Here is a 548,320-nt window from a genome sequence, read left to right as displayed (position 1 = left end):
AGTTATGATAAAGTGAGGAGTTCACAGATAACGAAGAAGGGAAATTATGAATTATATAACATAATTGTTATAATGTTTTCCTCAGCCAACAATAATTATTTTAAAATGAAAGGTTTTGATCAGCCCATGTCGAGGTAATAGTGTTATGATAGTTTAGATCAGATTAGTAAAGTTAATCAGTACTCTCCCGGCAAAACGAACTTGACATTGGCGTAGTTTTAGAGTCTGTACTAACAGCCATCAAAGATTAGACGACTTACGACTTTCATTTCATAAGCTGGTAAGTAATGAGAATATAGTGAGGAATACATGTAAAGCTCTTGAGATTGTAAGGAGCGAAGAAAGCAACTATTTGCAAGGCGGAAAAATTTTCTGGAAAAATATATAATGGCAAATTTTCCATCTCACGTCACTATATTATGCTAATATACTTACATTAATAAATCTTTAAACCTGACATAAATAGAATATCGTCGCTTCACAACTTGTGAACTACACTTTTAATTTCTTTCAGTAACGCTCCCAACTTGTCGATACTTGCTCTCAACGTTTTCCAAATAAACTATATGAAGGGTACACGGGAAAAACGATCAAGGTCCATCAAAAACCGAAATTGAGTTAATAATGCTATCTTATAATGGAAAGAAAGTACTATCATGTGGTCTAGCTAGTAATAAGAAATCATCATTCTTGACATTCCACTACGTCAATTTCTATTAAATACACACATAACAAAGTATTAAGTGCTTAAACTTTAAAATTCGTTTTTCTCGAAACTTTCTAAAATGGACCTTGTTCGTTATTCCCGTGTACCCTTCATATGTGAATTTAAATTCTAAACTTAATTTATATTATTTATTAATATTAATGTTAATTTATATTGACATACAACAAGGAAATTATTTCAGTGTAAAAATTTCATAATGTTCTACTGCATGTAATTAATTGGGAGTATATTTTCTTCAACATTTGTGTACCAATGATCCCAATAAATAATAATGCTTGACGAACAATGAAAGAATAGGGTCTATTATTTAAAATAATTAGTACCTAATACGTAAAATGAAATACTGTGTTCGTTTTTTGTTGTTTCGAAATTACTGCAATATTCTTTTTCTTCAAATACTATATAAAATCATTTTAATAAATTATTCTTTACAAACCACTACTTTGTGAAGTATAACTGAGTAAGCCTAAAGATTTTTTGTATTGCAATTGTCAAATATAGACACTGATAATAACCGTGTTTTTTTTTTTCCTTCTGCTAAGTTTGTGTATAATGTCCAAGTGCCTATTTAATCCAACCCTAGAAGCGCAGAATAGATTATTGTACACCTCTCCAGCTAAGAACGGGTAAGAGCAACCCTTGAATGATGCAGTCCGCACAGACAGGCGATCAGCGCACATAACTGCACATTCAGAATCTGATTTCTGACATGCCTGACTTATACTAATGAAAGAGAAGATCTACCATTTTATAATTTTATATTAAATATCGCGATATTGCGTAATGTTTTTGTTTTGCATATTACAATTCTGTGATACTAAGGCAAACGTTATCATACCGGTATCAATTTTTGGCGAAAACGATATATTGTCATATGTTGTGCAGTCTAAAGGTATCTTTATTGTAACAAAAGATGATATGCATATCTGGGTATTTTTCTAACTCATTGTTTTGTAATTGATTATTATGATTTTATACAGGTCCTGAAAAGCTGCAATGAATTGCATATCACATTTTGTTCTGAAGCCACAGATTTATCGGAAATACTGTATGTTGTTGTCGAATGAAAATTAAAAGTTGATTTGCATCATTCTTTCTCTATTTGAGTTACACCTTGCCTTCGTAGGTATCCATGGTGGAACACAAACTCATAATCCCTGATATCCGATATATGCAGAACCCATATGTAGGGTAGAGTAGCATAAATCGCACCGCTTCCTAAATCGCACCACTGCTAGTTTAAAACAAATTACTATAGTAGTGTGGCATCTAGTGGTATTGTTACAATCTACCTTATGAACTTTTACCATGTCACTTGATTTCTGCCACTTCTTTGTGTCAGCAGCGTGGTGATAGTGTATCTAATATAATCGCTCAGGTGGATGTATATTTAGCTAACATTTTGTAAATAAATAACGGATTTGTATGCAAAGGAATCCATAATCTTAAGATGTTATTCGTTTAAAGAGGTATTAAAGAACATTTAACTTAGTAGGATTTTCGAACATGTGTGATTATAGGCTAGAATGAAGGAAATAATAACTTATGGGGTAGTTTCTCAATTCGCACCACTTTGTAGGTGCCTAATTCGCACCGGTGCGATATGAGCAACTGTAGCAATTCTAACCGTACAAAAGAAGGCCTCAAGCATTTTAACTGAATTAGGAATGCATCAGGTGGGTGCAATATCAAGTGATGAAAAGGGCGTTAATACAACAGGTGTGTGTTGTACAAGCGCACCAGGTATTTTGTGCCACCTGTGATAATTTAAACGTCAAACTGTGCATCTTTAATTATCAGCTGGTGATCCTCCAGGATCGTTATTTGTTTGCTCTGAGTCAGGTTACATCAACAGTGAACTATTTGTCGAATAGTTCAAACATTTTATTTGCCACTCAAACCTGCCATATAAAAAAAGTGCTGCTTCTGTATGTCCACCTATACGACCCATTCCAAAAATTTAGAAGCTAGATTATCTCGGGAAAATGGTGTGCTCCTCTTTCAGCTTCCTCGTCATGATACTCATAGGCCCAGACTTTAGATGTTTCTATCTTCAAATCATTTCAGACAGCTATATCATGAAGCAGTTCTTAGGTGGCTTCGAGATAATCGTGGAGAAAAGGTGACGCAGTTTACAGTCTGAAGTGCCTGGTGAAGCACATGGCAAATGTATAACAATAAAAACCCATTCAGAAAGTTTAAATGTTAAGTAATTTACGCTCAATTTTTTTCAATTTCATTTGTAGATGCGTTACTCTCTTTCATTAATTTCAATAAACTTGCAATTTGCATTTATTACATTATTCATTCAAATACTCTTCAATATGTTCAATGTTAAAAGCTTTCCTTCATCCTGTTCCCTGCAGATAAAGAGGTGCGATTTAAGAAACCGCAGGTGCTATTTAGGAAACTAGTTGCCTAAATGGCACCACTGACATGTGTTTCGAAAATGTCATTTTAATTAAAAAATAGGCTATTAAATCAAATTCAAGGATTCTTTTTTACATGAAAGGTAAATGTTGTGGGAATGTATCTCTGTAAAGGAATGCAGAAAATAAAAACTGTATTGTTCAATAAAAATTATAAATGCTATATAGGCAACCTTACCCTATGTTTAACAATTTAAGGTGTATACATTATTGAGTTACTGCAGTACAGTTTAGCAAATACTGTACACTATTTACAATATTTACAGCTAAGGGTTATTTTCACCAATGCCGGTAAATTAATTTATCTCAGTTTGCTAAAACTCGGTTAATAACATGGTCTCGGATAACACTCAACTCTGTGGTCATCACATCTTTCATCGTCTTAATTTTCTAAAACGTAAATTTTGTTTCAATTCACTTTGATCTTTCAAATTCTCATCTTGGAACCAACACCATCTGTTTGGTACTGCTCGAAAGAAGACCATCTTGGAAGAAAAACTGACTAGCGCCATACGAGTTCTTCATTATAGTAAAAGTAAAAACAACTGAATATGAGTATCTCGACGGTGTAGTTGATTATAAAAATAGTTTTGCCACTGTAAAGACAGAGCCTTCTTCAGTTACAAGCCGGAGCTATACCTCGGCAACACTGTAATTAACTGTCAAGCGGAGGCCTACTATCCTGAACGTGTGTTCGTGCTAATGCCGATTTTCAATGTAAATTAAAGTGTGTGTCGATGGAATTATGTTCGCGGTCGTACCAAACGTTAATTGTTGATGTACACCGTGTTCCGCTTATAAGTATAACAAAAGAAATAGCTATAACTTCTGAATTAATACAAGTATATAGTTGAAACCAACTGCTACAAAGAATGAAAACTGGGAATTTTTGTTACCTTATGTTCCATAAACCTCAACATGGCTTCCATTGGTGGCACGGGAAATATCCAACCGGTATTCAACCTCGACCCAAGTGTTATGAAGCATCTGTGGTGTAACATTGTTGACAGCAGCATAAATTCTTTCTTGTAAGTCTGCCAAATCACGTACTGGCGTCCTGTAGACCTGGTCCTTAACAAACCCCCACAGGAAAAAATCAGGTGGTGTTAGATCTGGTGATCTGGCAGGCCATGTGATGTACGGTGTTCCTCTTCCGATCCATCTTGCAGGGAATTGTTCGTCTAAGAATGTGCGAACCATGTTGGCAAAGTGTGGTGGAGCCCCATCTTGCTGGAAAATTGCTCCATCTGGGAGTTGTGGCACAGCATACAGTTGCAACATATCCAGGTACGTGTTTGCAGTGACTGTCTTTTCAGCAAAGAAATAGGGACCAATGATTCTGTCACGCATGATCCCACACCAAACATTCCATTTAGGGGAATCCCGTTGGTGTTCAATTACGACACTTGGATTTTCCGACCCCCAGATGCGATAATCTTCTCTGAAATGCCTCGCGAATGCGTTCGACATTTTCGTCAGACACTTTACGCTTGGAATGTTTACCTGCATTAGACAACAAACTTCCTGTTTCTCTGAGCTGCCTATCCCATTTCATTATTGAGACGTACGTCGGTACAGCTTCCCTCGGTCTAAGATTGTACTAACGGCGAAACAAGCGCTGTACACGAATTATGGATCTATGTTCTGCTAATGACAGCACACAAAAGGCTTTCTGCTGTGGCGTCCACATGCTGACTGACTAAAGATACGATACGAATTCTCTTATTTAATGATCTGCGCATGCGTGAGTCTTCTAAAAATAAGTAACAACAATGGATTAAAACTTCCCAATTTCCTCTTTACAATGGTACCAATCTTAACCCATTTGCATGCATTGTTATGAAATTATAACTATTTCTTTTATTATACTTATAAGCGGAACACGGTGTATTATAAATTAAGTGCGTGTTGGCGATAAAAACAAAAAATAAATGAAAATATGGCTACAGTCTTTAGCAATTTTTACGGTTATTTTTAATGACAAAGTGATTGATAATTCTTCTAAATATTAAATATTGTATAAACTACATTTTTAAAGTCTTACTTGTGGTTTGTGGTGTATCAGAATTCTAGCCAAATTGTTGGCTCTCGCCTGCTATATCAATAAAGTTACGCTGTTGATTTTCATTTTCATTGTAAACAGCTGTTTTGTGATCCCATAAATGTTGCAGTTTTGTTGAAGATTAGGAATGCCTGCTATAGGTCAGAACTACCTTTAATTTGTAGATGCATACACTCACTTTGTTGGTTTTAAAGGTTTGTTTATTGATATTATTTCTTTTGTAATAAATTAGTTATAACATGTTTCTTTTCACTTCGTATTTACTTACTTTTACTTTTGAGGGCCTCTCCACTTTTCAGTGGTTACCCTTTATTCCCATTTTCCATCTACGTCTGTCATTCCAATCCTGCTCATTTAGTCCCCTATCATTCATCATCCTCAATATTCCAGCCCTCCATGAATTTCTAGGTCTTCCTCGTTTCTTTCTACCAGCTGGAGACCACTGAAGTAGCACGTTTGGCCACCTCCCCTCATCCATCCTCCTTACATGATCATACCACTGAAGTTGTCTATTCTCAATTCTTGCAATCACCGATTCTTCCATGTTCATTATCCTTCTAACATCCTCGTTTCTTCTCTTTTCCAGCCTGGATATTCTATCACCTCTCCTTATGCCGTCCATTTCAACTGCCTGTATCTTACTTTTTTGGCCTTCCAATAGACTCCAACCTTCAGCCCCATATCTATATATATAATTTGAACTGGTAATGGAAATTACGGGAAAACGGCTGAACGGATTTTAATAAATGGCCCCTCATTTTGAAGCTTGGAACCCAAAGTTTTTCGGAAAAATAGTAGTTTTTAGTTAAATGTCAATTTTACTACATAATTTTCCTATTTTCCAAAATCCATCTGTCGTCAGTTTTGAGAACTAGCTAATTGCATTCAGGAGAAGCGAAGCGAGCATCAAGTCGGACGTGTTGCATTTCAGAATAAAACAAAACACACACTACAGTAAACAATATTACACGAAAGCCATGATCTGCAAGAATGCTGACATATTTAGAGCTCAAATTAAATTGGTTATTAAAAACTTAACTTACTAAAAATAATTTACAGGTTCGATTCTGTGGTGTGTAATTTTCTGGGTACAGCTGTGTATTGGATATTAAAAACTACAAAACTTGAGGTGGTTTCATGACATTATGACATGATTACTATTAGAAATGAAATATTATTGTAGTTAATGCCGTAATGTGACTATTTTTCATTAATTATACATATTAATGCTATATTGATTATATGAAAGTGAAACGTTTTGGGTTTATATTAGTAGATGTAGAGAATAACTTAAATTAGATTTTTATTTATATATTTTACTGAGTGGCGGCTATATAGTATATATTACTGAAAGCTATAAAACTTACGTAAGATAATAATACACTCAGGGACAAAAAAAGAACCGGACACTTTAATATTTGCTGGTATTTTGCAAAACATTATCTTCTCATACAATATTATGGTAGCCATCTGTTGTTATGGAGACGTGTATACATTGTTGATTGTTTTTTGTTTTATAAACAAGCCATTAAAACCAAATATTCCAGTTTTGCTTTCGGAGTCTCAGCTATAACAATTTTGTCTCAACCATTTTGTGCTTCATTATCGCTATCATTCGTTATTTCTTTATTTTTACATTTTCTGAGTTTAAGTGGGGTTGTAACATTTGTCTTAAAACAAGATGCGACCTGAAGATGTGGCTCGAGCTGTAGCCCTTTACGATGATGGACGCAGTGTACGTTACATTGCAAATGTTATGAATATGGCTAGAAGCACAACCCATGATGCCATAAAACGGTATAGAGAGACCCTAGAATATACCAGAAGACCAGGTTCGGGTCGTCCAAGAGCTACAAATCCAAATGAAGACAGGTATATGGTGTTGAGAGTTCTTAGGGAGCGCAACCTGCCAGCTACTAGTGTAGCCCAGCAATTTGTTAACATGCAAGGACGCCCAATTTCGGCCAAAACAGTTAGAAGGAGGTTGAAAGCAAGTGGACTGATATCAAGTAGACCTGCAACTGGTCCCAGACTTCTCAGGATGCATCGAGTTGAACGACTGCGTTTTGCAAATGATCACAGGGATTGGAGAAATGGACAGTGGAGCTGTGTTCTGTTCACCGATGAGTCCCGTTTCAATCTGTGCTCACCTGATGGACGTGAAAGAGTTTGGAGAAGGAGGGGAGAACGATTTTCACAGTGTTGCATTTCCGAAAATGTGCCATATGGAGGTGGTGGAGTGATGGTTTGGGCAGGAGTGTGTACGGATGCTCGTACAGAGTTGGTTTTTGTTGAAAATGGAAGACTAACAGCTGATAGGTATATAAATGAATGTTTGGCTGATCATGTTGTGCCATTTGGCCAATTTGTAGGCGATAATTTTGTTTTAATGCATGATAATTCACGGCCGAATATTGCCCATGCGATAGGAGATTATCTCCAAGAAGTGGGAATCCATGTTCTTCCATGGCCAGCAAGGAGAACAGACATGAACCCAATTGAACACGTGTGGGACATGCTGGGACGGCGTGTTAAGAATAGGCGCCCGAGACCAGAATCATTACAAGAGTTGAGGCGAGCACTTGGCGAAGAATGGGAACTTATTCCTCAAGAAGACATTGCTAACCAAATTGAGAACATGCCAAGACGTATGGATGCAGTTATTCAAGTCAGAGGGGGTAATACCCGTTATTAAAAAGAGTTTTTAATGTTTAAGGCACCATAAAATGAAAAAAACAGTTAGACCAAACGATGCCATAGTTATACGCCCTTTGTAATTTTTTGTAAATTTTCTCATCAGAGATTTTTTTTTTTTTCAAATGTTGTCGTATAAGGTGCTAAATGAAACATTATTTTGTTTACATGGGTTTTGTTTCAGTTTGAAATAATTGGTAACAAAATACAAGCAAATATAGAAGTGTCCGGGTTTTTTTTTGTCCCTGAGTGTATTATTAAAAATCAACTATTTGTATAGTTATTAATCAAGTGGGGTTGGGTCTTTTTCATATATTTAATGGCGGTGTGGTGTAGATATTTATATGCGTGGTTCTCTTCAGTATTGGCTCGAGAGAGAGTATTTTTCATTATTATGGAAGCAAATAACTTACAGAATGTCTGGTATTCTTCATTGAAAATAAATCTGAAAAATATTTATTTGAACGTCTAATGAACTTAGCTTGCAGCATTTGCTGCACAAGCCACTAGTGTCAATATACTTTCCACTATAACCTCAAGAATTCTCTTTTTTGTTTGCATTGTTATTGTCCTGCTCCATAGCACTCCATTCAACATCTTTATTGCTCCTCTACCCTGCATTATCCTATAATCTATATCCGCTTTACAATTTCCAGTCTCATGCAAAACTGACCCCAAATATTTAAACTCCTTCACTATTTTAATTATTCCTTGGGGCAACTTTATATTTCGTCCATCTCCACCTATCACCAGGTATTCGGTTTTACTCATATTAACTTTCAGTCCCCCTGCTTCAAATGCTTCAAGGAGTTTCCTTACCATAAATTTTGCATCTTCTCAACATTGCGCAATTATCACCTGATCGTCTGCAAATAGCAACGAGTGCACTGTCTCATTTCCAACTGGAATTCCCATTCCTCGACATGAATTATTCCACTGCTTCAGTATCTGCTGGATATATATTTTAAACAAGGTAGAGGATATGCTACAGCCTTGTCTCAAGCCTTTGGTTGTATAGAAGGCAGTTGATAACCTTTTTCCTATCTTAACAGCAGCTTGACAGTCTTTATATAGCCTCTGAATTAACGCTATTAGGGGTAAACTAACACCAATACCTTTTATTTCTTCCCACAACTGCTTTATAGGAACCGAGTCGTATGCTTTCTCTAAGTCAATGACTACTAAATGTGTTTCCTTTCCTTTAGCATAAATTTTTGCACTTATCTGTCTCAAATTAAATATATTATCCATACAACTCCTTCCTGTAGTAAAGCCTGCCTGATCTTCCGATATCTTCCCTTCTATTTCTTCCTCTAATCTATTCTTGATGATACTATTAAAAATCCTGCTAATGGAAGGCATGACACTTATTCCCCTGTAGTTGTTGGGGTCCTTCTTATCCCCTTTTTTATGGATAGCGGAAATATATGATATTTTCCAGTCTTCTGGAATTTCATCTCCTTCAAGAATTTGGTTGAACATCTTAGTAATAAGCCTTACTAACAGAGGAGGTCCATATTTCCATAACTCTGCTGTAACACCACCAGGTCCACTAGCCTTACCACTCTTGCTTTTCTTCAATGCCTCTCTAACTTCTTCCTCTGAGATCGGCTCCACTCCATTCCTAATAGTTATATCTTGATCACTTTCCTTTTCATTCCTTCTCTCAACTAGCAGATCTTGAAAATAGTTTTCCCACTGATTCATAGTTATGAGCTGTAGTACTGGTGAAGGGTTGTTGGACTTTCTCATTTTACGTAGCAGTCTCCAAGCTTGTGCCGATCTATTATATCCCAATTCATGATCTATTTCACCACATATTCTTTCCCAGGATTCATTCTTACTTGACTTAACCAGCCTCTTAACATTTCTTTTGCATTCCCTATATTGCTCCAAATCCTCATTAGATTTTGTGCTAAGCCATTTATTATATAGAGTTTTCTTATGGTTTATTGCTTCCAGTATTTCCTTTGTTCCTTTCTGTTCTCCCTCCACTTTGTCTCTCCCTTCCTAAAGATTCCTCTGCCACCTCCATTATAGACTTTTTAAGAAATTCATACAGTTCCTTAGCTTCCCAATCTTCATTTATTACCTTCAGTTTCAAGGATAATCTATTCTGATATAAAAACCTTATACTTTCGTCCTGCAATAGATTAACCATATATATCGGTTCTTCTATTACATTCCTTCCATTACCATTTTCCTTCTTTACTTGTTTAAATTTCGCCTTTAATGGGAATGCAACTTTTGCAATAACCGTATGATGGTCTGATCCACATTCTAATCCTCTCTTCACTTTCACATCCTGTATTTTAATTGCTCGCGTTTTTTTTTGCAATAATATAATCTATTATTGACTTCTGGTTTTTTGATGGATTTAACCAAGTAAACTTATGAATGTCTTTATGTTTAAATTTTCCATTCATTATAACGCATTCCTGTTCTTTACAGAAGTCAACCAATCTCTGTCCATTATCATTTTCTTTATCCTCCCCCCAAGGTCCCACAGTCTCATCACTGATTCTTCTTCCAACATGTCCATTAAAATCCCCCATAATTAACAATTCATGCCCATCAGGACATTTATCTACAGTTTCTCTTAAATCATCATAGAAATTTATTTTATCAATTACTGGAGCATCATTATTTGGGGCATATGTTCCTATAATATCTAATTTTATGCCATGTATGTCCATTGTTATTTGTATTATCCTATCATTAATTTCTCTCCAGTTTATTATATTCTTCTTCCATTTCTTTTTCAAGAGGACTGCAACCCCTGATTTTGTTCTTGTTGTTTTCGCTACCCCACTCCAGAAAAAGATATAATCATCAATTAGTTCTTGCCCAGTTCCTTTTTTCTTTGTTTCAGTAAGTATCATAATATCAATTTCCAGAGGTTTTATTTCCCTTACTATTTCGTTGATCTTTCCATTAATACCCTGAACATTCCATGTACCGAAATTCAGTGTCCGTTTACGTAGCCAGAGTCTATTCCGTTTAATCCGTCCGGCTGTATCATATTTCATGGGAAACGTAGCGTAAATTGTTTTCCACAGTGGGTTGCTAGCCCTCTGCCTAACCCCCAACCTGGAGGACCAGGTAATTTGTAATCGAGGATGTCTTCCCCTAGCCTTTGGGGAACCAACTTCCATCCTGCAAGGCAACAGCTCCCTATCCTGAGGTAATCTCTTCTGCCTTCTTCACCGTTGAGAGCTAAACTCTTCATCCACCTAAGAAGTCATTGGATATCCTCTTCTGGAGTGCTTCTTCGTCTGACCTCTCTCCTTTGACCTGTCCGGCATGGGAGGCCCTACCAGCAGCTACGCTACCGCCGGCATAGCTCTCAGGGTCATCGAGGTACTCAAACCCCACCACCATTCACTTCGTATTTACAGGAGTTAAAGTTCAGTGAGTTTACACTAATTGGCACATACTTAATAGATAATGATGTGTTTTGTTACGTATTATGTTGGAGGTATGCTTCTTAATTTTTTCATAGATCTTTATACTTGGCCTTGGCCTATTTAAAATTATATTTTTAAAAATGTGTAATAAATAATTCAGGATAACAGTATTGTTATGGTAACTGGCGAGGTTCAAACTAAAACTGGCTTCCTGGGCATCTGAAATATTTATAGAAAAGCAAGACAGATAATCATATGAAATTAGAATGTATATGATATCCTAGACCTTTCACGTCAGAGGTGAAACAACATAAAGCGGCAAACATTGTCAATTTACACTAGACACATAATGGTTAATTGATTGGAATAGGGTATTGCTAAAGTACGTCGTCATTTTATTTACTTTTGGTACAAGTAATATTTCTTTAAGTATTTATTTATTTTCCCTTGTACCATCAATAAAAAACGCATATGCTTTTAATTTTTTTAAGTTATAAGTGGCTGTATGCAAGTACTTACACGATATTCTGAAACTCAAATAAAATACCATTTCGGATTCCGTAATAAATTACGTACATCAGTACACTGAATCTTGATCGTATGCACTTAGTTTTATATCAATTAATGTCGAAAATGTACATATAACAACGAAATCAAAGCACTAAAACGTCAAACGTCATGCCTTTATTTCGCCTCCGCCCGCCTCCACTCAGAGTAGCCAAACCTACCCATGCTCCAGCTTGTAACTGAAGATAGCTCTGGTAAAGAACGATGCGCGTTGATGAAAGAAGAAGAAGAAGAAGAAGAACAAGAACAAGAAGAAAAGATCTAACATGACATACGAAGAGAAAGCTCTATAATTGGAACTCGTACAAAAGCACATAAATGTGATTGGAAACAATCTAAAGTTATGGAGTTACGCCCAAATTTAAAAATGATAAGTGGAAAGATATAGCAAACAACTTTAATAAAATCTCAAGGAATGTAACTGTCAGTTAATACTTCTGTATCATAGTGAAGCCATTTTTACCTAAAAAGGTAACAATATTGAAGAATGGAAAACATTTAACCACCGTGGTAAAGGTGTTTCGCATTTTTCAGAATGGTCAAAATCAAATTCCTGGATATCAACCAAGAAAGGCTTTTCCACCTCTCAATGGACTAACGCTATAAAAATGAATTGCAATGTCATCGCAGTACGTAGTGTCCCTGGTAGGAGCCAAGAATCCCGTTGCCACCATTGCAACGAGTACGAAACCCTTCCTCATGTTCTTGGTATCTGCAGAAAAGGGGAACTGTTGCGGAACAATCGTCATCACTGGGTTAGAAGCCGAATTGCTGAATGTCTTAAGAAGTCTGGAAAGTTTGACATTTATGAAGAAGTACATTGTATTTCATCCACTGGCTCCACCAAATGTGCTGACATCATAGCAATTGATAACAATCAAAAGATTGGCTTCATAATCGATCCCATTATAAGATTTGAGGGTGCCGAATTCCAACCACAAGAGGTAGATCTGGAAAAGAAAAGACATTATGAACCCTGCTTTCCTTATCTGGAAGAGAAATACCGCATACCCATTTGTCGCTGGGAAGTAATTGGCTTGCTATTTGGTGCAAGGGGCACTATATCAAGATTTTGTATCAATTTCTTTCATCGTTTCCATATCGATCTTTTGGAACTTCACAATATAGTCATTAATGTTTTAAGACATTCCTTGTTAATTGTAAATAACCATCTGTACAGCTCTATATATGAAAAATAAATTATTCATGTTGAGGATAGCTGCCCCCCAAAAATAAATTAAATTAATATAAAATAAAAATAAAATTTAAATTTAAATTAATTTAGGTGCTGTTACCACTCGGTACCCCTTTTTCAAGGGCAGCTATCCTTTTTGGATTCTTCTCTCTCTCTTACCTGTTTGTTGGGAACTCCAGCCCATATTATATCATACACTGACAAAGCTGAAACTTTAGATAGCTTGTAACGAGTAACACCTTCTTGTATCCATCTAGGGCATTTTATTCTGTATTATCGTTCAAATTCATAAAAACTGTCATTTTACTTTATTATTATTATTATTATTATTATTATTATTATCATCATCATCAGTTGTTGCAATCACATAAGACTCATTTTCTTTTATGCGAGTTATCATGGATAATTAGGGTTGCCAACTTTTTTTTAAGAAAATACGGGAGATTAAGGAATCGACAAAATTTGGCATAAAAATTGACAAATTATTCCGTTCAGTTACTAAAAAATAAGTTTATTTTACACTTAGGCAGCTAGTCTTAAATTAAGAGTATTTTGATATACATTTTGTCTCGCGTAATTGTTGAAGTCGACTGTAGTTTGCAGTTCTGATTTGATTAGATGTGTTGTGCTCCTGTTTCGAACATTTGTCCAATTATTGCTCATGAGGTAAAACATCCTCTTTGTATGAGCATTAATACCTAGTGTGCTTAGAACAAACTATCCAGTTTTTATTTGTTTATAATTTTAATACTGAATAATTTCAAGGGAAAAATTGTTCCGGGGCCGGGTATCGATCCCGGGACCTCTGGTTGAACGTACCAGCGCTCTGCCAACTGAGCTACCCGGGAACTCCACCCGACACCGTCTCAACTTTTCCCCACGGGATCGATACCCGGCCCCGGAACAATTTTTCCCTTGAAATTATTCAAATCTGCTTTACAGGGAGCTTCACCTGAAAGACTAGATTTGCATAATATATATGTCACTGTGTACGTTAACAGAAAACCACAGTTCTAAGTCACACAGTGTTTGTGTGCACTCGATGTGGGTCTCTGGCATTTCGTCAGCCCACGCGAGTTGTGTGGATATAAAGGGAAAAGTTGAGACGGTGTCGGGTGGAGTTCCCGGGTAGCTCAGTTGGCAGAGCGCTGGTACGTTCAACCAGAGGTCCCGGGATCGATACCCAGCCCCGGAACAATTTTTCCCTTGAAATTATTCAAATCTGCTTTACAGGGAGCTTCACCTGAAAGACTAGATTTGCAATTTTAATACTGTTTGATTTTAAACAGGTGATTTCTAAAACCTATTTCTGGCAAGCCTTACCTCTTATAAACACTGCACATTTCAACGCCTGTATTGAACAACAACATTCATAATATAAACAATCATCATTCACGGCAAAATCAAATGTTTAGAATAATAATTTTTATATTATGCAAAAACAAGGGAGAAAAATGCTCGAAGAGAAGAAAAATACGGGTGCCAGGAGACTGTTAAAAATTAGGGAAAATACGGGAGATCCCCGGAAATACGGGAGCGTTGGTAACCCTATGGGTAATTCTGTTTTACTGGCCAATTTTCCACAGTTAAAATATAAACTAAGATAATGTTACAAACCCAAGGTATTATGTTGATGGAACGCAAAATAAGCATTACTCTAGTTTTTCAGTACAAAAATCTGGATAAAAAATTATCGGTGTTGGTGAAAAGAAGATAATCTGTCTTGAAATGTTGGAGGAAAAAATGGCTTCTTGTAATATCACAGTCTAATATCATACAATCACGAAGCTTCAGGTGATTTTTTACATTTCTCGCGATACAGCGCTCCAAGCGGTTAGCAACTGAGAGTACTAGGAACAATAGCCTGTGTGATAGTAACGATCCTAATGGCTAGCAACTAAAATTCAACTGTCATTGGATGCATATTCCCTACGTATTGAGCTTCGTGACTGTATGTACTAGACTGTGGTAGTACTTCTCTTTTCAGTCCTTGCCAATTTTGATTCCATTTTTTAATAATATGTTTCGTTTTGTATAATAGATGTAGAAATTATGTTGTTTTACTTGCATAGTTTCAGCCAGAAACAAGAAATAAAGTTTAAAGTGAGAATTTCCTTGCAATAAGAGGAAAGTGATATAATAATAATAATAATAATAATAATAATAATAATAATAATAATAATAATAATAACAGTAATAATAACAATAATATATCTTCAAAATGCTCTAGAAATTTGAAAAATCATATGTTCGGAAATGAGTTTATTACTAACAGATGACAATATTATATTCATTGTTATTTGCTGATGATCAATTGGTAAATGAAGAAGAATATGAAGACATGGAGTATATGACAAGGAAACTTATAGAGGAATATGGGAAATGGGATCTGAATATAAATCTTAAGAAAACACATTGCAGGGGCAGCTCGTCCATAAGAGCTGCGGAGCTGCAGCACTCCCTGCTTTGACAGGAAACTATTCGAAGAACCCTGATGTGTTTCGTGGGTTGCTATAGTTCGTGAGTAATCTAAACGAGCCTCTCAAAAATCATTTGGAACATGCCACTGTTTAAGGTTATTCTAAGACAATTCAGAATGAACTGGTAGATTGTAAGTTGAGTGTCTGCCGATCTGAAATTCAGACTGAAGTCGATGGTTTAGTTTTTCTTAGGGATTAGCAAATGGTCCCACAGACATCTCCCAACTAAGTCAGGAAGTTTTGGTTTTTTGATATGTAGTGCATTTATTTTTGTCCTATACTTATTAGTAATGGTATCAAGAAGTGAAATTTGTATGTACCGAAATCTACTGCAGCGCTCCCAATCCACAAGTTCACGAGCCGCCACTGACACATTGCATGGCAATAGCTGCAGATTCAAAGGATTTAATTTTGGAAAACGGAAAAGAAAACATAAATCATTATGAAGAATACACATATTTAGGAGTCAAAATAACTAAAAATGGAAGACACGAAGGTGATATAAATGGAAAAATTAACAAAGTGAAATCATCAATTTCAAAATTAAATAACACTCTACGGAATAAAGATATCACAACAAAAACATACATATTACAGGGTTGTTTCCGATCTCTGATAACGAATTTGAATGGCATCATGTGTGTCAGGAGTTACACGACAGCTGAACTGTGGCGCCAGGTGACAGACCAGTAGTGAGTGATCTCATAGTCAGAGTACACGGCAATTCACAGCAGAAATTTCAAAGAAAATCGACCCTTTTGATAGGGGTACATTACGACCCTTTCCAATGCCAAGTACAGTTAAGTGAAAATAAAAGTAGCCTGCAAGAAACTAGATTTCGTTATTTCCAAGAAAGGCATTTTCTGTGTACTTAATAAGATTGGTAAAGCTCGAATGGAATTAATTTCTATCATCTCGTGAGGTGCGGCGACTTGTGACGGGACTAGATTTGCTTGCATTTTCCACTCTGCAATTAATCCCATCCGAGCTTTGCCAATCTTATTAGGTACACACAAGATTCCTTTCTTGAAAATAACGAAACCACGTTTTTTGCAAGCTCCTATGATTTTCATGTAACTGTACTTGGCATCGGAAAGGGTTTTTATGTACCCCTCCCAAAAAGGCTCGATTTTCTTGAGCATTGCTACTGTGATACATCGTGCACTCTGATTATGAAATCACGTCACCTCTCGCCGCAATTCAGTTGTCAGTATGATTCCTGACGCCCATGATGTCATTCAAATTCATTATCAGAGATCGGAAACAACCCTGTATATAATGCGATTATTAAAAGCACAATATCATATGTTACGGCTCAGAAACATGACATTTGAAGTCAAGGACAGTAGCAAAACTCATTTTACAGAGATGAATTTCTGCAGATCTGCAAGAGTATCAAGGAAGGACAAAATTAGGAATAATGTTATAAGAGAAAAAGTGAAAGTGCAAGGATCGGCTTTTAAACTATATGAAAACAACTTAAATCCTTTGTTCATATGAAGAGGATGACAGAAGATAAATTACTGAAGGAAATGTATGAATGTATTCCAACGGGTGAAAGGAAGAAGGAAAGACCAAAATTGACATGGACAAAAGGAATAATTAGAATGATGAGACAAAGCGAACTGGAAGATAGGGCATGGGAGAATAGAGAGGAATGGAGAAAGGCTACAAAATCCTGAAAATGGGTACAGGAAGGTGCCCTAGGACATTGTAAAACCTGATGATGATGATGATGATGATAATCATATTATTATTATTATTATTATTATTATTATTATTACTATTCCAGATATATTTTATAAGGTAATTCGGGGGAAGATGCCACAACTGAGGTATTTTTGGCTATACAACTCAAACCTGAAGTGATAAGGCAATACAAACAAATTTATCGTATTTGTCAATTATATTTGGTTCTGCATAATGATTGGTTCCTTTCCAAGTACGTGTATTATTAACAGTTTTTCATGTTAAAAGAACTCTTGTCAGGGTGGCATCTTCCCCCATGTATACGGAGAAGATGCCACTTGGTATGGGTGGGATAAGATGCAACAATACAGTAAATGGCATACATAAAGTAAACATTGGAATATTATATGTGTATTTTATTATAACTGTATAGAAACATCTATGAAATTAATCATAAACTTGTTTCATGATTATTTTGCAAAATTAATTAATTAGGACACAATTCTGAACTTAGCACGAACCTACACCACATTTCATAAAGTGGAAATTATCACCAATGCAATCTTCTTGCAACCATTTCTTGCATGCGATGCACTGCGTCCAGTCACACTTGGGACCTTTCTTAGCGCAAAAGTGACCATTACAAACAATACAAAAATCATCATAATCCTCATCAAAACTATTGCCACTGTCATCGTGACTAATTTCGTCACCAGAGGAAGATGAACTTACAAATGTTTTTTTCTTCCTTGGTTGAGAAGGTTTCTTTTTATGTCTGGCTTTTTCCCGCATAGTTTCTCTTCTCTGTGGTGTAGTTAAGACCTCCACTGTTTGTTTTTTAGCCCAGAGGCTTTAGGTTTCCTTACTTGAAAAATAGGCTGATTGTTTCCAGAGATGAAATCCTCTTATCCGTTCTGATGGAAGCAACTATTGATGTAGATCTACTGCTACTTGCTCCTGCTGAACATTTAGTAATGTTTGAAAATTCCATTTGTCATTTCAGAGTTCTGTATGGAATGCCACACATCTTCGCTGCAACCCATACCATTTTTGTCCATACTTTACACCTTCAGCAGCTCGAATTAAATTTTATTCTGACCAAGATGTCCAATCCGTTTTTATTTTGTAGTCTCGAGTCATTGTCTGTATAGAAATTAAATGTAAATTACATTTTTAACCTTTGATACCGTTTGTGAAGTATCAGAGAATATGTAAAATAATATAATGTAAACTATTATCAGATAATAACCTTCCCACAACATAATTTACGGGTTAAATAATGTGTTTCTTAACCATGTTGCGTCTTCCCCCAGTTACAAGGGGAAGACGCCACTCACACTTACTTGCCTACTACCACAAGGTTGCTGCCGTAGCTTCATGCCTCGTGTGCATAACAGAATGCACAACTCACGTATATAGCAGATATTCCATTTAAAATAAAACATCAGTCTATGAACCTTAAATATCAGCAACGGAATATTATAAAGTATGTACACACCAGACTATATCTGCAGTGCTTGGGAAAAGTGACATAAGTCAGTATTCACAAACCTTTTTTGATAATTTATTGACAACTTACACTGGTTTTTTTCTGTATGAATTATTGTAATGGGAGGAATACCTATGTATTTTTTTCCAAGCGAACAAATGTTCCGTAAGTTGTCAATAAATTATCAAAAAATGTTTGTGGAAAATAATTTGTGTCACTTTTCCCGAGCACTACAGATATGCTCACAAGATCCAAAATAATGGCGATGCAAGGCGATAAAGTAAGACAAATGCACACGCTGCGTGTCCACCCCGTCAACATTCTTCAAACTAAAGGATCCGCACTGTCAATTACTGACACATAAAAGAACTGCAAACAAAGTTGCGTCTTCCCCCAACTTGCATCTTCCCCCGAATTATCTTACAAGTGACAATGCGTTTTGTGTGTGTTTGAATATTTTCTTTTTAAATAGATACAGTTAATATTTTCAGTATCCGTTGTACAGCATAGCAGTACACATTTTCTTCACTAGCCCAAGGTATGGCATAGTTCACAGCTTTAGATATTTTGCACTGTAATAAGATGATTCCCCGTTATTGTAAAGGTTTAATGATAACCTTAGTTGAGTAGGGTAAAATTGCCTAATTCCGTGATACATTTTCTTTTCACCGAATGTCACGGGATTGGATGTCTTGCTATGAAGTTCACCGATGTCTCAAAACTAAACGAAAGATGCACTCTTTCGAAAGATATCTGGTGCTATGGTCGAACAGCAAAACTTTGACTGACACTGAATTTTAAAGAAGTATCACGGGATTAGGGTTATCACGGAAATAGGTAACTTTACCCTATATGAAGTTAATTTTGCTTGTCACTTTTGTTTTGCTTCAGCCCATAAAGAAAAGATTGAACCCCTTCGAAAGGTATCTGCTGAATATGAAGCGACTCAAGATGCAGGAAAGGCGAAGTGTGATTGTGACCGTATCTATTGACGGTCGCAACATGTCCATATGAGCTGTTTAAATACTTGGAGAGTCTGAGAGTGAAGAACTTTGGTGTTATATGAAATTTTTGTATAATATCGATATTTTGTCTGTTTCAGTGTTAATATTTCATTTAATAAAATTAAATTATGCAGTTTATTTCTGTTATATTGCAATGTCTTTCATCAGTCTTGAGAAATATTTCTGAGTTCCTTATCGTTATTCACGTGCCCCTTTTTAGTGAAACAGAGTGGTGGAGACGTGCCGGTAGGCTAATTAAGGGGAGTCTGTATACCGAATTTTTACAAAAAAAAAAGTGAAATTTTGGTTTTTGTCGTTTTTCGGCAGTTTAATATGTGTAAAATGGTAATATGATTTTGAGCCCATTTCTTCTAATTGTCACATTTTAGCCCTACGCCTATCTTCAGCAAAAATATTATAGTAATTCTTAATGCAAAAAATGTTATCAATGAAAAAAAAGTTTTGCCAATCGCTCAGTGGAATTTTAAATTTATTTAGCTGATTACATACATAAAAGTATGTTAGACATGGCCTATTTTCCTACATTAGTATCTTTTATCACTTTTGAGTAAAGTTCTCCCAAAATTGAGGAATTTAACATTGCATGATATGGAAACTTTGACATCATTTTTCTGCACTTTCTTATTTTTGTCACACATTGGTGCACTTTTCTCAGAAAGTATTGTACCCAGAAGGCTGAAATTAATATACACTATCAATGTTATGAGATTTTACATAGTAGGCTTAAAAAAATTAAGATTATTTCTATCTTCAGCAAATACAAAAAATTATTTTTAGTAATTCTTAATGCAAAAAATGTTATCAATGAAAAAAAAAATTGCCAACCACTCAGTGGAATTTTAAATTTATTTAGCCAGTTGTATACATAAAGGTATATTACATATTCCCTATTTTTTCTACATTTGTATCTTTTATAACTTCTGAGAAAAGTGTACCTATCAAAAATTGAGAAATTTAACATTGTAAGATATGTAAGAACAAACTCCTCTTAAAATTTTCAGGGACGTGATTTTTATTGCCCTTTAGGTTATTCATAAAAGAAAACTCGTATAATTTACCCAAGTCAAGTTTAAGGAGAAATGGGGAAAGAGCAACTCGAAATTTGTAGTCCAAATTTTAAAAATCTTAAGAATAAATTTATCATCAATTTTCTCGTAATTTCTTAAGTAAACTCCGAGCATTATATTCAGCTCCTCATTTAGAACTAAATTACCATTATTTCAATCTTATCACGTTATTCAACAAAGTTCCTGAATACAGAGTAAGTGTATAACTATCCCACTGCATCTACAGAACTGCCTACAGAAAGCTGGACATTAATTAAGTATAATAAATGTTGTATAGTTTTCAAGCTGTTTAATGTCCATTGAAGTGCATCATAATATGACCAGCATGCTTTAGAGTACCTTTTTGATGTTGGATAATGCGACGTTAATATACTTTGTGATTTATATCAGTACCACTCATTGAAAAAAATCACATCAGTGTCCATGTTTCTCAAAATTCATATTGAGCATTGGTTCAGATATTGAATTGAATTTATGGGAGGAGGGCACTATGGCCCAGCACTGCGACCTGTTAAGATCTATTGTGCTAACCCTCAAGCTAGGTGCATTCCCAAACCCACACCGGCTGATTACACTAAGGTTTGCTGCATACCCAGGTGTTGAACAGCCAACCCCCCTTGTCTCTAGGCCAGCCCCCTCTGTGCGTCACCAGCCAGCAATCGGGGAATCCTATGGAATGATGACAAAATGGAGAAATGGTGACTAATGGTGACAATAATGTAAACGTCTAATATGGGGGAAAACAGGAGAACCCTGAGTAAAACCCCAATTGCGACCTTGTCTGCCACAAGTGTCTATGGATTTTTTTCAAATGATTTTCCCCGGACCAAACTGGGACAGGTCAGAGGTCTAACCACTCACCTACCACAGGAGTATTTGTTCAGGTAAGTCAAATACTAATGTAACTTTAACGTACAGTATCTGCTTTTTAATTTTTTAATCATAATGTAATCAAATGTAATGTTATTGTATTACAAATGCTAGAAATTAATTCATAAGCACTGTAATACATCACGTCATCTATAATTCAATACTATATCACATTAATATAAACAGTTGAATATGGAACATAATCAAACCAAAATATGTTTATAAATTTTGATAAATGTATTGTAAGTCAATTATTTTAAAAGTTTTTATAAATGTGTATGTATTTATTCATTAATATTTTAATTGATTTAACTTACAGAATGTAAATTTTGTATACTGCAAAAAGATAAAAAATAAAAACTCTGGTGATACCACAAACATAGGCAAAAACGTTCAATTATTTGTAATATTGTAATAAAACAACAAGTTTTCATACTTACATATGATAAATCATTATGACTGAATAATTAAAAACAAATACAGAGTGGTTATAAAGTTTTGATACATTTTGAGAAAAGGCTGATTTTGTGTTTCTTTCATAGATGATACGAAAGATGCTAACCACAGGAGAGAGAATAGCTGTGGTGTGTGCACATTTGCAGGGATTATCATCAGTGGTGTCTCGTGGCCTAGAATTTGTCCAGGGTTATTTGAAATATAGTTTGTCTTGCGTATTCTAAAACTAAAAGTAATTTTATTATTGCTCATAAAATTACATTACCTTTACTTGTATAAAAAAAAAATCCTGGATAACCTTGTTGTTGAAGTCTTCAATTGTGGACATGTAGTCTTTTTCTATGCTAAGCACTGACACCGCATTTAATCTGTCCTGTCCCATGCTGGTCCTTAATTCTCTTAGTGCCAACCCCATTTGCGTGGTGTTATGTGAAAAATGCCAAGTACAGTAGAACCCCGATTATCCATCACCCTATTAACCGATCATCAGATTATCCAACCTTTTTTTCTAGCCCATTCTTTTTTTTTTCCTCCAGAAAAAATTATGAAATAATGTACGTTATGTTTCTATGTTGTTTTTCTAAAGAGGGTTATTATAAGCCTTTACCCCTACAAGTATCACAGTACGTAGCAGGAATGCTTTGCTGTTGGCAACAAAAATAGCCTACTTGTAAAATAGTCACTACCTGCTTTCAAAGAAATTACCCTAAGAACTTCCACAAACCCATGTACCATTCTTTCCATTTTCTTACTATTCGAGTGGCTGTACTGCATAACTTCTATGCAAAATGTCTTCCACAGTTGCCAAAAGAAAACGTATTGTGTTAATTACTGAAACAAAAATTACGGTACAAATAATTGAGAGGTTTGGGAAAGGAGAAAGTGTAGGCCTACACGATTTAATAAAAAAAAAAAAAACAAAAAACAAAGATAAAGTGCATAAATTATGTAATCTACATGAGACTTCTACTATTCCTATCTTTCCACAGACAATTAATGTCCGCGCAACTTATCTAGGCACTTGGGTTCCCTAGTGCTCTCTCGCTGCCCCTCTTCTTTCCTCTCCTACGATGCTACCACTACAAGCAACCTCGCTACACCCCACTTCCCTGCTCTTTTAGCTGCCCAGATAAGTTGCGCGAACAGTATCAACCATCAACCCTTAGCCCTTAAGAACCCGTCATTGACAACCAAACTTTTAGTGAACTCCTGATCCACTACATAGCACGTTAAACACAAGACCATGAAGGAAATTACGAAATTGTAGGCCAAGCATTATGCACTTAATTTATGGAAATCTTTTATGATATGGATTATCTGATTTTTTCGATTAACCATTCAATCCATCATTACCACGGATAATAGAGGTTCTACTGTAAATTACACAAGTGAGCCGCTCCACTCAACCATATAACGATTAGATCATACTCAAAAGGTTAAACACGTTTTCACTCTCTTCAATGTATTGGAACACCTTTTACATTCGGTTGTTACAACTGGAAAAGTGAGAACCACATTTAATAGTTTTACTGTTTCTGAAAACATGTCCTCTAAGTTATTGTCTCTAAAAAAAGAATACAGGGCACTGGTGGAATGCATATATCCTTAAGTTCTTCACTATTGTAAAGAACACGTAGTTCACTTCTCAGTTTCTGTTCTGCTAGGAAAAGATAATATTTACAACTATACAAATCTTCTGGGAATTGTAATTGAAGTCACTGAATTTAGCAGGATCCAGTAAGCTGAAGCACTCCAAAGGTTGAGTAGTACGCCAGATCACATATACAGGGTGTAAGGGGTATAAGTGCCATTATTTTAACTGATAATTATTCATGTCATGAGGAAGAAAAATTTTCTTACAATTTTTTTCTAATTGCAATATTTAATTAATAATTAAAGTTTAACAATATTAGACGTTTTGCAATGTTGCTGGATAGGGAGGAGTAGGTTTATAAGTACACAGTACAGCTCAAGGGAGTACAGACATACCGGTACAGATACTCTGTTCTAATGCAGGAGCGGACCATGATAATACTGTTGTTTACATAAAAACGAGCAGCAAATACAAACCTCCAATCTCATTAATAGAACATTATAGTAAATTTACATTTTATGTAACAATATTGCTCCATTTTTTATTGTATGGCTAAAAAATAAACAATAATGATTTCTGCACAAAATCACACGAACTTTTTTCTAATGCAAAATTTTAATCTCTCCCGCTTCCGTAAAGCAGTATCATTTTTAAATAAAATTCTGGTTGTATGATTTTCGAAACGGGGTATGAGACTCCTAGTTTCTAAAAATCGTTGAGAAACCATTACAAAAGTTCGCCGATTAGGTAACCTTCTTTGAGGAAAACATTGACAGTACATCCTTCTTGTCTCACTTGAATTACGACGACTTTCTCCATAAATTAATAACATATGATATTCCTAAACTATGAATGACATTGTACGTTGTTTATTGAATTCCCTGTACTGAACTGTCATCCGCTCTGCAGTAGACCTATGGACAGGGAACTTGAACCCAGCTGACTCGTACTTACGTCTGTGCAGAGTACTGCCTGCTGAACACATTGCCACGTCTCTCATGCCAGAATATTAATTTAAGCAAGTATTTTTATTTAATTTCACGAAAACGTAATAGGACACACAAATATTTATTTAAACTAATATTAACTCTTTGCTACATGTACCTACTGATGTACCGTGGAACCATCTAGAGTCGACCTGGGGGTCTAGATTCGACCACTGTGTACACTTTCTAATTTCACGTGTTTATTCCAATAGAACTGCCTACTAGCCGCCACTGCTTGCTTCCAGCTGACTGATAACACTTACCCTTTCAATCTCGCAAGGTAGTGCCAAATGTATTTTGCGTCCTTGATTATGTAAAATTCATTGGGACATATTAATAAAACTGAGAAACTCCTAGTGAGTAAGACCTGATGACCACGAGCACAGCGTCGCTAGTTTGTATTGATAAAAACATCTTCAAATGGCAGAGCAAAAGATCAGCGACATGAGCATTTGCTCTGTATTCGTTCAACTTTTGTTTTTTCTTTATTTACATCCTTCCGCACTTCCGACTCTATTTCATATCAGAGGGTTGCCAATAGTAGATAGGCTATCTTAACAAACACAACGTGTTCGGTCTGAGGAGTGGCTTAAAAATTTAGTTTACGTTCCATAATGAAGGAAAGCACAAAAACGTTTTGTACAAATTATTGAAGTCCATAAAAAAGTGCTTCAGAAATCACAACTCCCTGACAGCAAGGGCAAAAAACATGTAGGAAACGTCCATGCAATTTAGATCACTTGACTTAAATCGTTTATTACTTCATCCACTTCAATGAAATCTCTATAAATTTGATAAACAAAATTTAGTATAGTGCAGTGAATGCTTTGGTGAAACTAAACATTAATACCGGTATAGGTAAAGGTATCACCGTAACATGCCATGAAGGCACTTGGGGGGGCATGGAGGTAGAGCCCCATGCTTTCCATGACCTCGGCACTAGAATGAGGTGGTGTGGTCGGCACCACGCTCTGACAGCCTTTTACCCCCGGGAAAGACCCAGTACTCAATTTTATAGGAGGCTGAGTGAACCTCGGGGCCGTTCTCAAAGTTTGGCAACGAGAAAAAATCCTGTCACCACCTGGAATCGAACCCCGGACCTTCCAGTCCGTAGCCAGCTGCTCTACCAACTGAGCTACCCAGCCGCCTTAATACCGGTATAATTGTCATAAATTGTTTAAAAACAATGTTTATAATAAAATGTGATTCCATGTAATTTGGACCGGGAAATCGTGTAATTTGGACTGGTATATATAAACTGCCATAATGAAATTTAATTTACTTAAGTAATTCTAAACAATAAAATGGAACATTATGATACATTGTACGTACCTTTGCACACGTGGCATAATAATAATAATAATAATAATAATAGTCGGCTTCGGTAACGTAGTCGGTACAGTGCTGGGCTTCTGTGCTCGAGATTGCGGGTTCGATCCCGGCCCAGGTCGGTGGCATTTAAGTGTGCATAAATGTGACAGGCTTATGTCGGTAGATTTACTGACATGTAAAAGAACTCCTGCGGGATAAAATTCCGGCACACCGTCGATGCTGGTATAACCTCTGCAGTTGCGAGCGTCGTTAAATAAATCATATTAAAATATTTTAATAATAATAATAATATAATTCATCCCGAATTTCAGCACAGTCTTCATGGGTTCGCTTTTTACAACTATTGCACTGCAAGGTCCACAGCCAGACTTCCAGAACAAATTAAAAATGGGCGAAAGTTTTTTACATTCGTGTTTATTAGAGACTATTTCAATATAAGAAACTTACGGTATCTAAGTTTGTGAATATAAAGCAGAATTATGGTGTTATTGTGTATGTCTTTATATAATATTTATCTCTCTGTCAAATATTAAAAGCTTTTATTCAATATCGTCCTCAGAATCAGAGGTAAAACCATCCACTAGTGCAAAAATTAAAATATTGCTTCAATGGTCCAAATTACACACTCGTGGTTGGTTCAAATTACACACCGTGCAAATATTCCATTTATAAACAAATATTACAAAAATATTGTAAATAGACGAATGCAGCTATGGTATAAGTAATCTTTATATTTTTGCAATACTTGAACAAGCAAAACATCTAAATAGTAGCTACACAGCACTCAATCTCGACAGAGTGTAAGGTTTTAAGGATTGTGAGTAATAAACGTATTTTCTTCTCACTCCTCACCTTTGAATGTAACAGCACAATAACTTGCAAGCAGAAAGTTACTCTCAACAGTCTTGCTATTCCTACCTGAGACAGGAGTTGACCAAACTTGCAAATACCAAAATCCAAATCAATTCAAATTACATGGACTTCCCCTAGCTGTCGAATCCATCAGGGAAGTAATAAAGCAGGAATTTGGCATGGAAATGATAGAAAACCAGATTATGAAAAATATTAATAATATGAGAAGCCGATTGAAATCGAAAACAGACCTAAAAAGGACTGGAAACAAGAAAAACCTTTTTAAAGAATTTCTCCATATACGGGAATCATGCACGGAACCAGGCCACCTGACGTTAACACTGGTGAATCTCTTATTTCCATTGCACGTAGCCTGCACGTTAATACTGGGGACTCCTTTTCTATTTATATATATCCCCATGTATAGTTTTTTTTTTTTATTAACGCGTGGGTACAGTCCACTGCCCCTATAACATCGGGAATGTGTCGACCTCGGTAGCACAGTGGGTATAGTGCTGACCTTCTGCACTCGAGGTTGCGGGTTCGATCCCGGCCCAGGTCGATGGCATTTAAGTGTGCATAAATATGACAGGTTCATGTCAGTACCAGTAGATTTACTGGCACGTAAAAGAACTCCTGCGGGCTGATACAATCTCTGCAGTTGCGAGCGTCGTTAAATAAACCATAATTTAAAAATTTATCAGGGAATGTACACTCGTTTGACCATTGAATTTTAGCTGCCTCAAGAGCAGCATTGGTAATTGTATCCAATTGTCTACTTTTTCCTTAATTGCACAGATAATTGCCCAGAATTCTAAGGACACAGTCCCTTGTGAAATACCAATATCTTCTACTACACCAACATGAAAACCAGGGTCTCCTACGCACCTTGGAAATATTCTCTTTTTTTCTGCATTCCTTAGTGTTCCACCCCTTATTTCATTCGATTCGGGTAAGAAATGTTCCGTAAGACACTACACATCATTTTCCCGTTCAAATCTGTACAAATCTTAGTAACTATGCGCATCAGAGTCCCTCGTCTTTTATAAATCTTTCTTCTTCGATCAGGAATCACATTCATGAATGTTGCCATCACGTTTTTAAACATCTCTCGAGTACGTTGAGTCTGCTAATAAGCTACCTCAGGATATCGTAAGCATTTGCTCGTAACAATGAGCATGACCTCTGCTTTATTAATATCAAAACATGAGCACTTGCTCTGCGGCCGAGGTGATTGAGCACGACCTCGGCAAGTAACATGAGCAAGATCTTATTATTAATATCAAACAGCGACAATGCTCAGATTCTTGAGTAACTTCCTTTTATTAATATCTCCCATTGTTGCCAATAGCAAAAATAGTAACAAAAAAAACTCTGTCTAACTTTTAACAATTTAGCCTTGTTTAACTGTAATGCAATACAAAATAACTGTATTTCTGTTATCAGAATTTTAAGCTTAACAACATATTATAACAAAAAATATTTTTCGATATTATTGAGAGATGTCAGAGGTTGAAGTTGTATTCCAGTACAGAGTCGACCATGCAGACCTGTGGAAATAATCCATTCCAGCCACAAAGAGTCCTTAATAAACCACCATAATCTGGTTTGACAGAGTTTCCAGAATCTCAGTCCACACAGGCACTGGTGGGAGAAGCAGTCTTCAAAGTGCTCCAGGGCATGGGATATGAAAAATAATTAGCTGCAAAGAAAAGGAAAAGGAAAATTGAAATTGAACCAGGAAAAAATATTGTATCAGTAGGCCTACTGAAGGCGGAACATCTCAGTCAAATGAAGAAATCTCTCATCCTGTCTCAACTGAGGAGACCAGAAAAAGAGAAGCCAAGAAAACCACCAAGAAAAGAAACAGAGAGGATACCAGGAGTCCAGTGATAGTGATGAAGACGGACGAAATTCCACTAAAGATTCGTCAGATGAATGGGTTGAAGTGGAAGATAACAATGATAATGACAATTTCGATGACCCTAAATCAGGGGATCGGCTTTTAGTGAAGTTCCCAACTAAAAAAACAATTAAATGTTATGTCGGTTGCATTGAGGAACTGGTTACAGGAGAAGGACTTGAACTTCATTTTGTTAGAAATTGTGGTGAATTCCAGTTCAAATATCCTGAGGTGGAGGATGTGAGTCTTATTGACTATGTGCAGGTAGAAAGAAAACTAAGTGCTCCTGTTCCTATGGAGGAAAAGGAATTCGTAAGATTTGGTGTTGATTTTCAGGGTTATATTAATTAGGAGATGGAAACTGTATTTTTTGTATTTTTCAGGGTTATTTATTAATTAGTACATTATTAATGTGATAATGTTGTGTGTAGTTTGGCGTAATTTTATGTCTGCTAATTAATTAAATATTTCCTATTAAATTTATGAGCCTTAACCTATTTAATGTATGCACATTAAAATAACTGTATTAAAGTTCGCATTTTTCTATCCCAAATAAATAAAAAATAAAAAATAGAAAAGTAAATAATAATAAAAGCATCCAAAAGGAGGTCGATATCGACCAGAATGAGAGCAAACGTTCATTTACATGTATTTTTAATATGGTAGTCGACTTAACACCATGTACAGAGTTGAGCCGACCAGCATTTAAAATTTGTCTTTGGAAGTTCATAAAATGAAAATAACAGAAAACAATCTCTGAGTTATGCGCAATAACGTAACATTTTCAGGGAAATAGTAGATCGCATTGTCTGTGAAGTAGCGTTAAAAATACGAAATAAAGTGGTTGACTCTAGACGGTTTGATGGTAATTGTTTTTGTAATTTTACTAACGATAAAAGCAGTACAGTAGAACCCCTATTATCCGTGGTAATGAAGGGGATGGACTGAACGTTAATCGAAAAAATCGGATAATCCGTACCATAAAATATTTTCGTACATTGAGTGAATAGTGTTTACACTTTAGTAATTTTCTCCATAGTCTTGTATTGAACACGCTAGGCAGTGGATCAGAAGTTCACTAATTTAAGTCTGGTTACTAACAACGGGTTTTTATGGGGCAAGGAAACTCCTTGTAATGGCTGTCAGTGGAAAGATAGGAATAGTGGAGGTCTCGTGTCGTAGATTTACATACTTTATACATTTTATCTTGATTTTTATTAAATTGAACACACTTGAGATTCCAATCGCGTATTCTGAGTTGAGCCACAGTTTCTCGTTCTCCAAACCACTCAGTTATTTGTACTTTTTTAATACTTAGCACAACAAGCAAGGAAGTCATTTTACATGGAATTTATACAGTATGACAACTCGAACAGTAGACCATACTGTGTAAGGGTAAGTCTTGTAATAACCATCTCTAGAAAAAATAACGTGCTAATATAATGTGCAATACTTCATATATAGAAAAAAAGTGACATAAAGTCAGTTGGATAATCCGCCAATCGGTTAATAGGGTGACAGATAAACGGGTTCTACTGTATAACGAAAATAAAATAAGAAAAATATTTTTTTCTGGAAAAACTATCAAGTTTTGACCCTATGATGTATGGACATTTTTTGATCCTGTAGACCATCCCAGACGACTGTGAAAAGTATGGCACTTATATCCCTTACACCCCGTATAACAGATTGCTCATCCCTATGTTAAAATCGGTAGCACTTTGAAGAGAACAAACCACCAGAATTGCCACCCATCCGTCATAAACAAACACAAGATGGCAGTACAGTCACTAATGCAATTCAAATGAGAGTTTTATGTGACTCCTCATGTAACAACTAGATGGCAGCATAGTAAACTTGACAAAAGTTGTTACTGTCAAAGCCTATAAGGCCGAGCAATCTGGGTATATATGATCTAGGATAGTACCAAATCTTTCTACAGCTTGGTTGATAATAATATCACAACACTCGATAGCACAAGCTACTTTATTTATGTTCCTTTTCCTTTTCTTGCGACCATTTGATATCTCGGTGTCCCCAACTTGCATTCGAGTGAGCTGTTCCCTCATGTCAGCGATAGCACTGCAAGACTTTGGAACATGTTGTCTTACAGAAACCAATGTGGTGATTTTCTTTTGCAGTATGTTGTAAAACATCTATCAACGGCATTATTTGGTGAAACGTTTTCAAGAAAAAAAGGAATTCACTTCAAGATAATTAATCAATCCACTCGCTTCTCTTATCGACAATGATCCCATCCAGCATCATTTCGAATGTTTCAATGCATTCTAATAAATAATAATGCTTGTTTGTTTTCATAAACAGAGCTTACTGTTCTGCTCTGAAAATTCCATCTAGTCTGGCTAGGACATGGCAGTCGTCAACTACAAACTTCTTGTAGTAAATCAGTTCTCTTACTTGATACAGAGGAAAAAAAAAACAGAGAAAACTGAAAGATTTGCAAAGAAAATTCTTATTGGTATGATGCTAGAGCAAACTTGTTACATTAAGATGTTAAGTTGATGTGCATAGCAGTGTGAGAAGTGAATGAAGGTGTAATAGATTGGGAAGTGCTTTTTACGAAATTTAGGAAAACTTTTTAAAGATGAGCAGAGTGAATTTTTCAATTTCCGAGATTTTGTAATGCACTTCACAAACGTGTATTGTACAGTATTTTTTGCATGATAGTATATTTTGAAAATAATATTTTTAAAAATCTTAGTACACAGTATACAGGGTGTTTCAGGGCTGGTGTTACAAACTTTCAGGGATGATGGGGAAGGGCACATGTATCAATTTGAGATAAGGAACCCTGGTCCGGAAATGACTGAGTCGAAAGTTATAAGCAAAAATAGTTGTGTGGAAATGGAATTGTAATTTGGCACCACGTGCCCTCCTTCCCTTAACCTTTGGAACAGTCATAGAAAGATGGTATGGGCCGGATGTCTCCTATGTGGGTACTCGGCCCGATACAATCTGTGAGCTTGTTTACTGTTCCCATTGGCTCTTCCATATTCGAAAATCAGGTCTGCTTATTCCGCTCTCGTGTACTCCTCCATTTCACTAGGACTGATCGACTGGACACTGCAACTTGTACACATACATTGCTGTCTACAGACGTGCATATCAAGACCGATCATGTCCGTTACACATTACGCTACCTGCATTGCTTTAGTGTAGTTTCCTGCCCCATCCCTCAGACAGCGCACTGAATGGAATACTGTAAGTAGACAATGTAAACAACATCAGATGAATACAGTATGTGTAAGATGTACAGATAAATAAACATAAATAAGGTGTACAGAGGAATAAAATTATTTCATTTCCACACAAATATTTTTGCTTGTAACTTTCGACTCAGTCATTTCCAGACCAGGGTTCTTTATCTCAAATTGATACATGTGTCCTTCCCCATCATCCCTGAAAGTTTGTAACACTAGGCCAGAAACACCCTGTATATTACACTATGAACAGCTGACTGATGCTAGCAGTCTGGCCAACATAAATACGTTAAATGCTCAAAGTGATTTAGTTCACATTCTAGGAATACGAAGGAGTAAAAATGATTCAGGTACTTGTAATATTCCGTGTTCAATTGGATTAATTTTTATTTCTTTTTGTTAAATAAAGTTTGAATTGTTTAAATAAAGTTCAGTACATTTCAAATGCAGTGATTTGTTTTGTATAATAAATATTAATTAATACTGCTTTTTGCATATGAATTTTACATGCATTGTAGCATACATAGAAGGCAATGGTTTTCATTACAACTCTAGAGCAGTTATTTGTAATATTTCAACATACTTATCTAGGTTGGCAACTCTGAATTCAGTAAAATCAACTTTCAATCGTTGCGGCCATTTGCTATAACAAGAAAACACACTATTGTGTAAAAACATCTCTTACTAATTTCTGAACTCCTTTCTGTATACCCCGCATAACAGATGCACTATCATAAGTTTGGGCCATTAACTTATATTTCAGATTATATGGTTCTAATCCTCATAGAACACAGTGTGAAATCCCTTCAGCAGATCTATCATGTAATTGAACAAAGCTATGAAAACGCTCTACTACATTTGAGTTGTGCACAAAATGGAGAACAATGACTGTGTCTTGTTTGAAATATCTGTGGTCTCATCAGCCTGCACCGATACAAACATGGCATTATTAATATCCACGTGAAGATCCTCTCTATATACATCATACATGCAATCAAGTACCGTAATTTGTTCTGAATTGTGGCTGATGTATATTTAGACACTTTTGAGTCTTCTAGATGTTTATTCAAGCTGCTACCTATCTTTGCTATTTCACTTACTAAACTTAAGAAGACTCCTCTGTTCAGTGAATCTTGTGATTCCACAAGGCCTCAAAGAGCAATTTAATGGTGACCACAAAATATCAGACTGTCGATTATCCTGCTTAGATTTTGTCTGTTTTTCTGAATGCGTTCATTATGTGTAACTGCAATTTTGTATCTCTCATCTATCTGCGATCTTATACTCGTCTTGCTAAACAAATTAAATTTAAGTGAGTTTCCAATGTGAGAAGAGCTCAGTTTATGGGATTTAATTCTTTCCAAATGATGTTTCAGGTCACTCACGCCATTAACAGTCCAAGAAACATCACCACCAAACAAACAATAAAAACAAAATAGTGATTTTTTTTCACTAGTTTTTTTTTTTTTCACTGTTGTACCACTTAGGGTTGAAAGATCGTGACTGTGCTTCGTGCTTTTGTTTTATATTAACATACAGATGATCTGGTCCTAACTGTTTAGCATTAAGTTTCTCTTAGTCACCTAGAGTCCGGTGCGTCAGGGTTCAGACAGTTCACACAGACAAGCAAAATTAAACAAACACAGAGAAAACAAATAGTAGAAATTCAAAGGATCAGGTCTTTTGAAGGAGAAGTGCAACATGGTGTCCCACAGGGTTCCATCTTAGGACCTTTCTTATTCCTAATTATTGTAAATGATTTAAGTTACAACATTATGGCCAAATCAACATTATATGCAGATGACACTTCTTTCATAACATGTTCGACTAATGCAGCAGAACTGCGTCAGCTAACCTCAAATACAGTTGTGGAAGCAGCAGAATGGTTCAGAGCAAATAAGTTAATTTTAAACGAGGAGAAGACTCAAAAATTAATTTTGACATTGAAAAAAGAAGGGTCTGAAGAAAAGGCGGTAAAATTACTTGGTATCCATCTTGATACAAAACTAACCTGGGATTGCCACATTGAATAAATCTCTAGGAGAATGTCCAGAGTCCTGTACCTCTTAAGAGTAATTAGAGATAAAATACCCGGGCAGTACCTAAGAAGTGTTTATTTTGCTTTTTTTCATAGCATATTGAAGTATGGAATCCTGGTGTGGGGAAACGGCAATAAACTTATTGAAGTCCTACTCTTTCAGAAGAAAGCAATAAGAATTATCACAGAAGTACCAAGCAAAGCACATTATAAACCACTGTTCATACAGGAGTCCATCTTAACAGTTGTTAATGAATATATTCTGGAACTCCTTCTTTACATCAAGAAAAATCTTTATGGCTTCACCAGTAGGATGGATAAACATGAGTATAATACTCGGAATAAAGAAAAACTGGACATACTATTTTGCAGACTATCCAAAGTTAAAAATAGTCCTAACATGTTGGGCTGTAGAATGTTCAACATGTTACCACAGGAAGCACAGGAATTGTCACTTGGCATATTCAAAGTCAAAGTGAAAACGTGGCTTCTTAGAAACCCATTCTATTCTGTGCAAGAATATTTTGAATCAGAAAATCAAGCTGTAGATATTTTTAGGTTTCTTTCTCTGAATTGTATTATTATTATTTTGTAATATATGAGGAAATTCTCATAAATTGTTAAGTTAATTCTTGTTTTATTGTATATAAACGGAGCAAATCAAATAATACTTGTGATCAGTGTGTTACAATTTTCATCTAAATATTAGCCTATTTTTGATAATCTTGACTCTCAATTGTAAACTCTAAGGAGTATTTGTGATCATTTTGTTTTATGTTTAGTGTTGTAATAGAATAATTTTCATTTTTGCACGATAATTTCACATGTGTAATTTGACAATGTCATTAGCTTTTGCTATAATGACAGCTAATAAATGCTACGCTATGCTATGCTATGCTATACTATACTATACTATACCTAACCTTTGGAATGGATTTTGTAATAAAAAGTCGGCTTTATTCATATTGTATTGAATATCACATGCGTTTTGAACTGTGGAGTCCAAAATGACACTGTACTACACTATTACACTTATTGCAATATGCACACAGAACATCAATGTCACGTGACCGTGACAGAACTGAATGAGCCCAAAAGTCATTCCCCTCCTGGTGCCACCACTCGCAACATCTGTGTTGTATGATATAGCATCTTCATGCACTGAATGCTACGCCAAACCAGGAACTACGTCACACTCTCATAAGGTTTGTATTGGGATCTAGCATCTCTGGGCTGGAATTTATCTGTCGCTTCTACAATAGATGCCTGCTACACCTACCATGAAGAATACAGCATCTCCTCCACGTGAAGTCCAAACCTTAGACTATAAAGAGAACGAGACTTCCTCTATATTTGAGATTTGTTTGTATCTGAAATAATATATTACGCAAATTTTCATGCGGGACTGAGTCGCAAACGTCCCAAAGGATGAGATGCCCCTGATTATCATACCAGGAGATTCAGACTGACTTTACATGGAAATTTCACAAACCTGCTCCCATCAGGGTTAATATCAGACTACTGGTTCAAAAATCCAAGAGAACAGCTAGTGTGCAGGATGTTAAATGTTCCAGTAGGCCAATGTATCAGCCGAAACGGGGCAAAGATGGAGGCTGCAATTACACGAAGCCTGAAAGCATCAACCTGGAGACTAAGACAGGAGCTGGGTGTACCACAACAAACTTTGTGGAAGATTTTCCATTACACCTTGAAAAAGTGGGCATACCACATCCAGATCCTGAATAAGCTGGAAAGGGAGGTCTACAAAGGCCGCAAAGCAATGTGTGATGACCTATTGCAGGCAGAGCAAGAGGATAATTTGATGTGCTGTATGCTCTGTAGCGATGAAGCCATCTTCGACACATGTGGCATGGTCAACCGACAACCGCAGAGTGTGAGCAGGAACAGCCAACACAAAGTCTAAGCTGTACAGATCATTCTTCTTTGCAGAATGGACAGTGACAGGCACTTTGCATCTCGATATGCTGTGTCTGTTCCTTCAACAACAATTGAACCAGGATGGCATCTTGGAACAGTGGTTTTCCAACAGGACGGAGCCCCTCCTCATTTCACACAGATTGTTCATGCATATCTGGACGACACATTTCCACTTTAGTGGATTGGTAAGAGATCACAACGATTTGGGTTCCACATTTTTCGAATCTCACACCCCTCGACTTTTTTTGCATAAGCATACATAAAGTCTCAGGTGTATGGGATCAAGATCAACTCCACTGACCATTTGAAGGAATGTATCTGGCATGCGGTACTCAACATCACACACGCAATGCTAGAAAATGTGTTTCGTGAAACTGTGTGTCACTGGAAGTTGTGTGTGGAAATGTACGATAGTCATGTGGAACTTCACTAAGAGAGAACTGTTATGGATTATGTGTTACTATGTGCTAGGGGTTTCATTTGGTGTATTGGTTCGAATCTAATAAATGTTTTTCTAAGAGATGTATCAAAACTTTATAATCACTCTGTTCATAACCATAACGTACCCATCTTTAAATGATTTCACCACTTTAAGAGTATCAAAGAAGACAGTTTTCCTGGTATTGTACTAGAAATCCCTATAAATTTCAGCACCACTGATTCCTCCTTCTGCATTAATAAGTATATATAAAATCTGAACTACCAATGTATGAAACAAAGGGAAACTAAGGCACACTGTTCGACATAGGCAGAAGAGAGAGAACCGTTTCCTTGGGGGGAGGGGGGGGGCAAAGCAAAACCATAGAATCCTGATATAATGAGGTTACTGGGGATATCATGTACTTACTCCCCTGTTATAACTTGACCGTGGTACAGTATATCGGAATTTGATCATTTAATAAAAGTATTTTTGGGGTACATGTTTCTTATAGTGTTACATCCATATCCACGATGTTTCAAACCGAGTTGTATAGGGCTTCAACTGTAGGTCCACTACATATTATAATAGGGCATAACCATAGACAGAGTTATGGGACGGTATGTGGGAGCACTGCCCCCCCCCAATTTGTCTGAACTCTTTTTTTTCTATTAACATTATAAAATATTGAATTCAAAAGATTTTTCTTGCTTTTGTTTATGAATGGGATATTATTTGTAAATGATACCATCATACCATCTTCCTGGAAAATGGCTTTTTCACAAAAATCTTTGGACTTGGTTGTTTTATGAAAACTACTGAAAATTTCCACTCCTTTAACATGAGACTATGGTGTTTTTTTTTTTTTTCACTAACACCTAATTCAGTAGATGGCCGCTGCAGACTTCTAACACAGGAGTACAGGCTGTTACAAAAGAAACATTACATTGCTTCCATTCCTCAAACTAGGTATAGAAATTCTTATACATTCAGAAATTTAAAATAAATATTATAGTCTAGACACATGATCTGAAGACATTAATTCCTCAATTTAAGCACAGAAACTTAATCATAAACAAAAGCAAGAAAAGTCTTTTGCATTCGTATTTTCTAATGTTAATAGAAAAAAAAAAAAAGAGTTCAGACCACCCATAACTCCGCCTATGCTGTTCAACAATCATCGAATTAGGAAATGTATCATGTATAAATGGATGCAGAATATATCTTTAGAAAACTGACATAAGAACAGGCCTATGACATATGGGAATTAAAAATTAATTCTGAAAAGACATTTTATATGGGATGTGGTGAAAATACAAGAGATTTAGTTTTACAAGATGGAAAACATTTCATTAAAGAATGTAATGAATTTGATTATATAAGCATCAAAATTAGTAAACAGGCCAGGCACGATAACATTAAACATAGAACAAATTAAGTAAGATCATCAAAAGCAATGTTAACTGGAATATTATGGGACAAAAATATTCTTGAAGAAACCATGTTAACTGGAATATTATGGGACAAAAATATTCTTGAAGAAACCAAACTTCAAATATATAAATCAAGTGACATATGAGGCAGAAACATACATGAACCAAAATTTGAGATCAAAATTGTTAACACCGGAAATGGGCTACTTAAGGTGTTCAGCCAGACATTCTGAACTTGAAAGAATATGAAATGAAGTTATTAGACAACAAATGAATAAAGAAAATTCAATTCTTGATTTTGTACAATACAGACAAATACAATGATATGGTCATGTGAAATGTATGGAGAATGAACAGTTACCAAGAGTTTTGGAATGGACTTCATTGGGAAAGAGAGGAAGAGGTAGACCTCAAACACATGGTTGCATGAAGTTAAGAAAGCAATGTAAAAAAGAAAAAAAAAAAAAAAAAAAAGACTACAAGAACAGGAATGGGAGGATAGAGAAAGTAGGAGAAAGAGGAAGATGCTTTTATGCATTGTAAACCTGTATAATAAATAAATAAATAATAATGATTTTACTTCACTTCTGAACATAACTTAGACAAAATATACCACTAAGAATGTATTTAATTGTATTTAAGTAACTGTATACAGTCTATCAAGGCACACAATTAGCCAAACAGCTAGATAGTCAGCTTTTCAAGCTGGTAACCCAGGTTCGAATCCTCGAAGGTCCAACTGGAATTTGTGGTGGACAAGGATAATGTTCATGGTAGGTTTTCAGAGTAGGCCTACTCCCATTTCCCCTGCCAGCATTCCATCATTGCTCCATAAAACATCATCATAATCATGTGATGCTATGTAGTTCGCCTCTCATGGGGCACCAACTACAATACCTATGGTGACTACTTAGAAGAGGACACTTGGGTGAATGACCCAAATCAAGTGCCTGCCACTAGATAAAAAAATTACATATATACAGTGAAATGCCACTATTACAAATTTTTCAGAATAACGAAATAATTTTTTAGTCCCAGCAATTTTACTATTAATTTACATGTTAAAAATGTTCAGTTTAAAGAACACATAAGTAATGAATTATTCAGTTTAACGTAATAATAATCCCAATACAAAAAAAAACGTTATTTAAACGAAATTAGGCCTAATAAGCAGTTAAAAATTACTTAAAAATAAAATAGGTAAATGAGTTATCATCAGGCATTGGTCACCCTTGCTTTCAGTGAGTTTTCTGAATACACTTCTAAAGATGTTATTGTTGTGGTTTTAATTTACATTTAAAAGAAACGGTTTAATAAAATCGAACTTCCGAAGGCAGTTTGTTCCTAAACGTTGTTGAGGGAAGAAGTAAAGAAGCAGGTATGGCAGAAAAAGAGACGAGAAAGCAGTTTTTGCTAGACGAGAAGGGAAAAATCATTGAAGAAGTAGACAGAGGAGAGAAGAAAAACAATGTCGCAAGAAAATACAAAAGTCGCGAAAGTTCAACCTACTTCTTGCTCTGTAAAACTTAATTTTCGGTCCTAACAAGGCCATGATGCATGAAAAATATTGTAAAATATGCAAGAATAATTATTCAGTTGTTGAATACCGGTATCCATATTATCATTATAGCACCAATTCTTATTGAAGTTACAATATAGGCCTAATACGGATATACAGTATAACCGAACCCAAGTACAGTATCTGTTATTCCATACTTAAAGGAGCAGTCCGCGATAAAATTAAGTTGGCTTTAATCAAACACGTTTTTCAATCTAAGTAGAATGTAATTTGCCGCATGTCAATGCGAGGCATGGTTCTTGAGTTACTGACTCCGCACAAATACTTATGACATCATAGCCACTGAACTGGTGTGATTCCGTAGTAGGCCGAGAACATCCCGAGTGCAGCGCTTTGTATTAAATAATCTTCTCGCGCCGTAATACACGTGAACAGAATTTCGGACAGTTGTGATTGAGTGAAGTTATATTTTGCTTTTCATTTAATCATAAAACAGCACATACCAACGTTGTGGTTTTATGTAGGGCTATTTTCTTTTATATGAACGATTTTGAACTACAGTAGACTGAACAGAAAAAATTGTATCGTAATACAGTTTAAAATTCCGTGGTGTTGTGATTTTACGTGTTCAGAGGGAACAACAAAAACAGAACATGAAGAAGGGGTATCATTTCAAGTATTTCCAAACAGAGACAGCAAATATTTAAAACATGGGCGAAGAAAAACAACAGAAAAGATTTTACACCATCGAAAACTGCTGTTGTGTGTTCTAATCATTTCCATGAAATTAATTTTGAAGAATCTTGTCTATTAAAAAGACGTTTAATGAAAGACAATAGAACTTCTATGAAAATGAAGAAAACTGCTATCCCTTATTTTTGAAAGGAGAATCTCCCCAAGATAGTTCTAATACTAAGCGCTCCTCTGCTTATAAATGAAAAAAGATCGTCGAAGAAGTAATAGCAAGTTGCAGTGATGCACCTGTAGCTGAAAATATTGACGTATGTGTAGTTCTCGATGAGGCTGAAAATTCACAGAAACCTAATATAAACAAAGCTGTGCAGTGTGAGATAGGGTGCGAGACGCTAAGAAATGTGTGGTGAATCAGATGTGAGTGAGCCATAAACTGACTTAGACAGATCTTTTCAAATAGAAGAATAAACTTCAAATTCTAATTCATCAGGTATAAGATACAAATTGTTGGAAAATTTTTCAGAAACTTTACAACTATATTTCATTGGCAAGACAACACTTTATAAAATAATTTCAAAATTCGTAGAACCAACAGTAGGTGTAGTTATTTTCACATTCATGAACAACTTATCAATTCCCTAAAAGATAAAAACGTGTGAATCGCGGTGATGACCAATTTGACTCACCTGGTTACAGTGCAAAATATGTGACTTACAGTGTAATGGACCTCGACTCAGATAATCTTATAGACTTCATAGTTCTGCAAAAGGCCCTAATTGTAGGCAATCTTGTAAAAGCAGCATGCGAAAAAGTTCTAGATCACCTAAAAGAAAAAATGAACATTACCCTCTCTCTGTCGGACCGCAATAGAGGAATTAGGAAATTCATGAGGACCAAATATGAATGGTGGACCATCAATTTGACATTTGGCACATTGCAAAAAGCTTATCTAAAAACCTTAAAGCCGCCGCAAAAAACATATGAGAAAATACAAATGTGGAAAGACAGCATCATAAATCACTCATGGTGGTTATGTGCTACATGTGAAGGTGATTCTAACGACTTAGAAAACAGATTCATTTCTGTATTAAATCATGTTTGTAATATACACGAACAGAGACATATAAAAAATGTCCACACATTCATCCATACAATAGTGAGAGGGAATGGATCGAACCTGGACCCAACGATTACATGCTCTGAAAAATGTTGTATGCAACCCTGCCCTTTAAAAGACTTAAAGCAGACTAATCAGTTTTGTCACACCAGCAAACTTGAATCATATCATAAAGAGAGATTGGTTTACATTCCTAAGAGAAAACACTTTCCATATGATGGAACAGTAACAAGAACTATGATTGCAATAGTGGGCTATAATTACAACGTGAAAAGAGATGTAACTGGCTCCAGACTCCAGTACCCTAAAGCCACTAAACGATGGGTGGAAAAGAAAACATACAGCAGGAAGGAAAACGCGTGGAGAGAAGATATACAGAGAAATGTGTTGGAAGTAGGTCGTGGTTATCCACTACTGCAATTCGATGATGCACATGTTTTAGAGTTCTCTCAAACATAACCCCGGTGCCTAAACCGTGTGACTCAACAACTATGGTGCAATAGAATAATATAAACCATGTACTAATTTATTGCTGACGTGAGATAAACACGTATCTGTAGTCCCTTCACAACGAATATTTCACGTCTCACATACATTCACTCACTCAGTGAAGACGTTGACTTAGGTTATAATTCATCAAAATATTAAACCTTTTCAGTTTGAACCCTTATTAGACCCAAGTCGTTCTAATCACAGAATGGAACAGAATGCATTGTAGACGGGATTTAAAGTGGGATAGAGTTTGGGTAAGTTATTATTATTATTATTATTATTATTATTATTATTATTATTATTGTTACAGTATATGCATGTGATAGGTCCTAAGTGAGTTAATAATAACTGACTGTAACATGAATTTGTATTTACTCGGTCTATCTATATGTCAAACGGAACTACAGTGCAGTCTTATGAAGCGATCAGTGGTTATGACGTCAGAGCTTGCAATAAGACCTTTAATATTTAACAAACTAAAAGGCGTAGAGAGATGAGACAAACGCCGTTAATCTAAGGATTACTTAGGTAAACATCCTATAATATAATCAAAATTTCGAATTTTATCTCGGACTGCTCCTTTAATATGGGACACAATTTGTAGGCAGATTTAATCAATTTTCGGTTTAAAGAAATTTCACTATAACGAATATAATTACAGTACCCCTCGAGTTCGTTATACTGGCATTTCACTGTACACTATATTGTCCATCTATGTATTAAGAATAGTTATTTCATACAAAATCTCCGGTAATTTTCAAACAATCTACAATATATTCCTCTCAATTTTGCTATAGCTGAATCTATAAAGACTGACCTAGCTACATTTCCAGTTAGCCACTGCTCCTCATCAAAGGAATCAAAGTCGATACACAGGAGATTGTAACATTTGTATTGGACAGGTTTCTTTTAAGTATTACAGTTTTTCCTGAGATTTTCATTCTGCTGCAGCTCCATTATCGCCAAATTATTACATCACTGTTTCTAAATAGCCTCTGTGATTAAATAAAAAAAAAAAACATCACCAGTGAAGTTACATTTAGAACTATAACCTTTATTACAGCATTGTACAAAAGAAACACAAACTAATATATTTGTATTATATGGTTTCCAAAAGTGATCAGAAAACTACATAAATAAAATTTCTCACCCATGTCTAAAGAGATTCTATCAGTCAGATTTAAAAGCTTATTTACCATTTTATCTACAACCATATTTTGCTTAATAAAAGAAAAATATATCACCTTCACGATATATGATAATATTGAAAAACAAGCACTGTTACCTAACTATGCATTAGGCATGACACTGCTGCCACCATTTGCCCTGTAATGGCTTCCACAGTCAGGCAGTTGCAAGTACATCACAATGTTGCTTAACTGTACCCCTCGTTTACGAACATGAATCTACATTTGTACATGTTCATTATTTTAACAATGAAATCACATTTAGTACTGCATTTTCAAATCAGTGATAAATAAAGTCCTTCACTTGAGATTTTATTCATTCAATGAATATATAACACTACCATTTCATAAACCACAATTGAAATACTAACAAACTTGTTGTATCTTATGCTATTAACATCTGCATCCAAGGCTTTAAAGACTGGGTCTTTTGTTTTTTTTTTTTTTCTCTTTATGTTCTTGATATTTCAAGACTTGAATATTTGCAATAAACACACGCACGCACACATATATACAAGTAGCATATCACTCTTCATGTACAAGTGGAAAATTAAGCACTCTAATGTCAACCAGTAAATACTATACAAGACAACATAAAGATGAGAGTACCTAAGAGGAGAAAGCAATGACTACATACAGAAAAATTGAGCAGATTTACGTGTCAATGAAAATGAATTAGATAATAATTCAACTATTGCTTAAATAATCTCTCTAGGGCAATTAGAAAAGTCCAGTTGTAATTATTCACTATAAGACTGTTCTAAACCATAAAATAAATCATCTTCAGTTATCTGAGAGTTTGTAGATTCCAAAATTTTACCAAATGTAGCGGTAAACACTATGTAGTTATGATGAAAAAAAATGTATTTTCAGGCATAGTTTAATGGCATAATTTTCCTTCATACTTCGGCATATTCAGGATTTGATTCCCGACAACATAAATTAGATTTTCTGTGTGGACTTGAACGAAAATACCGTATCTAATAAAAAATCATGCCTGTCAATTCAGTAATGTTCCATCAAATCATGTGCTTTTTATACTCAGATTGATGTAGAGTCACATCAAAATACTAAGAAACAATTAGAATTCATGTGATTCTCCTTACAACCACGAAAAAAAGGGAGGGAGTAAACATTAATCTGTAAGATTATACATGTATTATAAGTTTCAAATTAAACATATGGATTTAATATTTCATGTTTCAAGCATTTTCGGTCTTTCTTTACATTTAAAAATATCAGTGCCTATACATGTTTATTGCTTGCGTTAAGCTCCAAAATTGGCCCAATTACAAAATGAGATCAAGAACATTCTACATTTGGGAACAATATTCTTAGAACTGATTGACGTAAAAGCTTTTTTTCATCTCATTCTTTGTGGGTTTTTTAAAAAGTAGGCTATTACATTGCAGTTACAGGTTTCCCAACATTTGAACTTCATTTTAAAGATGACCAAAGAAAATAATCCATTCTGAAGTCAGTCAGCACTTAGGATGTAAGAGAGATCAAAGCCTAATCACTGAGCCATAGGAACTATGTTGTGCTATCACCAGTGTGCATGCAGGTCTCACACATTTGAAGCTTCTGTGTCCCTTATCATTGTCTTACTTGTAATATATCTTTTTAATTCACTAGTATTTATAATTCAGTAAACATATTTTATATTCAGTAATATTTGCACACACTGTAATACTTCATTACCAAAAGGATTTATGATGGAGATAAAACCTCAAATGTGGAAGATACATTTACTTTTGATGGTCAAATTTGCACTTGTTTACACATATACAACAGCATTTTGATTAAACTAAATTATACGAATTAGTCATTTCAGCCTCAAACCTTCATGTAAACTTTTAAACTATAATACTCAACTCTTTTTTATCTTAAAGAAGAAAGAAAATTTGCAATATCAACTTGTGGCAAAGAGACAGGAGTACTAGAGATTTGTCTCCTGCCAAAAAGACACCCTGTAAGTTTTTTTAAATATGTTTTTATAATTTCTTTACAATTTCCATTGAAGTTGTGCTGATTCTACGTATAGATACCATCTTTAAGTTCCTATCTTGCGATTTTAACATAATTATCTATATAAGTAACTAACAATATTAAACGAATTTCACCAGCAATATGTACACAGGAAGTAACAACATGCAACTTTTTATTGTGCACACGATGCACAGTTTTGTAACATCTTATTATTATAAATAGACTCGTATAATTTATACCGTTACAAAAGAGACTTATTAAAATTAAAAGAAAGAAAAGTCAGAAAAATCTGGAAAAATAATTTCATCATGTATACAGTATTACAAGTGCTGCCACTGTGTAGACATAAGATTACTACTGGATTCTAAGGCTCTAGCAATCTCCTCGTGAATACCGTGACCTAACCACAGAAGCTGTAGTTTCTTGTATCTTTCTGGACAGAGTCTCAGTGGATTTCCTCTCCTCAAGCCTTGGTCTGTTTCACCATACTGATCCAGGTAAGGAGGAGACATGAAGCAACCCCTATTGGGGCTTGCTAGCAGGAGAACCTCGCATTCTCTCACCCTAAGAAATATACCTACTCCAGCGCCACACTCATGGGCATGGTAAGTGCATGCTCCCACTAACGACTTGTTCAGTTCAGTCTGGCAGCAGTAGCTCTGTGAGCACAGCATCTCACCACACACCAAGCACATTGTTGGGTTGCGGGAGTCTTCACGCTCACTGTTGGGACAGGTGAAGAGTGATACCGTGTTGATCAATTCACTATAATCCAAAGGCAGAGCCACCAGCTGGTTCACCGGCAAAGGGAGAGGAATGGGTGCCAAGCTTGAAGCCCCAGACGTGTATTGGCGCACCTGTGACACAAACCACATGTGCAATACGAGCTTGTATCTTATTTAACGAATTTTTTAATCGTGCAGTGGTTATGATTATACAGTTGAGGGACTAACTATAATGTAAAAAACCAAGAACTTTTAAAACCTTATAAATGTAAAAAACAGAAACTTTTAAAACTATCTTGGAAAATCACAGTGCCTGCTGAATGGAAATAAGCAATAATCATTCCTATTTTTAAAAAAGACAAATCTGCACCTGAAATTAAAAGTTACAGACAGACCCATTTCACTTACTAATATCATTGCAAAAATCGTGGAATAAATGGTATCAAATAAATTAAATTGGTACTTGGAATTCATAAAATTTAATTATCCCATGTCAAGTTGGATTTAGAGAATTCCATTCAACCAATAAACAAATTCTTCTTTTCAGTCGACAAATCAAAGATTTTTTTTAAAGAAAAAAATATATATACATCTTGATTACACAACTTTTAACACTGTATCACTTCGGAATATGTATGGTAAGACTTTCCTGTGTTAAATTTCAACGTACCTTGTTTACATGTTTCGACCTATTTATGGGTCATCTTCAGAATACCCTCACAGGAAACAGAACAAGTAGCGCCAAGACCAACAACGACCAGTTCTGAAGATGACCCATAAATAGGTCGAAACATGTAAACAAGGTACGTTGAAATTTAACACAGGAAAGTCTTACCATACATATTCCGAAAAAAAATATATATATATACAGTAGCAGTTTTTATACATTTTCAAAGTGCATCGATTCTACCTAAAAACTGTTAAAGCTTATATCTTTTCCTGGATCTCTCATTTCGTAATTTAACGTTTTACTGCAACCAGATATGATAGAAGTATCTCAAATATAGACAGATTCACTGAGGATTACCACACGGTGCAGTTCTTAATGTCTACATCAATGATCTGCCACAAACAATTAAAAGATCTGGAGTAAACTGTACTTTTTGTACAGATGATTTAGTAATGTGAACTTCCAAACTAAGAAAAGCTCTGAACTTATATCAACAATGGAAAATGCCTTAAAAATTATGTAAATGATCTATAGAACACTTAATGACAGTTAACATCAACATTTTTCATTAAGAAAAGAAGCCACTGCAAACGGAGATCTGTTCTGCTACAAATTCAGTAAAATACTTAGGGATGATTTTTTACACTAATTTTACTTGGAATAAACGTACAGAATATATAACACAAAACGCTGAAAGGTGTTTATTACTTATAAAACGTTTGCCAGACATGAAATGGGGACGTTCAAGTAAAACTCTTACTACTACTAATAATTCATTCATTCACAGTGTTCTGCCGAAGGACAGGTCTTTCACTGCAAACCCAGTTTTCTCCAATCTTTCCTATTTTCTGCCTTCCTCTTTGTCTCCTCATATGATCCATGTATCTTAATGTCGTCTATCATCTGATATCTTCTTCTGCTCTGAACTCTTCTCCTGTTCACCATTCCCTCCAGTGCCTCCTTCAGAAGGCAGTTTCTTCTCAGCCAATGACCCAGACAATTCCTTTTCCTCTTTCTGATCAGTTTCAGCATCATTCTTTCTTCATCCACTCTTTCCAACACAGCTTCATTTCTTATTCTGTCTGTCCATTTCACACACTCCATCCTTCTCCATATCCACATTACTACTTATAATGTCTATCAGTAACTACATACTGTGGCGAAGTAAATCTAATAGGATAAAACGATTTGAAAATCAAAGTCTCCAATTAACCCTCGACACTTACCTGGGGTCTTTTCTGACCCCACAACATCTTTTATTGTTCATATCTACATCCATATACTCCAACACGTTTCAGTAACCTAGATATGCTATCTTGGTTATTTTAGTTTCCTTTACAATTAAAATCATTATTTCATAATTATATATTGATTTTTTTTGTGTTTATTGCTTGGGTTCGTGGATGGACCCAGTTATAGAACACGTCTTTATTTTCTAGTTAGAATTATTTTGTAGTAAGCAATGTGAACATGTACACAAGAACCTTGTTTATCCAGATGAGGTGGAACCGGAGGTAATCCAGATTATCGAAAATCTGGACAATCCGAAAACAAACTAATAAATGAATATAAGCTACTATCTATACAAACCTTTATTTTAACACCAACAAGAATAAAAAAAACACTTTTCTGGCATATAAATTCAATAAAGTACGTATTGTACTCACTTCTATTTACTGAAATAGTGTGTAAGTTTCTTTTGTTTCAAATTTGTGTGACATTTGAGAGCAGCACGATCGCGTAGATTTTTAACCAACATCAGTTCAGCTGGAGTTGTTTCAGTCTGATGTTCTAGATAAACCATTAGTTTTTCCAGCTTGTGCTGTTGTCTCCGCATGAGGCATTACTTCTTCCCCTAAAACGTCACTTTCGTTTTCCAATTCACCATCACTGTCCTCTGTATCACAGGCTGCAATAATTTCGCCATCAGGCATCATGTTGTAACCAGAATCACTGTCAGTCTGCAACCAGGCATTTACATCCCTATCGTCTACATCCGAACAACCAGGAATGTTTGCAAATATTCAAGGAATTCGGACGTGTCGACAATTTTAGAAATTTCAGCAGTAGAATCCAAAACAGCAGGCCAAACTGTTTTCCATGACTTCTTAATTGATAGTTCAGTAATGTGATCCCAATAAGATGCAACCATAAAAATCACATCTTTGATATTTACCGATTTCAATACAGAAATCACACCAATTTCTCCTTCTTCAATTAATTCTGATACAGACTACAGTGTGATATTTGTGAATCCAAATTTCAAGGCAAATTCTTATGTTGCTTGTGTGTATGAATCTTTGTGGTATGTGGGTTTTATTAAAAAAGTTAATTATGAAGAAGGTGATACCACAATAAAATTCATGCATCCACAAGGGCTCTCTCTACATTTTATTGGCCTGACAATGACAGTTGTGAAGTTCCATTTTCAAACATTTTGTTCCAAATTGATGTCAGCACAGCCACAGGAAGGACCTACCCTTTAAATCAAGATTCTTACAAGAGAATTCAAGCCATAATACATTTGTCTGAAATCAGGCTAATTTTGTAACGTGCTGGAATTCATGAACTCTTTAGTTGCAAGATTTGAAAAAGGCTACATAAAATACCCTATATCAGCTTGAAGAAAATTTGTTTTCTTACAGCAACATTTAGCTTCCATATCTAGACTTCCACATCAGTCATTCTCCCAAAAAATTATGCAGCACTAACAAGGTCTAGGCTTCGGCATATTCTACCATCTCTTTAGTGGTTTTCCAAGAGATATAGCAATAATTTTAATATAATTAATTTTCCTACTGGAATATCTGGTATCCTAATAGTACAACTTGTCATGTAATGTTAAAAATGTCTGTGTACATTCACTGAGGCGTATAGGTGGCAAACTGTAGAGCTCGCATGCTCGTTATAGTAAACAAAAAATCCTACCTCCTCTGAGACTGAATTTTTAAGATCTGTAAATAAATACTTATACTCAAAAGTCTCCCTCTTTTTCCATTAAATAGCATCCAGATAGCAAAAGGTAATGACTTCACAAAATAATCTTTATCTTTTGGATTTTGAAAAGATAGGATCTAATATAAAAATACACCTCATACCTTGTCATGTTGTGCCCACTTCAAAGACAAATCAGTCATAACTGACGAGGATATCAATTCACTACACGAGTTTGGCAGGCCCAAGTAGGCACACAGATTTTCAAATGTGTCCCCTCCAACTTCCATCAGAACATTTGGAGCAGGAACACCAGTAAGAAAATGGTAAAACAATGCACAGCAACGCAGAAACGGAATACAAGCATGCTTTATCTGAAACCAAGAGAGTACATAACTTCATACAAAGTATGCATTTGACTGCAGCTGTGAATCATGCTCAATGAAATCTGGCGACAGTCAGACCTTAACAGGTATGGGAAGAAAATTAAGTTAGTTTCACAGAAAATGCATAAGTTGACTTACAAGTCTGTCAAACACATTGTCTTGGAATTCCCTTCAGCTTGTTATCAATAATTACGAGTATTAAGTTGCTGTGTATATGACTGGAGTGTGAGAATCATAAAAATAACAACCACAAATGAAAAGAAATTATGATTCCACTGCCAAGCTAACAGAGGGCTTCAATCTGTATTATACACAAGCTCATACTCATCAGAAAAGCATATCTTAAGACTAACTACTTCAGGTGTATGCAGACTGAAAAAGAGCCAAAAATGACTTCAAGATATATGTACGCTAACAGTTTGACTAATAAAAACTGTTATAAAGACATTTAACTGCCTTACACTTACACAGTGAATAGCTCGTTTATAAATTGTTTGTCAATTCCTGACTAATAATCACTACATACATCGTGTATAACAATACAACTGCTACACAGCTACGTCATAGTTTCGTCATTATTTTATTACGAAAGGTAACAGAATAACTGGAATTCTTTATCACACCCAATAGTGTGCGCTAGTATGTTGCACTAAGTATTGATAGTACAACTGTACCTGATTGATTACCACACTATATTTTGATCAAAGAGTACAGCTACAGCTACAGCTTTGTTTTGTTCTTCTGTGGTTATAAGGTAACCATCATCATAAAATGACAATCAATATGAACACCTGTTAAAAGGCGGTCATTTTTTTCTCTATATACAACATAGCGGGTTTCGTGTGCATGCCTACTGTATAGTTACACACTGTTTATACATCCATCACTGATGCATAGTTTATTAGTAAAGTTTTCTGTCCCAACTCTCCATAAGTCTTGTATAAAAAATTATACATGTTCATTAGTAAGACCGTAAATTGATAAAATACAAGGACTGTGTCAAACAGACCCTTACTTACCTGTGCCCACACTCCTCTGGCATCCAACTGTACCATACTATCATCTGTAGAAATTCCTGCAACCTTCCGAACAGTGTTCAGAAGCTCTAGGATGTTATTCTCTGTGACTGGTTCAACGCCATCTTCTTCCACGTCCATTGGCACGTCACCTCTATTAAAATCGGTTGTCAAAAGAATTTTCACTATGTGTGATAGCAATACAAGACGCAATACATACAATTCTTGAACACCTCCACTAGGAATTGGCGTCGGTTGATCACTCAAAAATAAACTTGGTAGGGAGAGAGTCAGTGGAACAAGAACTCCAAAACAATCCCAATCGAGAATGCATGGGACATCTGATGAATTCTCTAAAAGCATGGAAAGTAAACGCAGAGCATGGCTGCTTATAACTTCAGGTCGCTTCCATGTTGTACCCAATACTCCAACAATACGAATTAATCCTTCCAAACAATCCTGCTGACGACAAGACAGGTCGCCAAATAATGGCTTGTCCATATCTCTCAACAAGCATTCCAGGGAATGAATTGTGTAAGCACAAGATTTCCATGTCATCAGTGGTACTCTGGAGTCTCCTAGATGAGGGTGGACACCCAGTCCTTTTGTATAGGTGGCTTGTGAGTATAACAATATCATTTCTGACAGATTGTCAGAGAGCTGAGGCTCCTCAGCGAGATTTCTACTAGTTGGGAAGAGAGCTGCAAAATCTGGACCAGAATCTCCCAGCTCAATAGAAACTTGGTCAATAGGACATGTGTACAGCAAGAGCTGGAAGGGCTGTGAGTCGCCATCACCATCGCCAACCTGAAAGTCTGTTACGTTCTGCTCTGAACTAGAACTGTTCTCTTGTGCTGCTTGCATCGCTTGGATTCGTGGTGAAGATCGCCTCACCTCCAAATTCCTAATGCCATTTGACAGTTTCTTCCTATATTTCAGAGTTATCTGGAGTCCTTGCAGCCACGTTTTAAAATTAATACTCTTCCTGTCAAGTTGACTAGACTGCGACTGTTGCAATATGCCAAGTGGAGGAACAAGAGGCAATACTGTATTGCTAAGACACTCACACAATGGGCACAGAAATTCGTGTTTTTCAACATCGAAACTTGCAGGTTGCCGGAGACGATATGGTCTCCTGTTCTCCTTGGCTAAGACGTTATCAAAATATTTCTGCCAGCAATGACTGTGCATGACGTGACCACAAGTGCCGGTATGAGGTGCAGGTCCCAGCGCAGCTGGAAGGAACAGAGGATCAGGAATATCATCTCCACTCTCTTCCATATCTAGATTTTCAGTTTTACGACGTTGGCAGAGAACTGTCGATTGCTGAACAAATCCAGCTAACACTAAGGCTGGCCCATCAACAGACACATTCTGATCTTCCTGACAGAGAATACAAGTATAACTTCGCTCAAGAGTAACCTTGGTCGTCTGATTTATACCTAATGCAACTGGAGATGTCTGTACACACTCTGACAGATCCATCGATGATCCTCTAAGGTCTCCACTCTTCCCGGTATCAGTGATAGTTGTTTCAAACAACTTGGCATTCTCTTTCATGAAGTTCTTCTGCATGGCTGTCATCTGGGCCATGATCTTTGCTCTTTTCTGAGCTGCCATCTTTGCTCGCCACTCTTTTTCTTTTGCTGTATCATCACTTTGAGTCGATGTTTCAGGTAGAGTTGATGAGGAAATTGTATTCGCTAGGCTGTTCTGCCTTCTTGGAGCAGCCACTTGTCTATATTTAGTCAATGTCCAAGCCAATAAATCTTTGTGCGCTTCGACCCTTGGACTTGTACACAACTCTTCTATGAGTTGCTCAATTCTCCATTTCTCGGCTCGTTCAGTGAACAGTAAAAACTGACAATACTGTTTCTCCTCCTCTTGTAATGCATAGCCTATGAGGTGTAGAACTTTGTGCAGTTGAGTCTCAGAGAAACTTCTTGCTCTCAAATTCAGGCTACGTTCCAAGACCACCTGCATTATATGGAGCATCACATCACACTGCAGCAAATTTGCCATCATCATAAAAGCATCTGTCAGTGGTGGCAGAAGTGGTGGCGGGCAACATTCTATTTCACCTGCAGTTTTCCGTCTCTTGCGCTGAGTTTCCTCTGACTTCGACAATTCTTCCCTTGTGTAGTGATAAAAGAACACGTTGTATTCTGAATAAAGGTCACGCTTCAGTTCATAAACTCCTTTCCCTGATCCTTGACCTGGCTTCTTGAACTCAGCAACCTGATCTATAACTCTCTCCATACCTGTTTCGTGGTTCACATCTTCAGGTAACGTTTTGTTAAGTTCAGAATGGGGAAGAGGCTTAATACAAAGCTGCTGGATAAGTTCCTTCTTAATGCGATCATCAGGTGTTATCTTACCAACACCAGGAGTGTATCTCTCGCCAACCAATACAACTAACAAACCCAAGAACTCTTCGACTAAACTGATTGTTTGCCTCATGCTGTCCTCTTCGGGATTCTTCAGAGTATTAAGTTCGAACTGTTGATTGGCCCAATTCATCAGATTGAATTTGTTCAGAAGATGAATGAGGAACTCATTGCTCTCAATCAGAGATGCTCCAACTTGAAGAAGAACAATATCGCGATCCAACATCTCAGAGCGACACTTTACATTATGATAGAAATATAACTGGTTTAGAAGTGAATAGCCATTGCGTCGCCACATTCCAGCATGTACTTGTGAAATCATTACCTGGAATCATATAAGACAAAGTTATGATATGCATTGCTTTAAAGCTGATATAAATTACGCAGATATTAAACACTACAACTGATGTGCATTTTTCTGTACTCTACAATACAAAATTTATTTCAGTCAATTATGAAAGAAGAAAAAGTAACTTCACATATCATACAATAGAATAAATCGTCCTATTACTAGTAAATCCGATTAAGTCCACGTTTTGTGTAAAATAAGTTAAGTACAGTCCCCGACTTGTCTTTCAGTGCTCTGTATCCTAGTAAAATCGAATAAGTCCGAAATGCTATATTTTTCGAGCAGTTGCTGTATGTCGTTTTATCTAAGTCCATTTTAATAATTTTATTATCAGGTAGAAACAGCTAAGATAACATATGTTTTCACAAGTTTAAATTAGCTCAGAAAATGACACATGATATCGTTTAAGTCCACAAAACCATACAATTCTCTCTGCCTTTTCCCACATTCTCTTTGCCTTTCTCTTTTGTTTTCCCGCACGATTGATTTTTCGCATCTGGTTTGGTGTATTAATATATATATATATATATATATATATATATATATATATATATATATATATATATTTTAATTATAGTTTATTTAATGATGCTCGCAACTACAGAGGATATATCAGCAATGCCAGTGTGCTGGAATTTTGTCCTGCAGGAGGTCTTTTACATGCCAGTAAATCGACTGACATGAGCCTGTCGCACTTAAACACACTTAAATGCCATTGACCTGGGCCGGGATCGAACCTGCAACCTCGAGCATAGAAGGCCAGCGCTATACCTACTACGCTACTGAGGGTGGTATTAATATTATGGTGTGTTATTTTTGTCAAAAAATTTTGCTTTCTACATTGAATATTAAAACTTCGTTCATTACCAGTGCTTATAAGAGAAGGGCTATTACTGGCAATTTTGAGAGGATTGACCATCGTGGCAGAAAGGAGCCACCAAACAAAACTGATGACGAGACTTTAAAAAAGGTGTGCCAACATATTGAAAGTGAACAATTGAGTCGCACTATTGACGAAAAACTTCTAAAAGGAAATATCTTGAATCCAAGTTAAGCATATACAAAATGTATAGTTTATATAAAGACAAATGCAATAGTGAAATTTCCAAGCCAGTGTCACAAATCACGTATAGGCGAATTTTTTGCAGAGAATATAAATTACTCTTTCTACATACCTAAGAAAGATCAATGTGGCCTATGTGTGCAATTTTCTAAGGGCAATGAAGAAGAAAGGAAGAATGTTATTTAGCCAAGCAGAATGACAAACAAAGAGCGATACTCGATGAGAGCTTTATTTCTGTAACTTTTCATCTACAAAGCGCCTTGCAGATCCTGTCCAGTGACATTTCTCCTAAGTATTATTGCAGAATTTCACCATCTATGAATCTTCGCCTCCAAACAATGCATACTGTTACGTTTGGAGCGAATTAAATGGAAAACGTGAAAGCAAAGAGATTGAAACATATTTGTTCAAATACTTGACACAACTTCCTGATCATCAAGAAATGGATTCAGAACACCTCAAAATCTGTGCTTCAGTGGCTGACCATGATAATATCTTTGAAAAATATTGGAGTGCAAGAGGTCAAATGACTTTACTGTCAAATGCCTGGCATTAGAAAACAACAACAAATTCCTGATCATGTCACCAAAGTATCCATCTTCTCTGATACGTGTGGAGGGCAAAATAGGAACCTCCAAGTAGCTGCATTGCTTTTAAATGTAGTCCAGGCTACTCAATTAGAAATAATTGAACACAAATTTCTAGAAAGTCGCCACAGCTACATGGAGGTTGATAATATGTATAGTGCCATTGAACAAAACAAGAAGTTTGTGCACAAGTATAAATAAATGACTGGATTTCAGTATTTCGAATGGCCAGAAATAAAAACCTGTACAATATCATTGACATGAAATATGAAGATTTCCTTGATTTACGTACACATTCTGCAAACATCAGAAATAAATTAACTGATACCAATGGAGAGAAAATTAACTGACTTAAGGTCAAATGTTTTAGATACATGAAACAAAAGCCTGCAGTAATAGGTACAGATATGACCACTCAAGTGAGTATAAAGACTTTAAACATTTGGATAGGGATGCCATGAAGAACATTAAGAAGGCTTATTCTGTGGGACTAGCAATAAGCGAGATGTAAAACAGAGGACCTGCTGAAGTTATGTCACACGAGTGACATTCCTACTGAATTCCATGTTGGTATCACTCATTGCCAACATCTCGAAGAATAAGAGAATGCCAAAGTTCTGATAACCCTGATGAATAGAAAGATTTTCAATTAATGTATCCATGAGACTAACGTGAGAGGCACTAAAATTAAAATAGTTAAGACATTTTGTAGACAATGTAATAGATATGCCTTCCTTAGCAGCCACTCATAATTTTCTTTTATTTAACAATAGAATACATTGAATAAAACAACGGTAAATAATTTGATATGAATTATAAAAAAATAATGTTATTTTGTAACTTACCTCCCTCCTCATTCTCATGAGCCAATATTTTTTTGTACTTTTGTAATAAAGTTACCATTTTTTTGTTCTTTCAGAATAAAACAATGACAGAATTTATATTGAAAGGAATTACAATTTTTCACATGATAAAATATACGGCCCTGTCAAATGCTAAATCCTTTCAATTCCATAAATCATGAAAACAATATCTGGTAAAAACAGTTAAGTCCCATAGCCCTCCCAAAAACTGAAAAAAAAAAAAAAAATTATATATACAGTAAAATCCCTCATATCCGGCACTCACATAATCGGCAATCCAAAACAACGGCACTTTTGGTTAGGCCAAAAAAAAAAAAAATTGTCACTTATGCGAAAGAGAAGGGTCTGACGAAGATGAGTGGTTTTCGTAGATCGCACATGCCACATATTGTGTTTACACTGTTCATGCATGAAAACACAGACAAAAAAACCTGTTATGTCCCTGGAGTAGAGGATAGCATCGGTAACCTGTCACTAGGACCTTGCAAACAATGCGCAGAGATGATATCTTTCAATTTAACACTTGAACTCGCCTGTTTCAAAGGGATGTTGGATGAGTCTAAATACGAAAGTATGAAATTTTCTGTTCCTACAGCGCGTAATAGTAATATGCATTACAAGAACGGTATGTTGATGTTTTCATGTTCGAGGAAAAGATTGGAAAAACGAAACGTAATTGAGCTTTTTTAATTTCTGACAACATGAAAACAAACATACAGCTCATGTATCGTACATTATTTTGTGCGAAGATCGTTTATTACATACCTGAAAGAGGAATTTCTAGTTAGTTGCAATGAAATCTCCATCTTGGTTTCTGTTCAACGACGGCAATTTTGGAAAACAAAAATATCTCTCTTCAACATTGTTGCTATAAAATGTTTTCTGTGTTTACTATACTCCAGCAGGCCGTGATATACGTCTGTCTTTTTTTTTCCCCAGTCTATAAATGCGAACTTAAAACAAACGGTAAGGTTATGTAATGATTTATTTTTCATTTTAATATTTTAACAATATTATTTATATAACATATTGCAGTAATAACATCGGCATCTGGAATCTTGTTGATTTTTTCACAGCTTCCTTAATGTTACTTGCATCACGAATGCAATAACTTTAGTGGAGTAGAAGAGTTTACTTAATTTTTGCAAATATTTAAAAACAATAATTAACAGTGCAATTTAGGTGAAATTGCAGTGGTAAGTTTCCAATTTATAATTATTACTATGTTAAATGTCTCTAAAAATATGTTAAAAGCCTAAAGCAGTAAAATGAATATGTCTCTTAAGCGGTAAGAAGAGGGAAATTGTTATGTGTGTTACGTTGGGAATACTGAATGTGGTATTTCACACTTACTGCGTATTGGTTTTGTTCGGAAAACAAGCAAATATGCATGATCTCACACAAAAATTTCATTCAAGTGATGGATAGTATCATGGCTATTACTGCTAAAGGCTGCTGTTGCACAATGGATTCCGCAAAATGCCACGAAATGTTCTTATGCTCAAATCATCGAGCACTACTTCAGTTGTGATGTTGGCTACACTGCTTTTCACATCACATGATTCACAAGATCGCCATTTAAAATTGTCATAAGGTTATGGAAACTTTTAGTATTTTTTATGCTATTATGTATTACAATAATTATGAACTGATGACTATACATTACCATATTCAGTACTAAAAATAAATATTGTACGTATTTCAAAACTTTATTTTTAATTATCTATATTAAAATTACTAAATTTAAACATGGAAAAAAATGTTTCTGCAGTACAGTGTATTTTTACACAACCTATAAACATATTTTCCAATTATCCAGCACTGGCTTTGTCCCACAGTTGCCGGATACGAGGAATTCTACTGCATTTAGATAATTGTTGTAGGCAACAAACCAATTACTTTATTTAAAGAAACTTATTATGATACAAAAAACCCGACTTTTCGTGCATTAATAAAGTTTCAACTGATGCTGTTACAAAACTCGCATTACTGGCTTTACTAGTAATAGGACGAAATTATATTTCTTTAATTTGTATATTCACCATTTAAGTGTTTGGAATCCAATATCTGACTAAATGAAATGGTAGTATTAAAAAATTAATTACTGTTCTTACACAATGTTTAAAGTATGGCTAGTTTCTAAAAGCAGACAAATTTGTGTAGACAACTAGCTTATGTAGTGCACACCATGAGAACAGACTATGTCTCTTCACTATCAGCTAAATTAAATTTACAAAAGTAACATAAGCTTCCACAAAATGAAAACTTCTAAAAATCATACAATTCGTTGATAGAAATTAAAATACTCTTTCCAAAATGTTAACTCAGCACTAAAAATTATGGACTTATTTCTGGAAAAATATAACTTTTTATTCAATATTTACTACATTCATATAATGATGTAATCATCAATTTATTATAAAAGTTACTTAGTTACATTAAATAATTACAGAAATGGAACAATTGTTCAGACAAATGGAAGTTTTACAAAATATGAAAGACCTGATGACAAATGCTAAATTATTGGAAAGAATACTTAAGCAAAAGAGCTTATACATACTTGGGTTCTAAGAACTGGTTCAATTAGCTGCTCTGGTGATGGTCTAGGAGTCACTTGAAGTTCATGGCTGTCAAAACTGAGACCAAACTTTTCCAGATGAAGATGGAGACCAGCAAGAAAACGTGACAGAGGCAAATGAATGGACACAGGCTGGGTTGCTACATCGTACTGGATGCAGGTCGCACTATGATCAGCCAATTCCCGCACCTCACCAGCTTGTGCAGGATCGAAGCTTGGGTTATCGTACAACTTCTTCAGAGTAGCTCGATAAGCCTTTATCAGAACAATCCTGTCGGTGCCACACCATTCCAGAGCTAAAGTGATGACGTGAGCCAACTTTATGTGCAGGTTGAATGCAGACTCCCACTCTGGCTCATACTCCATATGCTGTCCCACTTGTCTAGTCACCAGATCCATTCCTTGCATAAAAGTCAAGAGATTCAACAATAAAGATATCCCTTGCAGGAAACCTTTCCGTAATCCATCTGTCCATGTCGTAGGTTTTGCACTTAACAGATATCTCAAATCATACAGTATATATTGTGCACGTTTAAAGGTACCAATTGGGACATTCCTTTCAAACTCTAGCTTACCAGCTTTATTGCACTTTCGCGTGCATTCTGATATAAACGTGTGCAAGAGTACAAATAAAACTTCTTCATTTGCTATTAAGTGATGTGCCAACGTAGGGACTGTAAATACCTGCACAGACATCGAAGCTATGGAGAATGAGTGGTCATGATCATCACGTATAAAGTCCTTCACAACAGAACCGTAATTCTTGGTGAAAACTTTCGCAAAAGCTTTCTTGCTATCATACTCCATGAGCATGCCTGAAATTATAAGTCTATGCCAATGTGTACGAGCTGATTTCCAGAGATGAGAGTCACGCAAAAGAATGCCTTCCACAATTGAAGCATCAGGTGATTTGGTTTGGAGAGCCACTTCACTGAATAGAACACGGAAACCTTCTGCATAGCCAAGGATTTTTTGTAACCAATCAAGAAGTTTCATGGCAAAAAACTGATGAGCTACCACATGAGCATGTACGACCAACACCTGAAAAGAAAAAGGAACATTACATATAACTGCTACATATCAGATTAAAAACATGATTAAAAATAGAAATGTACAACTTTTCATATGTTTCATTATACAAAAACCTACTATTTCATATAAAGTTTCATCAAGTCCAAAGTTTGCTATCACCTTCTCCCACATTTCTTCCATTAGAAAATTCAACTATCCTTCAATTATATCAGAACTTCATTAATTACTGCAAATTAAACATATTGGCTGCATTCTGGAAAGTTTGCTTCTTTTCAACGTACATTAAAAAAAAAAAAAAGAATTTTATATGGTATAATGATTAACACTTTTTACCTTAAAAACAATGTACCATATTTACTCGTCCATATTAAGAGACCTTTTTTTCCTCTTTTAATGCAAAAAAGTCTTATATGTGTATAAGTAAAAAAAGCAGTAAGAAAATAAAATTTTTTAAGTTTGGTTAACGGTAGGCCTAAATATAAAAATTAATTTAAAATGCCAATACATTTTCTCCATGAAATCAATCACATTCCATTTAAATGAAAGAAAATGATCATTCACTTGTTACTCAATTTTACATTCACACCGGACTCTGAATTCTTTCTCTAGGTGACTGAATTTAAAAGTATGGTATGCAAAAACAGATATCAGTGGAAGAAGAATGGAAATTTGTCTCTCTGTTTTGCTGTGACAACAGAAGAACTAACAGGACAGAGAGTACAATACATTGCCATTGGTTTGGTTTTACAAGGGCTGGATCAGAGACAGGTCCATACACTTAGGCAAGTTTCGCCCTTTTTGTGCTCTTATAAGCAATGATTGTCCAAGTCCAACAGATGGCCCGGATGACATTTGTGAATCCGACGCTGAAAGGTGGGCCATCCTGCCTCAGCCTCTTACAGAACCAAGTCCTGTTTCACGGATAAGTAGCCTGATAACCCCCAAGCACTTCCTGCCGTCAGGCCATCCTACCTCATCCCCTGATAGAGCCAGGTCCTGTTCGCATACAAATAGTCTGATAAGCACCAGCGGCCCAGAGCCCCAAGCCCTTTCTACATCAACATCAGAAACCTTTCTACCCCCAAAACTTCACCCCGGCCTATTTTTACTATTGCAGATGATAGATGAAATGAAGGGGAAGTGGAGTGTGTTGGTGGAATGATAAACCCCTCTGCTATGTCTGCTTTGTCCACCACAAATTCCATCACGACCTGGCCGGGAATCGAATCTGGGCCATCTGGATGGAAGATCAGCATGCTAGCATTTGAGCCACAGACGCGAATATGATAGGTAGTATAGATGATGTTCCTTTCGTCAGCATGAAGACAAATGGAGAAGTAACAGGACAATGCAACAGACGATGGTTTCAGAAGTGGGTTTCACCTAGCAATCTTTCTATGAGCATTTATGAACGATAATGTACACTACTGTATAAAAGTCTCAGGCAGGAATTCAGAATCTACAGCCTGGTATCGTACATATGTCAGAAGAGAATAATATGAGGGTATGTTTTTTTTTGTTCTTAAAGTAGAGGGAGGAGGAGATTCTTATATACAAGCAGATCTAAAGCAAGTAGATATGGTAATTTAAGGAGATCTGCGTAAAAACGAATTTTGTGAATGTTTGTGGAAGGGAAAGGTGAACTTGCAATGAAATACCTAATCTAAAAAGTGTATGAGTTGAGATATTTAAGTAAGTATTTAACAAAACAGTTTGGAACATAAGTTTTCCTGTTTTATTTGCAATATTTCTCACACATTAGAAAACCAGAAAAAACTCATCTCACTTTGATTAAGTCGTCATTTTGAGCTTACTTACTTACAAATGGCTTTTAGAGAACCCGGTGGTTCATTACTGCCCTCACATAACCCTGCAATTGGTCCCTATCCTGAGCAAGCTTAATCCAGTTCCTACCATCTTATCTCACCTCCCTCAAATCCACTTTAATATTATCCTCCCATCCACATCTCGGCCTCCTCAAAGGTCTTTTTCCCCTCCAGCATTTCTGCATTCGCCCATACATGCTACCCGCCCTGCCCATCTCAAACATCTGGATTTAATGTTCCTAATTATGTTAGGTGAAGAATACAATGCATGCATTTCTGCATTGTGTAACTTACTCCATTCTCCTGTAACTTCAGCCCTCGTCCCAAATATTTTCCTAAGCACCTTGTTCAAGAACACCCTTAACTTCTGTTACTCTCTCAAAGTGAGAATCGAAGTTTTACAACCATACAGAACAACCGGTAATATAACTGTCTTATAAATTCTAACTTTCAGCTTTTTTAAATAAAAGCAGGCATTTCCCATATTTATTCTGCATTTAATTTCCTCCCGATATTATATTTGTTACTGTTGCTCCAAGATATTTGAATTTTTTCACCTCTTCAAAGCATAAATCTCCAATTTTTATATTTCCATTTCGTACTACGTTCTGGTCACGAGACATAATCATACACTTTGTCTTTTAGGGATTGACTTCTAAACCTATCTCCTTACTTGCTTCAAGTAAAATTAGCACGTTTTCCATAATAGTTTGTGGATTTTCTCATAACATAGTCACGTCACCTGCATAAACAAGCAGTTGCTGTAACCCATTCAATCCAAACTCTCTCTGTTTTCCTGAACTTTCCTAATGGCATATTCTAAAAATTAAAAAGTAAGGGTGATAGTGCATCTCCTTGCTTTAGCCCACAGTCAATTGGAAAAGCATCAGACAGAGACTGTAATAAGTTTCACCAAGACACATTTTAATTAATCGAACTAGCTTCTTGGAAATAACAATTCAATAAGAATATTATATAAAACTTCTCTCTTAACTGAGTCCTATGTTTTTTTTTATCTATAAATAACTCGTGTACTGTGTCCTTACACTCTCATTTTTTCTCCAATATCTGTACAATACAAAAAGATCAATTGTTGATCTATTACGCCTAAAACCACACTGATGAGCCCCAATAATTTCATCTACATGTGGAGTTAATCTCCTCAAAAGAATGCTGGACAAAATTTTGTAAGACGTCAACAAAAGTGATATTCCTTGGAAGTTACTACAGTTAGTCTTTTCACCCTTCTTGAAGATAGGTACAATATGGACTCCTTCCATTGTTCTGGTGCAATTGCCTTTGCCCAAATAGCAAGTACAAGCTTACAACATTCACTAGATAATGCATTTCCACCCTCTTATATTAATTCTGCTGGAATTTAATCGATACCTGGAGACTTGTACGTTTTCAGCTTTTCTATCACAATTTCTACTTCAGAAAGTGTGGATTCGAGTATAAATGGTTCAGCAGTAGGCCATGTATCTGAATATTGTCTCAATCATTTCTATTTTGCCTATGTACATTTAGTAGTTGTCGAATAAACTACTAATATTTCATATTCATGTGACTCTCTTTCAAATACAAAATTCACTAAATAGTTTGAGAGAAATAATTGTTCACAGATAGCCATGTGCATTTTCGTCAACATATGGAAATCAATCTTTTGGAAATCAAATATTTTCTTTGTAATTCTCAAATGAGACAGTTAAAGAAAAATTACTTTGAATTAGATAGTGAAGAATCTGAAAGTCTTCTTTCGAGGTACAATTTGATTGTAAATGAAAACACATTTGACCACAGTACTGAAACAAAAATATTTTGTAAATCAATTTTTGTTGTGGTATTAATATAAAACAAATATATTGGCAAAATATAAAATGTTAATTTATTATAATGGCTCTAATGCTGTGACTGTAATAAAATATTTACAGCAGTGCAGTCAATCATATTTTTCTTGACCATGCCACACCTTTACCAAAATTCAATGAACATTATTCATATTAATCATGGCACTGATTTGATTCTCAGTGTGGGTTTTGTTGTACTTGTCCTGTAACGTCTTCATGGTGGCCCTTCATTATGCTGACCACATAATCAAGGAGGCCTGGATTGTGAGAGTCTAATGTTGGTTCCAAGACCCTCCCATATACCACATTGCATTCTAAGTTGTCCTGAATCTGTTAGGCATCATAACTAGGACTCGTGTTAATGGAATGAGCACTGGTTCGAGTCCTCATGAAGAAAGAAATTTTCTCATGAAATTTCGGTCAGTGTAACCCAGAAATTGCAGTGTCATCTTGGAGATGTTTCGTCACATTTTGCAGAACCATACTAATCCTATTTTTGACTGGATTTTTTTAAAACTCTGCTTCACTTGACCGAAACATCATTCAATTATGATGCTTTAGTTTGTGATGCTTATGTCTTAAACTGTTTGTTCTGCAGTAGTGGGATTATAGTAAGGAGATATGAGCCCTGGTACACTTGCATATCCTACATCCCCAGGAAATAATGCACAGCAATTTTTCCAGCCATAATTCCTACTGATCTAGGCCAATTTATATCAACATTAGCAAACATGTCGATTGCAGTGCACAAAGCTTCAACTTCAAAGGTGGCTATTCTTTTTCTATCTACGTATTTGTCACCATGTATATTTTTATTCTTTCTATTATTATTAATATTATTAATCCCGAAAAGACAAAGTATATGATTATGTCTCGTGACCAGAATATTGTACGAAATGGAAATATAAAAATTGGAGATTTATCCTTCGAAGAGGTGGAAAAATTCAAATATCTTGGAGCAACAGCAACAAATATAAATGACACTCAGGAGGAAATTAAACGCAGAATAAATATGGGAAATGCCTGTTATTATTCGGTTGAAGAGCTTTAGTCATCTAGTCTGCTGTCAAAAAATCTGAAAGTTATAATTTATAAAACAGTTATATTACCGGTTGTTCTGTATGGTTGTGAAACTTGGACTCTCACTTTGAGAGAGGAACAGAGATTAAGGGTGGTTAAGAATAAGGTTCTTAGGAAAATATTTGGGGCTAAGAGGGAGGAAGTTACAGGAGAATGGAACAAGTTACACAACACAGAACTGCACGCATTGTATTCTTCACGTGACATAATTAGGAACATTAAATCCAGACTTTGAGATGGGCAGGACATGTAGCACGTATGGGCAAATCCAGAAATGCATATAGAGTGTTAGTTGGGAGACCGGAGGGAAATAGACCTTTGGGGAGGCCAAGACGTAGATGAGAGGATAACATTAAAATGGATTTGAGGGAGATGGGATATGATGGTAGAGACTGGATTAATCTTGCACAAGATAGGGACCGATGGCAGGCTTATGTGAGGGTGGCAATGAACCTTCGGGTTTCTCAAAAGCCATTTGTAAGTAAGTACTACTACTACTATTATTATTATTATTATTATTCTTCATCTTCACTTCATGGTATGGGTAATTGCCTGTTCCGGCTTCAAAGGTCGCTCCATCTTTTCATCGGTCGTCCCTGATCTCTTCGTCCTTTTGGTTTTTATTATTATTATTATTACTGACACATGCATTAAGTCCACTACCCCAAAGGCATAAGGGAATGTGTAATGTTCCTGCCATTCAGTTTTAACTGCATGGAATACAGCAATATAGTCTTAGAATTGGATCCAATCCGACGCTTTTCTTTAATCGCAGTCACAACTTCCCAAAATTCTTTGACACTGCACTCTGAAATACTTCTACCGAATATCTTTTGCAACACTAGTTTTTGTTTTGGTAAGGAAGTTCCAAGTAAGTCACTCTACATGTTCTTTTTTAAATCCATACAGTCCATTTTACAAATCTTTCTTCTCCATTGAGAAAACAAACACAATCTTCATATGATTCTCTTGTACTGAGTCACCTCCTGAGGTTCTTTAAGAAACTACTCATGTGAGCAGTTCCTCTGTTTTATTGTGCTAATGATTATGCTAATGATATGATATAGTATATTTATTTCTACAGCTCTTATATAGTAATGGGTCACCACCACATCTCTGTATTCGTGCTCCCCATCACCTTCTATATTGCTATAACACTACCCTCAATTTGGTCTCTAACCTCTCACGTTATAAAATTTTCCATTCTATCTAATGAACACCTCACCACTTTTATTGTTTACTTATATTGAAGTACTTCCTATCGTCTAAAATTTCCATAACTTTAAACTAACTTTTACTAACACCACTTAATCATTCACTTTCATCTCTAATTATCACTTCTACCTCTCCTCATTTCTATCATCACTCTTATCCCCTATTTCTCCATTAGTCACTGAATCACATGTTTATTTGTTCACTTTCACCCCGATAAAATTTCCATTAGGCACTATTTTGTAAGTCAACTCAACCTTCATTTGTAAACTTACATTGAAATACTTCCTCTCTTCCTATCATTTCAATTTCTCTGATTGTACGCTAACTTAGTCGACACTTCCAACATTAGTAACATTTCACTACCAATTCCTATTAACAAACACTTCCAATTTCCTCTAGTCACCTCCTTTATCATCTATTGTTTCTTTGGATACCAATTCACTTATTCATTCATATATTTTCCCTCCAATTATTTTGATAGTTACTCTTACTCCTTGAACACTCACTTAATTGTTTCTGTGTCTTTTGCTACTCTTTTATCACTTCTCCCCTTAAGCACAATCTTCATAGACTGTAGTTCTGCGGTTCCTTATTTCCTCCTTTCTTCCCCTCGCAAGTAGATGGGCTACCCAAATCTTCTTTACTTCCCTCCTAGTCGACTCCGGACATCTTGCTTGTTTCTCCTTAACCACCTTCTTGATCTGTTTTCTATGACCTACTCTTCCCGCCGTCAGCTGACCAGTCATCTTATCCTTTCCGCTATTGTCAGCAGTCTCCAGTAATTGTTGCTTGCATGGTGACGATGGACTTATTTGCGACCACGCTTCTCTCCTTTCAATGACGTCATACGTGTCTGCTTCCATTCTTCCTGAACTTGCTGTATCAGACATTCCTTGTGTGATTAATGCCCTCGCTTCGGATTGTCCTAAACTAACTGAATCCCTTCTTGAAACTCCTACTACACTTTCTTGGCTACTAATCTCACTTCTTCCACCCATTTGCTTATTTATAATCTTCCTCATTTTCATTTTCAAGTCCTTCCTGTTTCCTTCCATATCCTCTGACTCAAATTCCTTTTGATTTAAATTTTCTAAACAAAATTCTAGATTGAAAGTCTCATTATTAATGTTCAATTTATCTCCATACAGCCTGGCGAAATGTCCATTCTTCCTAGCCGCCCACATAAACAGTAGCAACAATGTTCTTCTACATCTCATCTCATAATCATAGTTCAACTCGAGTCGAATATTTGAGTTTTTTAAGTGCTTTCTTCTACACAGAATGTTCTCCTTTGTTAACATGTTTTTGAATCTGATCACAATAGGTCGATTCAACCCTCTTCCGGCCCTGTAGGCTTCTTCAATTTGTCTGTCGCTCTCGTTCATGTTGAAAACCTCCCAGCACATTGTGAATACAGTGTCGTACATTGTCTCATTCTTCTCCTGTCCCATTTCGTCTATGCCGAAAAATATCAAGTTCTTCTTCCTCTGCTTATCCCCCAGAATTTTAATTTCCTCTTCATTTGTTTGTTTTTTAGCTGCATTTCTTCCATCTTTCTGCTGAAATCCTCGACTTTTTCTTTCAACTCCTTCATTGTAACCTCCATTCTTTCTGTTCGGAATTTGCTACACTCCGGTCTATGACTTCACTATATTGCCTTCTAACTAACAGAGCTTCTTGCACATATCTGTCCTGAGCGCTGACTGCTGTAGAATTGCTTCTGCTTTATTAATACCAACACGCAAGCTGCGTCTCAGCATGGGAGCGGCTGAAATGATAAGACATTGTAGTTTATGTTATTGTGTGTGGAAGATTGAAAAAGAAGACTGCATTGTGTTAAGTACAAGTGTTCGCATAGCAGTGAATGAAAGAACTGCGATCCCCCATGGAACGCAAGTACATGATCAATGTTTTTCAAGATAGCTATAACTTACGTCATCATGCATGCAGTTCTCCTCCTCCCCCACTGAATCTGCTGAGAAACTGACTCACTCCACATCACCCCTACTCAAATGTTCACGCATAATGCCAGCCAAGCTAACTAAACACAACAGAACTAAAGTACTTAATGTTCATATCAATGCGTTATTTTTAAATCATGACAATGTATATCTACCATTACTGCATAAACATATTCAGTCGATATATTTACATTTATCTACTTTTACGTAAAATATATATGAACTAGACATTTTCAACTGGAAGACCATTCGACGAAGAAGACATTCTGTAATGCTATGAATCACATGCGTCCACAGAGGAATACAAAAATACAAATGGCTGTTTTGTTTATTTTATTCAATATATATAAGGATTATAAAGGATTAGCAATCACAAGTTCTAAGTCTCCCAGTTATGGGTGAGTGAATTCCCATGCATAGAATTAATTTTACGGAAATATGAATGACAGTAATACAGGAAAATGCTTAGGTTCTCTTTATAAACCACTAATAGCTTTTGAAATTCATATCTCTCTTGAATACCATTTTCGTAAATAGAATAATAGTATAGAAAATGATTGTAACAAACGGATAACTATTTTTTTTTTAAATTTGCGTGTAATTCATTACATTACACGCATATATCTACTTAAATCGTACATTTTATAAATGAAGTTAAATATCTTATACTTTTTGGGAGGATTATAAAAAATATATTTCATATGCAAACCAAAAATGAGAATTTATCTGCTTATACAGAAGCATGATACATGATTTAAAAATATATATAAACAGTAACAGCATTCCCAACATGATAAAGAAACTAAATTATTGTGAACTATACAAAGCATATAATTTTATTTATTTGAACTGAAATAATCATTTCAGGATAATTCTGTTAAAATGATGAAGGTTCGTAAATTTTCGAAGACAAAGAGATATTAGAAAATTAGACAATGGTTGAGCACAATTTATTTGACACAAGGTTATATGAAGTAAGCAGTAATTTCGTTATTGCATAAAATGTGTAATGAGAATATTGCACCATTTACATAGTACCAATTTTAAAACTTTCATTTGGTTCAGAGCATTAATCATTAATTACAAATACTGTATACAGAAAATTGAAGATATTTGGGACAAAAAAATTAAGAGTTCAAAAATAAGTTGATATTCAGCAGCTATGTATGACACATCAATCAAATGTGTGGTTTGTTTACCTTTAATGGACGGTTCCCATGTCGTGCTGTGAAGCGCTCTATGTCTGTTTTCAGTTCATTGCAATGTTGAAAAGTTGAACACTTCACAACTGCTCTTCCCTCCCTATCAATATTTGTTACAAACTCGATGGCATCCCTCTGCGAGCATTTGATCACACGAGCCAATGTGCTGATGACCTGTGCAAAACATCAGGAATTAAGAAGAAGCTGTACATTTCAAATCCAAACAATTCTGGAGTCAGAGAAAATATAAATATTCTCTTCTGGAATCAAATAAAATGTGGATTATCTATATGAGAGACAGCTAAGGTATTATAAAAGCGTAAAAGCTAGTTCATGTGTTAAAGATTCTGACTTGCAACCAGCTGTGATTTTCTGATATACTCTATATAATTGAATCGTTGAGTTGGAAAAGGGGTCATGTCCTGAAAAGTAAATTGTTCAGGAGGGACAAAAAACTGTTTTATTACACAAAGGGTTTAAGCTTGGTGACATGGAGTTGCTACGAAGTAATGGGTTCCAGGGTGAAACAATATACACCATTACAAGTTAATGTGGTCAGTAATCCAGTTTAAACGTACTGGAGATGACCCCTTTTCGAACCTGATGACATTGATGAGGCCACTAGCCATCTGTTTGCAGGGGAGTGATCATGTTATGCAAGATTATATGTTTCGGATGTTAGATATCAATGAAAGAGTGTTTTCTGCATACAAGTTTATTTATGATGTATCCAAAATACAGTCACAAATGCAGACAATGGTAGGTATAATTCAGTCAGCTTTATCTTCTCCATCCTTTGCTGGCCACTGGCAGATAGTGTCATAAAATGGCTTGTGCTCTTCAGGTATGTAATGCAGAACTTTCTTTAGATCATCTAGCTTCTTACTGTTTATTGGAACAGGTTCACTATATGCTTTTTGATCTGGATGATCTGCGTTACAGCCTCCTTTGAGCAGTGAAAACTGGACTATAGAGTGGTCATCAATGGATGCCCTGGCTTCAATGATTCCGGGAGAATTGCAATGGAAAGTGAAGTGGCTGTACATAGACATCTGAAACTTCACTTTTGTTTTGCTACCATAAGAGCACACTGAGGTAGCATTCCTTTTGTAGTGGTTTGGCCACCACGACTTGAAGTTCAGAATATCTTTTGTTTCCAGGTTTATGACTCTGAAGCTGTTCTTCTGAGACGATGAACGTATCAAAGTTTCATATTCCTGGAGTATATATCCTGTCCTCTCGTTTTGTTTTTCTTTCTTGCGACACCAAAGTCACGATCACATGCATTGAATGAGTGACCACACACGGGAAAGCAATAATGTATCTCTGGAATAAGGTGCGTCATTGTTAGCAAGAATCTAAGAACGGTATGATTCTTGTTTTGGCCAGGGCAGTTATCAGCAAACAAATACAACTGCTTCACATCAGAAGTTAGGTTTTCCATGATGCAGTGCAGCAAACAAGTATATACTTCATTTGGTCCTTTTTTAGCAAGACCCTCATGGTAGGAATAAAAGTATGCTTCGCCTGATTTCAAATTATGAATACAAAATTCATACACCCACAGCTGCCGATAGTAGAAAATCTCTTGGACAGGAATGTGTGGTAGCGGAAGATTTGACATATAACCAAAGACAAAGCCTGCCACATCGTCTCTTTCTTTGCACAATTGCTGAACTTCCTGCATTTTGTGGTAGAATTTCTTTGCTCTACGATTATGAATACTCAGTTCACCAGCAGCAACCCTTTTCACTGCATCACATAATGCAGGATTCCGCAATTTTGTCTTCCTTTCTTCACAGTAACCACAAACATCAACTTGCGGTTGCCCAAACCCGATGTTGAAACTTTCATGCATGTACCTCACAAAGAAGTCATATTTCACCCCACTCTGAGGATTTTTCGTGATAAACATGTTGTGCAGAATTTTCATGTTCAAATTTCTTGAAAAATAGTACTTCTTTGTGTCACTGTAATGCACTTCCTGCACAGGAATCGACTTTATGAAATCATGGATTGAGAGGCAAATGTCTCCTGGTATGACATTATGTCGGGAACCGGCACTTCTACTTCATTGATCTTTCGGCGATTTATCTTGAACCAGCAGCTTTTGCAAATGCTCCACTCTTTTCTTTGAAACACCGTGTAAGTTTATGTATGCTGTTTTACATACTTTCACTGTTTCACCGCTCACCTTCACATAATATTCATACGAATATGTCTTAGGTTTTGGGGTAGATTCAGTTGTTCTATTCCGGCTTCTGTGCCTTTCAACAGCATGATATTGAATGAGGCACTGTAAATACGAGTCTTGATCATTCTTGTTGTCACATTCATGGATTCTGCTAATTATCTGCGTTTTTTGTTCACTAGAAAATGCATCAAAGCATCTCATTTGACACCTGCAAGTAAAACACGACACGTACACAAACATAATCTCTTGTGGATAAGTGGTATGTATGATAACTAATAAAGTAAACAATCCGCTAGTTTTACGCGTCAATAGCATAAACAAGTACGAACAATCAGACCCAGTCTTGCAAGGTGGGATATGTTTCCCCCTAGATGTTGTGAAAGGTTGTCCTTTAACTTGTGCAATTTTCTTCTTGTACGGTGAATAGTTTGTCACATCGTGACATCGACGTTTTCGCCGTAACGCATTTCCACTACTGCTGGATGTATCATTGTCACTACTCATTGTTATCGACTAATAAACTCTGCACTAGAGAAGTTTCACTCACTGAACTTAACACAACAGACGCCAAAAACAGTTTAAAACAAAATGGAAGCTCTGACTATAGGCCTACACGATTCCATGACATGTGCGGCACCTAGTATCTTACCATGGAAATACTTCGAAAACGAATCATCTCTGGACATGACCCCTTCTCCAACTCAATACAAATCTAACGCATGCTTCTGTGGACGGGACATGAACCCTTGTTATACCAAATGATGCGTACAGATATAGCAGTCAGGTATCGCCAATAAACCCCATTTTGAAAAATGATGGACTTGACCCCTTTTCCAACTCACCGATTCAATTATGCTGAATATGCAAACACTGTTTGGTTAACTGATTCTGTTCTATCAAAAGTGGACTTTCCTGTCATATTACACTAATTTTTATAACTGATACTAAAAAGTATGGTGAAAAAACTGTTTTCAACTAAGACAATAAGGTTCATGTTCATAAGTAACAGAGAAGGACAGGATTGGTGTGAGTGGAGGAGACTTTAATGGACTAGAGTCCACAACTCATACCCATTCTTCTGCTAAGCTTCTCAACATTATTTATTTAAATTGACATATTTTTTTTTCTATTTAGGCATAATAATACAAAGTAAATACAAATATATTGCAGCTAAAACTTGCTTCTCAACAGTTAGTTTCAAATCTATTTACTCATTATCCTGTTATCATGAAGGGAGAGGACGAACCCTAGAGCTACATTCATATTCAGAGTCATTCAACATGACTACCTTACCAAATACTGAATCAAAATTATAAACTTCGCTTCCAGCTGTAGTTTAAGCAAAGAAAGCTCCAGAAGTGGGTGGCAATTTCCTACCAAATAGTACAGCTAATCATAACATCAATGTAATTCAATAATGTTTGGTTACAAGATAGATGGCTTCACTGCCAATACTTGAACTGGAAACTAACAATGATACCAGAAATTTAATTGTAACTGTAAAAAGAGAAAGAGAATAAAATATATTTAAATTACTTCCACATAATTAAGAAAGATAACAGAGGTATCCTTTTGGTTTAAAACTTAAATTTCGACACCAAGAGAATCACAACTAGAAATGAACAATACTTCTAATTTATTTCTCTCGTCCTCTCAAGCTCTAAATATGGCAACTAACATTTGAAATGCTCAATGGGAAAAATACCTACTTCAACTCAAAAATACAAGAAAGAAGGATACAAGAATATATTTACTCCCTTTCATCAGTCTATTTTCACTTTGTCTCACACAGACTTTAAAACTGGTCAAAGAACAATTGAAGACCTCCCCGGAATAAGGATGTAACCAACAAAACTATACTTCATGTTTCAGGAAAAAGGAAAATAATTTCAGGAGTATTTTTCATTAGGAATATATTTACTATCATAGTCATTTGACTAAACAAGAATACAAGTTTATTCAGCCATTAATCGCAATAATTTCTTATAAATAGTGCTGTTGATCGATCAAAATATTTAATCTATTAGGTAACTATTTGAATTTAATCGATAGAGTTGAAAAAATGTTTTAATATACTGTAATACACAATTATTGTTAAATTTAACTTGTGTTCAGTGATAAGCATAAGTATTATCTGATTGTATATCTGTATACAATTGTATCGTTATATTACAAAACAACTACTTTAATTACTTACCAACATATTTATTATGAGGCTTATAATTTACTCTGTCAATTTCTCCGGGAATTTTTGGGACAAACATAAATAACAGAAAGTATGAAGACTCACCTAGTTAATACTGTTTCATTCATGATTTTAAACATGTGAGTGAATTCACATGCCCCGAATTAAGTGCCGCTCTATGTTAAGTAACAATGTTTCCTGCATCACTAAACATGAAAAAACTTTTTTTCTGTCAAGCACTTCTCCACGATCGTTTAATTTAAATCCAAACTTTTCACCGAATTAACCTTTCAAATTCTCATACGACATAATGGAGTTTACACTTTTCACAAACCACAGAAAATTGATTTTTTCTCTTTATCAAACTAAACACACAACCTTCATACAGAAACTGCAACTCCTGCAAAAGTACAGCGGTCAAAACAGAAGACTGACCCCTATTATAATCGAATTACCAGATTTTAGAAAGAGAAGAAGGTAGTTATGCTCTCACTTGCACACAGTGTAGACATGGCTATTTTATAAGCGATGAGGGGGACGAATTCCAGAAAAGGATGTATTTCATATGCTAGGAAGATGAGCTGACAACAAGGTGGAAGTTTTCTTGGAAAACCATAAAACTTAATAAGGGTTTCGCATTGTGTTTCAGCTTTCAGTAGAGGTAAACTAGGTCGCTGTCCTCATATCTCCATTTCTTTCTGAAGTGTTTGTGCAAAGATTTTCTCTACTCTACCTGGTTTACAGTTAGAAAATAACTACTATTGTGCTTTTAAGTAAGCAATTTCCGAGAGAGAAATATTTTCGGAATTTTTAGTATGAGTTTATATTAGCAAAATAATAATTAATATCAACTACAACCAATTAATTTTAATCCACTCGATTATTCAATTAAATATTTTTGATCGATTAATCTTACAACAGAAATTGATCGATTAACAACACTGCATATAAATAGATGCTTTAAAATTACTTTTTCAAAATACATCACATGTTTCAAGAATATGATGTTACATTCTTCTTCAGGGGAGGTTTTCAATTATATTTCTCACCTGTTCAAAAGTATGAGTCTCATCATTGAATAATACAGTGCAGTAAGTGTCAGGTGTATCAAGGAAGCCAAGTGGATCATCTTCAGATTCCTTCACACGCAAGTCCGATGGCAAACCAGGAGAGTATTCCAATGTAAGCAATTGGTATGCATACTTCAGCACAGCTGTAAAAGTGGCACGAGCCCTGTCTTCCAAGTCATCTGGCAGATGGCTTGCAGCTGAGTCTGGTCTGTTTTCTGATCCCAATGCATGTATATCACAGAAAGGTTCCGTCCTCCAAGCTTCTGTGTCTCCACAGTCGCAACAGCCACCACCACTGGATGTTCCTGTACACGACACTGTGATTATTTCTATAATTTTAGCATCATAAGACCCAAATTACATGCAGATTTACATCTTGCTTTACAGAGTCACACCTAAGGAGCAGACACTCCTGCCACGTCTCAACACCACAACCTGAAAAGCAGATTGCCAGCTCTTGCAGAAAATTTTCTTCCTGTATCACAACACTACAGTCTAACAAGTGATCTTATGTGTAACTATTGAATTATTTATTCACGAAAAAATTTTCTTAACACCAACAATATACTAGTCGAATCAAAAATATTGTATAATAAAGAGATCTGGGGTAGCAGGTTGTCTAGCAGAAACATCGATAAATTAAAAGCCAAACTGTGCAACTGTTTGGGCTTACCGGAAAATGCTTCAAACCTGGAAATGATACTAAAGATGGGGATTGATACTAGTTTGGGAATTATTCTAGAGCGAAAAACCAAATATTTAGGTAATATTTTGTTAACTCTTTGCAACATAAATGTAATTTTTTATGTTTTCATATCATAGATCATAAAGCTTTGATCAATTTGTTTTAAAAATTTTAACTCCGCACACAATTTAAAATCACATATGGCACCTCTATGTATCCTCAAGAGGTGGTTGCATGGTGGAACATCTGTGCTATAATTGCAGAGAAAGAAAGAAAACTGTGGTTCTTCTGAACAACCAGTATGCTTCAGAGGGTTAAAGAGTGATTCAGTGATCATGAAGAAATGTATCTTATGTATGTATGGAAGCAGCTAATTGGAAGTCGAAGTCAAATTGGTTGAAGGAGGAGAAGTAGGTTATTTTACAATGCTGTATCAATATCTTAGGTTATTTAGCGTCTGGATGAGATTAAGGTGATAATGTCAGTGAAATGAGTCCGGGGTCCAGCACGGGAAGTTACCCAGCATTTGCTCAAATTGGGTTGAGGAAAAACCCCAGAAAAAACCTCAACCAGATAACTTGCCCCCGACCAGGATTCGAACCCGGGCCACCTGGTTTTGTAGCCAGACGCACTAACCGTTACTCCACAGGTGTGGACGAATTGGTTGAAAGAGTTTGAATTAGAAATAAACAGATTAGTACTAAATTTGCTGTGGAGAGAACTAGGGACAAGGACTATTGGAAGAATGGTAAAAGAGAGAACAAATGAAATTTCAAGACAGGATATATTTCATAACATTAAGGACCTTGGATCACTAAAATACTATACAGACATTAAAACAATTTGAGAACAAGAAGAATATTAGAATAAATTAAAGAGAAAAGAGAACAGGAATGGCAAGGTTGAGAGTAGGTATCTGGAGGCTCAAGAATAAGAGAGGAAATGTAGAGAAAGATATATGTCCATTATGTGGACAAGCAGAAGATGCACTACATGTAGCTTTAAATTGTGCAGCAACTAATGATTTAAGAAATTCGTTGCTGGATAAAAAATTGAGCATAAACATTATATTTGCACATAAAAAAGTTGATGGTCACCTAAACCAATCTGAATAATGGGATTATAGATATTGAGTATTCGGACAGATGACCTAATAGTTCAGTTTACGAATCCTGGGTTGCAATATAGAAAGGAAACCTTGTTTAAGTTGTAAAATTAAGTTGTTTAAGTTGTAAAATTAAAATGACAGTCGACAGTCTGTCATTAAAGCCTTCTACTTAGAAAAACTTCTCTGTACTTCAATCGACACAGTCATTTTAATCTAATTCTGTATTACCAAGGGAAATATTGTCTCTCAACAAAATCTTTGTATTGTAGTATACATGCCACTTCTCGTTTCAGTTTACTGCAATACCATGTAAGTTTCATCACATTCTATAGACACGTGACATATGGAGCTTTGGGACATTTTACGGAGCTCATTCTGACTAACATTGCATATTAGCCATGCTATTTCATCCTTGAGAGCATTGATAGTATGCAGAGGTTTGAATTTGAAAGGAGTTTCGGGAGAGAGGCACTACGATCCAACACTGCAACCTTAAATATCTATTGCGCTAACCTTTGGCCCAGGCACATTTCTAACCCACCAGCTGACTACATTAAGGTTCACTACATATCCAGGTTTTGAGCAGGAAATCCCACTCATTAGATCAGTCCCTTCCTTCTATCGCAGTGACATTAAGAAAATGCTATGGAATTATGATGGAGATTGGATGGAATGATGATGCCTCAGGCCAGAATGTGACTCGAACCCAGACCACCTGCATGAAAGGTCGAGGGTCCGACAAATCAGCCACTACAGGAAACCTGTTTGAAGGTATGTTAAGTGATAAAAATCACACATCGAAACAAATCTGGAGACCAAGCAGGCCATAGCCACTACTTATTACTCTTTGCCAAAAATTTCTCATAGGACTTTCATTTAACATACCGAAGTATATGCTGTTGAATACATTCAAATAGCTGAATAACCAAGACTGACACTGTGGAGTACCAGCAGAATTTTGTTGTCGTAATAAAACTGATAAAGAAAGTCCAAGCATTCTGTTCTGGTTTGTGCTTGAAGCAAACCTAACAGCATTGTTACCAACCTGTAACATTGCTTTGTGGCAAGTAGAGCATTGGGTTTTCCTGACCTCAAATATAGAATGTAATGGAAAACATTACGAGTAACAGTGCTGAACTTCAGGTAAGATTCTCTCCATTTCCTTAAATAATTCACTAGCAGCATGAAATATCACTTACCAGACTGTAGTGCTGTGAGATGGCATGAGTGCTGATTTCCTAGGTTTCACTTGCTCTGCATTTTACTATCAGTCAAAAACCTTTTTTCTGCCATAATGACGAACGAAATGGTACAACTTTACTAAGTACTTTGCTATCTATAGCCTATATGTGCTTATTAGAATCAATAACACAATGATGACAGATTAGGAAGTAGTTATGTGCTTTACGAAAGAACTATTCTGCACATTGTTTAGCAATAGGGGAGAAAGGAAGGTAGGTTTTAACATTTTCAAGAAAACAAAATTATATATATATATATATATATATATATATATATACACACACATTCTTCTAAGAAATTATGGAACTTCAGTGAACATGGAAGAAGAAATGAAATTACTTCAGAAATAGGTAAGTGTATAAAAAAATATCTTTATCCTTTCAAAGAGCCAAAATATGATGACTATAACCGAAAAATGTTCAAATATCTTCTAGCACATAGAAATGGCCAAATATGCATATGTCCCAAGAGAATACCTTAATTTCATTACTTATTTTCGTAACATTCAGTCATACACATTTACAGAGTATAACATTAGCCTAATAAAGGTAAAAGGTAAAAGGTAAAGGTATCCCCGTAACATGTCATGAAGGCACTTGGGGGGCATGGAGGTAGAGCCCCATGCTTTCCATGACCTCGGCACTAGAATGAGGTATGAGGTGGTGTGGTCGGCACCACGCTCTGACTGCCTTTTACCCCCGGGAAAAACCCGGTACTCAATTTTATAGGAGGCTGAGTGAACCTCGCGGCCGTTCTGGAAGTTTGGCAACTAGAAAAATTCCTGTCACCACCTGGGATCGAATCCCGGACCTTTCAGTCTGTAGCCAGCTGCTCTACCAACTGAGCTACCCGGCCGCCCATTAGCCTAATAAACAAAACAAAAAAAAGTAAAACCTAGCCCTAATGATGACACTGTATGCACAATGCATGTTTGCTTCATGTTCACTGCTATTTTTCCCTGCTGTGGAAAACTTTTTGCCATTTCTATACAATACTAATCAGTTTTTTGGTCATTTTCTGTAACTTACAGCTAAAGTGACAGAACAGAAATTCTGCACTACAGTTATCAAGTATAGGGCCAGATGTAAAAGAATTATTTAAATACTTCCAGTCCACTAAATATATTCTTTAGTTTAAAAACTACAACATCTTACTTTCTGTAAATTTGTTTTCTTCTCCCCTCTTTCTCAAAGTGGGTTCCTTTTTTAAAGGCACAGAGTGATGGATGACCTCATCTGTGCTTCTCTTAATGAAATGTGTCATCTAAAAGTACAAGGATCTTAAACCAAATTAATTTGACAACAAAGTACCTACGTTGATAAATATTAGCAAATAGAAAAAAAAATTGTTTACCCATTTTATACTTGTGATGCCGATGAGCAGACTGCTTGAAACAATCCACACAGAGAACACAGGTGGAATCCATGCCACATTCTCGGCAGCTGTATGTTGGCTCTCCCATCTTGAATACACGCCCACATACAGAAGGTGGACTGTCCATCTGGCTTAGTTTAATCAAAACTTCCTGTGGATCACCATTGCAGATGAAGCGCTCTAAAGTGTCAAATAAAACGTCCTGTGCCTTGGTTTCATCAAAACTCCAGTCCAAACAACTGCCATTTGGTTCAGGACTATAAATCTTGGGAACCCAGATTCGCCAGTGCTCTTTGAAGTGGGTGCATGAAAGCACTCCCTTCTTGAGCTTCTCATTCCATACCTCGACACATGGCTTTGATGAATCAGGGAATACAGGCAGAACAGGCTGTTCCATTTCCAGGTCACATATGGACCTCAGATCACTCTCCATACTCTCCCCCATTATAGTATCTTGGACATCTGGAACAAAAATATAAACATGGCATAAATATAGTAAGTTCGTACTGAAATTTTAATTTTGTTAGGTATGAAGAGATTAATTTGGATTCTTCACACTGCATACTAATTCTCCAAAAATATATTCAACAATAATGCACCTTAACATATTCATGGCCCAAAGTCGACTTCTGTCAATTTTGGTTTGAACGTGTAAAATTGGCAGCATCGACCACAGCTGATTTAACGTCACTGCAAAACGTATGTCATGTTTAAAACAACTGGTTCGGTTAAAAGGCTAGTCCTTTAAATGCCCTGCAGTGAATGTGTTAATATACAAACAAAACTCGAGATTAAAAAAAAAAAAAAATGTGTCACGAAAATAGCAAAAATGTCAACTATGCATTTTACATGTTTCACAACAACTATTCAGTTCTTTCATCATCTTGCTAATATTATTACCGTTTCTGTTTATTTTCTCGTATTACTGTGTTCAAAAGATATATAAAATTGATATTATTTTGTACCCAAAAAGCATTCTTTCTTTATAATCCCAAAAGTAAGACTGGCTTAATTTATAAACTGTACACTTTAAATTTATGTAATTATTGTAGCATTTGTTCCCCATTCCACTGTTCTGTTGCTCCTAATTCTTACTTTATCCCATTCTCTAGCACTTTCTACGACAGTTGTTTAGGAGGATCAATTTCTCTTCTTTTCTTCTTCTTTTTTTTTTTTTTCAGAAATGTAAATTTATTTAAGTACCAGGTCGCAAAATGGATTCAAACCTTTTACAAGATGTTTATGTAATATAGTACATGATTCAATATAAAAAATATAATTTACATTCAAACACTTTCACCAAGATTGAAGTGTTTTACAAGAAATCATTCATTCATTTTGACATTTAAACACGAGAAATTACTAAGATATTGAGCAGTGGATTTGGATGTGTTCTTACAGATTTTATCAATTTGTTTCTGGAATTTTGAATATAATCACTAAATAACATTATATTTAGTGCTCATACAGTTGACAGTTACTGATATCATAGTCTGCTCTCATGATTGTCCTGCATATTGATATTTGTATTTCATCCAGTCTTTTAATACGACGTATATGAGTATTTGACCAAATTTCACAGGCATATAACATAATATATGAACAGATCAGACAAGTGTATAATAAAACTTTGACTTTAAGAGAGATGCGACTTTTGAAGAGAGGAAATAGCAGCATGAAACGTTGAAAAGCTGTCTCTGTTTAAATTTATATGTTGTCTGTAAGTCGGTCTTCTATCAAGATATTTTACAGTCGACTTAAAAGGTATGTTTTGATGTTGAACTGTGAGTTCTTCTGGTAAGTGTGGAAATATTTTAGTGAAAACACTGCCTGTGACTTAGGCCTAGTTCCATTAATCTTTACTGTGTAAGTAAATCAAGAGCTGCTTGCATTTGTTGACAGGAAAAAATAATATTATGATGTCTTGTGTAGAGAACTGTGTCGTCTGCATAAGGCATATGTAAGCATTCAGGTTTCTTTGGAAGATCTTGTACATAAATGGAGTACAAAGTAGGTCCCAGAACAGATCCTTGAGGAATCCCAGCTTCAATGACTCGAGAACTTGAAAGTGATGATCCACACCAAACTCTGAAGGTTCTGTTGAATAAATATTTAGCAATGAATTGAATATATCAATTTCTATTGATCGCCTTTTGTGTTTATTTTGTTGTTTATAGATGGCTCTGTTTCTTTGTTCCAAAGTACGTGTTTATATTTCTGAAACTTTCTTCCTATATTCTGTGTACTATAGTTTATATGTTTTCAGAAGACATATGAGGTGAAGACAGGCAGACCTTGTATAGTACAATTGGCCCTAGTAACAGGACAGGAGTGTAATGTGGATATGCATTAATTGTATATTCGACACATAATGAATTCTATTTGTCTTTCTCTCTCTCCTGCTGTTTGGCAACAGTGCAGTAATGTTGGATGAGTATTGACGGAACTCATATGTCATCTAAAAACTTGTGGTATAAATGCACAATGAGTTTTGTTATTTGATTGGCGGGAGTGGACCATATGACATACGTTCTACTGATAGATTGTTTTGATGCAAAAACATCGAGAAGCTTCTACGAAGTACGTTTGAAAAGTTCGTGGCCTGACACAAAGATGACATTGAAAATATGTCAACAATGCCACCTTTGTTAGGTGCCATTTTACATTAATTCAAGCACGAAAAATCACAATTTTCTATTGTCTATATTTTGTGTAGATTAATTCTGAAGTTAGTGCGCTGAACAGATTGGCAAAAATGGAAAATATCGAGCTTCGTGCTGTCATTAAATATTTCGTAAAATAGAAACTAAAGCAGACATGGCTGCTACACTGGGTGAATCCGCTACAGCATTTTCGAATGCGAAAAAATGGGCAGCACTATTTACACATGGTCGAGAGAGAGCGAGAGAGAGAGAGAGTGAAACACGACCCCACAGTGGATATCCAGTAATACCAGCAAGAGAAGAAATCGTAGAAAAAATTCATGCTGACTGAGCATGTGCAGTATGTTATAATTGCAACTTGGAACATTAAGGTGGTCCAAATTTTGTTTCTGGGTCTGTACAATGAATTTCAAGTTAAATAAAGATGAGTATTTTCTCTCGACCAAAAGGACATGAGGCGAGGGATATGACAACGTTATTGGGTTAAATGAGACAATAGTCAAGTGACACGAGGCAAGGATTTTAACTAGATTACTGTAGGTTAAATACTGTATATTATATATTTTTAAAAAATGTAATGAAAGTTTGTTTAAATAAAGAGTAGTATTTTTCCTGGTCAAAAAGTATAATGGAGATTAGCGTAAATAAAGATGCCTATTTCCCCTGTACCAAAAGGGCAGAAGGCAAGGACTGTGACAAGATTATATTGGGTTAGAAGAGGGGATAGTTAAGTGACAGGAGGCGAGGTTTCTATTGTCACAGTAGGTTTACAATATTATGCATTTGAAATTTTTATTGAAGGTTCGTGTTAATATGGTAGAGTATTTTTCCTGGATCCAAAGTACAATGAAGGTTCGTGTAAATAAAGACGAGTATTTTCCCTGGACCAAAAGTACAATGAACGTTCGTGTATATAAATATGAATAAACAAATAATAAGAATAAAAACATTAGACATTTATATAAGGGCATGAAGGAATTTAAGAACGGATATCAGACAAGGGCAAATGTAATCAAGGATGAGAATGGTGACTTGCTTGCAGACTCTCATTCAATCCTGAACAGAGGGAAAAACTATTTTGGGCAACTACTAAATGTGCATAGTAGGTCAAATAGAAATGATCGGGACGAAATTCAAATACAGACTGCTGAGCCATTTATACCCAAACCCACACTTTCGTAAGCAGAAATTGCACTAGAAAATCTGAAAAAGTACAAGTCTCCAGGTATCGATCAAATTTCAGCAGAATTAATACAAGATGATGGAAGCGCACTATCTAGCAAAATTTATAAGCTTGTACTTGCTATATGAGAAAAGAAAACTGTATCAGAACAATGAAAGGAGTCCATAATTGTACCCATCTTTAAAAAGCAGAACTGTAGTAACTTTCGAGGAATATCATTTTTATTGATGTTGTACAAAATTTTGTCCAATATTCTTTTGAGAAGATTAACTCCATATGTAGATGAAATTATTGGGGATCACCAGTGTGGTTTTTAGGCATAACAGATCGACTATTGATCAGATTTTCTATATTCGACAGATATTGGAGAAAAAATAGGAGTAAAAGGATACAGCACATCACTTATTCATAGTTTTCAAAAAGGCATATGACTCTGTTAAGAGAGAAGTTTTATATGATATTCTTAGTTCGATTAATTAAAATGTCACTCAGTGAAATGTACAGCAGAGTCTGTATAGGCGTTTCTGTCAGATGCTTTTCCAATTCACTGCAGGCTGAAACAAGGAGATTTAACTTGCTCTAGAATATGACATTAGAAAAGTCCAGGATAACAGAGATGGTTTGGAATTGAACATGTTACATCAGCTGCTTGTCTATGCGGATGACATGAATATGTTAGGAGAAAATCCACAAACTATTAGGGAAAACAAACAAATAAGGAGTTTTACTTGAAGCAAGTAAAGAGATAGAGGTTTGGAAGTAAATTCCGTAAAGTATATGTTTATGTCTCGTGACCAGAACATAGTACGAAATGGAAATATAAAAATTGGAAATTTATCCTTTGAAGAGGTGGAAATTTATCCTTTGAAGAGGTGGAAAAATTAAAATATCTTAGAGCAACAGTAACAAATATAAATGATACTCGGGAGGAAATTAAAAGAAGAATAAATACGGGAAATGTCTGTTTTTATTCGGTTCAGAAGCTTTTGTCATCTAGACTGCTCTCAAAAAATCTGAAAATTAGAATTCATAAAACAGTTATATTACCAGTTGTTGTGTATGGTTGTGAAACTTGGACTCTCACTTTGAAAGAGGAACAGAGGTTAAGGGTATTTGAGAATAAGGTGCTTAGGAAAATATTTGGGACTAAGAGGGATGATGTTACCGAAGAATGGAGAAAGTTACACAACACATATGCATGCATTGTATTCTTAACCTAACATAATTAGCAACATAAAATCCAGACATTTGAGATGAGCAGAACATGTAGCACGTATGGGTGAATCCAGAATGCATATAGTGTGTTAGTTGTGATGCCTGAGGGAAAAAGACCTTTGGGGAGGTCAAAACATGGATAGGAGGATAATATTAAAATGGATTTGAGGGAGATGGGATAAGATTGCAGAATGCTGGGTCTGCAGTGAAAGACCTGCCATGTGCAAAATATGTATGTATGTATGTATGTATGTAATATGTTTAATATATTATGCATTTGAAATTCTTATTTAAGGTTCGTGTATATAAAAACGAGTGCTTTGTCTGAACCAAAAGTACAATGAAGGTTCGTGTAAATAGACAACTATTACCGCTGCACTAGGAGCAAAGATGGCGAGAACTGTGACAAGGTAAGATTGTGTTAAATGAGGGGATAGTTAATTGACAGAAGGCGAGGTTTTGGACTGGGTTACAGTAGAATTAAAATAAATTATAGTTGGTAGAGCAGCTGGCTACGGACTGGAAGGTCCGGGGTTCGATCCCAGGTGGTGACAGGATTTTTTCTCGTTGCCAAACTTTCAGAACGGCCCCGAGGTTCACTCAGCCTCCTATAAAATTGAGTACTGGGTCTTTCCCGGGGGTAAAAGGCGGTCAGAGCGTGGTGCCGACCACACCACCTCATTCTAGTGCCGAGGTCAAGGAAAGCATGGGGCTCTACCTCCATGCCCCCCAAGTGCCTTCATGGCATGTTACGGGGATACCTTTACCTTTTTTTTTTACCTTGAAAAATATAATTAAGGTTCATGTAAATAAAGAGCATTATCCCTTAACCAAAAATATAATGAAGGTTCGTGTAAATAAAGACTAATATTTACCCTGGACCAATAGGGCAGAAAGCAATGACTGTGACAACGTTATATTGGGTTAAATGAGGGAATAGTTACCTGACAGGAGGCAGTTTTTTTTATTTGGTTTACAGCAGGTTTAATATATTAAATACATTTGAAAAATATCATGAAGCTTCGTGTAAATATGTAAATAAAGATGATAAATTCACAGCATCGTATTTTATAAAACTGCCAGTGCACTTTTTTTTTTCTAAATAGACAAGTAAAAAATACAGGTGCACGGCTTAATCGAAATGAAGTTGACAACATTGCTCAATTTTCCTCCAGCACAACTTCTGAGGTGGTACTATACCTTCCCGCATGGGTATTTCAATTGTTAACATTATTAAATGGCATTTAGCTTAGCAGCACATGTGTCAGAATCAAGTTCAAGTGTGATAAGTGTACAGTTTGCAAATCAAGCTTTCAGGTATAACTTCCTGTGAAGTTGATTTGAATAATTTCGAGGGAAAAATTGTTCTGGGGCCGGGTATCGAACCTGGGACCTTGGGTTAAACGTACCAATGCTCTCCCAACTGAGCTACCCGGGAACTCTACCAGACACCGATCCAATTCTTCCCTCTATATCCACAGACCTCAAAGTGGGCTGACAACCGTCAAGCAACCAACTTTGAGTGCACACTAACTCTGTGTGACTTAAATTGTGGCTTTCTGTTAACGAACAGTGACGTGTATTATGCATTGGATCGGTGTCTGGTAGAGTTCCCGGGTAGCTCAGTTGGGAGAGCATTGGTACGTTTAACCAAAGGTCCCGGGTTCGATACCCGGCCCCAGAACAATTTTTCCCTCGGAATTATTCAAATCAACTTAACAGGGAGTTATACCTGAAAGCTTGATTTGCATAATACACGTCACTGTTCGTTAACAGAAAGCCACAATTTAAGTCACACAGAGTTAGTGTGCACTCAAAGTTGGTTGCTTGACGGTTGTCAGCCCACTTTGAGGTCTGTGGATATAGAGGGAAGAATTGGATCGGTGTCTGGTAGAGTTCCCGGGTAGCTCAGTTGGGAGAGCGTTGGTACGTTTAACCAAAGGTCCCGGGTTCGATACCCGGCCCCAGAACAATTTTTCCCTCAAAATTATTCAGTGTACAGTTTGTGCGTCTTATACTTCCACTAAAGGTATGAGGTTGTGATCCTTTACTTGCAGCGAAAAACATAAAATTATCAAAGATACGGAGGAACATGGAAATCATGATGAGTGCTATTAATGTTGTAGGAAATTGTGTAAACGGCCAATTAAGCAAGACAACTGACATGCGTACAGTGCATGCGCATAGGATGGGTTTGAAATGTGTCCTGTTCAAGGATAAAAATTATTTATTTATTAACTAAACTGTAAACATTCATGCCTCATGTATTCATTTCTTCATATTCTCTTTCAAGATAGGTATTGTAGACATTTCTTCTTTTACGTATTCCATATTTGTCCAACCCAGTGATTTTTTTTTTGCCTCAAATATTACAATATTTATAACATTAAAGTTTAAATGGCTTCTGAATGACTTGATACATCCAGATCCAAAACCGAAGTATCATTTTTCAGAGAGGCTTGCAGTAACATTCAAGTCAGCATAGAATGCTGAACTGCAACTTCTGTTTCTAGATTTTCTTATACAAGAGAATCAGCTAAAATTCCATCCTCTGACATCAGATGTAGAACGTGAATATTCCGAAAATTTTGAGACTTGGGGTTTTCCTATATTAAAAATTTCTCCCATGCCCTTCCGTGCACTCCTTTGCTAGTTTTCAACAATCACTTCATAGAAGCAACATTTAATAAAATTCTTATTTTCAACTCTCACATTAACAAAATTAAGTATTCAGAACACACTGTGAAGTAATCGGTCACCACAATTATTCATAATACAAAATTATAAATGTCACTAAAAAAAGACTACCTAATCTTAGTCGGTAACATCTGCCACAGCACTAAATCTATTTAGTTATTTTAGCTTGTATTTATTTAGCTGTAAGAGGAAAGGTTCTGGATTAGTATTATTATCATATGACCAATGTTTCTTATTTTTCAAGAGAACATGCAAGATATTTAATTACAGCTTCATGTTAGTTACTTAGTTACCTATCTGAAGATAGGTTGGAACTTCATAAGTGACACCAATAAGGCATCACTCATGAGGCAACTAAGCCAGGATACAGTGGGGTAGTGTGACCAGCTCCTTTCTTCCTCCACTATATACATTGCTGATTAGAAGGGACATATTACACTAATCAGACTTCCGATGTATACAAGCAAATTGTTTTTCCTCTGACACATATTGTTAAGTGAGATGTACTGCCTGATTATTGATGTACATATCAAAATTATAGCTTACAGAATATAAATTATAAACTGACAATTTATAGCAGTGGTCCTCAGCACTCGCAGAAATGTGCAATGGGTACGCGGTGCCGTCCCGTGTGCATGGTCATGCAACAGGGAGAGATAGAGAGCATACCCACTAGCAGCTACGAGAGCACTATAGTGCACTGCGTTTTCCACGGGTAAGAGAGGCTAGCCTCAGCGTGCTCTGTGCTGACGACCCCTGATCTATAGGTTTCTCATATATTACCTGTCTTCTGTTCAAGAAACGAGGTGACACAGAAAAAGTTCAAAATGAAGCGTTCCATTTACATTAAAAAGAGTTCTGACAGTGTGGTGTTAAACTGCTAATTATTGAAATAATAAACTGAACCACATTGCAATTGCAACATATGCAAAGTGATAGACATCAGATATATGTGTATAAAACTGAATGTTTTCTACTTTCTATCATGTTTATTTCCAAGTAAGGTGCTAAATTAAATAAAAGTAATGTATTATCTATTACTGTACCTTAAATAATTTCTGAACAGACTGTAGGAAGCAAATTTCTGATACAAATTATTTTTGACGGCATTCAATAGGATATTCTTTATGCGTATTTTACACATCAAGATCTCGACTCTGGAAATGTTCAATCATTTTCTTTTCTTAAAATGCATTTGTTTACTAAAACAACATGAACTAATATACTACACTGTCACACACACTCCATATAGGTTGCTTCTTCGTTCCCATGTCATGCTGCATTTTCTACAAAATCACCTTGTTTCTAATTAGTACACAATGAATATGAATGAATTATAAGCAATATCAAAAACAGTGTCGAACAAAATTAACTCTTATTTACATATTTGTAACAAAAGATTCACTAACCTCAATAACTGGCTGTGGCTGTAAACTGTATTCTCTTCTTCACACACATTAAATAGTGTCTGAAGAAAGCAGAATATTGTTATCAAAAGGTAACCAATCATTAGTCACTGATTTAAACAACGAACTTCCTTGCATTAACATGACAGCACACTATATCAGTCCAGTACATATGATTTTTGGATGACTTGCATTAAGAATATTCAACTGGAAACTTGCCACACCAACTTTATACTCTGTCGTTTCATTTAAAATAACAACTGTGACAGATTTTCTGTGATGGCCAGTTCCCTGCCTCCGAACTGGGCTTACTGCCAAGATTCTCCTTTTTTATATTCAAGGGGCACTGGCTAAGAAAGGTTGCTGTCCAGATGTAGAGAAATGAGTCAAGAACAAAATGCAACAATTCAGTTGCTCCGTATTCTTGACGCATGACAGTGTAAATGTTCATAAAAATGATCAGCTGTATTAAAAGTGACAAAAGTGCACATCCTTGTCTGACAACAGTAAAACTCGTAATTCGATAACTTATCTCCAATTTTAAGTAAAACTGAAGTTTCTTTGAGTAAGCCCTGAACATTTTGAATCACGTTTTAAACCAAATCATTTAAAAAGAAAACAATTTTTATATTTTTTTTATTCTTGCTATTTTTACTATTTTCCAATGTCATTGCTGGAACAACAATGACTGTTTAAATTTAAACATTTAACAGTTTATTGAGTGGCACTCTTGTTTATTGTTAGACCACAGTACCAGTATCCAGCCAGTGTAAGCTTTATTACTGCACATCCTTGTTTGTGTTGTTGGTCTTCATTTGAGCGATTTGGTTCTGAACCAATGCAGTAAAATGAGTGGAAGTAAATGAGATTTAGTCTAGCTCTGTTTTGATGATATACGAAATGAGAGTAGAAGAGGATATAGGTTCAAGTCCAAGAAATGTGAGTATGAGATAGAAGGCCAAGTACAGAATGAAGATTCATATAGAAAGATGCAAAGAAGCCAACAGTGACGATGAAGATATGATATTAATTTTGATCTGTCACTTAGCACTAATAGTTCCTTGTTAGGTTTTCTCACGATAAATTTTAAGTTAATAACACTCACTTATTTAGATTTCAATAATTATTTATTTCACTTTTACTTTATTTGTATCAAGCTGTTTTTAACTTCTTTCTTTTTAGCTGCCTGAAAAGGTACATTAGTAGGAATTTATTTTATTTTTATCAGGTCCGAATTAAATGTTATGTTTTCAGTCTTTTACTCAAATTCAAGCAACAGGCCTATTATTTTTTGTCAAATTTTAACAGTGTTTTGTTATCATCTTCAAATATTATTCTAGAAGATATAATGATATAGGATTTGGTAATTCTTTAAAACTGCGTTACCACACTAAAGTACAAATATATATTTACATACTTGACTTCTAGTTGAGTCATATGTACCTACCGTAAACAATAGAAAAATTGTGTGCCAACATCAATTTCGCACCGAAATATGGGTGGAAAGTTGCTGTGAAAGTGGGGCTATATATAGCCCTCTTGAGTAGAAAAAATAGATCACAAGGAAGAGCAGTACATACATCCCATTTTCGTGCGTTTCCTTACTGCTCACAGAGAAAAAGAGAGTTTTTCTAAGGTCGAATCAGTGACTGGGTAGGTTAAACTTTTGGTTTGCCTTCGAAGAAAGGGCATATTCTTAGACAATTATGAGTGAGTATATGTATGCATAGCAAAAGCTGATCTTTATGACATGTCGCAGCCTTGTGCTAATCACCATGAAGATTTCTTATGACTTAGCTGTATTCTTGCCTGAATAGCCTACCTGGAAGTTTCTCCGATATGATTCTTGCATCCAGAAAGGTGGACATCATTTTCAACATATGCTTTGATAAACGGTAATATCAACAAAGTTTTCTTATCTACCTCTTATCAGCACATTATTTGTATGAACTATAGAACAAAATCACTGCCATTCACCACTGATACATTTTCCTCCCATGTGAGAGCAGTTGGAACTCCCCACTAAACACAGGTTATAATACCAGTAAGTTATATATGCCACACACTGTATCTACATGAATTTCTTTGCAAAATTAAAGTAACCTATTCTAGAAACAGAACAAAAAATATATTATTTCTATCAAAAATGTTACTGTTTATAGAATTATTTGTATGACAATTTTAGGGCTTCAATATGATTACAAGAATTAATTTGCAACATTAACATGCAGTAATCATAATCTTTACAAGAATACAGCAATCAAAACTAGATCTCAATTAAACTTGAAAAACTTGAGGATTAAAAGATTGGGGGAGACTTATAGTTATATGCTTCTTTGATTTGGAATGGAATTTATACTCTTTTTTTTTTTAAAGTCACAAACTACTGACAAGAAAATCTTCAAAACCTGTCATGTTGTAGATTTTATTCAATTTTCGTACAAAGAAAGGTGCTGGAATGAAAGAGTGAATATCAAAAAATTGATTTATTATGTGAACGAGGTCCTCAAAAAGAGTATGTGAAAATCTGAAAATCACTTGAGTATCCCAATGGCTGTACTTGCACAGTTCGCTTTCTGAGACCTGAAGCTCTCCCTCCCTTCCTGTGTGGATACTACAGCGGCTACTTCTTAACGTATCAGACACCCTGCAAGCAAAAGCATGCATGCAAGTATTTATTTCAGCCAGTATAAGATTCCACATTGTCGCATACTGATGCAGACCTATGCATGATTATGTCTTCAATATCACTGAATCCATTAATGTTCTTCGACTTGCTATGAAATATTTTCGTGTGAGAAATGTTAAAGAAACAAGCTTTTTTTATTGACCATCTGTACAGTTAACAAATTGTTCTCTTTATGAATAAAAGTGTTTCAGAATAATATATCCCATCTTCAATGTTCCTACTGATATTAATTACATTGTGTCAAGTCCATGATTTTTAAAATCGTTATACCTTATTAAAATGTACTTAAATTAAGATATTACAGTATTAAAACACTTATGTCTACTCATTATACCTTATTACGTTCATATTAGATTTATGTTAATGAATTCAGCCTTTACGTTCAGTTGCTAAATAAATATCTTACAAACTAGGCCCTAATTATTATCATTTACGTTTGATTCATAAACGTATTATTTACTTATTCTAGTATATACCTACTGTATATATACTTGTATTCTTTTATGGAAAATACTAATATAGTGAAACCTGTTCAAATCGGAACCTGAATAATCTGGAATCGTGTCTCTTTCGAAATTCGTATGTATTATGTGTAATTTGTCCTGAATAAAACAGAAACTGTCCAATGCAGAAACGGAATCCATCTGATACTCTTCAAAACGGAAATAATATTTTGGACACACTATTTTAATGTAAACTATATTTTGAAACAGTATGTAATTTCAAGAAATGTACGAAATATGTAGGTCACTAAGATAAAAACAAGTTTTATTTGCAAAATTTTACAGGGTGCGAGGGTGTGTTGGCATGGCAGTCATAAATTTAATTACCCTGTTGATTAGGCAGATGAGTGAGACAGTGAGTCTCTTCAAAGATTCTCAATGCATCACACCAGTATAATGTCATAGCTGGGCAGAACGCAAGTCTAGTGATTTCGTGATAGGAAAAAAGGTTGCGTAAAAATGTGGCCCCATTGTTAAGTGATGAAGTAAAAATTTGTCGACTTAAAGGAAAATGAGAAACTAAATGATGGGAAATAAAGTTCAGTTGTGGGAAATTCAGGTGTAACACTTTGAAAAATAAAGACCATCTCACGAGTGAATGAAAAATAAAGTGAGTGGCTTGCGGTCAATAATGGCGATATAAAGAGGAAACAGAAAATAGCTAGTTATGTGGAAATAAATGAACTGTGAGAGTGAGTTTTTCATCCCCTTTCAAAGACCGTGCCAATTTCTGGACCTATTCTGCAAAACAAACCCTTGAACTGGCACAAGAAATTAGATAAGACAGAATTCAAGGCTTCTAATGGATGGCTTCTAGACCAATTAAATAATGTGCAGTAATATATAGTACATAATTATAGTATAGTGTTAGATATTAAATTTAGTGTGATTTAATAGTGTTTAATGAGTGAGTTGCGATAACATTTCTACAGAAAATGAGATTCTCCTTCAATAAGATTCACAACTGAAATAAGCAACAGAAAGCTGATTTAATGTCAGTAATGTTAAACGGAATATTTTGTACTTCTTGGAGTTTGCGGCATGCCATTTTGTTTTTCATTTATACAACTGATAAAATATTCCATTTTAACTTCACACCTGAATAATACGGAAACCTGTCCACAACGGAAAAAAAAATTGGGACCATGTCACTTCCGTCTTGAATAGGTTTTACTGTATATACACATTTATATTTACATCAGTTAAAATTATTACATATAATACAATTGTCACTCCCATATGGTGGGTAAAACTGTTTAAATTATCAATACACACATTGTGAATGAGAGGAAAAAGAACTTGGCATAAAGGAACAAGGGAGAGAACAAGGACTGGAAACGTACGAGACAGTACAGGAGTGGTGTTGGGAGATGTTTAATTTGGATGTGAATGATGGTTAAATAGAAGAGGCTTACAGAATTGAAAAGGGAATTAACAGACCAATATTGATAAGGTGTAAAAACATGCTAACGAAGGAAAGAATTTTGAACAAACGAATAAATCTAAGAAATTAAAAAATAAGACTAGAACTCAATTACGACTACGAAATAAGATGTAGAAGAAGACTATTGCTGTGATTTATGCGGGCAGCTAAAAATAACGGACATTTTGCTAGACTGTACCATGACAAATGAAAATAAATGACTTTTTTGATTCGGAATTTTGTCTGGAGAACTTGAACATAGACTTGGATAAGAAAAGAAATGTATTAAAAATAGAAATGAGGAAGATAATAGTGAAACAAACAGAAAGAGAAAGAAGGGGCGGAATAACAAAAATCAAAGACACTAGACAAGATGGAGTAACAAGGGACGCAAGTCAGGATTTGTTAATTGCAAACAAGGAGAAAGTAGAAAATAGAGACAAGGAAAGAATGTTTCAGTCAGCAGAATCGACAAATGCAGTGAATGACATCAATGAGCAGCTGTAAGGTTGGGGGCACATGTGCACATCGCCAGCTAAGCAGGTAATATGAGGAGGACAAAGCCAAAAGAGTATCATACGACATAACAGCAGAGTTTTGACACATCAGCTGAGTAAAAAAGTAGAAGTGACAGGAAAGAATGACCAGGAAAATAAGTTCAGTGAGATTGGTAAACAAAGGAAACATGGGGTCTCGATAAGGAAGGAAAGCGATGAGGATGGGAGCAAACCTTCAACTAGCGGTGTTTTGATAAGAAGTAATTAAGGACAGAAGAATTATAGTTTAAGAAAGTGCTGTTTACGGAAGGAAAGTATAAAGGGAAAAACAAAAAATAATGATGCAGGAGACAAGGGCACAAACGGTAACAGTGAGGAGGAATAATTAGTGGGTGAAGAATGGTGATTACGGTGAAAAAAATAGTGAAGTAGTGTAATAATGAGACAGAATATTAAGTGTAAAGTGAAAATAGGATAGGAAATATATGGAAAGCAACAGAATAAGAATATGCGTTATAGGATAAGGAACAAAAGTAGTGTAGAGAAAATATAGTGAAAAAGTCCAGAAGAGAAGCAGTATATAAAGGTAAAGTTTAATAGAGCATGAATAACAGACTTTATTGAAAGTGTTGAGGATGACTGGAAAGGGAATGGAGAAGATGCTGTTGTGGTGGGAATGAGTTAGGAAATATAATAGGCTTGTCTGAAGGTATAAATAGGATAGAGAAGAGTGGATGAACTGTTTTAGTAGGTGGTTGTTGTCAACTTCCGAAGAAAGGGCCGGAACCTCATGGACATAAAAAAAAAAACTTAGAAAAAGCACACGTCTGTGTCGAGATTAATAGTATATATTGTAATTAGAAGACTATGAGTAGCATGTATACAGAAATGTGGTGGCGAACCATCGCTAGATGTAGAAATAAAATATATATCATATCATATACACAGGTAACTTATTGTCAATGTATTTACTGTATTTGATCACATTGTGAATTCTTGTGTATTCTGAATGTGGTTCACTTAATGTGTGAATGCTATTCTGTTCTGAAAAATTGTTTCATTTGGTTACTAAAATTTAGAATACCGTAGGTTTTGCATCCAGGTATTTGTTGCCTGCCATTTGTTTCCTTCATTGCGATGTTAAAGAAAGAGCAACAGACATTATACTGTACTGTATTTTCAAAATTGTCTTCAAAACTGTAAAAGATTATACATACTTCTTTCTTCTTTTTATATTTTCTACTATTTCTTTGTATACTTTGTTTGCAATGACAGCCCCCTATTAGAGAAAGTAAAATAAAAAAAAATCAACAATAGTTAATCTGCAAATCAAGATTTCAGGTATAACTCCCCGTAAAGTTGATCTGAATAATTTCGAGGGAAAAATTGTTCCGGAGCCGGGTATCGAACCCGGGACCTTTGGTTTAACGTACCAACGCTCTACCACTGAGCTACTCGGGAACTCTAACCCACACCGATCCAATTTTTCCCTCTATATCCACAGACCTCAAAGTGGGCTGACAACCGTCAAGCAACCAACTTCGAGTGCACACTAACTCCGTGTGACTTAAATTGTGGTTTTCTGTTAACGAACAGTGACATGTATTATGCAAATCAACATTTCAGGTATAACTCCCTGTAAAGTTGATTTGAATAATTTCGAGGGAAAAATTGTTCCGGAGCCGGGTATCGAACCCGGGACCTTTGGTTTAACGTACCAACGCTCTACCACTGAGTTACTCGGGAACTCTAACCGACACCGATCCAATTTTTCCCTCTATATCCACAGACCTCAAAGTGGGCTGACAACTGTCAAGCAACCAACTTCGAGTGCACACTAACTCCGTGTGACTTAAATTGTGGTTTTCTGTTAACGAACAGTGACATGTATTATGCAAATCAAGATTTCAGGTATAACTCCCTGTAAAGTTGATTTGAATAATTTCGAGGGAAAAATTGTTCCGGAGCCGGGTATCGAACCCGGGACCTTTGGTTTAACGTACCAACGCTCTACCACTGAGCTACTCGGGAACTCTAACCCACACCGATCCAATTTTTCCCTCTATATCCACAGACCTCAAAGTGGGCTGACAACCGTCAAGCAACCAACTTCGAGTGCACACTAACTCCGTGTGACTTAAATTGTGGTTTTCTGTTAACGAACAGTGACATGTATTATGCAAATCAACATTTCAGGTATAACTCCCTGTAAAGTTGATTTGAATAATTTCGAGGGAAAAATTGTTCCGGAGCCGGGTTTCGAACCCGGGACCTTTAGTTTAACGTACCAACGCTCTACCACTAAGTTACTCGGGAACTCTAACCGACACCGATCCAATTTTTCCCTCTATAACCACAGACCTCAAAGTGGGCTGACAACCGTCAAGCAACCAACTTCGAGTGCACACTAACTCCGTGTAACTTAAATTGTGGTTTTCTGTTAACGAACAGTGACCTGTATTATGCAAATCAAGATTTCAGGTATAACTCCCTGTAAAGTTGATTTGAATAATTTCGGGGGAAAAATTGTTCTGGAGCCGGGTATCGAACCCGGGACTTTTGGTTTAACGTACCAACGCTCTACCACTGAGCTACTCGGGAACTCTAACCGACACCGATCCAAGTCACACGGAGTTAGTGTGCACTCGAAGTTGGTTGCTTGACGGTTGTCAGCCCACTTTGAGGTCTGTGGATATAGAGGGAAAAATTGGATCGGTGTCGGTTAGAGTTCCCGAGTAGCTCAGTGGTAGAGCATTGGTATGTTAAACCAAAGGTCCCGGGTTCGATACCCGGCTCCGGAACAATTTTTCCCTCGAAATTATTCAATAGTTAATCTGTCTATGCCTATCTATTTTTTTTTTTTTTTTTAATTTGCAGCGTTATTGTAAATGTATTGTAAGTTTCGGACCTCCATTGTCAGCTGTTCGAGCAGCAGCACATCTTCAAATTGAAGACTGTACATAGTAGAATATATGAATACATAAAGATAACTGTAGATACAATTTAAGTTACTATTACCGTACATAAATAAAGCATTGTTTCAATTATTTTGTTTCATACTCTTAATAATTATCGTGTGTATTTAAGGTAATTTGTAAATACACTCATCTAATGAATGTTCATTATGGGTCAAACCCAGTTTCTTGGCACCAACAAGCTGTCTAAATATGTGACACTGTTACTCATATATATTGAGAATGTGCATGTGGAAAATGAAGTAGGCTAGATTCAATGTTTAGTTCATGTTCAAAAAATCTCAATGGGTTCAACTTTTTTTAGGATACATCCTCTTTCATTCTATATAATGTTTACATGCACTGAGAACATACAGTAATGTTTTTTCCATTACTGGTAGTTGTTTATGCAAAAGAAGGTAAGTTTACCCTAATAGTTTAGTTGTCAAATATAGTTGTTTAGTCAACTATCCCAAGAAAGATCTGAATCTCATAAGTGATAACAAGGTACCACTTATGAGGCAACTAAGCCAAGAGATAATGGGTTAGAGTGGCTAGTTCCTTTTCCCTTCCATTGCATACATCACCAACTAGAGTCCACGCCAATTCAGAAGGCGGGTTGTCTGCTAGCGTTTGCGTCGAGAGAGACAGATAGAGAGAGCAAGGCAGCGTACAACATTGCCACATCGTACTTCACGCACGTGCAATACAAATAGCGCAGGAGAGAATTTAAATTATCAAAAGACAATAATGACCTTAGCCGTTGATTACTGTAAGCATGACACCAAAAAAACCCTCTTTCCTTCACTAACAATATTCTTTGCATGTTTCTCAATCCCACACCACATGCTTCTGCAGTCGTTTCTTGCACGTTGGCAACGTTGCTGCCAGCATCAAGATGGCCGGCAGCGTTCTGCTCGTTAACGTTTTTATAATAATTATACACCTTAAACACTATTTTCCGCGCCTGCTTGTGTAATACTTGTGTTTTTACAGTCTCTTCTTCCATTTATTTACCTTACATACACATAGTAAATGTTAGTTTTACTTATTCAATGTATTGAAACACTCGCACGTGAACAAACGAACTCAGGAAGTGCTTGTTATAGACTGATTCTGATTGGTTCTCCTGTTCAAGCTTGTGACGTCACATGCCATACAGGCTACGGCGCATCTAGTGGCCACCCGCCTTCCGAATTGCCGTCTAGTCTAGCTACATATTACATTAATCAGACTTCAAATGTATGCAAACAATTGTTCTTCTCTGACACATATTGTCAAGTGATATGTACTGCCTGATAATGGATGTATATATGAGCCAGAATATCAATCAGAAGCAGTCAAATATAGAAACTTGTAAATTTGTACTTGCATTCAAAGTTACAAAAATTTATATATATTTAACTAATTTAACCATTACGGTCCACAGAATTAATAAATATTTGTTTTTATCTAAGACATGGAGAACCTATAGAAGACTGAGGTTGTCAACATAAATACTGTACATAACATGTCAGTTTTGGCCGACTACATATAGTATACAACAGTGTTGTTTGTACACCTCGTATATTATTAAACTAACCTTTGAAATAACCTTAAAATTCAAGACATTTAACTAAATTCATTATGTTTGATAAATTAAACATGAACACAGTGACATGAATAAAATTAATTTACATACACCTGTTACTTATATAAAAATTTAAAACTACACAGTCCATGAAATTCATGTAACATTGCTGTTCATGCCCTTACTTCATGGAAAAGGGGTAGTTACGTTTAAATGCATAGTAAACAAGTATGCAGTGTGCACAGGCTTGTCTTTCGTGGAGGTCACTTACTGTTAGTCCATCATTCAGAAATGTGTACAATGGAGCATTTTAAGGAGCTCAGTTTCGATTCAAAGAAAGTTATTGTTCGCCTGGCAGAAAAATAGGTAAAGTAGTGCATAAAACACATTCTACAGTACAACACATTGTAGAAAAATTTCGAAATCATATAACTTGGAATAGCTTGTCAAGAAAAACCAAGCAAAACTTGCTAAATGCACGTGACAGGAGATTCATGGTTAATCAAGTTTTCAAAAATCCAAGAATAAGTGTCCACAAATTCAAGTCTTAATTGAAGAGACTTCAAACACAGAGATCAGTAACCAAACTATCCGGTGTGTGTTGTGGAAAAATGGTTACCATGGCAGAAGACCACAAAAGAGACTGTACATTAGTGAGACAAACTGAGCTCAAAGATTGGACTTCGCTAAAGAACATGTTGGTAAGGATGAGGAATTTTGGAACAGGGTGATTTGGTCAGATAAGATGAAGATAAATCTTCATGGTTCCAACGGCATTCATAGGATATGGAGGAAGTCCAACACATAATGACAGAAACAACACATTGCCTACAGTGAAACATGGTGGATGCATGATGTTGTGGGGATGTATGTCTGCAAATGGTGTGGGGAATATTGAGTTCATAGATGGGATTATGGATAAATATGTGTACAATAACATTTTAAAGTTAAATGTTAGGCAGAATGCACAAAAAATGGGAATGCCACCTGTGTATACGTTCCAACAAGACAATGGCAGTAAACATACTGCTCAAATTAATAAGGATTGGCTCATATGGAACATACCCCAGCAACTGCGAACACCTCCTCAATCACCAGACTTACACCCCATCGAACATTTGTGGAAAATTTTGAAAAGGAATGTGAGAAACATGTAGTGAGAGAAAAATGGGCTAAAATCAAACCTGAACAGGTAAAAACTTGATAAAATCAATGAGAAGGAGATGCCAAGCAGCAATAAAGTTATGCTACAAGATAATGTTTTTCACAATTGTAAATAATCAAAGTGTATGAACAAGACTGTTACATAGAGATTGGGACCAGCCTCATGGTCTAGTGGTCAGAGCTTCTGACTATAGGGGCATTCCATGTCAAATCGACACAAAAAAGTGGACTTTTCAACCCGACCACCTCAGATTTTCATTAAATTTGGTGGGATGGTAAAGAACCTTAAGTTAAGTAATTATGTAAAATTTTAGCCCTCAATAATGCACGATATCCATACAGCATTTCTGTCAATACGAGAAAAAATGTAAAAATGTCGCATACTATGTCAACAAAAATAATTCATAACTTCTCTTCTAATTGAGGTAGAATCTTAAACTTGGGCTTATTTTAAAGCTAAGGGACCATACTTTTCAATAAAAATAGGTTTGCATCGAAGTATCGAATTCTTTATTGAATGGTCGCGTGAATCACATTTTAACATTGAATATCTAAAAATGCGGGGCACAAATTATTTCGCGAAAAATATATGTTATAGAGGTAAGAGCATTCTCCCCTTGGTGTAAGTTTCATTTTGGAAACGTTTCAGGAATATCAGTAAAAAAATATATCAATGTATTGGTTTGTAGCACTTAAACCCGTCTTACACCAACACTGCATGCTGCCTCATCGATCTGTCAGGCCATCATGAGTGGCAGTTTATACAAAACGTGCAAAGTGGCAGTATATACAAAACGTGCAATCTGTTTCAAGTGCAGTGTAGTTAGTTTTTGTAGTATGTGGTAGTTTTGTGCGATGTAATGGAGTCGCGTTTTAAGTTATAGGCCTATGTTTGCTGGAATCCCTTCGAGAAATCGGGCATTGTAATTAGAGCAAAAATTTAAGAAGTGTTATATCGTGGATGCTTAATGTATTTCCTGATTTAAAACAGGAACAAAATGTGTGCGCTTTGTGTCGCAAAGGAATAAAAATATAATATGATGCTATTACGCAGAATCCTTAGAATGACTCTAGTAATGAAGAATACGTCGACTCTACAGCAAATGTAAGTTCATTAAATACAAGTCTTTTTGACCAAGATGTGTTCCTTATTAAACAAGAAAGACTACAACAAGAGAAATATAAGAGACAGAAATTTGAAAATATTGTAAAAGACAAAGTCTTCGATATTAAAGATGCCAAGGAAGCAGGACCTTTCTGATTCTGAAATTTTGTCTCAGTTGCAGGAAATTTTTCAAAATTCAGGTAAAAGTGAGAAAATCGCCATTTTAACACTACTACCTAAAAGCTGGAGCGTAAATAATATAAAAAAGAGTTTCTTTCAGTTTTCGAATACATAATTCGGAAAGCCAAAGTCCTAGCAAAGGGAAAAGGAATTTTGTGTTCACCAAATCCGAAACCTGGAAAACCCTTGCTCGCGGCTGTTGCCGGTAAAGTTAAATAATTCTGTTGTTCTGACGAGATAAGCAGAATGATGCCTGGTAAGAAATATTTGTTGTGATTAAAGAATCAGGGAGTAAATCACATGAGCAGAAATTAATTATATGCAGTGTTTAAAAATTCTAACCCTGACCAAATAAATTGTATTCTAGCTGGAGTTAGTGGACTATACTGTCTGTGTTTGTGTCCTTATTAGAATGTAAAACTCATGCCGGAAACAATTTATTGAAGTTTCAGGTCTACATGGATTTCAAGAAAATTTTTCTTTATACTTTCCAACTTAACATTTCTTGCCTACTATGGTGTGCAATCCTCCTCATATAAATTGCTTGTTCAGGAAATGTACAGGATGTCCTGAAACATTCAAAATAAGAGAGGGTTTAGAGAAATGTTTCGTGTAAAACTTCAGTGAATCAGTGACCTACAAGCAGTGGATGACGACTGACCAATCAACGCTTGAGACTATAATGAAACCCACAGACAATTTTTCGATTGTCTCTTGGAGAAACTTGGTGATTTACTGACTCACTCATTTATATCATCTGAACAAAGTAAGTTTCTACATGATATGAAATCATATCTACAGCCATGCCTGCTTGTTGTTCTATGCGACTTCGCTGAAAACTATTATTTCGTAATCCAAGATGAAATTCAGTCATATCATAGGACTAATGTGCAGACAACCATTCATACTTCCGTAATATATTATAACGAATCGTCATCCGATACAGTCTCTATTAAAAATCTGGTAATAATTTCACACTGCCCGAAATATGACACTACAGCTGTACATCTGTTTCAAAAATATCTAATGGAGTCATTAAAACAAACATCTGTAATTCACAACAAAAATTATGTATTTCTCCGATGGATTCTCTGCTCAGTATAAAAATAGGAAAAAATTTCCTGAACCTCACATTACATGAAGAAGATTTTGGATTTCCAACATAATTCCATTATTTTTGCATATCGCATGGCAAAAGAGCATGCGACGTTGTAGGTGGGACACTTAAAAGGTTTGCGGCTTGTGCTAGTTTGCAGAGACCATCCGATAAACAAATAACTACACCTAGGGAATTGTACGACTGGACAAGGGATCATCTCCCAAACATTAATACTGTTTATCAGTCCACAAAGTGCAGTCATAGAGAACGGTTGTGTAGTAAGCAGCATATGCAAGTAGGTTAGCGTGTGAAGAAGGTATGGGCGACGACCTAAATTCTTACAGGGCGCGAATCGGGTGCTTCAATGCAGGGCAGTGTTGCAGATGTTCAAAAGGTGAATATGCTATAGTGTCGGATAGAATCAACACATTTGTGGCCGCGGCTGTTTTATCAGTTCTACTGATTATTGGAAATGTGGAGTTAAACCCTGGTCCTGGAGATACAGAAGGAAGAGTCTTCAGTGATGAAGTGTTTCAAAGAGAATGGATAGACTATATGAAAGAAACAAGAGAAGACAGACTAAAGGCAAGTGTTCTACTAAACAAAGTAGCAAGTGATATAGATACATTAGTAAACAGGTACACTGAAGTGGAAAAGAAATTAAAGGAGGTTATCCAAGAGCAGGTGGTGTTAAAATCGATAGTTAAAAAATGGGAAGATGATAGTAGAATTAATAACATTGTAATTTATGGTGTTGAAGAGTGCAATCATGAAAAAGGAATTGATACTGGTTACGTGGTGTTAGAATTATTAACTAAGTATTTCAGTCTAAACTTGGACATAAGTGCGATAAATAACGCGTATAGAGTAGGTAAGGGAAATAAAAGACCAATTATTGTGAAATTGAACAGTTACTTTATCAAAGAACACATCATTGCCAATACGCATCAACTCAAAGGCACAAATATATTCATACAAAATGACTTTGCAAAAGAAATTAGAGAGAAACGAAAGAAGTTAATTCCAATATTAAAAGAAGCTCGAGGGAAAGGATTTAGGGCAACTTTAGTTAAAGATAAAATGAAGATAAACGGAAACATAGTTAACGTAGAGTCCTTAAATAATCAAAACATTGAGGATTTATTCAGTTGCGGTAACAAGAACAGAAATAAGGAAATAGAGACTTGTGGAAATAGAGCATCATCTACACCACACGTAAACAGAAGAAGTGCATCACGAAACAGGAAGTCTAGAAGCGCAGAGAGGACTGATAAGAATAGTAACTCATCAAGTGGGCAGAAGAAATCAGAAATAACAAATAGAAGAATTGATGAGCTTACGGGAGTGAATGATATTAGAGCATACCTAAGTAAATTAGAGAACACTGTTTTCACAGATCCCTTTAGAAGAAAGAAGAGTGAAGAAGGAAAACCTAGTACGGAAGAAGATGCTGTTTGGGGAGCTGGGGCACAGACTGAGAGAACGACCAGTGAGGGTAGGCTGAGGCGTGCAAGTGAAAACTCAACAAGGAGAAGCGATTGTGGATCAACCGGCAAAGTCAGCGCAAGTGAAGAGCAATTTATAAGAATGCCACATGCCGTTGGTAGTCCGGGGTGCGCGAGAGGAAGGGCTACAATATGGAGGAACTGTGCGTTACCGACCGATGGAGTAGGAGAAGGTGACGAACAGTTATTAAGAGGTAAATTGACAAATAGAAACTCTATCAGAAATAAAGTAGATTCAATCAAAACTATAGATACTGAACGAAACTACCTACTAAGAGATAGGCATCAGCAAAGACTAAATTTTCCTAAAATTAGAAACACTTATTATCAGGGAACGGATTTATATGGACTAAAAATATATGAAATATGTAAATATATATGTAGTTATTTTTACCAAAATATGGAATTAAATATGGATTTTTACCAAAATATGGAATTAAATATGGACTTAAAATTATAAAAAAATGACTATGTACGTTAAATATTGGTACATTTTAATCAAACTAAACAAAAAATATAATGGACGTACCTTATCTTCCAATGTAGTTTCAACAAAACACAATTTTTATTGTCTGTTACCATAACAATAGGTTACAAACATTTCTTTCAAGTGCTGAAAAGTGAATCTTCTTCTATTGTCTCTGAGGATAGATTTATACTGACTAAAAGAGCGTTCGACGTCACAAGAAGTAACTGGTACATAATTCAATTTCACAATGTCTGCTGGGGATAAGTCCAAGTTAATCTTCACTGTTGATTCACCACTCATCACAGCAACAACCTTTTGTAGTTCTTCATATCCAGGGTTTTTTGAAAGTACAGTGTACACCTTAGCTCTTACTGCATCTGCAACTTTACCTCTGCCACGATTCAGTTGTTCCACAGTACTATTTATAATTTCAAAACTTTCAGATAGTGAAAGGTGCCTATTTTGGAGACTTTTGAGCGTTTTTATGATGCATGAAAATGTATGCTGAATGTGAGCTAAGTCATTCTTCACACTTATGTCACAGGTAACTGTTTTCGCAGTATCAATTGAGACTGCATCTTCAGAGTCCAATGCAAGGAGAACATTGTTAATAGAGTCTATATGTTCGGCATAATATTCAACTGCTTCTAGCCATGTACCCCATCTAGTTAAAATTGGCTTTGGTGGCAATGGAATTTCAGGGTACATTTCTTTCAACACGTTAACTCTACTGGGAGCTTTGAGAAATACTTTTTTCACTGATGAAATCAACAAATCTACTTTAGGGAAATTGTCTCTGACCACTTCTGCCACACGATGAAATGCATGCGCCACACAAGTAAAATGAGTCAATTTAGGATATACAACAGATAATGCTTGTCCAGCTTTGACCATATAAGGGGCAGCATCGCTAATAAAGAATAACACATTATCGTACATAATACCCTTTGGCCACAGGATACCCATAGCTTCGTTGAACAGTTTAACTATAGTTTTGTTATTGCACTTTTCTAGAACATCACAATGTAAAAGAATTCGTTCAGAATATTGTTCACTTAACAAACCGATAACTACATTACCAACAAGTCTACCTTCTTTGTCGGGAGTCTCATCAATGGAAACCCAAATTGAACTATCTTTAATTTCATCTCTTATCTTCTGTATTGTCTCATCGTAGATGGATGGAGCATACGTCTTCCTAAGTGTTGACTCATCCGGGATTGTATGTTGAGTATATTTTTCAAGGAATTCCCTGAAGACCTTATTCTTTAGTTTGTAGAGAGGAATATCAGCAGAGATGAGAGAACGGCACAGGTCGATGTTAAACTCAGATCTTACATTCGATGTTGTTGGTTGTGTTAAAAACAATTGTCTCTGCTTGGAATTTAGTTGTTTGTTGGCCTGATGTTTACTAGTTGTAATGTGTTGTTGCACCAGGAACTTTTGTGTAGATGATACTGCACACTGACACAAATTACAAAATAATATTTTATTGTCAGTTGATAAACCATCTTCTTTAAATTCTGAAATGTAACTTGTTAGTTTTGATTTTAAATTGACTGAATGACGTACTTTTGGCATATTTACCGTCTTTATAGTATGATTTACAAAACTGAACCTATGTGTACTCTGACTGGCATTTAACTGTTGAGCTGCACAACTGAAGTCTGTTAAAAATTTTAAATTAAATTAATACAGTTTTGTAACTTACTTTCCCATTGTTGATAGGACTGCTAATTTTCAAATAACTCTGATGTTAAAGGGATTACTGAACATGTGTTTAAATCTCTATTGTTGAAATGTATTTTTAAAAGTTAATGGAATTTTGTTTTGTTTTATTGTTAAACCTAATATAATATGGACTGTTTTATATGAAATATGGAAAATATATGGAAATTAACGAAAATATGTACTAAACTCTAAAATATGGAAAAATATGGAAAATAAAAGTAGGATTTTTCAACCCTACACATTGTGAAACATAAAGATAATGCAAAATATAAATTATATTAGCTTTATAAGTAAATATTTATTTACATATAAATCCTTTCCCTGCTTATTATTAATTAAATTAGATAAGCAGACAGGTTTTGAAAATAAGATAGAATTACGTCAAGGTTTTAAAATAATAAAAATTGAAAATAGAGAATTAAGGCAGTTATTAATGTATTCAGATAGCTGTATTATTTAGTAAAGGTTCAGAAGATAATTTTGACTTTATAAATTGCTTTACTAATATGTCTTAATTTCAATAATAATGCATTTATAATAAATTTAGTAGGCATTATAATAGTAATGAATTGATAATGAGTACATGCGACACAATAATGAAACTAAATTGAGGTTGATTATGTAAGCAACTTGTCAAGTTTGCTTTTAAGCAGGTATGCGGTAGTCTTCATTGAAGTTACGCAAACGTTTCTGCTGACAAGGAAATATTGTAAGAAATAAAGACAACCTACATATAGAATGTATCGAGTCAGCGAATTCAGGTTCATAACTTACAGTATGTCGACATCTGATCACCTAGGCCTAATTGGAATAATAAGTTATTATTAAAATAAGACCTAAATAATTACAATTAAATTGTGAAAAGGAGCAGATAAAATAAGGTTTAATGTCTTAATGGTTATCACGATTGGTTTAAACATGCACTAAAACCAGACGTAAGTGCAAGTTTGAACCAATAAATTATTGAGATTTGCGATAAAATAATGAGTCTAGGAAATTGTATATTTAGTATGTAGAACTACATTTGTTTATAGATCTTTTGTTATATTATTAAGTTTTGTACTTGTGAACTATATCAATAAATCAAATCAAATCAAATCAAATACTGTTTATGTGACTGAAAAAGGCTATACTGAAGAGGAAAAAAAAGCTTGCTCTTCGATTTGCAAAATCCACCGCAGTGCCTGGAACACAAGTTTCATACAGTCCTGCTGTTTAGGATGGGTATTATACTTGCTAAGCAGTTTCAAAATGCAGCTGAAACAACGCATCATCCTGTCTGGAAAGATGATCAGGCTATTTCATCTCAGCAATGAAAGGTAACATTCCTTACAGAACTTCAGGTTTAACAAAATCCATGTGACAATAATTTATTTCAGGTAATAATTTAAAAAATTCGAATTATGTACTAAATGTTATATTACATAGCGACATTCAAGAATATGATCAAATATAATTAAATACAACGAATGTGTGGGACATAATTATCGCGACTTATACGGTTAGCTTACGCTTGCGGTGACATAATAATTTTTATCTTTGTAACCTATGATGATTCCAAGTTGAAACTTATTAGTTCATTATATCACTAATTGAGGCGTACTATATTTTTTTTCATTAAAATAGAACCCCCGCATTTTTAAATATGAATATATGAAAATTGTTTCACCATGTTTTTAGTGTAATTGAATACATGCAGAAAACAATATAATCAATAAAAACTATCACATATTAAGAATGTATCACCCAATTTTTGTAAATATATCTGGAGACGTTGTTGAGATATATAATTTTAATTGAAGCGACGTGCTTACAAAAATGTAATTTTTCTTCATGTTTGAAACGCCACTGACAGAAAACGAAAAGCAAAGGACATATGAAACTCGGCAGTTTTAGTTAGCACGGCAGGTAAAACAAACCCTCAAAATGTGAAAGAAATCTGAGTCGGTCGGGTTGAGCGCCTTGTTGATTTGATATGGAATGACCCTATAGTTCATGAGGTCCCGGGTTCGATTCCCAGTTAGAGCACAGGAATTTTTCCTTAAAGGGGATTATTCCTGTGTTCGTCCATGGTCTGGAATTTAGGTTAAGTTTAGATTTAAGACCTCTCCTGGCACCACATTATCATAATCATCCTATCACATCATCGGGGTAATGTAACTCCGCCTTCCAGTCGCCCTAACCTCAGAAGTGGGTTACAATTAAGCCACGGCCAGGAGAGAAGACCAGAAATGTCGAAAAGACATTGGATATAAAAAAAAAAACATAAGAGATTGGACATGTTTTTGTTTAATTATTCAGAAGTTTATATTTCATTTTTTAGCTTTAATATATTTCAAAGTCCATGTGTAATAGTTTTCTCATAATATGAGAAAAGAAATTAAATTATATATGCAAATCTAGCTTTCAGGTATAAGTCCCTGTGAAGCTGATTGAATAATTTCAAGGGAAAAATCATTTCAGGGCCGGGTATCGAACCCAGGACCTTTCACTAAACGCACCAATGCTCTCTCAACTGAGCTACTCAGAAACTCTACCCGACACTGACTCAATTTTTCCCTTTATCTCCAAATACCTCAAAATGGGCTGACAAACCATCACGCATCCAACAGTGAGTGCTCACAAACTCTGTGTGACTTAAATTGTGGTTTTCTGTTAATGAACAGTGACATGTACTGTGCAAATCTAGCTTTCAGGTATAACTCTCTGTGAAGCGAATTTCAATAATTTCAAGGGAAAAATCGTTCCGGGGCCAGGTATCGAACCCGGGACCTTTGGCTAAATGCACCAATGCTTTGATAAAAGTGCAATTCCTAAGTTATTGATTGTTGTCGGCTTGCCGGTGATGATAATACATCAATATTATTTTCTTTGCTTAGTTTTATACTTTATAAAGTATACTCATATTAAAACAATTATATTTTGTGAGGGGGATAGAAGTTATCCCTGGCAGGGATGTTAATATGAATTTATCAGAGGGGGGATAACTTTCCAACAGGGTGAAATCCCCCCAGCCCCCCTTTAATTCGCACCCTGGGTGAAGGAAACATCATGCAGTCAGGTTGCTTCCAACAGGACAGTGCACCAACGCTCAGGTGATTCACCGGTACCTGCATGAGACATTTCCGAACTGCTGAATTGGAAGAGCTGGGACTCTTCTATGGCCAGCACGATTCTTCCGACATCTGCCATGTGACTTTTGGTTATGGGGGATGGTGAAGGAACGTGTTTATGCTGAAAAACCGAGAGACCTGCAAAACCTTCGTCACCAACAATTCTGTCCGTGTCTGTCACAATGTATCACAGGTAATCAAGAGCATGATTCAACGGATGCATGTGTGCATTCAGAAAGGTGGTTCCCAGATTGAAAGTGTTCACTAATTGAAATGAGCCCAAATATGAAAACAAACAATGTATTTCAAATATCAAACATAATAACATAACAAAATAAACATAATAATAACCTCCATATAAGTGTGGTAACATCTTTTTGGATCACCCCATATATATATATATATATATGTATGTATGTATGTATGTATGTATGTATAATTTCCTCTCAATTCTGTGCAGAGAAGGGCACTGAATTGGTAGCATTATTTCCAAATGCCACTTATATATTGTAACCAATAGAAGTTACAGTGTTCCATAGGCTTTCGTAGTAGCAAAAAAAAAAAAAACAGCAAGAGAGGCAAATGGAGAAAGAAGATTTGAATGAGTACCGTACTAAAATTCTACAGTGTTCGAAACTAGGGCGACTGTTGTTCCATAATGTGAGGCTAAATTAAATCGAATCAGTTTGCAGCTATTCCAGTATAAATGAGCCTAAGTGGTAAAAATTAAATTGGTGATAACAAAATTTATTTTGACAAAAGAGAGCTTCTGAATAGTGTAAATTGTCAGATTCCAAAAAAAATATTTATTTATTTGTACTTTTATTCTCATTTCTTAAGGTCTCAAAAACAATGTAGTAATCTTGTTATTGAAGGCAAATTTGTATCCCCGTGTTGTCACCACTGATAAAACCAAATCAGTTTCCTTAAGGTGATATGCTTGCTAATTCTTATTGTTAGAACCTATTAGGCACATGATGGATAATGTGGTTTTATGTTTTGTTATTTCCTGCAATTATTGTGACAATGTATAAAGATAGCTAGCTATCTTCTTGTCCCATATGAAACTACAAAAGTTTGTTTTCCACGTTAATGAAAGAAGACAAGTACACAATATTCTATAGAAGTTAGATAAGTACCACTCTCATAACGTCACTAATTTTAATTAGGTTTTAATAGGGTATTTTTAAAGGAAATAAGGTTCCGTATGGGACAATTTCATACAGAATTTGAGGTTGCTGTATTGTTGATTATTTATTGGTGTTTTATGTAGAACATTTGAATTTGTTTCATAGGCTATATGAAGAGCTCATGAACAAGCAATGGGAAAAAGTAGTAGCGATTCCCAAAATTCAGCGAAGTCACTATTTTTTACTTTATGATTGTGAAAGCATTCTTGTTGCCACACCAGCCAGATCAGAAATGTGTAGACACAGCATCTTCAAAGAATCAACCACATTAACCACTCTAAGCCTATATTACGAGATTTACTCTTTCTCGTAACTTACAGAAAATGACTCAGAATCAGATGCTAGAGAAACAGATAAGTCTTCAGATGAATGTGAAAATATGTCTTTTCTAGAACAAAGCCACCACAATCTAAAACATCTCATGAATCTGAAGGTTTAAATCCTGGAAAATTCATTGGAGTTGAATTGACAAGTGATAAGGGATTAAAACAAAAATATCTTGCTATATGTAATGGCAAAGTTGAAAACGAAGATATTAAATTACTTTTTTTTTAAGCGAAGATATTAAAGTAGTTTTTTTTAAACAGACAGTCAAAATTGACAAACTTTTTAAGCTAGATGAGGAGTCCTCTTCATTTGAAAGCATTGTCAAAGTGTCTCAGATTAGAAGAATCCTAAATGATCCTGATATTGTTAGAAAAGGAACTGGCAGACTGTATTATAAATTTAATTGAAGAACCTTAAATTGAAATAAAATTGCAATTTAATGTACGGTATAATATATCATCATTAACTTACAACTTTTTTATGATTAAATTCAACAGATCAATCTGACCTTTTTTTTACAAATTTTCCTCTAATTACACATTGTTCTCCCATAAAATACATGTAAAACTGATAAAAATAAATATTTGTATAGGCCTACTAAGATTACATTATTACCTCCAAAAAACAAAAAAAAAAAAAAAACTTTCAAAGAAGACTCCTAATTCACAAGTGTCCTGTACAGAACTACATGTCTGTCCCATACAGAACCAAGTATTTTTGGTTATTTTGTAGCAGTTACATGGTTTTTTTAACTAGTAACTAGCCTACGTTTCTAAAATGTTTCAGTGCCTACAAGTTTATGGAAGCAATTTCAGTTACTCAAGACGTCAGATATCACAGACTTTTTCCATCGAAGTGCTTGCTGACTCTTGAGGTGTCCAAAAAAAGGTCCCATGCGGAACCCCCTTTTATTTAGGTATTTCTCAGAAAATGAAGTGCATGTGTCCAATGCCTAACCACTTCACTTTACGTGAATTGGATTCCACATATTGCAGATAGATGGCAGGACTGTGACCCATTTTCAAGTTGCACACCACTTCGGCAGGCCACGTTATGCATGATGTGTATCTGTGAAGAGTTACGTCGTGTACTAGGGTGAGTGTATGTGTAAGTGTAGTGTAGGGAATGGGTGAGGATGATGATGAAGATATGGAAGGGAGAAGGGAAACCGGTGCCAGCACGTAGCCTACTCCTGTCGAATAGCACCAAGAGGGCCTCCAGGTTTAACGTCCCCATCAGACGGACGAATCACTATCAACAGTGACATATGAGAAAATATATGAACTACTCTGTTTTCAGGGAGGAGGTTCTTCATATTTTAACAAAATTATTAATTTATCACTGAGCATATTCTACCAAACACGTAAATTTTATAGACAATTATATTTTCAAAGTTGCTGTCTAAAGTGTCCTGTACGGACCTTAGGATGGCTGTTTGACCAATAACAATAATAAAAAAACAGTACCTATTTCAGTTGTAATACACGAGTATAGCTTGAAGAACAAATTGAAAACTTTTCAGGAATACTAAGAATCCTGTACAACTTCTAGAAGAAAGTAACGGTTACTAGAGAAATACATCAGTATCAATACTGATTTACTTACTTACTGGCTTTTAAGGAACCCGGAGGTTCATTGCCGCCCTCACATAAGTCCGCCATTAATCCCTATCCTGAGCAAGATTAATCCAGTCTCTATCATCATATCCCACCTCCCTCAAATCCATTTTAATATTACCTTCCCATCTACGTCTCAGCCTCCCCAAAGGTCTTTTTCCCGCCGGCCTTCCAACTAACACTCTATATGCATTTCTGGATTCGCCCATACGTGTTACATGCCCTGCCCATCTCAAACGTCTGGATTTAATGTTCCTAATTATGTCAGATGAAGCATACACATCAGTATCAATAGATAGCAATAATATTCATTATAGTTACCACTGAAACCCTTCGAACACACCAGTCAGTACAACCAGTAGAACCTTCTACACTATTAAAAGATACTGTACAGCTAGGACAACAAATAATGTTTGATTAATTTCACGTCAATGTATCCTAGTATCCAAAATTTGAAAGTGCATAGATAATCAATATCACTGCGTTGCTAGTTTCTTTAGGCATGTAATCTTTGGAATTAGCAGAGATAAATAGCATAACACATTATATTATGTAGTAACCATGGAAGAATAAATAAGCTATGGCTACCTGATTTTGATCGATTTTCTTTATTCTGTACTGCATGTAAATATATACATTTTTACCAGTCTCTATAGTTGATTCTATACTCTGTACCATCCAGAAATGTTTAATATGCCTACATTTTGTACTAAGTTGTAAGAAAGCAATTAATTTTATAAACTGTTGATGGGCTGTTGTGTAGATCACGAAAAAAAGTGTAATTTTATTTGTTGCAGCAAAAATTTAAAAAAAAAAAAAAAAAAAAAAAAAAATTAAAAATTAAAGTGGCATTGTTCTTCTTCACAGACCTATGCTGCAACATCATACTCAAATATGGCATAACTGTATGGTTTACTTATGTATAAAAAGCCATTTAAAGTACTGTCGTGCAAGTCACAATTTCTGTCAAGTTCTATTAAAAATTTAACCAGTCTGAAAGTATATATTATTTTTTTTTATTATTTATTATTTTAATGTACCGAAGTACATGTGATATTCTGCGTCATCATACGATGAAAGAGTAATGGAACGGAAAAAAATTCTCTCCGGCGCCAGGATTTGAACCCGGGTTTTCAGCTCTACGTGCTGATGCTTTATCCACTAAGCCACACCGGATACCGGGGTGGTATCCAGTGTGGCTTAGTGGATAAAGCATCAGCATGTAGAGCTGAAAACCCAGGTTCAAATCCCGGCGCCAGAGAGAATTTTTCTCCGTTCCATTACTCTTTCATCGCAGTCTGAAAGTGGTCAACCTTTCGCAGAAAATTACAATTATGGAAGTACATGGGTTTTCAGACTTAAAAAAACTACATTTATAGATTATGCCTTCAAAGATATGTTTTATCAGTTTGAATTTCACATTCCAGGGGGAAAAAAATGGCTAAATTGGCTGCTGAAAGAAAGAAGGAAGGCACAGAGAGAGAAGTGAAAATTATTAATTTGAGTATCAAGATGAAATTCAGTCTGTCCACTGGAATTCATCACAATGCACTTTGTGCATGAAACTATTTCACCTCAGTCAGTGCCTTACATGATTGTGTCAGATTATGTAACTTACAGCATGATAAATACAGTATTGCAGTTCTTAAAGATTCCATATTAAATCACTTCCTGACAGAACACCCTAAGTTCCGATTGAATATGTTGGAATATCAGTCAGATGAAAGTGCTCAGCACTTTAAACAAAAATGTCCATTATGTCTAATTACCCTGAATGACACCACAACATATTGGAATTTTTCAGTAACCTCTCTTGGAAAGACTTCTATTAATGGCCCTGGTGGTACAGTAAAAGGCGGGTCCGTGAAGCCACAAAAGCAAAATCTATAGATTTCAAAATGTGCTAAATATATATGTTTATTGTACACTGATGCAGAAAAAGTTGCACAAGAGAATGATGACTTGGACAAAATTTGGAATCCTTCTGGAAAAAAAAAAAAAAAAATTAACATTCCACAAACGAGGAACATACACCATTTTGAATCAATAGCTAAATATAAGAATAAATGCCAGCCATATGTTGGAAGCACCAATATCAGGAATGGAAAGATTCAAAATTTAAGTAATCATGAAAGCAATGATGGTAAGCAAGTCATAAAGTGTGGAGACTGGATTGTTGTACAACATAAAGGTAAAAAGAGTGTAAAGAATTTTGTGGGACAGGTCATTGCAGAAGAAAGGTACGGCCTCCCAGTTAAGTTCTTGAAATATGATGTAATATTTTGTAAATTTAAGTTGAATGTCGACAATGATGGAAAAAGAGACTAAGTTATTGATGTTGAGGTTGAACTACATCAGTTGAAGTGCAAGCTGCAAGAACTAACTATTGATAACAGATTTTCTTTTACATTTAAGGAATCAGAATATTAAAAAAAAAAAAAAATTCATGTGTTTTGACGTGTTTATTGGTCTTAGAAAAATTTAGTATCTTCATAAGCACTCTTATATGATTTAAAAAAATGAACACCAGCCACCAGAAAATAAGCCACTTAATGCTTGGTATAAAATGGCTTCCATATTTAAATTGTTACGATTTCTTTCACATGATTATTCATTTCATTTAACCTACATTAAATTTGTGTTGGCACTGTAGTGTAAGTCACAATTTGAAGCCGTGTAAGTCACAAAATAAAATATTTGCTGTGCATGACTTAGTTAAATGTAAAAAAATAATATATGTACACAATCTATGTCTTGTACTTTAAAATATATCACATCATCATCCATGTAACTATAATAGTAGAGCAGATTTTCAGAATAGTTTATTTTGACACAGAACTACTTGTCTTTATTATGTTGTGTAAGTCACAATCAGTTTTTTTCTTATGTCCTTCACATGTTATATTAACCATTTCTAACCTTATGAGCAAAAAGTACACTCTTTGATGAATAGTTTAAGACCTTGAAATGAAATTTTAATTAAATATAATTTGTGTAGTTACATTTTCACTTCCTTGAAATGTGTCAAATGTCGTGTAAGTCACACATGGAATTAACCGTTTCTCATTTTAAAGAAACATCTGAAACTCCACTGGTATTCGTAAGCAAAGATTTGGTGCCTTTTAAAAATAGTGAAACAACAAAACCAAAAAGGACTGAAGAAAGAATTTCTGCTCTGATTGCTACATTACATTACATTACATACATAAGTGTTCTGCCCATGGGCAGCATTCTTCTATCTTTCCTATTTTCTGCCTTCCTCTTAGTCTCCGCATATGATCCACATATATCTTAATGTCGTCTATCATCTGATATCTTCTTCTGCCCCACACCCTTCTCCCATTCAACATTCCTTCCGGAGCATCCTTCAGTAGGCAGTTTCTTCTCAGCCAGTGATCCAATAATTCGCTTTTCTCTTTCTGATTAGTTTCAGCATCATTCTTTCTTCACCCACTCTTTCCAACACAACTTCATTTTTATTCGTTTCTCTTCACTTCGTCATACTGTCCATGTTTCTGCTCCATACAATGCCACACTCCACACAAAGCACTTCACTATTCTCTTTCTTAGTTCTTTTTCCAGAGGTCCGCAGAATATCCATGTATTATTACGATGATGATGATGATGATGGTGATGATGATGATGATAATGATGATGATGATGATGCTGACGACGATGACGATGACGACGACGAAAACAATACTTTAAACAAACAAAAGGAAGGAGTAAGAGAAGAAAAGAAATAAGTTCAAAGCAAAAAAAAAAAAAATTGAAAAAAAAAACAGCAAAGAAAATAAAGAGAGGAATTATACTATGAGCAGAAGGCTCAAAGGGGTGTAGGCCTAATTAATGAACAGTAATGATTTTGAATGGCGTAAGGATGATATTGATGAAATGATGACTGAACATCTTGTTGGAAGTATTTTAAGGAAGGAAATTTCTTTAAGTGAATCAGTCATCCGAACATGTTATATAACCAACATTTTTCTTGAATACGAGTTAAAGATGGAACTATGTTATGTCTTTCCACCTGCATGCAATAGAAAACTTTGTCTTTTCCTACATCAAAATTTGGCATCATTACAGATACTTGAAATTACTGTTTAGTAGAACAATGTTAAATTACTACAGTGTTTTTACTTTTATGTAAAATTTACTTGCGAATGATTCAATTGCTGCATTTGTTAGAAGAACGAAAAATGCAACTAAATTTACTTTCCTTTGTATTTATTGTTCAGAAACAGAGACTAGGGAAAAAAACAACGGATTAGTTTAATACAAGTAAAAATTAATTGGTAACAGATGAAAATCGCATTTATGTCGTATCAAATAACCAAATAAGTTAATTGGGAGATTCAAGAGATGACTGAAGGGGCAAAACAAACAAAACAGGTGTTCACAAAGTCATTGACTGTAATCAAGTGAACAACTATAACTAATTTTATGCTTGACCATGCCGAAATGTAGTAATTATACACCTGGTAGCAGACCTTTAATGCATGTCATTAAAGTACACCTACTCATTAAAGGTCAGGTCTTTCAGCCAATGACGACTCAGGTTACAACTGTTCAGCCAATGACAGGTCAGCTTTCTACCGTTATAAAACCGCAAGTATCGATTATTCTCGGATATGCAATCGAAAGAGAATTAGCGAAAAGTCACGGAGGCTGGAAATCCAATACTGTCGCAGAAGGTTATGTTCTGTTACTATAATAATTAGCGTTAATTGTAAATAATATTCAAATAAATTCAATTTGTCATCTCGTTTTTCAATGTCTAATTTTATTTCAATGTTATCTCTGTAGGTTCTTATGGCCTAGCAAGGTCACTGTGGACATCTGTTCCTCGGAAAAAATCAATACTTTCGCGTCTGCGCACATCTCACAACATACGGGACAATGCTCCAGGTCAGATACAATAAAATTAATAATATCAAGTTAGAAATATGGTCGAGCATAAAAAGTTGTATGAAACTCGCCTATAATGGTAATTAAGAAGCTCGTATGAAAATTATGAAACTCGCTTGCGCTCGTTTCATAAATATTCATACTCACTTCTTAATTACCTTCATTATAGGCTCGTTGCATAATGTACTATTATATTTTATATTCACATTACGCTAATGTCAAAGTTTTAAAATTATTATTATTAAATTATTAAGTACTTTTAAAACAATAACGATAATAACAGTAATAATATTAATACCTTTTATTACTTACACATATAATATTCCTAAATACAATCCCAGTTGAGTGAATTTAAAGATAGTAGAAAGATGTAGATGTCAACTTTCAGATCCTTTATATCCTTATATTGTAAGATGTCAACAAGGCCTAGGCCTATAGGCACATGTCACGGGGTTAAGATTATTTTTAATTAGAAATATTTGCATGTAACTAATAACATAAATGTAGAATAAAGTAAGGGTTTTAAACATCACAAAATCATTTTCGAATGTTTCGTGGTGATAATGTATAGTCAGATGATAATGTAGCCTATAGTCAGAGAACTGAAAGATCGTTAAAATATTTCCTTAACACATTGATTACTGGTGTTTCTATCTAAACTAGATCTATATTACAAGCATTAACTTACTAACAATGGATCACAGTAATCCTCTTTCGTTTACATGCCAAATTTCATTCTTGGGAACACTTCCAAGGCCCCAATGCTGCAGTAATTTATGTGTTGTCTCTTGTGCAATCTTAAATTGGATCTATTGTTTTTAATACATATATGTCTCTCCATAACACAACTACTTTAAATAAGATGAAATTACTTTTTATAAATTTACTAATATTTGTCATGGTGAATTATGTCCTAACATAATTATATCTGACATCAAAAGAAGTGTAAAGTACACTGTAAATATTCTTTGCACTGAACAGTAATCTGTTGTACATTGTGACAGTCTGTTTTGACTTTTAAAGCTTAATTTCATTCACTTTTGTCTATGTTTCTGCTTTATTCATTCAGTAGGCCTACCTATGACCTTGAACACTGATACAACTCACTTTATCTCTAGCCGTTTTAATGTGTAGCCATTGTTGCAAAGCTTACCTGTAATCTTTCAGAGTTAACCTCACAGCTATGGAGAAGGAATCTGAATCTTCCCAACATTCAGGTAATCTGGGATATAAAGACTGTGGGATCATGGAGTGATAAAGTTGCAAGTAACACACACAATGATTATCAAAAACAATTTTCTGTATCTAATAGTGACAATGATACAAAATCAGAGATTTCCCCAAGTGATAGTGACACAAGTTTGAATAATACAAATATTATGGGAGAAATAGGTTCAACTGGTCAGGTAAACTTAAGCCATTAATAAAGATAAACGTGATAAAAATGTAACATTGTCCTTCACCTTCCTGATATGAAAGGTTCACTAATATGTCTTGGGAAAAGTTGGATTCTAAGCTGGTAAGAACTTTCTGATTAGGCTACTGAGGATATGTTACAAGATATTTTGACTTGATCCCATGCAAAAGTTAGACGAAAAAGAAAGTAACCAGTATTACAATCTGACATAGACCATACTGATATGCGTGATATTCATACAGGTCTACTCGAAATGCAAGCAAGTATGTATGTATGTAGCCTAGGTCTCTTCTTTTATTTTACGGCGTTCAGATTCAATCATGAAAGTGCCAGGACATTATAGGCTTATGTTCCAGTTGGAACAAAGAGACATGTTTTGGTGTGTGATGAGAATAAGTTTCATTAACTGGTTTGTATGTTCAGAGATCACATTCCTAAGACCAGAAAAGATCGTCGAAAATCTCAACCAACACGTATGCACATATGCTGTGTGCAAATGCAGGTGAGTGAGTGTGTGCAATTGCAGCTCATGTCGGCATACGGATTCTAAACTTCAACAAATTAAGTGGAAAATATTTGTACCACTCTTCCAAATGAAGAAACTAGATTCTCTCTAAGCTAACAGAAGCTGTTCTGAGAATTGAGCCATTTGTGACATACAGTAATAGCAGATAACTGGTTTATATTTATACAGCTAGTATTAGCCTAACTGTTCGGATACATTTGAGAAAAATGAAGAACGAGAAAGGATTTCCAAAATGGTTCCTACTCCACAAAACAAGAGAGGTTGGGTCTTGACTCTGTACATACATCTCCTAAAGACACGAATTTTCAATTGTCTTGTATCCGATACCAACAAATAAATTAATGAAGCAACAATATTGGTGTCTTCTGAGTCTAGCAAATACGTTTTTAGAAACATGAAGTGAAGAGAAGCTCCAACCCACAAATGAATCGTTTAGTATGATTCTGTTTATGGAGATTCTTTATTAGAGTGAAAGAAAAACTGGTTATTACAGAGGAAAAGTAAAAACATATTCATTTTTCGATTCTCAGAAGAAATGAAAAATTGTATAGCTACGTTAGGCCTGCCTTTGCAAGAAATGTGCAGGCCTACCTGGAGTTCAAAAGAATCTGTACCTACCTAACACTTGTACAGAACAACATTTGTGAAAAAGATCAGACATTTAGATATGTATAAAATGTGGACAATATGTTACTGAAGGATGATGATTTTCGTCTCATAAATATTCATAATGGGACCTGTTCACTTTGAATTTTTATGTGAATGTGATTTCTTTAACTTGTCTTGTATTCTTTGTCTTTTAATAACGATAGCTTTAATTACCAGAGTTTGAAAGTTATACGTTAAAATAAAAACAAGAACTTCCTTCTCTTCATCAAAGCATATCAAATACATAAAATTTACTTAAGAAGATAATTAGGATAAATTTCAGATATAGCAAACACCAATATCTGAGGCATCACCTCACTTCACAAAATAGGCATAGGCACAAGTATAGGCTATCCTAATGAAAGTATGTCAGTACACCCAATTAAGTTGCAACGTGTAGGCCTAACTGCAGACAAGTTTCTTTCTATTTTTTTTTTTTTTTTTTTTTTAATCATGTTTATTGGATCACAATGTTTCGAAATTTGGGCAATTTATTATATTCCATTCTACATTGTCAAAGAACGACATGCTTTGGTTCCTTAGTGTGAAGTCGTACAATTTCGGTACAACACGAAAATTCATATACCTGGTGATGGTCTTAAAATAACAAAGAAATTAAATTTAATACACTAATAAGGCTACTTACTTGCAGTGAACTGATAAGCTGTTCACGAATTCCGCAGACTCTCTTTACGAAACACGTACTGTACCTACACTAATATTATATTTCACACTTCCTTTAAAATAGTGTAAAATTACAGATAACTGCTTTCATTTCGAGTAATACTTTTGTTAGCTATGAATTGAATAAACAACGCAACACTTCACGTCCATTCGGACCTGTATTCAGGACCTAATTCCGAACACAATAAACAGCTGCAAGGCTAGCCTTCGCTGAACGGTGACGACACAAACCAAGTGACGTCTGTGACCTCTCCGATAGATGGACTGCAATGCGAAAACAAAGCGGAAGTGATTAAAAAAACTATCCTTGATTGCCTTGACGAACTTTCTCTTTTACGGCCGTATCTCTGAATATGTCTTTCTGTTAATTGTTATAGTAAATAACATACTGATCTAACCAAGTGATTTTTAACAACAAAACAAACAATTATAGTTTCGACTTATTAATGCAGACTCGGAAAGCCTTGATAGAAAAATTCAACAATGGCGTAATGTAACAACGTACGGTAGACTGCAATAGAAAGAACGTGTACATAACCGGGTGAGATTGTTCACTACCGGTAATTTTATTATCGTATATAAAATTGTAACTCATAAATACTCCTTCCTTGAAATACAAACAGCATTTTTGAACGAAGAACTCATAATATACAAAAAAGAAAACTCAATGTTCCATTTAATAGTCCGTAACTTCAAATCTGCGCATCGCCTTCGCTTATAAATAAGGAGGCGTCTAAATTTTTTTGCGAGCGCCTAAGATGGGGTGACCAGATTTCCAAAATTAAAAAAAAAAAAAACCAGACACTTATTAAAATTGACTTGAATCAACATTTTATGTAAACATTCATTATTACTTGTGTATATATAATCTAAGCAATAAGGTTCAGTTTTATTTAAAGTAATAAATACTGTACACTATTTACAATAACTAGGCTATAATAAATTATGCAAGTGCATAATAAAGTAGCATGAATACTTCGCTTAAGTCGTTTTTGGCAATTTTTTTATATTGCAACGAGTCTGGATCGGTTAAACTATAAAACGTCTTTGGTCTGGATTAATTAAGTTAACTTATCTGTTTAAAAATACTTCAGGTTAATTGGACCTTACATCATATCCATGTCACTATATTCTGAACTTATTTCATAACAAAATTTTTTGCCTCATATTACCTTTTAACTATTTTAGCATTTTCCATGAAAATCAACTGTACAATCTGCAACATATTATTTCTTTGGTGAGTGAATTTGCTCTAGAAGTGTTGGCCTTTCCTTCAGGAAACTATAGAAGTCCATGCAAAACACATGTTTGAAATTACATTAGTGTTGGCCTTTCCTTCAGGAAACGTATAGAAGTCCATGCAAGACATTTTTAAAATAACATTTTGTGATTAACTGAAAACTGATTTCTTTCGTCAGACCAAACTGAATTCATCAATGAAAACACTCTTTCTGATGATGCATTGGTGCCAGGTATTCCCAACAGAAAACTACACTCTGAATTATGTTTGTAAAACTAATGTAGGGTATTTGTCTTTTATAATTTGTAATGTTCCAGTCCACCTCTGTAATTTTAACATCACACCACAGTCTAGTATATACAGTCAGAAACTTGAGTTGTGAGGGTACTAGAAAAAATAGACTTTGCAGGTACTATTTCTCATTGTCTGTAATGAGGTGATAGTAGCGATCCTAGTGGTTAGCAACTATCTATGGATGCATATTTACTACGTATAGAGCTTCGTGACTGTATATATAGACTGTGATCACACTCCTTCCAATGTTCAATTTTTGCTCTGTTTTTCACATGATTCACTTGACAATCATTGAATTGAATTCATTACGGTGGCATCTGATGGAAACAGTATAGAATTAATCAATGCGTTTAACGTGATTATTAAATAAAATAAAAATGAATATTTTAACAATAATTTAGGGAAACAGGACGCCATTTGAAAAAAACGGGACATTTGGCATCGTGAGCATATTTTTCTCGAGACAAGAGGCTGAAAAAAGGGACAATCCCGTTAAAAACGGGACGTCTGGTCACCCTACCCTAAGATGGCAGTAATAATACAGGAGCCTTAATTTAAAACAAAATCGCCCAAAAAATTACGTTATGTAATTAATATTTCAACATCTTAAAACGTAGTTTTATTTTGTGATTTTATTACACACTGGCGCAATAGAGGTAACTCCCACCCCCAGTCTCGCAGAAAAAAAAACGAAAAGCTGTTGAAGCTCTATAAAAGTGCATCTACACGGTTCAATTTTCTATGCGTTTATCCATACAATCTGGGGAGAATGAACGTTCAATTAAGATGAATGCAGATTTTATGTCTACACGGTGCACCGTGTTGAACGTCATCTTCACTATATATATAAAAATTATTAATAAATATTAAAAATAAATCCCATACTAGGCCTACTTGATTCGCAAAATTGGTTGAACACTCCATAGGCATTCGCGTTTGCGATAATCTTCAATAAATCTAATCGTACTTGCCGCCATTTTTAGCTAAAAATGTCCACCATCACCAAACAAAAGAATTTTCAGTTTATTCTTCTTTTTATCCTCTCAGGTTTATTCCAACCACTGCCTGCTGGATCGCATCCTATAGCCACAGTCTAAGACATACAGTCACGCAACTCATACGTATAAAATATGCCAACATTTGACAGCTGGCGCGACAGTAGCCCTCTAGCGGCAGGCAAGTTAAAAGTGTGCACACGACATATGATAACATATCAGAAAACGGGTTTTGCGTAATTTGTTTTATATTTTTATGCTATACAGTAAGTGTATATGATTCTTATTAATTTTAATTTAGAATCCTAGAAGAATTTCACACGCAGTTAATGTACAAGTTTCAGAAGCTGAGAATAAACGTAATTCTTTCTGCTCCTTACAACTGAATCATGGAACTGTTCACGTATCATGGTTTGAAATAATATAATTGTTCGTACGTGGATGGTTAATTAAATTCATTCCTGAATATATTTATGAATCATTAGAACTCTATATTTCCTGTGAGAAGAGTCAAAATTAGTAGCTTCAAAATTGTAGTATACATTGCGTGGTGAACTCCTCTCCCTATTTCCTGAGAAATTAACTATTTTCCATACCGCAAATTGGGGTAAACTCGGCCGCTGAGGTAAACTTGAAAATAAAAAAGGGGAAGATTTAAACCTTAATATGACAGACATTGATTTATGAAGTTTATTATTTTTCATTTCTTAAGAACCGGTATTTCCTTTATTATTTTGAGTGACAAATAGTGCTGATATTATGGTTTAAATGTTTATGGCAAGTTTACCGCATTTTACATTACATTTCCAGTTTTCACACATAATGCCTAATTTTAACTTATCCTATCTATATAATACGTAATTTACATGCCCTTACTGTTAATATGACGTAGGTGAAAACAAATAAATGAACACACAATTTTGTTGAAAAAATTGTGACTTCAATTAACTCAGAAAATGTAGGCCTAATTTTATTTTCAGAGCAGAAGTGGTGTAAGTCAAAATGGGTAATGAGGGTTAAAGTAAACATTCTTTAAAATACAGCGCAAAGTAGCAGTTAATATTGAATTTATTTAAACTATTAGTAGTCAGTGAATAGCACGAAGGATATATTAATTGCTACTTTGCGCTGTATTTTACAGAATATTTACTTTAAATCTCATTACCTAATTTTGACTTACACCACTTCTGCTCTGAACAGCTCAAATAATCACTGGGAATGTAAAATCAACACCAATAGCAGTCATGCAAATTATTACAGAAAAGATTGCTTTTTATATTAAATTTAAAAAGGCTCTTGAGAACTTAATACGTCTGCCACATGAATCTACACCAACACATCAGAAATCTATCGACACAGTCTGGATTTATTCAAGAAGTGAATATTTTGCAAAAGGATTACAATACTCCATGAATTCTTGAAAAATTAACACCATGATCCCTACTTGAATGCAATATAACGTTCAACTTTTGAAAAATATATAGAAAAAAAAACACGAATACAAAAAGTATGGAATTACTTGCATTAAAAACTGTAGATACATTATCCAAAATCGGAATGGTTACACATTTACACATATGATTTCTACAAAAAAAAAATAATATACTGTAACAGGTATTTACTTTGTTTTTATTTAAACTCTCCTTCCTGACATACAAATAGGTAACTGATAAGTAATAATAATGTTTTATAGAACACAATACGTAGGCTACCTACAACGTGGATTATTGGTTATTCCTGAGTTATGATTTTCTCATGGTCTTTAGGGAATCTGAAGAACGACAAATTCGGAGATTTAAACTTGTTGTTACTGCAATTTTCGTCATTCCACACATTGCCTTTATTCCGATGTATGATTAAAACGTTATTATAACATCTCGCATCCCTTTAAAGCACGTGCTGGCTGAACGAGACTATGGCCAGTGCCTTGCCTGCCGCTTGGGCGCTAGTGTCGCGAATGTTGGCAGAAAAAGTGTTGAAGTTTCGTGACTGTATGTCTTAGACTGTGCTATAGCTGCGTAAACAACCATAGGGTGTTATCCAGCAGGCAGTGATTCCAAGGCCCTACACCAACGAGTTATAAGAAAGATACTTTCTAGCTCGTTGCCCTACACCAGTGGCTGCGCAGACCAAAGACATTATAATAGTATACTAGACTCACACAGAGCGCTGGTGTGCTGTCCAAAATTGAAACCAGTCTGCGCATGTTTACGCCGCCATGCTCCTGGTAGAAATAGAGCGGTAAACACGATTGTCATACTTGTCCTTTGTTTTGTCTCGGGTGTTTTTAGTGAATACTGTGAAAGTAATGGCAATATAATTTTGAAAGATGATATATTATCGCCGCGGACTCATGCTTAACATGTTGGCATCATACAATAACGTGCGGTGTGGTTTAAAAAAATAATTTTGCCGACCGATTGTTGCTCTGTAGGTTTCACTCTAAGCGTCACGTTGTCACGTCTACTTTCTCGATAAGAATAAGCACTAGTTTGTTATATTGTTAAATGGCTATTATTATTATTATTATTATTATTATTATTATTATTATTATTATTATTATTATTATTATTATTATTATTATTTCATATACGAGTACGTTGGCTTTCTTAACTCTTAATAATAACTCTTTAATAATAATTTTTAATCACATACCTTAATGTTCGTCCTCAGCACAAGGCATTGCAACCTCGGGTTTAGTCTACGTGGATTAGACAAGTAAGCGTCATATAATAATGATTGAAGCAGCTTATTGGTTACATTATTGAAATTGAGGCGAGTGATTGGAGCGGCGACACAAGAAATTGAAAACAATAATACAATTAAATTTCAAAGACCTGCCGAACGCATGAGACCGCTCAAAGACCTGCCGAATGTTAACCATGAGAGCGCGGCGATAATACCATCCCTGTTTAATTTTCCAAGCTATTTGCAAAAGGTACGATATAATATTATTTCTGTTGTTACAACATCAATATCATTAAAAATCAATCAGTAGTTTACGACAATAAAGAATACCTAATTGTTAGTACAGGTATATCAGACTGTAGAGAAATCCCACTGAGTGAATTATTTAGACTTACACATCAGATGTTAAAACATTAGTGGAAAGATAACTTTTTGTTTTTATTATGTAAATGAATTTATCTGCAAGATAATAAACTTTCATTCAAGATCCATATATGGATAAATAAATATACAGATAATAAATAAATAGCTATAATAGCTAAGCCTCGCTTTGTGAATTTATGATTCAGAGTTCACCTATAAATAACTCTTTTACATTTTGCCGGATATATTTTATTAACAAAAGCAAGGAATGGCATCTTATTGATATTGCATATGTGCATAAAAATTATGTACCATCACTCCGCAAGCAATGATAATATATCTATTTTATTTATTTAAAATAAAAATACAATATGTCAAAAATCCACACATAAAAAGTATGTGGTTTTTTTATCTTGCATAAAGTGATTGTTTACTTTTTAGGTCTTCACGTTACCTATTGTTTGCAATGTATTAGGAACCGATACTTTTTATAATTGACAGCATTCCCTTTATTAATTGAAGAATGAATTCAATGTAATTTGGCTGCCTTCGCATATTATATTTTACCGGTAATATAATTTATTTTTGATTCTCTAAAACTTAACAACAAGTCTATACTGATTATCGCATATTTATTTCAATTAGGAATTTGATTATAACAAGAACTTGTGTAATCAAGGTGCATATATTTATGTCTTGTGATCTAAGAGTTAATATGTTAATATAATTTTAGATTCTCTGAAACCTAACAATTTGCTGATTATCGTAAAATTATACAATCTATAATGTGTATTGTGTAGGCCTATCTATGGATGTATCAGTATGTTTTCTATAAATTGCTGCATACGTATTTTCTTTTCTTTAATGTTCTAACACATATCAATGAAACTTTGAATATGTTTATTTCGTCCTAATTTTACGTTAAACGTCGAAAATGGCCATAATATGTCAATTTTACATCATCATAGCGTTAAATTGCGTGATTTACGCACTGCTATTATTTGTCTGCTCTCCAACAATATGGCGGCAAGCGCAGCGTTCAATTTGCCCCGGTTTCCTCGTTTCGCGCAGCCGAGACTGTAGGGGCTTGGCGCAGACCAACGAGATAGAAAGAGAAGACTATAGAGTGGCCATGTTGTCCTGTACAGCGCTCTTTGCGGTGCCACCGCGAAACACGGCAGATCTGAGCTAAGCGGCCACCTTTGTAAAAATTCGTCTGCTTACAATGTTGTTTAACGGAGGTAAGGAGTACAAAAAAACGAAGAAAAAACATGCCTATTGTGTGTGCTGCATATAACTGCAATGTCAAAAGGAAAAAGACAACTGATATATCATATTTCATGTAAATTTTATGAAGTTAAGTCCATAGTTTTGTTAATTAGCAGCATTTTTTTCATGCATAAATGTGTAACAACGCCCGGCATAAACAAAATAAATGGTTCACTGGTAATGTACTTAAACTAAATACGGATAAAACCAATACAATTCCGTTTCAGACCCAGTGAAAAACAAATACAATACAATATTAAAACTGTATTTCGTCACCGGCATCCTTTATTTCTGCTCCTTCTGTCCTTACTGCTTATACAAGAAGACGATGAGCTGTAGCTTATAAGAAGTAGGCCTATTTCGAAGACAAACGATTAATCAAATAAATGGTTCACTAGTAACAAAGTTAAACTAAATACGGATAAAACCGCTACAATTCCGTTTCAAACCTAATAATAGCAATCAAATATTAAAATTGTATTTCGACACTCGCATCCAAAATAACGCAAAACTCTGGGGTAGGTCGTATTGTTGTTAGTATTTTGACTGGAAGGACATGAAAGAACATAATTGAGCACCCACGTGCAATAATGGGGTCAGTATGAATATATTTCGTAACTACTTACCCCATTATTGTACGTGGGTGCTCAATTATACACTAATAATTATCTGTGGTGCCACAGCCCTTTAAAGGCTCAGACAGACCAGCCGGCTGTTGGCCTCACGTTCACATTTCGATAATAATTATACTTTACTGTAACAAAAAAACTGAAAGGGTGTTTTGTCATGTTTCACCCACGTTACAAGCTTGGAGGTAAAGGTTGTTTACTACATATAGGGCCTACTTTCATTCTATATCTTATGGCATAGTAAATAGTTTTGCAACGTGTAGAGACTGGGAAAACAATTTAATAAAATCATCCGAATCATACTCGTTCATTTTATAGGCAATCTTGCAGGTCGCATTTAAAAGAACCTAGGAATATTAACATTTCCTTCAGTATATTTGCTAGGACTTCTTGTCATACTACATGACAATTTTGCTTAGGTTATTCTTTTAAGCATTCCTTCTAGGAATAGCTCAAGTGTTTTAAATTTAGCGTACATAAGTTTAGATTAAGTTCCTAGCACGTATTTGACGAAATACTAGGTTTTTCCACTTCAGTTTAACTGATTTATGCAAACGAAATTAAGACAGCTGACGATTCTAATGTCAGTTATCACTACGCCCACTTTGTTTTGGGCGCATAAGTTCATTACCGACGGTCGTTCAATTTTCTTCAAACATGGCGGCGCAATGACCACTCTATATCTTTCTCTTTCTAACTCGTTGGCGCAGACCATACGGGACAGGTCCATGGTAGAAGAATACTGGTGTAGCGGTGCGCAGGTATCATCCCCTCTCACTTGCACAGATGACGTCACGCTGGGACCAAGATCCAGCCTTGCCTTCAGTAAAGCATTACATTGATGCGGTTCTGATCATAATTATGTTACTCGAAGGCATCGTTGATGAAAATAAATATTTGTAACGGGACATTATAATTATGAACAATGATAATATGCTGACGATACGGCAATAATGTGCACTGAAAGTGAAAAATGAATTAATGGACAACCGCAAAAAAAAGCAGTGAATTACGAACAAGTATTGAACTCTCTTTTAATTTTGATAATTATTATATTACAGCTGTGAATAGTACCACGTTTCTTGGAATTTGTGTCGACAACACTTTAAAATGGTAGGCCTATGTTCATATTTATTTTACCTTTTATGGGGAAATGTTATTAATATTACCAGACTCTTTGGTGCTTAGAAAAAGTTATTAGAACGATTTTATTATTAAAAGTACTGAATCTTATCAATCTTTTTTTTTTTAAGGAATACAAAATATTAGAGCGTTGTATACTTATATCTATAGCCTATTCTGTTTAAGCGTAATGAAACTGAATATATAATAAAATATTAGATTGTCATGATTCTAATACACGTAATGCAGAACTATAATAACAGAACGTCACAGATTAAAGAAATATAAAACGTCTTCTGATTATTGTTTAATAAGTTAATTTCTAGGTTGTCGGCCATGGCAATGACGGTGATCTGAACTGATTTCGTATCGGTATACTGAATTAAGTTCAATTAATAATCGATAGTGACTTCAGTTTTGTGTTAATATAGAGCAGTGGTTCCCAACCTTTTTTGACTGACGACACAATTTACTGAACGCCTACGATATCGCGACACACATTTGTTTTTATCAATAACAATATAATAATAACAACCAGTGCTTTTCTTCTGCAGAAAAAGGTGATGGAACTCCGTGTAGAATATTTTATAGCGGACAGGGAAATGATTACTGTTCACTGCACAGGAATTTTGTCGTTTTTAACTTCCTTTACGCCCAGTTAAGACTGTCAAGGTCTAAGCGAAATTCAAAGAAAAATTATATTGAAAACATAGTTATTCACATATATTTCGGTTCAATGATGAAAAATGTAACAAAAATATGCCCGAACGCCGTTCCAGCGCGTTCCGCCAGAGAAAAGCACTGAAAAAAAACTTCTATGTAGTATCGGATATCCAGTGTTGTAGATAGGTCGATGTTAATACGCAATAAAAATAATAAAGAAACAAGTAGCATTAGAAAAAAAACAAAGATATGTGTCAAACATTTTAACCTATCTATGCTGGATGTCCGATAAAAATTTTTATAATCGTTTTTGAAAACTCACCTATTTAAATTAATGTGAAGTCTGCGCTTGGTAGGTTGCAAAGTGTTTCTCTATACGTGGCCTTATAGTTGACAGGACAACACGTAAATAATCATGACGTAAGTTTGCTCCTTTGTTTATATTTCACTATTCTCATAGTAGAAAATGTTGATTCACACAATTATGACGTTGAAAACAGCAGTTCTGTGTGTATTTTTAGTTTATTCAGCACCTTCGACAAAACATTTCCGCATATAAGGCACTTGGGATTTTGTTTATATTCATCTTCACGGTACGTAAAACCATATTGCAAGTATTAATTACTCTATTTACGAAACGCAGTACGTTTTTATAAACCCTGGAGGGAAATTTCGCTCACATTATTTGAATTAGCACTGCTGTCATCTAACCGAGAACTTGATTCAGATTGTCTTTTTCGCATTAAAAATCTAATAAAATAAAAATAATAAATGATAAAATCTAAATAAAACGCTTTTGATAAAATAGTCGCACTATCACTCGCTCACACATACCGTATATACTAAAAGTGACCAATATATTCTGACGATTATAAACTCTTGTTTTTATTAGTGGGAAGAGTAAACGAATTACTAACACGTTCACTTCCATTCGAATTATCGCCAGGCAGAAAAATTAAACTGAGCAATGTTGCAGGTGTTCACGTTTCATTGGTAAAGTCTGTCTCAAATAAAATGTACCATATCAGAGACTTCGTTATAAATTAAAAAAATGCGTTGTAAAGAGACTTTTTGGATGGCATAAAATTTATTTTTCAATTCCAAAATTTCGCGACACACTCCATGGCTTTTAAGGAACACGGAGGTTCATTGCCGCCTTCACATAAGCCCTCCATTGGTCCCTATCCTGGGCAAGAACCCCTGATATAGAGAGTTCAATTACTTTTCAGTGTTTGCGTGTGTTTAATTTTCGAAAAATGGTTCATTATGGCGTACGCTTGGATGTAGTGCGGACATCAGCAGTGCACACGCAAATAATTATTTTTACTTGTTAGAAACATTACATTATTGTTATAAATTTTTGCATGACAATAAAGTTTTACTTATATGATTATTCGTATTATTGGCAGTAATATTTTGTATATTGACAGTGATTTTGGTTTCAGAATGTGAATGGACACAAATGTTAAAATTTCGGACCGTATTGGTTGAATAGAGTGTCTCTAAATAAATGAAATGAAACTAATTTTCAAAAGATAGTTAGCCAGTCAGACATATTACAATATAAATTAATAATAATAATAATAATAATAATAATAATAATAATAATAAATTTGTATTAAGAAAAGCCGCCCTAAATAAGGGTTCAATAGATCGGCCTACTAATCAATTCACAAAGAACAATCATTATAAATAATTATGTGAAATTTGAAAGAAAAAAGAAACATTAAGATAAATGATAAGAAAACATAGGAAATCATCCTTAATGGTTGCATTCGAAAAGTCATTTTCTCTGGTTATTGCATAACCAACATAAATTTTGAAAAACTTATGGACCCAGAAATAATAAATAAAAATAGAAAAATAATAAGTGTCAATAAAAATAGTGATATTAATGTAAATAATAATAATGATGATGATAATAATAATAATAATAATAATAATACAACTTTTAAGGAACTCGGAGGTACATTGCCGCCCTCATGTAAGCCCGCCATTGGTCCCTATCCTGAGCAATATTAATCCAGTGTGTACTATCAAATCCATTTTGATATTATCCTCCCATTTAAGTCTCGGCCTCTCCAAAGGTCTTTTTCCCTCCGGCCTCCCAACTAACACACTATATGCATTTCTATAATAATAATAATAATAATAATAATAATAATAATAATAATAATAATACTAATGGCAATGGTAGTAGTAATAATAATAATTGTAATGGTAATAATAATAACTTAATAATAGGCCTAATTATTATTATTATTATTTCCACATCATTAATATTTGATATATTTGTAAATGCGTACATTCAAATGTTTCTACTGTCATGAGAAAGACTTTAACAAGTATTTTTACTTTTATGAAGTTATTGTAATGTTAGAACAAACATTCTTGTTTTAAAAATCGTAATTTAACTTCATATAAATTGAACTTTTCCGCCCTTCGACAGTGATCCACGAGCTCGCTTGTCGCTACGTCTTTGTACTTCGGAAATCAGTAGTATCTTATGTTGGTTCATTTCGTTTTCTTCGAGTGGCTGTTGTAGCCATACATAACACAGCCCGGCATTCTATTGCATATTTCTTTCACATAGATTAAAAAATTCGCGCAATCTTTGTCACCATAACCATCGCCGGCTGCTATATACTCCGCCCTTCCAATTGAAGGAAACATGCGAACTACTGTTAGTACTCACCTTCTCCACGGAGGCGCTGACAGAGTGATACACTGTTGCCGCGGGAACACAAATCTGCCAGAAGATACGCAAGATTTTCCTGCTTATTGGTTTTGAATTAAGGTATTTCACCCTCTCAAAACGTTCCGTTCTTTCAATAGCAACATTCTTCAGTAATATTGAAATTGCAGTTTTCAAGATAATGTGTTCCAAATTTTCAATATGAATTGAATCGTTAGATTGGTGGGATTTTAGTACAACTGATTTCTTCATAACAGGAAGTATTGTCTGTATTAATGTTTCACACACTTTACTGTTTACAAATTTTACGGCTTCGCAAACAAACTCCTCAATAATATTAATCACTATACTAACAACTCAGATGGATAATATAATGTGTCTTGCTTGAAAATTATGTCCAGCAGAGCAGAACTGAATGTAGTGTGTTGCAGCAGATCAGGACAAGATTCACAAACTACTTCCTTCACAACACGTTTCACTATGAATCCACCAATATAAGCCAATGAAGCAAATTTTATTGATGCTGAAAAGGAAGAAAGTAAATAATTCAGACTAAAATTTAATTATCTACTATAATACTAATAACATTAAAAAGTTTTATTAATATCAATAAAATAGCAATAGCTAGCTTGAAAAATTAAATCCGTAGCCGGGCCCACTGGATTAGCTCTCAGACAAGCTAACCACTACAAATAATAATAATAATAATAATAATAATAATAATAATAATAATAATAATAATAATATAGGTATGGTAACCAATAATTTAAAGAACAAATTTAAGCGTGCATTTATAATAGTATGGCATTTTTACAATATATATTATGTATTTGTTCTTACATGGCGCATTGTTCAATTTTTCCAGTAGGCCTATATTTCTTACAGCGCCAGCGTCTGGAAAACTTACAAGAGCTTAGATTGAGGTTGCGCTTGTAGCTGTTATAACGCTATGTTGAGCTATAATTCTTTTACAAGAGAGGGATGTAATCTTGAGTATCCTATTCAAGGCCAATATTACAGCCCTTGAATCCAACATATCATTATTACCGGAAGTTCTTCTTAGCTTACTGAAAAAACATTTCAATTGAATCACTGTTGAAGCATCTTGTTAATACAAAGTCAAACCCTGCTGACAACAGATATTTGATGTATTTCGCAGTTGATACCGTAGTTAATAGAATATTTTTTTTTCGTATGTCTCATTGTTTAAGAAGCCTGAGCCGCGTTCTTCATTTTCTTTCTTCATTTTCCTAAGATAGGCTGGAAAATCATTTTTAGTCAGATTAATCTTTCATCAGTGACATAAAAAATGAACTTTGTCCTTATCGAGCTAATTGTTAAAGCTACATATATCACGGATATTAAACCACTCCTGAATGCTTTTCATTAAGTGAATTGGTCCTCCGCACTCTTTAAAAGTATATGCCTTTTCTAGTCCACAGTTTTCTTTAAGATATTAAAGGACTGTAATTACAGATGAAGAAAATATATCGTTTGCACGTTTTACATTCATTTTCTCCAGGTTGTTAGGGCATGCATGCTTACAAGTGAGGAATGGAACATGTTTAATTACCTGAGTTGACTACAACTTGACTACAACTCATACAGATCTTTTACATGCTGCCCATTTATTTCTTTATCACCATCATGCATTGTTTTTTCTAGGAAGGTATTCCTCACACTTTTTTAAAATGTGGTATTGATCAAAAGTAACAAACAGGGATCTGTTCTGATCGTTAGGATGAATGACTTCTGATATTAGAGACTTGCCATTACAAAGTCGTTTCATCATATTTACATTGGTTTTGTGATTGTCTGAAACCAAACGTAATATGTCAATTATACAGACTTCCACTTCCTTTATAACAGAAAGAGTAAGTTTATGCAAATCCTCTTTGTAAAAAAGTAGGCAGCTGGTATTTTCAATTTTGAAGAAATGCCACAAATGAAAAAAAAAATTATTAGCTAAAATATCATAATTTACTTTTTCTTCCATGGGTATAATGGAATATCTTTCTACATTGCTTGATTCTGGAGTAAAACTGTTCTTTTGCCCGAAAAGTGTGTCCAATTCTTTGTCATACTGTAGTTGCTGTTCTATTGCCATCTCGTCGACTATATTTAACAAACTCGCTCAGCTTGATTCAGTTGTTGACATTCAGTGATTAACCTTTCTTTCACGAGATCTGTAACTCCAGTTTCACAACACGTGTTGCCTAAATATCGGGATAGAGTGCTTTTCGACAGCAATTTCAAAATATTGTCCTAACATGCCGATATCCTTTGGGAGATATAAATTCCCACATCGTGCATTGTTCGATGGTGTATTCTCTTCAGCTGGGTGACGTTTTCTCAAATTCAAGCATTTGTTCCAAAAGGAAACTATATCTCGCATCGGAATGGTTATATTCATTACTTGTAATTATTTGTGAAGGCGAATAGTAATAGTAGTTATCGAAATTTTTCAATTTATGGTTTGTGTGTTGCAATTGCCTTTCTAACTGACGAATCTTATTATTCGCGCGCCACAATTTAAGTTTTAATTTATTTTTCTCCTTCTGTGCTTGGAGGAATTTGTTATCCATACGACTGTACGTCTGAATACCGATACAACAAAGATTTTTATGAGAATCGGTGTCTGCATCATTTCTAAAAACTCCAGGGTCATCCGAAGCGCCTTAACTATGTTTCCTTTTATTGTTAGGGGGCAAGATGGGGTGTTTTGTTATCTGCCTTCTCTCTTGTTTGTTTTCTGAAATTTTGTAAGACGGATAAGACGCAAAAACTGAAGGAATCACGTTCTTTCCTTTTTAATCCAGGATGATAATCTGTCTTACGGAAATGAAGATCACATACTACAAACTACTGATGAACGTGAATCTGCTCTTGATACTGCTTTAAGCCATTTTTCTTTAAGTTCATCTTGGCTAGGGAACACGTGGAATGAGACCTCTCTAACTAACTTTCCTACTGTCACTTTTACAGAAAGGGACGCAATAATAAACAATTGTAGAATTTTCATAAAACCTATAAGTAATGAGAGGGAAATATTCAGGTATTTTTGCAATAAAATAACCTATATGCAATTCCCTTAAAGTATACTGACGTTATGAGATATGTTCAATTCGAAAGTATATTGTTATGTGTTAGGAGAATATAAGAGCGGGAAAAGAACAGTTAGTTAACTTAAGGTATGCGGCATCACCGATTGCTACTTTCACTGATAAATAATATTATTATAGGATGTAACTTCTTCTTTTCAGAGTTTAACAATGTGTTAATTTCACGCATTCGATAATTTGCACATTCCAATAAAGTAGCTCGCTGAAATTACTTAACTTTACCCCCTGGTCCACAGTATCACTCTCTCAGCGCTGTAGTGGCAAAATCATGCACTACGCTAGGTTCGTTATTTAACACAGGCTGCTTGCTAAATGGGAAGGCGGAGTATATAGCAGCCGGCGATGCCATAACTAAGTTTAAAGCGATTGCTGTGCTTGATTCCCAGCTCTGACCTCCCAGTGTGACGTCACATGCGCAGACCCGATGCATTTGTGTCAACGATCCGCCACACCAGTATTCTTCCACCATGGGACAGGTCAAATAAAACGATGCACACGACGACATTACTGTGGCAGCTCAAGCTAGCAGGCTATCAAGTTTCTAGCTACAAATATAAGTATCCGGACCCTTAATAATACATCAAAATATGATAAACTGTGAAATTATTGTTTATCCTTACTATAATAAAATATAAGTACACAATACGATATAAAACCAATATAACTGGATTACATTCCGCCAATAAAGTTTCTTACGAAGGCCTGCCTACTACACTTGAAGAAATAAAGTACCTACAGTATATGCTCTATAATTATTTTTTTTTTTTTCAAAACTAACATGATATTCATACAAGTGTTATTGTGACGAACAAAGTGACAATAAAAACGGATAGGAATGAAGAAAATGTATACCTAATATTTATCCTAAGAAAGTAAAGAGACTTTATTATGTTGAATGCTATTAATCAATCCACTAAATCTTACTTGAAAATGCATTAAATTGGAATCTCAATAATAATAATAATAATAATAATAATAATAATAATAATAATAATAATAATAATAATAATAATCTAGGGCTATTATATTAAATTATTATTATTATTATTATTATTATTATTATTATTATTATTATTATTATTATTATTATTATTATTATGGGATATTGTAGCTAGCTTTATTAAATCAAGCGTCAGATCTGAAAATTTACTGTTTACAATGTCATGCAAATTTTCGTTAATCAGGCTGTTTTTTCTTCAGTTTTTTAGTCAAGCTTCTTAAATTTGATATTGTTGCATTTCTGTCACATCCTCTGATTGAGGTTCTGGCTGATATGTAGGCCTACATCTATTATCAGGTAGTACATCTCACTTTACGATATGTGTCAGAGGAAGAACAATTGTTTGTATGCATCTGAAGTCTGACTAGTGTAATATGTAGCTAGTCGGCGATGTATGCAATGGAGGGGAAAATGAACTGGCCACCCTACCCGATTATCTCCTGACCTAGCTGCCTTATAAGAGGAGCTGTCTTGATATCACTTCTGATGTTCAGACCTGTCTTCGGACAGTTGACTAATCAACAATCTGTCACACTTTCTTTTACAAGCCAGATTTTCATTTTTCAAACTCCTAATCTGTTCATTCTTTTTCTATAACTCACCTTTTCCATTAATATCATTTTTTTAGACTGAGCATATAATTGTGTTCCGCACTAATAGTATCAGGGACATGTGAACAATTCGCAATAGCAGTTACATTGTCTGCGTTCTTAGACTCCAGTACTTTTCAGAACCCTCATGGGATGTTTTCCTACCTAAAAATAATATTATACCACGAAAAAAAGAAATTCTACTAAATAGCCTATACTTTCAAGTGATGAAGTTCAAGCCAATGGAAATTAGGTCTATGTGAACATAACTTCTTTCAACAATGAACCTATCAGCATAAGATGTTCTGAAAAATTAAAGAAGAATGAAACTGCGTGACTATCCTTTTTTCGTGTGATTTCCGGAAGCAATCTTCTGTGAAATGTTCAGAATACAATTTATGTTGTGATAATTTGTTCGAATAAAATTAACTCTTCTAATGGCAGATAACCAATCGCAACAGTAGTTCTGCTTTTTTTTTTTAGGGGGAAAGCTAGAAATAACACATTTTATAATAATGTTTCTATCTGATAAAAAAATAGCAGCAATACGTTTGCCGAAATAGTTTTAGTGTAAGCTAACAGAATAATTCAATTTACATAAAAGTGCTATTTATTGCCTGCATTAATTGCACCTTAAACTATTAGATGCATTTAAATATCGTTATTTACGCAAGAAAAGTGATGCTATAGCCTTTCCTGAAGCGATTTGTGCAGTTATCAGCCTTACAAAAATGCATCATTATGATAAATTCATCAAATGCACACTGGATATACTCACAGTCACTGTCACAACTACCTGTTAAATGCCACATTTGCCACAATGATGTCGATGCGCGAAGGGTTTCAATTTTCTACAGCACAGCAGCGCTCACTGTGCGTCTAGGTAGGTAACTATAACGTCATTGAGTGATTCCAACGAGCTAGAGTTTCATAAAGTGGTTTTGCAGCAGATATGTTTGAAGAAATAAAGTGTCTGTGCGACAAAACGTTTTTCTAAGACTGTACATGAGTGGCGGTGGGCCCATGAGGGCTGCTGTGCTGCAGCTCTACCTGATAGTAAGCCATTCCTGAAAGATATGCTTATGTATTGAATATACTGTATTATTATTTATATTGTCTTCGTCTTCAGTAAAACGCCTGTAGATACTTTTGTCAAGTTATACGCAAGCCCCTACAGTCTCGGCTGCGCGAAACGAGGAAACCGGGGCAAATTGAACGCTGCGCTTGCCGCCATATTGTTGGAGAGCAGACGCATAATAGCAGAACGTAAAACACGCAATTTAACGCTGTGATGATCTAAAATTGACAGATTATGACATTTTCGACGTTTAACGTAAAATTAGGACGAAATAAACATATTCAAAGTTTCATTGATATACGTTAGAACATTAAAGAAAAGAAAATACGTACGCAGCAATTTGTAGAAAACATACTCATACATCCATAAATAGGCCTACACAATACACATTATAGAATGTATAATTTTACAATAATCAGCAAATTGTTAGGTTTCAGAGAATCTAAAATTATATTAACATACATTACTCTTAGATCACAAGACATAAATATATGCACCTTGATTACACAAGTTCTTATTATAATCAAATTCTTAGGTGAAATAAATATGTGATAATCAGTATAGACCTGTTGTTAAGTTTTAGAGAATCAAAAATAAATTATATTACCGGTACTTCTAGACCACAGGACATAAGTAATCTTGCAAAATATAATGTGCGAAGGTAGCCAAATTACTGTACATTGAATTCATTCTTCAATTAATAAAGGGAATGCTATCAATTATAAAAAGTATCGGTACCTAATACATTGCAAACAATAGGTTACGTGAAGACCTAAAAACTAAAGAATCAGTTTATGCAAGATAAAAAAAACCACATACTTTTTATGTGTGGATTTTTTACATATTGCATTGTTATTTTAAGTAAATAAAATAGATATATTATCATTGCTTGCGGAGTGTTGGGACATAATTTTTACGCACATATGTAATATCAATAAGATGCCATTCCTTGCTTTTGTTAATAAAATATATCCGGCAAAATGTAAAAGAGTTATTGATAGATGAACTCTGAATCATAAGTTCACAAAGAAGGCTTAGATATTATAGTTATTTATTTATTTATTTATTTATTTATTATCTGTATAATTATTTATCCATATATGGATCTTGAATGAAAGTTTATTATCTTGCAGATAAATTAATTTACATAATAAAAACAAAAAGTTATCTTTCCACTAATGTTTTAACATCTGATGTGTAAATCTAAATAATTCACTCAGTAGGATTTCTCTACAGTCTGATATACCTGTACTAACAATTAAGTATTCTTTATTGTCGTGAACTATTAATTGATTTTTAATAATATTGATATTGTAACAACAGAGATAATATTATATCGTACCTTTTGCAAATGGCTTGGAAAATTAAACAGGGATGGTATTATCGCCGCGCTCTCATGGTTAACATTCGGCAGGTCTTTGAGCGGCCTCATGCATAAAATTCGGCAGGTCTTTGAAATGTATTACTGTTTTCAATTTCTTGTGTCGCCGCTCCAATCACTCGCCTCAATTTCAATAATGCAACCAATAAGCTACTTCCATTATTAAATAACACTTACTTGTCTAATCCACGTGGACTAAAACCGAGGTTGCAATGTCTTGTGCTGAGGACGAACATTAAGGTATGTGATTAAAAATTATTATTAAATAGTTATTATAAAGAGTTAAGAAAGCCAACGTACTCGTATATGAAATAATAATAATAATAATAATAATAATAATAATAATAATAATAATAATAATAATAATAATAGCGATTTCACAATATAACAAACTAGTGCTTATTCTTATCGAGGAAGTAGACGTGACAACGTGACGCTTAGAGTGAAACGTACAGAGCAACAATCGGTCGGCAAAATTATGTTTTAAAAGCACGCCGCACGTTATTGTATGATGCCGACATGTTAAGCATGAGTCCGCGGCGATAATATATCATCATATATCATCTTTCAAAATTCTATTGCCATTACTTTTACACTGTTCACTAAAACCACCCGAGACAAAACAAAGGACAAGTAAGACAATCGTGTTTACCGCCCTATTTCTACCAGTAGCATGGCGGCGTAAACATGCGCAGACTGGTTTCAATTTTGGATAGCACACCAGCGCTCTGTGTGAGTCTAGTATACTATATAACGTCTTTGGTTATACCCTAGATCATATATGTAACAGATAACTCCTCGCTACGTTAAAATCGGCAGCACTTTGAAGAGAACAACCGCCAGGATCGCCATCCGTCCGCCGTAAACGAACACGAGATGGCAGCACAGTTTGCTAATGCAATTCAAATTGGAATTATTACATGACTGCTTATGTAACAACTAGATGGCAGCGTAGTAAACCTGACAAAAGTTGTTAACCTCAAAGCCTATAAGCCCGACATATCTGTTACATATATGATCTAGGTTTATACGTAGCGGCTCTGGCTGTGCCCACATAACGCGCTTGTAAGCTGACTCTGTTTGAAAGCAGGGGTGTGGGGGTATTGGTGTTGTGAAACCAACAGCTGAGGACTGCAGTCAATCCAGACCATGCGGCAATATTTTTCAGTCAATAGGCCTACTGTGTTTTTTAGATTGTGCAGTGTGCTTATTAGTTTTAAGACGTATATGAATAAGAACAGTGTTAAAATATCTACAAAATATCAGTTTTTGATCGCTGTCGTTTGCAGAAAAGAAAAGACTTTATACTTGTTTTTTTTTTTTTTAAAGATGGGACATGACAGTTAAGCGGCCGAACTTGGAACTACAGTGTCATGTTGCCAATATGGACTACCACGCTGCCAGCTGATGGAAGCAGCAATTGTCGTGAAGATGGCTGACGTTAAAACATTCATTGACAATTCACGCGGAGGTAAGAAAACAATACAAAAATCGACAGAGAATCAAAGACGAAACGTACCAATGCCAACATTGTGTGCACAATAAATGTCGCCAAGCGAGCTACGTTGACAGAGGTCGAATGTGTCTTGAAAAATTCGCTGGGCTAGCGATCAGAACGAGAAATGTGTTTACCTCGCGCGAGGTGAGCGAGAAACTCGTTGTAGTGTGTGATGTTCCATTTAAAACAATGCTTTCGATCTGACGCATTTCTCGGCGCACATTTCACATTACACATCTCTCGGTATAGTGTGTAACCGGCCTTAGAAAGAGGAATGAGCAGGCAGTTACACAGCCATAAGATGCGATCCAAAAGGCAGTGGTTGCGACACAGCACAGCAGCTCAACTAGGTTGGCGACAGTGTCGTTACTTGTTAAACGTGAGGTGAAGTGGTGTGATATAGTTCTCTGTTATTAAAGAATAATTTTTATTGATAATGAAGAGTAATAGTAGTGATTATAATTAAATTACGAATAGCTTGAGATTTTTTCCATGGCTTCATCAAACTTATTTTCTGCTTTAAGGTTAAATTCTTGGATTGTGAGACAGTGCGAAACAATAGGTGCGTGTTATTTAACCCTTATTGGCTAAACTAGCGCTGAGATAGTTTTCTTCGTACTCCACTTATGCACCTTGCACATACGAATCCGTGACAGGTTAGGTCTGGTTAGTTTAGGTTTTTGTTATGCCTTACATATATGATCAACTGCATCTCTAGAAAAAAATCTCTTATAAATTCAACGAATTTCACTTCCGAAATTACCAGGACTACCTCAACGCTGGTTTTACCTCAGTTTCAATTATGTTTTATTTAACGACGCTCGCATCTGCCGAGGTTATATCAGCGTCGCCGATGTGTCGGAAGTTTGTCCCGCAGGAGTTCTTTTAAATGGCAGTAAACCTACTGACATGAGTCTGTCACATTTAAGCACACTTAACTGCCATCGACCTGGGCCGGGATCGAGCCCGCAACCTCGAGCGCACAAGGCCAGCTGACATGAGTCTGTCACATTTAAGCACACTTAACTGCCATCGACCTGGGCCGGGATCGAGCCTGCAACCTCGAGCGCACAAGGCCAACATTCTACCGACTGCGCTATCCAGGCCGACGCCTAGTTATCAAAGTAGGATGAGGTTAGGCAATAATAATCATGCCAGCCAGAATTGAAAATAAAACGAGCAATCAATTTTATTACAAGGAACTTAATTTTTCTATGTCTCTAATAAAATAATGCATAAAAATAATAATAAATTGAGTACAATAAAAACATTCACTGAAAGGAGTAGGCCTAATAATGATTTCTCTAAAAATTTCAGCAACCTAAGTGACAACTTTAAATACCGTACCTAGTGTTCTTTCGATTAGCCTGAAGCATTTCATTGTGAAATTTAATTATATAGTGCAATCTAACACTGACAAATATCGGTTAACGAGCGTTGAGCGGATTCCGCCGATTTTGGAATAGACACCGACGCACTGAGGTTAGGTTAGGCTTTTATTATCCCGTCAAGATGAAGGTGAAAGCGATTGAGTGTGATTTTTTGTTTTCTATGTTGGCAGTTCAAGTACGTCGGTATATATTCCAAAATCGGCGGAATCCGCTCAACGCTCGTTTCACCATTAATATACTTTATTATTAAACCTAAAACCACATTTCTCTCTTAAGGGCAATCTAATTCAGTTAAGCAATACATTGAGAGTCTCTGGTGTTAAATAGACTTATTTTGAACCTATACACTTCAACTTTTCTTTATCTGAAACAACCTTACTTACGTCTCCTCCTTTTCCCATATTATTATTCCAATTATTTTATTTTAGTTATTAACATTTATCACAACTGGTAACGAACATTTCACAGTTTACATAACTTGTCTTTGCAAGCAACAATGCGAAATAGTACCGGCACAGTCTATTGTTCCTAGTAGCTATCTGCTTGGAATCCTGTTATCTCAAGAAATGCAAAATATCACCTCAAGCTTCGTGATTGTATGTACTAGACTGTGGTTTTACCTTATTATTATTATGGTGAAAGTACGATATTCCCCACACTACACAATTCTTGGGCCTCAAATCTCTTAATCCTCTAAACTAACCCACTAACCTCGTCCCATACCTACTGTCTTCGCGCTACGAGTTGGCGCGGGGAGTAGATAGGCGGGACGGGGGAACTTTACGCTACACTCTGACCTGAAAACTTCGTCCACTTACTTGGCTACACGGGAATGGAGTCAGACATAAAAGATTCCGAATCTTCGGTGCTGTCGCTATGACTATCATTATCACATTTTTCAAAATTGCTGGAGTATGATCTGTCCATGATAATCATCTGTTTATGTTCCAGCCGTGTATATTAATTCGAATCTCTCAACAAAGCCATTAGCCCCATCGCCCCCATCCTGATGAACAACAATGAGTGTTCTGGACACATTTACGGTAGTCAAAACTCCCGTAACATTTTTATCGTGCCAGAACTTGGGAAACGTTAAATTGGTAGGCCTATCTATCCGCATTTCGTCCAGATACAAAATCGGTTTTTCCACTTTCCTAAGCTTTCTTATTTTCTGTAGATATCTTCACGTATTCCAATTTACAGTGTTTTCCTCAATTTTTTTTGCTGCACACTTCTTCCACCTGAAATCCTTTTTCTTCAGTATTCGTCTTAATGATGTCTTTCATTTCAAATCAATTCTCTCTTGTAGCAGGGGTAAAAGCTTGTTACTACTTTTTTTTAGTTGGTTATTTAACGACACTGTAATAACTATGTACTAGCTTCTTCAGTGTCGATTGAATTGATGATGGCGAGATGCTATTTGGCAAAATGAAACCAAGGATTCGCCATAGATTACCTGACATTCGCCTTCTGCTTGGGAAAACCTCGGAAAAAACCCAACCAGGTAGTCAGCGCAAACGGGAATCGAACTCACTCCCGAGCACAACTGCAGATCAGCAGGCAAACGCGCTACCTCCTGAGGTACGCCGGTGGCCCTCTTTCTTTTTCAAATAAAAATTCTCAATTATATCTTTTTTGTCAATTTCCCGTCGAAGTCATCTACATTTGCGTTTCGGTAGTCTGGACGTTTACATTTTTTTTCTCCCTCAGGTGTCGACAACGCACTTTCTTCTGTGCAGTCTTTTATTTCATTCCTTATACGCTGTATTGTTCTTGTGGATAGACTAGAGTACTTTTCTACCTTTGCTGTAGGTTTCGTAAGAGGAATGCAAAGGTACTGTTGTTCTTTTTCTTCATCACAGAATTATTTTGCACTTCTAATAATATTCCTTTCTTCGTTATAGATTGTCAATCCTTGTTTCCTCTTTGTCGACATATTTACAATAAACAAAAAACTGCTATAAACCTAAATAACAGTATACAATAACATAAATTCTATCAACCGTATTATTATCAACACTATTAACACGAAAAACAAAGGATAACTAAAGCAATACAAGATTTGTGGTATACTGAAAACAATTGTCTTGTTGAAACTAATAAAACACTACAGTAAAAACCCCACTATTATTTTCACAAAGTCGCAAAGATTCATAGACACGTGCAGTAGATGTTTGTGAAACAGGAATATTGCAGTGAACAGCGCGGTGCGCATGCGCGACTGTTTCCCCTCCGCCCCGTCTAAGTACTTCAGCCGCCTTCTCCTGGCGTGACAACAGTACCTCTGCTTAGAAATAGTACATGACGTTATTTATCCGATCATTGATACAGCAAGGAAATTAACGACAATTCTGCAAGAAAGCTACACCAAAAAAGGCACAATTTTCTTTTGCTTCACTGACTTCTGTGAGCTGTAGGCCTATCTAGTGATAAACACGTTTTAGTTTGCCAGATAATTTTAAATATGCAATAGAAAGGTATGATGACATTGTCATATAATTTGTCGGGCTCATATCACTTAATAATCCCATCAACTAACACACTACCTTGTCATATACTCACCTTAATGTCACTTAGCTATCCCCTCATTTAACCCATCTAACTCATAAAGAAACTTAAATCAGACATTGGCCCCTCTCTCTTCCATGACATAATACCTTTCCATCATATCTTTAAAATTACTTCAGCCAGAAATTTCAGTATAGGTTACCTCACTGTCGACAATTATCTTAAAATACTAAAAAGAGCAGATTTGTCTGGGTTTATCGAATGCGCATCATCATGCTTCTGAAAAGGCACTTTTCAGTGCCAATAATTTATTTTGTGTACACAAGGTTGGAATTTTGGGGGAAGAGGAGAAGAAAGGTGATCATGTTCTGTGTTAGCGCCACCATTACCAGCTGATCTACCAGAATTCCGGATTCGCAACATTAATGGCTTTGGTAAAATTGACAAACATGCCACATCGATTATGGTACTAAATTTATTACAGAGTTGATGTGTGCAGTCACTAAAGGGGCACATAATCGAGCACCTGTAACATATAAAAAACCTTGTTGAGTTATGGGTATATGCAACTGAACAGTTTTGTGATGATATGTTAACATATACATACCTATAGTGATTTTGGTAATTTCTGAGAAGACGCTGGTCTTCTACAAGATAATATGTGACAAGTTTAGTGGGTTAGTTGAGAAGATCATTGAAATCACGTCACTTAGATACCCCCCCTCAACTTAGACGCTGGTCTTCTACAAGATAATATGTGACAAGTTTAGTGGGTTAGTTGAGAAGATCATTGAAATCACGTCACTTAGATACCCCCCCCCCCCTCAACTTAGACGCTGATCTTCTACAAGATAGTATGTGACAGGTTTAGTGGGTTAGTTGAGAAGATCATTGAAATCACGTCATTTAGATACCCCCTCAACTAACCCACTAACCTTGTCACATACCTTGTACAAGACCGGCATCTCCTCTGAAATTACTGTGATTCTTTGAAACCGCTTCAACCCGAACGCAAGACTGATGCTGCCTGACTGACCAATGAATAAGCATGCAGAAGTGGAAGTTGATCTTAGTACATCAAATAACGGCTCATACCCTAAGCACCTAAGTAAACTTAGATTAGATTATAATGAACTTCTATCTACATATTGTGTAGTGTATTCAGAATTTAAAAATTACAAGACATTCCATTAAAAAATGCATATCCCGAAAAGAGTATACTGGTAACTGGAGATTTAATATTTAGACCTCTAAAGGAGTATAATACTCTTAAAAAGATTGTATTTGGTCACCTTATGTAAGAGGTTCCCAACCTTTTTTGACTGACGACACACTTTACTGATCGCTCACAATATCGTGACACACTTATTTGATTTTATTAATAATAATAATAATAATAATAATAATAATAACAATAACCAGTACATTTTTTTCTGGAGGAAAAAGTGGTGTAACTGTAGAATATTTTATAGTGGGCTGGGAGATTAATTACTGTTAAATGCATGGGAATTTTGTCGTTTTTAACCTCCTTTTCGTCCAACTAAGACTTTCAAGATCTAAGCAGAATTCAATGAAAAATTATATTAAAAACATAGTTATTAACACATATTTCGGTTCCGTGATGAAAAATGCAACAAAAAGGTGCCGTAACGCTATTGCATCGCATTCCACCAGAAAAAAAAGCACTGATAACAACTTCTATGTAATTTCAGACATCCAGTGTTATAGCTAGGTTGATGTTAACACGCAATCGAAAATTGTAAAAGAACAAGCGGCAACTTGTGTGGTATTAGAAAAAAAAAACAAAGGTATATGTAAAAAATCTAAATCTATCTATATGGATGTCTGATAAAAAAAATTATTATCGTTTTGAAAACTCACCTATTTAAATTAATGTGAAGTCTGCACTTGTTGAGTTGCACAGACTTTGTCTATACGTGGCCTTATGGTTGAAAAACTGAACTGAGCATTGTTACAGGTATTCACGTTTCATTGGTAAAGTCTGTCCCAAAATAAAATGTACCATATCAAAGACTTCATTGCAAATAAAAAATGCGTTGTAAAGAGACTTTTAGGATCGCCAAATTTAATTTTGAATTCCAAAATTTCGCGACACATTTCATCGAGAAGCGCGACACACCAGTTGGGAACCCCTGCCCTATGTTATAGTACAGTATAAATCATGATACCAATACTTATATAGACTTAGATAGAAAATAGTTCCTCTTGTCTGCAGGTTAGCATATATAGTTATGCTTTCCAGTGCTATATTGAACAGGATGCATGGTAAGGCATCATCCTTCCAAAGTTCATTTGGGATGTTGAGTGAACTTATTTTTTATTCTTATATGAGGCCCCTAGGATAACAAAGACATATGTGCCAATATGTTACTTTTTTTGTATCAATGGTTCATATGTCTCGGAAGTACCTAGATGAAATTTCCATTGAAATGCAATCAGAGTTGGACCTTATGTACTGCTTGAATCTTTAAACTGGAATCGTAAATAGCAATGACTTATGCGTCTCTATCACGTTCAGCTGCCTGAACTTCAAAACATGCAGGCATTTAAATACACTGGTCTGTTCTCTGTAAAAACAAATCTATCAGTGTGTGAGACTGCTTACTATTCCATGTTATTGATTATTATTGTTATTATTTTCATGCAACAGCCATGTCAGCTAAACAATTACAGTACGGACCATAATATGATAATATTATAATAATATTATTTTCTCCTGATGTTTGGGGCGTATTTACTTATATAGCAATACCCATCAACTACATTCCCCCAAGTTATCATCACTACTATAATGCCATTTTTGCTGGACAAATGGACTCACAAGCAGCTGTTGTAGCAGAAGTGGAGGATGACAATTGTTGATTATTAAACTGTCTACAATCCGACCATCACTAAATGTGCTTTTACACTCTGTTTGTTATGTAAACATACACGTTCTTATACAACTATAAAACTGTTATAATAATTTAGTATTCTGTATGATTTTTTTAAAGTTTAAGTTAAGTTATAAAATTTAAGGAAATATAAATTATGTCAACTTACATGCTAAGTTAGCAATAACAAGAATTTAATAGTTTGCATTTCATGAAATGGTAAGGAAAAGGATAAATTTCAAATTTGACGCTTACATCACGTCGATACATAGTGAGAAAATCTTTAGAAACTTTAACCGAATTTACCTCGAAAGTAACATTTGGCGCATGTGTCTTTACTATTCATATGTCCCCTTACATTGCATATGGTCACTTCTATCATTCTGACCAACTTTTCAGGAACATTCATCTCTCTCAGTGCAGAATATAACTGGGACCCAATTATGCTGTCATATGCAGTTTTATAATCAATAAATAAATTGAGAGTTTCAATTCCGAGATTGAACTCGAAATGTTCTATGTAAAATCACAACTATAGTCTATATCATTTAAAAGACAGGTACAGTGTAGAAATACACTATGTGCTATTGTTGCTTCAAACAATAGGAGAAAACAGAGAAATAACCCATTCTACAAGCTTCAGCAATATGTTTCTTGACTTTGTTATGTATGGGTGACTTAATGCCTGTTTCTCACTGCAAAAAGTGAGAACTTTCTGGCCTGCCTTTGAAGAACCTGATGCTCTCGAGATTCAGTTTTCATAGTGCAATTTAAAATATGTGATGTTGGAATTAGTTTTTATACAATAAAATTCACCTATGAACACAATTTAGAACACAGTAATCACATGTTAACTATCAATGTCCACGACACTGATATACTAGTGGCTAAAACTCATTGGTTCAAATATCACCATAGAGGGAGAGACTCCAGAAAAATTTCGTACATCATTTCTCACACGCAATGAATTTTGTTACTGAATAGCCTTTGCAACTGAAAGCATCATTAACTAACCACCATCAGTCTTCTCACAGTTGAATTTGAAAGTGTCTTAATGGTTATGTGAATGTGTTGTTATTTATTTTAGTAACTTTATGATTGCATCTTCCAGGTTTGAAAAACCCCACTCAAATTCAAGCAAACTGTATTCCACATATACTTGATGGAGAAGATTGCATTGGATGTGCCAAAACAGGAAGTGGTAAAACTCTGGCATTTGGCTTACCAATTTTGCAGAAATTATGTGAAGATCCATATGGCATATTTGCACTGATTTTGACACCAACTAGAGAGTTGGCATTCCAGGTACAGTACAGCTAGCCTACATTATATAACCCTGCATGCCGAGAAGCAAATACAGTAAAACTTCAATTATACATTTTTATTGATGTCTGAAAAAAGGAAGTATAATTGAAATTATATTTAGTAATATCAGAAATAGCATTAATTTAATAACATCTGATTATTTTACAAAAAAAAAGTCAGTTATTTCGGACTGCTTGCTTTTGTTTAATCGTAGGAATAAATCTAGGCAGATTGTGATAACTGTCCATACTTTGTTCAATTGCATCAAAATATATTCAGTCTGGATGGGTGTGAGGGTAATTTTATTTAGTGCAGTGACAGTTTCGATGCCAGATCCTCATTGTTTAAAAGGTTCCATTTCTTCCTCCTGTGCAACAAACTATGTGAGATGAGATTTTGCTCACATAGTTCTCTCCCCTCACTGAATGGATACTCCCACATAACCAGTTTATTGAAGCTACCAAGTGCTATAGTCTTACTAGCATTCCTAAGGTTAGTGACCTAACTTGTGTTGTAAGATTGGACTATCAAAGAAAGGCATTTGTTTACATAACATAACCTCCAAAGTAATGACATATGGACAGGTAAAGAAAAGCTGCTATATACGATAATTCATATCATATGTTACAATATTTCAGGTGTAATTGTTTCGGAAAGTATTCCAAATAATGGATTTGTTTATTTACAATTCTTTATTCCAGTTAACATAACCTTTCATCACCTAGCATTTCACAAATACCATTTGAATCACCCGGTGTTTGTATGTCCATACATACACGCATGCACATTGGATGATTTGAAAGGTATTTGTGATATGCTAGATAATGAAAAGTTATGTTACTTGGAATAAAGAACAAATATGATAATAAATAAAAGTCAGTATTACAGTTGTATGATCACATTTATAAAAATCATTAAAAAGTTAAAATACAAACACGTTTCGGGGTTGTATGCTACCCCATCTTCAGTGTAGGAACTACAATAATATAATAATTAAAATTGTTACATATTAAGTTGTGAAAGTGAGCAATGTGTTTTTTAAAATCCATGAAACATTTTATAGATTAGGATATAAATTAACAAGAGATAGTTTGAATTTAGAATGGACAAATATACAGTTTAAGAAGGACTTACTGAAGATTGTAGGACGTAACCTGTTGATCAGTTTTTGCATTGTTTTGTGTGACGTGATGTGAACTCGTTGTAGCGTGATGTTTGCGAGGGTTTATATCTGTTCTGGTACTATGTGATTAAGTAGGTATTTTTATGAATTGATCAAATGATTTTTTTTTCTTCTACCAAGTAGAAGGAGAGTGGTTTGCAAATGTTCATTTCCTGGAGTACAGTACCAGTAAGTTCCCTCTTTTGTGCTGAAATATGCAGAGTTGTTTGACAAAGAATTATTAAGTATCATTAAAATTGTTCTTTATTTTCATACAGAACGAAAGCAATGTTCCCAGAGAATGGTCAAGGTATTAACTGGTAGGCAAAGTGCTTTCAGTCAGTCTAGACGTATATACATAAGAGAAAGTCAGAAGGTTTAAGTATATACCAAATATTTCCAAGAAAACCTAGATGTCATTTACTTTTAAAATAAATAAAATAAAAAAAAATACACTATGTTTCCTGTTTATACAACAGATTAAGACTTTTGTAAGAAAACGTAAAATTCGCATGAAAAATATTGTCATAGATGACTATACGCAAAAAAAAAAAAAAATATATATATATATATATATATATATATATATATATGTATATATATATATAAATATATAAAATAACAACTAAAAATCATTATTCACGTTTATTGCTAATACCAAAAAAACATGGCTCTGCTTAGGATTTATATTATATACTTATTACAGGAATAACATGATAGGAAGACGATGGTGGTGGTGATTTATTATTTTTTGTTAAAAATTCTCGAAACATTGTCAGTCATTAATACAACTTTTTAAAATGACAAGTTAAAGGTAGTGTCTTTATGTTTTTTCTTTTGTCCAACATTGTACTAATTACAATTCACGTATTGAAAAACTAAAAGAATCAGATGTATGAATACAGTTCTTATTATGGTAAGTTATTGAACTTGTAACTTATACCATTAGCCTGTTACACAGGTGATCTGGGTTCGAGTCATGGTGAAGCCTGGGATTTTTCATTGAAAAGTCTATAGAGACACTTGTTGCAAACAAGATTGCATTTGGGGTTTTCTGAGGACTCTTCAGTGTCCTTATGTTAGGCATTATCATCATTCCATCTGAGGTTCATTCCATAGCATTCCCTGATTGTCAGCTGGTAGCATGTGGAGTGTTACTTGCTTCAAAACCCAGACACATCTAACCTTAGTCTGGTCAATGGGGTTGGGGTTGGGAATCTGCCTAGCCAGAGAATTATCACAAAAGATCTACAAGGTACCAGCGCTGGATAGTAGTGACTCCCCTCCAATAGTATCGGTATCATTAACTACAGTTAAACACTTTCACACCTATATTAAATAAACTTTAACACTAAAGAAGTAATGAATAGTAACTATCAAATAATCTGTAGCACTTCAAGAAGAAGCTTTTACCGTTGGACTAAGCTTTGATTTCACTATCCATGTAGTCATCACGTCATATATGGGCAAAATCACAGCATAACCATGGGAACAAATAAAAAAAAAAACTGGTTGGCTCAACCTGTTTCATGTTACCATGCATTTCATTTAAATTATCACGCAAAACTTTTCTTTCTCTATGTAACAGTTCTCTCTGCTTGCAGATAGCAGATCAGTTGGCAGTAATCGGAAAGCCCATGCACCTGAAGCAGTGTGTCATAACTGGAGGTATGGATATGATGCTCCAGGGACAAGATCTGGCCAAGAAACCACATATAGTAATAGCTACTCCTGGGAGGTAACCATGAACCCTTGAACCATATTTAAGACTTTAGATTTAACTTTTATTGTGAGAGAATGCAATCTAAATCCTTAAATATAATTGTTTTAAAAGTAAATAAGTCTTAGAAGAACTGGTGGCACACACAAATTTAAAGAATGAAAATTAAATAGGTGATATTTTCAACATTGAATGTGAAATTGCCTTAAAGTAATATGTTTAACAAACGTTTAATATTTTAATTGAAGTTACATCTATATATTTTTTTTTGTACCTACGTATGTGCTTCTGCATCTATATTTGTTTCTCTATATGCATGTACATATGTTTTTAAAATCCCATTGCGTAATAATTTTTCCACTTTAGGTCATTTTAAAGAATTTATGTTAGTGACTATTTTAATATTTCTTCGGCCTTATTGTTAGAATAGACTCTCGAACAAGTGTCAAAATATTTACCATATCATTCAGTGGACAGTGCTAACTATTCTAAACCAAAATTCCATAGAAGTATACCTTTTCAATCTCAATTTCGGAAAATGTTCAATTATATTCGGAAAACGTGTACGGTATACAATTTTGAAGAAAATAATTTCAGTTTTGGAAATAGTAACATAAAGTTCGGAAGAAGTAAAGTTGATTTCAGGAAAAGGAAATTGAATTTCGGAAAATATCAATCTAATTTCGGAAAGCTTTATTTAATATTGTTTAAATTATTTTTACTTTTAATAATATTGTATTAAATTAGATGTAATTGCGCTAAATTAATAAAAATTATGATGATCACATAATTCTTGATGCTATGTAAACAATATATTGTCAATAAACGTTCATTGAAAGGCTGCGTAGCTGCAATTTTTTTGTTCTCTTACGAAAATATGGAGAATCAGTTTTATTTTAACATGCAAGTATATAATAAAATTATATATATATATATAATATCTATCTATGGCTCTTCGGCCCTTCTTCAGGCCATGGCTTCCCCAATTCTTCCTCTCCATTCTTCTCTATCCCTTGCTGCCACCTTCCAGTTCCGCAATTGCAGCAAACTGCTAGTATCTTCTTGAACCATATCTTCCCATCTATTCCGTGGTCTTCCAACAGGTCTTTTTCCTTCATATTGCCCCTCTAAAGTTCTCTTTGGTATTTGAAAGGCATGTTGGTCCGACAAGTTAACAAATTTAAAGAAATAAATATCAAAGGTCCTTCAATAACTGTCTATTCTCCTTGGTATCCTTCCCTTCTCCATTCTGACTATATATCCTGCCCATTGCAGTCTCCTGATCCGTATGAAAGTTGACAAGGCTATATTATTGTATAAGGTGTATAATTCATGATTATATCGGATTCTCCATTTTCCTTCCCTTACCACTGGTCCAAATATCCTCCTTAACACCTTTCTTTCGAAGTTGTCAACTGTATTCTGTGATTATTCCGATGCATTGTTTGGGGTTTCTTAATAAGATAGTTTTACAATGCTGGGTTATCAGCCCTACGATCAACCCCCAACTTGGATGGCCAGGTAATTTGTAATCAAGATTTTCTTCCTCTAGTCTCTGGAAAACCAATTCCTAACCTGCAAGGCAGCAGTTTTACCAGGACGAATAGAAGCACTCCTATGTTCTCTCATTGTCGGTGGCGGACCTGAGAACTAGTGGCGCTTCAATCGCTAAAGTCCATCGTTTGTTGAGGTCAGACACCTCGAAAATACAACTTCGCACGCGTTTAATGGTGAAAGTTGTTAGGGGTTGTTAGTATGCTTTGTTGTTTGGGTTTGTGTAGAAGTCTTCAATTTGTTGTGCTTTGAATTAACCAGTGACAAAAGAATATTGTGTGGTGGTTTACAAAATAATTGCAAAAATGCCGTACTGTTTTGCTCTGGGTTGTAGATCATGATACGGTAGAAATAGTGACAAAAGACATTATTGCGTAACAAGGCAGTTAAGAAGTCTATAGAAACTTGTATAAAATAAAAAAATTGTTCTTTGTGAAGAAATGCATGGTCAAGGCTGGGAAAGTGCTGTGCCCGAGTTGGTAAATACCATTCGTGCCGTGTTGATTGACAGATTTTTAGTGTATCATGTGGCAGGTTATGTCGTAAATCATTCCTCTAAGTTTATTGTGTGTACCCTCTGTGTCCATTCCCTTCGACAGAAACGTAATGTGTCTAAACATTGTGTGGCTCTCACCCAAATCAAGGACTACGGATCCGGTAGGAACGTCAATTTTTTAACCCATCCCTCCCAAGCTGTGTACAACGCACTTCATCAAACAGAAATGAAAATTAAAGAAAAGATTAGCTCAGCGAGTGCAATGTGGGGTGATATCTTCTATGACTGACTTGGCACTATTGATGCCCTTACGATCCAGTCTTCGGGAGCAGGTTGTTGCAGAGAACACATCATGGATATTATTCCTAAATTGGTTTACCACTATTTAAAGTGCCGATTCTTCTTCAGGACAAAGGAAATCCGAAGAGAATTACAAGCTCGTAAATCCGCCAAGTCATCTCGCAAACTCTCGAAAGTAGCAGGCAACTAATCATTCATATGGTGAGTAATTTAATTAATTTATAAGCACGTAAAATATCTTTCAACTCTGGTTTTATTTAACATTTTGTAGAGTTTTCTGTCCCTGAATTCGCAACTTGTTAAATACTGAACTTATCGCTTTCATAGCGTTTCAGATCCCATTATATTTTCTGTTACAAACGTTCATAATAGTATTAACTGAGAGAAGGCTATTAATTATGAATAAGGGACTATGCAGGTATTCCTAAAGTTACGAATAGACTGGTTAAATGGTAGAAATTTGCTTTTAAAAAGGACTATGTTTAGCATAACAAGAACTGTGAACTTCCTCCAAGTCAGGAGCCTAGCGATAGAAGCGCTGCTTTGCGGAGGACCCGTGTAAACTCGCTGAGTGCGTACACTATTCCTTCTATTCGTCCTGGTTTTACTAATTAGAGTTTCCTCCTCCGCTTCTTCTGCCATTGGGACTTACTGCTCTTCTGCCTTCAAAACCATTGGTATCCTCTTCTGGGTTGCTTCTTAGTCTGGATCTTCACCTTTGGCCAATCCGGCAAGGGAAACCCTACCAGTAGCTATGTACCGGCGACATAGCCCAAAGGATCATCAGATCACACAAGCACTCCCACCAACTGCAAGGTCATGCAACCCCTAGGGAGTGATATATATACTGAGTAGTTGAAAAAAAATGAGAAAAACCTTCAAATCGTAAATTGACTTCAATCTTTTCTGAGTTCGGTATCATTTTCAGTATTGAAATTACTTTTTCCAAAACTAAGATTAGCTTTTTCGAAATTAAGTTTATTTTTTCTGAATATGAATGAACCATTTCCGAAATTGAAGTTGAAAATGTATAGATTTGATGAATAAATACGGCACTTGTGTTAAGAAGGAGACTGCACTGGAAATCGTGAAAATTTTCCAAAAAATGTTTATTGGCTATTTCACTTTTTTGGAATGTATATTTTCATACCCCAAATGGATTTAGTTTAATTCTGATTACAAATATATTGTTTTTAAATAAAGATTGTAAGGGGGCGTGGCATTTTAAGAGCTGTCAAAATTATTTTTTCATCAAAGAATTCCTTTTTACAAATTTCTGATTACAAATCTAGTAACTTTTTGTTCTAAAGTTGACTCCCTGAAGTTACTAGATGAATGTAGTAGAGGAGAATTTTGATAGATATGTTACATAAATATTCATTTTACTTTCAAATGCATTTTTCCGTAAGTTTATTTTTCTTGATTCAACACAAACTTTTTATGCCAAATTATTATCAGTTTATAATTTTTCTTTATTAATACACTAATGTTTGTGGAAATTGCAACACCAAGAAGGATACATTTGATTGAAATGAAATTGATACCACAAATTAGGTACATGACAATACACAAATTACAGAATTACAGAACTATACCTGATCTGTGACCGTGAGATTTCAGTATGATGTGAAGACTCCATGCTCTGCAATCATATTCTTTAAGCGTCGTGGCATGGAATCAAAGAGGGCCTGAATATGTTCCTGAGGAATCTCCCTCCACGCAGTTTGTATGCAAGTCCACAAAGCGTCAAGAGTGGGTGCTGAAGGACCATATCCCAGACATGTTCGATGGGCAACATGTCTGGCGAACGTGCATGCCAGGGAAGCAGTGATACCTGTCGTTCTTCGAAGAAGGCTTGCACAATTCTCGCCACATGTGACCGGGGATTGTCCTGTTGAAATATGGCATTAGGCGTTTTTCCGCTATGTTGCTCAACAATGCAGGCTCTCAGATTACGTTCATCATGGTAGCATCTAACATGTATGCAGCCATCATTGTAGGACAAGTTGAAGCGGGACTTGTCCGAAAACACTACATTTTTCCACTCGGCATACCAGTGACGGCATTCATGTGCCCATTGCAGTCTGAGGCGTTGGTGGTTTCTGGACAATGGAAGCCGACGTAACGACATGTGATCCACTAGTCCAGCCCTCAAAATACAGCGACGAACCATTGACGCAGATAGGTCCACACCCATTGCAGTACTCCAATGTCGACTCAACACTGTGGATGAAGCTGTACAGTCCGTCATGGCCATGCGGACAAGATGGCGGTCATTCCGTGCTGTGGTCACATTACGTCGTCCAGTACCCACTCGTCTCTGCTTACGACCCTCTTCTAGCCACTGGTTCCACACACGCATCACTGTTGTAGCAGCATGCCCTGTACGAGCTGAAATGCCACGGTATGACAAACCTGCTTCCTGGGGACCAACCATTCTGCCCAACTCACTCACTTGCAGATATTGCGTCTTTCCACATTGACGAGGCATACCTGTACTAGCTTTCACGTTTTCACTTCGTTTGGAAGCTCTGCACTGACTGAGCAAGGCATAACACTGACCTTGCTGTGACACAAGAGACGTCACTCTTGGGCCTATATGTACGCCACCTCTGTGAAAACATAATGAATTATTGGTGGTACACTGTTCTACACATCTCCCGAGTTTGGAGTCATTCAGGTCATTCTTTCTGGGTGTTGCACTTTTCACAAACAGTAGTCTAATTTTGCTGAATAAACAAAATCTCAGAATTAAAATTCTTTGTTGGTTTGTGATTCCTTTCTTTGCCAGAAAGTCTGCATTTTCATTTTCTTCCAATCCACAGTGTGAAGGTACCCATTATAAAAAGAACTTTTTTGGTCTGTTTTTGTAGAAACTTAATTTTAGAACAGATTGCTCTTACACTGTTGTTTTTTGAAATTAAAATGAAACAATAGCTTGAATTGCAGATTTTGAATCACAAAATATGGCTACTTTGTTAGAAGTATTCAATCTGTCAATTAATTGTTGTATGCCGGTACTAATAGCTTCTAATTTACCATTGTATTGTGTAGTGTTTTCTCCTAGTCAGAATTGTAACCAGCAGACAGCACTAGGTATTGCTCTGATCTCCTTAGGGGTTGCAATTGAACTAGATCTTGAGCTGAATTTTTTTTTCACATTGGACACAGTTTACTAAACACCAGGTATAACATTTTTAACTATTAATCATCATTATAATAGAATTAACGAATGTTTGTACTTCTGACAGTTGTGTGTGGAGTCGCAGGGAGGAGTGCGCTGTTGCTGCAATGCAGTGAGAGACGGACGGGACAGCGGATTTCAAATTCAGAACTACATCCTATCTAATGTTACATTCAATTAGGCTCGAATTCTAATTTCTAATGCAGACATCTTGAATCCAAAATTGTTTTTAGAGCTTTCTGACTAAAAGACATTGTCGCAAAATTGAAAGTAGTAGAAGTTCACGGAACTACACGTAACAAATTCTGATCGACACATTACTAATACCACTACTGCCACTATCATACCACCACTTTTAATAATAATAATAATAATAATAATAATAATAATAAGAAGAAGAAGAAGAAGAAGAAGAATAACAACAACAATTGTAATATTAACCTTCTGAGGACTAGGTAAATTTTGTTACATAAACAAATTATGTGCTGTTATTATTTGAAATAATAATTATTTTTGTTCCTTTTTAAAGTCATTTATTCACAGAGGGCTAAATAATTATATACCGAAATAAATGAATTCGTAAACAAGTAATATGGATTTAAATGTGTATTTGCAGGAACAAAACCACACTTCAAATTTTGACTGTTTGCGAGCAAGACAGAGAGCCTCAACAATGAACGAATAAAGTTAAAATGTGCGACATATTTAATATTTAAATAACACTGTTGTAAAACAGGTACACGAACATTGATAATCTACAACACATTTCAATACCAAAAATATAAAAAGTAAAAAGTGGTGTGGAAGACTTCATGTACTTTCTAACAAAAAAAAATGAATTGTCTTACTTTTAACAATTGAAATATGAATACATCAAGAAACTCTGACACATTAAAAATATCATTTAAACTGTAAAAACTAAATAAACACTAATAGGTCTAACACATGACACACATACACACACTTATAACTCCCTACACCAATTACTATGAAACACTGAGATAAAAAGGCAGAATATTAAACGATAAAACTAACAACAATGAACAATGAAATGCCATCACAGAAAACCGACTCACAAACCACATGCATATATTTTGTTGAACTGGCAACGCTTCACATGCTTGTTGAAGGTTGGTGGCGGCAGGGTGAGAGGGGAACGGACTGTGATTGGGCGTTGCTATGGCAACGTGCCCACTCATAATGTTAACTGTCAGAAGTACAAACATTCGTTAATTATAGTATAGTACAACAATAATGAGATCATGAAACACTTTTAATCTTTTAAATGTCACTTGAAAGGATTGAAGTGAAACTTTATGAACCTAAAATAGCTGTAGATTTCTTTTCCTCTCGCTGTACTTAGTGTACAATTTTTTTAGTTACTGTAATCAACGATCATCCAGGACGATGCAGTGTTTTGCATGTTAAGTTACACGTATATGTACCAGATAAGCAACCCCTGAAACCTCCCGGCTATGGCCCTACTCCTAGTGTAAGGTAAAGGCAAAAAAATCACAATACCTACTCCAATATTATTTTGTTGCAGAGGTTCACCTGGGTAATGTGTAATAATAATAATAATAATTATTATTATTATTATTATTATTATAATAATATGTCTTCTGATTTCCAGGCTGGCTGATCACTTAGAAAGTTGTAATACATTTTCGCTAAAGAAAATCAAATTTCTAGTTTTGGATGAAGCAGACAGGTTGCTAGGAGGAGGATTCGTTGAACAGGTACTGTAAACATACAAGTGACATTGGTTCTTGTGAAGATACTAAGTGATAAATTATGGCTATAGGTTTACAAATGCAATTCATCCTACATCTAATATGAGAAAAAATAAAAAGATACATTCAGATTTGCAGACATCACTGTGCAAAAAAATGGGACAATACATTATTGAGATAAAGAAGTTCTGAAATATAAAATTAAACATTTAATAATATTACAATAGCTCAGTTGGAAAGAGTGCTCAGCACACAGAGCTGAGAGATCCTGGGTTTGACTCCCGGTGCTGGAACAAATTTTTCTCAAATTATGAGGTATATACATGTTGACTACTAACACAAAATAGTATTCATGATTATTCAATGAGGATGGCGAGACCTCATATATATGAATAAAGGGTACATATCGATGTTAACAGTATTCAAAAACGTTGTTAAAATATGGCCATAAAGTAATTTAAATATGCGCTCCTGCATATATGACTTACATGTCTAAAATGCAGGAAGTAGGCCATTGAAGATATAATGAGGAGAGTTCGACCGGCACCATGGATCATGTCCTGGCATAGCTCAGTTGAAAAGAGCGCTCAGCGCGCAGAGCTGAGAGGTCCCGGTTTCGATTCCCGATGCCAGAAAGAATTTTTCTTAAATTATGAGGTAAATATTGCAAAACATTAAATATTTAACAATATTACAAAACTTCTGAGCTTAGCAATGAGGATGCAGCTTTTATCTTGCTGGGTAAATCAATATTTCCTTTTTAAGAAAATCCTTTTTCACTTTAAATCCTCTGGTTATGAAGATAAATACTACTAATAATATTATAGAGCATGGAAGGGAACACAGATTCCGTTTCAGTTATGATTTGTAGAAGTATGATGAACAAAAAAGTAGAACAACATTTTGTTGGATACTTTGGATACCTTCGCACATTGGACTATTTGGCAATGAAATGACAGATCAACTTGCCAAAAAAAGGCACTAAAACTCATACAATAATCCACTCCAAATCAAACCTCTGCAGAAAGATTGAAGAAATCAAGAAAGCATTTCAAATGGAAAACGCACAAGAAAATATTACAGCTGCTGGAGGGAAGTCATGGGAAAAAATTTATGAACTATCAACAGAAGTAAAATATAAAGGCCGCAAGAAAGCTGTAGCAAAATTTAGGTTGATGTCAGGACACGACTGCCTGGCTTACCACCTACACTGGATAGGCATATACCAATCTAACAGATGTGTTTTGTGCAACAACCCTGACCAAATCATGGACAAACAATACCTTCTGTTCTGCCCAGCCCTAAATCCAACTACACAACTGACCTGAGGATCTTGTTAGCTTTAGAGAGAAAATGAGTTGATCGTCAATTCTCGCCATTGGAAAGTAGTAGTAGTAGTCGTGGTGGTGGTGGTGGTGGTGGTGGTGGTGGTGGTGGTGGTGGTGGTGGTGGATTTAAATAATACCATTAAGTGTTAAAATTTGTGATTGCAGTTTCCATCAAATTATTAAAAAACGTTCCAATTTTCTTTAAGAATAGTGTAGAGTAAGCTATTTAATTCATTCATAGTTTTCTGCCCAATGGCGGATCTTTCACTACAAACCCAGCATTCTTCAATCTCTCCTATTTTCTGCCTTCCTCTTAGTCTCCACATACAATCCTTCTTATCTTAATGTTGTCTATCATCTGATATCTTCTTCCAAACTTGTCTCCTGCTCACCATTCCTTTCAGTGCATCCTTCAGAAGGCAGTTTCTCTTAGCCTGTGACCAGCCATTTAGTAAGCTATGTTTTAGTAATTGTTTAGTCTTAAAAACTACAGGTTCCATTTAATTGTGTAAAAATGAATCAACTGTAAGGCCGGGTGCACACAGAATCAGACGCGGCGCGACGCTACGTTTTGCTTTATGACGCCTCGCGACAGCTTAAAACTGTCTGCTCGCGACAACTGATTTGCTGGCTGTGGGATTGAAAAACTGGCCTAGGCTAGAAAATGGCGTCAATAATAGAGGACTGTCTATATGAAAAATTCTATTGTATTTGCTTATTATTTCCTAAGGACGCAAGCTCCTAAAAATCTATACGATTGAAAGAGTCTTAAAATTAGAATGTACTGCACAAACGTCATTTTTCATGTTTATGACTACCTCACGACTCACAATAAAGAAAAATAATATATTAAATCAATAATGAGTGAGAGTATAGACCAGAGAATTAGGCTTACTACAAATTACATTGGTCAACAGTCATTTTGCGCCAGACATAAAACTAACAAATTCTTACTAATTTCGACCTCCTGAATTAAAAAATAACAAGCAAAATGTTCCATCACTTCGGGTTTTCGAGATGCACAATGTAATTAATTTTCTATGCATTTTATTTAAAAAATCACCGTATTTCGTGTGTAACTATTTTGTTTTACAAATGTGAAGACCCATTATGTGAAAACAATATTAGTATAAGTAGGGCACCATGTTAGAAGCACTTGTAGAAAGGGAAATTATTTTATTGCCCTTCTAAGAGTCTATTTCGAGGGAGTGAAACAGGTTCGCGGTATAAATTCACTTGAGTTTACCTGATTTTACTTGAGATGTGCATTTCTTTCACGGTGAGCTTTAATTACATTATTGTAGTTTATATTTTGCAATATATTACCATGTCAAAACCACTTCTAGAAGCGGAAATTGTTTCATTGCCCTTTTCGTTTCCATTTGGAGGGGAAGAAACAGGTTCGCCGTATGAAAACGCTTCAGTTTACCAGGATATTTCTGTGGTGTTAGTATTCTATGTAAGACGTGTATTTCTTTAAAATGTGCTTTAATAATAATATTCAAAGTACGAATGGTTTATATGTGGGGATTTGAAGGTTGTAGCATTGTTTTTTGGAATGCAATTAGGCTACATAACATTTTTCTGCTTTCTGTACGAATTGGACAGTCGCGCTCGAGATATTTTATTTTTATTTTATTTTATTGGGTTATTTTATGACGCTGTATCAATATCTAGGTTATTTAGCATCTGAATGAAATGAAGGTGATAATGCCGGTGAAATGAGTCCGGGGTCCAGCACCAAAAGTTATCCAGCATTTGCTCGTATTGGGTTGAGGGAAAACCCCGGAAAAAACCTCAACCAGGTAACGTGCCCCGACCGGGATTCGGACCCGGGCCACCTGGTTTCGCGGCCAGACGCGCTGACCGTTACTCCACAGGTGTGGACTCGCGCTGGAGATAAGCATTATAAAATAAAACGAAAATCACTAGAGCCAAGGAAGAAAAATATTATACATCAACCCCTTGTACCTCAAAGCGAAGTAATTTTACCCCTTTTACACAATAAGTTATGGTTAATGAAGAATTTTGTTAAAGGGATAAATTATAAAACTGAAGGATTTTAAAATATCCAGGAAAAATTTCCTGCTATTAATAATCCGTGACACTACACCCCGTGAAGAGCCCAGACCGACCAGCCGGCTGCTGGCCTCACGTCCACATGCCAAAACAGAGGTGGACGATCATCCAACTAGAATGGAGGTATCGTGTGGTTAGCACGATGATCCCCCCAGTCGTTATATCTGGCTTTCGCAACCTGATTTCGCTACTTATCGTAGCTCCCCAAGTGCATCACGATCTAGGTGGGCACCAGTCCCATACACTAGCCGAAATGTCATGAGAAAATCTCTTCCCCCATGAGGACTCGGACCAGCGCGCATTCCTTAACATTTCCTGCTATTAGTGATTCAAAAATAAAAGAGGGAGTTCTCAATGGACCACAAATTAGAGAAATAATGAAGGACAATCACTTCGAATCTTTGCTGGAAGGAAAAGAGACAGCCATCTGGATTGCATTGAAGGAGGTTGAATTAATTTTCTGGATAACTGTAGAAGTGAGAACTATGAAGAACTAGTGAAAAATTTACTGTTAGCGTATTAAACTAGGGGTTGTAAAATTTTCCTGAAAATTCACTTCCTTCACTCACATCTTGACTTTTTTTCCCGAGAATTGTGCGATTTCAGTGATGAACATGATGAGCGCTTCCATGAAGACATTTTAACTAAGGAAAAAAGATACCAAAGACAATGGAGTACCAATATGCTAGCAGACTATTGTTGGACTTTAGCTCGTGATGTACCTGATACCCAGTGTAAAAGAAAATGCAGAAAAAGAAAGCTGTAAACTTCTGATCAGTGAATATTTAGCTTTATTGTCATTATATAAAACAATATTTTGAATAGATATAAATTCCAAAATTTCTCAAAAACCGTAACCAACAACTGTTTTTATTGTCATATTCGTATTCAGGAGGCTCAAATTATATAGAAAACATATATCACATGCCTAGCACAAAAAAAAAAAAATTAACATTTGTTACACAGTGTTATTATTATAAATTATTATTCACCTGGTGCTTTCATCTTATTTGCAATTTTTCACATATTTTCAGAAACCACATTATTCTCGTGATATTGTTTCAAAGATTGTACAGAACATATCTTTCCTGTACTAAATCAACTAATTTATCCGCATCGAGCTCCATTATGAATAATGTGCACTACACAACAATAGTATTTTTTGTAGATAATGAAAGCATGCAATCATAGCCACTACTAATGCATGCGCAGTACACTGCAGCTATCAGACAGTCTCCTCGTGACGAAGTTCAAGCAGTCATTCGATGTTGTCTCTTCGTGTTGCCTTGTGTCTCCTAGCGACCGTCGCGCCGCGTCTGATTCTGTGTGCATCGCATCATAGGAAATCAATGGGAGACAAGTACCACGAGACAAAATGTCGCGTCGCGTCTGATTCTGTGTGCATCGCATCATAAGAAATCAATGGGAGACAAGTACCACGAGACAAAATGTCGCGCCGCGTCTGATTCTGTGTGCACCACATCATAAGAAATCAATGGGAGACAAGTACCACGAGACAAAATGTCGCGTCGCGTCTGATTCTGTGTGCACCCGGCCTAATAATACTGCAGTGGAAAGTCAAAAATGCTGCAGCTGAGGTACCTCAGGTAGAACTGCATCATCCTTCTGCAAGTCAATAAAGTGAAGGAACACCTATTATTATTTATGTTCTACAGTGTTGTTACATGTTGCATTTAATTTTCTCGAAAAACTTCAAATTCTTAATAGATTACCGATTGTATTGTATCAAAAACATTCTTTAATAACATTTGCTCGTAATGACCTTATAAATAACTCCTGTGAAACAATGTAATAAGTATATCCTGTATATGAAATAATAACTTACTGTACATACACAGGCTGGCACAATGGTTAGATTAAGTAGAAATGAGAACTGAAATGCTCATTAACACAGAGATTCGAAGTGTAATGCTGTATAATGTTTCATTATTCTTTCGGGGTATGGATGAATATTTTTATTTACTTTGTATTATTATATTACCATTGGATCTGAATGCTGTGGATTTTAAACCCAATTAAAAGCTGGAATTTTAAGGGTGACCAAAAAACCATAACTTACTTTGGAAGAGAAACAAACATAGTTCTATGTTGTAAATTTGTGGCTTACAAGGGACTCCATGTAACAATGCTTGCTGCAAAATCTATCATCCATATACTGTATGGGATTTAGTGAAGAACATGGGAGGAATGATACTAAGATAGTAGGAAAGAAGAATAAAGTGCGTAAGATATGCTGATGTTATCAGAAGAGGAGAAGATACTAAGAAAGAAGGTAAACTTGCGAATTCTAAATGAGTCAAGTGAACAGCTTCAAATACTTGGGGTGTACTATAAGCACATAAGTAGTAATAAGCTGGTGCCAGGAAGTCAAAAGGAGGATAGCAATGGCCAAGGAAGCTTTTAATAGAAAAATGAGCATCTTCTGCAGATCTGGAAAAACTAAGGAAGAGACAGTGAAGTGCTTTGTGTGGAGTGGCATTGTATAGAGCAGAAACATGGTCATTACGATGAAGTGAAGAGAAGCAACTAGAAGCATTTGAAATGTGGATATGGAGAAGAATGGAATGTGTGAAATGGACAGACAGAATAAGAACAAAGCTGTATTGGAAAGAGTGAGTGAAGAAAGAATGATGCTGAAACTGATCAGGAAGAGAAAAAGGAATTGGCTGGGTTACTGGCTGAGAAGAAACTGCCTATGGAAGGATGCACTGCAAGGAATTGTGAATGGGAGAAGAATTTGGAGCAGGAAAAGATATCAGATGATAGACGACATTAAGATATATGGATCATATGCAGAGACTAAGAGGAAGGCAGAAAATAGGAAAGAGAGAATGCTGGGTTTGCAGTAAAAGACCTGCTTTTTGGCAGAACACTATGAATGACAGAATACATACTGCATGATTCATGTCAAAATTAATTTTTGCTATATACTGTTACTATGCCCATTCTCTATCATTAGAGCTGACAAGTTCTGCATTAAAATATTGCTATTTCAGAACTGGAAATTTTTACATTGCTAATAGCTGAGACCAGAACATTTTCAAGAAAATGAACATATATGGAGCATTAGAAACTGACCAACAAACTTTCAAGATTAAAATTGTTTAAAATAGGAATGTTATTATAAGATTATAAGAATGTTATTATAATGTATTAATTTCAGCAGGTGATTCAGGAAACCATTTTGCGTTTTAATCAGCATTTATTTATTTTTCAACAGCTGAAGACCATTTTCGAAGCGCTACCTAAAACCAAGCAGAATTTGTTGTTTAGTGCAACAATCACGGACACATTAGAGAAAGTGAAGGAAATAACAGTCAACAAGGTAAAACTCTCTCTGTTGAATTCATTTGTTATTTATTATGCTTTGTATTATAAAAAGAAAACCATTGACAGAATGGGGGGGAGGCAACAATTGCTGTGGAAACATAAATAGTTATTATCATTACTGCCACCGTGGCTGAGTGCTAAAGTTCTGACTTAAAAGTTGGGGCCTGGGTTCATATCTTGCTGTACTCTAAATGTATAACTTGTGTTAGGCAAGCCCTGGTTAGTCCAGGCAACACAGGGGTTTCCTCTGGGTACTCTGGTTTCCCTGTGACATCCTAACAATTCTCCATCAATATCATTATCATCATCATCATCATCATTTATCACGAGTGTAATGTGGAACCTCCATTTGTGGTGCACTCTGCATAGTCTCTTGCAAACTAGGTGGTCTATGCTTCTCGACATTACTGACATCTATGAGCTGATTGTGAAGTCTGGGCAATGAAAAGCAAATTAAGGATTTTGCCCCAGCCCATTTATACACTTAATGAATTTCTGTAGATCCTTCCTTCAGTTTCTTTTATACAGAGGATCAGCAACTAATTAGGATATGTTTATCATTCTGAGCAGGTTGAAAGGTCAAAGAAAATTTCCCTTTGTAATACTGTGTGATCAGCCTTTGATATATGTTCAAAACGTAACACTCGTCCATTTAAGGTTACTAAAATAGGGGTCCATTATTGCTGAATAAGTCATGGCAACTGTGTATCGGTATATCAGCCAATAAAGCTGCAGTAATGGAAATTCACTGTATGCGTTTGAAGGTCACTGAAATGTGCTTCGCAATGCTAGTACCAAATGGGGGCAGGGCATAGGAGCCAATAGACAGGGGGCAATCGAAAGGTGCGTAAATAGAAATAATTGTTTTATTATATACGAAAGGAAACAAAGTACATTACTCACAGCTAACACCTTTCAAAATAGTCACCTAAGGCTTCCAGACATCTTTGCCAACAACAGAAAAGGTGTTGAATACGGCTGCATTTGGATTGCGAGATACAGAGGAGGCAAACACAGCAGGATCTCGAAAGCCCTTGTTAGTGAAGTTCTCATGGATCCTGTAATATCAAAATATGCAAATTGTTGTATGCGATCCAACAAGGTCCTTGATTGAGAAATCAATATCCAGGTCCGCCATACCACTGCTGCATACACTATCATGGAGTGTAAAACAGCACAATAGATTTGATAAAGGATTTTCAGTAGTAGCCTTTTTGATACGATATTCCACATGATATTTCCAATTCACTTAGGCATTAAACATTATTCCTAAATGTTTAACTGGTTTGTTTAAAACTAAGTCCTTACGAAATATACCTTTGGTATATTTGCTAGTTTTTTGTTCTTCATAAACAGAACAATTTCGGATTTATTAGGATTTACTCTTAATCCCTGCCTCACACACCAAGCCTTCACACTGTTCAAAGCGTCCTTTAGAAGCTCAAACAGCATGCTGACATGCTGTCCAAGAGTTAATATAACTAAGTCATCAGTGTGGGCCTGATTATAAAACTCCTCCCCATTAAGATTATCTATGAGTTCGTCTATTACTAGACGCCACATTAAAGATGATAAGATGCCTCCTTGAGGGCATCGTCTTGTGACAGACATAATTATTAAGCTGTCATTAAGAGATGCTTTAATAATTCGCTGAGAGAGTAACATTCTTATTTACCTATTTAAGGTGTTTTTGATATCTCCTCTCTACAGTTTGACATACTGTATGGTGTCGAAGGATGTATTATCAAGTGCTCCTTTGATGTCCAGAAAAACCCCCACAACACTGTAATCTTGGTTAACTGCTCCTCCAATCCTTGACACAAGGTGATGGAGGGTAGCATCAATGGCTTTTCCTGTTTGAAAGGCACATTATCTGTGATGGAGTGGATGCACTTTCAAGGCACTTCTTTTGTCGATCAATTTTTCCACTAAATTTAACATAAAAGACAATAAGCTAATCAGTTGATAGGTTTTAGCTTGGGTAAAGAAGAGACTGAATAAATAATGGCAATATCAGGAGCACTCTAAATATAGAAAATTAATAACAAAAACACACAAAAAGATGGAAAAAATAAGGTTACCAAAAACAGTGTTGACTAAAGTTTAAAAAAAGTCACCAAGGGGATGGATAAACCAAACTTAGAGAAACCTAAAGGAACAGGAATATATTTGAGAAAAAATATACAAAGGAAAAGCAATATTAAAAGATAGATGAAATGAGAGGGAGACAATTGGAGGCATGTTTGGAATCAATCTTCTGAAAGGAGGACACAGAATTTTGGAGTCTAAAGCCTCTTTTCTTACTGTTTATATTAGAGGAGAAAAATTCGCTTTGGTGCCGGGGATCGAACAGGGGTCCTTGGTTCTACGTACCAAGTGCTCTAACCATTGAGCTATGCCAAAGTTCAATCCACAGCTCCAATCGAATCCCTCTCCTTAAGTGTTTTTTTTTTCTTTAGTGGCCTGACTCCAAGTTCGACATGTATGTTGACATTTATATTAAGTCAACTGCCATTATACAAGGAGCGCACTCAATTGAGTGACTTGGTGGCCGGGATTCCACAGTAATATGCACTGTTGGGCGAAGAATCTACGTAAAGATTAATTTTTTGTCCTACAAAATACATCTGTTATGGTAACAATTGATATTAGAGGAGAAAAATTCGCTCCGGTGCTGGGGATCGAACCCAGGTCCTTGGTTCTACGTACCAGCGCTCTAACCATTGAGCTGTGCCGAAGTTTTTCTCCTCTAATATCAATTGTTACCATAACAGATGTATTCTGTAGGACAGAAAATTAATCTTTACGTACTCTTTTCTTACCACTGCCATTTGGATTTAACAAGATTTCACTAGACGTATTGCTAAAGGTCAGTTGGGAAATAGTAGACACTTGTGCAGTGCCTTTCAAAAGGATGGGATCTTGGGTGTGCACTAAATCATCATCCTCCTGGAAAGCAGGAATGATAAGTTCCATTTCTGGACCCTCTGGAAAATGAACTACAGAGGACACCATGAGGTCGCCCTCTGCATTAAAAGAAGAAGGTGGTCCTTGCACTTATATTCACAGACTGAAGTCCCACAAGTACGGTGGAAATTGTGGCCACACCCACAGAGACTTCTGTGTAGGTGCAAGGGTAGATACTCTCATAGGTCCCCAGATATGTGAGAGGCACCATTAGGGATGCACTTCACCCATTTGCCATTCAGTCTTCAGCACTGCATACATAACACCTTGACTAGGGGTTGTTGGTACATGATCTCTGCTCAAGTATCGAAGCACAGCCCAGCTTCAGACAAGCTAGCACTAGCCCCCAGGTGTCCACCACCTGCCGAGTCATCTGGGAGCTGTCAGCCTCAGCCCTAGGTGTGTTGATTGTTGGGTGAATATTTAACTTCCTGTTCACTTCTATCAATAGTTAAAAACACTTTCATTTTATTTTTTTTATTTTTGTAGGTTATTTTACGTTGCTTTATCAACATCTTAGGTTATTTAGCATCTGAATGAGATGAAGGTGATAATGCCGGTGAAATGAGTCTGGGGTCCAACACCGAAAGTTACCCAGCATTTGCTCATATTAGGTTGAGGGAAAATCCCGGAAAAAACCTCAACCAGGTAACTTGTCCCAACCGGGAATCGAACCCGGCCACCTGGTTTCACAGCTAGAAGCGCTATCCGTTACTCCACAGGTGTGGACACTTTCATTTTAAGATTATTCATGTGAAAATAAGAGAATTGTAATTATATTAACAATTCCACGTTTGCTATTTCAACACTGGTCATTCTATTGAAAATAATTAGTGATATTTTAATTCAGTTGCTTAAAAATGCACAATAAACAAACTACTAAGTAGCTCTGACCATCTTAAGGGTGTGGCTTTTGTTTACAGTCACATTGTAAGCCCATCAGCTCCAGACCTGTCACCATATTGAGGGCATCATACCAGAAGGGCGTATCAATAAATCAATAAATTTTGCGTTATTGAAATATTTTAATGGACCCTATTTATGTTTGAAAACAAACGTTTGATAATTACAGTGGACATGAGAAAGAATCAAAGAAAGTATCGTGTTATGTAGACAAGGATAGAAATATTCATTACATATTTAAATTGCTCTAATCTAAATTTATAGTTTTGTTGATACACTCTTCTGGCATGATGCCCTCGATATGCTGGACACAATATCCGAGAGAGCAGAAGTTAGTTTCCATTCTGTTCCTCTTGTACTCTTTACAGACAGCAAGGTTTGTTTTATGACGCAATGAAATGTTATTGAATTTCAAATCACAGGTTTTCATGTGGGAAGAAAATTCAAAAATGGCAACAGTGGATGAACTTGAGCAGTACTACGTACTATGCCCTATGAGTGTGAAAGATAGTTATTTGGTGGAGACAGTGCGTACATTCAAAGAGAAGAATGAGAAAGGCTCTATTATGATTTTCACCGATACTTGCAAGTGAGTTACACAGAATCTTTCTATATTACCATAAGATGCCTACTTTTATAGATAGTTTCAAAACTATACTTCCATATCTTATAATGTTAAATTCCTCAAATTTGGGTAAACTTTTCTCAGAAGTTATAAAAGATACAAATGTAGAAAAAATTGGGCATATGTAACATACCTTTATGTATACAACCAAATTTAAAATTTCCTTGAGCAGTTGGCAAAAAAATAATTAATTGATAACATTTTTTGTATTAAGAATGACTGCAAATTATTTTTAATTTTTGCTGAAAATAGAAATAAACGTAATTTTTTTAACCTACTGTTTAGAATGTCATCACATTGATATTATATATTAATTTCAGCCTTATGGGTACAATACTTACTGAGAAGTGTACCAATGTCACAAAAAATAAGAAAGTGTAGAAAAATGGTATCAAAGTTTTCATATCTTGCAATTTTAAATTCCTCAATTTTGGGTGCACTTTTCTCAGAAGTGATAAAAGATACAAATATAGAAATAATAGGCCATATGTAACATACTTTTATGTATACAACCAGCTAAATAAATTTAAAATTCCACTGAGGGGTTGGCAAGGAAAAAATTTTTCATTGATATAATTTTTTGCATTAAGAATTACTACAATATTTTTGCTGAAGATAGGGCTAAAAGCTGAAAATTAGAATAAATAAAATCATATTATCATTTTACACATAAACTACCGAAAAACGATAAAAACCAAAATTCCCCCCCCCCTTTTTTTGTGTGTCAAAATTCAGTGTACACTCTCTCTTTAAATAGAGTTAAAATTATTATTGTAATAATTGTAATTGCAAGAAGTCTAAATTAAGTTATTTCAAGTGTCTAACGTTGTAAGCTATAAATATCTATAGTAAAAATATTTAGAATGAAGTTATTACTATATTGAAATCTCCGCTTCAGTATATAGAACATGGACGAAAACAATTTATTAGTTTACATTAAAAAAAAATAGAATCTAGGCATAATAAATTACAATGCAAACCAAAACACCTATGTGTAAATATCTCACATGCATGCTTTTGTGACATGCATTGTAAACTCTTGATACAACAAAAATCATAGTAGTATGCATTGTGGTTTATTAATACTGCTTTGTGTATTCTTTATGGTTTCTCTGCATTATTTACATGTTGGATACACAATTTTAAATAGCTTTTTTATAGACTGAAATACAGAAACAAAAGCTAAAAACATTTAGGTTTATCATATCAGATTTAAACAATTTTATTAATGTCAACAGTTTTCAAATATGTTTGCATGTAGTACTACAATCCTGATATTTGCATTATTTGATTTTAACTCAACAAAAAAAAAGTATAGGTGTATAAATTCATTAAGTACGAGGCACGTCCATAAAGTAACTTTCCCACTCGTCCCACAGCTAGCAAACCATATGTTGCGTGAAGTGACTGCGTGTACGTGATAGAGTAATGTCCTGACATGGCGCATGCGCTAGCAGAACTTTTCGAGTGCTCTCAGTAGCTTCGTTGCATTGGTTGAAGATGAACGCTCCTATTCCAGCTCCCGCCACATGTGAAGTGCAATCCGTGATAAATTTTTTTAATGCACAGGGCATAGCGCCGATTGAAATTTATCGTCAGCTGTGCCAGGTCTATGGGCCCAACGTCATGAGCAAGCAGATGGTGCATTGTTGCTGTAGACAATTTTCAGCAGGACGCCAAAATGTGCATGATGAGGAGCGCAGTGGGAGGCCAACCATCATCACAGATGACTTTGTGGAGCAATGCACCATCTGAATAATTTCAAGGAAAAATTGTTCCGGGGCTGGGTATAATGCACCATCGGCTTGCTCATGACGTTAGGCCCATAGACCTGGCACAGCAGACGATAAATTTCAATTGGCGCTATGCCCTATGCATTCAAAACTTTATCACTGATCGCACTTCACACATGGCGGGAGCTGGAATAGGAGTGTCCATCTTCAACCAATGCAACGAAGGTACTGAGAGCACTCGGGAAGTTCTGCTCGAGCATGTGTCATGCCAGGACATTACTGTGTCACGTACACGCAGTTGCTTCGCGCAACATATGGTTTGCTAGCTGTGGGATGAGTGGGAAAGTTACTTTATGGACGCGTCCTCGTAGAAATTTCTGAAAAGCATTATGAAATGATAGAAATTGAGTCTGTTCAAGTTCACCTTATTTCTTACAGTCTGTAATACTGTAGTAAAAGCATGCTTTCTTGTACTTGCTACATATTTGAATAACTACTACTTAGTTGCAGAATAATTAAGAATTTTGTGCCTGATCTATGAACAATTCTTCCAGGAACTGCCAGCTTTTGTCCATGATTCTTAACGAGGTTGGCTTTAATAATGTTGCACTACATGCAATGATACGTCAGAAAGAAAGACTGGCAGCTCTGGCTCGATTTAAATCAAATGTAGCAAGAATTCTTATCGCTACAGATGTTGCTAGCAGAGGTTGAGTATCTGTATTTGTATTTGTTTACATTCCATGGTATTCGTACATTGCTTCACAGTTAGAATATGGAACATGTCAAAAAAATCTTAATAGTACTACAAAGTCTTAATTAGTCACAGTCTAATTGAAATATAAACGTAAGAGTTTTACAATATACTAATACAACACAAGGGGTTAGTATCAATATTTAATACAAGATAGAAATATTCATGAAGCATTGTTGAATGTTGTAAATTCATGTACAGAATAGAAGGCGTGAGAAATTAAGTACTTCCTTAATTTGGCCCTAAATAATCTTATGTTTTGAGTTTGATTTTTTATATCCATAAGAAGGCTATTAAAAATTTTTACTGCCATATAATGCACTCATTTTTGATAGCACGATAGACTTGCTGATGGAAAATGAAAGTAACTGTTGAATTAGTTACAAAGTTTTCACAATTACATACGAGGAAGTTCATTAATGAAAATATATACTGACAAGTCTCATAGACACCATTTGTATTTTTTTTTTAAATGGTCCTACACAATTCCCTAGGTTTGTCACCTAGTATTATTTTAATTACTCTTTTTTTTTTTTTGTATAGGGAATATACTGTTACTATCTGTAGAATTTCCCAATAATATTATCCCAAAATTCATTAAAGAGTGGAAGTATCCAAGTAAAGGGCCATTCACAAAGCGTGTTGGTTTTGATATATCAAATTATGAACTTTATTTTTTCAAAATACTTTAAAAACTAGGACATAAACATGTTCAACTCACCTTCCCATTTCAGATATGGAAAATAATGTCGGACATATGACCCTCTCTACTGCGCTGGCATGCAAGAACTCTGTCCGTGAAATTCGCTATGACTGCCTGACAAATTTCCACTTGAATTTTGCTGACAACTCGTCAAATTTCCTGTTTAACTCGTGGATGTTTTGGGGCTTATTGACATATAGCAATGATTTAAGATTACCCCATAGAAAAAAATCGCATGGCATTAAATTATATGATCTTGGTGGCCATTGGTGGTCACCATTATGTGAAATGAGACGATCTGGGAACCGCTCATGGAGCAACTCAGTTGTTTTGCGGGCACAGTGACTGGTGGCACCATGGTGGTAATGGAGATCATATCAGAGAATTCACCATACTGAAGAACATCCTATGCCTAATTCATGGGATTAGCAAAGAACCGATTTCGTTGGACTAACAGTCACACTGTCACGAACCACATGTAAACTGCTCTATGGCTAGACACACAATGACGAAATGCGAGAAATTCAGACTGAAACAACAATCGGAATGTTTATGGATATGGAAATGAAATAAAACAATCTCGACAACCGACAAACTACAAAATACCATTAACTTAGAAAGCATGTTGGAAATATTCAGATTGTCAATTAATATAGATAAACACAATATAATATTTGTTACTCAGTCAAATGACAAATCAATGTAAAGTAATGACTTATATTATATGGTCATTAAGTTTTATATACATGAGCTACAAATTGCAAACGTTTTCGCCCATTCAGGCATCTTCAGGCATAATTATATACATATATCCTTCCGCGTTGGTTGCTCACACGAATACATACTTCCCCCGCGTCATACTAGCTACAGTTCCAACAGCAGCAGGTCGTCTCACGTCTACGTAAGTACGTCCATAATTTGTGTCTTCCAATTAGTTTTTCAAATTCTTCAAAATTTTTATTTATTTATTATTTTATTACAGATAACTGCTTCAAACATAAGATGTTTTAATAGGGATCTATACAGTTGCCACGTTCAAACGACGTGAGTACTTTTAATTATCCAATCCGATTACACTTTCACATTTGATAATTTCCTTTTCTATTTCGTATTTATTTATATATTTCAGACATAATTCATCACTCATTGGACTCTACTGAACAAGAGTTTCACAGAATATTATGAAGTTTAATTACAACACTACGTGGTTTTTAACATATTGTTTTATAGTGGTCTATACAGTTGCCACGTTCAAACGACGTGAGTACTTTTACTTATCCAATCCAATTCCGATTACACTTTTACGTTTGATAATTTCCTATTTCTATTTCGTATTTATTTATATATTTCAGACATAATTCATCACTTATTGGACTCTACTGAACAAGAGTTCCACACAATATTATGAAGTTCAATTACAACACTGCGTGGTTTTTAACATTATTTTAATTTATGACTTGTAATATTACATTTTAATTATGGAGATGGTTTTGTACACCATTAATCTTAAACAGTTTATCTACCACCAATGTAATAGCTACATAGTTTGATATTGAGATATTGTATAATTATGCCTGAAGATGCCTGAATGGGCGAAAACGTTTGCAATTTGTAGCTCATGTATATAAAACTTAATGACCATATAATATAAGGCATTATTTTACATTGATTTGTCATTTGACTGAGTAACAAATATTATATTGTGTTTATCTATAAAAAATACCAAGCGATTCAAAACCGGTGCACTTTTTGAACAACTCTTTATATTGTTTTTATGGTATCAAGGTATCTGTTAAGTGTTGTGCATATTTCAAGCATTTGTATTATGTCAAGCACACTGCATTAACTGCATTCCACATTCTTGACTCAGAATAGGTACCTGGTAAATTTATTCATGTGTTAGTTGTGAGGTTGACTTCTGCTGGTTTTAGGTTTGGACATACCATCTGTTGAGCTGGTAATAAATCACACCATTCCCAACATCCCAAAAGATTACATCCATCGAGTGGGTCGAACAGCCCGAGCTGGTCGAGGTGGAATGGCAATATCACTCATCACTCCACATGACATAAAACTGTTACATGCAATTGAGGAGGCCATAAACACAAAATTGAAGAAGTACACTATTCAAGGTGAGTGAATCGTAATTTCGTTAAGCAGCATATTATTTGAAAATCTAGAGAATAATTCACTAATTGTTACTTCAATTCATTTGTACCTGGCCATGATACTATGATTATGCAACAGTTTTCTGCACAACGCCATAAGATAATCTAAAGTCAGATGCAGTATGGCGCAAAATTTATTAATCTGTGCTCTTGAAAAAGTTCCTATTTTCACTGCCATATTCAAAGGTATGACAACATTTGGAAACATTTTGTCGTGACTTATTGCTATACTGATGGATCTTGGCTTGTACTACTTTTTTTTTTTTGTGTGTGTGTGTGTGTGTGTGTGCGTGCGTGCGTGCGTGCGTGCGTGCGCGCTCAGAAAATATATATCTTCATGCATTCTGGCAAGAGACTTTTTCAAGTGACCTGCCATTCTGAACTGCACTGCACATACCACACCTCATCACTGGAGCTCTCTAGCTGCACTTAAGCTGTCAGTTTGATTACAATGTTAATTACGGTAACGTATTTTCTCGCACTTTTTTCCCAAAATATACAAGTATTCGAAATGAAGTTGGGAACATTGTCTGATTTTCTCCTGTGCAATTCCTAATGCATTATCTTGCCTTGCAGGTATTTGAATTATTAAAATTGTTAAATGGTGTTTGGTTTAGCAGTACATGTGTCAGAATCAAGTTCAAGTGTGATAAATGCATAGCTTGTGCATCTTATATTTTCAGTTCTGAAAATGAGTACCACTGAAGGTGTGAGATTCCGAATCTTTACTTGCAGCGAAAAACTTAAAATTATCAAAGATGCTGGGTAACATGGAAATTGTGCTACAGCCCATAAAGTTGCATCTGAGACTGGAGGATCCTGTTCCAGGATAAAATTTATCATTAACTGAACTGTTTTGTTTTTCATTGTTTTTAATATCTCGTGAATACATTTGTTGGAAGTTTTAGTTTTGTAATTTCTGATTTTTTTTTTTTCCTTTCAAAACTGAGGTGCGCGGCTTATTCGAGAAAATACGGTAATAGGACATATAATCTTCTATCTGATCATCCCTCGTAATTTACGTTTTCTGGGATTAATCATAGAGAACCAAGATATAAGTATTAACATCCATAAGTTGAGTGTTTCAATCCCTTTTAAATCCATAGGCGTTTGACAAGGAATTCCAAAGAATTTTATATTTCACTCCATCCAGTAATTCAGGACACTGGAATAGGATGTGTGAGTAGATAGGATAATTAGTGATACCTGTGACTTTCTCTTTACTTGTTTGTTTTGTGCAAATCACTTCATTTATCATCCAGTAACTGCCAATATGAAAATGTCTTGTCATGCAACAGGTTGCTTACCTAACTGAATCAGTGATCATATCTTCTGACTCTCTCGTTCTCACATTTTTCAGATAAAGAAGTAATGAAGATTTTCACACAGGTATCTGTAACAAAGCGAGAGGCGGAAATCAAGTTGGATGAAACTGACTTCTATGAAAAGAAGATGATCAATAAAAGAAAAAATCGTATATTGGAGGAAAAAGATCTCGATGAAGAGGAGGAGGAGGAGAAGGAGAAGGAAAAGGAAAAGCTAAAAAAGAGGAAAAAGAAAGTTAAAACGAGATGGCTGATACAAAGTGAAATGAAATAAGACTGTGATTATTGAGAAAGGGAGAAGTAGGAAGTATTTTATATTGCCGATAATTTATTGTGAAATGAATGCATTATGTGAATAAAAATTTTTATAAAGATAAATGTTTTTCCTTGGCATTTCTTGAAATCTATGTTGTATATATTATATCCTGAGGAACTACTTACAAATAATTGCACAAAATTTAATGCATATGAAGGGTACACAGAAAGAACATGCTAAGTCATTTTTCTTACATTTTTCAGGGGAGTATTTAACTTTGACATTATAAATTTACATCTCATTTAGTTTCATTTACCATTTTACAATGCAGGTTTTTTTGCCATTTTGGTTTACTAGAAAGATAGTTCACTTTATGAGCTAGCAGATGGGACCAAAAAACAAAAAGTGACTTAGCATGTTTTTCCGTGCACCCTTCAAATGTTAATTTGTGTACACTACGATATTTCTTTAGCTCACAAGCAAACATTCTGATGGAGGCAGATATAAAATTAAATTTTTTTTCTTCCACCATGTTAATTATGTCAAAAGAAGTGCTTATACAAATTTTTGCCACTCAACCGCAATTACAAGGGCCATAGAAAAATAAGTTCGCCAGGGGCCGTTAACAGAAAAAAAAACACAATTTCATTGGAAAAATTTATTGGAACAGACACAGTAATTTTTTAGCTATTTTTCAACATATTCCCCACTGGAATTGAGATATCTGTCATATCGTGGGATCGACAGAGGTGTGCAGATGGCTGTCAAACGCTGGTTTCAATGCTAGGCGGCTGACTTCTATGACACAAGGATACAAAAATTGATCCCATGGTATGAGAAATGTCTCAATTCCAGTGGGGGATATGTTGACAAATAGCACAATTGCTGTATCTGTTTCAATAAATTTTTCCATGCAATTGTGCTTTTTTCTATAAACGGCCCCAAGGGAAATCATTTCTGGATGGCCTCGTAATTGCGGTCGAGTAGCCAAAATTTGTATAAGCACTTTTTTGACATTATTAACATTCGATGAAAGAGTAATGGAACGGAGAAAAATTCTCTCCAGCACCGGGATTTGAACCCAGGTTTTCAGCTCTACGTGCTGATGCTTTATCCACTAAGCCACACCGGATTCCATCCCGGTGCCTGACAGAATCGTCTCAGTTTAAGTTTAACTCTTGGGTCGGATCCCGGCCAACTAGTCACTCATAACGAGTGCACCTCAGCACATGTGTGGACATTATGTTCATAGACATCTATGACGTAGTGCGGCCACTAGAGGGAACCCAAGAGTTGGAACTTAAACTGAGACAATTCTGTCCGGCACCGGGATGGGTATCCGGTGTGGCTTAGTGGATAAAGCATCAGCACGTAGAGCTGAAAACGTGGGTTCAAATTCCAGTGCTGGAGAGAATTTTTCTCCGTTCCATTACTCTTTCATTGTATGATGACGCAGAATATCTGCATGGAAATATATGTACTTTGGTACATTAAAATAATATATATTATTAACATTGTGGAAGAAAAAAAATTAACTATTTTATCTGCCCCCATCAGAATATTTGCTTGTCAGAAAAACATTGTCCCTTAATTGTGTAAATGAAAATTGGAACATGCTCTTACCTTACTTATTTGAAGTGAAATTCCATATGGCAATTCTTGCCGTGGCGTTGTGGTCTAAGACATCCTGTTTAGGACCCACATTACTAAATGCGCGCTGGTTCAAGTCCTAATGGGGAAGAAATTTTCTCATGAAATTCCAGCCAGTGTATGGGACCGATGCCCATTCAACATTGTGATGAACTTGGAGAGCTGCGATAGGTAGCTCATACTTCTGAAATCAGAGTTGCTAAACTACACAAACTACCGTTTGAATTTATGCTGCATCCTCCTACTTACCAGTTCTCGTACCCTCAGACTTCTTTTCCAAAAGTTCAAAACTCACTTGACTGGAAAGATATTTTCGTCAAATTAAGAGGTTATCGAAACAGAAGGCTTTTTTACAGACCTCGAGGAATCTGTGTACAAGGAGGGTACAGCAGCATTACAGCACTAGTGGACCAAGTGTGTGAATCTCGGGAAGAATATGTTGAAAGAGAAAGATTGTTTCAGAATAATCCTAGTTTAATTTCTACGTCAGGCTGTGAACTTTTCAAACAACCCTCGTATTACACAATATGAAGTACAATTGTCTTCTGTTCGTGATTACAGTATTATGCAGGGTAGTTACTGATTTCCAATGGATCAAATTCATTACTTTTCCATTACCTCTTGAATTAAATTCATGACCTCTGGGCAATGTGCGTGGCACAATGACAAAGGTTCTTTTTTTAATGAACCCCTACCTGAAAGCCAGTTGAGATGAAAACCGAATGTAATTCTTATATCACTAAAATTGCTTGTTAACATGAAAAATGTACGAGGGGCACCCTAAAAGTACATTTACAAGGCATTTATTGTCCGAGGCCTTGAAATTAGACAGCATCTAACTATGGCAAAAGTTTGTATTTCAGTTGGTAACATCATATCGGTTGGTAGCATTGTGCACTAGCATTTGCTGACAAAAGCAAGTTAAAGATGAAGGGTCGATTGGAACTATGGTCCAAGCAGGAAGTTTGTTCTGTAATTCGATTTCTAAATGCAAAGAAGTCAGCTGTGGAGATTCGTTGTCAGTTGATGGATGTCTATGGCGAAAGCATGATGAGTAGTCAGTGTGTGGCAAAATGGTGCACCAAATTTCGAACCAGGAGGATGACAATAGTTGACTGTGTGCGGAGTGGCAGACCCACAATCGTTGGCATGGCAGAGAACAAAACACATTGAGCATGCAATACTGGATAACAGGAGAATCACCATCACAGAACTTATGCATAACTTGGGTCTGTCATGTGGAACAGTTAGCCATAGTATTGAGCAGTCGGAATTTCACAAAGTGTGTGCGCGATAGGTTCCACGAAACCTTTCTGAAGACCACAAAGCTTGTATCCTGTCATTCTTGCAGGGTATTGTCACTGGTGACGAGTCATGAGTTCACCACCATACCCCAGAACAAAATAGGGCAAGCATGGAGTGGAAGCACCCAGATTCCCAACGAACCAAGAAATTCAAGGAAGTGAAGTCGGCAATGTGATGGCTACTGTCTTCTGGGATCAGAAGGATGTGTTGCTGGTCGATTTCTTGGAGAAGGGAACAACAATAAATGCAGCTGTATATGGTGCAACATTGGAACATGTACGAGCTGCCATTAGACATAAACGTCCTGGACTGCTCTCAAAGGGTGTGCTGTTCCTCCACGATAATGCTCGGCCACACAATGCCAATGTCACTCAAGAACTGTTGCGACAATTTCGATGAGACTTTGGAACATCCATCATACAGCCCTGATCTCGTACCAAGTAATTATCATCTCTTCCCAGCCTTGAAAGAACATCTTGGAGGGCACAGATTCCAAAGTGACGAAGACGTCAAAACAATGGTGAAATGCTGGCTCAACACAAAGGACACACCATTTTATGAGAGAGGCATCGACAAGCTCGTCCAATGGCTAGACAAATGCCTTAATCGCCATGGAGACTATGTCGAAAAATGAAGTGTTGAGCACAGTGTGCAGTGTTTTATGCAGTGGCGTAGCGTCAATGTAAGCTAAAAAGCTTAGCCTCCCCAGTTAATAATAATTTCATAATAAACCGGCAGTTTATGGAGAAAATCATTTATTAATTTTAATAGAATTTTTATTTACGCGTTAAATATTGTGATGCGGCAGCTCAGGATGATTTGTGATGCAGCAGTAAACAAGAAGCCTGCACAAACCAGCTTCCAAGCAAACTGGTTTCTTCTGTGTAATCTACCCCGCAGATTTTCCATCCCTTTCTAACTAAACTAGCCTAGTCGCAAGGCAACAAGAAGCTAGCTTTAACATTTAAAATAAGTGGTTTCCGAGTTATCCCTTTTCGTCAGTTGTGTTCAGTTGAAGTGTTAGTGTGCATTGTGGCTGATGTAATAAATAATGAGCGAAATAACAGTTCCTGACACTAATTTACTTGAATTTTTTTTAGGACAATTGTATTACCAAGACTGACTTACGAACAAAAGTGTGATTTAAAAAACAAATGACCGACTCCCTTGCTGTCAATGAAGGACACAACCAAAAGACAGACGCATACTTACGTAATGATACTAATATTGTGATTTCTCTAAGTATGACAGGGAGTGAGCTAATCTTATACATATACGTGTCTATTTGTTAAGAGATATGTGTAAACCGTGAAATCATATTTTACTACGTATCATTTGAGGTCATGCCTTATTGGTGTTACGATGTTCCAACCAATCTTCGACTGCTGACTTGAAATTGACTACTATTTATTTTAAGACTATTTTTGTAATACGTTTTCTCATATTGCATGAAAGATAACTTGAGTTAGCTTCCCCTGCTCAAAATTTCATGCTACGCCACTGGTTTTATGTACAAAATAAAATATGAATATTAAAAAATATGCCTTGTAAACTTACTTTTGAGATGCCTCTCACAGTTATGTATGACTTGCACTATGTCATTCATCAAATTCTATGTGTTTAAAGAAATAGAAACATTCAACTCTCATCTAGGCTGGAATATGGCTATTTTTAGATACATTTATCATTACAATCATTATTAAGATATAAATTCTTTTAACATGGTTATGCTGTAAAAACTTACAAGTTTCATTAAGGCAATATAAAAACTATGAAAGTACAGTGTGCCAGGGAAGTTTCTCTGCACTAGAGACAGCGGAATGTATGTGCTAGCAGCTGCAGTTATGTTGGCAGTAGCTGGAATTTACGTTAGGAACAAAACGTAAACTGTGTACTCACTACAATCATAACAGATGCTGGAAGTGTTTTCCTCGTTCTTGAAGGCACAGTTCGACTCTTTTACACTAATTCGCAAACCCTTTCACTAATTTTTCTTGTGTAATCGACACTGCACATAATGAATTATATTCGGCTTAAATTCATTGATTGTTTTAGGATTATTACCATATACCGCAGATTTTTCCGCACCCCAATGGGTAATCTTTGCGTAATCACTTTCTTTTAATTCATGAAGCACTGTAATTTTATATGGCTACAATTTGAAGTTCGCTTCTTACAGCTTTATGCGCTGTCCACTTAGAGATTCTAGCCTCTTGTACTAATTTGCGCATTGATTTTATAGGACTCCGCAACATTATATCCGAGATTTCATCAAGTTTTTCTGTCATTAAAATTGTAGGCCTGCCACTTATTGGTGCATCAAGAACTGACACATACAATATCGTGATTTTGAATTAAGAAAACGCATACGAAATTTCAGTTTCACATTTTCCGTAAACTTATCACCTTCGCGAAAAACGTGTTCCACAAAAAGCACCAATAGAAAGCATTGTCACCAGCAGTATTTAGCCACTACTCACTTATAGTTAGACTTCAGTACACCACATCTGCCCTCAACTGATACTGTTAGCTAAGCAACCCTAACTCAAGGATGTGGCAATGACCCAGCCTGGCTGATGCTGCCAACATAATTGCAGTTGCGAGCGCATACACTCTGCTGTCTCAAGTGTGGAGAGACTTCCGTGGTGCACTGTACAACATATATGAAGAATGTTACATTTCACAGTATGTGTTTTAGCTAACCTTGAAATCTCAACATCTGAAACTTCAGGATCTTCTTTTAACTTTTCTTATCTTTGAGTTCTTTTACTTCTTGAACTGTTCTCCTTTTATGATTGGCCACTTCATCTTCATCAGATTTCTTCTTTTTTAAAGCTTGTACTCTTTTTGAAGAAGCATTTTTCACAGCTAGTATAATTGATATTGTGATGTCCACAATCAGTTCTTTCTCACTATTAGGTAAACCACCAAACGATTGTATTGCATTGTAAACACTTCTTTCTGAAGCAACTGCATCTCTTCTAAGTTTTCAATTAAAAGTTCTTTGTTAACAGAAAAGCTTCTTTCAACTGCAGCATTGCTATGAAACATGCATAGCAGCTTCTGTAAGAACTTAGTCATGGTTCGCACTTTGTAATAAATTCATCAGGAAGTGATCAAGTTTGTTCTTCTTAGGATTGTACTGTTTCAGTTTTTTTTTTTTTTCAGAATATTCACAAAATTTCAAATATTCCCTCTTCACAACATTAGCTGTTGATGAAGTCATATGTTTTCTTTTACACATTCTTGCAATGCAACTGTCACTCAAGAATCTCTTGAAATGGAACTCTGCGTAACTTCAGGCGATAAACATGAGCCACAATCTTTGCAAATACAGACATAAAGAAAATCAAAATCTGATCAAAAGAAAATAAAATTCAATTCAACGACAGTAAATCTGAAGTTTTGTTAATCACAAGAAAAACAGGAGAATACAAAAGTCTAGTAACTATCTTTAACTAACAGGTGCTATAACAAGTTCAAGAGATAAAATATCTAGGAATAATATATGACAATAAACCGCAATTTGATAAACACAGTCAATCAAATACCTTATTATAATAATACCGGACAGCTAGCAGTTTTGCGTGTGAATGATGCAGGTGCTGCTACCTATGTGGCAGGGTGTGCTAAACCCACGAAGCAAGCTGTAATCTACTATAATGTACAGGTAGATTGTTACTGGACTAATAAATAGTTTTATTAATTAATACTGTGTTAAAATGTCAATATGTCTTTGTGCTGTTTAAACTGCTACAATTACGACATTACAAACTGCTTCAAATCGTACATTCGATTTCCGAGGGATCATAAAACATAGGCCTAATACCTTCGTCTCTGTGTTAATATAATAATAAAAATTATCTTTTTTTTATTTAACCCTAATAAATGAATTATTAGTTAAAATGTATTGGAAATTTTAAGGTTTTAGCAAATTTAGTTTTATTGTTATCCACATGCCCTTACTAATTTATTACAAGCATCAAATTACTGTCAATTTTATCTTTGCAGTTGTCAGCAATGGGTATATAAAGCATTTTGTAAATTCATTCTTAATGTCAAGTTTGTCTCGCTAAAGCAAAGAAGAAATATGTACTGATAACAATTAATTACAGAAAATAATAATGTGTGCAATATTTCTCATAATATACAGCTTTGATATAAAATAATAATGTTACATTAAATATTATTCAACATTTCTTAAGTGTCTCGTACATTACTCCATATTAGTACGTACCTTACGTTTTAAACAATGGTCAGATTCCCGATATGTTAATATTTGTATTTGTGGTCGTAATACCACACCTCTCCGCTAAATGTCAGCTCGCAATATTTCGCACTCTCGTCAATGCTGCTAGTATACAGCTGTCCGGTATTATTATAGTTAGGTATTTGATTCAATATATCAGCAAAAAATACACAACATTAATCAAAGTGTTGGTGAAAGCAGCAAGACTAAACTGGGGACTTAGACATCAGGCCTTTAAAACAATTCACACTTCCACTACTATTATATGGTGCTCTGGTGTCGCAAGATGGCATCTTGAAACAAAGAATATGCAGAAATACAAGAGTGAAGAGATTCATGGAAATTAAGATATCCAAAGCTTGTAGGACTATTTCTCATGAAGCGTCATGCATATTAGTTGAAACTGAACCTACAGACAATACAATACAAGAGACACTAGAAATCTACAAGGTAACTCACAATGAACACGGTATACCCTCACAAATTGATGCTCCCATCCACTGAGAAATTGGCTCTATCCCACAGACAGGGTCACCATTCAAGAGTCACAGAATAACATAAAAAAACACATACATTGCTTCTGACAAGGTGCCGCACATTCGAGGCAGATGTCGCCACTCTTCGATAAGGGCTTCTTTAAGGCCTTGTAGTGTTTGGGATGGTGGATTTTTTTTCTCTAAAGCATCACTCCAGTTTGTTCCAGACTTGTTCGATGGGATTCAAATCTGGACCTCTGGACGGCCACTCTATTCGTTGCACATGGTGCTCTTGCAGAAATCTCCGAATGATGTTGGTGTCACGAGCTCTAGCATTATCATGCATGAATAATGCTTTTTCTCTAAGTTGTCTCATGTGAGGAATCACATGTGTCACTAAGACCTCGTCAATGTACTGTGGAGCAGTTAAGGATCCATTTCGAATGATAACGAGATCAGTTTTGTGTGACATGCCTGCCCACACCACAACAGATCCACCTCCATAAGCAATAGTAGATTAGACAATTTTCGGATGAAATTGCTCCCCATGTCTTCTTCAGACTTGCTGACGAACATCGCAACCATATAAAGAGAAATGGGATTCATCAGAGAACAGCACAGAAAGCCAATGTCTTAGCTGCCATTTAAGATGACCTCTAGTGAACTGTATTCTCTTGTCACGATGTATTCTTTTCAGTTCGGGATCTTAAATTTGCCTCTTGAAGCCTGTTTGGTCATTAACTTGTACTCCGGAAGCCTGCTATAGGTCCACCTGTAGTACTTGTGCTGTAACTTGGCAGTTTCACAAAGCTTGTAGACACAAAATGAACTTGTGCAGGGTTGTGTTCCTTTGACATTCAGTGCTAGGGCCCCTAGCAACACTTCCAGTCTCTTGGAAACGTTTTCACAGATACCAAATCCTATTCTGAGCAAGCCCTAGCATTCTGGCAACGTACCTCTGCAAGTAGCCTTGAAGCAGTGTAAGTGCACGAGTGACTTGTTTGATGACAACTTCTTCTCTCATTGCCTACCTCGGTCCTCAAGATCAGCCTTGACTTGTACAATCCACACAGCCCAACTTTCGCACACACTTTGAATTGAGCCACTTGTACCTTTCAACCGACACTGAAACATCAAAAACATCCTGATGACAGTAGAGCCATCTTTCATGTAAACAGGAAATGTTATTGCAGTAATACATTCAATCCCCATTCCACTATGCATTAGTACAATATTGTTATGAACATTTAAAGACGTGACCATATTTATTTTTTTTGAACAGTGGTTCAGAACTGAATTTTGTCACTTAACATGTTTTTAGGTTCAAAAGAAGTTGCAAGAGTAATTTCTTTGGTAAAATATAGACAAAGTATGCTCTGTGCTGGATTGATTCCAAATGTCAATGTTTTTACTTTGAATGGGCTCCCAGCTTTACTTTTCTTCTGGAAGAAGCCATGCCATGGATTATATCACCCTTTAAAATCCATCATCCTCAACCAGGTTTGAACTTGCGAACATCAGATTGAACAGCTACAATTATAACCACTAGACCACTTAGGATAACAATTTCCCATATCAAAGGGTAGTTTATAACCCTCTTACACCTGCATATACATCCTAGATTAACCTGTGCAGCAATAAAGTTATGGCCTATTGATTTCATACTTAATCCTGGTTAATTCATTGTTATTGTTTCATGGAATTTAAATTGTGTAAGCTTTTCAGTCATTTTAAAATTAAATTTTGTCACTTAATATGCATTCAGATTTAAAAAAAAAGCTGCGAGAGCAATTTCTTTGGTGAAATGTATGCAAAGTATAAGCTATATTGGTTTGATACCTGATGTCAATGTTTCTAATGTCCAGAATATTGCAAAGGTCAAACAACTTAACACTTTCTCTAGAAGACCTTGGACAGGCATAAGGAAAGCAATATTCATCAAGAATCAGTATCTGTGACTTAGAAGTGTGGCATATTGCTTTTGTTTCACTTGTCAACATCTGGTCAGGACAGAGGAGAATTGGTGGACTGTTCATTCTTCTATCGCCTGATGGGAAGGAAAAGATATAAATTAATACTAAAGTATTTCCTCTGTGTGAAGACAAAAGGCTACTAATGCTCTTCTGTTTGGACACGAACCTGTCGACCTTTCAATCGCAAATATTGCAAATTCTTGATGGATATTCTCCTGATGTCTGCTCCAGGACTTCTAACGCAACAGTTATGTTCTCTACAACTTTGGAATATCTTCTGAATAATAAAAACACGGACATTATGGTGTATCCAAAACTACTTCCGACCTGACAAATTGTGCCTTTACCATTGCAATCATTCAAATCAACCAATCATTATGTTTACAAGTTGCAAGTGCATACAATGCCCGGGATGACTTTGAGTTGGCTGGTTAGCGCGTGTGTTGTGTGAATTAAAAATATTGTGCAGTTTTATTATTGTTTTAGTGTATCTGTAATTACTGTGTTTAAATTATATTACACGTATTATCTTCCTTGTCGTTGTTGAGTGTGTGACTAGTGTGTGTTTTCTAGTTTCTGCGAGAGTTTCTAAACAGGGACTTGTGCAATGTCAGAAGGAAGGAAGGAAGGAAAGGTAGACGGAGAACAAAGACTATTGTACAAGGTGCCCTGTTAAAGAGTCAAGCACAAGAGATGGTGTGTAACGTAAGAGAGTATTTTGAGGGGGAAAAAGATAATGGTGGGTCTCTTTTACCTTTGGTGCAAGTCTAATGAGAACTGCTGCTTGTGTTAAAATTAATAAGAGTACTATTATCGATATTGGAAAAGAAAAAGGCCATGTAGATGAAGATGACACAGGGTCCTCAAGACTTGAAACTCCGAGGTAAAGGGAAAAGTGTAACAAAAATGTTTTCCAGCAAGATGCTTTTCTAACGATATTATATGGATGAATACTGGCACTCATAAAAGTAAAGATATCGTATTAAATTTAAACCTGTTTTTATAGTTTACAGTTCTTTCAGAGCTTTTCTAGCAAAATTATATTACACAAAGTCTGCTGCTGCTAACTGTTATTGCTACTGCTACTGCTACTACTGCTGCTAATAATAATAAATAATAATAATATGCTAATAAAAGTAATAATGTACACTAATTTTAATGCATAGTATTCAACAAGATGGACAACATGACAACATTGCTCCCCCTTCTCTGTAAGCTGTCAAGTCAGAAGTAGTTTTGGTCACACCATAGGCACCCAAAGAACATGACACATACTTTGCCCATTTTTTAACAAAGAATTTGTTCTTGCAGCATATTCTGGACGTGACAAAAATTAAACTGACTATAAAGCCTAACAATTGAAGTCTCTCTCTAAAAAATAACGAAGATTATGACCTAGGCTAAGAACAAAATAATTATAAGTCCATAAACTTTATTATTGAAAGAACAAACTTTATTACATAGAACAAAGTGGAATGCATACTGAAAGGCTAAAGGGTCATTAGAACAGAAACAGTTGGTTGCATACACCATAAAGAAAATAAAACTGGAGCAACTTCCTGACAGCAAAGATAAAGAGGTTGAGAGGTGTTAGGTCTGAAGAGCAAACCTCACTATAAAATTGTTTGAATATGAATAACATATGACTTTATAAATGCAACATTTGACAATATCAAAATCAGAAAAGTGTCGTGGTATCACCTGGCCTCTAAAAATAGTAACTAGGCGACGCCAGGCTTGAGAGACACTCCTGCTCATAACAGAGACAAATGTGGTGCCAGGGGAAAATGTTTTAACAAGGTGGTATATTCGTTACATTGATATTTCACGTATCACTGCGATATTTCTGCCAGTCAGTACATTTGATCATTTAATTAATAAACAGTCGAGTACTTCTCTTGTTCACGTTGAAGTAAGATAATAATGGCAAACTAGAAACATCAGTAACTTGTATAAATGAGTTTTATTCATAAAATTCAATCATCACAAATTTTATACCAATAAACAGGTAATTATAACTTAGAAAATGTTAAGGAAGCAGTAGAAAAACTATAGTTTTACATACATATACACACAACTAGATTATTGTCTACTCAAATTACTATTTGACAATTTTATGTTGCAGTAACAGCTTCATTCGAATGGGGAAAACAAAATAAACATTTTATGTTACATAATATAAAAAAACCAATTGTATTGCTGCTCAATACTTCCCCTTTATTTACTGCAGAAACTATCTTTACACAGATACTATATTTCATGAGCTTACAGTCTTTGATAACGTGACTTCTTCATTTAAATTCTTTGAGACATTGGATTCCAAGTAAAGTAAGTATATTATGTATCTATTGATTAACTTTTCCTTTACATTTGTTGATTGTTATTCTTTCTTGCATACAGTAATTTATTTATCCTACCGACATGTAGTATGAATTAACATCAGACATTTCAACATCAAATTGGTACTGCAAAATCGAATTATCCAGTGAAAGTATATTAGCGAAAATAATCACGTTATATAGTAACTTTAATGCAAGTACCGGTATGCATAAAGATTCTTTGCAAGAAAGATTTAAGATCAACTGTTGTAAAGGAAAAGTACTCCTATTTCTTAAACTACGGAAAGTAAACCGTAATTTTTAACTGCAAATATATATAAAAAAAAATTACTATAAAATAACACTTGGTGAAATTTGTGGATGTTTCATAATAATCTGTCACAAGTACAACAAGTGAAGATGAGCTAGTCTCAAAGATGTTAAGAAGATCATTTTTGGGTGTTTGATGTAGAAATGTTCAGCAAATAAATTCATTATAATGAAATGTGGCATAGGCATCATCAAAGATTCCTTGAGCATTTTGAATTATCACCTATATTTTAAATTTTAATTTGATATACATTTTGTTATATATATAATTGTAATAATATGTAGTTTATTTTATTAATGTTTTATGGGCATGATTCAAAATGTTCAGTTTTAATAGCAGTTTGCTATCATTTTTCGAAATTCATATATCATTTACTATTTTTCAAAACTCAGAAATTTCTGTTTTCTAGAATTCAGGATCCTTATGGTCTGCCAATGTTATTGGTGTGATGTTTTTCAAATACAAAAACATATATTTACAAATGTACAGAAATGTATAGATACAAAGATCACAATAAAATATGAAATATGAAATAAAAATAAATATTAATAAAATATTTTATAAAAGAAAGTAACACTAAAACAGTTTTGAATGTTGACTGCAGGCCATATTTTGAACTATGTTATCAGTTCATTATTAAATATTTTCCCACACACATTTCATGTATGTAAGGTTTTCTCAGGCTATTGTTAGACATACTTACAGCTGCCAAATGTATATTTATACAATTTTTTAAAAAGTGAAATATCAGCTTAATAACCTGTGTCAGTTTTCCATGCATGAGATCTAAAATCAAGTTTCAGACTGTTGAAGTAGAATTTGTGACATTTCGGACAGGATTTCTGCTTCTCCTGACATTGTTTTACCATTTATATTAATCAATGTTGTTGTCACTATAATCTACTACTAAGTGTAGCCAGCCAAAGTTAAACTCTGACACTGCTGAACACGTAGGGACACTGGGTCGCAAAAGTCATGGTGGAGTTTCAGAGGACTTACGTACAATGGGAATTTCGTCACGTATTTAACGAGAATAACTTTCGTTGTTAAGATAGACAATTAAAAGAGACTGGAAGCCTACTGGAGAAAAAGCGTACTGGAAGACCATCGACAAATGATGAAACAGTATAAGCCATCCGAAGAACATTTGTTCAGAGTCCAAAGAAATGTGCTCGACAATTAGGACTTCCAAAAACAACAATTCTCTGCTTTAAAGAAACATCTTCATCTGACTCCTTATGAGTCACCACTTGTGCTTTTTATGAGGGGGGGCTGCAAGAAACCTGATAAATTATAAAAATGATTATGTACCTTGAAATATAATTTATAGTTAGGTCCATGCGCCGTTATTTGTAGGTAGCAAATCTCTCAATAACCTTTTGGTTAAAGTTTGGGATGCTTTTCACCATGTTCCTTTCCATTGAAAGCATCCCAAGGGCAGTGAGTCTCTCTTCACTCACGGTGCTACACAGATAGGTCTTGATTCGCTTCAAAGAAGAGAAACAGTGCTCTGGCTCACTCGTCATAGGAAAGGTCACAGCAATATGAAGGAGCTTTAAAACTTCTGAAAACGATGAATGTAATTTATGAGAAATCATGAACTGTAGCAGCTGGGTAAGACCTCCAACATTTCTGAATTCTTCTCTCGAATACAGAACAGATAGTTCAGTGTGCATTTTCTCTTTGTCAAAAATAGCAAATAGTTCAGCACATTCACTCAGTTCTTGTTCAGGAAATGTTTTGCAAAAGTTGGCAAAACTGCTTGACATCAAAAGAATCGATACCTGGAGATGGTTTATAAATTGGAAGCGTGTGTTCATCTGAATAAGGATAACAACACATACTTCCTTGGCAGCCACAATTCTTGACTGGCTATCATTAACTTGATGTTTATTTGAATTTTCGAATCCCCTGTGTTCTGGATTTTCAACAATTGAATTCCTGATACCATTAACAGCACGTACAAAGTTAGAAATATAGCACCGAACAGTAGCCACATCTGCCAGTCGATTCTGTAATTGATTATAAAGGATGTCAACATTTGGCATATTTTTTTTAAATAATGAGATCCAGAAAGAAAATTCGGGATCTTGCAGATTTTTAAGAAGTGCGTGGGCTTCCTTAATGGTAATGTTACTAGAAGTCTTGGAGTTCATGAGAATTTCAAAGCACTCAATCAAAGCATCTTTCTTCTCGTGAACAACAGAGTTTTCGATTTAAAGTTCCATCTAGTTCTGCCACCAGATGGTATTCGTTTTGCTACACACAAATTCAGGACAGATCTCTGTAATGATCGAGAAAAAAAGGCTGGAACGGCATTAAAGTTCGCAAAAAATATTCTGGCTTTAGTATTTTGCCTACATGCTCTTTCCATTGTGAGATTGATGAACAAAGCAGTGTAAGAAATGAGCATTGGGGTACACCTCCTTCACTTTCATCTGCACACCATTCATCGTCCCACTCATCACTGCAGCGTCATCATATTGCTAGTGACTGGTAAATCCTGCCCTAGGACTTGGAGAAGTTAGGGGTGGAAATTGCTCCCCATTCACCACATGCTTCAGTAGCAATTTAAGTCACACAGAGTTAGTGTGCACTCAATGTTGGTTGCTTGATGGTTGTCAGCCCACTTTGAGGTCTTTGGATATAGAGGGAAAAATTGGATCGGTGTCTGGTAGAGTTCCCAGGTAGCTCAGTTGGTAGAGCATTGGTACGTTTAAACCAAAGGTCCCGGGTTCGATACCCGGCCCCAGAACAATTTTCCCTAGAAATTATTCAAATCAACTTTACAGGGAGTTATACCTGAAAGCTTGATTTGCAAGAGTTTGTCAGTCAGTTTATGGTTGTCAGGTGGTCAGGTCCTCAGTCTTGCCTGCCTGCCTACCTGCCTGTGTATTGTACGTGTTGAAAACATTTGATCTGGTGATCTTTCGCTTTCGCGTTCTGTAATATATTACTAGCTCTTTAGTTTAGTTTTTGTTATAATAATTTAGTTTAGTTAGTGTGTTTTTCTTTATAAATTTTTCAAGTTTTTTGTAATAATAAGTGTTTAATAGGTTACAAGATCTGTGTGTATAAAGAAGAATGTCGCCGCCAAGAAAGAATAAAACTATACATTCTGAGGGGCGTGCACTGTGATTGAGAAGTGCGACTTGGGAGTCCAAAAGTAAGGAATTGGATATTCCTCTTCAGCAGGCTACCAAACAGGCTGCATTCTACACCGGAGTGGGAGTCACAACTATTAAGAAAATAAGAAAAGACAGTAAAGAAAGGAACGAAATGTGACCTGACGACTCTCTTTCTACACCAGGAAAAACGAGAATTCGACCTCAACACAATCACATGATTGTGGACAATTTCTATAGATGTGTGATATTCCAATTAAGTTATTAACAGAAAAAAAGTAATTAATTTAAAAATTATAAATTGAAAGTGATAAGGTAACTGTACTGGTAATTGACAGTGAACCAGTGTTTGACACTTTCTGTTTATAAAATAATTATTAAGGTTTTGGGTGTGTCCAGAAATTTTCTTTTGAGCTCAAAATGTTGGCTAACTTTGCTTCTATAAGACCCACTGTTGACTTTCTGAACACACCTCAATAGAATGGAATATTCCCTTGTGCAAACATAATAAATCTGCACCATTTTCTTATCGAAATAATTAAGGAGGTTAAGGTTTTATTACATTATTATTTTATTAATTTATTTCCTATTTCAGTTATATGTGTATTTATAATAGCATTGAAACTTGTTGCTCTAGGCATTGAAACACAATTTAAAGGGTAAGGGACTATATTATGGCGGGAAGAGGAGGTGTCTATTACTGGTATAAGTATAAAGTGCTTGTCCCAATGCTTGACAGCCCATGTCAAACACTGGTACAGTACATGTTTCTAACATAAAATTTATGTTTATCTTACTACTACTTCTTCTACATTGAGTTTAGGAAATTTATTCATGGTATAAAAAATGCTCTCTGATCATCTGGTCCAGTAAGTGACACTGTCAAACATTAGGGCACCATGTGTGTCAACCACTGGTACCTAAACCAAGCTGCTTCTTTTCATTGCGAATTATGCCACCTATAAAGGGCAAAATGCTGAATTACTCCACTGAACAAATGGAGAAGGCATTGAATGATGTTGGAATGGGGATGCCAGTTGCCACAGCTGCCAAAATACATAAAGTCCCAAGAATCACTTTACTTTATAAATATAAAGGAAAATCTCCAAAGAGTATTCACATGGGATCAGAGTTGATTCTAAATGAAGAAGAAGGTCTTCTGAGTAAATGGATTTTGTCTGTTGCTAAAGCTGGCTTTCCTATAACCAAAGTTGAATTGTTAGACAGTGTTCAACACTTAATTAAAGAATTGTATCGACCAAACCCTTTTGTAGATGGTTGTCCTGGAAGAAAATAGTATGAATCACTTCTAAAACGTAATCCTGAAGTGAGAGAAAGAGTTGCACAGAATCTTACTTTCACCAGGGCCAGCGTGACAAAGGAAGCTCTGAAGAGATGTTTGAAGACGTCCAGAATTATCTTGCTGAACACAACTTTCAAAATATTCTTGATGATCCAACGCACGTGTTTAACGCAGATGAAAGCACCTTCTTTTTAAATCCTAAAGTCGGTAAAGTGTTGGTAGCAAAAAGAAGCAAGAATGTGTATCAGCAAGTAAACAGCGATGTTAAGGAGTGTCTAACAGTTGTCACAGGAAATGCAGATGGTAATCTAGCCCAAACCATGATAATTTACAGATATGAAAGAATTCCTATAGATATTGCCAGAAGCATTCCTCCTGCTTGGGGTATAGGAAAGTCAGCTTCTGGTTGGATGACAGGAGAATTGTTTTTTGAATATATCTCAAATGTTTTCTGTCCTTGGCTTCAAAACGAGAACATACTACGGCCAGTAATTCTTTTTATTGATGACCATGCCTCCCATTTGACTCTTCATACTAGTAAATTTTGTGAGGAAAATAGAATAATATTGATTGCTCTCTTTCCAAATGCTACACATCTCATACAGCATATGGATGTAGCTGTATTTCACACTTTGAAAGAAGGCTGGAGACAGAAAGTTCACAAATGGAGAATTGAGCATATGGACTCCCCAACACTCACAAAAAGAGATTTTGCACAACTTCTAAGAGAGGCATTGGAAGAAAGTATAACACCTTTGATCTTGAAAAATGGATTTCGAAAATGTGGCTTAGTACCCTGGAATCCAGATTCTATTGATTTTTCAAAGATTCCATCAGTGGGGACTATGGTAACTCCTGCTGCAAATTCATGAAAAGATAGCCAGGGGTTGAAGTTTCTGGAAGCTGAAATTGGCCAAGAAAAGCTTGAGGCCTTTAAAAAGTCATCAGATAATTGGGATGAGTCCTTGTTTTACTTATGGAAGCGAGTACATGACAGAGTTTCACATTTAAATCAAAGGAGTGGAACTAAAGTGATGGAAGCAGTACAAGAAACATCTAACTTGGAAGAAAATGAAAAAGCAAAGGGGCAAGAAGCTAATTTGGTCGGAGGAGAGTTAACAAAAGAAGTAGCTACAGTATCATCCACCATCATAGGAGGAGGTGAATCATTAACTATCAACAGTGAACCATCAACATCAAATGGAAAGATTATTCCTTCCCCATTTAAGAAGGCTCTATTCTGGCCAAGCCCAAGGGCAGAGAAGGCTAAAAGAATGAAAAAAGAATTATTAAAGAAACAGGAAGAGCAGAGAAAGAAAGAAAAAAAGAGAAGCAAAGGAAAAGGGGAAACTTGATAAATAGGACAAAAACAAGAAAAAAAGGAGAAAAATTTTGAGAGAAGAATCTTCAGACACTGAAGAAGAGTGGGTAGAGTCTGGGGACAGTATTGCTGACATAAGTGTTCTTGGTTCTTCTGAAGAAGAAAGTGACAGTGTCTTTTCCAGGCAAGAAACGAGTCTATAAGTATAGTTGCATTATTCAGGAAACAAATTACTTGGACGTAGAAGTGATGGCTCTGAAATGTTGCAATGACAAGAAGGATATTTTCAAGGCAGATGATTCTGATATAAGTTCAGTTACATGGTCTCAGATTTTGCAGAAATTGTCAATGCCAGATCTGGTTGGTTCAGAGGATCGTCAGAAATATCAATTCAAAGATGGTTTAAATGTGGATGGGTAGTTGGTTATAAGCTGAATTTTCTTATTTTACTTCCACTAAAACTGCATTTTTACGATAAGTGAGGTATTTTTTAGTTCTTCAGCCATGTTTGAGTTCAAGTTAGTTCAGATTTTTAAATATGTCAATTGCTGATACAGGTTTATGTCAAACACTGGTACATGTAAAAATTTTGCATGTCAATTGCTGGTGCATATGCTGATGTGTATCAAAACATTAATTATCATTTAATTTAAAATATGACAGAAACTACAAACTGGGAGGTTAATTGTAAAGATACAAGGATGGTAAATAAATAATTATAATTTGTTTTGATTCCAATACTTGAAATTCTTTATTAAAAATGCTATAAACTTTTCTTACTGTGACAACTACTGGTACAGTTGCCTTAAGTAACTTATTTTCAATATTTGATCCATTAATGAATTTTATGTTCGTAAGAAAAAAGCTCCACTGTGCCCAAGCTTCTACCCATAATAAGAAGCAAAATCACTTTCCATTGGGGTAGCAGATCTTTAAATAGATTATTGAAGACTACAAATGAAAGAAGTGCCAGTCAAAAAGAAAAATTCTTCTTGAAAGGGCTGATACTGCCACCTCCTAACAAATATGCAACCAATGCTGCCATGATTGAGTGGCTAGAAAAGAAAGGCATTCAAGTCAATCCAAAGTTGCATAAAGTAGATTTATATGAAATTGTGAATGCTCACAAACCAACTGAAAAAATTTTCAGGATTGACAGGAAATTGGCAGACTACGGTCACACAGTGCTTTGCCTCCCACCCTATATGTGCGAGTTAAATGCAGTGGAGTTGGCTTGGGCAAAGATGAAAAAACAGTGCGGGAAAACAATGTACGTGGAGATATGTCACTTTAGGCACTTCGCGAATTAACCAATAAAACAATAACATCCGTCATAAACAAAGACTGGGAGGATTACTGCAGTCATGTATTGAAAGTAGAAGCAGGATATTGGAAAAAACATCGGTCAGTTTCTGAAATAACGGACACCATTATCATAAACTTAGGCGAAGACAGTAGCAGCAGTAGCAGTGGCAGTGACAGTGACAGTGACAGTGAGAGTGACAGCAAAAATGATGGTTCCGAATCTAATTCAGGAAATGAATCTCAAGATGAACTGGCAACACCATTATGATTCACAGGTGAGTAAAATGTTTTCTTTATCAATAGTAGCAGTAGCAGGGCAGTCTCTTCTCTACTCTCTACCTCTATTTGTCATGTGTCTGTTGACAGTGTGCAGACTGTTAGAAGTGGAGGGGGTGAAATTCGTTACAGGACCGGATTTACCAGTCACTATATCTGACCTATCAGCTTCTCTCTTTCATTCTTTAAAATTACAGCAAGTTGAGATAAAATGCACTCTGCTATGCTCGTTGCATTTTGATCAGAAGGTTAAAAAAAAATCAGAATCTCTCTACAGGACACCCTCGATTATCACAATACCTTAGCAAAAGGATAAGTTGGAACATGTCAGATATGTCTGTTGCCTCGTCTGCCATGATAGCCATAAATTCTGCCTCAGCAACTTTTGCTAAAATATGTTCTCTGCAGACCTCCAACATACACTCTAACAGCTCGTTTTGAATAATCTTGGATGTACCTTTAAAGAAAGATGCACTCTCTAAAAGAGATTTAAGCATAGAATCCAGTTCACATGTGTATTTTAGTAATGACAAAAAATACCAGGGTTATCTGAATTCTCTCAGCTTCATTGTATCCTCTTAGTGCTAGTTCATTTGGGCCACAAAATTTTATGCAGTTTATTATTTTAGATAACACTTCTCTGTTTTTACGAACTTTGTTGTTGTGTCGCTCGACTGATTCTTGGTAAGTCTTACTTAAATCTGCACGGACATCAACCGTTCCTAGGAGGTCAATGTTAACAATATTATTTACATGCTTTTCAGACTTCTCGTGCTTATGGATTTTTTCATAAAGTCTCTTTAAGTCAGTCCACGCCATACTTGCAGTATCACCCGAAACCCCAAACAGAAGACAGGGAAAACAGAAATGTGTATTCTGAATTTCACAGCCATAAAGTCAATCAAACTTATTATAAATATCAGGATTAAAAGTTCTAGTGGATTGTTTTGTCGACTGGTAGCACACTGGGAAATGTTTAACATAGGAGTAGGCTGACCACGTGTTTTTATATCGCACTTTTCACTCAGTGTTAAACTATTAAATTTCAGTGATTTTAAGTACTTACGCCGAAATTATTGTTCTCTATTATTGTTTATCCACCCACACACAAACTAAATTACACGAATAATAAATACTCACTTGCCTAACAGCGCTCTCTACACAAAAACAATATCACACCCTGGTCACAGCAGTCCAGCCTGGCACGTTTACTGCATTATTGATAGGGAGAAATGGAATCAAGAGCTTCGGTTGAAATAAACGGCAGCGGGACTGCCAGTTGCAGGAAGGGAAACGGGCTGTCATAGTTAATACAAGGAGTTAAAAACAGATAACGTCATGACAATCCACTGTCTGGTGACAGTCAAAGTAACTAATATTTGCAGATTCAAATCCATAAAAATGAACTAAGTTGTAAACAAGTACATTAAATTATTACGTTTTCTCCATGATCGTAATGGGGGGGGGGGGCTGTGCAGCCCTCCTTCAAAAACCGCACCTGCTCCTTATAAACTTCACTTGTTACAAGAACTTCATCCAGATGCTTATCACTAGAGCCAGATTTTAATGACTTAAAAAGACTTTATGACCTTAAAATCAATTAAAAATGACATAAAAAGACTTAAAAATTACCTTTATTTTGATCTTCATACACAATTCGATGGTGTTCGGGTAAGGGGAGTTAAATTATTTTTTTGTGCAAATGGAGTTTTGTTTCCCAGGGGAATACACAATTAAATTCTAGAAATGGGTGTGCAAAAAACAAAAGAATACTAGCATTTGATGTGTTCTGTGTAGAACATTACAATATTTGCAATAAAGATCTGATGTTTAATTTTCATTTAACTCATAATTCATTTTTATGACTTATCTCCCTTTGCCCAAACACCATCGAATTATTTCTCACTCTGTTGCATTTGTCTTTGTCCCTGTGCTTCAAGACCTCGCCTATGTTTTTCTCTATTTACATGTTTCCTGCTGCCACTTCCACATCACAAATTTTACAGTACAGAATACTACCGACACTTGAAAATACAGTGTCATCATATAGTCCGAAACAAACTGTTTTAATATCGCGGAAGTACTTGTTTTTACTTTCAGCATGATTTAACACTTGACTGAGACACGGTCTGTGAAAAACTGAATTGCAGATGCAGAATGGAAAGAGACTGGTTTGTAAGGCTCTCAAACAATATGGAGCAGGTAGCAACACCCTCAAACTCTGTAAAGAGAAAGTTTTGTCTCTCACATGTTGACAATAGAAGTGAACCCTAATGAACAAAATATCTAGGGTGAAAATTCTGAAAATTTATTTTGACTAACACTTTGATAATAATGCACTAAAACTAGCTAAAAATGACAAATACCTTATTTTTACTTAAAAATAACCTTAAAATTGCATAAAAACTGCAAAAAAATAGCATAAAATGTAAAAAAAAAACTATAAAAATGCTAAGAGATGTTCAAATTCAAATTATGGTTTATTTAACGATGCTTGAAACTGCCGAGGTTATATCGGTGTCGCCAGGTGTACCAGAATTTTATCCTGCAGGAGTTCTTTTACATGTCACTAAATCTAGTGACATGAGCCTGTCACATTTAAGCACACTTCAATGCCATCGACCTGGGCCGGGATCGAACCCGCAACCTCGGGCACAGAAGGCCAGTGCTATACCAAATGTGCCACTCAGGGCGACCTAAAAGATGTTATGAGTCACGTTTATTTTCAACAAAGCATTGCCCTTGTATCATAAAAAAAAGATGCAAAGTCAATGCAATACGGGCCCTAATTATCATAAAAGGTATGACTTTGCTGTGGATATGCTTAATGAGTCACAAATTCAAATTCTGCCAGTCACAAAACACATTGCACTTTTGCTTGGGTATCCATCTTGTAAAATTAACAAAATTGCTTATTTCTAAAGGGGACAAGTCCTATTTTGCAAATTTTTTAGGACAAAGAAAAAACATTCTACAATTATTTGTATTAAAATGATTAAAGTTTTTATTGTCATGGCTTAGAGCTCCTTATTGGAAATGTATGGGGAATAATATTATCCTGTTTGAAAAATATTTGTTGTAGTTAGAGTAATTTTTGTCATCTGGACATGTCCCTTTTAAGCAATAAATGTTGAAAACAGGGAACTTTAAGTGTATTTACAGTGGAACCTCGATTTATTGTTCCCGGATGTATCATTTTCCCGGATCCATCATTCAAATTCATTGGTCCCTGAACATATTCTATTTAAACTACGACTATAAAGCCCGCATCTATCGTTCCTCGATGTATCGTTTTCCCGCATCTATTGGCCAGATTTTTTAGCCCTGAAGTGTGTAAATCCCGGATTGATCAGTTTTAAGAAATAGCAACAGGCTTACAAATGCTTGTAGCAGTTGATGTCTTCAGAATGTTGTGCTGCAAGCTCCAATTGTGAAGTTTTATGGTTATTGGCCTGCTTACGCACCGACCTTCCTCACAGCTTGCCTGGCAAGACAATGTAGAAGGGTCTATGTGTCCTATCAATCGTTTTCTATTGTAAAACATTCCAGTCCGCGCTTCCACCAAGTTGTGTACACAGTCTATCACACGTGTTCGATTCTCAACAGTTCGTATTTTTAACTTGGCAGTTTCTTATCTGATTTTCTCAGATATGGCATTTACGTGTAAAAAAGTTCGGACTTTAGAAGAACGACTTCGTATTATAGAAGAGGTGGAGAAAAATCCAACTGAGAAGAGGATTGACATAGCTAAGCGTCTTGGCCTGCCACCTTCAACTCTAAATTGCATAATGGCAAAGAAAATAGAAATCAGACAGCAGGCTGATAAGTGTGGTATAGCAGCCAAAAAGAGGAAGACAGGCAAGGAGTCAACTTACAGCGAGCTCGAAAATGTCCTCTTTTCCTGGTATCAACAGGCACGAGCCTCAGGCATTCCCATTGATGGGACCATCTTGAAGGAGAAATCTCGGAAAATAGCTGAAACAATGGGGACTGAGAACTTTTCTGCATCGAACGGCTGGATTTCTCGTTTCAAACAACGCCATGGCTTGGTGTTTAAGAAACTAGCTGGGGAAAGTGCTGCTGTGGACCCCAACGCCACGGATCTCTGGTATCAAAGACTCCCGCAGCTGCTGGAAGAGTACGAGCCTCGGGACATCTATAATGCAGATGAAACAGGCCTCTTCTTCAACTGTCTTCCAGACCGTACGCTGGTACTTAAAGGAGAATCCTGCCACGGAGGCAAAAGTGCGAAGGAGCGACTGACTGTACTGCTGTGCACGAACTCCGATGGCTCAGACAAACAAGTTCCCATCGTTACTGGCAAGTCTGCAAAACCACGGTGTTTCAAAAACGTGAAGAAACTACCTGTGAAATACTATGCTAATTCCAAAGCATGGATGACATCGGAGATTTTCAGAGACATTCTTCACGCTCTTGATAAATTCTTTGGTGCAAAAGGCAGGAAAATCCTTCTTTTTATTGATAATTGTGCTGCACATTCTCCAGACACATCCTCGTTGAAGAATGTGAAGGTGATATTTTATCCCCCAAACTGCACCAGTGTTGTACAGCCACGTGATTTAGGAGTTATAAAGAACTTCAAGCAGGCGTATAGGAAGCAGCTAGTACAGAGGGCTTTATGTTTGATGGATGAAAGGAAAGAGGTAAAAATGAAGATAGACAAACTACAGGCCATTCACTTTATTGTTTCGGCATGCCAACAAGTGACTCAGTTCACAATTCAGAACTGTTTCGTAAAATGTGGTTATGGGGACAGAAATGAAGAGTCAGACATGTCGGAAGTCAACAGAAATGATGAAGACGAAGACTGGACTCAGCTGGAGACAGGAATCGCTGGCGTTGATTTCGACGCTTATGTGTCTGTGGACCAAGAACTCGCGACATGTGGTGTGCTGTCTGTGGAAGAAATGTGTGAGGAAGTGGCGAGTGGAAGTTCCATGGAGGAGGGACAAGTCAACAGTGACGATAATGATGAAGTTGATCCCAAACCAGTGCCGAGTTTTCAAGAAGCACTAAGTGCGTTCGAGACCATGAGAGCATTCATATATGCTCACGAGATCGCCGACAGAGACCAAGTGAACATTATTAATATTGAGAAGCTACTGTTTAGCTTAAAAAGTGAAGGTGCAAGTAAGCAAATGAAAATTAGTGACTTTTTCAAAAAGAAATGAAGTGAGTTAATCAAAAAGTCATTCATGTACTACACATTCTTTAGTATATGAATACATGTGTGTACTATAAGTAAATTTGACTGCTTATATTCATTTTAGACAGGTTCCCGTATCAATCGTTTTCCCGTTTCCACCGTTTTTTTTTTTTCAGAAGTCCAGAACAAAACGATGAATAGAGGTTTCACTGTATTGAAATTACATATAATTATTGGGAAAGTTACTAGCTTTCATTAAATGGAAGGTGTGGGCCATTAGTCCTCTGATATAGGACTTAGCAATCACATGTTCTTTTCTTTCATAGTGCAGAAACTGCTGGGGAGTAAATGATACTTTTACACTTCTACTAGTGTCTTTTCTCATAGTTTCAGGAGACAACAACCTTTTCGTACAAAGGGATTCAGCAGTTTTTTAAATCTAAAATTTCATTTCATTTGGTGCGTACACCTTAAAGTGACCAATGTGACTAGATTCAGTGATGAATGACATAAATACTGCTCTGGAATGTACACTTGGTCAATGGTTCACAACTTTCTTTTCACGACACTGAAATCTCGGTTGGATGGTAGGTAAGAGTGTATTCTGATGGGAAAATAGTTGTAGATTTGTTTAAATTTTTCACTGTCTGTTAAGGCCAATAGCATCCTTATTAAAGCATGATTTTTATTATGGCCCCCGCAAGCATCCGAAACAAGTCAAGCTCTCTTACATGTCTGGGGACAAAGTTCTCAATGTAGTTGTTTAGAAAGGTGCACACTTCATTACGGCCTTTCTTTGCCTGACTCTCATGATAACAATAAAACATACCTTCGTTGGTTTTCATATTGTGTATTTCAAAATTAAAAACCCACAACTGTATAAGATAAAATGGTTCTTGCACTGGCAAGTGTGGCAGCAGTAAGTTCTGCATGTAATCAAAACTGAAGGCCAAACAGTCCACGATCTTTGCAAATTTTTTGTAATTTCTTTCATAACAGTATAAAACTTAGAAGTCCTTCTTTTGTGCAGAATGAACTCTGCTGCACGGTTCTAACCAGAAACAATCACTAATAAATGACAGGCTTTTTCGGGTTTAATTCCTGTCACACCTTTATTCCTACAATGTGGCAACTCCCGGAGATGTCCCCTATTAGAAATAAACGCACATTTCAAGTCCTCTCTATACACGAGAAAAAGTGCTGGAGACGTCCTAGTTTAGCACCAATCTATGTGTTTATTTTCGAAGAATTTGAAACCAACAAAAACAGTATTTTCCATTTTTGGGGAGTTATCCTTTTTAGTAATAAGCGACTCCAATGAAAATTATTGCATTTGTTCGATTGTTACAGTCTTTTATTTCCTTCAGTGCCTCAAACTTACAGACGAAATACTTTGAGAGTTTTATCTGGCACCAATATTACATGTCTACCTCTATTCGTTCAAAAAATATAATCCTCTGAAACCCCACCATGAATTGTGGAGCACAGTGTATAACACAAGTGCTGGTCTTGAACTTCTGTTTCCTTTTTTGCCTCTGTAGCAACCCTACCCTGCTGCAAAATATGTATAATTCCCTCAATTTTCCACATTTCAATGTGCTCTCATTTCTTCAGAAGGTGATATTGCATGATCTGCCTGGACTGAGTAAAAGTGAAGCTTCTGTTGCATGGTTCTATACAACTTTTGAAAATAAATTATTTGTGCATTATTCTCATAAAATGATCTCTCATTAGGTTACTGTTAGTGAATTTCAATTTTAATTGAGCAAGAAATACAGTAACAGTGAGCTCCTGTAGCATATTACTACAGTATTTTAAGTAGTTTAACAGAGTATTTTAATACTCTGTAGTTTTTGCCTAAATAAAGGCTCCTCCATATATGATGCTTCCCTCATACTGTGAGCTCAGTGACATTTTCTGTTATATACTTCCCATAGTTACCGCAAAATTGGCTGCCATTTCTATTGAACCATTAGTACCGTCAGATGAGGCTAGTTTGTGCTTCCAGGGATTAGTTTGTGCCAGCATGCATCATGAAATACTTTGTACCACTATTCATATGTTTAGGTTAACTGGAAAGATTTACTGGCCACATGTAAAAATGACATATGAAGGCTGCTTTTAACATGTAGAGACTGGTAGCACCAGTGAATAGGGATTATATAGAATGGATAATGAGCGAATTTTCCTGTTTTGTTTTTCTGTGCGCCAGCATTTAGTTCCACTTTCAAGCGCTAGAGGTTAGTGTAATCGAGCACATGCTAAGATAATAAGTGAATATAGGGGTTGAGACACAGGCTCCAAACATCGGCTACCTTATTGCATAATCCAGTAATGCTTTGCTTCAAATAAATTCAAGTTAACTGCTTTTTCTTATTTCTCAGTGACAAACTAGTTGTAATAATAATTTTTTATGTTTTATATTTAATAAATTATACTATAAAATAATATAATACATTATAAAATTATGTATCAAATTCGTTTAATATTTGTATACTTCTCATACGAGTTTTGTTTTTCCATTTTCAGCACTATCAAATCATTACATATTTTAATTGTTGATGGGGTTAACGTCTCAACTCTCATTATAAAGGAACTCTAGAGTCTAGACATTACAGTTAATGATGGATTTATTATTTCATCTGTCCAATTTATTTCATTTGAGAACATAATGTACCTAGATGTATTAATTGTGTGTGTTATATTTTTGCTGTGTCAACTGCTAGCTGGTGTGAATTCAGCGCCAATTTTTTTCAGAGAAAAAGCAGAATCTCACGCTCAAGCTGGTTTGAAGATCATTGAAATCAGTCCTGCTAAATCACGGGTACTGATGCGAAGTGTCCATACTGTATAATTACACAGGTCAACACAGATTTTCCTTTTTTCATTTTGACACTTGTTTCATATTCACTTTGTTCACCTGACTTCAGAAATGTCAACGGTTTTGTCCTATCACATACCAATTTTTAATAATTTCAGTATTTGTGGTTAAGACAAAAATATACAATATCTCTATTTAAATAGGAACACAACTATTTATTTGAGAGTAAACAATCACTCTAATTTTGATAATTTTGCATCACTGTGTTATTAGAGGTGACAATATTTTATGATCAGATGGCAGCACTTTCTACTGTTGTAATGGCGGACATTGGAGAAAAGATACATCAACCAGTTCTGAGAAGTGTATTCTAATGCAGAGTGTTTCTGTGGACTATTTGGTGTGTTTTAGTTTATTTGTTGTGCTATAACCATGAACAGAAGGCAGTGTTTCAATGATCCAAATATATTTTGTTATATTTGTGAACGTTTCATGATTGCAAAACAGAGACACCATATAACTTCTATGTTAAAAGTGTTTATTTTGCTTATTTTGGAATGAAGCTGGCCCCTCATAAAGCATGCAGTGTTAGTATCGCGGAGTTAAACTAGTTAAAGGGAAAGAAGAAGGCCCTTAGATTTGAAATTCCGACGGTGTGGCATGAGCCAAAAAACCACATTGCCGACTGCTATTTTTGTATTTGCAAAGTAAAAGGCTTCAATACAAAAAACGAAAAAGGAATGACTTATCCAGATTTGGAATCTGCTATAAGACCTGTACCACATGGTCCTGATATTCCTGCACCAAACCCTCCTAATGACCTTCATATACAGCATTCTGAAACAAATTCTACACTTACGAGTCATCTGAAGATTCTGATTGGGCAGACACACAAGGCATGCTCCAACCTTTCACACAAAATGAGCTGAATGATTTGATGAGAGATTTAAATCCCCCAAAGGACGCTTCAGAACTTATAGCTTCAAGGCTGAAAGAGAAGAATCTGCTAGCTCCAGGAACCTATGTAACCTTTTATAGAAATCAAGAGAAAGGTCTACAACAGTATTTTAACCAAGAAGACTGAAGTATATTGCACTGATATTTCAAACCCCATAAATAAGTTAGGAGCTGAGTACAAAACAAATGAATGGAGGCTCTTCATCGATTCAAGCAAGAGAAGTTTAAAAGGTGTGTTACTATACAATGGGAACCTTCCAGCATCAGTTCCAGTCGCTCATTCTGTCCATCTCAAGGAAACGTATGAATATCTTGAACGGCTACTCGAAAAAGTCAATTACAAGGAACATTAATGGATGCTCTGCAGTGATTTGAAGATTTTGTGCATGTTATGACAACAATAGGGTTACACCAAGTATTCATGTTACATATGTGAATGGGACAGCCGACATAGACAGAATCACTGGACAAAACGAGAATGGTCTATAATACACACACTGATACCAGGTTCCAAGAACATAATGAAGAAGAGCTTAGTAAATCCTGAAAAAATTCTGCTACCGTCCCTACATATAAAATTGGGCTTAATGAAGCAATTTACTAAGGCACTGAATAAAATGGCAATTGTTTTCAGTACTTAATCAAGTTTCCTGTACTCTCAGAGGCAAAAGTCAAAGAAGGTATCTTCATAGGACCGCAGATTAGGGAACTAACTAAAGATAAAACCTTTGAAGAATGTACGACTCCTGAAAGAGAGGCTTAGATTGGCTTCAGTGAAGAAGTTAATAAGTGCTTGGGAAATAATATTCAAACTATGTGCATTTTGTAAACAACATGCTAGAAAGAAAAGTACGAAGTTTAGGCTGCAGCATGAGTCTGAAACTACACTTCACTCACATTTAGACCATTTTCCCGAAAACCTTGGGAGAAGTGAGTGAAGAACAAGATAACAAGATGAGAGGTTTCACCAGGACATTAAATAAATGGAGAGGTGTTACCAGGGGCGATGGAATACATCCATGATAGCCAACTACTGTTGGTTGCTGAAACGGGATGATACTGCTAGAGTGCACAAGAGAACAAGTGGTGCAAGAAGTTTTTCATCCAAGCGACAGCGGTTCTATTGACAGTATTATATAAGTGAACATTGTAGTGGTTTTATTTTCCTGAAAATTTAAGTGTTACAAGTCTTAAGTTAATATGTTAATGTGTTTGTTTCCATACAAGTTTTTCCCTTGAACGTTTATGTATTACAATAAGTCATACGTTAATGTGTTAATAATTTTCATGTTCTAAGCTGTATTTATATTGAAGAAACAACTGAATGCAATGTGTATTTAATTAGTGTATTATAATTATAACGTGTTGGTCATATGGTTCCCATGTATTGAATATCGCTAATTTAAAACATGTTATAAAGATTTGTATTACATGTAATTTTTTAGAAACCCGATGTGATACAGGAAAATGGAAGTCATTTCTGTAATCCATACAGTTTGAATATACAAAATCAGTTATTGGATTTCAAAAAGCTCTCAATTTTTTTTTTCTTTGTAGACCTGTGTTATCTATACCAGACGACTCAATAGGGCCTTCACGGAGCACTTCCTCCTCTCTCATTTTTAATGTAAGAGTGCAACAAGATGCGGGAGCAGTTCGTGTATCTCTGGATGACGTCACTGACCACGCCGTTTGAATGTATAGACATCTCCAACTGTTACGATATAACAGTCAGTCATTGTGTTGTAATCTTCAAAGTTAAAAAAGTGAAAATGGCGCTCACAGATGTAACAAATAAATTTAAATCTCAACAGAGATTTTTTCAAGACAGTTGGGAGGTGGATTTCTTAATTATTAAGTCGAGTGTCAGTGATATTGCGGAATGCTTGGTTTGTGGGGTGAAGTTATGTTGTAAGAAAAAGTACAATTTTCAACGGCATTACAAAGTTAAGCATGAGGCCATGTACTCAGGAATTCAGGGCACAGAGCGAATGCTTCTAGTTCAACGTTTAAAATCAGCAAAACACCTAGGCAGCTCATCTGTGGATTCAAAATTTTCATCGGTAAGTTACTATTTATTTTCTTCAGAATCTGATGAAATGTCACTTTGTTAACTCTCTTCTCAAGAATGGCTGGCGCAAAAACTTTCCACGGTGGTCACGACTAACGCGGGCTTGGTTTTTAAGTAGAGAAATTGAAATTTGATCTCTAACCTAAGGGGTGAGAAAGAGAAGAGTTTCAAAATAAAAAAGTCAATGATTTAAAATTACACAACCGATTTTTATAGGACTTTACCATTGGCTTCGTTATAATCTTCAGTGTGTTATCGACTATGTTTTATTTGTAAAATTTTATTCCAAAGGAGCAGAAAGGGATGGAAAATCTCATTTCCTCCAATCTTGATGAAATCTGATACCTGGAAATTTTTGAATTGTAAAATAGGAACAGGACATTAATTTATCAACGCGTGAACATGAATATCCAAAATTACAGTAAATAAAGTTTCAGTTTTTCAACAGCTCGCTCAATTCAATTGGCTCTCATTGGTCTGAAAATGTACCTAATATATTCTTATACTATAATTGTTTAGTTGTACTCATGACTATCAAAGTCATCGTCAGTTACAAAGCAGACTTATATACAGAATACTGTATTGTATACTTTTCAGGACTCAGCATTGAAAGCTAGTTATGCCATCGCTCATATTATAGGTAGAACTGGAAGACCTTTTACAGAAGGTACATTCGTAAAAGAATGTCTGTTAAAAGTCGCAGATATTATGTGTCCTGAAGTGACATCATGTTTTCAGAGGATATGTTTGTCACCAAACACAGTGGCTGACTGACAGGATAGAAGAATTATGTGAAAATATCAATAGCCAGCTTCGAGATTGTTGTCAGCAATTTGTTGCATTCCCTCTTGCTATTGATGAGAGCTGTGATATATGTGACACAGCTCAGTGTACTGTGTTCATCAGGGGAGTTAAAGATGATTTGTCAGTCATGGAAGAGTTACTTGACTTGATACCCCTGACTGACACAACAACAGGTGCAGACTTATTTGAATGCATTGTGGAGACAGTCGACAAATATGAACTACCTTGGGACAGGTATATTAGAATACTTAAATTTATATTTCAACGAACATTTTAATGAACATTCAATAATCAATGCCTTTCCTTGATTTTAATTCAGATAAAGTTATAATTAGGTTTTAAATTAATAAACATATTTTGTCAATTAGGATTATAGCAATTATTATTTTATTAATTTTAGGTTAGTATGTGTAGCAACTGATGGAGCACCAGCAATGAAGGGCACCAAAAAAGGTCTTATTGGTCGACTGAAAGAAAAACTCGGCAATCAAAATGTTACTTTCATACATTGTTTTCTGCACCAAGAGTCCCTTTGTGCGAAATCTGTGAAAATGTCTCATGTGATGGATGCTGTCGTAAAAGCCACCAATTTGATAAGAAGTCGTGCATTAAACCACCGCTGCTGTAGGGAATTCCTAAGGCTAGTGAGGAATGATTACAGTGACATACCATATTACACCGAAGTTCGCTGGTTAAGTCGTGGAGCTCTTCTCTCTCGTTTTTTCGACCTGAGGAAGGAAATAAAAGAGTTCTTGGAGGAAATTAAAAGTCCTCTCCCTGTACTGGATGATAACGAATAGATACAAGATCTAGCCTTCCTCAGCGACATTATAGCACACCTTAACTCCCTAAACCAGAGCCTCCAAGGAAAGAACATACTTATTACGGCAATGTATGAACAAATATAAGCTTTCATAGAGAAAATAAAACTGTGGGAGTTGCAAGTTTCAGTGGGTAATTGTTACCATTTCACTAATCTAAAGTTGTTAAGTAATTTGAATCAAGATCAGTGTAACAAATATAGTGAAGTACTGAAGGACTTGAAGAAAGAATTTGAGACCAGATTTAATGACTTCACTCTCCTGGAAAGAATGTTCAATGTATTTATAACGCCTTTCCTGATTCAGCCTACCGACGTGCCGGAGGAACTACAGACTGAGTTAATTGAAATGCAAAGCAGCACATTTTTGAAGAACATTTTCCCGACAATGAGACCGCAAGAATTCTACAATCTTCTCGGAAACCACCATTTTCCACGGATATGAAATGTTGCAATAAGAATTGTTGCTATGTTTGGCTCCACTTATACCTGCGAGCAATTCTTTTCCCTAATGAAGACTGTAAAGCCGAAGCATAGATCACGCATGACACAAGCCCATCTCATTAATACTCTCCATCTGATGGCAACACAATTGTTATCTCCAGACGTAGATGAAGTTATAGTGAGAAAAAATAATTGTAGCTGAGAACAGCATAACAATACAGTTTATTGGACAGGAATAGAACTATATGCATTTAAACAACTGTCACCAATATATTTTATATAATGTTAATTATCTTAAATTCCCTGTATGTTATAATATTTTAATGATGTTGACAGTTTGCATTGAAGTAATTCTCAAGCAAAGATAGTTGTTTCTTGTTGTTTAGTCAACTGTCCGAAGACAGGTCTGAGCCTCTCAAGTGGTACCAAGAAGGCACCACTTATGAGGCAACTAGGCCAGGAGATAATGGAGTAAGGTACCCAGTTCATTTCCCCCTAGACGGTAGTTAAGAGTACAATTTAATTTACTAGCACTTTTACTCAGAACAATGTGTTTAAAAATGAATTTATGAGATAATATATTAAGCCTTTCAATATTGTATTTTGTTGCATGTTAAATTTTAAGCATTTGAATACGTTTCAATTTAAAATAATTGTTTGTAAATTCCTAAGATGTTTTCATTATCTTTTTAATATATTAAAAACATAAGAAAACATATTTCACTTCTGTTGTATTGAATATATTAATATTGATATATCGTAAGATTACATATTTTAACAACCAACAAGTTTCATTGTAATTTAATCATTATTTAATTGAATTTTATTTTATTAAATATATAAGTTTAAAAGAAAAGAGATATGTAAAACCATTTAGCCAGGAATGAACTATTGTGCTTAAATAATTACGCAATATGTATTGTTCTTCATTTATTTGATATATTAATAATTTTCGTAAATCTTATTTACAGTCACTGATATATCATTAGATAATAAATTTTATTACTATTATTATTATTATTATTATTATTATTATTGTAAACTACTTAAGAAATTTCTTCCGAAAACAGCCGACTAATGTACTGTTTACGTACAGGTCAAAAAGTGTAGTTCTGTAGCATTTCTCCCACGACAGTTACAACTTAGCTCGCTCACGCTTGTAACATGAATACGATCAGCTATCTTCGGTATTGAGCTTATCTGTTCAGCTGACTACATTATCTGAACTTGCTCTCTGTCTGTGACAGCTTCTGTGCATTGGCCTTGAGACACCTGATCTATACGCAGATATTGTAATATTAATGGCTGTTTGAAAGTTGTGGTTAATGGCAGTAAATTTTGTTAAATGTAGTTTGTGGAATACTAAGCTCATTTGTAATAAAAATAATTCATATTTCAGCCTTCAGGTAAATATATTTAGTTACCAAAAGTATTATGCAATATAATTGTGATCATTATTAAGATCTTGTACATGGAATTTATTTGATATATTAATAATTTTCGTACTAAGCCATGCGGGGTAACTTTATGCTAACCTATAATTTTTAGAGACTAAGAGAAAATGATGAAAGCATACAAAAAAGGACCTGGAAAACGAAATTATATGAACTGTTCTCAAGACAAATTAGAAGAGTGTCTGAAGTTAATATGTGAGGGAGTTTTGACACAAAGACAAGCAGCTAAAACATATGGTACCCACCGGAACACCATATCTAATAAATTGTTGGGAAAGCATCAGAAATCATCAGGTGAGTTTTTAGAGGCCAATACTGTTCTTATAATGAGTACTGATTGCAATAATATAGTGGTAATCAACATTTTAAAGTATTAATAGAGTCAATCTTAACCTCTACACATATTGTTCACACCAATTAATGTCGGTTAAGTAGACATCTACTATAATTAATTATTAATCTGATTTTGCTGGTCGCCAGACAGTTTTCAGCAAACACGAGGAACAAGCATTGTCCACCACTGCACTGTTTTAGCTGAGTAGGGTTTTCCTTTGGATAATATAGATCTGCGTGTTGCTGTGAAGGCCTACCAGGACCAAAATGATAGAACAGAGAAAAGGTTCCAAAACAACATGCCAGGAACTGACTGGGCAAAGTCATTTTTTGAACATCAGTGTAAACACATTGAAGAAAAACTTGCTGCCAACATAAAACAAAGCCGGGCTGCTGTATCAAGACAGACAATTGAAGATTACCTGAATAGATTGTCAGTGGAGGTTGATGGGGTTCCATCTGAAAATATTTGGAACTTCGATGAAACAAACTTAAGTGACGACCCTGGAAAGAAGGTTATTGTCAGGTGCCAGTGTAAATATCCGGAAAGAATTATGAATTCTTCTAAAGGGAGCATTTCGTTAAATTTTGTGATAGTGCGGCTGGTGCTCTACTCCCCTCATGTGTTGCCTATAAAGGGGAGAGAATGTTTGATGCCTATGCAGCAGGTGGTCCTCCTGGTGCACATTTCAATGTGTCAAAGTCAGGTTGGTTCGACATGAATCTGTTCCTGGACTGGTTCCAAAAATACTTCTTACCAGCAGCCAAGAAACTTGAAGAAAAGAAAATCTTAATTGCAGACAATTTGTCCAGTCATGTCTCGCTGGAAGTCCTGAGATTTTGTCAGGTGCACGACATTCGATTCATCTTTCTCCCTGCAAATTCAACGCATCTACTTCAACCACTGGGTGCGACAGTTTTTGCACCTTTGAAAAAAGTTTGGAGGAAAATTCTGAGTGATTGGAGAATAACGAATGTGGGTCGAAAAGAAGGTGTCATAGCAAAGGTAAGGTTTCCAAAGCTTCTGAGGAAACTGATGATGGAACTATCAAAAAATGTATCTGAAAATTTGAAGTCAGGCTTCAAGAAGACAGGGATTTTTCCCTTAGACAAAGAGGAAGTGCTCAAGTCATTGCGAAGACACAATCTGGAGAAGATTAATAACTCTGTTTCAGAATCCTTTCTGCAACACTTGCAGCAGTTAAGATATGGAGAAGAGCCTGCACGTAAAAGGAAGAAGAGAGTTAATGTCCCCCACTGGTCAGAGCATCACACAGAGGACTGATTGAAGGAGTGGAGGAAAGTAGCTCATCTCCTCCTAATGATGGAGCATCAGGGTCGAGAAAAAGGTTTCCATGACAAGAATCCAGAGCAACCACCTGCGATGAACTCACTATTGGGCAGTATGTTGTCACTTCTTATGAAGAAGAATTATTTCCTGCAAAAATAATTCACATAGATAAGTCTGAAGAATGTGTGACTATAAGCTGCATGAAGAAAAGCAAGAAACATTGGAGGTGGCCCGACAGAGAAGACAGACTTACTGATTATAACGTTAAGAATACTGTAATGTCTATTCAACCCCCTGTAAGTGTGAACAAACGGGGTATATTTTGTGTGAAAGAATTATAATACCTTTGGGGATCTGACTGAACACTGGTTGAGTTGAGAAAATAACACCTTAAATGATCCTGTGATCTTTGTATTTTATCTCTTTACGCTGATTGTAATATTAAATTTTTTGTTCATATTTCAAGTTCTAGAAAGTAATTTGCTAAATTTTGAGTTCCTATATTCCTTTGAATTATGTCCTGCAAGTAAAAGTTGCACAAAGTTAGCCTTTCCGGGGAGTAAGTTTAGGCCAATAAATAATGAGAGGTACCTTAATTATTGAGTAGTGTGAGAGGAATTCAGCTCAGGAATCTGATTATAGAACTTTCAAGAATAATGCTGATGGGTAAGTTACTTAACCTCCTCAGACCCTGCGTCCCCTACAGGGGACATTACGCAAAGCCTTATTTTAAAAATTCTGGTGTGTAAATAATTGTGTTGGCCAACCTTAAACCTAGTTTAACATATAGATTAGAGATGCCAGCACACATTGAACTGCCAATTGATTTGCTAGCATCTGTTTTGTGTACAAGGAAGTGGCGGGAAAATGGCTCCTCCAAAAAAGAAGGATTTGTTGGTGCACAGATATGTAAGTAATATTTTATGTCATATTATATACAAATCTGAAGTTACGCTGGAATGTTCTCAAAAGTACCTGCTTTGATATTATATATTATCCAGTGCAAAGGAAGCATTACAGTCAACAGAATATACTGTTGAATTACAATGTCCCCTGGAGGGGACATTGGGTTTCATTGTGCCAACTTTGTTTGAAATTAAATTCTTCTTCCATCTGTATGTAGCGTGTCTTTGGAGCAATGCAGCTTATGAAATTAAGATTATTCCTAGGAAAAATTATTTTTTATCATAGGGCCTAACTAAATTATGATAATTATTCAACTGTAGTCCTACTGTATTGTGTAAATATACCATTGCTGTTCAAAGGTTTTTTTTTTTTTTTTGTTTTTTTATTTTTAGTTTCTCCTGCATTCTCTACTTTTGTTGATGGCGAGATAGATAGAGATGTTTCTGAACTGGAGATATCAGATGATGGAGTTCGTGACCCTTTCTTCACTATCAGTGATATTCGTTTGGAAATGGAAGAAAGAATAAATTCTCATAGCAGCGACAATGACGATGATGATGAAGGAAATAGTCCTACAATGGAGTCGGGAAGGAGACAATTTTGGAAGAAGAGTTTGGATTTCTATCCCTTACCACCAGCTCCTGAGCATCAAGAAATTTTGGTGACTGCACTGAATTTTTCACCTGATGTGTATGTAAGTAAATATATCTCTAACGAAATTTTTGAATATCTCTGCACATATACCAATCAAAGATATTTATCTACCACAGGCAACATTCTCAATTGTACAATCAGGAGACGAAATGTTTTATTGCCGTGATGATAATATGTCTTACCTCAAGTTTCCAAGAATATAAATGTATTGGGCGCAAAAAAACTTGGATTTCCTGCTATTGCAGACAGAATGTGCAGAAACAGGTACTTCGTCCTTAGAAGAAATTTAACATTGCGTGATTATAATCAGGTTACTCAAAATGAGAACTCCAACCGATTTTGGAAAGTTTATCCCCTAGTTCGCATGGTTGTGAATGGATGCAGGAAACCACAAAAAGTTTCAGTTGATGAACAAATAATTCCAGTCTGGGGTCGTGTGTCAGCTCGACAATTCATAAGGGGCAAATCAAACCCCTGTGGAATAAAAAATTTTGTCGTAACGACACACGCCCTTCCTCTGGACTGCTTTTTCTACCAAGGAAAGGGAGACAAAATCCTATAAGATGATGCTTATTCCCATCTTGATATTGGAGGCAAGGCGGTATTACGATTGTGTGAGACACTCTCTCCATTTACATGGACAGATATTTCACGTCGATCTCTATGTTAGATATACTACATTTCCAAGTTCAGGCTCAAGGCACAGGAACAATACAAGAATCGAGAATACCTGTAGACTGTAATTTGAAATCAGATGGGGCAATGAAAAAGGAGGGAAGGGGTTCAATAGATCAAGCAATTAGAAATGAGGTCAGATTGCCCTTGTCAAGTGGTTTGACAACCGATCAGTTTTGTTAGTTTCAAATGTAGAAGGAGCAACTCCATCTGATCAATGTCGCCGCTGGTCAAAGAAAGATCGTCAGTACCTTATGGTGGAAAGGTCTAACATTTTCAAAAGTTATTTCTGCTGTTTGAGATGAAGGTGTGTGTTTAGAGACGATTGATAGAATAGCTGCTTTGGAGTCTGACAATATAACTGCATTCCTAAATTTATTGATGTGGCATAGAAGATTCCTGAAACATTCACTTATTGCAATGATTTCACCATCAAAACTTGTTGTTCCATATCCAAGAGATCCATAAAGTGAGAAGAGACAGCACATAACACCTGCACCGGCACCTTGTTCTCTGGAGATCAAGGATCTGTCGGTGTATAAATGAAGCCAGTTTTGTGGAGGGTACCTAATATTAATTGTCTCTAAAGACAATTGTTTCAGTATTTCAGTGTTTACTTCTGATTTCAGTATTTCTTCTGTTAAATTTAGATTATATTCCATATTTAATAGAGTTAAAGGGTTTGGTTTAATTTGTAAGTTTTCTTTTAAATTCGGGATATTGATTTTCTGTTTTAATTCTTGAATAATGGATATGAAACTTTTTTGAGTTTTCAATCTACAGAGAGGACTGTATGAATGCCAATTGTTTCCTGGTAATCTGATAAACGAGAATGCGGATGCTTTAGCAAAGAAGGGCAGCACTGTTACTTACAGACCTGTTACTAAATCTACGTATTACTCTGTGAAGAGATTTATTAAATCTACATACTTAGACTTCAACAAACAAAATTTGATAACTCAATCCCAAGGGAAAAAATGGAACTCTCTGCATCAAAATCCACAGTTAATTCCCGATTTACCACGAAAATCGTCTGTAGCTGCATTTAGATTGGCAACAGGCATGATTGTTTGGCCAAACACCTGCATAGAATTGGAATATATCAGTCCCCTAACTGCCCATTGTGCAACTCAAACCAAGAAATGGATTCGGAACACCTCAAATTCTGTGCTTCAGTGGCTGGCCATGATAATATCTTTGAAAAATATTGGAGTGCAAGAGGTCAAATGACTTTATTGTCAAACGCCTGGCAGTAGAAAACAACAACAACAACATTTTCAAAAGTTACAATCAGAATATGGATGGTGTGGACTTTCTTGATCGTTTAATCAGCATGTACAGGATAAATCCGCGAACAAAAAAGTGGACTGTTCGTGTCATCATGCACCTAATTGATTTTTCAATAGCTGCAGTTTGGATCGAATACCGGAGGGATCAGGCTGCAATGAAAACCCCAGCGAAAGACGTTCTAGATTACTTGGACTTCAGAGTGAAATATGAAGAACACCTCATGCACGCAGAGGAATGAGGCATGGAAAGCAGTGATGGATCTGAAAGTACACCTATCGAACCAGTGGCAAAACGTTCAAGAGTAACTGTTCCTCACCCATCTGATGAATTAAGACAAAAACATGTTCTTCACATGCCCGAATTCCCAACACCTATGACTAAGAACAGATGTTGGCTTCCAGGATGTAGCAACAATAAGGCAAGGATTCGTTGCTCAATTTGTAAAGTCTTCCTTTGTATACAGGATTTCAGGAACTGTTTTCAGCTGTATCATGAATTGTAGCGAGTTACATATAGAATGATGTACTTTAGACATTTAGTGGGTTTGTTTAATATTAGACTTAGTTTGTGTTTGAATATTGTCTTACAATTTTAATACCATTCTTCAATGTCTCTATTTTATACTATGTGTAGACAAATAATTAATCCTTCTCTTGTATTAGTATTGTAGATTTTTAAATAACTGAATATTGAATATTGGTCAATTAATGATGCGGTAAGATTATTGTTCGAATTTTAATAATATAATAGGTAAATAAAGAAATAGTAAAGTTGATTTCCAGAAATGTGTATTGTGCTATGAATGCAAATTATTTTCTTGAAAATTTGGCTCAGTATACATTTCAATATTGCCTTAAATTTTTGATGCCAATAATGTAAGGTCTTTGTTTAATTTTAGTAACATGTATAAATAAATGATACTTATCTAGTATTAGTATGTACAGGTCTCTAATAACTGAATTTTGCATAGTGTTCAATTAACAATTAGATAATTACTCTTAAGAATTTTATTAATAAAGTAAGAGAAATAGCGAAATAAATATCTTCATTTAATTCCAGAAATGTATGTTGTGTTACAGGAGCAAACTACTTTGTCAACAAGTATTTTTCTTGGCAAGAACATAAAAATGTAAAACATGAATATTGTTAGATACTGAAACCCAATTTCACACTGTTCCATCACATACAGAATTTTTTAAATATTTTTCCTGTTTTTTTTTTTTTTTTTAACAATTTGTATGCTAATATGTCGAAATATAATATTTTGCGAACCAAAAAAAAAAAAAAAATTCTGGGTCTGAGGAGGTTAATTAACAGACAATATTGGATGTGTAAAAGTAAGGTAAAGTTATAAATAGTAAAAAAGTGGCACAAAGTAGCCCCATTTGATGGTAACTTTAGTTTCTAAAATTTGTTCAGCAGGGAAAATGTTTACAAACAACTTAAAATGAATACGAGTCCATCTTACCTATGCCAGAAAAGATGTTCACAATATGTTACTTCAATACATTTTTGACAGCTCTGAAGTTAGTTCTGAAATACTCTACTAATCTCTTCTTGCAAAATGTTCTAAATGGCTTATTGGATATTTTCTTCCACTTTTTGTGTAACTTAAAACTACAAAAACTCACTGCAATATACCATATATTAATGTCAAAGAATTAGAAAAAAAAAAGAGAAAACTTAGCTTGCACTGCACTATGCACAAAGGAGTAAACCCTTCAGTGTTCTCAATTAGCCTGCACTACATTACGTACTGATGGGTGATCCCTTCAGTAGCTCCCAACAGACTGAGGTGAACTGCACGCATGCAACACCCCACAAACATCTTGATCAGCACAAAATGAGACTGTGGAAGGCAATGGTTCTGTATGTCCTATGACATCATATATGGAGAACTCTGTAACATTTTGTTAACAACGAAAAGGAAGACCTCTGAAAAGACTATTGGATAAGGCCAAATAAGACCTAATTGATGATGCAGTGGTGGTAGAAGCAGTGGCGGTGATGATACTTCCATGTGAACTTTATTGTAAATACAGCATATCTTCAACCTATCTTTCAAACTATTGTTGAAGAAGGCAATTTCAGCTCGTTTTATTCAGATCATCACAGGTGCCATTTGCAAGATTTGGCAATGTTGAATTCTTCTGGCTGATTCCACTCTAGTAGAGGTAGTATTGGTGGAGATCATCAATCTCGTATCTGCCAAAGAAGAAAAAATTATGAAGTTTGTCCATAAAGCAAAGAAGTACAAGCAGTCATTTTTCTGGTAGGATTAGATCAGGAATCACCAGATCATTGGTCATATCAAGGCAGCACATTTTCGTTCCCAAACAAGTTAGGGAACTTATAGGTTAGTACATCCTGGAGTTTTAGGGTTCAAACTCTGACCCTAAATACTTACATCAGGACGTCACCAAAGGTATAACCTAGTTTGGTACATAATAATAATAATGGAGCATGACAACTGTAAGTGGGATTGCTACTAAACTGAAATGGTCTGTCCAGCTACTTTATGACCATATAGAAGCACTAACATTACGAAACTAGCTCTGTACAAAATACTGTCCAAATTTCACGGGGGGTATGGTTCTTGCGGGGTGAGAGGAGAGGTTCAACTAGTAACTCAGCTCCTCTGAAGGGACAGGTGGATGGAGATGGTGTCATTGGCCGGCTGAGACAAACAAGGCTTAGTCATTGGCTGGCTGGTTCCATGTTGGGGAGTTGGTTGTAAGAGAAGGGGAAAAACTCACATTCCTTCCTTGGATCTTCTCGTGAAGTGCGGACTGTATTAGTGCTACAAATAACAGGAAATATAATTAGAGCGATGATAATAATACTGAACTAGTATAATATATTATAGAACATAATAGTAAACATGATACACATTAACTATAAATACTCTAGATATGTAATATTCAATACAATAAATTCATTTAACGAAATCAATTTCGTTATGGTGAACAAAAACATATATTCTGAGATTATGAAATTCGTATCTTTTACTATAACTGCCAGTCAAAATTTGTTTAAGCTAAGAAAATGTTCTTCCTATGTCACATGACGTTACAAGGACAAAATATAACAACAAAAATCAATATACAAATTAGCAAAACAGTATTTACATTTTACACAATATATACAAATAATTCATTTATCAAAACCTATCTCGTTGCAGTGAATGAAAACATATCTTCTGAGGTTATGAAATGCAAATCTTTTACGAACATCACATAAAATTTGTTTAAACTAAAAGAATGTTCTTTCTACGTCATATAATGTTACAGGGGCATATTTATAATACATTACATCATTGTTATTTAATTTTATTTATTTTAGTAGGTTATTTTACGACACTTTATCAACAGCTTAGGTTATTTAGTGTCTGAATGAGATGAAGGTGATAATGCCGGTGAAATAAGTCCAGGGTCCAGCACCGAAAGTTACCCAGCATTTGCTCATATTGGGTTGAGAGAAAACCCCGGAAAAAACCTCAATCAGGTAACTTGCCTTGACCAGGAATCGAACCCGGGCCACCTGGTTTCGCAGCCAGACGTGCTAACCGTTCCTCCACAGGTGTGGACTTGTTATTTAATGACCCCATGTGTACCTGCTTGCAATTCTACTCTGCTTACACATCCATGTGACATAATAGATGTACCAGAAGAAACTATTTGATTCGCTGTACGTTTGGAAACAGAAATGTGCTGCATGGTCATGAGCTACCAGTGATAATTTTGGTGGTTCGTGAAAGATTGCCTACGGTTAATTGCGGGTTTGGCAAGACTGTATCGCCAGCTGATTGTTGTGTAATGATGGATGTACAGTAGTTTCAATATTAATATCTTGTGTCTCATGTAACATTTGCTAATGGCGAGTAGAAGTAAGAAACTAAAGACCTATAATTTTCATTTGGAGTCAAAAGGTCAAAAGTAAATCTATATGTTTATTGTGTAATGCAAGTGTATCCATTGGAAGGAAAGGAAACACTGAATGACACTACAAAATTTTTCATTCCATAGACCAAAAATCGTTTCCTTCACATTCTGCTGTGAGGAAAGAAAACCTGAGACAATTAAATCTGTTAGTTGAGCAACCAAAAACAGAGGACAAGAATACAGTGGCAATGGAGGCACATACCATGTCGCAAAGATCACTGCTTAAAGAAGAAATCATTTGAGTATGGCGAAATTATTAAAAAGGCCTTTTTAGAAGCTAATGATGCATTTACAATAATTTTAAAAAGCAAGATGAGATAATTTATTGCTGTAATATCAATACAGCTTTGTGCCAAAACTGATGAAAAGAGTTCAAATTATGATTAGTGATGCTGTTTCACAAAATTTTGATAGGTGCAGTTACTTTTTGTTTGAACTTGACGAATCAAGAGATGAAGTCCGTTTTTTTTTTTCTGGTGAAAATGAGCTTTGATAAATTCACAACGAAAGAGGATGTTCTCAAGTTAATTTCTCTTAAAGGACATATTATTGGAGAGAATATATTCTCAGAGATAAAAATCTTTATTTGTCCTGAGAAATCTCCATATATAAATTGGTGGGCTTAAAAACAGACGGTTCTCCAACCATGGTTGGAGATGGTAAAGGATTTGTATTTAATTATTCACCATCAGGCATTATTTATTTATTTAATCTGGCGGAGTTAAGGCCATCAGGCCTCCTCTACCACACCACCAGAAAACAAATAGGCATATACAAGAAACAACTGCAGAGAGAAGAAGTAAATAAGAAATAGAAATAAAATTACAAAAACAAATACAAAAAGTAAAAATAGGGGAATAAAAATTTATATACATATACAAGTAGAAAGATGAGATCACAATGGGGACAATTAGTGATTAAAGAAAATGACTAAATATCTAAAAATAAGAAACTGATTGTACAAATATCAAGAGAAACAAAACAGTAACAATTTCGAAACATTTGTGATAAGTTAGAATATTCAGTTTACTGCATTGCATTCTATGCAGTAAGAAAATGCTTAATAAGTTCGATTTTGAATACTGTTGAAGTCCGACAGTCTCTGATATCACTGGGTAGAGTATTTCACAAGCACAATAGTGAGATAGTCAATGATGATGAATACATTGATGTCTTATGTGTATGCAGCTATTTTGCGTGATTATGTAGAGATTGTGATACAATGGTACTTAACTGAAGTGGGAGGCAGGGTAGGTAGCAGTGACATGTGGTGGCCCAACAGATTACCCAAGCAGCCGCATAGTCAAGTTTTCTTTTCCTTCTTACTATTTATATTTGATTAAAATACTACTTATAATATTACTAATTATAAAAATACATCGGTATTTGGTACCAATTTTTTTTTTTACAAAATCTATAAGATTAGGCCTAATGCAACTACTGCCTAAAATTAAAAATACTATTATGAAAGACTACTCTAAGTATTAGTAAGTCGTGACGAGTTATTCCATCTTGTTGGGGAAACATGTGGTAATCATCAACCTAGAAATTCATCAAGAAATTTTGTGCACTTTGATGATTTGGAAAAAAACGCTGCAAGCCCAGAAAGAGTAGCAAAAAAATATACGGCATTCAGGAATACTTGAAGCACTTTGGGACAGTGCTAAATTTAAACAGTGTGCGTAGCAGTGAACAAAGCTCGTGGAAAAGACGCATTAATATTAGCTTGACACCATGTAATGAAGAGGCCATCACTGCACTTCCATCGTAGCTCTGTGCGACAAGTTTCTTACTGCAGTTTGAAAAGTCTTGAATATGTCTTAAAAATAAGATCAGAATGTTGTTGTTGTTGTTTTCTAATGCCAGGCGTTTGACAATAAAGTCATTTGACCTCTTGCACTCCAATACTTTTCAAAGATATTATCATGGCCAGCCACTGAAACACAGATTTTGAGGTGTTCCGAATCCATTTCTTGGTTTGAGTTGCACAATGGACAGTTAGGGGACTGATATATTCCAATTCTATGCAGGTGTTTGGCCAAACAATCATGGCCTGTTGCCAATCTAAATGCAGCTACAGACGATTTTCGTGGTAAATCGGGAATTAACTGTGGATTTTGATGCAGAGAGTTCCATTTTTTCCCTTGGGATTGTGTTATCAAATTTTGTTTGTTGAAGTCTAAGTATGTAGATTTAATAAATCTTTTCACAGAGTAATACGTAGATTTAGTAAGAGGTCTGTAAGTAGCAGTGCTGCCCTTCTTTGCTAAAGCATCCCCATTCTCGTTTCCCAGGATTCCACAATGGGATGATATCCATTGGAATACAATTCTTTTATTGAGTGATATTAATTGAGAGAGCATTTTAGTTATTTCTGCTGTTTGAGATGAAGGTGTGTATTTAGAGACTATTGATAATTCATAGCTGCTTTGGAGTCTGACAATATAACTGCATTTTTAAATTTACTGATGTGGCACAGAGGATTCCTGAGACATTTACTTATTGCAATGATTTCTCCATCAAAACTTGTTGTTCCATACCCAAGAGATCTATAAAGTGAGAAGAGACAGCACGTAACACCTGCACCGGCACCTTGTTCTCTGGAGATCAAGGATCCGTCAGTGTATAAATGAAGCCAGTTTTGTGGAGGGTATCTAATATTAATTGTCTCTGAAGACAATTGTTTAGTATTTCAGTGTTTACTTCTGATTTCAGTATTTCTTCCGTTAAATTTAGATTATATTCCATATTTAATAGAGTTAAAGGGTTTGGTTTAATTTGTAGGTTTTCTTTTAAATTCGGGATATTGATTTTCTGTTTTAATTCTTGAACAATGGATATGAAACTTTTTTGAGTTTTCAATCTACAGAGAGGACTGTATGAATGCCAATTGTTTCCTGGTAATCTAATAAGTTTTTCATATAGAATCAGTGCTTTTTCTTCTATTGTCATTTTGATGCTGTTAATATTAGTGAGGAATCTCATAGAATCTATTGGAGTTGTTTTGATTCCACCAGTAATGAGTCTGAGAGCTTGGTTTTGAACATATTCTATGTCGTTTATGAAAGGTGAAGTAATTAAAATTTCTCCGCAGTATGTCAGCACTGGCTGTATAAACATTTTGTATGTAGTGTTCAAAGTATTCCTAGAGCATCCCCATTTCTTTCCTGCTAGTCTTTTTAGAAGGGAGAATCTTTTACGAGCAAGATCAGAATGTGCTGCCGCTGTTCTGTCCTCACTTACATCACAGAGGCACACAAACTGCTCTACCGCCCTTCGATAAATGAGAGAAAATTGTGATTTATTCGAGACGTCAGTTGTCTCATCAGCTAATATGGCAAAAAAAATCAGATTTCTGTAATTGCTGTTTAATTTCCTTATTAAGTGCACTGGCAACAGATTCAATTAAATCATTTTGAATACGATTTGATACATCTTTGAATACTGTAGATGTCTCCAAATGATTTTTTAGAAGAGGGTCATACTGGATGGTGTAGTCCAAAAGTTCTAAATAATTACTGTGGTTGTTGGACATTTTCAACTTACCATTTCCTCTAAATGAAAGTTCCAGTTTTGCAAGTAAACAAATGGCGTTTATAAGCCTTTTCAGAATGTCTCTATTGCATGTTACCTTTTATTATGTAGAATAATACTTTGTTGTGTTTGGTCACTTAGCTCAGTTTCAATATGCACAGTTCCAAAAGTCGCGAGTGTGTTAGAAGCACGAATATGTGCAATAGCATCATCATGATCCCATATTCCTTTAGTAAAATTACTGTCTTTAGTTTTTGTTGCTGAATTAAATTATTATTATCACCAGACATAATCAAAACTTTTTATTGCACTTATATACATGTACAGCTGTCAAAAAAAAAAGTGGCCGCACTCGTGAACAGCGAATATTTTCAAAGTCCACTTCGGGTCGCGGCGATGTTACACGATGCATGTGCTTGTACAAGCAGTTCCGGAACTATGAAAGTGTTCCATATCTGCGCCTCATAGACCAGCAGTAGAGTGCTTGTTTAATGATTCAAAGGTCGTGGGTTCGGGCCTTCTTGAAGTTTTCATTTTATTTTTTAATCGTTCTTTAGCGATGTAAATGATATTCAAATTATCATTTATATCCAGTTATCGTTCTTTATGGATATCACGTTATTTATATTTTGTTATCGTTCTTTAGAGATATGAATAAAATTCAGGTCATCATTTGTATTCTGTTATCGTATTATAACGATATGAATAATAATTATTATTGTATCTCCAATGGGGGTTAGCCCTATTTTACATATGTATGTTAGGGCTATAGTTTTATACACAAAAAAGATAAGCATAAAGAGAAATGGAAAAGAAAATTAAATTAGCTTACGCGATGTAAACAAAACATAAACAATCCGTAAATTAGGCATTGCGATTGCAAAACAAATATCAGGTATCAATTTGAAACATACAAAAACATTAACAACACACATACGTAACACTTCTATAACACAAATATGCAGATTTCCGTACCATACATCATAAATTAATACACAATAGTCACACAAACACAATCAAACTATAATTACGACATTGCGACGACATCAAGCATCACATAACTGACTCACATACATAACAAATCAAGCATCCGTTACAACACATACACTTCAACATAGTAACCACACTTTTAAAAGTTACAAATTTGGCTCCAAGAAGAATAAATAGGACACTGTTACTAATTACTATTCTTCTACAATTTCTTAAATACATCTGTAATAAATCTGTGAAATTCCGATATGAATAATATTCTCGTTTTTTATATTGTTATCGTTCTTTAGCGATTTAAATAATATTCAAGTTATCATTTATATTCTGTTTTCCTTCATTAGCATTATAAAACAATATTCAAGTTATTTACATTGTTATTGTTCTTTCGCAATATATTAATTAAACAAACCGATATTTATCATTTATATTGTTATCGTTCTTTAGTGATACTGTATAAATAATATTCAAGTTATTTATATTGTAATCGTTCTTTAGCAATATAAATAACATAAATTTAATATTAGGTTTGGAAAAATCCAGTTGCATAATACTGGTATTAGTTTTTCTTTTTGTATTATTACATTATACTATCTTGAACCACAATAAAATGAAAAGGAGTAAGGAGGAATTGAACCTGAGACGTTGACATCTAAATTCCGACGTTCGTCCGCTGAGCTACGAGAGCAAAAGTGTGGAAACATTTTCGGAAAAATTGGCCCAATTACACTCTAAGATTTTCTGATGATTCGTAGAAGCTAGTCCAGGATGCGGGGGGCAAAGGCTAATTGAGATTTCCCGGTCTCTGACCGGGTCAAACATCCTGATAGAATTAATACGAGTATTTAACCTTTGCTGTGACTTTCGGTGAAGTCCGGAGGGCCCAATTAGTCAAATCCACTCTCCTCATCTCCATGCTTGGGCCCCCTGGAATTTAATAAGATGCGAAAGAGATAGTGGTGTGCGGAAAGCAACGGGATGTTACCGCATTTAGGCCTATCCTTCCCAAGAAAACTGCAAACATGAACAAAGGAAGCTTTTAATAGAAGAAGAAGGATCTTCTGCGGACCTCTGGAAAAAGAACTAAGGAAGAGACTAGTGAAGTGCTTTGTGTGGAGTGTGGCATTGTATGGGGAAAGACCATGGACATTACGACGAAATGAAGAGAAACGAATTGAAGCATTTGAAATGTGGATGTGGAGAAGAACAGTGCGTGTGAAGTGGACAGACAGAATAAGAAATAAAATTGTGTTTGAAAAAGTGAGTGAAGAAAGAATGATGCTGAAACTGATTAGAAAGAGAAAAAGGAATTGGTTGGGTCTCTGGTTGAAAAGAATGATAGACGACATTAGGCTATGTGGATCATATGCGGAGACTAAGAGGAAGGCAGAAAATAGGAAAGATTGGAGATTGCTGGGTTTGCAATGAAAGACCTGCCCATGGACAGAACATTTATGTGTGTATGATCAGAATGCCTAGAATATCGTGTCTAAGAACAGTCGCTATTTGCAAAGACTAGTCAATTCCATGCCCACTCGACTGCAAGATGATCGAGATAAGAGGAAGATAGACTAAATATTGAATTGTGGCTTTTTGTTTTGTTTTTTGAACGCTTAATTGTTTGAATGTTTTAAGGCCGACGCCAGTAAATTTGTTATGTTTATGCCACGAAAGATATTTTATTGAGAATAAAATCTTTTTTCTTTCCATTTGCAGCCACAATATCATAATGATAATGATAAAGTCATGGCATAATATATTAATGAACCTGATGTTAATTACTAAAATAATCATAAAAGAGAAAGGAGCCATTATGTCTAGTTTGTCTCTCTCAAAAACAGAACAAAAAAGGATATAAAAAGCACGAGGTTGTAGTCGAACGCAGGACCTCATGAATAAGAGGCCTGAACGCTACCATTATGCTATCGAATAACACACAGTATACTTCAATTATAACTGTAGATATCAGGCAACGTGGTCCAACAACATGTAACATCGCCTGTCTCCGAATTGTAGCGAAGATACCCGAAGGGAACTGTGTTTCAGGAGAGCGGCCACTTTTTCTTTTGACAGCTGTACACAATGTATTACAAAGTACAGGTACAAATAAACGCGAGAGAAACAGTACATTTTACACTCATTCAACTTCGTGCAGCCCAGGCAGGCTACCGGCTGCTTGGGGTATATACATTTATTGCAGTCTCGTGAGGTGTCCCTCATTGGTTAGAAGTTATGATGACATGGGTTGTCATGGCAACCTCCATGCTAACCTGCAGTCAGCACTGCTGGCACTCTGCTGCCAGCTCAGGACCGCAGTATGTGCATTATATATGCCCCATCACACTACTTACAATTAACAAAACGTATTTAGAAATGTTTCAGGACTTTATGATTATATAAACAGAAAGTTTAATCATGAATTTACGTAGATGTCGTGATTCTTATAATAAATCTGTGCTGCCCAAGCTGTGCTTGGGTTGCTTGGGTGGACTGCACATCACTGGTAGGTAGGTGTAAATGTATGAAGGACTTGAGAAGAGAACAGGGGAATGAAAATTTCTACGTTCATTAAGCCGTGGTCAGTTTGGAAGGATGGGGTAATGTAGTCAGCATAACAGACATCGCAGAAGAAGTGAACACAAGAATTATGAACACATTGTAATCTTTACGACTGGTTGACATTGATGTCAGTTAGTAGAATATCGCAATAATCAAAATGGGGCATTACTAGTGTTTCCACTAGTATTTTTTTTTTAGTGACAACAGGAGAAATTTTCGAAAGCTGTTTAAGAAATGTAGTATGGAAAGAACTTTTTTGATAATGTGAGTTACTTGGTTGTTCCAGTTTAAATGCGTATCGAAATAAACTTCAAGGTTTTCAACACAGGAAGCAAAAGGGATTATTGTGTCATTTAATTTGATTGGAGGAGCAGGAGTAATGTTGCATAACAGACATTGATGTCCCATTAGGATTGCTTGTGATTTTCTTGCATTGAGAGTCAATCCGAACTTTCTGACTCATAGAGATACAGATTCAAAGTTTCTGTTAAGATTACATATTGCGCCATTATGTGGAAAATTTCTATAAATTAATGACGTTATAAAACTTATGATGAAAACAGTCAACAAAATGAGGTCTCAAGCCCTTCAAAGAGGTTTATCGAAACATTGACGAACTGCATTGTCTATATGGCAACCATTGCTTAACAGAGTTTCAACCAACTTCTGCCTGCTATGACTGATCTCTTGAGAGAACGTGGTGAGTCTCATCATGAACTTTAAGATTCGACCTGGCTGGCTGCACAATTTTTTATTTTTGATAGACTTACTTACTTATGACTTTTAAGGAACATGGCACATAAGCCTGCCATCGGTCCCTATTCTGTGCAAGATTAATCCAGTTTCTATCATCATATCCCACCTCCCTCAAATCCATTTTAATATTATCCTCCCATCTATGTCTCGGCCTCCCCAAAGGTCTTTTTACCTTTGGCCTCACAACTGACACTCTATATGCATTTCTGGATTAGCCCATACGTGCTTCACACCAACTACCCTTAAATACTAAATACGATAACCTGTCACTGATAAATTCGACCTTTTTTACTGCTGATTTTATTCTTTTATGATCCTGTTCCTAACTGGTGATTATTGTTTCCTTCCTCATAATACAACAAGTATTCTCCTATTTGTGATATGCCATTCCCACCTAACCTAACTCTTGTACTCCCACAAAGTCTATTCTATATCTAGCCAGTTCTTTTGTTACTAATGCTATCCCTCCTGTTCTATAAAGACTAGTTACATTCCAAGTATCAAATCTCATAACCTTATTCCTTTGCTGTGGTCGTGCCAGAGAATCAGTCCCATTCCGAGGCATATGATGTGGTTTCGTAACAAGCTGTTTTTTTACGGTGATGGATTGTTAGCCCTTTGCCCAACCTCCAAGCTAGAGGACCATCCCTTATCAGCTGTCCGCGACTGGTTATTCAATATATTCTTAGCTATCCCCATATCTGGAGGCCATCTCCTCTATCTGCAATCTGAAGACGCACCATGCAGTGGTGATAGGGACCCACAATACATGAATTTTTTACAGACTTCACAGTAAAATGTAACAGACTCAATTTCCAACTCCAAGGCAGAAACAAAGACTTGGGAGAAATGACATCTGAATCTTAACCGAGGTAATGTGAAACACTTTCCCTGTTTGATAGTCTGGAAAAACAGGACTCTACTGCAGCAAAAAGAATGAATGTACAAATTGTTTCAAGTTTGAGAGAATAATTTCAGAGATGCTTTCAAGATTTCAAAAGAATTCAGCTCCTGGCACAGTTTGTCACATCAACTTTTATAGACATTGACATTGAAGAATTTTCGGTGTGGCTTATGCAACACTTTCAGTAATATAGCTCAGCTGCAGCATCGGAAATTATAATGTTTGAAAGTGATCTGTCTTTGAAGTCTGTCTCAAGCTCAGATCTGTTTGGTTGTTGCTTCCAACAAAAAGTATCCTGTTTTGTTTCATGCTGCTCTTCAAGTGAAGATTTGTGTGATTGCTCTTTTTCAATAAAAAAACAAATTCAGGAACACTCAAAAATGAACCTATGGGCAACTGCATTAGAATGGCTGTGACTAACTCTTCATTCATATGAAATTAATTGCAGCTGTGAATAACAGTCATATTCCTGATTAACAAATTAAGGTCTTTCTCAATTTTATGTCAGGAAATAAGAAAAAAGCTGAGAGCAAGTGTCATATTCATATTCTTAATAAAGAAATAAGGTTTTTCCCACTTTTATATCAATACTGTATTTCATCACATAATCATCCAATTTTTAATGTTTTTTTTTTTTTTCGAGTGAAAATATATGGTGCGACCATTATGTAAAGAATAATGATTCATAGTGGAGACGGAAGGAGGGGAACTGGTATTTAATACAGAATACTGGTACCTTAACGTGAATAATACATTAAAAAAAATTACTGTGGTGTTATTGAATTAAAACACTTTTTTATTGACTAATAAGATTCACAGTATTGATGAATCACATGTACTGGCACAGTTGATACATTAAAGTCAATATTATCCAACTACTGAATCAGTCCACAGAAAGATGATTGGTCTAGGCCTAACAAAAAGTACTTGAACACTCATAAACAAACAACCACTCACATCCAACAATTGTAATAAATTGAAGGCATTTATGGTTATTGGTTTGGTGCTAATATCACCCACCCCCACTCCATTCACGTTTGTTAGCGGCCACTACTGTTTCTCACACATTCGATCTTGTGCATAAAGGTACTGTGTGTTGCAGTAGAAGCACGCTATTTTTAAATATTTCTTGACTGTGATAAACAGAAATATCCATGTGACGATTATGCATTTGAAATATTAAAATCCTGATCAGTTCATTTATAAATAAGAGTGCGACCATTATGCGATGAAATACAGTAACACTGTAATATGCTTGGCATATTTATAATTTTCGTATTTAACCAGTAATGCACAATAGATCAACAATTTTCACGATACTCAATGTTTAGCAATGGAACTAAACATCATTTTGTAGTATCCTGGGATGAACCTAGCAGTAGAAATTCTAATGACGCTCTGCAACCCAGTCATGCCCTGTGAATACACCAGGTTGTATATATTACGTAAGTAGTGCTTCACATGTTCGACAAGACAATTTTGTCCTGTTTCTATTATGAAGAAGTCACAGCTTCTCTTCAAAAGTAAAAGGTTTTAAAAAAATTTCAGTAAATACTTAACCAATTTTTATGAAATACGAATTTTGCCTCCAGTATTTAATTAAAATCACATTCCTTAAGAATGGTTCCAATGGAAATAATCCGTATCAACAATAACAAAATCAGAATTACCAGAGTAATGAGAAAATCTATTTCATACATGCCTGTCAATAACTAGCAACCAATTTTCATCTGTTATTACGCATATCCTGGATCAATTGTAATGTCTGCAGGATCGAGAACGTAGAGAAGAATGTCCCCTCCACCAGTTCCATCTTCTTGCTGAACAATTGTCCCATCTGATAGTATAAACGTGTTTCCTGAAATGACAAAAATCCGTTATTATCAAATAAGGGCAGAATAGTTTTCTTATTCACCAGACAACTAGTTAACTAACAACTTACGAGGGTCACTCCAAAAGTAATGCACAACATTTATTTAAAAATCATATTTTTATCCTATAGCTTTGCTGTTTTTACAGAATGTAAATACATCCTTTAGGAACAAAATGTCCCTTTTCTACATAATCTCTGTCCCTTTCAACTGCCTTACGCCACTTTGCAACGAGGGTCTGTATACCTGCACGGTAAAAGTCTAGACTAACATGTCTGAGCCACTCTTTAGCAACGTGCATGAGGGAGTCATCATCTTTAAACCTCGTTTCGCGAAGGGATTCCATCAGTTTACCAAAGAGATGGTAATCGCATGGTTCCAGATCAGGACTGTAAGGCAGATGTTCCAGTGTTGTCCATCCAAGTTTTCTGATCTGGTCTTTGGTCTTGTGACTGACGTGTAGCCGTGCGTTGTCATGCAATAGCAGAACATCCTGCTTCTTCCAATGTGGTCGAACACGACTCAGTTGAGCTTGAAGTTTTTTGAGAATTGCCACATACACATCAGAATTAATGGTGGTTCCGTGTGGCCTGATGTCCACAAGCAAGAGTCCTTCCAAATAGAAAAACACAGTAGCCATAACGTTTCCTGCCGAAGGCGCAGTTTTGAATTTCTTTTTCTTTGGTGAATTTGCATGATGCCACTCCATTGTCTGCCTATTTGTCTCTGGTTCAAAATGGTGGAGCCATATTTCATCTCCTGTCACAATTCTTGCAAGAAAGTCATCTCCACCATTCTCATATTGATCCAAAAGTTTGTTGCACACTGTTTTTGGGTTTCTTTGTGGGCTTCTGTTAACATTCTCGGAACCCACCTTGCACAAACCCTTTTTTAACCCCAACTGTTTCAATATTCTGCACACACTTGTTTCTCCTATTCCAACTTGGAGTGACAATTCTTTCACTGTTATACATTTGTCAGCCACAACCATGTTGTTAACACGCTGCACATTGTCAGAACTTCTGCAGGGTCTGCCACTGCAAGGAGTATCTCGAATATTGGCATGCCTTCTTTCACCAGATAATCTGCTTGCCCACCGACTAACTGTACTGTGATCGACAGCTGCATTTCCATACACCTTTTTCAAATTCTTGTAAATGTTTCTCACTATCTCATTTTCACAGCACAGGAACTTGATAACATCACGTTACTTCTGATGAATGTCAAGTACAGCAGCCATCTTGAAGGTGTGCTATCATGGTGCCACTCATGGGAACGACTTAAATTAAATCTGAATACAAGCGGGAAGGATGTATCTATGACCTCCATATATTGCAAAGGTGTAGAATAAAAAATAAATAAATAAATAAAAAAATGTTGTGCATTACTTTTGGAGTGACCTCGTACAATAACCTACAAAAGTTGGTTGGTTGATTGTTAATGCCTGATCTTATGCTAGTGTGAGAGTGTTAAATTTCACTTGCAAGATGGGAGCATAATAGCAGCATAAAATGATGTAATTTCCATATTGAAAACAATAATAGTGGATCCAACAGAAAAAATGACACATTTTGAAATTCACATTATTCTTCATGATTGGTCCACTAACACATTCAAGTTCGTTTTATTGCTAAATGCAGTTTAGTTACAATTAAATACTGGTCGAATGAACATTATTTCTCTTTTCTTTTGACGTACACGTCTATGCAGAAGAGTCATCAAACAGAATTACTGTACTTAAGTGTCAAGTCCAGCGCCAAGATACCTCAACTGTTGATTATTTAAGAATGGATAGTGTAATGCAGGAGCGGGCGGTTGCACTGTATGAGCACAAGAGTACGTGAACACCTAAAGAAAATCATGACATGATAATGCCCTTTTAATTTCTCAAACTATTTCTGTTCAATGATTTAATGTTCAAAATTTTCGACTGTTTCTGTCGCGAAACCTGAATGTGTTTTTAAATGTTTGTATGTTTGGGGCACAGTTTTATCTTTGCAAATGTCCGTGGTGAATTTTTCTTCATGTTTGTGACTGTCTGGTAAACCCATCCAGTGAATTAGGAAGGATTTGAAGACGAATTGACAGAGATGGCAATGTTTATACAATAGTAGAACAAATTCAAAGTGTTTTTAAATAAGTTATGTACAAGTCTGACTAGTGTAATATGTAGCTAGTCGGTGATGTATACAATGGAGGGGGAAAGGAACTGGCCATCCTACCCCATTATCTCCTGGCCTAGTTGCCTCATAAATGGTGTCTTCTTGGTATCACTTGTGAGGTTCAAACCTGCCTTCGGACGGTTGACTAAACAACAACAATATTATGTGCTGCATTCCAAATTCAAAACATATTTTTAAATTTAGTTTTCTTATATATATTTCTTGGCTGTTATTATGTTAACATCTTGGCCTCGCAAACTGCTATTCAAAGTGTTTATATGTTCGAATGTAGCAGCAAAGTAGGCTACTATAAATGATCACGTAATATTTCAAGTCACTGTTGCACTACATTTTCCTATTTTGGTCATTGTTTGGGTAGTTTTCACTAGTTTTGAGTAAAATTATCGTTGTTTTCGATTTTACAGAGATTTGTATTTTTCAAATGAGTTTTAAGTACCCTACTACTTCGGTTGAGGGGAGTTGCATACGGAACTCCCGCCCAAAAGGGGTCGCATCTTCAAAATGTTTGGGAACCACTAATGTAAATGAATCCTCGACATTTCATATTAATGTAATAATCCTCTGTGTATATATTTAATACATTATTAAATGGTAACCACCATATTGCACTCTACAATATGTTATTGTTATTAAGGTAATGATTCTGTATATACTGTATTTCATATTTGCATTTTTATATGAAGAGTTCGCGGGAAAAACGATGAATGTCACATTTGTGTTAAGGATTAGATAATGATCTAATTGAGTCTATAACTGCAAGATGTAGTACTGTTTCTATAGGAAATAAAGGAAAGGATTATTGTATTCGTGGTGATAATTCTCCTTTTTACCATTTTTCATAAGAACAACATTAAATTTCGCAGTGATCCATTGAATTAGATAATGACATCAACCTTAAGAAAACTGTGACATTCATCGTTTTTCCCGCGAACTCTTCATATGTTAAACATAACAATTGGATAATTCTTTATTCTAGCTGTAAAACAACTGTAAGAATATTATGGAACGAATCCGTCCATTCCTCTATCCATCCATCCACCCACCCACTTAACTGATATAATATGATATATTTTCGTCACAGCACTTCTTTACACGTAATGGTGTACCTCACATTTCTGTATCTGGTGCCACCATTAACATATTATTACAATAACACATTATTTGCAGTACACGTCTACACAAATACTCTCATTTAAACTATGCACCTTTTTATTACTAGGTCTAATTTCCTCTTCAGTATTTCTCCTACATTTCATTTGCTATTTGTTCATTAATCCTAATATATCTAATATTATATACTCCTTTTTCCTCTAACTGCTATTCACTAAAATCTCAATTTCACTTTTCCTCTATAAATTATCATATTTAATTATTCGTCCTATTTGTTCTTTGACTTTTTATCCTATCTTCCTCTTATGTTCATTTACTGTTCCAACGTTCAAATGTTAGTACTAATTTTATGCTGTCACTTTTTCACTTATCTTAACCCTTTTTCACTATTTTCACTCATACCTATTTGCACTCACTTTCACTTTCTCACTATCCCACTTACACCTAACCCTTTCTCACTATTCTCACTTCCTATCAATAGCTACTTATATTTTATCTCTACACTTCTGATTATACACTTCCTCTCTCCCCTATACTTCACGATTTTTTCCAGTTTCACTTTACTTGCACTTTTTGATCACATCCCCACATTTTTTAATCATATCTAATACCTCTGCTATATCCTCAACTGTCGCAGGTCACCCACCTAACTACCCATCCATCCATCCATATATCCATCCACTCATCCATCCATCCACAGTGTGTTTAATGTCCTCTTCACCTGCTATGACATCATACCCTGAATTATAGAATAATTTGTTTTATGTTCTCCTCACCTATTGCAATTTCATCTCCCTGAATCTCAGTCTCCACTTGAAGTTCCATTTGGTTGTCAATGACTGACTGATCAACTACAGTTGTCACTTGGCTGTCTGTAGCGCCCAACGGCACACCTGATACTGTCAGTAGGATCTCTGCTCCTAGAACAGAATGGATTTCATAACACCATGGAAATTAATAATGAATCTCTTTAACTAAGTTATGGAAGTGTGGATACTGAAGGAGTATGAGAGAAGTAGATTATTTTTCATAGGAATGGAATATGGGATATGTGTGCTTTGTTTTATTCTGTAGCTCATTTACTGGAAGTGTGTTTGCAATTAAAGAAACTAATCATATGAACATATTCTGTGATCATTAAACTTCGATATTTAAGGAATTTTTCTTTTCTCCTTTCCCTAACTAATTGTGATTTAAACAAATGAGAACATAACTTTGTACGATACTAAATAAGTGTACCATTCTTATTTTACATAAATAAACCCAACTCTTTTGAGAACGGTTTTTTTATGTAAACAGTGTTTTTAGATAGTATCCACAATTCCAATGACATAATAATGCAATATTATTACAGTAAAACTTTTTTTATACGTTTAACACTTACACATTTTTCATACTTATTCGTTTTTTACCGAGGTCTTGACAAATTCCTATACTTTCCATATTAATATATTTCGGATAATATATTTTTCATGTATTAGTTTTTTAAACTTATACAATCGTATGTTAAACCCCAGGTGATACAAAACGCCATTTATAAGTTCTAAATCAATTTTACACGAAAATAAGTTTGCCATAAAAATGTAAGAATGCGAAAATACAGTATGTGTTCATTGTTAAGATGCGGCCCACTTTGAAATTCGTGGAAACTGGAATTGCCTCCAAGAATCTTGTGTCCTTTAATGATGCTGTTACTACTTTAGAAACCTTTTGTAACACATAATGATGTAACTGAACAAATTATGGAATAGTTATCACAGTTTGAGGGCACAGTGTATTCCTTACGAGCAAGCAGTCCAAAATAACCGACTTTTCTGTAAAATAATCGCATGTTATTAAATGAAGATCACACAGTAAGAACAAGGTAAGCCAATTTCGTAAAATTTTCTAGATTGGAGTTTGATATATAATTATATCTGCCAGCTTTGGCTCTAAGCAGCTAAGATTTCCCAGAAATAAGCTTACATTCTTCAAGAATATGTGTTATAAATCTGAGCATGGTACTATAGTATATACACGAAGATAGATTAACTATGAAGTTCTAAATATCTCTTGTGAAAACTTTACTAATTGACTTAACTTGTTCTTCCCATACAGTTTTCAAATTCTATTTCAGGTGATATTACATGTCATTTCACTTAAGAGTTTTCTTCTGCAGGCCCCCATAAAAATGTATAAATAGTCAGTTTACAAGGTAAACAAATTAAGTCAAAAATATTACTTTTGAGAGGTTGTAAGAAAACCCTTGGGGGAACCTGTAACCCCTAGAGGGCGCGTCCCCAGGTGGCGGATCGGGGAATGCCTCTCAGAAATGAGTGGTAGGAGAGAAATGAAATATCTCCCGCGGACCAACAGGTAATCATCTATGCTAGCCTGTCATGGCATAGAGATGCGTCCCACAGGAGGCAGAGGTGGAACGGTTGGTGGACTCAAGTAAGCCCTCCCGGCTAGGTCCGAAGGACCCGCTGACCAAAGACAGGTGTGGTCCTCCTTTCATATAGGGGGTTGAGAAAGGACAGTACAACCGCCAACTCTTAAAAACATGGTGTCCTTCAAGAAAATGGTTCAAATCAGCTCATTAAAATGTTGCATCCCAAAGTAAAATATTCCGGAGTAATAGTCCCCCAGTCGGATCTCCGGGTGGGGACCGCCTTGGAAGGGAAGAACGATGAAAACGTGAAGTTACTACAATGGAATTCTAGAGGTTTTAGTCAGGATAAGAAAACAGAACTTGCCAAAGTATTGTTCACCAAACAAGTAGATGTTTTTGGTATAATGGAGGCCAATATATGTAACAACCAGAAGAAATATTTCAGCATAAAAGGATATACAACGTACCTCTTACCAAAAGGAAGACAAATAACCTCACATCAAATTTCAAAATTGTGAAAGAAATGAATGAAACAGATAAGATAGAAATAGCATATCTGGATTTATGGCGATCCAAAGAACACTTTCCAATATATTTTGTTTACAATCCTCCAAATAACAGTCCTGATTTGAATATTTTTGATATATCACATAAAACTATAATAATGGGAGATTTTAATGCCCATTCCAAATTATGGGGATATAGAGACCAAAATACAGCTGGCAAAGCAATGGAAGATTGGTTAAATACAAATGAATTGGACTTGTATTCAATAGGGATCAAGAGGCTACTTACATGCATCATACAGGCTCCACATCCAACCCTGATTTACTACTAGTGGCATCAAATATAGCTGAAAGAACACACCGTGAAATATATGAAAGTCTCGGATCTGACCATAGAGTCGTAATTGCCAGTATTAAAGTCAAGGCAAAACCACCCAAAGTCCACTGCAAGAAATCCTGGAATTTTAAAAAAGCTGACTGGAAAGGATACAAAAGTGAATCAAATCTAGCTCACCAGACACCATTAATAACGATATATGCAAAATTTTGATTACAACAGCAAAGAAATATGTCCCACGAGGGAAAGTTAGAATGTACAAACCATTTTGGTCAAAAGAGTTACAAAAACTAAAAGTTGAACGAGAACAGGCCAGGCAGGCAGCAGAAACCAACAAGGATAAGGAAAGCTTTCTTGATTGGAAAAATAAAGCTGCAAGATTTAGGAAAGGTATATTAAATGCCAAAAGAAATGCATTTGATAAATTTGTAGAAAACTTAGATTATAAACAAGATAGTAACAAAGTTTATAAATATATATCTACTGTACAGAAAAAATCTACACATAAACAATCAATAAGATATGGACACAAAAATATAACAGATGATTATAAAATTGCATCAGCTTTTAATACATATTATTCTGCTCCTAAACTCTCAAGACAACATAGAAAGCTACAGAAGTCGATGAAATTAGAAATTAAGAAGAAAATGCAGGTTCAGAATCAAAATGTTACCACTACTGATGAAATTTTCTACCACAACTTCAACCTATTAGAGCTAGAAACTGCCATTAACAAACTTAGTAACAAAAAAGCCCCAGGCCCAGACAATATCCACCCAGAATTCATCAAACACTTAGGCACTAAAGCAAGAAATGCATTAATTGACTTCTATAACTATGTTCGGAACACCTCCGTACCTGCAAATTGAAAAAAAAAGCAATATTATTCCAATATTGAAACCAGGAAAGACAGCAGACAAAATTGAAAGCTATAGACCTATATCACTAACAAGCCAATTAGCTAAAATCATGGAAAGGATGATATCAGAGCGATTAAACTGGTTTTTAGAAACAAACAATCTTCTATCAACACAGCAAGCCGGATTTAGGAGAGACCACTCAACAAGAGAACAAATAATCTTACTAAGTCAAGCTATTAAGGATGGATTTAATAAAAAGAAAGATACACTAGCTGTATTCGTCGATTTGAAATCAGCATATGATAACGTGTGGAGATACAATCTGATTACAAAGCTCCAGAAATTAGGCATAAAATCCAATATGTTAAGATGGATATCTGAGTTCATCACCCAAAGATTTTGTTCTACAACTTATGGATCAGCAAGTTCTAAATATAAACAAACTCACTTGGGCTTACCTCAAGGTGCAGTATTAAGCACAACACTATTCAACATATATATTAACGACCTACCACAAGAGCTGGAAAAAACATGACACTAAAACAGCACTCTTTGCTGATGATTTGGTTATTTGGACGTCACATAAAACCAACACAGTAGAGAAACTTCAAAATTCCATCCAGTCATCGTTAGTGGCACTTGAAACCTGGTGTTCAAATAATATGATGTCAGTGAACACAGAAAAAACAAACTTTCAACTCTTCTCATTAAGAAAGAAACCAGTAAAAATAAATCTAAACTACAGAGATGATAAGTTACAAAGAACTGAAAATGCAAAATACCTGGGTATACATTTCGACAATAAGCTCACATGGAGAAATCACATTGAACAGATCAGCACAAAGGCAACAAATCGTTTTAAATTACTAAAAAGACTGGCAGGAACGAAATGGGGTAGCTCAAGGAGTACACTCAACACAACCTACAACACATACATAAAGCCTATCTTAACGTACTGTGGTGAAGCACTAATAACCTCATCAACCACAAATAAACAGATATTAGAACACACTCAAAACCAAGCTTTACGTCTCATCACTGGTGCAATCAAAACTACTCCAATTGAAGCCATGCAAATAATCACATCTAATAAACCAGTTGTAACAGATCTTGAAACAAAAGCCCTTTTAACCTATGAAAAATTAAGAAGGCTTCCAAATTGGATAAATGGAGTAAATACCAAGATTCTAAATTTACATTGAGGACTCAAAATGGATACATACAAGAAGTAGAAAAGCTTAAGCAAATTCTAGAAATACCAAGTGAAAAGGAAAACTTGATGTCTTGATATAATCCACTTAATAACTTCAAAGTAGATTGCTGCCTTGATCTTGATGAAGTGTTCAACAAAAAAGATATAAATCCAGAAATAGCAAAAGCCATTGCCCTACAAACAATTAATAGAAAATATCCACAAAAGGACTGGTTGTACATTTACACTGATGGATCTCTCATGGATCAAAATGAAGGAGCTGAAGCAGGAGCTACTTGCCAATACTTTTCTCTTTATAAAAATGTTGGCAAGTACACAGCAAATTTTGATGGCGAAGTTGAAGCCATTTATACATCACTTCAAAATGTATTTGTTTGGCTAAACCAGTGCAAAAACATAGTCATCCTGTCTGACTCCAAAGCTGCAATCCAGTCCATCAGCTCAACTACATCCCCTAAAATGGAAAAAGTAAAAGAAATTCATTGCATGGTAAAACAAATTCAAATGCTAAATAAAAAAGTGGTCTTCCAATGGATCCCGGCCCACTGCGGACTGAATGGTAACGAGAAAGCAGATATGTTAGCAAAGAAAGGAACTTATATCAACTTAAAAACAAATTTCAAGTTCCCATATGAATCAATAAAGCGAGTCATAAAAAGAATAAGTTACAGCGAACGGGCAAAACATCAAAATTCAAAATGGAAAAAATCATTCGAAGATCCAAAACTAATTCCTGATCTACCTCGAAAATCTGCCGTGGCCATGTTTAGATTGATTACTGGTCATGGTTGCCTCAGTAAACACCTCCATCGTATTGGAGTACTGAATTCACCTAAATGCTTACTGTGCACCAGAGAAGAGGACATGGAGATGGAGCACCTGGCTAATTGTGAAACTCTTAGAACATTTGTGGACCTTCCATCAAAATATTGGGAAGCAAGAAGGATGATGACTTCATTGTTAAATCCAGAGCATTAGATACACACACACACACACACACACACACTTTTGAGAAAAAGAGGTTTGAAAGTTTTGACAAAAGTCAATCCCCAAAATCAGCTTTAAGTCTTGGGATTTTTAGCTTCATATGTATGGAACTGCTTTATTGGAGTAAAAGTCGATTATCCTATCGGTCTAATCCTTATTTTCTTCTCCTAAGTCTGCTGCACCAGGCTCAGCTGTTGTATTTTACAGAGAAAAAAACTTGGAAAGTTTTGATACCAACTATGAAGGTCTCTAGGTATAATATTTTTTCGTATAGTTTCAGGAGGTAATTTTTGTTTGCCTCGGAGATGGGCAATTGTCTTGAATAAAGTTTTGGTATCATTACATTTTTCCAGTTTCTGTTTCCCTCTTCTGTTGAGAAGGCATCTCGATGAAGCAACATTTACCTTCTTCAACTCATCTGTATGAAGATCATACTTATATTGTATGGTGTTGGCATTTCCCTTTTGTATCTGAAACACTGTATCTTTATCTTTTTGTTTTTATTGATGACTATTTTGAACTAGTTTCTTTAAATTAAAAAATTCATTGTACAATAATTCACGGGTAAGATACTCTGATTTAAGATTCTTTCTACTGAAGCATGCCATTTTGTTGTTGTTGTTTTCTAATGCCAGGCGTTTGACAATAAAGTCATTTGACCTCTTGCACTCCAATATTTTTCAAAGATATTATCACGGCCAGCCAATGAAGCACAGATTTTGAGGTGTTCCGAATCCATTTCTTGGTTTGAGTTGCACAATGGGCAGTTAGGAGACTGATATATTCCAATTCTATGCAGGTGTTTGGCCAAACAATCATGGCCTGTTGCCAATCTAAATGCAGCTACAGACGATTTTCGTGGTAAATCGGGAATTAACTGTGGATTTTGATGCAGAGAGTTCCATTTTTTCCCTTGGGATTGAGTTATCAAATTTTGTTTGTTGAAGTCTAAGTATGTAGATTTAATAAATCTCTTCACAGAGTAATACATAGATTTAGTAACAGGTCTGTAAGTAGCAGTGCTGCCCTTCTTTGCTAAAGCATCCCCATTCTCGTTTCCCAGGATTCCACAATGGGATGGTATCCATTGGAATACAATTCTTTTATTGAGTGATATTAATTGAGGGAGTATTTTAGTTATTTCTGCTGTTTGAGATGAAGGTGTGTGTTTAGAGACTATTGATAGAATAGCTGCTTTGGAGTCTGACAATATAACTGCATTTTTAAATTGATTGATGTGGCATAGAAGATTCCTGAGACTTTCACTTATTGCAATGATTTCTCCGTCAAAACTTGTTGTTCCATACCCAAGAGTTCTATAAAGTGAGAAGAGACAGCACGTAACACCTTCACCGGCACCTTGTTCTCTGGAGATCAAGGATCCGTCAGTGTATAAATGAAGCCAGTTTTGTGGAGGGTACCTAATATTAATTGTCTCTAAAGACAATTGTTCTAGTATTTCAGTGTTTACTTCTGATTTTAGTATTTCTTCTGTTAAATTTAGATTATATTCTATATTTAATAGAGTTAAAGGGTATGGTTTAATTTGTAGGTTTTCTTTTAAATTCGGGATATTGATTTTCTGTTTTAATTCTTGAACAATGGATATGAAACTTTTTTGAGTTTTCAATCTACAGAGAGGACTGTATGAATGCCAATTGTTTCCTAGTAATCTAATAAGTTTTTCGTATTGAATCAGTGCTTTTTCTTCTATTGTCATTTTGATGCTGTTAATATTAGTGAGGAATCTCATAGAATCTATTGGAGTTGTTTTGATTCCACCAGTAATGAGTCTGAGAGCTTGGTTTTGAACATATTCTATGTCGTTTATGAAAGGTGAAGTAATTAAAATTTCTCCGCAGTATGTCAGGACTGGCTGTATAAACATTTTGTGCCATTTTGAAAAGATTTTCATATCCATGGACACTGAATATATCAGTTTTTTTTTTTTTTTTTTTTGGCTATCTCAATGGTGCTATTTCTATTTCCATGAATAAATATCTGCTTTATATGAATTTCTGCTAAATTACCTTCAAATGCCCACTGAGTTAGCTCTGTGGTAGCGTGTCTGCCTCCAGACTAGCCGGCCTGGGTTCGATTCCCAGCAGGGTCAGAGATTTTCATGTAAAATCTTTACCTCGGGATTAGGAGAGGCAGTGATGCACAACTTCTAATCACTAAATTATGCACCAATATGCCTGGATTAAGCCTGGCGGCCCCCTTTGTGCTATTCGACAGGAGTAGGCTACGTGCCGGCACTGGGTTTCCCCGTTCTTCTTTCTCACAATCATCATCCTCACTCATTCCCTACACTACACTTACATATACACTCATCCTAGTACACGATATAACTCTTCACAGATATACATCATGTACAGCGTGGCCCGCGAAGTGGTCTAAAAATTGAAAATGATCACAGTTCTGCCATCTATCCACAATATGCGGAACTCGAATCACGCAAATGAAGTGGGTAGGCATTGGATACACATACTTTCAAACTGTAGTGATTTTTCACAGGATGTAGTAACATGGCTGGTGCCTGAATGTTACAATTTTGACCTCCAAAGTGTCCGAAAAAAATGCTCAGGTATGTTATTTCTGGCAATAAAGAATTGATATAACATGGATAAGCATGTGCCTATTTCGCAGCTGCCTCTCTTTCCATTCGAGTTCGAAAGTAGTAGAATGCTTCATTAAGTGGAGCTGTGTCATATATAGTGTTAATTGTAGAGATTTATTTTACGCAGATAGTACAAGACACTAACTTGTGATGTTGGAATCTACAGAACACTTTGCAAATCACAGATAAATTGATATGAAATTATTCTCATTTGAAGCCCGTCTCTTATCTGCATCCTTTTCTTCCACTGAAGCATTTTGTCTCATTAAATGCATATTGAAACTTTCTTGTAGTGTCCTTCTCTCTTTTGGAGAAGCTTCATAATATTCATTATAACTGTCACACTGGTCTTTCTTGGGAGTGAAGAATGAAATATTAAATTCAGTGCAAAAAATCCTTCTGTATGTGATAAGGCTGACTGAAGGCACACTGATTGCTTTGCAATTTTCTTTGTACAAGAAATACATTTTACTAATATTTAACCTTTAAGAGCCGAGCTACCACTATAGTAGTATTGGTAGCATTATGGTCATAATGTGATATAATATGTTATAAATTGTATATGATATATTATAAAATACGTTGATATTCTTTAATTTTATATAACATTAAGGACAATGCACTTGATTAAAATAATTAATTTTTTTTTTTTTGTAATTTTTCTTTTCTTAAAAAAAAAAAAAAAAAAAGAGAGAGGGGGCAAAATCATTTCAACTGCAGTCAACTGAACCCCCATCAGCTTCCATGCGTACCATTACATCATTTGTTTTACATGGGCCATCCTCATCCTTGCTGGCCGGACAATCTTGTGCGCCTTAAACTGCTTGGCTAACGAACTCAACACAAATTTACCCGATTATGTAGGTATACGAACTTCTGCTTAAGAGTTAGAAATTTTCATGCAATAGTGGTATATGTCTTATGGCTTTTAAAGTTAATTTAGGTTATAAATACAACTGCTTTGTTGATTTGCGTGTGTAGTGGTTTTCTACTACAGGTAAGCTCTGAATGTGTGCTTTCACTTTTTCTCTCATCTCTTTTGACATTTTATTTCCTGGAACTACGGCCTCTGTTAACTCTCCCAATGTACTATTCTTTTTCATTTCTATGTCTAAACGCATTTATTATTGGCAAGTTTGAAATGTTCAAAGTTTTGCAAAGTTGGCAAACCTGAATCTTTTATCTCATTTTTTTAAGAATTACGATTTTGCATTTGTTTGTACCTAGCTTTCCTCTCCTTTTCTAGGCCTGCGACATTTTGGCTCACTGCTATCGACATTTATCAGTATGAAGCCTTTCTGTCTCTCAAATGTTAAATTCCAGTAGGACGAACACAACAATTTTCTATCAGCCTCCGAAAATTTAGCAGTACATTTAAATCTACATCTAGAAAAATCGATTATTCTTGGAATTTTCGGTAGTTGCAACTTTCGCGTGACACTTTTATAGGATTGTCTATCCTTTTTCTTGTTTTTCTCTGTGGCTCTTTTCGAAGTTGAAGGATCTGCTTTCGACCACCTATTTCGCATGTGATTTCTTTCACAGTTATTTTGCTTTGAAATTTCTTTACCACTTTCACAGACCTCAGTAACAGTAAAATCCATTCCTTTATTGCCATTTTCTTCAATAGAACCTCGTGAGCTACTACTGCTTCCACTTGATGACATCCAACCTTTGTCTTTAACGACATCATCAGAGTCACAATCAACATTATTTACAGAGATCTGTTATATATAAGATTCAGAAACTTAAAGTGGTAATATAATATAGACTATTTAAGACACCTCTATATCACATTTCAGAACTTACTCTTACTTTTCTTGGTTACATGATACGATATATTTTTTTCGAGTTCTCAACTATCATAGTCAGTAGCCAGTCACAGAGGACATGTTTTAACCTGGGAAAAGATAGTTATACTTCATCTGAAATGACTGAAGCATACTTACAACATGGTAATGTGGATGAACTTGTATCAGTAAAAAGAGAACTTCACGAATGTACTTAAGATTTCCCAGATCCCTATTAGCATTCATCACATGTTTACCTTTTCACTAACAGCCAACTCTTTGGCTCCCGAAGCTTTCAGCAGCTGACTTACAGTGTTTTTTTTCCATATTTTCATTTTTAAAAGGTGGTGTAGACTGATAAGCAATTAACTAAAGTGAATATAGGTTAAATGGCCATCTGATGATGGCAAATAATTGCCGAAAACGTTAATCCAATCAATAAATGTGACATAGTTAATAATTAAGACTACATATTACTTGATAAGCAAGAAGATGGACCCATTTAACTTATATTCACTTTTGACTTACAGTGTCTTGAACGATCATCTTGGATGACACAAGTGCCTCAACTCTTTTCATCAATTCGCAATTACTTCCGGTAAAAACACAATAAAATGTTTAAATGGGAGATAACTGCTGATTTCTTGTTGTGCACAAGAGTTTTTTCACCTCTCAAATTAAAGCAGCTTCTTCTTCTAATGTAGCACTGTTCTCAGCTGGCTGGTCAGCTTAGTGATGACTTGTAGCCATGCAGCCACAAATAATTTAAAAGTACTTATGTGGAGTGTGATTCCTAGTAAAGTAGACACTTGTGTAACGCGAAAATATCGTTCAATTTGTGTAACTGTTCTTTATTTATAAAATAAAATGAAATTGTTTTTATTTACAGTTTCTAATATATTGGAATATGTACATTTTTGTTTTCCTTGCACTGATTCATTTTAACATGTCCATAACATTAGAAAAATTCACAACAAAACAAAAAAAGGCAAAATAAAGATTTAACCTTAAAATAGATAAAGGAAGCTAAAATATACAAAAACAGGCAAAATAAAAACTGGTCCTACCATCCCCAAATGTGTGAAAACATGTTTATCTCTAATTTACTTTTTCATATAACTTATTCACCCAGTTAAAAAAGGCATTTTACGTAACTTCTGGGCTCTACTTATTAGCTTCATTCTGACCTAGAGTATCTTTACTCCCAATAAGTTGTAGGTCATAACCTGTATTCACGATAGTATCATGCTGGTTTTGTTGTGGATCATCTGTAAGTGTAAATTTAGATGGTATAGCCCAAAACTAGTTTTAGTGACATGAATTTTCCGCGAACATACATAGAGTTTATAACATTAGTACCATATTTATTACCTTGTTCTTCTGGATGAATTTGAACTGATGATAAGGTAGTAAAGGTTTGTTCACCTTCATCATTCTCTAGGTTGTCTGGTGTTGAAGACAGCGGAGCTATGGCAGCAACAGTTGCTACAAAATGAAATATCAGGTAAGTTTCAGATTTTGCAGAATAAACTTTTTTTATCTACATCACATAAAAATGAATAATGTCCTTGATTCATTTTATACTGTACATTTCTTATAACGAGAGTCAATACAGCTTTATAAAAATGTGCATATTTTCAATTTTTGCTATTGTTTACAGTAACATTGGAAAATTTATTTAGGCTATTCCAAAAATGTAAAGATATGATTAATATTTTTGTAACAGAATGTTTATAATCTTAATCTAGTCGCTTCAATTGGTTTAAATTTTAAACAAATGAATTATGCTGCTAAGACATCAGCAAGTGGACGTAATAATAAAATTATGCATGCTTTTCATATTAATCAGTGATTGATTTGAAACAAATAAATATTAAAAAGTAGGCAAAAACAATAACTGAACCTCATAATTTTATACTGACACAACTGAAAGAAAACTCACAAGTTAGAAAGAAGATTTCTTGGGTTTTCTTACCAATCTAAGAACTAATTAGAAGTAAATGTGTCCTAAATTTCACAGATATAAAGCAAACATGTTGTTGGGTGTAATGTGTAGTTACGAGAGGCATCCCAAAAATAAGTTTACAAGGCAGTTATTGTCAGTGGCCTTGAAGTTAGACAGCATCTAACTATGCGAAATGTTTGTATTATTTCAGTTCGTAGCATTGTGCATTAGCATTTGGTGACAAAAGCCAGTTAAAGATGGAGGGTCACCTGGAACTATGGTCCAAGCAGAAGTTCGTGCTGTAATTTGTTTTTTCAATGCAAAGAAGATGTAGCTGCGGAGATTCGTCGTCAGTTGGTGAACGTCCATGGTGAAAGTGTGATGAGTAGTCAGTGTGTGGCAAAATGCACCAAATTTCGAACCAGGAGGATGACAACAGTTGCTGTGTGTGGATTGGCAGACCCACAACAGTTGGTACGGCAGAAAACAAAACACACAACGAGCATGCAATACTGGAGAACAGGTGAATCACCATCACAGAACTTATGCATGATTTGAGTCTGTCACGTGGAACAGTTAGCCGCAGTGTTGAACAGTTGAGATTTCACAAAGTGTGTGCACAATGGGTTCCACGAAACCTTTCTGAAGATCACAAAGCTTGTGTCCTGTCATTCTTGCAGCATATTGTCACTAGTGACGAGTCATGAGTTCATCACCATACCCCAGAAACAAAATAGGAGCCACAGGCGTAGCTCTGTCGGCTTAGGCGCTTGCCTACCAATCCAGAGTTGCGCTCGAGCACGGGTTCGATTCCTGCTTGGGCTGAATACCTGGTTGGGTTTTTCCGAGGTTTTCCCCAACTGTAAGGCAAATGTCAGGTAGTCTGTGGCGAATCCTCGGCCTCATCTCACCATCACCAATCTCATTGATGGCAAATAACCTCGTAGTTGATACAGTGTCGTTAAATAACCAAGTAAAAAAAAAAAAACAAAATAGGGCAAGCATGGAGTGAAACCAAGAAATTCAAGGTCGTGAAGTCGGCTGGCAAACTGATGGCTACTGTCTTCTGGGATTAGAAGGGTGTGTTACTGGTCGATTTCTTGGAGAAGGAACCAACAATAAATGCAGCTGTATATGGTGCAACATTGGAATGTTTACAAGCTGCCATTAGGTGTAAATGTCCTGGAATGCTCTCAAAGGATGTGCTACTTCTCCATGATAATGCTCGGCCACACAATGCCAATGCCACTCAAGAACTGTTGCGACATTTTCAGTGAGACTTTGGAACATCCACCATACAGCACTGATCTCGCACCAAGTGATTATCATCTCTTTCCGGCCTTGAAAAAACATCTTGGAGGACACAGATTCCAAAGTGACAAAAATGTCAAAACAGCAGTGAAATGCTGGCTCAGCACAAAGGACACCACATTTTACGAGAGTGGCATCAACAAACTCGTCCAACGGTAAGACAAATGCTCTCTCAATTATTATCACTCAATAAAAGAATTGTATTCCAATGGATACCATCCCATTGTGGAATCCTGGGAAACGAGAATGTGGATGCTTTAGCAAAGAAGGGCAGCACTACTACTTACAGACCTGTTACTAAATCTACGTATTACTCTGTGAAGAGATTTATTAAATCTACATACTTAGACTTCAACAAACAAAATTTGATAACTCAATCCCAAGGGAAAAAATGGAACTCTCTGCATCAAAATCCACAGTTAATTCCCGATTTACCACGAAAATCGTCTGTACTGCATTTAGATTGGCAACAGGCCATGATTGTTTGGCCAAACACCTGCATAGAATTGGAATATATCAGTCCCCTAACTGCCCATTGTGCAACTCAAACCAAGAAATGGATTCGGAACACCTCAAAATCTGTGCTTCAGTGGCTAGTCATGATAATATCTTTGAAAAATATTGGAGTGCAAGAGGTCAAATGACTTTATTGTCAAACGCCTGGCATTAGAAAACAACAACAACAACATGTCTTAATCAACATGAAGACTATTAAAAAATATTCCTTGTAAACTTACTTTTGGGACACCCCCCATAGTTTGTGATTTAGCTGCATGTGGCTGCACTAGTACAGTTAGTTTATGTATTTGCTACTACCAGATGTAGACTTTCTCTATGTTTCTGGAAGGTTGAGACAGGAAGTGACACAACGAACTATGGCCATGGTCAGATCGACGAAATGTGGCTTTTGACATAGTGTATTATTTTATATGGATATATAGTTCATTGTTTGTATATTTTTGGCAATAAATCTTCTAAATTCAGGTGGCCATGGCGCCACACATATACTCTACAAAAATGTATAGTGAACTTAACCAGACTGTTTAAGAAGACAGAGGATTTTTTCTGTTCTTTCTCATTTTGTCCTTTACAGACACACACTTTTATAAACACCACAAAACATCGACAAGGAGTTGTAAGTTTGTCCTTTCTAGCTAACTTTATATAAGTGTTGGTTATTACCTGCTGGAAGAATTTGCTTCAAACAATACAATTTGTAGAGAAAATATTTGTCAGACCAGTAGCTCAATTATAATCGAGTAATTACTGTCATGTCTTTGTGAATTCTCTGGATTTCTAATTCTTTTCGGGCTTACTGTTTCCATTTAGAATTTCATAAATCGTTCCTTCGCTGCAGGTATTCACCATAAACTTAACATTTTCTAAAATAAAATAAAAACATGCACGGTACTTTGTAAAACAAAAGCCAGTTGAACATACTGTAAAACAAAAGCCAGTTGAACATACCGGTAATAGGACTAAAAAATATTAAGCGCAGGTATATACATTCTTTTCAATGAAACTATACATTGTGATATATCAAAAGAAATCCCCAAGTTTTAACATCAGCATTATAACACATTCAGAATTCAGGATTGTGCTAACTTGTTTTTGGCATTCTTAAGGTAGGTGATAATGCGAATCATGTTCATTATGTTACATGAAACACAAATATGTAACAGGAAAAATACATTAAGGGCCATTTTCTCCAAATTAAATTAAACTTGGTATAAATTAAACCCATTCATCTTTAGTGTTTATTTTAAATATGCTTCCATTTTCACCATAAATTTCTGGCACTCATTTAGTTCAAATAACAGCCTACCATTTAAACAAATGTTGGCTCTATAAGCTGATAGCTCCACTTGTATTGGCTACACTGAAGTAACAGCTCAACAATAAGCTTGATCAGAATTGGCCGATGGCGCATCATTTAGTTTCAACATGTCAGCTGTTTATAAAGATTTAATGCTATAATCAAAGTGAATGAAGGAGAAACATAATGGTGTCCTAGCTTCTAAATAAATTATTTATAGCCATGTGAAGTGTTGTATTAAAATCATTCAATCCACTACTTCCTTGAATTTCTTGGAAAGCATTCTCAATTCCATTTTTCTTTGATAGGCTAGATTATATAATAACCCATGTTTTGTGACATCTGCATTATCTTACAGAATACATTTTAATATAAAAATTAATATCATTCCTTTTCCTTTGAAAATCATCTTTCCCATGCATAAAAAAAAAACTTCCAGCTTTTAATGAGTCCAATAATTATAAAATATATATTGTATTCAGCTTTTATCTTATACCTTAGAAAATAAACGCAATGGATATTTCATATACATAATTAGTTACTTTCTGTTGCTGAAATCCGATATATATTTTTTCACTTGATTATTTGGCGATGCTGTATCAAGTACAAGGTTATTTAGCGTCGATGGAAATTGGTAATAGTGAGATGATATTTGGCGAGATGAGGCCAAGGATTCGCCATAGATTACCCGACATTTGCCTTATGGTTGGGCAAAACCTCGGAAAAAGCCCGACCAGGTAATCAGCCCAAGTGGGAACCAAACCCACACCTAACCACAACTTTGGATCAGCAGGAAAGAGCCTTAGACGACTAAGCTACACTGATGGCTGAAATCCGATATTAATATAAAAAAATTATTATGTAAGCACAGATATATTTCAACTTGTAACGTAGCTGTAATTAAAATGAAGTGGGATTTTTTTACACTTTGTGATCGCACTATAATGTATCAAAATATTTGTGTATCGGTACTAATATTTTATTGAATATAATTACAGTATTCATGTCATCAGTAATATTCTGTATTATGGAAGGTGTGTTATGATATGTTATATCTAATGCTACACTCACACAAGGTATATTCATTCGTTCATTCATAGTGTTCTGCCCAAGGGCAGGTCTTTCACTGCAAACCCAGAATTCTCCAGTCTTTTCTATTTTCTGCCTTCCTCTTTGCCTCCTCATATGATCCATATATCTTAATGTCGTCTGTCATCTGATATCTTCTTCTGCTTCGAACTCTTCTCTCATTCACCATTCCTTCCAGTACATCCTTCAGTAGGCAGTCTCAACCAGTGATGCAGCCAATTCCTTTTTCTCTTTCTGATCAGTTTCAGCATCATTCTTTCTTCATCCATTCTTTCCAATACAGCTTCGTTTCTTACTCTGTCCATTTCACATGTCCATCTTTCTCCATATCCACATTTCAAATGCTTCTATTTGCTTCTCTTCACTCGTCGTCGTAATGTCCATGTTTCTCAGTGGTGTATACTGGTTTAAGGGTCTGGGCTACCACTGACCCTATTATTACACAAAATATATTTTAAATCCCTATAATAAAATTCCTTACTTATTTATAAGTGAATTCCAGACGTCTTGATTGGGACGAAAATACGTTGATGACTTCGTCTTTGAAATTGCAGTTGGGCCACTTGCGAAGTTTCTGTAGAAATTACTTTTCAATGGACATCAGTGCCAAGCCGGATAAACATTCTTGTGTATGAGTTGATCTACAGTAGGATTTTATTCTTTTCAACGCAGAAAATGTTCTTTCTACCGATGCTGACATAGCTGGCATTGTCACAATTAATGTTGCCAATTTAAGGACTTCAGGAATAACTTGGTTCAGCTGGTTTTCACATATGGCATATAATATTTCATGGATAGGTTTATTCGAAAAATCAAAGACTTCTGCTGAATATATTACACTTAATTCATTTTTCAAACATACTTGATCAAAGTGACTGTTATAGGACTGAAATAATTTGTTTAGTGCCTCATTCGGGAAGTTTTCTCTATAAGCAGAAAATTTTTGAGAATCTAGGAGATGTGTGAACTGAAGCTTTCCATAATCAGAAAATATGTCAGTAATTTCTATGTGCATACGATCTAGTATTCTGTAGTACAGCTGCCTGTATTTCAGTTCATCATCTCCTTGTCTTCGCTTTAATGGTGGTTCCATTGTATTGGCTGAAGAATTTTCATTTTCCATATTACTCCATATGGACGGAAACCCACTACGTCTGAACTCGGATATAGCCTAGTATTTTTTAACTTTGATACTTCTTGCAAGCAGTATGCTATGTCTAGATTTTTTGTCTGAAGAATATTGTAGAGCACATCTGTATGTGCGAACACTCTAGCATAAACTTCAAGAAGAAATATATTCTGAAAATGTGTGAAAAAATACAAATATCCTTGAGCCTGCACAATTACATCATCATCCCAGTTTTCTTCAGAGTCATTACAAATGATATTTTCAAAGAAAGCAGTCAGTTGTTCTCTGTATTCCTTTACTGTATTTACAAGCCGAGATGTAAAATTCCATCTAGTTGGTGCTACTTTTGGGAGTTTCTTGTTCATAAATTCTTTGAGTTTTTCTGATCTTTTAGGAGATGATGAGAAAAATGCAGCTAAACCCGACAGTGATTTGAAAAAAATGCGGTATTCTGGAATGGATGAAGTAGTTTGTTGCAAAACTAAATTGAGAACATGGCTGTAACAATGAACAAATAGTGCTTAAGGATACTTTTCTTGAACTTTTGTTTTTAAGCCATTAATATTTCCCGCCATAACTGAAGCACCATCGTATGTCTGTGCAATTAAGTTATTGCCGACATTGTATTCTGCTATAACACCTTCCACATGCTGAAACAAAGCAGCAGCAATTTTGTCCGAACTGACATTTGTGAATCCTATAAACCGTTCTTGAACATTGGCAGTACTATCGACGTATCTTAAAACAGTGGACAAATTGATTCTGATTAGAGCAGTCACTTGTTTCATCAACAACAATGGCCATAAAAGGTGCTTCTTCTATTTCAGATTTTATGTTCTTTATCATAACCCCACTTATAGCAAATGTCAAGTGATTCTGAATTGCAGGAGAAGTACCACGAAATACTGTTGAACCCACAAGATGATTGGCCAGTATATGGTCAAATTCACTTAAGGAACTTAAATATTCAATATAATTTCCTCTATTGTCTGATTCCACACTCTCGTTATGACCCCGAAAAGCGAATTCTTGTTTTCCTAGAAAGCAGACTGCGTTAATAAGACGCAGTAAAATCTCCCGATTTCTTTTCAGAAGAGCATTGTGTTGGTTGATGTGTAGAGCTTTTTGCTTATCTAGCTGTAAATCAATTCTTGTCTTCCCAAAGTTTGCAAAGTTCATGCTACTACAAATATGAGCTTTTGATTTGTCGTGTTTTAGGACTGCCGTTCGAAGGGAGTTCACATTAGAAAATCTCTCTTTTGACCACACATTAGTTTCGCGGCTAAATAACAAACATGGCCAGCAAAATAGTTTAGACAGTTTAGAACTACCACACAACCAATTCCATTTACCATATGATGTTGAAGTGAAATGGCGTGTGTACTCACGCTGTTTTTCTTTTCCGTCCATGGACAAATTTAACTCAGGAGTTGGTCTTTCCATTTTCATAATTTCAACTTTCTCGTTGTATTTACGACGGTTAAAAGGCACTTTTAATAAACCTTCTACTACACAGTCATTTTCAACACAAACCTCTCCAGAAACTTGCTCTGCCACATTTTTCACAATATCACTTAATTGGGAAATTAAAAACTTAATAATTCACAATTAATATAACGCTCAGACACTCGAACAAATCACAAATTTAAAATACTACACTGCAAGAACACAATCACATTCATGAGCTGGCGTACTAAGCGTATTGCTGCTTCGCGCCTGCGAAGAAACCAATCACGAGAGCGGCAACTCACCCGCCTACAATGCACGAAGGAAACAGTAGAGAGCGGGGGACGGCAGTTGTGCAAAGGACAGCGTGCGCAGTACGGTCACAGGCTACCATTCGTAGGAGCAGTTTCTCCAGCAATGCCGCCTTGACAACTTGTTTCTTTTCGAGAGCAGAGAGCGCATATAAATCTAACAGTTACTTTAATTTTAATTACTATGATAAAACTAATAATACACAATTATTACATTATGTTATATCATAAACTTTTTCTTTTGTAATTTCCTTGGGCTACCGCCGGTAGCCCGCAAAATACGCCCCTGATGTTTCTGCCCCAAACAATGCTACTCCACACAAAGCACTTCACTAGTCTCTTCCTTAATTCTTCAAAGTACGTCAGGTGTAATAAGATAATTTTGTACAGCATATCCACTATCTTCAATTAGAACAGCTGTAACAAATTCCTTATGCTAATTTAATGTTGTGATAAAATAATGTCCTTTAGCTATAGAAATTTCTCTACCTATATTCTTCGTGGTAGACATAACAATACTGCTTTGGTCACCAACTTTAATGAAAAAAATTGCCTGAAGCATAATATCTTAAAATGACAAGCTGAAACATTGTTTCCAGTGAAATAGCATCATTTTCCTAATTGCGGTTTTAATTACATCTTTTAAATAATAATAATAATAATAATAATAATAATAATAATAATAATAATAATAATAATAATAATAATAATAATAATAATAATTCATGGTGCCACAGCCCTTGAAGGGCCCAGACTGACCAGCTGGATGCTGGTCTCATGTTCACATGCCAAAGCATAGGTGAATGATCATCCAACCAGAATGAAGGTATTGTGTGGTTAGCACGATGAGCCCCCCAGCCGTTATAGCTGGCTTTCGCAAAATTACATCCTTTATCTCATGTAAAATAATGTTTACTGTTTGTTTACGAATTCTAAACTCATTAAAAACTATTGTTTTATCACATTTTTCGAAATGATCAACTCTCGCATGAATGATTCTAGGCCTTCATAACCTCACTCGTACATAATATTTATTATCTTCTATTTCATAAAAAATTTCAGTACATTGTTCCATTTTTTAATATCATTACTATTTTCTATTTTTATTTCATACTGAATTACTATAACATTGGCAGTCGAAAAAACCTTTTTAGTAGAAAAATCACAGATAGCCTATATCAATAATGAAGTTTAACACGAATACCAGTTTAAACCTACATTGCAAAGGTTTAAGTGTGAACCACTTTTAAACTTGATATAAAGTTTAAACCAACATGAGGAAAATTATTTTTAGTTTAAACTCAGGCTTAAACCAGTATAAACTAAACCCAAGTTTAAACTCACTTGAAGGAAATGGCCCTAAGTCAAATTAAGTCACTATTTCTTTCAAAGTTTATTTGGTAAAACACATTAAGTCACATACTATATTTTACCTGAAAAATTTCTATCCTCAGACTTGGTGAAAATGAAAATAATTAAATTTAGCTAGTAAGATGGCTTTGTAGGACTTAATGAATACCATCAGTAAATATAGGATGATGTAATTAAGTAAAAAAAAATTGACAATGTGTTTTGTTTGTAAACCGATGAAAGTAAGTTTTACTGTATTATTATTATTATTATTATTATTATTATCATCATCATCATCATCATCATCATCATCATCATCATCATCATCATCATCGTCGTCGTCGTCGTCGTCGTTGCCAAATATTCTTATCAGATGCTTTCTTTCAATACATATCATTTTCATGCACATTCATACTTGTCACTAACTACAATCAGTTTTAATAATTTAATTGTGAAGAAGATTTTAAAAATTCATAAAATTTCAAACAATTTTTTAATGGTTTATTTTACGACACTTTATCAACATCTGTGGTTATCTAGGTCTAAAAGACATGAAGGTGATAATGCCAGTGAAATGGGTCCAGGGTCCAGCGCCGAAAGTTACCCAGCATTTGCTCTTAATGGGTTGAGAGAAAACACAGGAAAAAAACCTCAACCAGGTAACTTGTCCCAACCAGGATTTGAACCCGGGCCCGCTCGTTTTACAGTCCAGCATGCTAACTGTTACTCCACAGGGGTGGACTTCAAACAATTCTGTGAAAAATTAAACTTCATCATTAACAAAGCTTCAATGATTTCTACTTTTAGATGGGATTTCTCAGATGTTCCCAGTTTGTACATTTGGAAGAAAATCCTTTAGACAGAAGCATTAGTTTCATGAAAAGGAAAAAATGAATTATGCCTTTAGCAAGGACAGATTCTGTCTGATGTTGTGTTCTTTCAAATACAGGAAGATCTCCATCCAACATTTATCTGCTGGAGCTGCTAAATCATTCAAAATAACTGAATCGATTATTTTTTTAATGGTCACATGTCCACTTTCGTCAATTTTACAGGAGAAGCAAAAAACTGTTTATTTTGCAAATGGTACTTTGTAGTGTAATCAGATATTTTTTATTCGAAGACAGAGGTGTAAAGTTACATTTATATACATAAACTAGTGGTAAAATATCTAAAACTTAGTTTGAAAAAAAATATTTATGATGGACTTGTGCCCTTTTAATAATAAACAGTAAGTAAAACATAATGAAATAAATTTTTATGTTCTTAAATGTGTCTTAACTGTTATTGACTAACAAATACTTAAGAATATAACTGTTAAGAATATTATTTTGCTGAGGCAAGATCTCTTATTTCTGAAATAAAGCAATTTAAAAGCATAAGAACTTTTGTTTCTTCATTAAACATTTCCTCTGAAGTTTTCAGTCATCCTGCCTACTTATAAAGAGCAGAATGGCCAGTTTTGCCAATGTGTACCTCAAATAAATATATGAGTCATAATTACTGAAAAATACTATGGCGGTAATAGCAAACCATGTAGGCATACAATAAATTTAGTAGCTAATCTAATATAGAAAGTAACTAGTTAAACTCCTCCATTATCAACATATATGCAGCCAAATAAATGTCAAGAAAGGTAGACTTGGTTACAAAATGGCTGAATTGACAATCAAGTGACAGACATCATCCATTTGGCAGTGAAACAGTAATCAGAGCACTAGCACCATTTAATGGTCTACTTCAACACTTTTACTTGATTTTCTATGATCTCAAGAAAAGGCGCAGTAATCCTCTGCACTGGCTCAGTGCAGATATTTTATACCAGATATTTTTTATTAAATTGGATTTCTTGCTTTCTTTCTCCATTGTTGCCTAGAACAGCTCGTGGAGGCCTTGATGACATCTCACAGAGCCCTAGGGCTCCGCAGAGCACACTTTGAAAAACCCTCATCTAAGTCATACAAATCCTTTTTAATATCACCAGTCTGGAATGTTTGGATAATGAGAGACTGAAATATGTTCCTAAAGAAGTGCACTTCAGTTCTGAGGGAATGTGCATCACATCCATGGTCACATTGGTCACAACTCTTGACCTATGAAAAAGAACTAATAACTGAGACAGTAGAATTTTCAAAACCTTTGGGGGAATGAGTTATATAAAAGAAAATATAATAAGAAATCCATTTTTTGGCGACAAAAGTTGATTTGTAAATAACTGATGAGGTACCTCAAAACAAAAACACTAGTTACATCCTTTGAGGCAAAATGAGTCGAAAAGAATGACCACAAATTTTAGAATCACTATTTAAGAAAAACCTAGCAAAGAAGAAGCAAAAGAAAGGAATTTTTCGTGCTTCAGACTGGAGATACAGCACAGATATGTGAGGCAAGCAAAACACACCAACAGACAGACAATTCACAGAGCAACATCATCACTGTACTCGATACTCTTGGTACGTAACTGTAAAACCATTCACTTTAGAGATGTAGGGTCTCCATAATTGTGTGTGTATCTAATGTCTACCCACTTCACTTGCGTGATTCGGGTCCGCATATTGCAGATAGATGGCACAACTGTGTCACATTTTCAATTTGTTCATCATTTTGGCAGGCCATGCTGTACATGATGTATATCTGTGAAGAGTTATGTTGTGCATAAGGTGAGTATATGTGTAAGTGTAGTGTAGGGAATGGGTGAGGATGATGATGAAGGTGAGGAAGGGAGAAGGGGAAACCCAGTGCTGGCACATAGCCTGCTTCTGTCGAATAGCACCACGGGGGCCACCAGGCTTAATGTCCCCATCCAACGGATGAATCATTATCAACAGTGACAGATGCCTTCTCTTCATATGCACTGCGGAGACATTTGGGATTTAATCCAGACATATTGGTACACAATTTAGTGATTACAAGAAGTTGTGCACCACCACCTTTCTTAGTCCTGAGGTAGAGATTTTACATGAAAATCTCTGATCCTGCCCAGAATCGAACTTGGGCCGGCTAGTATAGAGGCAGATGCACTACCACAGAACTAACTTGACAGACTCACCACTATAATTAACTAATTATAATTCTTTTAGAATTATTTAATTTCACTTTCCTACAACGTATTTTTTTTTTAGTTCAGTACTTTTTTACACCTACTATTTACCTTAACTGTCACTTCTGAAAATGATAATGTTTCAAAATATGGGACTCTTGGTCTACCATGAATAAATTACAATGATGGCAAAGTTTTAGGTGAAGGAACCTACTGGAGTGTCGGGTAAACGAACCCAAACATCATCAACAACTAACTCTAAAGAGAACAGCCAATTAAAGAAAAGGTCAAACACCAAAGCAGTAGCAGCTCCTATTCATGCAGTGGAAAAAGCAAATTCACTCCAATTAAACTCTCGAAGTTGTACTTGAAAATATTCTCTGAAAATTAATTTACTAGAATTTGAAAACACTGTACAAACCCTGTGCTTGGTCGTCCATCTCTGCTAAATCGACATCAGAAGCAGATGTGATATGTTGTTCTGTCTGCGGAACTGTCATCATAGGTTCATGAACTCTGACAGCAGTGTTATTGACCAGAGTAGTCCTTGTCTGGACTTCGTTACCATCAGCTTCAAGACTGTCTATGAATCCTGCAATTGACCACTCATGATAAAGTTCACGATGGCGATTCTCAAGATGACGACGAATAGAATTCCGATGTCTGACAGACATATTGCAATATGGACACACATATATGCGTCCACCGTGAAACTTCTTCATGTGTCCCTTCAACATGTGCTCCTGCAAACACATAAGAGTAACATTTACTATTAAGGTTCTTTATTATTTGGACTGTTCCAAATAAGTACTTTAGTACGATTCTTGGCATCTCTCAGTGCAGTCCCTACCTCTATAGAATTTTACACTGAGGGACTCCATGTATCATAACAGTGAAAAATATAGTGGGACTGCGTTGGTGTTAATGCAGCTTCTGTGGGTACCTCTTTGTTACTTGTCAGCTTAAACAACAAGTTTAAGCCCCCTCACCATGACAAGGTGAGTACCCACGAGGGATGTTCTTCAAACTGTCAGATAATATCCTGTATAACTTCTATAAAATAAACAAAGAAGAAATACCAATCTATATCACAGACACAGTCATTGCTAAAACTCCAGTTGTGAACGAAATTCCTCCATGGAAATGGGTGATTCCAGAACATAGCATATAAATTCCAGGAAATCATTCCAAAAATAATCCTCTACACATTAAGTTAGATGCCATGGAACTACTATGCAGCACATATAAGGATCACCTTCAAATTTATACAGATGGATCTCTAAATCCTAATAATGGGACATCAGGAGCAGGGTATTATATTCCAAAATATCAAGAAAGTTATTTCCTACCATGCTCATCCTCCTCCAGTCTTGACACTGAATTGCTAGCTATTGATGCTGCTCTTCAGTGTGTTACTCAAATTTCTGAAAAATCTAATTTGCATCCTTACTGACTCCAAGGGGGTTATATCTAATATAATTAAATATGTACCAAACCTATATGCACATAGAATTATTCCAATTCAGAAACAACTATGTAAACTAAAAACCTCCAAAAGGAAATAACATTTCAATGGATACCTAGTCATTGTAGTATACCTGGAAACAAGAAAGTCGATAATACTGCAAAACAGGCAACATATTTGCAACCAAGATCTCTTTAAGTGATATCTCTATCCAGTGCTTTTGTTTCAGTAAAGTCTCATTTTATAAACCTATGGATCAACAAAGGGCTCTCTTATGACAAAGGAAACATTTTACAGTCTGTACAAAAGAAACCAAATGACTTGGAAATGTACAAAAACTTGCCCAGACATATTCAAACATTTTTAACAAGAGACAGAACAGATCACAATGTCACATAATTGTATCTACACCGATTTCACCTTTCTGATAATCCTACTTGTCTGTGGTGTAATAATCATGATGAAGGTCTGGAATACATTCTTCTATACTGTCCATCCACAAACCACAAAAGAAGTAAATTAAAATCATCAGTACCAGTTACAGAAGACACAGCCCTGCAGTATTGACTACACCGCAACTCTGGCTACTAGCAACAGGCATCTATAATGAACACTGATCATAATACTCCTCATTTCTCGTGAACTGAATAGACTACAGTGGACTATAGTGGACTTTATGTTGTCAGCAAATAGCTGGATACATTAAAAATATTTATTGATTATTTTAAACTGGAAATGGAAAATTCAAAACAATGGAATTTTGAGACAGGATTCAATACGAGGCAAAATTACTTTAAAGAGCCAATATTTGGAACAGGCATTAAATTTTAACAGCATGGGAGGAAGGTGTAAAGGAAGCTTTACAGAGAAGGAGTTGTAACATAAAAGGACTAAGTGTGATTTAATGAAAACCAAAAGAAATGGCAATCTCTTGTTTCCTCTGTGTCTCATGGTTCTATAAGGACAGACTCAGACGATTAAATTTTAATTACATGAACTGTGATATATAAAAAGAAAATGAAAAAGATTTTCGTAATAAAAAAAATTCATACAAATCTTTGGAATGTTGAATAACAATAAGGAAACAATTTTCAAATGGTGTGCCACGCATAGCAACTTAGCAAAACTAGCAAATGATGAATTATATAAATCTTCACTGCAAAAAAAAAAAAAAAAAAAAAAAAAAAAAAAAAAAAAAAAACACACAGTATACACGATATTGAATAATAATAATAATAATAATAATAATAATAATAATAATAATAATAATAATAATAATAACAATCATCATCATCATCATCATCATCTGTCGTCAATTCGTCAATGTAGTTATTCTTCTTGATGCAATCACTGTTCCAACATACAAAATGATATCCAATGCTTTCATTTTCAAAAAGCCATTGTTGAATAAATTTGAAAATCATATTTGGTTTTAGATAAGTTGGAATTATAACAGAAGTGGTTATATGGTTTCAGTCAGCAACTTATCAAAGTATATACGTACAGAATAAAGTTTCTGTTACATCACATTAAAATTATATTTTCACGAATATTTTCAACTTATATAAAGTCATCTTCAGGTGGTAAACACAATAAAAAAACAACAACAAAATTGAACACAGGTGATATACATAAGGTGAACACTTGTATGCATTACAAAATTAAAACTGTACACTCATTATAAGAGAATATAAGTGTGGCTCTAAGTCACAACAGCATGCCATATATAACAATTAATAGTAAGTTAAAATAGTCTTGCAATATGAAGACCACACTTTGATTAATTCTATAGATGTTATGTGACTAATAACAGATTATATGCATAAACGACGGAATTATCCAGAAGGGATACAATGTTCAAGCAAGTCTATGAAAAGATGTAGATATTGGCATTCTAAGATGGACTAACCAGACGGAGATGTTCTAAGTACAGTGAAGGAAAAAAAAAATTAATAATTGGTTTGACCATAGAATATCTAACAAATCTAATAGCATTGTCATTTTTTATTTGAAGTTCAACTGTTATGCTTGAGTTTACTTATTAAAGTTTTCATTTTTGCAGATAGTGAGTGAAGCCGTGGACACTAGAAAATGAGTGTCAACTGGAGAAAGTGGAACATTTCCGACATATTCTTCTTTTTGAGTTCAATAGAGAGGCGAAAGCAGCCAGAAACATTTGTGCTGTGTATGGAGACAATGCTATCGAGAGAGCACAGCAAGAAAATGGTTTTCTCGTTTTAAGGAAGGTCATTTTGACATTAGCGACAATCCACATTCAGGGTTTGATAAAGACTGTTTAAACACATTAATCCACAATGATCCACATCAGCGTACTCGAGAACTGGCAAATGTGATGAACTGTGACCATTCCACCATCGTGCGACATTTGCATTCAATGGGCAAGGTTAAAAAATCAGGTAGTTACCTCATGCTCTAAGCCAAAATCACAAAAATCAGCGGGTGGCCATATGTGTATCTTTGCTTGCTCATCGATTGGCTCATGAACAACATCGAACATTCCTATCCAATATCGTTACTGGTGACGAGAAATGGTGTCTTTATGCTAACATAAGAAAAAGAAAGGAATGGTTGAGCCTGAACAAAAAACAACTCCCTGTACAAAGGCCAGTGTGCATCCACAAAAAATAATGATATGCATCTGGTAGAACTGCGAGGATGTGCTGTACTACAAAATGCTTCCCTGAGGTGTAACCATCACTGCCGACATTTATTGCCACCAACTGAGACGTCTTGCACACGCAAATCAAGAAAAACTAGCAACAAGACTGTGTGAAGTGATACTACTCCATGATAATGCCCATCCGCACTCTGCTAACCTGACACATAACACTATCCAGGAGTTGGGTTGGTAAGTCATTCTGCACCCACATTATTCACCTGATCTTGCGATCTCAGATTTTCTCCTTTATTGCTTTCAATCGAACAACCTTCAAGCAACTTCCTTTCCGGATGAAAATATGCTCCGAACATGGCTTGACGACTTCTTTAACTCAAAACCACGCGATATCTACAGGCGTGGAATCGAAAAACTACTCCACTGTTGTAAATAGTGAAGGAGAATATACTGTATTGTTGATGATTAACTTCTTCATGTATATCTGATGTGTTTAATAAACTCATGAAAAAATGCTACGAACTTATGCCCAATCCAATACCTTCAGGATAAAGAAAGAAAAAAGCATTATGACCTTTAATTCCCTTGATTTTCAAAGCTATTTTCGGTATAATTTCATCATTTCTTATCTCATGATTGAAATTATACTGAAAGTAACTTTGAAAATCAAGGGAATTAAAAGTCATAATGCTTTTTTTCTTTCTCTTGAAGAAATCTCTTTAAATGCATATAGCAAATTTTGGAGGCGACAATACACTGAACATAAATAATGAACAGAAACACTTTTCACTGTGGAGATTGGTGTTTGCGCTGTAGCACGGCCGACTCTACACAAACCATAATATTAAGATGACAAATCTCGTTAGGTACAATGACTGTATAATACATTTCATAATTAACAAGTGTTTATTTATCTCCACATCGTTCTTGCGTGAAAAAATCAGACTAATCATCAATAAGGTACTATGAAAATGCAGTTGTTTATAGAATCCAATGCCTGCCTTCATAGTAATTTCATATTAACAGACTCTATCAAACACACGTGGAGAGTTCGCATGTTGCAATAAGACGACAAATCATTTACGTATCATGGTGGTGTAATTTATTTCATATCAAGTGTTTCTCCATAAAATTCGGCACAGTCTCGGGTTCACCCTCTTCTTCTGTATATTCTTAGTCCAAATATAATAATGGAGAGCAAAGAGTTTATCCTTTCAAAGTAAAATAAAACTATCCATGCGGGAAAATATTGCTTCAGGACCATGATTTTTCAACGATCAATGCAATAAAACAACAGTGTGAAGAACGATGTAGCTGGGGAAAAAATAGTGTTATTAATATGGGACTATGCCATACAACTATTACAAGCAAAACACAAAATCGTGGTACTACAGTGGGCCTCCAGGCACTGCAACTTATTTGGCAATGAGCAGGCCGATGCCTTGGCAAAAAAAAAGGTACTAAAATTTTACAAACATCTCCTAAACCAACACCCTTCCAGACAGTAAAATTGTACATCAAAGAAGTTTCCCACAACATCCACTCCCATGAGATTGCAGAAAAAACATATGACAAATACTGGAGATAGGCAGTCGCGCATTTCTGCCTTGCAACTGGACATGACTGCTTAGTCCAGCATCTCCATCGTTTTGGTATTTATCAAAATCCAACCTGTACTCTTTGTGACCTTCAAGAAGCGATTAATAGGCAGCATCTCCAATGCTGCCCAGCTCTAAGATCACTGACAGAATGTGCCAGATACTGGGAAACGAGAAGCCTCATGGCTCTGCTTAGTGCTTAGTTCTTTAAGGATTTTGTTTAGTTACTTTATTAGAGTTAATTTTAAGTTGTATCCAGTTTTATTGTTTTAATCTTGTGGTTGTGTTTAGGTCAAAGATAAGTTATCGTACCTGTCATTGGAATAAATAAATAAATATGGGACTATTTCTGGAACCAAAAAACGCAGATGAAAAAGGCAGGAAAATGATGATAGCAGAAACGATGCAATGAAGTTCCACTGTATAGAAATAATCAGACAAAATGATTAAATATAATTACTGTGAGTTATGATATAAAGATGAAAGAGTTTCTTCATTAATATCATCCATTTCTAGTAATGTTTTGAATTTTTTTGTATAGATTTATTAAATTTTCATAGTATAACAGTGTATCCATGAAATAAAATGAAGTAATGAAATCTATCAACATTTTATTGGAACAGGGGTTAAATCCAATATTTTTCTTACTGAAGTTAATGATAAAATTATTAAATTACTTTACGGATTAAGTACTAAAAACAGATGTAGTATGTTCAAAGAGTAATTTTTTTTTCTTTTTCTCAAAGACTATTTATGTACTTCAGGAACTTCTGCACAATACACAATGCCTTAAATTTATAATAATGATGTCTGTCATATTTCAGTGCTTTAACAATAGTAGCAGCAGTTTCTCTTACCTTAACAAATCCTTTGTCACACAGATGACACATATAAATACGACCTTGGGTGTGCTCCAACATGTGCTGAGCTAGATAATCTCTGGACGTGAAGTTCTTGTTACAATGGTCACAAGTCAATATCGTTTTGGCCTGGGGGTTATGTACTAAAGCATGCTTCATCAAGTTCCCTTTCTGGAAAAATTTCTGCAAAGGAAGACAGGTGTGTGTAGTAGTAGACAATTGATCTGAGCACAGACAAAGTACTGTTTCAAAAGACTTTGGATAAATGTAAAACTAACACTCTATTCAAGTGAATTTTACACCCATTCCAAAAAGGAATAAAGTTCCTTTAGATTTTATGCACTCTTTGACATCTTCTGGTTTTGAATTTATACTAGTATAACAATGTCACCATCTCATTCATTCTCTAACAATTACTCCACATTTGTATACAGGATGGAAGTGAAATAGCCTTGCAGATTTTCAGAGCGAATACCTCATGTTGTATGTAACAAAAAACTATATCATCATATAGGTCGAAAGTTAATAGTTTTTCAGAAAAAAAAAATGTTTTTTTTTTCTCAAATGTTTAACAACCTCTTATTCGGTAACTATTGCGAGTAGGATTGTGATTTTTGTCCATATCGATAGGGAAACTAATAAAGAATAATTATTAAATGGTAAAACTTTTGCATTGTATAATATGATAATATGTTATTGTTATTAAGGTATTAAGTCTGTCCATCCATCCATCCATCTATCATTGTCGCTGAAGCCACCAGTGTGGACTGTGGCGATGACAAACCACAACCTTCCCACACCTTAAATACTGACATGCTACCAGTCCCAACACCAATCGTCATTGGTACACTCAGCAGATCTCTCTGTTCCTGTGTATCATGCCACTCATGATGTCCATCAGAGTAGTGGACGAAACGTTTGGTTGCATTACCAACAGACCACGGTCTTTTAGCCTGGAGAATACCAATTCTGAGAAACCTATTGTTCATATAATATGATACTAATATGGGGGGAGAGCCATTAATCCTTCCCATTGAAGGCTTTAAGGAACCAACCTGGACAAATACCCGATGTCCCATCCCTACCTTCCCGTGGTGCAGCTGTTAGTAAGCTTAATTTTACAAGCTGAACTAAAAGGAGGGCCTACTCATCAATTAGCATTGATCAGCTTGATGAGTTAATACCCGAATTTGGTATAATTTTCCTCTATTCAATACCTAATTCCTATCCAGTCCTCTGACTGAACTCTTACTTTCTTCGACCCTGACGGGATTAGAGCATTCAAGGCCAGGGGTTCATTTCACTTTCCTTCCTGCCCTTCTACTTTTCTGTTCCTAGTGCTGACCTGCTATGGCACTAAAATCGTCCTCCAGTGACTTAAGGAGGGAAAGCTGGTGATCAACAAGATCTTCCAACTAGGTACAGTGGACCCGTCGACCAACAGCAGGTGTGGTTCTCCAGATATTCTGGGGGTTGTGTGTGAATTAAGTAACCACCAAAACATTAAAATATGGAATTCACTTAAATCGGCTACAACTTGCCATTTAACCACTCCAATATGAAATGAGTATCATTAAGGTAAACTTATCCAAAGGTAAAATAGTTCCCCAATCGGATCTCCGGGCGGGGACTACTTTAATGGTACAGAATCAACTAAACATCTTACAATGGAATGCTAGTGGTATAACATCAGCTAAGAAGAGTGAATATCTTTGAAAAATACTGGAGTGCAAGAGGTCAAATGACTTTATTTTCAAATGTCAGGCATTAGAAAACAACAACAACAAACGTTCAAAGATGGGAGGCAATTATCTAGTCCTGGGACTCCAACCACAGTTCTTACAGATATAGAAATTAATACTACTACCTCGACTGTGAGGGAAGATAGATGAATAACATTAAGAAAACTGAATAATTTCAAGGGAAAAATTGTATAGAACCCGGGACCTTTGGAAAATACACCAACACTCTTACCAACTGAGCTACCTAAGAATTCTACCAGACACCGACTTTGAAATTATTCAAATAAGCTTCACAGGGAGTTATACCTGAAAGGTAGATCTGCATAATACACGTCACTGTTTGTTAACAGAAAACCAAGGTCCATGGACGGTCTGTCGCTATCGCTCTCACAGGTCCCTTCATAACAGCCTTTAAAGAGAAAGTGAAGGCGCTGTAAATCTGTGACGTCACCACGGGGACACACTCCACTGTCATCCCTTGGCTTGCGCTGCCTTTATTAGTAATTACTGGAATTTACAAAACGCGGAGTGTGTTTTTGAGTTTGGTATAGACTTTGCTAGTGTGCTATTTATAATAGGCCTATATTGTTACTATTATAGAATGCAAAATGCCAAATTGTGCGGTGAGCGAGTGTCAGAATTATAGCAGGAAAACTAAAGGCTCGAGTGTTATCATATGTTTCCCTCTGATCCAAAGCTGCAAAAGATTTGGAGATTAAGTGTTACCGAAAGGATAAATTTAATCTTGAAACTGCGCGTAGATGTTCCGAACATTTCACATCTGATTTCTATGAGCGTGATTTGAATGCCGAGCTTTTAAACATACCAGCAAAGAAAAGAATGAAATTAAATGCCCAACCGTCGCTGATTTTACGAGTGTGCTATGTGAAAAACAGTGAGATAAACAGTGCTAGAAGTAAACGTGTAGAAGAGAGAACTTGCAGAAAAAGGTTTTGTTTGAGGTAACTGAACAATAATTAGATGCAAAGACAATAGTGCGTCGGGACGTTCCATTGGATGTGTTATATTTTATCTGTTCATTAGAAAATGAGGAACTGAATCTCAAAAAAAGAAAATGAAGAAGTAAAGAAAATGAAAAACTTAAATTAGACATTGAAAAGTTAGAGTCTAAATTAGAAACATAATTTGACAAAGAAAGTGTTTAAACCACTTAGTAAATGGAAAAGTAAAACATTAGCTAAAGTGTTCACTCCAGGGCAAATAAAAATGCTTATTAGCGGGAAAAGGAAGCAAAGATGGGAAGAACGAGACATGATCCCTGCATTAGCCGTACAATCATTTGAGATCACAGGTGGGAATTGCTCTACCAAGCGTTGCTACCCTGCAGCGTTGGACAAAAAAATTGCCCTTTTCTCCTGGTATTCTTACACCGTTACTGAAAATTTTAAAAGAACAGGGGTTGTCTTTGAGTGAAATGGATAAGTTATCAATGTTACTGTTTGATGAGATGAATGTCAATGGTGTCATTTGTTAGGATCGTGAGGGTCCTCACAGAAATGCTTAAATTGTAATGATCCGAGGATTGGCAAGTGAGTGGAAGCAGCCCATCTATTATGCTTTCGATAAAACAATGAACAGAGAGCTACTCGAAATTATATCAGAAATTGAAGCGACAGGTTTCAGAGCAATTGCAACTGTTTCTGATCTGAGTGGCGGCAATGGAAGACTGTGGAATAAGTTAGAAATAAATGTAAATCAAACCTGCCTTTCAAATCCTGCTTGAGACAAAAATATTTGGGTTTTTGCAGATTTGCCCCACCTGATTAAGTTGTTAAGGAACCATTTTATTAACAGTGGGTTTCAATTGAATGGCATGTGGCAATGTAGTAGAAAAAAATGTAATTGGATGGATTATTAAATCCAATTCTTCGGAGTTGCAACTTTTCCCGAAATTACATTGGGGTCACATTACTGTGCAAGAGAATGATAGCCGAAGAGTTGCACCTGCCATGGAATTTTTTTTCACATTACACTGCTGCTCTGATTAAATATTTGATACCCGAATGTGAAGAAGTACATGAATTTTTTCAAGTCATAAATGACTTCACAGATGTAATGAACTCGGGAATTCCGAAAGGTCCTATACACAATAAACTGAAATGTGTCTTCGGGATTAACCACAAGGAACAAGTAGAGATATTAGATAGAATGGAGGAAACAATAAAAGAACTGAGAGTCAGAAGCAAAAATACTCTTCTACCTTTTCAGAATGGCTTCCTTAACTCAAGTAAGAGCTTGAAAGTGTTATATGTCTATAGCGATTTAAAAGAAAAAGGAATTGATTAGGCCTATATAATGACTAGGAAACTCAATCAGGACTCCCTTCAAAACCTGTTTTTCCAAATTCGTGGGATAGGACTTTTTATAATAACCCTCTGCCCGTCGAAGTGAAAAATCGCTTGCGCCTATTAATGTTAGGATGTCGCCTTCCCCACCCTACAAGTGCCCCAGTAGAAGATTCAGGTGAAGTAATAATAACATAAGCAAGTTTTTCAGGATCTCGTGGACATTTCTCATGAAAGCATGAACGAAATCCCAGAGGAAATAAACCTATTAGAGGTAGATATTGATGATAGAATTGACATTACAGGTCTAATGAAAAGGAAAGAAATAGAAACACTCAGATATGTTGCTGGTTATATTCCTAGAAAATGTAATAACAAAAGTGCAGTTTCGGATGCGAATTCCAGTCAACAAACTCCAGCATGGATAGAGATCGTTTCACGTGGTGGGCTGGTTTATCTTTCTTCTCAGTGGATGGCAACAATTTTACTGAAGAGTGTAAAGTTATATTTAGAAAATTTATTAAAAAATCAGTCAAAAGAAAAAAGAATGTAAGAGGCCGTTTATTTAGACTTTTGAGGAAAAAGCTTCCAAATGAAGATCCGGAATTATTGAAGTTATTTAGTAGAGCACGGACATCTTTTAGAATTCGTTACCTAAATAGAAGGAAACAGGACATCGCGTCCTTCACAAGATAAGGTGAGTCAGTTTAAATTTTGTGAAACATTCTTAAAATAAACTGTTCTATTTGTAAAATCAGTGTTAAAATTGGGATACTTTCATTCCCCGCTGGTATTGAAATCCCTCCTCAACCACTTCACTGAAATGGGTTAATTTACGAAGTATTTATTTAGCGATCCTGTATAAAAATAATTATTATTAATTAGTTTTAATGCACACTCTACTCCAGTGTTATTAAGGGAAATTTAATACATTTTGCATGCATAATGTAAATTCTGTCATTCACATGTGTAGTTTTTATTTATTGAATAGTACTTTAATATACGCCTAACTAATATTTTGATTAACTGATGAACTAGTGGACTTACTCGTGTTAAATGTGTAATATTTGTCCGGCCGGACAAATATTACATATTTAACACGAGTAAATCCACTAGTTCATCAATTAATTATATACAAGTGTTAAAAGTGGTGTACGCCAGATTCAAAATGGATAACATTTTGAGGCTCGGAAACAGAAATTGAAGTGTAAAATAAACTAAATATATTGTACAATGCGTATTCGTTAATAACTTTCTTTAAAATTGGACTGAAATATTCTACAAAGGTTAGAGATACAAAAGCAAGTACAATGAAGCATTCATAATAGTTTTTATATTGCTAAGAATTTGGAAAGTAAACCATCACTGAATTAAAAAAAAAGAGATATTGTAGTGGGAGTTATACCCCTAAGCCTTTATTCCTCCAGTACACATGTGGCCCTAACAAATATATAAATATAGATGTTTAAATCACTTGGTTATCGCTAGAAAGTGCAAGCCGAGGATTGAAAATGAGTAGGCCTACAGTATAGTGTTCCCGTGGTGACGTCACAGATTTACAACCCTCTTGACTGTCCCTTTAAACGCTGTTATAAAGGGACCTGTGAGAGCGACAGCGACCGACCGTCCACGGACCTTGACAGAAAACCATAATTCAAGTCACACAGAGTTTGTGTGCACTCAATGTTGGTTGGTTGCTTGACGGTTGTCAGTTCACGTTGAGGTCTGTGGATACAAAGGGAAAGATTGAGTCGGTATTTGGTAGAGTTCCTGGGTAGCTCAGTTGGTAAGAGTGTTGGTGCATTTGCAAAAGATCCCGGGGTCGATACCCACCCTCCAGAACAATGTTCCCTTGAAATTATTCAAATTTGCTCCACACGAAGCTATACCTGAAAGCTAGATTTGAATTAACAAACCAGTCAAAGATGCTAAACATTTCATTAGGTGCCTCCCAGACACTGGTAACAGAAAAACTGCACATACCATATGGGTCATTCCATTCAAAATTTTAAAATTTGTAACGTCAAGTTCTGGATTTTTTCAATATTCTAGTAAATGAATGTCATAATAATAAATAGTTAAATGGCCTAATAAGAACTTCATCTCACCAGTGGTTGAAAAGTAATGAAGGGTGAAATATTCGGGGAGTTGATATGTAGACTATTGTTAAAAATATTATTAAAATGACATGCTTCATTATATCAACGTAAAAATTGTGCCAATACAATGATGGCTCTATATATTTAAACTTACTCTTGAGTTATTATGGATTTTTACTTCGAGCATGTATTAAAACTTAGTAAAATAAAGAAATGTTAATATTTTCAAATCGAATATTTTTTTTTACTATGCTCTTTTTTTTTACGGTGAGATATTACAAAAATTTTATGATGGGATCTCTAATACTTTGGGAAATATTAAATAAAACAGAATTGCAAATGTTGCCATTAAGGATCAAAGTCGCGTGCAGTGTATTACATCATGCACTCATACTAGACACCCACATGCGTGCTTAGTGATCGATATGACAAATGCCAGATGTTGCGACATCCGCTCAACGGTACGCTAATAGATTTCACATGAGAGTTTGTTTTTTTTTTTTTTTTCCTGTCATAATCTCAGCGCAACTTTTTCCCTTCAGTTTAGAGAGTGATTTTGTTCTGTTCTGTCATTGTAACTTTTTCCCTTCAGTTTAGACGGCGATTTTGATCAGTTCTGTCACTAAAAGTTGTAAGTGTTCAATATGCCTAAATTAAAGACGAAACGTTGGAGTCATCTGTGGTGTTGCAATACTTTCGGACTTTAAAAACATTCGTCACAAGTCTGTAAAAGAAAAGTGACAAGTAGCATGTGTAAAAAGGTCCCGCATTTAGTGGTAGGTGATGCTATTAGAGAACGCTTTTTCCATAAGATTTAAAAAATTGAAATAATTAGTGAAGTTGCTGGGACTAAAAGTAAGGTCGACAAATCAACAAGCGAAGAAGAATGTTTACAGAGGCGGGAAATTCAACAAGTGAAGAAGCATATGCTCTTGAATGTAAGGAACTATAAATGTATCTATCAGAAATCTATCAGAAATATTGACGTCATTGTTACAGAGAAATTTAGTACAAGGAATGGACGACAACTGACAGGGTCAATATGATTTTAGTGAAAAGTGACTGTGTAAATTTCATTAATAACTTCATTGGTTGGCTTAAAAAAAATTCACGATACTGTACACAACTTCATTGCAAAGACCCAAGCAAATTATTTAAAGTAGCTGAAAAATGAAATAAAGCCCGGTGAGTTCATTATCATTGGTGATTTTTCAGAGAATTACAGTTTCATTATTCAGGATGCTACACAAGGTTATCACTGGAGTACTTCTCAAGCAACACTACACCTATTCACAATATATTACACAAATTCAGTTGGTGGTAATTTAGAGAACCTTTGTTTGTCAGTAATTTCGGAATGCTTAGTTCACGATAGTGCAACAGTTCATGTTTTTAAAGAAAAATTATAGAACATCTGAAACAAACACATACGGAAATATCCAAAATATATTATTTCAGTGACAGAGCAGCTAGCGAATACAAGAACGAAAAAACTCCGTTAATCTACTCAATCATGAACACAATTTTCAAATACCTGCGGAGTGGCACTTTTTTGGAACTAGTCACGATAAAGGGCCCAGTGACAGTGTAAGGGGTACAATCAAGCGACTCACTGCAAAAGCCAGGAACTCTAATTTCACTCCTAAAGGACTGTATGGTTGGCCAAATGCAATATACAGGCAATTATTGTATCATTCACATCCATTGAAAAGCATGAAGAAGTACAGTAGAACTTGGTTATAACGACATCCAAGGGACCTTAAAAATTATGTTGTTATACACGAGTGTCGTAGTAACCGAGATTCACATTATCAATCTAGTGAGGTGGAAAATGATAAATAACAAACTTAATTAGACTTCTTTTAGATTTATGTATTGACATACATACATACAATGAACATAATAAAATACACGTAGGCCTACAATTATAAATACAGTATTCTGTATTAAAAACGTTTGTTCAGTACTCACCAAACTACTTTACTTAGAAGTCAAGTAATCAGTTTTTTTCTCTGTTGTCTTCTAATTGCCCAATACACACTTTCTAGGGCTAAATTACGTTCAATGTTCATAATTTCAGTTACAATTTCACTGCTACCTTCCCTAGCTTCATAAAACATGTTCATAATTCTAATTACTTCTAAAGCATCACTCACTTCTTTAAGTGGCCACACTGCGTTAAATGCATGCACTTAGTGAAAACGTCCTGTCGAAACTGATCTAATACCACATGAATTCGGGCAGGATACAATGGCGTGGGGGAATCCGCCTGCATTCCAGAGGTCAATGGCAGAAGGAGACTGTAAAGAATTTGTCAGGGTCGGATTTCAACAAAATATTTCTTAAAATACTTTGGTTCTTAGAAAATCTTATTCCAAACTGAGGTTGAAAATGACGTTATATGCGAGGTAGACGCATATGCGTTTGTCGTATTAAGCAAGGTAGGAAAGCATATGTCTTATGGGGAATTTGTTGGGACCATAGAATATTTGACGTTATAGGCAAGGTGTCGCACAAAACAAGGTCACTATAACCAAGTTCTACTGTAGTTACAAAATCTAAATCCTCAAAGATTTGCCGGCCTCAAGACTGTTCCCAGAACAAGAAGTGTTCACTGTGTGGTTCCAGTTAATGGAAAGTTAGCAATAAAACCCTATTCTGATTCATCAGAAGTACTGAAACTAGTAGAAATCAGATGTGTGATGCGCACCGGTCGTCAACACGGAAACGCTTCTCGCAGTGACCAGCAGCAGTGATGGCGCATGGCGCAGCGGCATAGATCACCCTTTACACAGCGAGTTGTTTTAATTTATAACTTCCTTATTTTTGACGATCCCATTATGACAATTTGACACCCTAATGAAAATGCTCTGTAAATTGTCATTTATTTTTTTATGTGAATTGAAGTATTCGATCGATTTTATGTAATGGCGTTTTTTAAACTATATTTTTTAATTTCTTTAAACACAATTTTCAAAGCTGCACTGAATTATAGTATCTTAATAACCTATTTTGTAAGCTATCTAACGATATCTTTAAAAAATTTTTTGTAATTATTCTTATGGTCAGAAAACAAATTTAAAATAGAGCTATGTGCTCAAATAAAAATATTTTAACTGCCCATTACATTTAAAGGGTAGGTGTCGCAAACATAATTTTGTACATGATTAATATATACGACACAAAGAGTTGAATGTACATTTTTTAACAAATTTGGAGATATGAATGTTTTTCGTCATACTGTTTTGCATGGAATTACCCATATATTAGTGCATAGTGGGTTCCAAGACTGCTTACTCCCAAACAATTAGAGATTCATATACAGGTTTCTGTGAAGCTTTAAAGAATTTTCGGAAGATGAGGAATTTTTTCTAAGACCATAACTAGAGATAAAACTTGGTTTGACTCTAAAAGCAAGTAACAAAGCTCTGTGTGAAAATCTCCATCATCACCAACATCAAAGAAAGCTGAAGTGGTGACACCAACAGGAAAATTTATAAGTATGTTGTACCAGCACATGCAATGGTTACAGGACAATACTAAAAAGTGTACTGAAGACAACGAACGATCATATAAGGCAAAAAAGATCTCATCTCACAGCAACAAGGGAATGCTGCACCACAGTAACACACAAATTCCCATTGCAAATGCAATCATGAATTATCTCACCAAAATAAACGTGAATGTGTTCCTCATCCTCCTTGCAGTCCAGACTTGGCACCATGTGATATTTTTCTGTTTCCAAAGTTGAAGAAACATTTTCGTGAGATGCATTTTCACTCTACAGAACAGATGATAAAAGCTGTGATGGAATTCTAAAGGACCTATCAAAAATGGTTTCCAGCAGTCATTGAAGACTGGTAGAAATGCTGGGACAAGTGCAATGCAACCAATGTGGACTAATTCGAGAAAGATCATTAAAATTTTGAGGATAAATAAAAGTATGATGTCAGAAAAAATTCATGATCACTCATTAATGAACATAATATTTACATTTATGGTCACAGCAATATCAAATATAAACCAGCTAGCCATCTCACTCATAGAATTCCTGAGCTAATTTAAGACATCAAGATGCCATTAATAAATGTCTTTGAATGTCCAGGAAGAATTCTGTCTAAATCTGTCGAAACAATTTAGATGGATTATAAATACAAAGAAATAAATTTTGAAGAAATGTATAAACAGCTTCAACTTCTCCACCAAAATTTGTGATATTTGTGTAGGAATAATGTATGTGTATTGAATTGTAATTGTGTATTAAGTATATGCTGTGAGGGTGTTATTGTGTGTTTGTTTATTTTGTATCGTTCTAATATGTTTAATTGTGGACTTTTTGGTGTGATGTGTAGTATTTCCATATCTGTTTCTATATTATTGCAATCATGATTGTTGTTAGTACTATGTTCTGCATAATTTGATGTGATGTATGGTTTAGTTATTGTTTTAATATGCTCATTGTATCTTATTTCGAATGATCTTCCAGTCTGTCCTATGTGAAAATCTGGACAGCTATTGCATTTTAATTTGTAAACCCCAGTTGAATTGTCATTAAGGTACTTTACCTTAAAAAAAAAAAAAAACTTTTAACATTTTAACTCAAGAAAGTTGGGTAGTTTCAATATAAGTGTTAAAGTGAACTACAAAAAAAACAATGACACAATGTGTTGAGCAAATAATTGCACATGCAATCAGAGGTGACTGAAAAAATAAAACAGTAATGAAGGTATGAGTACTACAAACATTAAAAAATGGTACCATCACTTCAAAGATGGCGAGTGTCAGTCAGTTGAGAGCAACAAATGATCTGGCAGGCCCTCAAGCAGCAGAAATCCCGAAATTATCGAGAATGTGCAGCAAATTGAACAATTGACAGTGATATACATAAACCTCGGTTAAAAACATAGTAACTAAGGGTGACGAAACCACAGTTAAAAATAACCATGGTTAAAATGTAATTTTGGTGCATCATTTATGATCACTGGTTATTTACACTGGAAAGATCTGCACATACAGTTATCTATGATTTAACGTGCTGATATGTTTGAAATTAGTTTCCAAACAACAGTGTTATCACCATCTTTACAGTTATCTGTGCTTTAACTGGTAACTGTACCTCAGCCTGTAGTTACCTCGCTTTTAGTATTGATTCGAACAAATACTGACATGTGGCACTACTGCATTAATGTTTTGTTAACCATAATAACTGATATTAAATAATAATGTAGACTATAATAAATTAATTTACTAAATTATCGGAATGGTTTATAAAAATTTGGCATTTTACATAACTTAGGTAAATGTTCTACTTTCTATGACATATTAGGATAACAAAGTGTGTTTGTAAAGACAATTTTGAATATCTCAAGCTTAATTTTCCTTATCAACATCAAATTCTATGTCATCAGCAAAGGAATATTTTATTCTTGGATGCTCTACCAATGCCAATGGTATTTCGGGCTTCAGAAAGTCCATTTGAACACTTGAATGAAAGCATTCATATGGACTAATGTGAAGTATTTTTACATGCCTATCAATATGGCTGCCAGAGCCACAACAGCTGACTAAGGTTGCAGTTTTGTAACAGAAGTTCATCTAGACCTCTCTCCAGTAGTATTATTTTCTCGATGATCATGCCAGATACCAACAATAATGCTATTTTAATCATATTACCATTGAGATGGAAGTTAACATGTATACTATCATTTATCCACGGTTCTTTAGTTAAAAAGTCTTGCACCTACTAGTACAGAGCTCACCATGTACCCATCAGCCATATTTCTATTGAAAACTTTTGCAAATAAAAGTAACTATAAATAATTTAAAAAAAAATCACTAACAAAATACTAGTGGAGACATCTATGAACAACAAGAGATACTAAGCATGAAGTTACCTCAACTGTTAATAATTACAAGTGCTGATAAATCTGCATTTAAACTCATGAAAGTTATCAGTGCAGTTAAATTTATAAGAGCAGTTGAGGAGCAAATATTAAAAGAGACTTTGTCTTTCAAATAGAATTTTAGGGTATGAACAAAAAATGCATTTTATAATCTTCCCACTATTACAATTGTGAATTGACTACTTTAATTATGAATATCAATCTGTTCAGTATGTAGTAAAACTAACTATTCAAATCAATTTAAATTGTCATTGTAGAAATTTAATATAAAAGTTTGGACAGAGTTGCTTTTGATTGAACGGATTGGACACTGTTAGTATTTGTTTATCACAATGCTGGACATAGTACCTTTTGATTGGAGATACTCGACAAAATTTTATTGCAATCATTTTATGAAATAGCTTTGAAAGCAACTTGACCTAAGTCAAATAAGACTTACAAAAAGGAACAAACAAAATTTCATCTCAAGAAAACATCAACTGTATTGATCAAATATGCCTTCATAGACCTTTCTTTAAACATGAAAACCACAATCGTTTTCTAAACATCACACTGGATTTCTCTCTACATCTGGGACATTAGAAACAGGTACATTGATCAAGAGTTTTTAGATGACCGCAGATCTACCTTGTACCAATTCTATCGAATGAGTTTGACCAGAATTTTACTCACATCTTCTGTCTTCTCAACTTCTATGTTCAACATGTGCACAATACTGTACTTCCTTATTTTATTAGCTCCTCTTCCATTCAAACACTTACCTTTCTTTCTGGTCTCTCGATTAGCATCCCTTACTTCCCCGGAATAAGGTTGTAACAAACAAAAAATTATAATTTATGTTTCAGGAGAAAATAAAATAATTTAAGGGGCATACTTCATTAGACCTTATTCACTAGCACAACCATTTGACTAATCAAGGATACAAGTTTAGTTAGGTATTAAATAGTATTAAATACAATCATTTTTGTTATAAATAAATGCTTCAAAATTATTTTTCCCACCGAAACCTCACACTTTAATAATTTGATGTTACATCCTTTTCAGTGGAGATCTTCAATTACGTTTACTTGAATATTGTGAACATACCACCTCACCATAACACATGAGTCAAGTCTAATGGAGCTCATGCAATGCAATGCATTCTGGAACATTGGTTTCCATGGTAACCCCGGCTGTGATTTGCTGGAAGTGACAGAGTCAGGTTTGGTTGTATTCGGTTTGTGGATATAGTTGTTTTTGAAAAAGACTTCAATTTTTACTTGTGTTATACAGTAAACTACATTTTTTTTTTATCGGTATATGTGGACTGAAATGTGCAGATGATCCTTCTAATGGGAAAACAAAGTTATATTAATTTTTTTATTTTGTGGACAAAGTCTCTTTTGAAATCTCACATATAGGGTCAATTAAACAGTGTTCATGAATTAGATAAGAAACGTGCAAAATATATATATATATTTTGTACGTTTCTTATCTCTTTTGAAAGTTTGCTCCTCAGTTAAGTAACTCAGGGTTAACTGACGTGTACTAAAAATCAGACAAATGTGTGTTTATGTCAACATCATGTCAACTTCAATTACATTGTAAAACCACTGGCAAATAATATTGAGAACTTCTTGCAGAATGGAAAAAACTTACTAATGAAACTTAGCTTTAACACAGACAGTGAAAAATGTACGTCAAGATTATGCAATGAATATAGTGAAAGAAAAGTTACGAGTATTATGCCGAATGAGTGTGATCTAACATTTGTTATTTCAGGAAAGCACTGATTGAAATTAGTAGACATTCTATTCTTAGCAATGTTGATGGCTCAGTCAAGGATGCTGTTGTTATCCTTCAAAAGAAGTTACCAAAATTCAAGTTGCATTGTTTCGTGAATGCCATGCAAGAAAACTGCTTTGAACAAAAGAAGACAAATACACAACCATAAGAAGCTCTAATATAAGTTGATTATGCAAAGAAATTTGTGAACTTAAGATTAACATTTTTCAGTATAAATAACTTGGGTAGGAAATTTTACAATTCCTTCAGATTCACAGAAAAATCTCAAAACGAAACGGCATCAATACCAATGTCCAAAATGAGATCCCATCCATAACAACCTTTAAAAGTGATATAATACACTTAATAACGATCAAATAGACGCAATTTTGTAGTGTAATAATTGAACCGATAGTACATTTGTATGTTATATTAATAAAATACTAATTTCACTTTGATACCATTGTATTATACAATTTTAAAAGTTCAAATTATATCTTTGAATGTCCCATTAATAACGATGGAATGGCTGTTATTCTAGTAATTAAGACCATCAATATTTCAGACTCCATTGGAATACAATCATTTTTGCTTTTTAATTTTGTTAAGGTTTTAACCTAACAGCGACCTAAAAACATAACAATGATGAAAGGCAAAGACGTGCAACACGAAAATACAAGATTCATTCATTTCGATATAGAACAGAATAAAGTCAATCGCTTTTAGTCATTGACTATTATCTTTGCAGATGTATGGATGCTTTTTTTCTTTTCTTTTTTTTTTTGGTAGAAAGAGTGTACCATGATAGACTTTACTCTTGTTAAATGAGGTGTCAGCTAATCATATGTATTGAATTGAATTGAATTTAAGAGGGGGGGGGGGCTTTACCAGCTCTAGCACTGCGACCTAAAAGATCTATTGCGCATCCCCGTCATAATATCCAATCAGTCCAATAGTTTGATGTTCTTGATGAACTGAATCAAACTACGTACTGAGACAGTTGATAGCTCATCAAGCTTCGGAAAATGTTTTCCAAAGATGAGCGAGTGCATTGCATTCGCATAATAGATGAGTTACAGACTCATCTCCCTGTGAACAATGAGCACAGCATGGGTTGCTATTATGTCCCATCTTATACAAGTTCTTCTTGAGGGCGCAGTGTCCTATAAGAAATCCAACTGCTCAGCGGAGCTGTTTTTTGCTCAATTTTAACAGGTCATTTAACCTGTTATTATTAAAATCTCTTATGAGGGCCTTTGAATGTCTACAGCCCTCACTTGAGTTCCAGTGATTATGGTGTTTTCTGAAAGCCCAGTCCCTGATAACCTGCTTTACTGGTCTTAAAGATAGTCCCAGCACAGGTTCAGGTCCTATGTATATAATCATATGTAAGTAACCAGTGATTATGATACACCAAAATTACATTTAGCTATGGTTATTTTTAACTGTAGTTTCGTGACTCATGGTGACTACATTTTTAACTGAGGTTGACGTATATCACAGTTAACTATTTATTTTAAGCGAAGTGGCACTTGAAGAACACCATTCCTACGAAAAAATAAATTTGTCACAATTAATTTGAATATGATAGTATGAATTCTTACCTTGCCACACACTATACATGAATGGTGCCTAGCACCTGTGTGGCGATTCATGTGCACTTCCAGAGACTTCTTTGTCTTCAACTTCTTGTTACATACAGGACACGGTATCTGTGCTTCTTGGTGCACAGAATGATGTTCCTGCAGAACATCTTTACGATGGAACTTTTTGTTGCAAATTTCACAAGTAAACTTGCGCTCTCCTGTAAAAATCATACAATCCCAGCTTAAGATACAAATAACTGTGGGAGTTATGAGATTTGAGGAAAGGTAGTATCTTTGTATGCCACTGACTTTACTTGATCCTCCCACACCGTGAATGAAGAGTGCGCAATATAGTCCCACTGATAAGTTCACCAAAACTTATGGCTCAGCAAAAGTGTAAAAATTCTCTGGCTCAACAATTCTTGAAATGTCTCAGACTTGGGAAATTATAAATTGTAAATTATTATCAATGAATAAATACAAAATTTCAAATCATTCTAAATAAGAGAGTATCAGTGACGAAGCCACCTGGATGCAATTAAGGCAATGCCTACCCAAAAAAGTCTTCGCAATTAAAAATTATAAATACTACAATAAATTTCTCACTGTAAATGGTGTGATTGAGAAATTCAGCTAACTACACTGGGTTCTTTACTCAATGACTGCTAGATGGTGGTACACTTAAATAACAGATTTCCTTGGACAGAGATAATCTACAGATGAGGAAAATTTTCACTTGCCTCTTCAACAGTCACAGCTTTACAGGGGAGATTGGGAGGAATGAAAAATAGCGTGAGGTTCTTTGATGGTAGAAGAAATTTCTAGCAAACCCCTCAACATCACTAGAAGGCAAGTCTCATGACCAACCACAGCAACCAACAAGAAATATTCAAACTTTTCTGCATTTTAAGTCAGTGTTGTCAATTTTGTGTAGCCTATATCTCACATCTTTAACAATTTTTCAGCAATAAAATTAATTAAAGTTTTGTATTGTAAATTGTTTAAATATAATTTTGCGACTTTTAAAGTCCCTTAATGATAGGAATAAAATTTTCTCCACTGAAAACACAATACATTCTGCTTATCCACTCTTTAAATACTGGCTTCGCCACTGGAGAATACCTTGTATAACTCAACACTTTTTTCCTTTCTAGCCAAGAATTGTTACCTCCATTACTCAAGAGTTTCAAATACATAAAAATAGACAGGAAATTTCCGAGGCACCATTGATATGTTGTTGAACAATGAACCTCACATCTGCTGTCACTTTCACGTCATACATTTCACAAAGAGGTATTTAATCATAAGAGGAAATAAATCCTCACCAAATTAAGAAAATATCTGCCTTAAATGACTCATTTTGAATATGTCAGCTTTAAACATTCTAAATACACTCGAAATTAAGGCACATAAATATATCAAACACACATTTCACAAACAGAGGCTGAAACAAAATAAAAATGCACAAAAAAGTTTAACAACTATAATAATTATTGCATTCCACTGAACATAAGCATCAATTTTGCAACTACGTTTACCTGCTTCAGAAATATAAGGGTGGATCGAAAAGTAACGCACAACAATTTTTTGTGGCAACGTATTTCACAGGTAAGCAAAATGAAATAATGCACAAGAAAGCTACAGGTTTTACCTATTCTTCAACATTGGAACCAAGTTTCTCGACACATTTCTTCCATCGTGACACCATATTCAATACACCTCGTTCATAAAACTCCGTTTTTTGGGCGTATAGTCACCTGCGCACAACTGATTTCACTTCTTCATCTGAACCAAAGCATTGTCCTCCTAGAAATTTCTTCATTGGTCCGAAGAGGTGAAAATCAGATGGTGTGAGGCCTGGACTGTAGGGTGGGTGATTTCTGCCTTAATGATGCCTCTTGACATTGGGTGGTGTTGCACCAGTCACTGGTCGGCCGGAATGTGCTTCAAAGAACCTGCATCACCTGGAGGTGTTGATATGGTCCAGATAATCAAGTGCCATACTCCTCCAATATTTCTCTGTGGACTTCATTCAAATTTTTCGTTTTTCGCAAAAAAACAGACTACACCTCGCTGCCCTTCAGAAGTGAACAATGGTAGAAAAGTGCCACTTTAACTCAGTAGTTAAAAACTCGTTCCACCTGGGTGACATCCAATCGAACCATGCTGTCTGTAGCGCAAGATTCAAACTATCTGCCTACTTTGAACGTCCTAATCAAAATAGTATTCCATAAAATAATTGCTGTGCATTACTTTCAGATCTACCCTGATAGTATCTACCTTATCCCTCTGCAGGCATTTACAGTTTAATTTCAGTGACACACTGGAAGTGCGGATTTTCCAACTATTTATTCGAAGCCTGCATTGACTTCTCAGTTCATTAATAGAACAATGAAGAATTATGTTGTGTACTAACCTTACTGCCAGACATTGAAAATATCATATTTACATAAATGTCTGATAAATAACTAAACAGTGACGCAGTACGAAAAATAAAAGTCGAAATATAAATACTTCAAAATGACTGAACAACTGTGCACAATATTATAAAAGGAACTCCAAAAAATTACCAAAATGTACCTACAAATATATATTTAACCTTGTAATAATTTTATTAACGGACTTTATGTACCACATGGGCACTGTCTGTGGTTACCAAACAAAAACGTGACACTATGCCATCAAAATCCAGATCCTGACCATGATCATAATGAAAAAAACCTATCATCCTTGTCCTTGACAGGGTGTAAAATTCACAAGCTTGTATCTGGTGACAAGCATGCTATCCTCCTGATTGCTAAAAATCACTAGACAAAGAAAGTAAATACCCAAATGCCCCACCACAATGAACATTTGTACAACTCACCATGCAGCTGCATGTGTGCCTTCAGAATGTGAATAGTTTTGTACACTTCCCCGCACACGTCACACACAAGACTTCCTGACGTCGCAGCTTCCAAGTTCTGTTTTCTTTTCGAGGACTCATTTCTGTTCATATCAATATCTTCATCCAAAACTGTTGAAATGTTTTCAGTTTCTTCTGTGTCATCACTACCTTTCTCTCCCTGTAGCTGAATGTTAACATCCTCTCTTGCATTACAAATATGGGACGTGTAATTATCCTGTGGAAGACAAAAGTTGTATATATGTAATATATGTATGTATGTATCTTTTTAATATTATATTCCCTCAGCATGCTGCATTAACCTTTGGTAATACCACATGCTTCCATTGCAACTTCAGCAGATTACATTACATAGTTAGATGTTCCAGATGTATACTATTTACACATATCAATCTTAAAGCCTAACACCTATTCCCATATTCACGATATTTACAACAAATTGAAATCTATGTTCCTAATAAACTGTATGAAAGCTAATATGTTTTTTTTTTAATTCAATGCAGTGGCACTTGACTGCAGTCATTGGCCCTACAATGGCGATTAAAACTAAAATGAAAGATAGAAAACAAAATAAAGTGAACAATGTGCAAAGTGAAAGTACGAAGGAGAGGATGTCAGCATTGCTGCATTCTTTCACTGGCTTCCCAGTATCTATCCACAAAGCTGACAGATGAAAGCGCTGGACAAGTCTTAATGTGGCTTGAGTCCATGTTGTCTGAACATTCACAGAGCATGCAATGGGGGCTGGATAGTACCACAGTCTAGTATATACAGTCACAAAGCTTGAGTTTATGAGGGTACTAGGAACAATAGACTGTGCAGGTACTATTTCGCATTGTCTGTAAAGAGGCGATAGTAGCAATCCTAGTGGTTAGCAACTATCTATGGATGCATATTTACTACATATTGAGTTTCGTGACTGTATATAGTAGTAGTAGGTTTATTTTGCCTGGCAGAGTTAAGGCCATGAGGCCTTCTCTTCCACTCAACCAGGTTTCAATAATATACATGAGATACAAATTTGATTAAAAAACAACACAAAAGAGAATACTTCAGAAATTACATAAAATATATATAAATATATAAAAGTATATTCGAGACTGTGATAGTACACTGAGGTGGTAGAGATGATTAACCAGACAGTCATGACCTACTGCAGTGCGGAACATCACAACAGCTTCTCTTCTGGGTCATTCAGGGAGAGGGGAGTTTAGTGCATCCTTCCAGTGTTTATCCTTAATTTGTTCTTCCATACTCTTATGGAAACATTCTCTCACTCGACTTCTTGTATTTGTAGATGCTCTATGGAATGGCAGCACGTTAGGATATGAAAGGGGGATAGTTGTTCTTTTCTTTGCCAGAAAGTCTGCTGCTTCATTCCCGGCAATACCACAGTGAGAATGTATCCACTGCAGATTTTTAATTTAGTTTTATTTAGTTTCTTGATATCTTCTCTACTTACATTGTTGAATGTCATCATTAGCGGTTGTAATAAGTAGGCTACTGTAGTTTCCAATTGTAGAAATCGCTGCTTTGGAGTTACTGAGGAGGACAATGTTTTGAAATGGGAAGAACCGGCACAACAGTTGTTTCACAGCAGTACATATAGCTTTTACTTCTCCATCAAAAGGTGTATTGTTGTTGCCTAGAGTGAGATAAGTAGAAAACAGTTGGCAATGAATTTCGGCTCCATTGGTTCCGTGTTTTTCTATTTGGGAGCCGTCAGTGTACACATGCAGCCATTTGTCTTGTGGGTAGCGGATATGTAATGTTTCTAAGGCAGAAAGACGGAGTGCTTCACTACATTCGTCCTGTTTATTTTCTATTGCAATAAGATCTAGTGCATAGTCAATATGATATAATGCAAGTGGGTTGGTTGGTAGTATCAGTTACTGGGGTTTCCAGGATAGATCCAGATTATGCCTTTCAGTGATTACTTTTTGCAGGAAACCCTCTTGGGTTTTTAATCTCCGGTTGGTGTGTGAGGAGCAAGGGGAGTATTCAATATCAGACAAACCAGTGAGTTTTTCATGAAGTTTTAACGCTGATTGACGTCCATGTTATTGGTATGTAGCAACAGTGAGTTTATTGGTGTTGACTTGGCAACACCAGTAATCAATCTCATGGCTTGATTTTGGACACAGTCTAGCTTACTGATTGTCTGATCAGATGCAGTTATAAGGGCACCACAGCTATGTATCATGATTGTTTCACATATTTTTTTGTAAGTACAGTTTAGTGTAGATGTAGCACATTCCCATTTGGTTCCAGCAAGTCGCTTTAGTATGGAGAGTCTATGAAGTGATTTTTTACAAATCAAGGTTTGTAGTAGACTACTCATCTCCATCCATTAACATTGTCTGCATCATTTTCTGACATTGCATTTTCAACTTTTCGCACTCGTGTATTAGGGGTGTCCTGCTGTTTTGGGTCTCAAATGCAGATACACGTTGGTTCATCCAAGAGTCTAACTCTGTTGAGGTGTGCTCTTGTTTTTCCACGTCCTGTCACTATGGCTGTGAATTCTGGTATTGTGCATAGTTAAGTTGAAGTCTGTCATTTATTGATGGAAAGAATGTTCTGCAGTTGTTCATTTTTCCTGCATTTTATAAGTGTCTTTCTATTCCTTCATAAATTATGCTATTGGTATCTTTGTGTAAAGCAGTTCTGCAACCTCTACAGCTGTTCTTTGGCAAGCTTGTCTGCTAGCTCATTTCCCTGAATCCCTATGGGCTTTAACAATTGTCCAATTTCGGTTAGTTAGTTCCTGTATATTTTCCCAATGTGACACATAGTCCAATGTTGCTTACAGTCACTGTGTAATGTTTGCAATGCGGCCATGATGTCTATATAAAATGCAGATTTTGGTCACTAATTTCTTTCATATTTCCCAGATTATCTATGGCTTTTAGAATGACTATTTCTTCGGCTTGATTAATAGAACATCTGTTGTGTATTTTGCGTTGTTGGATTAGGATTGTATTAATAAATATGGCCACTGCGTTCTGACTCTGTCTTCAATTTTACTGCCACCATTGTATAATAAAATGTTTCCTAGTGGTTGTCTCAAGGAAAAACGTTACTGCAAATCTTGGAATGTTGGCTTTCATGGCCGGCATTATATGAATCGATGTTATCCGGGCTAAAAGGCCATGGTCTATTGGCGCTGTTGCTACCATATGTTTTGTCTGCTGCTCCAGAAGACATCGTCAGTGGTGTGGCACACAGGAGCGCAAAGATCTCCATAGTGTGCTGGAAACGACTGGGACTGTGGCTGGTTGCCTTGCCGTATTTAAGGTTGGAATGGACCGTGGCTCACCGTTGTCACCACGACTTTTGTGACTTTGAAGAAGTTGAAGGTGAAACAATTAAAAATGTTTAGAGTTTGTCCAAAGAGAAGAAATAATAAGAGAAAGGCCTACTTACCTCAAGAACACAAAAATTTATTTATACAGGGATGTTTTTGGTTAAATTAAGTGTAAGACATACAGTGTTTCATTTTTAATATTGACAGTCAGCTTGTAGCTCTTTCGGTTAAACAAGTTAATAAACAGTGGAAACAAATAACAGGAAGAAATACTTTGGCACTTATGCCTTTTCTCAATTTGACATTTTTCATCCAGTGGTATGTTCTTATTTTTTAAGTTCAATTTCAGTAATTGTGCCACAGAACACTTTTACGAGCTTTATTTATGAAAGGACTGCATACTTTGTATCTTAGTTTTGCAAGATGAATAAAAACTTTTCCTGCAAATATTTATATTATACATTCGGTATTTAGGCACACTGTTAGCTGAATGACCATCGACCTTCCATGCTCGGAACCCAGGTTCGAATTCTGGAGAGTCCAAGTGAAACTAGTAGTGGACAAAGATGGTTTCAAGTTTTGAAGCTATTAAATCTTTAATTTTAAACTAGGATTAGATACCCTATTATTTTAGATATAAATTACATTACTAACAAATACTTAATAATATACTAAACATATAACAATTATGTACCATTAATTATTTTTTAGGGTACTTCTGTTTCCCTAATGACATTCTACCATTGCTCATTAATCATCATCATGTGATGCTATGTATATAGTTCTCCTACCATGGTACACCAAAGGCAATGCTAAAGCAGAGGCAAAAATCTCTACATTTTTGGCAAGACATTCCTATACCAATTTCCACCTTATGAAACGACTGAACAGGAAGTGACATCATGTTGCTGTCAGTAGAAGCTCGGTTGGCACATAATCATGACGCGAATTCAAATTGAACTATGCACTTTACAGTTTTCACCAGAATATTTAAGATACTGATGGAGTATGTGAAATGTTTATGATTTATATCCAGTGCATGCAAATAGAAGTCGGTTACAATAATTCATAAACAGTCAAAATCAATGATTACTATAAATTTTACTGTCATATTCGTTTTTTTATGATGCAGTGGTTTATACAATATTTCTTACCTTAATCAGAATCCAATGACTCTACACCCATTTGGAATCGGAACTGCTGCAGTCATGTTCTAAGTTGATGACAACACTGTCGTGCAATATTTCGATGAGATCATCTGCTTCCCACATGCATTTCTCAATGTCCTTCACATGGTTAATATAATTACGACAAATGTTCAGTTGTCATTGTCCTAATCCTTCCTTCAAAAGATTATCTACTCTTTGCAGCTTACAGTCATTGTTTGTTGCTACACAGCCTTTAATCTGACTCCACACATATTCTATCACACTAAGCTCGCAGTGGTAGGAAGGGAGACGCAAAATGCGATGTCCTGCAGCTTCTGTCAAATTGTCGATACGATAGCTGGTATCATATTGTTATCTCATGGCATCTAACAATTCCATAACCTCAAGTTTATTCATGGCTGGATCCCATTCAATGTTTTCACTTGTTAGTCAGTATTGCATGAGACATTTTGTTGCACTTTTAGTCGGCACATGTTTGTCTTTAAGGAATGGTAAGAAGCAGTGTCTAAAACAATAAATGAGTTCGGAAGAATGTTGGGTGGAAACTGTCTTTTGAAATATTATTCATAACATTCGCTGTCCATTTCACCATAATAATCTTCATCTTTCTTACCTATAAATGAATATTCTGCTCCCTGAACAAACCCATTGTCACTTCCAGCATGAACCAGCAGCACTCTACCTCCTTTGCCTGAGGTTGCTGCATTTCCCATGGTGAGGTTCTTTCTCCTTACTTCAGATGTTGACTTGATTGTTGTGTCGTGCCAAGATTTAGATTGGTGTGACCAGCATTAACCCATGGCTCATCCATATAAATAACACAGGATTGCGAAATTAAATTTTGGTTCACGGCTTTTAATATCGAAGGTTGATTTTGATTAATTGTTGACTTCTGTTGAAGGATCTGAAGTCAGGTTTTGCTTATTATGTATAAAAGATTTTTTATAATGATTTGAAGAATTGCCATAGGAGCTCCATTCATGCAATATTAACACATTTAAATAGGCTACATAAATCAAGTAATCTTTGAAAATGTCTATACAGTAAACAAAATCAAATGGCACTATCTTGTTCACATTCACAATTTCGGTTCAACTCATTCCAAGTCTCATGCAGACACTTCATTTTTCAATACCGCCTCCTCTTCACCTGGAAGTTCTGTCTACGAGATTGTCTTCCACATTGTCTCTTTTCATAGACCAATAGCTAGTCAGCCATCATCACTTCATCCCACCTGCACTGACAACGCTTTTCTATTTCTTTCTTGATGAACCCTTTCTTCGTGTTGTTTGCTGTAATCTGCAAGACAACTAGGGAAGAAGTAAAGATGGCTGGATTTTAATGTTCATATTGCATCCCTAATTTTTCATTCCTACCATCATATTTTCTGTCCACACCTGTGGAGTAACGGTTAGCGCGTCTGATCGCGAAATCAAGTGGCCTGGGTTCGAATCCCAGTCGGAGAAAGTTACCTGGTTGAGGTATTTACCGGCGTTTTCCCTCAACCCAATATGAGCAAATGCTGGGTAACTATCGGTGCTGGATTCCAGACTCATTTCACTAGCACTGTCATCTTCATTTCATTCAGACGCTAAATAACCTGAGATGTTGATACAGCATCATACAATAACCCAATTAAAAAAACATATTTTCTACAATGTTTCTGAAATCTGGTCTTATGGCTGATTTTAAGTTTGGATAGATAATGAATTCATACTCATTTTCTTGTTATGTCTGTCAACTTTCATCATACAAAAACAGCAATCATCGACATGGTTTTCTGGAATGCCAAATGGTAAGAATTTCTGCTTCCCTTAAATCTGCAATGCATATATGACACATAGTATGTGGCGCAAACAGTTTGTCTTGGTAGGTTTTTTGACAAATGAGGTTATGTTCTCTCTCCGGTTTTTGAGAGTGAGAGCCGCAGATATAACAAAACAAGTTAGGGTTACTTGCACATGATCTTCGTAATAAAGTCGCCATCATTAGATTGATTTGAAATAACCTGATAACATTTACATCCTATAAATTTCACTTCAAAATTTATTGTCATATTATAACTGTAATACTTCTGTGTACTTCTAGACAACTTGAGAATTATCGATTGTTTCAGAGTCGATCATGTTCAATCACTTTACGATAAATTATATCGATTGCAGTATAAGATTACACGCAAAATTCAAATATAGCATACTCAAGGAATTACATAAAAATGTAGGTGTTTGACGAAAATGGGTTTGATTTTTGCAGACCGCATGATCATTCAAATTGATCCTTCGTCATGTAAAGCGCCAAAACATGGCAACTCTGTGTCTTCCCTGGTGTCGAAATTCACGAATTTTTTCAAACATCTGTGGCAGCAAGCTACAATGTTTTATCTGTTAATCAGCAATGAGTCACACTTTCACTTCATATACTTAATCCCATGTCCATGAGCAGCTGCCTAAGAGTTGTGTATGATATTGTAGGAAGTTCATCATCCTCACCTTATTACTTTCAAAACTTTTCTTACAGTCAGTAGATCATTTTCCCTGTATAAGCTATGCACTTTTCTCCTTACTAAAAGTGTCATAAATATCTAAATGAATGAATTTCTTATCTAATGGTCTCTTTTCCTCGGCACTGATAATTTTTCCTCATCCTTAACTATTATTTTTACTGAGAGCACTGTACAATAGGATGTACCTGTCACCTTTGCTGTTTGCCACGCTGCTTCTTTCACCGATGTGATGCCGCCATTCACAAGTTTATACACAGACAAGAACATTTGTCTTTCTCCCCGCCTTAAATATTCTTTGCTTCTTTTTCATGTTACAGCACTCAGGAGACTCCATGCTTCTTTTAATCAGTGTTATTAACACTTTTACTCTCGTAATAACAGTGGCAATGATCAGCACACATAAATGCACGTGGCCTAATGCAGTAAGTTTGGCAACATTGTCCCGCAGAACAAGAGAAAATCACACAGCACTTGTATGGCACTGTATTGGCAGTTCGTTCCTATCAGACGAACTTTTGCACTATAAATTTCAGTAAAAAGTTACATTCTAACTCAATGTGACAACGCTGTACAAGCTACCCCTAGCCAGCATTCACCCTTCACCTTTAGAACTATTTCCTGTTTTGTCACTTTAAAACATGGAAACTAGTATAGATGGAGACACTTGAATAGATGATGCAGGGACATATGCTCACCATTGTAAAAAATAAAAAAAATGTAATAATAATAATAATAATAATAATAATAATAATAATAATAATAATAATAATCATAATACACTAGTGTTTGTGAAAAGTACAACACCCAGAAAGAATGGCCCAAACGACTCCAAACTCAGGAGATGTGTAGAACAGTGTACCACCAATAATTGATTACGTTTCCAGAGAGATGGCATACACATAAGCCCAACAGGTCAGAGTTATGCCTTACTCAGTTACTCCAGAGCTTCCATACGAAGTGGAAACATGAAAGCTAGTGCAAGTATGCCTAGTCGACGTGGAAGGGAGCAATATCAGTATATGAGTGAGTTCGAACAGGGCAGAATAGTTGGTCTCCGGGAAGCAGGTTTGTCATACCGTGACATTTTGGCTCGTACAGGGCATGCTGCTACGACAGTGATGCGTGTGTGGAACCAGTGGCTAGAAGAGAGTCGTACGCAGAGATGAGCGGGTACTGAACCACGTAATGTGACCACAGCATGGGATGATCGCCATCTTGTCCACATGGCTATGACAGACCGTGCATCTTCATCCACAGTGTTGAGTCGACATTGGAGTACTGCAATGGGTGTGGACCTGTCTGCATCAATGGTTTGTCGTCATCTTTTTAGGGCAGGACTATTGGCTCGCATGCCATTGCATCGGCTTCCATTGTCCAGAAACCACCAATGCCTCAGACTGCAATGGCGTGCTGAGTGCCAAAATGTAGTGTTTTCAGACGAGTCCCGCTTCAGCTTGTTCTATAATGATGGCCGCATACATGTTAGACGGTATCATGGTGAACGCAATCTGAGAGCCTGCATTGTTGAGCGGCATAGCGGACAAACGCCTAGTGTGATGGTTTGGGGCGCCATTGGATACAATATGCGATCTCATCTCCTATGTATTCAGGGCAATCTGAACAGAAACTGCTACATTAGGGAGATTTTAGAGCCCGAAGTATTGCCCCTCCTTCAGGCAACTCCAGATGCCATATTTCAGCAGGACAATGCCTGGCCACATGTGGCGAGGATTGTGCAAGCCTTCTTCAAAGAACGACGGGCATCACTGCTTCCCTGGCCTGCATGTTCGCCAGACATGTCGCCCATCAAACATGTCTGGGATATGGTTGCTTGGCAACTTCTTTGTCATGGTCCTCCGGCATCCACTCTTGATGCTATGTGAACTCGCATACAAACAGCGTGGAGGTAGATTCCCTAGGAACATATTCAGGCCCTCTTTGATTTCATGCCACAACGCTTAGAGGCTCTGATTGCAATGCATGAAGGCTTCACATCATACTGAAATCTCATGGTCACAGATCAGGTACAGTTCTGTAATTCTAATCATTTGTGTATTGTCATGTACCTAATCTGTGGTATCAATTTCATTTCAGTCACATGTATCCTTCTTGGTGTTGCAATTTCCACAAACATTAGTGTAATAATAATAATAATAATAATAATAATAATAATAATAATAATAATAATAATAATAAAAATAAAATTATTTTGTTATCTGGCTGCCTCTGAATTTCAAATCTTCATACGTTAAAATTAGTGCTATTAATGAACATCTGTCTGCACTTACTATTTTATTCATATTTCATGTTTTGATATGTGACTTACAGAATGATGGAAACTCAAGCCGCACTCATAGCAGTGGAACTGTGGAATTCCATGCACAACTTGATGTCTGGACAGGCTGAACACGGAGGAGAAATGCTTCAAGCAGGCATCACACTTCACCATACTCTCAGAACAAACGTGCAGGATCCTGCCAGACTCTGTCTTGAATCTCGCACCACACAGACGGCATATAAAAGGGTATGTATGCTGATACATATGGTGCCTGTACGACACGAGCTGTGAGAAGGTCACGTTACAATGTGGACAGGTTGTCTCGCCCACAGTCTCCAGCAGCTTACCCTGGTCAAACAATCACAGCAGACTAGTCATCAGGCGGCATATGGCTCATTCATTCACTCTTTCCCCTTCCTTCTGCTTTGCATGCATTCTTCCCTCTTTCTCTGCCCAGTATTCAAAGGGTACATTTCAATATATACGGAGTGTATCTAAATTGTTGTAACAAACATCGGGAGGTGATTCCTATGATCATAAATGAAAAATATCCTATGAACATATGTCATACAACGCATTGTTACTGAGTTACATGCTAAAGTGATACAGAATATACAGTGACCATAAGCAGGAGATGCTATGGTATTTCAGGACACAGCTGGCACTGGTGGTCAAACACATCAACAACAACATGTGGTGTACAGGAGGGATAACACAGTTCTGTACGTGCAGCAAGTAGTGGAAGATAAACAGAGCAGTTGTGTGTAAACATAGTGCATTATTCCAACCAAGAACAAACCAACATGGTGTTCATGGATTCGCCAGTCCATGTTAAGGCATTGTCACGCATGCGTTGCTGCTCAGCATCTCCTGTGATGTGTTGTGTTGTGTTGTGGCCAGTGTACGTCCTAATATTGCTTTAGCATGTAACTCAGTAACAATGTATTGTATGACATATGTTCATAGAACATTTTTCATTTGTTATGATCGTAGGAATCACCTCCCGAAGTTTGTTACAACAATTTAGATACACTCTGTATATAGCCATCACAATGTTATATAATAACGAGAAAAAAACACACTATAGGATGGAATGGATTACTGATGAATGATGAAATAAACATATGTGCACCAGCCCAACCATAGCTGGTAATTTTTGCCTGTAGCCCTGACTTTCTGGAACAGGTTTTATTACATGCATGTAAGTTTATGACAAATACCTCTCAACTTTCCTTTCATCACAAAGGAAGCCATGCTAAGGATTTTTATCCTCTTAATCCTTTGCTGCTGATACTGGTGCACTGCACGGGTGAGATTTTCTATTCTATGTCGCCAGTGTCCATGCATTGACTGTTTAGCGCATTTCATAATTTAAATCTCTGTAACAGCTACAAATGTTAAGATATTTTTTTTGTAAATGAATGTTAGACGTTTCCATTTCTATACACAGTTTTATACGTATTATGTTTTCTATATTATTTATTCTCATTTATATTTGTGAGTGGAATATTGATACTAGCAATTTATATTCTGACATAGCATCACATATTTCATAAAATTTCGAAGTATGATCCCCTTCTTTTCTATGTGAATGACATGTCTTTGAAGCTGAAGTTCTTTGTTACCATTTTGTATATGGATCATAGCTCTAACTCGATCTTATTAGACTTCTAAAACCTCGAATTTACGTCTCGTTTGCATCTGGTTCTCATTTTTGCTGCCATCAGAAATGAATTCATAGTACTACCAAGATGGATACAAACAAAACTGTAAAGCTGAAAGAACTCATTCATAGCTATTCATAATGTTTTGTTATTATTATCATCATCCCCCCCCCCCCTTCGTTATCTTGACATAATCAGTTTGTTAATATTATAGATATTATTAATTTGTCCTACAGAATTTATCTGTGATATTGACACTTAATATTTTAGGAGAAAAATTCTCTCCGGCACAGGGGATCGAACCCGGGTCCTTGGTTCTACGTACCAAGTGCTCTGACCACTGAGCTACGCCGAATCCAATCCACAGCACCGGATCGAACCTTCCTCCTTCGATGTTTCCCTTTGTGGCCTGACTCCAAGTTAGGCATATATATGTTGACGTGTATCCAATGTCAACTGCCATTATACTAGGAGCACACTCAGCTGAGTGACTTGTTGGCGGGAATCCGCAGTTACAAGTCATATATATGCCTAACTTGGAGTCAGGCCACAAAGGGAAACATCGAAGGAGGAAGGTTCGATCCGGTGCTGTGGATTGGATTCGGCGTAGCTCAGTGGTCAGAGCACTTGGTACGTAGAACTAAGGACCCGGGTTCGATCCCCGGCGCCGGAGCGAATTTTTCTCATAAAATATTAAGTATAATCAGTTTGGTCAAGACCCTTCTTTAGTCTGAAGCACAGTTCTGTCTTCGTACTGGAATGTGAGCAAGCTAGCACAAGTGATGTGCGTTCTTTGAAAAGTGACGAAATAGAAAAGATTTTACCACAAACAACTGACGAATCTAGTGGCAGCTGACAATGAAGATGACATTGCTGGGGACTTGACTCTTCCTGATGCCTTAAGGGAAGTTGTGGAAGGAGAGAAAGAGATTGATAATGACGACACTACGACAGTTAATGTAGCAAAAGTAACTTTTTTTTCGGAAATTGAAAAGTATGGACAATTATATTGCCCAATGTGAGGTTTCCTCTGACAACAATGATTCCCGAAATGGAGTTAAAAATATGTAACATATTGTGTTTCTGTTGTTTTTCACTAGAGACTTTAACGAGACCATTGTTGCTGAAATTGTTATGTGCAACAATTTATTGCCTCAAAGATCTTTCCTCCTAGGTATCCCAGAAATTAGTTTCCTGTAACTGTGAATGAAATGTAAGTGGCGTACACAGAATTTTGTCCGGGGGGGGGGGTCATTATTAAAATTTTTTACAATTTACACTATCGGTATTTTAAATTTTGTGTATTACTATTATCAGCTGAGTTTACACAGAGGGATGTGAAACTAGTTCTGGGAAGAATGTTCGCAACAACATCGTCACGCTGGGACTGCAAAGAAATATTTACCAATTGAAATTTTCACTAACCTGCCAATGTGAAATTTTCACTAACCTCGCAAGAATCACTATGCGAATTTTTGCTAAAAATTTGTAAAATTGAGCTCTGTGGTCACCAAGATATACCAAAGAACCCGGAATGATAATGTGAAGTTCGTATTAAAAATATTGTAACTTTTAATTCAACAATAATGTTGTGACTTTTATTTCAATAACAACCACACACCCATCAACAATGCGTATTCCACTCAACACTGCAACACAGTAGTCGTTATTGTACTCCACAGCACGACAATGACAATTCACATGTATTATTGAGAAGAACAACAATGTACTTCTAACCTCAACTAATGTTCACAAAGCACTATTTACAAAGCAAAACTGTCAGTTCTCAGTTCACAGTTCGTTCGCCTTGGCTAGTTCTTCTAGCTCACTCAAGTTCACAGTATGTCGAACCCAAGACTTCCAGAGATAGTCCACTGCACTTCGAACCGAAGACTTTCAGATACAGTTCACTGCCCTTCGAACCCAAGACTTCCAGACGCGTTGCTTCCGCCTGGACGCTGCCACAGTTACTCAAGTTCACTACACGTCGAACCCTGGTCTCGAAGGCTGGCTTCCTTGCTCGCTTGCTGCTGATTCACAAACTAACTGACTAAACTCTGAAGGCTGCTTGCGCTTTTTATTTACTAGATTACACATTCTCAAATGTACTGCGTCGCATAGCTTTTACAACAATCGGCTTGCGTGGCTTTGCGAAACTTCCAGATATTCCCCCCCTCTGCTCCTTCTGCTCAGAGTCACGCCGCACCTTTCCTTGCACTAGATGTGCGCGCAACTTCCCCGACACGACCAGGTCTTCCAACATGGCGCCACAATATTAACTGTCAAATCCACAAAGTGTTAAATGAACATCTCACAATAGAGTGAGAACTCAAACTAACAAATGAGTGAATACCGCTCTTAAAATGAGTTTAAAATCGACAATGCGCAATATTTAAGATCTGCACTGCAGAACTGTCAAAACAATCTTTTTAATATGTTTCACAAAAAATTAAATTTCATAAAAACTTAAATTTCTTATTGTGTAAACTTCCTTTTATTACAAGGTCGACACTAGTTGGTAGGTTTCTGTATAATAAAGATAGCATTGTTATAATTCGAATGTGCCACAGCGCCAAACACAGGGATTATACTGAAGGAGGGGTAGGAGAACTATGCCTTATGTCGATGTAGATTTTGTTACTGTAGCAGTGAAAAATTAGAGAAGGGAAAACGAATGTGTGGATAAAAATACTCAAATCTAAATATGTCATTTTTTTTAAAAGTTCAAGGGGGAGGGGTTCAAACCTGGTACGTCCCTGATTGGAATACTACAGAACATACATACATGCCATACATGACTAACATTTTCAGTGCTTTAAAAACAAGACTTCTTAATTAAGAAGTTAATATTTCTCTTACTGTATATTCCATTTGACACATGTAGCTTCCAAATAAATGTTGTGTGGATACAAAAACATGCTGTGGATTTAACAATTACTTCTTTCCTTTACCTTTCAATATCCCTAAATATCTTCCTTGTGGCTTAGTCACCTTTGGCTTGGAACCCTTCATATGTAATACCTTTAAGATTTGTGAAGAACATGTTTCCTCCTAGCACTTATGTTTTCTTGAACACTCTCATTCCACTATTGTTCCACTGTTATCTTACTGTCTTTCAGAAGTCTGTAAAGTTTAAACGTAGTTATGATTACATTGATTACAATAAAATTATAACTACATGCAATACATACCCTCGAACAATACAGTTGATGCGTCTGCAGAATCTCGTTGGACTGCAGTTTCTTGCCACAAGTGCTGCATGGATGGTTCTCCACATGCAGCAGCATGTGTTTCTTCAAGTAGTTGAGTCTGTGGAATTGTCTATTGCACACCTTACAGTGGTGAGTAGTTCTCGACTTCTTTATGCACCGATGAGATGCAAGTGTAGCTTTTGAAGAGTAAAATTTTTGGCATTTGTTACATTTCCACTCACCTATTACAAAGAATAAAATCATGTCAAGACACCAAGATTAAATTTATCTTAAAATTACTGCATAAGTGTTTTATTTTTTTTTTTTATAAAATTTACTGTGGCTTTTCACGCCTCCTATTGGGTTTGCCTTAGTCCATATGTTCAACTATGTACGACCTAGTGTAGATTAGATAATCACAGTGAGGTTACAATTACAAAATCCACCTTGCATTCACAATGATCTGAACTACAGTCTATAGTATAAAAGGCTGATTTGCAAACAATTTTTATATACTGTATCTCGTTTAATTTCATGTTGAATTATGTTTGGCGTGCAACTCTACTTAAATTTTGCTAATAGTTTATTTTGTTGAACACATATTAAGTAATTTACAGTGCAGTCAAATAGAAAGATAAACTTTCCTTTTGAGTAATATGATTTAAAATTCTCATAATATTCAAATTTGGCGGGTTTTGCTTGTTGCACATAAAAATAATTTTTATAATACCAAGAAATAATACATCTGACATCATTTACACCAGTGGTTTCAAACTCGTGGCCCGACAGGTATTATTTTCATGTCTACGATATTTTTATCATTTACCACAATCACAAAAACAACACACAAACTGAAAACAAAACATTTTTAAATTTTTTATGATTGTTTAAAAGTAATACACCATAATAATAAACATAGCATATTTTAGTTTATAATAACAAATTGACTAACACTTTTTCGATATAACAATTCAGCCAATGCATTTGGTTCTCTGGATAAACTTCGGGGCTTGTCTTGGTGTTGGTGGCTGACGTTTCGACCGCTGTGTTGTGGTCATCTTCAGAGCTGAGAAAATTGGATAAAGAAATAGTGTGCGACCTTGTATATATATGGGATCTCAATGGGGGAGGACTTTCGGTGATAGGTCGTAGGTTCTCCTTCTGGCATCTGATTGGTTCTTTTTTGTCCAATCCGGTTGAGGTCTGTATGGAGGGGAGTATTCATATTAAAGACTGGCCCCCATAAGGTCCAAAAGAGTGACCTTGATTCCATGCCCAAGGATGAAGGGGCGCCGCGTACATGTGGAGACCTGGTTTCTCATTCCTAAGAATGATCTTTGAATAGACTTCCCCATGAGTTGCTGAGTTGTAACCAATCGTCTTTGTTGATGTTGTTGGGGTGTAGTTTGATGTGGATGGCTTCTTTGACCAGTCTTCTGTATAACTTATACAGTCTTCTGCAAATCTCCTCCTTCTGTGTTCAAACCAGAAAACGAAAGTTTCTGTATGGAGGGGAGTATTCATATTAAAGACTGGCCCCCATAAGGTCCAAAAGAGTGACCTTGATTCCGTGCCCAAGGATGAAGGGGAGCCACGTACATGTGGAGACCTGGTTTCTCGTTCCTAAGAATGATCTTTGAATAGACTTCCCCATGAGTTGCTGAGTTGTAACCAATCATCTTTGTTGATGTTGTTGGGGTGTAGTTTGATGTGGATGGCTTCTTTGACCAGTCTTCTGTATAACTTATACAGTCTTCTGCAAATCTCCTCCTTCTGTGTTCAAACCAGAAAACGAAAGTTTCTGTATGGAAGGGAGTATTCATATTAAAGACTGGCCCCCATAAGGTCCAAAAGAGTGACCTTGATTCCGTCCCCAAGGATGAAGGGGAGCCACGTACATGTGGAGACCTGGTTTCTCGTTCCTAAGAATGATCTTTGAATAGACTTCCCCATGAGTTGCTGAGTTGTAACCAATCGTCCTTGTTGATGTTGTTGGGATGTAGTTTGATGTGGAAGGCTTCTTTGACCAGTCTTCTGTATAACTTATACAGTCTTCTGCAAATCTCCTCCTTTTGTGTTCAAACCAGAAAACGAAAGTTTACAATGCATAACAAATGGTTTTATTTATTCATAACTTTTAAATGATAGTTCAGGAAAATAAACTACAAACACTATCATATTGGCAACATGATAAAGAAACTACTGCAATCACATATATTGTATGAGAAAATATGAGTCATCTTTGTAACACTCATTTCTTGCCCTACATTCACATTCAACTAGCGAAGTAATATGTACATACAAGCATCTTTAAACCATCAATTTTTTGTTTAAAGAAGTTATTGATTGGAAGTGTAATTAGGTACACAGTATTCACTTTCTCTGACACAAATGTTTCTTGGAGACATACTCTCTACACTACTTCACTTATCACTCAATTTCATGTAAGAAATGAAATCTTGAAAAAATCATTATAGCCAATACAGAACTACCATTTTGTGTTACTTTTCTCGAAGATTCATTACTTTATTCGTAAAATTGATTACATTTTATGTGTTATATATCTGAAGCATGACAGCCTATGACCGACCAACGGGCTGCTTGCCTCACATCCACATGCTGAAGCAGAGGTGGACAATCATCCAACCAGAATGGAGGTATTGTGTGGTTAGCACAATGATCCCCCCAGCTGTTACAGCTGGCTTTCGCTACCTATCATAGCTCCCCAAGTGCATCATGATGCTGGGTGGGCACAGGTTCCACAGACTGGCCGAAATTTCATGAGAAAATTTCTTTCCCTATGAGAACTTGAACCAACATGCATTCCGTGATGCCTTAGATCACGACGCCACAGCATGGGACTTATATTTTATGTGCATTATGTAATTTACACATAGATAATAAATATGAATAAAATCCTTCCAATATTTCAGGAGAAATCATCATACATAGCACGCCAAAAACCACTTTTTCTATATGAAAGATTCTATGTCCTTAAAAATCTGAAGTTTATTTTTTGCAGTGTCAAAATACTTCTACTTTATATTTGATACAATGAAAAAGCAAAAATTCCAAATACCTTACCTGTATGTTTTGCTATATGTCTTTTGAAGAACTTCTTCTGACGAAACTTCTTCTGACAATAAGGACATGTCAGAGATGAACTGCTTTCAGCCTCTTCTGAAGCATCAGCAAAGCAGGAATGATTCAATAATGTCTCCTTACGTGCAAACACAGCCAAGCATGAAACACATGTGAATTCTCCTGTGTGTTTCCGTAGATGTCGATATAAATAATCTGCCTTGTGAAACTCCTTGTTACAAATATCACAATTGTATGGAGGCCCTACATCCATCGACTTTGAGTTCTCTGCTGGCAACATAGGTGTGCCTTCTGAAACAACATCCAGATCAAAACTGTCTGGCAATGGAAGATCTGCATGCAAAGTCTGTTCAACTTCCTCAGGATTTTCAGTACTCTTATCTTGATTCTGGTCACCTGTATCACCAAAACTTGGAGTGGATACCAACTCTAAGAATGCAGATGACACATCGTCCTGCTCAACAGACAGCTGTAGCTCTCTGGATACAGGATCAGCTTCCATAACTGCCGGGCTGATCATGCAGTCAACACTGTCTGGCACTTCATTGTTTCTGTTCGGTACTGTGGCTTCTGGGTGAGGGTTCTCATTCTCGTTAGGTTGGTACTGCTCTTCCAGTGAATTATTGATATTCTCAGAACATGACCTGGGAAGCATTTCTTCTGATGCTACATTACTTGATTGAAATGCATCGAAGATACTGTTGGGTAACTCTGGTTTGGAAATTTTTGTGTTTCTTGTCAGTCCATCAACTGTCACACTGATGCTGTCAGCAAGTTTCGATTTTTCACCTTTATTTAGTATGCCAGCATGATTTCCATTATCGTCGATCAGAGTAACATGAGAGTTCATAATGCTTATAATGTTTTCTCTATTGCTTTCTTGGGGGACAAGTGTCAAGGTTGGCACAATTTCCGCCTTATAACTTGCTAAAATATCAACAGGACCTGTTTCTTCTTCCATTGGTTCATATTCACTTGGTATATTAGCATCATTAAGTACAAGATCTGTACCTTTATCTGTGGGGTCATTTCTCTGAGTTTCGGAGTTATGATGAGGTATTTTGGAATTATCAGTACTTTGTAGATCATTAACTCCATCAGATGACTCAGAAGCAAATTGCACTTGAACGCTGTCTCTGTATGAGTTATTCGATTGTAACTGTTCCAAGAATACATTCAGAGCTTCATTCTGTCTGTCCTGTAGTTCATTATCTGTTACTGTGTCTGAAAATATCTGCTCTGTGTTTGTGACAAAAATTGACTCCGAGCTGGACTGAGGAAACTGGGATGGCAACTCTCCAGCCAGATTTTCAATAACAATGCTTGCCATTCTGTCACTGTTCTCTTCTAATACATCACTATTTGCTTCTTCTGGTGTGTCCACAACTGCTGACTCGTCTTCTTCTATATTATCTAATAACTGTGGTCGCTGAACTTTCACTTTATGCTGGACAACTTTATGCTTCACTAACAACTGAAAGGAAACAATACCAAGTGATGAAAGTACTACATACAGTTGATGGTAATTCTTTGCTTAATGACATATTTAAACTATAAAAAAATTTTAATTTCGTAAGATGATTAAATAGCAACAATGTTAATTTCCTTTCTCCTCTGAGATCCTCATACTATCACAGACTAAGAATGAACTCAATATATCATACTCAAAACAAGACAACATTCACAGTCACATAATTACCGTCAAATGGGAAACTTGGAACAGTGTTTTAACTTGGAACATTATCACAGGGTATTTTCGTTTTGTCATAGTAACACCAAACTGTAATAGAACTAATGTGCTGCACAACAAAGTAACAGGTGAAGATTATGTTGCCACTGTGACAAAACGAAAATACCCTATGATAATGTTCCAAGTTAAAACACTGTTCCAACTTTGCCCATTTAACGATAATTATTATGATTGTCATATGAATTGTCACAATTAACATTATCCTTGTTGTGAAGTAAATATTTCCTTAGTCAAGTAACACCAGGCTAGCTTAGGACAGATTAGCTATTTTTTAACCAATAATCTGTTGGTGTGCCATGAGAAAAAAAAGAAGAAATAGGAAATACAAATTATATAAATATTAAAGACATTCAATCAAACAAAATATCATAATAGATACTGAATTTAGACTAACAATATCTCATTCAACAAATTAAATTATCCTAATTTATAATAAAATAAAATCCTAAAAAAAGAATTAACAAATCATAAAAATAAATAAAAAAAATAAATGTAATAAAACAAATTGTTCAAGAAATTACATCACACCCAAACAAATAGCTTAAATCAGGGGTTCTCAAAGTGTGCTGCTCCGCGAGCTCTCTAGGGAATAATAAACAAAGGAAGCAAGAAATCTAATTTAATAACTGGAATAAAAATATATGGTACAATATTTGCACTAAGCTAGTGCAGAGGATTACTGCGGCATCTCTTGAGATTACAGAAAATCTAATATAAAGTGTTGGAAGTAGATCAGTAAATGGTCCTAGTGCTCTGATTACTGTCTCACTGCCAAATGAATTATATCTATTGCGAATGTAGCCATTTTGTAACCAAGTCTATCTTTGTTTACATTTACTTTGCAGCAAATATGTTGATAACACAGACATTTAAGTATTCTTTATATTAGGTTAACTACTAAATTTATGGCACATGGTTTGTTATTACCGGCATGGTATTTTTAAATTGTAACTCACAAGGAAGGCTCACCAAGTAATAATGGATTTTCACAACGATTGTTCCCCCATACCTTCCATTTGAAATAAATCTTCCTATAAATTTCTACATATGGAGAAGGCCTTGCCTTCGAGATACAATTTTTCAAAATAATCACTTGACACTCACATAGGTATTCGTATCTCCATTGTCATTGCAAACAAGAAAATGTTTATTGCCCTAAATATATGTGCACGGACCTCAGAATCAGGGAAGCTTATGAAAACTCACCTCTTCAACTGGTTGCAAGAAGTATAATTTCCATCTGTCAGTGATCATAACATTCTTTTGTTAAACTTGTGGACCAGTTATCAAGAGAGACAGGCTATAGGAAGAATAACTCCAGAAGGTAAAATGGTGGAAGTTTTAACAATTCTAAAGCACACAACTCCGATTGTTCAGCCTCTTGACATGTATGGCCTTAGGCCTTGGAAAGATTTAGTTTGGAAGTTCTCTGATAGTGTTTTATTACTTGGCACGAATATTATATTGCATAAGAGAGATAATGTGAAAAAATTGCAGTTTGTAACTCATAATCAGTTTTCATCTCCTAGATATGTAAATAAGCAAAGTGGTTTTAGGCGTAATAGATTGACTACTGATCAGATTTTTTTGTATTCGACAGATATTGGAGAAAAAAAGGGAGTATACGGGTACAGTGGACCTACATCCATTATTCATAGATTTCAAAAAGGCATATGACTCGGTTAAGAAAGAAGTTCCATACAATATGCTTACTGAATTTAGTATCTCTAAGAAACTAGTTCGATTAATTAAACATACAGCAGAGTCCGTATAGGTCAGTTTCTATTGGATGCTTTTCCAATTCACTGTAGGCTAAAGCAAGGAGATGCACTATCACCTTTACTTTTTACTTTTTAACTTTGCTCTAGAGTATGCTATTAGGAAAGTCCAGGGTTAATCGGGTTAATCCTGGAGAGGTTACATTAGTTGCTTGTCTATGCGGATGACATGAATATGTTAGGAGAAAATCCACAAACACTTAGGGAAAACACAGGAATTTTACTTGAAGCAAGTAAGAGATAGGCTTGGAAATAAATCCCGAAAAAACAAAGTATATGATTATGTCTCATGACCAGAAGTTAGTTAGTGGGTTTAAAAGAGCGCATCAGCTGCTATGGCTATTTGCGCCCTTTCATGACCAGAATATTGTACGAAATGGAAATATGAAAATTGGAAAGTTATCCTTTGAAGAGGTGGAAAAATTTAAATATCTTAAAGCAACAGTCACAAAAATATAAATGACACTCGAGAGGAAATTAAATGCAGAATAAATATGGGAAATGCCTATTATTATTCGGTTGAGACGCTTTTGTCATCCAGTCTACTCTCAAAAAAGCTGAAAGTTAGAATTTATAAAAGTTATATTACTGGTTGTTCTATATGGTTGTGAAACTTGGGACTCTCACTTTGAGAGAGGAACAGTGATTAAGGGTGTTTGAGAATAAGGTGCTTAGGAAAATATTTGGGGCTAAAAGGGATGAAGTTACAGGAGAATGGAGAAAGTTATATTACACAGAACTGGACGCACTGTATTCTTCACCTGACATAATTGATTCATTCATTTATCGTAGTGTTCTGCCCAAAGGCAGGTCTTTCAGTGCATTCTCCAGTCTTTCCTATTTTCTGCCTTCCTCTTTGTCTCTTCATATAACCCATATATCTTAATCTCATCTATCATCTGATATCTTCTTCTGCCGCCCAAACTCTTCTCTCGTTCATCATTCCTTCCAGTGCATTTTTTCTTGGGAAAGTTAAATGTGGTAGCTTGCCATTGCTTTCCGCACACCACTCTTTCTTTCGCATCTTAAAAGATCCCAGAGGGCCCCAGCATGGAGGTGAGGAGAGTGCATTTGACTAATTAGACCCACTGGACGTCACCGAAATTCACCACAAGGGTTAAATATCAGTTCTATCAGAGTTTCTGATCCGATCAAAGACCAGGAAATCCCAATTAGCCGTTGCCCCCCCTCCTTGACATAATTAGGAACATTAAATCCAGACGTTTGAGATGGGCAGGGCATGTAGCACATATGGGCGAGTCCAGAAATGCATTTAGATTGTTAGTTGGGAGGCCAGAGGAAAAAAGACCTTTGGGGAGGCCGAGATGTAGATGGGAGGATAATATAAATATGAATTTGAGGGAGGTGGGATATGATTGTAAAGACTGGATTAATCTTGCTCAGGATAGGGACCAATGGCAGATTTATGTGAGGGTGGCAATGAACCTTTGGGCTCCTTAAAAGCCGTAAGTAAGATATGTAAATGTTTAAAAATGTCTGGTATAAAGCCGAGTACCTTGACAACAAACCTCGTAAATTCGTCACTCTTGTAAAATTCTGTTTTCACGTTGATGTACAGGGCTGCTCTCATTCAATCCTTAACAGATGGAAATACTATTTTGGGCAACTACTAAATATACGTAGGCCAAGTAGAAATGATCAGGACGAAATTCAAATACAAATTGCTGAGCCATTTATACCTGAACCCATACTTTCTGAAGTCGAAATTGCGATAGAAAATCTGAAAAATTATAAGTCTCCAGGTATCGATCAAATTCCAGCAGAATTAATACAAGAGGGTGGAAGCACATTACCTAACAAAATTTATAAGCTTGTACTTCCTATTTGGGAAAAGGAAATTGTACCAGAACAATGGAAGGAGTCCATAATCGTACCTATTTTTAAGAAGGGGGACAAGACTAACTGTAGTAACTTTCGAGGAATATCACTTTTGTTGACGTCGTACAAAATTTTGTCGAATATCCTTTTGAGAAGATTAACTCCATATGTAGGTGAAATTATTGGGGATCATCAGTGTGGTTTCAGGCGTAATAGATCGACTATTGATCAGATTTTTTGTATTCGACAGATATTGGAGAAAAAATGGGAGTATAAGGGTACAGTACATCAGTTATTCATAGATTTCTAAAAGGCGTATGACTCGGTTAAGAGAGAAATTTTATATAATATTCTTATTGAATTTGGTATTCCCAAGAAACTAGTTCGATTAATTAAAATGTGTCTTAGTGAAACTTACAGCAGAGTCCGTATAGGCCAGTTTCTATCTGATGCTCTTCCAATTCACTGCAGGCTAAAGCAGGGAGATGCACTATCACCTTTACTTTTTAACTTCGCTTTAGAATATGCCATTAGGAAAGTTCAGGATAACACAGAGGGTTTGGAATTGAACAGGTTACATCAGCTTCTTGTCTATGCGGATGACGTGAATATGTTAGGAGAAAATCCTCAAACGATTAGGGAAAACGTGGAAATTCTACTTGAAGCAAGTAAAGAGATAGGGTTGGAAGTAAATCCCGAAAAGATTAAGTATATGATTATGTCTCGTGATCAGAATATTGTACGAAATGGAACTATAAAAGTTGGAGATTTATCCTTTGAAGAGGTGGAAAAATTCAAATATCTTGGAGCAACAGTAACAAATATAAATGACACTCGGGGGGGGGGGGAAATTAAACACAGAATAAATATGGGAAATGCCTGTTATTATTCGGTTGAGAAGCTTTTGGTCATCTAGTCTGCTGTCAAAAAATCTGAAAGTTAGAATTTATAAAACAGTTATATTACCGGTTGTTCTGTATGGCTGTGAAACTTGGACTCTCACTTTGAGAGAGGTACAGAGATTGAGAGTTTTTGAGAATAAGATTCTTAGGAAAATATTTGGGACTAAAAGGGATGAAGTTACAGGAGAATGGAGAAAGTTACATAACGCAGAGCTGCATGCATTATATCCTTCACCTGACATAATTAGGAATATAAAATCCAGACGTTTGAGATGGGCAGGGCATGTAGCACATATGGGCGAATCCAGAAATGCATATAGAGTGTTAGCTGGGAGGCCAGAGGGGAAAAGACCTTTGGGGAGGCCGAGACGTAGATGCGAAGATAATTAAAAATGGATTTGAGGGAGGTGGGATATGATGATAGAGACTGGATTAATCTTGCTCAGGATAGGGACCAATGGCGGGCTTATGTGAGGGCGGCAATGAACCTCCGGGTTCCTTAAAAGCCAGTAAGTAAGTACAGGGCTGTTCTAAAGCTGACTGTGAGAAACTTACTTTTCTGAAATATTCGTGGTGCAGAGTTCCACTATGTTTTGAGCATTTTTACAACGATTTCCACTACTGTGAACAATATAGTGAGTAATTTCAGATATGCTTACATTTTCTTATCATTTCTTCATATACTATTCTATAGTCAATTTCAAGAATAGTATGTATCTGATATGTAATTTTCATGACATATTTAAGGAGATTTTGCCAGTACGGTATGCAACTAGATGAGATTTACTGCCTAATATGTCTAGCATACGAGGCCTGTCTAAAATGTATCCGACCTTAAATTTTCCCGTGCAAAGTAGTGATTCTAAGGCGGCGCCACTGTGCACGGTGGAAGGAGGAACCGTAATGTGCATGCTTGAATTTTTTCACCGCATTCGCTTGTGCCAGTCACTGGCTGGTGGTCGCCAAGTAAGGTGCTGTTCTAAGTGTTTGTCGGATTTAGTTTTCTCGCAAGATGACTGAACGAATTGAGCAAAGATACTTCATCAAATTTTGTCAAAAGCTTGGTGATTCTCAAAGTCAAACAATTCGTAAGATTCAGCAGGTGTTTGGGGAAAATGTGATGGGTGTAACACAAATTAAGGAGTGGTTCAACCGATTCAAAGATGGCCGCACATCAGCGGAGAGTGAGCAGCGTTGTGGCAGGCCCCAAACTGCTCGGAGTGCAGCTGTTGTTGAGAGAGTGCGAAATTTGGTGATGGCAGATCATCGTTTGACCGTGCGGGAGATTGCCGAAGAGGTTGGAGTGAGTAAAGATTCTGCACATGCAATTTTGCGTGATGATTTGAACATGAACTGAGTGGCTGCGAAATTCGTGCCCAAGTTGTTGTTCCCGGAACAAAAAGACCTCCGTCGTGACGTTGCACAGGACCTTCTGGACACCGCCAACACTGATCCTGGGTTTCTGAACACCGTGATAACTGGAGATGTGTCATGGGTGTACGGGTACGACCCAGAAACAAAAAGACAGTCGTCGCAATGGAAGCATCCCGAGTCTCCAAGCCCGAAGAAAGCGCGGCAGGTGCGAAGCAAAATCAAGGTGATGCTGACTGTTTTCTTTGATGTCCGTGGAATTGTGCATCACGAATACGCACCGGAAGAACAAACGGTGACAAAGGAGTACTATCACGATGTTCTCCGGCGACTCCGTGTTGCAGTTCGGCGCAAAAGACCAGACATGTGGACGGCAAACAACTGGCACTTGCATCACGACAACGCCCCCGCACATTCATTCCAATTGATCCACACTTTCTTGGCCAAACATGGAATTACAACCATTCGCCAACCTCCCTACTCTCCAGACCTGGCTCCTTGCGACTTCTGGTTGTTTCCAAAATTGAAGACACCACTGAAAGGATCCCTTTTGAGAGTAGAGAAGAGATAATGCGGAACGCGACGACGGAGCTGAACACCATTCCAAAAGAAGACTTCCAGAGGTGTTTCCGGCAGTGGAAGGATCGGTGGGCTAAGTGTGTGCAAGCACAAGGGGCATACTTTCAAGGGGATTAGGGTCCCAACCCCGTCAGGTACTTGAAATATTTTTTCTGGCTAAAGGTCGGATACTTTTTAGACAGGCCTCGTATAGCACTGTTTGCATTAGCTGTTATAGCTCTGGATTGAAGAATTTGAAAAAAAATCATATCTCGAAAACTAGGCCCTTTCTGGATGTAGAAATTTATAGGGAGGTTTCTTATTTCAAATGGAATGTATGGGAAACAATCATTAAGAAAATCCATTATCACATGGTGAGCCTTCCTTGTCAGATATTTATTTGAGGTACACATTGGCAACACTGGTCATTCTGCTCTTTATAGTAAGTTGCTTCAAAATTTCCAGTGTAGTCTGTGAATTGTTGTGCATATAAAAGCAGTTATTTGCTCATTATGCATAGAAAAGAGTCAGTGCCTTCGGGATGCTGAAGAAGAATCCCAAGTCGACTTCAGTTGATTCTGGACACATGTTTTCTCCTTCTGAAAACTCCGACATACAGGCAGCACCTCATTTTGGAAAAATTTGGCACTAAAACTGCACTTGACTTGATTATTTGGGCTTCTCAAAAATGAACCACAATTGCAGACCTGCAAGCTACCATCCAGTCATCATTAATAGCAGTTGAAACTTTGTGTTCAAATAATAAGAAAATACAGAAAAGACTTTTTTCCAATTTTTCTCATTACAAAAGAAGACAGGTCAGTACTTATTATGCATAAAGAAGGAGGATATGGACATGGAACACCTAGCAAAATGCCAATCTCTTGAGACTTTTGTAGATTTTACGTCCAAATATTGGAAAGCAAGAAGGAAAATAACTTCCTTGTTAAATCCTGAGCAAAAAATCTCTCTCTCTATCTCTTTCTCATCTCTCCCCCTTCCCCCCTCTCTCTGTTTCGTATCATTTCAAATAATTTGTATGAATGTGTTGGTACTTTTATTGATGACTAATTACTAATTTACTCTCAACTGCTTTAAGACACCATTACTTGCATTCAGTTACGTCATAATGCTATCATTTAATTACCTTTTCTGTACCAAACTTTTGGTTACATAGGTGACATTCCAACAATTTGTCTGCATTTACAAGAGACCGCTTGTAGTGTGACATCAAGTGTTTAGCAAAGGACACAACGTTCGTGTCCTCAGCACAACACATTTTGCAGCGCCACCTATCAGGCACTCGCCGTGCACCAAGCTGCTGGGCTGGCAGCTGCTCTGCTAGCTTCTGTGTCACATCTCGACCTGCACAGCCAAATGACAGAACTTTTCATTCTTGAACTGAATCCTTTAATGTTTCATAAACCTACATATCGAACTCCCTGCTAAGGAATTCATGCAGTAGCAGTGGCGGTAGCAGCAATAGCACCACCACCACCACGACCACCACAATAACAGCTATCACAAACATCGCCACTGCAACCACCACCATTACCACTACTGCTACAGTGCTACAGCTATCAATCACACAAACAACCACGAACACAACTGCTGCCACTAAATATTCACCACAAACTACCATAACCACTGCCACCATGACCATCACCACCATGATCATTACTGCTACCACAATTATCTTCAAAACCATCATCACTGTAACTATTCAATTGCCGCCGCCACCCCCACCACCACCACCACCACCACCGCCGCCGCCACCACCACCACCACCACCACAACCACCACCACCACGACTATTACTACTACTCAGTAACAAAGCTAAGCTAATGAAAATGGGTATTCTGAAGATCCTACCTTAAATTTTTATTTTTTTTTTTTTTATAGATAAGTTCAAGTTGCCGAGTTTTCCACTATGCAAAAAATATTGATGACATATTCCTTGAAGTTGCCATCCCTTGAAAGGTTATGCAGAAATGTTTTTTCAATAGCCAGGATGCCCAGATTGCTTAGTCTCGTATCTGTCATGGAGTTCCTTAAAAACGTCTTCATTCATTTCAGTACACTCACACTTCTTTCACTCGATGCCATGCTCACTGGGAAGGTTAGTATCAGTCTGCTGAGCTGTGTTGTTTTACTATCGAGTTCTTCCAGACTATTGTCAAGATAATACTTCTGAAAAAAATTTGTAGGTAAATGCTTTGTTTCATCGGCATACAAATTTGTGAGTTCATTCTGCAATTTTTCAGTGTCAAAAGAGCAGTACAGTTTTTCAGAATATCCAGCTTCTTTGATGGGAAAGATTATTTATATGTCTTGAACTGATTTTCATCCATCAATTCCGAAAAATGAAAATGTTCAAAGTCTTGAAATCGAGAGTCCAACTATGTCACTATGGTGTCAATTATTTGAAAGGAGGTTACTTGTATTTTGAATGTTATTAATGTCTCTGAATAAATGGTCTATAAATGCAAACTCCGAGCACTGTTAACAGAATCCCCATCCCATTCAGCACCACTAAGTACCATGTGTGTAAGAGCTCCCTTTAGTTCTTTAGTTCCTGAAAGTGCGCAGTTATAGTTTATGTAGTTCGAGAGTGAGAATTCCAGGTTCTTGCTTGAGGGAGTTTAAAACTAGCTTCTCTCACAACCACGGACCTTTTGGAAGATCTATTGAAATATATGTACAAAGCTGTCAAATCATACATGAAAAATTGCACTTTCTTAATCATGTTAGCACCATGCAACAAGACTAATGTGCATATGCATAGCAGTGAATAAACATGGCATATGAACATTGCTGTCTAATAATGATTTGGACACTGCTAAGAGAATGAGACATTACTGAAGCACCATCGCAAGTTTAAAAAACTACTGTACCTTGTTTTCGACTTGTCTATCTTTCAGAGCATTAAGAATAATTGTTACTAGACTTTGGGCTGTTTTGTCTTTTGAAGCATCAAAGAATCCTGAGAATCTTTCTTGTACGGCATTATTGACACACTAACGCAAAATAATGATTATTTGTGATAACTACCACTTCGTCTGCCTGAACAGACATAAATATACTGAAATCTAATTCTTTTTGTATATGGTCATTCACAGCTGGTTACATAGTTAATTAACTCGTTCTGAATGTCATTAGATGTTCCTTAAGGCCTCAAGTGGATTCTACATTATCTCTTACAAAATATTCTTTTTGGGCTATAAGTTTCAACATTTCAAAGTGATTACCTTTATATTTAAAGATAAAACACACATGTTAGGTCAATTATATGGTATTCATAGATTTGATAAGATACATTAAAGATTATATATTATATTATTATATATTATATATAAAGATTATATATTACAGTTATATGAACACTAATAAATACAATAAAATTATTAAAGGAAATTAAATAAATTATTAGTCTCCTTTAAGCCAAGCAACAACGCGGTTCGATCACCTGAACCATCTGTCGTGGTAAATAGTCACTGAAGATGGAGAACCATCTCTGAAACATTCTGGCTATTACTAATTCCTTTAATAATTTTATTGTATTTATTAGTATTCATATAACTGTAATATATAATCTTTAATGTATCATTTGATTACCTTTATTTACTGACTCACCACTTTCATCATGCTCGCGGAAAGTGAGCTCATGTTTCCTTAAATAAATTATTGGAATGAATCTATCTGTGTTACGACTTACTATTTCATTATATTTGAAAGCTGAAGACGAGCATCTTCTGATAAGGTATGTTTTACTCTACTTGGTGTTTTCCTAGAAGGTGATACTACTCCCAGTTAAGAATATACTGCATCGAAATTTTGTGTTTCCGGTGCTCTTCTGCGAAAATTTGTTACAGGGACAATGCCTGATTCACACCAATCTTAATTTTCTCCTCCAAATAAAAGACAAACATAACAGTATAATTTGTTGTCCATTACACACTTGCTGAAAGCCACTGATATTGTTTATACCTGTGAGTCTGAAACTTCCGTAACTGAAAACCATCATTTTGCACAAGTTTGAATTGTGCAGTAGGTCTCTTATCTTTCATGTCGCATTTTTCTTCACAAAACAATGTAGAAAATCTTCTCTCTTTTAAATACATCACCAACTCACTGCTCTGATGCATTATGGTATAATACTGTCACATATCACCAGGCAAAAAGAGATACTGCATTACAACAATTACAAATTCAATTTCATTATCACGTTACAGTGAATATATTCGACTTAAAATATCTGTTGCCATGTGCTATCCATCCTACGAGAACAGTGCATACTAGTGAATGCAAACCTCAATGTTTCTCGAAATTGAATCACCACATTCAACCATAGTAGAAAGAGACAGGGACAGGTTCAAGTTCCATGTTGTACAGACCCAGAAACAAAATTTGGGCCACCTGACTTTTCCAAGTTCCAGTTATTACATACAGCACGTGCTTAGTGCCAATCGCCCAAATTTTGTTTCTGGGTCTGTACATGTTTCTGTTGTGTTAGGCTGGGATTACGATGAACGTTCATTTGCATTACGTTGTTACTTTTGTCTGTTCATTGAATTTCTACCGAACATTCAGAGGTTATGTATTATGTTCGATGTTCGTGACAACTATAATATTCTGCCAGCCATAATGAGTACTGAAATGCACATGCTGGACAGTCAACTATTTATGATAAACATTGAATTTTATGGTAACTTTGTTTGAGACACCATACATAAAATACCGGTATTAGAAAAATACGTTGCGACAGAATACAGAATGACAATAATGATAGGGAAATAATAATAATAATAATAATAATAATAATAATAATAAACCATATACTATTAAATAGCCGGACTAGTCCGAATTACGGATATATTATTTATGTACTAAAATCGCCTATATTTTGGGTTAAAATAAAATAACATTTCTAAAATAATGTAAATAAATTATCAAAAAGATAAAAAAGAAAAGAATAAGTTAACCTCAGGCTCGAACTTGGGACCAATTACACTGTGGCCTTTCACTTTACCAATATGCTAAAGCGAGCTACTTATTGTTGAATTAGGTGTTATGAATGCTTTCATGTTTGTTGCCTATTATGCTTAATTTGAAACAAAAATGTGTTTTATGTCATATAGAGGAAATATTTTCATGTGACCTGACATATTCAATCAAAGATCGTTCCTTGTATTATGCAACTTTTAATTAATATTATTTCATTTAATATTTCAGTAGAAATATGGCCGCATCTACAACGAAAGAAGAGGTGAAGATAAATAAAGCACAGTAGATGGTGTTCAATTTACATTTCTTTGTATTTGTCAAACTTAAACGAACTCCACCGTAACATAATGCAAATGAACATTCATTGTAATCCCAGCCTTATAGAAACAGAAGTCAATGTTGCTCACACTGCAGGTGGGAGCAGGCTAGCAGAAGAGAAAAATAACTTTTTTCACAATAGAAAAGAGGAGAAAAATAAAACCTGTCATCTCACATGAATAGAAAATGTTTTGTGGGTATTCTCAGAACCAGGTTATATTAATTTCAGCTTCGCCACTGTTACTACTACTACCACTACCATGGGTGCTTCCACTGCTGTCAACACTGCTACTGAAACTACCGCTGCTGCCACTGCCGCTGCAACCGCCATCACCACAACTACTATAATCACTATCACAACTACTATTACCACACTACAACAACCAACATCACCATCATTACAACCACCATCATCTTAACCACAATGAAAACTATTACCACTGCCACCAACAATCGCCACCACTAACAAAATCACAAACAATTTTGAAACAACTACTTGGATATAAAATATAAAGTTCGTATTTTCCGAGTATAAAAACTAATAGAAGAAACTGACAACAATCACAAAAGAAGTAATAGAATCGCATTATGAAAATGTTAAAAAAAAAAAAAAAAAAATTTACACACGCGTGCACGCATGCACGCACACACACACACACACACACAATACATACTGTACTCATTCTTAATTTAAGAATGTTTGAAGAAGCTACCTACAGTACCTGTATTTTATTAAAGAGTGTTGATTCCTTTATTATTTTGTTCAGTTCAATGTACTGTAATGTAGTGGAAGGTTTGGGAAGAACCCAGCAACTGCAGGGTTACCAATCACTACCGGGACTCTCTAAGGAACACTTTTCTGCCTCTCTCAAACTTAAAGAGGGCTGTTCATGTGACAATGCCTCGGGGTGCTATTGTCAACCCTGAAATGCCTGCACTTGCTTCACAGTAAACATAAATCAGTAAAGTAACAGTGTGGATTCTTTACCTACAGTTCGAAGCATTGCATACAAAATATTACAGTAGTGTGCAAATCTGTTTTGCGCGAACATTACAGTGTACGGTATATTTTTTATTGAAATGTCGAATAAACGGAGAAGTGTAGTGATTACTAGGGAACGAATATCTAAGTACTAAAAAGAAAGATTTAGGACTTTATAAATCCAATTTAGGACTTTTAGGATTTTTTATAAAATTAACAATTAATGATTTTAATTTTAGTAAATATTCCATTTTAGGTGGAATTCATGTACAAAGAACTGGTGCTGACAATGAGTGCTACTGAACTGAAGACTTAAATCCTATCAGTGAAAGAAACTGATTGCTGAATGTTCAGTTTCACTTCACATAACGCAGGTGCATTTACGTGAAAATCAATTTGTTAGCTCTCACCTAACCTGATTAATCTACCTGCCCTTTTTTGCTAGATGGAGTTTTCCAAATGAACTTCAGTTCCAGAAAATTAGATAAAATCTTCTCCCCTCCGCTCAATATGGAATGAACTTGCCAAACTTGTGTTTGTAAGATAATTTTTTTTTAGATAGCATTTTTGTAGATTTTGGGGCATTATTGCATTTTTAGTACCAGTATTTTTATTTTAAAATAAGTGCAAAATATTAAAAAGGCGCTTTTCACACACAAACATAGTATTTAGGCATTTATAGGTGTTTATGGTTCATTTAGGAGTTTTAGGTTCTATAGAATTTTAATAGTGGGATCTTATGTATATGAAATGTAGATATCTAAATAGAATATGTCTAGGATGTAGCAAATAAAATACAGTAGAGCATCAATTATCCGAAACAAATTGAGGATGGGGGTGTTCGGATAACTGATCATTTACAAAAACAAATTGTACCTGTGTCATAGGAGCAGTATGAAACAAAGAAACACTGATATTAAACACAAAACTGTACATACAGTATATATATTTTTTATCACACAAATTATAAATAACAGAGAACTAACTAGCCTAGTATGACAAGTTCAAAATAATAGGCCTACAGTTTAGGAAAAGAAGTTTTTTTTTTTTTTTTCCGGAGCTGAGACTCGTTTTCTTGCCACTAAATCTCTCAAACAGCACTTGAGAAACTTCTACATGGTGAATTTGAATTTGCCGACTGGAACGTTTTCGGTTAACCAATGTTTCGGGTGATCGGTATTCGGATAAACAATGCTCTACTATAGGTACGAAACTAGAAATGCATTGCCTAATGATTACAGTTAAAAAAGAAGCTTGAGGTTGTGAGGAGAATAAAAAATGGTTAAATCCTTCCAAATATTGCAGCAGATTATGGTGATGGTATATCATCTGTTTCAGACTATGTGAAAGCAAAATCGAAACTTGATGAACAGTGTTCTAAAGTACCTAAAAGGAAAACAATGAAAACTGTGAAGTACGATAAGCTTAATGTAGTTCACACAACAGCAGGAGAAGGGATGCCAATAACAGGGTCAATTATTCAGGAAAAAATAGGAATTATGGGCAATGAGTGTAAACATTTTAATGCAAGTTCAAGCTGGTTGGATAGATGATATGGAATGCGACAATTAACCATATGTGGGGAGAAGCTATCTGTTGATCAAGATGCTGTTAATTCTTTCAACGTGAGTTCAATGATCACATCAGTGGCAACAGTAAAGATCAAATATTTAACACTGACAAAACGGGATTGAATTTTAAAATTTTACCAAAGAAGTCTCTAGTTTCAAAAAACAAAAAAGCCACTATGGGATACAAGAGGAGTAAAAAAATAAACACCATAATGACTTGTATTAGTGCTTTAGGAAATTACTGTCTTTTATTAATGTACACTGGAAAAATTACAAAAACAAGAGCTCTAAAAAGCATTGCACCCAATACTCTTCCTGTGTACTATAAGAGTTAAAAATGTGCAAGGATATCTATCAGTTTATTTGAAGACTGATTTCATCCCAGATCACATATAACAGACTGATCAGCCTTATGGGCTTTGAAGGCAACAACTTTTATCAATTTCACTATGCTGCCATCTAGCGACTGCAAAGAAGTCATGTTATATTTCTCATTTGAATTGCATAGAACAACTGAACTTCCATCTAGCAGTCTTTACCAATCGACAGTGTCGATCTTGGTGGTTGTTCTCTTTCACATGTTACCGTTTTTAACATGGGGATTGTCAATCTATTATATATGTGATCACTGATCAGGGATTTCATGAATAATTTATACCAAGAGTTGAAAAGTATTTAACAGACAGCAGTTTGCCTAGAAAGGCTTTGTTGTTGATAGATAATGCACTGTCACATCTCAGGGTTTTAGAAAGTGGTAATATTCGCGTGCATTTCTTGCTCCCAAATGTTACGAACTTAGTACAGCCTATGTACCTACGTCCTGGAATGCTTGAAGAGGAATTATCTATTTTACAAGAAAGCAACGATTTCTCAAGTGTGACAGGCTGCTTGAAAACTGTAAACATGCAAAATGCCATTCACTGGGCTGCTCAGGCTTGGTAGAAAGTAAATGCCTCAACCCTAAAAAAATCATGGTGTAAAATCTTTGATGATAGCACATCTGATAACTTCAATGGATCATGTGACAACCTCCATATTCCAGGTTGCAAAAATATTGTAGAAGACGAAATCCAACTTTGGGTGACATTTGACGACAAGGGGCATGAAGGAATTATAGGCATGTTGTTACAATCTGACATAGCTCAGAAGAGAATGTGTATGATGTAGAGAGATAAGCAGAAACAAGCTGATGAGACATTCAAAGTTTTAGAGGTTAGATTTACCATTTCCTATTTTAGGTTTTACAATGCAAAATAACATCACTGTAGTAACTACTGCATATACAGGGTCCGTCCGTCCGTCTGTCCGTCCGTTCATCCATCCATCCATCCATCCATCCATCCATCCATCCATCTATCTATCTATCTATCTATCCATCTATTATATGTGTCCATAAATGTGGGGGCATATTCCTGACACCAAACCATAACAATAAGTTCATATAAACATGGGTCCGCAAATCTTTCGTTAGGGAGTTATGGGTTTATTGGTAATGGTACATGTGATACATTTAACAACACACATTTACAAAAATTGCTCAAAGTGACGACTGAATACATCTTGTAATGTGATTAATGTTACTGTGAATAACACAAAACAGAACAAATATCATGACTAACTGTAATCAAGAAAGTGGGAAAAATGCAAGTTCGAAGTGAATTACATAATCAGGGGTCACTACAGGAAATTCCTTTCTTAACATACTAACAAAGGTTTGCGGACCCATGTTCATATGAACTTTTTCTTATGTTTTGGTGTCAGGAATACGCCCCCACATTTATGGACACATATATAGGATTCACCTTTTAATTGTGTATGAATATTGCTTTACATTGCTTTACATTTTGTGGAGGAAAGTGAGGAGGCGCCATCAGCAGATGTTTTAGTAATAAAGATGGAGGGACATAGTAGCAAAGAAACTTTGTGAAAATAACTTAGACCAAAATATCTTATTACTTTAAGTAGATCTGGTTACTATAAGGCATAATTAATACTTTTTAGAGTACCTGGATAATAATAGAGAGATTTTTAATCATGATTTATTTCCCTTCACAAATAAGTGGAATTTCTGGGATTTACAGTTTGTCTGGAAAATTGTTTATCCAAAATCACCTCTATTCTCTCCTTCCCCCTTTTTTTCAGATAAACAGGGTTCTACTATAATTGTGATTTATGTTTAAATAGGCGAAAAGAAAGAATACTGAATATTTTATTGGGTGAGTACTACCACCAGAGTATGTAACAAGCAGTAAAGCACAATTTCCTACATAAATGTCTGCGTAATATTTTAATGCATAAAAGATTTCACAGTAGAAGTTAGAAATTATTACTTTGTGAATATTCTACTTACGCCTTATTAGAGGCTATGTTGGGAGGAGGAAATAAGTACATTAGTAAGTAAAGCTATTAAATCTTGGCACATTGGGCTATTCCAATGTGTAATTTCTTCAGAATAAAATTAACAAAGACAGCAGGTAGCGAATAATTGAAAACTGTAATGCTGGGTTGCAGGAAAGCAAACCAATAAGTAAACTATTCCGTCATTGGATAACGCATCTTTAAAGTCACTCAATTATGTCTTGTTTTAAACAGCATTTAATGAAATGTTAATTACTCGTATAATTTCTTTACCCATTTAAAGCTGTAATCTGAGTGGGCAGCATTGTTAATTATAATTACTTACAAAACTTTCCCCAGAGATGGTACCACCATAAATGTCCAATTAAATGCAAAATGTCCATAAACCTATCCTTTGATAGCCTAAAGCAATATAAATCAATACTGTGATTCTTTTCTATAGAATTAAGATCTGGGTAAACCTCGAGTTCTGAAAAATAGCCAACTACCTTGAAGCATGTAGTTATCAGTTTAACCTCCAGATGTTTGTACCATATGTCTGTAGTTGACTGTCTACTGTATACTAATAAGGGAGTAAATGAAATCAACTTTTTTTTTCGTATATATACAATTTCTAGTAACTTCATAGAAGACGGGCACCTGGTTGGATGTAGTATTACCAACTTTTCTTACTTTAGAGTTAAATGTTAATGATTTTAGTGACTTTTATATGTTAGTTCAAGGTTTTATACTAGGAGTCGCGGTGATATTATTTCAATGTGATTGGTTATAGCTGTCATCAGGGTTGCCAGATAGGGCGAAAAGTCACGGATTGGGTTACTCCGAAGCCCTGTTTGCAATTAATTTTTACTTCAGGCGATTTGCGAATTATTGGGCTACTAGAAATTTTGGCGAGCAAAATTTAGGCGGATAAAAACTCCTTGTCATTTAAAAAAATCCTATCTTTTTCTTTCATTTTTCTTTGAGTTTGTATTTGGCATGACATGGGTTTTGGATCTCTAAATCAATGACTTCTTCTAATAACTAAATGCAATGCAAGTCACAATTTACGTTCAATTAATACCACTTGAATACAATATATAACTTTCATGTGTTAAATAAAATTAAGTTATAGATACCTAGTTGACTAATTTCGGCCTGGGAGCCATCTTCAGAATTCAATTAATAATTACTTCGTGGGTTTAGGCAAGAAAAATTTGATAGTTTATCAGCTATTTTACTGTGTCATTCACTGTAGATATGTTATTTACAGTAATAATGATTATAAGTTACTTATTGTCCAGCGTTGTGGAGTAGCAGTTAACATGTCTGACCTTGAAATGAGAGGGCCCGGATTCAAATCCTGGTTGGGACAAGTTAACTGGTTGAGATTTTTTATGGGTTTTGTCTCAATCCAATAAAAGCAAAATCTGGGTAGTTTTCACTGGCATTTATCTCACTCACATGCTAGATAACAATTAGAGGTGATAAAGCGTCTTAAAATAAACTAATTGAAAGCTATTTATTATTTTATTATGTATGTAATTATTTACAAGACTATAAACAGTGCTTTCATATTATTGCCTCTTTCACACTGCATATTGTAAAATTTCTCTCTGCTATATTATTTTTGTATACTTGCAATGGAAAAGAGGGAAAAACTATACAGTAAGAACTGTCGAGTGGAACTAGGGCACAAAAAATGGACTTGAAAGTAACATGTAGATTCATCAAAATACAAATAAAATTCAGCATCCATCTTCTTGAAATATGTATTGTCAGTTGCTTCATCATTAAAAAAATTTGAAATTCAGTTGGCAATTTTGTGTCCAGTCAAAATCTTTGAATCATTTAAGCTAACTTATTGATTTAAATTGCCCAAGTGTAGGAGTGCACATCTCCAACTTCATAGAACAAAGTGCACTGCAATAATCAAGGCGGTCATAGCCACTAAATATCCTAAAGGAGCAAGTATGCGACATGAAAGTACCAGTACCAATTTCCTGAATTACGAATCGACAGATATATTATACAACTTGGCAATATATCGATTATAGGTATTATAACATGATTTTTATCTCTTATTAAGATAGGAGATAATATGGAATTAAAATATTGGGCTTTTTTTGCCTCTAAAAGGCGACTTTTAAAGAAATAATTGAGAATTTCCGTGAAAACAATCTGGCAACCCTGGATGTCATTTGTTCTAGAATTTTCATTAATTTTGAATGGATAATGACACTGTCACTAAGTTGTTCTTGGTTGTTTAACGTGAGTGGTGTTATATTGTGCCTGATGGCTAAAGCTATTGAAAGTTTGTCATTTTATGATATTTGTGAAAGATGTATGAACACAGAACAGAGTATTAAATTTTGTGTCGATTTTGGTTCCATTCTTTTGCTGGTGAATAAGAATAGTGTCGATTGCTGAGGAGATAACTGTGTTTCTGTGGTTCCAAGGAATTATTTACTGAATTTTCCGTATAAGTTAAGGTGTAATAAGTGTTCGAAGAGAATTTCATTTTGTGTAAATACATGCGAAGTTGACTGTATGACAAAATGTTGGTTTAGTTCTTTGCTGCCTGCATGTTTTAAGTTTAGATTGTCTTGAAGCCTGTGTCATATACCGGAAGTGAAGTGGTTGTCATTGAAAACGTCAGTGAGGATTGAATTTTGTTTCATAAGGTGATAAATTATTATATCTTGTTTTTTGTTTTAGTGATCTATGGAGGTAAAGTGTGGACGAATACTGCCAGAAAAGTACTGCAAACTATGAATTTCGAATGCCACCGAACTCCAAAAAAATCAAAGATGGAAAATTAAATATATTTTTATTTTTTTGAAGGGTTTGTTCTTGAAAAATCAAAATATCCCTCATTTCTCGTGAAAAACAAGAACTGAATAGACTACAGTGGACTATAGTGGACTTTATGTTGTCAGCAAACAGCTGGATACATTAAGAAGATTGATTTGATTCTTCTTGAAAAATATGAATATATATGTTTGATTTTTCATCTTTGATTTTGTGATATTTTGTGGCATTTGAACCTCATAGTTGGCAGAACATTTTTGGTAGTTTTCGTCAGCCATGTTGGATTTTGCCTGTCTTCTAGAAAATTACCGGTACCCAAATTTCTGTATATGTGTATGACAACGGTATACTCTAATTCGTTTTGTCACTTATGTCCAAATGCTTTTTGTTTCCTGGCTAACCCTGAAACACAGGGAATTCAAGCTTCACTTTTTAGTTCTGGAATCTGGTACCTTACTGTACTTGCAACTTACTAACAGAACATTAACTTCTTAGAGGATCACAGTCAGACCTGTAAGTTAAAGGGCTTATTAGCAAACCACTGATGTTAGGGGGCTTCCTTGCAACTCTGTAAGGACAAGATTCTAAACAAAAGTTATGGGTTAAACAACTAATAAATAAATTCTTGCAGCCCAACATAATTTTTCAGCTTGAGACTAACTCGAACCTATATTCTTCTTTAACCAACATACAATCCATGAAATTTATGATCTTAACAGCAACAAATTGCAAGAGTGTCTTACTTAACAGCATCCCATTAAAGTTCTTTTTATCCTTCTTCTCTTTGAGTTTCTTTGTTACTTCATATATGTGATCAGTAGATTTCTTGTTATTTTCCTGAAATAAAGAAAAATGAAAAAAACTAAAGTGAAATTACATTGCTCAATCGGAATAATTTCAAAATTCGAGAGTCATTCGGAAATTAGTATCTGTTTGTACATCAAGCCTGCACAGGTGAACGTACTTTGCCAATTGAACGTCAGTTAGTGTCAATCACGTCTTAATATCATTTGTGTTATTTCTGTGAGTGTTCAAAATTAACGAGAAGAATTCTGTTCTGTATGAAGTGAGATATGTTATTCGATTTCTGTGCACAAAAAACAAGCGACACACTGCTAAATTAAGGAAGTTCATAGCTATATGTTAAGAACCAAACAGCAGTGTGGCAATGGTGTAGAATGTTTAATGTGAGGTGAGAGAACATTCATGATGAAGAATGAGCTGGGCATCCGTCTACCATATGGAAGATTTACTGTACTGTGTTGACGAATTCATCAGACAGGATTGGCATCACATGCTTGACGAAATCCATGAAGAATTTCCAAATGTTTCTCTTACCATATTTCATAAAGTCATCATACATTTCAGTTACAGAAGAATTTGTGCAAGATGGGTTCCACACATGTCTGCTTATCAACACAAACAGTATGGGTTCTGTATAGCCTTTATAGATAGAGTAGCAAGGGAAGGAGATGGATTTCTGACAGATACTGTAACAGGAGAAAGAATTTGGATTTCCTACACTACACTCAATAACAAACGTCAATTGAGAGAATGAGATCACCTCATCACAATCCAAACCAAAAAGTTAAAGCAGACACACTCAACTCAGAAATTCATGACAACTTTATTTTGAAATCAAAAAGATCCAATCCTTATTGAATTCATGTCCCAAAAAGCCATAATAAATGCTACTGGATATTGTGCAACACTAAAGTGATTGTGGCAGGCCATTCAGAATCAGAGAATTGTCTAGCGGTGTGATCCTCCTCCACAACAATCTCCAGCTCCAAGTCATTGAAAAGACAAATCATCAAAAGTTTTAACTTGAAAGTACTGACCATTCATCCTATAGCCCACACCTGATCCTTAGTGACTTACACCTTTTAACGGAACTGAAGGACTTTTTGGGAAGAAAACTCTTTCCAAGTGAGAAAAAACTAAACATAGCAGTCACTAAGTTTCAGGGCAGATGTATGACAAGGGAATCCAAAAATTTGTCACACAATACAATAGGAGCCTAAATGTCCAAAATTATTGTGTAAAAATAAACATAAGGTACATACATGTAAAATAACTTCAATTAAAAAAACTTCAACAGTCTTTTTAAATTCTAAAATGGGTATACTAATTTCCAAATTATCACCATCTTAAGTGCTTTATGGTGATGACAATGTTACATCAGAAAATCTTAAAATTGGTTATAGTACACATAAGTATTAACACACAAGGTAGATGTAAATATTCCTGAAAAACAACATTTGTGAAAATTTTAATATTCATACTTATCATGTTTATATACACTTCTTGAAAATGACGAAGCTTAACTTCTGGTTAACTGCTCAGTTCTGAAGTATACATCACTAAATGATAGTAGGGAGCAGCAATATTGGCAAATGGGACTATTCCCCTTCTTCTTATCCCTACTGACCTTCTTAGCCCTCCTTAAGCTATAAATGTTCTTTGAAGGGTTGATTCCAAAACAATTTTTACTCTTCTCTACATAGTGTAACCATAAGTATGTAACATTGAAAAAAAAGTGTCTCTACAAACTAACTCTGAATCATTATTTAGTTTAATGTTTGTATGCAGCATTAGAATTATTTCATTATACAACAGCACATGTGAACAATTTATTTGTAACCATTAAGAGCTCAGAAGTTGGTGACCTAAAAATCACAGAAAAATTACCTATAAAATGATCTTAAATTTCTTAAAAAACAACATTAAAATTTAAAAAAAAATAAAGACCATGATTTTAATAGTAAAATACAAACAAAATATATACTTCCATCTGTGGAAAATACATTGTCACCAAACTCAGTCATTGACGCAAAAAACTTTGTCTTCTCTGTTTTACTTTCGGTATTTTTACATCCTCACTTGTGAGATACAATATGCTGTTGCGTTGAATGGGGGGAAGCACGTAATACATGTTGTCAGGAGTCAAGGCTGATGCAACCATAAGGAAAATTTCTGCAAGATACAATCGAATTGTGTAAGCAATCTACAGTAGGTTCTCGAATTAGACTACGGCTATACTGTACAAATTGTCCGTTCATAAGCAGGAAAGGGGAAAAATGTAACAAAAATAAAACATTTCCTAAAAAATGAGCAATAGACAATAAGAAACCAAAAAATGCAAAATAAAAATAGGCTTTATTAGTTCATGTTGAAGTGAAACAGTTTGTATTGCATCCTCCACTGTCTGTGATGTCTCAGACAAAAGATATTATTTCATCAATTTCCAAGCCCTACTAATCATACACAAGATTTGGTTTCTATATATATATATAGAGTGTCTCAAAAATAGACCGATAAATTAATTGTGGTAGTAGCCATAGAGTAAAGAAATATCCCAGTGAAAACTCAACAGTCCTATTTTAAATATTTTTCAAGCTATCATTCTGTGAATTTGTTAAAACCCAGTCCCAATAATGAAAGTTAGACAACCTCTGAAAGGCTTAAATTATGCATTGTCCATCACAATTACATATCCTTCTTCTAAACTTTTCAGGAGATTTACAAACCATTCTATAAACACTGTGGCAATAATTTGATTTTGGTAGACAAGAATTCTTTACCTGAAATACAAGCATTGCCTCTTCAATAAATTCATGCTTCACTGAAATGCATGACACACAATTAGCAGCGAACCCTTTCCAACAGGTACCTCAAGTCCACCTGCTGAGGTCGAATTTTGCCAAATGTACTTTCTGGAATGGCTCTGACTAAGCCATGTTCCATCTATATAAATGATTGGTCAGAGTGGTACCTCCTGCCTAACAAAATGCATTTTTCTCAAAAATAATATTCTGGATGCAACTATGTTGTTTCTCCCCATTAAAAAGTCTCTACTGTCATTGCACTTCTTGTAGCAGAAACCAAAATTTTTCATAATTCTGCCCATTGACCATTTTGAACAGGTAAAGTTGATTTTTTGTTTCATAATTTCCGTCATCTTCGTATGATGGGATATAATCCTGTATTGTAGAACTCTTGAACTGTACTAAAAATCACATTCTTCTCGAAATCACCAACTTCAGTGACCAGCTTCTTATGTGACACCTTCTTCTCGGGGGGAAAAGAAAGACGGCCCTGGCACTTTCATATTTACTGTTTCTTTTGCTGATTTAGCTTCTGCACAAATTCAGAAACACCACTAGCATCTGCAGTTGCTTTCTGAGTTGCAGATATAACAGTCTTAATGTCGTCACATTTTAAAGTTTTTTAAATCACTCATAAACATTATAAACAATTTCTTTTGTTCGACTCTGTATATGTCTTCTTTCGACACATGTCACTGAACTAGGCACTGAAGTAATTTCAATCAAAATTGTTAGTATTGAAAAATACTGTTTGAATATGTACATAGTGAACTGACAATAGCTAAGAAAACCACTCTACATACACAACTGCCAATGAACATCTGTAAACAAACAACTCTCGGATGCAGCGAAAACCTGTCAGTCCATTCATCACTATGGATAAGGTACACAGCTGGGGACAGTACGTGCAAAAAGTATTATGCATAATCTGCCAATATCTCTGCTCTCTACTGTCGTGAAAGCCAGAAGCATATACAGAGTGAATCATGAATATGACTCAACAGTTGGAAGGAGTTACGCAACAATTGATCAATTTGAAAAAAAATGGAGATATTTGCAGAAATCTGTTGTTCACTTGATTATTTAACTCAGAAAAAATCTAGGATGCCATATCTGCTCTTTGCAAAATTCTTTTATTGCATAAAATTCATTTATTTATTTTGCTTTGCAATATTAAATCAATTGCTAGTTTGTTATTAAAAATTGGTTAACATTTTCTATTATTATTTGTGGTACTTTTTGTAATAGTATGAGTGTTACAATACTTCTTGTGTAAAATGTTTAATAAATAACCGGATTTACTTCAATGGTCAATATCTGAAAACAGGTTTTTGTCAGTTGGTCTCCTATTGCATAACTCTGTCGAGTTCAGCAACTGTTTTATAGATCATTTTTAGGACAAAGAAGTCACATGAACATAGGTCCAATGATCAATATTTAAGGAGCTACAACTGTTCAAATCCTAAGAAAGTAGAAGCACTTGTGAGCAGAATTAAATTGAATCAATTTTTTTTAGTTGGTTATTTAACGACGCTGTATCAACTACGAGGTTATTTAGCGTCGATTAGATTGGTGATAGCGAGATGGTATTTGGCGAGATGAGGCCGAGAATTCGACATACATTACCTGCATTCACCTTACGGTTGGGGAAAACCTCGGAAAAAACCCAATAAGGTAATCAGCCCAAGCAGGGATCGAACCTGTGCCTCAGCGCAACTTCAGACCAGCAGGCAAGCATCTTAGCCAGTGCTAAATTGAATCAATTAAAAATACACAAAAAAAACTTGTTAAAAATACTGTATTAAACAGAAAATACGCATAACTCAGTTTGAAAGCAGATTTTCAAATATTCCTCCTTCCACTTCAACGCACTTGGCTGCATGGATGTGAATCATGTGCATAGCATTTTGTAGCTCTGCACAGCTGATCCATTGTTCAAGGAAATGTTATGTGAGTTGCTACAGCACGAGAAAAGTGAGGGGTGGGAGGCACCGTCATGTTCATAAATTATACTACATACAGAATGTCCCATTTATCTTGTGCACCTATTATAACTTTTTTGTTTGGATAGGTATTGGAATTTTTGTTTTTGACAGTTATGTTAGAATGAGGGGCTAACATGAATATAGAGATTTGGTGCATGTAACTACATTATGGTACAAGATACACGTGACGTCATCAATTTTTCAAATAGCACTACATACTTTAATCATGTTACATTGATTACACATATTAATACGAGTTCAAAAATTTATCACAATGTCACCTTTCCAATCAATAACAACAACAAAATGCAAAATGAATGTCATTAGAATGTGTCGTTTGTTGTGGTGTCCCATTCATCTTATGCATTAACTTACACAAAACGAAAGACGACTGACGTCCGTACACGTCATGTGTTTTGTGTTTGCTGTCTTAACATGTAAACAAACCACAACAATTATCGACACCACAATCCACATAGTGGCCTGCACGTTCTCCGGACCTGTCGCCACTCGACTTCTTCCTGTGGAGAACTGTAAAGGACAATGTGCACCAGAACATTCTGACAACACCAGACGACATGCAGCAACACATTCGACAGACTTGTGTGTCCATTCAGCCAGCAACATGCCGGGCAGTCATATGGTCTTTTGGGGAACGCCTTCGAATGTGCATTAATGTGAATGGTCACTATTTGCAACATCTTCTGTGACTCTCAAAGCATAACATTATCACAATATAAGTACGTTTTTGTTTCGTTTTGTTGTTGTTATTGATTAGGAAGGTGACATTGTGATACATTTTTTAACTCGTCTTAATGTTTGTAATCAATGTAACATGATTGAAGTATGTAGTGCTATTTGAAAAATTGATGTCACGTGTATCTTGTACCATAATGTAGTTACATGCACCAAATCTCTACACGCATATTAGTCCTCATTCTAACATAACACTCAAAAACAAAAATTCCAATACCTATCCAAACAAAAAAGTTATAATAGGTGCACAATAAATGGGACACCCTGTATATTGCTTGGCCACTAAAGGAATATTTTCCAATGTAGGAACAAGTTAAAAGCGCGGTTCACAGTAAGACATACGAATTTTTACAAACAAGTAAAAAAAAAAAAAAATTACTAATAATAAAATTTGGGCTCCATGTTCATATGATTTTTTTTTTTTTTTTGCTCAAAATGACCAATGGAACTGATTTTTAAAGTATGGGTCATACTTCGTGAATCACCCTGTATTTTAACTTTTTCAGCTTCTATTCTCCACTTACATGTTATGCATTTAATTGTGTTTGAGCAATAACAATGTCAGGTTCCTTACACTGTAGCTGGAATTTTAAATTTAATTTATAAACTTGCAATCTTCAAGATGAAAAGTTATACTTGCAATTGTAATTTTTTTACTCACATCTGTTCCAAGATCCACATTAAAAGGCACTGCCCCCATTTTGACAGCATAATATGGTGCATACCAAACTCTTAACTGTTCACCAGCTTGGATATCTTTCATTACAGTATAGTAAATGTCTTGTCCCATCTGTAAAGGAAAATCAATGTCATATGCTCAACTAAATATTGCAGAAATGCATTAGTGTATGTATGAATGCAATCACATGCAACAAAACATTTCAATTTTATCCCTGATCACATAAAACTAAGAGGTTTATTTATTGATTTAACAACATTTTCTAGTCTCCAAGGTAAGTGGATGGCATTCTGTCTTCATTTAAGGACAGTTTGATCTACAGAGGGTAATCAAGGAGATGATGATGATGATGATGATGATGATGATGATGATGATGATGATGATGATTATGATGACAACGACGACGATGATAATAATAATAATAGTGATAGAGTGAAAGTTGCAGGAAACACATCATCATTTGAAATTATCAAGAAAGTTTCATGTTACATAAGGTTACGTCCAGATTAAGCTACTGTTAACGAACTTTTTGTTTTGTAATATGTTATGAAAAGTTACGGAAATCTGTTACACCAGTTTCGTAAGATTTTTCACGTTACATAACATTTGTACTGTTCTATGACCAAGCTATGCTTCTTGCTGAGAGAGCAGTAAAACATAATTCATGCATGCAGCATGTACATCGCTAGTCAAGAATGGAGTGGTCAAATGAGCGTTACCACTTGTGGGATTATTACATTCAAATCCATTATTCTGGGATACATCTCACAAGAGGTATAAAAACCGAATGAGGAAGGATTATTTTAAGATAAAAAATCCACAACCTTATGGATCTGTTCTTTCACGCAGGTATATTCATAACCTTATGGATCAGTTCTTTCACGCAGGTACACTGATAACCTAATGGATCAGTTCTTTCATGTAGGTATATTAAACTGTAAAAGAAGTGAACAGAAAAATCCATAACCTTTATGATCCAGTTCTTTCACGAAGACTCAAAAGTAGAAAACCCAAAACATTTAGAATAAGTATTGAGTTGGATGGAACTGTAAAACGAGACGTCTATCTATAACTTCTTTAATGATAGCCATGAAAAGAACTAGAACATAATGGCTTAATAAGCAACAATGAATCTAGAGTAATGGGCACCATCTCTTGATAAAAAAACTTCAGTGGGTACAGTGGAATAATCCTGAACTTTATTATGGAACCAGGTTCAGCAATGTGTTCAGTGGATTACAGAAATCAGAAGTGGTATAAAGAAAAGACTTACCAAGTAATAGATGAAGATAGATTGTTTGATGAAATATGAAATGTAAAACATATTTCTTTAAACGAAATGTGAATATTGCAAAAATAGTGTTAGTACAACTGAAGATATATGGATCGAAATTTTTAGGCTTATGAACAGAAAAATATTGAATATACAAGTATTTTAAGTATTATAACTTTGATTAAACAAATCCTGAACAACTGCAGCATCAGAGAGATGTTTTTACCTATCACTTCTATATTGAACTGTTAAGGCAATATAACAAAATGCTCTTTCAAGATATTGTTGTTCCTAACGGAAAACCACTGGATTTAATTCATTATTCTCCTAACTTTACAATATAACCAAACAATGTTCTTCTGATTTTGGTTGGAATTTTCAATATGTACAGTATCTTGTATGGATTTTTGCATTTTACTTTTTTAAATATCATCCCAACTTCTGCAGGAAATACAGGACTCTCTAAAGTATGAAAAAATGACTATGTGTCTATGTCTATGCGTCTGTGTGTGTATGTACGTATGTGTGTGTGTATGTATGTATGTATGTATGTATGTATGTATGTATGTATGTGTGTGTGTGTGTGTGTGTGTATGTAAGTAATGTATGCATTTTTATTAATTTTATTTATATAGATCAGCATGCTCCAAGACATTAGAGTAATACTACATGCTTTACATAAGATATTACAATTGGTTACATAATTTATGTATGACTTAACAAGACATTTGGGTCATTTGCAAAATTTGTATAACAAATGGACGATTGAGAATGTCAAAATTAAAGTACTATTTAGTGCATATTCTGCATGTATTAATATAGTGCAATGCCTCTGCCATAGTAATCAGCCACTGTACACTCACCTTGCTCTACAGCATTCTCTACAAGTATCAATGAATCTTTGATGGCACGACTAAATGTCAGGTGTGTTATAGGACAAGACAATGGATCTTTTATAGAAATAGAATTCCTTTATTTTTTATATCAGATATTCTTTAAACAATGCATAGGTCTTAGAATAGTAACAGAACTAACTTCAGATCAGACATGAAAAAATATTTGAAATATCTTAATATCAGATCTGTTATCGGATATAAAGATAATAACTTGTTCAGTAACTAACAAAAAACCATTCTTTTAGCAACAATTACCTCAGTAGGTTAAAATATTTGAGCCTTAGTTTCTTTAATGATAGATAATTAGAAAAAATTAAGGCACTGTTTTGGATTATGTAACCGACATGACATGGAGTAACAGATCTGACAGATAACAGACATGACAAAGCAAACATAAGCATGTGCTAACCTAAAATTTTTTTGCTTAAAAATCTTCAAAATAGCAACTTAACTACTGCACATGTGTACTATTATGTCCTCTTGATCTTGACTTTGTATGTTGTTATTTGTGGAAAACACAACACAAACAGATCTGACAGAGTAAAAATGCACGCTTAGACTAAAACGCAAAACACGAGTACGACACACAAACTCGCCAAATCAAAATGGTGAACATAGCAGTACAATCAAGATGGCTTTTTGTGCATCATCCTGGCTTGTGCTGAAATCTATGGGATTTGTTTTTCAACTGTGTATCCATAGGAACAGAATGGTGTAACAGACCTGACTGATTTACTGAACTAGAGTAATTATGCAATCATATTTAAGGAACTATAAACTCAGACATAAATGAAGAAGTTTTGATAATATCAAATGTTTCTTTAATTTTTTTCTCAATTACATTATTAAACAAACCTTTATCTGAACGTAATCATGCTCCATTTTAAATACTTAACTAGTATGGACACGGCATTTTAGCTGTTACTATGAGAATTTTATTTTATTCTCGTTAAATATCTCACATGAAGGAAATAATTCTTGTGGCGTTTACTACATTAGTATTGAAACTACTCACTGTTAGGAATTTATAACTCTATTGTTATAAATGCAATAATGGGAAGGGTATGAATTGGACATAATTTGTTATACGAATTCTGCAAATGACCCATTTATAATTTGAATAAGATCTTGCAATTCTTATAGATTCAGGTGTTGCCTAATTGTATACTTCTTTATTATAGGTTACAATCATTAGTATTATTTCTAATTTTGATTATTATTACATTTTGTCAAATTATATAGATTTTACAAATTTTCTGAAGCTTTTTAGGTGTGTTTTTGTGAAGTGATGAAATGGTGGAGGCCAGATTTGACTTGTGCCTACTATATTAGCTCGTAGAATTCTTCTTTCATTTTCCACTTGGACACATCTTAGTATTATATGGTTGACTGTCTGTTCTTCTTGTAATCTGCAAGGGCACGTTGATGCTGGAATAATCTTGAACCTGTGAAGGTACGATCTTGTGAAGCCATGACCTGTCACAATAGAAGTAAATTCAGCTCTGATAAATAACTTTATCTTCAATCTGCCTTTAACTGATGGGAAGAATGATTTCGTTATTGCGCCTTTAGTTGAGATATTCCACTGTTCTTGCCATTTTTTAAGCTCTTTTCTTACTCTTCTGTTAATATTGTATGGGCCTTCACCCACCTAAAGAGCACTGTCCATTGCTGTCTCTCCAGTTTGTTCAGTTCTTTCTTTATATTTTCAATTATTGGATTGTGTTTATTTCCGTTGTGCAAAGTGTCCAGTGTTACTTTGCTGTCGGTGTTAACCACTGCTTCTTCCCTGCTTCTTCTGTTATTTCTAAATTTTCAATTTTATGTAGTGCCTTCAAAATTGTTATTTGTTCTGCCTTACTGTTAGAACATCTTCCATGCAGTTTGTATTTGGATTGATGGATGATCATGTCGTTCTGGATTATGACCGCAGCAGCTCCAACCTTTCCTCTGATTTTACTTCCATCTGTGTATATATCCATTTTGTTAGTCATTTCCTCTATAAGCGCTCTTATGTATGTGTGTGTGTGTGTGTACGTAATTTCATCAAATCGCGTGATTCGGTGCTTATTGAATTTTACAGAATTTAGTAAGCATTTCTGTTAAAGTTCAATAAGACATGCAACGAATTTAATTAATTTTATTACATTAAATAACTGTATCTATCTTGCGTCTCGTTTTCAAAATTTATCCATCCATCATAACCTAGACACACGATCACAACACTCTTCAATATTATCCATTCCCTCCCACTGAACATCCTCATATTCATCTTCTTTCACTGTGGCTGTTCCTCAGCTTTGGAATTCCCTACCGAGTAATGTCAGGGATTGTCAGACATCAAATCAATAATTTAAGAATAGGCTAACGAAATATTTTTCTAACAATTCTTGTTAACAGAATAATAGCTGTTTCAGGTTTCTCAATGTTTAATGGTTATATATATCACAGATGAATATCTAAATTATCTCATTATTATTATTATTATTATTATTATTATTATTATTATTATTTCTTACCAATGTTTATTATTGTCACACTAACATTACTTATCCAACTTTCATTATTTACTTTCATGTTGTTTTATGGTCTAGATATTAATTTAATAACTATGTAAGCAATTGTATTCAATTAGAATTAGAGTCGGGCTGAGAGGAAGAGAAGGCCTACTGGCCTTACCTCTGCCAGATTAAATAAATAAATAAATAAATAAACAACTACTACTACTACCACTACCACTACCACTACCACTACCACTACCACTACCACTACCACTACTACTACTACTACTACTATTATTATTATTATTATTATTATTATTATTATTACTATATTTGTTGTGATAGGCCTAGATAATTTTGTTCAAAGTTATAAACTAAAAGAAAGATGTTTATATTTGGTTACATTTGTTTTGCATGAATTACTGCTGTAACATGGGTTTAAATAATTCAATTATCATTCTAATGACTGTCACAACTTTTCTTAAATGAATTGACAGAGGTAATCGAGGCTACAGTGTAATGTAATATAATACATATTGCTGAATGTTATCACAAAATCTATAAGGCTTATGCATAACATAGAGAGTACCTATGCAGACTGGTCCCAGGTTGTCATGTTCCATCAGCTCTTATATCACAGAGCACCTACCTTAGGAAGCTAAGCAGTGGAGCGGACCAGTCTATATAGGGAAGCATGTATGGACCTGTCCATACTGCCAGCCAACAGATTTTGTTAGGCAGAGACTGGAGTGGAACCTATCTGCATAGAAACTCCATGTACATCTGTATAAAATGTTACAAATTTGAATATGCAACTTGTAAATCATTAAAAGTAGGATCATGTTTACCTGATAACAGATGAGATTCTGTTCCTTGCAAGACATTGCTGGAGCAACAAGGCACATCCAATTGCAGGTCTCTTCATCACTGGTATCCAAGTAATAACTAGAGTCTTCAGTTTTACCAAATACCTACACACATAAAGATCATCATAATCATCTTCCTTTCATGTTGTAGTGCTGGAAGAACAGTTTTGGTCCATAAGTGTAGGGAATGGTTCAGGATGATGATGAAGGTGAGGAAGGGGAAAGAGGAAACCTGATGCCGGCACGTATGGATATATTAAAGAAATTTGTTGTCTGATTCATTTTCCTTGAATCTCACTCTTCCTGACCCATGATCTCATTCAGTTACCATAGGGATCCTTGGCAGTTCTGTAACAATACTGTCTGAAGGAACATAGAAGAATGAGAGAGGGAACATATCTTTAGCTTACACTAATAAAGTTGTTAGCAGGAAGTCTGATGGGTTCAATTCATTATAATTTCATAAATCAATTCATGCTGTGTTTACTGGTGACAAACCAGAGACCTCTTTGTGTTTAATAATTATGGTGTTGTGTGAGATAGTGTTAGGCCTAACATAGAACATGGGCGAAAATAAGTAAAAGTTAAAAAAATAAGAAACAGAAAAGGTAAACTTGCGAATTCGAAATAAGGAAGTAGAATGATAAGACAGCGTCAAATACTTGGGGTGTACTATAATTAGTAACATGAACTGTTGCCAGGAAGTCAGAAGAATAAATAAGAAAAGAAGCATCTTCTGCGGACCTCTGGAAAAGAACTAAGCAAAAGAATAGTGAAGTACTTTGTGTGGAGTGTGGCATTGTATGGGCAGAAACATAGACATTACTGGAAGCATTTTAAATGTGGATATGGAGAAGAATGGAATGTGTGAAATGGACAGACAGAACAGGAAATGAAGCTGTGGGTGAAAATGTAATAGCTGAGTACCACATGGGTAGAAATACATACACCACTCAATAACTTATGCATCCCTTCCTGTCCCTTTACTTAAAATCAAAAGTCGGTGTCTATGTATACAACTATGTGAGTACGGTAACAATTTCTCTAACTAAACAAACATTTTTGAAGACAACAAACTATCTATACAATTTCATTCCTCACATAATCTACTGTAAAAAAAAGTTGAGAAAAAAATCTTACACTTAATTTCGAGCAAATCGCCATTTTGCTAGGCCTGGTTTTCAAGAAATTCACTACTTAATTTTAAATGAAACGACCAACCTCATGGGCTAGTGGTCAGAGCTTCTGACTACAGTTCATGACGCTCCAGGTTTGGTTCCCGATTAAAACACAGGAATTTTTCCTGTGTTCGTCTATGATCTGTAAATTAGGTTAGTCTTAGGTTTAAGACCTCTCCTAGCACTTCATAATCATCCTATCATAATAGGGGCAGCATAACTCCACCTTCCAGGCGCCCCAACCTCAGACATGGGTTACAAATAAACCATTGCCAAGAGAGACCAGAACTGTCAAATGACAACCTGATGACATTGGATAAAAAAAGATTAAGTGACACTATTACAGACTATCTCATATATGCAATATTTGCAGTTCTATAGATATGGAATATGAACAAAATCCTTTCACCAGTCTACAAGAAATCGTACATAAACTAGCAAACATGCTAAAACTACTTTCCCAGCGTCAGTATGTTTCCCTGTAACTCTCGAAATCGATTTTTTTTGGAGAACCACAATACTAGCATTCCTCTTTATACTTCATATAATAAAGTAGCTATTAAAAAAAAAACCTAATGCGACTAATGCAATAAGTTAAGGAAAATGGGGAATTCTGCACAATGTGGGCACATGTGCTGACAGCTAATTAACAGGAGACTGAGGATTCTGACAAATTTTGAGTGGCCTCCATGAGGGGATAGATAAGTGACAGGAGGTTGAGAACTGTGACAACATTAGAATTGGTTAGATGAGGGGGGGGGGGGAAATTAAAGTGAGTAGGCCTATAGGTTATACACTGCATTGTCACTTTTTCTTAATTTCAGACCAATTCTAGGAAGTAAAAAAAAAATATCTAAATCCTCATATTTTAAACATCACGCTACTAAAAAATAATGTTTTAGGCAATTTTTGCATCTAAAAACACCATGTGCTCTTCTCGTACAGAATCCTCGATCCACCTATAAAATAGGTTATAAAATTGTACTAATCAAATTCAAATTGTTTTTCATGTAGGCCTATTAATTAAGTAGAGGTAAGATTGTGTACAAAATGTAAGTTTCATATGGATGTACATTATATGTAATAGGCTAGGTCTAATAGGCCTATTATATTTATAATTACCCTTAAAGGAAAGTTGATAGCAGGATGAAGCATTTGAGTGTGTTTGGCTATAAATGGTCCGAACTGAACACTTCGTGCAAATGGAGCTCTTGCTACTACAGTTGTTGAGTTATCAGCTAAATTCTGCACTTCTAAATTAGCAGGCAAAGTTAATCTGGCTCGCGATGGGGTCTTCGTATCTTGAATCTGAGAAGCAATTCATTAGAAACAGATAACATTAAATTAACATTTCATAAATACAGCAATTAATTAGGCTAATTAGTTATGGTTAATACATGTAGGCTACTATTCTAACATCAATCAAATAGTATGAAGCAAAGTTAGACCTATGAAGTTTAGGCTATCATTTAGAGTGCTCATACCATGCTTAACATATGAGTCCATTTCGTTCACAGCAAACTAACAGAATTGTCCATTTACATAGTACAGAGTTGGGCACAAATAACTGACCTGCCTCATCTTACTTGGCCTGAGACTAAACTTTTTCCTAAATTAATTAATGTGATATAATGAAAGTGAAATTAAACAGTAGAACTGCTGAGTGTGGGAGACAAAATGGCTTCAGTATACGAGAAAGAATAGTTTCACATATGTCAGTGTGAAAGTCTGGCAAGATGAGGCTGACCAGTTATTAGTGCCCAACCCAGTATTTAGGCCTATAAGGTTTTCTACAGCACGCCACACTGAAGGTTTTTTGACGAAAAAAGTAAAAATGGTATAATTTTCGTATGTAAGATAACTTAGAATGTGAAGAATTCATATACAGAATGTCTGTCGACTTGAAAACATACTAAAAAATAGCTAAAAATTGGAAAGAAATGATCCATGTAAACAACCTAAAAAGATTACTTAAAGCGTTAAATAAAGAGGTAGGATACATCAAAATGAAATTGAATATCGGAAAAATATATATGCATGGGTCATTCAATAATTAGTGGCAACAATGTTTGTATGTGGCGCTATCAGTGGTAAATGATGCAAGCTGATAACAATGAGAAAGAAAAGCATCTTATGTGTGTTATCTGTGAGTTTGAAGACAATATTCTCATTTATAAGATAGGCTATTTGTAGTGAGTTTAATTTGAAGATTGTTATCTGTAGCACTCTAAAATATTTAGCAAATACGAACAAAGATGCTTCATTGAAATTCAGATTGCAAGAGGCAAGAATGCTTGACAATGGCATACAGCATTACTAGAAGCTTGTGGTAGAGAGACTTCACCATATCGTACTGTGGCTAAGTGGGCACATGCATTTCACAGCAGGAGGGAAGATGTTCATCAAAAACGTGGAGCTGGCAGACCGTAATCAGCAAGTGAATGCTGTAAGAGAGCTGTTGGAAGAACACCGTTGTTGGTTATGATTTTGACGGAATCCTTCTCACTCATTCAGTTTCTGTCGGAAATCTTGTGAATGGTGCATACAGTTACTTTCTGGAACACCATTTACAACTAGCTGTGCGCCATAAAAGTCTAAATCTCCTGAATTCTCATCCTATTGTGCTACATAATGGTGTTCACTCTCACATAACTGCCCCTGTGGTTAATTTACTTCGCAGATGAAATTGGGAAGTTCAGGAGCAAATTCCATACTCTCCAGATATGAGTCCATGTGATTTTGTCGTTTCCCCGAAAATGGAATTACCACTTAGAGAAGTTCGCTTTAGAATCAGACAGGCAATTATAGCAGCAGTAGAGCAGTCTGTTCGAAGATTAGTACAACAAGACGCTGTGGATGGCATCTGTCGTCTCCCTCAGGTGTGGAGGCAGATTCATGTTGGAGAGATTACTCCTGGGCACTGCAACAATGTGACTGTTCAAAAATGTTTTCTTTGTTGTTAATTCAAATGTTGCCAGTAACTACTGAATGTCCCATGTATTTCGGGGATTGTGAAGAACGTATAATTCGCAATTTTGAGAGAAGAAAATTGTCAAACGTGCTATTTTTTCATGAATAATAGAGTTTGATGAACGAGGATTGTAAAAATAGCGAAATTATATTGATAAACTTACCGGAAAAGTTGAAATATTGCATGAAACCTAGTGATGTAGATAACCTAAAAATCCGTGAAGTGATTATTTAACACGTGGATTGGAAAATAAAGAGGTAGAACGCTTCAAAATAAACGCAAAATGCACATTTCACTTCACTTAGTGCAGAACATACTAAAAGCCTAAACTAACCTAACCTGTCATAGATTTGTAGCCTATATGCAAGGCACATCAAAAGCCGCAAGGGATTATTTGAGTGACAGGTCCTTCACAATAGCCAATATTTCTTACATGGTAACAATTATTATTAGCGAAGCTAACCTAACCTATCGGTAAACACAAGTTTGTAAGTTTCGGTGTCGCGTGCTGCAGAAAAGCCTGGAACTCATGGTATTAGTTTGAAATACGTGTAAAACTATAATTCTATGAACTTCTACACATTGAGTGAAGAGTAGACATTATGCCATGATTATGAACGTGACGTTTTATTTTCTCTTCACATGCTATCTATCCTCTGTGGCCTCTTACTCGCTTTCGTGTTGTCCTCTTAAATATTTCTCAAAATCTGGGACAATAAAACCTCTATATTACTCTTAATCAAAGTATTTACAATTTACTTACAGGTTTAAGCTCCCGAAGGAATGAGCATGATTCTGTACTATGGTTACGACCGCAAACATTGCAACCTAAAATTAAAATGCATACATAAATATCCAACACATGACCTAACCTACACCATCCAACCTTCAGTGCACATGTAAACAATGTTTAAATCACCAAGTTTTCGTCTTTTGTGAGAACGAAAAATCGTAAAATTCTGAAAAGGTGGAAGGAAAAGGGTTATATATTGTCTGCGACGTTTATTACCTGTAAGAATTGATTTCTGCATATTTTCACTTTTAACAGCTATCTTATGGGTCTTTTTTTTACATATTATATTATATTATAAATTATATTAGTGCCTATATTACTTGATAAAATAAATACAAACACAATTTCGTATTCTACGAAACTATGAATTTCTTTAATGAAGAAATGGCGGACTTTGCTATGCTGTAGCATGATGTCACATCCGCCACACCGATTTAATATCAACAAAAATGAGAGGTATTTGCAGAGATTTGGTAATAAGCACAAATCACACACATGAAGTAGTTTATTAAATGGTACAGTAACATTATTACATTATATCATTAATAAAATACTGAGCTGTAGGCCTACAACATTTTTTCTTCTGTGTCAGAATGTGTAAACTGTTTTATAGCCTTAACAGTACCGGTAATAAATATTTGTAATGACATTATTCTCACAAATTGTATAATTTGACATTCATATTTGTTATTGCAGGAGATGCCTTTCCCTCACTTTAAATGATAATGCTACATTAGGATCTGAGTTAATACTTGTAGGCGTACATTGATCTACGTGAAGGAACCTGGGAAATCATAAATGCTGGTGCACCGATGATGGGAATCAAATGGAGATGGTTTTGAATTACTGTAATAATTATACTGTAGGAGAATATGTATTATATGAAATTATGTGGAAACTTAAATTGTGTTATAAGATAGTGTTGAAACTTTCAATTTTTCAACTGTCTATCTTCAAACATTCACTCATGTCGAGTAGGTTAGATTTCTTGCTTGAAAGATGTGTCCCATTGCGATCTGTTATATTCCAATTAAGATACCAATTACAGTAATCAATGTACACATTTGTGATTGTACAACTACAGAAACTCGTTAAGAGATTGAGAATATCGAAGCAAGTAAAGTGAAATGAAAGCATTGACATTATAAAACAGTGAAAGGGGATTAAAATGAATGGGTGCATGTTGAAGTTCATCAGATTATTACCAGCATTAACCCTAGCCTTCACTATTTTGGTGTTTTGTGTGACGGTATGCATTGATACTTTCAGCCCCTGGTTTGTGATATTCATTTTTATGTCTATCGAAGTATATATTAATTGGATAGCCATCTATGTGGTTAGTTACATAGATGTTGATACTGTTGAGAGTAATGAATCACTGCTAAATGACAGTGATGCTGGCAACAGTAGGCCAAGTGTGATAGTAGACTTAAATTCGAGTTCACCTGCAGTATATAGAAATAATTATGATAATTGCAACAGATGGCAAAACGAAAACCGAAATTACACGAATCCAAACATTTGTTCACAAAATATAGATATTAGAAAAATATGGTATTGCCCGAAATGTCATACAAACACGCCTCTCTACTGTCATCATTGTCCATTGTGTAAGAAGTGTGTTGTTTTTCGTGACCACCATTGTCTCTTTCTTGGTGCTTGTATTTGTCTCCAGAATATGGGCCACTTTATAATACTCTGTACTTATGTGGGCTTGGTCAGTATATATGTGAACTCTCGCTTGTTTCCATTTTTGTGCAGTCATTTTGAAACACAAGAGGAAGGTGTGACAACGCTTTGGCATCTAAGTTCTCGGTGTTTCTTTCCTGTGGCACTAGGAAAGTGGCTATCAGGTCAGGAGGAGTTGTTGTTCCTCTCACTTGTAGCACTATTTGACGTCTTGGTTTCTACTGCCATATTCACATTTGGTTTTGGGATGTATCATTTGTATCTTGTTGTTACTGGACAGAGTCAGAGACGTTTGAAAGGTATTAAGGAATGCTATGATGTATTTTCTAATAAAAAGATAAGTTTTACAGAGTTAAAATATAATTTTGTTACTATGTTTGGAAAATGGGGAGTACTAAATTTCTTATTTCCAGTTGTATTATTAAAAAACATATTACATCTTAAATATTTTCGAAGAGAATTCAAGTTTCATTGAATAGATCTAATAAAATGTTGTAATTCAATTTTCGGTAATTTTCAAGATTCGTTACACGGAAGTGACGTCACTTAGATATCCCCTCAACAAACGTTGTCACATACCTCAGGATTTTTAAAACATCACTTCGAGAGACCATCTAAGAAATAACATCAGCCACTCCAAGGAGTGCTTCAATTTCTTGTTTGCGTAACACTTTACCGTTTTCACACAGATCAGCAAATGTTTTAGGTACTTTGTTTTGCAAGGAATACATTGACACTTGCAGGTTTGCATTGAAGCTTAAACCTATCAGGAGGTAACCTGTTGCAGGTTTTACAAAATACTCTTCACTAGAAAGGAGAGAATAGTACCTCTGTTCAAGTATTTGTTTCAGACCAGCATATGCACTATTACGCTGATTATCATCAGGCATGTATTTTAATTCAATGATAATACCAACGCCATCTTTGTACATGAGGGAAGTGTGGTTTTTTCTTTTCTTTAGTCTCAATTTCAGTGGCATAGCTGTAGCCTGCACACTTGTGCTCACTCTATTATTATTATTACATGCCTCAGGATATCTAAGTGCTGTCACTTGCATGTAACAAATCTTGGAAATTATCCAATTTTAATATTATTAAATGATTTGGAATAATTCCATTTCAAGAAAAATACATTTCTTTTTATTTTACAGTATTATAGTTGTAAAAATTGTTTTCGTATGAAATATTTCAGAATTGATATTTAATATGTTTTAAATGCCCAGTGGAAGACATCTCGAGATTTTTTCTTTTCTTTTCTGCAGTAAATGTTCAGCGCATCACTGCCACTTTGTAGCAGAGCCATATTGTAAAAGCTGGTCTTTTACGAAAACATTCACCTCTGCCACTTCGTAGCAATGCAGTATTGTATTTTCCCTAGGCCAAAAATACAATATGGTATGGCATTGATGTGCTGAACTTTTTTTTTCGTGCTGTTTATATAAAGATCCTCAATTTTTGTAAAATATACTGCAATAATTCTAATGATCATTGATTCAGACAAATTCTTAAAATGAGTGAATATAACTATTCTTAATATGTACCAAAAATGTTTATAATTCTAACACATGTATGCGAATAAGAGAAACGTAATTTATTAATTAGTTTTTCTTTCTTGCATTAGTACGTCTATATTGAAGGGCCATTAGGGAAATCCAGATCTTTCAAAGAATCCTGAACACAAGGAGCACAGACATCAACAGGACAGAGACCACTACAAAATCAAACGTATAGAGATGACATCAGAACACATCTTGGAGGAAGGGAGAAAAAAAAAACCATTCTTGTCTTTCTTCTGTGACTTTAGTCCTTGAAGTTTGACCTTAGCCTCCTTTTGGGCTTCTCAACAGAAAGATTTTTTTACAGATGTGAGGGTGTTAATTCCATGCACCAACCCGCAATCTGATGAACTCTGATATCAGGGTTACTATATCTTAGCCGAGAGGACCTTGTTTTCAGGTGCTGGGCTCTTGCCCTTACCCTTCCCGAAATGGGATAGGATTTGCTGGTTTCATTATCAGAAAAGAAACCATTAAGTCATTAAAACCAAGAAAGGCAGCAGACAAAATTACGGTATCTATGGAGAACACATACAAGAATCATATGAGGAACTAAAGGAAATGTGGACAGAACTAATAAACAAATGCATGCTAGAGGGTCAGATACCTCTAAAATGGAGATCAACCACCCTCAAAGTGATATACAAAGGCAAAAGAGCCCCAAGCAGCCATCAGAGGAAAAGCCATTGAAGCTGCAGCAATGAAAATCCTAACAAAGATTGTGGTGATAAGAATATACACACTAGCAGGTACACTAATCTCGAAGCATTAACGTGGTTTCTGGAAAGACAAATCATAGAAGCACTGGTTGACGACATCTTTTTTTTTTTTTTTTTTTTTTTTAAATTTCAACCGGCCAGAGGCCTTTTCCAAAGTTATCTATTTTTGTTTTCTGTTTGTTTACATTTGTTTCCTTCTTTTTTTTTACTTATACTAATACAATCACAACACCCATGCCCGAGGCGGGACTCAAACCCACAACCCTTCGGACCAAGCGATAGGGACATGCCGTGCCCCTACCACTTGAGCCATCCGGGCCGGCCATCCAAACAGCACTGAGAACCTGGAGGAAAGTACTACATGGTATTCATAGATTTCCAAAAAGCTATCGATTCAGTAAACAGAAAGATCCTAATATCAAAAATAGAAAATATAATAGACAACTGACATCAATCATTACGGAAATCCTAAACACAAACAGCCTAATAATAACAGACTCCGTAGACAAGTCCAAGCCACTCAAACTAAAGGAGCAATAGAAGTAGACCCACTCAGTCCTATAGTACTTAATATATTCACAGCAGATATAGTCGAGTATATCAGCAACAAGGAGGCAAATTTGTGTATGTATACACACACAGGGTATCTTCAACCTTTAAGGTCAAAATTATACAGATGATAGAGGACTCTTAACTGAGCATTTTGACATGAGGAACCAGTTGTCAGAAATTGATATTTCGGATGCCATGAGATCTTGAAAGTGTGTGTGAGGGATGTTTCTCTAAGCTGTTTTAATTTGCATAAGAAACAACTGCTTGGCGTTTCCATGGTGATATTTATTCCTTACAAAATTTCATGCGTCATTGTAATGCATGTATTGAGACAGGTGGTCGCCACTTAACCACTGCTGTGAGCTCTTAAGTTGTTGCTAAGAGGTGCATGTTGTTTTGGAAATAAACATTAAATATCTTATTGTTTGTAAGAGAATGTGATTGTAATGCTGCCCACTTCATATCCATGATCACATGGGCAACTGATTCTTATCTACCTGTCTCATTGTACAACAGACACCAGGGATATTTAAGAATGGAGCAAAATTTCATACATTGTTTTGGATGTATCAAGGCTGGTGATAACCACTTTGAACAGTTGCCATGAGATATAAGTTGTTTATGTGTGTAAAAAGTTAAAGCAACTTGCAAACAACTGAAATATGGCAGCAAATTTAAATGTGTCCCTGTGTCCAAAATATCCCTTATCTCCCGTACAATTTCTTTGCACTTTTGTATCATCTTCAGTGAAATAATTGAAGTGACTCCATATTCTGTGCAATAGACACAATATGACTGTAAAATTGGCTGAAGTGTTGTTCTTTATAGTTTTCAGCATTGTTTTTAAGTATGTGAGGTTTGCTAATAATTCCACATTGAACATAGTAATACATGAATTTCATGTGACTTATAATAATTTCCCTTAAAGTAATTGTATTAAAATATTAGCTCAAGAAGCTGTTCAATAACAGACGATAGGGTTTGTAAATTAGTGATACTGAAGATAATGATTCTAGTCTATTGTGCAGGTTATTGAAACCATCGTTGACCTCAGCGAGTTATTAACTTATCTATACCCACGCTGTTATAACTATGCACCTTACAACATTGCATAATGTTGTTAGCAAGAGAAGTAATGTCGCTACAATGACCACTATACCACAGCTGACGAGTCCTTCATATCAATTCTGATGCCTGCTATCTTTATGCATGAGTTATCAATGTCTAAACGACATATTTTAAACTAACACAAATTACGCACGTAATAGTAACACCATGCAATACAACATACAACAAATGACACAGCAGTGATCCTCATAGCAGCAGCAGTAGTTGATAGAAAATGCTACCTTCTGATTGGTTCAGAAGACTACTCGAGTGCATAATTACAATGGTTGGAGTATATAGTTGAGCACTGCAAATTGTACATAGCATTAGCACAGTACAAATGATAAATATGGCACTAATATGAAATAACATCTAGCTTTGGACAAGCTATAGTAATACTCAGAGATGTACTATTGATATTTAATGAGGTGCTGGCACTTCTTTACACGATGTCATGTTATGTTCTGAACTGTGATGCAAGCCATTGCTTGTTATTTCTGTACACAATGGTTTTATACACAAGTTTCAGCAAAAACTTGACTTTTCATTTGAATTCTAAAGGTTTCACTCAGGTATTTGTTCAAGAATATTGTTCATGTCAACATCTGAAGTTAATCAGCGCCAATAATAGTGATTCTTTTGTCATCAAGATTTCACATATGAGCTTGGTACAGTAGTGGCAAAAAAAAAAAACGGACCAACGGAATAATCAAAGTCCCCGGAATGAGCCACTGCGCATGCCACACCTGCATTCACAAGATAGCGAGTAATCTATTGAAATTGTTATAGTTTCGACTGCTGACGTAGCCCATTTCGAAAGCCATTAGAAAATAAGCTGGTAAAATTCATGTTCTGGTAAAATATCGCTGCAATCGAAAAGTAATGGGAATAAATATGAATAAGGAACAAAAAAAAAAAAAAAAGTTTCCTTCTCTTCGAACCACGAAAGTCTTAGTACCAGTCTATCACACTCTGAAGTGAACAAGGCTCTGAAATCAGCTACAAGGATCGGTTCGTTCTTTTTTGCCACTACTGTACATAATAGTTTTCATATTTTTAATGTGTGATTGATACGAATATCTTTTCATTATAACAATAATTTTACGAAATCTTCACAAGTACATAGGTCTGTGCCTACAGACAGCTTCTTCTTTTTCTTCTATTTTATACACTTGTTTTTACATTAATTTTGTAGCTTCATTTGGAATTAATGTAAAATGTTTTAACTGTTATTACAAAATAAGATTCATGTAACTATCTTTATAATGTTAATGTTGCACTTGTCTTTCATATTGTAATAAACTGATTGATTCTATTTAGTGTTGTTTTAGAACAAATTAGAGAAGAAAAATTCGCTCTGGTAACCATTGTTATCATAACAGATAAATTCTGTAGGACCAAAATTATCTTTACATAGATTCTTCACCCAACGATGCATATACATACTGTGGAATCTCAGTCACCAAGTCACTCAATTGAGTGCGCTTCTTGTATAATGACAGTTGACTTAATACATGTCAACAATTTATCGAACATGGAATAAGACCACAAAGGGAAAAACACTAGAGGAGGGGGATTCGATTCGATGCTGTGGATTGAACTTCGGCATAGCTCAGTGGTTAGAGTGCTTGGTACGTAGAACCAAGGACCCGGGTTCGATCCCCAGCATTGGAGCGAATTTTTCTCCTCTAATAACCATTGTAAACAGCATTTGTTAATATTAACTCTGAAATTAGCCTTATAAAAGAATTTAAGAAAGGAGGCATTAATTCAGTTGAAGCGAAACACCTAGTACTAGAAACAATATTAATAGTAAATATCCTTCTGAAACCTGACTTCATGTTTTTACTGATGGTGCTTTGCTGGATGGTCATGATGGTGCAGGAGTGGGAGGCATGTGTAATAATATTTTTTTTTAATTATTATTTTACAAGGCAGTTGGGAAGATGGAGAGATAGAAGTCATATACACTGTTCTTAACAACAACCTAGTTCAAAGAATCAAAACATTCTCCTGAGCTGCTGTCCAGTTCACCTCATACATCCGAGGCATACAGCTCCATAAGCTTAATAAGAAAGAATCGTGCATGAGAACTACTCAATCCCAGTCCCATACCAGATAATCCAAGGAATTCTGCTGTAGCAGCTTTTTGTCTCCTGACTGGACATGACTGCGTGCAAAATACCTGCATCAGATTGGCATTATTTCATTACCAAATGGTGTTATGTATGGAAGAGATGAATCCATGGACAGAAATCATTTAGTCAGTCACAAATCTCTGCCAAACAGTCATAATATCTAAGAAAAATATTGGTCTGCAAGACAACTGAAGGCTTCATTGCTAATATAGTTGAGCACAGGATAAAAACAAACACAATTGAGCTGTACTTCTCATTTATATTTATTTCAAGTCTGAAAGTTCAAAACTGAATGAAATCGAGGATATTTTGTAAACCTACGAAACATTTAACAAGTTCATCTTAAATATTCAGTTCATTTATAATTACATACAGTTTAAATAATACTTGTTCACCACTTCTATTTTACAATGACCTTTGCATGTACAGTTTTGAGTGACATACAGATTACAAAACTAGAGCTAAAAATGACAGCAGGTATGCCAATCATAATGTTACAGTATTTCTATACTCCGCAAAAATGCATAAAAAGAATGCCCTTATCTGCAAGAGGTGAAGGCAAACAAACTTGTGACATATTTTGAGCATGAACAAGAAATGTAATTACATAATTCATTGTGTTCTAAATCTCTTATTCACGTGAATTCATTCAACATAGAAAGTTTAAAGCTTTTAAATTTATTATATTTATTTTATATTTGGGGTGCTACTAAATGACTTTATATACAAAATGTTTCTTAAATCACAGAAAAAAAATGCACTAACAATATAAAATTATCCTAAAGTTCTGTGTGAGGTTCATGATGCATTTGTTGTTTCGGATTAAAGTCACTTGGGTGTATAAACAATCCTTCCATAGCTTGCCAGTAAACATGGTTTGCCCCAGGAGATGCCACACCAACAATTTCAGACTGCCCATTTATTGGACGTCCGTATGTCCTTGATGTTGCTGACAGATATCTGTAAAATGCAAACAGTATGTTAATAAACTTGTATAAAAATTGTTACAATGAACACATCATAAGTTTATTCCAGCATGACTCAGAATTGATTTTAATTGCCTGCTTATGCGCAGTACTGGCTCAATGTGCATTCCAACATGACTTGAACTGATTCAGAACCTGTTCTGAACTCTCAGTTTCCTGTTCCAACATGCATTGGTTCCTGATTAAGAGCATGAACTGGGAATTCTGTATTGCTCATGCATGCACAAATTGTTTAATCTGAGGTTAAGGTTAGAATGCTTTGAGACTAGGCAGGTTAAAATTAAAAAAATAATCAGTCATAAGTTGATTTGGAAGGTGATAGTGATATCTTTTATGACGAATTAAGTTCGGAAGATGAATATAATTTTAATGTGAGAAGAAACTCAGAAGGCTATGAAAGAACATTCAAAACACATTCCAACAATGTAAAATCCCGAGCTGGTTCTGAGAGCATGCTCAACTGGTGAATGTGTCGAAATATATGTTAGTATTAAGTTGTGTTTCCACTGATGAAGATCCTCGGGACTAGAAGAGATGGTGGTGCACAACTTCTAATCCCTAGATTGTGCACCAATATGCCTAAATTAAATCCCAATGCATATGAAGAGAAGGCATATGTCATTGTTGACAGTGAATCGTCTGTCGGATGGGGATGTTAAGCCTGGCAGCCCCCTTGATGCTATTTGACAGGAGTAGGCTATGTGCCAGCACTGGGTTTCCCCTTCTCCCTTTCTCATCATCATCATCACCCACTCCATACACTACACTCACCCTAGTACATGACATGACTCTCAACAGATACACATCATGTGCAACGTGGCCTGCCAAAGTGGTGTGCAACAGTCCTGCCATCCATCTGCTATATGCGGAATCCGAATCACATGAAGTGAAGTGAGTAGGCATTGGATACATACATTTAATAACACGTTAAAGATAACATGTTGAATTTGACTTGTATATGGACATTTCAACTCTCAATTGACTAAACATATTGACTGAGGATGTTCAAGTTAACAGTTTTAACATGTTGGCGTGTTTTCCAGCACCAGTAGAAAACTTGATAAGTCAATTCATGTTTGTGTGATATTAATACAGCTTGGCAAAATTCGTATAGTTTCCATGAAAACACCTAACTTCCGATTTCCGAAATGCATAAAGTAGGAGAACTCTATATAATTTTTATACGATCCTTACTTTCGACTATTGTTTAAAGTAATGGAGTGAAGAAGAAAAAAAAAATATGCAATTTTTTTTGTAGGATGTGCCTGTAAAAGAATACAGAGACAAAACAAAAAAGGCCGACAGTTTTAGAGAACTGGAAATATTATTTAACTGTTCTTGAGAACACAGACAAAATCGAATCCCTCCATTCACAGTATAGCCAGGAACTGCAAAAAATTAAAGAAGCAGGACGTCTGGGAGCAGAGTGGACAACATACACACATCCAAATGGTTTGCATATGAGACAATGGCTATGCATATTTGTTTAAGCCACTATAGTTACATGTAACAAAAGGAATATATCAACTGTTAAAAGATATGTACACTATATTTGTTCCAAGCCCTTTGTTAAAATAGCTCACCAGGAAAAATCAATAAAATAAACGCACTTTTGTAATTTAACCATCTCTTCTACATTTTGCTAAAGCGATCGATTGAAAGTATACGAATTTAGCGACTTTTGCACTGCTTGTTGCAAACTTTCTAAAATTTTATTGATATTGTCAACTATTGTCATGTTTGAGCTTGCATTCATATCGGGTATTATTCAATTGGCAGGTTATTGTAGGCTATTTTATTTTCGTTTTTAATATGTGTTACAATTAAAATATAGGTTTTCTGTAAAATGATGCTAGTCTGTTACATAAAATGAAACGTAGTAATTCTGATGCAAAGGAACAATTTTATTTTTTAAAGAAAAGCACATGTAATGGGCAGTGAAGGTAATGGTGAAAATTAAACAGTTACATCTGATTCTGAATTAAATTTGACAGATAAGGAAAAGGAAATCCCTTACTTGATGTGGCAGCACAGTGGCAGTCCTGGGCTTGAAACAGAAAGAAGCAAATAAATACAAAGTCTAGGGTTTGAAACAGAATGGAAGGAAATAAGTTCAGACTCAAAATATATAGTTTTAGTGACATTCCCAATTGCTAATCATATAGTCAATTCGAACATTTCGGGAATCAATATGAATGGTAAAAAATTATTACCAGTATTATTATTACTATTATTATAGTAGAGCATCGATTATCCGAATACCGATCAACTGAAATATCGGTTAACTGAAAGTGTTCCAGTCGGCAAATTAAAATTTACATGCGCACCATGTAGAAGTTTTGCTAGCGCTGTTTGCGAGATTTAGAGGCAAAAATACGAGTCCAGCTCTGAAGAAAAAAAAAAAAACTTCTTTTACTAAACTGTATACTACTTTAATGACCATTTTGAACTTGTCAAATTAGGCTAGTCAGTTCTCTGTGTTATTTGTTAAAATGTGTGATACAAAATATATACTGTATGTACAGTTTTGTGTTTAATATCAGTGTTTCTTTGTTTCATACTGCTCCTATGACACCGGTATAATTTGTTTTCGTAAATGATCGGTTATCCGAAAAATCAGTTATCCAATCTCCAATTGTTTCAGATAATCGATGCTGTACGTATACTATTATTATTGTAAAATAACCAGTATTATCTTCTTCTCCTGCTGCATATCTCCCTGCTGGTTTCCCTTTTTTTTTATGGTGAGTCCTTTGTTAAATGATTGTCAGTACATCCCTAGATAAAATTACTTGCAACAGCATGCAAAGTCACAGCACTGCTCGCAGTCACTTGCTGTTATCAACTGTTGTGGTACTGAGTGCAATGACACATTTCTGTCTATTGTTGTTTTCATGCGCCCAATGCAATAACAGTAACTTTTGACACTACTAAATCACAACCCCATAATAATGCCAAGATAATACAAGGAAAAATAATTTTATTCTACATTATTTTGTACTGGTACCCTATCAATATGAACTAATATGAATTACAATTTTTAAGATAAAATATTGGCAAATTTAAATAACATCTTACATGGTATACTTATATTGATAATTAGTATTGAATTAATGTGACCTGAATAAAAAATATATTGTAGTCGAGTGTGCAAGTCTATAAATAGACCACTGGGTGACAATGGGTTAAAATCACAGGGCCTGCTATAGTAGACTAGGGAAAGAAGGTCAAGTTTAACATGTTTAGAAGTGTGGACAAAGTGTTAAATGAAATAGCATTTACATGTATAATCAACATGTTGAGATGTTAACAGTAAACAGTTAACATTTAACATTTAAGGCTCGTCTCCACTATTAAACATTTAACAACATATGTTAAATGTTAAATTGTTTACTGTTAACATCCCAACATGTTGAACGTGTTAATGATAATTTCATTTAACACTTTGTCCAACTGTTAAACATGTTAAACTTGACTTTCTTTGCGTAGTCCACCATAAACAGTCTATGAGATTTTAATGTAAGTAGTGTCTTATTTTCAAACCTTGGATAATGGACTGAGATGATCTGGCTTTTGTAATTATCTCTATTGCTTGTTACAAGGCCTTGAAAAGGAAGAAAATGAAAATGTGGGTGTGGCAATATCTTAGTAAAAGACACTGTGCAGAAGACATTCTAATCAAGCTTAAAGTTGAAGCTCGATTTGGATTTAAAAACTTGCTGAGAATGTCAGAACACGACTTTAATAATGTAGTGCTGCAAAAATACTTCCTGATACACCAAAGAAAGTCACAATTTAAGAGCAGCCATTTCATCTCAATTACAAAAATTATAGCGCGATTGATTATCATAAGACCTATGACTTGATAGATGTTAAAGAAGCAGGTAATATCATATAATTATTCTTTCCGAAGTTTTACGAACGTTAACATACATCACCAAATACAACCATTACTGACCTCCACATAGCATTAACGTTTAGCGTATGACGAGTGCGAAAACTCTGTATTGTATTCTCGAGAACAATTAAATAATAATTCCAGTTCTCTAAAACAGTCGGCCTTCTTTGTTTTCTCTCTGTATTCTTTTGCAGTCACATCCCATAAACAAGGCCTTTCCATCAGTGCATTAATTTTATTCTAATGTATTTTCTTTTGTCCACTCCATTACTTCGAACAATTTACAGCCAACACCAAGGACCAATGATAGTATAAAAATGATCAATATACACGCCACAAAATCGGAAGTTAGTTGTTGCTATGGAAACTGTACGAACTTTGCCAAACTGTACCGAGGCTGCATGAGCAAATGAATTGACTTGACATGTTTTCCATTGCTGTTAAAAGTGTTAACTTCAACATACTCAGTCAACATGTTAAGTCAATTGAGACTTGAAATGTCCATATACATGTTAAATTCAATGTTTATCAGTGGAGACGCAGCTTTAGTTTGTAAAGGTGTTCTGAATTGCTTGTTGGAATATGGAATAAATCTATAAGTAGTGATTCAGAATAAATATGTTTGTGACAGAAGCAGACGGCTGTAAAATTTGCCCACAATGTTAAGAACATATTAAAAACAAACATTATAAAACAAGGAAATTTACAAAAGTTATTTCATCCCACCCTTTCACCTGTGTAGTAGTAATGGGAAATTACTACACTGTGCCCCTTTTTGTTTTAATGGAGCTTTCAACTGCAGATATTAATATTCAGCATATAAATTCAATGTAAGAGAGAGATGGCCGATAGATTTTGCCTGGAGCCCCTATTAGGCACAGGGTTCTTTCACATGGCATAAATCTATAACTTTGGGCTGCCAGCTTTACACCCCTCTTGAAGGAAGCCGTGCTAAGGATATCATTCCATTTTAAAATCCAATGCCCTTGGCCAGGTTAGAACCTGCACAACACATCATCTTATCCAGAAGACCAACTTCAGGTGATTCCTATGACAAGCATACTATGAAACAAGTAACCATTGAATCCCTGGAGAGGGTGAGTATTAAATGCCTGGACATTTGAGTGTGCCACTATAAAAGTAAGAACAGACAATAATGCGACAGGTTTTCTTGGGATTCCTATTTCCTTGCTGTAACTATACAATTTTTTCTTATTTAACCACTAGGAAACTAACAGAAATCTCTGCTGGTACCTAAAAATAATAATGCTCGAAAGCAAGAAGACAATTATAAATAAACAACTTTTAAAAAAAGTAGTAGCTTATTAAATTGTTTAGCACTGCTTAAATGACATTTATGCTCGACCATGCCGAAATGTAGTAATTATACACCTGGTAGCAGTCCTTTAACGCATGTCATTAAAGTACACCTACTCATTAAAGTTCAGGTGTTTTCAGCCAATGACAACTCAGCTTACAGGTGTTCAGCCAATAACGAGTCAGTTTTGTGCCGTTATAAAACCGCAAGTATCGATTATTCTCGGATATGCATCAAAAGAGAATTAGCGAAAAGTCACGGAGGCTGGAAATCCAATACTGTCGCAGAAGGTTATGTTCTGTTACTATAATAATTAGCGTTAATTGTAAATAATATTCAAATAAATTCAATTTGTCATCTCGTTTTTCAATGTCGAATTCAATAATCAAAGTTATACCAAGTTTACCGGATTACACAAGGTCAATGACATTATTGTTCCTCAGAAAAAATCAATACTTTCGCGTCTGCGCACATCTCACAATTCACGACCTAGAACAAAGTCACTTCCAATCTTGTCAGATACAAATAAAATGTATACATCTGAATACTGTAATTTCAAGTTAGAAATATAGTTGAGTATAAAAAGTCGTATGAAACTCTCCTATAATGGTAATTAAGAAGCTCGTATGAAAATTATGAAACTCGCGCTCGTTTCATAAACATCCATACTCGCTTCTTAATTACTATCATTATAGGCTCGTTGCATAATGTACTATTAAGAGACAATCAGTTATTTCTCTATTACACACTTAATTCTGAATTTCGAGCAAGCCAACAGCTCTTATATGACTTCCACGAGAGATGGCACCACCATAAAATGTCCAATTATATGCAAAATGTCCATAAACATGTAACCCTCATTAACCTAAACTGACATAACAACCAATTTGTCATATATTTCTAACAGATTATAATGGTAATGAAATTCATGTGCCACAGAAGATTATCTAAAATCTGTTCTTCTGTATAATCTCTTACGACTATGTACCTACTGCAGTATATAAATCGAAATAATACCACAAAAATGTGTCACCTGAAAATTCTCAGCTCAAAAAAGATTTTCATTATAATAGTGGCTCTTCTTCAAGGTGGATCAGTGATATAATTTATGATGTTTCAAATGAAATTACACATTACTCTGAAACATTTATAGTCCGAATTTTATGTCTGCAAAATATATTTTTTTTTTTATCCAATGCCACCAGGCTATCTTTTCGACATTTCTGGTCTTCTCTCCTGGCCGTGGCTTAATTGTAACCCACTTCTGAGGTTGGGGCGCCTGGAAGGTGGAGTTACATTACCCCGATTGGATTCGGAACACCTCAAAATCTGTGCTTCATTGGCTGGTCATGATAATATCTTTGAAAAATATTGGGGTGCAAGAGGTCAAATGACTTTATTGTCAAACGCCTGGCATTAGAAAACAACAACAACAACAACATTACCCCGATGATGTGATAGGATGATTATGATAATGTGGTGCCAGGAGAGGTCTTAAATCTAAACTTAACCTAAATTCCAGACCATGGACGAACACAGGAATAATCCCCTTTAAGGAAAAATTCCTGTGCTCTAACCGGGAATCGAACCCGGGACCTCATGAACTATAGCCAGAAGCTCTGACCACTAGACCATGAGGCTAGTCTGTCTGCAAAATATGAAACTATATTAAAGAAAGCATAACAAAAATATCATGCAAGACAAAGTTTATAACTAAAGAACTAGGTCTATTTTAAAACATGTAGAGCCATATTCATAGCACGGGCTTCCGGTGGATGATCAGCGAACTAACGTTTTTCATATTCATAAACCAGTGTTAGCGATATGATATTATATGAATCCTGTACAAGTAATCAGTTGATAGCCGGGGCTAGTTCAGCACGCTCGTAGCGCGGCCTAGCGAAATATCTATGCATAGCACCCATATAGCCCAAATTTTATGCCTGCAAAATGTGAAACTATATTAAAGAAAGCATAACAAATATATCATGCAAGACAAAGTATATAACTAGTGAACGAAAAAATATTTATATTTTAAAACATTTATAGCTCAAATTTCATGTTTGCAAAATATGAAACTATGTTAAAGAAAGCATAACAAATATATCATGCAAGACAATGTATATAACTAAAGAACAAAAAGATATTTATATTTTAAAACATTTATAGCCCAAATTTCATGTTTGCAAAATGTGAAACTGTGTTAAAGAAAGCATAACAAATATATCATGCAAGACAAAGTTTATAACAGAGCTAGGATTCAAATGTAGTAAAGGCTAATATTTTTAGTCAGTATAGTTTATAAACATGAAAGCCATGCCCCCCAATCCTTATACTTGCCATTCTTATCATTCAGTACTTCCATTAGTTAGCGCTATGGGTCTTTAATCCTCTTAACCACCACTTACAAAACAGCGGGGATTTAGAAGCTGCATTGTGACCAAGTTCTCTGTTCTTGCATTTCGAGTCTTGTGAACCAGGCTTGAAACCTTCTTAACTGGATCACATCAACTCAACTATACTCTGCATTATTCTTAACTCTTACTACATATAAATCCTAGCTCTATTTATAACTAAGGAACATAAGATATCTAATGTAGTGAAACTTATGTTAAGTGGTTTGGAATGACCTATCCACATACTGTTAAATTATATCTCATTTTCTCAGCTTCTATCAAACACAGATTAATACAGTTTTTGCTATATATACACCTCACTCTTCTTATTTAACATAAGGATTTCTTCTTAGACCTAATATTTTTAAAGAAACAACAGGAACCTGATACTCTCTTTTTTTTTTAACTTGAAGTACGGTATTTAATTTAAAAATCATCTCTCTCATAATTTCAATAAAATTACAGATAACTCATGTTAAAATTTAGAAAATTTCTGTCAGAATGTCTGACACAAATTGCAATTCTTTTGCCTAGTAGATGCTGAGAAAATGCATAATGAATTGAGACAAATTTATTCGGGAATATGGCATTCTGAATTCCCTTAAGCAATATCAGATTAGTTGTTCTTTTTATTTATTTTATTTTAGTAGGTTATTTTACGATGCTTTATCAACAGCTTAGGTTATTTACGTCTGAATGATATGAAGGTGATAATGCCGGTGAAATGTGTCCGGGGTCCAGCATATTGGGTTGAGGGAAAACCCCGGAAAAAACCTCACCAGGTAACTTGTCCCGACCAGGAATCGAACCCGGGCCACCTGGTTTTATGGCCAGATGTGCTAACCGTTACTCCATGGGTGTGGACAGTTGTTTCCAGTTTGTCTTCTATCATATATTTATTATCATCGTTGTCACCACCATCACCATCACTTTCGAGGAATATTACAAAATAAATATATTTGAGATAATGTTGATTAAATTATCCCATTTCCAATAAAAATTTAACATCTTTCACATATTTAATAGGCCTGTACCCAGTTTCCATAGACGAGACATTGCACAATAATCCGAAAGGATGAAAAAATCGGCAAAATCAGTAGGCAAAATTATTTACAGAATATAATTCTCGTAAAAATCTTCAAATTACACTATTTTATTAACTTTATATTATTAGCCATATACAGTCAACTCTGGATATAGTGAACATTTGGCTATAGTGAACCTACATCGTTCGTCCCAACACGCATACATTAAAAAATACATTAATATTTTCTGTTTATACTGAACCCTCGCTTCGGCTATAGTGAACCTTTAAAATTGAAGTTTCAAGAGTTGTATCCTGACAAATTCTTATTTGAAGTCAGACCTTATGTATAAAATTGAAAGAATGTATTCAGAACAATATTCTAATTCTCTTACTCCTTTAATCAAAGGACAAAGGTAGGATTAGTGATTCCTACTAAATGAATTGTAATGTAAATCCAGGCAACGCATAACGACCTTGCCTCACTCCACCGTCGAAGGGTTGCCATTCTCTCAGGCACACTACTCTACCATTATTTCTAATCCTCCACCGTCAAAGGGTTGCTTTTTGTTCTCAGAAACATTTCCATTATGACGGATAGCATCGAAACAATGGAAAATGATATTGTCTTCTTTTATTAAAAAGGGACAGACATTATGTCCAAAGCATAAATTAAGGCAAGATTCCGATGGCTTTCGAACTCCAACTCCCTCCCAGTTTACATTAAGTGACCTGGGAAATTCCGAGGCTGAGTACGCAGTCACACTATAACAGTGTTTGTCATTTCTACCTGATCAGTCTGTTTCTAGTGTTCGAAAGTGAATATACTGTATAAAAATGTCGAAGCGTAAAGTGTTTTCTTTGGAAGATCAGACGAATATTATAAGTGACATTTAACATGGTCTTTTGCAAGAAGACGTGGTCAGCAGCATAGTTTAAGTAAATCAACTGTGAGTTACAGTATACAGTGTACTCCATTCCACAAAAATTAAATATTTTAATTACTGTATAGTATTTCACTTCTTGTTCACAATTTCATTTATTCCTGTTATTTAAGGTTAGGGAAGTGACACTTCGGATTTAGTGAACGAAATGTGCAAGTCCACAGAGGTTCACTATATCTGAAGTTGACTGTATTAATATACACCATGGTTTAAAGTTATTGGACTATTTCAAAAGGGTGTATTTTCATCAATATTGAACATAAATACATGATCTTACCACCATTTGAAAGAGGGGAGTTCGAAGTTTTATACTGACCTTAGATGCACTTGCTGTGAACCCCATGTGTAATACGGCAGACAACCAGGCGGTGATCCCATCTTTGCCAAACCCTCTCAAGCATGTCTTGTATCACGTTCCTGATTACTTTGTTAATGCACCTTCTCAATTCGGCCAATGTCGCTGAAAGTGGAAGTATGTAAACACTGTCCTTGACGAAAACCCACAGAAAGAAATCACACACTGAGAAATCCGGTGAACGGAGTGGCCATGTGCAGAAGGTGCTGTCTGCATCCGTTGCACGACCAATCCTTCGACCTGGTAGGTGGTGATTTAGAAAAATTGGCTAATGCCACAACTAATGGACAAGGAGGAACAGGAGTTCATTTTCCAACCAGATGGAGTCCCTCCACATTGGGATATGGAGGTCCGGAGGTACCTAAATCAATATCTACCGGGTCGATGGATTGGTCGTGCAATGGGCGCAGACAGCACTGTCTGCACATTACCACCCCGTTCACCGGATTTCACAGTGTCATTTCTTTCTGTATGATTTCGTCAAGGACACTGTTTACATACCTCCACTTCAACTGACGTTGGCTGAATTGAGAAGGAGCATTAACACAGCAATCAGGAATGTTACACAAGACATGCTTGAGAGGGTTTGACAAGAATGGGATCATTGCCTGAACACCTGCCATATTACACGTGGAGCTTACATTGAATGTATATAAGATAACTTCCTGCTTTTAAATGGTGGTAAGATCATATATTCAGGTTCAATATTGTTGAAAATATAGCCTTCTCAAATTGTCCAATAGTTTGTAACCATGGTGTATATTATTTTCATACATGTTACAATTGATTAACAAACAGATATTGCTTTTGGGTGGCTTAAAACTGTCTTGCTACTCGGATAGATTAGTTTCCTTCTCTTCTGCTTTTTCTTCTTCCTCCACTGAAGATGGAAGTTCTGTTGCAATTCTAGTAGATTCTGGTGCTTTCAGAAGATTAACTACGTAAGTAGAGAATGATACCAACAGTTTCCTTGGAAAATGTTTGATAGAAGAAATAAGGGGCTTGGATGTTAGTAGAAGCCTTTGGAAAATAACCTCATTTGTAGTAGTTCTGAAAATGTTTCTGGAGTGAAGTTCTTTGTAGGATTTTTATATTCTTGTTTCTTGCGTCTTGAGCTTCAACTAAATTCTGACCAATTGGGAAGGCAACAGAAATGGTCGCTGATCCATGTACAAGGCCTTGTGCAATGATGCTGGCATGTAGTATCAGGGTCACTTTTGTACGAAAATGCGAGCAAATTGTACAGCACATTCTTCATAATCTCCCTTATTGACATCATAGCCACATGACAGGGTCCTAAAAATTGTGGAAAATCTTTCAAATGGGTACACAACAACTCCTGTGATTGATACAACTCAATCTGCACTATAAAAAATGACCGAGCTGTGTTCCTGTCATTTGTAGTGCCATTACCCCAGACTTTAGGTTGGTTCACAAGTAAGCTTATTTCAGATCTTAATCTAACCTTTAATTAGGTTTTCCGTATTCTACACTAATTTTGTCTTCTTGCCCTCTTATTTGCCACTTCCTGACATCAAGACGATAAGTTAAGAAAGACTACATTTAAAAAGTTTAATCCATAGGTGAAGTGTAGATAGCTACATCCATCATTGTAATAATAATTGCCTCGTAATATTATAGTGATGGCAAACTGATTGAGAGACGAAAAAGTGACAACAAGGGCAGGTAACTGGCGGCACTGACTTGCAATAGTACATGAAGGAAGTATTTTTAAACCACTCTGCCAAACAGGGTTTTAGGAAGTTCCAAAAATTCGTGTCAGCAGCTAAATGAATGAAAACTTTGCAGGCACCTTCCTTCTGCATAAAAAAAACATAAATACACTTTTTATTACATGTCTTTGAGAGAAAATGACATACTGTACTGTACTTTGTTTTCATTTTATAACATGCTCAAATGCTAATTGGTTATCTCGGTAACATTTTCATTCAAGGAATCCATGTTTTAACTTCTTAGAGCACCAAAATGAGATCTAGGACTCTTAGTCAATCATTGATGTTAGTGGACATTTGTGCTACCCAGCATAAAATACAACTATAACAAAGCTTTAGTATTAATATGTCTGAACAAAAAAGAAGAGAGTACATCTATAACAAGATTTACACTCCAGTATCAACACATATGGCATATAAGGAAAACTGTTCTATCCAATTTCCTCTAAGTGCCCAGTTAGTTGGAGCACTACACACTGGTTTTGCACTTCTGCCCTCCTATCCTCTATTATACGTAAGCGTCTAAGAAAAACATGTTTCTAAACAGCTTTGTTTATAGAACCTGTCAGTTCAACTTTCATATTTTTACAATATACAGTTCTGAATTGGGGTGCTATTAGCTATATATTTTGGGGGACAGGGTGACACTAGGATATAGAATCCAAAAACACACATGCACTTGGTTGGAAGAGACTACACAGACTGTAAGACTTACACTTCTGTATCAACATGCTTGTGTCCACTGTTGTGAAGTAATGGTTAGCATGTCTGATCATGAAACAAGTGGGCCCAGGTTCAAATCTTGGTTAAGACAAGTTACCGTTGAAGTTTTTTCCGAGGCTTTCCCTCAACCAATTGAAGCAGAATTGCTGGATAACATTCGACAATGGACCTCGGACTTATTTCGCCACCATAATTACACTTCCTCTCTTTCATCATCATCATCATCATCATCATTTCCACTTCTTTTCTATATTTTGAGCTACGTAGAGCTTGCTTAGACCCCATGATATGTGGTCATCAGTTGCTGGTGGTAGTGCTGGCAGCACATCATTCCATTCTGGATAGTACAGTCTTAGACAAAAGAAATGACCGACTGCCATAGCTAAGTCCTCTTCGGAAGACAACAATTGATTCTGTGAGAGCTTAGGTTTACACATGAAGGAATTTCTTATGCATGACTTTGCTTTGTTTTTCCTTTGTTTTGTTTGTTTGTTGCTTTTTCTGTCTATTTATAGGTCAAGTGTTATGAATAATCTATAACGAAGATATATTCAAGGAGTAAATTAGATGCAAAATAAACGTCCTTTCCCTAGTCGTGTGAACCAGGCGCTGCTCAAAGAGGACTTAGAATAATTTTTTGCTACAGGAGAGCGGTCATTTTTTGTGTCTAAGACTGTACAATGGACCCAACCAAGCGGCCTACATGCAAGAGCAGTCCCTCATCTGTGCCTCTCCCTTCAAAGGGGACTAAGAGATAGAATAGATCAACATGCATGTACATTATTGAAAGAGACTATAGCTATACCAAGACTTACACTACAGTATCAACATGGCATATGTACTTGATTGGAAGAGACTACAGGTATACTAAGGCTTATAGTTCTATATCAATCTGCTTCCACATTATTAGAAGAGTCTACAGCTATAGCAAAACTCAGACTTCATTATCGACATGCTTGTGAAAGCTTAGAAGAGGCTATGAGTTGTAGCAAGACTTACACTTCAGTATCAACATGCTTCATCATAATTCCTTCATCTCTCTCCCAATGGTCGCCATCACATATCACCATCCAGTGATCTCCAGTGTCTCCTTCTCCTAAGTAAATAAGTTTATACTTATTAATAGTACTTCAAGAACCAATGCAATTAAGCAACAACACAAATTACACTGTAAAGGAAGCTGTGCTCCATATCGCAAGAGGTTCTCAACATCTCTGTGGACACATTTCTGTATTGGTAGATTTTATTTCTATTCATTTATTAAAACTAGTGTGCTAATGAGAATAAAGAAACTCTTTTATATGCATACTAGAACATTAAAAAAATTAATGACAATACTGTTCTTATAGGCTGCATTTATTAGAATGTATGTAAGTGCAATCTCCTGCCATGTGAAAAGTATGTTGCCAAACCCATTGGCGACAGTGTACTCCAGCTGTACTGCATTAGTGATAGTGTACCACTGTTCTTTGTTAAAAAAAAACATATGGTTTCACATTACTATATCGGATTCAGCTCGTTTTATGATAGTCCATCTGCACTATCTTCTTGCCATAATTTATTCTCCGACAGATTGCTCTAAATCTATTAGAATTTCATCTCTTCTTTGAAGGTAGATGCTCCACAATATTTCTTTATTTTCGAGAATAAGTTGTAATTGGTGACTTCAGTGGATGTTTAATATTCGTAATTCCAACAGTTTGACAAATTGGTCCCCATAGCAGCTAGAGGACAGCAAGCACTCTCATGTAACATAATAGGTTGTTCAAAGAGAAATTACGGTTTACAATGCAGTGCTGGATGCAGATGAAATTCCAAGAATGTACAGTAATAAGCTGCATTATTGTTGTAACAGGGGCAACTGTGTTCGAGAATTATCCCTTTATAACATAACAATCATTATCTTCAATAGACTATACTGATCGGCAATTTCTGGGGCAATGTGATTCTGAATAAGGCCACTGTATTTTAGGGGGGGGTGGCTGAAATGAGTGTAGTCATGTCTCATCCATTGATGATGTGATGGACAGAGGCTCACCTCTTTGATCGTATAATTTCAGATACAGTCTGTATGTTGTCATATGCTGCCACATTTGAACTGTAGTAAATTTGTGTGGTACCCAATGAGCAAAATCTTTTTCATATTTAATTTCTTAAAACAACAGCTAACGTTAAGTTCTGTCACCTTCCAGGAAAGCTCTTACAGCTATAACATATATAATTTGACTTGCAGCAATATATTTACTAGCACTGTGTCCACTGTTTGCCTTCCTTTCTGAAACGCTTCACTCACCTGGCAACAGTGTGATATGTTAGGGGTCCATCCTGCAAGCTTCTTCCAACATCATAAAGCACTGAGTAGCATTTTTCAACAAACATTTCGGATTTTTGTAAAATACTGTCATCCATACTTATTGAATAAACTTTTAGATCAGTGACACACATATATTGAAAAAATGGACGAAATCATTAACACTAAGTTTATGTTTTTAATCGACTTCTATGAACAACAAAGATTGCCCTATGTCGTACTGCGAGGTTCTAACATTAACTACTACAATTATTGATTCATATCTGTGGTGGAAACAATTTGGCAGCCCTGAAATTCTAGTGATAACATTACTTCGAAATTAGTTTAAGCAATCACATTTAAAACAAATTTCTTTTGTTGATATGAATACATTTTTCACTTCCTTGTGAATTCAAAGTCAATAAATTCTATTACATTTTCACGAAAAGAAAAAAGTTCAGGTTTGTTTTTGTTTTACTAATATCATTTAATACAACTTAGCTAAGGTAAATGCAATAAAGTAAACTGCCATTAGTAAGTACCATTATAATTATTACATTTTTTCAATCCTAACAAGCAAAAAGTTGCTCATGAAATAGGCAATTTAAAAATGGGCGATTCTCCCTATGTTGAATTGGATAGGATAATATATGAAGTAAATAATTACGAAGGATAATATATGAAATTATTAACTAATCATATTTTTATATTAAAAAAACACAGAACGCAATATGAAAAAAATGTTATGAGTAAAATAATTTGTGATGCCATAATATAGGATTTGAACATAATTATGACATTATAAATGAATAATCTCCTGATAGCACTTATTCGTATAAATATTATGTTAAATTATTATTATTATTATTATTATTATTATTATTATTACATTATCATTATTACTGTATTTTATTGTTATTGTTATAAAATCATGATTTGAGAAAGCAAAATAATTTTTATCACTACAACAAAAAATATGATTTCATACTATTCATGATTTTTACAAGTGATGTCAATATCACATGCTGAATTGCATATGTAAGTTAACCATGTTTGGTACATTTGCTTTTCTTGGTTCTACAGTCCTTTTCACAGGAACATTTCCTCCTTGGTCACTACAGATAGAAGATAACATCACCAAATTTCTCACAAAATCTATATCTTCTGGGACATCTTTTTCTGTCAGTTTTGAATAAAAACAAGCAATTTTGTTAGTTTATGCTTTTATATATGCTTTTGGTAGGTACGTAGTAGATAGATGGAGAGTTTTCATAAGTTCCAAGATCAGTGCCAGGTTAGATCAGATTTTTAGTATGCACTGCATATATGTACACATTTTGGTAGGTTGGTTGATAGATACAAAGCTAGTTTTCGTAAGGTCGAGGATCAATGAAAGGTTAGGTTTGGTTTGTTTACGGCTTTGATATGTCTTGCATATAGTAAGCTTTCTGATTACAGTAGATAGGTAGGCCTAGATAGGTTTGCCCTGGACTATAGAGAACTACTGACTGATAACATTCGCCTTCCTGCATAGTCCAAAATAATGGTGGTAACATTGGGTTATGCCATTATTGCCTATGCAAATGTCGAAAAAGCTGATTGGTTGGGTATATAAGAAACGAAAATATTTTGGGCAGGCTTGGTGAGTTTACAGCTTTCGCAGAAATCACATCGTGTCTCTGGAGTGGTCTGCTACAATTTTGAGGTTATTTTGAATTACTGAAGTACGTTTTATCCTCCTATGTTTAGTGCAGAGCAGAATCGAAGATTCACTACAACTTAATACAGAGAGACACAATTCTTTCGTAAGCAGCTGTAAAACTGTAATACAAATAGCAATCACAGGAGCAAGACTCTGTCCCAGTCATACAGTTTTCGACCATTATGTGAAATAGGCATTTTCAAGATTTTTATGTAACTTATACACTTTATCACATTATGATACCACATATAAAGCCAGTGCAGTAGTGCAAATTAAATACTTATAGCAAAGGTATATCTGATTGACAGCTTGCAAAGAAAAGAATAGAGAATGCATTGGTGTAGAACAGGGGTGCTCGACCTATCAATTGCGACAACTTCTCAAATCAATCTTCAGTTCTCTACCATCCTTTAATTTATTGTGCAGCAGCAAGTTTTGTGGACAGATTATGAAAATGACACTTTATGAATGGCATTATTAAAATGGTGAATTCAATTTGCTCTAGATCAGTGATATTAAGCTCACAGCACTGAAGACAGAATTGGAAACTTGTTTTTCACATCTCAAAGCAATGGAATCTGTTATATCTTTCCATCAAGTGGATGTGTAAAATGTCTCAAGTAAAATTAGCTCTCAGTTCTCCTGCAGCGAATCTGAACTTGAAAATGAAATAATTTGATTACACACCGATATTTCATTAAAATCAGAACACAAAGAAGACAACTTCTGGAGTTTAATATGTGCAGAAAAGTATCTAAACATTTTGCAACTGGTATCATATGTCTTGTCATTTCTTTAATCAACTTTTCTGTGCGAATTGGCATTTTCTGTATGAACACTGTAAAATCTAAGTGTAGAAACAAGCTGATTCTCACTTTTCAGAACCAGATTATAATAAACTTGCCTATTCTAAGCAAAGCCAACCATTTCACTGAATTATGTTGAAGCTTATCATGGACTTTCATCTCATTTTGAAAAATGTGTAATGCAACTACATCACATTATTTTGTTTGTGTTAAACAGTTTGTAACATATTAGTATTAACATTATTTTTGTATTATTAGTGTGCTTAGTTTTAATACAGTTTGTAGTTGTAGTTTTATGTGAAAGCTGGGTTCATTATGTTACCTATAGACATCAGTCAATCTTTAACTCAACTAATTACAGGAAGGTGATCTCGGGCCTAATAAAGTTGAGCACCTCTAGTGTAGAGGAAAAGCCTGCCACTTCTGGCTAGTGCCGTTATAGGACATACAGTAGCGTGCAAATTAATCCAAACAACGTAATTACTTATGCAAAAACACTCAAACGGGATAAAAAAGAATCTAAGACATACCTCAGTAATCTATGTGGCCTCCCTTGTTCCTAATAACAGCTCTGAGACGATTTGGCATGGATTCCACTAATTTCCCACAAATATTCTTCATTTCTTCATCGCGAAACCATACACCAATGAGGGCAGAAATCATCTTCTTTGTAGAACAATCCATTTTTTGCATTCTTCTTTTGCAAATTGACCACAAGTTCTCAATGGGGTTGATGTCGGGTGAGTTGCCTGGCCAGGGGAGTACCTGAATATTCTTCTTGTTGAAGAATTCTGTAGTTTTTCGAGATGTATGGCATGGTGCCAGGTCTTGTTGGAACACACCTCTGCCATCCAGAAATGATTTTTGCAGCTGGGGTACGATTCTGGTTTCCAATAAGTGAATGTATTTATCAGAATTCATCATTCCCTTGATAGGTATTAATGCTCCAGGCCCTTCATGTGTAAAACAACCCCAAAACATTACTTTAGGGGGGTATTTGGGTGCTTGTTGGAGATGAGCTGCTGTTACTTTTTCGGATCCTTTCCGTACATAAGAAACACGGTGGCCGTGGACCTCGAAATAAGACTCACCGGAAAAAAGTACATTCTTCCAGTCATTCACTGTCCAGTGTTGATGTAATTTTTCCCACATTAAGCGTTTTTTGCACATAACAGGGGTTAGCAGTTGCTTCTTAATAGGCTTACGAGCCCTTCGTCCAGCTTCCAAAAGCTTACGCCGCACTGTTGTGACGTGAATATTCACCCCAGTGGTAGCCATTAACTCGCGGGTTAAGTCGACAGCAGTTAGTCTAGGATTTAATTTACTTTTCCTGACAAACGATCATCTGCAGGTGAAGTCTTCCTTTTCCGGTCACAGTTTCCTTTTTTCTGGGGTGTGATGGATCCAGTTTCCCTGTATCGTTTTATGATCGAATTAACAGTAGCCAAACCGATGTGACATTCTGCAGCAATTTGCCTCTGTGTCATAGAAGAATGCTCTGCTAATGTTATAATTTTAGACCGTTTTCGTGGAGTTGTATCCATTTGTGAAGACGACAGAATGTACACAGGATTGCAGTATTAAGTCTTCAACACAACTGAAATGCTTATAAGTACAAAACGACAGGCAAAATGTCACATATTATAAAAAAAATAATGGCAGACCTTCAACAATGGAATTACACGTACTACAGATGTCAATTAAAGCGGTATGAGCAGCTGTGAGGCCAACAATGACAGAAAATGTAAAAATATGTCGTGTTCGGATTAATTTGCACGCTACTGTACATATAAATAGAACTTCATTAAAATCTTGTCGGTAAGAGTATACTGTACCTGCATCATCACCATAGGCTGATATTTCTTGGTTACCAGACAAAGGTGAAGAGAAGTGATGGGAATGAAGATTTTTCGATGTTGCCAAATGCTGCAGTCTAATAACAGCACCACATTTCACAGGTTCCCTGTCAAAATTAATTATCTTATTTATTCAGCTATAAAAGCAAGAATGAAGACGAAACATGTTCAGAAACTTTATGAACATTGCTAACAAGGGATGGTCATTAATGGTAGACATGTTTCACTGAAATCAATTACTACATTTTATAGTTTGAAGATTAGAGTGAAACACATCCAAGGTTATAGGAGGAGACAGCTTGTTTTTAAAAAAGTGACTTTCTAAAACAGTGTTACCAGGTTTCATTACTATCAGTTGCAACTCATTTACAAGGAGTCAGAGAGTTCAAATGAATAGTGAGGTATGCTAATGAGCACGAGGCCCTTTCAATTTTTTTACATTATCATTATATTTACATGCACTATTTTACTGAATAAACAAAATTTCCATTTCCATTTACACCAATTTATAACATACAGAGTTCGGTATATAATATAAGTAGCAGTAGTAGTAGCAGCAGCAGCAAGGACCAAGCAGCAGCAGCAGTAGTAGAGTAGTAGTAGTAGTAGTAGTAGTAGTAGTAGTAGTAGAAGTAGTAGTACACTGCTCAAAAAGTCTAAGAGACAGTTTATTATTCATAGCAGTGAAATGGATATTACCTTATCTAAGAAATAAATTACCTTGTCTAACAAACAAATCAAGTAAATTTAAATGCTTATTTTTATTTTATTTTTTTTGTTGTTGAAAACTAAACAATAACTGAAATGCTGCATGTTGAGTAAAATTTAGAAACATTTTGACAGGAAAATATTGAATAATTTCATATAGATTGAAATGAATCCAGTCACTAGTAACGAGTATGACCTCTTTATGCAGTCGCCCTCGGTAGCGCAGTTGGTATAGCACTGGCCTTCCATGCTCGAGGTTGCGAGTTCGATCCCGGCCGAGGTCAATGGCATTTAAGTGTGTTTAAATGCGACAGGCTCATGTCAGTAGATTTACTGGCATGTAAAAGAACTCCTGCGGGACAAAAGTTCCGGCACACCGGTGATGCTGATATAACCTCTGCAGTTGCGAGCGTCGTTAAATAAACCATAATATATATTCTTCGTGCATTTAACACTAATTGGCATCGATTCTGCATTCTTGAAATCAGATGTTCAATGTCTTCTTGCAGAAGCCTGAATTAGAGCAGTCTGGAAGTTTCCAGAGTTCTCTATATTCTCCATACATGATGTTACAGCCCTGTGAAGTTGACCCCATGCATATTCTATGGGATTAACATTCGGAGACTGAGCAGACCAAGGCAGTACAGAAATCTTCCCTTGCTGAAACCATTCACAAACTGCTCGAGCAGTATGAGCTCGGGCATTGTCATGTATAAGAATGAAACTTTCTCCTAGCAAATAGTCTCACAATTGGTTGCAGAACAGAATTTAAGTACACATTATGATTCACCGTCCCTTCCAGAAAAACGAGCCGTGTTCTTCTGTCCATCATTACTCCTGCCCACACCATCTCTGTAGCTATGAACTTTCTGAACACGACGAAGTCTTTCTGCTGACCCAGGTTGACGCCAAATCCTGATTCGCCTTCTATTGAGGTGAAAGCAGAATCTAGACTAATCAGAAAACATAACATGAGCCTATTCTTCATAACTCCAATTGACATGTTTACCTGCTCATGTTAGACTTGCTGCTCGAAAGGCTGGTACTCTGAGAGGGTGTCGAGAGAAGAGTGATGCTTCATGAAGTCGGTTTCTTACAGCCTGGTCACTTACAAGTCCATGAGTGTACTGGAGGATAGATTCAACTTGCCTGGCAGTGATAGTCCCCTGACAGTGTGCAGAACTAGAAATCGATCCTGCCTTGCTGTTGTTTTCCTTCCTCGGCCTTGATGACGTTCCTTAACCTCACTTGTGACTTGATAACGTAGCCATAATCAGTTAAGAACACTTGGTGATGTGTTCAACACTCAAGCAACACGAGCCTGGCTTTGACTTCCTTTTAAATATTCCATCAGATCTGAGCATTTCAGAAGTCGTGAAATGACGATGTTCCATGATTAAATAAAATTACTTTGTATGATTCCAGTAAGAAAACAAGATATCTTAAAAATGTTACATTTAAGAACCAAGCATAAAGATCTTCAACAGTATAATATCTATAAAAATCTATAAAATAAGCGATTAATTGTTCAAAAGTTGCTATGGCAACGCCAAAGAGTAAGTATTTTACTGGTGCACAAGTTCTAATTGCCCTTAGACTTTTTTGAATAGCAGCAGCAAAGGCTCTTCCAATAAGTGTATCACACTTTTAAAATGAAATAAATTGTATAAACGAAAGACGCTTATTTATTTAATTACTATTATTTTGAAGCACACTTAATGCCTTCACATATGGAAGAGAACGTCAGTTAAATGGCCAGTGCGGCTTTGTTGGGTTTCAGTGACAGACAACAAACATAAACCAGGCTCAGTTTCACGAATAACGCACGTGATATTGTTTCTTAGGTCATTAACTGTTTTTGGCTTGTTGGTATAAACTCATTATTTAACATAACCCCATAGGAATTAATCCAGCGGCATTAAAGCGCATGATCTCGGGTGCCAGTTAACAACACCATTATGTGACATGATAAAGCCTCTGAACTTCTCTCTCAAAAGATTGACTGTTTCGTGAGTGGTGGGTGCCATCTTGCTGAAACGAGACTTTTCTGATATACATACCCTCCAATTGAGACCAAAAATAATCCCTTATCATAGCCCGGTATCTTACACACACACCATAAACTTCATGTAATGCACGGAATGCTTGGTGAACGGATGACTTTTTTTAATGATAAATTTTAAGGATTTCTATGCATTGTGGAATGGTGCAACGCCACTCCATGATTACACTGGTCTGCGTCATTTTTCAGGTCAACATTTTCATAGCTGTTCTTTTTAGTGCATGCTGAATTCAGAAATATAACTCATTTTGCTCAGTCAGGTCAGATTTTCTTACTATAGCATTTTTTAAAAAGACGGTATTTCAGAGATAAATTGTATCTTATAGTTATTAGACTATTCCAATTATGGTTTCAAGTCTGACTTAGATTTCCGTAAATAGTAAAATATGTACATAGAACGAAACACGAACACCATTATTGTGCAAGGAGGACCTTTTCAAGGACTTTCGTGCGTGTTTTGCATCTGGAACATCCCTCTTGAGGTAACCTGCTAGCAATAGTCTGCAAGCATGTTTACATCCCAACGATTCCGGTACCTCTATTTCTTCACTCGAATGTCTCTATGAAAGCGCTCGCCTTGATCCTCTCTGTATTCCCCACAGTTTTCAGGAAAGTAATCTAAATGCGAGCTGAGGAAGTGCATCTTTATGGACATACATGCACCAAGAGCCTGGTAGCTTCGGAGGAGTTCCTCAACAGCATGTTTGTACTCTGAGCTCCCACGATTGCCCAGAAAGTTCTTAATAATAGACTTCAATGCAAGCCAGGCATTACTCTCTTTATTTTTATGATCATTGAATTTAGCATCATTCATAAGCTCCCTGATTTGAAGGCCATCAAAAATACTTGCTATTAGTTTGGCCTCACTGACACGTGGAAATGTCTGAAGTAGGAAAGCAAGAACTCTTTTTTCTTTGTTGAGTGTCTTGACAAAATTTTCAATTGGGCCACATTTGATGTGCAGTGACGAAAGAATTTTTGAGAATCCACGAGAGCTTCTGACAGTGTTTTGTATGAACCTGGTTTCAGGCTAGTCTTGCTTCCCAGATGTGTTCAAGAAAGTGCAGCACACACGAGATACGAAAGGTTTCACCTGATCACCAATGTTGACACCGAAGTAGGCATGATATTCGTGCATTTTCCTTGCAAATGGAGTGATTTTAAACTTTCGATTGGCATAGTGACTTTACCACAATGTAGTAAAATCGGTCAGGGTGAGTCTTGCACTTTCTATTCATTTTGTAAGAATGTTCCTTAAATCAGTCTCATCACTGAGAAAGTTCAAGCCAGACTACATGGGGCTGTAAGAAAGAAGTTGATTTTACCCCTGTCTCTCTCTTCTACTAGGTTACCACTATACAGAATTGCAAGCTATGGCCCGTGTCTCAAGTGTGATTTTCAAGGTCTGAAACAGTAATATTTCCTGAAAAGGCCCTTTCTTCCAAATTAACTGTATTTATGTACTATTTAATATTTATTTAATGTATATTTGATGTGATTTTAAGTCTATTTTGTGATAGTAAACATAATTTTTTCTTACCTGTTGTACGTTTTATTTCTGTAAATACATAACTAAAATCTTGGTTAGTAAAGAAACCTGACCTGATTGACCAAAATGAGTCATATTTTTTAATTCAGCGTGCAAGGAACATAAAAGATCAGTATAAAATCCTTGACCTTAGGAAAAAAGTTTTGAAACGCAGACCAGTGTTATTTGTCAACAACTGTAATCATGGGAAAAATATGACTGGTATAGCTTCATAAACATGGCAGCTGATGTTAAAAGTAGGACACTCTTATTGGAAAACCGTATAGCAGCAGCAGCAGTCTAACCCCCAGGAACTTGAACTCCATTCTCCTTCTTGCTTCCCAACATGATTTTGATGCTGAAGTCAATTCTAATGCAGCTAATACTGGACATATGTGAAAATGACCTGCTGTCATTATTGAGTTTTTCTCGTTGTATAGGAGGCACTTTGGTGATGGATATATGGAAATCCTGTGTAGATGAGCTGCCAAGCAGTCATGTTATACTTCGTTTACATCATGAATCTTCATCCTGAATTGCATTATTGAAATTCATAATCACGAAAGTACACCACTGACTGTGTTATGTTAATCAACCAACTGCAGCAAGCAGGCATTCCACCAAAGATACATACATGCTGACCCCAGGTCTGCTCCTCCCCCTCATAAAATCATCATCAATCATGAGCATTCAGTTTGTAACATTCCATTAAAAGTGGTCACCCAGTTTCAGTGATGAACTTCCAGTGTTCTGTAATCTTGCCAGTTTATTCTGGAGATATCTGTCCTCTTCTGTTCAAATATGATATAACATTTGTTTTAATAATTACGAATTATTTATTTCATACCTTTCACCTGGATGCTAGTGTCTCCATTATATTGGAGGTCCTGAAATGATACTATTGCCACTTATCTTAAAAATTTCATTTCTGTTATTTGCAGCTTTCTTCCATCATCAAACAATCCAATTGAATCAACTCTATATTGAAACTAACGTAAAATTTTGGACTTTTGCATCCTGTCATATAATAAGTGCCTGGAGTTATGACTTATCTCCATTATCAGAAACAGCAAAGGAAGATGCAGTTTTAGAGAGTAGCTCTTGGTAACAGACACCCTACAGATATGTCCCGTTTCCTTTGTTTTTCCTGATGTTGGAGGTTTCAAATCGTCATGCAAATTGTTCAGACTGTTATAAGAGATCTTACCCTCGAACACAATGCTTTCCAGTCTCCGCTTTAATAACCCAGTGAGAATTGACGTCTTCTTGCACGTCTGTTCCCGTAACAGACTGCTGACCACTGCCTGTGCCATACTTGACATCATGGGAATGCAGTCGAACCTTGTAATCAACATTCATTAGCTTAAGAACTGAGCCACATGTAACAAACTGGTTTGTTCGACCTGCACAAACAAATCACGTTCAAAAATAGCAAAGCATTAATAAAAATATAAAATAGATCTGACAAGGGGATATCACAAACAGGAAACGCAATGTTTAATCTAACTTATTCCAATAGTATAGTTTGAAGAATAAATTCTAACACATCTATGTTATGGGCATTGATGGTCAGCCATTAAAAAAAAAAAAGCGACTTTTCCAAAAGTTACTATTATGGACTACACATCAGGGCACCTTACAGAATAGCTTATGTCACAGACTAACGTGCATGAGGTCTTACGGTCAAGTCCCTTTTGTTTTTTTTAACGTTTTTTTTTAATTCATTTTATACTGTTTATATTATTACTATTATTATTATATTTGAACTGAGTACTGATTCACGTATGTTTAAGCGCATTGGTTTCACATGTTTGACTCAATAAAATGTGAAAATATAATAATAATAATAATAATAATAATAATTCTTTATTTATACTGGCAGAGTTAAGGCCATAGGGCCTTCTCTTACACTCTACCAGGTCACAAAGTATACAAGCAGTTAAAATTTAACGAAAAGTTAAAGAACAGAATACTAACATATTACAAAAAAAAATAATAATAACAGCATAATAAAATCGACACTAAAACATGAAAATAATGCCATAATAAAAAAGAAAGTAAAATACATTGGAATATAGTGAAAGCAACTCATTTAGTACAAATGGTTAATATGGAAAAACGTAAGGAAGAATGTATCAAAATGGAATGTAATAAAATAATAAAAAAGAGAAAAGAAATACGAAAATTACATAGAATTTACGATAAAAAGGCTATGATAATAAATTCATCGGCTGATAAAGAGAACAAAAAGGGGGAAAAGAAGGAAAAATAAATATATAGCCTATATTTTTACAAAACTATAGCAGAGAAAAGGGTTTATAACTGAAAGGAATCTAATTCAAAAAGTGCAATTTTAATTTATTTTTGAAACTACACAATGTCCGACAGTCTCTGACATGTTGTGGTAGAGTGTTCCAGAGATGAGCTGCAGAGACGGTGAAAGATGAAGAGTAGAAGGATGTTCTGTGTTTAGGAATGGAGAGTGTGATATGGTGTTGTGAGCGAGTAAAAGCTATGAGGAAAAAAAAACTGGATTAAATAATAACCAGAGAATGAGGTGTAAATCGGGAATTCGAACCTAAGACCTCATGTATGTGATATAAGCAGCTGATGCACAATCTAAAAACTTAATAATGAAACTATAGTATTTTAAAGTGTAATTTTTGGGGGCGGGACTGGGGGAAATCTGTGATGTATCAGGGCTACAGGCATGTAGAATATGTGAAACTATAATTGTGCTGATTTAAATGTGTTATTTTTGTTTTGGTTTACAAATGGAGAGTATAGGTCTATGATAACAAAAGTAATTAATGAAGGGCTTGTAATATACAGTCAACTCTGGATATATTGAACTCTGTTATAGTGAACATTCGGCTATAGTGAAACCTAAATCGTTGGTCCTGACCCGCATACATTATAAAGTACATTAATATTTCCGTTTATAGTGAACCCTCGCTTTGGTTATAGTGAACCTTGTGTTCTGACAAATTCTTATTTGAAGTCAGACCTTCTTGAATAAAATTGAAAGAATGTGCTGAGAACAACATTCTAAGTTTCCTACTCCTTTAGTCAAAGGACAAAGGTAGGATTAGTAATTCCTAGACAATCAGCTGGACTGTAAATTAAGGCAACATGTAACGACTTTGCCTCACTTCACCGTCGAAGGGTTGACATTCTGTTCTCAGGCACTCTACTCTACTGTTATTTCTAATCCTCCACCGTCGAAGGGTTACCTTTTGTTCTCAGAAACATTTCCATTATGACTGATAGCATCAAAACAACGGAAAATGAAATTGCATTCTTTTATTAAAAGGGTACAGACATTATGTCCAGAGCATACATGAAGGTAAGATTTCGATGGCTTTCAAACTCCATCAACCTTCCCCCAGTTTCCATTAAGTGACTTGGAAAATTCCAAGACTGAGTATGCAGTCACACCATAACATCGTTTGTCATTTCTACCTGATCTAGTGTTCCAACAGTGAATATACTGTATAAAAATGTCGAAGCGCAAAGTGTTTTCTTTGGAAGATAAGGCAAATATTATAAGTAACATTGAACATGGTCTTTCGCAAGCGGACGTGGGTCGACAGAATAGTTTAAGTAAATCAACTGTGAGTAACAGTATACAGTGCAATCCATTCCACAAAAATGAAATATTTTATTTTCTTGTTTACAATTTCATTCATTTCTGTCGTTTAAGGTTAGGGGAGAGACACTTCGGATATAGTGAACACAATATGCAAGTCCACAGAGATTCACTATATCCAGAGTTGACTGTATTTTCTCTTTGCATGAAACAACATTCTGAAATTAGTCTTCGCTCACAGCAAATTTTTACTATGGTACACTCAAAGTGTATCATATGAAGGGTTCAGAGCCATAGTAGGCCAAGTGCCATTTATTAAAAACGGAAGAAGGGTTAAAGTTAAGTGAATACCATAGTTTAATGAAGATTGATATATCATTTAGTTTTAATGTGTATACTTTATATTACTTCCTATATGTTTCCATTGAATTATGGCAATAACTTCATTTTAACCCTTGTTTTCTACAGTTCTAGTAAATGGCACTTGGCCCACTATGGTTCTGAACCCTTCATATAAGTCTATTATCACTTCAATATTGCAGAAGTGCCATTACAAATTAAACGGGTGGCCACATGGCAGGGCTGATTTTATATTCAACTTTAGTCTCTTCATGCCTGTAGCAATGGGAGGTGGCATCATTCAGCATGGTCACGTAAGTTACATTGGTTTATGGCCTAACTACTTACAACATTACCATGACTGTGGCTCATAGTGTTATACAATTATTTCATCTACTTTTTAAATAATTTTAAATAAGGCAGGCCTGGGATCGACTCCTGGTTAAGGTTTTTTCCAGGGTTTCTCTCGAGCAAATGCTGGTAACTTTCAGCACCAGATCCCAGGCTCATTTTGCTGTCATTTATCACTTTCATCTTCATCCATATTCGTGTTGTTCAACCATATGGGGCGAACAGAATCCGACCTAATAGATGCCTCAATCCCAGAACAGATTCAGCATCATTAAAATTGCCAAAATGTAGGCAAAGGCGCAAATGGTTCCATGCCAATATGCGCAATGTATTCACTATCTTAAATGTCTTCAAAATTGTAAAAACTTTGTCATTATTGTTGTGGATGCTTGTGTTCACTCTCATTAGAGGGCAGATGATTTTTTAATAAATCTTCCATCATACACATATTTGAAATTCTGTCATTCTCTTATTTCATCTCGGATCCTGGAACATGTGCCCATACTCAGTGCAGGGAAAGATGTATTTTATGTGAAAAAAAAAAAAAAAAGTAACTCGACAAAATTAAATGAAATATATTGCATTTCCAGTATGCGATATTCCTCCCCACCTGTGTAATACTGTGTAATGCTGTGACTCTGAAAATTGAAATGAAACAAATAAGGTTACATATACAAAAAATTTCGGCCAGCACTCTGTGAATTGCATGAAAATGAGCAATAAAAAGGAAATAAAATTCAACCAAGAACGAAAATACTTGATATATTAGTAAAAATAATGATGAATTAAAAATATGTGGAGAACTTCAAAATGGGATGAACTTCTATGCGATCCAAAAACTTGATTTCTGATTTCAATGGAAGATGAGTTACTGTAAAATGTAGACTTCTCACTGAATATGATGGCCTTGCAAAGCTTTTGTGTAAATTAGAAGTTTTAATGTCTCCAGTTTGTCTATCATATAACCACACAAACAACTAAAGAAAATTTGGACACTTGTGCAGCTCTTGCAACCAGTAAGAATAATGTAAAGAAATGCTGGGACGCATGGTGGTAAACGAATTTATATATACCAAAGCACTGGGTACAAATAACCATATACTCATTGTGTAAAACACATTCTTTTTTGCACAATCGTGTGTTTGTTGTATTTACAGCTACTGTTGTTAAGCTTTGAAAGTTAGAATTCCCACAAAGAAACTTGTTGCTAGGGAAACCACTCTTCATAACCACTGCCAACTGGATTGCATCCTATAGCTGCGTAAACTGCCTGCCCAATCAAAGTTATTTTGCCAATAGGTGGCAGGCAGTGCCTACCACTATTAACATTATCAGTATATGCAGTCACTACCTGCCACCTAGCGGCTACTCATGCATAAGCATTGATTGAGCAAGTAGTGTAAGCAACCATAGGATGTGATCCAGCAGGCAGTGTTTATAACATAAAACTATACTGAAATATACCCATTACAGTATACTTATTGTTACTTAGTTATCATTACAGTATAGTTTTGTGAAGGCTTTAGAATAATACTGCTCTAAATTTTCAATTCAAAATATACTGTATTTGTAATTTTAAAAATATGATCGTGCAAAAGATGTTGTACAATACTCGTTTGTGAAGTGCATTACAAAATCTCAGAAACCGAAAAACTCGCTCACTCTCTCTGCTCGTTTTTCAAACTTTCCTCCATTTTGTAAAAAACACTTCCCAACCCTGTATCGTAATATACTATTATGTTAATCACATTCATCACATTGTTAAATTTTTTCTGTTACTGATATATCTCAATGGATTCTTCAGCATTTCTATCAATCTCCATCAAGTCTGGGCATTATTAACTCGATTCAGTCACTACAGACCACACTTTAACTTCCCACTCCACCTTCCCCAGTTGAGACAGTAATGTTTCGGGCCAATACGAGCAGGTAGGAAGATCAGTGATGGTAAGTATCAGGTGGGCATCATAATTTTTACAAACTTTCGGTCCTCACTAGTCACCTAAAATTCACCACTGATGCACAGGATGTGCGTTTGTTTATAAGGCAGTGTAAGCAAAAAATGACATGGGTGGGAGTTTCTCCGTCGTTTTCACTTCCCCTCTTATGCCCAGGACTGATCTCCATTACAGCAAACATGTTTTAAACATTATGACAATACCATAATATTGTGGCACCCATCTAGAATATTCTGGTCGCGTGGGGAGTTGCGCGCGCATCTGGCGAGAAGGAAGGCATGGGGAAACAGAAACATGAACCCCTGATGCTAGCAACGGTACGGAGCAAGGGGGGAGAAAAGCTACTGTGGCTGGGAAGAAGTAAGGAAGCACCTGGAAGCAGATTGTTGTGGAGGTCCAGAAGTTTTGTGCATTCTAGATGTTTGTGGTAAATAAATAACACTGTGAGTTATTGACGAAAGTCAGTCTACACGTGAGTCTTCGAGCGAGCAAGGAAGCCAGCTTCAAGACCAGGGTTCAACGTGTGGTGGACCGCAACTGGGGAGACTCGAGTTCGACGTATCGTGGACCATAGCCAGAAGACCGGGGTTCGATGTGCACTGAACTTGAAGAGTGAGCTAGAAGAACTAGCCAAGGCAAGCGAACTGTGAACAGACAGTTTTGTTCTGCACATAGTGCTTTGTTAACATTAATTGAAATTAGGAGTACATTGTTCTTCTTCTCAATAATACACGTGTCTTGTCATTGTCACTGTGTGGAGTGCAATAACGACTACTGTGTTGCTGTGTTGAGTGGAATACCCATCGTTGTAGGGTAAATTATTAGAAATGAAAGTCACACTGTTATCGGGTGCGTGGTGGTAAAAGTAAAATAAAAAAAATGTTACAATATTATATAGATCAAACAGCCTTCGTGGAGAACGACATCATTCTTGGGCAGCCTTTATAACAACACAATGGAGAGCTCAGCTTTATGGAGAAAGTTACACAACGCAGAAGTGCACACACTGCATTCTTCACCTGACATAATTAGGAACATTAAGTCCAGACATTTGAGATGGGCAGGGCATGTAGCAGTATGTGCGAATCTAGAAATGCATATAGAGTGTTAGTTGGGAGGCTGGAGGGAAAAAGACCTTTGGGGAGACCGAGACATAGATAGGAGGATTAAAATAAATTTGAAGGAGATGGGATATATGATAGAGACTGGATTAATCTTGCACAGGATAGGGACCGATGGCAGGCTTATGTGAGGGCAGCAATGAACCTCTAGGTTCCTTAAAAGTCATAAGTAAATAAGAGCCCAACTTTGATAGAGGAGTCATTTTTCTTTGTGGACTAATGGGTAAGGACAGTCACACTAAGTGATGGGGTTGCGGAACAAGTCTTTGAATGAACTGCAATAACAAATATAAACATCCTTTCTCTCACTTCATTGGATAAAAGCTTCACCAGAAGGTCTATTCGATAAGCAAATGAAATAACATTGTTGGTACTGAAATGGAGTAGGTCAAAGCATATTCGGGATGGAACTTCTGGAAGAGTGAGAACCATTAACTTTCAAACCTGGAACGGAACCACCTCCTCCACTTATGCCAGTGAAGAAGATAGTTATTCATCCCCCAAGGCTAGTTAGTTACTGGTTGCCTTGAGGTCAAGGATTTGAAACCTGTTATGTTGACAGTGCATTGACCAAGATTAATGCAGTCTTTCACATTAATGAAAATAATGTAATTATAAATACTGTATTGTAAGAACAGTACCATGCTGTAGCATCATGATCTAAAGCAGTGGCATTCAATCTTTGTTGCTAATGTACCCCTAAACTGCACTGTAATAACAAAAGACTATTGTTGTATGCAAAATAAATTATTATTATCATTTAGTTACTGATGAATTAATAACAGAAATGAATTATGTAAAATGTTACTGAAGCAAGAAACAACAACAGTTCATATTATAAAAGAAAATACGAGACGTTCAATGCACAAATGGCCCAACCCATAAAATTTGCATATTGAGTTTGTTGCTTTAAAGAGCTCCTCATATTGTTCTCTTCCAAGTGTAAATCGGCCTGATCATCATTCCCAGTTTTTTTCATGAGATTTCAATAGAATTTTCCTTTGTATATCGTATTTTGCGCACTGTTACAAAGGAGTAAAGTGGAAATATAATTCTTTGGGTTGGGCTATTTGTGCACTGAGTGCCTCATATGTAAACAGCAATAATTAACAAGAAGTACTATAATAAAATAAATGTCAGTATTTTTACATATGTAATCAGTGGGATGCATACCCCTTGAGACAACCCCATGTACCCCTAGGGGTATGCATACCATAGATAGAATACGACTAGTCTAAAGCATCATGTCAGGCCTTGAATTACAGACTGCAAGCTAGTTCGATTTCTTTAGGGGAAGAAATTTTCTCATGAAATTTCGGCACAGTGCAGTGTATGAAACCAGTGCTCACCCAGCATTGTGATCAATTTGGGGAGCTCATGTCCACCTGGCTCAGCAGAGCTGAACGATCAACCAGAATGGAGGTATTGTGTGGTCAGCATGATGATCCTCCAGCTGTTATTGCAGGTTTTTGTAACCAGATTTTGCTACTGGAGCAGATTTTAATACAATTGTCCGAAAAATGTATGAAGGATAGATATCTAAATAAGTACTATGAACTTATTTCCCAGCTTTGAACCAACTACCACATCTACTCAACACAGGCCCGGCTCGGAGTACAATGAAATTGATTTCTTTCAATGGTTTTCATCTAAATATGAGGAAAACATGTGCTTGATTACCTTAGACATATGAAAACAATGTTTTTGATATAATAAATTGTATTGAGTTAATCCAAATTCTTTTGCATTGCCTCACCAAACAAGCTAAATTTATGAGCCCAGCAAGTGATATGAATTATTAAATTGTCTTCCATAATTCCCTTCCTTAATTCACAACATTACCATCAGTTACCACATACCTATTTTACATTTTCATGTTCAATTTCAAGTTTATGCAAAGCATTGTGGATTGCTTGTAAATAAGTTTTGCTGTTCACAGCATCTAAAAATGCATATTCTAACAAAAAATATTCTGTGCTTAGATACTGCATCTTGTGTTTTAATGAAGACTGCAAACAACACACCACTGTTTCATCGCAGATTAATGCTATATCAGTCTTCCATTTCAAAAACTGTTTTACACTTGCATTTCTTTGATGCAGCAAGGGACATATTCTTTTCTTAGCTTTTGGTTTTAGGGAGATCTCCAGACTATTACCAGATTATGAAAGAGAAAAACATGTATGAATGAATGAATGTATATATTTGTCTTTAAGCAATGTACCTTCTGGGGAGGTGGCACTTCACATTATTAATATACAGTGCCGTCTCCCTGTTTTACAACGCCTCTTGTACAAGTTATTTAGATCATTACTTATTTTTAATTTATTATTGCAATTCTTCCACTAGTCTTTCCTTGTCTGTTATCCATTCTTACACTACGTTACTCCTCACCAATTATTATACCAAAAGTAATTCTTGACTCCCCTCCAGTATGACACATTTCCTCTCACTCCACATCTCTAACTATTTGCACTTTTCACTGCTAATTTTTCCACATTGCTACTTTACTTATGCCTTAGTTTTCTTTTCTCACGATTTATTTCCCCTTCACACCATTTTCTTAAGTCATACTGCTTTTTCACCTTGTTTTCCTCGTTCTTTCATAAAAATGGACAGAACACGTTTTGAATAATAGTTTGCAAGGCCAAGATGTTAACATAAGAGCCAGAGATAAAATTAACGGGTTTACAAAGAAACTTGATTTCTAGTCAATATCATTTGACAAAAATATATTTGATTAATTCCAGTGTCTTAAAGAGCTCATGGAAAATTTCGCTATATATGATAAATACTGTGTTTTTGCGGACATGCAAACAAGTTTCCACAATTTCAATCAACTTTTTGAGTACATTCCGAAAGACACTCAAAACAATTACAACTATCACAAAGATGATGAACCAGTTTTTAGGCAGTTGCATTCAACTATGAAGGAAAATCTCATTTAAATATGTAGCATACCTAGAAATGGAATAATAATTGAATAGGTATGTCTGTCAAATTGCTTATTAAAATCTCAATCCTATAATTAGCAAAATATTACAACATTTACAGTGTTAAACGTTTTCGGGATAAACTGCCATCTTCAGAACACATAACAATAAAAGAATATGGATACTTCATGTGGAAGTTATATGTATATATTTGAATCATGTAATTTGTATTTTATCATTCAGCATTCATTTTATATGTTCATATCATATACAATCTAGTTTTAAATATTTTAATATGTAATCAACATGCATCTTAGCCATAATGTTTCCACACGAAGTATTCATATTCTTGTATTGTTACATATTCTGAAGATGGCAGTTTTTACCAAAAACGTTTAACACTGCAAATGTTGTAATATTTTATTAATTATAGCATTGTGATTTTTATAAGCAATTTGATGGACATACCTATTCAATTATTGTAAAAGAGCTTATTGGACCCACACATCATGTTCATCAAATTTAGAAATGGAATGTTTAAATGTTACTTTTTTCGCAAAGCATAGACCAATTTTGGATCAAAAGAATGCAAGAATACCGCGACCTTGCAAAAATACGCAATTCTTAAATTTTTAAATATTTGCAATCTTGTATTTATGCAAAATGAGTTTCTCGTCTATGTTCACCATCAAAACAAAAGTGAGAAATTTCCTTAAACTTTAAAATGATATCACTAGACATTGGATTTATATGTAAATGCATATTTAGTTTGTTTTTACTTGTGATATGGAATTAACTTCTGCAATATGTTTCAAGTTCTTTTGTTTTTGTATGTGAAGTTTTATAGTGCATATAATTGCATATTTCCGATGTTGCTGAATATTTAATCATTTTTTCATGCATCGATTTATAGTGCATATAATTGCATATTTCCGATGATGCTGAATATTTAATCATTTTTTCATGCATCGAGCATATAATTAATCCATTTTTTAATTTTAAAATTAATATTTAAACACATTAGTGACAAAATAATAAAGTTTTTACTATGGAGGCACCCGTAAAGAACCTCTCCGAGTGCTACTGACAAAATCACGTGATGTTACTGGGGAATAACATACCTATTTACGTTGAAAGCAGAAGTATTTGCGATACTCATACAGAGTTAATGCTCACAAAGAAAAATTTACAGATCTCCCATTACTCCCAGAGCCAATATTTAACCTGTTGGGGTACATGGATTGAAGCTGCTCTCTCTATTAGGATAATTTCAATGCAGTTAAAGAATTCGTTGGTGTGCTAAATCCAACTAAAACTCTGTCAATTCAACATTCACAGAATATTTTAATAGTGAATATTTGCAAAGGAACTTGGCTGTAATCAAACTTATACCTAGCTGAAGTTACCAAAAAAACTCGAAACATATGGTTTGTCTTTACATAAAACTTTATCATTCCTCAAGGAGGTTTAGAGTAAACTTCAGAGTGCTGCTTTAAAGTAAGCAGAAAAATTAAGTGATAATTGTGCACTGTTTTAGGGAGATATCCTGACAAAGTTTCATGTTCTGTGGGTAAATATCTTCAGTGTGAAAACGTGCTTCCAGAAGAAGTTTCGCCAAAACTAGTAAGTGTTTCAAATTTTCCTCAATAACATCTGTAGACGTGGAAAGGTCCTTGTCAGCATACAAGCTTGTGTTAAGTGACAAACGTCAAACTTAGCCCTGAGCATTTGGAGAAAATAATCATTGTGTACTGCAAATCAAATTACAATGACAAGAATGTCGTCTAAGGAACAATGTACCTTGTAAGTACAAAATGCATAAGCCTGAAATTAAAATGTTTAGTGCATGTTTTCAAAATGATAGAGCATATTTTAAAGATTTTGACAGCATACATGCATGAATATTTTAAATACTTTTAGTGCATATAAATCCAAGTCTAGATATCACTGTGTGTATGGAATGCTCAGTCCAGATTTGAGAAGCTACTTTCTGAAAAACAGGCATATTAATCACATTTTTTTTTTTAATTATAACTACTAAAACATTTTTTATTCTTATGTTCAATATTGTTTATGTTTCTAAATACAAAATAAATGTTAATAAGAAATTTGTTTACTTATTCTGTAAATCATCTTCTGACTCCTCTCAACCTCTTACACGACCCCCCCTGGGGGGTCGCGAGCCACACTTTGGGAACCACTGGTCTATAGTAAATCTTTGATAATCATAGCTTACAATAACAATCCTTTCTTCACTATGATCCAGGGTAAGTCGATCTATTAAAAAGCATACACATACTAAAAGACTGAACAAACCTAACCTGTTACTGACCATTTGTATTATGACAATACCTAATCGAAAAAATAATGGAATATAAAAGACAAAGAAAATCCCTCACAAAAGACCTACCACATACAATAGGAAGCCAATTTTGTTCGCCAATATTTTCAATAAAATTGTGCCCTGTTTATTTCATAAACAATGTCAGGAGAAAGCGCTTCAAATTAGCTAAGAGCAAAATATATTACCAGTATGTGGCATATAGTAAATTACTTACCAACAAGTGGAAAGAGAAAATAAGAAATGAAGCTGTGTTGGAAAGAGTAGGTAAAGAAAGAATGATGCTGAAACTGATCAGGAAGAGGAAAAGGAAATGGTTGGATCACTGGCTGAGGAGAAACTGCCTACTGAAGGATGCACTGAAAGGAATGGTGAACAGGAAAAGAGTTCGGGGCAGAAGAAGCTATCAGATGATAGACGACATTAAGATATATGAATCATATGAGGAGAGAAAGAGGAAGGCAGAAAATAGGAAAGATTGTAGAGAGCTGGGTTTGCAGTGAAACACCAGTCTTTGGGCAGAACACTAATTGAAAATGAAAGGTGAAGGGTCCACAAAAGACCAAACACTTCAGACATTCATGATTTTCTATTTTAGAAATTTAAAAAACTTCTGATCAGATATCCATTAATATAACCAGTGAAGAAATGCAAACTTACCACTGATAATGAATACAAACATGAATAATTAAAACACTATTTGAACTATTCTCATACAATTTATTGCATCACAATCTCAACCAATTTTCACAACAGTAATATCAGGGCTTGAAAAATATTAAAAAATTGCTGCATCCCAGCAAATAAAAGGTACCGGTACATGTTGACTTAAAGTACTTTTCAATTGGTCACACACTCAAAGAATATCGTACATTTAACATAGGCGTAATATCAATAGTAAATATCTCAACAACAGTTGTACATATTTTGTAACATTTATTAATTTTATAATCTGATATATATATATATGAAAGTGTAACTACGCAGCCTACATGAAAAACAATGGCCGAGTATGCTCCATTACCATTCTGATTCATAATAGTAACTAAAAAAAATCTCTTGTTCCTGTCCTGAATCAAATCCACGGCCTTGTATCCCACAAATGCTCACTCAACATCAATTTCATAAAACAAGAAAATTTCTACATAAAATTAAAAGTGGCGAAAAACTGTCATGTGGGTACTCAAGTGAAAGCTAACAATATGAAGTTTTTTAATATGTCACTTATATAACTGAAATATCTCTTTTTTGTGCAATTTGTTAAAAAATTTGAAGTTTTTTAAATAAGCAATTTAATCTTTATTCTTTTGAGTTTTTTTATTGTAATATTTAGAGCTGTTGACTAGAGCAGTTGTGTATTTAAAGCATGCCATTCTGAAGTTCAGACGTCAGAGCAAGGAAGACTTGTTGAAAAGATATGTTAAACTTTATTATATTACTATATTACATACACATGTGTCCCACCTGTAATGCAAAAACTTACATTTCATTAATTAATTTAAATTCTATAGTTAAGATTTTTTTATACTTTGTAAAACTAACCTAAACATGTGGCTAGTTAACCTATAAACTCGAAACAAAGAGGGTGTTCTTTTTTTTATATTGAGTAACACATTATGTGTGGAACATTGTAAGAAATTATAAGTGGATCAAGACAAGGTATAATGATATTGCACAATTCATTGCATTCTTATACAATCTGATTGAGAATCATTTAATTCACATTATTATTTCTATAAATCCATTCATTATGATCTCTAACTATAATATTTTTTCTAGAAGTCATCTTCAGCATCACTGAACTGAGAACGGGTGAGGTAATTTCGAGAGAAACTAAAAGCAAATCCTGAGTCTTATGCTACACATCTTGCCAAAGACAGAGACTGTGATAAGAAGTGAAAAGAAAATGAAAAATCCCGTGCAAGTAGTGCCATAATGTTAAAAAAGAAGAGACTGTCTGAAACAGAGTGTAAAAGAAACTACAGGAAGTAACTGAAACAACAAATTCTTAAAATACCTGAAACAAATAAAAACATACTACTTCGAAACAACAAATTCCTAAAACATCTGAAATAAATAAAAACATACTATCTCCAGAGAAAGGAAGTTACAGTTCAAATAGCTCATTTTGCATGGCTGTAAGTAAACAAAACAAAACAAAAAACATTACAAAAGATGCCATCAAAAAGAAGAGCTGTGATAAAAAAAACTAAGATCAAACGAATTTTCAGATTTAAAAAAAATGTTGTCTTTTGATAAGTTAAAATCTGAAAGACCTTCAATAACAAATGAAGCAATAGAAAAGATTCAGTCTTTTTATCAAAGAGATGTCAGTTACCATCAACCACAGAAAAGATTGCGATTTCTGTGCGGGATGATGTAACTAGTGAAAAGAGCTCTAAACAAAAGCATATTATGCTCATGACAATAAAAGAATACTGTGAAATTGTTATAGAGGAATATCCTCAAATTAACGTAAAATTCACAAAACTGTTTGAAAAACCAAAATTTGTATTAAATTATGCTAAAATGCTACACAGTGTGCATAAGCAGGTATCATTCGAACATGAATACCTAACTATATTAAAGCTTTGTCTGACACAAATAAATGCTTCCCATCTTTTTCTAAAATAGGCCTACTGATTAAACATATTGTGTGAGGAAGAAAATGAAAAATGTATGACAAAAAAATATGTACCGGTATGTGATGATTGTAAAGATTTTTATACTGTTTTAAGTATCTGTAGAAAAGAACTTCTTGGAAAATCCCATGACCTGGAAAAAAATGGATCGACACTGAAGGTTTGGCAACTTTAACTAATATGAATGGTTGTGTAAAAAAATTGCATTAAAAGATATTTAAAATGAAATAAAGCATTTTATATTTCACAGGTTCAAATTTTCAGAAGAACTGCATCCTGGAGCAACAACCGTGAACATTTTTTCTAATGGCTGTGTCGCTCAATTCAAGAATCATTACACAACCTTGCTAACCTTGTTTTCTAAGATGAGGATTTTCATTTTCAAGGAGATTGAAAACCTGATCATGCCATGTACAAAATGCTGAGGATTTTGCTCAGACAGCAAAATAGTATGTCTATGGGGTTGAAGTATTTTATGTTTCGAAAGAAGAAGTAGAAGTAGAGTTCACTTCCACGATGAAAGATAGAAAAATGTGTAACCCATTTCAAAAATTCAGGGATTTCATTATTTCATTCTACCAGAAAAGAACTTACTAGTCAGTACTGTTACAGAATCTACTCCTAAAAGGATCCGAGCTTTCCGTGACTTCTCTATTCACAATACAAATTCTCAAATTAGCATGAACTTGAAAGTTGGCTATTTTGTGGAGGTAAAGCTTCAGGTTTCCAATGAACGTTCAAATGCAAGCAGAGCAATAAGTTTTGTGACAGAGGTTGACAAAATTGTTTCTCAACATACTCAGATGGTCGTGAAGTATACGAAGAAAAGTGGAAAATATTAGGTGTAATCTCAGAATAAGATATTGAAAGACCAACATAAGATTGTAAAATAATAACTAATAACAAAAATCCTGTCAGAGCCTAAAATAGTGAACAACTGGGGACACATGCTTTTCAAGGTGGTTTTTACATAGTTAGATCTGTCCTTTGAGCTCTGTTATACACGTTACTGGTCAATGCTAACTGAAATATAGTCCACTTTATTTAATTTTTGTAATTTTATTTTTGAAGTTGGTATGTTTAGAATGTAGAAAGATCCACAATTAGTATAAACGATGTACATTTCTCTCAATGTCTAAACAATCCTTTATTACAGGTTGTCAGGGTAATATTCGTAATGTTGTTACTGATACCTTTTGTTGCTCATGTTGCATAAATTTCAGAACACAGTTACCTTCACTTCCGTCTTCCTCCAAAACTGCAACCTTGTGCACACAAAATATATTATTGGCACTGTTAAGTGCCTTTTCATAAGCATACTAAAAAGAGCAGATTTGTCTGTTTGTCGAATGCACATCATCATGCTTACGAAATAAGTTCAAACAGAAGAAACTTGAAAATATTCACAAACAGAACAGAACTTTTTATAGCTTATATTATTTTATAGTTGCAAAGAAATACAGGTTAGAAGTTTGTTCCACCCTTAATAAAATTAGGCTCGTTCAATATAATCACCACTAACACATCAGTAGGCCTATATAAGTTTATCACTTACGTCACAATTAAATAGAAGTTAGAAGATTTTAATGAAACAGTTTTGCTCTAACTTTTTTTTGGATAAATTTCAGAGCACGAATTCCTTCCTTTCCCTTTTACTTCAAAATTCCAACCTTGTGCACACAAACTAAATTACTGGCACTGAAAAGTGCCGTTTCGTAAGGGCATTCGACAAATGCAGACAAATCTGCTCTTTTTTAGTATTTTAAGATATAATTGTCAGTGAGGAATCCGTATACTGAAATTTCCCCCCCCCTCTTTTAAAAGGTTATTAAAGCCAGATAAATGAAGCTAATTCTGTAAAACTATCCCACCCGTACCTAATTATTAAATTGCTGTCAACCACGCATAGGCTATATGATAATTTTGGTATGATTGTCTCAAATTCTTGTATATACACACATAAAATTTGACAGAAGGGTGTCTTAGTCGCTATTTAAACGTTATCATGCACACAAAATACCGACAGCAACATGTGAATACCACTTTAAGCAAAGCTTAAGTGTAAGTGTTCAACAATCTTTTCCCATTACCATTCAAACTGCTTTAACTTGTCAATTAGATAACTGGGATAAATTTCAGAACACGGATTCCTTCCTTTCCCTCTTACTTCAAAATTCGAAACTTGTGCACACAAAACAAATGATTGGCACTGAAAAGTATATTTTCGTAAGCATGATGTGCATTCGACAAACACACACAAATCTGCTCTTTTTAGTATTTTAAAATATAATTGTCGGTGAGAAATCCGTATACTGAAATTTTCCCGATAACTGATTAGAGACTAAATGTTTCTTTCTCATGGAAGGTCAGTAATCAAGGTTGTCAGGCTACGCGAAGGGTTGCTGTTGTGTAAAACAAGCACACACAGCTGGATCAGTAACGATTTTTAAAGTTGATTTCCTCAGGAATATAACAATGCATCACTTACGTTATAATTGATTAATACATACGTGATAATTTATATTACGACATATTTACCGGTACCGTGCCTACGTATGTAACGTAAAATATAATTATTAACATTTTATACACAAGTGTATCGATTTTATTAAACGTAGACTTTAAGGCTAATCAATTAATTCTCCACATAATTAGACTTTCATATTATGTTGTGCATTAAACTGTGTCCACAAATGCAATTAAATTATTTTGTGAATTGCTTACTTCCATGACAATTTGGCGAGTCGTGGATACATTAATTTAAATTCCAGATATCAATATGTCACATTAACCATATACACATAAATCACGTAATGTAGTTAGTTATTACCTTCAACCATTTCTAGGAACATGAACATATCCACAAAAAGCAATAATAATGCCCATTTTGGCACTGGCGATAAACACTTGTCTTCAACCTCCATTTTTAATTTTGAAACACGTAGTCATCTGTTATTGGCTCCGCCAATGCTCCTACCCAGCTGTTCACATTTGCTCATTGAATCTTCGATCATCTATGATCACAGCTACTTAGATGATTCGTTTATGCTGTTCACGTGTATTCATATGGCATCTTCTTGATATTGGTTTTTAAATGGATGTTTTATTTTAAGTTCCAGGTCAAATTGCCGCTATTTGATTTGAACTGCTCTACATTTATTTCGTAATTATTTCCATCTGTAAATTTTTCCGCGTACCGGTATTCAAACCTCTCTTATCTTCCGACGGATGGCAGTATCATCGGCCAGTTTGCTCTATATATTACTGTACAATGGCCAAGCACAAATATCTCAAATTAACATTGTACATGAAAGCAATTTGTAGGCTATACTAAGCCAGACATTTCTTGAGAAATTCGTATGCTGCATTTATAACACCCCAGCTTATAAAAGCTCTCGTATAATTCATATGGACGCCTTTATACATATCTCTCAAACCTCTGGTTTTATACAATTCGTTCAAAGCAGACATGCAACTTTGAAATTCACCACCTATCGTGCTTTGTACATGCACCTTTACTACATTCAATGGATAAAATACTGTACTTATGAATGCACCAATTAATGCTCCACTCACAAACTGCTGAGAAGCCTGACCCCACCATGAATCATAATGTGGAAGATGTAATTTTGCTTCATCTCGCAAGAAAAAGAAAAACACGTTCGAAGGTCCATTTCGCAAAAGAATAGGTACTAGCCCACGGTAATATTCTTTAATTCCATAACTGAATCCTAACACCTTGAAGGCGTCGAATGTATTTCGAAAATGCGTGTGATAATGTTGATGTTGTAACAACGTTTGCACACGTTCAAATGGCATTAAAGAAGCTTCTACAGTACCAGCCACCATGGCGGCAATTGTTTTGGACAGATAATGAGACACTCCTGCATTTTCCAGTGGTCTCCTGCATTCTTCATACACTCCAAACATAATAGACAATGAGAGGGATTTCTGGCATAATGGAGGTAACATTCCTCGATAAAGATAATAAAAACCTTCACTGGAAAGTTGCCCTGCAGCATTACTTACACCAACACCATGCAGCATCTAAAACAAGAGACATTGTGTCAACTTAAACATAGCCTTTTAACTAAGCCTATTAAGGCAAGCAAACACCTTACAATAGTGATTTTTACAATTTTAAGATCTGGACATACTCGTGAAGGTTTAATGAAATTTAACAATTCAAATATTATGGGGTTTTATTTCTTTACACAACATAATGCAAAACCAATATAAACTGCCTATCTTTACATAACTATTTATGCTGTGAACTGAAAACATTCATTCTACATACGGTATATTTCAATCAAATTAAATTAAATACTGTAATTGGTTAGAGGAAACTCTGTCAATATAAAATAGCAATGCCATGCTAAGTACTTTCTTTTTGTGTGTTCTGAATGCAACATGCTATAGGTGACAACATTAATATAATATCACTCAATTTAGATCTTAAACTGCAAGCTTCAGATTAATATGGGCCAAGTAATTCATAAATCTTTCAGTTTTCTCAAAATGTTTCAAGATAAGTTTTCGATTGTATAATTTCCCGAACTAGAAAGTTTTGGAAACAGTCTCTAGACTAAATAAAGCGACACTTTCTTAAGTGACGAGGTAGAACTATTGCAACCAACTTCGGATAAATCATCATTTTGCGTTTCTAAAAGATTTAAGTTTAGTAACTTAACATAATTTTTATAATAAAAATTGAGCGAGCTTCCGAACAGGGGTAGTGGTCTTTTCCCTATGGTTAGAGCTCAGTTTAGGTGTGTATTAATCGAAAATTAGGGGTTAAAAATATTGAGAATGGGACGCATGCTTATATGACATTTTTTTCGATTAATAGGCATATACCTAAACTGGGCTCTAGCCTTAGGGGAAATGTCACTGCCCCTGTTCGGAAGAACGCTATAAAATTTCTTGTATTTCACTAGCTAAACATTATACGTGGTATCAGAGATGTTATATTAATGCATTTGGAATTAGTGTCCGCAGTATCATAATGTTTTCCATGCTTCATACAATCAATCAATCTTCTTAATGTAGCCAGCTGTTTGCTGATAACATAAAGTCCACTGTAGTCTATTCAGTTGTTTTTCGCGAGAAATGAGGGGAATTTTGATCGGTGTTCTTTATAGATGCCTGTTGCTAGTAGCCAAAGTTGGGGTATAGTGTACTGCAGGCATGAGGGAAAAGATATTTGGGTTCTTATATTGCAAGTGGTTGAAGCGCCACACACACACACACACACACATACAAAAAAAATTATAACTTTCCTGTCAATGTCGACTCACACTGATTAATCATTAATTGTAATTCTGCAACTTCTTTCTAAACATGGTAACAGCCAACAGAATAATCCACTCTCCCTGGTGTTACACATTTAACTTATTATATCAAAATGATTTATAACTTGTTAAAAACATATTTGTAAAATGCTTGAAACTGAACTGATAAAACCACATTAATGTTATGCGGAATAGTGCAAGACAACGTTAATGTCTGGTAAAAATTAAAGTATGTCACTTTAATCATTGCAATTTTATAAATGAAACTTTAGTAATAATAGCGTAAGAAGGTGTAACATCTTACCTGTCGGAATATCAGTTTATTGATTGGAAAAGTGACTGAAATATTAATAAACGCTGCTCCCAGGCCACATACATATTCTTTCCAATCATAGTAATTATCAGACATAATATTTGTTTCTGCCTTTTGAGCAAATCCATAATGTTTTACGCCAGAATCTTTTTCGCTCTCTGGAATGTTTATAGGTCTTCCGGGGAAATGTGTCATTGTGAATTTTTACCTGCGAAGAATATTTTGCAGTACTGTCAAGAAGCGAAAAACAAATTACGTAATACATTCAAGAATGCACACAATGTAGGAACTAACCAATACAAGCCTTCAATTAACACTATTTGTGAAACATACATACATCTTCACCTTCATGTTTCAATCTCTAACTGTAATGTCACTGTGTTATGTCATTTTCGTAACCACAATCCTTTCAGATCGTCTGCTTATGTCCGCCATATTGAAATCATGAGTTGGTGAGCATGTAATATTTGCCTCGGCAATATTGGCTACAATGATATCGTGTGTGTGTTGTTCGCTTTCGAATAGTGGCTTGTAGAGGGGGTAAGTAGTGTTGTGCAGTTTTTTGGACTTGTAAATTGTAAATACAGAAATAATGGAATAAGTAGTGGGTTTACTTTTGCCATTTTTAGATACACAGCGACAACGACCGAATTTTGGAAACAGAATTTCGATGATACGTATGCAATAATATAAAAAATCATATTATAGTTAGTAAGTAGTTTGTGACTATAACACGTTATGAGTTGTCAAAAGTCAACGTGGCACTTGCCAGAATATAGGTTGTTTGTTTGGATACTTCTATTTCCAGATTAGTACGAGCAAGAGGAAATGAAACAACTAAAGGGAAAAGTGAAGGAGACTAACAAACAGAAACGGGAAAGGAAGAAGGATTTTGTAGAAAATAAAAGGCGTGTTTTCACTGTTGTATTGCCAACACTAGCAGCTGTATTCACTATGATTGCAGTGTACATTTATTTCAAAACAAGGCCAAAAACAAACATCGAATTTTAATAAAAGTGACTTTAATTTCGTTCCCAATATACCATTCTATGCATGTTTCCAGATAAGGGCAGTATAAATACCCCCAAATTGATACATAAGACTCAGTCATCACATGTGAATTACAAACAGCCCAATAAATTAAAGCAGGGGACCAAATGGTAATATTAATAGCAATAAATATATATATTTTTGTTACCTCATGTGATTGAGTTTGTATTGGAGAAATAAATTGTGATTAAAAATACGCTTGCATTTATTAAGGAATCCTGTTGGTACCTGCTGACCAATTTCTTTTATCCACATAAATATATCATATGGAAGATGTATTGAGCTTCTGCTGGAGTATTATGATGATACGGGACTCGCTGTTTACTCAAAATATGTAATGATTTTCCTCGATTATGGCTGTACACACAAGATGGAAGATAAAAATAAATACATCCCATTTCATTGCCGCCATGAAGCAGACAATTTTTAGGTTCAGTTTATATGGTAAATGAAATTAAAACATATTTTTACATACACACATACAACACACTTCATAAATGTTACCATTTCCATTTTGTAGTCTCTGTTGATGTCCTGCTATGCAAAATATTGATACTTATATAAATTATAAAACGTGTTCTATTTGCTAAAATAAATGTCTAAAACATGTCTTCATATCTTTGTCTTAAAAACAGCTTGTTCAATTTTGTTGCTGTCATCTTCGGTATTATAACCTATAAAGCTACAGATGAAAAATGGTCAATCTCAACGATGGATAGGATGTTAACGAGTCTAGCACATGTAAACACGATTTTGTTACTTTAAACACGGCAGACGATGTGCTTCTGGTTTCCATAATGTATACTGGTAACATGATTATAGTATACATATCATTACTGCATTCAAGTTACAATTATTACAAAATACTTATTTGTGCTCTCAATGGAAATTCAGGATGTCACATTTATGTTGAAGCACGTGGGGAATTATGAGTATCATCACATATACTTGTCTCTAAAATCTCGGCTATATCAGTCCTTACAAAAGCCATACAATTTTTTAGTCTGTTATTACAGTTTGTACGAACCAGTACATGAGTTAGCAATATCTTCACGCACCAATTACCATGTTAAAAAATATTCACATTATCAGATCTAACAAGACCTCTTTTCTAACTTTAAACTATTCAGAAGAGCTGATTTAAGTTGCACTTGTAAGCATAGGAAGCATGATGCTCTTTGGATTTAAGTATATAATTTACATTATGTATAAAAAAAGTTAGCATCTAATACATCTGCATAAAACAACTTGTGCTGATACACATACAATTGTGTGCATCAACCACTATCATGCTTTAAGGCTTCCACAATGCTCTCTTAGTTTCCAAGTAGGTCTACACTTGAGTGCAAACACAACTTTTCTCAAAGACTAAATAATGTGGTTAATTGAAACACTGGTGCCAGACATGAATAATTATTGTTTCAGCTTTTTACCCTGTCTTTTGACTTAAGACAACTAGATTCAAAACTGGTCAAGTCCTGCTGGAGAAATATTTCTTTCTCCCATAAATGCAATTGCGTTTCCTGAAAACAGCCAATAATGATCAGCACTAAAGAATAAATTGACATAAAGAGAGAATGGTCATCTAGATGTAGCACAAATGTCTGTCCGAAATATTCAGCCAGTCTCAACAATATGTAATGGTAAAGTGAATGAAAATATGAAACCTTTTCATGGACCATAATTATATAATATTAATGTGTAGTTCTCGTGTTATAGTTATAACTTTGTTCTGTGGATGCCGCATATTCTTGTTATCCTTCACTGACAATGATTCAACAAATTACATGACCAAGATTAGTTTTTTCTCAGGTAAACATGAGAAGTGTTGTCTACGCGAAATTCATACGTTGATAATGAGCACAATCCTTTCAAAGATAAGATGAAAATGTTATCTGGTGTAAGAATATAATGCGACATGTAAAGCTTTTCCATATTTGGAACAAATTGTAATATTAATGCATAACTAGGGTATACAATGTAATCTTGAATTCTTACATTTTTCGTATTATCATTACCATGCCTATTTTGGTGAATTCGTTTCTCTGTATTTTTTTCAATTATCTATTATATATGGATACCGAAAAGTTCATAAATTTGCATTCTGAAAAGAAAACTGAGGTATTTTAATATGCCAGTTGTTTACTGCAAGAGTTATATCAAATGTAAAGAAAAAAAAAGTTTTGCAATCCAGTATTTCATCAGTTGTATAGGCCTAATAGAACAAAGATGTACTTGTTACACAGGTCATGAATAGGGAACAACGTGATGTATTTCTATTCTTATTTTATAACTCTGCGTAAGAAATATAAAGGGGCTCAAGATTATATTATAAATGAAACCGAACTTTATTAGAAAGAGCAACATAAGAAAATAGTCTAGTATAATAGTTGGGTTGCATTAAAAGGTATTGAAACTCATTAAAACCCTAAGAGTCCTAGCAACAGGCAAGGTTTCAATCGCTCGCACATCCTTAGATATTTATGGTGAAGGTACTGCAATGGGGGAAATTTCGGTTTCCCATGCCATCCTTATTCCACCATTGCTCCCTGTCAAAAAAGAAGAAGATCAAACTACAAACCATCAGCGGGAAACAAAACAGTTAATGAAAATACAAACTTGAAAACAAAAAAATGATAATACAAGTTTTCTGCACTAGATACTCAAGTTCAAATGCTAGTGAGTTTCACTTTTATCATCAGTGCAGAAAGCAACAGACAACTGCATCAAACTATCTTCCTCATGAGAGTAAGGAATTCTTACAGTGATCTACAAACAATTTATTGGCGCCTACACCTGAATGTTCAGGCATGAAATGATAGAGAATGATACTCCTTTTATTAATGTGTATGTCTTCATTAGTACGTAAGAAATTTGAGTGACAATTGTTGGAATATTTATGTGGAAAAAATAAATAATAGATAGTACTGGCAATTATTACAGATAAAGTTTAACTACATTACTTTAGACTGCAAGCCCCAAAAGAAGGATGAAGACTATATTTTGTATTTATATTGTGTTACAGTTTGCTTAAAACTAACTCTGTTTAGAAGAAACAAAGAAATTATTGTTTGGAATGTTATGGATACAAAAATTAAGGAACGTATGAAAGGAATTCCGAATGTACATTGCCATTCTCTTCACAATTCTTATTTGGACTAGATCAGGCTTTGAATCCAGTTGACTCATGCACCTAAACAAAACTCTTAGAGATTCCTTCTTTCTACTGCATACCTGCAATTAATATCATGATAACAAAACAGAAAGGATTTTCATCACAGCCAATCAGAAAATATTCCACCAAACCACATAACAACAATGGGAAGGAGATATGATGTGACAGCACGTGTGACAGAGATCTCCCGCTTGGCAGTCGCAGATGTCCCACCACTTGTGCTGTTCCTTGGCCGGTGTCTGTCCATCTCCCCTCCGGGAACCCCAGGATGAAGATTGTTGTCATCTTTGTTAGTTGGCCGAAGGTATGGTTTCAGTCCGCTTCCTCCAGTTCCCGGGCCATGTCCGTATCCAAAGTGGCCTGTATCTCCAGATCCCTCAAAGTCATCATCACTGTCACTACCATCACCAGAGCCACTGCCAGAACCATACGAAGACTCTTCTGCAAAGTCAGTTCACATCATCAAAACGTTAGTTACATAGGCAATTTACTAAGGCTGACAACTACTTAAGGATTGTAGTTTGACAACTGATAAATTCTATCAAATTTGTCATGGGAGAAGCATTACTTTTGTCACATAAATTAGGGCATAAACTGTGCAGATTACAAAAGGAGGCTGGGACTACACATGTGCAGTAGGTCACTCATATAAGCTCACACATTCTGAAGTGGGCAAAAAATGACGGTAAATTCAGCTGGAGTTCTCCCATTCAGGTCCTGAGTTCTTTTACTTGTAAATATCTGACATGAGTCTGTCACTTCTACTTTCCTTCCAAAGGATGTTTATCATAAAAAAATTAAATGAATTCATGCCGAAAGACTGGTTTAGTGTCTGAAAAAGCTTACCAATTTATAATACAAAAAAAATAGCTGTGGAGAAGATTTCAACAGAACGCTTAAGTTTTCCTGGTTGTTACCATTCAACATACCCTCCATTATTGCCAGAAACTCAAATTACCATACTTATGCCAATGTAATACTCCATTATACACCGTACATGGTACAGATTACAAGTGAAGGATGAGACATGTACACACTAGTCCAATGAGCTTCCTCCAAAATTTGACGTGCGATAAATGGTCGGTAAATTTAGTCAAGACCCTCTCATTCAGGGATATGGTTTATTTACATATTGGAAGTTCCGGTTTTATTTAACTTGTAAAGGATGCCATGCTATGCATTTTTATTGTGATTAAAATGTATCACTCTTGGTGAGGTTTCAACCTACGAGCTTTGGATGGCGTTGGTACCAGTAGACCATTGTCACATACAGTACATGTATCTTAATTTGAAGAGCCGAAAGTAACATTTTATTTTGAATTGTATATTTGTACTTACTGTCACACCTAAAGACAACTTTTAATACACCTGAATCCCTGACAAGTCTGTGTCTCAATATTTTTCTCTTAACTTTTTGTCACTATATGCATGGGTAATTAATCTTGCAAAAGCGGAAAGTTATGTGGTTCCAATACTCAAGATCTTAATCTTTAACTACAGTTTATTTTTGTATGCTACTTATCATACTGTCTCATATCATTAAATAAATTACGAAATACAAGCAGCAGATAAATGCTTAAATGACCGAATATTCGGATGAAAAATTTCTTCAATATCTATAATGAACTAGTCGAATCAGAAATACAGGGTTGTTTCTGATCTCTGATAAATTTGAATGATGTCATGTGCGTCAGGAATCACACCGACAGCTGAATTGCAGCGAGAGGTGATAGACTAGTAGCAAGTGATTTCATAATCAGAGTGCACGGTGTATCACAGTAGCAATGCCCAAGAAAATCGAGCCTTTTTGGGAGGGGTACATAACTCTTTCCGATGCCAAGTACAGTTACGTGAAAATTATAGGAGCCTGCAAAAATGTGGTTTCGTTATTTCCAAGAAAGGCATCTTGCGTGTATCTAGTAAGACCGGCAAAGCTCGGATGAGATTAATTCCAGAGTGGAAAAAGAAACAAATCCACCCCTCCCCCCCATCACAAGTTGTCGCACCCCACGAGATGATACAAATTAATTCCATTCGAGCTTTACCAATCTTATTAATTACACAGAAGTAGAGATGGGATAAACTGTTCTTTTTAAGAAACAGCTTCGACTGTAACTGTTTCATGAATGAAGCTGTTCCAAAATAACAGTTTCATAAGAATATGTTTATAACATCAATGCCAACTGTTCCAAGTGTTCCAACTTCTCATCTGCTTCGGGAACATGTTTCAAAGCCCTTGAATCGTCTTTAAATCAGCTGTTAAGTGTATTATGACAACGAAAGTCATTTTTCGTAGGTTACTGTTAAGGGTACAGTAAATAACTACAATTCAAAATGAATCGATTTTAGTAAAAATAATGCATATAACACTAGGAGAGTTTAATGATGATGACATCAGCCGATGATATTTTTCGCGATATATTAATAATTAACATCAAATTTATTAGGGAATTTGATTCGTACAATTAAATTGTGCAATCCTACATAAGCTACTGTTGCACAAAGGCTGTGTGGAACATGGATAATATTAGATCTACTTTCGATTGGAGGTCAATGATAGCATTACATGTGGCCTTTGCAGACAGCAAAGAAGAGGAAAACTGTTTAGAAATTGAACTGTTTATCTCTTGGAGCCATGTGGAACGTTGAAGTGATCACTGGAGGAGTGTAACACCCTTTGAAACAGGTTATATCACGAAACTGTTTCGTATCAAAACAATTTCAATTGTGAAACAGTTTAAAAAAAACTGTTCCAGCTTTTTTATCCATCTCTACCCAGAAGATGCCTTTCTTGGAAATAACGAAACCTCGTTTATTGCAGGTTTCTTTTATTTTCACTTCACTGTACTTGGCATTGGAAAGGGTTGTTATGTACCTCTTCCAAAAAGGCTCGATTTTCTTGGGAATTTCTGCTGTGAGTCGCCATGCACTCTGACTATGAGATCACTCACTACTGGTCTGTCACCTCGCGCCAGAGTTCAGCTATCGTGTGACTTCTGACGCATGTGATGTCATTCAAATTCGTTATCAGAGATCGGAAACAACCCTCTGCTGTATAATGTGGTGCTCTGGAGTATTAGGTTGTCTAGCAGCCTCAATAAATTGAGACTTAAACTCAATAGCAGTTTGTGAATTATTCTAGAGAGAGAAATGAAGTATGTTTGTAATATTGTGTTGAAGGATGACTCATCGGTCGTGAAAAAATGTATTTTATGTATGAAAAATGCCACTTGGAAGTATAACTGGATGAAAGAGATAGAATTGAACATAAATTGGCTTTGGAGAAAACGAGGGACATTAAACATTACTGGGAAAATCGTAAAAGAAAGGGCAAACGAAATTTCGAGACAGGATTTCTTTCATAAGATAAAGGACTTAGGATCAATAAAGTATTATATGGAGGTCAAAATGATTTGAGAACAGGAAGAGTACAATACAATGAAATCAAGACAAGAAAGAACAGGAATAGCATGGTGGAGATTAGGTATTTCAAGGCTCAAGAATAACAGCGGGAATGTAGAGAAAGATAAATGTCCCTTAGGTAGACAAGTTGGAGATGCAATCCATATAGCTCTAAATTGAATTATTTTAGAAACCCCCTATCGACCAAAATAGGCAAAACGGAGTTAGGTTTAGATTCATGCTGTTTATAGATATACAGATCGTTTAGTGCAGAAATCCATTAAATGATCGTTGACTAAACTCTCATTTCATTGCTTTGAAAATCGAGTTTGGTGAAGAAACTCTTCAAATGCCTAAACATACAGTGTTTCTGCTCTAAAATACGCACAGTTGGAAGTCAGTCACTACTTCTCAGTACGTGGACATTCATACCTTCCTTGTGACTGCGATTTTGGTTCAATGAAGAGACTTTTGAGGGAAGCTGGCCAAGTAAGTAGAGGTAAGTAGAATCAGTCACTTCTCCATTCATCAGATGTCGACTGATGAAATCCATCTTTCAAACACTGGTGGCCACATTCATACAAGAAAATGACAAACTCTGATGAAACTTTTGGAAGAGATATACCAAAAGACCAGAGAACTCCATTCAAGATCTCATCATTCAAACAGTTGGTCTACAGTGGTCAAGTTGTTGCAAAATCGTTCATTGGTGGCTTGTCTTTTTCTACTGTTAGTGTCCGAAAGAATACTAATATTCCTGCACTACTATCGCAGAAGGCTTATCCTGATAGAAAGTTTCAATAAATTAATAACTAGAGGACTTGCAGAAACTTTTAGAATACACCCCAGGATATGAACATTTCTGTGATGGCATAGGCTAGTAAAGTTGCCGACTTCAGAAGCTGATTGTAATAGACTCAGAATTAGAATGTGAATAGGCATTCTGCTTAAAATAGTTCTCAATATTAAATTCTGTAAGAACAAAATGTTAATTTTTTGTATTTATTTTTTTAAGTAGGTTTTTTTCCGTTTTAAATTGAAACTTGTGTGGCGTAGATATACACAGAAAAGCAAATGAGAGTCTTTAAGTTATTTTCCCATTGTTCTCATTAAAATGGCATGTATTAATTTCCTTATCAATAAATATTATTAATTAGAAAAGCACTTTATTGCAGAATCCCCATATGTGCAGGTTTTAAACAAATTTTTAGAGGCCGAAAAAAAAAAACATAATAATTTTGACAACATCATAGCAGTGTCTTTAAAAAGTGATTCTTTTGGTTTTTTTAATTTTTTATCACCAAAAAATTTCCTGGCGAAGTAGTTTAGTTTTATTGGTTTTCTCGAAACATGGTCAACTGGAGAGAGGGATTTCAGAAATAAACATTTCAATTGTTTGACAACAAATCGTCGCTTCCCCGAAATACTGTTGCAATGCAAAAAACCTGTTTTATATAGAAGAGCGTGTTTTAATTTTCCCACAACCTCATTTCCTTCCCATTAATAGTGATGCATCTGCCACCTAGCCACCTAGCAGCAATTGGTATAACTTCGGAGATACACCACTATTCCATATAAAAATTGATTTTTTTAATCAATTCACATGAAAATCTCAATTTCAACGCGGGCCACCTGGTTTCGCGGCCAGACGCGCTAACCGTTACTCCACAGGTGTGGACAATTATGTGGAAAGAGAGGATGAAGTGTGATTATGGATGTTAAGTATTCTGTACCTGATACAAAGCTATGAAGAATATATAATGGAATAGTATCTAAAGGCTTTATCTTGACTAACAAAATAATTTTAATCTTGTTATGTAAGTATGATTTTTACCAAAGGAATAGATTAGATAGAAATATAGAGTAGGCAGACAATGAAAGATAAGTAATTAGATGAATGTAAGAAAAATGTTAACTTTATTTTTTTTGTTTTTCTGTTCACTATTTAACAGTGTGGTGATAAAGGGTTGTATGGGTATGCATAAAATCGCCATGACTGGGAGATAGATCAGATAGGAAAAATAATAGTTATAATTAGAGACAGGATTTTCATGCATTATCAATAGTAAAATATGCATGCATTCTTGCACTATCAAATGACCAAATATGCACAATGAAGTTAAAAAAACACTAAAAATATGCACTATTAAATTGAAACTTACATTTTATTTTCGAATGGCACAATATATTACGAACAGTCTTTCCAAATGTTCAGCAGTAAGTTCATGTGATTATCTGTCAAAATGTTTTTGTACATAGAATATCTTTGTCCAGTTTGTTCTCAGCTGACATTCTCACCTCCACATAAGCAGATCCTAAAGACTTTTGAATGTGTTCAGTAATTCCAAGATAGGGGCTACTACCTGTCCAAATTAAAGACATGTAAGGGGAAGCATTTTAGCACTATTGTTGTCACACTACCGGTACCTGTACTAAGTACGAGAGGGATGCATGAGATGCATTCTTCTAATAATAATTTTAGTCTAAGGGTGGGGCTTGGATAGAACAAGAGTTGGGGGTTTACAATTTTGGTGTGACAACACAATATGGGGACTAACTATAGTCGGTACAATGTAATGTGAGATACTAAATTGCAACTTCAACATTTTTCTCCCATTAATTGACCACCCGATTAAATCTAGTGATTTTCTAGCTGTTCACTTCACTACGCCAACATTTCCTCGAATACACGCATATTACAGATATCATAATAATGAGTGATTATGTAACTGTTAGGTTGGCAGAATTTGAAATATTCATTAGGCGAGGCAAGCTTTCAAATTGAAATTCACCAGTTTTAATCATATACAATATTATGTGTATATTTTATATCGTGTTTATAATACAACATAGGCATAATAATTGCGGAAATATAGGATTCCTTTATATAGCGAGTTGTAAGCGAAGTTAACTGTTCTAAGCTAATAACATTTATTAACATTAGTGCTTTAGGTTCAAGGTTGGTAGCATTGAAGTGCCAACCATCTCTGAGCTTTGGTATCTCACCATATATCGTTTTGAGTATAGTAAGGTCCAGGAGTTCTCAGGTAGAAGCCCTGTAAATCATGAGTCCTTTCAGGCTTTCGCTTATATTTTTCGGTAGATACACTCAAATATCATAATTTCAGAAATATTAGACTCTTAAGAGGCAACATTTATAAAATGCATTATTATGCTATTTAACATAAAGTATGTATTAAAACTATAAAAATGGACGTAATATGCAAAATAAACCTCTAAATATGCTTTATTGAACCTAATCTAAAAAAAAAAAAACACACATTATACATGAATTTATCTCTAAAAAAGCCAAAAATGCAAATATGCATGAAAAAAGTATACATATTTCGACGCACTAAATCAAGAAACAAATATTTACAAAATTTGGGAAATGTAGCAAGCTTATATAAAAATATAAAATTGTATGGAAATCATGTCTTTAGTTATAATAGTTACTAGAATGATAAATAAAGAATCAATAGTATTTTACTTCAAGCTCAAAGCATGTTAAATAATAGATAATTGTTACATGCTGTCATATTCTTTGTTAATTTATAATCATTGTATAAATGGTACCGGTAATGGTGAATTATGAACTGGACTGCATCTAATCCAACGTGAGTATGCTATCAGAATGATGAAGTAGATAAATAACATAAATACTTATCATGAAGTACCTAATTGCTGAAACAACAGAGTCACTTTAATTTCGTTATCCTATTAACCAAGATAGGTAGATACATAGTTTATTAGCTGTTGGAATACACTCTCATCTAAACAAATTTAGAAATATATCAATCCTATATCATTTTTTTCATTAGTTGTAGACCCGTTAGTTTTGTTTGATACGGAAATTGGTCACTGTTCAGAGACTAAGTCTCATCTCGAAATAGCTTGGAAATCATTGTGTTTACACACGTGCGTTTCACATAGAGAGATTTGAAGTCTGATCTTTGTAAAAAGAAGAAAGAACTCTATTGCTAAGCCATAAAGGCTACATAGGAAATATGTTGTCGCTGTCACAGCTTATCTTCATTTTTGGACCTGGATGCTTAATATTTCCCTGTGTGAATCTCGCGTCAACTCAAATGACACTTAGACAAATTCATGCTACAGGAGAGCGACCATTTTCCATGTCATAGGGTGTACAGTCTTAAAAAAAAGTTTTGTCGCACAAATACTTTATAAGTCCCAGAAAGGAGACAGTGAGCATGATCAGACATACAAGGAAACAAAACTAATTTTATACCTTAACTAGTTGTTCTCTTGTGAACCACGTCGCTCATCCTATAATCATGCACACTGTCTCCTTTCTGGGACTTACAAAGTATTTGTGCGACAAAACTTCTTTCTTAAGACTGTACATTAAAGTTACTTACTTACAAATGCCTTTAAGGAACCTTCAGGTTCATTGCCGCCCTAATATAAGCCTACCATCGGTCCCTATCCTGTGCAAAATTAATCCAGTCTCTATCATCATATCCCACCTCCCTCAAATTCATTTTAATATTATTCTCCCATCTACGTCTCGGCCTCTCCAAAGGTCTTTTTCCTCCGTTCTCCCAACTAACACTCTATATGCCCATATGTGCTACATGCCCTGTCCATCTCAAACGTCTGGATTTAGATCCTAATTATGTCCGGTGAAGAAAACAATGCGCTTTGCTGTGGTCATGCCAAAGAATCAGTCCCATTCCGAGGCTTATTGTATGGATTCGTGAACAAGCTGTTTTTTAAGGTGGTGGGTTGTTAGCCCTTCGCCCAACCCCCAAGCTGGAGGACCACCCCTTACTGGCTGTCCACGACTGCTTATTCAATATATTCGCAGCTACCTTCCATATCTGGAGGCCATCTCCTCTATCCGCAACCTGAGGATGCGCCATGCCGTGGTGATAGGAACCCACAATACATGGGTACATTAAAGTTATCTATAAAATTATGAATTGTGACACTGTCAATGCTTCACCTACCTACCTATTTGAACTAAACACAGATTTAGAGAAATATTATACATTGGAGCTTCAATTGTCATTGTCTGACTTGTTTCAGATCATTTCTCTGGATGACCAACATTCACACAATCTTGAGCATCCAGTCATGCACCTGAGTATTTTGTTTTATAATCCCACTGCCCTTGTTACATAGGTATCTAAGAGCATGTCAGCTGTTTATTTCAATGTCAAAGTCAGTAAACAAACATGATGTCCAATCAAAATAGGCAGTCATGAGACAAATATAAACTTAAAACTCATTGGGTTAATCCCATTTAGACCCTCAATTTATGCCTTACTCATCCAGTTTAGGATATTGGAGCATTAACTATCTGTGGGCAACTTCTTTCTTACGTCCCACATTGCATAGGCTACCCACGGGATCACTGATGAGCTTTGTAGATGTCTCTTCAGGCAACAATGTCCCTATCTATTGAATAAAAGAAGGAATGGATTGAAGACAGACTGTAAGCTCTCAAGCAGGAATTTAGTCTGTCTCATAGTTGATATTTCATTTAAATTCCTCCAGAATTTTTTTTTTATGAATTCTATCAGTGTTATGAGTCCAGCATTTACAGAAAGGTTTATAAAGGATCCCGGGCCAATAGGGGCCAAAGCATCAGCTATTTCGTTACCTGTGACACCAATGGCATATAGGAAAATTCGCAGGCATCCCACCCTCCTAAAGCCAGAACTGTACTGTTTCATAATGTTATGGCAGTCCCATATTTGATCTAATTCCCTTTTATTATTGTTTAATTTTAATTTAATCTCAAATGTAATTCAAACTCCTGTGTTATTATCAACGTCTTTTCACATCATTAAGGGGTTAGGTACAACTTACAGCAGTAAAATTTAGGAAATATTCAACATTTTTTTACTCCATTACTGTATCTTATACAATAATGAAAACTGATATGTGTAAAACATTGTCCTTCTGCTATATGAAAAAAATATTTCTACGATTAAAAAAAAAAAAATATATATATATATATATATATATATATATATATATTTTTTCAAAATTCAAAACGGTGGCAGTTCACTGTGCAATGATGATGCGTTTCCCTCATAACTCAAAAACTATCCAACATTCTGTAATGAAATTTTTTGTGTGTATTTATGCATGTCATATCTACAATATGATACAAAATTACTTCTATACCTTTGATAGATTGTCTGATAAAAAATAAATTCATTTAAAAAATTGTCAAATACCAGTATTTTCTTCTAACATAAAATAAAAAAATATTATTTATTAAGGACGTAGTTGAAAGAGCATGATATTGTAAACAGAGTTTCAGCAATAAAATAAAAGAGAGAGAACATGAAAAATTTTATGAGTTTTGAGGGAAATGCTTCATCACTGCACAGTGGACTGCCACCGTTTTGAATTTTGAAAAAATATATATTATCGTAAAAATATTTTTTTTTTTCATATAGTAGAAGGACAGTGTTTTACACATACCAGTTTTCATTATTGTACAAGATACAGTAATGGAGGTAAAATATGTTGAATATTTCCAAAAATTTTACTGCTGTAAGCTGTACCTAATCCCTTAAGAGAAACTGAAAACAATGATCTAGTATCTTATGCATAGATTATAGGTCCTTCATTCATTGACAAATCCATGTATCCAAATAGCTTCTTCCATATAGCATATCAGTTTTAGAATCAAATTCGCAACCCAACCAAGAGAAGATTGAGGATTGGACAAATGGAATGTGAGGACTCTTCTGCAAGCAGAGAAGTTGGAAAACTTGAAGGAAGAAATGATATGATGGGAATATCAGAAGTGATGTAAGGAAATAGTGGTAAGTTGGTGAGTGATGAATTTAGGCTCATTTATTCAAGTGAAGAATGCAAAGGAAGTCATGGTGTTGGTATATTTCTGGGGCCATGTGCGAAAGATAAAGAGATATCTGTGTGTTACAGAGATAATCAGACGATAATAATGAGATTACTAGGGAAGAAAATAGACTTAGTGCCAATGCAAATTTACATGCCATATAGTGGATTAGTAAACGAGGAAGTGGAAGAAAGCTATGACAAGATGGAAGAGACAGTTGAAAAAGAAAAGAAGGGAGCATGCGTAATCCCAATGGGTGACTGGAATGCAGCAATAGAAGAATCTTTTGTGAATTTCTGTAAGAGGAATGCAATGATTCTTAGAAATACATTATTCCAAGAACATAAAAGAAGAAGGTGCATGTGAATATGTCCAATGAATGACTGGAGATACCAGATATGTACTGGTACAGAAAATATTCCGAATTTTCTTAAAAGTGCAAAGACTCTACCAGGAGAGGATATTAACTCAGGTCCAAATAAATGGAAAACTGAAAAACGAAGATGAAAGAAGAACATTTGAAGCAAATTTTCAAGAGAAACATGTTAAATTAAAATCCACACCTGAAAATAATAAGTACTGGACCAATCTAAAAAAAAATCTATACAGACAATAGCAGAAGAAACAATAGGATACAGAGAAAGCATGAGTATTACGAAACCTTGGATAACATGGAAAATATTGGAGAAAACAGAGGAAAGGAGAAAATGGAAAAACATAACACAAAAGAAGAAAGAAGAAACTACAGTAAACTAAAAAACAACTAAGAAGAAAAACTGATAAGGCTAAGGAAGACTGGATGAAACAGAAATGTGAACAAATAAAGGATCTATAGAGAAAAGGAATGTTCTGGTTTCGAGTTTCCGTTTCCCCGCGCCTTCCTTCTCACTAGATGCGAGCGCAAACTACTGAGGCAACCAGAACATTCCTGAATAGCATCACAATATATTTTAATGTACCAGAAAGTAAAATGTATGGACTTCACAAATAAGAAGTGGAAATCTATGTGGTTGATAGAAGACGGAATCAATAATGAAATAACAGACAAACAAGGAATACTGAACAGTTGGACGAAATATTTAGAAGAAGCTATAGGAGACAGAAAATCATCCAGATGACTTAGCTATAGAAGCTGAAGCAGCCATATTAGAAAACGAAAAAGAATTTTCTATTCTAAGAGAAGAAGTTCAGCTAGAGCTTAGGGAAATGAAGAATGAGAAAGCAACAGGAGTTGATGGGAGCCCAATTGAATTAGTGAAATTCATAGTGAAGACGAAATGAAATATGTGAAAAAGGCGAATGGCCTGAAGATTTCATGGGCAAAGTGTTGCTGCCAATACCAAAGAAAATGCCAAGAAATGTAACGAGTTCAGAACTATCAGCCTGATATCGCACTTAGCGAAGATTCTCCTGCAAATACTAAATCGATCATTATGTTCTAAGATGGAAGGAGACTTAGAAGAAGAGCAATTTGGCTTCAGGAAGAAAAAAAAAATACGAGAGATGCAATTGGATTCCTGCAAACAATTGGCGAAAGATACCTATAGAAAAATAAAGAAATGTATGTAGTATTTGTAGACCTGGAAAACACTTCTGACATAATGGATTGGAATAAATTTATGCGAGACCTTGAAGAAGATTGGTGTGGATTAGAATGTGATCGAAGTGTAAAGAGAGTTCTGAAATTGTGGGAAATTTTTCCAGTTATTATTATTACTATTATTATTATTATTATTATTATTATTATTATTATTGTTGTTATTACCATTATTATTATTATTATTATTATTATTATTATTATTATTATTATAACGGAAAACACGTTCTGTTTACATCTCGATTTCTAGTAATGCCAACATCACGTTACAAGTTATAATCTCCGCAAATTACTGCTGAACCCTGAGCGAGAAGTGAGTTGTGGGAGTATGTGAATTAAAAATATGACCTAAATTTGTTGTCGTTTTAGAGGTATCTGCCAGCAACAATCGATAAGTTTTGTAGCAAAATTATACATTCTTAAAAGGGCTCTTGACATCGAAGATGCTATCAAAGACTTTGCTGCTGTGGAAGCATACCAAGCGAATGTTGGATGGTACATATTATAAATGTTATACTGATGATAGTACTGTATTAGAAAGTGGAATTTTAAAATTTACGCAATTTTAGTAAGATTAATTAAAACTTATTTTCGCTTTCCTTCTTTTCATTTAACCCTACAACCAAAACACCACTATGTGAGACCTTAAACCTTAAAGAATTATATACTGTGGCAACACTGTTGGAGCTGTGCCTCTCTCCTCCATAGTACCTTCATTTCAGACATTTGTCTACAATGCACAGATGTTATTAATTAGTTACTGAATGATTGTTGCGAGTTCCGGATCATTTTGTGAAATCGTGCTGGTACCTCTGACTGGGTGTTTCTTATTACACACCAAATCTATTAAGTATGTTAGACTGGATGTTTTGCATTGTGTATACTTCATGGTTTTCTGGTTTTTTCAATTCTTTTTACTTCAATAGTATGATTTATTAATGTAGGGCATTTTTTCCGGAACTATGGCAATGTCAAGTACTGGTAAATCATTAAATCCGATAATAATTATTCACATGATGAAGAAAATAAAATTCCCCAGTCTTTCATTGGGAAAAAAGACAAACGAGATTTCATATTAGCAAGGTCAAAGAATGAATGATCGGTGGAGCGAAGAAAAATTCTCTCTGGCACCCGGATTCGAACCTGGGTTTTCAGCTCTATGTGCTGAGGCTCTATCCACTAAGCCATACCGGATTCCAATTCCAATGCCGGATTGAATCCTCTCAGTTTAAGCTCCACTTCTTAGTTTTCCTTTAGTGGCCAACCCTCATGCACTGTGTCACAGATGTGTGACCGTGGCACAATGTCCAACATACTAATGTGCAGAGGTGACTAAGTGGCCAGGATCCGACGGAATGAGCACCATCTTAAATCATTAAGTGATTATATACGCATATCATATTATTGCGATGTAGCAAAGAATATATGATATTTCTGTGCAGGAATGCTGCGTTATCATATGATGAAGGATCAGTGGATAGAGCGTCAGCATGTAGAGCTGAAAACCCAGGTTCAAGTCCGGGTGCCGGAGAGAATTTTTCTCCTCTCCACTGATCCTTCATCATATGATAACGCAGAATTCCTGCATGGAAATATCGTATATACTTCGGTACATCACAATAATAAGGTCAAAGAAGCTTTCAGCTGATTATAAGAGGAGTCAACGGAAAAGAACAGAAATCATAATTATGGACCTGGTTTGAGTTGTATTGGTTTTGATTCGTAACATATCTGGGTGAAGCGGACGAGATGATTAGGCATTAAAGGAGTACTCATATTGTTCTCACCAATATCAATCCATTCAACGTCCAAACCATTGTAAGCATTCTTGAGCTTACTGGTAATGGTTTTGAGAGCATACATCTGCTCATTGAGCAAACTGCTGGGTCGATTCACATCGACCACCACCTCAGGATTGGCTTGTTGGTTAGATATGCCATCACCTGTTATCTGGAGCTCGTATCTGAAATAAGAAAATAATAGTGTCAGTGCATACCTGGTCTAAATATAACAATTTAAATATAATCCAAGGCTATAGATAAGAAGCTTGTTTACTGAAATAATGTACATTCATTCCACTTCTTATCACTTTACATGTAAACTGGAGTCCATTATATTGAACTGAATTTATTATATCTGTACATATTTGAAATTATATAATCTTACGTCTGATCACCTAGTCAGCAATGTATGCAATGGATGTTACTAGTCAGCAATGTATGCAATGGGGGAGAAAGGGACTGGCCACCCATTATCGCCTTGCTTAATTGTCTCATGAGTGATGACTTGTTGGCGTCACTTATGAGGTTCCAACTTGTCTTCGGACAGTTAACTAAACAACAACAATGAATGACCTGAGGTAAAAATAAAAAGTTATCTTGCTATTCATAAGAATGTCAGATAAGGCTGGTGGCGCAGCAAGCATTCCACATTTGTGAACATCTAATCAGCAATCAAAGTGCATTATTTTGAAGTTATGGAGCCCTGTTGATTTCTAAAAACATGATAGCTTCCTTTATAAGATCACTCAATGTTAGATATTTCTAAGTTGTTTAAAGAAGTTATCCAGATTTAAGTCAATTCGTCTTCAATGGATTATAAATGGGTAATAAATAAATAATATCACCTTTCCTCTATAGCTTTGACATTTTTAAAAGGTGTACCTATACACTCTAAGAATACTATACAATTTTGCTATATAATCCCTGGCTATCACAACATCCGTCATAGAACCAGATAATGGTGAAACTTGGAATATGCGCTTCTGAACTGTTTTTTCATTGCTACTACAAAGATTTCGCCATCCTCAAGATATGTTCTGTGAATGCAGTCTTTATGTTTACCAAATAAGTGATACCCTATCTGTACCAGATTCCTGGGCACAAAAACATCAGGTAAATGTGGCATTTGTCAGTTGCCTTGAGATCTACTATAAACAGACTTTAGAAAATCGCAATGTTTCATTATTTATGGAAAATATTTGGGGCTAAGAGGGATGAAGTTATAGGAGAATGGAGAAAGTTACACAACGCAGAACTGCACGCATTGTATTCTTCACCTGACATAATTAAGAAGATTAAATCCAGACATTTGAGATGGGCAGGGCATGTAGCATGTATGGGCGAATCCAGAAATGCCTATAGAGTGTTAGTTGGGAGACTGGAGGGGAAAAGACCGTTGGGGAGGCCGAGACGTAGATGGGAGGATAATATTAAAAATGGATTTGAGGGAGGTGGATATGATGATAGAGAATGGATTAATCTTGCACAGGATAAGGACCGATGGTGGACTTATGTGAGGGCGGCAATGAAGCTGTGGGTTCCTTAAAAGCCATTTGTAAGTAAGTAAGTAAATGTCATTCGTAACATGATAAAGAAACTGAACTCTTAAAAAAAATGTACAAAATGTATAATGAAAAAATTTGTGTCAATCTATGTGATATTCATTTTTTTTCTTTAATTAAGCTTGTCACAAGTAGCTTAAAATTAAATGAAAAGAGTACCAGTACTAACCCCCTCCTCTCCCATAGGAGTGTACATAGATTTGCCTTCTTCCGAATTCTTCACATTATTATTATACGTTGGTGAAGTCTACTATACTTCATATAATGAGAAAGCAAACATTACTTTGAAAAATAATTCAGTACTTTAAAAGTGACCTTCGTAATGAAACTTTTATGTGTTCTCTACTGTTCTCTTATGGTATAATATTGGGTGACCAGAATTTCTAATTAAAAAACCAGGACATTTTTTCATGAATTATGCGTCATGCAAAAGTAGTCTACAGTTGTTGGTCATGGTACATTATTAATTACTGCACATACCTTTACATCAGACCTTTGACATATGCGGGGAATCGGGTCTGGGCCTTCTACGTTTCATGCAGATCACTTTTAAGTTTTGTGAAAACATTATTTTTTTTTTCTGCCTATCTAAACCTCGAAAATAAGTGTTTGCATTGTCACCACAAAATGCTATATAATGTGTTTTACCTATAGAAAAGTCTTTGATTGTTTTAATGAACAACTGAGAAAATGAGTCTGAAGTTTCATTAGGGTAAAGAAACTGCCTTTTACACTGTAGTTTTGACTTAATTCTACATTAGACAGTAGCTAAATCAAAACATTTCACTACAAACGGAAATAGTAGCTGTATGAATGATTACGTGTATCGAAGGCTATTCTATTGACTCTTTTTTTTTTTCCGTTAACAGCTTCTTTTACACTGTGTGGAGCTATAACAGCTGTAACTAAAGCAATAACTTCGATTTGAGCACATATATCTTTAGCTGCTACTTCACTTTCTGAAAATACAGATAGGGCCATAAGTCACGTTACCCCTGTAATATTTTAATATTTTGCAATTAATCAACTGACATTAACAAATAATAAAGGAAAAGTGATGATTCAAGGAGAAATTGGCAATGAGTTTGGTAGCAACCTTGGTGTGAGGCAAGGCGATGCGCTTTCCACAATATTATTTAATATTATGTTGGAAAGAGTAATTAAAGAAATTGACATCAAACCTGGGGGCATGATATAAAACAGAATGGTTCAAATCTTGGCATATGCTGATGATGTTGTACTGATTAGTAGATCTGTGCAAGAATTACACTCGAGCTTTATCCAACTAGAATAAGAAAGTATCAAAATGGGTTTGAGAGTGAACACTAATAAAACTAAATATATGATTGCTATAAGAGAGGAAGGTAGATGGATACACTGTAAAAACATAACAATTGGAAGGAACAATTTTGAAAAAGTAAAGAGCTTTAAATATCTAGGGAGTGTGATAACTGATAATAATATGGTATTGACAGAGGTTAAAGAAAGAATACAGGTGGAAAACAGATGCTATTAGACCTTACTTCCTTTGTTACGATCTAAGAATCTCTCAAGAAACGGAAAAAAGGAAATATGTAGAACAATAATCAGGCCAGTGGTTACGTACACCTCCGAAACCTGGTCTTTACTAATAAATGAGGAAAAGAAAATTGCGGCATAGGAAAGGAAAATTTTGAGAAAAATATAAGAGCCGAGAATGGAGAATGGAAAATTAGAACTAACAAGGAACTTTATGAGATATATGGTGAACCGCATATAATGGGTGTAATTAGAAGCACAAGATTGAGATGGGCCAGCCATGTTGAAAAAAGTGAAGAGAGATCATTACTGAAAAAGATTTATAGAGGGAATCCGGATGGTAGAAGATGTGTTGGGAGACCTAGGAAGAAATGGATTGAAGGCGTTGAAGAAGATATAAAGCAGATGGGTATAAGAGCATGGAGGAGAAGAACTCAGGACAGAAGAGAATGGGCTTCTATTGCTAGGCAGGCTCTGTTCCTTCAAGGAACGTAATCACCATGGAGTAAGTAAGTAATTAATCAACTAAGGTTGCTGTGGCAGAAGCATACAGATATATAACAAAAGATTTTCTTCACAAAACCTCTTGTCGAATATGACGTCGTATTCAGTTATGTTATGATAATGATGGGTATGTGTATGTATATGAGTTGTTAGTTAGTTGTGAAATTAAATACGTTGGGGGGGGGGGGTAACGTTACTTATGGCCCATGCTGTGAGCTGAACGAAACACACAGTGATGTTTGACAGTGGGATAGGCCTGAGTTAATTCGACTATATGAATATTAACTTCTTCGTCTGTATTCTGCTTTATGAAAAATGAATCTAACTATTTACTAGAAGTGGGAGCTGAAATTTTTATTTAGGCAGATTCTGTTCAGAATTGATGTGATCTTTCATATCTGCACGAAAGCAAAAACAAACGGTACATTCAACTTCATCATTATAATGTCCTTTCTTAATGAAATGCTATTCTACTTTATGAAATCTTTGAAAAATATTGGAGTGCAAGAGGTCAAATGACTTTATTGTCACGCGCCTGGCATTAGAAAACAACAAAACAACTTTATGAAATCTTCCACATCACTTCACCAAATTAAACACAGCTTACTTTATCACATGATGAAGGATGGGTAGAACGGAAAAAAATTCTCTCTGGCACCGGGACTCGAACCCAGGTTTTCAGCTCTAAGTGCTGACACTTTAGCCACTAAGCCACACTGGATTTCAGTTCCAATGCCGGATTGAATCCCTCTCAGTGTAAGTTCCACCTCTCAATTTTCCCTTTGGTGGGCTACCCTTATGTACTGTGTCACAGAATATGTGACAGTGACACAATGTCCAACATACTATTTACAGAGGTGCACTCATTACGAGTGACTAAGTGGCTGGGATCTGACAGAATGAACGCCATCTTGAATCACTAAGTGATTACTTATGCGTATCATATTACTATGATGTACCAAAGTACATATCATATTTTCATGCAGGAATTCTGCGTTACTATAAAATGAAGGATGGGTAGAACAGAGAAAAATTCTCTCCGGCATTGGGACTCGAACCTGAGAATCCCTGCACGGTAATATCACAGTCTACTATATACAGTCGCGAAGCTCAATATGTAGTAAAAATGCAAACATGGGTAGTTGCCCACCACTAGGATCGCTACTATCGCCTCATCATTGCAGATCTCTCTCCTAGCAGACGAGAAAATATGTTACACTTTCGTTGTCGTGTTCTTTTGAGAAAATTAACACCTTCCTTCCATTATTGAAATATTAAATGCATAAAGTTAATTTATTATTTTAATGAAGTATATTAAATTCCACCATGAACTCGAAGATACCAGCAAGAAATAGGTTAATATTATTTTTGTTTGTGCAAAACGAACTGAAATTTACTATAATAGTTTCACTCATTCAGGATTATAGCGATAATTAACTATGAAACCAATAAATATTAATTTTCATTTCCCTTTACAACAATAATAATGGAAATATGAATTAATGGAGTAACTTTGGTGTACTGGTACCTGTAGTGTAGGCTTACGTAGTTAACAAAGTGGGATGAGGTTAAGCAATAATAATCACACCAGAATTGGAAATAAAACGTGATCAATAAATTTTATTGTAACAGACTTTTTCTACGTCTCTAGTAAAGTAACAAATAAAAATAACAACAGAATTAACAGCTATAATTAAAAACATATCCTTTGAAAAAAAAGTAGGCCTAAGCAATAATAATCCTACCAGAATTGAAAATAAAACGTGATCAATAAATTTCATTAAAACAAACTTAATTTTTCTACGTCTCTAGTAAAATATTATTATTCCAATTATTGTATTTTAGCCATTAACATTTTCATTACAACCAATAACGAACATTTCACAAGCATCAATGTGAAATACCCAACGAGCTAGCACTCGATGGAAATACGACACAGTCTAAAGTCGATGGTGGACAGTCTATTGTTTCTAGTTGCTAACCGCTTGGAGCGCTTTATCACGAGATTTGCAAAAAATCACCTCAAGCTTCGCGACTGTATATAGTAGACTGTGGTAATATCTTATGTACTTCGGTACATCATAGTAGGTAATAGTAATAATTACTTTACCATATTAACTAGAAACATTATAATGTTACAAACAACAATAATGCAATTTTCACAGGACATTTGGCTCAACAATGAACAACTGACGTCAAGAAAATAAATTATGCTAACAGTGCATGCAAATATAAAAATTTTCCTGTTAATGATATGACAAAAAACCGGGAAAATTTTGCATCCCAAAGTAGTATTTTCGAGACACCAGGAAGAAGGCTGAGGATAATCCCAGTTTTTCAGGACGTCTGGTCATCCTATATGAGACTTAAACGATCCCTAAATAATCATAATTTATTCAGAAGCACAACACGAAAAAATAAACAGAATTTCTCCATGCATGGCTCGAAAGATATGACGGTTTCATTATCTTAACAGATGTAATTGCAGTTACTCTGATAACATTTGTAACTTTACTGCTGAGATGAGAAATGGATGAACCTCACATTTATTTTGGCAGTTATCAAGAGTAAAGAAACCTTTCTGAGTGCATGAAGTCAAACACATTACATTAGAATCACAATGGTTTTATGACTATGGATCTAGTACCTTGCTTTCATAGCTCCATTCCAGCAGCTATCGTCTTTCGCTGGACTTGCGGCAACATGATCGTCATTGCATATCTGATAAGGTAAGTGTGACCAGAACTGTTTTGTATCCTTTATCTGTAAAGAAAAGAAAATAATTACAATAGAACTAATCTTTAAAGGTGAAGCCAATACCACTAGTGTCGAAAATGCAGTACAAACCACGCAGAGTCAACTGCTGGCTCTGTGACATAACACATCTCTGCTAAGGACTCAGGAGCTCCTTTAGAGTGCATAGATAGCACAACAGAATGGGGAGAGATGGGGATTGTTAAGTAACACTTATTTTTTAAGTTACAAATGCTAACATTGATTATAGATTAACTATATTTATTCAGGCGCAAAATAAATTATTCTTATGTATGTGATAAATTTATTTTATCTTCATATTAAACGTATAATCATTTGACACATTGTAAGTTAAAACATTGAAGTTTCAAATTTTCCAATCAGAAATAAAAACAAAACAATATGTTTACAAAAATAAATGAGATATGTCTTCAGTCTTATTGTATATAATATTGAAAGATACAGCAAACAAGTAATTCGATGCTTATAATTTCTAACAGCTTAATGCTTAAATAAATTAAGTGCCATGGCCTAATTATATATATATATATATATATATTTCTCTTTATCTTTGAAAAATATTGGAGTGCAAGAGGTCAAATGACTTTATTGTCAAGCGCCTTACATTAGAAAACAACAACAACATATATTTCTCTTCCTCTCTCGTAAGGAGGAGGGACCTGAAGGTTTGCACTGCAGCCTGAGGCTTATTGTGCTTACCACTCCTATTCTGTGAATGATTGGGTAGCTGAAGGGCCACACTCTTGTACAAGTACAGCACGTTGCACCATGAACTTAAACCAGGCTATTTTATGGATGATGATGATATGTGAATTAATGATGGCGAAATGAGTCCGTGATCCAATGTCGAAAGTTACCCAGCAATTCAGCTTCAATTGGTTAATGGAAAACCCCAACCAGGTAGCTTGTCCCAACCATGATTTGAACCCAGGCCCGCTCGATCCATGGCCAGACATACTAACCATTACTCTACAGTGGTGGATTAATTACGTTAAAAAAATCAAGGGAGATTTTATGAACTGTTTATTCTATCTCACAAGTTCTTGTGCTGGTCCTTCAAGAATTTTAAGTGCATTTTGCTTTCACCAGGTTTTTCCATATTAGGAACACTAATAAGTAAGTCACAGAGCAAGTCCACTGCTGTGGAATATGGTTAGCATGCCTGACCGTGAAATGAGCAGACCTAGGTTCAAATCCTGGTTGGGATAAGTTATCTGTTTGCAGGTTTTTTCCGAGATTTTCCCCTCCAACCACTTGAAGCAGAATTGCTGGGTGCCTTTTGGTGCTGGACCTCGGACTCATTTCGCCTTCATTAATTTCAATTTCTTCTATCATCTTCAATAGTTTCAGGTCGATCAGGAAATCGGGCAGATGAGGTACCATAATTCACCTACAAATGTCATCTGTCTGGGGGGATGCAGATCCTAGGAAGGCATAGGGGCTTTCACAGTGGACTATGGCAGACCAGGGATTGTAGCTCTGTTTGACAGATGGCACCTTGATGAGCCGGGAGTTTGTCTGTTGCCTGGGAAAGACTTGGTCTTCCACATACACCAACAAGAAGAAGTCGCACTGGATCATGCAGACTACAGTATGTGTGCTCTTCTCCCAATCCAATATCTAGGGAAAATCTCGTTGAGATTATTTCGGACTGCATCCGTCCTGTGGAGTGGTGAACCATCATGTAACAGCTATATTCTTTGCTGTATATGTAGTGGGATATCTTCCAGTTACAGTGGCAACTATTTTTGGTTAGGTATTGGCGCCCTTTCAGACACTCCTCATACAAATCTAAATCAATTATTTTCTTCCCAGGAATTCTGTCTCATACTTGATGCCCAAGCGCACCTGAAGGGCCTCTGTCTTCATTCAGTGTGCAATTTTCGACACTTCCAATAGTCAAGATTTTTCTGGTTCACATTCCCATTATTTTGAGAGGACACATTGTAGAAAACTAGTATTTGGTTGACTGTCTCCAGCAACCATTGACTGAAGGCTATGCATCAATCAAAGTCCATTTCCCTTAATTTATGGTGTAACTGAACTTGGTAAGGGTGGAATTTATGTTGGTGGAGGATTCGCCATATCTTCATGTGACTTACTCTAAAATGCCTTGCTATGTTCCTCGTGCTGTCGTGTAGGTTCTGCAAACGTGATTTAACACTTGCTCAACCATGGGTTCGTCTCATACAGGGCGTTCTCGTTCTGGGTGTAAGGCTTTTCGAAATATACCAATGTGCATGTCACTTGAGGGTAATGTCCTCTGCGAGAACTTCCTGTGATACAGACATTTCGCTCATATTGCACTCTTCGCCGCCTCCCAAAATAATATTTACATACTCTTGATTACCAAACACCATCTTCAATCTAAGCCTCATCTTTACGTTTTACCACATTCTGTTAGCAGTACTTGCTTTTATACCATAATCAAAACTTCTGGAAGTAGCTATTTTACTAGAAAGTACATATCAGAGACAACATTCCTGTGAGGGTTACAAATTACGAGTTCTGGAGCTCTCTAGATGCTTCTGTATCTTCTATTCTAACTATACAAAACATTACTGTCACTGGGGATCAAACCTATATCTTCCCGTTTGTGAGCCAGACAAGTTTCTCCTACATTACTCCTGACTTCAATGAACAAGTGAACAGTAGTACATATGGAATTGCTTCCGCTTGTGACGCATGTATTGACTCAAGGAGCATAGAATCACATTTAGAGCATTGTCTGTGCAAGGAAATTTTGTTTGAGAAAAATTTCTGTAAACTCACAAGTTGGATTTATTTATATATTAGTCTTTTAGTTCCCTGTCACATTGTAGATCAATAAGCTCTAATTGATGCTCTGAAACAATGTTATCTATACTGACTGCATATGGTGTAGCAAATAACTGGAAATCAGACTCAAGGAGATCTAAATTGTTAAATCTTGATTCAAATTCCACGTAATCTTCAGCTTTTGCAGATGAAGGAGAAGACTGAAACACAATTGTAAACTTTGGAAAATGGAAGATATTTCTGTTGACAGTTGGTGCGTCCATATACTACATAGTTTTTTTAATAATTTCAAGGAAAAAATTGTTCCGAGACTGGGTATCGAACCCAGGACCTTCAGCTGAGTGCGCCAATGCAGCTCAATTTTTACATTTATATCCACATACCTCAAGTGGGCTGACAAGACGTCAAAGCCCAATATTGAGTGCACACAAACTCTGTGTGACACTTAACTGGCACCAAAGGGACCAGGCTAGTTCCGGATATGAGATTTTGCCAGATATGAGATTTTGCAGGATAATTGAATATATACCGGTGCATACAAAAAAGTTCGTATTTCATGGTGCCAAATGTTGAAACTGCAGCCTGTGAAGCTTATTTCTCTATCACTTGCTCATAACTGAATAAACATAAAAACTGTGTGAATTTTCGTTATTAAAACACATCGCAACACAGATAATACAATAGCCTAATTCTAGGTCCGAAAATTCATTGAAAATGAAAGTCCGTGCAAACTTCCTAATGTGGAAACACTGACAGCCCAAACATAACTAAATAAACATAAAAACTGTGTGGATTTTCTTTATTAAAACACATCACACAACACAAATAATGCATTAATTTTAGTCAAATATCCACTGAAAATTAAAGTTCGTGGAAACTTCCTAATGTGGCAAACTGATGGCCCAGACTGTGGCGATGTGGCAGATTTAAACTTTTTTTTGTGGCAGATTTAAACGTTGTTTTGGTATTGCCGGTTATTTGGGTGCCGATTACAAGGGATTTTACTGTATTATGCAAATCTGGCTTTCAGGTATAGCTCCTTGTGAAGCTGACTTGAATAATTTCAAGGGGAAAATTTTTCCAGGGCTGGGTTGAATTGGTATCTGGTACAGTTCCTGGGTAGCTCAGTCGGTAGAGCATTGCCACTCTCTGCCAAAGGTCCCGGGTTCGATACCCAGTCCCGGAACAATTTTTCTCTTGAAATTATTCAAGTAAGCTTGAAAGAAACTATACCTGAAAGCCAGATTTGCAAAATATACGTCACTGTTCGTTAACAGAAAACCACACTTCAAATCACACAGAATTTGTGTGCACTCAGTGTTGGGCTTTGACATCTTGTCAGCCCATTTGAGGTATGTGGATATAAATGGAAAACCAGTGTCTGGTATAGTTCCTAGGTAGCTCAGTCAGTAGAGCATTGGCGCGCTCAGCCAAAGGTCCTGGGTTCGATACCCAGCCCCGGAACAATTTTTCCCTTGAAATTATTCAAGTCAACTTCACAGAGAGGTATACCTGAAAGCCAGATTTGCATACATAGTTTTTACTCACTAAATGCTCTAATTTTGTCATACATTTAAATCAGTTCAGAGTAAAAAAAATCCAATGCATAACTTCCATTGCACAAATTTCCACATTTAAAAATACACATGCACATAATGTCCACGGATTTGAATGTCCATAGATGTTAAATGTCCACAAAATTAAACGACCACATTTCAAAATGTCCATTACATAGAATGTCCATAGTTGTACATGCGAGGAACCGTCTGAAGGATGCTGACCTCATATATAGAAGCGCAGCTGTGGACTGGCTGCCTGAAAACCACAGAGATACTGGCTCACATTAAATTTGATCAAGATAATATGAATGGAAACTGGGAAAAAATAATTTTCTCAGATGAGTCCGTGTTTTCTTTGGCAAACAATAGGCTGGTACGAGTTTCTCGGCCTGTGTGTGAAAAGCATGCATACTCTGGTTGTGTTTCTGTATCTGTGTGGGGTGGATGTCCTTGTGTAGAATCGGATATCTTCACAAGATAGATAGTCGGCTGAACAGTGCCCAGTATCTCTATATTCTGAGAGATATTGTGATCCATGATCATCAGTGTGACAAATGTATCCCAATGGGGTTATTCTTTTCCAGCAGAATCAGTCATCAATCCACAAGACATGGGTAGTCCAACATTGGCTCACTGACAATGTACTTCATTGTGGGGCCGATCTCAGCCTCATCGAAAACATGTGGTCGGAGGCAAAACGCTTCATAGTCGAAAACTGGCCTTGGTTAGAATACCCAACTTCCCCACATTATGCCTTCATGGTCAAGCGAGCCATATTTTATTAGTCACTACATAGATGATTGGCTAGCCTCTTATATTGAGATAACTCATCCTGCCTGTAGTTTTCCGTGGATTTCTCAGGGCACTAAAAAAAATGTCAGGAAGGGTCACAAAAAAAATGGGCCACAGAGCTACATTTTTCTTGTCATAAATTTCGGCATTTTCCCAATTAAAGCATTCACAAACTGGAGCCTTAGTTTATGTCTGTTGCCTTGGGTACTTCTGGATGATCTTACTTAATCATCATTTGCTTAGTTCAAGGGCTTAAATCCCTTTCACCACTTGGCTAGGCTTTCAACATCTTCGGCAACCCTGTTCTGCTGCTGTTCAGTCATATTGCTGATTCTTGCTACATTCCTTCCTCTTATTCGGTGGCTATTGGGTTACGTCTATTTTCGGTTTTTCTTCTTCGAAATTCTCTGAAGTTTCTTCAAATGAGTTGGCATGGGTGGCGCAGTTGGTAGAGTGCTGGCCTTCTGTGTTCGAGGTTGCGGGTTCGATCTCGGCTCAGGTCGATGACATTTAAATGTGCTTAAATGCGACAGGTTCATGTCAATAGATTTACTGGCATGTAAAAGAACTCCTGTGGAATAAAATTCTGGCACACCAATGATGCTGATATAACCTCAGCAGTTGCGAGCATCGTTAAATAAAACGTAATTTAATTTCTTCAAATGAATGGTGAAAAACGAAGTGATATAAGTAGCCAACAGGCTTGGAGTTCACACAGATTTTTCCTTCACAGCCCCAAATTCTCTTGCAAGGATGCAAGGATACTGATTTGAAAGTCTTGAAGTTCTGGCATAAACAGTGATTCACTAATTCGTTTTAGAAATTGCCGTAATACAGGCCTAGTTATGGAACCCTTATGTAGCCCTCTCATTGGAGAGAGACAATCAATTCTGCGTCAGAGTGGTTTATATTTGAGGAGCATTGATTCAAAACGCATGTTCCCCACTGAAGCATTTTTTTTTTTTAGAAAACGATTTTTTTAATAACTTGAAGCTGAGACAGAATAAATATAAAATAACTGATGAATCATGAAAAGAAACTAATTTGTAATTTATATAGCAAATTAGTGATATCTAAAGTTTACCAGATTCGGCAGGAATTTGAAAAATATGTTGGAGAAATTACAGTTTGTTCCAACTAGATGGAGAAATTGCTTTCTGAAACAAAATCTATAGCATAATTTTCATTTTTATCCAAATGAACAAAGAACACAGCACTAGTTAAGGGGTTAGGTACAACTTACAGCAGTAAAATTTGTGGAAATATTATAAATTTTTTCCCTCTATTACTGCATAATTTTCATTTTTATCCAAATTAACAAAGAACACAGCACTAGTTAAGGGGTTAGGTACAGCTTACAGCAGTAAAATTTGTGGAAATACTAAAAATGTTTTCCCTCTATTACTGTATCTTGTACAATAATTAAAATTGGTATGTATAAAACACTGTTCTCCTGCTATATGGAACGAATATGTTTACAATTAAAAAAATTATATATATTTTTTTTTTAATTCATATAGTGGCAGTTCACTGTGCAGTGATGAAGCATTTCCTCCATAACTCATAAACTTTTCAACTTTTTCACGTTCTCTCTCTTTTATTTTATTGCTGAAACTCGTGTTTATAATATCATGCTCTTTCAAGTACATTCCTTTATACATAATATATATTTTTTTATTTTGTGTTAGAAGAGAATACTGATATTTGACCATTTTTTAAATAAATTTATTTTTTTATCAGATAATCTATCAAAGGTAGAGAAGTCATTTTGCATCATACTGTAGATACGATATGCATGAATACACACAAAAATTTCATCACAGAATGTTGCATAGTTTTTAAGTTATGAGGGAAATGCTTCATCACTGCACAGTGAACTACCACCATTTTGAATTTTGTAAAGAAAATATAATTTTTTTTTAAATCGTAAAAGTATTTTTTTTTTTCATATAGGAGAAGGACAGTATTTTACACATAGGCCTACTAATTTTAATTATTGTACAAGATATAGTAATGGAGGAAAAAAATGTTGAATATTTCCAAAATGTTATTGCTGTAAGCTGTACCTAACCCCTTAAAGGTAAATGGACAGTTTCATTTGATATACCTGAGCTGAAAAAGCGTTTTTTTGGACTCTAATGAAGACCTTCCTTCTCACTGAGACAGTCACATTAAATAGAATCGTCCACAATATTTGAAATTGAATAAAATCATCCACAGTATTTGAAATTAAAAATTCATCACTTTCGTTCCCTTGAAACAGAATGTTAGTGAATAGTTTCAACTCTTCTCATCTCCATCCAATTATCACCAAGTCGATTTTTCAGCAGCTTTCTCTCTCAATCTTTGCTCACCACTTTGATGGTACCAATCGCATTGTATATCTTTTCTAGAATCATCAGGCATAATTGTTTCTGACGTTTCCTTAATACTGTCTCTATACGTCCAAATACCCTGTCTGCAGGCAGATAAGATTGGCCATGTACACGGAACACCATTAAAATGATTTTATACGAACTGATGCATTTATTTGCAGCCAATGTGATAGGTCATGAACAGCTCTTGAAACCTCACAGGATAGTCATTATGTAATGTACAGAGGGATCCCTTAAATAAGAGACAAGTGCAGATTTCACTTACATTATTAAAATATTATCATAAAAATCGTCAGAAATATATAGAAAATAACATGTTTATTCTACCAGAAGAAATTTGACACATTCTTTAGCTAAACTTAAATATTACACAACCACTAAAATAAATCATAACCAGAGTTAAGGGGCTGGGTAATATAACTTCATTTTGGTAATAAATCCTGACCTAGGTTATTTTTATATTAATAAATAAACAAAAATTAAGCAAATTATTTAGTATTCATGCTCCCTTTTCCTTTCTTCTTTTTCTTAATGTCAATGTATTATTTATTCATTCCAACTTATATTCTGTTCTTGACTTGATTCTCTTCTTTTATCTTCGTAAATCCATGTTTTGTAATAATTGTATTGATTTTGTACCTGAGTTTATTGATCTTTGTTATGTTCCATTTAGTACAAAATAGTTATCTATGGGAACTGCTCTCGAACAGTTCGAGTTTGCTCAAATGGGTGTGCACTACAACCAAAAAATGTATTTATTTTCATTGTATGTAGCAATAAATACTAAATACTTAACACGTGCAGAATGAATTACTCATTGTCAGTAGTAATATGCAATAGAAGACTTCTATCATGCATGTGCAAGCAGGAAACAGGTGCTCTGCTTTGCACGTAATAGAGAATTTGCGCTTTGATCCGAATATATTGGCAGAGAAAACTCTTTCTGAATCAGTCTGTTGTTTTCCATATCATTTTACACTGGGAGAAATTACTATTTGAAAGCAATATGTTTATGTATTCGATATCCCGCATTATGAAGCAGGGGCAGCTTTTGGGGCAGTCCCAGTGTGCCATGGCACTACCAATGAAAGAAACAAAAAATAATATCCTAAAAAGCAGTTGTAATAGTTTATTTTTACGCATTTTATTCGTATTTCACCTGAATGAGCGCGTGCACAGATAGGGACTCACTTTGCAGCATTTTTCCGAATGTTGGAGTGAGTTTGGTGTGGCACTGTCTGCATCGATATAACACTGTACAAAAGGCTACTGATTCTAGTATAGGCTACATGCGTTTCTTATGGTAGACACTGAGCCGAATTCAATTTGACTTAGTAGTTAACATTCTGCCCACTACAGCACAGTAAAGCAGAAATTTTGCTAGATGCAGGGTTGTTGCAGATGTTAGGCAAGGAACGATCAAGTGCAGACTTGCACGAAAACACAAGTTAAAGTTCCGCGCCAAATCTTAATGTGATGTTACCAATTCAAAACTAATGCACACAACTTGGATTTGAATGTGTAAATTATTATCCATTTAATTATATTGAATGCAGAGATAGTCAGTCATGGTTCTTTTTAGAAAGATAAATATTTTTTCATATTATGTAACACTATTTGTTAATTTTGTGTAATATTTGTTTCATTTCGCGGCAACTAAATATTGCTACACTGTTGCTAGTATTGATGTTTTTGTTAACGATACATGAGATCTGTGCAGGACATGAACATGTGTTATTCAGGCTGCTGCCTTGGATTCGTCGGCCTGTTTAAGTAAAGTGCAAACGTGTTCATTTACTATCTATATAAGTGTTCATCTCCTGTGTTTTTGCCAGTAATTTTACTAGTTATAACAGTTATTTATATTTGACTTAACCATACTGTGAAAGTTTTGCATTATCTGTATTTGTAAATTTCGTTATTAGTTTCGGAAATGTTATTGTAACTGTTACTAAGTGGGTTATTAACTGCACACCTGGTAAAATAGCTGGTTTAATAAAATTAATGTGTTTTATTTAACATAATGTGAACGTAGAGTTGTGATTATCACCTTTCACTAGAGTGATTTGCGTGCAACCTTTTCTCATTTTTGGTACCACCACCAGAATGCCTCACTGGCCGCCACTGTTATGAAGTACAAAAATACGCTTCAAACAGAAATTTCTCCGAGGGTGGAGAAAATGCGTTTCGAATCAATGCTCCTCATTTGATCACAGCTTCGAAATATCGTTCCCACTGTGTTGCTTCAGTTTCCATTTGTTTTCGATCACATTCTTCTCTGGTTTATCATGAGTAGGGGGTAGATTTTAGCATATTTACACATTTTACTTCTTAGTTCCAAATCATATGCTACCATTATATAAATGCATTTCAAATTATTGGTAACCAAAGATCAAGATTTTATAGTGCATGCATATTTAAGAGGTTAATAATGCATACTTCAGTTTTTAGCGCATATAAAAGCATATGAAGGGTTCACGGGAAAAACGATGAATGTCACATTTCTGTTAAGGATTACATAATGATCTAATTGAGTCTATAACTGCAAGATGTAGTGCTGTTTCTATAGAAAATAAAGGAAAGGATTACTGTATTCGTGGTGATAATTCTCCTTTTTACCATTTTTCATAAGAACAACATTAAATTTCACAGTGATCAATTGAATTAGATAATGACATCAACCTTAAGAAAACTGTGACATTCATCGTTTTTCCCGCGAAGTCTTCATATGGTATTTTGTTATTTTTTTAGCAATATGGTGCTTAAACCAAGATTAAGAATATGGAAAATCGGAAAAATGGAATACAGAAGAAACATGTTATAGGATTTATATTTTATATACGAGTATTGCAATTTGACAACATGCAGACAGTACACTGTTGTCGGCAAATCATTTTGAACAAATCCTTGGCAATCAACAAAGCACTCAATTATTAAGTACATCGCTGATTGTGCAAATTTACAATATTGGGATATTATGATGGATGAAAGTTGTGGTTAAAGAAAGTTATTCAAAACAAGAAGCCATCTTATTATGTACTCCCACGTGCATAAAATTTGTCACTAGAATGCTGCAATATGATTCGAGCAGAAGTTACAGGAAGTGTTCGTAGGCTTGACTGTACTTGCTAAACTCGAATTTCGCCACCTGTCACAATAATATAGGCACCATAATGCAATTTTCTGTTTTTTACTTGCCAGTGTGTCAAATCAGAATATTTTATTTTATTACAGTGACAGGTCTTAGAAACTTTGACTATGTGGAGAGTGCACTGTATTTTAGAACTGCTTAGCTGCAAGAAAATTATTAATACTGAATTAGTTTTATCAAGGATGACAACGAAAAATGTGCCAGAAGAGTACTGCTTATGCAGTGGATTGAAGGACACGCAACTTTAGCAACTGATGGTGTCTCAGTATTCTTATGTATAACAGAAAAACCATCAATAATAGTAAATTGCTAATTTTTTTTTTTTAATTATAAGAATGTATATTTTGTTATTTTGAGCACACACAGTATATCCTGGTTTTTAAGTGCATACGTGCATGCATATTTTGCCGTTTTAGTGCATATGCATCTGCCCCCTAATCATGAGACATGATTCTGCCATTGATGCAAACATAATTTATTGTTTTGAACGATGGGCTGGTGTGAGCATTGTAAAAGCAGGTGAATTTAGTTAATGGTGGATGGAAGTGAAGCAAGAACAGAAGGGAGAGCATACATTTATGTAATTTTCGCCATATTGGAAGAAACTGATGAAAACTCTTAATAATTTAAACATGAAGGAGAAACATGTGCCATGAGAGCCAACAGAGAGTGAAACTAAATGTTAGTCACATAAAAAGAGTTTTCAAGATACACGCTGTAAAGTACAAGGCAAGTTCTCGCATGATTTAACAATGGTGTGTTAATACGACAATGCTTGATACTTAATTGCAACCACCTTTGAAAATGTTATTCAGGATACAGAGGATATGGGTAAATGATAACTTTTCAACTTTTGCTATTTACAACATGGGTTCATATTAAATATTTATCAATCTGTTGGCAACAAGATATTTTATCAGTGAAATTGCTATTACTCACTGATACAAAACGTTTACCTTCAGCTTGATATCCTTGACTAGTTTATCAAGAGTGGGCACGAAGTTATTCTGTCCATTCTGATCGTCATCGCTTCTTCCGAACTGTAAGGATTCGAATTCAAGCTCCGTCGTATCACGTCGTCTACGGCCCAATGACGGTTTACCACATCCACTAAAGACCTATAAAACACAAAGTCGACAATTATTATGACTATAATAATATTAAAATATATTTAAATAAAACCTAATTAGCTTTTGTTTCATTGTGACAAATCACATGTGAACATTCCACTTTCAATGAACATACTAATAATAAATCTCATTTTTGTTTTCTTTTGTAATGTTTGTGGTAATCAGATTCAAACAGTGCATATTTTTATGACGGAATATACAGATTAGACATAAAAAGGTACAATTGCATGCAAACAATAATATTTTAATTTACTGAAGATAATATTAATATTCTTTCAAGTTTAAATGGTTTAACCTTGGCTTCTTATTGTTCAGATTTATTAAGAAAATGTTAAATTTTATGATACTATTATGCTATTATAATGACATAAGAACATAAAACGTGAAGTGTATTGGCATGTACATGTAATGTATATACTATAAACTTGGACCAAGAGACATAGAAAGATAAGATAACAGTGATTTGAATTGGAAATCAAATACCATAAACTCACTTTAGTGCAATTTGCGAAGGGGAAGGGGAAGTGACAGTTTAATAATAAATCATACCCTTTGCGAAACTTCTGGCCCATTCTCTTGGAAGTTCATTATCGCTTCAGATATCTTGATGTCAATTGGTTCCACCACCATTTCTATATTGAACGGACCCAGTAATCTATCTGTCACTTTCTCCATGGCATCTGGAGAGTGAAAATACAATAAACTGTGATGAGAACATAACACGGCTACTTCATATGTTACAATTATAAGAGATATAATTAATGTCATAATATACAAACTGACTGAATATCTAAATAAAATCCTAAGAGAAAAACAGACAGAAAATGATTTATTTCTCATTGTTTGAGCCTAACTAAACTGACACATGGTGTAGCACAGGGTAGACACAATGCTGAAGCTCCACCTAATATAACAGAAGGTGTAATAAAACAATGGACGAATATTCATGTCCTTGGTCTTTTGGTCTATCATCCACACTGGGAAAGTACTTTCACACAAGCCACTGGCGTGACTCAGTCGGTTAAGGTGTTTGCCTGCCGGTCTGAAGTTGCCCTCGGGCGCAGGTTCGATCCCTGCTTGGGCTGATTACCTGGTTGGGTTTTTTTCCGAGGTTTTCCCCAACCATAAGGTGAATGCCAGGTAATCTATGGCGAATCCTCAGCCTCATCTCGCCAAATACCATCTCGCTATCATTAATCTCATTGATGCTAAATAACCTATTAATTGATACAGGGTCGCTAAATAACCAACTTAAAAAAATCTTTCACACAGAACAAAATGTGTATACGGAATCGTACATAAAGTCGGTTATTTTAAGATGTTTTATCAACTGCTATGGTTATCTAGCATCTGAATGAAATGGTGATAATGCCAGCGAAATGAGTTTGGGATCCAGCGCCAAAAGTTATCCAGCATTTGCTATTAATGGGTTGAGGGGAAACTCCGGAAAAAACCTCAATCAGATAACTTGTCCCAACCAGGATTTGAACCCAGGCCCACTCATTTCACGGTCAGGCATACTAACCGTTACTCCACAATGGCGGAAATCATACATAAAATAAGTTACAAGCAAGAGATAATACAATAAGGAAAGTTTAAGCCAATTAAATGAATATGAATGTTCAACAGTTATAAAAATCTTTGCGAGAAATATAATATGTTGTACTTACCAACAAAATTGTTCCAATCTGAATCTAATTCTGCTTGATAGGCTAAGCACCCTTTCATCACGTTGATGCAGTAGTTACTGCAAGCCTTCAATTCAGGAAGTCCTTGACACGCTGGACAACCTGTCATCTTTGTCAGAGCTCGCACACATTCTGGACTAGGATTTATCTGTATTGAAATAACATGGTGATCAACAATCTACATTTTGCCTTTAACACAAGCATCCCTCGTAAAGTGAACTGTCTGTATATAATGGTGATGATGATTATGATGATGATGACGATGATGATGATGACAACGGTAGTTGATGTGATGAGTTAAAATAAGCTAAGTAAAATCGTTTTATAACCATGTGATTTTATGGGGTTAAATTATTTAAAACCTATAAATTTATAAGCTCAAGAAGATTTAACATTGTCTCAAACCTTGAATTTTTAAAATGGTACTGGAGCAAACATTACGCATTTCCACAAAGCATCACTATTTTGAAAACTGTTAAATTATTCCACTAAGATTAAAAAGTTATGTCAAGTGGTGTGCAAACTCACCTTTACCATGTTATTAACAACTTCACTGGCAACATTGAGGGCCTGTGAAAATGTCCGAGTAGCCACAAAAGAACGTTTCAACTGTACAGACAATTTGTGAGGAACATCGCCGAATGGTTTCAATTCCTTCATATGCTCACCAACACAACCCAGATATCTGCAAGAATATAAAATTGTTAATTAAAAGTATTGTGGCTGAAGATGTAATAGGAAGTGCTGTAAAACAAATAAGACAGTTAAAAAATGGGCAGGCAAATAAAACAAAAGTTCATTCTTCAAATCCAAATTCAAAACTTGAAGGACAAAGAAGAAGAAGAAAGTATTTCTAGTATTTGAAATACAAAATACATCAATTTTATGTATTTAAATACAAAATACTTTCGAAAATCCTTACAAATTACATAATACAAATATATTTCAAATACGTATTTCAAATACTGTCCAACCCTGAGTGCAGGAATATCTAAGAGTATGACGACATTATTGGTTAGAATAATTGACTGTGTGATCAGCTTAATTAAATAACAGCGAATTTTAAATTATTACTGCAAGTGTGCTTTTTGGCATCTTATTTTAGTTCTGGTAAGCCGTACCAGCTCACAGTGGTCCAATTCGACCACTGACAATGAGGCAATTTTACCTGAAGGTAGAGACTATCTGTCTGGAACTGCAAAATATTTTAATTCAGAATATTTGCAACGAAAAATATAAATAATTCTGCGTGTAATAATAACTAATTTTGTGACACGAGGTTTGAAGACATAGTAGGCTACTCATTTCATTTTAAGTAAGAAATAAATTAAAACATACATTAGAGAGGTAATAAATAATTATCATATGTGAAAAAGAAGAATACACTTTCAATAGATGAATATTTTACCAAATGGTTACATATAGTATATGGAAATAAATAAACACTTCAATGACAAACAAAAATACAAACTTATATCACACAATGAAAATAATATGTTTGAGAGAAGGAAACAGATTAATTAAATAAGAACATAAAGAAAAGAAGTTACAAAACTTTAAAAAATAAGATACAGATGGTACAGTTATATACCGGTACGTATAAATTTTGTTGTTGTTGTTGTTGTTGATGATGATGATGATGATGATGATGATGATGATGATGATGATGATGATGATGATGATGATGATGATATGTTCAAACGATAGTTTCTTTTCATTTGACCTACAGGCAACAAGTAAACTGGAAGTAGCCGTGCATTTGAAAAGTGTTCAATAATGTAGCCCACTAATTTATTTTAGCATACATACTTGTCGTCGAAGTCATACTGAGCATTCAGGACAGTGAACATTTTCTGGTACAGAGTACTGAAGAAGTTCTCCATTGCTTCTCCCAGGTCTACTTGGCCTTTGGCATAATATCGCTCCAGCTCTTCAAACAGATCCGTAAAGACGTACGAATTCTGCTCATAGATTATTCCGTAAGTCCTTTTGAACATATCATGGAACTCCCTCTTTGATGTTGCCAGCAACTCTTTGAAGAAGCCTAGAATCAATGAAACCAAACAACATTTAGTAGACTGCGGTATATATCTGTGTGTATGTGTGTGTTTGTGTGTGCATGCGTCTTCTTGAAAATATCATGGAACTACCTCTTTGATGTTGCCAGGAACTCTGAAGAAGCCTACAATCTTTGAAACCAAACAACATTCAGTAGACTGAAGTATACGGTGTGTGTGTCTTAAGTCTGATTAGTGAACTATGTTACTATTTAGCAATGTATGCAACTAATGGGAAAAGGAACCGGCCACCCTATCCCATTGTCTCGTAGCTTAGTTACCTCGTAAGTGTAGTCTCATTGGTCTTTGGAGGTCCAATCAGTCTTCAGACAGCTAACTAGGAGTCAAACTGCAGGATTACCCAACTCCAATGTAATATAAGTGTATGATAAATAGACTTCGGATTTTAGGTAAAAACATATTTTAATCCTTAAAAGATAAGTTCATAAAAACTTGCAAGTATACATTTCATATGAAACTATGCCTAAAATTGATATTTTAATAGCACCTAAAAATGCCTATTTTGACGACAAAGCCTATTTTGACCTATTAAGTAAGTTTAATCTCTAATAGATCAAAACACCCATTCTTATTTCGAAAATTTGTATTTCAAATTTCTAATGTGTTCCTGGTTCTGTTGGAAATAAAGTATGGGATAAACTGGAGCAAGTTCTGCAGAGAAATGTAGGACTGAAGAACCTGCGTACTGCTTCAGATATGCTAGCAGGAAAGAACATGGGTTTACAATGTAACATTACTGTCCAACTAGTGTCACAATTGAAATATGCTCCTGTTATTTCAGTGGATGTGGAGCATTCAATTTCAGCATACAAATTTGTGTTGAGTGACAGACAGCATTGCTTTTTAGTTGAAAATTTAGAAAAAGTATTAGTAATTTATTGAGAAGCTAATTATGGACATTAAAGGACAAGGCTTGGTAAAAGTTAATTATATTGGACTTGTTTGTGTACTGAATTTATGTCTAAAACTTATTTTTCACATTTAATTGTTTAGTTTATGTATAACTAGTTAGATATTTGTTGTCTTTGTACTTTTAGTAGTGGTGGTAATGGTGTATAAGCATTTAAAATTATTAAATTCTAGAAGTGAAGGAACATGTTTTTAAAGAAAACATTATTTTTTGTTACAGCCTATTTTCAATTCTTTAGAGACTATTTCCTACACTTTTAAGCCTATTTTAGGCACCTAAAATTACATTTTAACGACCTAAAAATCCGTACCCTAATGTTAAATTATAACACTGATTTGCTTTTAGTTTTGAAGGTCTACTTTATTCTATCGAAGGATGCATTTATAGACATTTTAAATTCAACTGGGCTGTCTCTCATGGAATTTAGGTGACTACAGCAGGTAACGTTAGTTCATTTGCACTGTAATTATTTCTATGCGAAATGGGATTAGATTAGTATATTCATTAGGAGACCAATCAGTTTATTTAACTGGAAAGCTACTGGAGAATATTATAATATTAAAAAAAAAATACTTTCATTCACCAAGTAAATTATACCTTACTTTAGTGGCAAATAAATTTTCAGGAAGCAAAATCAATATATCAATGGCCCAGAACCAGACTGTTCCAAACCCATTTTACTATTTTTTTTTCAGGAGAGCTATTTTAAGCTTCTGACATTCAAAGCTTCATGAAACAATTTGGAATAGCTTCATAGTAATCTTATGGAGAGGAATATTTACAATTTTGTTCGATTCATATATGCAGACAAGAACTGGAACACAATGATCACAGATTTCTTTCTTATAAAAAGTTGGACTTAGAACACTCTAGTTCTCAACCATCGATATATATCTCATAATATTCTTTTTTTGGTAAATGATGTAACAAAAGATTTCAATACTCAGGAAGTGTCTCAAAGCTCAAGTCCATACTACACACTAGTGACTAGCAACTAGATGACTTGTAAACTACACACTAGAGAGCTTTGGACATGTAAGCTTGAAACATGGCCTTCTTCTATCTTCATAGACTACTTTTCTAAAAACCATGACATCACCACAGTCTAATATATAGTCACGAAGCTTGAGTTGTTGTGGGTACTACGAACAATAGACTGTGCCGGTACTATTTCCCATTGTCTGTGATGAGGTGATAGTAGCGATCCTAGTGGTTAGCAACTATCTATGGATGCATATTCCCTACATATTGAGCTTCGTGACTGTATATACTAGACTGTGACATCACAGTGCAGCACTGAATTAAGAAGGTAGTGTCCTAATGCAGTTTTATTGCGAGTTATGTGGAAAAGATAATGACCTAATATATTACAACAATGTTTAAAAATTGTGAAGACGTTACTATCAATGTCAATGTTCAAAGTTAACCTGTTATTCTACATTATATTTGCATTATTTCACTTCCAAAGCATCTTCATATTTCATAACCCCCATGTTTGTTTAGTGAACAAGTCATCAATGAAGCAAGCATTTTCGTTTACTAGCTACTACAGACTTGATTGCTAAGTACTATGTAGCTTTGGATCATGATTTCTGACATCACATCTGGCTTTTTAGACAACTTCTAGTTCACTTCAGCTGAAAACGTAGCTTTGGGACACGGCCTCGGTCATACATTGTAGCCATTTTTGTTCACAAAGAAAACAAATTCTTGCATTAGTATTTTAAAAAATTAATTTTCAGGTACTTAACTAAGAGAAGCTTCTAAATTGAAATAGATGGAGTACATACATATACTACAGGTCAAAAGTTTTCGATTAGCTATGAAAACAACTATATACTTTATTTCAATGTACAAACACATTGGAAAAACTAAACAGACCAACAAAATAAATATTTTCTCTCTCTAGCATTATGATATGATAGAATATTCAAAACGAAATCCCTGATTTAACCACAAATCCATAGTTGTGATAGGTGATAGAAAACTTTTGACCAGTAGTTTACATAAGTGTTCTGCCCATGGGCAGGTCTTTCACTCCAAACCCTGCATTCTCCAATCTTTCCTATTTTTTTGCCTTCCTCTTAGTCTCCGCATATGATCCACATCTTAATGTCGTCTATCATCTGGTATCTTCTTCTGCCCCGAACTCTTCCTCCATTTACTATTCCTTCCAGTGCATCCTTCAATAGGCAGTTTCTTCTAGCCAGTGACAGATAGATGGAGTGTACTCCACAAATAAATATGTAAATGCAGCAGGCGTGCTGCAAGGTTTAGTTCTTGGTCCAATTCCATACTGCATAATGTGTATGTCTGCTACTTATTCCTACTCATTTTTAATTAGTTTATTTTACGATGCCTTATTAACTGTGATGGTTATCTAGCATCTGAGTGAAATGAAGGTGATAATACCAGCAAAATGAGTCCAGGGTCCAGCGCCAGAAGTTACCCAGCATTTGCTCTTAATGGGCAGAGGGGAAACCCCAGAAAAACCTCAACTAGGTAATTTGTTCCAACCAGGATTTGAATCCACTCTCATTCGTTTCACAGGCTAACTATTACTCCACGGCAGTGATTCCCGTTCATTAGTTTGTTCTAATTAGCTATCTTATTAATAATAAGGGAAATAAACAAGCTTCTCTTTTTCATCTTACGTTCATTTCGCATTTCTAATACCATTACTTACATTTCTGCTTAAGCCTTACACATCTTACTATGTTTCCTGAGTTTGTCGTTTCATAGGACAGTGTTATATTAAATTAATAAACATCAACAATCGTAAGACACCAAGTCAAGTATACATAAAACTGATGTGCACTTCGACCTTCGATATTCCAGTCAAGATCCCAGCTAAAAAACGTGGGCTATCCACGTAGATCCTATATATACACGATTCAGAATTTTATTGATTACTTTACTCTTTACGAATGTTAAATATGAATGCACTAATGGAGTTTTTTCCAGTATCTGGAAGATGTCAAGTTTGCGGTCACGAACTCAACATTGAAATTTCATCATGTTATTGCCAGCAAACTTGGCACCACTAGTGATGAATGACAGTTACTTTTTTTTTTTTTAATGCCTGACTGCAGACTGCAGGAATTAAACCGAACACATTCCTCACAGCTGTCATAGTAATACTATCGTTCTTTACTTGCAAACGAGATTAAACATGATTAAACTGTGTATAAAAATGAGTCGAAACAGATGAGCATCGAAGAGTTGACGCTGACAAGGGGAAATGTAATTGTCGATTTATGCATCATAACGTATCATTATATCAAGTATCTCAATATATTTTGAAATAAAAACGCAACAAAACTCACAAATCCATATGTACGTATACAATAATATATAGTAAATTCTATTCTGGACGTTTCAAAGCATTTTCTGTCCTTGCATGAAAGATAAAGCATGAAAACTTTCCACCAGGTGTTATATAATATTATAGAGATAGTATTAATTAGCGATAAATGCGATATGTCAATACATAGTCTAATCAAATTATACTATTTTCCTTTTTTAATGAATTTTAGATCGATAATTATAACTGAATACCTTAGAATTTGCGACAAAAAACGAAAATTGTTTTAAATGCGATACATTTGTTCTTTTGCGAAATAAAGAAAAACATACATTTGTGTTTTCTTATGGTAAAATAATTAACATTCAATTCTTGGGTTGACTATACTTGAAAATCCCTTCGCAAGGATTGTTTGTAGGTACAGTATACAGTAAGTGATGGAAATTCCCAAAGCCACAGGTACCAAACAAATGACGATTGCTAGGGCAAGATTTTGCACGTCGCTGTAACATGAAATGGCCGGGAATTGTGTTTAAAAATTACTATTTTTCATTTTATGACTAAGGGACGCAAAAAGGTGAGATTTATATCGAATTAATGGTTCTATAGGAAAAACATCGGGAAAATTAACATAAAAATTAGAAAATTTGTCATAAAGACATCAATAAAAGGTATTACAAATTTATGCGACATAGGCACTGTAAAGATGCTCATCTCTGCGCTAGACCAGGGGCGTATTTTGCGGACTACCGGGGCTACCGCCCCAAGGAAATTACAAAAGAAAAAGTTTATAATATAACATAATGTAATAATTTTGTATTACCGTATTAGTTTTACCACAGTAATTAAAATTAAAGTAATTGTTAGATTTATATGCGCTCTCTGCTCTCGAAAAGAAACAAGTTGTCAAGGCGGCATCACTGGAGAAACCGCTGTTACGAAGGGTAGCCTGTGACCGTTCCGCTCACGTCGCACAACTGCCCGTCCCCCCGCTCTCTTCTGTTTCCATCGTGCAGTGTAGGCGGGTGAGTTGCCGCTCTCGTGATCGGTTTCTTGGAAGGCGCGAAGCAACAATATGCTTAGTATGCTAGCTCATTAATGTGATTGTGTTCTTGCAGTGCAGTATTTTAAATTTGTGATTTGTTCGAGTGTCTAAGAGTTATATTAATTGTGAATTATTAAGTTTTTAATTTCCCAATTACGTGATATTGTGAAAAATATGGCAGAACAAGTTTCTGGAGAGGTTTGTGTTGAAAATGACTGTGTAATAGAAAGTTTATTAAAAGTGCCTTTTAACCGTCGTACATAACAACGAGAAAGTTGAAATTGTGAAAATGGAAAGACCAACTCCTGAGTTAAATTTGTCCATGGACGTAAAAGAAAAACAGCGTGAGTACACACGCCATTTCACTTCAACATCATATGGTAAGTGGAATTGGTTGTGTTGTAGTTCTAAACTGTCTAAACTATTTTGCTGGCCATGTTTGTTATTTAGCCGCGAAACTAATGTGTGGTCAAAAGATAGGTTTTCTAATATGAACTCCCTTCGAACGGCAGTCCTAAAACACGACAAATCAAAAGCTCAGATTTATAGTAGCATGAACTTTGCAAACTTTGGGAAGACAAGAATTGATTTACAGCTAGATAAGCAAAAAGTTCTACACATCAACCAACACAATGCTCTTGTGAAAAAAAATCGGGAGATTTTACTGCGTCTTATTAACGCAATCTGCTTTCTAGGAAAACAAGAATTGGCTTTTCGGGGTCATAATGAGAGTGTGGAATCAGACAATAGAGGAAATTATATTGAATATTTAAGTTCCTTAAGTGAATTAGACCATTTACTGGCCAATCATCTTGAGAGTTCAACAGTATTTCGTGGTACTTCTCCCGCAATTCATAATGACTTAATATTTGTTACAAGTGGGGTTATGATAAAGAACATAAAATCTGAAATAGAAGAAGCACCTTTTGTGGCCATTGTTGTTGATGAAACAAGTGACTGCTCTAATAAGAGTCAATTGTCCACTGTTTTAAGATACGTCGACAGTACTGCCAATGTTCAAGAACGGTTTATAGGATTCACAAATGTCAGTTCGGGCAAAACTGCTGCTGCTTTGTTTCAGCATGTGAAAGGTGTTATAGCAGAATACAATGTCGGCAATAAGTTAATTGCACAGACATACGATGGTGCTTTAGTTATGGCGGGAAATATTAATGGCTTAAAAACAAAAGTTCAAGAAAAGTATCCTCAAGCACTATTTGTCCATTGTTACAGCCATGTTCTCAATTTAGTTTTGCAACAAACTACTTTATCCATTCCAGAATGCCGCATTTTTTTCAAAACACTGTCGGGTTTAGCTGCATTTTTCTCATCATCTCCTAAAAGATCAGAAAAACTCAAGGAATTTATGAAAAAGAAACTCCCAAAAGTAGCACCAACTAGATGGAATTTTACATCTCGGCTTGTAAATACAGTAAAGGAATACAGAGAACAATTGACTGTTTTCTTTGAAAATATCATTTGTAATGACTCTGAAGAATACTGGGATGATGATGTAATTGTGCAGGCTCAAGGATATTTGTATTTTTTCACACAGTTTCAGAATATATTTCTTCTTGAAGTCTATGCTAGAGTGTTCGCACATACAGATGTGCTCTATAATATTCTTCAGACAAAAAGTCTAGACACAGCATACTGCTTGCAAGAGGTATCAAAATTAAAACATACTATATCCGAGTTCAGACGTAGTGGGTTTCCGTCCATATGGAGTAATATGGAAAATGAAAATTCTTCAGACAATACAATGGAACCACCATTAAAGCGAAGAAAAGGAGATGATGAATTGAAATACAGGCAGCTGTACTACAGCATACTAGATCGTATGCACATGGAAATTACTGACAGATTTTCTGATTATAGAAAGCTTCAGTTCACACATCTTCTAGATTCTCAAAAATTTTCTGCTTATAGAGAAAACTTCCCGAATGAGGCACTAAACAAATTATTTCAGTCCTATAACAGTCACTTTGATCAAGTACGTTTGAAAAATGAATTAAGTGTAATATATTCAGCAGAAGTCTTCGATTTTTCGAACAAACCTATCCATGAAATATTATCTGCCATATATGAAAACCAGCTGAACCAAGTTATTCCTGAAGTCCTTAAATTGGCAACATTAATTGTGACAATACCAGCTACGTCAGCATCGGTAGAAAGAACATTTTCTGCGTTGAAGAGAATAAAATCCTACTGTAGATCAACTCATACACAAGAACGTTTATCCGGCTTGGCACTGATGTCCATTGAAAAGTCATTTCTACAGAAACTTCGCAAGTGGCCCAACTGTAATTTCAATGACGAAGTCATCAAAGTATTTTCGTCCCAATCAAGACGTCTGGAATTCACAAATAAATAGGTAAGGAATTTTATTATAGGATTTTTAAAATATATTTTGTGTAATAATAGGGTCAGTGGTAGCCCAGACCCTTAAACCAGTATACGCCACTGCGCTAGACTACTGTTGTCGATTGTTGTTAATCTACTCCTCTTACATTAAACAGACTTGGAAGAGAAAGAGATCTTGTGGAGTTCAACAGTTGAACCATACTATTAAAATAACCTTCAGGTGGTACCTTCTTGTTATCACTTATGAGGTTCAGACCTATCTGACTAAACGACGACGACAACAATATCAACAGGGATACTGGCCAGCAGTGTTTTATGTTAAAGTGGAGGCAATGGAAGGAGAAACAATTAGAAGGTATGCGATCGTGCTTCCTTGCAAGAGAATTTGGGGATGTGAAGAAGATTTTATTTGAGCTCCAAGCCGATTGGCTACTTTTCTCACTCCTTTTTTCACAGTTCTGTTGAAGGAACTTAAACAATATTCAGCAACTCTGTGTTTGTAATTTATATTATTTTCACTCATCACTTAGACTACCTGATTTCATGAACAGAATGCAACATCTACTCACAAAAACTCACGCGAGTAGGATTCTCTTGATGTAATCGATGAACCAATGTCACTCTATAAGGATAAAAGTGCAGCATTTTCAGTCCTCTTAATGCTGATCTTTGTGAAATGTCACATTCTTGTGCTAATCGGCGTGTGAAGTTTTCATAGAATTTAACTGTATTTTTGCCTAAACATCTGTAAGTTTATCCGATGTGATTCTTGTAATCAGAAAGGTGGACAGCATTCTCAATATATGCTTTGATAAAAGGTAAGACCAACATGTTTGCTTATTACCTCACAGAGCCCGATAGCAAACTCGTGGCACCTGCGCTCGCGAAAGACGAATTGGCATTCACTTACATGGACTCGCCGAAGAGTTTTTTTACTGGGGGGGGGGGGTGTTTGAACAGAACGCTCGATGAATAAGCAGTCGCTTGGAAACGGCCTCACACACAGAACCCCCTCCCCTCTCCACTCAGAAACCTCAGAAAGAAGCTCGCGCAGGTTGGTGCCACGAGTTTACGATCGGGTTCCACTGGTGCACTATTTGTACAGGACTACAGCCGATTCGTTTTACTCCTGTGCTAAAGAGCGGTCAGATCTTCCTCATTAAACACGCGCTACGACCGCTTATAATGCTGGTAAGTTGTATATGCCACGCACTGTATATAGACAACGGATAATGCGTTCGTGGTAGATGAAAAATAAATTCCAATCTGGCATTCACCTTTGCAAGTGGAGAAAACACCGAAAAAACTCATATTGACACGTCTCGGGATTTGAACCCGGCCTTCCAAATGCAAGTCCGAGACGAAACCGCTCGGTCCCTTTTATCATAAAAAATATTATTCCGTTTTCAAGTGTTTGCAAAAGATGTTACTAATATAACTATATTGATACACGTCGATTGAAAATCTCAAGAAGACAGAGTCTTCTTTGCATAGCAATAGGCTATCTGCCGACGTGTATGCACGAGACAATATTATAAATGAAATGAATACCATTTCAGCACAGATCAATCAGGAGGTGCCAATGCCTTTGTTTTCAAGTATGCGGCATAGGAAACTAGCCACGTATTTTAAATACGTGTGCGTGAGTGCGTGTTCCTTATCTGTGTCGTATTCATAAAATGAGCCCGGGGTGTATTTTGAGGTGAAATATTAAAATAAACAGCATTTAACCATAAATTAAAGTGAGAGATGTGCTTCATTGGTTGACATTACAAAATGGTTGTACACGGTTTTGTAGCCAGGACATTCAATGGAGCCTTAGTTATATGGGCACCTCTTGACGAGGAAGTGTAGGTTTGTGTCAATAGCCTAATACTGACTGCGTTCGTTGTGATAAATGGTGGAAAGGGGGGGTAAAAATCGTTTTTAGCTGCGTGAAAAATATTCAGTTTTTTCGGTCATCCGTACATAGTAACTACTCAGTCATCTTCGGAAACTCCGAGCGAGTCGTCGTGATTTCGATGTAGTACTCCTTTCATAGTGAAATTAAATCTCGCGAAAAGACGTGATCTTATTTGCAGAACATTAGGCCTATTTATTTAATGTTGATTTAACAGGACAGGAACATCACCAAAATCGTTATAGTCGTTGCCATATGTATTCAAAGTTTGAGTCTTGTGTTCCTTTAGAGATCTCAAATTTTAAATGACTCTGTCCATCTTTGCTCTGGTCTTGCATTACTTTTTACTTTCTCATTGTACGAAATAAAAAAAAAACTATTTCCACACTCAGAGGATCTGCATTTTTACCACAGCTCTATTAACTTTCAGTTTTGATCGAGTCCATTCATTTTGTCGTACGCTTAATGCATACGATGCATTTTTGGACTTATATAAGTATATTTTCAAACCATGGTTTGTTTCGAAAGTACAGTTCTATTAGTTTTCCTCAGATATATCAGAGAAGACCTTCGAAATTATTTTCATATTGCCAGTTCATCAATTATATCACACAACAATGATTAATACTGATTACAAGGGGCTCGGAAGTTGAAGACCTTAAATTGCCTGAAAAGACCTAAATACTGGAAAAAGGACGAAAAGGGTGATCCAAACTAATTAATAATTTCAGTTTCAATTACATATTTAATAAATATGTTTCAAAAATACAAAATTCTGGTGGTATGCAACATACAATGCGAAAAAGCTATATGAATGAAATGCTTCTTCTTTCAGATATTATAGGTATATTTCTTAGATTAATATAATTTGAAAAAGGAATTCCGTGTTTGTTAAAAAAAAGTACTTGGATAATTTGGAATTAACTATTTTTGCCACTTAGAATGAATTCAGCGAACCCGCAATGAACATTCTGGAGAAAGAAACTGAAATTAGTATAACTAGAATCATATTTGGCTTAACCACACTAGGGTTACAGAAATTGGACTTCGGAAACCTTATCTCAGTTGGCATTGCAGTATATGACAATAGTAATCTCCAGGTTCTTAGGTGTAAAGGATCGTCTGTTTTCTGACAGCACGTGTCGAAACATCGAGAAACTTCTCTCCACATCAACGAATGTCATTGGTGCATACTTGAAGCAGGTAGGATCTCGTGGTGGATTCTTGAACTGTAAAAATGGCAGTAAAAATGGAGTTGAAAGAAGCTGAAGTTGCAAAAAAAATAGCCATTAAGACTAAAAACGGGCAAAAAACACCGAAAAGGGACAAATAAAACCCACAATTTTCTAGCCTACAATCACCCACCCTCCATCGTGCTATCCACTGACTACTAATAGTTTAAATAAATTGGATATTAATTGCTACTTTGCGCTGTATTTTACAGAATGTTTACTTTAACACTCATTACCCATTTTTGACTTACACCACTTCTGCTCTCAACGGCTCATATATTACGTTGGGCCTCGTCTTCGGACATTCGGAAAAAAAAAAGAAAAGTATTTTTTCTCAACTTCCAAGCCCTAGTGATTTAAAAAATGTATAAAAATAAGATAACAGACGAAATAAGAATTAATAAATGTGATGTAGTCTATTTGAAAAGAAGTAGCCAATATTTAATTGCATCAAAATTAGCTCTCGTATAATTAAACTGAAAGTACTTCTATTTTCATTTAGAACGAAGCAAGGCAGAGAAACAAGAACCTCCGTCCCCTGTAAGCTTCAGCACACGATATGCAGGCAAAATAATGGCTATCTATCTCTCGTCAGCGGCGAGTTTAGCACCTCGTAAAACACTTAATCTAACGGAAGTGTCGGTTAGGTCATTTATGGACGTAAAGTCTAGGGAAACGTGACCCAGTGTATGCCACAAGCAGCGTCAAATATTTACCTTATAGTTCCAAACAGAAGCTGCAGGGACAGAGGATAGAAGAAACGGAGGCTTGGACATGGATCAGGTAGGCCTATACAATCAGTTGGAAGGAGAGAGATGATTGGACCGCATAAACAGAAATGTGGAACAGCATCCTCATGGTGAAACAATTTAAGAGTACAACCAAGTTAGCGTTATTAGTAATATACGTACAAATATCGTTGTAACCAACGGAGGATGATCGTGATCGTGATCGGGCGAGGCGATACAAATTCTTAGTATTACTTCGTTTGGATAAGACGGAATGCTAAAGATCCGTAGATTTACGGAGAATAAAAAAATCGTATCTCACTGAAAGGACAAAATTACGGCCAGATGTTTCTCGTCCCATGAAGTTTTCTGTCTTAATGGATATATAGTATGTCCAAGATCCAACGTCTGCATTGAGACTTCACCACGGAAAACAAAGCAGAAATCTTGAGGGAGGGCACAATAAATCCATAACAATGGAAGCGCATTTGGGGTTGTAAAAAATAATTCATACTTATCGAAGAACTGTTAATAAGCTCATGTCGAAACCTTCCCTCAAACTGCGCACACCCTACAGTAGATGCACATATAAGCATGAAAAGTTGGTGGTCCATACCGTGGTGGGAATATAATGGTGAAGCAGTGCGCAGCCTCGCCCGTTCTCCTACTTCGTGATGACGTCACGCGGGAAGCATTGCAGACTCTCTCGCAGCTTGCTAGCTTAGCTTAGCTCAGCTCAGTTGCGTAAGGTTTTGGAAGTGGGGTAGGTTAATTGATTATAAATACCAATAAGCTGTATTAACTAATCCTTTCCCTACTAACGTCTTGTCAGGAATGTGATGCGCTCCCAAAGCATAGCCGTCTAGACATGACGTCTTTGTGACCTTGCGACTTTTATTGACAGTTTCCATTCAAGCTGTCAAATGCAGTTTTTTAAAGCTGTCTATTTAGAGGATTGTTGTTTGTTGTAAAATGATCTTTCGTGAAGAAGAGTTATTTTCCTCTAAATATACGCGAAAGATTTTCCAGAATTCTAACCGTTTGAATAAAAGTGCATTGAAGTTCTGTCCTGCATTCCAAGTGGAATGAACAAAGTTTAAGAAAGGTAATCAGAATCGAGGTCTTGTAAGAGTTATTGGCAGTAAAGTGACATGACAGAAAAGGTCTGTCTACGAAGCACAACATTCACATGGTCAACATAAAGGAAAAAAGGGTAACAATGAAGGGGAATAAGCAGTGGTGAAACTGAAGGGCGTAATAGAGTACAATAACGTTATGTTGTGGGTTGAGTGTCAGGTCAGCGTCAGAATGAAGTCTTATATCCCTTCTCCATTATGGGAAAATACGTAAAAAAACTACAGAAATGTTTCTTCAATATAATGTTTATGGTACTTTTCAGCTTTTCAATGTCTACGTAATTGCATGTAAGACCGTGAAGGGAAGCAAACCCAGGAAGGAAAGGATCTATACAAATCTTCGACTTGACCTGGAAGCAGGCATTTTATAGAGTGTTAACCTTGCCTAACTGAAGTGTTAGTGAAAGGGGAGGGGATGCTGGAGTTACGACGACAATATTACAAGCAAACTGTTGGGCTTATTTCCCCCCCTCCCGTCATATACCTACCACCCACAGAAAAAGAAGCCAGCGAGAACCTGCAAAGTTTGTAAATCTCACAAGAAATCTTTTGTACTGGAATCTTTCGAAACTTAACATACTGTTCAAACTGTTACCAAATTATGAGTATAATATTACAATTTGTAGTAAAAGACCCATGTTTATTGCAAACGACCTCCACCTGCCTTTAAATGGCACTTACCGCACACCACCAATTCACTGTCTGCGCGTGGAGATTTAAATAGAGGTTCCAGGCAATAAACCCGTACTTTTCAATCTTACTGCATGAACTTAAAGGTAGCAACAAGCAAACTTTAGAAAAGAGTCAATAATGAACATTTGTTAAAGGCAGGTGACGAATTAATTACGTTCATTCTGGTGTACTGCTTTCGTTAGAAGATATCTTAAGTTCATGGACTTAACTCGGTTTGATCCATTCAGGGTGATGGACAGAATACGTTCTGAATCAGACCTTCGATTTCAGGCTGGCTTTAAAGAGGCTGAAAATGTGAATTGCAACAAATGTCAAGTGTAGCATGATGAAGTGTCCCTAAAAGAAGGCAAATTCGAAAGAAAAAAACGCATTTTCGATAAAATGTGGACTTAACGCGTTTTGATTCCGAGCTCCTCAAATACGTTCAATAAAGTTTCATCGTCAACATTTTTACATTACTTAAAAAAAAAAAAACACATCAGTTTTTCATTCCAGTGATTCTGCATATTTCTTTTAGTAAAATGCTCCTGCACACAATTTTAATATCTGAATATTTTTTACACAAATTAAGTCCACAATTTCCACATCTGACATTAATTTTCGTAATGTGAACGGCTTTCTTGTTAGCAGCTAGTACTTGAAATAGACCTTGATTCACCCTCACTAACCACTTCTGTATTATCTTCCTCACTACCACTTTCTTTCTTCAACTCCGCCAGTAAATCAATTTCCAATGGCACTATAATATCACTTTTACCCAAAACATTAAGGCTGCTATTATCCACAAAACAACTCATGTCTATGTTCTGTATCCCTGAATACAACTAGATTTGAATAAACACCAATAAAGAAAGAACAAATTTACCAACTCAAGTTTCTACACTGCAAGTAAATGGTAAAGTGGAGAATTGAAACAGTAAACGGCTTTAACGGCATTACAAACAGTTACAACAATGGACAAAAATCACAGAATTCAAACTAGAGAATGTTTAAAAATGTAGGTCATATGAAATGCCAAGGGTGGATAAAATCTGTCCACTAACAAATACTTCAAATTATTAGTCTGCTATATTTGAAATCTGAAACAGAACACATGTGTGCATACTTTATCATGTTAGAGACAAATAGAGTAAAGGTGAAAGCTGCCAGATTTCATTAATTCAAAAAAATTTAGAAAATAAAAAGGGTAGACAATTTTTTCCCAACCGTGATAATGCTAGGGTTAAGCGAGAAAATAATTATTTTATGCCCATTGATTGACGCCTTTTTTGCTCCTCTATTGACATTCGAGACAATTGAATCCTTCCGTTTACTGAAGCCTTTTCTGTGTGGAAGTTGTTAAAAGATACCACAGCTTTAACATTTTATGAGACATGTAATTAAGTCCTTTTAGCTTAGAAAGTTTTGAAGAACTATGAGAAAATTATTCCCTTCTGCGGAGCGACTCATATGTGAAAAATTTTAACAATATGATACGCAGGAACATACCAGTTAATAGTTATTATAATGCTGTAATTACTCACGTTTCGTTATTTAGGTCTAATGCACTATCCTCTGATACATGTTCGTATGAATTGGTTTTGGAAGTGGCCTGAAGAGTAAATGAACTATTGGCAATGATGTCATGTATTTCTTTTCTCCTCCGTTTTTCACATCTGTCCAATTATCTGTTATCTATTGATTTTCGTTTCAAGCAAGACTGCGCCAGAGCTTTTGTGGGTACAGCGTCTACTTTCGGATTACGACTGCTTTTTGGTTCATAATTTAGGAGTTTCTGCTTTAAAGGTAACTTGACTCCTCAAAATGAAGTGAACATATTCGAGCTGAAACAACATTGTCTTAAGATTTTTACCCCCTTTCATTTCCATCAAAGCAATCTATGGAATAAGTCAAACAATAAGTTTAACATGAAAATATATTTTGCAAATGAGTTGCGAAGCAAATAAAATTTAGTAACATGCGAGGAAACTCATCGTGCTGTAAATTGACTTCATCCTCCCTTCTACAAGCATGCAACCATTGTCTTGCCGAGTCTTCATTCCTCGAAAACCTATAATATTTTACGTCAGTTCCTTTTGTTTTTCGATTGTAACTCAACCAGATACTGCACATCCAGGCATACTAATAGCATGTGTCACATTAATAGCATTACTGATACAAGAATAACATTCAATATAATATATATATAAACAAAGAATTAACACCGTGCACGTACACACAACAGCTGTTTGTTTTGTTCCTCGAGCACTGCGGAGCGAATTAGCGCGCCGCTGCTGCTTCCCAAGTGACGACATGCGCAGTAGAAAGCGAGTTTGAGTCAACCGTCTGCTACACCATTATATTCCCACGTCCATACTATCTGTAACGCTGCAAAAACTTACTTGGAATTTTGCATTAAGAAGAAACGGCACGTAATTGAAGAAAGTACAGTAGTGAGTTGACAACCTCGAATGCTACGTGATATAAGAAATGACCCTGTGTATTCATCATGTCTCCCCAGCTTGATCGACCACTATCTATTCACAGCCGGGACTAGCCTACTCAATTTTTCAATAACTTTTATTCAAGCTTTAACTTCGCAATAGTGCAGTTACAGATGGGCAACTATTTTTTTTATACATTTTCTATTTATTATGGAGATCTAACAATGTGCGCAATTTGAAGGGAAAATTTCGACACGAATCTCTTAAAGGGTCTCATATGAAAAAGGAACCATGTACTGTTAACATTAAAACAATTATCTTGCAAGGTTTGTAGTGCACATAAAAGTGTGGTCACAGCATACACTTTACATGGAGCTGTAAGCGTGCATGCAGTAAGAACAGTTCTACACCCGTTGAAAAAGAATACACAAGGACAAAATAGGGTTCAATATACAGAGTGAACCGTAAGTAATGCCATTATTTTTAGTAGGTTATTTTACGACGCTTTATCAACATCTTAGGTTATTCAGCGTCTGAATGAGATGAAGGTGATAATGCCGGTGAAATGAGTCCGGGGTCCAGCACCAAAAGTTACCCAGCATTTGCTCATACTGGGTTGAGGGAAAGCCTGGGTAAAAACCCCAACCAGTTAACTTGCCCCGACCGGGAAGCCATTAATTTCAAGGGATTATTTTTCGACATATTTTAAGCAAAAAGTTTAATACAATTTTGCTCGTTTTTGTTTCCTTTTCTAAATAAAAGTTGTTTTGTATGAAACATTTTACAGTCTGTTTTAGGAAAGCCGTAGACTTATTTCCAATATGTTCAGTCAATTTAAGATAGCAGTTTATTATGACAATAAATTATTGAAAGAATTTTAGTTTTGTATTTAAATGTGCAGAAATTTGATCCAAACAAATGTAATTTTTTAAATTCCTTCTCAGAACGAAAAGTTAGATTTCTTCGGATAAAATATCTGCATATTTAAAGGACAAAACTAAAATTATCTCAATCATTTATTGTCATAATACACTACTCTCTTAAATTGACTAAGCATATTGGGAATTAAATCAATGGCTTTCCCAAAACACGCTATGGAAATTTTCATGTAAAACAGTTTTTATATCGAAAGGGAAGTAAAAACGAGCAGAATTGTATTAAACTTTGTTTGAAATATCTCAAAGAATAACTCCCTAAAATAAATGATATTACTTACGGATGACGTGAATATGTTAGCAGAAAATCCACAAACGATTAGGGAAAACACGGGAATTTTACTGGAAGCAAGTAAAGAGATAGGTTTGGAAGTAAATCCCGAAAAGACAAAGTATATGATTATGTCTCGTGACGAGAATATTGTACGAAATGGTTATATAAAAATTGGAAATTTTATCTTTTTATTTTATCTTTTGAAGAGGTGGAGAAGTTCAAATATCTTGGAGCAACAGTAACAAATATAAATGATACTCGGGAGGAAATGAAACAGAATAAATATGGGAAATGCCTGTTATTATTCGGTTGAGAAGCTTTTATCATCCAGTCTGCTGTCAAAAAATCTGAAAGTTAGAATTTATAAAACAGTTATATTACCGGTTGTTCTTTATGGTTGTGAAACTTGGACTCTCACTTTGAGAGAGGAACATAGGTTAAGGGTGTCTGAGAATAAGGTTCTTAGGAAAATATTTGGGGCTACGAGGGATGAAGTTACAGGAGAATGGAGAAAGGCACACAACGCAGAACTGCACGCATTGTATTCTTCACCTGACGTAATTAGGAACATTAAATCCAGACGTTTGAGACGGGCAGGGTATGTAGCATGTATGGGCGAATCCAGAAATGCATATAGAGTGTTAGTTGGGAGGCCGGAGGGGAAAAAGACCTTTAGGGAGGCCGAGACGTAGATGGGAAGATAATATTAAAATGGATTTGATGGAGGTGGGATATGATGATAGAGAATGGATTAATCTTGCTCAGGATAGGGACCAATGGCGGGCTTATGTGAGGGCGGCAATGAACCTCCGGGTTCCTTAAAAGCCAGTAAGTAAGTAAGTAAGTAAGTATTTAGGCTACCGTTCACTCTATATAATTCCGATTGAATTGTCAACTAAGTTTTTACAAAATTTCTTTTGGCATTTAACATACAGGTCAGAGGAAAATAATTATCAATATGGACTGATTTGACTCCATCCTCAGAAGATCTTCCTTTCCTCCTGTTACCTTGAGATTTGTATTCGATCTTTATTCTAAATATGTCGATTTGTTCATTCTTAAAATATACGGATTAATAGATAAACGAACAACAGCCAGAGACTTTCTTTTGTACCAATATTAATACGAAATGACACGAAGTTAAAAATGCAGGATTAGAGTGTTTATACTTCATTTCATGAGAAAATTAAACAACAATTTATTACAGACTTTCGGGGCAAGAATCAACGACTGCACATGCTAGGAAAAAAAGTAACATGATGGTAGTGACGATGATGATGATGATGATGATGATGATGATGATTATTATTATTATTATTATTATTATTATTATTCCATGTATTGTGGGTCCCTATCACCACGGCATGGCGCGTCCTCAGATTGCGGATAGAGGAGACGGCCTCCAGATATGGAGGGTAGCTGCGAATATATTGAATAAGCAGTCGTGGACAGCCGATAAGGGGTGGTCCTCCAGCTTGGGGGTTGGGCGAAGGGCTAACAACCCATCACCGTAAAAAAACAGCTTGTTACGTATCCCTATAATAAGCCTCGGAATAGGACTGATTCTCTGGCACGACCACAGCAAAGGAATAAGGTTTTGAGATTTGGTACTTGGAACGTAACTAGTCTTTATAGAACAGGAGGGGTAACATTAGTAGCTAAAGAACTAGCTAGATATAGGATAGACTTCGTGGGAGTACAAGAGGTTAGGTTAGATGGGAATGGCATATCACAAATAGGAGATTACTTGTTGTATTATGGGGAAGGAAACAATAATCACCAATTAGGAACAGGGTTCTTTGTTCATAAAAGAATAAAATCAGCAGTAAAAAAGGTCGAATTTATCAGTGACAGGTTATCATATTTAGTACTTAAGGGTAGATGGTGCGACATCATAGTTATAAATGCTCACGCCCCTACAGAAGAGAAAGACGACCATATAAAGAATAGCTTCTATGAGGAATTGGAACATACTTTTGATCATTTCCCTAGATATCACATGAAAATTTTATTGGGGGATTTCAATGCTAAAGTAGGACGGGAGGATATTTTTAGACCAACTATTGGAAAAGAGAGCCTACACGCAATTAGTAGTGACAATGGAGTTAGATTAGTCAACTTTGCCACATCGAAAAATTTAATTGTCAAAAGTACAACATTCCCCCATAAGGATATACATAAATATACTTGGACTTCTCCAGATGGATTGACACACAACCAAATAGATCACATCTTGATAGATAAACGGAGACATACTAGTATAGTAGATATTCGAACTTTCAGGGGTGCAGACTGTAATTCTGACCATTATTTGGTGATTGGAGAATTAAGAGAAAGATTATCAGTAGCCAAGCGAGTAGAGCAACAAGTTAATATTACTAAATTCAATATTTTGAAATTAAAGGACGAGGAAGCTAAGCAAAATTATCAGGTGGAAATTTCGAATAGGTTTGCCACTTTAGAAAGTTCCGACGAAGTTGAGAAAGAATTAGATGTTAATAGCGTGTGGGAAAATATCAGAGATAGTATCAAAATTGCAGCTGAGCAGAGCATAGGTTATTATGAAACTAAGAAAAAGAAACCGTGGTTTGATGAAGATTGTTGCATGGTAGTAGAAAGAAGGAAACAGGCAAAATTGAAATTCTTACAGGATCCAGTCGAGGAGAAGAGAGATAATTATTTCAATGAAAGACGGGAAGCAAGTCGTACACTTAGGAATAAAAAGAGAGGTTACTTGAAGGAAAAACTGAATGAGGTAGAAACAAATAGTAAGAATAAAAACATTCGAGATTTATATAAGGGTATAAAGGAATTTAAGAACGGATATCAGCCAAGGGTAAACGTGATCAAGGATGAGAATGGTGACTTGCTTGCAGACTCTCCATCAATCCTAAACAGATGGAAAAACTATTTTGCGCAACTACTAAATGTACATAGGCCAAATAGAAATGATCGGGACGAAACTGAAATACAAACTGCTGAGCCATTTATACCCGAACCCACGCTTTCAGAAGTCGAAATTGCGATAGAAAATCTGAAAAAGTACAAGTCTCCAGGTATCGATCAAATTCCAGCAGAATTAATACAAGAGGGCGGAAGCGCATTATATAGCGAAATTTATAAACTTGTACTTGCTATTTGGGAAAAGGAAATTGTACCAGAACAATGGAAGGAGTCCATAATTATACCTATTTTTAAAAAGGGGGACAAAACCAACTGTGGTAACTTTCGAGGAATATCACTTTTGTTGACGTCGTACAAAATTTTGTCCAATATTCTTTTGAGAAGATTAACTCCGTACGTAGATGAAATTATTGGGGATCATCAGTGCGGTTTTCGGCGTAATAGATCGACTATTGATCAGATTTTTTGTATTCGACAGATAATGGAGAAAAAATGGGAGTATAAGGGTACAGTACATCAGTTATTCATAGATTTCAAAAAGGCATATGACTCGGTTAAGAGGGAAGTATTATATGATATTCTTATTGAATTTGGTATTCCCAAGAAACTAGTTCGATTAATTAAAATGTGTCTCAGTGAAACATACAGCAGAGTCCGTATAGGTCAGTTTCTATCTGATGCTTTTCCAATTCACTGCGGGCTAAAGCAGGGAGATGCACTATCACCTTTACTTTTTAACTTCGCGCTAGAATATGCAATTAGGAAAGTTCAGGATAACAGGCAGGGTTTGGAATTGAACGGGTTACATCAGCTTCTTGTCTATGCGGATGACGTGAATATATTAGGAGAAAATACACAAACGATTAGGGAAAACACGGAAATTTTATTTGAAGCAAGTAGAGCGATCGGTTTGGAAGTAAATCCCGAAAAGACAAAGTATATGATTATGTCTCGTGACCAGAATATTGTACGAAATGGAAATATAAAAATTGGAGATTTATCCTTCGAAGAGGTGGAAAAATTCAAATATCTTGGAGCAACAGTAACAAATATAAATGACACTCGGGAGGAAATTAAACGCAGAATAAATATGGGAAATGCGTGTTATTATTCGGTTGAGAAGCTCTTATCATCCAGTCTGCTGTCCAAAAATCTGAAAGTTAGAATTTATAAAACAGCTATATTACCGGTTCTTCTGTATGGTTGTGAAACTTGGACTCTCACTCTGAGAGAGGAACATAGGTTCAGGGTGTTTGAGAATAAGGTGCTTAGGAAAATATTTGGGGCTAAGCGGGATGAGGTTACAGGAGAATGGAGAAAGTTACACAACACAGAACTGCACGCATTGTATTCTTCACCTGACATAATTAGGAACATTAAATCCAGACGTTTGAGATGGGCAGGGCATGTAGCACGTATGGGCGAATCCAGAAATGCATATAGTGTGTTAGTTGGGAGACCGGAGGGAAAAAGACCTTTAGGGAGGCCGAGACGTAGATGGGAGGATAATATTAAAATGGATTTGAGGGAGGTGGGGTATGATGATAGAGACTGGATTAATCTTGCTCAGGATAGGGACCGCTGGCGGGCTTATGTGAGGGCGGCAATGAACCTTCGGGTTCCTTAAAAGCCATTTGTAAGTAAGTAAGTAAGTAAGTATTATTATTATTATTATTATTATTATTATTATTATTATTATTATTATTAGTGGTCGTTGTTGGCCCTATGGTTGATGGTGGTTAGCCTTATGCGCAACAATAAACCAATGTTGCAGCTACACGACACAGCTAAAACGATGAGCAAAAGCAACTGAGTATCCAGCCGACATTTTGATTACTTCCTTCCCACAAAATAGTTATGCAAATCAACACGAGACCTGCTGCTTGACCCTTGTGCAGGAAGAACGCCGATAAAGAGCAGGGCGTGAAGGTAGCGATCCTCACATTCTTCTTGTGCCTGTGAGAAGAATTCGAGTGGGGAGTGGGTGGGACCACGTCACCGGAGGTAATGGTGTGGAGAAAAATGGCTGGGAGTAGACCCCACAGACCTTTATCGAATTACCACTGGTAAATTGTGCTGTACCGTATGAATAGCAGCGGATTCTCTAACCATGTATCTCAGCTTCCTTAAGGACGTACCCAATAATTGTCTTCACATCTGATCACAGTTTATACGATTCTCTGATCTCCAGCATGTAGGCCGAAGTACGAAGGTCAAGGCCTTACAAAACACAATGATTTGCTTGCTACAATAAGGATAAACGCTGTTTATATTTTTGAACAGTGTGCCATTTTACTTTCTGATTAAACTTAACTTTTTACTACAGCCCAGTGTTTGGTCACAATGAACTAAAAGTTTAGTATATACCTATGCATTCCTCTGTTTAGTTTAGACTAGCACTAGCCACTAGAGCAACGGCAATGACTCAATTGATACTGGGTATGTATGAACTTGTGTAGTCTGCTCACGAAATAAATTAGTGTATTCATCTGCAAAACATTCTTTTAGGAAATTATTATTGTTTATAATATAAGAAAAACGTACATAGCCTAATTGTTTATTATTTTTAAAAAGAAATAGGCCTATATAGTAAATTATACTTGTTCGGTCTTACTAATAAACCGTGTATAGTTTTTATACGGGACTTATGCAGCGTTGAGACAGAAAATGTTACTAATAAACCATGCATAAGCGATGGATGTATAAATAGTCTGTAACTATACAATGGGAATTGCTTTGCAGTAGTTATATACATTAAACCCCTTGTTTAAGCGTTGTATATAGAGAAAAAATGGCAGCCTCTCTAACAGCTGTTCGTATCGACTGTCATTTTATGATGATGGATGCCTTGTAACCACAGAAGAACACACCAAAGAGCACAGAATAAGTAGAATAATATTGCTTTAGCTTGTACTCTTTGACCAAAATATAGTGTTGTAATCGAGCAGAGCCAGTTGTACTATCGATACTTTAACACAGCACACTAGAGCGCTCTACCGGATGCAATAGAGAACCTCAGATATTCTATTACCTTTCGTAACGAAGTAATGACGACACTATGACGTAGCTGTGTAACAGTTATACTGTTATACACGACGTATGTAGTGGTTATTAGTAAGGAATTTACACATGCCTTATAAACGAGCTACTCTTTGTATAAGTATAAGACAGTTAAACGTCTGTATATATATATATATATAGTTTTTATTAGTAAGACCAGTTATAAACAAAACAACAATAAAAATATAACCCCTGTTTAAATGTAAAAAAAAAACAATAAATATTAGGCAAGTCTAGTTTTTCAGGTAAAGCTCCCTGTGAAGCAGATTTAAAAATTTTCAAGGGAAAAATTGTTCTGGGGCCGAGGTGAAGTTCCTGGGTAGCTCAGTTGGTAGAGCGCTGGTATGTTCAACCAGAGGTTCCGGGATCGATACCCGGCCGCGGAACATTTTTTTTCCCTTGAAATTATTTAAGTCTGCTTTACAAGCAGCTTTACCTGAAAAAACTGGACTTGCATAATATATATGTTATTGGAGGTACTTTAACAGAAAACCACAAATCCAAGTCACACAGAGTTGTGTGCACTCGGTGTGGGTCTCTGGCGTCTCATCAGCCCATTCGAGTTGTGTGGATATAAAGGGAAAAATTGAGACGGTGTCGGGTGGAGTTCCTGGGCAGCTCAGTTGGTAGAGCGTTGGTACGCTCAACCAGAGGTCCCGGGATCGATACCCAGCCCCGGGACAATTTTTCCCTTGAAATTATTCAATACATATTACTATTGTAATATTCAGCAGTCCACTTTAAATCCATTAAGCTTGTAATGAATGACTAGGTGGGTTACATTTTAAAAGTTTCAACCGAAAATGTCCTTTCGGATAAGCAATGTTTCTACTTTGAGAAACTTCTTACCATTTAACAATAAGTTACTGGTTCATACATAAAATGGCATACATTGATATGTGTATTGGCATGACCCTCGTCCATCAAGACATGCAAAACTTTACTAATAAAATAAGTAATCGAGTGAGGTGAGGTGGAATAGGTTGTGTGTTTATGATAAGGTTGTACGTTTCAATTTCTTATACAGATGGGTAAAAAAAGCTTCAATCAAATCGACATCTAACCATGTTACTATCGGTACTATTATCTTCTGCACTGACTATACCGACCGTGCCGTGTGCGTGTGCTATCATCTACACTCCATAGCACAGCTAACCTGTTTTCTTCATTCAGTGACCAAATGCTGGCCTTTACTTATTACTGCGATCAAAATATTATTTTAAAGCAAAATGAAGTTTACAAAGTATTTGGGTGCTATTCATAGACATTTCGCTAGCCCGCGCTACGAGAATGCTAAACTAGCCCGGCTATCGACTGGTTACTTGTACTGGATTCATATCATATCATATCATATCATATCATATCATATCATATCATATCATATCATATCATATCATATCATATCATATCGCTAACACTGGTTTATGAATACGAAAAACGTTAGTTCGCTGATCATCCACCGGAAGCCCGCGCTAAGAATGTCTATGAATACGGCTCTTTGTCAATAAAGAAACTACATGACATTTTAATAATGTTTATGTTGTTTCAATAAATGATCCGTTCAGAGCAAAAGTGGTGTAATTCAAAATTGGGTAATGAGGTTTAAAGTAAAAATTCTGTAAAATACAGCGCAAAGTAGCAATGAATATGTCCTTCGTGCTATCCACTGACTACTAATAGTTTAAATAAATTGAATACTAATTGCTAATTTGCACTGTATTTTACAGAATGTTTACTTTAACCCTCATTACCCATTTTTTACTTACACCACTTCTGCTCTCAACGGCTCAAATACGGGCATTGAGATCTTGAAAAAAAAAAATCACAATACTAGCAATAATAATGGCGCGCGGCTGATACAAACCTCGCTGGAAAGCTCTGTATTTTCGTAAAATAATATTTAATAGAAAATGTTTGCGATTTACATCAAACCCCTTATTTTCTTATGTTTTTCCCAGATGAGACTGACACTTGATAATTTGTAATATAGCCTAGGTCTATGTATTTTATGTTTTTTATTTCTTTACTAGTTGAAATAATTGGTCGAATACAAATTCCCTGATTTTTACTTAAGCCATCACATGGTAGAGGGAAATTAGAATTGTTCAACAAAACGCCATTTTTGTGTTTTACAATTGAGGAGTTGGATGCAAGAAAGGCACTTCTCTCAAATGCAAGTTTTGAGAAAATTGATGTTGAAAACTCAAACCGTAATAATGTTATCTATGCACGCCTTTACATTTTGGGTACTCCTGACCTCTATGATCATAGTAGTGAACTACAACTTGGTGATCATATGCATAACAGATCAGAGAACACAATAAAGCGTTTTACTCAAAAAGGGCACATTCTCTAAGATGCCCTTCTTGCACCAGCCCCTCAATTTCCATCTACATAGGATTTTCCGTGATTTCAAACTTGCGTTTCTCTGAAGTGTAGGCATAAGTGTAGGTCAGGGCTGGACACATTACGTGATTCTAGAAATGAGCGCTGTGTGCTTTAAAGAGCCGATCTTGCGAGCGCTCTGACGTATGCATACTGTACGTCATTCATTGTCGGTGCAGTGGTCACTCTGCAGTAGCTACTCCCAATGCTTTTAATATATCATGGGAGGAGGAGTTCTTTTGGGTAGAGAGCAGTGGATTAGCAAAGTGTTTAATTTGGCATAAAACATTCCAACTGATTAAGAAGTTCAAAATCCAACGACATTATTCTTTACAACATGCTACTGAATATGACAAATATGTTGGTAATGAACACCATAAATTAATACAACTTAAAGAAAATGTTTCTCAGGTACATTATATTAGAGTATCTATTTGATATTTACATTGCATTATAAGCAGACATCGGATTCTAGGGCAAATGCCTATTTTGTTTCTTTAGGAGAAAAGTAAAAATAATTATTAATATTTGTGTTTCATGGAAATTGAAAGGTATTCAAAGAGTTTTATAGTGCCCTAAAATGCCCTAAAACGGTTATTAGAGCCTAATTTGTTAATATTCGCCTAAAAATGCCTAACTCACTGTAAAGTTTCGCATTTTACTCTTACTTTTTATAATTTATACATGCATTCACTGCGAAATTTAAGGCATTTAAAAAGTGGAAAGTTTGCTTCACACCGGCCATGAAACCATTGATAAAGGAAACAAAATGTTTTGAGTCTCACGACACTCGCAATAGATTTCACCGAATTTAACATGTTTGGAGGCATAAATGCCGACAAAGAACCAACCTTAGTTTTGAAGCAGGCAACAATCACAACATGTGCTGCTACCGATTTAGAGATATACTATACTATAAAAATGACTGTTTTCGGTCTGAAACCGATTAGCTGTACTGCCCTTCAGAGTGTCATAAAATCACAATTTTTGGAGAAAGAGTGTTTTTGAAATATTTATGAAAAGTCGTAAAACTGCGAATTAGTAGGGTAAACCGTTACAAAATATTTAAAAGAATGGCCCTCCTAGTGTTAACACTACCAGGAAATGCAACAATAAGTGGAACTTTGTATTTTTGTCCAATTGAATCTCAATAACAACGGTTCATTTGAATGCTCGTTAACAGTTGCTCTTTCCCTCACCTTATTTGTGTTGAGAAGTTTTGAGCGGTAGGACGTTTTCCTGTGAAGTTTAACGCGATAATGCCGAAAAATATAAGTGCAAAATCTACATTGATCCGGCAATGGCTAACAGAATATTCAGAATTCACTTATGATGGAAAAATAATATTCTGCAAGATTTGTAGCAAACAGGTATGTAACAATAGTTGAAATATATAAATTCTATTAATTTTAATGAGTAGGCCTATAATATTTATACATTGATTGAGCTATCCTGAGGTATAATTCTTTTTAAGACCACTACACTTCAACCTTTTAAATTCCGATAGTTAAAGTATTTGCAGGTCATTAAAATTTTGATTGTTCGAACCCACTAACTTTGTGATAGAAATACGGCAATACAACAATTAGGATTTTATTTTAATTCAGTTTACTTTACATTTTTAGATTTCGCAAGAAAAGAAGTGCCACCTAAAGCAGCATGTGCAAGGAGCGGCTCATAAGGCTAAAGCGCAGCAGAAAAATCAACTGCAACAAACTTTACTAACACAGCCTACTTCATCCAATCTCAGCAGCAATTTCTATGCTGATTTAACCAGAGCGTTTGTTGCTGCTAACATTCCCTGGAATGCAATTGAAAATCCGGTTTTAAGACAGTTTTTACAAAAATACTGCAAACAAAATATCCCATCTGAGTCGACCCTAAGAAAAAATTACTTAGACAGAATATACAATGAAACTTTAGCTTCCATTCGGGAGGATATAGGTGATTCTTACATATGGGTCTCTGTGGATGAAACCTCAGATCCTATGAATAGGTATATAGCAAATATGGTAGTAGGAAAACTTAGTCCTGATGGACCTTCGATTCCACACCTCGTATGTGTTAAGGAACTTTCGAAAGTGAATAGCCAAGCCATTGCTTATTTTGTAAATAAAGGCCTACAGTCTTTATACTCAGGTAATATTAGACGATTCTAAAGTTCTGTTGTTTTGTACTGATGCTGCCTCATACATGGTTGCTGCAGCTCCACTTCTTAAAACATTTTATCCTAACCTCACGCATGTAACCTGTCTAGCACATGGCCTTCACAGGGTTTCTGAAACAATCCGGAATGAATTTCCTCTTGTCAATTCGTTTATTTCTAACACAAAAAAAAATGTTTTTGTAAAGCCCCATCCAGGATTTCAATATTCAGAGAGAACTTTCCAGATATCCCACTCCCACCTCAGCCGGTTGTTACACGATGGGGAACCTGGATTCAGTCAGTGGTGTATTATTCTAAGTATTTTAAAGAAGTGGTCACAGTTATTGATAAATTACCTGAAACTGATAGTGCAGCGTGTGTGAAAGCAGTGAAAGATTGTCTGAATGACTCACGAGTGAAAAACGATATTGCCTACATAACATCAAACTTTTCTTTCATACCTGCAAGCATTGAACAATTAGAACGTGAAAAACAATCTCTTTGTAGCCAAATAGCAATAGTAAAGGAAGCTCAAGTGAACATACATTCTCCTTTGGGCGAAACTGGGAAAAAAGTTAAAAATAAGTGGGACAACGTATTAAATAAGAATGTAGGATTTTCATTGTTGGAAAAAGTATCAAGAGTGATATCAGGGGAAAGTGTAAATGTTCCAGTAAGTATTGATGTTTCTATTGTACCTAACTTAAAATTTGCGCCTCTCACATCAGTTTCGGTTGAAAGAAGTTTTTCTGCTTTCAAAATGATTCTCAGTGACAAAAGGCAAAGGTTAACTGTGGAGAATTTAGAAAAAATTCTGGTGGTGTACTGTGCAGATAATTATAATAAAGTCTGAGCATGGAACTGAATTTCAATAACTTAAAATGAGTAATCTTGATATCAATAATCATTATTTCATTAGTTTCAATATATTAAATTTGTGCAGCTCTGTTTATAAATATAATATAGTTTTCTTTTTTAATGTTTAAACATACTATTTTGTGCGTATTTTAGTGTATAACTAAAAATTTCAGTGAAAGAAATAAGTATGATACCTTGATGTGCCTAAAATGCCTATTTTCATTAAAATAGAGCCTAATTTTACAAATTTTGAGCTTATTTTAGGCGCCTAAAACTGAAATTTTTAGTGCCTAAAAATCCGATGTCTAATTATAAGTTATTATACATTTAGTAATATATAATTTTAAATTATACAAGTATTATGATATATCATAGTATAGTATATTACAATTCATGATATATCATATTATATATCATGAACTGTAATATACTATACTATGATATATCATAATATTTGTATAATTTAAAATTATATATTACTAAATGTACTATAATAACTTATAATGCAATATAAATATCGAATAGATACTCTAATATAATGTACCTGAGAAACTTTTCTTTAAGTTGTATTAATTTATGGTAATATCATATCATATCATATCATATCATATCATATCATATCATATCATATCATATCATATCATATCATATCATATCATATCATATCATATCATATCATATCATATCATATCATATCATATCACATCATGTTATATTATATTATGTATTAACAGAATGACAATAATGCACTTAATGAATCGGCTATGAGAATTAGCTACAAAATTTGCCACGGAATTGCAAAGGAATTGAAAACATTCAACGAACGTAATTTCATCACGCGATGTTTAATTATATTGGCAGATGAACTCTGTCCACAGCAAGTAGGGGAAGTGGAAGCCATACGCCTTCTCGTAGAACCGTGGTGAGGAGATTGCAGTATGTGCGTATGGGTTATGTAAATAAGCCTAATGATTTGTGTGTGTGCATAGAGCGAAGTTTATTTCATTAAATTAATAAGAGTGTTATAAATTCTGTAATGTACAATGGATTGATGTAATATCCTTATAAACCACGAAATATGTTATATTTAGCCTATTTACACTTAGCCTACCTGACTATAATCTTGAATTGTAACCACAATACAAAGCAATACATAAAATAACTATCAGTCCACACCTGTGGAGTAACGGTCAGCGCGTCTGGCCGCGAAACCAGGTGGCCCGGGTTCGAATCCCAGTCGGGACAAGTAACCTGGTTGAGGTTTTTTCCGGGGTTTTCCCTCAACCCAATACGAGCAAATGCTGGGTAACTTCCGGTGCTGGACCCCGGACTCATTTCACCGGAATTATCACCGTTATATCATTCAGACGCTAAATAACCTAGATGTTGATACAGCGTCGTAAAATAACCCAATAAAATAAAAAAAATAACTATCATGTATTAATATTAATAATGATATTAATTAATTATTAGTATGTTCAAATTTCACTAGCTTCCAGTAATCGGCTCAGAAATCTAGAACAATTTGAATTTTCACAATTTAAACTACCGACTTGTGTCACTGCTGCCAACGTAAGAGACTTTATAAAATCACTACCAGTTGTTGTTGTATTTCTCAGTACCGAAATTCGAAAAGAAGTTGGCAAAAGAAAATTCAACCTGCAAACTATAAAATCACCATAATCTACTAGCTTATGTAGTAATGGGGGAAAAATGGTTAGGTTTCACCCTTATGGTATTAAGTAAGCTGACCCGGACTATATATAAAATCTAATAAAGAATAATTTATCTCTCTGGCTTATTTCAATAGCTTGGACTGTTTTAATGTAAATTTAATTTAAAACCACTAATTTGAAGCGAATGATCGACGCAACCAGCTTGCAACATAGTAGTCAGAAAGGGAGAAAGACAGACAGACCTGAGTTCGTTGATCTTTTACATCTGTATTACAGAAAAAAAGCAGTATGTTACTAGCAATGTTGCCAGACTGTTGAAACTTCCAACTCAATTTTCTATGGAAAACGTATTATGTGTCCTTCTCGTGTTAAATTTACATTACCTCGTTAACATGTTTCAGCCTGTTATCGGGCATCTTCAGAACTGGTTGTTGCTGGTCTTGGCGCCTTTTGTTTGTGTTTCCTGTGGGGAGGTGTTTTTTTTAGTGTAATATGGAGTCAAAGAGTGTGTGTATTCTGAAATTGAGTTGTGTGTTGAGAATTTCATTTGGATATGTTTTTGTGTGTCTATATATTTCGTATTGTTCTAGTGTGTTTAGTTTCTGGCTTTTTGGTTGAATACGTAGAATTTTCATGTCTGTTTTAATGTCTCTGTATGTGTGGTTAGCATTTGTGATGTGTTCTGCATATGTGGAAGTGTTTTGTAGTTTTGTTACATATCAGAAATGCTAACCACACATACAGAGACATCAATACAGACATGGAAATTCTACATATTCAACCAAAAAGCCAGAAACTAAACACACTAGAACAATACGAAATATAAGACACACAAAAACACATCCAAATGAAATTCTCAACACACAACTCAATTTCAGAACACACACACTCTTTGACTCCACATTACACTACACAAACACACCCCCACAGGAAACACAAACAAAAGGCGCCAAAATCAGCAACAGCCAGTTCTGAAGATGACCGATAACAGGCTGAAACATGTTAACGAGGTAATGTAAATTTAACACGAGAATGACACATAATACGTTTTCCGAAGTGATATAGTGTTAAAATTTGTGTAATCAAGATGTATCAATTTTCTAATTAACCGTACATTTAATTACAAAAAGTAATATGTGTTTTCTACTCAATTAAATGTACCTTATCGTCCCTTTCAATCTGCATAATTATTTCACTTCCACCCTGTACGTGTTAAGGCAATTTTCTGAAAGATTAAGAATATAAAGCTGAAAAAAATAAGCAGGCTCACGAAGATGAAGCACACTTTCTCATTATACAACTAACGCGTATTGCAACCCTTCAGTTCACCTACCATGTTCGAATAATATTATTTTAGACTTATAGTTTATTTTTATGCACTCAAATAAGATGATAAACTTTCATTTTCTGAATTGCACAGAGAAGACATTATTTATAGGCTAGTCCCAAAAAGTAAAATGTCTGACTTCATTAATACAGTATATTGTACGGTTTAACTCACTTTAGTTCACTTAAAACTAATCATTACTAAAACTATTTTATCTCTTGTCTACAAATATTTAAAAGTGATATAACTATTAAAAGATATAGTGGTTTATAATGAGATTCTAAGTATATTTCTGTCCTGTTAAATAATCAAAATAATGTGAAATCATATGGCTGCTGGGGAGATAAATAATTTTATTCCACCGGTAAAAATTCGCCACACAGAAAGGGGATCTTAGTGGTCGCTAATTCTTCAAGGAAAAAGTGACACCTTTGCTACCTGCAGTAATATAGTGCTTTGTGGTGATTCTTGTGCTACAGGAGGTAGAATTATGTAAATAATTAATTTCTATGAAGAAACCATTAGTAGTTAGGTACAAAATATACCATCCATGTTTCTGTTTGTGTACCCTGGGTAATACAAAAATGACGAAGAAGAAAGTAAACCGCAATAAAGTGTGTTGTTGACATAAAATAATACTATTAATTTCTTACAACAATTATTATATTTCATGTGGATAATTTCCGGATAAATTGAGTAGTGGATATAGAATTTGAATAAAAGCTCTGCAATGCCTTAAGATGAAACAAAGACATCACTCCAAAAACCACTTTTTAGGTATGAGAGATGTTGAAACCTGTATTTTCGTGAAGTTAACGAAATATTGTTTTGCAGCACACAATAATACCTCCTCATATTTCGCACTGCGAAAGAATAAGAATCAAAGTGGTTCAATTTGAGACGCTACACCTACAATTGTATTTCATACTTTTTTTATCAAAATATCATTTTAACGAACATTAATAAATTGTTTTCATTGCTTTCAATTTCCATTTTCTCAAGTACGGTACAAGAATGGTATTCTGTTACTACAATTTTTCGAGATTCTGATAGAGATAATAGAAGGTAGGTATGCTAGAGTTATTTTTAGTGTACAGTTTATCTGCGCAATCTCTTCCCCCTAAATATTGGACGATTTACGTTCCTGTTCCTGTTAAATGTTAAGAATAGGCACATCCTGGAATAATTCAATCTAATTATATAAACGGCACTTCATCGAAGTTCTCCCAAGAACACAACAATAACAACGTATCTTGCTCACAATGAACTCTCTTTTTGGTATTTCTCCACTACATAGAAAAATGAGTACTGTAGCTCATAGTCATTATATACGATTTACGCATTTCGCAACAATTCAGTTCAACATATTCAGAATAACCATAAAGTATAGGTTATTTTCTCTTAGGCCCAATATTATTTAAACACAGGTGACTTATATCCTGTTAAAATGAATGAAACTATTATTCCTTACAGTGATAGAGTAAAAAATCTGAGAATTTATATGGACAAAAACTTAAGTTAGAATAGCCTACTCAAATCACACACACATGTAAAATAATTTTTTATGAAATTCACACACTAAAAAGAATTCGAAATTTCCTTCCGTTGGTTCTCAAGAAGAATTTAGTGTAGTCGCTCTTGATACCTCATTTTGATTACTGTGACACTCTCTGCATTGACCGTAACATGAGACTGACAGACAGACTACAGCGTGTTCATAATGCATGTGTTCGATTTATTTGCAACGTCCGTAGATCTGACATTATCACATCTTCACTAAATATGCTGTCCTGGGTCCGTCTCAAAGAGCGAAGAACTATTCACTCTCTCACGTTCCTCTTCAATATTCTTCAGAACTCTAATCCTAGCTACTTAGCTTCTCGTTTTCAACATTTGTCCTCACATCACGAAATAGATACTCGCTCGCAACACCATATCACACTCTCCATTCCTAAACAAAGAACATCTTTCTACTCTTCATCTTTCACCGTCTCTGCAGTTCATCTCTGGAACGCTCTACCACAACATGTCAGAGACTGACGAACATTATCTAAACTAAAACTGCACTTTTTCAATTCAGATTCTTTTCAATCATAAGCTCTTTTCTCTGCGATAGTTTTGTAAAAAATACATACTATACATATTTTTTTTTCTTTTCTTTCCTTTCCTTCCCCTTTTTTGTTCTCTTAACCACCAGATGAATTTATTATCATACCCTTTTTATTGTGGATTTTATTTGATTTTCGTATTTTTTCTTCTTTTCTATTATTTTATTACATTCCATTTTGTTGTATTCTTCTTTACGTTCTCCTTATTAACTATTTGTAGGCCTACTGAGTTGGCCTTAACTCTGCCAGTTTAATAATAATAATAATAATAATAATAATAATAATAATAATAATAATAATAATAATAATAATTATTATTATTATTATTATTATTATTATTTAAAGGACATGCACCTAAATCAAATGGTTCAATATGTACCAAATTTAGTTTTCTGGAATACACACAAAAATATTCATACGTTTCCATTCATTTATAAAGTAGGATTAAGTAGATTAAGAATTTATTTTTCACAAATTTACTTGCATATAAAATAGTGTATTATATTCTAATAATTTCTAGTGTTATGGATGTTGGATTATTTAGAGGTCCTGAAACTGAATTAGATCATTTCTCGATTATAAAGGAAATGAAACTACTTCCAAAACGACTCAAAAATAAAAAAAGCCCACCGCTGTGTAATGACGGTTAGCCTGCCTGATCGTGTAACGAGAGGGCCCGGGTTCAAATCCTGGTTGGGAAAAGTAATCTGGTTGAGGTTTTTTCAGGAGTTTTCCCTCAACCCATTAAGAGCAAATGCTGGATAACTTTTGGTGTTGGATCCTGGACTCATTTCGCTAGCATTATCACCTTCATCGCACTCAGACGTTAAATAACTATAGCAGTTGATAAAGCTTCGTAAAATAACCAATAAAAACAAAAGAAAAATGAACATAAAAGGTACTCTACTCTGCAAGTTGCAAACATAAGATGACTCTATGAAGAAAGAGTAGATGAATGCGGCAAGCAAATCAAAATCAGCGATACTATTTAAGAAGAATGGTTCAACGTCGCAAAAAGACAAAAAAATTTTTTTGGAAGTCTAGGTATGAAGAGAAAATGATGTCACAAAAAGGAAGTAGGGAATAGGATGAAAATATAGAGAAAGCAATTATTAAAGATAAACCAGGAGCTTTTAAGAATGTACTTTCTTAAAGAAGATGATTATGAAATAAATTATAAATATTAAAATGTAAAGTCAATTAAATCACAATCACAATGTATGTACTGTATATTTTAATACTATGGAAATGTTGCACATGGTGAAGTCGGCCATAAAAGTATTGGCGCACAACACCAACCAGAATTATTGTCCTCCCTCTGTCCAATCCTTGGTCAGACATTGCATATGTTTACTCTTACCGGTGACGTTCAAACAGTCAGTAAAGTAGTCAGTTGTTATTAGACAGAGCTAACGCATCATTTTCAATGAAAAAATAGTTGGTTCCCATTTGAAAAAAGAAAGTTGATTTTAATATCTTGAAAAGTACTTCATGTACTGAAAAAATACATTACGTGTATCAGATGTCCCCTTCGATGTAATTTAACATGTAATCACCGGTTTGTGTATATCTGAAATATTTCACACGCTATTGGAGGTGTAAGAGTTAAGTTGGCCACTCTGTATATTTACTAAATATTTTACTGTGTTGATTCAAAATGTTGATTTTCTATTTTATTCCTTCAATTACAATATTGTATTATATTTCTTATTCAGAATATAGTATTTTATTTTTCAAAATTCACGATATTATGGTCTACCAAAATTGTTGGTCTCATGTTTTCAATAAAATTCTATCTTTGCTAAAATTCTTCATATATATTTAAGATCAAAGTGCCGGCTGATACAATGTTTTATACATATATACACTTCAACTGAATAGTTGAGGCATTGAGCTTTACTGTTATTCATAATAACGAAATAGTCCCCCCCCCCCCCATGCTTCTTGGAAATTAAAATGAAACCTATAATTTATTAGCCATATTCCACAAGTTTACATACCTCTCATTAGAACGCTATGGTAACGGGTTCAACCTTTGCTTACTGTGTGTACACGCAGAGAGATAGAATATTTTGGGGGTAGGAATGAAGATGTGGTATAATCAGTACCCGCGCGGGAACTTATTGCCCATGCCTGGATTGGACTGAAACCTCATCGCAAATGTTATCATGAAACGAAGTTAACTTACCGTCAAACCTCTGCGCCCGAATCTTGAGCAGCGTTCCTAGCTTGTTGAGCGTGTCGCGGACCGCACGGTCGAACTCCTGGCGGCTTTGTGCACTCAGATGATGTTCCATTTCCTCCGTGCAGCACGTCAAGCCTTGCGGACACACGCGCAGATGTTCGCCTGCAACAACGTGCAACCGTCAAACAAACTGTGCAACAATGAACAAGCAATCTCAATATATCCTGCAAGAAAAAGATAGCAGTCAACAAATCCTGCAGGGATGAGCTAGCAGTTTGCACATGTTGTGCAATAATGAGCTAGAATGTCACACAAAAGTCCGCAATAATGAGCAAGCAGTATCAGTAGAGCCTGTGACAATGAGTAAGGTGATTTAAACCTTGCAACATTGAGAAAGAAGTATCCATAAATCTTGCAGAAATAGTCTGAATAGACCCTACAACAATGAGTTATTACTCTAAAGGAACCTGCCTTTTACATACCAGAGAATAAAGGATTTTAACCTAGACTGTAAAAGGGGATAGATAACAATGTCAAATTACAACAAAAATACCAAGCTGTCACGGACATAATTCACTAATCGGATTATAGCCAAGTATACGTTATGTCAGGAGCCGAGACCTGACATGTGAGCTGTGCGAAAGAATGAGCTATCAGATAGTTTGAATAATTTCGAGGAAAAAATTGTTCCGGGGCCGGGCATCGAACGTACTAACGCTCTACAAACTGAGCTACCCAGGAACTCTACCAGACACCGATCCAATTTTTCACTCTATATCCACAGACCTCAAAGTGGGCTGACAACCGTCAAGGAACCGACATCGAGTGCACACTAACTCTGTGTGACTTGAATTGTGATTTTCTGTTAACGAACAGTGACGTGCATTATGCAAATCGAGCTTTCAGGTATAATTCCCTGTAAAGCTGATTTGAATAATTTCGAGGGAAAAATTGTTCCGGGACTGGGCATCGAACCCGGACCTTGAGTTTGTGTGCACTCAATGTTGATTGCTTGACGGTTGTCAGCCCTCTTTGAGGTCTGTGGATATAGAGGGAAAAACTGGATCGATACAGTTCCTGGGTAGCTCAGTTGGTAGAGCGTTGGTCCGTTTAACCAAATGTCCCGGGTTCGATGCCCGGTCCCAGAATAATTTTTCCCTCGAAATTATTCAAGTCAACTTTACAGGGAGTTATACCTGAAAGCTAGATTTGCAGGAAGAGAGTTTGTTTCATTATGGTTAATATTATACCAATCTACCGACACAAAAGTTCATCTCAGACTGAAACCTATCTTCCTCCTCCATACTTATTGGTGATATTGCCACAGGGCAGATCTTGCCTCCTCTACTGTAACTAGCGTAGTAGCCTAGTATGTACTGTATTATACATCAAGAAATCGTCGTACAACATGGTCGGTGTTTTGAGGATGATGGACTGCTGGATTACTAATGTGATTCCTAACTCCAATCAAATAGCAGCTGCTGTGCCTATTGTTGGTCATAAGACACATGGACACATCGCAATGAGTCATTCACTTCTTTAGTGAATAATAGTCACTGACGGAGAAGCTTTTTTACTACTAGTTCTATTTAAAGCAATTTCAATAATAAATTTTGGAGTAGAAAACGGATGCTACAACCCAACATGAATATGAATTATTTTATGTTTACGTAAATCATCTGATTACATACAGCAGATTTCTCAGCCTAATGACTTTCAAGACAAATTTTATAAATTTCACTATTCTGCCATCTAGCGACTGCAAAAAAAGTCACGTTATAATCCTGATGGAATTGCATGGAGTAATAGCTTGCAGCAGTACTTCCATCTAGCGGTCGTTATCAGAAAAATGCATTTTCGATAGTGGAGAGCCTGCTGGTTGTTTTCTTTTATAATATGTTGACATTTCATAACATGGGAATTGCCAATCCGATATACAGGTGTGATTCAGTGACTATGTTACAAACTTTTAGGGATGATAGAGAAGACAATTATGAATAACTTTAATATAGGAACCATTGTTCGGAAACGTTTGGTAGTTACAAACCTAGATATGTTAGTGTAACCAGCTAGAATCGAACTCCAGGCCATCCTTTTGAAATTTGGTTGCAGATGACTGTTCCTGCAAACGTTTATGAATTCTCATAAACATGGTATAAGCTAGTTGGCATCGTAAATGATATTTTGACTCATTAAATTTTGCAACTTTCCTCGCAACTTGTTTATATACATTTCATTTATGGAAGAGGAAAAGACAATGGAAGGAAATTTGCAAGGTTTAATCAGTCAAAATATAATTTACGATGCCAACTAGCTTATACCATATTCATGAGAAATCACCAACGTTTGCAGGAACAGGTTGTCTGCAACCAAACTTCAAAAGGATGGCCTTGAGTTCAATTCTAGCTGGTTGCACTGACTAACATAATTAGGTTTGTAACTACTAAATAGAATGTTTTCGGACATAGTTTTCTATATGAAAGTAGTTCATAATTGTCTCCTCTATCATCCCTAAGAGTTTGTAACATAGTCACTGAATCACCCTGTATATGTGATGGTTACTTGATGAGGTTACCTGGAACTACCACCATTGATATATTATTATTATTATTATTATTATTATTATTATTATTATTATTATTATTTACTTACAAATGGCTTTTAAGGAACCCGAAGGTTCATTGCTGCTCTCACATAAATTATTATTATTATTTCGAAGACAAAAAATATTTCCATGGGAATTCAGTCACTGGAAGTTTGTTGAATATAATTACTACCTAATTCTGGGTTTGCATTTTGGAAGCGTCGAAAGAAAAAATTCTCGTTCGTACATGTCTCGTAATTCAGAGTGGTTCATTATCATTTATCACCATAGAAGCATTATGTCTAAATATATAGGCATCGACAGTTAAATGTGAACAAGGCGAAACAAAGGCGGTCCAGAATCTAATAAACGTCAAACGTGCTGCCAGAGCAGGCAGCTGAAAATGTGAAAATTTAATATCGTAGTCGCGAGATCCCGTCATTGAAGTGTTCATATGTCAGTCTGACGGTGTCGGATAATGCAAGGCTAAATGGACAGCTTAGAATTGTTTATTATTTTTAATATACTGTGTGTTTCAAATTTCAACCGAAGAAATTTAAGGGGTTGTGGAGATATCCTAGGAAAGTATTTTGAGGTAGGGAAATAGGAGTCTGTAGATTCAAACTTGCACGTAATGGCGTGAAATATTTTTGGGCCAGTACGCCACTGACTGCATCTGCACGTGGCACAGCGGTACATTTAGAAATGTGTCGGATACGTTATTGCTGTGTTTCTGTGGCATAAGCAGTAAACACTGTAGAATGTAGGTGGTTTCTGTCAGAGGATGAGGTCGAATGTTCAAACTTCAGCAGGTACTCTTTTTTAACTTAAGGTATGTAACTTTAAACTAGTGTTGTAACATTAAACAGCCAGCTCTAGTTATTTTGTAATGCACGTAATAACGACACTAAATTTTAGAAGGGTGAACGAAGAATGTAGTTTGAGAAATACATATCTATTACTCTGGACAAGTTACGAATTCCATACAACTTTTACATTAAATGGGACAAAAATGCACGAAAATAACAAAGAATACAAAAAGAACTCTTCACCTTTGCAACTACAGACCAGCGAGTTTCTAACAAATATCTAACTGAGCTCCATGGAAAACCAATACGACTGATTTGATCTCAAGTGAACTGTACTGAATCAGTAGCTAGCACTGAACAGTATTCTTTTGCCGAAAACATAATAAATAAATACTACAATACGTACTTCGGTGGTTCATAAAAGAAATAATTCAGAGATCTCATCAATAAAATCAGAGATGTTGGGATTAAAAAAACGACCACGGTGGGACTCAAACATATTCTTTCTCGTCTAAGACTTGATGCCTAATCCGTTACACCACAAGGTTCATATTAATAATTCTCTTCTAAAGCCCTGCGCAGACCAAAGCGGATGTGAATGCGAACGCGATCACGAACTATTTGCGAAATTTTAGGCACACACCAAAGCGAAAATTCGGCGACCGATCAGTTTCTGTGGGTAGCAGCGCAACGAACATGGATTCTTTTCAACTTGAAGACGGATGTCTTCTTATAGCAGCATCAGTCTTGGATGATGATCAAGTCCCAGAGGTAAGTACACTTCGCAACTTATTATATATTATACTAGCTGAAAGCACCCGGCGTTGCCCGGGTTGTCCTTTTTGCTTCTTTTTTCAATTAAACTGGTTGTTAGACTTTTCGGAAATCTCAGAAACTCAACTATAAATAATCAAAAAGACTTATCTTTAATAAGCTTTCCTCGTCCAAAAAGATGAATCTTTACATAGCGTCACTTACATGAATTGATGAACTCCTTAGCCAAATGCCTGAAACGATTAACTCAATTTAAAACAAATGCAGATCAGACAACGAAAGAAAACATTTCATCACGTGCCTTACCTTCAAATGTTTTTTAATTTGTATGTATGTATGTATGTATGTATGTATGTATGTATGTATGTATGTATGTATGTATGTATGTATGTATGTATGTATGTATGTGTATGTACGTACAAATAAAATAATAAAAATATCAAACTGTAAACTAAAACCAAACACGGTCACACGAACTTTAAATGAATTAGCATTGTCTTGAAGTTCATCAAAACAAAAACAATCCCTCGGTCCTTATAAGCCCGCTTAGCATTGTATCAATGTTCTACAGATCTTACATTTTATCTCTGCCTATCAGTGACTGTTAAGTTTCAAGTGACTTGTCTTAGTCGTGGGAGTCAACGTATTAAAAAGCATTACAACCTTCCTCCCGTCTCCTTTCTTCCCCAGCAAATGTGACGTTGCACAGAGGCAGGGATAAAATAATTAGAAGATCTGTACATTGATCTGAAGCTGTGCATTTCACGTAATTTCATGTCTATGTGCTTTCACTTGAATTTCAGAGACAGCTGACGATAAACAAGGAATTCCCTTGTTACAAGTCTGAACCCGTTGAGATGTCATTAAGAGCCAAAATTTATCTCTCTATCTGTCGTACCAAAGAATGAATATAAACGTATATAATTTAATTTACATTGGAAGATTTTTTTCCCCTTGACCGCTGTACGCCTATTTTTTTTAATATGACTTGAAAAACTGTATCTCACAAATTCAGAACATACTGTATTATAATATTAATTCTTATTTTATACACCGAATACAGATACAATATAAACTCACAATGTCATTTTTTTAACGTAAAGACTAATATTCTAAGAGACGTATACCTTCCCCCCCCCCCAGAAATTAAGAGATTTAGAATTTCGCAGTAACACATTTTCGGATATGAACAACAATATTTTGAGAGACGTATATTTTAGAATTAATATAGTGTTATTTTCAGTCGCCTTACATACATTAGCAATATGACAAAAGTATCATTGAATTGTTTTTTGATGTGTGTAATTTTTTCCCCCCTAATTCTTTGTATAAACTATAGTTGAGAATGTGAAAAACACGCAGTTTTGAAGTTAATAACTGCAACTTTGAGCGACTGTCCTTGAGCTTAATTTTAATATGGCCATTACAAATGCTAGTCGCAGTGAAATTGCTGTTACTTAAAATCGAAAGGCATGTTAGTGAGTATCATAGGAATGCGTGGGATAAAAACATCTTCTCCTTTCGTTTTGCCAGTTAATATTGCCACTTCTATTACTACGTTTTGACTGAGTTTTTTCACGCCAATTCTTGTTCCACTGGATAATTTTGGTGGGTCAATATTTCGCAATAGTACAAATTGGTGATTCAATATTAAGTATTAAATTATATGGTAGCAATCCTTGTGGTTTCAAAGAATTCATTTGGATAAAACACAGTCTGATCACTATCTACAACTATATCGAGAATTTCATAATATTATTATGGTCCTGGACTGCGTAAAGATACTTATTGCATGAATTATCTAGATTTTGACCTTCATGATGTGTATCAACAATGTTATTTAATTTCGTGTTATAATTTCCATGGCCTCGTGAAAGTCGATATTGAATACAACAGACAATAATAAAAAAACAATTGACTATAGAAGATTGCATTTTAATATTATACATGAATGTTTAATCGTATTTATTTCTATTTTATATTTTTTTTATGCTCGACCATGCCGAAATGTAGTAATTATACACCTGGTAGCAGACCTTTAATGCATGTCATTAAAGTACACCTATTCATTTAAGGTCAGGTCTTTCAGCCAATGACGACTCAGGTTACAACTGTTCAGCCAATGACAGGTCAGCTTTCTACCGTTAGAAAACCGCAAGTATCGATTATTCTCGGATATGCAATCGAAAGAGAATTAGCGAAAAGTCACGGAGGCTGGAAATCCAATACTGTCGCAGAAGGTTATGTTCTGTTACTATAATAATGGTCCACACCTGTGGAGTAACGGTCAGCGTGTCTGGCTGCGAAACCAGGTGGCCCGGGTTCGAATCCCGGTCGGGGCAAGTTACCTGGTTGAGGTTTTTTCCGGGGTTTTCCCTCAACCCAATACGAGCAAATGCTGGGTAACTTTAGGTGCTGGACCCCGGACTCATTTCACCGGTATTATCACCTTCATTTCATTCAGACGCTAAATAACCTAGATGTTGATACAGCGTCGTAAAATAACCCAATAAAATAAAATAAACTATAATAATTAGCGTTATTGTAAATAATATTCAAATAAATTCAATTTGTCATCTCGTTTTTCAATGTCTAATTTAATTTCAATGTTATCTCTGTAGGTTCTTATGGCCTAGCAAGGTCAATGTGGACATCTGTTCCTCGGAAAAAAATCAATACTTTCACGTCTGCGCACATCTCACAACATACTCGTTTCATAAATATCCATACTCGCTTCTTAATTACCTTCATTATAGGCTCGTTGCATAATGTACTATAATTGATTTATGGTCCATTTGCACAATTTTAATGCAGCCTATGTTCTACTCCTGGTTATGAAGGTCAAATGTGCAAACTTTGGCACATATCGGTCAGCGCGTATAGATTTGTATAGAGAACATACATACATAATACATACATACATACATACATACATACATACATACATACATACATACATACATACATACATACATACATACATACATACATACATACATACCCACTTTCAATTGTATATATTAAGAAGATTTAGGCCTATTTGAAAATAAATGCATTTATACGTGTATTGTAAAACTAAGATATCTTGTCGCCTGCCCGATCTGCGCACATGTAGGGTTGATCGCTCAGTTCGTCTCATCTTCCCTCGGCTCATAGGCGGAGAGAGAACCGTTTCCTTAGGGGGGGGGGGGGCAAAACAAATCCATAGAATCCCCATATAACGAGGTTATGGGGCACATCATTACCTCCTTCCCCCATTATTGCTTGACCGTGGTACAGTATATCGGAATATGATTACTGAAATGTATTTTCGAGGGTATGTTTCTTACAGTGTTACATCACATCCATGATGTTTCGGACCAAGTTGTATAGGACTTGAACTGTAGGTCTACTACAAATTATAATAGGACATAATTTAAAACAATCTCCTTTTTCTCTCTCTCGTACAGAAACACATGCATACATAAATAAAACTACGTAACAGTGCAAACAGAAACTTTTTTATATGAAGTTTGCTTTTCTGAAGATATCGTATGAAATATAAACTCTAATTATTTTATTTAATCTCATCTTTAAGTTTGCACATGATACCTGGATCACTTTTCTTTTTTCTGCATTGTTCTGTGGTATGTTGAACACTTGCAAACTTCTAACATATGAGTACATTTTGTTACAAAAGAAACATTGCACTGCTTCCATTCCTCAAATGAGGTATAGACATTCTTATAATTCAGAATTTAAAAATAAATAGGTCTATTATAGTCCAGACACATGATCTGAAGACATTAATTCATCAATTTAAACACAGAAAATCATAAATAAAAGCAAAAAAGACCTTTCGAATTCAATATTTTCTAACGTTAATAGAAAAAAAAAAGAGTTCAGACAAGTTTGGGGGGGACAGTGTCCTCCCATGCCCCCCATAACTCCGCCTATGCCTCAGCTGATGGTGCAAATTCTGGAACTCTGCTGTCATCTTTCTTGGCATGTTAACCTCATGCACACATATTCTATGGCGTTTCTTCCTATTAGAAAAAAATTATGGTCTGGGCAGAGAGAGGAAAATACTCCATTTATAATATTCTCTGGTATCACGCTGTGCAAGATATCTTGCTCGGGTGCTAGCCTGTATCGCTGCATTCCCATCCGAGTGTTGAAATCGCTCGCAAATGGTAACATCATTTAATAAAAGGTGGGTATGTAAAGAGTAACAACAAACAACTATGGCTTACTCATCATAATAATAGAAAAACATACTCAGCAGTTATAAATACGATCATAATTTAGACAGAAAATTACATAGGTACCAAATGATGTGAGGAGCAATAAGAACTCTGAAAACTATACGAAAAGATACACAATCAAAATTTGATAAGGTAATGGCTGTACCAGTTCTCTTTTATGAAAGTGAATAATGGATTCACAGAAAAAGAGATGAAAACCGAATCCAAGCAGCAGAAATGAAATTCCTAAAGGCCGTCAGAGGATACACTAGAAGAGATAAAATACCAAATACACATATAGGCCTAAGAGATGAAATGAATATACAGGGTGATTTACGAAGTTCTCCCCCGGTTTATGGAAGTGATTCCTGAGGTTATTTGAAACAAAAAAAAATGTAAATAAAATAATGGGAATACATTCACAATTACGGAGTTAGGCTACAATTTTCGAAACGCATCATAGTCGATGAAGCGCTAGGCGTGTTTTTTTGCCATACCTACGTACACGTTGTTGATAGTCGCTATTTATTAAGCTGTTATCTCTTGTGTAAGTTACCTCACGATGTCTTGCAGTTTTCTTCTGAGGAGTATGCTGATATGTGTTTATTTTGGGTGTGTGCGATGATAATGCGAAAGCTGCTGTTGTCGAATATGACCGTCGCTATCCTGACCGTAGGATTCCGAGTTCCAAAATCTTTAGTGGAACATATCAAACATTGCGACAAACTGGTACTCTTCCCAGAGTTCGTGTTCAATACGGAAGAACTCTTGATGTGCGAGAAGATAAAAAACATTCTTGATGCAGTAGAGGGCAATTCACGTATTAATACTAGACGCCTAGCTATAAAAAAATAGCCGGTTTAATATTTCACAGTCCAAGGCATGGAGAACTCTGCATTAGAACGGACTATATCCTTTTCATTTGCAAGAAGTACAGCATTTAGAACCAGAAGATAGTGCCCAGCGTTCGCAGTTCTGTAACTGGTTAAATGAGAATCGGCAGCGGTACCGCTTCATAATGTTCAGTGATGGGGCACAGTTAACGCGGGACGGAATCAACAATAAGCATAATTTGCAAGTCTGGAGAGACGATAATATCTACGTATATCACGTTAGAATCTAATTTTCAACGCCGATTCAGTCTCAATGTGTGGTGTGGTATTCTCGATGACGAGCTACTGGGGCCGTTCATTGGTCGTGGAGGCACTCTTCCAGATCCCCAGATTTAACAGCCTTAGATTACTGCATCTGGGAGTGGATGAAAGACATCGCTATCAGATTAAAGTATAAACACGCGAAGAGTTGCTTAAACGCATTCTGGATGCCGCGGTAACAATAAGGAACAAACGTGTGAAGCTGTGAAATGCTACACGTGCGGTTCACACCCGTGCGGGCCTTGAGATTCAGGGAGACATTTTCGAAAATGTGATTTAAATCCAATCTGAATGAAAGAGACTGATACATAACAATCAATTGTTTGTATTTTTTTTTTTTTTTTTTTTTTTTGCATTTTTGTTAGTAAAATCCTGAAATAAAAGTTGTTTTCTGTCGTTTTCAAATTACCGTAACTCCGTAATTATGAATGTGATCCCCTTAATTTATTTACTTTTTTGTTCCAAATAACCTCAAGAATCACCTCCATAAACTGGGGGAGAAGTTCATTAATCACCCTGTATACGCAGTGAATGATACAATTTTACAATACAGGTAAAATTGGAGAGACCATTTGCACAGAATGGAAGAAACCAGTATCCCGAAAATGGTCTTGAATTACCAACATTTAGGTAGAAGAAATGTGGAAAGACCTAGAAAAAGATGGCACTGAGACCGTAAGAAGCCGAGGGAGCTAATACTTGACAGGATTATGATGATGATGATGATGATGATGATGATGATGATGATGATGATGATGATGATGAAGACATACTCAGCGAGGGGGAACTCCCAAATTGCATGCTAGATCAGTGCAGGTCGAGAAAGTAAACAATGAATTGCATGCGGGGATTTTTAAATACACGCTTGAATTGCATGCTGGCGTGCCCGTGGACGTCTGTTAAGAATCGAGTTTGAAAAGGCTATCAAGCACATACTGTTGGTTCATAAGCATGTTAACTACGTCGCTTCCAGTGGGTCTCGAATCTTGCAACAGGACAGTGTGAGGCAAACAATGTACGAGGGTGCTTCATAAAGTAAGGTAACAAAAACTCTCATAGACAAACTTTATTACACAGGCAGATCTACTGATACACAGTAGTAGAGCACTGGCACGCATTACTTTTCAACATAATCACAATGCTTGTCCAAACACTTGTTCCAATAGTAGACGAAGGCATCGATGCCAGCATAGCAGAAATCTGCATCAAGTCCCTGAAGCCACGTCATGACGGTTTGCTGAATGGCCGTATTGGTGTTGAATCGCTTACCACCCAGGTGGTTCTTCAACAGTCCGAAGAGATGGAAACCATTGGGTTCCGCGTCGGAACTGTAGGGAGGATGGTCCAGGACCTCTCACCGGAAGCGCCGTAATAGCACGCTTGAAAAATGGGAATGGAAGTGTTACACGTTTTGCCCTGTTTATACCTGTGAATGTGATGGCACGCAACTCGAATACCTCCTAGAAAACCTCAGCACGCAACTCTCACATTTTTTCTCAATCCGCATGCAATTCGCAAACACGGTCAGCGAGAAGGGCAATTACTCTAACTCACTGATTGCCAAACGCAACGAAATCGTTACGTAACAGAAATGCAACCCGCATACCACTACCGCAGAGAGAGGAGTGTAGTGGGTATCTCCTGAGGTAATGTAGCGAACGACAGTGCAGAGACGGACTGTGACCAGAAAACAAAACCAATATAATATTTTCCTACTTATTAGGTACATACACTTATCCGTGTTAAATTTTCTCCCTCTTATTCATTATTTTTTGGATTAATAATAAGAGAAAATATATTTTCTTTTTCACCATGAAACAACACACGTACTTCACATCAGTAGACATATGAAATTAGGAAAACATACTAGGGACTAGGCTGATCATGAAGTTAGAAATTACACTACATAAGTTGAAAAAAGGCCGAAGCATTTTACCCTTACTAAGACACAGAAGCTAGCACTTGTTATTGTTTGTTTATTAATTAATTACTCAACTTACAGGTAAGGGCGTGATAATCTTTATAACAACAAGAATGACATCGTACATTGTTCTTAACATTTTACAACAAATTAACCAACGAGATAAATCCAAAGAGATTGCATATAAATCTCTAGTTCGTCCAGTAATGGAATATGGTGCTGCATGTTGGGATCCTTAAGATTAGAACGTATTAAGACATTTAAAAGATAAAAAAAACGGGCTCTAAGCGTTGTCGTAATAATTCACCATTAAAATGGGTCACTCTCACGGACAGGAGAACGCGAATTCGATTATGCGCAATTTTCAAAACATACAGAGGTGAGCCTGCCTGGAGAGAAATAAAAAACAGGTTGCAGCCGCCAAATTACTCTTCAAGGAACGACCACTCATATGAATGAGGGAAAGAAGACAGAGGACGGACACTGGAAAGTTTTCTTTTCTCAATCGTACTATCAGGGACTGGAATGCTTTACCTGCAGACTTACTAAAGGCTTTACCAATAACCAAAAATGTATTTAAAAATAGGCTTAAGGACTTTACTAAAAGATGGTACCTAGTATATATTATGCACACTATTTGAAGGGTGTAATTGATATTTTGTTATTTGAAGTGTTGTATCAGTGAAGAAGTGTGTTGTGTAAGTGAAGTGTGTTTGTGTCAGTGAAGTTTTATAGTTTATAGTGGCAGTGCAAAGTATTTGAACAGTGAAATGTTTTTGAAGTGTTGGTGAAATCAGGATAGAATCAGTGAAATGTGTCGTAGTTCCAGTACAGTGAGTGAGTTGACAGCGAAATAAGTGTAGTGCTGAAAGGTACTTGTGCAGATATGAACATATCATACTCGTGGGTTTTAGTTCGAACTTAGGGTTAAGATACAAATTAGATTTACTTTAAATGTTATTTTAAGTGATCGTGCTTCATTTAATTTAGGATGCTCATTATTATTATTATTATTATTATTATTATTATTATTATTATTAAAGTCTGATGCGAGGAAGTTAATTTTGGAGTGTAAAATAAAAAGACTATGCACAATTTAATATTCGAGTGAGAAAGGCATTAAAGTCCACAATTATAACCACGAGAAAAAATCGAGAGGTTGTACCGGAAATACTGTATGTCAGCAACGTAGAACACGTCTTGTCACAAAGGTGCATGCAAATGAAACAATGGTTTACATAAAAACTTAATTTATTTTTACAAATCGCCAACAGTGTTCTCTGATAAGAGGAACAAGCTACAAAGGGCATACACTTAACATATCTTTGAAACATTAAAAATTAACACGAGCCGCCTCATGTCTGTATCGAATCCATATCGAAATGTCTCGTCATGAATTCTCTAAATGTTTTGTTTTCGTATTTGACATAGCCCCCTTTAATACAAAGCCGCGGCAAGCTGCACTGACAACGTCGCTGCATCGCCAGTCGCATATTGCACGTCTGGCCGGACGGTCCATTCATAGCTCTCGGTCATGCTAGAGCTTTCAGATTGCTTTATCTTGTAAATTTATTATTCACCAGGGAAAAGAAGGTTCTGTGGTAAATGGATAGGTGGGTATAAATAAGTAACAAAGGACTGTTTAATGGCCGGTTACTCGAAAGACGGAATGATAGTTGTTGCCTCTCTTCAGCTGTTTTTTCCGAGACAGTAAGAACATTTTTTTTTTCTTTTAAATATATATCTCATGGACCTTTTTTATATTGACTATTAACCACCATTTTAATACAAGACGTATGAAGTAGGACGTACCAGACCTCGAAAAACTGAAATAGCAACTAATTTGACACCACAGAGCAACGCGGCGCATCTCTCTGGCATCTAAAAATTATTAAATTGAAAAGCAAGCATTGTAGTTTAAATTTATTATATTAGTGATATGTTAATTTATTCCTTATAAATTACAGTACAGGCTACCTATAACCTTGCAGATTGAAATGGACGATAGGGGTACACGTAAATGAATGGAAAACGTAGGCCTATATTACGTTTGTGATTAAATGCGCGGTTAATTAGAAAAATAAGTTTGAAGTTTCAGCAGTCCGGCAACATCGTCGCTAATATACTCTACTCGAAAGACAGATGTAAGAGCTCAACGAACTCGATGAGTCTCCGTACGTAAGTTGCTATCTGCCGAGACGTTGCCACACGCTCGCTTCGTGCAATGCCTTGAATTTAGAGGGTTTTACAATTAAATTTATACGAAACCGCGCATGCTATTGAAATACGCCAGAGAGATAAATTATTCTTTATAAGATTTCCTATCGATATGTACAAAAATCTCGATTCTACTCGCAATAGTTACCGAATAAGAGATTGTTAAACATTTCAGAAAAAACTTTTTTTTTCTAAAAATCTATGAACTTTCCAATAATATATTATAGTTTTTGTTACATACAACATGAGCTATTCGCTCTGGAAATCTGCAAGGCTATTTCACTTCCACCATGTATATTGTATAAAAATGCCTAGGCCCATTCTTTAACTTGTAGGCCTAATATAATGTATTTAAAGATAAATTGGAAAATGTCCTAAATAAGAGTGAAAAAAATGTCTGAAAGATTTGCAACCATTGTAACAGCTGGTTGTAAATATACAGTTCAGCTTATTACTACTGATGGAAGTTCAAACACCGAACCTATGAAGTTAATTACGTCGCGTATTATACAATTCGTGTTGTTTACATCAACTCAAGAATATTACAGGGACTTCTACAGAGCACTGCTGTGCTTGAATAAAAACATTTAACGGTATAATCAGGTGAATACAACAAGTAGGGCATAACACATATTTACGAAAGCGACTTACTTCATTCTCTTCTTTGTAGAAAATGGTGATACATTCTAAAATTTCTAAATATTAATGGTGTACTTTAAGTGTCACTAATTTTGTTGCAATGTATAACTGTGTACAGTAGTGGCAAAAAAAAAACCGGACCGACCCTTGTAGCTGATTTCAGAGCCTTGTTCACTCCAGAGCACGATAGACTGGTAACTAAGACTTTCGTGGTTCGAATCCTGCCTGGGAAGGAAACTTTCTTTTTGTTCCTTATTCAAATTTATTCCCAATACTTTTCGATTGTTGGTAAAATTCATGTTCTCGGAATAATAAGTTAATTAAGTAGTAAAATATCGCTGCAATCGAAAAGTATTGGAAATAAATTTGAATAAGGAACAAAAAAAAGTTTCCTTCTCAGGCAGAATTCGAACCACGAAAGTCTTAGTTACCGGTCTATCGTGCTCTGGAGTGAACAAGGCTCTGAAATCAGCTACAAGGGTCGGTCCGGTTTTTTTGCCACTACTGTACATTCGTAAATTGTCAAATATATGCTTGTTCGATTGTAATTCAAACAAGAAAATGTTCTTTCGACATTACATAATATATTGGTGCGAATTTCAAACAGTTCTTATTAATTATAATCTTGTACGTGTTCATAATTCTCAATTTGCTGCAGCAAATATAAATATCTTCACAGAAGTACTGAAGTTGCGTAGCTGTCGTTCCAACAGTGCCTTTGCTGAGAATTGAAATATCATGGGCAATGTGAGGTACTGTGTTTTTATCATGAAGTGGAAAATCAGAACTATAAGTAATATACAACAGTGGTAAATTAGTATTGTATCTGCCACATTTCCTCGGCACAGTTGAGCGGTCCCTCATTTTCTTCAGCGTTTTGTCTTCTTTCTTCCCATACCCGAATCATATAAGATTTTCAATATTTTCTTTGTAAATGTTTAGACATTTTGAAATGAAGTTGAAATGTTTGACCTTGTTTTCAAATTTTCACTGTTACAGTTACCGTTCACTATTTTTGAACTTTTATAGATCAGTCTGCAACGAATAGTTTGAGTGGCCGAACATGCATATGTAGCTCCTCTGGTTGCTGAGCTACGGCTGCCGTAATGACGCGAAACATGGCAATTTTCACCTCATCTTCGTACGCATACAGTACCTCTCTCATCTGACAAGCCTGACCATGATAACTTATCATTGATAAGTCACCCATCACAGCACGCGTACATCCTCGCCCTACCGCGTGATACCAGTTTTCTTCCCCTCCGACTATTACACGCCGAGTTACAAATCTCATTCTTTTTTCGTTATACCTAATTCGCCGGCAGAGCGTCTCATATCAGGTGTGGACAAAGAATCATTATAAGTTTAAAAAAAAAAAAAAAAAAAAAAGAACTTTCTGAATTCCTCGTCTTAGGACAAAAGACAGAATTATATACAGGATGATTCACGAGGATTTACCGTCCCTTATGGAGCTTATTTCCGAAGACATTCTGAGCAAAGAAATATCACATAAACATGTCCTAATCTCAATATTTTCATAGTTACACTAATTTAAAATTGTTTGTAAAATGTCATTATTATGGAGTTTTAAGGGTAAAAGAATATTACAGATAAAGAATGAACTATTCAGGAGTATCATTTCTTTAATTAGCTAGTATTCTGAAGCTGAAAATGTGTTGTGAATTCCATAGTTGCTTCGTACAGATGTTTTTTTTTTTTCGATTTTTAACTACAAAATTACATTTTCTTACGCATTTAACACAACAATTGTCACAAATCACGCCACTCTTGCAAATTCTTCAAGACTGTACATTAGTATGCATAATTAAACTGTAAAGAATCAAGTTCTTAAATTCGTATGATTTGTAACAATTTTTGTGATAAATGCGTAAGAACGATGTAATTTTTAGTTAAAAATTGAAAAACAAAATCTATACAAAACAACTGAGAACACATGTTTAGCTTCAGAACACTAACCAATTAAAGAAATGATACTTCTGAATAGTTCATTCTCTATTTGTAATATTCTTTTACCCTCAAAACTAAACATCTTCAAATTAGTGTAACTCTGAAAATATTGAGATGAGGACAAAGATTTATATGACATTCTTTTGCTCAGAATGTCTTCGAAAATAAGCTCCGTAAGTGATGGTAAATCCTCGTGAATCATCCTATATATATATATATATATATATATATATATATATATATATATATATATATATATAGAGAGAGAGAGAGAGAGAGAGAGACTATTTCACGCCCTCGCAATAAGCTACGAGATTTATTTGTGCAGTTCTGTCTTTATTTCTTGCTCAGCGCGGTCCTACTATAACAATTCGCACTTCGTAACAAGCCGCTGGGCTCTCCCATATGAAATCCTTAAGTGGGTCAAGATCGCTAGGAACCACTCCACCCCTCGCCTGAATGACTAACAGAAAGGGGAGCTCTTTATCACCCGTCCGGTCATCACTTGTTTTTGTCACTGCTGAAGAGCAGCGAGCAAAAGTGAAAGTCTCCGTTTCCCGCGCAAACGTGACGTCATTCGCGTGGGATGCAAGAAGAGAGAAAGATCTTCCTCGCTTCGTGGATTTCAATCAGGAAAGATCAGTAGCTTATATAGAATGGCCGAGAAATATGCGTATCCCCCTTTATTTCGCGAAGATTTGTGTTGGCGTAACCCTGTGAACCTTGGTAACCATGCAGTAATAACCGGTATCGCATAATGGATGAGTGGAAGATGTTTTCAGGCACGTGACCCCAGATTATCTCCGTAAACATCTACCAGAATATGGCGGCAATCCCGCTGTATTCTAACGGTTAACATGTCTGACTATGAAACGAGTCCCGGTTCAAATCCTGGTTGGGATAAGTTACCTGGTTTAGGTTTTTTCTGGGGTATTCTCTCAACCCATTAAGAGCTGATGGTGGGTCACTTTCGGCGCTTGACTCTGGACTCATATCGATGGCATTATCACCTTCATTTCACTCAGACACCAGATAAACATAGCAGGTGATGAAGTGCCATTAAATAAACCAATTAAAAACATGGCGCAGAATTGGGCTATGCTACGACAATGACGTCTCCATGTCTTTGTTCTGGACTTTTAAACCAGCAGGTAAGTGTCCGTATAAAGCATTCAATCGTAACCATCATAGTGTCGAAAATAAAGGGGCTTACTATAATGAAATTCCATTACTGATCAAAGGCCAGTCAGACCAGTACCCACTCTGAGCTCATTCATACCGACTCTTCAATGTTAACTTCAACTCTCCACCATTCATCCCCGCAACACTCCTGACGTCCATTTCCCCCGTTCATTCCGGCTTGTTTGAAACCAACTCTTCCTTCGAATATCTCTGCGACCAAAAAGTCGTGAGCTAGACCACGGTCGACTCTAGTAGAAGGTCGGAAGGCGGAAACTTGGCAACATGTGAGCGCGTGGTGTACTATGCGATTTTAGCCTTGCTTTCGTGTATTGAAGAGTATTTACAATTCATGTTGAGTTTTTCTTTTTAAGTTTTGGTATGAAATCAGCCAAGTATGGATTTCTAAAATGATCCTCGGAAACATCTGAAACAGCAGGAGAAACGAAATGGTAGATGTACCGGTAACTCCATTTCTTAGAGTTATCCAAGATCTGATACTTTTAGCTTTGAAGCTGATACATCCAGCCTTCTGAACATATCAGCTTATGCCTCTTTCAAGGTATCCTCAAAATTGTATTGCTCACTTTGTATTGATTACTTGATAGGGAAAGAAACCAACAATCAAGATATTTATTATGACACTTTGAATCGAGGAGGACTTACTCTCCTTCAGATTTTGTACTTTACTTTGCAACAACTGCCTACTGCATTGTAAATACACTGATTTCAAACAGTGTTAATGAAGAAAACTATGTAGAATATGGAAATCAAAAGAAGTTGTTGAAGTTACTCTCAAAAAAACAGTCTTGTGTAGTAATGTTGGCTTTGTAAACGAATTAATGCTCACATGCAATGGAATAAGTTAAACTTGCTGATAAAATACTTTCAGTCATTATGAACGTAGTTAAATAATAATATTCATAGACAAGGAATGATGTCATAGCTACCAGTAAACCAGTGTATGGTAAGAGAAATATGCAGACATTTTAGAAAAAGATGTGAAAAATGTAGGCCTAAATAAGATAAATGTATTTAATATAGTATACAGCCCTGGCCTAGACATTTAGGTCTAGGAATTGTACAGTATGTAATGAGTATTGTATGTAATATAATGGAATAATGTTTTGATAAACAATATAGAACTGCCGTATAGGTGTTGGAAATAAGATAATATCTAATAATAAAAATACGACTCCTTTTAAGATATATTACAATGCCTTTTTATAAATTAATATTACAGAAGTTTGAAAAAAGTGGCCTAGCCTAACTAGATAGATCCATTAATTCTGACTGAAAACCAACTTAGGCCTATGACCTAAATAAAGTACAATGTAACAAAATGTTTTAATATTCACGCTTATGAACTGTACTTGTTTGAGTTTTGTACTTAATTTAATTGAATATTTTTATAAAAATAATATAAAACTGTAGCATGTGGGAAATAATGAAGACACGATATACCCCTTACGAATCCTTGTATTAAATTACCGGTACAGCAATTTTTTAAAAGACGACATTATTCAAGATTTTAAAAATATATACAGTAAGAGGTTTACTTTACTTCGTTGCAAATGTAGCTATTAATATATACTGTATCTATAATCCGTAATGTAAAGGGTGCGGCAAAACATCCTCCCTAATTTAAAGTTTAAATAAAAAACAGATGGATCAAAATAAGGAAACTTTATTAATATGAATGCTATCTTACAGTGGGAATTTTTCATTTTTTTTTAATAACGTGTCTCTCAAGTAGTGTCCTTCACTATCAACGCACTGTTGAATGCGACTTCGGAAATTCTGAATCACTCCAACTAGCATTTCTTGAGAAATAAGACCAATTTCTTTCTGTATTGCATTTCTTAGGTCTTGCAAAGTCCTCGGCCAATGTTTGAACATCCCAGCCTTAAGATGCCCCCATGGAAAAAAAAAAAAAATCGCAGGGCATAAGGTCTGGTGATCGTGCTGGTCAGGGGACGTCGCCATGTGAAGAAATTAAGCGTCCGGGAAACATCTGAGCAGCGACAACGGAATTACCACTTACCAGAAACCATACCACAGCGTAAGCACGTTCTTCACCCGTCCAAGGCATAGTTGGAATTCGTTACAGATTACAGTTTGCACTAATTGAATGTCAATTCCGTGTATTCAATGTCCTATTCAATTCTTGTTGTTTTGCGCATGTCATTTGATATCGCTATGGCAACGCATGTAAACCTAAATTTCCCACTGTTTAGATACAGTTCATATTAATACAGTTTCCTTATTTTGATCCATCTATTCTTTATTTAAATTTTTAATTAGGGAGGATGTTTTGCAGCACCTTTTATTATACTGGCTCCTTGTACGATGTATTATTAATTTAACGGTTTTCTTCTGATATTAACATTAAAACTCTTCGGTTCTGTTAGCGAAGTGTGACAGCAGTATGACTGGCAACAGCAGACGACACAGTGTTGCCAAATTGAGCCTTCCGACCTTCTACTAGAGTCGACCGTGGTGGCTAGACTCGAAGCAGGATTTCCATCTCTCAAATTCTTCAGCCCCCTCTTAGGGCAAGCCTCTCTCCTACTCAGGCACTTCTTCCTGTTACCCCTTTTTCCTGCACCTGCAACATCAGTATCTTTGTTCTACCCTCCCCACATCGAAATCCCAAGACGAGTTCTAAATTACTAGTTTCTACAGCGGCACTCCTATTTCTCCTACTCCAGAATCAGGGAACTATTACCTACAATTTTGTTTTCAATACACCAATTATTATTATTATCTCATAACAGTCTTCTCTTTCTTTGTCGTAATCTCACACCACCCCACCACAAAGCTTCGATCCTCTTGTCCGTCATCCCGTTTCCCACCTGGACGCCAGAAAGACGCAACGCAGGCCTGTGCGAGACAGTGACAAATGCTGATATACTGTCGCGTAATGGGGCCTGAGTAGAAAGGACTGAGGAATACTATCTGTCAAATAATTAAAACCTAGACAGGTAATGCTCGTAAAATTTACGATGGGGATTTCTGTCCATTGTTGGCGATTGTTTCAAAGTTTCCATATGCCTTCTTCATGTGTGTTGAATCTCCGATAATGTGTTTTCAGCTGCCAAACGGATAACATGTGTTGTTATTTCAGAGGTCCACCATAATAACTGAGACGCAGTGTGCAATAACAGCTTAAGTTGAAAACCTATGTTTTGAGAAAATAATGTCAAAGTTCTAGAACAATGTAGAACTATTATTAGTACATATAGGCCTACTCTATTGCTTGTTTTGTATAATATTTAAGACTGTATAAGTTATTCAAATCCAATATCAATTATAATTTAAACAGAACCCATTTTTAAATATTTGTAAATAGAGTATGTATGGAAAACTTGAGTCGTTATTGCATAGAAAGTCTGAGACTTATTAAATTAAAACGAGTAGAAAAGTATTATTGCACTAACATACATGAACTTTATTGAATGAATAAAGTAGAAATAATAGTACAGCTTATCAAAATAATACACAATAAGAATTTTTCGCCGACAAGCCCTTACATTTTTATGGAAATATACTGTAGAAACAAAATAACATATTTTGTTTTAAATTTCTAATAAAAACAGAAGAAAATCAGTTCTGAAACTATGCTTCAGATGGATACTCCTCTACTATAATGTCAAATATTCTTATTCATGTTCAGTGATTTCACTTTCAGGATGATTTTCATCCAGTACCGGTTCAGAATCCAAAACATTTTGAAGAGAATCTGCATTTCCTGGTTTTAAGAATTTCAATAATGAAATAATATAATTGTTCTTTGATAATTTTAAGCCAGAACAAGAGGGAATTTTTAGATTAAGCTCTTCCTTTGGTGGTATATTATGTCCTGAAAATCTGAATGGCTGGAACGGTATTGTAAGTACATGATACTGCCAAAGACCCTGACGTATAAAACATGAGTGTAACATAATTTTGTATCGCGAATTTTGAACCTTTCGACTTAGCACAGCACTTCACATAATAACTAGGGTACGGATTTTTAGATCGTTAAAATGTAATTTTAGGTGCGTTAAAATGTAATTTTAGGTGCCTAAAATAGGCTTAAAAGTGTAGGAAATAGTCTCTAACAAAAATAATGTTTTCTTTAAAAACATGTTCCACATCATCACTTCTAGAATTTAATAATTTTAAATGCTTATACATCGTTACCACCACTACTACTAAAAGTACAAGAACAACTAAGTTATATATAAACTAAACAATTAAATGTGAAAAATAAGATTTAGACATAAATTCAGTACACAAACAAGTCACATATAATCAATTTTTTCCAAGCCTTGTCCGTCAATGTATATAATTAGCTTCAGAATTAATTAATAATACTTTTTTCAAAATTTTCAACTAAAAAGCAATACCGTCTGTCACTCAACACAAATTTGTATGCTGAAAATGAACGCTCCACATCCACTGAAGTATCAGGAGCGTATTTCAATTTCGACACTAGTTGGACAGGAATGTTACATGGTAAATCCGTGTTCTTCCCTGCTAGGATATCTGAAGCAGTACGCAGGCCCTTCAGTCTTACATTTTTCTGCAGAACTTGCTGCAGTTTATTCCGTACTTTATTCCAACAGAACCAGGAACACATATGGAATTTATAATACAAATTTTCGAAATAAGAATGGGTGGTTTGTCCTATTAGAGATAAAAACAAACATACATACTTACTTACTGGCTTTTAAGGAACCCGGAGGTTCATTGCCGCCCTCACATAAGCCCGCCATTGGTCCCTATCCTGAGCAAGATTAATCCAGTCTCTACCATCATATCCCACCTCCCTCAAATCCATTTCAATATTATCCTCCCATCTACGTCTCGGCCTCACCAAAGGTCTTTTTCCCTCCGGGCCTCCCAACTAACACTCTATATGCATTTCTGGATTCGCCCATACGTGCTACATGTCGTGCCCATCTCAAACGTCTGGATTTTATGTTCCTAATTGTGTCAGGTGAAGTATACAATGCGTGCGGCTCTGCGTTGTGTAACTTTCTCCATTCTCCTGTAACTTCATCCTTCTTAGCCCCAAATATTTTCCTAAGCACCTTATTCTCAAACACCCTTAATCTCTGTTCCTCTCTCAAAGTGAGAGTCCAAGTTTCACAACCACACAGAACAACCGGTAATATAACTGTTTTATAAATTCTAACTTTCAGATTTTTTGACAGCAGATAAGATGACAAAAGCTTCTCAACCGAATAATAACACGCATTTCCCATATTTATTCTGCGTTTAATTTCCTCCCAGATAAAACATACTTAATATGTCAAAATAGGCTTTGTCGTCAAAATAGGCATTTTTAGATGCTATTAAAATACCAATTTTAGGCATAGTTTTATACGAAACGTGTACTTGCAAGTTTTTATGAACTTATCTTTTAAGGGTTGAAATAGGTGTTTGCCTAAAATCCGAAGTCTAATAATGACTCTCCTGCCATTTAGAGTGAACGAAATGAAATGCAACTCTTACAGTAGATGGGAAGACATGAAAGATTATGAAAATTCCATTGCCGGAATAACGACTTAAATAGAGTTAAGCTCTTATTGCACCCAGTGCCTCAATTTTGTTCGTTTACCTTCAGTGAGAGTCTACTCGGGAAAACCAGTAGGTATGTACTATATAATAAAGTAAGGTTTGCCTTTATTTCGTCTCGCGCTATAGCTTCGTGGTAAGACATTATATAGCCGCCTCTATGGATCAAGTGTTAGCGTGCCGTTGTTTTATCCAAGTGACTCGGGTTAAATTCCCGACTAGGTCATGATTTGTTAATTTAAAAGGAAAATTCAGAAAAATTTTGGAACTGAAGAAGAATAAGAACACAAAGAAGGAGAAGTACCAGAAATACGAAAAATGTACTGTGCGCGCAATATGCCTTGCAAAGAAGAGGGGAATAACCTAGTCCTATTGAAAATACTGCAGAAAACCATTTTGTAAAGAACATAGGGAAAAATGTGACTTAATATTGCTAGTATTATTCAAATTTTTAAATATAATTATACTTATTCGAAATAAAGATGGCTGTCCATGACTGCACGTCATGCAATGGATAAAAAAAATTTCTACATAAATTAATGTATTTTGTACAGGGACATCATTTTATTTTTACTTCAATTTTTATTGTACCTGAGTTTTTTAATGTACGCAACTTCCACCCCCCCCCCTCTACTAGTAAACTTTCAACCGTCCTTCACACAGAACCGAGGCAGCGTATGCAGTCAAAGTCGTCTTACGGTCATAGTAAACTGTACTGAGTTAGTGAGTATAGTACATTCCAGAAATATGTTCGCGTTTTCCAGTGACGAAAGAGCTTTCAATATTGAATCATATTTTCGCACAGGTATATACTGTCGTCCGTTTGCCTACGTCGCATCCCGGTTTCCCCCACCCGCTTCTGCTCGCCCGTCTGGGCTGGGCTGTCTTAGCTTTTTTCTGAAAACATTAATTTCTGTTAGGAATTGGACGTCTACGTAATATTATACAACTGTTTAAAATAACTCAAATAAAAGGGCCTCGTTAAGTAATTAACTGTCACGTGATTTCCTCCCTTTCTAAGACCCTGCGACAAAACCACTTGGATGGATAGTAGATGCATGTCTGAGTAATTTTATCTTTTCGGATCGGGCGGAAGTGAAGATTGAATTTACAGTACGTAAGGTACTCTTTTTTATAGAGTAGATACAGAATTATTTCAACATGAATTATTAGTACGAAGGACGAAATTGGTAATTGGAATTAGGTACAATAGTCTATAGTGCGATAATATGCACAAAAGAACTGAAGCTGTATCGAAATGAACGGTCACCATTTTCAAAAATGTGTTTAAATATCCATATCATGATTATTTTTCAATTTAACTTCATTCTCTATATTGTACGCTAATGTGCTGTAGACAGTATAATATACACTGCATAATGAATACGTCCGAATGGATAAGTCAATTCGTGAGTAAAAACACTTATTGTTAATACAGTACTGTATTTTGATTAAACAAAAACCTAATGAAAATTATAAAACTCAAAATCGCGTTATTTTCTAGTAGTTTACGTAAATGGATGAATTACTTTTCTACCCTGCTATACCTAGTAAAGTGATTTGTTTGTATTTCACGCAGTATTATCGAACTCTAGTCGTGGAAGAGGTTAGCAAACGGTGTTTCCGGTTCTCAAACCTTAATCCAAAGGTATATCCAGGTTAATATTAGAAATGTTAGTAAAAATAAAATAAAGTCCCTGTACAAATTGTAGGCTAAACAATTAGTGTGTTGGTGCAACATTTCGTTGGGTTACTCCTGTTTACCTTGACACCATTCGGATACTACTATAATCTTTCTTAGAAAGTCGTTGATTTTTAGAACGATACTGTAAATAGAATAGAAGAGCGACGGAGATCCTTCATTGTCTTCCGAAATTTCGTACAAGGAGCGTATAACATGCCCTTCTTCCTATCCTAAACACGTCCCTGGTGATACATAAACACTGGTAATAAGAGCACTACTTTCTGACATTTTAGCGCCTATTTAAAGTTCAATCTTACGTTTTAATGTACAATGGCTTCAATTAGGTATAATTATAATGAAAGGTACTAAAACTATTCGTAAAACGAGTAAATGTGATCCATGTGATTACCTCATTCATCAAAGAGCGGAAACCGACTTGGGCTTCTTGTTAGCTGGTTATAATTGTGCGACTGCATTCAATCGATGGCGGGTTTTCCCTCCCCATTAACAAAAAGATAAGGCGCACGAATATTCGACGCTCAACGTCTAAAGCAAAGATTATGATAGAATGTAGCGATGCAAAAGTAATTTCATACACTCAGCTCTCTTTATTCTATATCTATTGTGAATATAAAAATGTCTATGAAGGTGCTACCTTCACTTTACACTAGTTGCAATGCTGGTAATACGCAACTGGTCTGAACACTTTCTTTACAGTAGTTTCATTATTATAAATATGTAGGCCTACATGATTTTTCCGGTTTCTTTCTTTACATTATTCCCTTTGTTATAAACAAGCCATATCCATGCGCTTCGTTGCATTCGCTACAAACAAATATATATATATATATATATATATATATATATATATATATATATATTCTCAGAATGGCTTAGTAACTTATGGTATGAAAAGGATTAACTATTTTTAATAACAACTTACAATCAACTTCCATTAGAATGCAACGTTTTACCAAATTTCCGGAGTTTTAAGAAATGTATAAGAAAAAACGTTTTTGGCAAGATTACTTTTTTTTAATTCTCGGTTGGTTTATTTATTTGATGGTTTCAAACTTTTTTCTTTAGCCCTAAAACTTCAGTGGTACCTTACTAGTTTTAATTATTTTCTTTCTGTAATTCTTGTTATGTTTTATGTTTTCGACAAACTGTAGCTTTATGAGATGTTATATTATGTTGTACAGACCCAGAAACAAAATTTGGGCCACCTGAATTTTCCAAGTTCCAGTTATAACAAACTGCGCATGCTCAGTAAGCACTTGGAACTTGGAAAATTCAGGTGGCCCAAATTTTGTTTCTGGGTCTGTACCTGTTCTTGTACAGCTCCTGAATATGAATTTTACTAGTTCGGTCTTTGTTTAAAAAAGGGGGTTATAAGGGGGAATGAAGTAAATAAAATCGAAATATCCCGCTTATTATTTATTTTTAGGATAATATTACATAAAAAATTGTTTAAAAAATGTCTCCAAGTTTTATTCTGAGCAAATGTTCTATAGGACCGATATTTAACGAGATATGCGAGGAGACTTGAACCTGCGAAATTCGGTTTAGAGGATTTAATAACGACACGTCTTAGTCAACTGATCTAAACAGACACGATGATTAATTACGTTTTAATATTCCTCTTAAGTTTACAGAAGTAAAATGTGAAATTATTTTCATCACATTAGTCTCGTGAACGCTTCTAAATATAATAATATAATAATTTTTTATTTGAACGATGATAATAATAATAATAATAATAATAATAATAATAATAATAATAATAATAATAATGGTACACTTTTGGTTGGCACTCCCGATGAAGCAAAAGCTTGTGGCCGGGAGTGGAGTTTACAATGAATAATTAAAAAGTAATATTACAAGTTTAAACCTACACTAAAATAATTATTTTATTGTTTAATTTAAATAATCAAATATATGTAAGCAAAAGTAAAGTGATGAATATCAAAATAATAATACAAGAAATACAATGAAATTATATCAGGTAAAACATAGAAGATTCGGTTAACTAGAAAGTACAAGGGCCGATGGCAGTTTTAAACAATAATATAATGAAATTAAAAATTATTAAATAATACAATTGTAAAATAAATACAAAATATTGTGCAATAATATAATGCAGTAATATATTACATACATAAATGATATTTTAGATCTATTTGATTTATTGAATTTTGAAAGATTCATAACATAGAAAAAATTTCTTTTCCTTAAAAAATTTCATGTGAGAGAAATATAAAAAAATGAAAAATATCAAAAATGAATATATATATATATATATATATATATATATATATATATATATATATATATATATAGGGGAGAGTCGGGTAGTATCGGACAGTGCGTTTCTTTCATCTACCACCATATAGTAGTACCTGAATGATATGGTTACGTTTCTCTATGCGACATCACAGAAACGTAACCATGTCAATTAGGTAGGCTACTATCATCGTGTGGTAGATGAAAGAAACTCACTGTCCTATATTACCCGATGTCCGATACTACCCGACTCTCCCCTATATATATATAAAATGAGTTGAAGTGCTTGCTTTTTTAAAATAATTTATTATTGGAAGATGCTAATTTTGAATGTTTTTAATGAAGTTATTATAGAATCTCGGGTCGAAATTTGAGGCATGCCTTAGTCCTGCTTCAGAATTGCATTTGGGTTCAAACAAAGGACATGATATGCGCCGTTCAGAGCAGAAGTGGTGTAAGTCAAAATTGGGTAATGAGGTTTAAAGTAAAAATTCTGTAAAATACAGCGCAAAGTAGCAATTAATATGCCCTTCGTGCTATCCACTGACTAAGAATAGTTTAAATAAACTGAATGTTAATTGCTACTTTGCACTGTATTTTACAGGATGTTTACTTTAACCCTCATTATCCATTTTTGACTTACATCACTTTTGCTCTCAACGGTTCATATAATTTTTAGTAGGTTATTTTACGACGCTTTATCAACATCTTAGGTTATTTAGCGTCTGAATGAGATGAAGGTGATAATGCCGGTGAAATGAGTCCGGGGTCCAACACCGAAAGTTACCCAGCATTTGCTCATATTGGGTTGAGGGAAAACCCCGGAAAAAACCTCAACCAGGTAACTTGCCCCGACCGGGAATCGAACCCGGGCCACCTGGTTTCGCGGCTAGACGCGCTAACCGTTACTCCACAGGTGTGGACGGTTCATATAATGTGTCTTCCTGTACTGTAACCATGGTCATGATAGTTATTATTTTTGTGATAGTATTTTAATAGGGTATATATGTATATTTGTTTAATATTCAGTACATTAAATTCCTTGTATATAAGGCGTGTATGATAATCCATTTTTTCGTAATACATATTTTTATTATTCTCCTCTGTAATAATATTAATGGCATGAGTGAAGACTTCATTGCCCCACCCCGTCTTATAATGAGTGCCATATTGTAAGATAGAATGAACTACACTCAAATATATTATTTGTCTTAATGTCATTTTTCCATGAAATGTCTTAGTAAGACAAATTTATAAACTGTTTACGTAGTTTAAGACACGGACAGTTTATATGACAATCCTCCCATCGTAAATGTTGATCTATAATAATACCTAGGTGTTTTACTTGTTTGATTTTTTTTTATTTTTGGGCATCTAAAGATTGCTAACTGAGAGCAATTACTGTCATGTATAACTAAATTTTGTTTCAGATTCATCGAAGACAAACCTGATTTATGTATAGTAAACGGTATTAAAGTAGTTTTATCAGTATTGAAACTTAAAAAAGATGAAAATACACGTTTAAAATGAAAAAAAAACATATTAAAATTACATAATTATAATTTATTATTTATCCAATGCCGTCTTAGATACCATTCTTCACTATTCATGGCCTCCTACATCATGACTTACCTACCTAGTTCACGTATCGATTCTAAAATCTATGCCATGATATCTGACTATATGAGGACTTATTTTCAACATATTTTCTTTTATAAAACATAATTTTTTGTTATGGTCACGGATAAAATTACGTATGGTACTTGTGAGCGTGATCTTCATTGCACTCGTGTACGAGGCGTCCACTCGCGTAGTAAAGATACACTTACCTCACATGTACCATAAAATAACTATTATAATAATTTGTAGTTCATTTGATTCGGCCAAAGCCTACTTGCCAAATTCTGAGTCATCATATTCACTCTGTTTAATTTTTTTATTCATTTTCTATTCATATATGCTTATTTTAATTTTCTTTCTACAAAATTTATGTAAACATTTAATATTGCAAAATTCATGTAGGAGAGTATACTGAGTCCTTCTGGGCTACCTCCAATGGGAGGCAGTTATTACCTTACCTTACAGAGTCGTTTCCAAGGAAATATAGAAAAGTGTGTTATAAAAGCATGGTATAAAATACTTCATAACACGTTGCTATGGAATCTTACTATAGAACAATAAAGTCAGAGTTCTTCTTTTGCAACATTAGTAGATAGATGAATGAATGTAGGGATTTCATTGTTGCTAATGTGTTGGTTGTCATGGAGAGACTGATTTAAAAACAAATTAATTCACTGCTGCGAATTAAAAAACATTTGATTCACTGCTGTGAATAAAGCCATTATTTAGGTTGCTAAGGACGATGAAATAGACAAGTTTAGATAACCAGTCATGGATGAAAATTATGTATACAATCAGTCTTCTTTCCTTCGCATGTCGTATTAAACTTTGCTGCGGTACTATTGTACTTCGTCCTATGTAATTAATTTTTGTCTAATATGAATGTAAAAATAAATCCGCTGCTCAATATTCAACATCACTGACTATGAATTCTTTAGCTAGAATTGATCTTGAAGTAAACCCGCATAAAAGTAATGTTATACACCTACGTAAAGGATGTCTCTGCTCTGATTCTCTTACCTTGATCGATGGACAACAAATATCTTGCATCAAATCAGATGAAGTCATCAGATATCTTGGCATTACTTTTAATGATGAAATAAAATTTAATGCGGCAGAACTAATTGAAAAATTGACAAAAAATCTTAATCAGCTGGTCACTTCATCCTTACTAATGCCGGACCAAAAGATAAATATATTAAATCAATATATCTGGCCTCAGTTGGTTTACTCCTTCCAATGTGCTCCTTTAAAAGATCTTAAAGTGAAATTTCTATCTGATATTGACAAATTAATTCGCAGTGCTGTTACGGAAATAACATTCCTACTGACACCCCGAATGCCATGCTGTATGCACCAAGAAGACTGCGAGGTTTAGGAGTCTTTAAAGCCCAGTGGGAAGCTTACCTTCAGCATTTAAATATTTGTCAAAGACTTTTACACGTTGACAACCCTCATGTAGCAGCCACTCAGAATCTTCCAAACGAAATTGAACATTGCATCAAACAATTACCAATTACCTTCGCTTGCTCTGAACGTATTTCTTCTCAAAAACTAAGAAAAGCATTGCGTGAAGATTCTTTTCATCAATGGAGCAAATTGAAAAGTAACGGTTTGGGAGTTGTTTTCTATTCTCACTGGAAGAAAGGTAATTCGTGGATCTCAACCAAAAAGGGACTTTCAAGCAGTCAGTGGACGCAAGCCATTAAGATGAACTGTAATACAATACCTGTACGTACTCTCCCTGGTAGAACTCTTGACTCAACCCGTTGCAGAAGATGCGACGAGCAAGAAACGGTTCCTCACGTCTTGGGTTTCTGCCATCATGGAGAATTGCTCCGAATCAACAGACATAACACGGTTCGTTCTCTCATCGCAGCTTCAATCTGTCAGAATGCTTCCTATGAGGTTTATGAGGAGGTTGATTCCATCTCTTCTGATGGCTCTACTAGACTTGCTGATATCATCATAATTGATCGGCAGAAGGATAAGGGTGTCATTCTTGATCCCACGATCTGTTTTGAGATGCATGAGCAACAGCCACAAGAGGTGTGTAGTAAAAAACAAGTCATATATAAGCCTTGTTGTCAGCATCTCGGAGCACAATGGCCTACCACATCACACATTGGACAGTTTTTGGGCTCATGTTCGGTGCCCGTGGTACGATCCCACGAGAAACTCTAAATCAACTTAAACAATTTAAAATTTCTGATGGAACGATTGATGCCATAGGATCTCATGTGTTAAAATCATCCTTAGCTATAATTAGTAATCATTTGTACCCAAGAAACTTTTATTGTAAATGATTTTTTCTTTCAAATTGTCACTAATTGTTTTTAATCATTATTCATTATGAATTGATTAGTAGGCCGATATACTGAACTCTTATTTAGGGCGGCTTTTGTTAGTACAAATAATATATATATATATATATATATATTACTATCTCATATATCTTCAAAATGTATTTGATGTGCATATCTTGATGTATACATTTCATCTTTATCGTTTTGTCATTTTCAAATCATTAATATTTCCTGTACGTGTCTTGTTTTGTATACAGTGAACGCTCGATATCTCGGACTTCGGATAACTCGGACCAAATTTTTCGAAAATAAAATATAAGAAAATATAAAATAATGTAAAAGAAGACTGACAACTATTTCAAAAGTTCTGCTGGGAAAAACAACAACAAAATGGCAGATCAATCATCATCATGCTTCTATAATAGATCGATCGAATTACATTAGACTCTGATTAATGCACTTTGTCCACTACCTTTGTTATTTGTGTTTCCGTTTTACCTGGTATGTATTGATAACCTTGTTGCATTAAAGTTCAGTATAATATTGCTACTGTATAGATAACATATGGTATTAGTATTCATTCCTAACAACTTTATTTCGGCCACCTCTGTGGTGTAGGGGTCAGCATGCTGGTCTCTTATGCAGAGGACCCAGGTTCGATCCCCGGTCGGGTTGAATTTCCTGGTTGAGGTTTTTCAGGGTTTTCCCTCAACCGTAAGGCAAATGTAAGGAAATTCGAACCACAACATCCTTGAATATCACCGGCCTCATTCATCACCGAAATCATATTATAGATATCCTACAAGCAAAACTCAGCTCAGACTCCTCGCGCCGCGCATGCTATACCCCTCTTACCCCCCTGCTGTAGGCTGGTTCTTTAATAAGCGGATACTGTATAGCTATAACGGCTACGGTTGCGGACATGTGCACTCTAAGAGCAGCTGTAACAATAACCAATTAAGTGAATATAACATTACAAGATGTCAACATCGTCTCTTTCTAAGTCACAATCGGTATCCATTTTCACTGAAACTGTCCTCATATTTAAATTTTAAATATTTAAATTAAATTAAATTAATATTTAATATGAAACGCAATGTGACTCCCTGACTGTAGCAATAACACTTGTTCAGTTCAGCACAAGAAGATAATACGTGCACATGCGCACAGAATGACGGTGGTGTGATTGGAGACGGGGAGCATGCTGGGAAAGGGAGCATACGTCATCTGCGCGAGACAGTCACGCCCGCTCGTTTCTGCGCACTGAATTTTGTTTGTTGGATGTCTTATAATAACAAGTCAGTAATACATATACAGTCGCCATCTAGTTCACAACAATAGAACCAGTCTCAACAATAGTACACAGGCCTTCGGGTTTCACCCAAAAGATTAACTCGCGATATGACCAAAGATGTTGAAGCGAGTATAAATAACAGACTTTATTTCCCTTCGATAAGATGGACTTTTCGTAATTCGGACAGATCTCCGCCCGCTTTAGTTCGAGTTATCGAGCACTGATTGTGCTTTGTCTTTTGGCAGCCACTTTTTAGTGGAAGTTGTTACAGATTATAATGCAACTCCTTTATTTACATTATTTTCATTGTTGTTGTAGATTACTGAAAACAAAACTTCTGGAAAAGTTGTAACACTGTTATGAATCATGAGCGTCATGACTCATATTAATGAAACAAAAATTTAATAAAAGTTATAACATTGATATTTTTCTCTAACTACGTAAAAATGTTTTCCCTAAAATGGACATGGGAGAGGGTATTTAGAAAAATACTGATTTTTCATGTTTAAAATTCGTATGTCCAATACTTTAATTTCCACTATTTTCAGGGTGAACAGTAAATGTCATTAATTCCAAGGAGTTATTCTTTGAAATATTTGAAACAAAAAAGTTTAATACAATTTTGCTCGTTTTTACTTCCTTTTTGAGAAAAGATATTTTATGAGAAACATTTCATAGCGTATTTTTGGAAAACTATTGAATCAATTTCCGATATGCTCAGTCAATTTAAGAGAACAGAAGATTATGATGAGTAATGATTGAAAGAGTTTTAGTTTTGTACTTTAAATGTGCAGAAATTTGATCCTAACAAATGTAACTTTTCGTTCTGCAAGGGAATTTTAAAACTTGATGCAATCTGACAACCCTGTTATTGCCTGCTGGAGAGATGCAGCATGTCTCGTAATGCGAGAGATGGATGAGACAACGAGAAATGTAGAAATAACACACACAATTGATTTTAAGGAAAATTTGATTTCTTGTACGGTATATAAGTTCACCCGTTACTACTTTAAAAATTAAATTGGGGGGGGGGGAACTATTTCTAACTGGGTGAAGAAAATGCTTGTACTACGACAAACGAAGATTTTTCGAATCATTAATTAGATTTGTATAAGTAAACTTTTCTTGTTGTCTGTGTTCACTGAATACTTAATTAAAATTAAATCGAAGCGCTTAAAATTAATATTTTTAATTTTGTTCGTTTAACATAAAAAAGCATATCACATTTTTTTTTATTTTTTCCTTTAGAGTTTTAAATGTTTCCAAATTTTGTTTTTATAACGTGACATAAACATCATTATTTTTTACGTTCTCTAGAATATTAAATTGGAATAAGTCTTATTTTTTTCAATTTAGTTTGAAATAAGAGTATCTTATTGTCTGCATTTTCTGAACATTGAACTAAAATTAGGTTGTAGAGTTTATTTTAAATTTTCCAAGATTTTATTTAACGTAAAATGAGCAATGTTCATTCACCGCTCTCTAACACAGATTAAACACAAAAATTAAACGGTATATCATCTCTATTTTTTTTCTTAAATTTAAAAACAATGTACGTGGTAATGACCTTCAACTTCCCTGTACGTAACAAGCCAGGCGAAGAGGTTGTTCAGAGCAACACAGTCTTTTGTGCACTCCCTGCTGATTACACAGCGTTGCACGATCTCATAATTGATATATTTAAAAATGCACATTCTTCTGGAAATCTATTCAAAATACTAAAGGAATCATCCACCAGAAATAATAACATTACTTACGGTCACACACACATACACACACACACGCGCACACACACACACACACACACACACACACACACACGTAGGTACATACTATTGCAAAGAAGTGAAGTGGAAGTGGCATTCATTTCCAAGATTAGCGATTTCAGAATAGCGAAGCTGATACTTTCTTATACGATAAAATATTCTTCTGAAACTTTTGCCGTGAAAATATAGTGGGCCTATGTCTTCTGGTTGTTATTAGGGGGATAAATTGGTAATGATAGCATAAGTGAATGTAAATAATAAAAATAATATTCAAATAATATTAATAAACAATAAAGAAAATAAAATTAAAAATAAAAAACTAGCAAATTTTCAGTAGTTCATAAGTTGCATATCATCCGCAGCGTTTGTAAGGCACTGACTGTATTTTCTTTGAATTTCAGAAGTGTAAACAAGCAACTCTCTGTCAAATACTTCGGAGAATCCCAGACGACAGCTCGTAAAGGATTTGACCGTACATTTATAAATCGTGTTTTGTTGGGTCAGTGGAAACAGTTGCGTGCTTAAGACGTGAGCGTCTCTTCTTGAATAATAGAGACGCTCTTTTCCACGTAATAACAGACAATCGATTTTTAAAAGTTTCCTATATCGGATATATTTCTTTGAAAAGTCCTTTGCTTCTACATTTAGATAACTCATTATTAAAACTAAGCATACACATATTCTGCACTTCATACTTTGGTCTGAATGACATCACAAGAGTGTTATTTTAAAATCTATTAATTATAGGCCTATACATTTCTATTACTTGCCGCCCGCACAGACTGTACTTACAATATGTACAGACAACTAAAATTCCCACGTTCCTACGTGCTGAATGAGGAGCGAGGAAGCTATGTCTCGTTGACTAGTCGTACTCGGTAATGAGTATCCCTTCCCTCTCTTGGGTGTTATAATACTTCATCCGTTTTCGTTACGTAATGTTAATGTTTATGATATTCATAAAATGTCGTAATGAGACAGAAAGTGCGGTAAAGTATCTTTACTGTTGTACACATCAACTACAACTTCATTTTTACAATTTGTCAAATTGAGTACCAACGTCGTATCTGTAGCCTACAGTTAATACTCTCTTCGACATTTGAAATATTTTTTCTTTTCCCTCCATGATTTTCATGGATCACATTATTTTTCTTACTTTCGATTTACGTTTTTATGTACATAATTTTCGGCAACGGAACTGGATTTCCATTCTCCATGTCTCTTTAACGTGTCCATTACATCAGCACCTGCGTCGGCGAGCAACGAAGCGGAAGACTTCGAAAGCAATGCCCCATGAAACTTTCAGGAATTTGACAGATCAAGACATCTTGCAATACACTTTGGAATACACCCAAAAGTGTTCTGTACCCATAGTTGCGAAGTACATTTGATATTGTGTGTCTAATGCCTACCCACTTCACTTGCGTGATTCGGGTCCTCATATTGCGGATAGATGGCAGGATTTGTACAGCACTTCGGCGGGCCACGCTGTACATGATGTGTGTCTATGAAGAGTTATGTCGTGTACTAGGGTGAGTATATGTGTAAGTGTCCGTATAAGTGTAGTGTAGTGAATGGATGAGGATGTTGATGAAGGTGAGGAAGGGAGAAGGGGAAACCTTGTCCCGGCACGTAGCCTACTCTTGTCGAATAGCACCAAGAGGGCCACCAGGCTTAACGTCTCCATCGAATCGAACTCGGGCCGGCTACTCTAGAGGCAGACGTACTGCCACAGAGCTAACTCGGCGGATACATTTGCTATTGTTGTAGTATACAAAATAGCGGACATGTGTTGCAGACGTTGGGCGAAGACGAAAATATTTTCTAAAATTACAGGTATATCCCGCAAAATTTCCTTTAGCGACAGCAAATTCTCTAAGACGTTTGGTCATAGGCGGAGTTATGGGGAGTCATGGGGGCCCCCCCCAAACTTGTCTAAACTCTGTTTTTATTAATTAACGTTATAAAATACTGAAATCCAAATATCTTTTTTGTTTTTGTATATGATCAAGTTTCTGTGCTTAAATTGACGAATATTATATTATGTGTTAAATTGACGAATTAATGTCTTCAGATCATGTGTCTGGACTATAGTATTTATTTTAAATTTTTGAATGTATAAGAATTTCTATACCTCATGAGGAATGGAAACATTATAATGTTTCTTTTGTAACAGCCTGTACTCATGTCTTAGAAGTCTGCAGGTGTTCAGGCCGCCACTTGGAGATGTATAACATACTGCACAACAATGCAGAAAAAAGAAAAGTGATTCCGGTATAATGTGTAAACTTAAAAACGAGATTAAATAAAATAATAATTAGAGTTTAAAATTCATATGCTGTCTTCAGCAAAGCTTGACATAAAAATTTCTGTTAGCACTGTTACATAGTTTTATTGATGTATATGTGTTTCTGTAGGAGAAAGGAAAAAAGAGAGATTGTTTTAAACTATTCCCTATTTTAATAAAATTTACAGTAGATCTACTGTACAGTTCAAGCCCTATACAATTCGGTCCGAAACATCGTGGATATGGATGTAACACTGTAAGAAACATGCCCCCATCCCCGAAAATACTTTCATTAAATGATCATATTCCGATATACTGTACTGAACCACGGTCAAGCTATAAAGAGGGGAAGAGGTAAGTGATAACCCAGTTATAAGGGGATTCTATGGTTTTGCTTTGCCCCCCAAGGAAACTGTTCTCTCTCCGCCTATGCGTTGGTTTTAGTATTTGGTATTGTAATTTTAATGAATAGCTCTTCTCGAAAAGAGGCTCCAAAAATATCAATAATCAATGACAACACCATCAAATAAATGTCGTGGTTTGCCTCTAGTACAAATCTATATAGGCTATGTCTTCTTTTAGTAAAAATGGTACATTTCACAGGCTTGTACCCATCATTTTTCGTTATAAAAAGCCATCAATTGCGTGTACAGTACTTATTATCCACAATTTTGTTCAATAAAATGGTACTCCGTAACAAAGAACAGTGAGTCCACAATGAACGTTGCTCCCCCATTTCGGCTTTGCTAGAAAAGTACGGCAGCTGAACATTCTCAGGGACACACGCTGTACATTTTTCTTAATACACCGGACTTCAAATCTTTATACTCTAGCTCGTATTTTAGGCGTGATTTTGCTGGCATTAACGTTACAATAACTGCATTTGCTGTATTATCGATATCAGAGGCAATGCTTATTTTTACAATGATGCAAAATTATGTCAGAAAATGAAAAATATTTACCTCCCACAAATTTGTTTATAGTGACTTAGTTACCATAACTAATATAAATTCAACTGTTTCAATAATAGCATAAACAAAATCCTGTCGCCTCAATCCCCAGACAGATCTACTTTAATAAAGCGTAAAATGTTTGATTAAATTATAGTGGAAACTGAAATAATAGTGAAACAGTGAAATTTCATTAAGAAGAATTTTTAAAGCGGATAAAACGTTGTGCGATATGTTCGCATTTCAGGAGAAGATCCGAGCAAGGAATGCGAGATTTTCCCCCCACTCTTAAAACAAATCCCCCGACACGGAACCGGCGGGCAAATGACTCAGCCTTGTTTGTCCCAGTCGGCCAATGACACCAACCCCATCCACCTGGTTCTTCAAAGGCGCTGAGTTACTTGCTTACCCTCTCTTCTTACATCGCAAGGATCATATTCCCCTCGCAGGGATCTTCTCGTGAAATTTGTACCGTACATATGTAACATCATATTACAATACTCCATGAGTTATCAAACTGTCTTCGGCCTCGTTTCATACTGTAATATGAGCACGTTTCCATATTTATATCGCATATAACTATTATATCTTCGGTATTTTCCTTTAGGCATTCTTAAATTTCAATTGAAAAGTACCTCGCACAGTCATGAAGCAGTACCAACATGTAGGGTGTTTCAGGAGGAAAATACATACGTTGAAGAATTACATTAGGTAGTATGACTTGAGGCTTTCCCGGCGTTTGATGTAGAATAACTCTTCTCGGGTTCTCAGCCACGACTAATAATAAAGAATCGTAAGAATCGATTCGTGGTATCAACGAATCGTCGTTCAAAAGAATCGTAACGAATCGTCGTTCAAACGAATCGTAACGAATCGTCATTCAAAAGAATATGAAGGAATCGGCATGGTATCGTAACCCACGATTCTATTCGTTGTTTGATGTAACCTGTCAACGGACATTTCCGAACCGTGTCGAATGCTCCCGAGCGAGAGTGAAATCAAAATATGTACTGCATTTGTTAAGTATGGAAAATAATGAACACAAACCTGAAATTTGCATAGTTAAATAGAGATGTAATGCAAAAAATGTACTTCATAATAAGGTTCAGTTGATAAATTATAATTTAGAGACATTATCTTGGGTAATTTTGTAGACTAATGGAGTTCATACTGAATGGTTCCAGCCAATGAGAAAGAGACAATCCAATGTCTCGCCTCTTATGCCATCTATGAGAGAGATGTAGAACGTTTTTGTTCTACGCGTGGTTTGCAAAGGAAAGTGTCTTGCGACGATTCAAAAGAATAGTTGGAATCGCAGACTGGGAAGAATCGTGAACTCGTTGACGATTCAAAATAATAGTTGGAATCGCAGACTGAGAAGAATCGTGAACGAATCGTTAGAATCGATTCGTAATGTGTGATTGAATCGTTGGAATCGACTTCTGAAAAAGAATCGTGTTGCCCAACTCTACAGCCAGGTGAGTTGGAGATTAGCTTCCAAGCTTTCGACGGCTAGCTCTGCCATCTTCTTCAGGGACGAAGTGATGTGGGACGAAAAAAAAAAATCGAAAAATCGAAGGAGAATTGGGAGGAAAATTTAAAAGGTACGCAAAACGCGTCCTTGCAAGGGGTTGGGGGCTGTACAAAACTATATATGAGAGCTCCAAGCCTGTTGGCCACTAGTCTCACTCCGGGTTACGCTGCTCCCCTGAAGGAGCTGTAGAAAATTTTGAAGGGGAAGCCGAAATTGGACGTAACCTCTTAGGTACCACATACGCGAGGGGGGCTGAGATTGATCAATTGATCACGGAACGGGGCGAGGAGGAGTTGACTGGTGTTTGCCGTTAGGATGGCAAGACGCCGTCATCTGTTGTTCGATGACAAATCAGGTGAAGGCCGTCGGAAGAAGCGCCGTGAAATCTAAGCTGCAATTTGAGAGGTCCCTGTCCTTTCAATTTGCGACTTATTGTGATGTGGGACGAATCGAAAATCGAAAAATCGAAGGAGAATTGGGAGGAAAATTTAAAAGGTACGCAAAACGCGTCCTTGCAAGGGGTTGGGGGCTGTACAAAACTAAATATGTGAGCTCCAAGCCTGTTGGCCACTAGTCTCACTCCGGGTTACGCTGCTCCCCTGAAGGAGCTCTAGAAAATTTTGAAGGGGAAGCCGAAATTGGACGTAACCTCTTAGGTACCACATACGCGAGGGGGGCTGAGATTGATCACTTGATCACGGAACGGGGCGAGGAGGAGTTGGCTGGTGTTTGCCGTTTTGTGATGTGGGACCACGTCTAGCCGGTATATATGCAAAAGTAGGGCTTTCCGCTGCGGGCCAATCAGGAGCTAGTTCCTAGTCCCGACAGCCAGGCGCATTCTGGTTGGTGGACACGTCAGCCAATCAGGAGCCACTTGCTGGTCCCGACTGTCTGCCGTGTGCTGGTGGTCTAAGCGTATTGATGGCAGGTTTCCATGCTGTACTCAGCTGTAGACCCCCGTCTCTGTTGAAATTATTGCCATCTAGCTGGATTTCGATGGCTTCCTTGATAACTATGTCCCAGTAACCTGATGTCTTGTCCAAGATGGTGGTGGCGCTGAAATCTATCTTGTGGCCAGTTTCTAGGCTGTGTTGGGCTACTGCAGACTTATCAGGATAATATAGTCTTATGCTGCGTTGGTGTTCCTTGCAGCGTTCCATAATAGTTCGTCCCGTCTGCCCGATGTAGCATTTCCCACACTCACAAGGTATTCTGTAGACACCAGGTGTCCTGAGACCAAGGTCGTCCTTAACTGGTCTCAGCAAGATTCTGGATCTTTGTGGGCGGCTTATGGATGGTTTTAATCCCGTGTTTTCTTAGCATTCTGCTAATTTTGCCCGAGATGGGGCCGTATAACGGGATATATGCCATGCCCTTTGTCTCCTCTTGTTCCTCGGCAGGTGGTTTGTCCGAAAAGGCACTTCTGAGGGCCAAGCCGATTTCCCTGTTGCCGAAGTTGTTCTGTAGGAACGTCTTACGTAGGTGACAGATCTCAGAAGGGAGACTCTCTTTGTCCGAAATCCCTCTCGCCCTGTGTAGAAGAGTCGACAGGACCGTTCGTTTCTGTGCCGGATGGTGGTGGCTGTGTCCATTGAGATATAGATCGGTATGAGTCGGTTTCCTGTATACTCTGTGACCCAGTGTGCCATCTGACTTCCTGGAGATGAGAATGTCTAAGAAGGGGAGACATCCGTCTTTTTCCACCTCTTTCGTGAACTGGATGTTCGGGTGGATATTGTTCAGGTATTCTTGGAACTCCTGAAATTTTTCTTCTCCATGAGGCCAGACGACCAAAGTGTCTTCTACCACTAGTGAGCTGGTTTTCAGGGGCGCGTTCTCCAGGGCTCTGTGCTCGAAGTCTTCCATGTACAAATTGGCTACGGCGGGTGACAGAGGTGAGCCCATGGCTACACCGTCGGATTGCTCATAGTACTGCCCTTTGTACATGAAGTAGGTGGAGCTGAGCGTATGGTTAAAAAGTCCAATTACCTCAGGCGGGAATTGAGGTTTCAATAACTCCAACGATTCCTTGAGTGGGACTCTAGTGAAGAGGGATACAACATCAAAACTCACCAGAATATCAGATGGAGGTAATTGGACTCTTTAACCATACGCTCAGCTCCACCTACTTCATGTACAAAGGGCAGTACTATGAGCAATCCGACGGTGTAGCCATGGGCTCACCTCTGTCACCCGCCATAGCCAATTTGTACATGGAAGACTTCGAGCACAGAGCCCTGGAGAACGCGCCCCTGAAAACCAGCTCACTTCTACCGCTATGTAGATGACACTTTGGTCGTCTGGCCTCATGGAGAAGAAAAACTTCAGGAGTTCCAAGAATACCTGAACAATATCCACCCGAACATCCAGTTCACGAAAGAGGTGGAAAAAGACGGATGTCTCCCCTTCTTAGACATTCTCATCTCCAGGAAGTCAGATGGCACACTGGGTCACAGAGTATACTGGAAACCGACTCATACCGATCTATATCTCAATGAGACACAGCCACCACCATCCGGCACAGAAACGAACGGTCCTGTCGACTCTTCTACACAGGGCGAGAGGGATTTCGGACAAAGAGAGTCTCCCTTCTGAGATCTGTCACCTACGTAAGACGTTCCCACAGAACAACTTCGGCAACAGGGAAATCGGCTTGGCCCTCAGAAGTGCCTTTTCGGACAAACCACCTGCCGAGGAACAAGAGGAGACAAAGGGCATGGCATATATCCCGTTATACGGCCCCATCTCGGGCAAAATTAGCAGAATGCTAAGAAAACACGGGATTAAAACCATCCATAAGCCGCCCACAAAGATCCAGAATCTTGCTGAGACCAGTTAAGGACGACCTTGGTCTCAGGACACCTGGTGTCTACAGAATACCTTGTGAGTGTGGGAAATGCTACATCGGGCAGACGGGACGAACTATTATGGAACGCTGCAAGGAACACCAACGCAGCATAAGACTATATTATCCTGATAAGTCTGCAGTAGCCCAACACAGCCTAGAAACTGGCCACAAGATAGATTTCAGCGCCACCACCATCTTGGACAAGACATCAGGTTACTGGGACATAGTTATCAAGGAAGCCATCGAAATCCATCGAAAATCGAAAAATCGAAGGAGAATTGGGAGGAAAATTTAAAAGGTACGCAAAATGCGTCCTTGCAAGGGGTTGGGGGCTGTACAAAACTAAATATGTGAGCTCCAAGCCTGTTGGCCACTAGTCTCACTCCGGGTTACGCTGCTCCCCTGAAGGAGCTCTAGAAAATTTTGAAGGGGAAGCCGAAATTGGACGTAACCTCTTAGGTACCACATACGCGAGGGGGGCTGAGACTGATCAATTGATCACGGAACGGGGCGAGGAGGAGTTGGCTGGTGTGTGCCGTTAGGATGGCAAGACGCCGTCATCTGTTGTTCGATGACAAAGCAGGTGAAGGCCGTCGGAAGAAGCGCCGTGAAATCTAAACTGCAATTTGAGAGGTCCCTGTCCTTTCAATTTGCGACTTATTGAGTGACCTCGTATGTTTAATATACTATTAATATTATCTGAAATAGGGCATACATAATTTATAAGAAAGGTGGAATATATATGGGGAAGGGCATATAGGTCCGTGGCCCATTTCTTATAGGGCTCATCCCGACATTTGTCTTACGCCTGAGGAAAACCACGGAATACCTTAGGCAGGATGAGTTGTCTCATATAAGAGACTAGCCAATTTGGCTATTATGTTGGAGGTCATGAGCCTTGTTGATTTGTCTCAATTTCGAGACCAGCCATTTGGCTATATGATGGCTCAATTGCGAAGAGGGGGGAGAGATGTGATTGTTAATTAGGGGGATTCATGGGGATATGAGTGCAGGTCCGTGGCCCATTTCTTTTAGGGCTCATCCCGACATTTGTCTTAGCGCCTTAGGAAAACCACGGAAAAACCTTAGGCAGGATGAGTTGTCTCAATATCAGAGACTAGCCAGTTGGCTCTTAGGTTGAATGACTCTATGAATCGATGGATATATACTAGCCAATTGGCTCTATTAGATATCCATCGATCAACAAAAGTAGATAATGTTATGGAGGGATTTTGTTTAGCCCAGTTAAGACAAGGTCATTTTACAGCGGTTGCACTATCCAAGGAGTCTCATGGAGTTGAGTCGTAGCTACCAAAACCTGGGAGTAGCGCCAGCCTCCCTGTCCTCCTGTCTCAATAGTATAGCTAATGGACCTGTCTGGTGTCTACGCCGTAACCTAGGATCATACTGGCCGAGGCCAGATATGAGCGGGTTGGGGTTAGCACGAGCTTCCGCATACAGGTTCCTAGCCAGTCGAGCAATGAACTCGTCTATGGTTGGCAACTCTAGTTCATCATGGAACTTTCTTCTCGAGGCGACTCGGGGGAGATGGGTAATGAGTCGAATCACCTGGTTTTGGACAACTTGGAGTTTACGGAGATGGGACACTGCCGCAAACCCCCATGCGGGTGCGGCATAGGTAATGACAGAGCGAATGAGGGCCTTATACATGGTAAGTCCTACCCTCAGGTAGTCAGGAGTTAAGGCCGCCAGAATGGGATAGTGTCTAACTATCAGCCCGTTGGCCTTACGAAGAAGGGATTGGATGTGATCTCGGAAGTTGAGATGAGAGTCCATTATGATCCCTAAATATTTAATTTGGTTCATCCACGGCATTTCTCGTCCTAAAAGTGTGGGTGGTGGTGGTATGTCTTCGAGCCTCGCTCTTAGTGAAAAGAGTATGGCCTGACATTTCTCTACATTGACCTTGATTCTCCAGTCGTGGAACCACGGCTGGAGGTGATCTAAGATCGACTGTAATCTACGGGACGCTAATCTATAGGTTTTGCCCATCGCCAAGAGGGCAGTGTCGTCTGCATAGATATACAGATGACTACTTCTGCCGTGGATATAGCGAAACGGGAGGTCATTAATGAATATATTGAAAAGTATGGGCCCGATAATGGAACCCTGTGGGACTCCTGCGTGAATTTCACGGGGGGTGGAGAAACTAGTGCCTACACGGGTTTTGAATGTACGGCCTCGGAGGTAGTTAGAAATGAGGCGTATCATTCCATCTGGGACTCCCATGCCCAGTAACTTAACGAGGAGTCCCTCATGCCAAACCTTGTCGAATGCTCGCTCGATGTCCAGGTAAGCTGCAGCTACTACACGCTTCGTGCTCATAGCCCAGGTAATGTCCTCCGTCATGCGGAGTGCCTGGAGTGTAGTGGAACGACCAGGGTGAAAACCGAATTGCTCGTTCCTGATTTGGGGCAATACTACTTCAGTGAGGCGTCTATGTATGACCCGCTCCGCCAGTTTGCTGAGACAACTGAGGAGACTAATAGGCCTATAGTTGCTTGGATTCGTCTTATCCTTTCCGGGCTTTGGAAAGAGAACTACGTGAGCTTCTTTCCAGGGAATGGGATAGTGACCGGAAGCCAAGATGTTATTAATTATCTCTGCTATGCGCTTCATAGCTGACCTTGGGAGATGCTGCAATATAATTCCTTGGATACCGTCGGCTCCTGCGGCCTTATGAGGGCCGAGGCGACGAATGAAATGGGCGACCTCGTGGGTGTTCGTAGGTCGTATCCCATTTTCCGGCTCCCTGCTAAGGAGGTCTCGAACCGATTCCTCAACAGCTCTGATATGGGGCAAGTTTAAATTTTGTTCCACGGGTTGAAAAGTGGTCTCTAGAACGTCTGCCAGTGCGGTAGCCTTCTCCTCAGGAGTAAAGGCCGTGACATCTGGACCGACTACTAATGGGTGAATAGATTGAGACGGATTGGACAGAGCTCGAGATACACGCCAGACATCTGACATGTTTCTGCTGTCCATCGTCTCAACCTTGGATTTCCAAGCATCCACGACCGTCTCGTGGACCGCCTCACTGATCCGCCTGCGCAAGCGGTTCATTTCTATTCTATGTTGATCTAACCTAGTACGCTTCCACAATGTTCTTGCTCTATTGCGGGCGATCTTTAGGTCTCTAATATAGGCTGGGAGCTGCATCCGTCCCGGTTGTGAAGACCGTTTCGGTATAGCAGCAGCCATTGCCTTCTTTATGCACTCCGTCAGGTCGCTAACTGACCTATCTATCCCTGCCGGAGTGACTTCAGGGGGGAGTGGTGGAAGCGTAGCGGCTACCTGGTCTTGAAAGAACACCCAGTCTGCCGCCTTGTAGTTGAATTTCTCAGCGGTTGGGGAGAGTTCGACTGGGTGCATGATCTCCATTATCACCGGTAGGTGGTCGGACGGAAGATCATCCAGGGTTGTTAGTCTCGCTCTAGTTGTGAGACCTTTCACCAGAGCGATGTCTAATATGTCAGGCAGTTGATTTGCAGCATCCGGTACGTGTGTGGGTTCCCTAGGGGCCATCACGACGTATCCGTTTCCTGTAGAATTAAGAAAAAGCCTATCGCCCTGCCGATTGGGGCGTTGACAGTTCCAGCTAGCGTGCTTCGCATTGAGGTCGCCGGCGACTACGAATCTATCGGATAGACTTGTCACTATATCTAAATCGCGTTCATCTAGTATGCCCGGAGGACTGTAGGCAGCCATAAGCAGAAAGGGGAGTCTGCCTATGTAGGCTCTAATAGCCACTGCCTCTAATGCCGCTAGCTGGGGAAGGAGATACTCACAGTGCGCGATCGTAGAACGAACGAACACCGCTACACCTCCGCCTCTTCTACCCGCTCTATCTTGTCTATAGACTTTAAACCCCGCGCATCTTAAATTTACTTGGGGTGTCAGGAACGTTTCTGTTATAAATGCTACGTCTATATTATTAGCGTCTAGGAAAGCCCTGAACTCATGTCTATCATGTCTAAGGCCCCTGGCGTTCCATATACACATCCTAGCAACTCCGTCACTTCGTCTGGCCATTGAGAGAAACGAGGGAGGTTAGGAGCTTAAATATCTCCGGGAGGGCAGACATAGGATTCTCCATAAGGAGAACTATCACTTTGGTTAATCCTTCTAGGATTGGGGCGAGCGGGAGGTTAGGGTTTGCTAATTGCAACGCCTCGGCAAAGTGCTGAACTTGGTCCAAGGTCGCGCCTTGACCGGTCGGGCCTTTCGAGGTGCTTGCAATAGCTTCCTGCTGGGCCGGTGGGACAGGGGCGGAGATGGACTCTACCGTGGTAGCCTTGGTGGCTTTTCTGCTGCCCCTGTTGCGCTTAGGGCGCTGAGAAAGGGGTCCTACATTATTGGCAGCAGTTTGGGGGGCTGTCGCTGCCACGGTGGACCACAGAGGCGCGGCTACGGGCACTTCCAAAAGCGAAGGGATGGTCGCCTGCTGCTGCTGCTGTTGGCGGACCGGCCCGAGTTCCGTGCGTCGCTCCGCACGGGGCCCCTGCACAGGGGCGCGATCCTGTGGCTGCGGCTGCTGTTCTCGGAACAGCTGCTGCTGCCTCGCAGCTCGCTCCACACGCTGCTGCCGGAGCCACTCGTATTGGAGCGTCCGCTGTTCCTCGAGCTCTGCCCTCCTCCGTCGGGCAGCCCTGCTCGTTCCTTCCGTGGCATCTCTAACCTGTAGTGCCACGGGACACCCTCCATAATTGGCGGTGTGAGCGCCAGTACAGAGTGCGCATGTAGCGGGGACATCGTGCGGCTTGCGACAATCTTTAGTCTTATGGGGGCGTGCACAAGCTCGACACATAGGCTGCGCTTTGCAGCTAGCCTGCGTGTGGTAGTACCACTGGCAGTTGCTGCACTGACGCGGGCGCTTCCTGGGGACGTAGTCCTCAACTGTTACCCTCATCAGGCAGCACTGACGCAAGGCTCTCATTCTATCCCGGGTTTCGGGGGAATTCTCCACATCGACAATGACCATTGGGAGTTTGGCCTTTGTCCTTGATGAGTGCATCCTCGTCACTCGCCGGACGATTATGCTTTGGAATTCCAGGTCGCCCTGGATGTCCTCCTCATCTGTGTGAATATCTATTCCTCTTAGAACGAATCGCAGAGGCTTGTCGTTCTTGGGGCGCAGCAAGTTGTACGCTACTCCCCGTTCGGTCAGGAACCTGCAAAGATTTGCGTAATCCCTTTCGCAAACAGTTTTCACGGCCGTCCCGCCGCGCGCCCTGTACGAGCATAAGCCCAACGGTTCGTATTGTGCCTTGAACTCTAAGTTCAGTCGGCCCAGCGAGCCAGTGAAGGCTGGCGTAATAATAACAGGTGGGATATCACCACGTCGCCTAGTGAGGGCAGTCTCAACATCATCTTCCTCGTCCTCACTCTCCGACACGTGAGTACGAGCTGGGGAAGGGGGGCGGGGAACTGCCTCATCTACCTCAGGGGCAGCAGCCGTCTCCTGTGGGGCCTCAGGTTCGGCGGGGGGTGCTGCCTCCTCGGTCACGACTTGAAGAGTCGCCGCCTCCAATTGCTCCAAGGTAGAGAGAGCCGATCTCTCTTCCTTGGTGAGCTCACTAGCGGAAGGAATGCCGCCCTGCTGAGTCTTAGCTGAGCCCTTATTCTTCTTCTTTTTGGCCTTAATGACCTGAAGTGCGCCGGACACAGATGGAATCGACGGCACTTCATCAGCCAAGACCGTAACACCACGGCTATTCAGTCCGCTAGGACCGGGCAAGTCAATACGTGTCACCTCAGTGACCTTGGGAGCTATCTTGGGAGGAGTGGGCTTTCTCGGGAGTCCTGAAGGGACTGGGATGGTGGTAAGGGGACGAAGCTCAAGGATCTCCGCAACGGGGACCGGGACAGGCGGCGTCCGTACAGGACCAGCCGATCTCAGGTTCCGACGCCTGGGCGGAGGAGTAATCTGCGCGGGACGCGACACGCGCAAGTAGGAGGTGGTGGGCCCTGTCTGGCTAGTGCAAACTAGCAACCGCTGTACGCCACCTGCAGTAGGATGGCTCGTGGCCTTGTTGCTCTTAACTGGAGCCATTCGAATTACAGATTCGATCCTGTCAGGGGGGGGAGACCTAAGCGGCACTCTGTCCGCAGTGCAAGAACCTGCTAGGCCCCTTTCCCACTAAGGGTGGAAGCCCAGCAGTTACGCCCGACCGGTCGCCGAAGCCTAGCCCGGTTAGCCGATCGCAACAAGCGTTGCGGAGACCGCCGGGGACCGTCGGTTTGGTTCGCTAATTTCGTTGGCCCTGAAAAGGGCCGGACGAAAATTTGCGTAGCCCTCAGAAGGGCCGGGCAATAGTAGAAGAGTGGAGGGCGGAAAGCAAATTAGCCCGAAGGCCCTGCCTTTGGGCAGTCACTCCGGCACGAAGGCACAGAGTCTCTCCCTAGCAGGAAGCCTGCCTAGGGGCCGAGGACGGCTAGGGGTCTCCTCGAGAGAGGACCCAATCCCCGACCGGGATCCGCCTGGCCTAGGGAAGTTAGTGCGCACAGCCCTCCGTAGGCTGCGCGGCTTTCTTCGCGCTGAGCGCCGGTGGGGCAATGGAACCAATAGGCTGCTCTTTAAGAAGTGCCGATTACGTAGGTGTCCGCCGCCTGGCCGACAGAAGTACGATGCTCGGCGCCTCGAGCCTCCCTGGCCGAGAGCTGCTTGGCTGCTGCGCTCGCTTGCTGCTGTAGAACTGAGGAATCTGGTTGGTTGTCCGCTGTAGCTGCTTTCGCCGGTGCGCCAATCAGAAGTTCTCAGGACACGTCTTGCTCCTTTCACGTCCAAGAAAGAAGTCTCCCTATCATCGAAATCCAGCTAGATGGCAATAATTTCAACAGAGACGGGGGTCTACAGCTGAGTACAGCATGGAAACCTGCCATCAATACGCTTAGACCACCAGCACACGGCAGACAGTCGGGACCAGCAAGTGGCTCCTGATTGGCTGACGTGTCCACCAACCAGAATGCGCCTGGCTGTCGGGAATAGGAACTAGCTCCTGATTGGCCCCCAGCGGGAAGCCCTAATTTTGCATATATACCGGCTAGACGTGGTCCCACGTCCCTGACTTCTTTCTTGGACGTGAAAGGAGCAAGACGTGTCCTGAGAACTTCTGATTGGCGCACCGGCGAAAGCAGCTACAGCGGACAACCAACCAGATTCCTCAGTTCTACAGCAGCAAGCGAGCGCAGCAGCCAAGCAGCTCTCGGCCAGGGAGGCTCGAGGCGCCGAGCATCGTACTTCTGTCGGCCAGGCAGCGGACACCTACGTAATCGGCACTTCTTAAAGAGCAGCCTATTGGTTCCATTGCCGCACCGGCGCTCAGCGCGAAGAAAGCCGCGCAGCCTACGGAGGGCTGTGCGCACTAACTTCCCTAGGCCAGACGGATCCCGGTCGGGGATTGGGTCCTCTCTCGAGGAGACCCCTAGCCGTCCTCGGCCCCTAGGCAGGCTTCCTGCTAGGGAGAGACTCTGTGCCTTCGTGCCGGAGTGACTGCCCAAAGGCAGGGCCTTCGGGCTAATTTGCTTTCCGCCCTCCACTCTTCTACTATTGCCCGGCCCTTCTGAGGGCTACGCAAATTTTCGTCCGGCCCTTATCAGGGCCAACGAAATTAGCGAACCAAACCGACGGTCCCCGGCGGGCTCCGCAACGCTTGTTGCGATCGGCTAACCGGGCTAGGCTTCGGCGACCGGTCGGGCGTAACTGCTGGGCTTCCACCCTTAGTGGGAAAGGGGCCTAGCAGGTTCTTGCACTGCGGACAGAGTGCCGCTTAGGTCTCCCCCCCTGACAGGATCGAATCTGTAATTCGAATGGCTACAGTTAAGAGCAACAAGGCCACGAGCCTTCCTACTGCAGGTGGCGTAAAGCGGTTGCTAGTTTGCACTAGCCAGACAGGGCCCACCACCTCCTACTTGCGCGTGTCGCGTCCCGCGCAGATTACTCCTCCGCCCTGGCGTCGGAACCTGAGATCGGCTGGTCCTGTACGGACGCAGCCTGTCCCGGTCCCCGTTGCGGAGATCCTTGAGCTTCGTCCCCCTACCACCATCCCAGTCCCTTCAGGACTCCCGAGAAAGCCCACCCCTCCCAAGATAGCTCCCAAGGTCACTGAGGTGACACGTATTGACTTGCCCGGTCCTAGCGGACTGAATAGCCGTGGTGTTACGGTCTTGGCTGATGAAGTGCCGCCGAATCCATCTGGGTCCGGCGCACATCAGGTCATTAAGGCCAAAAAGAAGAAGGGCTCAGCTAAGACTCAGCAGGGCGGCATTCCTTCCGCTAGTGAGCTCACCAAGGAAGAGAGATCGGCTCTCTCTACCTTGGAGCAATTGGAGGCGGCGACTCTTCAAGTCGTGACCGAGGAGGCAGCACCCCCCGCCGAACCTGAGGAGAACCCACAGCAGACGGCTGCTGCCCCTGAGGTAGATGAGGCAGTTCCCCGCCCCCCTTCCCCAGCTCGTACTCACGTGTCGGAGAGTGAGGACGAGGAAGATGATGTTGAGACTGCCCTCACTAGGCGACGTGGTGATATCCCACCCGTTATTATTACGCCAGCCTTCACTGGCTCGCTGGGCCGACTGAACTTAGAGTTCAAGGCCGAATACGAACCGTTGGGCTTATGCTCGTACAGGGCGCGCGGCGGGACGGCCGTGAAAACTGTTTGCGAAAGGGACTACGCAAATCTTTGCAGGTTCCTGACCGAACGGGGAGTAGCGTACAACTTGCTGCGCCCCAAGTACGACAAGCCTCTGCGATTCGTTCTAAGAGGAATAGATATTCACACAGATGAGGAGGACATCCAGGGCGACCTGGAATTCCAAAGCATAATCGTCCGGCGAGTGACGAGGATGCACTCATCAAGGACAAAGGCCAAACTCCCAATGGTCATTGTCGATGTGGAGAATTCCCCCGAAACCCGGGATAGAATGAGAGCCTTGCGTCAGTGCTGCCTGATGAGGGTAACAGTTGAGGACTACGTCCCCAGGAAGCGCCCGCGTCAGTGCAGCAACTGCCAGTGGTACTACCACACGGAGGCTAGCTGCAAAGCGCAGCCTATGTGTCCAGCTTGTGCACGCCCCCATAAGACTAAAGATTGTCGCAAGCCGCACGATGTCCCCGCTACATGCGCACTCTGTACTGGCGCTCACACCGCCAATTATGGAGGGTGTCCCGTGGCACTACAGGTTAGAGATGCCACGGAAGGAACGAGCAGGGCTGCCCGACGGAGGAGGGCAGAGCTCGAGGAACAGCGGACGCTCCAATACGAGTGGCTCCGGCAGCAGCGTGTGGAGCGAGCTGCGAGGCAGCAGCAGCTGTTCCGAGAACAGCAGCCGCAGCCACAGGCTCGCGCCCCTGTGCAGGTGCCCCGTGCGGAGCGACGCACGGAACTCGGGCCGGTCCGCCAACAGCAGCAGCAAACGCAGCAGCAGCAGGCGACCATCCCTTCGCTTTTGGAAGTGCCCGTTGCCGCGCCTCTGTGGTCCACCGTGGCAGCGACAGCCCCCCAAACTGCTGCCAATAATGTAGGACCCCTTTCTCAGCGCCCTAAGCGCAACAGGGCCAGCAGAAAAGCCACAAAGGCTACCACGGTAGAGTCCATCTCCGCCCCTGTCCCACCGGCTCAGCAGGAAGCTATTGCAAGCACCTCGAAAGGCCCGACCGGTCAAGGCGCGGCTTGGACCAAGTTTAGCACTTTGCCGAGGCGTTGCAATTAGCAAACCCTAACCTCCCGCTCGCCCCAATCCTAGAAGGATTAACCAGAGTGATAGTTCTCCTTATGGAGAATCCTATGTCTGCCCTCCCGGAGATATTTAAGCTCCTAACCTCCCTCGTTTCTCTCAATGGCCAGATGAAGTGACGGAGTTGCTAGGATGTGTATATGGAACGCCAGGGGCCTTAGACATGATAGACATGAGTTCAGGGCTTTCCTAGACGCTAATAATATAGACGTAGCATTTATAACAGAAACGTTCCTGACACCCCAAGTAAATTTAAGATGCGCGGGGTTTAAAGTCTATAGACAAGATAGAGCGGGTAGAAGAGGCGGAGGTGTAGCGGTGTTCGTTCGTTCTACGATCGCGCACTGTGAGTATCTCCTTCCCCAGCTAGCGGCATTAGAGGCAGTGGCTATTAGAGCCTACATAGGCAGACTCCCCTTTCTGCTTATGGCTGCCTACAGTCCTCCGGGCATACTAGATGAACGCGATTTAGATATAGTGACAAGTCTATCCGATAGATTCGTAGTCGCCGGCGACCTCAATGCGAAGCACGCTAGCTGGAACTGTCAACGCCCCAATCGGCAGGGCGATAGGCTTTTTCTTAATTCTACAGGAAACGGATACGTCGTGATGGCCCCTAGGGAACCCACACACGTACCGGATGCTGCAAATCAACTGCCTGACATATTAGACATCGCTCTGGTGAAAGGTCTCACAACTAGAGCGAGACTAACAACCCTGGATGATCTTCCGTCCGACCACCTACCGGTGATAATGGAGATCATGCACCCAGTCGAACTCTCCCCAACCGCTGAGAAATTCAACTACAAGGCGGCAGACTGGGTGTTCTTTCAAGACCAGGTAGCCGCTACGCTTCCACCACTCCCCCCTGAAGTCACTCCGGCAGGGATAGATAGGTCAGTTAGCGACCTGACGGAGTGCATAAAGAAGGCAATGGTTGCTGCAATACCGAAACGGTCTTCACAACCGGGACGGATGCAGCTCCCAGCCTATATTAGAGACCTAAAGATCGCCCGCAATAGAGCAAGAACATTGTGGAAGCGTACTAGGTTAGATCAACATAGAATAGAAATGAACCGCTTGCGCAGGCGGATCAGTGAGGCGGTCCACGAGACGCTCGTGGATGCTTGGAAATCCAAGGTTGAGACGATGGACAGCAGAAACATGTCAGATGTCTGGCGTGTATCTCGAGCTCTGTCCAATCCGTCTCAATCTATTCACCCATTAGTAGTCGGTCCAGATGTCACGGCCTTTACTCCTGAGGAGAAGGCTACCGCACTGGCAGACGTTCTAGAGACCACTTTTCAACCCGTGGGACAAAATTTAAACTTGCCCCATATCAGAGCTGTTGAGGAATCGGTTCGAGACCTCCTTAGCAGGGAGCCGGAAAATGGGATACGACCTACGAACACCCACGAGGTCGCCCATTTCATTCGTCGCCTCGGCCCTCATAAGGCCGCAGGAGCCGACGGTATCCAAGGAATTATTTTGCAGCATCTCCCAAGGTCAGCTATGAAGCGCATAGCAGAGATAATTAATAACATCTTGGCTTCCGGTCAGTATCCCATTCCCTGGAAAGAAGCTCACGTAGTTCTCTTTCCAAAGCCCGGAAAGGATAAGACGAATCCAAGCAACTATAGGCCTATTAGTCTCCTCAGTTGTCTCAGCAAACTGGCGGAGCGGGTCATACATAGACGCCTCACTGAAGTAGTATTGCCCCAAATCAGGAACGAGCAATTCGGTTTTCACCCTGGTCGTTCCACTACACTCCAGGCACTCCGCATGACGGAGGACATTACCTGGGCTATGAGCACGAAGCGTGTAGTAGCTGCAGCTTACCTGGACATCGAGCGAGCATTCGACAAGGTTTGGCATGAGGGACTCCTCGTTAAGTTACTGGGCATGGGAGTCCCAGATGGAATGATACGCCTCATTTCTAACTACCTCCGAGGCCGTACATTCAAAACCCGTGTAGGCACTAGTTTCTCCACCCCCCGTGAAATTCACGCAGGAGTCCCACAGGGTTCCATTATCGGGCCCATACTTTTCAATATATTCATTAATGACCTCCCGTTTCGCTATATCCACGGCAGAAGTAGTCATCTGTATATCTATGCAGACGACACTGCCCTCTTGGCGATGGGCAAAACCTATAGATTAGCGTCCCGTAGATTACAGTCGATCTTAGATCACCTCCAGCCGTGGTTCCACGACTGGAGAATCAAGGTCAATGTAGAGAAATGTCAGGCCATACTCTTTTCACTAAGAGCGAGGCTCGAAGACATACCACCACCACCCACACTTTTCGGACGAGAAATGCCGTGGATGAACCAAATTAAATATTTAGGGATCATTATGGACTCTCATCTCAACTTCCGAGATCACATCCAATCCCTTCTTCGTAAGGCCAACGGGCTGATAGTTAGACACTATCCCATTCTGGCGGCCTTAACTCCTGACAACCTGAGGGTAGGACTTACCATGTATAAGGCCCTCATTCGCTCTGTCATTACCTATGCCGCACCCGCATGGGGGTTTGCGGCAGTGTCCCATCTCCGTAAACTCCAAGTTGTCCAAAACCAGGTGATTCGACTCATTACTCATCTCCCCCGAGTCGCCTCGAGAAGAAAGTTCCATGATGAACTAGAGTTGCCAACCATAGACGAGTTCATTGCTCGACTGGCTAGGAACCTGTATGCGGAAGCTCGTGCTAACCCCAACCCGCTCATATCTGGCCTCGGCCAGTATGATCCTAGGTTACGGCGTAGACACCAGACAGGTCCATTAGCTATACTATTGAGACAGGAGGACAGGGAGGCTGGCGTTACTCCCAGGTTTTGGTAGCCACGACTCAACTCCATGAGACTCCTTGGATAGTGCAACCGCTGTAAAATGACCTTGTCTTAACTGGGCTAAACAAAATCCCTCCATAACATATCTACATTGTTGATCGATGGAAATCTAATAAAGCCAATTGGCTAGTATATATCCATCGATTCATAGAGTCATTCAACCTAAGAGCCAACTGGCTAGTCTCTGATATTGAGACAACTCATCCTGCCTAAGGTTTTTCCGTGGTTTTCCTAAGGCGCTAAGACAAATGTCGGGATGAGCCCTAAAAGAAATGGGCCACGGACCTGCACTCATATCCCCATGAATCTCCCTAATTAACAATTACATCTCTCCCCCCTCTTCGCAATTGAGCCATCATATAGCCAAATGGCTGGTCTCGAAATTCAGACAAATCAACAAGGCTCATGACCTCCTACATAATAGCCATATTGGCTAGTCTCTTATATGAAACAACTCATCCTGCCTAAGGTATTCCGTGGTTTTCCTCAGGCGTAAGACAAATGTCGGGATGAACCCTATAAGAAATGGGCCACGGACCTATATGCCCTTCCCCATATATACTCCACCTTTATTATAAATTATGTATGCCCTAGTTCAGATAATATTAATAGTCTATTAAACATACGAGGTCACTCAATAAGTCGCAAATTGAAAGGACAGGGACCTCTCAAATTGCAGCTTAGATTTCACGGCGCTTCTTCCGACGGCCTTCACCTGCTTTGTCATCGAACAACGGATGACGGCGTCTTGCCATCCTAACGGCAAACACCAGCCAACTCCACCTCGCCCCGTTCAGTGATCAATTGATCAATCTCAGCCCCCCTCGCGTATGTGGTACCTAAGAGGTCACGTCCAATTTCGGCTTCCCCTTCAAAATTTTCTAGAGCTCCTTCAGGGGAGCAGCGTAACCCGGAGTGAGACTAGTGGCCAACAGGCTTGGAGCTCACGTATTTAGTTTTGTACAGCCCCCAACCCCTTGCAAGGACGCGTTTTGCGTACCTTTTAAATTTTCCTCCCAATTCTCCTTCGATTTTTCGATTTTCGATTTTTCGTCCCACGTCCCCAGCAAGCGCCCGCCTCAGTGCAGCAACTGCCAGTGGTACTACCACACGCAGGCTAGCTGCAAAGCGCAGCCTATGTGTCCAGCTTGTGCACGCCCCCATAAGACTAAAGATTGTCGCAAGCCGCACGATGTCCCCGCTACATGCGCACTCTGTACTGGCGCTCACACCGCCAATTATGGAGGGTGTCCCGTGGCACTACAGGTTAGAGATGCCACGGAAGGAACGAGCAGGGCTGCCCGACGGAGGAGGGCAGAGCTCGAGGAACAGCGGACGCTCCAATACGAGTGGCTCCGGCAGCAGCGTGTGGAGCGAGCTGCGAGGCAGCAGCAGCTGCTCCGAGAACAGCAGCCGCAGCCACAGGCTCGCGCCCCTGTGCAGGGGCCCCGTGCGGAGCGACGCACGGAACTCGGGCCGGTCCGCCAACAGCAGCAGCAAACGCAGCAGCAGCAGGCGACCATCCCTTCGCTTTTGGAAGTGCCCGTTGCCGCGCCTCTGTGGTCCACCGTGGCAGCGACAGCCTCCCAAACTGCTGCCAATAATGTAGGACTCCTTTCTCAGCGCCCTAAGCGCAACAGGGGCAGCAGAAAAGCCACCAAGGCTACCACGGTAGAGTCCATCTCCGCCCCTGTCCCACCGGCTCAGCAGGAAGCTATTGCAAGCACCTCGAAAAACCCGACCGGTCAAGGCGCGACCTTGGACCAAGTTCAGCACTTTGCCGAGGCGTTGCAATTAGCAAACCCTAACCTCCCGCTCGCCCCAATCCTAGAAGGATTAACCAGAGTGATAGTTCTCCTTATGGAGAATCCTATGTCTGCCCTCCCGGAGATATTTAAGCTCCTAACCTCCCTCGTTTCTCTCAATGGCCAGACGAAGTGACGGAGTTGCTAGGATGTGTATATGGAACGCCAGGGGCCTTAGACATGATAGACATGAGTTCAGGGCTTTCCTAGACGCTAATAATATAGACGTTGCATTTATAACAGAAACGTTCCTGACACCCCAAGTAAATTTAAGATGCGCGGGGTTTAAAGTCTATAGACAAGATAGAGCGGGTAGAAGAGGCGGAGGTGTAGCGGTGTTCGTTCGTTCTACGATCGCGCACTGTGAGTATCTCCTTCCCCAGCTAGCGGCATTAGAGGCAGTGGCTATTAGAGCCTACGTAGGCAGACTCCCCTTTCTGCTTATGGCTGCCTACAGTCCTCCGGGCATACTAGATGAACGCGATTTAGATATAGTGACAAGTCTATCCGATAGATTCGTAGTCGCCGGCGACCTCAATGCGAAGCACGCTAGCTGGAACTGTCAACGCCCCAATCGGCAGGGCGATAGGCTTTTTCTTAATTCTACAGCAAACGGATACGTCGTGATGGCCCCTAGGGAACCCACACACGTACCGGATGCTGCAAATCAACTGCCTGACATATTAGACATCGCTCTGGTGAAAGGTCTCACAACTAGAGCGAGACTAACAACCCTGGATGATCTTCCGTCCGACCACCTACCGGTGATAATGGAGATCATGCACCCAGTCGAACTCTCCTCAACCGCTGAGAAATTCAACTACAAGGCGGCAGACTGGGTGTTCTTTCAAGACCAGGTAGCCGCTACGCTTCCACCACTCCCCCCTGAAGTCACTCCGGCAGGGATAGATAGGTCAGTTAGCGACCTGACGGAGTGCATAAAGAAGGCAATGGTTGCTGCAATACCGAAACGGTCTTCACAACCGGGACGGATGCAGCTCCCAGCCTATATTAGAGACCTAAAGATTGCCCGCAATAGAGCAAGAACATTGTGGAAGCGTACTAGGTTAGATCAACATAGAATAGAAATGAACCGCTTGCGCAGGCGGATCAGTGAGGCGGTCCACGAGACGCTCGTGGATGCTTGGAAATCCAAGGTTGAGACGATGGACAGCAGAAACATGTCAGATGTCTGGCGTGTATCTCGAGCTCTGTCCAATCCGTCTCAATCTATTCACCCATTAGTAGTCGGTCCAGATGTCACGGCCTTTACTCCTGAGGAGAAGGCTACCGCACTGGCAGACGTTCTAGAGACCACTTTTCAACCCGTGGAACAAAATTTAAACTTGCCCCATATCAGAGCTGTTGAGGAATCGGTTCGAGACCTCCTTAGCAGGGAGCCGGAAAATGGGATACGACCTACGAACACCCACGAGGTCGCCCATTTCATTCGTCGCCTCGGCCCTCATAAGGCCGCAGGAGCCGACGGTATCCAAGGAATTATATTGCAGCATCTCCCAAGGTCAGCTATGAAGCGCATAGCAGAGATAATTAATAACATCTTGGCTTCCGGTCACTATCCCATTCCCTGGAAAGCTCACGTAGTTCTCTTTCCAAAGCCCGGAAAGGATAAGACGAATCCAAGCAACTATAGGCCTATTAGTCTCCTCAGTGTCTCAGCAAACTGGCGGAGCGGGTCATACATAGACGCCTCACTGAAGTAGTATTGCCCCAAATCAGGAACGAGCGATTCGGTTTTCACCCTGGTCGTTCCACTACACTCCAGGCACTCCGCATGACGGAGGATATTACCTGGGCTATGAGCACGAAGCGTGTAGTAGCTGCAGCTTACCTGGACATCGAGCGAGCATTCGACAAGGTTTGGCATGAGGGACTCCTCGTTAAGTTACTGGGCATGGGAGTCCCAGATGGAATGATACGCCTCATTTCTAACTACCTCCGAGGCCGTACATTCAAAACCCGTGTAGGCACTAGTTTCTCCACCCCCCGTGAAATTCACGCAGGAGTCCCACAGGGTTCCATTATCGGGCCCATACTTTTCAATATATTCATTAATGACCTCCCGTTTCGCTATATCCACGGCAGAAGTAGTCATCTGTATATCTATGCAGACGACACTGCCCTCTTGGCGATGGGCAAAACCTATAGATTAGCGTCCCGTAGATTACAGTCGATCTTAGATCACCTCCAGCCGTGGTTCCACGACTGGAGAATCAAGGTCAATGTAGAGAAATGTCAGGCCATACTCTTTTCACTAAGAGCGAGGCTCGAAGACATACCACCACCACCCACACTTTTCGGACGAGAAATGCCGTGGATGAACCAAATTAAATATTTAGGGATCATTATGGACTCTCATCTCAACTTCCGAGATCACATCCAATCCCTTCTTCGTAAGGCCAACGGGCTGATAGTTAGACACTATCCCATTCTGGCGGCCTTAACTCCTGACAACCTGAGGGTAGGACTTACCATGTATAAGGCCGTCATTCGCTCTGTCATTACCTATGCCGCACCCGCATGGGGGTTTGCGGCAGTGTCCCATCTCCGTAAACTCCAAGTTGTCCAAAACCAGGTGATTCGACTCATTACCCATCTCCCCCGAGTCGCCTCGAGAAGAAAGTTCCATGATGAACTAGAGTTGCCAACCATAGACGAGTTCATTGCTCGACTGGCTAGGAACCTGTATGCGGAAGCTCGTGCTAACCCCAACCCGCTCATATCTGGCCTCGGCCAGTATGATCCTAGGTTACGGCGTAGACACCAGACAGGTCCATTAGCTATACTACTGAGACAGGAGGACAGGGAGGCTGGCGCTACTCCCAGGTTTTGGTAGCTACGACTCAACTCCATGAGACTCCTTGGATAGTGCAACCGCTGTAAAATGACCTTGTCTTAACTGGGCTAAACAAAATCCCTCCATAACATTATCTACTTTTGTTGATCGATGGAAATCTAATAGAGCCAATTGGCTAGTATATATCCATCGATTCATAGAGTCATTCAACCTAAGAGCCAACTGGCTAGTCTCTGATATTGAGACAACTCATCCTGCCTAAGGTTTTTCCGTGGTTTTCCTAAGGCGCTAAGACAAATGTCGGGATGAGCCCTAAAAGAAATGGGCCACGGACCTGCACTCATATCCCCATGAATCTCCCTAATTAACAATTACATCTCTCCCCCCTCTTCGCAATTGAGCCATCATATAGCCAAATGGCTGGTCTCGAAATTCAGACAAATCAACAAGGCTCATGACCTCCTACATAATAGCCAAATTGGCTAGTCTCTTATATGAGACAACTCATCCTGCCTAAGGTATTCCGTGGTTTTCCTCAGGCGTAAGACAAATGTCGGGATGAGCCCTATAAGAAATGGGCCACGGACCTATATGCCCTTCCCCATATATATTCCACCTTTATTATAAATTATGTATGCCCTAGTTCAGATAATATTAATAGTCTATTAAACATACGAGGTCACTCAATAAGTCGCAAATTGAAAGGACAGGGACCTCTCAAATTGCAGCTTAGATTTCACGGCGCTTCTTCCGACGGCCTTCACCTGCTTTGTCATCGAACAACGGATGACGACGTCTTGCCATCCAAACGGCAAACACCAGCCAACTCCTCCTCGCCCCGTTCCGTGATCAATTGATCAATCTCAGCCCCCCTCGCGTATGTGGTACCTAAGAGGTTACGTCCAATTTCGGCTTCCCCTTCAAAATTTTCTACAGCTCCTTCAGGGGAGCAGCGTAACCCGGAGTGAGACTAGTGGCCAACAGGCTTGGAGCTCACATATTTAGTTTTGTACAGCCCCCAACCCCTTGCAAGGACGCGTTTTGCGTACCTTTTAAATTTTCCTCCCAATTCTCCTTCGATTTTTCGATTTTCGTCCCACATCACTTCGTCCCTGAAGAAGATGGCAGAGCTAGCCGTCGAAAGCTTGGAAGCTAATCTCCAACTCACCTGGCTGAGAACCCGATAAGAGTTATTCTACATTAGGTAGGTTGTACTACTGCCTTTGTCATGTTGGCCACTTGCATGTGTGTATGTTACTTGCGTATGGAGGGATGAGTCTTACCATTCTGGCTAGATCCCTTTTGATACCCACTCTGGATCCTCAAGGTGATACATTGGTAATTTTGATTTTCACCTACCAGTATTTGAACCTCATTTGATTTCCTAACATAAACTTAATGATTAAGTAAAAGACCGCAATCTTACAAAAAGACAATCCGACTATTAAGCTCAAGTATGAACTATTCGTTAAAAAGATACAATATTGTTACCGTCACTTCACATTATGTTACACTTAATGAAAACTTTGTAAAGACCTTAAACAGATAGAGTACTTGAAACAAAAACCTCCAACATTAACAGAAGCTAAATTGAAAGAAGATATTCTTACTGTCCCACAAATTCGTTAAATAATGCAAGAGAGAGTGTTTGAAGATCTGACATGGAACAATGAGAGAACAACATGGGTAGGATTGAAGACTGTACACAGTAATTTTCTATGATACGTAAGGGCTGAAAATTGAAAACTACAAAGAAATGTTTGAGGACATGCTAAAGACATAATAAAACTTTGGGGTATTATATCATTGAAAATACATTTTCTACATTCCCACTTGGACTTCTTTCCTTCCAGCTTGAGTCCCGTGAGTGATGAACATGGAGAATATTTTCACCAGAATACTGCTGTCATGGAATAACGATAAAGAAAAGTGGACACGTTGCATGTTAGCAAACTATTGTTGACAGCTAATTAAGGAGGTTCCTGACGTGACCTACAAGCGGAAATCTTCTAGAAATTATTTATTTTTGAAAATGTGAGTAAAACCAAGCTTTCTTTTTTTATACTTTTGTACGATAAATATTAACAATCTTGAATATATATAAAATTCTAACTGCAATTTTTTAAATCTACAAACTTGTTTTTAAATTATTCTGACCTTTATGAAGCTCTGTATCAAGGTAGTTACGATATTAAAGTTATCCTGTTTCATGTAATTTTTGTGACAAATATAAAAACAAATTTCCCGAAAAATAGGTAAGTGATAGAGAATTTTGGACTTCAAAACTGAATTTAGCATAGCCTAATTCTCTGCTGGGCTCAAGTCACTCTATGCAAAATTTACAGGAGGAATTTAAAAAAATTGAAATAATTGCCTTAAATCCGAAAAGTGACATGTTTCGGCTATTTCATTATTGTCTTTATCGTTGACGTCACTGGTTTCAGGATCTCTTTTAGGATGCGGGTTTAATTAAGGAAATCTTATATAAAAAAATAATGACTTAAGCCTTTTTCCCCGCCCACCGGAGACTTATATGAAAGTGCAAAACAAATTGAAACTTGCTGTTCAGCATAATTCAAGTAGGCTATAAAAATCACTTTAATTGAAATTAATAATTTCTGTAAAAAAACTTGTAATTCTTAGATCAATATAATAGTAATAATAATAATAATCGCTAATATGTTTTCGCGGGATATCAGCCGAGTTAAGATTTTGGAATGCTCCAAGCTTTCGACTGCTATCTCTGCAGCCATCTTCAGGGAAGTGATGTCCGAACAGAAAGTCGAAAGGTTATATAGATGTGGCTGTCTCAGGTGAAGCGGGATTGGTTGGCGGATCGGCCAATCCGGGGCCGGGAATTGTCATCGCTCGTAAGCTCCGCCCCTCCCGGGATTACTGCGTGAAGTTTGGCGGGCGGCGAGCCCTGTTCCGCCGGTTGGAATCGGTTGCCGTCCTCGGTCCGTGATCTTCATGACCTTGATTGTAAGAGGGCCTGAGTTGGTCTAAGGCCGGTGTCCATGCCTGACTGAGCTGGAGTCCACTGTCTCTGTTAAAGTTGTTTTTCTCCAGCTTGATCTCTATGGCCTCCTTGATTGTACGATCCCAGTAGTGGCTTGATTTGTTAATGACCTTGGTGTGGTCAAACAGTATTTTATGCTCCTTTTCTATGCTGTGTTGCGCCACTGCAGATTTTTCCGGGTAATACAGCCTCAGGTTCCTCTTATGTTCTTTGATTCTGTCTTCTACTGTGCGGCCAGTCTGCCCTATGTATACTTCGCCACACTCGCATGGAATCTTGTAAATCCCTGGAGTCCTTAAGCCCTGACTGTCTTTAACCTGACGTAGATGACTCCGGATTTTGCTCTGTGGTTTATGGATGGTTTTGATATTAACCTTATGGAGGATTCTGCTTATTTTGTGTGACACGCTCCCGCAGAATGGAATGAAAGCTTTCTTTGTCGGTTCTTGCTTGCTGTCTAAGTCTATTGTGTTACATCTCGTGGTAACTTGTTTGAGGGCTTTGCTGATGTCTCTCCGGCTGTAGTTGTTTTGTTGTAGTGTTCTACGAAGATGGTCCATTTCTGCAGGCAAGTTGTTGATATCGGAAATGACTATGGCGCGATGTAGTAGACTAGTCAGGACGGACTTCTTCTGCGAAGGGTGGTGGAGGCTGAGTGCATTCAGGTACAGATCTGTGTGCGTCGGCTTTCTATACACGCCATGTCCGAGAGTACCATCTGCTTTCCTGTGTATGTGGATATCCAGGAACGGCAGTGAGCCCTCTGACTCCACCTCCATGGTGAACTGGATATTCGCGTGGATGCTGTTGAGATGTTGTAGGAACTCTTGTAGCTTGTCTTGTCCATGCGGCCAGACCACGAAGGTGTCGTCTACGTAGCGGAAGAAGTGGCTCGGCTTGTGTGTGGCTGAGTCTAGGGCCTGGTGTTCGAAGTGCTGCATGTAAAAGTTAGCAATAGCAGGTGACAGCGGGGAGCCCATTGCCACGCCGTCGGTTTGTTCGTAGAACTCACTGTTGTACGTGAAGTAAGTAGTAGTCAAGGCCAGTCGGAAGAGTTGTAGAATATCATCCGGGAATTGTTCCGCTACCAGTTCAAGAGCCTCTTTTATCGGAACCTTTGTGAAGAGTGAAATTACATCGAAGCTCACTAGTAGATCTGATGGGACCACTGTGATGTTCTCCAGAATTCTAACAAATTCTGTAGAGTTTTTCACATGATGTTCACACGTTCCAATCAGGGGTTGGAGCATGTTGGTTAGATGCTTGGCCAGGTGGTATGTGGGCGACCTGATGGTGCTAACAATGGGTCGTAATGGTAGCCCTTGTTTGTGGATCTTGGGGAGCCCGTAAATCCGAGGTGGTGTGGCCGAGTGTGGTAGTAGAACAAGCAAAATCCGGAGTCATCTACGTCAGGTTAAAGACAGTCAGGGCTTAAGGACTCCAGGGATTTACAAGATTCCATGCGAGTGTGGCGAAGTATACATAGGGCAGACTGGCCGCACAGTAGAAGACAGAATCAAAGAACATAAGAGGAACCTGAGGCTGTATTACCCGGAAAAATCTGCAGTGGCGCAACACAGCATAGAAAAGGAGCATAAAATACTGTTTGACCACACCAAGGTCATTAACAAATCAAGCCACTACTGGGATCGTACAATCAAGGAGGCCATAGAGATCAAGCTGGAGAAAAACAACTTTAACAGAGACAGTGGACTCCAGCTCAGTCAGGCATGGACACCGGCCTTAGACCAACTCAGGCCCTCTTACAATCAAGGTCATGAAGATCACGGACCGAGGACGGCAACCGATTCCAACCGGCGGAACAGGGCTCGCCGCCCGCCAAACTTCACGCAGTAATCCCGGGAGGGGCGGAGCTTACGAGCGATGACAATTCCCGGCCCCGGATTGGCCGATCCGCCAACCAATCCCGCTTCACCTGAGACAGCCACATCTATATAACCTTTCGACTTTCTGTTCGGACATCACTTCCCTGAAGATGGCTGCAGAGATAGCAGTCGAAAGCTTGGAGCATTCCAAAATCTTAACTCGGCTGATATCCCGCGAAAACATATTAGCGAACCAACGCCGAGAAAGCCTCAAATCATACAATAATAATAATAATAATAATAATAATAATAATAATAATAATAATAATAATAATAATAATCTAGCTTCAACGTACTGAAGTTCTGATAGTCTACACCAGGGCTGGGCATCGGGAGCGGAACCAGACCCTAAACGGGGACGCTTAATATTCATCCGTCACTGAATCAAAGCTGCGCGGTGTTCGGCGGAGAAGAAAGGGGATGAAGAGAAATCTCCCCGTGAGAGAGTAGAATCCGCTCTTGCTGCCCAGCCCTGGTCTACACAAAACTTTAGCTTTCTAACATAAATCGTTTTTGAGGTGTATGCAATTGAAATAATTTTAATAATATATTTTTTTCACAAAGAATGTAATAGTGAGTAAAGAAAAAAATTATGCACCTTAAAATGTATGCCTCATACCTCAAAACATACCTAAATGATCCATTATAACGCTGGAGAGGTTACATGTATTTATGGCAACTTTTTGTGTATTAGCAGTTTAAATATTAGCACATGCCGTTCACATAGGAGTCCCGTTAAACAATTTGACGGGTTTCGTTTATATGGAATATTTATTAATCATTTCAACTGGGAATGATGCACAAGAAATAAATTCAGTATACAACAAAATAATGGGTCATCTGAAGAAATAAGAAAAAAAAAATGGCTATTAATCTAAATGCATATCGGTTGTCAAATCAATTTATTATTTACAGAATTGTAAATTTACAACCGTAATCGGGCGAAAATGTTAGTTTTTAAAGAGATTTTCATGAATAACTGTTTCGGAAGATGAATGCCATCTTAGTCGCTAGAAAGGCCTAAGGAGCAAATACATGTGCGTATACTCAGAGAGAAAGATGTTTTTGTTCTAAGTCTTTACTTCCTCACTCACTCACTCACTCCTGGGCGTTACGGTCCTCACAGAACCTTGGCCTCTTTTATAACTGCAACCCATTCTTTCCTATCCTCAGCTCTGAGGCTTTAGTTCACCCACCTCAAGAGGGAAGGAGAGAGATGAAAAGAATCCGTATGGATGGCTTCACACTTCCGAAGATACCATAGAGATGTCGCAGATCTTATGAATAACGGTCGTCAGATGATATAGAACAATTTCCTATAACGCCAACTGTGCGTTCTCCGAATGGCACCATGGTCATTCCTCGAATACCATCGTACTCAGTGGTAAGAGGTTAACATGCGTGCTACTGCATCCGAAGTTCGCGGATTCAAAACCAGTCCGGATTCAACAAATTCTGAGCATATCTTCCGTTGGAAGGAAAGTAATACTGGGGGTCCCGTTCTGTAGTTTCACGGCGCATAAGTTAATCCTGTCTCTGATAGTCCATTTAGTAGTATAAATTTCAATACTTTTAGAAATGTTTAATATAGTATTTGTAGTTTATTTTTAATTTAAAGTATTTAAAGTTTAATTTGTAAAATGGAATACCGGCCGCTTTAAGTGTCCCGACTTTTGACTTCTTCAAGGTGGCAACCCTAATACCAGCAGACTTCTTCAGACGCGGAATCGAAAAACTACTCCAGTCTCAAATAAAAACTTTAGTCACAGCGAAAAAACGTTACGAACCCAATAAGTAATCCGTGACACGACAGCCAATGAAGGGTCAAGGTATACCAATAGACTGATGTCCTCACGTCCACATGCCCACATGCCTCAGAGGAGGTGAACTATCTTTCAGTCAGTACAGTGTAACGTGTAGTCATAGTCAGCACGATGACCTCTCAGACGTTAAAGTTGGTTTTCGCAACCTAGCGTAGCTCCCAAAATTCATCACAATGCTGCGTGGGCATAAATGTCATAAGTAGACTTCGTGGAATTGCCACGAGAATCGCAAGGATTACTGCGCACGCGGTATAGACTGTATGAGAAGGGAGCATGCAACGGATCGAGTATGCCTCTGATGTAAACACTGAGCAGTATACTGCGGTTACAATAAAACCTGTATCCTGCATTCAAGAAATATAATTAATGATCACTGAAGTAGGAAATGTCTAAACATGTAAATATACAATTATTTTGTAGTAAGATATATTAACTCTTAAAATTTAATGTAAGATACTCACATCATCCTTGAATATGTGCATTGCGGTGAAGAGTTACGTACATTTTGAGCGACTGCAAAGTAACCTCCTCCGATGGTCACTTAAACAGTTTTTATTTTGGGAAAATGTACGTTCATCATCACACGATGTAATAGGTGCATATTTGAAGAACGGGAAGTCACTACTTTTTAGTACACCAACTTCAGACGTCTAGTCGTGACCTCATGGTACATCATTTATAATACGAAGTTGTGAATAGGCAGAATTTTTAGCAATAACGTTTCTCAGCTTACATTTCACTTTTTCTGAAATTAGTGTATTCTTATTTTGGATAACGGTTTGTGATACTTTATCCACTATATTACGGGCTTCTGAGAATTGTAGTTTAGACGATTCTAACAGGATGATGCTTTTGGACACGATTTTAAAATTACAATCAATGAACAGAATATCTTCCAACAACTGTTCAGAAGGCAATGATTTTATAGCTGCAACAGCGGTACTGTCTGTGCTATCCAATGCATCAATTACCTCCATTATTTTGCCGTAATGTTTTGCACAATAATTAACAGAATCCAACCACGTTCCCCAATGGGCCAAGACTGGCTGCGGGGTAAGGGTATTCCAGGGGCAATTATTTGGAACAGCAACACTCTCATTGTAGTATGTTTGATTGAATTCTTGTCTGAACTGAACAAATGTTAATCTTTGACTATTCCAACCACAGTAATGCAAAAATAAGTGCTTACATAGGTATACATCAGCTGTAGCTGCTCTATCTATTTGGACCGGTCTCAACTCTTAACATGAACTGCTTATACTACGAGACCGGGCGGTCGCTCACCACCTCTATACTACCGTACATCGGCAACCTGATTGCATGCTGCGTGTGGCAATTCAACGATGTCTAGTCATAAGGAAATTCCTTCCCCATGAGGACTCGAACGAGTACGCCTTCCGTAATGCGAGTCCAGGCACGATGCCTTATAGAACGCGACACTACGGCGAGAGATTTTAATTTTTCTACCACGGCCAGGCCGGGAATCGAATTCGGGCTCCCTGGATGGAAGGCCAGCGCGCGAGCGATCAGTCACAGAGGCTTTTCTTACAAGCACTTGAGATTAATGCGATCAAGAATTCCACCAAATAAATTTTTTATTTTCCATTTCTCTTCCGTCTAAGATAAAAATGAGTGCACGTGAAATAATCTTATATCATAGTATTTTTATATGCAAGTAGTTATTTGAGAGAGGGATCCGGAAGAAGAACAGAGCATTCTTCACTAAAGTTTTCTAGACTCGCGGATTTACAGAACTTTCAGAAGTCAGAAAAAATGACGAAAAAAAAAAGATGACTGTCAGATGAGTAAGAAAGCAACTGCGGGATGATGAGTGACAGGAGAATCCGGCGAACTCGAGAACGGATGAATCCCCATAAAGCGAGCTCGTATGAGCCGCGTCTCTGCCACTAGATGTCAGGATTTAACCTCATGAACCACAGCATTGTTGGTGGTCTCCTAAGAATCCAACAGCACAGCCTATAACAGATAAAAAGAAACAGTGCCATGGACATGACACACACTTCCACATCACATATTATGTTTCGCAACAATTTAGATAAATATTATTTGAGGCTTTAACGTTGTTCAGCGCGGTGAGAAGTTTTCTATATTTGCACAATGTCTTAGATAAGTGTTCTGCAACCTTTTTCCATTCACGGCATATTCTAGACGGACCTAGACTCAACACCGCATACAAAAATGTTAAGCCCCTCAAAAACATATAATGTGACTCTCTTAATATAATTACCTAATGTAATCAAATGTATTATTATTATTATTATTATTATTATTATTATTATTATTATTATTATTATCATTATAAAACAAAAATAGACTCTTGCATTTATTAACAATTTATGAACGTCAATGTACAAAATACACATTTTTATTACTAATATTAAAGTAAATAACTCTACTCATATGTTTAATGTGATACTTGGACCTGCTTATCTGCACACAGGTGGTTGATCTCTGGCGGAATCGTTGACAGTGGAAGCCTCATTTCTTCATCGATGGACTTGATGTTTTAATTTCAATTGACGTCAGTTGACGTCACACATGTATGTAGTTGTAAATGGCAATAGCATAATAACTGTCATCTCGGAGATAACCGGATATTCACTCCTTATTGACAACCAAAATGTCACCAAAGGTACTTCGAGAAGTTTTAATGCCAGTGTTCTGTATACTTTTAAATCTCCCAATTCCTATTGTACGAATATATTATTCGGAAGATGGTTTGAATCCACAATGAATGGATCACGAACCCAGTCGAAATCTTGAACACTCTCTCCAAAATAATTCTTTAACTTCTGCTGGCAAGATTACTAAATGCCCTTTAATTAAGTCCAACACTTTATTACTGTCAGGAGGAGCCATACAGTTGGGAACATCTCAAACCACCGATTTTAAATAATTAATCTGTATCCATAAATTCAGTTTATCCACAAGTCCTTGAATCTCATTCATAGTAGTCAGAATATTTTCGTACCTACCTTGCATTTCTCTGTTAAGCTCATTCAAATGTATGAAAATATCGAAAAATATGCCAACTTAGATATCCATTCATCATCTGCAAATAAATCTGCGTACTCATGCCCTCAATAGTAAAAAATTCAAGTACGGTACCTCCTCTTTAAATTCAAGCATTCGCGCTAACACTTTACCTCGTGATAACTATCGCACTTCTTATGTAGCAGGAGTGTAGTGTGCCCTGATCCATTTCCTGACACAAAACGGAAAAAGCCGCGTATTTAAGGGCCGCGATTTGACGAAATTCACGACTTTTACTGCTCCGTCCATCACAATTTTCAGAGGAAATGGCAAAGACTTAGCAATAATGGCTTCGCGGTGAATGAGACAGTGGTTGCTCCTGTGTTAGGATTTATTTCACGTACTTTAGCCACGAATCCTTCCACTCGGTCTATCTGTACAAGCACTAACGCAATCCTCCCATGTTAATTCATTACGTACCACATATTAATTAGTTGTACGAAATATTTCTTCACCGGTAGCTCGCTCGGTAGTTCTTTGCAAAAAAATTAATAAAATTAGCCTACTTCTAATTACATCCCCATCAATGTACCGAATGTGGGAAAGAAGTTGTACTTGACCGCTAATATCGGTGGACTCGTCGATCTGAAGTGACAACTTCTGATTGCTCTTTATTTTCTCCTTCATAATGTCTTCGATGTCACTGGACATGTCACTAACTCGGCGGGTATGTAGGTTTACGCGCATGTAGGTTTTACGAGATATCGAATGGTCTAGATGCAAAAATATATTTATGAAAACAATTTAATTTTAATTTTAATTTAATTTAAATTAATTTTATCAACTTCTTACAATAATAGATAAAAGTTCCCGTCACACCTTTCACCTTGTGGAGGCACACCGGTTGCGGAACACTGTCTTAGTTGAAAAGAAAAAGTTATCCAAAGTTTCGGAACTGCATATCGGTTCCATCATCAATAAAGGTAGGACAAGAACAACCGATCTATTAGGTCCGTTGTCTACTCTCCAGAACTGGACGTCAAGTGCTGCGTGCAGTAAATAAAAAATTCTAGACTCTCATTGGACAAATGTTGTCTCCTTCGAAGTTTTTTAACTCAGCGAGCATCATTTCAAAGTTAATTACTGCCGCATCATTAACTGACCCAAATTTTTTCCTTGGAATTTCGTCTTGTACTGTTTTTCAAATCCTAGATAACTAGAGAAATCCAGGAAACGGAATAGTGTAACATAATCAGGGGAAAAAAGTGTAAATTTTATGTGTAACATGCCAAGTTTCTCGTCGTTCTCACGGGGATCGTCTCGCTCCATTCTTTATCCAAGTATGCCGTGTATTTGGCCACCTTTTTAATAATTTCAGCTGGAATGAAATTATATCCCGGAGCTTTATTATTTGTAATTTAATCAATGGCTATTTCTACATCAAATCAGTCAGGGGGTTCAATATACGGCTCTGCTGTCTGTAGCCCTATAAGGTCCACTCTACTTTGAATGGAAGTTCCTTAGGAGAATATAATATGGGGCTGTTAGGATCGGAGATGAATGGAGGTGCAGATACACCAATGAAATTACTGAAGTACTGAAGGGTGAAGATACTTACTTACAAATGGCTTTTAAGGAACTCGCAGGTTCGTTGCTGCCCTCACATAAGCCCGCCATCGGTCCCTATCCTGTGCAAGATTAGTCCAGTCTCTATCACAGGAATACAGAACTGGCGAGAGACGGGTGGAAAGCTTGAGGAAAGCGTTGGTTCCCCGTCCACAGTCCACCGGCGTTGAATGATGTATCTGTGACCCGTACGCAATGACCAGGCTTCGAGACTTGGGACCCGATACAATAAGTTTACTGTGCATGTACTATAGGTTGTTGACTCGCTGCAGGTAGTGAAAGGTAGAGATGTGTTGAGGTAACAACATTGCTATTTAGAATAGAGTACTGTAGTACGGGGAAACACACATATGTACATTCTGAAAGTAAATATACATTACACAATGACAATGTCAAAAGCATGTGAAAAGCATTTATTCTCCTGTCTTTTATAAGCATTTGTGTTCAATTATACACAGTGTTAATGGTGGAAATAAACATGTAGCAATTTTAATTTCTTCATTTATCCTATTGGTCGTCTTTAGGAAGTGCAGTTACAGTACCGAATTGCAATGTACTACAAGATACATTTTCAGTGTCTCAAACGTAAATCTTTTTCGGTTATCTGCCAAACACAGTTTGCACTGTGAAAAGCTGCGCTCTACGTCGCATGACGTGATAGGAGCAAAACGAAAAAAACTTAACATCATTGCAGTCTCTAAGAGACAGTCCTTTATTCTCGGGTGACTCTATGTCCACTAATTTGCTGTTTATATTACACAGTGATCCATATCCGTTATTTTTACATAAAATTCATTTTTCCACTTCTATTTTACACGTTCAGCAACCGGTGTACTTGGTGTCTCATTAATTCTCTGTGGCATTTCCTTAACTAATTTCAGGGCTTCTGGCATCTCTTGCTCTGACTTTTCTAACCGTGTAATCGTTTCAGACACAGTTTGAAAATAGATTTGTATGAAAACCAAATTATTCGTCAGAATCTTCAAATCCAGAGTGTTTTCCTTTGCGTATTTGTTGGCATTCATTCTACAGTACCCCTACCCACTTTACGCTTTACCACTATACTCAGTACGCCGTTATGCTGATTTCCCACTGAACTGCTCTATCGGGTCCGAAGTCTCGAAGCCTGGCAATGACATACCACAGACACTGAATACAAACCCCCTCTCCTACCACGTCAATGACGGGGGGTGGTGGAAGGAACGGATGAGTGACATATTCCGAAGAGTGACGTAACGCCACATTTGGCGCCCACTTCTGCAAGCCTGCTCTATCATTATATCCCACCTCCCTCAAATCCATTTTAATATTATCCTCTCATCTACGTCTCGGCCTCCCCAAGGGTCTTTTTCCTTCCGGCCTCCCAACTAACATACATATGCATTTCTGGATTCGTCCATGCATGCTACATGCCCTGCCCATCTCAAACGTCTGGTTTCAATCTTCTTAATTATGTCAGGTGAAGAATACAATACGTGCAGTTCTGCGTTGTGTCACTTTCTCCATTCTCCTGTAATTTCATTCCTCTTAGCCCCAAATATTTTCCTAAGAATCTTATTCTTAAACACCCTTAACTTCTGTTTCTCTCTCAAAGTGAGAGTCCAAGTTTCACAATCATCCAGAACAACCAGTAATATAACTGTTTTATAAATTCTAACTTTCAGATTTTTTGACAGCAGACTAGATGACAAAAGCTTCTCAACCGAATAATAACAGGCATTCCCATATTTATTCTGCGTTTAATTTCCTTTCGAATGTCATTTATATTTGCTACTGTCGCTCCAAGGTATTTGAATTTTTCCACCTCTTTGAAGGATAAATCTCGAATTTTTATGTTTCCATTTCGTACAATATTCTGGTCACGAGATATAATCATATATTTTGTCTTTTCGGGATTTACTTCCAAACCTATCGCTTTATTTGCTTCAAGTAAAATTTCCGTGTTTTCCCTAATTATTTCTGGATTTTCTCCTAACATATTCACGTCATCCGCATAGACAAGAAGCTAATGTAACCTGTTAAATTACAAACCTTCTCCGTTATCCTGGATTTTCCTAATGGCATATTCTAGAGCAAAGTTAAAAAGTAAAGGTGACGCCTAAAAGTAAAGGTGCATCTCCTTGCTTTAGCCCGCAGTGAATTGGAAAAGCATCAGATAGAAACTGGCCTATACGAACTCTGCTGTAAGTTCCACTGAGACACATTTTAATTAATCGAACTAGTTTCTTGGGAATACTAAATTGAACAAGAATAGTTTATAAAACTTCTCTCTTAAGCGAGCCATATGCCTTTTTTAAATCTATTAATAACTGATGCACTGTATACTTATATTTCCATTTTTCTCCAAAATCTGTCGAATACAAAAAAGTCTGATCAATTCAAGGGTGAGGATACAGTAACATATATTATATTTCTTAGACTAAGGTGGTTGGAGCATGTAAGCAGAATAGGTGAGATTATAAGAGTGAAACAAACTTCTTCTAAACATTCGGAAGAATTCAGAACAAGGAGTACGCCTAAGAATAGATGGTGGGATTGTGTTCAGCGGGATTTAGGAAGATTTGGATTATGGACATGGAAGGAGCCGTCGGTAGATAGTAATGGATGAAGGAGAGTCATAGAGGAGACGAAGGCCGACAATGGGCTGTACTGCTGTTGCAAGAAGAAGACGTGTATTTGGTCTCGGTGTTAAGAACGCTAAAAATGTGTGTTTCCGTGAAAAGCGGTCTCTAACCATCTGCTTAGAGATCTTACTAATATTCGGAGTGCATGAAAAAATAATTTTTTCGCTTGAAAAGTAAGCTGTTATTTAATGTATTTTTTTCGGTTACTAAATAAGTCTACTTCTGATTTCCCATTTTAATGAAGTAACGTTCCACTTAACCCTCCGGTCGCTCAGTGATGAGTACAAATCTATATCTGGGTTTGATTCGCGTCGCTGACTGGACCGATAATTTTACTGAGCAAGATCGGAGGAAGTGAGATTTGCCTGGAGTTAACCCCCTTACCTGAAGACTTCAAATTTCAGGGTCTTTGGATAGATGTAGTAATAAGAGAAGCATTCAATGTTTCGGAGCTACATATCGGCTATAGGCAGGGAAAAGGAGAACTTAGCAGTCCTGATAATAGCTGTTGACAAAGGATCCAACAGATAGATTCATCCTTTCCCTATGTTTACTGATGATGGACCCAGCCAGTACATAGCTCCAAAACGTTGAATGTCTCTATATTTATGACACGATGCAGAAACACGAACACCTCGCACCACCTTGAGCACAACGACAATATCAAATCGTAATTTCACATTTCATTCCAACAACATATTCCATTTCATTCAGCTCTTCATTTTACATCAATTACAGAGTAAAGTAGGCCTACAAGATCTTCGGTGACCTTGGATCGAGATACCCAACCAGACTGGTACAGTGGACTCTTCTAAGTTCGACTGAACAGAATTGAAAGCTCAGTCCAATAAGGGAAGTGGGTGTGGCAGGTGAAATGAATACAAATTCTTATTGGTTATCCATCAACGAATACAATACTGTACTTGCATTTCCTGGCCGCTCCGACACTTATGTATGCGCTTCTAGTACCACAGTGGGTTTCGACAGTTCCGTCTCACAAACGGCACAATTCTCAAATAGGAAAAGGAGACTTCATTAATTTAAAATCAGTGATTCAATATGGATGTCCTAATCAATAAAATCTTCTGTTTTCCTTTAACAAAAGCATCACTACAAGACACAGGACCAACTTCCATTCAAATGGCAAACCCATTTCTTAGTGCCCGTATAGGGGCGTGTCTAATTCTCCTACGCAAGCAGTCGAACTATAGAATGTCGAACTTTAGAGCTTCCACTGTACCTCTCTATAAGACGCAATCGATCGTGCACAGGTGTCAGACGAAGAAGGGGAGAACATAGCCTATGAAAGCTGTTGCTATTGTTAGGAATAAAATAATTACACCATAATTTAATTTGTAGGTGTATTAATATTTATTCTGATTATATGAGAAAGTATAGGAACTAATCTACAGATTGAAGGGTAATATTCGCTGGAATTCGGAAGTGTTCCTGTTACTGTACGAAACAAGCCTTGCGATGAGGATCGCTAGCATCCGACAAATGGTCATTGTGTCAGACGGACGCCATATAGAATGGTCTATGACAGTGGTCGTCAGCACTCACTGAAATGGGTTAAGGGTAAGCAGAGCATGGCAACATGCACCCTCGTGCAGGAGGAAGCATACCCGCGAGCAGCCACGAATACACACTGGTGCTGTAAGAGACTTGCGGGTAAGAGACGCTATCCCGAGAATGTAGTGTTCCGATGACCGCTGATTTATGATATCTGGCGACGCTTAGGGATCTTCATGAGTAATTTCTGCGACATCTCTGGGGTGGAAAAGCCACCTGTACCCATCTACCTCACCCAACCTCCTGAAGGTTGCATGCGTAAATAATCTACCTAAAGACGAGTAGTTCACATTCAAAATGACTTTCATCCGTTCCATCCCCGTATAAACATATCCACATTCACACCCCCAACACACACACACACACACACACACACACACACACACACACACACACACACACACACACAAACACACAGGTTACATTTTCAGTTGTTTTTTATGTTTGTTCGTTCAGTACATGTTCTAACCGACATACTGCAATTCTTCTGATAAACATAACTTCGGTTGCTGTTTTTATTTGACGACGCTGTATCAATTATATGGTTATTTAGCGTCGATGTTAAATGTTGTTTTATTTAACGACGGTCGTAACTGCAGAGGTTATATCAGCGTCGTCGGATTGCCGGAATTTTGTCCCGCAGGAGTTCTTTTACATGCCAGTAAATCTACTGACATGAGCTTGCCGCATTTAAGCACACTTAAATGCCATCGACCTGGCCCGGGATCGAACCCGCAACCTTGAGCATAGAAGGCCAGCGCTATACCAACTCGCCAACCAGGTCGACTTTAGCGTCGATGGGATTAATGATAGCGAGATGGCATTTGGTGAGATGAGGCATAGATTACCTGACTTTCGCCTTACAGTTGGAGAAAACCTCTGAAAAACCCCAACCAGGTAATAGGCCCAAGCGGGAATCGAATCTACGTCTAAGCGCAACTCCGGATCGGCAGGCAAGCGTCTTAGCCAACTGAGCTACGCCGGTGGCTCGGTTGCTGTTAATGGACTGTCATTGTTTGTTGTAGACTGTGGTCACCATGCATATATAGTTTAAGACAAACGAGACAATATTATAATGAACAATATTAGGTCGAACATGTAAATGTTAGCACAATATTATACCGCAACAGAAGTGCTGCTGATACTGTACACCTTTAACCTGTGCGGAGAAGCCTGACTGTTCTCTTCTCTCCTGAACCTCCGCCGCCTAATGTGAAAAATCATCACGGCAATTCATCCGATGGCACCCTCAGAATCAAAGAGTATGTGCACAACAATAAACGCCACTGCAGTGTTTACTGTTCAGAGAACAGCGCAGGGAGGAAAGAAAAATAATTTATCTTACAACAAAAACATAACCGGCGTAAGAAAATAAAAAGTAGCTGCTTCTGACGTGTTTACCAAGTCGGCGCCAATGGACAGGCTCTGGTGATCCTATCCAGTCCGCGTCTCTCTGGGGCATCATTACGCGCGCTTATCAGCATTCACATCATACGCGCGTTCCAGAACACGATGATGACCTACCGCAAACATGCAGACGAATCCAGTTCCTCATAGCTAGAAAATTGGTTAATTAATGTTTAATTTGTCAGTAGTCGGTAGTAATGTGGTTTTAGCGGGGTGGTAGCACTCCGAGGAACCTAGATCTGTAGCAGGCGCTAAATATACTGTATACATGTAGTGTGTATGTATGTATGTATGCGTGTATGTATGTATGTATGTATGTATGTATGTATGTATGTATGTATGTATGTATGTATGTATGTATATACGAGTATGTATTCTGAATTTAAAATCACCGAATTCATCATCTTCAGTTACACAGAACACAAAATGGAGGCTCCCTCCCATAGACAGAGATCTCTTTACTTAAAAAATTAATATTCAACAATAGTCTAAGCGCGTTTGTGACTCAAGTGCTAGCGCGCTGGTATTTCATTCAGACGGCCCGAGTTCGATCCGTAGCCAGATCGTGAAGGATGTAGTGGGAAAAGCAGGCGTTGAATAGGGGTTTTCTTCAAGTAATCCAGTTTCCGTCCATCATTCTACCAACCCTCTCCATCTTCTGATGTTGAGCCGTGGCGAAAATGTGATCGTGCGCCGAGCCACTATGAACCTGCAACGTGCATAGCACCTATGGAGGGAGGCGGACACCCGAAGGGGAAGTGAAGCAACTCTCTGACTTATTAACGGATTTTCATTTTTCTTAGGTACGTCAAGCACTTAAATATAATTTTATACAGTATAAGGTTACAAACTAATGTTTAGTACGTGTAACGAAGAAAAGAATGAATAAGAAAACATAGGACACATTTTATCACAAACTAAAATCAACTGTCTTCAGAATGTCTCTGCGACAGAGTTTCAAAATCAGGAATTATGTCACTTACTGCCAGTCGTAGTTGATCACGAAGGTATATGTCTGTCAGTCGTAATCTAAATTTGGTTTTTACTATTTTCATTGTTGAAAATAATATTTTTTCACAAACGTAAGTTGTAGCGAACATGACTTCAACAGAGCAAGTGAAAGAACGAAGCTTCGGATATTTATTTGCTGGCAAAAGTTCAACATTTGTCAAGTCCTAGCTTTCATTTAACATCACATTGTAAATCTGTGAGTTTAAATAGAAGATCTAACCGCATTATTCGTACATCTGCTGAAAAAGAATCGACGTAAGAGATGATGATGATAATAATAATAATAATAATAATAATAATAATAATAATAATAATAATAATAATAACACTTAACCTTTTAATGTTCCATGAGTAACATGTAGTATAATGCTGTTTTATGTTATACAACCGTTTTCCTCATAATACTTGTGAACAGATATAATACATTTAATATTCTCATCATATTGGCAGCAAAAAATGCGTCCTCCATCCTACTTGAAACTTTCATTTTTGTAGAGGTACATGGTTTCGAGAGAGACATTGCGACGATATGTCACTCGCAGGTCAGAGACAAATACAAATGGAGCGGAGTTTGACTCCAGTGAGTGAGAGGGTGGGGGTTAGGGGAGGTAGGAAGCAAGAGAAATGCAAAGCTATCATTGCGAGCCACAATGTGCTCGCGAGTCACATTTTCGCCACGGCTGATATAGGAAAGACTTGGGACTCCGAACATCAGAACTTTATCAGGTGTACTTGTCTAAGGTACCTGACTTTATCAGGACTGATGCAGAATGGCCATCCTTTCAGCATCGAATTCACGAATGCCACCCAGAAAACCTGTCTTGGACAATCATCGCATTCAATAGGGTGCAAATGGAGCAAAGCATGCTTAAGTGCAAGGATCCGTCCAGGGTCCAGTTTTCCAAAAAGCCAAGCCAAACAAAACTGTAGTCTACATGTTTAACTGTTCTATCCATTTCTGTTAAGGGAGAGTGATTTTTTTTTTTTTGGTATGGAGGAGGGACCCGAAGGCTTACATTGCAGCCTGACGTAGTGATGGGCGAAGTTGTTCTTTTCCCGGAACAGTTCCGACTGTTCCGGTTCCGAAAAAATACTATGTTCCAAATAACAGTTCCGAAATAACAGTCACCAGTGGTGATGAGTCGGAGTCGTTGAGTCGTTCAAACGAACGGTACAGTACTCTCCCTTTTCACCATGCTGCTCACACTGGAGCACTCATAGGCAGGACATAGTACACATTCTTATCTATAGATGGCACTGCAATGCACATTCGAATCGATTTTGGAAAATTGCTGTGCATGCGGACAGAACTCAAAAGCTTAATGTTAGTAATTACACAGCTGTTGACTACAAGGACAGAATACAACACTTTGTTTTCGTACATAAAGTTATAAAGACATGGTAGCCAACTAAAAAAAAATAACATTTAAAACATATGGTATGTAATTTCTGTTCTCTCTATTACATAATAAAAAAAAACAAATCATTAATTTTTATTTTTACTTTTCTTAATGCACAGTTATAATAATAATAATAATAATAATAATAATAATAATAATAATAATAATAATAATAATAATAATAATATATATATATTACAATTTCATAAATAAAAAAGATATATATTGGCAGTGCTGAAACCTGGAAACCCCGCAGTGGGTTAGTAAAATGTTGGAATCGCATCTTTACCAAAGTGTAATTTAAACTTCGCATTAAACCTCGCTCTCCAAATCAGTACTTATATGGGTAGTTTCCAACAAATAATGCTACAACATTTTTGTCGTTCTTTGATAACAGAGAAGATAGCACAAAAACTTGTGCTTGTCAGACTTAACCTCAACAAACGACATACAGACATTGTAACTAAACCACTCATTACCATTTACGACTTTAACCTTTGTATAAAATCAGCTGATCAATGAATTAATAATAGTATGCGTACTTTATGACTTTGTAGAATGTTTATAAAACAGAATTAGTCAACTAATGGTGAAATAAACCATAAAGTGGGAATTAATATTACAGATTATTAAATACTTACTATAACATTACAGATGATTGGCCAGTCTTGATATTAAAGTTTGCGCCACCGCAAGGATTTTAATTTCCATGCGCCCCCCTCCAACCACGTGAGAGTTTCAAGTACCAACTTCATCCAACGAAGTTCCAAGTATAACATAAAGAACAACGAGAACAGTGTAACTGCAGCTGTCGTTGGTTCATCGGAACAAGCTCCGACGTTCCGACTGTTATCTCGGAGTCGGAACATACCTTGTGCAACGCGGTACTGCGAGCCCGCAACAGCTGGGCAAGTGAGCAGCTCGGAGTCGGAACACTGTTATTTCGGAACAGGAGGTTCCGACCTACTGTTCATTTTTGCAACAGTTCCGAGGGAGTCGGAACATACCTTGTGCAACACGGTACTGCGAGCCCGCAACAGCTGGGCAAGTGAGCAGCTCGGAGTCGGAACACTGTTATTTCGGAACAGGAGGTTCCGACCTACTGTTCATTTTTGCAACAGTTCCGAGACCGGAACAGTTCCAAAATAACTGTTGTGTTATTTTTTACCCATCTCTGGCCTGACGCTTATTGCGCTTACCACTCCTATTGTTGTGAATGACTGGGTAGCCGAACGCACGCGCTCTTTTACAAGTACAGCACGCCGCACTGTGAACTTAACCCGGGTTATTGTATGGATGATGATATGTGAATTAATGATAGCGAAATGGGTCTGAGGTCCAACGCCGAAAATACTCAGCAATTCTGCTTCAGTTGGTTGAAGGAAAACCCCGGGAAAAAACCCAACCAGTATTTTAACCCGGGCCCGCTCGTTTCATAGCCAGACGTGCTGACCAATGTGGTGTGATAGACGGAATGAACAAATAATAATAATAATAATAATAATAATAATAATAATAATAATAATAATAATAATAATAATAATAATAATAAATGAAAGCGCTCTCTATTACATGTCGGAAATTTGTAACATAGCATCTTTAGCTTTACTTTCCTTTCCTCTGACATATATCGTCACGTGAGATGTACCGCCTGATAATAAATGTACGTACTGTACATATCAGCCAGAGCCTCAATCAGAGGAGCAAAATATGCTATTACAGCTCGACGATGCGAAAGAGGGGAAGTAATAGGAGTAGTGGGGAGAGCTCCGGAGTAGAGATAAGGGCCAGCGGTCAGTAAAGGAATGCAGTAGAGCTTAACTATATTGGAAACATACCTCTCTACCGCACGCATGACATGCGATCGCTCTGAAGACAAGCGACTGACTAACCCAAACACCCTTTGGCGTAACTAAATGGACTCGCCTGACCCAGGCGCACATTGCCGGCGACTGTCAGGACTAAATAATCTGTCTGTACTCAACCAAGGCCAGTGGAGTCCTGCAGCCCGGAGCCGTGGCGCTATTGCTCGTGCGTTCGTAATACCGCATCGCAATAGTTCACATTACGGCCGCGGCTCCACTCGCCTTGGTCAAGTAATATATTGAGGTTTGTTTGTGTTACGTTCAAAATATACAGGCAGATAGAACAAACCGATGTGACTTTGCACTTTTAAATATATGGTGAGTACAAATGATTTAGACAATTTTGCAGCCGTCTTATATTCATCACTTAGATCGACGCTACGGCCATGGAATTTGATTAGAGCTACAGAGCAATACCCAAAGTTATATTAGGCCTATAGATGGCTATGGTAACTATCGAGATATCTGTTGTTGAAAAATAGTGACTCCAAGATGACAAACTGACATTCAGCGATGAGGCAACCTTTCATACGAGTGGAGAAGTGAGTCGTCATAACTTGATAATTTGGGGATAAGAGAATCCAGTGCGTATGTTGAGCATGGGCGTGATTCACCGAAGCTTAATGTGTTCTGCGCAGTGTCATGCGATACCGAACATTTTTCGTCATTGAACCGACAGTAACAGGAGTTGTTAAGCCTCGTTCACACTTTTCAAACGACTTGAATTCAAGTCACTTGATTCTATGAACTTGAAAAGTGTGAACTATGTTTCAAGTTGACTTTAATGGCTTGAATTCAAGTTTCAAGTGAAGCTGAATCCCTTTCTGCTTTTTACTTGACTTGAAAGGACATTTGAAACAACTTGATGAGTGTGAACGTAACTTGATAACTTGAATTCAAGGAGAAAAGCGGGGGAATTTAAATTAACAGCTGTTTTAAGAGCGTTAAATTAACAGCTGATTGTTTTCTGTTCTACTGGGAACGTAGAAACAATAGGAAACAATAGTAAGTGAAATAATGACCAAATTGAGTTTGCAAAGTTGTATAAAACTCACGGAGGCCTGTGGATTATAGAAACTGCACAGTATCGTGACAGAAATACAAAGAAAGCTGCCAAGGAAGGAAGAGTTCATTGAAGAATTAAACAGCTGAGATTATGGACACATGAGATATGAAAGACAATTAAAAACCATTAAACTGTAGATAGAGAAAAAGTGAGGAAGATAGGAGGGATTAAGAAGAGTATTGCTTGAAGGGATGACATTTATCGCCGAACCTGGCATAGTTCAATGTGGCCGACAGATTTTTTTTTTTTTTTTTTTTTTTTTTGGAATTGTAACAGCTTCAAAATAATCGTTTTCAACTGTGATAAATCAGACTTGCTTATATTTTATTACATTTACAGTACATTAAGAATAATTAAATCTGCTTGAAGATTTCACTTATTCTGTTTCTAATGGTCAATGGTCGTTTATTTCTCTTACTAATCTAATTCCTAACCCATATTGAACAACGCGTCTTCCATTTCTTCAATATATTTATCATTGCCCTGACGTAGGCTTACTACTACAGAAATTCCTAATTGCACATCTTTCATTGACGCCATTTTATCCGACTTAAAAACAAAATAACTTGAATATGTCTGAACCGCGACTTCAATTCAAGTTACTTGAAATCACGTGACTTGAATTCAAGTTGCTTGAAAAGTGTGAACGAAGTTTTAGCTAGTTATGCTTAACAAAAGGATGATGCCACAGCTAAATGATGATAACGGTGACTTCATCTTTCAACAGGATGGCCCACCGCCGCACATTCATCGCGAAGCACGCTGGTATCTTAACACCCATCTACTGTA

General features: G+C 36.3%; 5 protein-coding genes, 1 long non-coding RNA gene and 1 other non-coding gene across 20 annotated transcripts; 3 read left to right on the top strand and 4 right to left on the bottom strand.

Moving 5' to 3' along the window:
* Nucleotides 1–42,726: 42,726 nt before the first annotated feature.
* Ubr1 (Ubr1 ubiquitin ligase) lies at nucleotides 42,727–119,182 on the bottom strand. Of its 7 annotated transcripts, XM_069820747.1 has the most exons (9): nucleotides 118,893–119,182; nucleotides 90,151–90,259; nucleotides 78,428–78,910; nucleotides 74,019–74,356; nucleotides 68,588–68,764; nucleotides 58,410–59,468; nucleotides 50,604–53,312; nucleotides 49,363–49,572; nucleotides 42,727–45,726 (listed from the first exon to the last, which is right to left on the bottom strand). In XM_069820747.1, the coding sequence occupies exons 3-9, from the start codon at nucleotides 78,891–78,893 to the stop codon at nucleotides 45,190–45,192; spliced, it is 5,496 nt and encodes a 1,831-aa protein (XP_069676848.1). In that variant the 5' UTR covers nucleotides 78,894–78,910; nucleotides 90,151–90,259; nucleotides 118,893–119,182; the 3' UTR covers nucleotides 42,727–45,189. The 7 variants fall into 7 exon arrangements, with proteins under 7 accessions (XP_069676848.1, XP_069676847.1, XP_069676843.1 ...); XM_069820746.1 differs by lacking the exon at nucleotides 90,151–90,259; XM_069820742.1 differs by lacking the exons at nucleotides 90,151–90,259; nucleotides 118,893–119,182 and adding an exon at nucleotides 113,953–114,037.
* TRNAN-GUU (transfer RNA asparagine (anticodon GUU)) lies at nucleotides 95,454–95,525 on the top strand. The gene has a single exon. It is a non-coding gene; the product is annotated as a tRNA-Asn (tRNA).
* Nucleotides 119,183–139,257: 20,075 nt separating the features above from the next.
* On the top strand, nucleotides 139,258–176,122 carry Dbp45A (putative ATP-dependent RNA helicase Dbp45A). 3 transcript variants are annotated; one of them, XR_011331262.1, is made up of 10 exons: nucleotides 139,948–140,119; nucleotides 147,462–147,655; nucleotides 150,422–150,555; nucleotides 157,705–157,810; nucleotides 164,453–164,557; nucleotides 168,855–169,021; nucleotides 171,345–171,499; nucleotides 174,179–174,379; nucleotides 174,738–174,878; nucleotides 175,776–175,907. XR_011331262.1 is itself a non-coding variant. In XM_069820741.1 (9 exons), exons 1-9 carry the CDS (start codon nucleotides 139,467–139,469, stop codon nucleotides 176,012–176,014), a joined length of 1,365 nt encoding a protein of 454 aa, XP_069676842.1. In that variant the 5' UTR covers nucleotides 139,258–139,466; the 3' UTR covers nucleotides 176,015–176,122. The 3 variants fall into 3 exon arrangements, 2 of the variants coding, with proteins under 2 accessions (XP_069676842.1, XP_069676840.1); XM_069820741.1 differs by lacking the exons at nucleotides 139,948–140,119; nucleotides 174,738–174,878 and adding an exon at nucleotides 139,258–139,530 and having other exon boundaries at nucleotides 175,776–176,122; XM_069820739.1 differs by lacking the exon at nucleotides 174,738–174,878 and having other exon boundaries at nucleotides 175,776–176,122.
* An 11,471-nt stretch (nucleotides 176,123–187,593) lies between these two features.
* LOC138696158 (PR domain zinc finger protein 15-like) lies at nucleotides 187,594–338,438 on the bottom strand. Its single transcript, XM_069820732.1, has 18 exons — nucleotides 338,305–338,438; nucleotides 338,059–338,123; nucleotides 335,447–335,632; nucleotides 333,129–333,251; nucleotides 327,593–327,721; nucleotides 321,326–321,419; nucleotides 308,707–308,924; nucleotides 299,344–300,835; nucleotides 296,260–296,501; nucleotides 291,453–291,752; nucleotides 282,109–282,364; nucleotides 279,261–279,460; nucleotides 263,840–264,025; nucleotides 257,706–258,027; nucleotides 245,219–245,332; nucleotides 233,937–234,080; nucleotides 229,699–229,854; nucleotides 187,594–217,520 (listed from the first exon to the last, which is right to left on the bottom strand). Exons 1-17 carry the CDS (start codon nucleotides 338,324–338,326, stop codon nucleotides 229,733–229,735), a joined length of 4,215 nt encoding a protein of 1,404 aa, XP_069676833.1. The 5' UTR covers nucleotides 338,327–338,438; the 3' UTR covers nucleotides 187,594–217,520; nucleotides 229,699–229,732.
* On the top strand, nucleotides 338,269–344,637 carry LOC138696161 (uncharacterized). The gene is made up of 2 exons (XR_011331261.1): nucleotides 338,269–338,306; nucleotides 341,399–344,637. It is a non-coding gene; the product is annotated as an uncharacterized lncRNA (long non-coding RNA).
* A 1,457-nt stretch (nucleotides 344,638–346,094) lies between these two features.
* On the bottom strand, nucleotides 346,095–391,600 carry LOC138696159 (stromal cell-derived factor 2-like). 6 transcript variants are annotated; one of them, XM_069820737.1, is made up of 7 exons: nucleotides 391,351–391,500; nucleotides 391,048–391,264; nucleotides 389,448–389,499; nucleotides 371,386–371,581; nucleotides 365,860–365,987; nucleotides 360,226–360,322; nucleotides 346,095–346,809 (listed from the first exon to the last, which is right to left on the bottom strand). In XM_069820737.1, the coding sequence occupies exons 2-7, from the start codon at nucleotides 391,249–391,251 to the stop codon at nucleotides 346,629–346,631; spliced, it is 858 nt and encodes a 285-aa protein (XP_069676838.1). In that variant the 5' UTR covers nucleotides 391,252–391,264; nucleotides 391,351–391,500; the 3' UTR covers nucleotides 346,095–346,628. The 6 variants fall into 6 exon arrangements, with proteins under 6 accessions (XP_069676838.1, XP_069676839.1, XP_069676834.1 ...); XM_069820738.1 differs by lacking the exons at nucleotides 389,448–389,499; nucleotides 391,048–391,264; nucleotides 391,351–391,500 and adding an exon at nucleotides 388,283–388,741; XM_069820733.1 differs by lacking the exons at nucleotides 346,095–346,809; nucleotides 360,226–360,322; nucleotides 365,860–365,987; nucleotides 371,386–371,581 and having other exon boundaries at nucleotides 388,373–389,499; nucleotides 391,351–391,600.
* Nucleotides 391,601–391,969: 369 nt separating this feature from the next.
* On the bottom strand, nucleotides 391,970–516,073 carry dlp (glypican dally-like). Its single transcript, XM_069822626.1, has 14 exons — nucleotides 515,969–516,073; nucleotides 514,936–515,165; nucleotides 514,623–514,828; nucleotides 507,328–507,505; nucleotides 506,500–507,203; nucleotides 466,409–466,567; nucleotides 430,544–430,778; nucleotides 429,263–429,419; nucleotides 428,717–428,882; nucleotides 427,596–427,726; nucleotides 426,873–427,034; nucleotides 415,134–415,249; nucleotides 408,909–409,084; nucleotides 391,970–395,722 (listed from the first exon to the last, which is right to left on the bottom strand). Exons 1-14 carry the CDS (start codon nucleotides 516,071–516,073, stop codon nucleotides 395,382–395,384), a joined length of 3,066 nt encoding a protein of 1,021 aa, XP_069678727.1. The 3' UTR covers nucleotides 391,970–395,381.
* Between the last annotated feature and the right edge of the window lie 32,247 nt (nucleotides 516,074–548,320).

The sequence above is a fragment of the Periplaneta americana genome, chromosome 3, assembly GCF_040183065.1.
Source record: "Periplaneta americana isolate PAMFEO1 chromosome 3, P.americana_PAMFEO1_priV1, whole genome shotgun sequence".
Taxonomy (NCBI): Eukaryota; Metazoa; Arthropoda; class Insecta; order Blattodea; family Blattidae; genus Periplaneta; species Periplaneta americana.
This window is presented reverse-complemented; position numbering and strand designations above follow the sequence as displayed.

What these genes read in the sequence shown, in the direction of transcription:
- Ubr1 (XM_069820742.1), bottom strand. Translation starts at nt 114,022, where the DNA reads ATGCGGAGACTAAGAGGAAGGCAGAAAATAGGAAAGATAGAAGAATGC. An exon ending in GCATCACAAGTATAAAATGG is followed by an intron (nt 74,357 to 78,427) that starts GTAAACAATTTT and finishes AAATAATCACAG; the next exon opens with TGTCGTGTACAGGAACATCC. An exon ending in ATGGGAACCGTCCATTAAAG is followed by an intron (nt 59,469 to 68,587) that starts GTAAACAAACCA and finishes TTTTCTTTTCAG; the next exon opens with GTGTTGGTCGTACATGCTCA.
- Dbp45A (XM_069820739.1), top strand. Translation starts at nt 140,050, where the DNA reads ATGGCTTCATCAAACTTATTTTCTGCTTTAAGGTTAAATTCTTGGATT. An exon ending in CTAGAGAGTTGGCATTCCAG is followed by an intron (nt 147,656 to 150,421) that starts GTACAGTACAGC and finishes CTCTGCTTGCAG; the next exon opens with ATAGCAGATCAGTTGGCAGT. An exon ending in AGGAAATAACAGTCAACAAG is followed by an intron (nt 164,558 to 168,854) that starts GTAAAACTCTCT and finishes TTCAAATCACAG; the next exon opens with GTTTTCATGTGGGAAGAAAA.
- LOC138696158 (XM_069820732.1), bottom strand. Translation starts at nt 338,326, where the DNA reads ATGCAGAAATCAATTCTTACAG. An exon ending in TCCTTCGGGAGCTTAAACCT is followed by an intron (nt 335,633 to 338,058) that starts GTAAGTAAATTG and finishes ATTGCTTCTCAG; the next exon opens with ATTCAAGATACGAAGACCCC. An exon ending in GATGGACGACCAAGCACAGG is followed by an intron (nt 245,333 to 257,705) that starts GTTTGTACAGTG and finishes TTCATTTTGTAG; the next exon opens with CAACTGTTGCTGCCATAGCT.
- LOC138696159 (XM_069820733.1), bottom strand. Translation starts at nt 391,251, where the DNA reads ATGACACATTTCCCCGGAAGACCTATAAACATTCCAGAGAGCGAAAAA. An exon ending in ATAAACTGATATTCCGACAG is followed by an intron (nt 389,500 to 391,047) that starts GTAAGATGTTAC and finishes CTCTTGTTTTAG; the next exon opens with ATGCTGCATGGTGTTGGTGT.
- dlp (XM_069822626.1), bottom strand. Translation starts at nt 516,073, where the DNA reads ATGGTGGTAGGGGGACGAAGCTCAAGGATCTCCGCAACGGGGACCGGG. An exon ending in TCGGGCGCAGAGGTTTGACG is followed by an intron (nt 430,779 to 466,408) that starts GTAAGTTAACTT and finishes CATTGATTCTAG; the next exon opens with GCTTCTTCAAAGAGTTGCTG. An exon ending in TCAAGGATATCAAGCTGAAG is followed by an intron (nt 415,250 to 426,872) that starts GTAAACGTTTTG and finishes TTTTCTTTACAG; the next exon opens with ATAAAGGATACAAAACAGTT.